The following is a 576,716-nucleotide window of genomic DNA, read 5'->3' as shown; positions in this document are numbered from 1 at the left end:
TTGAGAAGCAAAATGAAAATGAATTTTTCCTTGAAACAAGAAACATATCTGCCAATGGAATAAGAAAAAATATATTTTTTTCCATTTGAATTAAGTTTATTTTCTAATTTTGAATATAAACTCACTTAATAAATAAAGACAGCCTTGGTGAGACTTTGTTTAAAAACAGTAAAAAAAAAACTTACCAACCCCAAACTTCTGAATGATAATGTAACCGTAGTTTGGATATTGAATATCTGAATTCTTCAATCCTGATTTATTTCAATCCTGAATAGTAGCAAATTCATCATTTTAAATCTGAACAGCAATATTTTCCAAATCAATCTAAGTTAGTCAAAGGCCTTTTTAGAAATTCCAGCTGAATTTAGTGCTGTTCTCTCCTTATTACAACCAGTTACTATAGCAAAGAGAGAGAGCAGAAAAACAAACCCGAAAGATTGAAGAATAGGAATGACCACCTCCATCCCTTTAAGTGAGTTATTTTCGTGTGTCTGTGCCTCGTCAGTTTGCCTGCACTCTGTAGTATTGTCTCTTTGTTTAAGTGTGTTGGATTTTAATGTCTAAATCTGTGTAGCGTCTTTAAAACACTTTACACAACACACGATTCACGCTGATAATGTCTCTTCTAAATTTAACGATTGTTGTATGTGAAATATTGTATGGACGTGTGTATCATGTTTACAATCGGTTTGGTGGAAATGTTGGTGAGCTTATATAAATCATGGAATCTGAGTTCTCAGTTGGTCCTGTTGCATGTGTAATGTTGCATGCATGCATGCATGTGTACATGTATATTGACTTCTTTTCAGTCCTTGTGTCACTGTTTTATACCATACAATCCCGGCAGCAGTCTCTACCCATAAACATGAGCATTTTAAGTGTAAACAAATCACTACAATTGCAAAGTGAGATTATGAAATGCCCTGATCTGAATATAGGACAAGAACCTTGTGGTATTGGGGGAGGGTGGTGTGTGCACGATCCTTCCACTTTCTCACGACCTCTGACCCCATCTATGTGTGGAGCTGGCTGGTCTACCTCCCCCTATCATTGTGTAACTCACCTGGGATGGCGTTCCCTTTTGCTCTGGGTCTAATGCCTCATTCATTTATGCCACCAGAGAGGCCACGCAGGAAGTGGACAGCAAGGCTCAACTCTACAACGAGATCCGCCGCAGGAAGAAAGAGAGGAAGGAGAGGAAGAGGCAGAAGAAGGGTGATGACTGCAGTCTTCCTGGTCTCACCTGCTTCACACATAATAATGACCACTGGCAGACTGCCCCCTTCTGGAACTGTAAGGAAATACTCATTGCTTTTGCTACACTTTTAAACAAGATACAAATGATACAACTTTACCTTATTTACTCATGAAGGGTACATATTAGTACCTTAAAGGTATATATTAGTGTCCAAAGTGTATGTAATAGTCAAGGAGTCCTGGACCACAAAACCAGTCTTATGTGTCAATTTTATGAAATTGAGATTTATATATAATCTGGAAGCTGAATACGCTTTCCATTGATGTATGGTTTGTTAGGATAAGACAATATTTGGCCGAGATACAACCATTTGAAAATCTGGAATCTGAGGGTGCAAATTAAAATATTGAGAAAATGGCCTTTCAAGTTGTCCATTTATGTTCATGATTGTGCTGCATCCACTCACAAAAATATATATTTTATATACATTTAAGCTAGGAAATTTACAAAATATCTCCATGGATCATGATCTTTACTTACTATCCTAATGATTTTTGGCATAAAAGAAAAATAGATAATTTTGACCCATCCAATGTGTAGTTGGCTATTGCCACAAATATACCCGTGCAACTTGTGACTGGTTTGTGGTCCAGGGTCACATATTGTTACTGTACTGAAGTACAGTTTTTGGATATTTCTACTTTTACATGTATAAATATTTTTGACTCCACTTCATTTTCTACTACACTACAAAAAATTTATAAATATTTTTGACTCCACTACATTTTCCACTACACTACAAAAAATGTATAAATATTTTTGACTCCACTACATTTTCCACTACACTACAAAAAATGTATACTTAATCTGTTTTTCCTGACACTTTTGTCATTTTTTCCACATGCAAGGCACAAAAAAAGAAAAGCTATGCAGATTGGTCATAGCGATAATCTTCTGATTTAGTTCCTTTGATTCCTAGAAGATTCCTAAAATCTTCTGTTTGTTCATTTGAATCTTTAAAACTGGTTCCCAAAGAGGTCTGAATGATTAATTTATTCACAAATATGAATCTAAATCCCGACAAGTACACTAAATTAGTACCTTTTGAAAGGGTACTGCCCCAGTGACCGATTTTGTACCATTATTTGAGTGTAGTCTATAAGTCACACTAACTCTTTTTAAATGTATTTTTTTCTAGTTAATATGTTCATTGACAACCATTTCTCTTTTTTCATAGTGGGTGGCTTCTGTGCCTGCACAAGCTCTAACAACAACACGTACTGGTGTCTGAGAACTATTAATGACACTCACAACACGCTCTTCTGTGAATTTGCAACTGGCTTCCTGGAGTATTTTGACCTAAACAGTGACCCGTATCAGGTGAGGATGTGTGACATGTTTTCAGTTGCATTTGAGCAGATTAAATTGCTCTGAGATTATGCACAGCAGTTGTGCTTTTGCAGGTTTGAATCTGATCCTTCTGCCTCACTACTTTCTTTGTATGCAAGTGCACTGTTAAATAAAAGCTTTAAAAGCCCATAATTTAAAAAAGAACTCTAAGGATAATGACTCTTCCTGTAAAGGCGTGCTATTATCCATCATCTACTGTACATTACAGCACTTACAATAACTGACTCAATAATACATATTATGTTTTGCAGTTAACCAACGCCGTTTACACAGTGGAGAGGGACATTCTGAGCCAATTGCATTTACAGCTGATGGAAATGAGGAGCTGTCAAGGCCACAAGCAGTGCAGCCCCAGACCCAAAAGCTCAGATGCAGGTAACACTCCTGTCCAATCTCTGCACCACATGTTCCGTGTGAAATGGGGGGGAAACATGCTAGCACACCTTTATTTTTGATTCTAAGATGCTTTCAATGTCCAAATCTTAAAAATCCAGTTGTATCTGGTGAGAAACCAGGTTAAACCAGCCTATGGTGGTTTGCTGGTCTGGTTTAAGATGGTTTCCCAACTTGTCTAAACTGATGTTTAGCTGATTTCAAGCTGGTCTTCCAGCCGGACTCCCTGAAGCGCCGTTTAAAACCAACCAGCAAACCAACTTGGGCTAATTTATTGTTTTTTTTTATTCTAGCAGGTATACACAATGATGCATGCTGGCTCATTTTTTTTAAGCCAAGATTTCATTGTCCAAGTTGAGAAGAAAGTGCTGAATATTTAGCAACACGTGGTCTAGCATGTTTTGGCACCATGTGTTGGATCTCTATTTGGTGGATGATGGATTGGTCACTAAGTTTGGTTTCTCTCTAAACCGCCTGCTCATCTCTTTATTTCCCTTTAATATTTTCAATTTTATTCCCTCAACAGGGGACAGTGATTTCAGCAGTCTAGCAATCACATCATCTCATAGTTTTGCATTTTTCCCCATTCCTGGTGAATATGAATGGCTCCTGTGAACGTTTTGCACCAATAGAGATGGTTCATTTTATATTTATATATATTTATAGGTGTAAGAACCTGTTCATGTGCTCTGTAAATTTGAAAATCGAAAACTATAAACATACTGACACACATTCCTCTCTGAGTGTTTTTTTTTTATACATATATATTTTAGCAGTGGAATTGTGGTTTTTAAAATCTAGCAGGAATTTTGTCTTTATTCTTTACTGGGAAGGAAGATAATAACTTTGGGTAATTGGCTGTATAAAACCTGCTACCATCAGAACCACTGAGATTTTCACTATTCTGAAATAGTGGTGTTTATTTCCTATGAGGAGAGACTGACTCATCATAATGACCTCATAAAGACCAGTTATAAATGCTACTGAGATTATTTGCAATATTGAATATTTTTGTCATAGCTTTTCAATAGCTAAATTAATAATGCGGTCAGCGCCCGTATTTTTGGGGGCAAAAACAGTGGCATTGATTTGTAGTAAACACATAATCTAAAATCAATATTTTGCCCAAAAAGAAATTGTCAGCATGTACTCATACGCATGTTGTTTCAGATCTGTATGACTCTGTTCCATTAAAAAACAAAAGAGAGGCAAATAAAGGAATAGGATTTACCATTTAGTCATGTAACAAAATATCACAAAAACAGATGCATGTTAATACATATTAGTCTGCATGTTGGCATATTCTCATGTTATTTGTGACCTTACGTCATTCATCGCTGTTAACACAGTCATTCCATTCTTAACACTACATTTCCTTACTATCTTTTTCTTCAGGACCGTCAGAGGATTTTCCTCATTTATCCTTTAAATCATCATTCCTTCATTGTGTCTTTAACACTACCTCTCCTCAGGAGCTGAGGGTCATGCATGAAGATCTGCAATGTGATTTACTTAATTTATTTTTAATTACAATAGACATTTAACATGTTAAATGCTTTTATTTTCCTGATCAGGAAGTAAAGATGGAGGAAGCTATGATCAACACAGGTATCCACATTTTTGAATCCCTCATTGGCTTATGAAATAACTGCATGGGCAGCTTGTTTCCACTAATACGCCATGTTTCATTGAGCTAAGTGTGTGGTTGCATGCTGGGTTGTGCTAACAATTTAAGTACATTTAAAAATCACGCATATATTAGTATTTTAAGACCCCAATTACAAGTTCATTTTAACTCTTGAACAGTTTGTTGCAATTTATGTATTCCTAGATGTAATTTAAACCAAAATCATTTACATAATTGATCAAATATGTTTTGAAATTTAAAATCCAAGACTTTTCACTCTTCATACACATCATTTAGTGGGGAATAGCATCTCATAGACATCTCAGTGCACAGATCATCAATGTTTGAGACTTTTTAATTACATTTTTCTCGCTCACGTCTGTCTTGACATCTCTTTTGTTTTGGCTTACCTGCTTACCAGGCAACAGCAGCATCGAAAATGGTCAAAGTTGAGGAGGCCAAGCCTTTCATTCCTGTGAGTCTTTGAGACCATACGAATCCATTTCTGTTCTCATTCCACTTTCAAGTAGTTCTCCACACCGCATACCATATCTCCATAGACATTGAGTGGCAGTTCTGGTTCAGCGCGGGCCGTGTCTCCTAGGCCGTCAGTTACTGCCTGACCCGCTCGGGGAATGCTCATTTCATTCTCACTCTCCTTTAACACGCTTTTGTTTTTGCAGATTTTCATTTCCTGTACCTTTCACCCACCCTTTCAGCCTCACATTTATTTCTTTTTTCGGTTGCTGATTTCTTGGTTCCAGGATTTTCCATCTTTTCAGTCTCTTGTTGGATGTTTTACTTTGTTTTGAACCTCATTGCACAGATTTTCAGTCTGTCTGCTCACCCTTTATTTATGATGTATTGGTTTTGGGTGTCCATTTGGAGGAAATATGTTGTCTTTATCTGCATTCACACTGCTTTACTGCTTCGAAATAGAGCTTTTCTATTGGTCTAAGGCTTAAATAAAGCACTGCAGTGGTGTGTGGGGCACTAATTCAAGACCCCTCGGCAGGAGTAGGCCGGGAATAACTGCATGTTTTAGACGCATTCCAAAGCAAAGCTTTTCTGCGCAGCTATCGCCAGCCCTTACTGACTTTTCTCGCTTCCCCCCCTTTCCCGTTTCCCAGAACACAACCAGCCTGGGACGTCCACAAAGGTTAAGCTGCCCAATTTCACAGAGGACTTAATCTGGCAAGGACTGGCAGATTTGTACAGCGTGAATGAGAGTCTGTATGAACAAAGACACAACTACAGTCCCGTTCTGGATGACTGGATGAACTTTTGGAAGGATGTAGATAGTATGTTTGCACTGCTGAGAAATTTAAAGACACTCAACCAAACCGATAAGCTTGACCCCCTGGCTGAGCTGGGCTCCGGGGTCCCGGAGGAGGCCAGCGGTGCTGGTTCCCCCATCCAAGAGGAACGGCCCCCGAGCCCCGTCACCACAGGTCCCCCAAGAGGCCTGAGCCCCAAAACGCTTCAAGAGAGTTCCTTAAAGTCTCTTAATGAACTCCCAGAGGGCCGCCCGACCAAACAGAGCGCTCTTCCAAGAGGAGACACCTGGGTTCATCAGCTGGAAAACGAGTTGGACAATGACGAAATTACGTTTAGTGGCAACGGAGTGACCGAACTGGAGACCCGCCATGACTTTGTTTTGCGCAGCTCAAAAATTGTGGATCTCCACCTGCAGGAAGAAGAGGAGGACATTTTTCAGGCCCAGGGTTACCTTCCCCTCTCGCCACAGCCAGCCAGACCTCCAGAGCCTGCTCGGGAAACTCTTCCAGCATGGAGTGAAACCTTACAGGAGAGGTGGAACGGAAGCTCCAAACCTTTCACCCACAAGCCCAGGGACGTTCAGGAGGGCAGTGCCGCGGGCCCATCCCATTGAGAAAGGACTGCTGCCATGCACTGTGAAGCCAGCCAACTCAGAGACACTAACCCCACGGAGCATGGACTGATCTCCTGTATAATCCAATGAATTATTTTATTTTTTACAGGTGGTTCCATTTATTAGAACTCAGTGTTATGTATTTTGTAAAAAAAAAAAATATATATATATATATAAATATAAAATTTAGAGGTAAAGTATTGGATGCATCTTAAATGTTGGGTTTGGTTTTAAATCTCAAGTGGGAAAATGCCATCAAAGTAAGGTTTTAATATATTTTTAATCAAAAAAAAAAAAGAAAGAGGTTAAAATGGTGAAACCATTGCATTCAGTTTTGAATTAACCACATGCAGATTGTTTCCTCAAGATATTTGATGCACTTTTGTTTCATGTTTCTCGACTTCAACACATTCTTCAGTCTCATTTAGACATAAACAACTCCATGTTGACACCAACACAAGTCATTATTTGTTGGATTCACGTTCGATAATGAGTATTGTTGTTTTCCTCTTATATGTTTACTTCAGCTTATTGGGTTTACACTATAAAACACAGCTTGAACATGTTTTATACACTTGGATTGTGGGTTTAATGGTTTGACTTCTTGGCGGAATGTTTTTCTCACAAATTTTGTATAGTTCGGTCCATTTAATGTAAGAAGGGCATTCACTGTTTAAGTGCTTTTTATCATGGATGACTCTAACATTTCTCTAACCCACAGTAATCACTTTTAAAGTAGCTTGTTTCATTTGTGAAGAATGTGAGATGGGCCTTTATTCAGAATGTTATGACCATTTTTGTCCTGTCTTTTAGAATTACAATGTCTAAACTCATTTTTGAAGAAATTGTTTGAATATGAGGTGACCTTCCAAATTTGCAAATATTACGTTACTTTTTAACCAATGGTGTTGGAACAATTCTGGCTTCTGGAAAGCCATGAAGCTGTTTTGAAATAAAAATCTTCCAAACATTTGTTTCAGCTACCTTGTGCTTTTAACCCTTAAATGCATGAATGTTTCGCCAATCATTATTACATAATCAGGTCTTTAGCGACCTGGATATATATTTGACATGGATCTCTGCCTGTCACGATAATATAAAACTCTCCTGATATTAGAGTAACAATGACAGAAGAATAAAATAAAGCATATTTTGTTACTTTTTGGAGCATGGAAGGGTTCAGTTTGAGCAGATGTTTTATACCATCATCACTGTCCTCGTCAGAGCTCATTTTCTAGTTCATTCAGCATCATATTTGCCATTTCCTGCGGTTCAAACAGTAGAGCCTTGGCGCTTGCAACGCAAAGCTCATGGATTCGACTCCCAAGGAAAGCAAGAACCGATAAGAATTATCAAAAGTATCATTTTCAACATCTTGAAAATCAATATTTTAATTGCTGACAGCTGCTTCACCAGATCCACCATCAAGTGACACTAGCCGCGTTTCCATTACCATTCAAATTGCGAATTGAAAATAGGCTCAATGGAAACACGTCAATTTCGCAAAAACTCCCGTTTATCGCAAAAACGTTTTTACGCTCACATGAGGTGGTTTTTCAGGCAATTTGAAAAAGAAATATTCAAAACTGCAATGGAAACAGTTTTTGCGCATTTACAGTCACCTTACTTAGAAGGCGTGGTGTGTTCGGACAGAATACGAGATGGAGTTATTTATAAAATTCATAAAAGACAAAAGAATTACAGGAATACTGGATTCAAACCCTCAAAGAAATGCCACAATCAAGAGCTTGAAGCAGAAATGAGGGAGAAACACCTCATATTTGCCGCTCACAGTATAAGGGTCTTTCCTTACCATTAATGCTTGGATAACACTCCAACGTCTCTTTCCGTTAAAAATAATAATGTCTAGTCGGTGGCTGTGATATATAAACCTACCAACGTCCGTTGCCATGATTTTTTTAAATGACTTATCGCGAGAGGAAACAATTATGCTTTAGTCACATAACATCGGTTAATGGAAACGCCGTCACATAGTTTTGTATCGATATTTAGAAAAAATCGCAAAAGATTTGCGCAAATCTGTAATGGAAACGTGTCTAGTGACACTAATATTTGATTGAGTTCAGTACTTGCTCTGCAGTAAATCTGAGTAATTTCAAGTTTGCCTGATGATACTTCCTATTCTTTTGTTTTCTGCCTGCCGTAACTATAAGTGAAACGTCACTGCATCATTGTTTATTAGACATTGCCACCTTGTGGAATAAAGGTGAACTGCACTTATTCAGTGATCAAATATTAAATTATTGTTGTGCAGAAAAATATACTTCCACTATTACACACCTTGGGTCGTTTGTGACCCTAAAATAAAAATAAAATTTTACAAAAAAATGAATGGGAATACAATAATTTTATATATATATATATATATATTTTTTATATCATTTTTAATGAATTTATTGAGGAATACTAAGAAGATTGATGTCTAATTTTAAACAATGAACGAGGAGGATGGTAGTGATTGACGTCCCGGGTCAAAAAAGACCCGAGGTATATGCATTTAAAGGTAACACTTAACAATAAGGTTCGCTAGTTAACATTAGTTAACTACATTAGCTAACTTGAACTAATAATGAATTGCACATATACAGCATTTATTAATCTTTGTTAATGTTAATTTCAACATTTAGTAATACTTTATTAAAATCTTGTGCACATTAGTTAATGCACTGTGAACTAACTAACATGACCTAACAATGAACAGCTGTATTTCTATTAACTAACGTTAACAAAGATTAACAAATACAGTAACAAATGTATTGCTCATGGTTAGTTCATGTTAGTTAATACATTAACTAATGAACCTTATTGTAAAGTGTTACCCATTTAAAAGGGTTAACTTAGAATGCCCTGAATTTACATTTAAAAAAAATGAGGACACTGCAAATTTAAGTTTTATAGCTTTTTGTAATGTCCAATAAACAATTGTATAGTTAATGTTCCTATCTGGAGTAGTTTGGGTGTAGAAGGTGCGTTTCTGCCTTCCAGAATCCTACAATGATAAGGAAATGAAGTACAAAGGTATGTCCATATGATGAAAATGCACTTTTTTTCTTATTTTTTTCATGTGTGTTATGCTTGTGGAATTCTTATTAGTTTGATCCTTTCTAGACATAAAAAGTTGTTGTTTTTTTCTCTCTCTCTCAACATGCTATTTTTTTAGGCCATGTCCTGGGCAGAGTGCTTTGCATAACAGCAATTAGTAATATTCTGTCAAGAAGTCCTGAACAGGCTGCTGGCATTACTCTACAAATGCCATTAATTTTTCTTCATGTTTGCCCTATAAATATGTACACTCCAGAAAGGCAGCAGAAAGCAGTACTTGTTTAATTGTATTATTATTTAATCGTATACTCTGGCAATATACAAATTAAACAGTTGCAGTGTCTCTTAAGTCTGATTGGGTGACTGGAATGTTGTTCCAGGAGCAACAGTGATGATGATCCAGGAACATGTTGTTGGTGAAATCAGGTTCTGCTGATTGGCAGTTTAAACCCTAGGCCTAATTTTTGGTATTTTCAAATATTAGACATTAGGCCTTCCTGCAATGAGCTTCTTTTTTTTTTTTACACGCTGATTTTAACGAGGTAGGTTGTTCGTTCGTTTATTATTTACAAATTTTGAGTGTTGTTGCTGTAACGTTTTCTGAAGTCTAGTAATAGTAATCTACCATTAGAGGGCAGCACTATAGTTTGTCTAAACCTGGAAATTATCTTGATTTGGTTTTCATTGCTCAGTTTTTCAATCAAAGTATCGTTTTGCTGAAGGTGTAGGATGTGGGATAGTATGGTTTTAATAAAAAAAAAATTAACACTGCAATAAAGTCTCGGCTACAAAAAAAAAGCCATTTTAATAGCATCACGATTCTGAAAAATGCATTATTATCATATTTAATCATATTTACGGCGATCTGAGAAATGTCGATGTAGTAGACGAATCTGCCCACCAGGAGGTGCCACTGTAATTCTTACACAAATGAATGGGAGAGCGGGGCACAACCTAACGCTTTTTGACTTTCTCAGTTATCTACTTAGGGTTCAGAGTATTTATTTTTTTCCTCACATTATTTTCCCACATGTCTAGTACAAACAATTATGTGGTTTTGTTTTATTTATACAGTGTATACTTTTTTCTTGATATACCCCGAAAGATTGGAAGTGAAATGGGACAACATGCCCCATAGGTGGGGTACATTGTAACATGTGAGTGGCACTTTGTATCATGACCAATATGACAGCTTAAAATGCTATCTGATCTAATCAAAAAATATATACAAGACAAGCTAAAATATTGTCTCACTAAAATACAATTATTATTTTTTTCATATAAAATAATGCAATTTTTTAATAATTAAAAATAAAATAATTTTTGAGTTTGACAACAAACACACCACAAAACACAGCTATACAACATAGTTAAAAACATAATAATAATAATAATTTCTGAACATTGACTCTCAGTCTTTATTCACCCTTTTCCTCAAGTTTTCTCAATAGAATTCATAAAAGTAATAGAATAGCATAGTTCTAATAGGGGCACCTTGTAACGCAGTGTTACAACTTTCCCCACTTGCACAACTGGGATTTAAACCCCGCTAGTGTCTTCTACAAGTTAGCGAAACATTAAAGAACCATATCATCTGTTAAATAACATATTGGAGATTAAAATAATATCAGATTTGTCTAATTTAAAATTAACACCAAAAATAGAGATGAAAAATTAATATAAGTAAGAAATTTACTTGTACTATGGTTAAATAGTCTAAATGTTCAGTGATATCTTCCAAAGATTTCTGAATTTTGGTGCAAATTTTTCTCTATATAGTGTTGATATGGCAGCTAGTGAAAGTTTCGTCATTGCATGTGTGGAAGTATTTAAACTAGCATATTTAATGGGTGTTACAACTAGCCCTGCATTAGGTTGTGCCCCGCTCTCCTCTACAACTTAAGAGGAATGTGGGAAAGTTATAAGGGGTGGTTCTCTTTCCTCAAGACAGGAAGAACTATTAAACATGCAAGATTTTTGTAGGCCTACCTGAAGCTATACAATGTAGCTACAATATATTTTATGATAATCAACATGCTTCTCGCAGACTTTCATTGAACACTGGCACGCTCATTCTACGACTTTTTCGGTGAGTGGGGTGATGAACTCTAAAAAAGAGTGGCATTGTCCATAGACATGGGTCAAAGGTCAGCTGGACACCTGGGTGAGAGAGACCCCTGAGGAAGACCATAAAGTTTAGGTTTGCCTCTAGAAGTTTGTTTTATTATTTATTAATACATTCTTTATAAACGTATATATTTGCAGACAAAAGTGTCCACTAATGAGCTAGCTATATGTAAGGGAACAGGTTTTTCTGAAAATACTTTTTTCTAAAAATGTTCATTTATTCACTTCATAACTTAATTTGTGTCAACTCCGCCAGACGCATTAAAAAGCAAGCTATTTTAATTTGATTCATCCAACAACAGTGTAAAGTCTTCAAATATGTAATAGCCTAGTGTTCAGTAAAGAAGCTAAGTGAAAAAAATACATTCTCGAAATGTTTTCCTGGGTTAGGGTTATTATGAACAATCCAGTTCCTAAATTCCTTAAATCTCTGCCCTTCTTTTTTAATATTAAACATGACCAATGTTTTTAGGTAAATCAAAATACAAAACTTTCAGGACTATGTGTCTTACTGTGAGATCCATAATAAGCAGCAAATAGGAAAGGAGTCCTCAGAGTTAAAAATTACCATGACATTGCCTGTAGATGACGCAAAGAGGACACAACTTTGATAGGCATTTTTTATGGAAAATATAATCAATATTTACTTTTTGTATTGTTTTATATATTATCGATCAATTACTTTCAATTTAAATGTATATTTTTGAATTTGTTGCACACTTTTAAACACGTTGTTTGTCAGTTTTACATTGTGAAAACCTTCAATACTTAATTATTTAATTGTGAATACAGGTTAAATACTTGCATGTATTTAAAATAATTGAATACGAAATTATTTAAAAAATAAAAAAGCAATAAATGTCCTGAGGTAGCAGATTAAATGTAACTTTTTAAGCATTTTTATTTTGATGAATTTCTTTATTTTTTAATAATTATAAAGCTTTTGTGTGACATGTGTTGTCCCTTATCTCAAGAATCAGTGATATATATGTATAGTTTGAGCATCATGTGAGAAATATTTGCGAAAAATAGCGATTGATTACTTTGTTTTAGAAACAATGGTATTTGGGAAATACATTTCCCAGAATGCACTTAGCGAACTCCGTGGTCAGCCCCCCTTTTCATCAAATCCGCAATCTCACACTCACTGTCCGTGTCGAGGACAACAACTCACTACCTCTGTCTGTCTCTATCGCTCGTGTAAGTACACAACTCTTCATTCAATTCACTCTTCATGCTGTTCATTAATGTTATGTTTCGACATTTTAATTAGAGTTCAGAGTCGGGCTGAAAGATGTGTTGTGAATGAATTCAATGAAAGGATCAGTGTTTGGACTATATTTCTCTAAATTAAATTCATTTATAAAGTCGTAACTTTGTAAACGTTAGGTCGGTAATTAGTTATATTAGATAAACAAATAATTCTGGCAGGTTGACATGGTTTTAAAAAATTCTTATAATGTTCCATCAGTGTCTGTCGCACGTTTTTACTGTTATTCTTTGTCTTCCTCGACCACTAATCTACCAGACAGCAGCTCGACTTCACAAAACAAATGACAGGCTATGTAGCGCTGTTTATGTTGCTTCTTGAACAGTTAGTTAGCAAATACTAATACTAGTTTTTTTTCTTGTTTTCAGGATTCAATCTCTTCTGAATCATTCAACTACAAACAATAATTTCAGTACTATGACCAGAAATCAATTCCTCCTATTTATATTATATTGACATGACATGAATTGAACTTTTTGCAGCTGCACTTATAGATGAGGCAGCATATGATATGACCACTTTCCGATGTATTATGAGGAATAAGTAGAAAAACAGTTGGACAGCTATACAGAGGGATCATGCTTTGAAGTATAGTCTTCTTTGACCTCTTTATTGTGTGTCTGTGTAGTCTAACTTATTTATAATTAAATTATAGTTCTATTAGCATTGACTTGAAGCAGCCAAAATGACTTCATCGTATAACGACGAGACCCGAAGTGATGTATCAGAGTCTCTGGAAGTCTGTGAATTCGAGGGACAGTACGGAGATCCGGGTGGTTCTTACAAGTCCAAAAGCTTGCCTGTTCTTAATGGCAGCTGTCCGGCCGTCAATGAGACGTTGTTACCGAGGCTGGTTAGCACGACGCAGACGTTAGTAAACACCGACCAGTGCTTGGTGTTCAACGAGCTGCGGCAGAAAGGAGACTCAAGCGAACTGGATTCACCCACCAGGACTGATTTCTCCCCTTCCATGTCCAGTATGGTGGGTCTTAGTAGCTCTATGAAAACTGAGGCCAACCGAGCTGGTGGCAAAAAAATAGGCTTTTCATTGACAAGATTCATCCGCTTTCCTGTGAGGAAGTACGTGAGGATGATTCTGTCAGACTCTAGGTGTTTTCTGTTTTGTATGTGTTACCTGACGTTCATCCAGTCGTTGATGGTCTCTGGCTACCTTAGTAGTGTCATCACCACTATAGAGAAGAGATACAGCCTTAGAAGCTCTGAATCAGGACTGCTGGTGAGCTGCTTTGACATTGGAAGTCTGCTGGTAGTGGTCTTCATCAGTTATTTCGGGGGTCGAGGCCAGAGGCCACGCTGGTTGGCGGTAGGTGGGGTGTTTATCGCTGTGGGAGCAGCTCTCTTCTCCCTTCCACATTTTATCTCTCCACCCTATCAAGTCCAAGAGGTCAACTCCTCCACGGGGAATGAGGGCCTGTGCCTGAACGGGAACGGGAGCAGAAGGGACGGTCTGGGCGTGTCGTCCTGTCCACGAGACCAAGAGGGCAACGATCACTCCATGTATGTTGCCCTTTTCGTCTGTGCCCAGGTCCTGGTGGGCATGGGATCCACTCCCATCTACACGCTGGGACCAACGTACCTGGATGATAATGTGAAAAAGGAGAACGCATCCCTCTACCTTGGTAAGAAACTTCTTTGTAGTTTTGTGCCATAACCTACTTACTGTGTACATTACCTAGCTACTACTTGTTGATCACAGGGTGACCTTTAATTTCTAATATCTTTTAACATTGCCATCAATCCTTTTTATGTTATTATTTTAAATGTTAAATAGTTACATTTCTTTAATCAAAAATAAATAAATAATATATATATATATACACAGCATATTAACAAATATATAAAAGTGTACAGTATAAATATTCAATATATACACACATTTTTAATTTCTTAAACAACCATGTAGGAAGACACATCATGGCCATATCCATCAATCCATCCAAAATGCTTTTTTTTGTATTGAGAAAGTTTACTCAAGCACATCCCAAATAATTTCAATGAATTTGAGGTCAGGTGCCAATTTGTGTGTTAAAATGATTATTCATGCTCCCTCCCAACCATTCTTCAAGTTTCAAGTTTCAGAATCTTGACATTGTCATCATGGAACATGGCCATGATGTGTCTTCCTATATGGTTGTTTAAGAAATAAAAAGAAAATTACATACTCCATCAATTAGAGTTAGAAGAACTGTTTGGCAAACATATAACATGCTAGAAACATAATAATCACTGCAATAATGATCCAATCATCGACTATTTGCATGCGTCTATTTAAATCCAAACAGTGACATTTTTGTTTTGGCCGGGCAGTATATAAATATACATAGGCTACACACACTTTTTTTATGTGATTTAATTGCAAGTCAAGGGGGTATTTTTCATGATCACATGACCCTTGTTCTTTCCTCTGTTATATATATACCTTTATCCTTAATCTTTTCCAAATCCCATTCCTTCCACCCTGTGATTTGAGCGTGCTGATGAATTTGTATGAAGCCCCTTTGGTGTTTAAGCTCCTTTGTGTTTTAGGAGACTTTTGTGGAATAAATGCTTTAATGTGAAATCCATGTTAATGTTAAGTAATATTCTTGTTTTGGTTTTATTCAGCATCATGCTATTATCAACGTCTTAAGTCATATAACCATCGAAATATGAAGTATGCAGAGAGTGTGCACAGTGACAGGTTTTGACATAACAAAGCTGCTTTAGTCGTATGATTGATTGGGACGGACCAGTGATTTTGAATGTTATAGGAAGACCCTTTTATCTACAGTTTGGCGAGTAAGTGGGGCAGTGACGGCCCTCTGTCTGTGGCACCTCCCGTGTCTGACTCTGTTTTCCCCAGCGTCTTTTAAAGAAGCACAGGGCTGATCTAGGAACAGGGTGGGGCCTTTGTGATGGGGGATAATGCTTCAGTGAACATGCACACAGTCTTTGGAATAAAGAGCACCCCATTATAAAGTACACATGCTGCAGCCTTAAAGTCAATGTATTGATCACCGCCTGCGGCACCTGAAGCTATGCCAGTGAGCGTGATGCGATGTGAGCTAGAGAGACAAAACAACTGGCTTTTCTTTGTATTTGCACGCTAGCCTACATTCTGACAGCCTGGGGTTTTCATTCTCCCGTGAAGCTTTGCTTCATATCTGAGAGAATTTTATTTTACTATGTTGATGTCTTGGTCTTCCTGATGTTGTATAAGATGATAAAAAGGCAGTTTGCAATTGTGTAATTTTAGTTTTTAAATGTTTTTTTTTTCATTCCTGATTTACTGTATGATTGCTTTACCTCGTGCTTTTCTTTCATTTTAGATAAAGTAAAATGACTGAATAATAGGGAAAAGTACACTCAGGTGAAACTCGAAAAAATTAGAATATCGTGCAAAAGTTAATTTATTTCAGTAATTCAACTTAAAAGGTGAAACTAATATATTATATAGACTCATTACATGCAAAGTGAGATATTTCAAGCCTTTGTTTGTTAGAATTTTCATGATTATGGCTTACAATGAAAACCTTTTCACAATATTCTAAATTTGAATCTGAATTTGGGGGTTTCAGAAGCTGTAAGCCATCAAAATGATAACAAATAAAGGATTGAAATATCTCACTTTGCATGTAATGAGTCTATATAATATATTAGTTTCACCAGGTTTAAGTTGAATTACTGAAATAAATTACCTTTTGCACGATATTCTAATTTTCCGAGTTTCACCTGTGTGTTAGACTTTTGGTAGAGTCTCACTTCAGAGGTCGCAACTAACTGACAGCTAAAAATAATTTATGAATCATAAAACGAAGAACCATTATTGTGTCAATTTTGCCTACTTTCTTTCTGGCATCTCACTTTTCCAATTATTTCAGACCCCATCAGAATTTGTGAAAAGCACTTGGGGCAAAAAGACAAATTGAAATCTCCTGTACGTTGAGAGGAATGGGATTGGAATGTTTGCTTCGTCCTTAGCACTTGCTTGAGCTGCGCACACATTTGGATAGTGTCGCTTAGAGCCGTTATACTTCCCTCTTCACGTGGTTCAGACTGGGTTTATCATTGCAAAACATGTTTATTATCTCTTCTCACACTTTCATCTGCCTTCTTTTAACCTATGGTGTCTGAGTTAGTTGCGCTCAACGGACAAGGAGTCCCAATGAAAACATTTACATACCACAAACTCCCTCAGGCAAATTCATTTTAATGAGCTGAAGTTAACCAAATCCACCGCCTCCTTTTCCTGACACACTTTCACACACTAAAGCCGACCCCTGTTCAGTCGGCAGTGACACTTCCATGAAGAATGACTTGAGAATAGCATCGCACACTAACCTCTTTACTGAAAGACGTTGTTCATCCAAACATAATTTCATCATTTACATGTATGCGTTTAGCAGATGCTTTTATGCAAAGCAACATAAAATATAGAAGAGCATAAGCAATTAGTCTAAGAGCCAACAATATTCATAGTTTACATATTTAAACAAAATTACAGTTACACTAAATAGTATACATAGTAAAACATTTATTTACTTGCACACAAAAGATGCATTTTGAAGAATATCCTGACTACTATTTTTAATATAATTAAAGTGAATGAAGGCTGTCAATCTCCAATAATGAAAAAAAAAACAGCAAATCAGTTTATACCACTTGAGCATTTCATTCAAAGTCATCTAGGCCAGAATATTAATCTAAAATATCAAATTTTGCTCTCTACAGAAAAAGACGTATTTAGATTTGGAATGAAGGTAAGTAAATAATGACAGAATTTAAATTGTATGGCTGAACTATGCCTTTAATGGTCTTGTTCTTCATTTGAACAATGGATAGAACTTTGACCCTCAATTGGCAGCATGCAATTTCCTCTTAGGTGGCAATTCATTAATGAAGTGGGGGCCCAGGTGTTTCTTTGTCTGATTTACAGCTCACCGTTGCTTATAGACTGCAGTCAGCCGAGGGGGCAGTTTTGATTGGATTGGTTCTGTGTGTTTGAGTGTGTGTTGCCAAATGCAGAATGAAGTAATATTACTTCAGTAGGCAGCTCTGCATCTTTAAGCTCTGACACTATAATAACTAAGGGCCTGCATTATTTCTGTTTTGGCTGTTGCGCTTTTTGTCAGAGATGGTTAATGCGCTGACGGCTCCCTGGTGGGTGAGCAGTTTTATTTGCGGTAGTAATTGAGAAATACTGCGAGATGGATGAAGTCTCTGTTATATTGGTGACACCCTGTGTAAAAACACCTACGGCATAATGATTTGTTTGTTGTGGTTGAAAAAGGATGCTAAAACTCTGGAACATTTATTTTATTTTATGTTGAATTATAATTTTAGAAAGATTCAATTATTGGACAAGGGTAAAACTATATAGAATCTAGACATAAAAAGCCTTTGTAAAGTACATGTAAAAAAAAAAAATTATGCTAAAAAGTTTCTAAGCCTGTTGTAGTGTGATCTTCTACTTGAAGTCTTTTAGTTCTAATAAAAATCATTCTGCTTTGTTAAAACTGCTTTGTTTAACTTTGTTAAAAAGTTGAAGAAACAACCTTTTTTTATACTAATGCATTGCAGTTTCCTCTCTTTATGTGCGGACCAGTTCTTAAGACACACAGAGCCACATCCATTCGTCCTCTCTTGCTCCTGAGTTTAATATTTTCCTCCACACGCTCCATCCATTATGTGCGATCATGTTCCCAGGGCTGTGCTTGTGCTCTTGTGTGGCCTTACAGAACATTGGCACACATATCACGGAACAGCCACTTCCCAACTCATCCACAGTTACACGCTAAGGGTTACTCAGCAAATAGCCAGTAAGCTTTTTACTCCCCACCGTTACTGTCCCATATACTCTCCTCCTCCTTTAAACACATCATCGTCCTTGTAAATGCTTCACGTCACCGGACATGAACTGTATTATTAGAAAGTCTTCTATTTCAATACAAACTAATTGATTTTCTGCAGAAATGGATTCTAATTCTGGGTGTCCGAGCGAATTGCAGTGTTTGGTGTCGTTAAAGGTCACATAAAAACGTGGTATTCAATTTCCGCATGATCTGAAACTGTTGGCTTGCTTTGGGGCGCATTTTATAGTAGTGCCTCTCAAAAATCCACATAGTCTATATCTAGACTGAGTGAATAATGTATGAATGTGTGTGTTTCGAATGACATGAATGACTCCATGATTGTACATTGGCATTTTATATGGCTTGAACATTACAAATGGGGCTATTACACCTATGTGCATGTGAGCTGCCAGATTGGCTCTGACAGATGTCACATAGAGTTTCAAACGGGATCAGAGGACTTGTTATGGCATTAATCGTAATTAGTGCCTATCCGCAGGGGTTGCGAACAATGCACGTCAATTTGAACAACTCAGATTAAACAATCTTATTCTGCAAATTAACCCTAATTGCAGATCCGGGTTTTTCACTAAATGACAGCGTTGAGCTAAATTATTACAGATCACTTTATTCATTGCTTTATCCTTTGGAGAGTTACAGCCGTCTGCCTTTTGAAATTAAATTGCTGTTAAAACTACAAGAGAATACTGCGAGGAGTTAAATTTGATCTTGTTGAGTCCTTTAATCTTCGTCTTTGTAGTGTGCCGGTAGTGTTTTGTTGATGTTTACCTCAAAGCATTTAGAGATTACTGCGTTCATTCCAGGTATTTATTTTAAGCTTATTTTAAGATGAGCCAAGCAATTACTTAACACTTAAGTGCTCTTGTGTGATTCTTGACGTTTGAATGCTTCTGACAGTATATTTATTTGATACACAGGTCTATTTATATCAGAGTAAACACTTGAATGGAAGACCGAAGGATTGAGTCGATTATTCCACACTTACTTCAGGGGAATTCACTTCTCACACAAAGAATAAAGAACCTCTTTTAAAAAGATGTTTCCCAACGTCATTTGCTTTCTAACTGTTGAATTTTTAAAGGGAAAGTTCACTCAATTCTGTTATCATTTACTCACCAGTTCCAATCACCTATAACATTCTTTCTTCTGTGGAACATGTTTGTCATTTTAGTACTTCATCTTAAACTTTTTAAATAGCAATTTCTAATGTACATTTCTAATTTTGTTTAACATTTCTATTTTTTATATCAGCTTTATTTCTTTTAAAATTATTTCCCTGCAGTCAATAATTTTATCCCCAAAACTCCTCTCCCAAAAATGACATATTTGATTTTTTTTTACCCTGTGAATTGAATGTACACTCAGAAAAAAGGTACAAAAGCTGTCACTGGGGTGGTACTTTTCAAAAGGTACACTTTTGTACGTCTTTTGTGCCTTTTTCTCACTCTATAATTTCTGTCCGTTTCTCACATAAAGCTGTTGTTGGAAAGTAGCGCACAAGTGAAAGCTTCAGTCCCCATTCAATGCAACCGCATGGAAAAGACCGAGCAGCGCAGACTTTGACCCAGGTGTTCCACCTGAAGAAAGAAAGTATTACAGGTTAATTTTTTTGGGTGAACTATTCCTTTAAGAAGTGCAGTCGCCTCTAGCTTTGTGTGTACTGTGGACGTTTAAATCTCTCCATTACATCATTGGTCTGAAAGACACCTATTGTCTGTTCTGACCTCTGTTCTCAAAATACATCTAGTTGCTGCTTGTTGAAATGGCACGATATGCGGTTGGAATCATATTAAAGCTGAAAAAGAGGTTATGCAAACCCTCATGCCCTGTCCATCTTTTCACAGAACCCTGTTGTTTTGCTATAAATACATGGTAAGGTGATGATTCACAGCTTCTCTGTGCATTTGCCATGGCTTATATCCCTTAATCACTCTTTGGCCTGTCTGGGGTTTTGGATGTGACTTTGTCTTATCTAATGACCCTCCCTCCGGATATAAGGCTCTCTGAAACACAGAATGTTCGCCACGTCTCGATCCCAGCTCAGGCTGCAGAAAAATATATTTTCTGAGGTTCTTTGCTAGTTATGTATCCAAGAATGCCTATAGGGATTTAAAGGTTGACATTCTGATTTGTTATTTAGTAAACAAAGTCAGGAATTTTGCATGAAAGGTCATTAGTCTATGCCATGTGTGCGGAGTCATATAAAAGTAACGGCACTTTTGGCTCGCTGGCTGACTTTAGTTGTGCAGTCAATGCTGTAAGACTTAATTAGCCCAAATTCTCAATTCTTATGCTAATCTCGTTTTGAAAACCTTGCCCCAGTTCAGAGCAGCATCTGAATGTTGATGTAACATCTGCTACTGAAGACTGGCTGGAGGAGTATTGATTTATTATAGGGCTTGCTTTACTCTTTGCAAGGATGTTTTTTAGGCTATATGAGGAATTCTACTGGGTTTTGTTCCTCAGAATCCTCACATTGCTGGTTTTAGGGTTTTGGGGACTTTAAAGATTTGGTTTGTACGTGCACCCACATGCTGCCAGTACAGATGGCCATCCAGGGATTAAACTTTCAGTAAACCTCTGAATTACCTTTCTGAATTGTCTTTCATAATTGGGGATGTCACATAATAATATAATAATAAAAAAAAACTTTCAGGGCAATTATGTTATGTAAGCAGTTGTCTTACAAGCTGAAGAACATTTGCAGAACTTGTTATTCAGATTTCCCTCCATCTCGATCAGTAGTCATTGAATGTTTTAGAGATAAACTACTGTTTAAAAGTTTGGGGTCAGGAAGATTATTATTATTATAGAAAGTAATACTTTTATTTAGCAATGACTCTTTAAATGAATCAAAAGCAATCGTAAAGACATAATGTTAAAAGATTTCCAGTTAGAATAAATGATGTTCTTTTGAATTTTCAATTCATTAAAGAGTCCTGAAAAAAAAAATGCATCCCAGTTTTGCCAAAAATATTAAGCAGCACTGTTAAACGATTATAATTGTTTAATTGTTTCTTAATAATTGCCATCACAGGAATAAATAATATTTTAAAATGTATTAAAATAGAAGTATGTATGTAATAATATGATTGATTATGATTGATATTTCAGAGACTGAAGAATAAACCGTAATATTGTTGTGCCTGAAGAATTTACTAACTTTAAATCACAAGGATGGACATTTACAGTTATTGCAAAACTCTTTTTGTAGGCCGTAATGGCATGATCTGACTCACATTTTAAATCGACATCTGACTATGGAAAGCCAGAAAGGTCAAAAATGTTTATCATACATCTAAATGCAGCACTTTTGAGTGGGTCTTAGGGTGAGTTTGAGTTAGTTGGACATTTTTTAACTACACTACTACTGAATTTATTTAATGATAATGAAAAATGGTTTCTAACCAATGTAACCTTTCAACTTGTATTTCAAAATTTACCTATATTGAAGGATGAAGGATGGTCCCAGATACATCCACAGATGTCTAAGCCCTGAATATCACTGACCCCGACTAAACCAACCTGTCACTGATGCTGCAGGTGTATGTGAGTTCATTCTTTGACACCAATGCCCAGACGCACACAAAAGAGTGGGTACCCGTCTCACTGTCCCTTCCCCCATTGGGCCCTCATTGTCTCTGACCACTATGCAGATAAATACAGTGTGCACAAGCCAGTCGGTCCAGATGGCTCTTTTAGAAAGAATGTGCCGAGGGATCATCTGTCAGTTACCCAGAATACTGGGCCATGGCAAAGGCATTTCTAAAGCTCCTGCAATCAGTTCAAAGCCAGTTTGTAATCCAGCGTGAGGAGGAAAACATAGGCATGCTCTCTGATGGCCTGTGCATGTCTTCATTATAGACTTCCTCTGTGACCCTGAAAAATTGTGACCCTGTCAGTCTATTCAATATTATAGAGATGACATAATGCATGGCACAGGTGAAACTCGAAAAATTTGAATATCATGCAACAGTTAATTTATTTTGCCGCACTGAGGCAGTAATTCATGCAAAATTGGCCCGAACCAAGTACTGAGTACATATGCATGATTATACTTTTCAGTGGGCCGACATTTCTGTATTTAAAATCCTTTTTCTTATTGATTTCATGTAATATTCAAATTTTCTGAGATTTTGAATTTGGGATTTTCATAAGCTGTAAGCCATAATCATAAATATAACAAATAAAGGCTTGAAATATCTCACTTTGCATGAACTTTTGCACGATATAATTTTTTTTCGAGTTTCACCTGTAGATAATAGTGGCATCAAAAGTTACCAAACGCATCAACATTTAGGCAAACTGATTATATTGCCCTTTGGCCAAATTGTAAAGTATCATTACATGTATCTTTCACACATTTTTTATTTTATTATTATTTTATTTTTTTTACTTTTATCTATTGTTTATTTTATGTTCATATTTTTCATTTTATTTGATGCTATAATAAGATAAAGCATAATTGCTGTTTATTTTTATCTTGTGTTTTATGCTAAAAACAACTATCTTATGCTGTTTATTATTTCTTTCATTTTATTTAATGCTACAATCTTAGTTTAGGCTGTTTGTTATTTTTCATTTTATTTTATTCTGTAATTTTATCTTAATCTGATTATTTTGTATTGTATGTTATAATTTTATGCTATTTTAGTTTTTATTTTGTCTTATGCTGTATTTTTTTTTTATTGTAGCTTAATTTATTTATGCTATGCAGTAAATACAGTAGTCAGCTTTTTCAAGCTGTTTCTTGTTCTGTCTTTACTTTCCCAATTAAAGTTTTCTGTAGTTTAGTACCACGTCTTCTTTTATTCTATGGTCAGGTGACAGAGAAAGAGTGAGTGAACGTGAGAAAAATGAAAGGAAATGCAGAAAGCGAAGATAGAGCTCCCAGAGTGGATGGGATTACAGATTTAGGAAACCAGAGTAAGCATCTGACCTCACGGTGTATGACCTGACGCAGTGGTTGGCAAGGGGAAAGGTACAAAGGGATTACCAACTATTTCTTTTGGGCAGTTCCACGTAATAACATTCCTGCGCTAAAGCCCTTTAATGAGTGCAGCGCGCCTTTGATCAGCAGGTCACATGGAGCTGGTGTTCGCTAGAGTGTGTTGAGCCATGTTAGGCTAGGACGGTCTTTAGCATCAGCCATCCTGTTTCTCAGGTGCTGTCAGACGATGTGATGAAACATCAGCTCTGTTGATGCAATACATTTGTCTCTTCTGAAATGTAACTGTTTTTAGGTGTGCACTCACAGAATTTCCACAGAGTTTAAAGCCCTATTCAGAAGTTTTCTAAATGATGTACAAAATTGTTATATCCCAACATCTGTGATTTCATACCGAATCAGGCGGGACTAATATCCCTGTGTTAATACAGAGGTGGGAGTGTGTGTTTACTAAGGTCATCTGCTGTGCTTGCGTGCATCACGTATGACATGTTTTTTTTAATTAATTACTTATTTATATAACTTTTATTTATTATTAAAACCTATTTAAATAAACTTCACATGAGTTTATAGAAGTGGCTGTTTATAACAGAGACATCTAGACAAGTTACCTGACACTTATTTTAAAATGGGTGTTCTTCGCAGTTTCCACGATTTGTCTCTATTTTTTAATTTTATAATTAAATTTTCATCCAACACCATCCATATTGCGAAATATTGGTGTTAAAACGGTAGCTCACGTTGGTCAAAAAACACATGGAGAGAAGCGTTACTATAATACAATATTGCAGTTGAAAAACTAGTTTTGTCTAAATAGTGCTTAAGTTCTGCATCCCCCCCTGTGTTTTTTTGCCTTAATATGTCTAAAAAAATTGTCAGTGAAAAAAACATTTTCCTCAATGAGCATGAAAGTCTGTTTTTGACTGACATCACTGTCATAAAAACTCCAACTACACAATCTGATTTCAGATTCTGAAAGTTTATTTATGAACCCTAAATATTGCGATGAGATAAACATTAGTTTACATTACATGTCTTCCAAACACTTCAGCGCATGTGTATAGTGCCCAGTCGCCACGTTCAGAAATGGAGAAAGCCAATTATAGCAGCAATTCTATAATTGCCGTTTTTGCCTTGACATATCTAAAAAGAAAGCGGACATGTATGTCGGCATGCAGAGCTTTTATTAGTCTCATCTGACCATTCAATTGCATTGATTGAAGTGCTTTACACCAATTAAGCCACCAATACGATCATCAATGGATTATTTGACTGCAGGTTCTGTAAACGTAGCTATAGTTAAAGGAATAGTTCACCCCAAAATGAACATTTTTGCAGTGAAAAAAAAAAGCTTGGCACTGTAATTGATGTCAAAATGTCATTGGTTCTCGCTGAATACAACATTGCCAGTTTTACTACGGGATATTTTAATTGATGAGTAAAATAATTAATTGGTTAAATTAGCAGGTAACGTGTCCATTAAAAAGAGTTTTTCTCTTGCTTTGATTACCTGTCTTGCTTTACTGGAAACTGGTTCCAAGTGCATTTCTTGGCAGCCAATAAAACCAAAGCAGAAAATAACATTAAGGTGGCCATTAGTCTGTGGAACAGGAGGTCAGGTCCACGAGGAACATATCAGCAGTTTTAGCGCCACCTCAGAATGTAGGAGGGCGACGGGAGTCCCCTGAAAGATTACCTAGTGATATGGTGGAGGAGAGCGCATGGGGAATATGGAGTAGACCACTTCGCCGCTCCCACACACCACTTTACATTGGAAAATCGTTTCTTCTTTCAGTAAAAATAGCATACTTTGCTACATTTCATTGTTAGGATTGTATGGACCACTTTTAATGGTGCTTTTACATTTTAAAGCATGAAATCATGCTGATACTCTCAAATATGGACAGTTTCTGGATCTGTCACTACTTAACTGTGCAGAACAAAAGGAACTAGACATGATTATTTTATTGTCTATATTTTTCTCCTTCCACGTCCACTTAATGCAGTGAAAATGTTAGTTTGTAAAGTTACAGGTCTGGAATTCCTGTAACAGACAAAAGCATTTTTAATCAAGGCAATTCCTGCCATGGCTTTCAGTTTAGGATAGAGCTTGGAACATCAGCAGTAGTGTGTCAGATTTGTAGTGAATGTTGCTGTCAGCATCGGTCGGAGTTCCACACGTTTGCATCAGAATCAGCAGAAACCGTTAAGGGCGTCAGCAATGTGCAGAACCAGACCCACCGGTTCAGCAAATAAAGTGCTCAGTCGCTTGGTGTGAGTGAAATGTTCATGGCTGGGTGCCCTGTCCTGATTATTTTTATGAAGGAATTAAAGAACCCAGAACAATCTTTGAGGTCTCATTTTGATAATGCCCTGTGCAAGTTTATCTAATGCATAACAGACAAGAGTATCAATTATTTCTAATAGCTGTTATATAAAAGTGTTCTGTGCTTGCATATTGTGGCTCTAGTTTGACTTGTAAATATTACAACCTCAAATAATGTCATAACCTATACACACATTTAATTTATAGCTGAGCAGCGGAAGTGCATTAAGAACATTTGTTGGTGTAAATATTTAATACTCTCTTGATAGCTTGACTCCCTCAAAATTGATTCTGGTGCTGATTGAATTATATTAATCAAGCAGCTGATCTAATGTGTGTCATCTCATTTTATACTATTTAAACAATTAATAAGCTGTTCCACTGGAGAAACAAAGTCTGTTTTTCGAACATCTCAACTCATTTGCTCTTATAAATGTATCATGCTGTTAGTCGAAATCACGTTTTTTGAGCATAAGCCAAGTTTGATTTTGGTTAAGACCAGGAAAACCATAATTTTGACTTACAATTTAAAATAACTTTTTTTTTTCTATTTAAATATTCAACATTTTTAAAATTTAATTTATTCCTGTGTTGACAAAGCTGAATTTTCAGCAGCCATCACTCCAGTCTTCAGACATGATCTTTCAGAAATCTGCTGATTTTGTGCCCAAGGAACATTTCTTATTATTAACACATTGAAAACAGTTGTGCTGCTTTATTTTTTGGGCTTAGTTTTTCAAAGTTTAAAAGAACAGCATTTATATGAAATATAAATCTTTTTGTAACATTATAAAGGTCTTGACTGTCACATTGACTGATTTAATGCATCCTTGCTCAATAAAAATGTTTAATTGTTAAAAAAAACTGACCCCAAACTTTTGAATGGTGTAGTTTGGCATCAGATGTAGCCAGAGGGACTGACCATATGCATATGTGTACAGGTGGACAGCTTTACCAGCTTGCTTTGAAAAGGTTAGAATATATCTTAACATATCTTCAGGCAGAGCCTGCTGAAGGTGACAGCTTCTAGAATAAGATCTGGTCTTATGAGGAAACCTGTATTGACACATTACCCAGTTAATACAGATCTGGCTGTAGCAAAAACATTTGTAAAGTTCACCCAAAAATTACAATTATTGTTCTCACCCTCATGCCATTTCAAACCTGTATGACTTTCTTTATTTGGCAAAACTTAAAAGAAGATATTTTGAAGAATGTTGGGGTCTGAACAACATTGATATTTTACAAAATGCCTTTCTTTGTTACATAGAAAGGCACGGTTTTTCCTCAAACACCCTCTCAAGTTTTCAAAGGACATAGTAATAATGATTTAAAAAACACACACTGACAGTTAAGATTAAGGGCTGTCACTTTGATTATACATCAGCTTATGTGAAAGAGATAGTTCACTTAAAAAATAAAATTATGTAATTGTTTGCTCACCCTCATGTCAATCCAGACACCTACTGCATAACTCTTTCATTGACAGAACACAAAAGGAAGTGTTTAGCCGAATTCAAATCACTTCCATTCATTTCACGGAGTGGAAGTGAATGGGGACAGACGCTGTTCAAAAAGAAGCTAAACCTTTAACAACAAAGTAAAATAAAATAAACAGTAAAGTAACTACTGCATTGTATTTTGAGTCTCTCGAGGTTATATTTTAGTTTTGGATGAGAAACAGACTGGTATTTAGAAGTGACAATTCATATTCTAAAATATTTTTGGAAGGATTCAAATGAGTTTAAGTTTTTATATATTGTGGTGTATAGAATCACCCATTTCTCACATCCGAAACTCATAACCTTCCCGTTGATCATTCTGGGAAGTGTTTGTTAGTCCATGTCAAGAGTCAAGGCCCAGAGTCCAAAACAATTACAGCACATGAGCATTGCACCATTGTTTCACTAGTAACATCTCTACTGCCTAAACTTATGTCTTAGAGACCTGGAAGTTGCTCTGTCACTATGGTTAAGATATTGTTAGTGGGTCAATGTCAATGAAAAGTTGTGAGATGTATCATTGGAGTCCTGCTAGTTGTTTGCTGAATGAAGCATAGAGTTCTTTCTCTCTCTCTCATTTTTCTCTTTCTGTGTCTCCTCTGTGTCAGCTACATTGCTCTTTTTGTCTGATGGATCATTGCTGCTCTGTGGCCTTTGAGGCCCCTGTGTCCTCTCTGCACCTCATTAGCCTCAAAGTCACACCTTCCCCAGGGACGCAAATGCCCTCCGTGGTTTCCTGCATTCACAGATGTGTGCTTGAGGTACAACTTAGTGAAGGGAGTTATTGCTACTATGCCTTGTGAAGTTTCTGACCATAATTTTAGGAGTACCTCAAGGCTTTGTAGTCAGCCCATTCCTATTCTTGCAGCTTCCTATACAAAAGGTGTTGTCTGTCCACTTAGTTTGCTCTCTCGTGCTTCAGTGAATTGATTTCCAACGCCATTTCGACCGAGGGGGACATTCACACCCCACCCCACAGCAACAACCTGCACCAGGGCCCAGGATTCCCATAGCTATGGCCCTGGATACAAACTACTTATAATAAAATTTTCTGGCATTAATGCAAAAATGTATAGTAATTATTTAAATGAATAATTAAAATCTAATTGGATGAGATGCATTTGAAGACTTTGTAAAATAGTTGTTGCTTAAAACAGTTTTTTTCTCATTACTCTGTTTCTTCTTCACTCTTGAGCCTCATTGATATACACACTACCGGTAGGGCCTATGTGGTAGTAACTGTATAGCACATTTGCACGTCTCACAGTTTATAACATCATAGCACCCGGCCCTAGTTCACACTTTATTCATAGCTCTTTTCCACCAGAATAGTTTGCGTTCTGGAGCCAGAGCATGTTCTCAGCCAGGTGAACTGGAGCATGTCGTGAACTGGCTGTGTGTTTCCACTGACTTGAGGAACGAACGGGACGTAATGCTGCTATGTGTTGTTTATCTGACTAAGAATTCGCGCTGATGAAAGCCGACTGTGTTGTTGCCTCGAGTCGCTTGCGTTGGGGGGAAAAATCTGTCCTTGAAAACACAGAAAGAACTACAGGCGACTGTTCAGGCATTCTGCGCCTGCGTGAAAGTAGATAACGGTCTATTTAAGCAGATATTCGTCTATATTTGTCATTCAAAATGGAAAGCAAAACTGCAGGTATACAAACCATGATCAAAGCAGTGCTTGCTTACCATTTTGAATATGGTATACCTTGATCTGGTTCTTTATTTCCCACCACTTATGTTATTATAAAAAAATATTTGCGCAGTAGAATGCTCAGGTAATATGATTAAATTATAACAGCCTTCTGTCTGTGCTGTCATGACTACTTTGCTTGCTTTCATCACTTTTGCTCGTATTCGCATCCACTGACTCGTTCGCTAAGCTGAAGAGCCATTCAGAGTTCTCTCTCACTGACGGCCCGACGCTGATTCTACATGTTGAATCAGCCCTCCCAAAAAATGAGGCTGCCATACAGTAGACGGCGACAAAATTTCTTCACCCCCCGCTCCCTGGCTCTGTTCGAAACCAGCAAGTTTGAAGTCTGAAAACTGAAAAATAATCTTTCTGCCCCGAATCCTCCTTTTCTGCAGTGGAAATGCATGGAATAGTTTGAGAACGGAACTAAGGCCATGGAACACGCACCGAAACAGTGTCAGTGGAAAATCAGTGGTGTAGTTCATATTACCCCATATGCTCTCTGAACTTTAATACAGTAAAACCACAGCTGCCCTTCAAAACTCTTATTTAGACTATTTCTCTGGGTAATGAGTGTTGTTGCTAACCTCTCAAAGCCACATCCAGCGCTCTGACTGGATTGAACTGGCAGCACAGGCCGGTGAGGGGAAAGCTGTGTCAGGCCATTCAGATGGGGCTCTCTGGGAGATATATATAAGGTTAGAACTTGTAAGAAGACACTGCAACATCAGCAAGTTGCCATGACAATGTCATTCCCCATTTCATTGTCTTTTACCCCTGTCTCCTAGCAAGGTTATAAGGTCGAACAACAACAGAGATCCAGTGCTATATACTTACAGTGGCTGGGAATTGTTCCCTGCCACCTCCACATTTAAATGACGCTATATTTTACACATAATGCTGCTTTTCATTGGTTACATCACTTCCTATCGTGACAACAAAAAGGCTGAAAGGCTATGAATTCCTCTTCTGAGATATTTTTGGACTTCACCCCATTGAACACTGTGTGATGAATTGCTGCAGATTATGCTGTTGTTGTGCTCAAGCACAATTCTCTCGGGGTACAAGGCTTCATTAGAGCCCAGTGTGAGATTATACAACTCATGCCCATATTTAATCAACTTCATGTTCATAACAGGACAGAAGTCCTGCAATGAATCCCCCATAGGGCACACTCAGTGACATTGGGGGATGTTGCAATGCTTTATTTCATCATATGCTTTATGCTCGGTTGTTTAAAGGCTGTTAAGGGCCATTCATTATTTCTAGCGCTATGGAATTCACCTTGCGCAACCTTTTGCTCCCTTTCGCAGCAACGTCAGTGTGCACATTCTGACTTTAATTTTTCGGGATGTAATGAAATCAATTTATTAATCTTCCCTAATTATTTTTGCCACTGGGGACACAGCTCATTTAGCATGAAAGGTGCCCGCTTCAGACTTCATAATTTTCTGTGGAGATAACAAATCCTCCAGGAGTCAGTCGGGGTCGGGAGTGTTTCAGTCAACCTCTGTGAGCAGTACAGTGTCTGATGCCGAAAGTAAAGTGAAAACCAAGTTGTTTTAATCTTTTAATCTTATATAAATTGTTTCAGTTATATTTGATGTTTAAAAGTCATAGGGACACCTTTAATCTCACACTATTACTCTAAAATGATGTAATTTATTATGTTGTTTTATTTATTTATTATGTGCATACTATATACTTTGGCAATATTTATAGAAATTAAAGTTTAATATTCTTAATTAATATTAATATTAATCCATACAAATATTATATTGATTTATATAAAAATCTTAAATCATAATAATGCTATTTAAAAACATCATTAAAATATTATTTACATTACAATGTTTCAAGTATGAATTACATACATTTTGACATTTTTCTACATTGCTTAGAAACTAATAAATATTGTTACCTAAAATAAACAATAATAAAATTACTAGAATATTTTGTATATCTTTAATGTATATCAGGGGCATGCAGTGTGGTCCATATAAGCTGAACATTTTCTTCATACACAAACAATTTGTGGACACGCTAATTAATAACAACACTATAAATTACTATAAATTCCCTTGTTTGAGGTGTACCATAAAGCCTACAGGATAAAAATGTTGGTAACACGTACATAGCCTAACTGTCATTTATTTATTTGCCAAATTAATGGTCATTTTATTCAAATCTGCTACGGAGGTTTTCGGGTAAACGGGTCCACTACAGCTTTGACGTCCATGCTCTGTTACAATCAAATTGTATTTGATGCAAACTACACTAAATCAAATAAAAAAGTCATAACTTAAACTATTTCCATAGTAAAAACTTAGTGTTAAAGACAGACATACTGTAAGTAGACCTACGGTAACTATCCGAGGTTTTTAAACGATTATCTATGCACTTGTTAAAGTCATCAATTTGCATTATTTCAATGTATTTTTCAAAGAATATTAATATTTTTTATAAATATAGTTTATTATATTTAATTTATAACAGGCCACTAATATTTATTAGGTACTATACGGTTACCCGGACCACACGATGGCCTACCCCTAACCCCGCCCCTAAACCTACCCGTCACTGGGGTTAAGACCAATCATACGATGGCCTACCCCTAACCCTGCCCCTAAATCTACCCGTCACTGGGGTTAAGATCAATCACACGATGGCCTACCCCTAACCCCGCCCCTAAATCTACCCGTCACTGGGGTTAAGACCAATCATACGATGGCCTACCCCTAACCCCGCCCCTAAATCTACCAGTCACTGGGGTTAAGACCAATCATACGATGGCCTACCCCTAACCCCGCCCCTAAATCTACCCGTCACTGGGGTTAAGATCAATCACACGATGGCCTACCCCTAACCCCGCCCCTAAACCTACCCGTCACTGGGGTTAAGACCAATCATACGATGGCCTACCCCTAACCCCGCCCCTAAATCTACCCGTCACTGGGGTTAAGACCAATCATACGATGGCCTACCCCTAACCCCGCCCCTAAATCTACCCGTCACTGGGGTTAAGACCAATCATACGATGGCCTACCCCTAACCCTGCCCCTAAATCTACCCGTCACTGGGCTTAAGACCAATCAGGGATGACTATACGGGACTAAAAGACACACGTGTGGTCCGGATAACCGTAAAGTTCCATTTATTATATTATAATGTCCTGCATACATCTGCCATGGTGATTCTTATTTGTTGTGTCTGATGTATTAGATCTTTTTTTTTTTTTTGTCTTTTAGAGATTAAGCCAGGATTTGGCCTTAGTTCAATTAGGATATTTAAGTATCTTTTATTAAAAAAACATTACTGGTGTGCATCTTGAGACAAAACAATGGCACTGGCATATTTTAAGATATATCACTGCAAGTTGCTTTAAGTTAAAAAAAGCTCAAACATGCATGTTAGTCTGGGACCTGGCTTAAGCCTCGTCTGTGAAACCAGTGGATAGTGTCCTCTACGACATTTCTGCTGAGAAGGTCTGTTGTGTAAGTTTCATTGCAAAGGTTGATTTGAAATTCATGGAGCATGCTTTTGTGACGTCAGTTGTTGACGTTGGTTATGACAGTAGGGTATTGCATAGCCAGCATGTTTTTCTCCTCAGCAAACACCTCCTCTGTCCTTCCCAGGAAGAAGGAGAAAAAGCACATCTATGCTGGTATTCTGCCAGGCAACAGGCAACCTTGAAGTATCTCCAATTAAATGACCCTCCTTCACCCTCCGTTCACACATAACATTATTAACATGATCAATTGAGCCAAACAAAGCCGTTACACAATTAGGAATGAAATATGTGCAAGCTCAACTGTGACATTTGAGGTGAGCTCTTTCAGTTATGGAGCGGAGACCAGTAATGATGAATAATATATTGAATTCTGGTATATATGTTGACTACTAAGTGATCAATTGCTGTTGGACTTATGCTAATGATTATGGATTGGCTCTGTGAGCTCAACCTGCTTTTCTGTATGTGTCATGATGATTTAAAAAAATAAGAAATTATATTAATTAGTACAAAGTATCAAGCATATACATGTTTGCCTTTACATTTAAAAAGGCAAAAAAATGCGTTGCTTTAAAAAAGAATAGATTTTTTAATTGATTTAAAAACCGATAACTATTGTTACCTAAAAAACAACAATAGTAAAGTTATTAGAATATTTAGTATATCTTTAATATTTTTATATTTTTACCATTTCTTTTATTAAAACACTGCAAATTGATGGCGGTGACCAAAGAAAATGTATTTACCGGTACCTGTTAATAATTGACTTGCAGGTCATGTTGTGTTTTTAAGTCCATTTTTATTGTGATGACAAATAAAAGAGTCAGTCAGTTGTTTACTTGGTAGTTACACCATCCAGTTTTAGTATTGTGTGGCGCTGCCTCCTCTCATGGGATTTTTAAGCAATATTCAGTAAATGAATGAGATTGAAATTTTTTTATTTTTTTATGATAAATATATAAACCTGGGTATTGTTTACTTTAAACACGTTCCGTTTATTAGTACTATTACAGAAATGTTTGCTGTTTCTTACCTGTTTATGTATGACTGACAAATGTGCATCACATAAAGTTTATTAGTTTATGTTAAACTAAACAACTATGTAATCCAACTGAATGGAAACCTTATATGCAATTCAAATACATACATCTTAAATTTAGGCCTACATATTTTTGGAGTGTGCTGTTAAGGATAGGGTAGGACTGTATTTCTATGTTCCAGGGGGGTAAAAAAGTATTTTTTTTTTCATGAGATTGCAACTATATCTAACAATGGGACTTTATATCTAACAGTATTTCATGTAAATGTGACTTTTTATCTCACAATGCAACTTTATTTCTTATTTGAACCACATCTCGCAATTACCTGTTATATATAAATATTTTTTTACACTGAGGCTAAAACTGTCTTTCAAGCATTCAGGACATCAAGTAAAGTCTATTTCTGTGACGTTTGCTATGCCAAAGAATTCAAAACTGGCTCACCTCAAACGCTCTCGACTCAACAGCTACTGATAAACTGAAATGCTGGGTATGTTTTTACGCAATAGAAATGCACCACATATTTGCGTCTCTATATCAAGGCTATATCTGCCATTTCATGACCACATTTCACCCCACAAAAATGTCTCTTCTGTTCAGTAAGGAGATAAAAGTACACATCATTTGTAGTTTCTCAATTACCTGACATTGAAATCAAGATTTAACTTTATTAAGTGAGACTCTTTACCAATATTCATGATGTGCTCAGTGTGAGCACTTGTTATTGTTAAACTGGATTAGTATTGAAGCATTAATGCAATGACATGCCACTCTGTTTTCAGATGCTTTATACAGACTTGTACTAACTCTTGTGGTGTGTCATTTTGTCATTGAATACATTTCCATCTGCTTATGCAGTGTAGTAGGAGGCCCACTACCACAGAAGCACTAATAAAATGGCTTGGACTGTTGATGAATTCATGATGAATTAATTTATGACTTTAATGCTTCAGACAAAGGCAGTTTATTCTTTTGTATCGGACTGTCTGGTGAAGGCTGTGCATGTTTGTTAGATGTTGGATGGCTGTTTGGTTCTGTGTGCTGCATTTCTGCTTTGGGCTGATAAGAACATTTTATCAGCAGCTTTTTGTGTGTGTGTTTTTTTAGGAATAATTTCTCTCCCCTCCCATAGTCTCCAGGGGTATTTTAAAGGAACCTGTTATTTAACTAGGCTGTAGATAAGGCTTGATTGAATGTTTAAGAAGTCAAAACTAAACGAGACCCTGGTATTCCAGAGTTTGCGAAGAAAGCCACCCATGTGAATAAACGAAAAGCATTATGGGAAAAGCCTGTAGCATTATTTTCTCGGCTCACACTTTAAAGTCCACAAGAAAATTATGGCTGGTGTGTTTCAGACTCTATGCCATTTTATTTCTCAGCTGTGCGCACTTAAGTGTATAAAGTGACTTCACACTGACACGGCTTTCTTTTTAAACTGATTTATTGTGGATTTGTGAAGGCAAAGGGCAGGATGAAAGTGTTTGTGATTGAGATCAATCTTGGGTGCTTCTCAAATGTCACGCGTCCTAGTGAGGCTGTGTCCTTCCTAGTCCAGTCCTTTGGAGGCTTGTAGGCTAGAGTCCTCCAAATTAAAAGCTAGAATGAGACGGTTTAGTAAATGGTTACGTTATAAGATGTATATGAAGGATCCACTTGATGCATTCATCAAAATAGGCTGAATGAAGTATTCGAAACGAAGGTTGCCTTCAAAGAATCCTTCAATCTGAGACGTCCTATGACTGAGCTTCATGACGTGGCAGCTGAGATATGCAGCCTTACTAGTCTAGGACGCAACTTTCCGATTGAGAAGCACCCATATAACCAGTGTACCATATCTGGACAGAATTCAGCTGTTAGTTCTTCTGAAGTGCACATTGTTTTATGTATATATACATTTTTGCGATTTAATGCTAAAAATTGAAAGGTTTGTGGCATTAAATGTGCTTTACTTGAACTATTCCAATTATTAGACAGAACTGTTAAACAGAGACAAATGAAGACACCTAATGATAAAAATGAGAGCTGTTGTGCATCTACATGAAGGCACTGTGTTCTCAGCACTGTCAAAATTAGTCGCCAAACAGAAAAACTTATAAACTTATAGGCCACTAATTAAAAATGTAAAAAAATTTAAATGCAGAATATTGGCCATGAGATCTCTTGAAGAGTGCTGTCCCATTAAGAGTAAATGCTTGAGTGAATTGCCGTACCGTTATGTTGTTATGCCTGAAATTTACTTTACCTCTATTTATTTATTTTTTGGGTGTTTTTAGTGCATTTAGAATATCAACCGTTAATTGGATACCGACCATAAAAGTAAAATAATTCCCATCATTATTGGTCAGAATTTTATTATTGGTTCATCTAAAAGAAAAGAAACAATTAAATTGTTCTCCTTTGTAAGTCGCTTTGGATAAAAGCGTCTGCTAAATTAGTAAATGTAAATTGCCCAACACACCCATTTTATTAAGAATCACTTGACCAGGCAGCATAATATGTAATCATACAGACAAAAGTCAGCCTGTCTCATATCGCAGTGTGATCATCACCCATTGCTAAATATGGTTCAGAGTGTGAAATATCTGTGCCCACATGTCATGCCTCTCTGCCCAGTGTGACTGTGTGTGTGCATATTAGATTTGGCTCATTCTCTCTGCTCTGGCTTTAGAGGTCTCACGTAAGGACAGGAGACTAGAGTCTAAGCCAGTGTAGTCCTGTTTACATCAAATAGAACGTGACTTATCTGTCTCCCTCAACATGTTTGTACTTGTGTTATATAACCCGGCAGGCCTTCGGCCAAACCTTCTCCCATATCGAGTCAGATTAGAGATTAGGCCTAGTCGTGTTGCTGCACCTGTCTCGGTTCTGTGTGAACTTCTGGCTGGATCAGAACCAGCTTGGCAGCCGCGTTGGCCATGTGGGAGCGGAGAGAGTCCACTGCTTTCTGTGAAGAGGTGTAAACAGATGACTGTAGGGATAATGCTCTCCCCACAGTACACACATCCCTCCAGCCTCGAAAGCAACAACACAAAGCAAACGAGCCTTGCACATGCACCTGTCGAGGATTAGGAAATGCCATGAAGTCCCTTTTAAAGAAAGTCTCTCGGCAGTCATTTATATACTCCGCCATGGACTATTTCCAGTCATGCGCGTACAGCTTCAGTTTACTTGATGGATGATGGCTGAAATCTCCAACACTGTTGGCTTATCTTGTTGCGGTGTCAAATAAAATTGTCTTACAGTGGTTACACTTTATTTATTTTATTCAGTCAGTCATATTACATCGGTTGTGCTGTGTGTGTTTGATTCACTAAAAAGTAAAGGCTTATAAGAGTTATCTAACTGCACTGATCATGCGTTTGTGGTTTATTCACCCAAAAAATGGCACTGCGTGTGTCTCTTAATTTCTAAAAATAACTCGTGCGAGTCATAAGAACTCATAATAGTTATTTGTTATGGAATCCGACTGCACGGGTCATGCGGTTTATTTTTGATTCCCTAAAAAAAATCGCTTGGAAGAGTCATTTGTCTAGAAGCAGACTACACTGGTCGCACTGCATGTTTTTGATTCACTAAAAAGATCCGGCTTCTTAAGAATTTGGATTTCTCTTGTTCGTTTTTCAGCAGGTCTTCTCCATATACTGGTGTATAAACAGAGTTTGAAAACCGCTACTATACATGATGTTCCTCAACTGAGTGGAAGCATGACGCACATGATCATCATCTGTCATCTCAGTGTGGCTGACTCATTCGCCCAATGAGTCAAGAGTCGGACTAAAAGTGGACGGAATATTACCTGCCTTAATCAGACATGCTGTGATATGAAAAAAAAAGTATTATGTGGGTGTTGTTTTATAACATGTGGTTGTTTTTGTGTCTTTCAGCTATTATGTATGTGATGGGTGCTCTGGGACCAGCTGCGGGGTACCTCCTGGGAGGCGTTCTGATCGGCTTCTACGTGGATCCAAAAACAAATGCCAACATTGATCAAAATGATCCACGCTTTGTTGGCAACTGGTAAGATCTGTTCTGCATTTAGGTGTGTGTAGCTTCATTACAACCTATGAAATAATTAACTTTTACCACTTTTTGAGCACATTTTGCTAAAAAAATTACGCTTGAATTTCCCATTTCAGGTCATTTATTTAGGTTTTTGGTCACACTTTATATAAGCCGTCTGTAGCTACTATGTAATGTAATTATCATTAATGCATATCGCCATGTTCTTAGGTGGAGTGGTTTCCTGCTCTGTGCTTTCGCCATGCTGTTGGTCATCTTCCCCATGTTCACTTTCCCCAAAAAACTGCCCCCTCGTCACAAGAAGAAGAAGAAAAAGCACGGGGAGGACAGCAACTCGAATGATGACGATGTCCTGAAAGAGAAATCCAACAGCAAAGGCCAGACCGTGGGGTCCTCCATGGGCTTTGGGAAGGACATCAAAGGTGTGTGTCTGATAAAGGTCATGTGATGATGCACACTACAGGAAGCGTGCATCTACATATTAAAGTGTTACCTTGCAAATGTGGCTATTTGTGTCCCTCTAGCTCTCAACACATTCTAAGAAACATCAGATTAGCAGAGATTAGCGCTTCAGTCATCATATTGAGAAGCCTTTGGCCAATGTAAATCTGCTTTATTTAGCGTAATTGTGTTCTATAAAGTAGTGACTTGATGTTTTTGTCCAAAGCATTACGGTGCAGTGCAGTTATAATAAAGACAGGATTTGAACCTGCAGTCTTTCAGTTATAAGCCCAGATCTTTAACCATTAGGCTCCACCTCTCTCTCATTTAATTATACAGCGCTGCTGACCACTAGTGTCAGGAGATTTTCAAATGGTCTGCTGATATGAACATCAAGATTGATGATCAAGCTCAAAAAGTTTTAACTAAAGACTGTGCAAGCTTGCAGAAGTTGCCTTTCATTATTCATCTGGGAAAAGCATTAATGACAATTCTGCCACCCTCATCACTCCGGTCCTTTTCATTACCAAACCGCACTTACGCTGCTGCGGAGGAAACAATATTGCTGAAACTTTATCTAAGAGACGATAAAACCTGTTTCTGCCTTACAATGATATATAAAATGGGTAATTAAATTAGATTAATGTATAAAATAAGATTTGAACTCACGTTGTGAATATAAAGTAATTTAAGAGAAATAAAGTCGGAATTGTAAGATTTAAAGCAGCATATGTAAAATATAATGTGCTTTTTTTGCCTTCTTTCACTTTTAAGCACTGGTATATATATATATATATATATATTGTAAATACAGTATACCTTTTACACCAATTTTCATTGATTCAAGCAATTGTAGTTGCACAATACATCAAAATATCATCATAGATAATTACAAATGACCAAAGGCTTCAGAAACAAGGATATTGACTAAAAGTAGAGCAAATAACATCAGTAAGTTAATTAATACTTTTATTCCGCACAGATCTATTCAAATGATCATAAGTGACCGCAAAGACATTTATAACATTACAAAAAATTTTTATTTCAAATAAATGCTGTTATTTTTAATTGTATATTCATCAAAGAATCCTAATAAAAAAAGGTATCACAGTTTCCGCAAAAATATTGACCTTTTTTGACAATAAGAAAGCACCCAATCAGCATATTAGAATGATTTCTAAATGATCATGTGACACTGAAGGCTGGATTAATGATGCTGAAAATTCAGCTTTGCCATCACAGGAATAAAAGCATTAAAATCTTTCAAAAGCATTAAAAAATCTTACTGACCCCAAACTTTTGAACAGTAGTGTATATTGAGTGATCTAAATCTCATTGCTGTTCTCGTCACACTGTGTCTAAACTATAACCAGATTAATGGCAACTTTTGTCCTGCTTTGAAAAAGTCACACTTGTGACTACAATCAAGACAAGCCCTGTTCTATAAACCCCCTGTAACCCACTTTCATCCCCCCTGGCCTGCATGTGTTTGCATAAGTAGGCTTTCAACATAACTGCAATGCTTACTGTGGGGTAGAGTAGTAGACTTGAATGTAAAGACAGACAGGCAAGCTGTTTTGTTCATTAGTAGATTTAAGCATTTAATATGGTTGCTTTGTACCAACTCCTGTGTCTCTCCTGTCAGTCCCATAGATGCTTCGAGGGGTTAAGAGTTCAACATTCGGAAGCAAATTAAAGTTTGATTATAGTCGGTTACCATGGAAACAATGCTACAGCGATAACTTGCTAATTAAAAGAACTGGCTTTGTTGGACATGATGAAGCATTAGCTAAAACCCATGGGATTTAAACGGATTGAATCCAGAAGAGCTGTGGAGACACCATGTTTAGGTTTAGCTGTCTTTACTCTGTTAGGACAGTAATCATCTGTTAGTATGGATTATGGCTGGTAGAAGAAAGCATGTTGTGTCTGTGACTAAAACCATTTCATGAAGACTATAGAAATTAGCACATTTTTAGTGGTCAACCGATAAGGTTAAGTTTTCATATATATATATATATATGGGTATCACCTTGCTCTCTGCTACAATTTGTTTTATTGATAACCAATTTTATAGATAACCAATATATTGTGAATCAGGCTACATTAGTTTATGAGATAAAATCTATATATTGTTCATGCTTGTTTTTTTTTACATTTAGATTACCTTTGTTGTCATGTAATGATAATGTAAAGTTAATTGTTTAAAACACTTAATTTAATAACACTGTAAAATGTTATCTTTAGCCAATCTCTAAATTAATATAATTGTTTAATTTTTTTCATTTGATAAATTGTTTTGATGCCTAGTCTTTAGTGTTTTTTTAAATATTTTAATATAAATATAAAAAACAATTATATTTAAAATATTAATATTGGCCATTTAACGGTTATCAACCATAACATGAAAATAATTATCATCTACCGATTTTGGCCTGAATTATAATAAAAGTGCAGGGTTAGTTTACACAAAAATGCAAAAACGGTCAATTACTCACTCATGTCGCTTTAAAAAGTTCATAAAGAGATCATAAAATGAATCTATATGAATCCAGTCAATCGTTTTATATGATGAACAGATTGAATTTAGTTTTTTTTTATATATATATATAAAAATATAAACATCAGCGACCATAAACAGAAGTTCAACCATCCTTGATAAGAGAGAACAAACCTCATTGGTTCCCGCACGTCCATTTACCATATCTGGTGTGTCCATTGATGAATGTTTATATGTGAATTAAAGCCTGTTTATCATATAAAGCGATCGTGTCTATTCAGAAAATTCTTATGGATTAGGTTTACGATCTCTTTATGACATTTTTGAAGCGTCAAAATGGTAGTTGCGTACAGGGAAAGAAATCTCAGATTACATCAAAATATATGAACACTTAAGGGTTTGGGGTGGATAATTGACATTTTGGGGTGACTTAATCCTTTAATGTCATCTATAGCCAGGGTATGTGAGCCAGTGTATTTATAGTTGCTGATGCTGTTTTTTGGTTATTTCATTGGACAGAGCTCCCCAAGGCTGCCATAAGGATCCTCAGCAACATGACATTTCTATTTGTGAGTCTGTCCTACACGGCCGAGAGCGCTATTGTCACTGCCTTCATCACCTTCATCCCCAAGTTCATCGAGTCGCAGTTTGGAATCCCTGCCTCCAACGCCAGCATATACACAGGTACACGATTATCAGGATATAAGTAATTCAATCTCTCTCTATATTCCCTTTTTTTTTTCTTCTCCCTAACACTTTTACGTATGGTTTCCTTTCTTGTCATATCACACATTTCACATGATTCACACTCTTTTCATCACATTAAAGAACATGTGTTAAAAATAAAGTGTGAAAACGGGATATTTCTTTACACTGCTGTTCCCACTTATTTTGTAGAGTCTTATTTGATCGCTACTATATAAAGCTGTACAACCTTCTGTGAGCGTTTATCACTGGGTTTCAACATACCATAAGATCCCTTTCTCACTATTTGATGTTCTTGCTCATCTAAATAAGCCCTCAAAAACATCTTGCCCTCCATCTCAGACTCAAGATCATTATTAAGCCATGCATACTGTATGCCCAAATATCTCGGCACAGATGCTCTCTCATAAGGTAACTGGAGAATGGCCAGGATCCTTTAACAGCTTCTGTCAGCACGGGTCACTGCTACTTTGATCCATGTTATTTACTTCATAAATACTAATGTATATTCCTATAGTATTACATACAAAAGTATCAAAGTATGTAAAAAAAAAGAAAAAAAAAGAATGATATTTGAAATTGAAAAATAATATCTATTCGTATAGTATTGGGTTAAAGTGAAGCCCGGAGGCAATTGGTTTGGGTATTTGTTTTTGATGACTTTACAAGTTTGATTAAACCATCGAAAAAATTACAATATTACATTTTTTTATATATATTTTTAAATATCTGAAGAACTAAACATTGAACTTGGTTAAGGTGTTTATCTGACAAAATTATTGGCAGAAAAGGCAAACTTCAGCTACAGATTTAATTTTACTTTGAAAAAAATGCATAGAAAAACTAAAATCTATCAGGAAAAAGCATACATTGATTACAACATAATTAGTTACTAATATTTTGTTGGTTCTCTTCTGTTTTTGCATGTGTTCATCATTTCTTTGTATGGCAGTCAGGCTGGCTAAAAATGATGTCTGCACAATTTGGCATATTTCATTTCATTATTACAAATAAAACAACTGACTTAAAGTGCTACTACCCAATATGCTTACAAAAGCTTTAATAAATTTGCAATATTTTGAATAAAGGGTAAAGATGTACATTTTTCTAAGCCGGACATCACTTTATAGGGTGACACTTTATAGACAATTTATAGGGCTCTGAATCTAAATTAAATGCGAACTCAACACCACAATGCTAGATGTTCTTGTGTTTAAAAAAAAATACTTCTGAGAATAAGTAGCTCACAGCAGCGTGTCGTGTGTGTGTGTGTGTGTGTATGTGTGTATTGGCAGTAGCAAGTCCCGTACTTGCTTTGCAGCAACACTTAACAACAGCAGCAGCGTTGCAGATCTATTCCACTAAGACCGAATATATCAATATTGTCATACAAACGCTCTGACAGTTGTCATGACAGAATTTTAATTATTAGTTAAGCCTTTGTTCAAATATGAATAACAATAATGATGGCTTTGTTCAAATATGAGCAATAATGATCCTTGCCTTAGGAGCCCTAATAACATCTCCATGATCAGTGTCTGTATATAAACAAGCAGACTTCTGATTTTGAGTCATTATTGTGGCCCCTAGCTTGTTGCCAGGAAACAGGGAGAGAAATGAATTAATGGTATGCTCGCTATGTTGACTCTTAACTATGCTTGTGTGTTCTTCGATTATAACAGGAAGACAACTTGTTGGCTAGAGCTATCAGGACTTGACCTCTGATAAACTGGGTAGAAATGTATGACATCCCAACAGTCCCTCATGGATAAGGTTCAAACAGAAGAAAGTAAAACATGTTCTCGGATTTAACCCCGGGCTTTAGTAACAGCAGATTGATATGCCTGCTGAAGTCAGAGCTTTCACAAAGGCCTGGATGTTTTACACATCAATAGATGCAAGCAGTTTGTCGTTTTATGCCGTTTCCTCAGTTATGGCTGCCAAGATTCCCTTCACCCTATAAGACTGCAGCTGCAGAAACTAGAGACGGACAGAAGACAGATGGTGTACTATAAAACAGAAAACTGAGGCCAAGGAGCATCAGTACTACATTTACACTCCATCTTTCCTACAAATTAATTTCAGCAATTTAAGGTGCTATAAATCAAAGAATGATTCAACTGTTCCTAGATCTCCTATAGTCCTATGATTAACATTTATTTAATTAGCCATAAAGGTGCAAACACATTAGTGGAATTGCAGTGAAATTTCACTTGCAAAAAGGTCCACTGTTTATTGTCAATAGCAGAGATGTGTGAAGCATTGCTCACACAGAATTCACTTTCAAATTAAGCCGTTTTCTGAACTTGGTCAACTTGGCAAATTTACGTGACCAACTTGAAAATGTTGTGTTTTTTGCCATCACTTAAAACTCCTTCAATATCAAACAGTGTAGTGTTCATTTCGTCCATTTTTGAATGTAGTCTTTTTCGTTTTTATCATATTTAGTCAACCTTCTCCTGGTTTTGTTTAGTCAAGTTTTAGTCGACTAAATGTCTAGTTTTACGGGGTGTTTGCACAACACCTTTTTCAACTAAAAACTGAAAAAAAAAAATGTATGCGGTTGTCAGTTAGGTTGTCAACTGAAACAGTGGCTGTTTCAAAAATGTTAAAGCATTTTTCATGCATCTCACCGTGGCTCTGTCCGAAATCGCCCCCTATACCCTCATTCACTATTCCTTGCATTACTCCACTAATATAGTTCACTTGAGGGAGTGAATAAAAATGAGTGAGCGACTTTGGAAACGGAGTGCTCCGGAAAGGCTGCTGCTTTTGCATAGTTTGTGCTAGCTGTTTATTTGAAACTTAACTACTGGCAGCTCCAGTAGTAATGAAAAGATTTTTCTTGAACTCTATCATGAAATATACTTTATTGTCCCTGATAGGGCAATTTATAATGGACTCGCCAAAACCTAATACATTAAAAAATGACACAAAATGCACATCATACACATAAAAATAAATAGACTTCACTAATTTATGTTCAACAGTCTAATTGATACCGGTACAAAAGAGTTTTTGAACCGTTTATAACCGTTTATAACGGAGAGTTCTGTACCTTCTTCCAGACGGTAAGAGTTCATAAGAGCGGAAGAGTACATGAGATGGGTCGCTTAAAATCCTTTTTGCCTCATTTAATGTGCATTGCTCCTACAGAGTCTGAATATAGTTATTCAGTCCAATCATTTTCATCGAAGTTCAAACAATAGTATCTTTGATTGTCATGTAAAACTATAAACATTGATTAAACAATATAATGATCAATTAAAAAGTAATTTATTATGTAGCTAGCCACATTAGACCAACATGTAGGAATTAATTTGGCATGTGACTCTTATAGTGCATTATGGTATTTTCTAGCCGTTGAGCATAAATCAGTTGTACACTCGTTATTGCGGTGCATTGTGGGATTGAATGAGTGCACTCGATCCACTATGGTTTAGGACACCACTTAAATAGGGCACTATTTGAGGGGACGGCCATTTGTAGAGTATAGGGGGTGATGTCGGACAGTCTGTGTCTTCAGGTCCACATGACCTCAGACGGCACTAATGACAGCGATGTGTGTGTGTGTGTGTGTGTGTGTGTGTGTGTGTGTGTGCGTGCAAGAGGGATCTGTCAGTAGGCTGTGGTCATTAACACCCTGCTTTGCTCCAGCTTGTGGCATACAGGAATTGCTGTGCATGTCCCACGCTGCCCTCCTCCTCAACACACACACGCATCTCTATGCCAGCTGTGCACGCAGTCTCCCAGGACATCCTCTCAAACTTTCCCTGCTTGAGGGTTTGTGTGAATAGTGCTCGTTTCTTCCCCTCTCGTGATAGGGAGGTGTTCCTGACGCACTACTGGCTAAATATAGCCCAAAGGAACATTGTACTGGCTTCACACAGCCGTGGTTGTCTCGTGGATGGGTGTTTTTACCACCTTGTCAGGTTGGAAGGGTATGTGTGTTTATGCATGTGTGGGTGTACAAGCATTTGTGGAGTGTAATGAAGTCAGGTCTAATCAGCTTGAAGCTGAGTGGCATGGATGTTCATGCTTATGTTTATGCTGGTTAGCCGGTGTACTTCCTGATGAAGTTGGCTGATCAAGTAAGCCCCGCTGGTTTAGCTCTGAGGTCAAAGTTTATCTGGTTAGCACGATCCAGTTAGCACCTGATGTCGCAACTACACCATCTGGGAAATCTATTCATTGAAAACCTTTCAAAAGCAGCTGTGCATTCTGACCGTTTTTATATAAATACCATTATATACCTTTTTAGATCTGTTATAAGATAGTAGGTTAAAGTCACCATGAAATCAAATTTGACAAAAAAAAACATTTTTATGGAATATTGCAGAATTTGTTATAAATGATTTATCTGAGCACATCATTGTTATTGCCCTCGTAATCTTTAATCAAACTACCTTTCCCTTCTCATGCAGTGACGTCTCTTTTCTTTTGTGATGGCGTTTACTGGAGCGAGGGCGGGTCAACCTGTCAATCACATGAGATCGACCAATAGCAAACAATGATCCAATCAATTCCCGATGTACAAAATGTTTGAGAACCCGTTTCACTCTATGTCACAATAGGGAAGGAAAGACTATCCCAACTTCCGTTTCACGCCGACTTTAAACCGTTAGTTAAGGAATATATAAATGGCTAATATTTAATGATGGTGTACTTTTCAGGTAGCGCTATGCTAAGCTTAAGCTAAGCTGAAATCAGCAATTTTCTGCATGAATATGATTAAATACACTTCGTTTTGCCATTATATAAGTGCTTTTATGAGGAGCTCGCTGTTGACCGTGCTGAAAGCAGACATGTGCTTGCCTTGCCCACCCAATGGATTTACAGTGACCTCTGACTGCCAGCAGTCAGCTTTGACTTTCAAATCCCAAGCTGTGATGCCAGCACGTGTGCCACGCTTCTGCCTCACTGTTATTCTGCCAGCCTGTGATGTCTATCTTTGGTTCTTCTTAGTCACTCAATCTTTTTTCTGCTTCAGTCTTAATGTACAGCCACAGGGTAGTAGTATTGTGAGCTTTTTTGTTCTTTTTCATGATGGTCCTGTGAACCCTGCTCAGGATGTTCACATTCCTTCAGGTCTTTGTGTCAACTTCCACCAATAGAAATGTTGACATTCCTTTTTTGAGTTGCATTGTCATGATTGTCTCTACTTATGAAGATTTTTTTTTTGTCTTCTCCATTTATTATGATAGACAATGTTTATTCCACCCAAAATATTATATATACACACTAGCATTCAAAAGTTTGGTGTTATAAGTGACACTAAGACTTTAAGACTTCTGTTCTGATAAACGTGGACATATTGATGTGTTCATTCAAGTCTGATATTTTTTGTGATACGTGGCTTTCTGGACGAGCATTACGACTGATCTCTCTTCTTTTTCTTTCAGGGGTCATTATTGTGCCCAGTGCAGGCGTGGGCATTGTACTGGGCGGCTACATCATAAAGAAACTAAAGCTTGGAGCTCGCGAGTCGGCCAAGCTGGCCATGATCTGCAGTGGGGTGTCTCTCCTGTGCTTCTCCACCCTCTTCATCGTGGGCTGCGAGAGCATTAACCTGGGGGGCATCAATATCCCTTACACCACAGGGTGAGTGAATGCTCTGGCATTAAAGCCTTTCAGTGTAAGGTTTGAGGTATACTGCATGGATATGGGTTTTATTTATGTTTTGTGGTTTCAATTATATTGGGGTTTTACGAACATTAAAATACTATAAACAATGTAAGAGGCATATGCTGAACAGCAGGTGCAGAGGCAGTTTCTTGCATCATTGCACATTTCAATGCCCGTACATATGTCTACACGTATGGTCTGAAAATATTTTTTTCACGATTCACTACAAATGCTACATAAATCCTGACCTTTTTTCAGCCAACTTTTCAACTTTTTCCCTCTTTAAAATTTGTCTGTCACATTTTATATTTTTTATTTATTTGAAGAAACTATAACTCATTTTTAATATCTACTTTTTAGACAAAAAACGATTTCTCATTTTTGGCTGGATTGGGCTTCTTCACAGACTGTACCCTGTCCATGAGCCGTGTGTTTGACATTCCTGCTCTGAGGTCCATTGTCTATTTCCTTTCGTCCACCTCACAAGGCTCTATTGAGTGACGCGAGTTGATTTCTAGGGCTGAAGTGTGCAGTAGGTTAGCGAGACGGCGTGTTTGAGGAACACAGGGCACTAAAGTGTGAGGCTCTTTCAACATATAGAGCTGCACTGTGAGACACACAAAGTAGAAATACAAAGCATTTGTGCTCAGTCAACGCTCACATTCCACATCCGTCCAAACAGTTTGTGTTTCTTTCTGCTAATCTTCTCAAGGTTAGCCTTTCTCAAAGTGACAGTGTTTCCTATGGTTAAAGGAGACTCGCATGCACATTCATAAGTGCTTATATATTATTTATTAATTTATTAACCACAGAATTCAGCTCGGGTGACCTTGACAAAAAACTGCTCCCGTTAACTGAAGCTTAAAGGAATCATTTCCCCACATATTTAATTCACTCATGTCTATGTCAATGTCATTTTAAACCCATATGACTGACTTTCTTCCATGGAACACAAAAGGTAGCAGAACTGGCCATACTTATCCATTTAATATAAAATGAAAGAGGATCTGAGCTGCCAAGCTTCAAAATGACAAACAAAAGCACCATGTTATCCCTTTAAATCCTGTACGGATGAGAGCTGACTATTATGGTGTCTGGTTTTGTCGCAGAGAGGTCCGTCTCGTTTAGTGTTTAAAGACTGGATTCCATTCTGTCCATCCTGCTGGCTGTGTTATGCCATGATTCATCCCCTCATTCTGCTGTAGATCTGTGAGGATAATGTAAAGTCAACCAGAGCTGTTGCTGTGTTTAATGTGGGAAAGAACTGTTTGAATTTGCCTGACATTCCCACAGCATTAAAATAACTGTTTATACAGTATCTCTAGTTATTTAACTGTCTGTCTCTTTCCTTCTCACTCTCTTTTATCCACTGAGGGAGATGACAGTTTATATATATATATACACACACATGCATAGTTTATACATTCTATCATAGGCTTATGCATGAATACAATGCCTAGGGTTGTCACAGAGACAAGTGTGATTTCTCAGAACACAAGGTGTTGTGTTCTTCCAAACATTGCCTACAGCAGCTAATATAATGCATTTTATTCCCAAACTAACAGCTCTGTCCGTCCTCTGCTTGTTTTTCTTCAGGCCGACACTGACTCTGACCCACAGAAACCTGACGGGAGGCTGTAATGTGAACTGTGGCTGTCGGATCAACGAGTATGCTCCTGTTTGTGGCTCCGATGGCATCACATATTTCAACCCCTGTCTGGCGGGATGCAGCACGGTTGGCAATGACAGCACCGGGGTGAGCCAGACTTCATGTCGTTCTGGAGGTGGTGTGAATTTTAAGGACAGCACAAACCTTTTTAGGTCTAGATTTTAAAACCACAAACTACTAATAAATCTTAATAATCTATTCTAGATGTCCTGTACAGGTTTTCATTGCAGCTATTTCTATTAACATGTAAACATCTTATTTTATTATCCTTGCCTCTTGATCTGGATCATAGATACAGCGTCCCTTTTATAGACCATTTTCACATCTCTGGGTTTCTCAGAAGCGAAGTCATCATCGTTGGCTAAACTATAGTGGTGAATGTGTTGTGACTACATTAAATATATTTTTTTTTGTGTTCCCGTTTGCTCAAATAGCAAAAAAAAAAAAAAAAAACACTCCAGTGTTTTCACAAAAAGAGCGGAAAAAGAGAGAGATTGGTAACAGCAGTCAGAAGAGAGAAAAACGTCCATCACTCCGACAGCCGATGTATTAGAAACACCCTCACAGCAGTGCTAGTTTTTTTTTAATGCAAAGGTAAAATAATATAACATATAGCGTTGTAATTTACATAAAAAAATATTTTAAATGAAAGTATAAAAAACATTGTATTAAATAACAGATTTGGAAGCTTGTTGGTGTCAGCATGTGGAATTTTAATGCATAAAAAAATGCGGATTCAATGTTTGAATTTTAAATTATTATTATTATATTTTTAAAAGAGTGAAATGAAGGCGTTTAATTTAACATTATTTTCCTTAAGTAATCTCAGGAATTAATATCTGTGGTAAAGTCATGGTCACCATGATTTTGCCAAAAAAGACAAGTTTATGGATCAACATTTCTGTCTGAAAATGTTCCCACCCATAACCCTAAAATCATAGGGAAATGATTGGTGAATAACATTGATGCAGAAGCACCTCACCCTGTTTGTAAATCTAAACTCTTCCCTCAAATCTGATTAGTTGATTGGAATGTTGTTGATGTACTTGTTTGAATCTCGTTCTCCAATGTGTCGTGTGTGTTTTTGTCATGTAGATCAGAAACTACACGGACTGTGCATGCGTGCAGAGCAGACAGGTCATCACCCCTCCCACCAGCGGCCAAGGCAGCCAGCTGCAGCTGGTCATAGTGAAGACCTACCTGAACGAGAACGGATTCGCCGTCTCAGGGAAGTGTGATCGCACCTGCAACACGCTCATCCCCTTCCTCATCTTCCTCTTCATCGTCACGCTCATCACAGCTTGTGCACAGCCCTCCGCCATTATCGTCACTCTCAGGTAGGAGACAGTAACTAATGTATATAGTTACTAAAGAAATAGAAATCATTTGGGCACTTTTTGAAATGTTTTAATATATATTATTCAACTGTCTGAGAAAGAAGTCTCTTATGCTCACCAAGGCTTTTATTTGATCAAAAATAACAATTTAAAATATCAGTATTTCAAGGATGTCAAATCCTTTAGCATAATTACTTCTGATTTGCTGCTCAAGAAATATTTCTTATCAATATTGAAAATGGTTGTCCTGCTTAATACTTTTGTGGAAACTGATACATTTAATTTAAAAGTAATAACTACATGTACTTACTAGATTTAGGAATATAATTATGTATAAATTATAGTTAATAAATACTATAGTTATCTATACATAAGGGATTTGAGTAACACTATGCAATTTACAGTAGTGGTAGTACATGACAGAATAAAATCATTTTCCGCTTCAGGTCAGTGGAAGAGCAAGAAAGACCGTTTGCTTTAGGAATGCAGTTTGTGCTGCTAAGAACTCTGGGTAAGTCAAAATGATTTATTTTTTCAAGGAATGCAAAGATTTCAATATTAACTTTGTCATGAAATCCATCAGCCTTGTTTATCCCTGCAGCAGAGCTGTCCATATAGCACCTCCTAGTCTAAACTTTCTTAAATTACAGCTCAGTATAAGCATCATAACATTTCAATTAGTTAAGATGAAGGGAAAAAATACAACATAGATTTCTCCTTGTGGATACACAAGCTTTACATTTTATTTTATTTAATTCAAACTCCCCTTTACCATAATTCTCCTCTTCCTCCATGTGTGCAGCCTACATTCCCACGCCCATCTACTTTGGGGCGGTGATCGACACCACCTGTATGCTCTGGCAGCAGGACTGCGGCGTTCACGGCTCTTGCTGGGAGTACGACGTCACTTCCTTCCGATTCGTCTACTTCGGCCTGGCTGCCAGCCTCAAGTTTGTGGGCTTCGTGTTCATCTTCCTCACCTGGTACTCCATTAAATACAAAGAGGATCGGCTGAAGCGCTGGCAGCAGCATCTGCCTCCGCTGGGCACCGTCAGTGAGCTCATCTGTCACGTGGGCGGCCACAAGAGCCACGCTCGCACCCGCTCCTGCCCTGTTTTCACACCCCGTCCCGAACCGCCTGAGCAGCCCGCTCTTAACCGCGGACACTGCAGCCAGAGCTGTCCCGGAAACAGCCTCAAAGCAATAACCCCAGCCGCCCGCTCGATGCAGGAAATGAATCACATTTGAGGGCGCGTGCCCCGACATCTGCCTCCATGTGCCTTCCTGTCAGGTGTCCTCCTCCAAAAGGCAGGGCCGCGCGGCTTTCATGGGCTTGCTGCGCTCACCGATCTCAATGTCACAGCAAATACAAGTCACGTAAAAATCAGAGTATTTGCTGTAGAAGCGTATGGAAGACATCTCATGGTGCTAAATGGGGAAGAGGGAGGACATTTCTCGGTCTCCAATCTTGGATGATAAGATAATTATATCAAAGACGTACCACAAGCACAAATAGAAATCAGTTCTATGCAACACCGTATAGCATTAAAGCCTGCAGGCAGTGTATTATCATCATTCCCAATAGCAGAACATCGCATATGGTCTTTCGGAACAAATCTTGGACAAATTCACATCGCAATGGTGTTAACTCCCATCTGGCTAGTTTGGAGGGGTTGGTTAGCGACAATGTAATTTGGGTGTTATTCAAGGAGCTGTACTGGAACATTCAGCCTCCTCCAGACAGATCACAGCGCTGTATGTGAATTCAGTGCCTCAAATTGCCCTGTCAGCAGTGAGGTCTGCTGGATAACAGGCTGAGCACGGAGTGGACTGCTAAAATGCATTTGGAGAAGGACTGAAACCTCTTCATAATCATTCTGTGTGTTCAGTGATTGACTCAATGGCGATTTGTGTTTTGATGCATACTTTGGGATCAGATGTTAGCATGATTTAGCAGACATGTTGTTCAGTGGTCCAATATCGGGTCTCAAAAATGTCAGGCTTTGTTTAGACCAATTTGATGGAGTTATTGGTGAATCCGTATTCAAATCGTATTTTTTTTAAAAATGATGTAGTGTGAACAGCAAAAAACATGAAATTTAATGTTTACAAACCCCATTCACATCTAGTGAAATCTGATTCAAACCTGATGGTTTCCACAGTCTGAACGGTTACATCAGACTTGGAATGACAAATCGAATGTGTCATTTTTTGCTCTCACTTCCCTTATATACCCTCATAAAAATAAAGGGCATCTATTGTTCCATGAAAAATAATCTAAAGAACCTTTTTCGACTATAAAAAAATCTTTAGTTCAATGGAAATTTGTCTTTAAAATCCATAGAAATTTTTCATTGAACCAAAGGGTCTCTTCCCACACAGAAAAACAATTGGGCTTTTTAAGAACTGTTTGCTGAAAGATTCTTTTGGGAAACCCAAAATGGTTCTCTGGTATCGCTGTGGAAAACCCCCTATTTGGAACCTTAATTTTTAAGAGTGTGTAGCAAACTTTGACATTCACCATGTAGTGAATTAGTGAACAAGTCAGTGGTTTAAGCGTAAATGTCATTCTTGGAGTGTACAGGCTTTAAGAGTTGAAAGACAACAAATAAAACCTAAAAAATAGTCTGTCATGACAACTATAAAGATAACAATAACTATATTAGCATTCACACCAATGGATGATAATCTGTTGCTTTTATGCATTTAAAAGGAATTATGCATTTACCGCTTTAAATACTCAAGCACATTAAAGTCAGATGGATTCTGATTAGCTGTCAATATTTGTATTGTTCATCAGCTGAAAAAAAGCGCATTCTGAAAGTGATTGTGTCACTATCATTGTGGTGTAGAATTAAAATGCTTATCAAAATTTTTCAGTATTAAAGCTATATTAATTATAGTTATCGTCTTTGGTGTGAACGGCCCTTTGCACTCAGTAGGAGAGTTTCTTGCCATCGTATTGACATCATTATGTAGATACATCAAACATTGACTACAAATCCTAAAGGTCCGATTTGAAAACAAAACCGGATTTGTGTGCTGTGTGAACAAAGCGAGTCAAATTCAGATTAAAATGAGGACGTCTCCGTCGACCACTTATGCCGCTGCTGCGTTCAAGTACCTAAGCATGTCTGAGCAGTTTTAGCGATAGCATTCGTAAAGCCATAGCAGAATCAGAATGGATTCTCAGCTTTGGTTCGGGAGCTGCCGACTTATATGAGCATGTGCTCCGGCTGAAGCGTCGTCCTCAAGCACTGGCTGTATTCTTATGCACCAACTATATACAATTCAACTTCTGCCTAATAATATGCAAACCTCAGATTTTCAGTACTCTATGATGGGTTTATAATGCTAGTTTGGCAATTCATTAGAATTATAGCATTTAGATCAATACAGAAGTCATGAATTATTTAGCCATGTGCAATGATTTACATAGGTTAGGTATTATTGGGTTCAGTTATGATTTATGAGAGACTAACATGGTAGTTAAATACTTAATGCTTAACATGCAACCAAAAACCCAGAAAAATGTAGACTATGCTGTATTAATTCCATCCTTTCACAAATCTCCACTTTAAAATTATTTTGTAAGCTGTACTGCATTATGATCACAATCTCAGAACCACATTACGACTACGAGGACATGTTTTTCATAAAAAATTGTATTTCCGGTGCTGACTTCAGTGTTAGAATGTGACATTTACAACTAAGATGGTTAAATCAAGCCCTGCTATTATTTGAATTGGCTTGCTTTTTTATGTTAGTGAAATAGGTGTACAGTGGTGAGAGAAAGTCTGTGAGCGCTTTAAAATAATCAGGAGCTCCACATTAGTTTGAGCTACAATGTGAGCTGCTCAAAATCAATAAACTGACAACGACCTTGTTGTAATGTGTTGGTCATGTAGTGGCTCCAAGACAGCCTACAATATCAATGAATGAGATCAAGTATGAAAATAAAAAAATACTACATTTGTACTACATTGCAGGACTTCCTTAGTATCCTGTAATTTTTTTTCTGCTGTGTAATAAAAAATATTGAATGTGTTGGTGTCTCTGCAGGGCTGATTTCAGATCAGTGTAAAGGCCAGCTGTGTTTGTCTATCTCCATACTCATGGACACAGATGATCTGAACTCCCACATGTGAACTAGACAGTTACTTTAATTCTGTCTTTCTTCATTCTTCATATTTTGACATGTATTTATTGAAATAAAAGACTTTAAGAGAAGTGGCAATATCTATCTGTCATGTATAAGGAAGTACACAATGTATAATGAAATGTGTTGTTTCTTGATAAACTAGGCTTTGTCTTCCAGTAGACAATGGCGCCACCTACAGTACAGTTCACCCTACGACCACAGACTTAACACTCCTTTATAATGCTGAGAGAAATATCAAGAGTTAGAAAAAGAGCGTGAAAAGATACCTTTAAAGAGAGTTAAAGGTATAGTTCACCCAAAAATAAATATTTCCTCACCCTCATGTTGTTCTAAACCTGTAAGAGTTTCTTTCCTCTGTTGAACATGAAAAAAGATATTTTAAAAAAAAGTTGGTAACCACACGGTTGACGGTAGCCACTGACTTTCATAGTATTGTTTTTCCCTTCTACCGAAGTCAATGGTTACAGTCAATTGTTTGATTACCAAAATTCTTCAAAATATATTTTGTGTTCAACAGAAAAAGGTTGTGTTTAACAACTTGAGGGTAAGTGATGGCAAAACTTTAATTTTTGTGTGAACTATACAGGAATGTAGGTGGGGGAGTGAACAAACAGCGCTCTCTTCCACTCTCATTACCCAAAACTGAGGTGCCATTTGAGCCAGACACCTAACCCCCAATCGCTCCCCCGGCACAACAGAAAAAAATGTCTTCCCGCTGCTCTGGGTGTGTGTTCACAGTGTGTGCGTGTGTTCAATACTGTGTCTGTGTAAAATGCACCATACTTGGCTACAAGTCACGTCACTTTTACTTGTTTTGAAAGCAGGTCAGTATCACCGATACTGTCTTTATGAAATTGATTTTCTCTCAATTTCAGACATTAATTATATTAATTTAGCAAGTATTACAGTATATATAATAATCGAAATATATCGATTTTAACATTTAATAGGCTTTAAATAATATAAAAACTTTTATTTTAAGTGAACTTAGTCTTCACATAAACCCATTATAATAAATGTCACATTCACCTGTGGCCTTCAATATATATTGGAGCTCAATTTGGCACTTGGCACACATTCTAGATGTTTTATTGCCTTAAAGATACAATATGTAAGCTTTTTGTAACAAAACATTAAAAAGCCACTTGCATAGTATGTATTTTATGCAGTTGTGTACTTACATTATCCCAAAAGTTCCCAAGGATTTGTAAATCCAGAGAGATTAGTTTTAAATAATGGCTCATTGTCGCATATCAATGACTTAATATCCGCGCTATCCTCGGTTTCCGCTTGTAGAAACCATAGACATACATAAATTCGTCATTAGCTGCCATTTCCATGGGCATATATCTGTAAGCTGCTAATATATGTATACATATCTATGATACAATATCTTGCATGCCGCTGTTGTGTTTAGTCATGGTTCAAGAGTATTGATTGGAGACTGGCGAGTACAGAAAATGCAAAAAAACGTAAACGTAGATCAACTGAGGCAAGCAGGCTTTGGAAATAAAACAAGGATCAATGTCGGCATTGCGTTTTCGAGAAGGAGAGAGCATCGCGACAAACTTGGACTTGATCTGTCGACAGAGACTCAGCTCTCGCATGTGTTTTAATAGGCAAGCAAATATATTATTTATTGTACACATGTAGTTATGTTATATTGCAATTTATTTATACTTCAGTAACGCTTTATCAAGTCTGGTGACCAAGCCTATGGCAGTGAAATTAAATACAGTAGCCTGTGTGTTGCACAATCTTTTTTATAATTACTTGCAAATACTGTGGGTTTGTTCAAATGTAATTTTAGTACAATTGTTTTAAACGTGTAAAACTGCGCAGCATTAACCCACAAAAACATTTGACAAATCACCACATATCATCACGTTCCTTGCAGCTAATTCATTACAAAGACAAAGTAGTGCGATCAAACGTACAGGTAATACAAAAACAAATTTATTAGCCGATATATAATTTTAATGTTTTGCGAATTCCATACATCTCTGGATTGTGAAAACGACATCTCCCATCGTTCCACTCTCCTTTATAACGTCATCAAGCTTCGTCTCTGTTATTATGAAAATGCGACCCCTGGCGGCGAAAAAATTACAGATTGTACCTTTAATTAATAGACATTGAGATTGTATTTAGATACAAATTCAAAGCGGGGCATTCTATTCACTTGAATACTCTTATCCCATACATTTTGCATCTGAAAGGGAAACTCCTACCAAAAAAATAATAATAATACAGATGCGTCACCCATGTAAGCTATTCAGTACTAGGTGGTGGTAAAACTCTGAAGGAGTGAGCGTCCACAGTAACAAGATGAAGAAGAAGAAACTCCTAAAAATGCATATGCAATAAGGTCAGCCGCAAAATAACCCTGTCCACGCCTTTCAGTAAATCCTGACAGTATTTTTTTAACGCCAAAACAGGGTTTGCGATGGCACAAGCTGTTAGTAAATCTAGCCTTGTGTATTTATTATGTCTATGGAGAGTCCCACTGGCCGGAACAGATCATGAGGGCTTTAAAACTGCAGTGAGCTAAATGAAGGAACGTGTTTATGCTTTAAAACATTCTAACAAAATTTAAAAGAGGGCAGTGTTTAGATCAAAAACTACTTTTTCATCACCACTAGCCTAGGGCAAATAATTGATAATAAGTGCAAGAATTGATTATATCTATAGGCTATTATTTGAGTTAAAACGTAAGTGAAAGATATCAGGGGAATTTGACAATCAGGGCTTAAGCCACCAAAGTACAGTAGCAACTCATCTCTTGCAGGTTACATGAGGATAGTGTTGCACCCCTGGAAAAAGGGGAAAATATGAATATGCGAACCCAATGCTGTTGTCAATACTATTGTGTCAAATGCAATTGACAATGCTATTGTCTGCCTTGATAGTATCTCACATGAACAACAGAGAATGATGCATTATAATACCAGCAAATTGAAAACATATGCATCCATCTATCCATATTGTTCTAGTTCAAATCAATTGAGTTACATCAGTAAAGAAAATACAAAAGGTAAATTAAAGGAATTGTTCACTTAAAATTTCTCACCCTCAAGTTTTTTTCAAACCTGTATGAATTTCTTTCTTCTGTTGAACACAAAAGATGATATTTTAAAGAATGTGAATGACAGTTGACAGTTTGTATCCATCATACAAAAACGCATGAAACAAACACTTGGAAAGTTAACTCCCATCTGATAAACCATTTAATTTTGCTATTATTAATAAAAAAAATGAGCAATAACACAAAAAGCAGGTTCAATTTGAAACATCGTACACTCAACACGTGCATTTACCTTAATATTAACCATTTTTAAACAATGTATTGAGTTGATACACTTGATTGTAATCAGAAACTAACAATAACACTGCCAGCGAACAGTTTCATCCACGCTTTCCTTATGGTTAGCATTTCGGACATGACGATTAGCACAGTTAAAAAAGTCGCCTTGTAAAGTTGTGTTTTCCAATACAAACACAAAAAATAAAACTTTCGCACATATAAGATCTAAACTCACAACAAATAAGAATATATTATTTAAATTTACATACCTGGAAAAAGAGACAAACCCCCAGTGCTGTTCTCAATGAGTGGAGTTGTCTTGTCTAAAACGCGACGCACACACAGCAGCACAGGTGAGGTGAGTCACGTCATTACTACCCGCCCTCAACACAGGCCAGGTCTCCCCCTACTGGATACTCACAGAATGACACCTCAGACATATGACCATTAAGATTAACTCGACATAAAAACACTCTCCTATAACATATTGATGATTAGGCTACACATTAATTGCATGAATCATATTGATGTTATCTTATTTGAATCAAATTGATTCTGTATCTTTTTATAGAGATCATCTTTTTGATATTTTTAATCACTTCTGGAAGTAGTTGAAAGAAACGCTCCACAGTTTCAGAGTCAGAAGAAGAAAACTCTGCGCTGAGATCACAGATCTTAAACTGAGGCGCAGGTTTGGCTCATGAATATTAATTATACAGAAGGGACGTAACGCTGAGATTTTTATTCCAAACTAATTTTCTATACAGCAGTTTATAAATATATGGCCGATTCTTACATCAGAGGTGATAATTCCAGATAGGCCTACTTAAAAAACTTTTAATTGTATCTTTAATAACTTTTTCCTAATTTAAGAGTGTCTTCCGCACGCGAAGTGGTTTACGCCCTCTTCAACTTCCAAGAAACTGCCATCAAATCTAAACATATTACACTTAATTAGACGTCACGTCATCTACGTTGACCAGAGATTTGGTAACAACCACATGTAGGAATATCACTGCAAACATATTTATTGAATTAGCTAAGGCTATTAGTTTCAACATACAAAAACAACAGCTATCAATAATGAAAACATACAGCAAATGGAGAATAGTCTATATTAGGGAGATATTTAGAAAATGTACAAATTTGCTTATATTTTTAAATTATTGAAAAAAAGTTTAAACATTGGATTGATATAAAGCAGATTATATGTGTGTTTGTGACCCTGATGATGTCATAAAGAACGAATTTGAATCGAACGCGCGGGTTTACTGTATAAGCGCGTCACAGTCTTACGCCGGGTTCACACCGCACGCAGGAGCGACGCGGAAGCGGCGCGGAACGGAGGCCGCTTCCTTTCGGCGCCCATGTTAACCTATGGTGTCGTTCACACCAGACGCGGAGCGCCGCGGCACGCCGCGGCCGGCCCGCGCCGTGAAGCGCCAGTTTCGGCGTCTGGTCTATTTTTTGCGCGAGCCGCGAGTGATCCGCGTCAATTTTCTAATTAAAATATTGCGAGAACACACAAACAAACAGGGAAACAGCGAGAGAGAGAGAGATGCAGACAGGAGTTGATAAGTGAAAATGGATGATGTCAAATTAGGCTACTCGCACTGGGAAACAGGAAAATAGATTTTAAAAATTTGAAGAGAGGATGTAGCCTATATATCTACACTACTGTCTACCATATTCTCTCTCTGGCTGCGTGTGTGTCTCGACAACGGATTAATAAAAGATGTGTACAAACTTCTTGGTTACAGAAACATGGTGTAGCCTATTCATTTTATGAGGTTATTTACTTAACCATGGTGTAAAAAATAGCTCTGAATTAACAACAACTGAGCAGAAGCGCTTGTCGACCTCGGCGAAGAATACGCGTCTGGTGTGAACAGGCACGCGCCGGGCCGCGCGTGATTTTCCGTTCCGCGCCGCTCCCGCGTCCGGTGTGAACCCAGCGTTACACACCTTGTGGGTTTGTTGTAGTGGTCGAGAGTAGCAGTGATTTTTCAGCGATGAGACAGCGAGGTTGTAAAGTGAGTCCGATGATTGGCGAGGTGTGCGATCAACATCAAAGTACACCCCCAAAACCCAGCATCAACACGGCGGTGCAACATCCTCATCCTCGCGATGAGACTGAGACCCCTGTTGATGCTGCTGGTGAGGGAAAGAGCCAAGAGAGGAGGGTGATAGAGAGAGGAGGAGGAGGAGAGGAGTGTGATGGAGAGGGGAGGGTGATAGAGAGAGAAGGAGGAGGAGGAGAGGAGTGTGATGGAGAGGGGAGGGTGATAGAGAGAGAAGGAGGAGGAGGAGGAGAGGAAGAAAGTGAGGAGGAGTTGAGGAGGTTGATGGAGAGAGGAGGAGGTGAGGAGAGGAGTGTGATGGAGCAAGGAGGAGGAGAGGAAGAAAGTGAGGAGGAGTTGAGGAGGTTGATGGAGAGCGGAGGAGAGGAAGGAGGCGAGGAGAGGAGTGTGATGGAGAGAGGAGAGGAGGAAGAAATTGAGGAGGAGTTGAGGAGGTTGATGGACAGAGCAGGTGGAGGAGGAGAGGAGGAGGAGGAGAGGAAGGAGTCAGGGAGAGTGCAGAGGAGAAGGAAGAGGAAGAAGGTGTGGTGGAGGAGGCTGGTCTCTTTCTTCAGAGCTGACAGAGAACAGGCTCCAGAGAGCAGCTCAGGTCAGGCAGAGGAGAAGCAGAAGGATAAGGGAAAGAAGAGGAAGGCAGCATGGGCAGGAAGAAGCAGTGATGGTAAATTACACCATCTTGTGAGAATCTTGTTTATACTGTACATTTAAAGGTAATCAATAATCTCTATATAAATATCCATTAATTAAAAAAAAAAAATCTCTAAGTCTCTGACGTCCTAGCCTATGTAAGCAAATACGACGCCGAGCGGAGTGACTTATTCACGATACAGCACTAGCCTCGGGTACCTTATTGCTTTTATAAAACGGTTACCACACAATGCAAATATTAAAGCCGAAAAATATTTATCTATGCAACTTTCATGACGTAAAATCACTAAAAGCCTTCCTTCCGCTGGAAAAAAAATAGTCCCTGACCGTAAACAGCAACAGAAGTGTAGGCTATACATTATTTCGCCAATAGATGGCGGCAAAGACTGTCTTTATGAGTGAGTCAGTCAGTAGAGAAGACTTTTACATTGAAAGGACTCAAACTTGTGATCACGAAGAAAGACGCAACTGACAGATATGACTGTTAAAAAGACAAGATTTCGCAGCGGACATTCAAACGGATTTTTTAATATTATGAATATAGGACTGACCTGAAGGAAAATGCTGTCTTCTGTAAATACACGTACACTCGACTCGCTGACTCGATCTCTCACATGTGTTTAAGTTGCTAACGGTTGCTAGGGGTGTTGTGTAGTGATCACTGTCATTATATCAGTGGTAGTGATACATAAAACCGTTGAGTGAAGCGGGTGAATAAAACATCTATTGACCAATCAGAATCAAAGATTGCAACTAACCGTTTTATAAAGTCTAAAACAAACTAACGATTATATGAAAGTTAGTTTAAATGAGTTTTAGAATAAATACAGCATGTCACCTTACAAAAAAAAACTGCTGTCACAGTTTGAAACATCATGTTATTTTGTCTTTTAATAGACTACATCTTCAGTCACTATACTATTGGTGATCAGCTGGGGAAAGGTGGTTTTGGTGTGGTGTACGAAGGGAGACGTCTGGAGGATGATCTTAAAGTAAGTCCAAATAAATTAAACATGATCTAGCTAGCTAATTATCTTCTGATATATCACTATAAGCCTCTAGTAGTGTATATCATGGCTTATACACACAAATTAATTGTTTGTTTGGTTCATCAGGTGGCCGTGAAGTACGTCACAAAGACGAAAGACACTGACTGTATATTGATTGTAAGTGCGCTGAACAATATAAAACATCTCATATTAACATTTATCACAGACAAATATTTGATTGTTTATTCAATTAACAAACTGGTCCAAGACTGAGCTAAATCTTTATTTGCAAACAAATTCTTCTAGTCTGATCATCCAAAGCCTCTTCCTAAAGAGATCGCCCTCACCATCCTGGCGACTAAAGGTCCCAGTGTGCCAGAGATCATCCGGCTGCTGGACTGGCAGGACCACCCTGACCACTTCGTTATGGTCCTCGAATGTCCCTCTCCCTGTGAGGACCTGGCCCAGTACATGAGGCGTCACGGTGGAAGACTCGATGAGGAGAAGGTCCGGCACATCATGAGGCAGACGGCTCACGCTGCCAACGTGTGCTGCCATCGCAGAGTTCTCCACCGTGACATTAAACTGGGCAATCTCCTGATCAACAGCGAGACATCTGAAGTCAAGCTAATAGACTTCGGGTGTGGGGACATTCTGAGGAGTTCGGCGTACAGGTCATACTCCGGTATGTATCGTCACTCAAAGCTAAAGTTATGCGGTAATGCACTGCAAACTTACACGTCGGACAAAACCTCTTTCCTCAGGCACACCAGTGTACTGTCCTCCCGAGTACTACGTCAGGGGGAAGTACTACGGCGAGCAGGCGACGGCATGGTCACTAGGGATTCTGATGTTCGTGATGTTGTGTGGACATTTCCCTAGTGACCATGACCTGATGCTGCTCAAACAGAAGCTCTGGTCCAAACCCAACCTGTCAACAGGTGAGATCGAGAATTAATCATTCACAATCATACAAAGCATGATGTAAAGTTTAAGGTAATAACCAGACGTCTTCCTGCACAGAATGCTGTCGCCTCCTCAGGGCTCTGCTGAAGGAGAAGCCAAGCCGGCGACTTAGTCTGGGGCGGATCCTGTCTCACAACTGGTTTAAGGTAGTGAACCTAAGATCAGCTTAAAAATGATTTATTATCTCATAGGAAGAATTTGCTAAGTCAAATCTGTTCTTTTTTCTGTTTTGTTTCAGGTTGTCACATAAGCCCACTACAGTTGGTGCCGTGCAGTGCCCATTTTTGTTTTGGTTAGCACCATCCTGAGTCCAAGAGATTTCCATCATGGCCTCTGAATGCCAGAGCTTTTTGCCTCCACCTGTGCCTCTCTGATGATGACAGAGCTCCCTTTCACGGTCACGGTCGGTAACAACAAGGGTCCTGATATGACTGATATATGATATATGACTGCCCAGACCCGTCTGTCTCTGCCTCCTCAATACCAGTGCTCCCAGTCATGGCTGCCCCAGTGATTCCTGCCAAAGGCACACCAGAGATTCCTGTTCTTGCCACAAAGCCAGCACTCAAGACCATCTCAGCCACAACGGTATCCAAGCTCCTAGTTATTTCTGTCTGGTCCACCCTGTCCCAGAAGTTCCCATCATTACCGCCTCACAGTGAGTTAATAATTCTTGCCACTGCCGGCCCAGATGCTTATTTCTCTCTGTTTCTGTTTCTGTTTCAAGCTCCCTATCCTGTCTATCCAAGACCAGGGGTTCCCGTCATGGCTGTTTGGTCCGAGAAGTTATTGTCATGGACGCCTCAGAGGTTCAAATGCCAGAACTCATCCCCCGGTGCCTGAGATGCCCTGGACTGGTCTTCAGGCTTCCCGTCATGTCTCAGATGTTCCTGCCACAGCTGTCCGGGGATCAGAGCTTCTCGTCTCGACCATCCTGATGTCAGAGCTCCATTTGTTTCATTCTGGGTGTCCATCCAGCTATTAAAAGCAATTCTGAAAAAAACAAATAATAATCATCCATCAAACAGGAATTCTTTTTAAGGAAAGAAAACTAAATAAGTCAATGGCATGAAATTATGAGGGATCTGCAGTTTTTTGGTGGATCTGACTCATACATTTTTTTAATTGACTGTAATACTAATTGCTCAGTCTCACACACAAGAAAACAACAGACATTATATGTTTTAAAACTGCACAGAAAATGTAAATAAAACAACTTTCCTCACACATTTGGACGCAATCTAACTTATGTAAAGATGAAGTCCTCCGCTTGTGCTTGTATTAACATTTCTGTGAATATTTCTCCAGGTTACATCACTGGTTTCTGATCTTATTAAAGAAACACATGCTATATCATCCTACCTCACAATGGCTCAAGAGGTCGACTAGCATGCAGGTCGACTACTAGATGACCTACTTTAAAAGTGAGCGAAAGTGAAAATCAAAAACCGAAAATACACCTTTTAAATTTGCTTTAAATCTTCACAGAAGACTCAATTAATGAGTAAATAAGCCGTTACACGCTTTCTAATGCCGTGGCCGTTGGTAATAGGAGTAAGCAAGTTTAGAACGCGTACAAACAGAGTCCATGCAGACGAGACGGATGTAGATGCAAACAAATGTCTCTATTTATTTTTCTTCTTCATTAAACGTGAGCTTCTTGTGGCATTTCATTGTTCACACGTACACACAATCATAGCCATACCTTATGAACAGCATGATAATAAATTACATCATGCGAGCTGCTCTGCCGTGCGGTCAAAAAACGGTGTGCTTCCCAATTACCACACACTTGTTGCTCAGGTGCTCTAATTATACACACTATAGGCTACTTCCCCTCGTCCTGACATCTTGGGATTTTAGTTGTGAACTTTTTGATGTTTTCCATTTGGACTGTTACTTTTACTAAATCAATGTCCTGTAATATGCCACAGTCTATCTCTGGTATCCATATGCGAGAAAGAAAGAGCGAAGCAAAAATCACGGCTCAGGCTTCCTGTGCCTGGCTACGGTGTTCAACTGTACACAACACATGATGTCCCAAATGTACTCAGTCTACCTATGAGCGTGGCCTCATCCCATTGTTTATACATGTAGGTAGCCAACAAATCTGATGATTATTAAATCTCATTTAATTTTAATTTGTATGACTTTATTTTGAATGAAAATGACAGAATCCCCGGTGCTATGTGCTATGTTTTATATATATATATATATATATATATATATATATATATATATATATATATATAAAGGCCTATATATCTATAAAATATCATCGTCTAATAGTAGCCTATTTATTTTTAAGCTTTAAGGCAAAATGAAAATCTTAGTTTTGGTTTCATTTTTTTTTTTTTTTTTTTAATGGTAACCATTTACAAGAAAGTCCAATTAGTTAATAGTTAATGAGCAATTACAATATTTGCTAATCATTGTTAACACAAATACATTTCATTGTTAGTTCATGTTAACTCAAGTCAGCTATTAACAGATAGGTAACTTTTGATTTTAATAATGCATTAATAAACTTTAAAAAGAACATGAACTAAGATTAATAAATGCTTTTTTCAATGTTACTTCATGTTTATTTATGTAGTTAACTAATGTTGACAAATGCAAGTGTTACCATTTATTTGTTTGCAAAAATTCAAAGATTGACCGTAAAGAATTCTCAACTTATTGAAAATACATATTTTAAAATCTGTTCGTTTTTATTATAAAAAACAATTTGAATATGTTCACCCATGCACACACATGCGCAAAAGACAACAAACAATGGCAGTTGTAAGAAAAAGCTGGACTTTTATTTTGTAGGGACAAACTACTGTCAAATGACTTGAATGAAATGAATAGCTTTAAACTGTTAAGCGTGAAAATATATAATATAAAAGAACTGCTTGGTATTGTCTTTAGTTTCATTGAAGCAGAAAATATATACAACAAAAAGGCAGAAGTAAGAAACACTTTGAAAAGCATCAGAGATCAAAACATACATCAATCATGACTAATAAATACCAATCATTTCCATTTCATTGCGATGAGGTTATGCATCTTTACAAGGGAATAGTAAGCTGGACTCAAACGAATGAAGCCGTGCCCACATCCTAATCAGCTTTAAGAACAGCACGTGAAGGCAAAAATAAAGCAAGTACATTTCTGATTGTGCATTTTTGCTCTAAAAGCATGTAGTACTGAGACAAATGAATGGGTCTTGCATGCAAACGCTCCTGTCGGGTCAAATAATGATGTGCCGACAGTTGAAGTCTAGATGGTCAGATATGTACATCGATTCATTTCCTCAAAGCTCATTCAGAAACATACAAACTTAAACGTCTTCACCGTGAAGTGGAAACAATATGGGCAACACAAATTTGCATAATATGATAGTGCATAATATATGCAGGTTTTATCAACAAAACGTTTTTGAAACTACTAAATTTATACCCACAATCCGTGTTGTCGTTTGGGTCCAACCAACCCGTCGGACTACAATCCAATGGAGCTTGGTCAATTCGTTTAGGTAGTTACATCGTAGTAAACACCAACTTTATGCCTGTCCAGAATACTTTAGTTTTTTTTTCCAAGCATAGATTTAGCTCTATTTATATATTACAAATGTTTCAATATTTGAAGAACAATGTGGATTTCATTTCTTAATAAAATAATTTGTCAATAAACAGATTAGAATTCTCTGAAATCTACATAGTTACAAAATGTTAATTCTCTATATGATAGGCAACGTTATCGGCGGTCACATTACAGGCCGGAAACTCGGATTTGTAATCAATAGGTTATATATAAGGAAACAGTGGCTCCTCGTGTTAACAGGCACAAACACTAAACCTTTCTTTTGTTAAACACATTGTTCTCTTTATTGCCCAAACCATGAATAAATACTAAATAGTCCTAATGCTGAAATGCTAAACGTGAAATAATTTAACTGAAAGTGTTACTTCATAGTAATAGAATAGATTATTAAATACTTTGCAGTTGGTGCCCTTCCTCCACAGCTGAAACATAAAGATGTGCTTCACACAGGTTAATGTAGGTGGGAAACCTGAACAAGTTGCATTATTTCCACTTCTCCAGAGCACAGTGTGGCTCAGATAATATTCAGCTGGCATTCGGAGAAAAACTAAATAAATAACTCGGTAAGAATAAATAAAAGCCATTCCAAATAATGGTCAACAGATATCATGATCACATTACGCGATATCTGCGGCGTATAAAATAAATTAAAAGGAAATCGCTCACTTTTCTCCACCTTGTGCTGATGATCCAACACCATAAAATGGCATGAAAACAATCTTAGACTCAGAGACAACGGGGGGCAGGCGCGAGACCGACCCATCTGCTCTCTGATTGGTTCGTTTTTTTTCACAGATAAAGTGCTGACTGAGGAGCCTGGGGGATTTGTGTACCGTTAGAAAATCCCAAGGAGCTGCTTTGTGGAACAGGAGTCCTTCCTCTAGCTTTGCAAACAAAAGTACAGACCACCATATCTCGAGTCGAAAAAGCGACCGAGAGAGAAGGCCCTCCAAAAGAGGCCATTTAAATGCTGTTTGTTTAGGTGGAAATTCGAAGGAAAACGCCAAATAACAACAGCGATGGTCAAAATGCATTGCTTCTGAAAGCTAGAAAAAGTCCCTGAGATACATAATCAGCATTATGACTCCCATCGGTGCCCCTTCTCAATTCATATAAATAACCTTAGCAATAATAATAATGGTAAATGTTGATGATAATACCACCAATGTGGGTGAGAAGAAGTTCTTCACCTTCCTGGCCATATGTACAAGTATTCAAAAATCAGTCGGCCACACTTGTTTTTGAACTGAAATGTTAGCTGCCACTGCGATGGCAATAATGATAATAAAGATTGTTATAATAACTTAATGCTTCGCTAACATCATAAAGGCAGATAATGCAAATATTGATATCCTGGGATGGAGGGACTCCATTCATGAAATAAAGAAAAAACTAAACAAAAATGGCATTCATTTACAATCCCATAGTTCATTTGTACAGTGATCATACAAGAGTCCCCGTTAGACTTTTACAGACTCCATCACTGACAGCTTCATGGCGTCTTCTAGCATTTGATTGTCCGTGAAGGTGGCCGGAGGTTCTGGGACAGAATCTGACAAGCCGATCAGAGACTCCAGGAGACAAGTTCCCGGGTCGGCCGCCTGCGGAAGGCTAGGGTAGGTAGGCAACTGGAACTGAAAGAAGTTGTCCATGTGCTCGTACTCCTTCAGGGAGTTGTACAGCGAGCTCGGTCCCAGACAAGGAAAGCCGTCGAAGAACTCCAGGTCCGACTCGGACGACAGGCTCAGGTCCATGTAGCTGGCGGAGTGATCGATGGATGGTGAGGGCGTGTGAGGGACGGAGCCGTTGTGGAATAGAGCGATACCTTGATTTGCGTTCTCGTCTAAGAGCTCAGACATGGCCGTGCGGCTGTTGTCCGTTTGTGACGTGCTGAGCTTGTCGTCCGCCGCGCTGAAGATGCCGTAGCCCATCGACTCGCTCTTTTTCTGCTGGTAGTCGCAGTTGTTGTTGCACTCCCTGACAGAACAGTCCTCATTGTCCGCGTCACTAAAGCTTAGGATTCTGGTAAGTCCGTTTTCGTCGACGTCTAGAGGCGACTGCTCGCTCTGAGCGTTCCCGGCGGATTCGGAGTCCTCGCTCTGGCCTGAAGAGCTAGATGAATCGGTCATGTCGCTGCTGCAGCTGTTCTCTCCCACAGACACTAGCTCCGAGCTGAAGTGAAATGTGGGCGTCTCTGGCGTGGTGCTGCTCTCTGCTGGACGGCTCAGGGAACTGCAGTCTGGCTGATTCTCAGACGGCGACTCGCTCTCTGGCGTGTGCTCCTCCAAACGCTTCTCCAGCTCCAGCTTCATGATGGTGTGGATGTAGTGGGTCTGAACTCGGCTGGAGTTGAACTCAATGCGGCCCTGCGTGTTTCCACAGCCGTCTTTAGTGCAGCCGCATGGAAAGGACGAGTGGTCCATCTGTAAAGCCAGGAAACATTACATTTATTAAGAAATATTTAAATTACATTTTATAATACAATTACACATAACATTGTATGTTTTGTAATAGTTAAAATAGTTTCTAATTAAAATATTTAGTAATTTTCTAAATGGACTATTTGGAAGAAATACTTATTTTTTTATTAATACAATTGATTTTTTTGTGTGTATTAAAATATAATATACACTACCATTCAAAAGTTTGGGGTTGGGAATATTTTTTTTTTTTTTCTAAAGAAGTCTATTATGCTCCCAAAGGGCTGCATTTATTTGATCAAAAATACAGTGAAAACAGTAATATTGTGAAATTTAACCATTTTAAATAACATTACTTTTGTAATAATGATATTAAAATGTCATATTTCTGTGATTTTTCAATAGCCAATAGTCCAGTCTTCAGTCACATTACAGAAATCATTCTAATATGCAGTTTAGTGCTGCTTAATTTAGTGAAACCCGTAATACAACTTTTCAGGATTATTTGATGAACAAGTACAATAATGAAAAAAGAAAAAAAATTCTGTTTTTTTAAAATAGTAAAGATATTTAGTGTTACAAAAGTTTAATATATTATATAAAATATTTACTACATTTTGTGTGTCCTTGCTGAATAAAGATTTTTGTTTTTGTCTTTTCAACAAACAAACAAAAAGTAGTACTGACCCCACAATTTAAAATGATATTGTATGCATTGAATTAGACATTTGGCACACTCTCTCCAGTTGGAGCTACAGGAATGATACCTGTAAATATTACGGATAACCTTGTGTTCTCAAGGAAGTCTTTCGGGACTCAAGTGCTCACCTGACATTTGATCCCAGCCAAACTACAGCTGCAGCTCTCCGGCTCGCAGAAGCCCTGGCAGTCACATCCGCAGTCTTCTCTCGATGTGCGCAGCTCATGCAGTTGACGCTTCTCCTCTTTATCGATTTTTTTCACGCCGGCGGCTTTGAGGATGGCGTGCCTTCTCTTAGATGGGTAAGGATGCAGAAAGGAGCCGTCATCCAAATTCACTCCGCTGAGGTCGATTTCATCCTCGGGGATGTCATCGACGGTCAACCTTTCAGCCTCTTCGGACACTTGGGTACCATTTTTGGTAAGCTGCCACAGAAAAAAAACATTTACATGATTATGATGATGTTTGGATTTAAATACAGCTTTTTTGACCTCAAAGTGTGAAAATTAAAATCGCTACCTTCAGCTTAAGAGCTTCCAGTTTCTCCTCCCTCATTCGGTTTTTGAGTTTCTCTCGCCGTAGGTGGCGCTGTGCTATGGCAAACTCGGCTAACGTGTAGCGGCGCCGGGCGCTGTGTCTCTGCACCATGCCAAGGGTACAACCTCCCCGGCTGGGCACGCTGGTGAAGCCCTGGCAGCGAGGGAAGAAGAACACCGTAACCTGGTCAAACTGCACGTTGCCTCGCCGTGTGCGCTTGGCTTTCTTCAGGATAGATGTGGCTGGAAAAAAAAGAAGGACAGAAAGAAAGAGGATAAGTATAAGACGTTCCAGCTTGTGGTGGACTTGAAAAGAAAACATTAAGTGGAAAACAGCGGGTGAAACAGTCACAGGAATTTATGCTTGGAATTCCTTAAATGAAAATTAAGAGCACATGTCTGAGAGAGTGGTGGAAAAAAAGAAAGTTCTGTTCCTAGTATCTCATTGGGGAGTATTTGAGTAGGAAGTGTGCCAAGCCTAATGGGAAGACTTGGAGTCTCTTGTGTAAACATCAAGATCACATTAACATTGTTGCTGCGAGTGCACTACATCGCCACTAGATGACAGTCCACACATAGCAAATCAGCATATTGTAAATGCCAGAGCTACAATCATTCCATCATACTACACTACACAAATATTTTTCACCAATCAACATTAGAACAGATGTGCAAATAGTTCAGCTAATCGTTTTCAATCAAATCCAGTCACATGCAAAGACAACTGTATTCCTCTTCGCTCTTGTCTGACAAACAATCCACCCAGGAATTTCCCCTTGGCGCTGAAATGTGCAGGAGGAGCAAAGCCTTCAAAATCACAACCCAGCGGCTGGATGATCTGGAGGTTTGAGGTTTCTAGAAGTGGAGAGGGCACTCAAGACACTTGCTTTTTAATAAAATACACTCCATCTTTATATAAGACATGCCATCTGTCCACACTTTCCTTGCTAATTATTCCTACAACCAGTCAAAAATCAATCAATGTCAGTGGTTGGAGCATTTCATAGGGAGGAATCTCTTGAAACAAAAACATCTTTTTTTAAATTGTAAATTCCATATCCTTTGCACAGGAATATTTAAATGTTGAATTGTTAAACAGAGAGAAGCTCGTTTTCCCTCGGGGCCAAAAGCTGACTGATTGTTATCTGAAGGGAATGGAGGGGATGGATCTCACTGTCCCCACAGCTGGTTTATATTAGACTTGCAATGGTGGGAACTCACTCACACAAGCCCATCTAGAAGCCTGTGCAAATATGTTTTGCTCATCTAACAAAAAAGATCTGATGGACAAGTCTAAAAGTACAGTGTGGTCTCACATGAACCTGATAGGCAGCAGCACCTCAGAAACACAATGACATGTAGTTTAAAGAACAGAGCAGCTTAATGCTTCATCAAGCTGGTATTGGTGATATTATGAATTGGAGTAAACAAGCTCCCAGTTATGCAAGGAGTCAGATTCTGGAGACATCATCTAATATGCTGAAATTGATAATATATGGATGTTAGTCAGGGTAGACAGCATGTTTTATTTTAAGTGAATGAAAAGTAGGCGGTGAGGGATAGACAAACAGAGTGTTCAGTGGTTACTGTTAAGTGTGTTGGTGCCAATCATTATGCAACTCTGAAAACACATCCAAAAAAAACAAAAACATGGGTTGTGAATATATTAGTCATGCGCAAGCTACTGAACAGACTGTACACTACTGTTCAAAAGTTTAGGGTCAGTACGATTTTTTTTCTGTTCTTCAACTATCTATTCATGAAAGAATCCTGAAAAAATGTATCACACCAAAACTGCTTTCAGCATTGATGAAAAAAATATTGTTTAAAAGCACCAAATCTGAATATTAGAATGAGTTCTGAAGAATCATGTGACTGGAGTAATGATGCTGAAAATTCAGCTATTCCATCACAGAAATAAATTACATTTTAAAATATATTCAAAAATAATAATTCGAATTTTAATTCAGTTAGCTTAATTCAGTTAATTACTAAATAATTTAGTTTTTACTGTATTTTTACCAAATAAATTGCAGCCTTGGTGACAGAGTTCTGTACAAAACAAAAATCTTACTGTCCATTTGAAAGCTATTATATGTCTGGCGCTCACCGCTTAGTTTCAATTCACATTAAATTAAATATGCCGTCTAACCTGACTGAGCTCTATTCTCTGACTTTGTTTCATAAACACAAGCAGACAGCCATATCGTTTCCCTTCCTCTTCTCTTCATGCCTGTCTTCCTGCTCCGTGCCCCTTCGGTCTTTCTCAGCACCTGTTCTGGGTTCGTGCCCGGTGCTCAGACAAAGCTCTGCGTTCATTCTGCCTCCCGTCACATGGCACGCTCTCTGGCTTCCTGCCCAGCCATCCTGGGAAACTCACAACTGTTTGCTTTCCCTTCCCTGACTCACCCTAAAAACCTGGATGGACGGCCTGCAGGAGGTGACCTGGTGAATGCGGCATGCATCAAAACATCCTGTGTAATTATCTGCATCCATGCAATTAATCCTGGATCTCAATAACACCTTATCAGGTAGGACACAGAATGGCTGAGATAAGCCCTGCAGACCTTATGCATGGAAATGGGAGTTTGACCATCCAGCCTAATCAGAGAATAAATGATTCGATCAAGGGCAAACTCACTGTTTAAGGACGTTGCAGGGGAGCTGGGGTTGCTGGGGGTTGAATCCAGGGTGTCGGAGTAGCAGCTCTCCCCCTCCGAGTCCCATTCGGAGTAGGCGGAGGAGGAGAGAGAGGAAGGGGAGGAGGAAGAGTAGCATGGGTCCTCCGCCACCTCCTCGTACTTCCTCTTGAGAACCCCGCTCATGGCGCTAGCGTTTGGTGATCTGTGGGAAACAAGCAAAGACAGAAAAGCATTAGGAGGGATGCGTCTGCACTAGTTTGAAAATGCTGTTTTCATGTAAAAATTTACTCCATTCATACTAGCATATTCCAAAAGATTTCACCTAATAAAAGCTCACTAAGATGATACCTAGAAACCGGACATAATACGGTACTCACACTATTCTTATGGCGCGATCATTTTATTAGCAAAATATCTCACAATTTACTGGTGCGTCCATGTCACACTCAATCGCCATTTCATGTCATGCCCTCATGTTTTGCCGCAGAACGGCAATTGCAAATAAATCCGCTCATCTTTGCAAGAATGTAAAATGAGTAGTAGTATTTATCTTTAGTAACACTGTGAAAGTGAAAACCACATAGCAGGACATACCGGTAAAGTATGTCACATGACTAAACGTGTCATCGTTTACAAATACTTAAATTCTCAGTGTCCACACTACAATGTGAATCTCAGTGTGGATGGAAGACCATAACAGAGCAAAAAGATGCAATTTCAAGAGTATCTGGATTAGTAGACGTAGCCAAAGGGGCAAAACTTAAAGTTGCAATTCCAAGCAATCTGGCTTTGACCAACAGCTAATTTGTTTTGCTATGAATTGTATCGATGTCCCAAGAAGTGCTTAGATGTTATCAGCCGGTGTAGCGTTCTTATTGTCCTAATAGCAGTTAAATGTCCAGTGAGGTTTTTAAATACGGGCCATGAGCATTACACTCCAAACAAGCAGCTGACGGCGCTTTATGCTGCCTCCGAGCGGCCAGGAAAACAGGAAGTAATCAATCACGTCCCTCCGGTGCAAGTCAACAATTACCAGACCCTTCACCCACTTCCAAATCCAATCGCATAGACAAATACATTGATTAGGACGGGGGTTGATTACATAGCCACATTAGTGAGGGGGGTAAATTTCGGTTACCCCACTCAAAAAGCACACATCACTGAGCCAGTAGCGGCAATTACACTTTACACAGCTGCTAAATGCATTTTATGAGACTCCGTAGTAAATGTGTGTACAGCTTGGCACAGTAAACGTGTTTATGTAAGACTAGGCTGCATTTGTCGCTGCTCCCGTGGAGAGGTTGCTTATTGGGCAATAAAAGCAATCAATCCTTTGGCAGGAAGAGTCTAGCCGGTGCCCATCAGCTTTTAAGGGTCAGAGCCGGCGCAGTGCAGCGGCGTTTACACAAAAGCATCATTTGATACTGGCGGCTGTGGACTCGTTTGTTTCTCCGCCCTGAGATAAACCTCGGTCAGCTAGTTCACCTCAGGCTCGGCCTCTCGCTGCACTCCACAGCTCAGACACATTCGTGCTGAAACAGGCAGAATAATGGAAGGAAGGAAGTGGGGAAGGAGGGAAAAGGATTGATTTAGAGATAGTTTTTACTGCTGCTTGAGCGGAGCAAAAATTGTTTTACTTCAGATGTGACAGCCAGTCGTCATAAGTCAGTTCTGGAGTTATATCCTATGATAACTGCATTAAAACAAGGCAGATTTTTTTCTCTAGCAGTGATGAGCAGTAAATAAGCGTTTCATAATAAGGCTTGTTCCCACTTCAGAGAAAAAGTGACAGACGGTCGTGACTGGCAGATTATACCGCTCATGATGTTGGTCTATAGTGTGTCATCGACAAAAAAATAGAGCCAACTGACACTGATTCATCCCTGCCACACAGTGTGACTAACACAATATGACTCAATAGTAGTCTGCTATTTGTTTAATAAATCAATCCTTGGAAATTAATTTTACTAAAGTGTACTTGTACTTTTTGGTTTGAGTTCAAATTGAGCACTTTGAGTGTTAGCAGTCAACTGCTAACTTTTAACTTAATTTCATTTACAATTATGTAAATTACATATTCAATGTATGTGTGTGTGCATTTATTTAATATTTAATTGTACATGCTAATTTCTACATTTGCCATAATCTAACTCTCATTTTAAGTAATTCTTTAATAACACTAATTTACCACTGATAAATCTTTAGCAAATTGCTAAATGTATTTTTCTTTTACACATTATAATGATGTGATGCCTAAATTCACTTGTAGTTCAAAATTGATTTTAGTTAAGCGTTTCATTTTTAATTTATATGAAGCACAGTACAGAATAGTGCAGAATTTTACATACTGGCGATTTATCGATATTGGTGCGTCCCTAATTTTCAGACAAGATGTGAAGACTTCCATTTCCCACAGGTTGCTCTGTTTACAAGCTGAACTTCTCTCTCTCTCTCTGTGTGTGTGCATCATGTGCGCTTCACACATTAGTGCTGCCGTCGTGAATGTGCCAGACATCGGGAGTGAGTCTGTGCCGCGTCTCCTCGGCTGCCAAATGTCGCTGCCAGGGAGCACAAGGTGAGTCTTATCCACGTCTGAACCGTACAATATCTTCCCTGAGTCAAACTTATCTGCTCGTGCAACACCGGCTGAGAGCAAACAATGTTTGAACTTTGACTAGAGGAACTCTACAAGCCAAACAGTTGGAAAGTTATGCAATAGTTTGTGCCACGTGTTAATACTCGGACACGGGGTTTAAATGGACAAATGACACCGCAAACAGCTGACTTGTCTGAAAACGGCAGTACAGGCTAAGGGCATAATCTATTTTTATTGCAAACAGTATGTGTCCAGATCTGTCCTCATTTGCAAGTAAACAGAGCCAGCACATGCAGGGAGCGTGAACCTTTACATGCTACGTCTTGATTTGAATCGAGCACAAACCCTGGCAGGAAAAATATTTTAGTTTTTAATATATAAATCGCAGAGAACTTGACACCTGACTCTCAACACTCAAGTGGAGAAGACTGCAAAACAACGAAGAATTCATCCTCATCTGCTCATTTGACTCGTGAATTGCCCGTCACATTTCTAGATGCAACCCACTCACGTTTAGTTAGTTCAAGAAACCACCTGAACACGGTATCTGGTGCTCACCACACCCTCGTTCTTATCAGAGTCTCAGACACGTTTCCCTTCACATTCAACCATCATCACTACTCTACTCATTTGCCAGAGAAAAAGAGAGAATTCCCTGAGGACGGCATGAATGCCTACCAAGCAGAGGAGTTTTAATGAAGGACTCTGGACAGTGAGGAGAGGGGGAGGACGGCATGGGAGAGATGGAGATAGAGGGGGAGAGAGTGCAAAACCTGGGTGTTAGAAGTGGGTCATTGTCTCTTGACTGCAGACTACCTGACACATTGATTTGTTAATCTTGCTTAACGGGCAGAAACAATGACGACGAGCTAATCCCGGGAACAAGAGAGGAGGGGATGTGGGGGGCTCAGCTGTAGGTCAATCTGGAGCTTGTCCTGTTGCACTCCAACATCAGCAGCGACTAGAAATACGAGCAAGAATCTCATAAATTAAAAAAAAAAAACGAGAAGTCAGAACGCACCAACCACCCATAAATCCGCCACAGAGCAGGTCTGGATTTCACATCCAAGCAGAAGCGGTAACCGTCGAGGTATCCCAGACTTTCAGAGCAGGTGAGACGTTCGCACTGGAGCATAAATTATGCAGGACTGCCATTCCAATAAAGGCAGTGCACTGATGAGGAATTCTCAATGCTGTTGTCACCAAGGATGGCGGATATAAATCTCGCACAGAAAGCGAGAATGGACACAAAGGCAGCAGATTGCTGAAACTGAATCGTTATCTGCTGTCGGCGGGCTCACTGCAGTTTATCGTATAGCATGAGGTAAAAAAAAAAAAAAGCTTCATTCAAAAAAATTGTTTTAACTCCTTCCAAAAATAAAAAAAATAAAAACAGCCAACACTATGAAGCAGCCTGCAAACAGTGGAATCCCATCCACATCTTATGCAAGAGAGTTGACTTTGCCCCTGCTGCTCACGGCTTCCATCCAGATAATGTAATGAGCCGCACGCACCTCATCTAAACTATCTAAAAATATAAAAGAGTGCTATAAAACCTGGCTGCTAAAGATGGCGTAAAATCACTTGCAAGATAACTGGAATCAAAACCAGATTCCACAATTTCACCAGAATAAAAGAAAACGCTCCCCCTGCTGGCCAGCTCTGAAGAACTGCAGTCAGGGGCAGGAGGGAGCCGTGTGCTGTCCCGATCACTCTAGATGTTCAACTACGCCAGAGACATTCTGTTCCTGAGCGTCAACCCATGCAGAGTACACATTCATCCCAAATAGGAGCGTGCACCGATGTGGGAGGGGGGTAGCGGGCGAGAACTTTTAAACAAATAAATAATGCAATGTCTCCAGCCCACAGGAATTCTCCTCTGGCACGGCGACACATTCTATCTATCCCAGATGTGTCTGTGTAGTCCAGACCACTATTGCCCAAGAGCGATCACCTCACAGACAAAAACATCTATAAAAACACCTGATGGGGCATCACGAGTCATCAAAGATTATGTTATTACGGTGGAAATGAAGATTTGTTTAAACATAGCTGTGACTCACACTATGCATTTCCAAATGTGAAATATGCAGAGAAAACAAGATTTAAAAAACACCACATATTGTAAGTTTACTTTACTGATATCCAAAGAGATATTTAGCATCTGAATAACAACAAAAATGGACAATAATTCTGATTTTCGGGTGGTTTTCAAACTGGGGTCCGTGGAAAAGTTTAGAGAGAAAAAATTAAGTAAAAATAAATGTTTTAAAAAAAGAAACTAAAAAATAAATTTGATTAAAAATGATTCAAATACATCTAAGAGTACAGTTTAGTTCAAAAATCAAAATGAAAAAATCTAATGTAAGATTATTATTTTTAAATCCTAATTTATGAAAAAATCTAATGTAAGATTTTTTTTTTAAATCCTAATTTATATGTAAACTCCTTTTTCACAGTCTTTAGACATGAAATTTATATAGCTGCCTTTTAAAATTTAGAATGGGTTTCCTCGCATGAGTATGATCATATCTGGGGGTTCGTGTCATCTAAAACACTGAAAATCCCTGACTTGGATTATTAAGAGGAATAACAAAATAAGACATCTCAAAACACCCTCTGAAAGTTATTTAACAGTTCTGAGCGAATCGTTCCTCACGTTTTGAGTCAACGAGTGGAAAATATGACCGCTCAGGAAATTGCCAAAACTGAAAGGAGATATTTCCATTGAACAGGGAACACTTTGCATCAATATCCGAAATGCAAACTTCCAACAGAGTGTGCAAAGTGTAGCTTCCCTGAGAAGTCATCAGCATGAATAACTTAATGGTGGCTAAACAAATAGCAGCCATCTTTACCAGTCTTTTAAGACTCTCAAGGGAGAGCATGTGTGTCTAGGGTGGAGAAGCTCAGGGGTCAGCGGCTCATGTCTGGGGCGCACACTGGTACCTCACAAGCTGGGAGGAATGCTTGAGAGTGACAAAACAGATGGGATCCCTCTGCTTCTCTGTTTTTGAGACATCAGGACCTCCACCTCCCCCAATACCAGTGCACAAAAGCCACACACTGAACTAGCCCAAATAGGAACACCCAGTCTGTGGGTGGGAGCTTACTAAAAAGAGATGACATGTTGTGATATACATATACACTAATGATGCCTACATCATCTCGGTAAAAAAAAAAAAGTAGCCTATGTCTGGTTTAAATGGGACATGAAAATAGGGAAGGAAACTACCCAGACAAGGGCTGATTTCACAGACTATGGTACACGTGCAAGTTCGCACCTCATCAACCCAGATGTGCGTATAAATAATGCTTATCTTTTATGGGTCCTATTTGATAAGTTTAGCGTGCACTCCAATTCAAAACAACACTTTGTTTCATAGAAAACAACTCACTTGTGAACAGTGGACCACTGACAAACACATAATTCAAAGACATAAAACACAATAAAAAAAGTAGCCTACTTATGTCAATTAGGGAATAAACGCGAGAATGTAGGCGAGGTATGTTAAAAAAAAAAAAAAAAAAAAGATTGCGTATGAAGTGTAGCCTACCCACAAAAAAGTCGCGCGAAAGACCGCGACTCGCTCAACATAGAAGCACGCGCAACATAACAGCCTCAAACTTACGAAACGGGCACAAAAACACAATTAAGATAATAACAAATGCTGCTGCTGGTATTTTCACAATACACCGATACACTTGAACTAAAGTTGACACAAGCTCATAAGTGAATGCAATAACTTCCCTTTTCAAACGTTCAACCTGCTTACAGACAGGGACTGTGATTAGCCTATTTCACAAAAGAACCCAATGAATAACAAACAATGTAACAAGTTAGCAACTAACAAACCCGTGTGAAATGAGAACATTAATTCCCGTCAGTTATTCCAATCACGCAGTGCACAACGTGTCAGTGATTATTAGCCTCTCTTCTCTCGTGATTGACAGCAATCAATCAGCGAATTACTAAAAGGCGTCTGGGACTTTTTTTTTTTTTTTTTTTTTTTTTGCGACTGAGCTTCTTAAACATCGAATATTAAATTATTTGAGTAACAAAAAAGCCAGGGGACTGATTATAGCCTATTGGTTTTAACAGTGACAGAATGTAGCTAGGTGTAAAATGATTAATTACATTTGTGTATATGGATATTTGCTAACAGTGATACAAACAAATATTTACATTGGTCAACAAACTGAAGTTTGGTTCGGATCAAGTAAGGTCTCCCTCAGACCTGCATTCAGACTCGCATGCACCCCCGGTGACGTCACTGGAAGAGCATATGAGGCTGAGCGCAGATCTGATTCTGCAGGCACACTATTGAAATGATGCGGTGTGGCACCTTAAGGAGTCGCTCGCGCTTCAGAAGACACACCAGCACTACAAACGTGAACGGGGAATGCACTCAACACATGAACACAGATCCAAACCAGCAATTACGGCTTATCGGACACACACACACACACACACACACACACACACACGGTCCACTATGCTGGAATTCTGCCAATTGATCCGATCAGAACCGCCAACAGCTGCTTATGAGTTATCTATTAATCAAACCCAGCCATTTAAAATCTGACAGAGAAAACGCTTATATTTACTCCGAACAATACACATTTAACATAGCCTATACTTAAGCATCAGGGTCCAAATAATAAATCGTTTAGGTCATAGTTAAATAAAACGTACACATTCATTAACACTAAAAACGCCAGAAATTATGTAAAGTTAAGTTAGTTTTTTCCATGACATGGCAGCACACAACAATTTCCCCTGCTTTAGCTACTTGAAATAGTTACACAACACATTGTATCTGTTTACACCGGCCGACAAAAGAACACTGAAACTATCTGGCTGGACTCCAGCACCGAGCTTTGCCTATTAGACACATTATACAAGTGCAGTGTATAACAGCGCGGACCTCCGCTACTCACCAATGAGGTGTCCGATCAGCATTAGTAGGCTATACCACAATATAGAAAAATATGAAGCGGTAATAATCCAAGTGCCACGACCGAGCGTTTATCGAGCGTGTATAGATCCCGTTGTGTTCGTGTGGCTATTGTGCGCTCGGCGTACTGAAGCAGCAGCTGAAGCTGTTCCTCTTGTCTGAGGCAGACGCTGAGCAGCGCAGTCTTTTCGTCAGTGGAAAACTCCCTCCTGGCGTGTGACGCAGGCGGTGACACTGCCCACGCGCCGCTTCCTGCCTTCCGCGCGGAGCGACACTCCTCCTGGCGCGCTCGCATCCTGACACAAAATGAAATCACTATAGTAACATGATTGAGAAAGGACCGGAACACAACTACCTGAGGGTTATGGGAAGTAAATCTTTCATTACCCTAAAAAAAAAGAAGAAAAAAAGACTATGGTAACCATAGGTTCTGCCAAAATACCGTAGCTACGCAGTGAATTACATTTCCCTAAAACACTGTATTATGTTTACAAGAGTTATATACTGTATACTTATAGGCTACAGTATCGGTCAGAAATTTGGAAACAGATTAAGGTTTTTTAATGTTTTTGAAAGTAGGCTAGTCTCTTAATCTCACCAAGGCTGCCTTTATTTTATCAAAATATAGTAAAAACAGTAATAGCCTACTGTGAAATATTATTACAAATAAAAATAACTGGTTTATGTTGCAACATATTTTAAAATGTAATTTATTCCTGTGATGGCAAAGCTGAATTTTCAGCATCATTACTCCGGTCTTCAGTGTCACGTGATCCTTCAGAAATCATTCTAATATGCTGATTTGTAAAGAAACATTTCTTATTATTATTATTGATAAACACAGTTGCTGATTAATATTTTTGTAAAGTTTTTTTTTCAGGATTCTTTGATGAATATAACGTTTTTAAAAGAAGAGCATTTGTTATGAATATATATATTTTTGTAATATTTATTAACTTAATATATATATATACATAAATATATATACTGCCTTTTTGATCAATTTAATGTGCCTTTGCTAAACACACACACACAAATATATAAATACAATGTAATATATCTTACAATGTTTTAAGGAAATGTAATGCTATTTATTCATTTTATTATATGAATATATATATATATATATATATATATATATATATATATATATATAGCCTATATATACACAGTTCACACACACACTCGCATTATACTTTATCTATATTTTTATATTTATTCAGCACTCTTGATAGTGTGATATTGCTGAATTATAGCCAAATAAATTAATATAAGCAGTTTGATGTTGTCTGGTTATTATTCATCATTTCCTGAGTCAGCCTCCACTGAATTAATGAGTAAATCCTGTAACTTGTGCATCATTCAGTAGTAAAACTACTGCCTAATTTATTGTTCATATCATTGCAGACGTGCAGTATTGACATGGAAACAACCCTCAGACATACTGAATAAGTAAATGAACGTCATTTTTTACATTTGCCGTTTATTTTTGAAAAAGTCAGGCTGGGGTTGATGACAAGTTCAAGATGGGTCACGTGATTTCAGGTATGACTGATGTCTTCTATCTAAACCATCAGTGTCATTCGTGTCATCATTAACTGCGCACGCCTGCATGACACAGGATTCCAGTGCAGGATTTATCAGTATGGTACGCAGCACATTCATGTTTAGGTGGAGTAAACTTTCATTTTTCTAGAGAAAAAGGGAGTGCTGCCAGTGTCAACACAGGTGTAAAATGGAGCCAATGTGTCTGGGTGGAGCCACCAAAAGACAACTAGTGTTTGCGTACAGATTGAACATACGATCACCTCATTTAAGAGGGCTTCGGTCCCCGGGGTCCTGTAAAGAACATTATCTTTCTCCATCCCAAAACTAAATACGCAGGTCTGTTGGCATGCTGAGAATCACAGGTCTGCTGTTGCTGCAATACACAAATCAAACTGTTAAAGCTAAGCTGTGCTCAAATCACTACTCTAGAGCACTTTTTCAATTCATGTTGTTGTTTACAGGGGTAATTCGGTGTTCATGTTGCTAAAGGGTGTTTACTTATAATTGTTGGTGTGATTCACCAGTGTTGGATTACTTATTAGTGCACGTGTTGAGACAACAAAACCATAAGAAGTGTGTGTTAAAGTGTCTGGAATGTAGATAGTCTCTTCCTGATTAACTTGGCTGTCGCCTTAGACACTGTTCAGGCGTATAGATAGTCAGACTTTTGGTACTTAGTCACTTCTCTATTCAACTCTCGCCAGCAAAACCACTTATTATCTGTTAGTTAAAGACACAGGTTGTCTTATGTGGTCTTGCTGAAAAAACGTGTTAAAGAGAGAAACAGAAACTCAGTGTGCTTCCAACATTAAGACTTTATTGTTACATGCAATAATATTGATAAAAGATCAGGACATGAAAGGACATCACAAATTCCTAAAGTGGAAAATGTTGAACACTGATACTCACAAATGTTTGTCTTCTCTTCCAAGAAAAGAAGTCTCGGGAGGGGGAGGGGAATGCTTTTGCCAGGGCCACTGGCTCAGGCCTGCATATATTACCCACTATGTCTTTAAAAGTGTGCCAGAGACTTTACCGCAGAGGACGCCCCACATCGAGAACAATAATGGCCCTCAATGCTTACCATCTGCAGAGAGGAAAAAAAGCCATTGGTGCACGTGTTCAAGGGAGCACCTCGCATGAACCGACTCGTATATCACACATTACTGAGCTGGCCTCATATTCCTGAGTTAGCATACGTTAGAAAACAAGTGTGTATTGAAGTCTCACATTCAGGTTTTAAAGGGAAAGTTCACCCAATTAAAAAGTTCACCCCAATGACAATTCTGACAATATTTATTCAAGGTCATGTTGTTCCAAAATTGATTTTTTAAAGAATATCCCCTTTTGTCAAGGCATAAAAAAATAAAAATAAAAAATAAAAATAAAAAAAAAGACATCATAAAAATGACTATAGTGCACTAAAATCTTGAAAATCCCAGTTCTTCTTGCATGTTCATGAGAGAACTATAACAATATCTGATCAATATTGAACAAATTGAGTCTGAGGTTTTTAGTGAATCTGTTTTTGTTCATCAAGATTTGTTCATCAATCAGACTGAACCATTTCTCAGTGATTCAATGATTTGTTTGCAACAGTTAACAGCCCACTGGAGGGGTTGATAATCAGGCAATAATGACTTCAATATCAGTTTGTCCGTTACATAATCCGAATGTATCTCTTCACGTGACTTGAAATATAGTGCATGGGTCAAATATGACTCTTAGAGTGCTTTTTCATCTATAGCTCACACAATAGAGCACTGTAGCAACACAAAAGTATGGGTTCAAATCCCAGGGAAAGCAACAAATGATAAAAATGTGTACCTTGAATCCAATGTAAGTTGATTTGAATAAAAGCTTTTACATGTATTTAAAAGCTTGACATTCAGTTTTTAATCATTTTTATTGACTCTAAAGTGGCAAGGATATCGACCTTTTGTGTTCCACAGAATAAAGAAAGTCAGAACTTTCATTTTTTGAGGTGAACTACCCCTTTAAGTTAGTTTAAATATTTCATATCTCAGAAATGCCTTTAGGAAAGAGTTTGCACATACAGTGGAAAAACAGTGATAGATTCTCAGGACAAAGCCTTCAAGAGAGTGTTGAGAAAGAGAGGGGTTGTCGGGAGTCAGGGTGAAGTGCAGGTTTTTTTGGGAACAGATTGATGGCCCCAGCTGTCCCTAAGGGCTGGGGAGAAACAAAGCTGGGCAGCTGGTCACCTGTGACTGAGACAAGAGCTGATACTGCACTTCTGGAACTGCTATTTAGTAGGACGCCAATTATTACCTTACAGTCGTGTATTCTCACCAGTAGCAACAAGATGTGTGCTGGCAGCAGAATATAAAAGAAGCATATTATACATATCATATTTAAAACAACTTTTGCGGTATTTTCAGAGGTGAGCAGCAAATTCGACGGGTCACTACAGCACGTGTCTACGGTAATCTAAAAGTCTTGAACACAAAACACAGAAAAATAAGCTTTATAGAAGCAATACAGTTACTCTTTTGAGTAATTAAGCATATCAATCGTAGATTAAAAAGACACCCGACTCAGAGAAGCCAAAGCTGAGTTAGACACAGGGGTTAATCTGCAGGCGGAGGAGAGCGGAGACACCCTTCCCCCAAACTCACCGCCAACCAATTACTACACAGAGCTTCTGCCTCGCTCAGAGACACACGGATCCAGCCAGTGATATGACATCATCAGATGCCCATTAAAGGAGAGTTTACTTGTTTTCTCCCTCTCTCGCTCTCTCTCTCTCTCTCTCTCTCTAAAGACAAGCTCAGAAACGTGAAGCCTATTTTCCCTCCAGAACTCTGTCACGGGGTGCAAATACAAAGAACTGTTTGTTTTTCACATTCGAACTTCCTTTAAATCTCATATATGGAGAGTTAAATCATTGTATTGGCGTCTTTTATGTGTAGAACCCAATGTGAGCGCTTTATACTATTGATTTAATTAGTGACAATAAAATCCTATTCAATAAACTTTTTATATTTGTAAACTCGTTTGACGGAGCCGACTATAAAATATTAGGTGTTCACTGATAACAGTTCTTGTGCTGGTATTTTCTCGGTTGCATCTGCACCGTGACTAGATACTCACTGTTTCCAATAGTCCCTTTCAGTCCCAACAAGCACTCATTATACTGACCCTGCCCTCAATGTGTATGTGTGTTTTTCTCCTCCACAGACTCTCTGTGCATGTCTTTGGCAGCTGAGAAGGAGAAAAAAAGAGCGAGAGAAAAAAAGACTCAACTGCTTTGTTTGCTTAGCTACATTGCGAGGCTGTAAACTAATGCCTGTCCTGGAGGGATTTTATTTACTATTGCTTACATTGATTTGCCGTTTGTTATAAACTGAGTCAATCATGATTTGCTGATTAGAGCAGGAAAGATGTCGGCTTATATTAAGAAACTAGACTCTTGTGAGTTTAATACAGGTTAGTGGATGTAACAAGTTGTGGCATGCAAAAAAACAGAGAGCACGTTCATTTTAATGATTAGGAACCAAATAGCAGGTTCATTTCTCATAGCTTAATGCTTCAGACAAACCTCTTTCACGCCGCAGCCCCCCCGTCTCCACACAGGAACACAGTAGAAAGTGAACAGAGGGTCATGAATTTAAAGCTGCAAAGGTTAATGATGAGTGACAAGTGGATTAAAATGGCCGTAGATCCCAGAAAGCGGCTGACTCTGACCGACCCCCCTACCAGCGTTAAAAATCTCTGTAGTTTCACGACGGAGTCTGATCTCCTCGCTGATCATTCATCAATGTTCAACATCTCACTAAAAACAACAGAGTACAAGTCTATACTCTCAGTGTGTGGTCAGATGGTCTCTGTTCTCTATCGTTTTTGTAACACGCCGACAGAATTTTATAGATAATTACAGTGTTTGCAAGACGAACCTTCAAGCTTTTTTAAAATTCTTTCTCTCACACTTTTCTAATAAAGATAAAGCATTTAAAATCTGGTGAAATGTTACACATTAGCAACCTTGTATATTTTGATACACACATATGCAACATGCGAGATTCCAGTTTGAAATGCAATAAATGTAATGTGCAAAACATATCTATTTTTGTATTTGAGTTTACATTTGACATAAGGAGAAATAATTGGGGCAAAAGTAAATTCAAATTCAATAACTCACTCTACCGTACAAATGTTTGGGGTCAGTGCAGCAGTGATGCAGTTAAACGGTTAAAAGTGACAGTAAAGACTTTTACATTGTTACAACCGCTTTCTATTTTGAATTTTATATTCATCAAAAAATCCTGAAACAAAATATTCATGGCTTCCACGAAAATATTATACGGCACAAACATTGATATGAGGATCACGTGACACCGAAGATTGGTGTAATGGCTGCTGAATATATACACACTACACTTATATACACTGTATATATTCTATACTTCAAAAATGCATATTGACTGTACTGATATACTGCTGTGTTGATATACACCTGTGCAATGGGCATATCTTTAAGAGCACTCAGATAAGCCAGCAGAAGTCAATACACAGTTGAGTGTGTGTCAGCTCATGTCAGCAGGACTGCAGCACTTCCTTATTGCAGTGTTTACATGCAGCACACGTGCTCTCGGTCTCTCTTTCCTTGAGCGCTGCTGCGGCTTCATTTCAAAGAAGTCTGCTGTCAGTTGAATAACTGTACAGCTGCCCCTCTGCTTGCATATTTGTTTATGAAAACTCCCAAAATAACAGGGGAGAATGATGTTAGATTGTTTTACACGTACTCCTATTTCACAAGCAGACACAGTTTTGTTGCTTTACTTCTGAAACTAAATATTTATTCTGATCTGTATCATGTATTACCTTAATCCGTAGGCCTGTATCAAATCTGTTTATGTAACTTGTGCTTTCAAGACTATAGCTTTTCTTTTCCTCATTCTCATAAACAAGTCTTTGTGCTTCCTCACTGCACACAGAAGGTTTTTTCCAAATAACTTTCCCAGGGCCAAATATCAGTTTCCACCTCAATAGGCGGAGATAACAGACAGTGACGGAAACCCCTTTAAGACGTCACACTCTGCCTCTGAGAAAGGGAAACCAAACACACAGCAAAGTTTCCCGTTAAAGCAGGGCACTTCCTTATTACTGAACTGACACGCTTGCAAAGTAGGTTTCTCCCTTTAAATAGACTCTAAAACAACAAGCTATGTTTGAACTACCCATGCCTGCATTCCATCCTTACGCAGAAGCTGTTCAACAGGAATATTAGTAGGATTTTAGCTCTCATTTTCTGATATATTTAGCACGACCGGTGTGACTAACACAAATGACATGAATCACACCCATTAGAAAAATGAGCAGGGATTTAATTTTATTTTATTTTGATGACAATTTCCTCTTTCTCTCTTAGTATCTTGGTGTGAGAAATTTTAGAATTTTTAGAACTGTAAAAGGACTGACAATAATAAACAATCAAACATGATAGTTTGATAGTTGGGTGAGTTCACCCAAAAATGAACATTTTGTCATCACTTACTCACGCTGTTCTAAACCTGTATGAGTTTCATTCTTCTGTTGGACACAAAAGAAGATTTTGACAACAAGCAGTTGATGGTAGCCATTGACTTCTAGTAGGAAAAAAATACCATGGAAGTCAATGGCTATACCGTCAGCTTTCTGGTTACTGTCTAGATCTTATTTTGTGTTTAAACTGAAGAAAGAAACTCATACAGGTCTGGAAACAACTTGAGGGCGAGTAAATGATGACAAAACGGTATATTCTGGGTGAACTATACCTTTAATGCATTAGGACTGGTTGTGAACTGATTTTAAATGGGTTAAATAGAGAATTTGACCATTTCAGATTCTGGTTCCTTAATGGTTCAGTAAACAATTATTTTAGTACTTTTAAGCAAAAAATAAAATTTCTTAGTTAAATGACGAGATAATAATTAAATTCAACAACAACAAAAAATGGCAAAAGGTGTGTTTACAGTCTTTTAAATCCCCCCTGTAGTCAATAATTGTATCCCTTAAAACTCATCTTTGATCACTAAAATTACATATTTAAACTTTTTTTTCCTTGAAAGAAATTTCTTCATGCCTTAAAATAGCTTCAATGTAACCTCATACACCCCTTAATTCATTTAGTATACAGGGTTCTATGAATATGCAAATTAGCCACACCTCCACTCACTCACACCAGCTCAGATATCCACTCTTTGAAGATCAACACAGTTGACGTGATTGGTTACAAGGTTTGTGACGTCAGAAACACCAGCAATTTCAAACTGCGATTTTAAAGCTGTCTTTGATTCAAACGTTTTGTCTTAAAGCATTTTAAAAACACCACATAGGCCTAGACATAATTAAAAGCTTGATTTTCACCACAGGATGACTTTAAAGGCAGCATAAATGGCAATACAATAACTGGCCTGAACTACAATATTAAACAAACAAAATATGAAAAATAATTTCATCTATTTTTGTCTGAAATACTGACAAAACACATAAGCTGTCTCTTTATTGTTATATAAGTCAGTAACTATTCAATAAAAGTCACTATAGTTGAAAATGGTATGTGTTTGATTCACTAAAAAGAACCAACTTATTAGATTCATTAATTTGGGAATCAGACTACACTGTTTGCGCTGCATGTGTTTGAATCACTAAAAGTAATTGGTCAATATGAGCCATTAATTCAGGAATCGGACAACACGCATTGTGTGTTTTTGATTCACTAAAAAGTCTACAGGAGTCACTGAATTGGGAATTGGACACTGGTTGCACTGTGTTTGTGATTCACTAAAAAAAACTGGTTCATTGGATCATTTGATCAGAAATCGGACACAGATTGCATTGCATGAGTTTGATTCACTAAAACAAACACTTTATAAGAGTCATTAATTCGGGAATCTAAAACGATCTGTTTGAGTCATTTGTTTGGGAATTTGACCACACTGGTTTTTCTTCTTGTTTCTTTATTTCACGTTATCATTTTGAAGACACATACTAAGTACAATATAGAATGGTTATTGTGTGAAAAAAGGGGGAAACCCCAAAGAAGCTATTTAAAGCTTTTAGAAGGGGGCCCAATAACAACATACAACATATAATATACAAACAAAAAACTCAATCCATAAACACATATAAACAAATATAATAAATACAACAAAACACAAACACTACAAGCAAACAGACGATCCCAGCTCAAGTATAACACTTACAAAGTGTTCAGAAGGTGTATGTTAAAAGCAATTTTTCCTTAAGATTTTCCTTGAAGATGGAGACAGAATGCAACAATTTAAGATTTTCCTCAAGTTCGTTCCAAATCTGAGGACCTCTACAGACTACACTCAGGCTCGTACATTTCAATCGTCTTATTTTACCAGTAATTAAATGTTTTTCCCTTGTGTGATATGTATGATGGGGTCGACTGATTGGGACAAGTTCACACAATCGGTAATTTAACTGATGAACAACCAAAAACATCATACAGGCATTATGAAAAACATTATATTCGGTAAGTCTTAATAATCCAAGACGATGAAACAATGGACGCGAGGGGGTATTTGGCTCAGACCACGTTAATACCCGTATAATTTTTTTCTGTAAAGACTGTATTTTTTTCAGGTAGCTCGTAAAAGTATTACACCATATGACATTACAATAATTTAAATGAGGCTCAAACAAGGTTTTATATAAGATGACAAGTGCTGACTGTGGCAGACAATTTCTTACTTTAAAAAATAATCCGACGTATTTGGATAATTTTTTTATTAACTGATCAATATGATATTTAAATTGTAGACATTTCATCAATAAAGACTCCGAGAAATTTAGTGGTGTTTACTCTTTCAATAATTTGGTCATTTATTTTAATACAAAAATGCTTAATCTGCCAATTGTTTTTTTTTGGAATGAAACACGATGTAGTTTGTCTTGTTTATGTTAAGAGATAATTTATTACACCGAAACCAGATAGCAACATTTTTTAGCTCTCTATTTATTGTTTCTTCCATTTCATCTGGATTCTTATGTGACACAAATAAGTTTGTGTCATCAGCAAATAAAACCTTGTGTAACGCCATTGTGGAATTTTCAAAATCATTTATATATATTAAGAAAAGAAGGGGGCCCAAAATGGATCCCTGAGGACTCCACATTTAATGGGTTTACTTATTGAGGTTTGTTCATTGATACTTACATACTGCTGTCTACCAAATAAATAACTTGTGATCCAACTAAGGCCTAATCCTCTAACTCCATAATGGTGTAATTTTATTCAATAGGATGTCAAAATCAATAGTGTCAAACCGCCTTAGATTAAATCTAAAAAAATACCAATCCCGCTGTCGCCTTTATCAATGGCATCATTAATCTTTTCAATCAGATCGAGTACCGCCATGCATGTGGTTCTTTTTTTCCTAAAACCATATTGAGAAGAAGCAATAATATTAAATTGATCAAGGTAGCCATATAGCCTATTGTACACTACTCTCTCTAAAACCTTAGAAATTGTGGGCAAGATTGATATCGGACGATAATTGCACATATCATTTTTATTCCCAGATTTATACACTGGTATAGAATTCTGGCAATTTTTGTCCTTTTTGGTACAATTCCAGAAAGCAGAGAGAGATTAATACAATACGTCAATGGCTCCATGATATTATGTGCTATGGCTATAAGAATTTTACTACAAATTTCATCCTCACCAGCAGTGTACGAGCTCCGTAAGTTTGTAATTATTTTTATATCACTTTCATCACAATTAGTTGGTTTCATAAAAAAAGAATTTACATAAGAGCCCCGCAAGTAATGGTCAAAACTAATACCCTGAGGTTGAACTATTTTTGTTAGAGAGTTTTTCCCCAATAGAGTTAAAGTAATTATTAAAATTATTTGCTAAATCAATGTCATGCATGTATTTATTACCCACAGTTAGAGTGTAATGCCTCACAGCATTTGGAAGCACAGCGTTGTTTTTGCTCTTGTTAAGGACTTCATTTAGCACTTTCCAAGGACCTCTTAGAGTCGCCCTGTGATGCTTTTATGAGGTATGTATAGTGGTTATTTTTACTTTTCCTTATTATATTAGTAAGTTTATTCCTGTAACTAGTATATATGTCCTTATTCATTGCACTTGGGCATTTTAAAAAACGTTTATAAAGCTTATTTTTTATGGGTGATAGATTTTAAGATACCCTTTGTGAGCCAGGGGTTGAGACCAGTTGCACGGTGTCTCACGGCGTTCTTTTCAGGGATAGTACAACAAATAGAGTTTGTAATTTCATTTATCAAGTTAACATAAGCAGTATCATGGATTGTTGCAAGTCATAGACTGATTTCCCATGTTTTAGCCTGTAAGTTTTTCACTCAGTAGTTTCAGGGTTCTCTCATTTAGTACTTTAATTTTTGTTTTCCGCCGTGGTAATTCATTCTTGTTTGCAAAATCTAAAAACAATACAATCGGAAAATGGTCAGTAATGTCAGATAACATCAACACCAGATTCTAGTTTAGTATTTCGAATATTTGTGATGACATTGTCAATAACTGTCCTAGTGGAGGACGTTACTCTGGTAAATTGATTTATGGTACAAAAAAAAGAAAATGAAATGCAAGGTATTAACAAAATCTCTTTTTACAACGTCATCTTTGGAGACATCAATATTGAAGTCCCCAAGTATGACACAATCTTTGTTTTTCTTGTTTATGGAGAATAAAATGTCCTCCAGTTTACTCTCGAAAGCATCAAGGTCAGAGTCAGGAGGGCGATAAATCACTCCTACTATAATTTTCTTTACATTAGTGAGAATTATTTCAACAAAAAGTGAATCAGAATGATTGTCATCTAAGACAATGTCATCACAAACATTAATATGATATCTGGAAGTGAACATATAAACAAACACCACCACCAGTACGGCCAAGCCTATTTTTGATAATGAGCTTATATCCATCCAGGTTAAGAATATCGGTAAAGGTCCTGTCATTAAGCCAAGTTTCACTGCAACCAATGACATCAAAGCTACACTCAGAATTAGAAAGTAAAATAGCCAATTCGTCATGGTGTTTACCCAAGCTTCTAATGTTAAGGTGCAGAAATGAGCAACTGTTTGTATTATTTAAGCTTTTTAATTGTTCAGGAGTGTAATATCTGCAATTTAAATTATTATCTATATCAATACAATTTTTTACATTCTCTCCATCATGATTCAACTCATCAAAGGCCATGTGAAAAGGTAGTATCGTATTTAAGTTGATTAGTCAAAGAGGTTGCTGGGATCATATAAAAATAAAAATAACTTATACACACAAAAACCATACATACATACACGTACATGTTTACACAGATGACGTTAATTTACTGCTACAGTAAATTAAACTAACTCCCTATTTAATTAGCTCTCTACCCACAACATTATGTTGAGAACATTTAAGAAATAAATAAATTAAATTAGGGCCAACAGTAGTGTAATAATCGAAAATATAACTTTACACACTATACTTCAGAAGAAATAAAATTGCTCTCCCCTTTTTGGAATACATGTATTGAAATAGGCTACCAGAACACATGATAATGGAAGAGTGAACATCTCTGGAAAACATGTTTCAGTAGTATAGTCTTAGAACGTCATAAATAAAAATAAAGCCCGTAATCATCAATACTTTGTTTAACAGTCTGGTGAACATACGACTGTATTGGGAGGATATGCGTACACACACACTCCCCGGGACAGTCAGATGCAATCGTGCACAATGATTAGTGAATAGCGTTAGTTTGACGAAAAGATGCTATATAGTCTTTTGCTTCCGCAACTGATGTAAATCCTTTCCTGCCTCCCTCTTTCAGTTTAATGGTGAGCCTGGCAGGGAACAGCAGGGCTGGTTTAAGTTCTAGTTTATATAGCTCAGTCATTACCTCCCGGTATTGTTGTCGTTGTTCCAAAACCTCCGGAACGTAATCCTCATATATGGAGATCGGGTTATCCCGGTACTTCAACTTCCCTCTCATTGATCGTGCTTCCCGAATTATTTTATCCTTTACCTGGGGATTGTGAAGGCGGATGATAACCGGTCTCGGCCGCTGACCCGGCTGTGGTTTCCTAGCGAGGGTCCGGTGAGCTCTGTCGCATTCCGGCGCAGAGTCAAGAATCTTGTCGCCGAAAATCTCAGCCAGCATATTCGAGAAGAAAGTAGTGGGATTATACCCCTCAATCAATTCAGGAAGACCAAGCACTCTGATGTTCTTGCGCCGACTACGAGATTCTAAATCAATGACTTTAGCAACAAGTTTAGCGTTGTTCTCGGTTAGCTTGGTACATGTGGTTTCCAGAGCTAACAAGCGTTCGTCCTGCAGATTAGCATTCAATTCGAGCTCTCCGATCTTCACAACGTGATCCGTCACCGTAGTTTGAATACGATCAAGCTTTTTTTCAAGTTTCACCATGGTGGCGTTGAAGTCAGCTGTGAGGGCTTTACGGTTCTCCTCTAATAAGGTGGCTATGGACGCCAATGTCAACACTTCCCCTCCGTCGTCAGGACTTGTAAGTCCCTGATCAACTCTGCTCTTCCCAGCTTTTGGAGGCATAGTTTTAGCAGGATGGTAAAGCTTCTTCCGTTTTTAATGAAGTTCAAGGTAAAGCAAAGATTTAAGTAATTAATGCAACATAAGTTGTGGGAGCATAGCTCAACGTGTACGTGTAACTACGTCATTTCCGTCTCATCTGCACTCATTCATCAACGCATGGTTGCGTTGTACGAGTCTGATTCACTAAAACGAACTGGTTTATTTAAAGTCATTAGTTTGGGGATCGAACAACACAGGTTGTGCTGTATGAGTTCGATTCTCTAGAACGATCCGTTTATGAGTTATTTCGTTCGGGAATCGAACAACACTGGTAGCGCTGTATGAGTTTGATTCACTAAAAATAACTGGTTTATAAGAGTCATTCGTTAGGGAATCAGACAACTCTGGATGCGCTGTGTGAGTTTGATTCACTAAAAATAACTGGTTTATAAGAGTCATTCGTTCGGGAATCGGACAACACTGGTTGCGTTGTATCCATTTGATTTACTAAAGCAAACTGGTTTAAACGAGTATATTAGTTCTGGAATTGAACAACCCTGGTCGCATTGCATGTTTTTGACTGGAGTTATAACAGTCATATGTTATCTAACTGCTGTATATATTCAGTAGAGTTATTGTAGAGTATTTTAGTACGGTATTCAGTTCGCAGTTGGGGAAGAATGCATGAGCAAGAACTCTTTACGGAACTGAACGTTATTTGATTCTGGTGTGTTTTTTGCAGTTAATGCTCTAGAGCATGTGCACATAAAGAAATTGACGTAAAAAAATACACTTTGAAAGTAAACGGTGTGACAACTTGCCCCAGTTTCTCCTATACAACAACACTATTAGCTTTGACAACAAATACAGCTCACCAGGGGACAACTACATTCTAGTCTCTAGAGAGAGAGAGAGAGAGAGAGAGAGAGAGAGAGAGAGAGAGAGAGAGAGAGAGAGAGAGAGAGAGAGAGAGAGAGAGAGAGAGAGAGAGAGAGAGGTTTGTAATGTTTATAACAGAGAGAGAGAGAGAGAGAGAGAGAGAGAGAGAGAGAGAGAGAGAGAGAGAGCGAGAGAGAGAGAGAGAGAGGTAGGAAGTGGTGAGTTTGGCAGGACCTCAGCACTGTGTTGTTACCAAGGCTACAACAACGTGCGGGCCAACCGCAGGTGCCGGGGCAACAACAGCGTTTCCCAATTAGGAACCCTGAGAGAGGCCCAATAATGAAATGTGGCCCCGGGCTGCGCTGGGTTAACTAAATGGATCCACAGTCATTTAAAGTTAACAAAAGGCTGACTCGGGAGGCATTTGAATGCTCACCCCCTTCTCCGTGTCCCACTCTCATTCATATCACAGTTAAGGATGTGGTTTAATTCAGGGGGGCTGATTTAAAAATAAGGGATCCCCCCGACAGGGCAAATCTATCATTGGCCGTTAACACTTTTCAATAAGACACCAACACCACGGCGAGATAAAACATATCCATAGGGAAGACACTGTGGCTCTCATCAAATGTTAAGCGACAAGAGTACACAAGTGAAGAAACTCAAACAACTAATCCCATTCTCGTAGCCAAAGTGCTCACAAATACGCTCAAACGCACTCAGACCAGCTCTGCCCTCAGAGCCTGAGAAAGGAACCAAGTCGTCCTGTTTGCCGAGGGCTAGTGTCCACACATCCGCCTCCACAAAGACCCCATTGAAAGTGCGCCCAGGTTAAAGTGTGTTTGAAAACCCCGTTTGACAGCACAGAAAAGGAGGCACAACCCCGACTGAGAGCAGAACCAGCAGGCCTCACACTGTCAGCCTCAACACACATACTGGCTGTTGTGCTGACACTTACTTTTTTCTGTCTCCCTCTCCCTTCCTGGTGAACAATATGAAGGGAGGAGCAGGAGAGGAAGTAGCCAGGCTGGGTGGTGAGCGGGAGGGAGGAGCGGGCCCTCTCTTTCCCATGTGAAGGACAAGTCTGTTGGAGCGTCAGTCTGGGGCCGTGATTGTGTTCGGCGCCTGGCTGCGTCTCACAGAAGACCCCCATTAATCACTGAAGCAGATCTCTCTCGCTCTCGCTCTCTCTTTCTCTGCCCTTATGCAATGCACCACCTACACCCAGGACCCCACACACTGAAGAGGCATGTGCGCGCACATTTAGCACTTCTTAAATGCAAACGTGCAGAATACACAGCAAAAAAAAATAAGCGTCGAAAACATTTTTTATATATTTTTTTCTATTTAAACAACTGGTTAGGCTCTAAGGGATAGCTCACCAAAAAATGACAAATTGACTTCATTTACTCCCCCTGATGTCATTCAAACACCCAAACATTCGAGTACAAAAGGGGATATTTTGAAAGAGGTCCACTGTTGTTTTGTGTTGCCATGTTATAAGTACAGTTCATAACCCAAATTTGTATGATTTTGTAAATAAAATGACTGATTTAGTATATATATATATTAATAATAGAAATTACACTAAAATACAAATTACATTGTAATACAACCAATATATTTTAAATAAATTGTATTATTATAAAATAATAATAGCATTACTGTAGCTCAGACAGTATAGCATGGCACTAATGCCAAGGTCATGGGTTTGATTCCCAGGGATGAATTGATCGAATGTAACATGTCTGCCAAAAAAATGATAATAACAACAATAACTATTATATTTAATCATCTACCTAAATAGAAAATAATAATAAAAATGATTGCATTTTTTATCATTAAAAATAGTTTGACTACAACAAAGTAAATGTCATCAGCTCGACATATGTCAATATTATGTCATTTGAATTGCTAGACACATTTGAGAAGGTCAAGACCTTTGAGGTGGGACAAGACAAAAAAAAAGTAGAAGAAGTAGTATACTCATGGGACTTTGCTGTATTTGTACTGTAGACAGTATCACCTCTCACTCATGCACACACACATACTCAGGGTTAAACACACAAAGCACTAAAACATAAAGAGCACCTCATTCAAGCACAAACACACTCACACACACACACACAGTCATTTATTTACTGAACAAGTGGGTGAGCAGCATCATGTAAAAACATTTCATGAACGCAATAAAAGCCAAGCGTACTGTAAATACCACTATTTGGAAAAGCTGTAATGTTCTTTTAATCCTCTTGCACTGAGGTGGAGAATGCCAAATAGCTGGCAATCCAACCTGATGAGAGCAGTGGAATTGTTGGCATGTTCACATGAGGATTGTTTACCTAAACTGCTAAAGCTGGATACAGACTCTCAGCGCAACTCGATCTGAACGTTAGTGAATGCTCACCAATTGTCATTTCCTATATCATATATACATATTGTATGTCCTACATATCTATTATATCTCAAGTCTTACAATATAATTTCGCCAGACGACAACTGAACTCGCTGCTCATACAAATGGTGGGCCCTTAAAGGGATAGTTCGGCCAAAAATGAAAATTAGCCCATGATTTACTCAGCCTGAAGCCATGTGTAGGCCTATATATCATTATTCTTTCAGACGAATACAATCGGAGTTATATTAAAAAAATATCCTGGCTCTTCCAAGCTTTATAGTGAGAGTCAATGGGTATATTTTTATAGTCCTTCAAAGAGCATCAATCCGTGATAAAAGTGGTCAAAACGGCTCTGCGGGGGTTAATAAAGGCTTCCGGCAGACGGCCATCAGGGTGAGTAAATCATGGGCTGATTTTCATTTTTGGCCAAACTATCCCTTTAACACAGCTGATGATATTTACAGCATCAATATTTAAATGGCTACCATTCACTATAGCAGTTTGAAGTGCGCTTTCAGAGTTTGTCTAAAACCCTCCACCTTCCCCAGCTCCACCTGTATAGATCTGCTACGGGTAATTGATGCTATTTGTGCAGCAGCCGTATGTCTTACTTGCTCACAGCAGCGTATCAGCATATGTAGTTTCTGTACTTGCTCTACAGCCGCAATAATCAACAGCAGCAATTTCTACAACAACAGCAACAATCAACAGAGCGTAGCAGATCTATTCCGCCAAGACCAAATACGATCGATAGATAGATAGACATTTTTGTCTTCACTACTTCATTTTAAATGTGTTATTCCATTCTATTCTATTCTATTCTGTTTTCTATTTGTCAATTCAGTTCAGTGGAGATAAGAACTGAAGCATGAACTTCCTGTCCCTCAGATCCTTACACCCTCATCTCCTCCAGCTCTCTAATGCTAATTTAAAGAGCGGCGGAGAGCAGAGAAACAGAGGCGGATAGAGCAGCAGGTCAGTGGCTTCTTCAGCACATAAACCCTCCTGTAATGAGTAATATTTGTGAAGCATCAAGGTGACAGAGTCTCTAGAGTTGAGTGTCACGTGAGCACACGGTTCATTCACCTCCAGCATTTCTTCATGTCCTACAGTGCTTACACTGCACACACAAGCTTTCTGTGATGCACTCAGGTATCATGGATGGAAATGAATACTTCCGGACAAACATAAGATCAAGACTTCATTGACTACACTAAAATATGTCCAAGTTTCATTTCTATAGTATTGTCCCTTGAGAAGATATACAAAAATGTTTGCTGAAATGTGAGGGGTATACACAGTACAGTATAAATACACACACAAAATCTTACAGAATTACAGAAAATGTAATCACATTAAGCATTAACAGTGTTGCTGTGATAAATCATTTCATATAATTACAGTCATTGCTGCATTCGGTATAAATAATTAAAATTATGCAGATTTTGATGATAGTATCATAACAGAGATAAATCCATTAAACAACAAACAAAAACACATCAGCGGCAAAAACAAGACAGAGAGGTTGATGTCTCTCCATTGTTCCAGTACATGATAAACATGTTTATCACTGAACCCAGATTATGTGAACTGGGATTATAACCCATCGGTATTCCCAATCCCAGCACTGAAATCTCATTATGTCTCTTTTCAAAACATTATATGCTAGAAAAACAACTCTGTTTCATAAAACACCATTCTGAAATATGTGGACAGATCGTCATTTAGTCTGATCAAAACACACTCAACAAGGAAAAATGGCCCTTTTGATTGGCAGAGACTGAGTGAATGGAACAATAACATTGTAAGCAGGCCTGTGGGTTGTGTGTGTGCTTTCTGGGTGTCTATGCGAGGTCACTAATGGGTGTGAGGATGTATTGCTGTGTCAGCTTGATGAAGCACTGCCTCTGGAAGCTTCCCATCCATCGGCAGTGATTAATCAACCCATCAGAGGCTGTTAATCATGGAAACAATACACAGATTACAGACACACACGCGTATCCTAAACAGCTCATACACATGCAATGAGATCCGATGGCAGACAGTGATTTGTATTTCATTTTACAATAACAAATCATCAAACACTTGATTGGCTTTTTTGCATGTTTGTTTGCTTTTCAATACATTTTGCATAAAATAGTTTTATGTAAATGTGTAAAAGCGGTCTATAAACGCAGTTTACACTGCCGATAAACTTGTTTTCTGAATATCTAAACCTCATTAAAACTTTGCTTCTGGAGCAAATTGTGATCAAATATTAAGACTTGTTTTCAGGGGAAAAAAGTGTATTTTTCTTACCCAGTTGGCAAATATTCTAATAATTTAATGATGTTTATATTTATATTATCAGAAGCGTGCATATTAGATTAACTTGTATTATCAAAAGTGTATTCATTTGCCAGTAGATTAGCAATCAGTGATGAAAGTGTAACATTGTTAAGACACAACCTGACACCTGAGAGGTGTAAATCATTCACTTATAATATGAAAGTCATTCCTTAACGGAGAAGTACAGCCACCTCACACAGTCATTTGCATGTAAGTGTTGTGTAAATGACTGCCCTCACATCTACACATGCACTGTAAGCTGAATTTGACAACAAGAAAGCTTTGTGCTCCGTAGAAATCCTGACGAATGCCTCTTAAGTAAGCCATTAGCAAATAACATCTTTCCTTTTTATCTGATTAATGTATTCCCAACAGATGTGGAGCAGATTATCTCGATTATTCCTTTCTTTAGGCCCTGTTTTGCTGCATCTTAATCTATCAGACCAGCCTCTTTAATAAACTACACCAAAACTCAACATGTTTCCTAGATGTGTTTGACAAAGCATTCCTTTCTTTTTGGAATGGAACTGAGACCATTTTATCATAATTCTCAGAATTCCCTGAAGCCACTTGACTACATGACTTTTCTACAGTAACCTGAATAAGTTTGCAAAACTCAAAAAAATTGAGGTAATCAGTTACATACAAAATTTTAAGTAAAGAAATTCAATGTTTAAGCAGAACTTGCATATTTTTAGTTTGTACTCAGACATTTTAACTGCTCTTCTTAAATTGAAATATTTGAGTAAGCCAATTCATTCATTTAACTTAAAATTATCATGTATTCTCAACTTAAATATTTTTAGTAGAGGAAACTTGGCTATAGCTTTAACTAATTCAGTAAATGCGAACTTAATTGGTAATGCAATGCTTTGAAAGCATTAGCAAAGCATGACATTTGATGATGAATAAATACAGCAATATAGATACAAACATGATCCACTCGTCACCATGATGGTAACCCCCTAAAAAACCCGACACAGCAGATACTCTAATAAATTAACACAGCAAAGCAGTCGGCGCCAATGGCCTCGTGGGCAGCATGCCGACATGTAGCGCTGTTGCGCTTCGGGCGACCCGAGTTTGAGTCCTGGCCCGCGGACCTTTCCAGATCCTGCCCCCCTCTCTCTCTCCCACCTCGCTACCTGTCTACTCAATATTGTCCTATTATAATAAAGGCAAAAATCGGCAAAAATAAATCTTAAAAACAGCAAAGCATGAAACACTATACTAAATCTCCCACTTAACATTAATCTTGCAAAAAATAAACATTAAATAACACTTAATTTTGGCATTTACTCTTCCTTTCGAGTGAAATGGCAAAGCATGATGGGAAGAAATCCCAGCCTAGTTTCAGTTTCAGTTAAATTTAAGTTTGTCAAAATCAAAAGATACAAGTTCATAAAACTCAAACCAAAGAAACAATTAAGATTACTTAAGATGTGTCATTTTTGTGAACTAAAAAGAAAGTTCTAAAAACTCTAAATAAACTAAAAATAAAAGTGTATTTGATTCAACTCATTTGTTTATTTTAAGTTTGCCCTACTCAAACTAATTCATTATTTTGAGCATTAGGGTTTACCGTATGCAGCTGTTCCCATACAGACTCCGATCCTGTATTTTCATTTCAGTAATTAGATCCATTGATTAACCCGAAACTGGCCGCTTTCCACGAGAGACGGGAACCTGCTATTTTCTGTCTCCCTTAACCACGTGTTTGATATCAAAGATGACTCATTTGAATCGTCATTTCACGTCCCTGGCTCTGTTTTTACTGGCACCTCTCAGCTGTACGGAGGGGGAGTTTTATTTGTCTCTGTTGCTTGTTATCTCCCGCTCTTATTCTTTCCTAGACCGCGAGATGATTAGATATTAGAGTCGGGTGGTAAATTAGAACAACGGGCAGTTTTCCACTGCATATACAAGATGTGCTAATTTAGGAAATGTGGTCAGAGTGCGACCTCACCCCTCATAACCGTCACCCCGCGCGCTACGTGGAAGTTACGCGCTCTGGCAGATGGCTGTTCGCAGGGCAGCTAGATAATGACGGAGGATTAAACGCCTGACTCCCTCGCCACATTCCCCTCCTGCATGTGTTTGTGTTCCCTCTTTAGTGAGAATTTATGGGTTCTGCGGCACAAAGATAGATTGCCACAAAAAAAGCCTCTGAGAAAACTGTACTAATCTGCAAACGATAATTCCCATTCAAGTGAGTGATTCTGGATTAATAAAAATGCTAATTCATAGAAACGCCACGGAATGGCTCCCAGTGAGGAGGATTCGTGGCATGTTTGCCCTCGACTCTATTAAAAAGAAAGACACCGGGATCATAAATATGGATCCCGTTTTGTCGGAATGTGTGGGTGGTTTGTGCCAAGCAGCTACAACCATCCCAAAAATATGATTCACTTGAATACCACAGGCAAAGGGACACAACGACATTGGAGTAATTGAAAGAGATGCGATTAAAATCTAGAAGGCCATGTTTGCACCTAATAAACATCTTGGGTGATTCAATCACTAGTTGTCAACCAAGTTGTAGTTGTTTACACCTATTAACATGCATCTTAAATGCATCATCTTTGAGCTCCTTGGACACATTAGGATAATTTCGACTACCTACAAGATGTGGTCAAAAGAATCTAAGGGCACGAAAAACTGAATATTTTGCAACATATTAAAACACAAGATGTTGGGTGTAATAATTTCTATAAGAATGCCAGGAGGCAGTCATCTAGCAGGACATAGTTTAAATTTTGTAAATATTGAAGCATTTACTTCATAAATGCTCACTGCTGGGGCATTTGTCCAGCAAATGTGTTGTAAGTGGCTTATTTTCCCCCCTTTGTGATATGTTTGAGCACCTTAAGAAATATTTGTGTGTGTGTGTGTGGTGAAACGGCTTCAAAATAACTTGAATTCAGGCTGACTTTTGCCTCAAATTCTGGGTGAGAGGCAGAAGTCAGCAGAAGATCTACAAGCAGCATTAGAAGCCAGGGCTTAAAGCAAAAACGCCATGAAAGTGACAAAAATAAAACTTAAAATATGGGGGCATAATGTTTTCTGCTGTGCTTGTAAAGTGAATTTTAGCAGTGAAACTTCTAAAATACTTTTTTTGCACCGTTTCAAAATTAATGAAAAATAAAGTGAAAACTAAAATGTATATTAAATATTAATTTATGACACTGCTATACAAGCAGAACAACCATAATCAGAACGAAATGTCCTCGATAAAATTAACTTTCCACCAACTTGTCCTACTTGACCCAGGTTTTCCATTATAACCTGAGGAATCCTTGATCTCAACCGTGTGTTCAATAGAAACATAATTCCATGACCAGCAGCCAAAGGTGATCCTTCACAGACAACATAACGATTGAAATTGCTCAAATTAAATATTAAGATGGCAGAGGATTCATATGGTCCAGAGTCCAGACTGCGCGCACACACACACACATTGGGTTTCCATATTTTATGAGGATATTCCATAGACATAATGATTTTTATACTGTGCAAACTGTATATTCTATCCCCTAAACATACCCATCAGAGAAAACTTTCTGCATTTTTACATTTTCAAAAAACATAGAATAATTTATAAGCTGTTTTTATCATGGGGACCAAAACATGTCCCCACAAGGTCAAGGATTTCGGATATTGCCATCTTTATGGGAAAATGTTGTCCCTATAACGTAGGGTTTACCTGAACCACACACACACACACACACACACACACACACACAGTATTCCAAAAAGAAAGCAGGCTGGATCATTAGTCTCGGCACATAACCACATAACTCACTCATTGCCACCATGAATATTCCTAGTACATGATTTGTGATCCAAACTGTCTGCCCAAGTTCTGTTTATTTAGAGTCAGTCTGACTGAGACAGGACAGAGTATCACTTAAAATAACACACGCACAGCCTATAATTTAAGGACAGTGTTGGTACGTGATAGGAGCCAGCTCGAGATCACACAATGAACGCTCTGGCATATTCAGCCCGATCGGTTTTCTCTTTGGAAAGGGAGCTGCAATGAGCTGCATTCCATCTTATTTCACCACATTTATTTGGCCCCGGTGTTGTTTTATCGTTAGTGTTTTGTGAGCAGGAGTTTAACTGAGGACAATCGGCTCTGTGGACGCTTTAACATGCACAACTTCCGTGGAACATATGGCATCGGTGACATTTACAGCCGAGCTATAAGTCTGGTTCGCGGTCATCTTAGTTGCATGCATACACAATCAAGTTGTGTTTCTTATCTGTTGAGATTCTGCGAATGGCTCTCAAGAGGAAAGCTTTATTATGATGGATCACAGTGATGTCACAAGTAGTTTTAGTGTCAAAGACAAATGTGGCCTTTGTTTCTCGTGAACCGCCGCCCTCACCTGGAACCAGACCGGGGCTGGAAAGCTGCCATGTGCGTACTTGGCGGAGGATACGGCGAAGCGGGCCCTGTGTTCCTGGGAGATGAGGCCCCAGCGGAGGATTTGAGGGCCTGATAGGATTAGACTCCCTTTCTTTACACAACATTGATGAGGATAAGGAATCCGTAGAGCGCTCAAGCACTCCAAAGCTTTCCTAATGCAAAGCATCAGATGGCTTCACTGCTGCACTTACACACACCATCAAACCTCTGCAGAGATGATCTCTCCAGCAGCTGGTCTGGTTGCATGCGCTTTGCTTTGATTATTCAACCACAAACCAATAGTGGTGTTTATTACCTCATGGGGAATTCGCTCACTTTGCTCCACATGTCTTCACATACCTTGATCTCATGATAAATATTAGTCATGTTTTCCTAGCCAAGAGAAATATATGTAAACAGTCATGTAAGGACAGTTGAGCGTCAGAGTGGAAGTTCACCAGCAGGATGAGGTGTTACATGAGATGTTTAAGAAAATAACTGATACAATAACAGACCTTATAACAGATTACTCTTCACTGAAACGTAGAAACGTTTCCTGTAAAGCCGCTTTGAAACAATATGCATTGTGAAATGCGCCATACAAGTAAATGTGAATTCAATTCAATTGAAACTCTATGGGCCCTATCTTGCACCCAGCGAAATTGAATTTGTACGCTGACACATGTATCATTCCTATTTTGCACCCGTGCACAGCGGACTTTTCCCTCCACAGACGCACGTCGTAAATTAGGGAATGAACTTGCGCTCGCGGGGGCGGTTCAGCGAATAGAGAAGGCGTGTTCCGACGCAAAAGTTCCCTGGTGCTATTTTGCAGTTACAAAAAACAATTCCGCCACTGACCAGGAAAAACCCAGTCTAAAGACAGTGGCGCGTTGCGTGCATGCTTGGCAATTATGTAGGGTGTGAGCAACGCGCAATTTTGAGCAGTGAGCAATTTTGCAAATCATACATTACTATAAGGAAAAATATTAACACACGAGGGAAATCATTGTTGTGTCCATGAAGATGTGAAAAAAATAGGCATAAATATAGCTTACACTATATTTACGAGAACGTCGGCCTCCTCGGCTGTGAACCGCTCCTGGCGTGCGCTGGCAAATCCGCCGTTATAATAGCAATCCGCCATGGAACAAGCGCACCGCTCTTAAAGGGAATGTGAGATGACGCTCTGATTGGTTTAGTTCACGTTACGCCCAAACCACACCTATGAGTAATGAAGCTACTTCAGACCAACCCATTTTAGATTTGCGTCGGGCACAAGAGTAATTTATCCCGCCAGTATAATAGCAACAGCGCCCGGGACCCGCCCACAAAGTTACTTGCGTTTCGCGTTTGATAATTGCGTTTCAGATCGTTAAAATAGGGCCCAAGGAGTTCAAGTTGTTAAATGACTAATTGAAAACCATGAGTAAATCATGACAGAATTTTCAGTTTTGGGTGAACTAACGCTTTAATATATTAACGCTTACTCTATGATGTCAATGATTATTCACTGAATCATGACAGTACAGTTTATGTGAATTAACTAAATGATATAAACTACGCTATGCCTAATCCAATGCGTCATATAAATTAAAAGTCCATTAAAGAAAACACATTAGTCTTCATTAGAGCTTAACTTTGCAAGAAAGAATAAAACTAACAAAGATCAATATAAGGCCAGGCATGCTAACACAGAGTTGAATCATATAGGTGGATCTCTTAGTGACACATATCCACTGTGTTAAAAATACAAAAAGGAGCTCCTTTTCCATCGTTTATGGCCAAAGGTGAAACTTCTGTCCCAACTGCACGGTTGAATTAGATGGCATATTTTAGAGCAGTTCTTCAAAGGCTCAGAGAGCCAGAAAAGGGGCTGTAATCAGGTCAGAACGGGGCCATTTGAGGCCCAGACAGACTTCAGATCGGTGTTGAGGAGCACGGAGCGGTTTAAGAAAGTTATGTACTGTCAGATAAGGTATGTGTTCCTTTTTGATCTTTTCCCTAAGCTTTGATCAGTGGCTTTGAGTCTGAGTGTGTGGTGTTCATTTGGACATTAGGCAGTGGGGCAGATTGGAACACTTGCTACGGAAAGTTGAGAACATGACACACACATTTGCCTTTGGTCTCTTACGCTGTGGGGTCTTTAGATCTGAGCGATGGGGATTTTTTTCAGTCTCTCTATAATGCACTGATCCTGGCGCTAAAGCAACCACAAATGTGTCACTTGATGCAATATCCAATTATTCATAAATTATTGCTGCAGAGAGAAAAGTCAACACTGGTATTTTAAATCCAGAAGAAAATGTTATTATAGATTTAACACATTCATTTTTATAATAATGTACAAATTTTGTAATAAATTACAAAATTACACCTTTTTTTCTACCATCGAAGCATTTTAAGGAGATGAATTCAAGTTGCATCTTAATTTTTTTTTTTAATCTCAAGCCCACAATCAACACAGCTCACCATGCAAATACAGTGATTTTTTGTTAAACAAATTTTAATGTTTTATTAATAATACAACTCATAATAATTATTTATCTGTGTTAATAAATAATTATTAATAAATTAATTATTGTCAATTATTTTTAAACTAGACCCTAAACTAGATTTTGGGGGGCAATTTATTACCAGTTCACATGGTGCCTTGAGCTTAAAGTATTGAAAATCATCTGTGTACTATTTATTTTGACCCAAAATGAAAGGTAATAAATAATAACTATTTATATAATTAATAATTGTACTATTTATCTTACATAATTTCTACTATATACAGTATATACATACATACATACATACATACTATATATACACACTGTATATAGTAGCAATCATGTAAGATAAATAGTACAATTATTCATTATATTAATAGTTATTATTTATTAATTTATTAACCTTCATTTTGGGTCAAAACAAATAGTACACAGATGATTTTCAATACTTTAAGCTCAAGGCACCATGTGAACTGGTAATAAATTGCCCCCCAAAATTCCTCATGTCCATTACAAATTCCGATGTTCATGCCACCGATGCAGCTGTCGGATACATACTGCTGATCTGTTGCATCCCTTTGAAACAGATTTTGGAAATTGCAAGCAAACTCCACTGAGCTAAATCTTCTCTGATTAAGTGTGGCTGTCTGCCTCCTCTGATAAAAAAAAAGCTCTCTCCTTCACTTCTGCCCAGCCCCCATCATCCCTTACCAGCAGAACACAAAGAAGACTTCTAACATTTTTCTTTGGAGTAAGAAAAGAGAGATACCTATACTGTCTTAATCCATTTGGATTTAAACTCTTTTTAATCCAAAATAAACCTGGATTGTAACGTATGAGAAGCAGTATTGCAGTTTGAGCAATTTTTTTTCTGAGTTTGAGCTTGCAGCCACAGCCAATCTCTAAATGGCCTTTCTCTCAGGGAGGTTGTAAGATCACATTAAGAGCTGGACTGCTTAAAGTCTTTATCTTACAAGCAATAGGTTGAGCCCTGGTTATGGGTTTCCAGATTAGCCAGAGAAATTAAGCGTCTTAAAACAAAGAGTGGCAACAAAGCCAGATCTGCAGGAAGAGCCCATTAAAGCACACAAACCAGAGCATTGACTTAAATGTCAGGAGCATTCTGTTTATAGTGAATTATAAACAAACATGCATACATACAGTAGTACATACATCATGCATACGTAGTTTACGTACACACAGTACATACAGTGCATACATACATGCATGGTTTACGTACACATGCATATGTATACAGTACATACATACGTGCAGTACATACATACATACGTGCGTACGTACATACATACGTACAGTGCATACATGCATACATAAATACATATATATGCATACATACACTAAAAAATGCTGGGTTGTTTCAACCCAATTTTGGGCAAACCCAGCCGTTGGGTTACATTTTTAAATTACATTTTTAACCCAACGTTTGGGTTTGTCCATATTTGACCCAAAATTGGGTTGAAACAACTCAGCTTTTTTTAGAGTGATATTCCAAATTAAAGCTGCACTCTAAAAAAATGCTGGGTTGTTTTAACCCAATTTTGGGTCAAATATGGACAAACCCAAACGTTGGATCAAAAATGCAATTTAAAAATGTAACCCAATGGCTGGGTTTGTCCATATTTGACCCAAAATTGGGTTAAAACAACCCAACATTTTTTAGAGTGTGCCTCTAAACAGCATGAAAAACATAATTAACTCACTGGTTGCTTTACATGTTATTCAAACAGATCTTTCTGGTAGAGTCAGTTTTTACTAACCATGTTCTGTCATTCCTCTCTCTAACCATATCTAAACATATTCCTCAATATCTCTCAGCTTCTTTTCTTTTGTTCCTCCAGACCTGTCTGTGCACTTCCTGTCTTTGATCCTAACCGGCAGGTCAGCGGTACTGACATTTCCTCACATTCAGAAAAACACCAATCATTATTTCCTGCATGGCTCCGGAGTAAATAAGCTCTCACATTACGCAACACAGTTTAGAGACACAACGGCAAATGTATGCAACCGTCTGTGTGGTCTTCATCTGAACAGAAAAGACATTATATGACATTGCAAACACTATCAGTAACAGTATTCGCTGTGGACATCTAGCAATCTGAGTGCTGAGTGTGACATCTTTTCTTTTACGTTATCCAAAGGGTTGATGATCCACAACTAAACAATCTAAGAGAAAAAGCTGCTTAACAGTCTTAGAAAAGGGCCACATAATGAACCTTAGAGAACATGAACAATGACAAGTGTTGTGCAAATGAGTGGACTCGCCATCATTCCTTGTGTGCACTTAGAAGAGGTTCGAGCACTCCATCAAACGCTTTCAAACCACAGATCTTATCAGGTGTTAAAAGGGACTACAGAACAAAAGCTTCCATTCTCTTATGTTGCTCGAAAAAGCTAACATGAAAAGGGACTGGGAAGATAGATTAAAGAGAGTGTTTGTTGCAGGCTTACAGGATCACAGAGCCACCAAACTCAATATGAAGCAGTTTGTTGTTGTTTAGCAGCTTCATTAAGACAGTTGTGGTGTGTCCCCAACAGCGCTGCTTGTGTTGCATCCCTGGAGGATTATTGAAAGCCATTTAAAAATGTTATTACATTCACAAAATGTTTACATAATTATAAAGTAAATGTTTGAATACCTAATATATAGCGCTTGTGGCGAGAACAACGAGAGAAAATTGAATCGTGTGATTTAATGTACAAGCATGGTTTGAATTAGAATTATATACAGATTAATGTAATGTAATAAATAATAAGAAATTGAGGCTTCTTCCACCCTCAAACCCCAGCGTACAAATGACCTTGTAAAGCTGTTGATAGTGGTTCTCTATTTAGCTCCTACTGACCCAATGACCGGGTTATTACCTATAGTAGCCATCTCAAACTTCAGAGGCACCGCAGGACACTCAACTCACAGGACGTGTAATGGAGGCTGGGTCCCTCCCTGTGGAGGTGAGGAGTAAGTGATGACGCCTTGCTGGAGTCTGTCTGCTTTTTTTATTGTTATTAACAGGGAGGAGGAAGCTCTAAATCAATCCAGTCAGAGGCTCTTTAGAAGAGGAACCGGACCTGCCAGCTAGAGGAAGTGAGTCTGTCATGATCAATAAGATCCGGTCTGAATGTTTCCCAGTGGTTAAGTGGTGTCTATTTTGTGCATCTTGGTTGACCACTAGTTCAATTCTTAATAGAATTAGAATAGAATTAGAATAGAATTAGAATAGAATAGAATAGAAGCCAAGCATCACTGTTACTATTGCTATATTTGCTTTTGCCATTTTCCTAACCGTTCATTGGTTTCTTGATGTCATGCTTGATTTTGATATCAGGGAGCTTCATTTATTTATTAATTTATTTTTTAAATCTGTGGCTGTTTTGGATGCTACCATTTGCTGTGACACGATAATAGATTACATTTGTTGAACATCTTTGAGACTCGATGTTTAAACCTCAGCGACAGCATTAAAGACCCAACCAATCAGATCTAAACCACTGAGTCTTACCTACATTGGTCACCAATGGACCCGTGATAAGGGTGGTGGTGGAGATGGTCGTGGGGTGTTACTAATTACCTCACATGAACTAACAAGCACATAAACAGCAGTTATCTGTCCGTCCCTGAGCAACTTAAGTGCTGCTTTAAAGCATAGAGTGGCTGAGAAGAGTTATTCAGTTCAACTCCCAGAGCTCCTCCTGAGTGAGGGTGCTTTTTGCTTCACCGGTCTTCTCTTGTAGGGACAAATCAGTTCGTCAGTTGACTCGGCAGATTGCCAGGTCAGAGAGATAGAGAGATAGAGAGAAAGAAGACTAAATAGACCTGAACACCACAGGCTGTCTTATATTTAGGTGTATCTTATGAAACCGGGCAAGAAATATCCAGGTCAAATTTCACCCAAGGAAATCTTGAGAAATCATATTTTCCATAAGGATAAGCACCTGAAATGTGTCTGATGTTTTTTATTTTTTATTACTGTATTCTTATTTTTGTATTAGAGTAAAATGTTCAATTATTTAATTACATTTCAATTGAATGCAGTATAATAAATAATACCGTGGTGTATAATTACTTAAATTGTATAAATTGTATTTTTCCATGTTACAGTAATGAGAATGAAAATTTTTGGTTAAAATAATTGGTTAATTGGTAAATTGATTAATACTCTTGAAAAAGTGGATATTAAAAAAAAAAATCTTAAGGTTCCTAACAGTAGACTATATTTTCACTATATGCACTTTTTGTCTTTTGGGTTAAAATATATTAATATACAAGTCTGATTATAAATCATTATTTATGTACACATGTATAATATATATACTATATAGTGGTCATGCATTACTGTAAGACAACTTTTGTCAAGATCACAAAAGAAGTCAGAAAGTCACAGCCAATTGTACATTTAGTGATCACTACTTAAAGGGTTGATAAATTTTAAAATTTGGGTTACCCAATCTTGAATATTCAGTTACATCCTTAAAAAAACACTTGTTCATTTAGCTTTAAATCAAGAAATCTATAACTTTTCCCCACATATTTTTGAGTCTGAGAGAGCATGTGTCTGTCAAAAGTCATACATCCTTTCAAAAACGACACAATATCGTTTAGGCTTTCTTTCATTAGTCACGACATTTCAGAACATACACGACTGCACCTGCACTGGAAATGTAAGCAAACAAGTGCACTCAAATATTTCATTTTCCAGAACCTCTTATGGTCAAGGCCATTTCACGTGGTATGTTTGGCTTGCTGGTTTATACAGAAATACAGAACATGTGCCTCTTTTCTCAGCCACCCCATTAGCCAAAAGGAGAGAGAGCGATAGAGAGAGAGAGAGAGAGAGTGATAGAGAGAGGCCAATGCTGGAGGAAGCTGGTGCGTCGAGTCTGCATATTGATTGTGGGGCTGCTTTGCCAATGTTCCCTTAATATGTAGGTCAGCAAAGCTCCAGACTCACTCAAGAGCATGTTAAATTCTCTTATTTGGGTCGCACCTCAATTACCACTGCTCTGGTCCTGATAAGCTGCTCAAAGATGATGTGTAAGGAAAATTCCTTTGGAGTAATTCAAGAATTGATGCTCAGAGGCTATTTCGAGAGAATCGCAGCGCAACAGGCACGCATGACGGCTGATAGAGAGGCAGACAGAATAAACAGCTCTGTGTGTCGCTTATGCAAATGACAAGACCACCCATGTCCAACCTTCCCAGTCATTCAAACTTATTTTGCAAGGTTCAGCATCATCTCAGGAAAGAGAAGAGCAGTGCCCCCCTGAAACAATGGCATCATGGTGTAACAAGCAAGTCTTTTCAAATCTTTTGCAAAGAGATGTAGCAACTGAGATCGGCTGCAGTGCGCGATTGGCCTCAGCGCAACCAATGGTGAGATTCCGGTGCAAACCTCCAATCAGAATTAGACGCTTTCGAACAAAGGAATGTTGCACTGCATTTGATTATACGAGAGCTGGGAGACTTCAAGAAAAAGATGCTCCCGGGGTATGTGTTGGAAACTATTCAACATGCACACTTCCAGTAGCAGGAAAAAGGCAACAATGCTGCTATCTTTGTTTTAATATGAAAGCTTTAATGGATTAATCATGTGCTTTACTACTTTAAGGGATGTTCCATAGGGATAAACAAGCTACACATTCAATTAATACTCAACACACTCTCGGCATGGGGTCAGTGTTAAGCCTCAACCCTAAAGTCCTTTTCTCCGTATTGGGGGAGGGAGGATGACAAGCTCAGGGATTCTACCCTCCACACACACATTGCCAGAGAGATTAATGAAATGAATTTCAGAGATATAATAAACGGCAAGGAGCAGACACATTCTTCAGCCAGGAGAGAACATGGCAGGAGCTGTCAGTCATTTCAGAAGGAAGGAAAAGTCTTTATTCTCAAAAGGGTGATTAGTGTTACATATTTAGCATATTGTGATTAGTGGGAATGTTCTGTAATTGAGCATCTTGTTTTGCATGTTATTCCCATTTATTTGAGATGGTGAATATTTTCTCTCCATGCATGTAATCTTGTGCTCTTTTGTACAGCATTAAATACTAAAAACAGGCTGAGGCTGCTAAACTGCTTTTTGCCACTTTATACTGAGACAGTAAGAGACAGAATGAGAAATGGACAAGCTTGAATTATTGTATTCCGCGTAAGTTGCACAACTTAAAGTTAACACAATCAAAATGATCCACATTTACTTTCTTAATAGACAATCCAAGACTTTTATGCACAATTTATCAGTGGTGCACATTATTGTCATTTACATGCAATCTGCAAGCAATCACATCATTACTGCATGGCACAAGCTGATTGGCCTCTGCTGATCCTGCAGCCAATGAGACTACTTGTCCAAAATTTAAATAGTCGGTTCATTGTTTGCGGTCAGTCTGCAGCACACTATCAGAGCTCCTCTGAAACCCTCCACCTCCCCCAGCTCCACCTGCCTTAAATTATTTTAAATATTTTTTACACAGTTATACTTTTTATTTCTCAATTATGTAAAAGCACTTTGACGTTATATCTGTGCATTTGGCAGATACCTTTAACCAAAGTGACTTGCATTGCATTCAACATACAATTTTCAGTTCACTCATTTGCTGGTAATCGAACCAACACCCTAGGGATGTGAGCTACATAAACAGAATGAACTTTTACTGTGTATAAAAAGTGATTTATTCATCAAGATATAACTTGTTTGACCTTTGAAACAACTTTACATTTTGGATGATGTCACATCCTGATTCTGTATCCTGTAAAGTCTTTTCATAAATTATTGAAATGTGTCCAATTAAGCTACAAGTTGATGTGATAATTGGTAGAGAATGATGCTAGCAACACAAATGTCATGTGTTTGACACACATACAAAAAAAAGTATAATAATAATACATGAATTGCACTTTTAGACCCTTTTAGGTGTGAGCCAAATGTATAAATATTAAAGTGTCCACTACACCTGTTAACTGAATTTGTTTTTTAGATGCATTATGCGAATGTACACTGATTCAGCATTTGCCCTGCTCACTCCATCTTGTTCTCTTCATGCGTTGAGTTTTTTCAAACGTTGCAAAAGAAAATGAGCTAAAGGACACACATGTGATCCAGGTAGCGTGTAGGTGTGGCTCTGCTGTGCTTCTCAATAGGGGGCACTGACAGTAATGGTAGGGGTCCTCTAAAGCTTCCTAACATGAGTGACGCCGGTACACACCTCCGTAACCAAAAAGCCAGCCACATCTGTCACCAGGACCTGTTGGAGCTCCCTAATTATCACACTAATTACCTGAGAAGGTGTATGATTACAATCACCTCCTGGACAAAATGAACACAGGCTGGGATGCTGCTGTCTTCTCTATTATAAAGAAGAGAATGTGTTAAATGTATGTCATAATTAAGCTGCCAAACTTCATTATACAGGATTACACTTTATCTGCTGTGAGGCTGTAAATGCATTTACATATTAAGCCATTGTTTGAATAATGTTGCGCTTTGTTTAAGCTTATCATCCTTATGTAAGTGCTGTGAATAAACTTTCAAAGAGCAAATGGGGGGACTTTAAACGTATCTATTATATTTTATTGCACTTTGAAAAATATGTTGTCCTATTTGTAATTGTACAAATGAATTTGTACACAAATACATATTTGTGTATGTTTACATAAACACATTAAAGGGAAAGTCACCCATAAATGAAAATTAGCCCATTATTTACTCACCCTGAAGCCATCCTAGATGTATATGACATTCATCTTTCAGATGAATACAATCGGAGTTATATTTAAAAAAATGTCCTGGCTCTTCCAAGCTTGATAATGAGAGTGAATGGCTGTTTGACTTTGGAAGTCCATTAAAGTGCATCTATTCATGATTAAAGTGCTCTAAACTTTAACATTTTCAGATAAATGTTTTTTTTTACAAATTATTGAGACTGTAAATTATATATTATATATATATAGACATAATAATGTTGATCATTACATTAATTTAATATTGTGCCTAATTTAAACTCATTTCTGAGTTTGTAATTTCTGCTTTGATAGAATTTTAAAAAAATTAAGTTGAATTTAATTAACTTAATGAAATTGTCTTGATAACTTTTAAAATTCGGTATAGTGGATTTATTCAATATAGTGGATGCCCAAAAGCGGGCGTGCTAGTGCGTGCCAGGGCCAGTCGCGGCACTGTCACCATCGGGCCTCGTCGGGGCTTCCTCTGGGCCAACGGAAAAGCGGACCAGCTCGGGCTTGAGGAGTGGTTACGGACAGAGGTGGAGTTTACCTGAGTCTGGAGATGCCAGCGCATTTTTCCATTAATTTGGTGCTATTATGCGCAGCTGAGTGAACAACACAGGTATAGTGTGTGTCATAAGGTGTTTTTCTGCTGCTTGCAAACAGACTCTTTTGAGGAGATATTGGATTTCCATTCATTTGTTGCCCTGATTCCAGTGCATACACTGGATTCGCGAATACACTGCAGGCTCACTCTCGCTCGTATCCAAGGTAAATCATCAACACTATCATCCTTTACATGCGTTTTATTTAACTAAATACATCATAATAAGTTAAATATGATAGCTGTGGTTTTTAAATTAAATAGATTAATTGGTTCCAGGACTGCAACTCAAGTAGTTGGAGAGCGACTTAATTTTTTTGAGTAATCAACTTAAAAAATTGTGTATATGTTATAAATCTTCAAGTTCATCTAACTTAATACAGTAAAATAATTTAATTGAAAGTTGTTAACTAAAAACTGTAAGTGGTATGCTGCATATATAGTAGGTCAATAATTCTATATTGTACATTTTAGCATAAATAAAAATATACACAAATATAAATGTAAAAGTTATATATGGATACTAATGAGATCAGGCGAATTCAAAGGAGAGATTTCATTGCAAATGTATTTTTGGGATATGTGTACAGGGGAAAATCCTTTGATTCAACACAATAGACTTCCCTGTACACATGGCAATCCTTTTCTTTTTTTTCCAACATTACATCCTACACAAAATATGCCACAAATGCACAGAGATTTCCCAGCCTTCCTCCAAAAGTCCCTCAGTACACCCAACAGGGATCATCTTACCATGAGAACCAGGCCTTTCCACAGCCTCAACCTCTGACACATCCCGGCCCTCATCATCCATGCATTTCTTTTACAAAAACCTTCTAAAAGATGAAGGTGATCATATATGAGACTCTCAATAAAAACTTGTGAAGGTTGTGCCCTTGAAGTAAGAAAAAGATTTCTAACCAATTTTCCATTAAAATCCATCTGGTTATTATTACTAGATCTAGGTTATTATTAAATGTATTCAGTGCTGCTGGTGTATCAAAAGTAATAGATGAGACTATATCCCCCAGGAATTCTTAGGAGATGGTGAGAAATGACTTATCGGCGGTGCAATTATCTAAAAGTGACGTTCAAGCCTATTGCAGTTCCTGAAAGTACAACGATTAATGATGCATTCGATGTGATCCGTTCAAATCAATACAGAAAATGTTTAATAAATTAAGCTATGAAAAAATCTGATTTTTACATGTGGAAAGTTCCCTGTCAGGAGTCATGGAGAGTGACTGGAAATGGAAAATGTGAGTTGGACCTTACAGGCTGAAGAAGGGTGGAAGTGTGCAGGACGAGAAGGTGGGGTTGCCTCAGGATCGCTCACATGCTTTTACTGTTGCAGTGTGGAAACTTCAAAGAATTCTGCGGCTGAAGACGGAAAGAAAAAAATTGAGGTTTTTTTCTCTTTCCCGCTTGCAACTATAGGCAACATGCCTGTAGGCTAAGCAGTTGTCGCAAAAAGGAGAAATCCTCAGGTTTTTACATGAACTCGGTAAAGTCACACCTCACACCCCTTTCCCAACAAAATGACATTCTTTTCCAGAGAACAGAATGATGACACAATTGACTGTTACTACATAACCTGCACACAAGGAAATGTGAATTACAAATTTTGAAAATCCAGTGCTTTATATAAAGTCATATAGGGCGATATACGCTACTTGGCATCTCAACTGCTTGATTGCTTGTATAGTCGCAAACTATTAACCATAGACTGTAAAAAAATACTATTAACGCATAATCTGCTAAATGCTAAATTTTTAAAGCTGCTTTGAATCAGTGTATTATGAAAAGTGCTAGCTTATATTAAAAAAATTGACATGACTCGAAAACACATTCTAACATCTAAAGTAGGCTAATTTAATTCATCATATTTATGCCATCACAAGCTGCTTCAGTCCAACAGTCTGAAGTTAACAAAAATATAAGAAATAATTTACCCACTATAATAAGTATACAGTAATAAAGTATTTACAAATCAGTTGCAATATTAGTTCATAGCTAGTTAATAGTTTAATATATTAATACAAACAGTTAGTTCTTCAATTATTGTCACTGTAATTAACAAGTTATTATAGTTCAATTAGTTAATGTAAAGAGTTTGATAATGCTTTGTTAACAACTTATTAACAGTAAATTGTTCTCACTTTAGATTAGATGGCGGAATATCGTAAAATGTCATTAAGTGTTTTAAACCAACTTTTATTGGACATTAATAACAAATACATTAAGCCTACCTCCAAAGCTAAACATAACCACTTAAAAATATAACATAATGCTGTCCATATGAAATACATACAAATACTCATTAGGTCACATTGTTAAAATACATCAGTTGGGATTAGGGAAAGGTTTAGGGTATACAATATACAGTTTGTACAGTATAAAAATAATTATTTATATGAAAAAGTCCCCATAAAACATGGAAACCCAACATACTGTACTTATTATAAAGTGTTACCACAACATAAGGTCTCATTTGGTTACATTAATGCATTAACTAACACAAACAATAAACAAAACATTCTTACAGTATTTACGAACCTTTGTTAATGTTAGTTAATAAAAAAAATAATGTTCATGTTAGTTCATAGTGCGTTATCTAATGTTAACAGAGATATACTTTTTTAACAAGATTAAGATTAAGATTAATAAATGCTTTAGATGTATTGTTCATTGTTTGCTCATGTTAATAATGTAGTTAACAAATGAAAACTTATTGTAAAGTTTTACTGAAATAAAATGACAGCAATCAATTAGAATATATTTTAAAAAAAAGAATTGATTAGAATCATTTGATTCCTTATATATTCGGTGGAAAAGTCACATATGACACCTGAGTGGCTCTTGAGTTTCAACAGCGGCCACAAAAGCCACTGAAAGGACAATCATTGTCAAATATCAAAGCTTCAAGAGAGGAACGACCTGCCACCTTGCGCAAAGTACTATCCCGCTGTTTTATGTCAAGAACAGAGGTCCTAAAAAAAAAAAAAAATCCTGGCAGATTCTCTTGCGTGTCACAGAATCCAAACTGCGAGAAGTGGGGGAGGTTCACTGCCGTCTGCCAAGTGCTTTAGTCCAAAGTACATACAGTGAAATGACTAATGCCCTCTATTATTTCATAGTTATGTGAGAATTTATTCTACTGTTTGTGTCAGCAGAACTAAATACAGAACAGAGCTTTAGTTTTGCACTTTAGGTTTGTTAGCCAAAAACTTTCTGTATGGACTTACTTCTAATACACAAATGTAGTGACCACAAAGCTATAGATCAGAGGAATTCAGATATAAAGATCATGCAAATAACCTCACCTGGGCGAGCAGTGTTAAATTACTGCATTCAAATATCAGGTACGTGAATGATAGGTGAAAATTAACAACAGTTTAAATTCACACTCACTATCTCTGCAATGTGGCTTTAAGTTAATATATGCAAAACCCGTTCTTTCACAGGAGATCTCGCAACCTTAAACGACGTCTGCCTTCTTTGAAGCCGCTCTCTTCATATGATCAAAGAACACATATCACTGCCAGAATGTCTTGTTGTAGATGAGGGTACAGACACCTGCTTTATGGCTCTCGACGGAAATTACTGCCATCCCTTCCTACGGTACACGTCTCTGACTCTTCTATTATTCGCATGTTCTTGTCTCAAAATAAGACTTTCCTTGCCAAATAGCTATTCCTTGGAGGAAATGAACTGGATCATCACTCTTTTTTGATAGGATCAAAAATAGTCATTATATTTCTATGTGCAATAGCACAAATCTTCTATTAAACAAATGTTTGGCCTTCCTCTCACTTCCTCTTCTGTTAACTTTTTTATTGTTTGGATGCAATATCATCTGTGACCATATGACTGGTGTGTGAATGGTTTCTTACTAGTGTTCACATGGTAAATTGTGTTAGCTGGTTGTGAGACAATTGTGGTAGCTTTTGAATTCTAGTGCTTTCTAAATGAACATCCTATTGTAAAATGATGCATTTGTATTTAGGTTTGGGAAAAAACAGATTTTAAACTGATATTAGTCAAAAGTAAACTGCAGTTCAATAGCAATTTGCCCTTTTGACTTGTTTTTAGTAAAAAATAAATAAATAAAAATCAACAAATTTACTTGAGAAGTAACACTGCATAAAACATTAATACTTGTTTTTATATACATTTTGTGGGATCATAGAAGTAGTAATGGCTGCTGAAAATTCAGCTTAAAAAATACATTTAAAAAAATATGTTGTATTAATATTTCATAATTAATATTTAAAATAAATGCAACTTTGGTGAGCATAAGAGACTTATTTTAAAAACATTTTAAAAAATACTACCAAGCCCAAAGTTAAGCAGCAGTGAGAAGTTTTAATTTTGAGAAATTAGTTTGAGAAATGTATTAATTTCTTTAAAAAAATGACAAATGTGACCCTGGATCACAAAACCAGTCACAATTCGCACAAGTTGTGGCAATAGCCAACAATACATTGTATGGGTCAGAATTATCTATTTTTCTTTTATGCCAAAAATCATTAGGATATTAAGTAAAGATCATGATCGATGAAGATATTTTGTACATTTCCTACCGTAAATATAAAACATTTATTTTTGTGAGTGAATGCAGCACAATCGCAAACATAAATGCACAACTTTAAAGGTGATTTTCCCAATGTTTTGATTTCTTTACACCCTCAGATTCCAGGTATTAAAATAGTTGTATCTCGGCCAAATATTGTCCTATTCAAACAAACCATGCATCAATGGAAAGTTTATTTATTCAGCTTTCAGATGTATAAATCTCATTTTGAAAAAATTGACCCATGTGATTGGTTTTGTGGTCTAGGGTCACAAATAAGGAAAAAACACTTTAGCTCACTGAACCCATCGTTAGAAGGTTAACAACTAACTCATAACATGAAATGTTAAATATGTATTAGTACGTCATGCTGGCTGTAATGAAGTGCACGAGGAAAGAGATGTGAGGGACTAATTAACAATCAAGGAAACTAGGAACTCAGGGCAGGTGGTAAAACAGGAACAGAACAGTGAAACCAAAACTTAAACTGAACATTCACAGTACATCCCATTATAACCAATATGAATAAATGCTGTAAAGGTATAGTTCATGACACCTAATGCATTCACTAATGTTAAACCTTATTGAAAACTGTTACTTAAAAACCTTAATATGTGATTTACTTTGACAGTCCCAGCCAATTCACATCATAGAGAAATATCTGCTGTGCACTCAACCATGGCCAACATCAAAACTCCAAGCGTACAGAAACAAAGGTCACTGCTTCAAAATGACACAATCCCGTGCTATTGGAGGACTTGCGTAACAATTATCAGAAGAATAAAAAGAGCCATGTATCCACGTGGTCTCTTGGTTATATAATATCATCTAAATAAATTTAAGCTGCCCCTCCAATCAGGTATCAGGATCTAATTTGACAAATCACTCAAACATCTGTTAAAACAGAGCTATACATTTTTGGGAATTTCTTCGCTGAGCTTTTTGCTCGAAGGTTTCTCTATAGAGCTCCCCCTACAGCTTCGGAATAGATATTTGACAACACTGTGGAAAAACTTGTTGTCGACTCTCATATACCGTAGATCAACGACATCAAAGCAGATGTGACATTCTTTACAACGTCTTTTTCATTCAGGTTCGAACAGCGTGAGGGAGCGCAATAATGACAGAATTTTAGCAGATTTTTTTGCCGTAAAGCAATTCGTTACATCGCGAGACCTGATATCACGCAATACTTCCTGACGTTGCGGCCCGCCGACCCAAAGTTGCAAGGTAAAAAATCTGCATAGTTCACCTTTAAATGATTTTAATCGCATAAAGTGCCTACACTGTGACTTTTGAGTGTATCTCAGACCGGTGTGTGATACATCTCACTCTCACGGTCTCAAACTACAGGTCCTTGCGGCTCAAGTGTGGACAGGACGGGTGTGTGTGTCCGTGTCCGGGGACTGGGCTGGCCGCACTGCTACCCTTTTCCTGTTTGACAGGACATTGACATTCCGGAGAGGCGTCACACATAGGCCTCCTTTTCATGCCGCTGTATGAGAATGTTTTGTACTTAGACCATTTCTAGGAATACCGGTAGTCACCGGGTGTCATCGGGAAAGGGACATGTGCGGGTTCCGTCCAACGAAAAGGACACAATGTTTTCACAAATGTGTAAGCAAGGGATAATGTACACCCATAATAATATACACTGTCAGGCCAAAAAAAAGTTGCTGTTTGGATTAAAAAAGTAAAATGCCTAAAAGTCGATGATTGGAACATTATTGCAGTGATTATTATGTTTCTAGCATGTTATATGTTTGGCAAGCAGTTCTTCTAACTCTAACTTTTGTAAGGTGCAACTATTAATTTCTTAAACAACCATATAGGAAGACACATCATGACACTCCAGGATGTCAATGTCAAGATTCATCAGGCTCAAATTGTGAAAGAATGGTAGGAAGGGAGCATGAAAAATCTCTGAGTCCAGACCTTAAATTCATCAAAAGTCTTAGGGATGTGCTGGAGTAAACTTTACAGAGTGCTGGACTCTTGCATTGTCAATACAAGATCTTGACCAAAAATGTATACACCCAACCCGATTCGTATGAATTTTACGAGGTGGCTAATTCGTACCAATTCATACGACCTCACTCGTATGAATTTGTACGATTTTTGCTAAATTGTACATATAATTTAACAATGACCTACCCCTGACCCCGCCCCTAAACCTACCCATCACGTGGGTTTAGACAAATCGTACGAATTCGTGCGACCTCACTCAGGAATTAGCCACCTTTTAATCACTCGTACAAATTCGTACGAATTGGTCGTGAGATAGCGTTGACACAGAAATAAATGTTGTGCTGGAGCGTGACCACGGTGTTATACGATAAGAAGTGCTGGCCTCAGATACCCTGGATACCAGATGAGTGGTCATTTTCCATTGCATCTATTGACAACGGTCATTATCAGGGAATGACTGACCTCGGAATGTCCCGACTGACCAATCAGAATCAAGCATTTCAGAGAGCTGTGTAACAATGCTCTTCAATTTCCACAAAAGAACCACGTCGAGAAGCAAATCTAAGCAAAAACATGTAAGCACAACCATTTCATTTCTTTATTTTTCTATTTCTTTGAGCCATCCTGAAGAAGAACAAAATGCTTCCAGTGAATCAGAGATGCAGCAGGTCTGTCGAGCCCCTCTGTGTGCATGTAATGTCTTTAGGGGAGAGCTCTTTGAAGCCTGGAGCTCCGCGGCAATCCCCGATGGCCTCATCTTTGTTTCTGCGCCTCCCCGGCGTTGGCGCAAAGCGCAGGGCAAGAGGGAGCCCCACTTGGCACAGGAGGATGAAACGCGGCAGCCTGTCGGCGCTCGAGCCTGCCCCACTAACTGAGTTTTTAATAAATAATGAGGCGCGGTATAAATAAACTACGAAGCTCTGCTACTGCCGAAGGGCTGCAAGATACCAAGGTAACAGCACAGAGAGAGATAAATAAGTAAACAGAAACTCGTTATCACTCGTTGGTGTTTCTATGTTTGTCAAAAAAACACACAAAAAAACACACATTAACCGACACCTCAGATTGGGCTAGATGAGTTTTTTTAGAATTTTTTTTTTTTTTTTTTTTGTCTGGGAAAACAGAGAGCGAAAAATTGAGGATTTTAATTACCATGTCAGAATCACAGCAACAGAAGTTCCTCGAAGTAGGGGGTCGCGTCTGATGTCTGAATATTGCTTCAAATGAGCTTGAATATAGGTGTAATGTGCCAGTGTGCATACAGTACTTCAAAGTGGCACTTTTAAAGCATATTACTAATAATAATAATTATACATAATAACTTAAAATTATATATAACATTTAAATTTGCACAATTTACATACATTTAGATGTATATAGATTCAGATATACTACCTGTTCTAGAACATTTGATGATCAAGAAAACTCATAAATAAATAAATGAAATAACAAAAGTGACCTTTAGAGATAGCCCAGCAGATGCATCATGTTCTGATATCTGTGCTCTTTTCTCAGCACCCCTGCATCACACACACCTATGGGTGATACATCACCACCAAACTCTACTGACAGCAGACGGAGGGAGAAAATAGGTCTCCAACAACAAACAACTCAACATCACACTGGATTCATTCTCAAGACGCTCTTTTACGCAACCCAATATTGAGGTTATATATTCCTTAATCTTTGTCCCACTCTCATGAACTTGCAGCCAGGTTGCATAACATGGTATTAACATGTGTTATGCCGGTTTTGTACTGCTCCAGTTGAGATGCAGCAGGTGAATAACCTACAAGCTCATGTTCAAAGGTCAGTTATGGCTGGAAGTGTGTCAAAGCGACGAGTTCTACTTTTGTGGAATTGATACCAAAACAAATATAGGGCAAATGGTATAAAGACAAACCTAAGCAGCTTGTTTTAAAACAGATCAACTAGACTTATTTCTGTACTTATTTTACAACAGACAGACAGACAGACAGACAGACAGACAGACGGATAGATAGATAAGATGACAGACAGACGATAGATAGATAGATAGATAGACAAACAGACAGACAGATAGATAGGCCGATAAAGATAAATTGTCAATAGGAAAATAGGAAATAAAATAAATTATGATTTGGAGCTATTAAAAGGATTTGGAGCTAATAGATGGAATATACAAACACATATTTAAAATAGTGGTATGTTATTGAAGTAAGCATATTAAGTTCATAATGTTGGCTTTAATGACAGAATACACAATTAAGCAATGCCGTTGTGGCATGGTTTATGTGATGATCATTGTATTTAGCAAGCTCCGTTAGAACCAAATGAGGTGTTGACTTTAATTATTCATTAAACTTCTCAGATGCAGAGAGATAGACAGCTTCAATGAATCTCCTGATCTCAGAGAAGTAGCAAGCAGATTTAGGTAACAACTGGAGTGTTGCAGTGAACAGGAGATGAAGAGACATACAGGGGCTGATATAATAATAAAAAACAGAGGTCAGAGGAGAGATAATGGATGGCAAATGAGAACCAGTGTAAGGGTTCTGGGACAAGCAAAGGATGAAAAATCATGAAAGGATGATAAAAAGAATGAATGAAAAGCTGGCTGGGTGGAAGCCTCTTTAAATGTTCTCCATTTCATCAAAGTGACTGTTGGAGGCACTTAACAGCTTTCATATTAAAATGATTAAGCACCTTTTGAAGCAGTGAGGGGTGGAACGGGCATCGCTCAGTTGGAGAGCAGGAGTGAGGAGACCTCAGAGACTGGATCTGAATGATGTCTGAATGTCATAACAGACGTCACCAACAGAACTGCAGATACACACAAACCAATCATCTGTTACACAGGCTTTAATTAAGCTATAGGTAATCAAGATGGCTCTCGTGTCAGAAAGAACAGGATTTTCTCCACTAAATAAGAATGAAAACTAGCCTACATTTAGACTTGAATTTTGGGCAAACCTGAATTAAAAAAATGGCTGCTGAATGTTTTATTGTTCCAAAGTCATTCCTGTTGTAAAAAAAAAAAAAAAAAAAAAAAAAAAGTCAGACATAAAAATACCTCAATTAGAGATCTCAGTTAAGGTGACAACTTTTAACTTAAACATGTAAAAATACACAAAACACCATATATGTTTCCCTCCCTCTTGCAGTGACATCTCATCTCTTCTCTGATGACATGTTTACGAAGTTTATTTTTCTATCTTAATAGTGCGAGTATAATGTCCAAAATGCCAGAGTAATCTACACAAAAAATAAATAAACAAAGGTCTGAACGTTTTCTAAATGTAAAAATCATCTAAAAGACAGCTCTTCTAACATTATGTATAAACTACAGAACGTACAGAAGCGTTAATTTGAAATACATTGTTTAAATAAAAAATCTAAGTCTTTACTGTCACTTTTGATCAATTTAATATAGCCCTGCTGATTAAAAGTATTAATTTATTTTTATTTTTTATTACTGACCTCAAACGTCTGAAGGGTATTGCATATTTAATACATTATTCTAAACAAGTATGATTATTGAGCTTGATGACAATATTATAAAAATATGAATAATATTAATAATCTATTGGTTGATGATTTATAAGTTTATATATACATGTATGAATATAAATGATTCGAACTACAGTAAATAAATGATCAATGTTAGCCTGATTATGTTTATTACCTATCTAGCAATGTATGTTTATGCTGAAATGTAATAAAATATCGCTTGTTGTTATATGTAGCGTGTTGGCTCACATGATTCAAGTTTCGCGCTTCAGGACTTCCGTTAAGGGAACATAGTGAGCATCGATGCTCCCTGGTTTTCACGGTGCATTGTGGGACTTTTTAGGGAGCGAGCGTTTCAGTGCACTGGAAAGTTTCTGCGATTGAAACAGCCCTTAAAATGTCCGACTCCCTGATCAGGGCCTTGCCTCCTGAACAAGGGAGATGATTGAGATGCACCCTCTGTTTCATTGGCTCCCATCTTCCCGCTCTTCTTCGACTATTGTTGCTAGTCAATCATCTTGTTTAGTCTCAGTGTATTTAACCACTCTGTTTAGTTAGTTGTCTTCAATGTTAATGTTGGTTTGTTTTTATTTGATTTGATTTCGTTTAATAAAATTAGACTGCTGCAAACGGATTCTCTACTTGATGCATTGTGGAACCAACCCGTGACAAGTACAGTATCATATGATACCACAATGCATAATGAGCTTCGACAAAGTTGTTCGAAGAGCCTAAAACATTAACCAACAGAAAATGTAAGATCTGAACATGTATAAATAAAGCTGTTGAACATTAAACTGCGGTAGAAATGAGACCAGCAGTCCTCAATCACTCCAGTCAGGAGCTGTATTGTTCAGTTTAACTCCAAACAGATGGTCTACAGGCTGGAAACAGGTGAGACCTCTCAGCCAGAGCATCTATAGAGTCAAGAGCAACTCTCAGGCTCAACCGCCTCATTCCCTTCAACAGCACAGCAGTTCATTTCTATCCCTGATGCCTGTAAACAGCCGTTGCTCATTTCTAGATTTGAAATCGATAAGATTTGTAGATCGATCACAGTACAAAGCGCTGTATTGTATCCAAACTGGGATATTCAAGATATCCCTGCTGTAAAAGCAACAGAAAGTATTGATCAGCTAATCATTAAGTGAATTTTACTCTGTGGAATCATTCAATGTAAAATGCAGTAAACAGATGCTGGGACAATCTGCGCTACTTTTTCTCCCTGGCCCCAGGGGAATGTTGTCACATGATCTGTGACTAAAGAGAATATAAAAGGGATTGTGACCTCTAGAGAGGGCAAACTAGTTTGGGCCCTTGCAACAAGAGAGTGCATTGAAACGCAGTCTGAGGTGCCATTAGTCAGACTTATCTTCCTGTTCTTTCGCTTGCCTGTCTCCTGGTGCACGTTTTAGCGGGAGATATCTGGGCAAATTCTTGGGCTACTTAACCTCTTGACCTCGTCTTTTGAATCTGAATGCTGACGCCGGACAAAGCTGAGCTTCTTAAACAGCAAGTGACAATAAAAAACAAAGCTCTTGAGGAAAACATCACCAGTGTGCAGATTACCACTTTTTTTATTTAATTAAACAGTCTTTAAACACACTTAAAAGAAGGTCAACTATTGTTAGATGCTTAATTGGTCATGCTAAAAAATGGAGATGATAAATATACTACAAGTTTAACAGATTGCTGACACGTTCTCCAGACTGAGACCTTGCCCATGGCAGCAGTATAGTGTCCTAACCCTATGTGTACTTCACACATGAAAGTTGTTCTGTACTCGAAAGTAGCGATGTACAGCAAAGCAGCTGGCATTAAGTTTGGCTCCATATGTCTAACTAGTGGCCCGTGTCCCAGTTTTACCCGAGCATAAGGCTGCAGTTCTGCTGCAACAGTGTATCTGAGGATTGAGTCTTTGTGGAGATTTTATCCTGACGCTGACTGTAAACAGAGCAAATGAGTTTCACCACTTGCAGAAACGCACTCCGCCGATGAGACCGTCTGCTAAATGAAATGAGAATTGCAACATGTTTGCACTTTGGCACAACTGCTTTATCGAATTCTATAGATGGAATGAAACTCTCATATACACTCTTAGGAATAAAGGTTTTCTGGAGAACCACAGAATTGAAAAAAAACAAAGAAATAATGGAAATAGAAATTGTGTGGCATTTAGTTAATTCTTGCGTCCAAATTTTCACAACTCCCTGTGACACTAAATGCAAAATGAAGAATGTCATAGGTCAAAGAACGTATAGGTTCGAGGTCAATCACTCAGTATGCATGTCAATGCATTCATACAACACACCTGCATATCTACAGAAAATACTTCATGAATGGCAGAAGTAATGCAGTACATGATACTCTACCGTTTTTGGATCAGTAAGATTTTATTTTTAATAAAAAAAACTTTTATTCAGCAAGGATTCACTAAATTGATTAATTGTAACAGTATACACTTTACAAAAGATTTTTTTTAGGCAGCACAACTGTTTTCAACATTAATAATAATAACACAAAATGTTTCTTTAGCAGCAAAACGGCATTAGAATGATTTTGACGTCGGTGTATGAATGAGTGCATGAATGGGTGAATGTGAGGCAATATGTAAAGCGCTTTGGTGGCCATGGCTCTGTTAAAGCACTATATAAATGCAGTCCATTTACCATTTCTGAAGGATCATGACACAGAAGACTAGAGTAATGATACTGAAAATTCAGCTTTGTGATGATCAGGAATCATTTACATTTAAAAAAAACCTTTATATTAGATTATAATAATATTTCACATTATTACAGTTTACTTTAGATCAAATAATTGCAGCCTTAGTGAGCATAAGAAGATACTTAAAAAAACGTACCGACCCCAAACATGAACGGTTTGAAAGCATTCAGAAGACTGAAAGCATGCTAATTCAAATGCAGCCCAAATGTCTTGCCCACATAATATGTACACAATATGCATGATGGATATATAAATTGTTGTCCAAGCATCCTACTGTGACCTGCAAGGCTACAGGCCATGTAAAAAGGGGACAAAAACTGTCTGAAATGCTCATAAAGGCATTTCAAGGGGCTTCTAAAAAGGTTCAGGCAGTAAAACCCTTTTTAGTCTTTTTTTTGCAAGAGCGTGTCATTTATTTTCTCTCTTTCTCACCCTACTTTTTTTGCAGATTGAGAAACACAGACTTAATGCTTTCTACAGCGCTGCTAACAAAAGCTCAACACGTCTGCAGCTCTGTGGATGTTCCACAGCAGATCTGCCAGTCTTGAGGCGATGTGAGGATCCTCTAACGTACCTTATTAATTCTCTGTTCTTATCTCCTGAAGCTGGCTATCATTACAGCTCTATATATAGAGTCTCAGTGGTACTAAGGGAAGATGCACACACACATTAACATTAATGGCTCTGGGCTTTTCTCTGCTCAGGCGTAATGTACAAGTCGACAGCACAGAATGATACAGTAGCTACACACAGATAACACAAAAGGCACGATACACTCCTAACTGTTCTGGCAAAATCATCCTCAATTACTTTCAAATTAAATGTGCTAATTACGGGCAAGAACAAAATAAAAAGGTCACTTGTGTTTTCAAAATAGAACAACAACGTTGATATGTCAGCAAAATTTAGGAGGGGTTATTTTTTTCTCTCTCGTTCTTTCGTTTTATGTTCTAATATTTCATGAATATTAAATAGCCAGTTTTGCTATTCTCTGGTAAATGAATGGGCATCTACAGAGATTGTGAAGTGCTTTTTTGCGAATGTAGACTCCCACTGAGTTTGCTAATGAACAATCACCAGGGACTCCCTGATGGGTATTGTGTAGGAGCCACTGACAGTAATGTGAAAGCTGGATTACTTTTTGTTGGGCCCTTTGCAGCATTATTTCCTCTTGTCTCCTCGGTGGGCATCTTAACCCTCCATTACATTTTTAATATTTACTAATCATGTACCACTTTTCACTTTTATCATCCACGGTCCATCTAGAAGCATACTTTGGCTTTTGTTTGGCAGACGTCGGATAAGTACAAAGTGTTTTAATGAGCCGCTCAGAGAGGCTCTTTGCTCACTCAGCTATCTAATTGAAAACTCCCCTCTTGTCACTGGCCCTCCCTCTGGGTGACTCCGTAAAGGGGCCGGCATACGGAGCCCGAGGGCTAGGAAAGCCGGGGGTCATTTCAGTGCAGAGCAGACTAGTGTCAGAATGTGACCTCTCTGGCTGCCCCTGGGGCTGGACATGCTCGTCCATGTGGAAAGCAAAGACAAGTCCAATGCCATTTCTCCAGCCTTCATTTCTCCAGGCTGCTGGACAGAGTGGTCGATTGAGGGCAATTTAGCACATGCAACTTCACTGCAGCTCTGATCGATTGAGTATGTACGCGTGCATTAAGGTTCAGTCATTACATGTGCACGCGAAGGATGGGGTGCCTGTGGCGGATCAGCTCAGGTGATGTGCAATAAATCTCAGGTGATTTTTAACTCTGAAAATCTCATATCATCTCACTTTACATTGAGACGGTGTTGCAAAGATTTGGAAAGATATAGAACGAGAGACTAAGGGACATTTATCCAGCATCTTTTGTCATCCATCTCCTGTATAATGTTTTTTAATCATTAATAATAATACAAATTTATAAATGCATAAATATGCACTATAGTTCAAAAGGGTCAGTAATATTTAATTAATACTTTTATTCAGCAAATGTGCATTCAATTGAATTAAAACGAGATTAAAGACTTTTACATTGTTGCACAAGATTTAGCTTAAAGGTTTAGATCTATTGATCAAAGAAAGGTAAAAAACAGCAAAGTTATTTTTTACTTGATAATGATAAGAAATCGGCATCATCACGTGACACTGGATTCTGGATCATGTGACACTGATTTCTGGATCATGTGACACTGATTGGAGTAATGATGCTGAAAATGCAGCTTTGCCACCAGGAATAAATTACATTTTAAAATATATTCAAATAGAAAACAGTTACTTGAAATTATAATAATATTTCACAATATTACTGTTTTTACTATTACTATAATATTAATATTATAGTATTTTTATCAAATAAATGCAGCCTTGGTAAGCATAAGAAACTTTTGAACCATAGTGTAAAAATAATATAATAAAATAAATAAAAATACATAAAAAAAGTAAATAATTTTACAATAATTGTCTATAATTTTAAAAATGTAAGTAAACTTTTCATTGGTTGATTCCCTAAAAAAAACATTTGGCTCTCTCAACGTAGCACCACCGTAGTAAGTAAATATCCCACCAAAACAGCTTCTTTATACAAACAGAAATGATCTGAGCTCATAAACAACACAGTTGTGCAATTGTCTATGATGTAAACATCTGAAATCGTTGCATGCGGAATTGCTGCATTTTCACCAACACAAATGTTGAGCATTTCCAAACCCTCAAAATGAAATTCTAAGGCACTGCCTGAGCCCTGAGGCTATTGGGAAACTAGAAAATGCCTGCTTTCCTGCAATTACTGGTGTAATAATCTCAGAGGACCAAAGCTATATTAGCATTGTGACAAACATGATCATTTAAGCTATTTGCATGTAGGGATAATTAGAAAATATGCAGTGATTAGCTTCAAATAGCCACGTCTCATGTACAGCCCCACAATAAGGAAGACTCATTAGGTGACATGACTAATTGGCATTAAAATGATTTAGACATGTAGCAGCACAAGGTTGCACCATGGCGCTGTGTATTAATAGTTAGCGCTAAACCTAAAACACTGGCAGCAGAAACTGGAGAGGAGAGAACAGCCGACCTGGAGGCGTGCTGGATGTGGCCATGTCAGCTGAGCTCTGCGTCTGCGATCACCAAATCTGCAATGACAGACAAGTAGGTAACAAAGCACAACACAAAGCAAACACATCTCCCTAGAATATCATCACGCATTAGCCAAAATAGCTATGCTAGGAGGGTAACATGGAAAAACTCTCAGAGGCCGTATCAGTTCTGCTCTCATTCAGATAAAACTAAAAAGGCGTTTTTGAAATTGAAGTCGACCGATCAAGGCGTTTTTTTGAGGCAATTCCTTAAACGAGAAGTAGATTAGAGACCGCATGGAGATTAAGCTCATTGGAACTATAGAAGAACCATCTGGGCATTCATAGGACCCTGGGTTTAATTAATCTCGTTGTGGGGGGAGGGTAATAAGCACTCTTACCCAAATCAGCATTTTAGCACGAGAGAAAGTGAGAGAGATAGGAGGGAAGAAGAAACCAGCGGTGGCTGTTGTGAAGACAGCAGCAAGGTTGAAATGGAGCATATTGCCTACAGGGAAATTAGCACTGTGTGCGCCATGATGAATGCCCCATCGTATCTTCTGAGTGCATGGGGGGGGGGGGGGGAAGAAAGAAAAATGTCTGGCTGAAATTATGAAGTGCTCCCCTTTTTATCATCCTCGTGCCCTTGTCCAGGAGTTTTCCCTGGAAACAGGGAGCAGGGGAATGTTTTAATGAATGTTGTTGAGCTGGTCATTATCAGTACACTGTGTGTGTGTGTGTGTGTGTGTGTGTGTGTGTATTGAACTAGAATCAGGAACCACAAGTTCCTATTGCTCATCATTATAAATTAATGAGCAAAGCTTCTTCTGGTGCTATGTGTAAAATTGCATTGAACCAGCGCTGCCTGTGGTCTATTTACAGGTCCAATTTCTTTGACTTAAGATTTCTTTGATTAAAAAAATTCTAAATAAATTGTGCAACATCGCAAACGTATGCATTACAAATATAGCATACTTCTGCCTTCTAAAATAAGGTTGGTCATGAGGAACTGTGCAGTTTTCTGGCTACAGACAGCTTTCATTTAGTCATAAGTTATGTGTCATCAGATTGAAGAGTCACATTTTTGGTGATACATTTTCCCAGTGCTTTAGCACATGTGATTGTAATCAGTCACTGTATATTATGTTTTACATAGAGACATTTTGAGTATGTTTATGTGTGCTTGTGTGTTACAATAAATATGTTTGAAATTTAACATTTTGGTAAAACTTTATTTTGATGGTTTGAACATTCTGTTGACTATAAGCAACTTTGCAACTACATGTCAACTAATATCTGTCTGCTTAATATCTGTTCTAAATTGTGATGATCCTTCGACAGACATTATACTGACTATAAGTAACTTTGCAACTACATGTCAACTTATTCTAACCATAACCCACCAGTTTGCTAATACTCTACTAACACTCTAATGAGAGATAGTAGACATGTAGGTGCAACATTACTTATAGTCAACTAAATGTGTTAAAGGGACCATCAAAACAAAGTAAAATAACAAAATTTTAGTTATTAAAATACTGCTCTGACAGTTTTTGTAGGATGATTGTACTGAAAAGTGAATATAAATGTAACTCTTTTGTTTGTTTGACGATCACAATCCGCCTGACATCAGCAACTTTGGCTCAACCAATGGCGTGAGTTTGGGGCGTGATTATCTGTTTGTACAGCCAATAGAAGACAAAGAAAGTGTTCAGGAAACCTGTTTGAAAAGTGTAATTTCTACATTTATTAAATTGGTGATAAATGCTTTTGCCAGGGCTTTATATTCAAACACTATACATTATGCATGACAGAGAGAAATGTTCAGTATGTTGTGTGCTTGTGTGTAAATATTACAAGTCAATATGTTTAATTAAAAGTAATTTTTAAATGTTAAAATACTGCAGTAAAAATGCCATTTTTTAGTATGATTCCCCTGAAAAGTGTAAACAATGTGATGTCATTTGTTTGTTTGACCATCACAATCTGTCTGACAATAACTTTGGCTCAACCAATGGCGTGAGTTTGGGGCGCGACTATCTGTCTATTCTACCAATAGAAGACAAAGTGTTTAGGAAACCTGTGTCAAAAACAAAAAGTGTCACTGTTTTTGCAACTCCCTTTCAAGATGTATAAAATGTAACTGTGATTAAATTGTAAATATCTTAACGTTGTGAGCATTTTTGTTTAATTAAATGACATAGGGCTATTTCCCAATGTTAGTCATTTTCTGACAATATGGCTGATTGATTTAGCTAGAAATGGTTTAATATAGTGTACAATATTGCGTTTGTGTGTTTGTACATGTCCAGATAATTCCCACAGTGCTTCCCAAAGCAAGCCAGGACTTGTTAAATAATTGAACCCCCAGAGTCAGGCATTGGAACAGCTTGAGTGAGTTTTGGAGGGAACTGTGCAAAAGCCTGCATGGTGGTCCCCATCTGTGGCTGTGGAGGGTCCCCAGACGACCTGTCGCTTTAGAGTGTCCAGAAACAGACTCTCTTCAGATAATTGGGCTTATGCTGCTTCAACATTTAATTACAACCACAAGGATCTAATAATGAATACACCTAATCCAATGCAAAATGGTGGGATTTGACAAAGATTAAGAAGATTATTCAACAAAAGACCTGTTCCTTCAACAACGTAACTGTATCTTAAAAAAAATCTGGATTATTATCAAATGAGCAGCGTGTTGTTTAAAACTATAGTGCACAGGAAGGGAAGTAGTACATGGAAGTGTCAAATTAATCCTGTCATCCCTTGACAACACTTATAAGTGTCTTTAAAAGGTCACCTGCGTATCAGAATGATCTTTGAAGGATCGTGTGACACTGAAGACTGGAGTAATAGCTGATGAAAATTCAGCTTTGAATCACATAAATTATATTAAAACAGAAAACCATTATTTGACATTGTAATAATATTTTTACTATATTACTGCCTTTTCTGTATTTTTGATCAAATAAATGCAAGCTTGATGAGCATAAGAGACTTCTTTCAAAAACATAAACAAAAAAATAGTAATGTTTCCAAACGGTACTGTATTTCACTCACAGCAGCTGTAGCTACTGAAATTATGACTTTTATGCATGTATGCATTTATATTATATATGTAGTTAAAGTCATATAATTTTAGTAGCTACAGCTGTTTAGAACTGCCAATATCAGAAAATGAATCTCTCCTTTGTTCATTTTAATTGTTCGAGCAGTTCACTCACACAAGCAACCAAATCATTTGGTGAAACTGTAAGATACTTTAGATCGTAAAGAACAAAAAAAAAAAGTAACACATTACAAAATATGATATTAGTAGTTAAAAAGCCTTGCTTGACCAAACTGATTTAAATGCTCCTGATGTCGTATGACGTCTCAACTCAAAAATATGAACTTCCTGAGAGGACTTTTATTATATTATGTATTACCTAAAATGTATTACCTAAAATGTAGCAATTATGTAACTACTTATTCTAAATATATTTAGAAAAAATCTGAATTACGTTAAATTTAGCAAGCTAATGAAATTACTTATTAAATAGCTATATTTAGAAAAAAATTTGAATTACTTTAAATGTAGCAAGCTAATGTAACTAGCTACTTACTCTAAAGGATAGTGCAGCTTTTTTGAGTAGCTTGTCCAACACTGAATATTTGTTATCAGTGGCTAAAACAATGTAGCAGTTCTACTTGCAAAGTCTATAAATCTCACAGTGAGCCAAATAAGGAAGAGGTCAAGACAGAGCACCGCTAACCGCTTCTTCAGACAGTAGGAATGTCCAGGTCTCTTTCTTTCAAGACTTCCTTCTTTGCACAAAAATGTGGAGCAAATTCCTTCCTGGTGTTCCAGTGAAGCTAATCTGCCCTCCGAAGGAGACAGCAGTCTGCCGCAGCTGTTTACACAAACATTTGAAACCCATCACAGGGACACGTGTAGGGAGTGAAAACAGAGTCTTGCTACACAACATTTATATACAGTAAGGGACTTGCTGTAAGAGTTAATGTGGGATGTGAGAAATCACCCTATGCATTATGAGCCATCAGCGCTCATTTTCCTCCATTGACCGTCACGCACTGGTCGTGGGCTTCACTCCCTCCCACCTTGATGGCAAAAACAGATAATGCTTGGGTACTTTTTCTGCAGACCATAAGAAATGATGTCTTGTCTTCTTAAGGAAGTGAGTGTTTGCATCACAAAATGAGCCATTCCCTATTAATAAAAGGATGTTTAAAGACATGATTTTTAAAGACTAAGACATGAAGTTCCAGGTGTTTCTTCACAGAAAAGTTTATGTCCCTGGTGTTTTGAATCGAAAAAATATTAATTTTATTGTTATATGAAGGTCACATTAAAACGGTTTAGATTTTTTTCATAATTTTTGCTTCTTTTGAATAGTATTTTATCTAGTTTTACCCTTGTCCTAGACATTCAATCTGAACTATAATCGGAAAAAAAACAAAAACATTTAGATAATTACTGTGTAAAAATAAAAATGGTATTACATTTGAATGTTCTCTGAACATTCTGAAACGAGTAGTAACATTTAACATTTAACATTCAACTAAAAGTTTCAGGTAAAAACACTCCATGAATTATTTATAAATAACATTTTGTGCTAACTTTTTAAGAATATTTTTAAAGACTAGTTAATTGAACATTGTTAATGTTACTAGAAGAATGTTTGTTCATAACTTTGAGAGAACCATGCCAGAACGTTAAAGTTCTGAGAGCGTTTCATGTTAGATGGGACACTGTCAAGCACACTTACTACAGTAGCATGCTTAAGATGAGTAATTATAATAGAATATTTATACAGAATATAATTTATAATATAATTATATACAATTATAATAGTACAGAAAATGTGCAAATACCTTTGTTTGGTTTAGTTGTTATCGGTTCTTGTCTTTGGTTATAGTGTGTATGCATTGTTACTCTCCTACGATTCTCCTGAGTAGTGATGAGTGTTGGAAAGCCACAATACAGATTGTGACAATTATTTCAATGTATTTATTATAATGTAACTTTTTTATCATTAAAAACATTATTATAATATATTTAATTGTGTCAGACATTTTCCACAACCACAATTTCTATCACAGATTACAGGTAAAAACATTTTAATGCATTTCCACATTGCTCGCGGACAAATGAAATGAACTAGTGAGAGTGTGAAAGAAGAGCTTTAGAAGTCCACAGGGTTAAAACTGCCCAAAGTTGAAGAAACACCTTCCACTGACTATGTTACACCATTCCCTGATATATGAGGGTGCATTTTCAATCCCAATAACGCTAAGACAATAAAGCACACTAATATTGCGGACTCATAGTGAAGAGTGGCTTGTTCTTATAGGCAGACAAGGTCAATGTAGAGCCTGACCTCTGCTAAGTCAATCAAACGGCTCTACGGCTGACAGATGAATGGATTAGCACAGCTGACCCGCTACGGCAGCAAACAGCCCCATCCTCCTCAGAGCGTATATCTGTAACCTCCCGTACGACACTGAACAGATGAGTCTGATTACTTATACGGACCTGAGAACAGAAACTCAATTGAGCCTTTTTATATGAAGAGAGAACGGAAACATTTACCTTTTTACGATAACATGGTATATTAAGGTAAATAAATGTGATTCTGGTCAAAAACAGAGTCAGATTTTCATGAATAAATAATCAGTCCTCAAACACAACTACAATACATTTTTAAATCTGCCACCCGTAGGCTTTAAGAGATCATGAATTTATTATTAGACAAGATAAAGGGGTGCCAAGAACTGTTTAAATCTGTGTCTAAACAATCAACGGATTACAGTTTCCTTTATTTACAGCTGCATTACAAGTGCACAGATGGGACGAGTCCCAGCAGAGCGTTACCTGGGTACCTGACGTCCATATTTCTCATGATCAAGCCTCTCTTATGGTTTAAGACCAGCTATTTTTGACATCTCGCTATTCTTAGCGCTGCAGTCTCTTCCTGTCCTGCTGTTCAAATGGCGTTTAATAATTTAGCGAAACGAGAACTGCTGTTTATCAGTTGACCACAGGGCCTACTGTAAGTGCACTACAAAACACTGCAGAGAACGCGAGCTGGAGGTGAAGAGACCTGTATAACGGCACACTTCCTGTCTATCTGACCTCGATGACAGCATCTTTGATGTGTGAAATAGACACAGTCAAGCACTATGGAAATAGCCTATTGCGGAAGCCCAGCTGAGTACACCCACACAGCCCATCTGTAGTGGAGGTGATACACAGCACTGAGCTTCCTCAATAACATTTACGCGCACACACACACGCCCACACACACAGTTAAGCAAGTATGTATCCATCCATATATAGCATTCAAAAGTTTGAGGTCAGGACGATTTTTTTATTATTAATAAAATTAACAGTTTTACTCCGCAAGGATGCATTACTGTGCATTACTGTATTGATAATTTTTAATGCTACAATAAAATCTATTTGAAATAAATACTTTTCTTTAAAACGTCCTATTCATCCATGAATCCTGATATTAAGAAACATGTATCGCTGTTGACAGCAGTAAATCAGCATATTAGAAGATATCTGAAGGATCATGTGACACTGAAGACTGGAGTAATGATGCTGGAAATTCAGCTGTCTTCACAGGAATAATGACATTTTAAAATAATGAAATATAAAAAAAGAATTAATAATATTGAACGGTATGTATGCTCATCTACAACCAAAAGCTTCTCTTTTTTAAGTAATACAAGGCCATCTTAGTTTATTAAGAACATCAACTCACTATGATGCATATTATATTATTTTGCATATATAGACAGTATATTTATATGTACAGATCAACTTTAGCAACCATTGCCGTCTGCCATTTTCCCAAATATGTTTTTTTTCTCTTTACTAATATTTGGGGAATCTTTAAATGCAAGCTTTCTAATTCTAAGAAGAATCTTTAAATGTGTTTCAAATGAAATTTCACGAAATTATCCAAAATATTTTGAAATGTTGCTGATGGGTCACTTATAATAGGATAATTTTTTTTTGTTTTTTTCATTGTTAAATAAATGTTGTGATTTTCTTCCCTCTGTTGAACACAAAAGAATAAAAGATATTTTGAAGAATGTTAGTACCGGTAACTAAACAGTTTTTGGTCCCCATTGACTTCCATAATATGAAAATAATACTATGGAATTCAATGATGCCCCACAAAAGTTTGGTTACCGACATTCTTCAAAATATCTTCTTTTGTGTTCAACAGAGAGAGAGAAAATTCATACAGGTTTGGAACAACATGAGGGTGAGTAAATTATGACATAATTTTCAATTTGTGGTGAACAATCACTTAAACTTAATTTCACTGTAGTGTTGATAGTAACTAAAGAGCTATGGGAATTACTCTATCACTTGCATTCAGATGAGTCTTTTTCTGTAGAGCTGCTTATAGCTGAATTGAACTGGTTTCATAATTGATACGCTTTGCATCATTGACACAGTTAGAACTGAATTGAGCTGTATAATGACACTAATATCTTCTGTAGAGCTGCTTTAAAGCTGAAGTTGAATTTGCTTCATAATTGATGAATTTCACAACATTAACAGTTATTTTCCTGTTAATTTATGTAAAGATTATTTGAATTAATCTGCATTGTATGATGTGTTATATAAATAAATGTAACTTGAATTTTCCCACCGTTTTAACTAATACATAGCAGATAATATTTTGCAGTGTCACATTTCATTATAGCCATATACTGTAATGTTGGTTTAAATTTTGGGTTTGTCCATATTTTAACCAAAGGTGGGTTGAAACAACCCAGGATTTTTAGTGTATTTTTGTGCAAACCGTGATAAAAAAAAAAAAAAAAAAAAATCAGGATTCTATAATGAATAGAAAGTTCAAAAGACCAGCATTTATTTGAAATATAAATATTTTGTTTTTACATTATAAATTTAAACATAATAAATGTCTTGCTTCAGTTTTGATACATTTGAATGCATACTGAATGAAAGTATCAATGACCCAAATCATGCTGATAAATATATGCTCGAGTCACTAAAATAATAATAAATATGATGAAAGTACTACTGACCGTAGCCTATATCAACAACAGCAAATAAATAATCTGTTTTGGTGAATGTTGTACAGTAGCATAACTTGAAGACCTATTGTATGGCTCCGGATGATGTGAAATTTACTCCAAATGTGTTTTTAAAAGAAAAAGAGGACTCTCTGGATTTTACTCTGTGTTTACTTCACTCGCTGTCTGAAGAATAAGAAGCTCACATCACTCAGTTTTTACTCCGTTAACTAGCTATGTGTCACTAGAACATGAAAGGGCCACAGGCTCTCCATCACAAGCCCCATAATGCGTTTTCTTTGTGTGTACATATGTATGTGCGTGCATGTGTGCCAAACGAGCATTCCAGAGACTTGATGTGACAATGTGTCTTGATGTGTAAATTACCACCACTTGTGTGAGAACCCAATCTCTGATCACTTCCTTTACATACTAAATGTGTTCCTATAGCGACCGGATGACTGGCACAATGAGCCCAGTGGGTGGACTGCTACAATAGGCCCTCTGTTTTTCATGAGAGAGCGCGCAAGTATGAAGTCATAAACCGGTAAAGAAAAACTAAAACATCAGATTACTCAATATTCACTTTGTAAACTCATAGTCAGGTAAAAATGTAAAATTTTCCTAAACACCTTTGTCTTGCCTTTTAAGTCACATAACAAACTTTGACCCGATTTCTTTCCTGGTCTTAATTTAACAATTCATCTGTTTTTGTCTATTTAATATATCAATGAAATGCAATATATTTGCTGATGTCGCCAAGCTCTCTCCTTTTTCAACTACTTCTCTCCAACTTCACATAATCCAATCAATTCCTAGTGAATAATACAAAAAAAAAGTTTGAAAAAGTTGTCAGGTGGTTGGAGGGAAACCGATAAGCCAATAATTATTTTTATGTTATGGCCAATAACCTACAAATACATAAAAATAAAAATAAAGTAAATCCATCAATTTAATTGCTATAAGTGAATTTAAAAATCTCAACATTGTAATGTACAGTATAAAAATTGACATTAATTTTTAGATTTGCTGAAGATTATATTTAACAGTGTTATGTATTTTAAGACAGGTTCAAGCCAATTAAGTGATTGGTCCTGTACAAATGTCACCGACAGAAGTCCGTCGTTTTCACCAAAAGAACCAATAATGACGTACGTACACTGTAAAAAAAAAAAGTTGGTTTAACTTAAAAAAGCAAGTTACCTTGTTGCCTTAAAATTTTGAGTTTGTTGTAATTAAAAATTTGAGTTAATACAATGAAGAAAAATGGTTTAATAAACAGAAACTCAAAATAGTATGTTATCTTCACACATTAGTTATCGAAGTTGATTTGACAAAAGATAAAAAGTTGTGATAACAAATCATGAAAATATTTTTTTACAGTGTATGGACGGATGTATGAACGGATGGATGGATGGATTCCACCTGTTTCCCAGGCCACATCACAGCTCTACAGTCCTGTGGAGATGTCTGGTGTCTCTCCTATATAAGAGCGACCTCTTGACCTAGCCACGGTGTTTAATGGGTGGTAAAGAACAGTGGTGAGGGGTGGGGGAAGTGTGTAGCGCCATTGTGTCAACCGGCAATCAGCTCTCTGCAGGCCTTTCACAGTCTGTGTGACACACACCAGCTCCGGCATTTACCCCACTTAAGACTCATCATTAAACCGTCAGTACCGACAACACTAACAACACATTTACACAGGTGTCAGCCAATCTACAAAACCTACAGTGGCTGCTTTTACTGCACAGAAACATATCTTGAGATCTAGCGCTAGCCGCTGATTAACGCATTATACAGTGTGATATGCTAATAACGCCATTCTTCATTAGGACCAGAGTATTTTGTTTATGTTATGATTGTGCTAATTAATGGTGTTTTGACTGACAGCTGATGCCAATTACAGTGCCTGCACTTCTATGAGTTGTTGCAGGCCATATAATGAAATATTCATGCAGCATCGACACGCGCCAAGAGCAGCACATGGAGCCGTCCACGTTTTATGCACCGCGACCATATTTTCCATAAATGCAAATGGTCTGTAATTGTTTTCATGAGAAAGGAGATACTATGATCTACAGATGGGGGCATTCATGCAGTACTGTCTCAATGGCAACATTTGGTTAATGGTGCACAAATATCATCCTCGCAAAAGGGAAAGAGAGAAAGAGGCTGATTTCAGACTGTAATAAATGCTTGAGTATCTGCTGCAATTAACAACTGTTTTACACAGCAAGGGTTTTTTTTGTTGAGAATTGCTTCTCAGCATAGGGAGATATAATAAACTGTGATGAGCCCCCAGGGCATTTTCCTGGGCTGTCGCCATGTGATCTGAACTGACTCGGAGTCGGGTTACCTCACATTAACGGCTGACTCCAAACCAGTGCAGAAAGCACACATGCAGCAAAATGAGCATGTAGCCCTGATCTTGTAAGACAAAGACATTAAATGTGGTTACTGTGCCTGTAATAATTATATAATGTGCACTACGGTTCAAAAGTTTAGGGCAGAATTATTTTTTATATTAAATAAATTAATACTTTTATTCAGCAATGATGCATTAAATTAATACTATTTCACAAAACCCTCATAAACCATTATAATTGACACCCTCACTCTAAAAAATGCTGGGTTGTTTCAACCGATGTTTGGGTCAAATATGGACAAACCCAACCGTTAGTTTAAATTTTTACATTGTAATTGGACAGTATACAAATTTAATGATTTATAAATTAGCCATTGAGAAAATCCACATTGGTCAATTGCAAATCTGAATACTGAATATGCCAAACATGTCAAATATGCACCCTCAAAGTCTATGGTGGTACTTTCAAAGTAAAATATAAATAAAAAGCAGCAGCACAGGGCACTTATTCAATTTCAACTGCTACTGAAAAAATTACATTGCAATATAATTAAATGTTTAAAAGTATTTTGTAAGTACTGTAGGGAGTTAAAGCCTTAATTTGTCTCTTAATTGGAGCAATTTATTGGCCTTTCCTTAATTGAAAGTGACAAAATTGGATGATTTAAGAATCATCCATTGGAAAAACATAAATTGGTCAACGTTGTAGATTTTGAATCATCAGCATTCGTACTGTGAAAAGATCACTTGCGAGAAATATGCTAGAAAGAAGTGAATGCAAGCGGGTAGGTGGTCTCATTCCTTTTATGACCTCATAGGTCAGTGTCCATTTGCTTGAGATTCATCTGTTTGACCTACGAGGAGTGACACTTTTTGAGACATGGTACATTTTGAAAAGTGCACTTATTCAGTTATGGTTATGAACAGTATGACAAATGATCACTAGGCAATCATAAAACCAATTAAATGTACAGCGACAAGAACATCGTGTCACAAAGGCTATGTTGGGAAGCAGAGTGAACGCACACATAAGGACAAAAACACATGATTGCTCACACATACACACCCTAGTTGTACCTGTACGGATTAAGTGGACACGTGGGAGAGTTCAGACAGCACCTGTTCAACTCCTCAAATCATAGCCGTGCTCTCTTCATACCCAGGTGGCCACAAAGAGACACAGACATCCATGTGGGGAGTGTCCTAAAAATAACAGCATGTCCCTCTCACTAGTTATTCAAGTCGGATTTCAAAGGCATAGAGAGCACGATACTGGGTGTTAACTACAGTATTTGCTGTCAAAAATGCAATTAAGCTGAGAGGAGTGTGTATTTATGTGCATTTGTTCCATAGTAAATACCTCGCCTAACCAGTTACGTAATGAGAGCTGATGAGGCAAAGTTTGGAGTCAGCAAACACATTTGAAAAGGACCCTGGAACACATTAATCGTATGATTTTCAACTCAGAGGCCGTCCCTATCTCAATTAATCATAGGAATCACATTTTCAATAATAGTTATAATACATTTTTAGATTTTTTTTTGAAAAAGTTCATTAATTTGTAGGAACCATTTAACTGATACTGTTTATGTGATACAGAATTAATATATTAGAATATATGAAAGAAGAATATTGGTCGATTTCCTATATTTTCTTAGTGGACCACTTTAAGTTAATCTACAAGTATTCGAATAAAAGACGAAGATAAAAGTGAAGAGTTTAAGGATACAACAGCAAACTGAACTAGAGCATTAAGGTGAACTGACAAATGAGAACTAAAACACAGGCATATATTTATTAAGTGAAAACAAAGATGATTGGATTAATTGATGAGTAACCATAGAAATAAACTAGAGCAGTGAGTAACCTAGGAGACAAAAAAAGTGGCGGGAAACTTAGATCAAAGGAGACATGTGAGTGAAGGATACAAACTAAAAGTCCATGAGGGTGAAACTAAGAATAATCTAAAAAAATTAAATAACACGTTAAACATTTAAAAAAAGTATTATGCAATTATTTAAGAATTATTTGGTCATGTGAGGTGAAGTGATACTGGTAGGTCACATTATAATGACAACATGACGGATGTAGTACGTCCGGATTACATTCATATATAACATACTTTTTTTAATGGTCGCAAAGTGCGGTAAAATTAAAATGTAGTACCTATTCAGACTGCATTCAGACTTTTCCCTCTCATGCAGGACGCACACATGGACTTATATAATCATATATACACACTCTTCATTTGACCATGTCATTAACCGGAGCTGACAGCTGTGTGTACTCTGACTTGTGTGGCTCTCAGGGCAGAAAGATCTTTGACCTTAAACACACGTCACACTTTACGCCACTCTAATGCTCATATACACACAGGCACCCTGTATATGACCCCTGTATTACAACACTGTCATGCACTTAACCCACTGAACTGTTTTAAAGTACCAGAGAGAGTGACATGGCTTGATCTGGGCCCACACTTCAATCTATTCTTGGCTACACTAACATTTTTATAGTGTGTACTTTTTATAATCTAGTTTTTAAGCACAAGCTCCACCGCTCAAGAAAAATGTTGTGCTGATAACAAGGCTCAAATATATAGAGCTGTTGTGGAGAATTTATGAGGTCAGGTGTATATGTAACAAAATAAGTTGCAACTAATAATTTATTAGGTACAACCTTTTCAATGATAGCTATAATCATTTTAATATGAACTTTTTTTTAAACATGAATTTATTGCTGTCATTATTGAAAACTTAAAGCCTTATACATTATTTATGAACCATTACCTGATACTTTTAAGAATGATAAATTCATATAAAAGATTATGTGCTGATTTTGTTACTATGCTAATATCTTACTGGACAACTTTAAGCTTATCTACAAGTAATCTAATACATTTAAAAAAACAAAAAAATTAGGCTTTATTTTGCAATAATAACAAAATTACTGTACTTTGTCCATTCCTTGACTACTATAAATACATTTCTGCTCTATACTCTGTGTTGTAAACTAAAACTAAAAATACTGAAATAAAATAAAATAGGCTATAAATATTAGATGGAAAACAAACTAAATTGACATTTTAAATGTTGTTTTGGCAACAAACTGAAATAAGTATAAAAAAACTAAAACTGAAGAGTAAATGAATATTATTTAAAACAAAAACTAATAAAAATGATAAGCACATTCAATTACTAAAAATTAAACAAACTATAATAGTATATAAAACAACACTCAAATACAGTAGCCTATATAAACAATACTCACACTGTATAAATGAATATATTTGTATACAGCATAAAATCATATACTTTTTAAACTAACATTAATGTGCCAAACCCTGTTATTGCTCCAAAACAATCTCCTCACCATTAAACACACCGCCACCAAACAGCGCAGTTGCTATGACATCACCTTACACAATAGCAACACCATGATTCCAGTCCAATCTATAATGTGGAAAAAAATGAATGCTAAGCTCAGAATGACTCAGGATCTTACATGCCAACTTTTACAGAACTGATGGATAATTGATGACTAGCACAATTCACAGAGCCCCCTCTTATGACATCAGCGCAGGTGAATAAAGGGGGCGGAGTCTGCAGGCTGGGTGATCATGTAACAGCTGAGTCATTCTCCAGCAGCGCTGCGAGTGAACACCGCACACAATGCTGAGGTGGGTGTGCAGATGACTCACTCGGAGGAGACGAGTGACAGTTACTATAACTCCACCACTGAGTTACAGTAAAAAAACCGCTGAGTTCATACAGTATTAACCACAGATAAGTTATGAGAGAATAGAAAAGAAAGGCTGTAAAATGTTAAATCATAAAACAGAGGCATTGATGTTTTCCAGTAATACACAGCCTCTTAAATCATCGGGTCAGTGTGGTCTAATGAAGGGTAATAATCTTGTGAGAGTGGCTGCCCAGAGGCTGTAGATAAAACATCTCCGTATAGTGATTTCTCATCAGTCTGCTGTAAGACTAGGAGGAGTTTCAGGCATTTCAGTTCAGTACCGCCCATGTAGTTCTTTTATGTTTTTGCCGGATTACTGGAACTGGGTAAAATAGCCCACAGCGGAACAAAACAACAGCTTTACCTTAACTACATGAACTTTCAGAAGATGAATCACAGGCATGTGTGCCAAAACACACTTTGAGTGATTATTCCGCTGCTGTTTTGACACACGGTCAGGAGAGAGATGTGATGAAGTCATGCGTGTTTACGTAAAGTCACGTTAAACAGATCCAAACCTATTACACCACAGCCTTGTAGATCTTCAACTTAACCATACCAGAGTTTAATGGTGTCTGGCAGACAGCGGTTACATTTTTCCATTGTTTTTGTGTGATATAATAGGTTTATATGGTCAACTTGCCAATTAACAAGGTAGATTTCTAAATACTCAAAGGGATTGAAGACTAATGAGACCGTAAAAAATAATCAGGCTTTAAAGAAAACCTTGTGTTAGCACAGAGGATTGTCCATACTGAGACAAATGTTTGCATCATATTTAACCCTAAAGTCAAAATGACAATGATGGATATTTTTGTACCAGTGTGATATTTTGCAGAGTGACATTTTCATAACAATTAAAGGTACGTAATTTAACTTAATTTTGTTTTGCTCAAAATGAACCAAATTTTAATAATGAGTCAATGCATCATCTATTCTTCTTCCAAAATGTGTCATTGTATTCTCTATGGTAAGCCTATAATAAGTGTTTATAATTTGAAGCTCGCCCGTGCTTGTCTCATCATAATGCCTAAGTAGAGAAAAGCTGCTCCGACTTTGCCACGTGTATGTGGTGGAAGTGTCATTGGTTAGTTGTCACAACAAGCGAGAACCTCCAGGGAATCATCCGTTTTAAACAAACGCAGAACAGAGAAGAGTCTGCTGGCAAAAAGAGAATGCGACAGAGCTCGTAATAAAACAAGAATCAACATTGGCTTGGCTTTTCGGAGATAGCAAGCACTGAGAGATTTTGAAATGTTGTACAAGCGGCACGGAGATGCGTTTTTACTATTCAACAGGTGAGTAACATATTTTATTGAACAGATAAATTGTCATATGTAATTGTCTCCAACCAAGTTCATTGCAAAGCATTATCTATTGTGAAGGGTCATTTCATTATGGTTGTTTTAGCGCTGTTGGAATTTATTCACATAGTCTATTAATGGGTATAGCTAACGTCTTAAGCTTGAGATTCTGTCCATCTACACTGGTTATTTCTCTAAAGTCTAGTAGTGAATGTTTTATGAGCAGTAGGATAACTATATTCATCCACAGTCACGCAGAGCCAAAGCACATCCAAATGTTCTTCCGCAAAATGCATGCAGTTTTGTTTTTAACCGCTAGAGGGCCAATCGTGTACTTTAAATCTTTCCCCACCTCAGACGGAATTTTTCATCATTTATGATGATGCTTCCCCACCAATTTTCCGGCAATCCATGTTTTCACTGTCGTATGGTAGGGGGCGCTATTATGCATCTTCTGAAAGAGTACAGAATCTCTGTATCAAAACAGGCAAAAAAGAAGAAACGCAATAAAAAAAGCATTGCTTATGCACGTTTTAGTCTTTGACAAAAACAAGATTTTCTTGGATTTTTGTTCAAAATGTTGCTTTTTTATGAAACATACCCACATTCAAGTGTTGATAAAAATTATATTTTGTGTTTGACTGTTGCGCGTCTTTTGCAGCATCATGACACTGCGTTCTAGACCTTGCAAGGTTTTTTTGTTCTATATACTGGTGTACTTTATACCAACTGTGTTCTATATACCAACTACTGATCTACTGTATATAAATAAATAAAAAGGTGTGTCATAAAACTCTAGATGGCGCAGGCTAATAAGTCCCTAACTAAACCTGCTTGCAATCACGTCATTCTCTATAGGGCACAGCTGATTGGTTCCTGCTAAGTAGCCAATGAGCTCTCTGCTCAACCTTCAAATAGTTAGTCAGCATTTGCTGTAGCAGTGCAGTGCGCTTTCAGAAACCCTCCACCGTCCCCAGCTCCACCTGTATAGATCTGCAACAGGTAATTAATATATGCTGTATTGTACAGCAGCAGCATGTCTTATTTGCTCACAGCAGCGTGTTGTGTATGTACTGTATTGATAGTAGCAAGTCCCTTACTTATAACCAACAGAAGCAGCAGCAGAGGCGTAGCAGATCTATTCTGTCAAGACCAATTTTATCAACATTGCAATATCCATTAACATGCCAAGAACTCGTGCTGTCATAACAGAAATTCATATAATTTACATAGATCAGTGGTTTAACACAGTAATTTGGATTTTGCATAAATTACTAGGCAAATGTAACCATGTGTATTCTAAAGTATCTTATGATGTTTAAATACGTTAGAGTTTAAAAATATTTATTTTTTTCATTCAAATTAGATATTTTTTCATTCAAATTAGATTTTTGTACATTATGGTAACAATAATATAGTGGAAATGTGGTGTTAAAAATATATATATAAACAAATAAAACAAATCAGTCATGAAAATGTCAAATACAGACGCAGGGTTAATTTTCTTGACACAAAAAAGGTATTTTACAATTTTTGGGGGGGTGAAATACAACTTTGACATTGTCCTGAGATTCACTCAACATTCTGGTCTAAAAGACCGCACAAAGATATCATAATGAATCAATAGCAGCCACTGATTATGCCACTAGATATGTTTCTCTATATGTTGGGTCCTACTGGTGATAAAAGCATAAGCATGGCATATTCTGCATATCTTAAATTGAAGATCTACAAACATATCACTCAAACCGCACAGAGACATCATTTCATCAGCGCCCTTTGTTTCTTTCTGTATTCTCATTTCTGTTTAAACTGAGTCACGACTGAAATTCATCCCCTACTGTTCAAACCTCTCTAGATTTTCCCAGAATTAAATGGAAAATCTTATAAGCCGTGTGCCTTTTTTTCTCTCGGAGAGAAAAAGTATTTTATCTCATTTGAACGTGATTACCAGCCTTGTGCTTCTGGTTCTCTCTGTTCTGTCTCCCTGCGTGCGATTTCATTCTGATTTGGCAGGTGGTAGGTGTAGAGTGTGTCACGATCCTGCAGCGAGTGGTAATCGCTCTCTATATACAGCACCGATGAAACAGACGGTGAGACACTGTTCATTCACAACTCCGCTGCCAGATCTGAGTCATGAGAGAGTGAAAGAGAACAGTGTCCCACTAAGCAGTGGGAGAGATGCAGTGACCTCATTCTGAGTCATGAAGCATGTACCCTGACACAAGCCTCCGTCACCATGTGCGCTCGTAGGTCATCAATAACCTACATACGGATGATACTTATACAATCTGATTTTGCAGATCAGATCATTTCAGTGTAGCGTTCAGCGCAGGGAAGCCTGGCTGGGATTTTGTCTTAACACTTTTAAAAGCTGATTATTTACTTAAATCGTTTAATGTGCTGAAATTGGTGGCTGAAATGAATCTCTCTGACATTAAAGACCCCATGAAAACAAAATGAGCATTTTGTGGCTTTTAGTCTATGTCTGTTTGGTTTGATGTCACCAATAGCATTTGCTAGTATGCTCAAATGTTATATACACAGTATTGTTAAAAAGTTTTTTTATGAAATTAATACTTTTATTTATTAAGAATGAATTAAAGCAGCACTCAGTAGGTTTGGAAATGTCTTCGCTGTTTTCTCGCAGGTTTCGTTTTAGAGCTGCCCCTATAGTTTCGGAATAGATATTTGAGAAAACTGTCGTAAAACCATTGGCAACTTTCCCCCCTCCCATCTTCTCCCTCTGGTCACGTGCATTTGTTTTCAGAGAAGCCGCCGGCGAACGCACGGAGCCATGTCAACTGAGGTATGTATGATACTCAGAATGATATCATATAAATGTACGTGTGCAGTGCCGTACAGCAATTCGTTACATCGCGAGACTTGATATCAGGCGATACCCGCCGGCCCAAAGTTGCAAGTGTGGTTTTTCCGCTCGGGGGGGTGCGAGACGACCGCCATTCAACCCGAAAAAAGTCATATAACTATTCCAATGACTCCGAAGCTGTTCGGTTAACGTAAAAAAAAGTTACTTAGAGCACCTTTAAACTGATCAAAAGATATACAAAATATTTACAAAATACTTTCGAACTTTCTATTCATCAAAGAATCCTGAAAAAAGATCACAGTATCCACAAAAAATATTAAACCGCACAACTGATTTCAATATTGATAATAATAAGAAATGTTTCTTAAGCCCAAAATCAGCATATTAGAATGATTTCTGAAGGATCATGTGACTGAAGACTGGAGTAATGATGCTGAAAATCCCGCTTTGCATCAAGAATAAATTACATTTGAAACTATATTAATATAGAAAACAGTTATTAATAACTGTAATAATATATCACAATATTAATGCTTTTAATATAATTTTGATCAAATAAAATAATAAAAGCCTAAATTAAATCTGTTCATCATATAAAGCGATAGAGTCTCTTCAGTAAATTTGGACAAAACTGCTCAATTCATATGGATTATGATCTCTTTATGGACTTTTTAAAGTGTCAAATTAGTTGTTGCTTAGCTGCCAACAGAGGGACAGAAATCTCTCAGATTTCATTTAAAATATCTTTGAGTTTTGAAAATGAACAAAAGTCTTATGGGTTTGGAACAACATGAGGGTAAGAAATGAATGACAAAATTAAAATTGTTGGGTGAATTAACCCTTTCCGGATCCACAATATATCGGTAACATAACAGTCACATTCAAAATATATTACATTTAGATGACCTTTGAAGTCATCTAACACTCACTTAAAGTTAATCTTAAAAAAAACATCAATTTAAAATTCAAATACACTGAAAAACATTTTATATTGCATTTAATTTAATTTTTTTAATTTATTATATTATTATTTTATTTAGACAAAATAGTACAGATTTTTTATATCAATCATTTATCATACACATGAAAATAAATATTAGCTTATCATTATGAATGACAATTCTACTATTGTGTATCCCTAATACACATTTAAAATTTAGTCATTCTCTTCCAACAAAACAGTCCAAAAATATTGATGACTCATCCTACACTACACAGATTGTTGTCCAATAAAGTGATCTCTAGAATAAAAATGCCCCATGTCCCTTTCCTACTGCGATCCATTTTTCTTAAAGAAAGAAATCTCTTCCATATATCCCGTCCAAACTTCCTGTTCCAACAGGAAATATGTCAACCCAGGAAAGAAATCTGAACTTGTCAAGTGATTTTTATGGGGCTTTTAAAGACAGCTGTGATCAGAAAATTAGTTTTTTTTTTTCTCAATACGGGTTTACAAATGCACAATAAGCTTGTTTTTCCCCCACCCGCAGTGATAAGTCGAGTCTGAGCCAACAGGCTAATAGACCCACGGCGTGCCACTCAAGTACAGTGTTCACAACACCAGTATCAGTTCGGCTGCCGCCCCATGACTTCTCCGAGTTCAGGTCACCTAGCAACCGCTCCCCAGCTATTTGAATTTTCATGCATCACTTTGTCTGCAGTGATGTCACAGTTGCCCTGGCAACCATATGCCCGACTTATTGTGACACTTACACTGTAAGCTATCTGTCTATGGGCTAATGACATTTCCAGAGGTTTAGGAACAAAGCATTTGTTAGGCTTTCTAATGTTGAGCGATAACGAAGCTCTAATTTGTGCATTCGTCTAATTAGCTGAGGTATTAAACAAGAAAACAGTTAAAATAGAAAGAATAATAAGGGAACTCCTAAACAGCACGGCAATATAATAAAGCATGCAGTTTCTCAGCATCCCCTATTCTTTTGTCTTCAACAAAAGCTGCTTCTCTCCAAATAAATCACAAAAATGGCTCCATTATAATTCCTCGTATATTCACGCTGCCAAAAAGTGAGGCATTGTTATAATCACGCAAATGACCAGTGCTGCCCAGTCAGTCAGAAAGCCACGGGATTGAGCTAAATATAGAGCAGGTCAAAGAGAACGAAGCACAAACCCACAGGCCGTTTTCTTTTTTAGCTCTAAAGACACTAAGCCTCTCCGCTTGAGTTCCTCTTTTTATTTTCTTCTCTTGATTTAAAAGGATGTTTCTGCGTTTTGTTGACCAACGTCTTGCTTAATCATAGTAATTTCCATAATCCGTATAAAAACATATACGTATGTATCTGCCACAATACTGGCGAAACTAAACACACAACATTAATAGCAACCACTAATAAGGTCAAAACCTGGGTACAAGACAAGGCTTTTCAGTTATGCATTTTCCGACAAGATGGTGGCCTTTGAACTCTTAATATCGACGGGGGAGATTGATTTAGTGGCCTTTTGCTTTGAGCAAGGGTACAGACTTGTCCTTTTCCTTCCAGCCCAAACTATAATGATCACTGACCTGAATGTACAAGAACTGAACATCTCGCTTTTGTACGAACCCGAGCCGATGCTTTTGTTCACCTCCCTCGAGAGAGTAAATATTGATGACCAGGACAGTCAGGGGTCGCCGTGGCCAGCGGTAGGAAAAAAAGTGATAATCTGTCTAGATCACTGCATTGCCAGAGATAATCTGTCTAGTTCAGAGTGTACAGTATGATGAGGCACTGCTACAACAGAGAACAGCCAGGCATGGATATACAGGCACAGGAAGCTGGTATCCTCGGCCAGTTTGCCAGCTCCCACAAGACAGCAATGCCTGAATACATGAGGAATGAGGCTGGGAAAAAAAGAAGGAATGACAAAGTGAACATTGGGAGGCCACCTACAGTATATGCAAGTGTACTCAGAAATGATAAAAAAAATGCACTTCTTAACGGAGATACACATTTACAGAAATCGTCCTCAACGACCGGGGCTCACGAATAAAACGTATTTAAATAAATAAATTATTAATAACATTAAAATTAATCATCAAAATCTAAACTAAAATATTAAAAAGAACAACATTAAATACATTGAAATTAATGTCTTATATAATATAATAATAATAAATAACTGTTGTTTTTAAAGGGATGAAAATGAAAATTCTGTCATTAATTACTCACACTTATGTTGTTCCAAACCGTAAGACTTTCGTTCATCCTCGAGACACAAATGAAGATCTTTTGAGGAAACCCGAGAGCTTTTGGTCCCTCCATTGACAGCCTACGCAACTACCGTTTTCAAACCCCAGCAATTTAGTAAAGACATCATTAAAGTACTCCATGTGACTCCAGTGGTTTTGTCACAATTTGAAGAAGAAGAAGAAGAAGAAGAAGAAGATGATGATGATTCCACAGATTTTCAATACTAAATTACTTTATTAATAATAATAATAATAATAATAAAGTAGCACAGAGGGTGTAACAGAGTGTGCATAAAACAAACGCAAACACAAATATCGACTGACAAACACGGAGTGAAGGTGAGGAACTTAAATGCACATGGTGATTAACTAAATGACGAACAGCTGTGGTGAAGATTAGTGTCCATGGAAACTGATGAGTGGTGGGAAATTCAAACAAAGGAACACATGTGATGAATGAAAACAAACTAAAATTCCATGAAAACGAAACTAAGAACAAACGCAACTGAATAAGTGTGACAGGTTTAACCTCAGTTTTATGAAGTGCCGCAATTGCTTTGTTTGCAAAAAAACTTTTTTTGACCACTTTACCAACTCATGCGTGTTGTGTTAAACCGAGAGCGGATGTTGTTTCGTGAATGTGCGGTTAGAGATTAAAGGATAATTCCGGTATTTAACACCTTGAGTCTATATTGTAGTTTGTTTTGGATGAACAAGAGTGGTGGACAACATTTTTTTGACAATGGTTCCTCTCTCGAGTTTTTGACTATAAAAGAATTGGCCATGGACCCATTTAACATTGGAGTCAATGGGCATGTCCGAAAATGTCATTAAAACAACCTTTAACATTATTTATAAATGTTATAAAACTTAAAACTGTGCAACTCACCGAGTGATTAGTGATGTTCGTTGATGTTCCAGAACCAAAAAGTGTTGCGAAATACAGTTTCTGTCGTGTTTTATTCGTCATTTTGTAAAATCCCATTGTTGAAAAAATAGTTCCACTATAGCAAAATAAACGGATTGGAATCATATATTGCGACGATATATTGTTTATAATCATCAACGAACACCACTAACCACTCGGTGAGTTTAGCAGTTTTGTAAACAAACATTATTGGCTGTTTTAATGACATTTTCGAACATGCCCATTGACTCCAATGTTAAATGGGTCCATGGCCAATTCTATTATAGTCAAAAACTCGAGAGAGGAACCATTGTCAAAAAATTTTTGTCCACCACTCTTGTTCATCCAAAACAAACTACAATATAGACTCAAGGTGTTAAATACCGGAATTATCCTTTAATATTTTGTAAATAAAGTGGTAAATTATGGTCTTGGTCTCTTCATGAAGCTGAGGTTATACCACTGGAGTCACATGGATTACTTTAATGATATCTTTACTACATTTCTGGGGCTTGAAAGTGGTAGTTAGACTGTCAATGGAGGAACATATATCTCTTAGATTTCATTAAAAAGATCTTCATTTGTGTTCCGAAGATGAATGAAAGACTTACGGATTTGGTACAACATGCGGGTGAGTAATTAATGACAGTATTTTCATTTTTGGGTGAACTAGCCCTCTAATTGAAGAACATACCGTTTTTTTTTTTACTTCTGACATTACAAAATGAATTGTAGTTAATTCATTTAATATAAATACATCCAGTTTGTTTATAAAAAAAAAAGTTTCAAAACAAGCATTCTTTGTCATAATTACATCAGAAATACCGGAAATAACATATCAGGGATCCTTTGAATATTTTGCTAGACAACAGGGGCTTTCGAGTCAAATACGTTTTAAGAAAGTACAGCCTTTCTCTTCTGGAAGAATAGAACAAAAATATTGATGATGCATCCTGCACTAGACATATTTTTGTCCAAACAACTGCTCTTTATGAGAATGCACTGCTCCCTAATTCCACTAGCTGTGATGTAAATAAAAAGCCCTTTGATATGCCACAACCAAAACTTTCCAATAAATACATCAACACAGTAAAGAAAATGTATGGGATTTATAGTGTTTTCCAGTGTCAAGAATACAACAATGAAATGAGACATCCCAGATAGCGTCCCGCCTGTCTGCCAATCTTGCGAGTGCTGGTTTATCGCCGTTCAAGAGCATGTGATTGAATGCTCGTGTGGAATCTAGAGCTCTGCGTAATGTGACAGGTGATTTGTATGGGGTCTGGAGATTGCTGACAGGAGAACAAACTCATTCATTGTCTTCTCGTGTGCTGCCGTTCGACTCAGTGGCATGCAGCCAAGCTCAGGCACTGCCAATGTCATACAACCACTGAAATGTGCAAAACACATGTTTACTACAAGGCCCAGATAACACAACAAACTAAAGTGCAACGTGTTAGATGGCTATTTCATGGAGACATGCTCTTAAATGGGCCACTGGAGATGAGAATTATCCAGTAATGAGCATTATGGTTTAGCACTGTAATCATGACAATGGATCTTAAAGGACTTGACAACATAGAAAACAGCTTTTCACTTCTCTTATCTGAGTTTAATGTGAAGAGATGACTATAAGTAAGCCATTTGGTGGATTACTTGTACAGTTGCTTATCTAAAACTTCTGAACAGCAATATTGGCTAAGCCATTACTTTAGGGCAGGACTATATGATTGTCTGAGCAATGGAAGAATCAAGAATATTTGGGAAACCTGTTTGAAAACAATTCCAATTTGGGGATGTTAGTGGCAGGAACAAGACACTTCACCTTTAAGAGCTCTGCTATGATTGGACAAAAGCCCTTTCTCATGCATAAAAGCACATTTCAAACTTTTATGAAAAACAAATATAGGAATAAGTCTGCTAGAAGCACCACGCTGGCCGAGTCGAATTTGGTTTGCGGACCTTATCCATCTCCTTGACGGCCCTCCCTTGGAGATCCCGATCAGGAGAGACCTTCTGTCTCAGGCAGGGGGCACAATATTTCACCCCCGGCCAGAGATTTGGAAACTATGGGTTTGGCCTCTGAGGGGGCCCAACTTATAGAGAGTGGTCTCTCAACTGAGGCTGTGGAGACCATTCTTAGCTCCAGAGCTCCAGCTATGAGGAAATTATATGCACTTAAGTGGAGAGTTTTCACGTCTTGGTGCCACAAGCATCAGCAGGATCCAGTCAACTGTTCAGTTACTTAGTTTGCCGACAGTTTTGTCATCTGGCATTTTGTAAGTATGGCGGTTTGGATTTTTTGATGAATGAAAAGTAAAAAAAAAAAAGGATTTTCTATTTTTTTTGTAACATAAAATGTCTTTACTGCACTTTTGATCAATTTAATGTATCATTTATAATGATACATTAAATTGTATAATTTCTAGCAAAAAACAACAACAAAATCTTACTGATACTAAACTTTTGAAAAGTAAATTATAAGGCTTCAACCTTCAGTCTGAAGATTCTCTCTCCCATTCTTTTTTTCCGATACCATCTTGTACACTGAGGCAAAAATATCCCTGAAACAAATATTTAACAATATCCCCACTTAGGCTAGGCCCACTATTGTTTTGCTTTTGATACACTGGCCACACTGATGGGAAGTTCCTGAAGAAGAGGACTGGGAAATCCATCCTCCCTTCTCTTATTATTAGCATTTGCCGTGATGTCACAATGGACTTACCCTTATAAAACAAAGCACACAAGCTTTAGGCCTGTTTAAATGTAATTTTGGATTACATAAAATGAGAATGTTAGTCTGTGGGTCATAACAATTGACATGAACTTGATAATGCAATCAATTCTTCATTACGTTCAGCATCAGGAAAATATTTCACTGTAAGAAGGGATAAAATGCAAGAAATGGGACTTTCCATTGCAGGGCTAGCAGAGAACTGCAGGCAGAAGGCATATCTACGGTGCCCCTAAAGGGACATGGTGATGGAAAATATGAGATGGGAGGAAAAATTATGTCAATGCTTAGTTCTCTTGCAAATGTTTAGAATTTTGGCAAGAAACTTTGCGTTCGCTCGCAAAATGTTTGCGTTCCCTTGAGAACGGTTTTTCCTACTTTTTTTCCCATCACCATGTCCCTTTGGAGGCTCCGTACATAACAGGTCTATCCTCACAGCGATCTCACCTAGATAGACACGCTCAAGGGAACAGTTAGATAATCTCGGGCCCTGTAGCTCAAAATAGAAAAGGCCCAATCACACTTGGATTTCCCACACCTGCAGATACTATAGTCAGCTAAAACTACTCACACGTTAGTATAGCGCATAAAAAGTTTCAAGACTGTTTTGAACAACAAAGACAAGCATGTTCGTGGGCAAGTGCTAAATTGGATTAACAAACATGACCAGTGTTGTTATTTTTAACTAAAACTGAACCAAAAACTGTTAAAAAATAAACTTAAAAAAATTAGAAATGTTGATTTGGCAACAAACTGAAATAAGTACGAAAATTACTAAAACTGAAATAAAAATTAATTAGGGCAAAAATAAATGAATCCATTCCACTCTTATTGGTAGCTGAAATATATTCAAAATTGCAGAAGAACTTATCAAACAAACACTCAAGTGTTAGCGGATGTGTAGAACTTTCTGAATGGCGGCCAACTCTGCAGATTCTTCTACTAATTCCCTCCATAATCAGGTTATGAAAGGCCATTTAAAGGTCAGGGTGGGTGAAGGTAAATGTGTACAGTTGTTCTGGTAGATTGAACGTCTAGATCAGCTGACAAAGAGAGAGATGGCAGAGACCGTGTCTTGATATATTGAAAAGAGAGGGGAAAACAGAGAGTTCTCACATGTGACACCATGTGAGTCTGGCTCCAGCACAGACAGTGAGGGAGCATGAGACAGCCGGGCTGAGACGGTGAAAGAGAGAGATCCTTTAGTTTGGAGGACTCACATGCTGATTTTGTGGTCTCTACTAACCAGCCTGACTGTGGGATGGCCCTCTCTCCTCCCCTTCCCCTCCTCTTCCTGCCTCTGCTCCCTGCTTCACCCCTGGCACTCAAAAATGCAGCTGGGACAGGGTGTGTGTGCGCGGGCGTGCATATTTGTGAGCGTATATCACTGTTGGGGAAGCTACAAAACTGTACCCATTTGGAAAAGTAGTTAGTTAGTTAGTGCTACAGGTTACTAAAGAAAAGGATCTAAGAGATTAAAGGCAACAATACATTTTAAATATAATTTAAAGACAGATACAGTAGATTTATAGCCTACCCTAAATATAACTAATTAAACCAGAAAACTCCCAAATATCAACCCAGAGTTGAAAAAAAGTATCAACAGTACGAATACATTTACGAGATGAGTGTGTTTGTTTACTCGGCTGTAAAGGTGTGCGCAAAATATGATATCTATATAAAAATTTGCTAATTAGTCTTTCGTCATACTACACACCTAACACTGTAAAAAGTGATCAGTTGACAACTTGAAAATGAGGAAACCTGTTGCCTTAAAATTATACGTAATTGAAAAAATTAAGTAATGTGACCTTGACAATTCCACATACTTGTTAATTTTTTTCAATTATGCATTAGGTTTATTTACTTAATTTTAAGGCAACGGGTTTCCTCGCTTTTTAAGTTAAGTCAGCTGATCACTTTTTGCAGTGTACTTATTAGAAATAGTAGTTTGTTACTGGAATTCTGGAAAAGCTACACTTGAAAACCCACTGTCGAACAGCTGAAACTAAGTCATGTTAGCAATAGTAATGTCTCTACTTTAAGTTATTTACTCTCCAACAATGATATATTTGTGTGTGCGAGACTGCGAGTGAGTGGCAGAAAGATCTGAGACTCCCGACTTTGCATTAAGAATCGAAAAAGAATAGGCCTGTGTCCAGTTGGCCTCCACCCGCCTCACTCACACATACACACACACTCTGACACACACCCTTTCAAAACCCCAGTCTTTCCCCTCACCAGCGCAGGCAGCTGGCAAAACACAAAGGGAAGAAGTGTGCAACTGGTGCGATAAAGCCGGGAACATCTTGTCATGTCGTCGTCAGCAGAACACATTCTCCACACAATAAATCCTCACGCGCCGAGTTCTGCCCCTCCACCCCCACCCACACTGAAAGATCACTACTGAAGACCCTCCCGACTCTTTCACATTCACGAGACGGTCCAACACAGCCTTTTAGAGTCACAAAGAGACAAAAAAAAAGCTCCATTCACTACCCCCCTCTGCATCTTTCCTAGTATCTCACACAAGGACCATATATAGTGAAGGGAGTGAATTGTTCACCCCAAATCATGTGGTGTTTTTTGTTTGCTCAAATATTACTCAGAAATCATTTAGACCAGATTTACAATACTTTTACTGTGCTTTTTTGGAGTTTGGCAGTAACAACAACAACAAAATCAGCATTTTCATTGCATGCCAATGAAAGCACAAGGAAATTCTTTTGTGTTCAATGAAGAAAGAAAATCATGCAGGTTTGGAATGACACGAGGCCGAGTAAATGATGACAGACTACATCCAGAAAACACCCAACTATTAAATCAGAGTTGAAAAGATAAAAAACAGCAGCATTTAAAGGTGTACCAAGTATTTTTCCCATATTGCATGCAAATAAAAGCCCAATGCAAATCGTTTGTGTTAAATGAAGAAAGAAAATTGTGCAGGTTTGGAATGACATGTGGGTGAGCTGGACAATTCTTGATAAATTGAGAATCACGATTTTTTTTGTTGCAAATAATAGAGATCACGATTTTCCCACGTTTATGAACGGACAATAAACCAAATAACATGTAATTTACTAGAAGTTCTGACCAATGTAAAAGTTAGCGTAGGCCATTTCCCACCCTTTACATGAAACACATGAACGCACTGGTCGCGCACAGCCAGAGCAGATTCAGCAAAGCGTCATAACACCGTGTCCTGACTACACACGGCGCGATAAAAGGTATCTTTTCCATGTTAATCAGAGTTTTTGTCCTAACCAGCCACGACACGCGACGATTCCATTTTAGAAACGGTTTCTATTTTTCTGTGACGTCGCGCTGGAACAACAAACACAAAGTGTGGCAATGATAATCTCAGGTACTGTTTATGTGCTTTATTTAATGTTAAAAGCGTGTCATGTGACTTTGAATATCATTTAGTGCTCCCAGCTTTGTAGCTGTAAAAGCAACAATGGATAATTCACCTCAGATCTTGAAATTAAACAAATGGAAACAAGAACGTTCAAACTGTAAAGAAACAAATGTATTATTTAACAAAGATTTCTGTAGTAACTCAGTATAGGTTTTGATTGATTTGTACGCATCGGCATCTTGCAGTCGCGTCGGGTCAAGTGTGGACAGACATTATTTGTCGCTGGATCTTATCGCATCGCGTCTGGTTAGGACACAGTGTAAGAGGCGGCGCGGCGTACATAGTACATAAAAGTACATAACATTACAATAATAATGTAAACAACTAACAGACCTCTTGCTTGTACCACCTGACTGCTGCAGATTAATTTGGCATTGATAAATATGTCTCTCTTTCTATATAGAAACGCATAAATCCGAGTCTGAGGACATGAACAGCTCTGGGTAGAACGTCATGTGTTGCCATCTTGTAATCACGGTTACGACGTGACGTGAACCCAGCATAATCGTTGTTTGGGTTCAAGAGGAACTGTAAAAGGCTGCTGCTGTTTGTTCTTGGCGCTCGGTGACTGTCTGTCTACAACTCTGCATAGCCTTAGAACGTGCTGATGACGTGTGATGTCTGCGCGAGCAGGTGCGCGGAGGTATGGAAATACATATGTTGACAGGCAGGTAGGACATCGTATCATTGCATTCGGACTGAATGTAATGATTGAACGAAAATGTTTGGGTCCTGAGACTTCCACAGAAGATATGTACATGTTTTCATATTAAGACAACTTCTATTATTGATTGCTATCAGGATGTGAAGAGAGTTGCAACCAGAATAACAAAAAGTGTTAATGAAAAAAAGTGCCCACCCTACATTTAATTGCTGTAGTCTATTTAAAATGTTTATTGAATCTGAATGAATTATTTTTTCTTTAAAGAAAATCGGTTTGAATGAATGTTTCAATTAATCGCTCATAAAGACTTCACTTGTTCCATTACTGAATGAATTATTTATTTTATTTATTTATTAGTAACAATACTAGAAATGATTTATACATTTTCAATTTATCGGTAACAATATTGGAAATGTATACATTTTAAATGCATCAGTATTGATCTTTAATTGTGCATGCTAATTTACCCTATAGATAACCTTTGGTAATTGGCATTATCTAACCCTCACTTAAAATTAATTTTTAAAATCAGAATTTTTTTAAATAATTGTTTAAAGTAATCTTTAACGAATCTCCTTAAATATAAATGTTATACTGTATACTATAATGTTGTGATGCCTAAATTCTGCACTTAAAATTGTAGATTTTAGTTCATAGTGTTTTATTTTTTATTTAAACACAAAAGTAAAGAGTTTTAATATCAGGCATAACATGTAAATAAATATAGGCTTATCAGAAATCGACTATAATTTTATTATCGGTGCATCCCTATGTTCTCAACAAAGCATTATTAATGAAAGTTACAGAACTGAATCTATTCAAGAGCACATTCCCAGGCCTATCAGAGGCAGTGAGACATTAGGACAGAGAGTGTGTGCACTCTGTGCTAGAGGGTTGCAGCGTGTTCCGGAGCGTCGGGCGCTCGGAGACCTGTTCAATGAATCCTCTGAGGACATCGGTGCAAAGTCTGCCGCTGTCTGACTGTTCCCATGGCAACGGCCAGGTGAGCAGACAGGCTAGAGAACACGATGGAAACATGTGACTCTCCCACATGCTCAGACACACAGACAGACGTGCATACAGATGTCTCTCAAAAGTGTGTCAGTTACACACTCTACAGCTCTGAACAAAAACGCCAAGCCGCCTCACAAAATAAAAGCACACCTAGATAACAGTGAGAATTGAACTGGCGCATACATGTGCAAATGTCTCGTCATTTAAAATATACGCACACAGCGTTTCTGTGACTGCTAACTAACATTCACAAAGACGAGACTGTGTTTCTAACATTAGCTTGGATGGAAACACAGTGAAAGAGAGGGAAAGAGGAGAGGCGGGGACATCTGCCTGGGGACTGGAACTCAGAGGTGTCATGAAGTCTGAACATCACGTAATGAACAGAACTCTGACGGCAAAGAGAGAGTGGGAGAAAGAGAGAGAGGACAAGAGGATAATTAGCTACTGTGAAAGAAAAACAGTCCTTGGCTAACATGACGAGTTCTTCCTCACCCAGTGCTTCATATAACAAAGGAGCCAAAGAAGAGATATTTCTCAGGCTCATCTCACAGCAAATATATTAATAGCAAATAAAAAAATATTACATTTACTAAACTAATAGGAAGGCAAAAAAATAGCTTTTCCGTAAAAAAATAAAATAAATAATAAATAAGCATTACAATGTGAATGAAAAATAAATAGAAAAAACTGAAAATCTGAAACTGACAAGATCACAGAGAGAGAGAGAGAGAGAGAGAGAGAGAGAGAGAGAGAGAGAGAGAGAGAGAGAGAGAGAGAGAGAGAGAGAGAGAGAGAGAGAGAGAGAGAGAGAGAGAGAGAGAGAGAGAGAGAGAGAGAGAGAGAGAGAGGTTTTGAAATCCATCTTTTCACATGGAGGACAGCTGAGTGTCATACAGAACTGTTACAAAAGGTGAAAACATTCACTGATGCTCAAGACGGCAGCATGATAATTTTTTTTATTATTATCTTTTTTTTTATACTGAATCTACATGAGATATTTACAGTACAATTTTACCTGATTATCCAACTCAAAGGTTTTACACCCTCCTAATGTATCCTAATGTATTGCGTTGCCTTCTTGGGCATCAATGAATGTTTTATCCTTTTGTAATAGCTGTGTATGAGCCCATCAACTGTCCTCGGTGTGAAAAGATGAATCTCAAAATCATAGTCACTGTTGGAAAGGGTTCAAAGAATGTGGAGGAATCCTGGAAAGAAACCTGGAGGATTTTCCTAAAGAACAGTTGGCAGTTAAACTGCTCAGGACAAACCAGGAAGTTATAAAATAAAATAAAAATCACAAAACATAAAAACAGTCATTGATTATCCAGGTAACAATATCCGAGTCTGAGTTATAATAATCTAATATATAATAACACCGTTCAAAGATTCAAGGGTATGTAAACTTTTGAACAGGTAAACTTATTTATTACAATTATTTTGTCTTGTAGACTATATGTAAATATCTGTTCTTTTAATGACCCTTTATTTTGTTAAAATTAACATTTTGCAAATTCTGCAAAGGTGTGTGTATAGTCTGTTTTGGTTTAGTTTTCACTGTGTTCTGTTCTGCCTACCCGAGTTGCTAGTTGGTTTCCCTGGCTGTTAATTAGTTTGCACACATCTGTTCAGTTTTATCCTTGATAACACTCACTATGTATTAAGCCCTATTTTTGGTTCAGTTCTTGGTCCAGTATTGTCAATGTTAAACGTGGTTGTATGATTTTGTCCTGCGATCTTCGAGTTTTAGTTTGTATATATTAGATATACATTATTTTGTTACTCATGTCCTTTGTCGTGCATGCACATTCATTATAGCCAAATATGTGACCATAAATATATTAATTTATATTTATATTAAGTATATATTCTGTATTTTATATAAATAAAAACGTATAGGCCTATACACATTATCTGCCATGGATGTCACAAACTTGAACAATTAGATCTACTGTACTAGTTATGATACCAAATCTGCATTCAGTCCATGCTGAATCATAAGTGCAGCAGAGATCAGTGATGGCAGTTACAGTTTATTGCTAAACGCACAATTATATTATAGTTCATCGTCATTAAGTACTGCAGTAGACTGTGATGTTGACAATTAAGATAAGTATGGAGCAGTTTCTGTTAAACCTAAAACAACAATAAATCTAAAAATAAACCTGATAATATATACAGTGAGGTTATTCCATCATTTTTGGATTTTGCATGTATTACTGATTTGCACGTACTACTGTATTGAATTTTTATCATTTTGCAAATGTGCAACTCTGCTTGTAAGGTTTTATTAAACTTAAAAGCGAGACAAACACTGCATTCAATGGAGTTCAAAATCATCCATCATTATTTGAGACCGTCAGCAAGTGTCAGATTTTCGTAAGCTAGTGGCTTTTAATTCATAATGAATGACGTGCTGAATGTGTATCTCCGCTCCGCATTATTTATTGATAGAATTCTCTTAGCGTCTGCTACCATAACTGGTATGAGAGGCCGCCAGTGCACCAACTGAGGGGGAATGCACTTGCAGTAGCTCTGGGGTCAGAGAACAGCACAGCTCTCACTCTTGGCTTAGGTTTCAAAGACACATGTGGCTCAGGAAATCCCATCAGATCTGTGTACAGCCACTTGAGAGCCCCTGCAGCTCGGCAGGGAGACTGTAGCTATTTCAAAGCCCATTATTGGCCCATGATGTAGAGACGAATTTCACCGAAGGCCACTGGAAGCAGGGGGCAGTCCACTTTTAGAGCTGCAGGCCGTCATATATAAGGACATGTTTGCAAATACAGTCACCGGAGTACATTGGAAGGCTATTTTTAGAAGAACTTTAATAAGCGTACCGAATTAGCATGGGGCAAAATATAACCCATAACATGATTCCCTCCAGATATGAGCATGAGCCCTAGTTTATGACATCATCCAGGGCTTGAAGAAAGACCCTGCCATATAGAGAAAAGGGGATTGATTTGATCATTTTAACCTAATTATTAACTCATTTTTGCAGAGTTAGTTAGAAAGAAGAGGGATTCTGGGGGAAACATTTCAATACAGTAGTTTAACCAAAAATTATGGAATAACCTCATGTCATTCCTAAGTGACCTTTTTTCTGTGGAACACAAAAGAATACATTCTGAATCACATAGTGATCACTGTTAGAAATTCATTTGAAGCATTCAAGCTTCAAACGAGTGCAAAAGCACCATATAAAAAGTTGGGGTCCAAACCCATTCACTTGCTTTGTGTGAGCCAGAACAGACCGATTCACTAATAGTCTTCTACTGCAGTGTGTTGTTCACCGCTGCAATCAAATGTTGAATTGAGCTGAACTTGCGTCAGTGAGACCAAATCATCGAGTCAGAGAGTCAAGCGCATCAATGAGACTGAATCATTCAGCCAGTGCGTTGAACTCAAATCAGTAGCACCAAACCATTCAGTCAGTGAGTTGAACTCAAGTCAATGGGTCCGAGTCAATGCGTTCGAAATCGAATCGAGTCAGTGAGTTCCAGATCAGTAAGACTGATTCGGAGAGTTACTAAAATTAACTCAAGAACTGGATCACTAAAAATAATTTATTCTGGTTTTGTGAATTGAATCAACTGATTCATTGAAAACATAAGACAAATTGATTCATAATTTGTTCATGATTCGGACAACGCTACTCATGAACGCACCCTTGATAATTTTCAAAGAATATAAATTTCATGACGTTGAAAAATGATGACACATTTTAATTTGGAGGTAAACTATTGCTTTAAATGTTTGGATGCGAACATTCTTAGTCCAGGTTCATCCTGCTCACCTTCAGTCTACCCCAGTCATGTCTCATAAACTCAAAGGACGAATGTGACTCATCTGCCTCGCTGTCAGTCCAGACTGATCTTCACATGTTGTTTAGATGCTGGAGGACATGCGCTCCTTTTGCATCTGATTCCATTGGACAGGAGTGACTGACCTTGTCTGTGGACACAGAACTGCTGTGTTTATCAGTATTGAGGAACCTGTCACATCCATCTTCAGCTAATTGTCGCATTAGATTATTGATGTCAGGTATGAATGTTCCTTAACGACACAGGGGCTGCCAAAACAGCTCTCCATAAAGAAATCTATAGGCTCTGTCAATTCTGCATGCTGAGCGATTAAGCTAGCCTCACTCCCAGTCTAACTCCCCTTTGCTGTCCTGGAGCACATGAAGGGGAAAATTGCTTTCACAAGGTAGCAGTGAGTTTGGATCCCATCACAGGGACCTCTTATTGGAATGTCAGCTTTGATGAATGGATCCAAATGAACATTCTCCACATTGGAGGCCTTTCGTTGAGGAAGTGGATCTTGCTCTTCAGCAGCTGCTATCTGCTGATCCCTCTCACGGCGGGGGGGAGGTGATGTGGGTCTGCATAAAAAAAGCTCAGCTTGAGGTAATTCATACCACTCTGATTCATTAGAAACACTGGGACAAAGTAGGCCTCTAAAACCAAGGTCAAGGTCGACCTTTACACTTCCTGCTTCCTGTTCACTTGCTGATGTGGTTCAGATTCAGATGACTCCAGAGAGATCTCGAAATGGACGATTGGGCAAGCATACTTGGTTATTTAATGAGTTATTTTGAAACTTTTGAACGTTCAAGGTCCAAAGTGAGCTAGCAAGACAAAACTGGAAGGTACTGTATATTAGTTTGGCGTCAGTAAGATTAGTACATTTTTTAAAGGGCACCTATTATGGAATTTTTAAATTTGCATTTCATGTAGTGTGTAACATAGATCTAAGTGAACAAAAACGTCCTGCAAAGTTTGAAATATGAAAGTGCACCGTATATAAAGTTATTGTCTTTCAAAAGTAAGAGTCGACTGAGTAATTTTTATGAATTGTTAGAAGACCGAAGCTTTTTCTCTGACTAGATGACGTCAACTTGTCAAGTTATTTGAATACGATACGCCCACTTATTGCGCTCCAAGGCCAGGGACAATATCATGGCAACGAGACGCTGTGTTCTGAAGTGCGACTCAAAAGCCAACTTTTTTCATCTGCCCAAGGAGGAGCATTTGAAGACTAAGTGGCTACAATTCATATAACTATACCACAGAAGTATAGTCCGAGCCGTGTGCTTTGTTCGCGCCATTTTGAAGACGATTGCTTTTTAAATGCAATCAAACTTGGATTCGCGAGCCGGCTGATATTGAAGGAAGGTTCATTTCTAAGTGTATTTGCATCAGCTTCCTCCTCCGTATCACAACCTGTAAGTGTTATTAATAATTGTTGTTTTTACGTTTTATGTAGCATGCTTAATTATTATTTTGTTTGTTGTGTAAGCACCGTTTAGCTTCTAGGTCTTCAATGACAATTGTATTGAGATATGTGAAGTGTTTGTCGTTGTTTTCGGAGTTGTCTTAAAGAATAGAGTAATACCTCGTAGTAACGTAACTACATTTTTTTTTTTGTTGTTAAAACGTTATGTTTATGCATCGGGCTAATGCAAACAAAGACTGATTGTGCTTTTACAATATGAACTCTGGGCTATGCTCGCTAACATAACATTAAATTCTTTATCTTATTTTTAGTTTTTTACTACAAACTACAAAGCAGTGGACTATAATCATTATTATAACACAATTTAATTGATAAAAGCATCATTGTACTCCGTGTTAAACAATAAGTATTATCTCTGTAAACACTGCTGGGTCATCTGACCAATCAACGCAGATTAGCGTCGCGCAAAGGAGGGGTTTGGAAAAATGAGTCGTTGAACGAATCATTTGGGAGTCGGTGAGCAAATCAGGTAAAAATAAATGCATATTATACGAAAACAAAAGTGTTTTTTGACATTGCATGCATGTAAAACTGTTGTTGGGGACTCCCTAAACAACATTAGGAACATTTTAAATGTCATAATAGGTGCCCTTTAAAAATGAATATATTTATTCAGCAAGGATGAAATATTACAAAAGATTTCTACTTCAAATAAAAATAATAAATGGCATTTTTTTATTATTAAAATAGGAAAACAGTTATTTTAAATTGTATTAATATTTAATTACTTATTTTTACTGTATTTTTGATCAAATAAATTAAGCACTGGTGAGCACGAGACTTCTTTTAAAAAAATCGTATTGACTTTTGGTCAATAGTGCAAAACAGAGTTAATTTCTTTCAATCAATGATATATAAACCATCTACTGTTGGTTTATATAAAACAGCTGTTGCAACTCTCTTCAACTTTTTTTCTCAAAAGGAAATCTCCATATCAAAGTTTATCTTCCAGAACCTCATATGGTGACACAAATGTGGAATATTCCAAGCATTAAGCAAACGAAATGGAAAAAAGAGAGAAACTAAATCATGATGCATCTTCGTATTTTTGCGGTATGCAGTTTACCAGAGAAATGGACAATATTTTGTGTATGATGCTGCTAGTGACCTGTTTGTCACAAATAGCTGTTAGGCAAAGCAGTTAAATAATTCCACTCTAGAAGAGACGAATAATATTTTAAAATTCAACATAAATTTGTAGGCCAGTATAAAATATTAAAGGCCTTACTTTCCACTGTGAAATACGTTACATATTATAAATAACGTTGTTATTTATAATAACTGTTCAGAACTGCCTTGATCAGTCAGTTAGTGAGTTGAATTTGAGAACTGGATAAGTTTTTGTTTTTTTTGCGGAAACAAATCATTCAGTTTGGTTTTGTGAACTGAACCGAATCATTAAAACAATTTCTATGAATAATTACTTAATTTCGGTCTGTTTCTCACACAAAGCTATCAAAATACTTCAGAAGACTGACAACAGAGTACAACTTATGTGGACTACTTTTATGGTACATTTTAGAGCTTGCCAGCCCCACTCCTCATTAACTTTCATTATATTGAAAAGATAACAGCCTTGGTTTTCTTTAGAAATTCGCCTTTTGAGTTCCACAGAAGAGAGACAGTTGCAAGGGTGTGGTATAACATGAGCATGAGTAAATGATGACTGAATTAAACATTTAGGTGAACTACCCCTTTAAAGACCTTTTTGGACCAAGGTTGAGACTGAGAGTATAAGAGTTGAGAGCTGCAGCTCATAAAACTACCTAGATCAAGTAAGTTCTTTGTCTCATGCTTGTTTTGGACAAAGACTGATGAAGACACAGCCGATCCCAAATCAGATACCACAGGCAGACCATGTCGTACGCCAGAGAAGGATAAACATAAGCGCCTGAGAGTCTGCAGTATTTGTGGTGTGTACTCCCATGTTCTCTGCAGCGTTAATTGCTGCCGTTGTGCTATAAATAGAGCGCGCACATCCACGGCCAGGTTTCTTTGTCCCTCTCCTCTGGATTCAATATGCCGCAGCTATTTCTGTGAGTGCTGCACTCCAAAATAGCCGCTATTGAGCTCTAGTGGATCCCAGTGTGATTGCCTGTAAGCGCTAAAAATAGCACCTGTCAGATATTTTCTAATGCGTGCCGACTGCATTCAGATGAGCTAAAGGGTATTAATATCCACCAGCGGCATTGTCATATCCTGCAAATGATCACACATAATGTGGGTGGAGTGTTTTTTGGGAGTGTGCGTGACTTATGATTGTGTGTATGATGATGAGTGTAAGCTGACATCATCTGGCTCAGATGTCTCCTCTAGTTCGTTCTCAGTGACCTCCTGTATGTAGCCCAGGAAACCGCACTGTGATCCCATATGTGTGCACTGGAGCTCTGTATGTATATGTGTGTGTGTGTGTGTGTGTGTGTGTGTGTGTGTGTGTGTGTGTGTGTGTGTGTGTGTGTGTGTGTGTGTGTGTGTGTGTGTGTGTGTGTGTGTGTGTGTGTGTGTATGTATGTATGTGTGTGTATATATATATTTATTATGCCTTCCTGTAGCTCGAACAGTAGAGTGCTGGCGCTTGCAACGCCAAGGTCATGGGTTCGGTTCTCAGGGAAAGCAAGAACTGATAAGAATGTAAATGTGTACCTTGAAATGCAATGTACGTCGCTTTGGATAAAAGCTTCTGCCAAATGCATAAATGTCAATGTAAATATATTAGAGCTGCACGATTCTGGTTAAATTGAGAATCACTATTTTATTGGTTGAACTATAGAGATCACAATTCTCCCATGATTCTGAATAGACAACTAAACAAAACAGTATATTTTTAAATGAATGATTCAATGACTCGCTTCACTTGTTTCATTAGAATCTCTTGAATGAATGATTCAATGACAAAAACATTTTTTAAGAGTCGCTTGTCACCACCTACTGGTGTAACGATGTAATCGATACAATCGTTATTTGAAGCGTCAAGTTTCAAAAGGTGATTCACTTTATTTTGATCGCTACTGTAGACATCAGTGTTTATATCCAAATTACTGTAACAGAAATAATAATAAGGTGTGTGGTTGATAAGGCTGTTTGCGACGCTGTTTTATACCCATATATATGTATATAAAATCATTGACATTTAGGAATAAGATCGCGTAGGTGTTTGAATCGAGATAGCGATCTTTTAACGATACAATATTGTTATTCATCCAACAGCTGTAAGTTTTTCTTGTGTTCCTGTGCATAAACAAAATACAGTGCTGACAAAGTCGTGCTAATGGATAAACCCACTTACATCTAGTTGTTGTATTGGCGGAGCTGCATGTTGTGTGCAACTCCCCCTGAGCTCCTGTGTCTGTCCCCTCTGACTCCAGCCATTAATCAAACTCCCCGCAGTCAGACCTGCATAATGCAAACCAGAGCTGACGACATGTGCAGCCCCCCGGCTCCTACCCACAGGAGAGAAGAGGAGAAGAGACAAATGTAAAAACAAACACATCAATAATTATCATTTCAATAACATGAATCTGTAACAGTGGCGTTTAATCCGTTATTTATTGTCTGGCATTATGCACAAATTATTTTCCAGGAAAAAGTCCCTTTTAACTACACTATTCCTCTTAAAGTCAACATTAAATGGTGTGCGCAACCCAATTTATATATATATATATAATGTGACATTTCTGATAGAAACAGGACATTTAAAAACAGAGAATGCACAGATGAATTGTACATCATATCTACAACATGCACTTAAAAAAATATAGTGAATAGGGTGAATTTTACTTCTTTCTGACTTTAAACCATTTACTTTGTGGGTGACTCTACCTGACCATGATTTATTTTTAAGGGTTTTTGATTCCTCTACAAAATAAAGACAGCTATATATCTTATATTTAAAATACCTTTTTATACTGTCACGATGGAAAATTAAAATATTTACTTTCTATTATTAAGTTCTGCATCTTTTTTCTAAGTGATTTAAAAAACTATAGCTATAAACAGAATATATAATTAATTGTGATTAATCTCCCGATTTCCAACTACCGGTAGTATTTATAGAAAGCAGAATACAACTTTTCCGCTGACCCCCAAGATCCGTGTACTAACTAAATCATTGTATTCAATATGACTCATAATAAAACTGTGAATATTTCAATGACTGATAATGATATCTGTTTGCAAGCACAAGCACAAAAATAACCATAAAATATTCAAATGACTATTTAGGACTTGATTGTAGGTTAGTAAAACACCTCAACTTGACCGCAGCATCATCATTTGGCCAACTGACTCCAAGACTCTTCCCATAAACCATTCTATCCTTCCCCATTAATAGAACCACCTTGCAAACACATACTGCATGGCATATTCGCTAGCCATATTTGGCACAAAATGGAAAAAAATAATAACCAACACACAAATCTAACACCCACTGACTAAATATGACTAAATTCAGCAATTTATATAGTGACACATCAATCCCTCTTTACTTTCAAAGCAGTCTGGAAACACAATGCATTACTGACACATGATTATGGAAGATAGGAAGCTGTTGGTATGTTTTTAGTGGGGTAAATTAGTGATATCTGCTCTTAGAAGGGGCAGGGGTGGATACTGCCCCCTACAGGATCGGTTTATATGAAGCGCATTGCCATAGAGGGAAGGTAATCTCAGCACTACATCACACATGCACACAAACACCTGATAACATCATGAAAAACCTTCTGTCTGTCTCCAAATGAAGTGCATATTTAAGATGAAGCGAAGATAAGCTATCAGCTCTGAAACAAATTAAAGAACATTTACACAGACAGAATAAAGACACCGGAGTAACAAAACATTGGGAAATACGAACCGATCCGTGAAATTGTATGACAAGCTGTTTAAAGGAATTGTATAACAAGCAGTCGTTCGTGTAATGCAAATACAACCACATGGGATCTTTGTTAGGAATACTCCAGGCTGTAATAATCAACAGTATTTGTGGCCAGTGCTATTATAGTATTGATTATAAATTATATAATATTTACTGTATTCATATTCTGTTGTTGTTGTTGTTTTTTATGTTTTTGTCAGTTTGTTATGTGCTTTTGTCATTTAAAAAAATATATCTTTTTACCATTTAAATTATTATTATTTCCATTTTAGCATGTTTTAGTTATTTTAACTTATTTAATTTCAGTTTATTGAAATGTATTATTTATTAACTTTACTTAAGTTTTTCATCAAAAATGTACATTTAATTTAAGCTATATTTCAATTAACAAAAATAATTGGTACCACTTTAGTTTAGGGTCCAATTCTCACTATTAACTAGTTGCTTATTGGCATGCATGTTACTAGGATATCGGCTGTTTATTATTACTTATAAAGCACATATTAATGCCTTATTCTGCATGACCATATTTTACATCCCATAATCCTATCCAATACAAAACAACTACCTTACTAACTATTAATAAGCATATAATTAGGAGTTTATTAAGGCAAATGTCATTGTTAATAATGAGAATTGGACCCTAGACTAAGGTGTTACCATGAGTATTTTAACTCTCTAACAAATTCATTTCTATTTTAACTTCCATTGTAAGTGCCTCACTGTATTTTAAAGCTTTTTTAAAACAAGGGCTAAAAATCAAAAGGAATTTGGAACATTTTAAGTAATCTAGGAGCTTTATTTTAAAGCATTAAAAACATGGTAAGTCTATCCCTCACAGCCTAGCTTTATACCTGTCATGGCGCTGCTCTGAATAAGGTCTATAAAGGTGACTGACGACTGTCAAACAGCTATAGGGTTATCATATGGTCATATGTCATAGACTCTACAGTATAGCTTTGAGCTGTAATGCCATAGACACGTCCCTGTTGTGGATCACGTACACATAGATCTGAAGTTGTAAACTAGAATAAAAGGATGCTGTGTAAGATAATTCCCCATCTATACTACTCAGTGGCTTTCCATACAATCACAAACCATGAAGAACTGAAAAACAAGCAGCACATATGCACACACTTGCACACATACATACACAAGCCCAGCAGGGAAGCATCGGGCTCGTCTTGTAGCCGATACTGTATCAGTGCTCAAAGCCAGTGAGTAGCTCCCTCTCGTCTGGGTTATTCTGCCTAATCCCATCACAAGACAAATCCCCTTTAGCCAAACACACACACAAATGCACCAAAGTCCATTAACACAGATAACAGGTTTGCACAACTGAAACCAGCTCAGTCCGACAGTTGTGGCTGCACCAAAATAGTGTACATCACATGTGATTCTTGTTTTATTTTGTGTCTGTTAAAGAAGCAGAGAGGATGGATAGAAGAGGGTGAATGGGGGAGGAGGATGAAGCTGAATGGTTTGCTCTCCAGGATCAGAGGCCAGTGGGGCCTCTTCGTCTCCTCCTCCTCTGCTCTAGCACTGACATGACGCCGCAGGGGTCATCGGGGCTTTTCTGGGAGCGGAATGTACCACAAAAACAATCCCTGTTACACCCTCACCAACCAGAGAGGACATGGATGATACTAATCCAACATCACAAACCAACTAATGCGATTTATGGCAGAACTGACCAGACACAATCCTCTTCATGTATGCCGAGGATGTATGCAAATATTCTAAACTGAGGGAGGGAACCCGTGTTTAAAGTGCCCCTATTATTACCTTCCATGTAGTGTGTAATATAGCCGTTCGTGAATATAAAAAAAATATGAAAAGTGCACAATAAATGGAGTTTTTGTTTCCCAAAAGAAAGAACCCCGATTCTGAACTCCATGAAACAAGTCGTCAGTAATTTCAGCCTTACTTTCTGCACAAACCTTCGTAAGTTTGTAACAAATTTGCACAATGCCAGCCTATGGTCTTCATTGGCTGGCCGCGAACAACATCTATACTTTGACCGGCCCTCAAACTTTTCTGCACTGCGAAAGAACTTCCAAACTTCCATGAACTTCCAAAGAATGAGGACTCTAATTGATATGATAAAACCAACACCATTACTGTTGAACGTAGCTGAGATTCAGATATGGTAATGGGGATTTAATTTCCGACACGCACTGTAAGCGGTAGACCAATCACAACAGACTGGGTCATCTGACCAATCAGAGCAGAGTTGGCTCTGGAATGGTTTGAGACTTAATCCTTTATCAAACGGTTTCAGACACTGTGAGAAAAGAGGTGATGCTGCAATGTATATTAAGAGAACATTAAAGTGTTTTTTTTTTTTTACCTTGACCACAAACCCTTTGTAGGTAGTAACCCTTAAAACAGCATAATTGGGGAATTTTAAGAGCATACATTTAATAATTGAAAAACTCATATTGACTGACCATTCGACCAGTATGAGGATCTGAAATGTTTTTTGAATACATCTGAAATACATTTATATCTTCATAGACAACTGTATTGAAAAAAAATATTTATTTCTTTAATGTCACATGATACTTCAGAAATCATTCTAATATGCTGATTTGGTTTCCAAGAAACATTTGTGCTGTTTAAAGGAATAGTTCACCGCAAATTTTGCCATAATTTACTCACACTTTAAGTTGTTCCAAACCTGTATGAATTTCTATCTTCTGCTGCTTCATTTCTTTTTTTCTCTCAATACTATGGAGGTCAGTGGGGCCCACAACTGTTTGGTTACCTATATTCTTCAAAGTATCTTCTTTTGTGTTCAGCAGAAGGAGGAAACTCATACAGGTTTGGATATTTGGTGGAAATTATGATACATTTTTCTTCAGGATTTTTGATAAATAGAAAGTTCAAAAGAACAGAATTTACTTGAAATAGATAGATATATATTTAACATTATAAATATCACCTTTGATCAATTTAATGCATCATTGTTGAATAAAATAACTAATTTCTTTAAAATAAAAACTTTTGAATAGCAGTGTATTTACTGCATGTCATGTGACCTTTAACAGTCATCAGAGAACAATGAATGTACATGTGTTGTTAAATTATTGAAATATTAACTTTTAATTTTAAAATGGTACTTAAAGTATTTTAGGTCAAAGGTGTTCAGGTTGAAAACATTTGGAATTCCTGGTCTATGAGACACAACTACGATATTGAAGAGGGTTCAATTTTGAGTATTTGTTCTCTGATTCAGTTTCCTCCCCACTGCTGTTCTGAGTCTCAAATCCTGACAGTTTAACAGTTCAATCCGTTTGCATATTCCTGAGGTGTTAATGTATTACCAGAGAGAATTAACAGATGCCCAGCAGTCAAATAAAAACCTGTCCAATAAAATCTGCACACTGAGTGCGGCTGGTAACGCACACACACTTGAACGGAAGGAGCAGTGAGGCATGTTGCCTTGACGTAGCACTGCTTTGTGCTGACAGCAGGAGAACACAGAGGAAACACTGAGTACACATTGTGCACACAGAGGAAACCTGATATTCCTGTTCCCAGCAGAGGACAGGCACCACAGCCACACACGGAACACTGTGAACACTCGCAAACTCACTCACTGCTCACACAAATAAAAACAACATACACCTTTCTTTCCTGGTGTTACTTGGGTGTTTCTGTGCTGAATGCTCAAATCAAATATGCAAAGCATACAGGATGTACCCTAATGATAATCGACCTACTATTGTACATAGAAAAAAAAAATTTTCTACTGATGACAGAAGTGATGAGAATATAGAAACAGAATGACTGAGAATTATGGAGTACAGTTTAGGGAACATTTAGCTTTATTAAAAACTACTGTCAGATGTGAAATATTTCAGGAGATCCATTTAGTAAATTAATACATAAATTAATAAATTATATTTTATTTATTATTAATAAAAATGTTGTTTAATTAATTATATATATATAATTTAAAAGTATTTATTAAAATGTATGTTTTATATATACAAAAACACTGTGTATATAGTATTACACACACACACACACATATATATATATATAGGTATATATTAATTTATTAATATTTATATTCATATTCAAATTAAATGTTTCATTTATTCTTTTGAAATAGTGTATAATATTATATATTTTATTATATACATTTATTTATAATACTTTTAGTAAGAACGTAGCCTCTCAGAATGGCAAAACAAATTGGTAATTTCAAAATGGGATCACGTGATCAAGTTGTCTCGACTTAAAAGTTGTTTTCTCTTGGTCTGACGGTAACAACGTCATTGAGTGCAATACATATATTTCTGCATCAAGGATGGACACATTTATTTTGACTTTAATCAGGGACTAACTAAAGCTGAAATAGATTTGTCACTCAATGTTAGACCACTTCCAAATCAGTGTCCGATATTTGAGAAGGAGGGAACAACTATAACACCATAAACACTATAGAGACATGGTTAATTTCATTACCAGCCAACTCAAGGTTTACATTCTTATAGAATCATGTTTATTTTTTTCTCTACGAGAAAGCTACTTCTGCTAAGTTGATCAAATTAAGGTGTGATCATGAGAAAACAATTATGCACAGCCTCGTAGGGCTTCTATAATATCCATACAACATTATACTTATACCACCAGATGTAACAGCATGCTGGCATCAAAAAAAAGTGTGTGATAGAGAAGTTTTATATGAAATGCTTCTATTACTCAAAAGCATGCAGGTCTGAAACTCATTGAGACACAGACACGTTGTTTTGGGCTGAGCGTTTGACAGTCCTGCAGCACCATGTGCAAACAGCTCTCGTCTGCAACAACAATCCCAGTGTGTTTCTAGGAAACGGACACTCTATTGAGCCTTTGCAAAGCAGCTTACAGCCGCGGTCCGGTCCACAGTCTGCACACGTGTGAAACGTGCACTCTCACGCATGCACGCTCATGCATGCACACTCGCAGGCCTGGCCTAGACACTCTCTCTCAGAGCCACAGAGACAGGAGGAGGAGTGTCAGCCAGAGTGGATTGGTTCCCATGCACGGAGAGGGGAGTGTGTGCGAGTGAGTGAGTGTGTGTGTGTGTGCGTGTGTGTGTGTGTGTGCGTGTGTGTGTGTGTGCGTGTGTGTGTGTGTGCAGTGCCCTCCCAGTCAGATGGACTTCAGCACGTTTACTGGAGCAGCACACCTGCGTCCTAACAGCTGAGACACATTGTTCTACCTGTTTCGTTTCAGGATTGTCACTGCACTAAAGTACAAAGCTTATGTACAGTCTGTCATACAGTCATTATTATTAAATGACTTTCATAAAAGCATATATTGTATAAAATGCAGGGCTGCAGGCAAACTTTTTCCTGCAGGATCTTCCTTCTTTGAAAACTGCTTTCAATACATGTTATATGCTCTTGAATAATGTTTGATGTCTTATGTTTGATATGCCACATATTCTTGAATAATGTTTATATTTTAACCTGTGCTGTATGTATTTGTACTGTATGTATTTGTTATTTATTTGTACACGGGGACTGCAGATGTAAATTAGCCTAAGGCTTAACTCTGGTGTAATGCATCAAATGTTTACATTTATGTTTTTAAATGCACATGGTCCCTTTTAAATAAAAAATCAATCAATCAATCAATCAATCAAATCAACTACAGTTATCATTATCATCATCATCATCAGCCAGGTGAATCAGGGTTAGGCTATGTCTCTGAGGAATATTTTTGTCACACGAACACATTTAATTATGTAACGGTTAAGTCATATCTATTGTAGTTACTGGCATCATCACCCACATGATCTGTGCCACCTGAATGCGAAAAGAAATATCATATTACTTTATTATAACGCTAAGCCCACACTGCTGACCTCACCCAAATATAACGATGATTGCAGCCCGTGTCATTATCTTAATCATCTTCATGATTATCACCATCACCAGAATAGAAGCACACAGCATGTACTGTACTCAGTCATTACGTTTGCACCACTGGGAGAAATTCATAGCTGTCATCGTCAAGCTCTGCGTTTTCTCAGAACATCTGACTATCGCAGGGGCCAAACAAAACAGCATAATGTCTCCACACTGATCCGGACTTGGTAGCAAGTTATTTATTTTCATCAGGCGCTCAGGTCGTTCTGTGCCAGAACTTGCGTGAGTCCGTCCCCGGCGCAGCTGAGGGCAAAAGCTCCGAGATCAGTGAAGAAATGAACCCACAGGAGCGGTGAGTCAGATCTCAGTCAAGCCCTGCTCCCCACACAGTCACGATGCTGATGATAGTATCAGATTTGCCAGCTGACCTTCTGAGGGTGGCATACAAGGTCTGCTATGCCAGGACACTTGGGTGTTTCTTCAACTATGGGCACTTCTGGTTCTGAGGACTTTAGAAATGAAGGACATCTTAAACTGTAGGAATTAATCTCCCTTAAAAACCTTTTTTAAACTCACAAATTATTTCAATCTGCCCCCTAACAAGTAGATATTTATGTGTCACAGGAAAATTCAATAAATTTGTATTGTTTTTTTCCCCCACCTGAACCATAATGAACATTTCTGTGGGGTGAAAATAGTATATACAATTTTATAAGATTATTTTTAAAGATTATATACATACATATTTACATATTTTTTTGTATTTTGTAACGATTGTTTATATATATATATATATATATATATTTATTTATAATCTTAACTTATGCATTATAATCATAATATAATCATAGATAACCATAGTATTGAAAAATGTTTACTATAGTTTTCAAAATTATTAATTTGAAATAAATCTATTACTCTTTATAGTTTAAAAAAACTAATATTTAAATAAAACAAAATGAATAATAGTTTTCCATATGTTATGATTAAACATCTTGAACAAAGGTGCGATAATAAAATATACATATAAAAGGCATTTGAAAAGTTATTGAGCCATTGTGAAGCAAAATGTTAATGTGGCATATAGCGAAAAGAAAAATGCGGTGACATGAAAATACCTGTAGTTGAAGAGACAAACTTTTCTACTGACTTTTGCCCTAAAAACACTACTGACCATGCAACAGAGAGAGAGAGAGAGAGAGAGAGAGAGAGAGAGAGAGAGAGAGAGAGAGAGAGAGAGAGAGAGAGAGAGAGAGAGAGAGAGAGAGAGAGAGAGAGAGAGAGAGAGAGAGAGAGAGAGAGAGAGAGCGCAAAGGAAAAGGAGAGTAATGCAGGAATTTAAAGAATCTGACTTGTTTGTGTCGTAAATATGCATTTGCGCCAAGAATTCAGTGAATCAGGCAAAAAGCAGCAGGAATGGAGACTGAGATCTGCCCACAAAGCTGAAATCAGTTGTGTTTTGAGCAGCTGCCCTGTGCTTGACCCCAGAGGTTCACATGCTGTAAACTGGACGGGACAATGGCAGGACTTCATTAAAGCAATTCACATTGTTGCCCTGGTGTCAAGGCACACTGAGAAGAATAACTGGAAAAGCAAGACCCTACATGTGTGCGTGAAGAAAGAGATACAGTTGACTAAGAGTGCAAGTTTAGGTCAGTAAAAATGTGTGTGTATAAAGATGCACTGTAAGCACAGGATTACTCACTGTGCTTTGGGTTGCAGCTGGGACTGCTCCACTTCACTGCTTTGGTTGTCGCGGCAACTCGGTGCACGGCACGGGTACGCAGAGGGCACAATGCCAGGTAAAAGGGGGATGTTGGCATCGGCCTGTGGTTCTTCCAGCTGGCACTGCCAGGAACTCGGATACCCTGCAAGGCAGAGCCAACTTTATTCAAACACCATCTTACACTTGTGCTAAATCTGCACAGATGTCATTACAGTACTTGCTTGAGGACTATCAAGGAATATATTTTGTACTGCATTTCTTTTAATTTTGTTTTAACCCCTACGCATTAACTAACTTGACATTATTTTGTTGTGTAAATGTGAACACCTTCCATTTATGTGCATGCAGTTTTCACAGGGCCAAAGCCTACACTTACCTAAAACACGTTCACATTTCCCTGCTAAAGAAAACATCTGAAACCAGCTTAGACTGGTATTCTGGTTTTATCTGGTCAGCTAGTCTGGCCATAAGGGAATTCATAAGGGTACTGTTGGTATTAGAGGTCATGGTCCAAGCTGCATGACTTTAGCTAGCTGAGCTGAACACTGGTCAGGATAGGAGACCAGCTTAAACAAGCTAGACCAGCAAACCATCTTGGTCTGGGTTAAACTGCTTAATTCAGTATTTCCTACAGAAAACACTAATGTTAGTTTATTTTAAAATAGGCTTTTCTAACCTGTTTACACATTTTAGTAACGTATTCAGCTATTAAACGAACTGTGCGTTGCAAATTAACAAAACATGTAAAAGAAAAGCCAGCAAAAAACAGCAACGATTCCATAAAGAAGAAAGTCTGCTTATCGTGTTACCACAGTGGTCTTGATTTATGACTGAACAACAGCTCTTTGTCCCTGGCCTGTGCTTTCTAATGTTCAATCTGATTTATCTCGACAACGACTCTCTCCTGCCCTCTATTGCTCGTTTTGAAATTTTACATTGATAAAACAAAGCAGATCCGTGGCCCAGTTTTCATGACCTTGTATTTTGGTTGTTAAAGATATTGTTTTCCAAAATGTTGACGGTTATCTGAAAATACGCGGAAACATTCGTCATATTACTGTCGCCAGATGAACGAAAAGAAATTACCAAACGAAAAAGATAAAATTAACATCTATTAATTAGGCTACCTAATTTGCGTATGAAGTAAAATAAAATCGTGCACATAAAACCAAAATAAATGAAAGTCATACTTGTTTATATTAAACCATGGAGAAGACAGCTGAAGTTGTTGACCTTAAACGTCTGATAAAGTGGGCGCCTCGCCGACCAGATGAGAAATCCAGTCACATGAAATATATGTTCATAACACCTTATGAAACAGCAGTCTCGCGAAGGGGAGCACGCGGTTTGACCTCGACGCCAAATAATCACATGTAAACCTAACTAACGTTAGTTAAGATGACTAGTTAGCTGCCGCGTGCGGTCCACTAGGGGGCCTCAGTTAACTTCCTGTGAATCAACACAGTATTTGAAAAACGTAAGAGTGAATGTTTGTTTATTTAAAACAAAAATAAACACAAAATTTCAATACAAAGCATACAGTGAGGGAGAAAATATACATAAACACAAATAAATATATAAATAATTACTTGTATCCATTAGCTACCAATGATCAGAGTTTTAGCTGTTGTATGGTGACCCAACAGAAGCAATAGAATAGGTTCTTTGTGGAAGATTTTAGGCAGTATCAGAAGAGGTCAAAACACCACAAATATCCTGAAGCTGCCAAAATCATGTGCCTCATCAAAAGCTTATCAAGAGTTGGTGTAGTAACAGGGTGGACTGGCGCCAAGCAACATGTGAGAGGGAGAACAAACAGCTCAGGACTGATCTGATGAAGAATTGGCTAATCTGTTTTATGAAAATAAATAATGCTTGGAGAAATAAATAAACATCTTGGCTTGGTGAGTTTTACAACTGCTTGTTCTGTTTAACTGGCAAGAATGGTGCTGTATGTCATAAGTTCGATTCCCAAATACAGGAACAAAAGCTATAGCCTACCTTACATCCCACGACTCAACACATAACTGAACATTAGTTTATTTTTCTTATGTGTTATTTTTAGAACTAATACGCTTTAAACATAATGTTTACCAGAAGTTTTCTTTTTTTCTTTTCTTTTTTTTTATAAAGTAAAAAACTAAGATTAGCTCATACAAGTGCTTCAGATAAAAGCCTGTTGTTATCGGACATTTAATTTAATGTTATTTGCATTTAAATGAAAATGCAGCACAGCAGAAGAAATAAATGCTGCTAAAGTTGAACACAGCAGAAGAAAGAAACTCATGCAAGTTTGGAACAACTTGAGGGTGAGTAAATGATGACAGGATTTTAATTTTTAAGTGAACTCTCCCTTTTAAGTGTGTTAGGAAACAGTCACGAACGTACTCGAAGTACACTTTTAAATAAGTAGTCAAATTTGAAGTTCACGATCAATACAATGCATTATGGCATTTGTTTTCACAAGGGAATGAGCACATGATATTTTGTGAACCTTGCTTACAACGAGGCAGGGTCTTATTGATGAACCATGAAAATCATCCATGCCTGTCCTGAGGCATGGGTGTTAAACATGTCCTATAAGGGTTTAAAGTATGTCAACAGAAGGCAAACATTATAAATCCAATATATGCCTGGGGGAACCTCAGCACACGCACATAAAACTGCTGAAGAAGTTAAGCTTTGCCATCTTTTCTTTCCTCTCAACCACTCGCCAGTTTTTAAGTAAAATATATAAAAAAGTATTAACCCTCCTATGGATGCTATGATCTCATGTTGCTATTCTGCAGACTGTTGACAGGGTCTCCCCTCAATCGGCCCTCCATGGAGACCTTTAAAACCTAAAGAGCCCAGCTGTCTTTCCTTTATAGAGCAGCATTCTGTTTTCAAAGTGTGAGGTGCTTCACAATGCTTCTTTTAAGTCATTAACGCAAACATAACCGACGCAGTAATCACAGTAGACTCAACTCGAAACCATGTATATTCTGTCGGTTTGAACCGCAAAGATGAGAAATGAAATGTAAAGGTGCCAGATGTTTCACAGTGCTGTGAAACTGTGATGTAACCCTAGGGCTTCACAGAACTGCATGAAAGGACTGCAAGTCGTTTAAAGTGCGTTATGCAGGTTGAGATAAAACACTTGTACTAGCCTGTGGTCATGTGAATACTTGCTAGCAGATGAACATGAGAAAAAAATACGACCACCCAGATGCACGCGGCATGAGAAACTCACCAGAGAGTGATGCTTCTGTGATTTTGTTTTTGTAAAGCAGGGGTGTCCAATCCGGTTCTTGGAGAGCCACTGTCCGGCTTAAAAACACCTGAACCATCTCATCAAGGTCTAACATGCTAGAAATTTTCAGGTTGAGGCAAGTTGGAGCAAAACTCTGCTGGACAGTGGCGCTCTAGGACCGAGTTTGGACACCCCAGTTGTAAAGTCTTGATTTAAAACTGAAGACTAAGCAGCATAATTGCAAAGAGATTTCCAAAGACAACTGTGAAAACTTCAGATGACGCCAGCTTTGAATCAACAAAACTATCAAATATGATCCTTATCCTATAATCAGTACGAGCTGTAAATGTTCTTAACTGAAACTAAGCATAAAATGCATGACGTTAACTAAGCACATAACATATATTATCTGTATATCACTGCCATATGGACTTTACTTTGCTACAGTCATTTCTGACTGATAACAGAATACATTGTAACATTAAAAAAATTATTTTCTGTAAAGCTGCTTTGAAACAATATAGACCTATTGTGAAAACCGCTGTATGAACTTGAATTGAATTGCACTCATTAAGGTTGAATATTCACAAAATTACAACAAATGCTCCAAGAAACAGTGCATTTCTTAAATACGTACATGTATGTATGTACAAATGGAGCAAAACATGGAAAGCTGTTGCGCAGTAAACACATCTACACCTAGTCATTTCAATCAACACTTCACTTAAACACACAGCTGATCTTGGATCAGAGATTCAAGGGTAAATCATGATACACCGGGGACCCAGGAAAGACAAAACAAATACCTCTCTTTGCCCCATTGACCTGGAGACAGACTGTCAGATCAAGGCAGAAACTCAAATCCAGTCATTTCCTGGGCTGTCAGGGGCCATTGAAGTTTGTTCAAGTGAGTCATTCATGTACTAAACTCATATGACAGTCCCACGCACAAACATGAGCATTACAGTCAGAACACCTAAAGTCAAGTTCCCCTGTTTGAAGGCGCTCTCATGTGCGGGAAAGATGCTATATTACTGTATGTACATTGTCAACAACAAACATTTCCTAGAAGAACATTCATTTTATTATGTATCTTTGATAATGTGATATTATTTTAATACAACAAAAATATATAATATAATCTTTATGAACAACGCTGTTTTTGATTAATGTATTAAAAAAATAGCACAATATCTAAATTGTGTAAATCCATAAATTAACAAACAATAACCCTTTTTTGTATCATTATCATATAGAACTTTGCAAATATTTACATTGTTGCAACAAGACAACTAGATTTGAAATCATGAAAAAAATGTGTTAAAAAATGTGGATTTGTTTTGCTTGTATTGGAAGCTTGTTTCTGCCATGGAATAAAAAAAATACAATTGATATATCTCACAATCCTGACTTTATAACTCATAATTGTGAGATATAAACTTGCAATTCCTCATGAGGAAAAATGAGATATAAGCTACTCGTAATGGGGAAAAAGTTAGAACGGTGAGATAAAAAGTCTCAATTACCTTTTTGATTTTTTATTCCCTGCAAGCTTCCATATTAATGTGATGAGATAAATAAGTTATTAGTCAAATAAAAAGCTTTGCTTTCTGTGCTAAATGTCTGTCTTTTCTATAAAGTGATAATTCTCTCTCTGGGCATCATGGATGATTTGCAGAGTTCTTCAGTGCCTCTTAAAGGTTGTAAAAAATAGCACAATTGCACCTGCAATTCAACCGAGACCTTTAGCTTAAAATAGGTGACAGAACTAAAGGAAATAATTTGACAGGAAAGTGCAAGCAGGGAGCAGAAAGACTAGTATTAGTGCAAAGCTATACGGCTTTAAACAAGGTAGTTTGTCAAACAGACAGCAAATTAGCTAAACCCAGGATTAATGACGAGCAATTCCTCTGGTATTACTTTAAAACTATCTCACAGTAAATTTGAGGGTGTAAAATCTGGCTAAGGAAGATGTTAATGCAAAGCGAACTGCAAAAGGAAAATAATTCAAACTTTGTCTTTAATTCAAAGCAAGGCCCTATTGTGAAATTCCCCCTTTATTCACATTCCTTTCTGGTCATTTTTCACAATTAAAAGCTTTTGAGGTTTAAAATATAAAGTACACTATTTGAAGAAAACGTTCTATATTAAAAGATTCTGTCGGATGCTTCATTGAACCTTTTAGGGGTTCCCATTATGGGATCATTTTATCTATTTAGTTTTAATTAATTAATTAATTAATATAGCTTGAATTCATGACTTAAAAAGATCATAAACATACTTTATTTTATTTTTTTAAACCAGTTAAACAAAAGTATTATGCAATTAAGACATTTCTCTTTACATAGAACCTTTTTGGCACAAATGTTCTTTACAATTGAGTCAAGCACCCTTTAGGGTTGAACCTTTTTAAAATAAAATAAAGTATAAAAAAAAGAATACATACTATACACAAACACAGACACACACACACACACACACACACACACACACACACACACACACACACACACACACACACAAATCAATTAAATTATAAATAAGTAAAGAAACACAATCAATCAATCCCGATGTAAGACACATACTCCCCTATAAAACATGAATTCATTGGTTAACTCGTCTTTGCAGTATCCATTTTTAACCTGTTTCCAGAGTGCCTGAAACCAACCCTTGTGGTTTCAAAGCACTGAGGCACAAGAAACAGGACCAAAAGCACAAAGAAGTGATTATATCAAATCTGCTAAAATCCATCACACACTCTTTAGCAGAACAAAGTATGCCGATTCTGTCCACCATGTAACTTTGGACTCACAGGTTAATCCATGCATTTCGTAATTGGCTTCCTGGTTCCTAATAGAGAACAGCGTGTAAAATTTAGACACAACAAAATTCCTTTAAGTCTCATAGCTGTTTTTAGCGGCTCTTTTTAAGACAGAATGAGATGCCACGCCGGCTCTTGGACTCGGGACTGACCCCTGAACATAAGTGTCTAGAGCAGGCTCTTGTACCTCAACCCTACAGGGGCAAAAGTCAAATAGAAGCTTGACCCTAATAAGAGTAAACATCAGGGGTCCCACAGAAGTGACCTGGGTCATGGTTGAGTAATAGAGTCTAACCATCTGTCTAACACCTATCACAGCATCTAATGATGTATTGCAGAGAAAGCCTTTAATATGAACATAAGATTAAATATTTAAAATATTAACATCACAGCGCGCAGAAATCAGAAAGCACTCACGTCCTCATTAAACTCGTAATGACAACTTGTAAACTTGGAATTGTGTATCGCATTCAAATATTTTATCCAGTTGGTTTTGCTTTGCGGATTCATCACGTATGGAGACGAAGCTGGTCAAGTGGGCATAGGTCTGGGCAGAGGACTTGGTTCTTGTGGTCTTTGCTGAGGATTTGTGCCGATGGCTGTCGTGTCGATGAGGACTTCACAGGATCTCTGCTGACATTCAAGGCTGCATTGTAGTTGTGTCTTCCATCTGATCTCGATATGGACTGGATATACGGTTGACTACGGTAACCTCGGGATGAACAGAGAGATTAATATTAGCATAGACCCTTAAACCAACCCATACCACCAAACCTGTCCCTAACCTTACCTGTATCCCACCAGTGTTTTTCAAAAGAAAATGAACACAACATTGTACCAAATGATTAATTTTGATGCAATTACATAGTTGATGACACCTAATATAAAGTGGGATCAATAAATGTACAATAAGAACACACAAAAATGCAGATAACATCCTATCAAAGGACAAAGGAACAGAAATCTACAAAGGAAAATAAATATGCATATTATATTGTTATTCAAGCATATTATATTATTTAATTCGTTTAGATTTTAGTTAATGATATTTCGAAAATAAATTATAATGAATATTTGAATGTGATGGAATCATGCAAACAGCCAGGCCTAAGAAAACCCTATACCATCTTTATGCACATATTACACCATGTAGATGACATATAACATTATGCAACTTTCAATAGCAGCAGCCATGTGTTTTATTGATGGCAATCACAATTTTCTTAACCAAGCCTTTTTACAGGGTACAAACCTTCAGGAGGCAGTTTTCCCAGAGTCAGGTGTAATAAACCAGCCGGACTTTGCCCGCAGATTCTGTCCTGTGAGTTCCCCGCGTGATGCACAGAGAACTGTCTCTAGGCATCTGTCAATCGAGTGAGCAACACACTTTTCAAAGGTAAAAATATTCACTTATTTTATACATTTCATGTCAATATATCAAAAAATTTGGTTAAAAAACAAACTGCATTTAAAACCATGATTAGCCCTATTTAAAATATATATTTTTTTAAAGCGTATACCAATGGATTACTATCAGTTAGCAGATGTATTATCAGCACTGGCAATCATTAATATGAGTAATGTGCCATGGGTCAGTTAATCAAAGATGTTCAATTCTGTATTGTAATTCATGAATGTTTTGGAATGCAGTCAAAGTTGGTCTTTTTAAAGAAACACTCAGATGATTATTGCAGAAGTGAAAGTAGCTTCAAAAATGAAAGTGTAAGTTCAATGTAAAGCAAATGTACTAAACTAAACATTTATTACCTTATACAAAATGTACAATTTATTTTGATGGTCCGCTTTGCAACTACACGTCAACTAACTCTCACCATTATCATCTCTGTGCAAACTACAAAAACGTGAATTTATGAAAATGATGATGTCATGCGTATTACGTGTTCAGTCTACAGGCACGTAGTTTCTTCACAAAGTGACATCGCCAACTACTGGCCTGGCATGCATAATACAGCGTTTTTAATTGAGTAACTTTTCCATTTTTAGTTGTGTTTTGAATTTGAAGATATCACAATGGAATTGATTTTGAGTGTTTAAGTTTTCGAGTGTTACCTCATATGAGGATGACTAAAATATGTGGGTGAAAAGGCAAAAAAAAAAGCGTGCCAAGTGTCCTATACCGGGACTGACTGTTAACAGGATAACTGCTTTCCCCATAACTGACTTTAAAATGTAAGACGACTCCATGTGACTGAATGCCACAAATCTGACCATGTCAAGACCCATGTGATGTGTGTTCATAGTGTGTAGATTGGGACGTGGACGGAGGACAGAGTATTTGGTGAGGAGGAAGAAATGGAAGTGAAGAGCAGCTTGCGGAGGGCCCAGTCTCTCAGAAGTGTTTCCACTGATCATGTCGTGCCCTGGACAGAAACTGGACTCAGAGACAAGAGGAAGTCTGTCTCTCAGCTTCTGCTACAGTGAGGGAGACGTTTCTCTTACAGTTCACCAATTCTGTCATCATTTACTCACCCTTATGATGGTCCAAACCTGTATGACTTGCCTTCTCTCTGGGACATAAAATGTGATGTTCAGCAAAAATGTCTGAGATGCTGTTTTTCATACAATGAGTATGGGAGGGGACCAAGCTCCAAAAAGGAAAGGGAAAAAAAGCTTGTCAATGAGCAACTTGTCATACAACAACTTGACGGAATTTGAGTTATTCACAGAAAATCTTGTTTGATTGACATGGTCATCATTCACTTCCATTGTATGGAAACAAGCAGCTAATACATTAAGCTAAAGACATCCTATTGTATTCCACAGAAAATAAGAGATGAAATGTGTTGAAAACAAGGTGAATAAATTATGACAGAATATTCTATTTGAGTTAACCAAATAAATAAGGGTTTAATATACACTTACTTGTGTAATAATGACATAATTATCAATAATCCATTGGACTTGATGTTGATGTGTAAATAAACAGAAAGTGTACAGTTCTATTTTCCAAAATCATTTTGAATTAAATGAAATTAAATACAGGAGTTTATCAGACCTTCTGAACACCATGTCTTCACCAGCTACCAAAACTCTCCTGAAAGAAAAACAAAAGTTGATTCTGAGGATATCAAGCATGAGGTAAAAACACCAAACCGCACATACTCTGTTAGATTTTTCAATATTCAACATGTGATGCCATTATTTACCTAAGATTGAGGGAATCATCCACTTTTACCTGCATTTCTAATTTCTCCCACAGACAAGCAAGCAGATTGCACCAATTCCTGTCAGTGAGAATGTCAGCAGAGTTGAGACACAAGTGAAGAAGACTGATGTCAAAGAGAAGGCCAGAGTCTCTCCTCTCTCCCGCAGTAAGTCTATGGGGAGCCTCCCTCAACAGAGACCTACGGGCACCACAGCACTCAGGGCGCTCTTTGAGTCAAAGCTCACCACTCAGCCTGAGTCCAAGAGAAGCAAGATGGCACTTCAGTCAGTGGGTGCTGAGAAAGCCAATAACACTACTCTTCCAATCACTCTTCCCAAGAAGAAGGATGCTGAGGACATAAAGCCCCAAGTAGAGGCAGAGGTTAATAACAGCCATGATGAACCAGAGAAATGGACCAAAGAGGTTCAAGTGATCACAAAGGTAAACAGTTCGACCTTACAGAGCATGACCAAGAGTCATTTGTTTTTTACTGATGAAACTATTTACTCTTTCAGAGTGAGAGAACAAAACAGATAATAACCCGATCTGATAGAAGAAAGAGCATTTCTGGCATTTATAGTGAAAAAATATCACTTCCAGAGGGTGAGTACATACGTAACTTTTTACATTTTATAAAAGGCGCTTTTCCAATGCATGGTATGGCTCAGTACGCCTCACTTTTGATAATGTGGGGATGGATGGATGGATGGATGGATGGATGGATGGATGGATGGATGGATGGATGGATGGATGGATGGATGGATGGATGGATGGATGGATGGATGGATGGATGGATGGATGGATGGATGGATGGATGGATGGATGGATGGATGGATGGATGGATGGATGGATGGATGGATGGATGGATGGATGGATGGATGGATGGATGGATGGATGGATGGATGGATGGATGGATGGATGGATGGATGGATGGATGGATGGATGGATGGATGGATGGATGGATGGATGGATGGATGGATGGATGGATGGATGGATGGATGGATGGATGGATGGATGGATGGATGGATGGATGGATGGATGGATAGATAGATAGATAGATAGATAGATAGATAGATAGATAGATAGATAGATAGATAGATAGATAGATAGATAGATAGATAGATAGATAGATAGATAGATAGATAGATAGATAGATAGATAGATAGATAGATAGATAGATAGATAGATAGATAGATAGATAGATAGATAGATAGATAGATAGATAGATTGATAGATAGATAGATAGATAGATAGATAGATAGATAGATAGATAGATAGATAGATAGATAGATAGATAGATAGATAGATAGATAGATAGATAGATAGATAGATAGATAGATAGATAGATAGATAGATTGATAGATAGATTGATTTCTGGTTTAAGTAGGGATTGTTCAAAACTCTAACTCAAACTATGAGCAATAGTAATAGCAATCCCTACCTCAGCAAACACCACCTAAGGATTCTAGTTCAAGGTTACGTTCCAAATGTTGACAGAGTATCATGTGACCTAAATGTCAAGAGCAAGCTATATAGAATATCTTTCAAGACAAAAAGCACTTTCTTTTGCAAATACTGTCAAATAAAAGACCTCGGGTGAAATATAGAAAATATACTTTACTTTGATTTTGATAAAACTTGGGCCACATGTGAGGGCTCTCCAAACTGTAACTGAGGAAACGCCTGACATCACAGCAGGAGCAACAACTGTTCACAATGACATGAGATGAAAATAACATGCTTTTTTTAGTCATTTCTGAGTGCTGGGTTGGGGCAGACTGGAAATATAGCTGTGTATCTCAACAAGTGATTGACTCAGCCTGGTGTAGCAATAGCAGAATAGCAGAACAGCTCCTAAAATAGCTGGCTGGCACTTATCCCTCCATGAGAGCCGGACAGGGTCAGCTGTTACCAGAACAGAAGCGAAGCCACAGGCTTGCTGACACACTCGGAGGACACACATGGCCGATTGACCCGTCAGAGGATCATTGCTGAACTAAGTGATAAAATATTTCAGTGGGATTTGATTTAAGCTTGAGCAAAGAAAAAGAGCACTGAATGGTGAGTTTATGTGTACACATTTTGAACCGTTATATTGCATCAACTAAGAGGATTTCCCACAACATGTGTATTATAGAAGAACACTGTTGTGTGACCAAGGACATGGGATTTCCAGAATTTCATTATTCATTTTTGTGTTTAAAAAACAGGCTGGAAAACAAGCTTAACCTTAACATTTTGCTGTGGAAATAAATAATCGTATGTTAATTTTCAACTCACTAACATGCTGAAATTAGTTAAAGATGATTTTTGTTGGACACTTTGCTTCACTTGTCTTCATCAAATATTATTTATAGACTGTTTTAAAGGAAATCTGTCTTGTATTGTTAATGAATAGCTGTTGGAGAATGTGTGGTGAACTGGACAGCAAAAGATGACCATTTAATCAATAATTATGAAACCAAAAAAGAATCTCATAATCATTGTGATACCTTGATCAGATGAGAAGCAAGAGTGATTTAACACAGATGCACTCAAAAGGTCAATTATTTACTACAATAAAAAATAGACTTAGCTAAAATCAGATAATGAGTTTCACTTTCTTCATACTTTTCAGATACTAAAATACAGCCACGGTTGATTATAATTTTATTTTACCAGCTTGAAGCAAGACAACATTTTGCCCTTGAAACGGAATATTAGTCTGTACCCTTCTTCTCATTCAACCAAGCTGTGTGTTGGTTCTGGTTCTCGACTGGAAATCCCACTAGCATCTGTGTCACAGAGTCAGATGTTTTCCACCCTTCGAAACGCACTACACCGATGGCTTGCGATCATAGCAGCTGTTCACATTACTGCCATAGAGCTGACAGAGCAATAACCATCATAACATCACCGTTTTAAAATGAAGCACACTTACAAAATGGATTTAATATTAATTATAAAAAAGCATTAATGAAGGCATTATCTATGCAGGGGTCTGGATTTTCTTTCAAAATATACAAATTAAAATAAATGTGATACATGAATGATTTTAAGAAATAAAAAAGGTAATAATGTTTGGTAATAACAATTAGAATAATTATAAACTGTTATTGAGAAAACTGTTATTGTTACAGTATTTGGGATACTTATGTTCACTGAAAGTCTAGATAAGTCTAGTCTCTGGGTACGAATCAGTCAATAAATTATAATAATCTATCATAATTTACAGTTAAATCTAAAAGCGCTGCTAATAGCTTGGGTCACAGATAAAGTCTCTCACAAAACTAACAAACAATATGCCTGACCAATCGCTCACCTCCCACTGAAAGACAAACTTTTCTTTTTAAATAAATCTCATATCTGACAGTTCAGAATGTCTTTTTTTTTGCCCCCCTGATGTGTGCGTCTGGTTGTAAAAGCACAGATGTTGACCTTGATTTCATTCCTTCATTCAGGAAATTAGGAGTCAAATTTTGAGTTACAATAACCTTATCGTGATTCTGATCTTTCTGCTGTGTTACAGAGGATACAAGAAGGTCAGTCGCAGACTTCAGAGACAACTCGGCTCTCTACGAACTGGAGAAACCCTCTATTTCTGTCAAAGCATTGTCTGCACTATATCTGTCAAAAGTGGCAGCTGCAGAACCAGCAGGAAACGTCTTGAAACCAGTTAGTACTTGTAGCTACTTTTGGGGCCAGGGGTAAGGTAGCAAGAAAATACTGCTAAATGAACTGCTTGTACAACTGCTATCTGTGTATTAGTGTTTAGCTTCAAGTTCAAGGAGCATGCACTGTAAAAGAAAAGTTGCTGTCTTACATTTTTTAAGTACAATCAACTTGAATGTTTAAGTAATTTCAACTTAAATTACATTAAACTGACTTAAAAAAAAATTGTTGAATCTTGTATAACATATAAAAAAAACTTTTTTTGATTAATTAAAGCGATGCAAAAACATGTCGTCATAACTTAATGATGATTAAGTTATGTCAACAACTTTTTTTCCATTGCTTTTACTCATCAAAATAAGTTAAAAATGTGCATATAAGTTATATTTATAAGTTATACCAGATTCAATAATTTTTTTAAGTCAGTTTAATGTAATTTAAGTTGAAACGACTTAAATGTCCAAGTTTATTGTACTTAAAAATGTAAGGCAGCAACTTTTATTACAATATAAATATAATTACTATATAATATGTTCTACTTTGGAAAAAAATCTTAAAATCAGTTCATAGTTTTATTTTATTTTATTTTATAAAAGCTCAACTTGAAATTGAATTAGCAGTTTCTAATCAGACACACTATTCATTTGCTTGATTTTTGTTTGTTCTAGGACCAGAATCCCACTTCTCCAACTGGAAAAAGGCCAAAAGCAAGCAAGGTAAGGAAAAAAATTTCAAATATGTACTTTAAATCAAATGAAGAAGCCAAGTGAGTTTTATCACTTAAAGTACAAACTAACCCCTGATGTGACCTCTGGAATAAATTATAATATTGCGTATAAATGTGTTTTATTCAAAATTAAGTACATTATATCATATTTTTCACTTTATTCTTGAAATAAAATTGTTGTCTCTTTTAGTGCTGTTATACATTAGCAAAACATTAGCAACATTTGTAGTTTGCGTCTTTCTGTAATTGCATACTCTGTAAAAAACAAATTGTGGTAGTGACCCTTTTAATATAGGGTCTGAATTAAATGAACAACATATGAAGTTGAATTTGCAGTGTTTGATTACCTACTCATTTAGCAGGACAGAATATATAATTATTCTGGGTGTCTTTTCCGGATTTTGTCTGTTTCTTAATCACCGGTCTCATAATCACAATACTAACATGAATGATAATGTACTCAACTGCCTGTATTCAGACTGCTGAAATTAATAACCATTAGAAACGTTAGGCATAAAACGCTGGTTTTCTTTGGCATGCGGTTTGGCTTCCCTACAGTTCAGCAGGTATGTTTAACTTCTTAACCATTCGTGTTTGCTCAAAATTAATAATAACCATTTGAAATAATAGGTTAATGTATTAGCTACAATAATCTAATGTGGTTGTCATTTTTTTTTACTCTAAGATGGCTGAAGGTGCACAAAAGAGCATAGCATATGCACCCGAATCAAATCCATCTACACGTCATCCGGAAACCAGTGTTAATGAGTACGAGCGAGCCTTTACTTCACCACCCCCTACAAGAGAAGTAATGTCCATTCTGCACCAACGCAGACAGAAATGCGAGCTTAGACGACTGCTAAAACACACTTATCCAGAGTTGAAAAATGTAGACAGTTTGGTAGAGAGGGAGATGGCTGATATTCTCAACATCGACCCAGTCACAGACACTGGATACCAGAGTGAGGTCCAATCAAGGTGCTGGTTGTTTGAGAACCATGATATCAATTCAGTGGATTTCCACGACCAAAATCCACAGATGAAAAAGGAGATTCAAGAGGGCGAAATCAAGAGAACCGTTTGCATGTTTGAACAACCTACAGCTAACTTCCTCAACGAAGAGAACAAACCCCAACTCAACGAATCAGAGGAAGGGACATCAGAGCAGAGCATGAGAGTGGATGTGAAAGCCACACGCAGAATGTTCGAAGCTCAATCAATGGATATTTTAAGAGACAGTCAAAGCCCCTGTCCAAGGAAAAACATTGTTTCTGAGGAGGAAGGTGGATCGGTCTGGAAACCAAAGAACGATTCTGAAACTGAAGGAAAACAAACATCAAACATTCACCATAACAGTGAAACCACTGATTTCATAGGCACAAATGAGGTATTTGTAGGTGTATCTAGAGCCAAACAGGTATTTGAAACAATATTACATGACAAGGAGAACATCTCACCCACAAATGATAGCTGTAGCCAAGAGGAAGAACTGCTGAAGGCAAATGTTAAAAATAGAGCTCAGATGTTCGAATCAACTCCACTTGATAAGATCAATCAGCAAACCAAGGAAGAATCAGAAACCATCCTTGAGAACATGCAGGAAACTCTAGTTTCTTTATGCAACTTCAGTATCATGCATTCTGATGGAACTATCCTTGAAGCTAATGAAACTGGCCATATCAAGAGAGCAAGATATCACTTCATACAAGAAGATACAAGACCAGAAATTGATGATGAGGAGATAGTGACTGGAAACATAAAGAGCATCATGCTTCAGATGCTACCAGGAACAAGCCTGGACCCAACTGTGACCTTCCTAAAAGAGGACAGTCAGGGCAATGTGGAGATTCAGAAAGTAGATGTTCCCACTCACCAACTTCCGTTCACTCAAGATAAAGAGTGCAGGACTGCCAATGTGGTGCAGATTACTGAGGATCTACTCAGTCAAGAGAAGTCAATGAGGAAAGGAGTCTTAATACAAGATGGTACCACAGGAATGAGAGAGATAACAGTTTATGTACTTTTTATCCACAGTAAAGACAGTACAGGGGTAAAGGAGTTCGGTAAAATTGAGTATAGATCCATTCCCTTAAGTGTAAAGATTGATCCAGCGTCTGAAAAGGGTGATCTCAAGACAGATATTAGTTCAGCAACTTCTTCAGCAGTAGATACAAACAAAACTAGTAATGTGCAGCTATGCCAGAGCTGCATTGAGAAAGGAGACGTTGATCATCTAAAAAGGCTGCAGGAAACATCATCAGATGTATATATAGGTGCATCAGAAAAAACAAGTGAGATTATACCAGGTAATGTGAACAATTTCAAAGCCCTTTTTACTACAAATATAGATCATTTAAGCTTCAAAACACAGTCAGAAGAAAACAAGTCAAAAGTGTTACCTACAGAAAGTGTGATAAATAATGAAAATAATACAGAAAAATCAAACGAGGCTGAAATTTGCACTAACACTGGGGGCACTCCAAGAATTCTCCAAGATCGAGATATCATGGATGATGGAGCTGTTCTTCAAGCAGAACTTGTTGATGTAGTGGACGACGATGAGTTAGTGAATCTACAAACAGCAATTATGAATCTTCATCAGGCCACAATGGAGGCAAAAGCTCTTCAGCAGAGTGTACAAGCACTTGCTTCCCAGACCAACGAAACCCAACAAATCTGCGACCTTGGTTCAGTAAACCATGAGTTAACACATGTGAAAAACAATGATAATGTAAGTGTGAAAGAAGAGCTCTCACAGTTGTACGAAACTCAAAAGGAAGAAGAAAGTAAGGAGGAGGCTATGAGGGGTAGCATACAGGCAGCTCTTGATTCATTGGGAAAGTCCAACTTTAATGTCTCAAAGGGAGATTATAGAGCTGCAATGATTTATAGAAACTCTGCTAAAGGATTTGCAGGACACAAAAAGACAGATGTAGAGCAGTCAAGTAAACGGACTAAAGAAAATCAGCCATCAAAATATTCTCCTGCACCACTGGCTGAACAAGAGGCTTTAAAATCACTTGGTGAGGAAACTGACACAACCCAGTTTGAAAACAAACCAGTGACTTGTTCTCCCCTTCATGTCTCCGTAGACACACCTGTTAAAAATCGGAAAACTCCTATTGGACCCAAGCCAGCTATCCCACCTAAACCAGATCATTTAAAAATTAAGCCAAAACCCCTTTGTACTGAAACTGATGCACACCGTCTCAACAAATGCCAAGTCCCTACTACTTCTTTAAAATCACCAACTGAGCAGATTAAAGAACCTTCAACTCCCAAACTAAGCCTAGACTCAGCAGCTCATAAAGATGTACTCTGCATAAGTGTAAAGCATACTGATGCTAATGAACCTGAACGTGATACGTCAATTACCAACACTGAGAGTCCTGAAAACAAAAAGCTAAATGACATACAAGTTGTTGAAGAACCTCCAAAGAGCTCCCCAGAAAGCATAATCAGTGAATCTTCCACAGGATTTCATGGCACTCTTCAAAACTTTGGGGTAAAGCAGAGTGGTTCAGTGGCTCCCGTGAAACCTAAAAGAATCAAAATGGCTAAAGAAAATGTGAAGAACACTACAGACAACACCAATAACAACTCCACCATTTTGGAAACTGAAACGGCACAGGAAATCAGTCCTTCTCCTCACAACAATGGCTCCTTGGGTATGACCTGTAAGATAGATAGTAACAACCGTGAAGAAAACCAAGATAAAAGTGATGATCACCAAGTGAGTGGAGTTGTTAGACGGAAGAAGAAAAGGAGAGGAGAGACTGAGGATGAGCGAAGGCAGAGACTCTCGGTGCACATGGATGAAATCATGAAAGTAAACGTGCCGGCTGTCATGGAGATCTTCGACAAACTGAAAAAGCAAGAGGAACTGAAAAACATACTCTCCAAAGTAGAGGAAATCGAAGACGACACAGACAAAGTAGACGTGAGTTCGCTTAGAAACATTTTCGAGAGTGTACCGGATTGGGTTGTGCCTCGGGCGAAAAAAATCAAGCCAAAAATAGTCAAGTCGGAACATTTAGAAGCACCAAGTGAACCTGAGGTGATGTCATCCATGGAGGTTGCTTTTGGGGACCTCGAGAAAGCAGGTGCTGACATCATTCGTTTAAAAGACCAAACGCTTGCGAGACTCATGGATATAGAGGAGGCCATTAAAAAGGCTCTTTACTCAGTCTCGACTCTGAAATCTGACTCTGACATTGTAGGACTCTCTGGTCTCTTCAGGGAGTCAATGGTGGCTGTACAAGGTTCACCTCCCTCAGGTAATATCAGGAAAATCAGTATTGGGTCGAGCAAATCTCCAAAACCTCAAAACAAGATGGGAAGGAGCGCTTCTGGACCGTCAACGGCAGAGAAAAAGCCAGAGCTTTTTATTCCCACAACCAAACAGAGATCAACCTCACCGGCGTCTCCTTCGTTTATTTCCATTCAGTCCGCAGCGAGAAAGCCTACGGAGTTGCCATCGCCTCAGATCAGTCCCCTGAAAGCAGAACCGAAAGAAGAGGCCAAGCCCCAGTGCTGCTGTAGTGTGCCTTCAGACCGCAGGCAATGTTCTGTCTCAAAGGGGGCGTCCTCCAGCCCCCCGAATCCACAACGGCAGGTTAGTGTGCTGGAAGTGCAAACGATGCCTGAGGTAGAGAAAGTAATCGGATCAAAAACCATCAAGGAGAACTACGAGAGGACGGACTGCTTCGGCAACAAGTTCTACTCCTCGAAAACCTCAACGGTTGTGACAACCCAACCTGAAACAACGACAACTTCTAGAAAGCTTATTACGAGCAGTCCAGCCACATCTGAAATTGTCACATACCCAAGAATCAACACACCTTTTATTAGAGAGGACCATCCCCCACTGTGAATGTGGGAGATGTATTTCAGTTTTGGTTGTCACATAGATGAAAGATCTTATAATGTAACAGCCAATGCATTTAAATGTAACACATGTTTGTACTGTTGTTGCTTGGCTTTTGAGGTTACCTCACATTTCCTATGTATGTTAGTATTTCAGTTTCTGTTTTTTTTTTTTTTTTTGTGAATTAATATTTTTTTTAACTAATATTTCCTAGAAAACATGTTCTCATATTTCTGTGAATACAATATCATGTGAATTTCTGCCATATTTGTCAATAAAAGTAATAGAAACGTGTCATTCTAAATTTCAATAAAGTTTTTCTCATGATTAATAATTCAAATGGAAACAGTCTCACTCTCACAACAATTCATAACTATTTTGATTTGGTGCAAATTTGTTTGAATTTGGATGTTTGCACGTTTTCGTTCGATTTTTGTCCCACTGAGGGGTAGGTTTAGGTATGGACCTTCATTCGTTTTTCATACAAATTGGACATTTTCATATGAATCACATCAGATGAAATGACACACTTGAAAAATTGCTACATTTTCTCATGAGATTTGGTTGACTGAAACAGTGATCTACATAAATATTTCCCCAAAAATCTTGTCTGGTCTTGAACAGACATTTTAAAATACCGAGCAGATCATTATTTCATGTACGTTCAAATATGATTATACTTTTTTTTTAATCTATTTAAATGTACATTAAATAATGATCTGTGTAGCATTCTATTAATTATTTTGGTAATGCTACATTCATTTATTTTAAAGTGTTTGGAGAATTTAATGATTTAGAAAGTAGTATTTTACTTTTCAAAGAAAGATTCAACACAAAGTCCGCACATCTAACGGGCAAAAAGCTCAATAAGGGAATTGTAAAAAGGAAGGAAAAGTTGGCCCATCACAGCTCCAGATATAGAAAAATATGTATTTCAAGTTAGAAAAACACAGGTAGGCCTATATGAGATTACATGTTTCTTCACCTCAGACTGAGAACATTAAATATATATTTAAAAAAAATTTGGAGCAGATAGTGTGCCAACTTTTCCTTCATTCCTTCCTTCCTTCCTTCCTTTTTTTTAATATATATAAATCTTTAAGAAAAAATCTCATTCAGCCAATGTTAAGACAAAATACAGCTTGTGTTTTACTGAGAGTACAAACACCATAATTTACACCAGTATTGCTGCATAAAAAAAAAAAAAAAAAAAAACAAGCAACCTAATAGCTTAAGTGAATTAAAGGCCAACTTCTGACCCCAAGTCAGTGGTGTGTTAACCCTTTTGTGTGACTGTAGTTTCAGCCAGCAGTTCAGGAAACATGCTCAGCCTGTCTGAAACCAGTTTACCCAATGGAAAGAATGGCAGCTGATAAACTAATTTTTCACAAAACCTGTTTCTGCTGCAAGCACTGCAAAAAGAAACTGAGGTAAGAATATTTCCGATAATGAACATCGCTGAAATATAAACATTTAAAACACACAACATCTACATTAGTGAAATCACTTTGTTACCATAATGCAACTAGACCATAAATCACAGCAAATCATTTATTAGGCAGCGCTGAAGTTGCAGTTCTGCACCAGTCTTTAGACTTTGCCTCTAAAGCTGTTAACCTACTTTGCTGACACTGCAGCTGTTGCTTAAAACTGTTAATCTACAAATATGCACCCTATTAATGTGTTTTTTACAGCCTACGGATCATAAGCAAGGAATATACTAAAATATGTTTTTTCTTGGTTTTAGCCATCAAAGCTATGCGCCTCTCTACGGGGAATTCTACTGTGTTTTCCACTATCAGCAGCTTTTCAGAAGGAAGGGCAACTATGACGAGGGCTTCGGCCGTCAACAGCATAAAGACCGTTGGCTACAGAGGAATGGCACTGACGTCATTTAAAACCACTGAACAAGTATATGGGCCGTAACCAACAGATGGTCTTATGTAGGCAAATACGGTTTTCTGGTCTTTGGCGATTGTGCATCAACACGTTTAAATCAAATAAGGATTTAATATTAACATGATTTCACAAAGCAGTTTGTGTCTATAAATCAGTATCACTCTATTCTAAAATGTTTATATTGTTATGTTTGAGACCCTGATGTTAGTGTGTTTTATGACATCTAAATATCGTTAAGGTGGTATAATGCCCTTTTCACAAGATGTAAAATAAGTCTCTGATGTCCCTAGAGTGTGTATGTGAAGTTTTAGCTCAAAATACCCCACAGATATTTTCATATTGTCACTTTTTGAGGGTGAGCAAAAACGCATAATTTTTGTGTCTGTTCCTTTAAATGCAAATGAGCTGCTGCTCCCGGCACAGAGGGCGGAGCTTCAACAGCTGGTGTCCTTTTACCTCACACAGACATGCACTGAAAATTTCAAAAACTTTTAGCCTTTTATGTTCAAACTGAAGTCAGAAAGATGGAGAGACTCAAGAAGAAGTGACAACATGTACAACATTTCTGAATGGTTAGTTGGTGAATTTATGTAGCCTATGTGTAGTTATCTTCTAGTCATTAATTAGCATATTCTGTCTTGTTAATCTATGAATCGCCTTCACGGGGGCGGGGTTTATGTACATTTTAGGGTTAGAGATGTCACTAACCCGGGAGGAATGTTGTGTAGTCCTTACTAGCCGTTTGTTGTAGTCCTTGAAAAGCAATTTCTTTAAAAGCAAATATCTCCCTTTCCTTTGAACTTTGAGCATCGTAACTTTGCAGATGTTGTTTATGCTCAAACAGCAACATTACACACTAACTAAAGTTAGAAAAGTGAAATCATATTCAACCACCCCTTTAAAAACTAATAATTTACATACTGACTGATGTATCTTTATAATTTTAAAACAAATGTGTCAAAAACATGGATGTCTGGGATAAAAATCAAATATGAGTATTTGTACATAGTTTTTAGATGTTGTTTCATTATTAAATTACTGAACTTATAAATAAATGACCAAATTCTGTCTTCATTAATGGCTTTCTAGTTGATTCATCTTTTCTGTAGCATCAGTCTGAAAAGTAGGCCTACTGGGGAAAAACACTCCTGCATGTGTTGAATAATTTTTTTATTAGTATTATTTTTTACAATGAAGTGATAAAAAAGTACAAATTCATTTTTATCAATGCAACTTTACAAACATGATAATTGCAGATAATTGCAGCAATAAAAACAGTGACACCTGTTTGTCTTATTTTACTCATATCCACTTATTGAATAAATCTGTTAAAACACCCATGAACATCAACTACATTTTTAAATAGGAGTATAAATCTCATAATTTTGTGCTCCTGCGAGACATTTCCTGCTCCTGATTCAGTCCGTTTTCAATGCTGGCTTTCTTTGATCCCCTGTAAATGAGAGATTAAAAAAAAAATCAGCTTATAATTTTGTAAAAGTTTTTTTTTTTTACATGATTTATTATTCCAAGAGAAGTGTCATCCTTTTTTGAGTGAAATGTCACTAATATAAAGAATCCTCACATGCTCTCGTCCACGGGAAGGTCAGTGTGGTCCTGTAGTTCGGTGTTTAGTGTTTCTGGGAGCAGGAAGGTCAGGGCTCCTCCCACAAAAGGAAGAAACCCGTATATGACCATTGGAATGGAATGATGATACACGTTCAACAAGCCAATCAGAGGAGCCAGAATACCAGCGACACGCGCACACATGGAGTTCAGTCCCACTCCGTTTTGCCTAGACAATTGAGTTTAAGAATGAGAACTCGTTTAGAATGCAGAACTGAAAACAGTGAGTGTTCGTGCAGGTTTCTCTCTTTTACATACACACCTGACAACCGTTGGGTACAGCTCAGCAGTGTACACATACACTATGGTGAAAGAGGCAGCGAGGGAGAACTTCCCAATCACAGCGATCACAGTCACAATCACAGGATACTCTGGGAAAAAGTTGAAATCAAGAGTATTTGCTTGAGAGCACAAGACCGATGTGCTTCGGTCACATTAGTGAACATTTAAGCAGCTTGTCATTTGAATGCTTGTTTAACCAAGTCACATTAAAACTCCTCATGACAAGAATTTTATGATTTGGTGAATTAGTTGAAAATTCATACAATCTCATGAATACATTTTTATACCATCTGCTCAGACAGTCCTGAAGCTTAGGTTAAGGTATGGACTTTCATGGTGATGTTTTGCCTGCAAATTGTACGTTTTCATAAGAATCAGATCATCCAAACAAAATCGGCAACTAGTACAAATTATGATTATAAACGTGCCACACTGGTTTTTTTGTCACATTAATGAACATTTAAGCAGGTTTTGTCCTTTGAACGTTTTTCCAACACAGTCTCATGACAATTCCTAAGAATTTTATGGTTTTAGTATGATCTCATTTGTTAGTTTTTGTTGAGATAAGTTTAGTGATGGACCTTTATGGGGACGTTTTGCCTACAAAGCGCACGTTTGCGCACTAGTCAAATCGTACTAATTCATACGAAATCACCAACTAGTATAATACTTATGAATTCTCATCAGGTTGGTTTTTCTATAAACATTTCCACTGAAAGTGACATCGAAAAAAGTCATCAAATACTATTGTTGCACATCGTATAATTTCTTACAAATTACAAACATATTTTTGTCAAATGTTTTGGTTTAAACATTCTTTCATTTTTAAACACTCTTTCTTCTATAATTATAAAAGAAGACTCGCTCACTCCCTGGTATAGCAGGAATGACCAGGCAAGCTGTGCCTCCTAGAAGCAGAACAGCACTCTGGCAGATCCTCCTTCCGAAGCGCTGAATGAGAGGGAAGCAGGCCAGCCGGGCGGGAAACTCTGCCATGCCAAAGATCAGTTGAGTCAGGTAAATGTCCAGGCCGAAGTTCCCCACGTTCAAGCTGACTCCATAGTAAACCAGGCTCGTCACAAACCTACAATAATGAGGTTTGCAGTGAATGAATGCAGTGTCAATGTAAAAACATCTGTACACAGTAAGTGCATTGTATCAAATGATCAATTGAAACGTTAGTACATAGGCTACATGTAGTAGTTAAAGACACCTAATATAAAGTGGGACTGTTTTATGTTGTTGTATTTAACATGTTAGGTGCGTCCCAATTTGCCTTTAACTGTGTTCCTTCAAAATGAATGAATTCGTTAAAAGTGTGGAATGTTGGACACTTCATGCACTCAACTGTCGCAGCTTTAATAGTGAAGGGGCTAACAGACTCCGATGTTGAATGAGGAAATGCTGTCATAACTCACCACATATAGCACATGATGAGAGCTCTCTTTCTCAGGTAATCCACCCGGAACAGGTCAAGCATGGAGCCTTTCTTTACGGTGTTCTCTGCTTCCATCTGATAATGCATCATTTCATGTTAATTCATCATTTTCAATACCTTCATTTAAGCAGGAAAAGCTCACTGAGATTAGAAATCTTGTTTACAGGAGTGTCCTGGGCAAGATAAGCAGTCTGAATTTGCATATGCATATACAAGTAGAAACATATATAAAAACAACTACCATTAAATGTACACTTATTAAATAACTACTTTCGATTGTAGGATGCTGTTTGTTTTAGAAGGCAAATGGGAGTGGATATGACATTTTTATCAGCTCTTTTCTAAGACCAGATAACGCTTGGCTATCTACATAGAGAAATTGGTCACCTTGTCGAGGAGATTTTCGGGCACCTTCCTGCCATTGATTCGGGCTGCTTTCAAGATCTCTTTCTTGGCTCGGTCTTGCTTGCCCTGAGTCAGAAGCCATCGGGCAGACTCAGGGAGAATCCTGCCAAAAACATTGAAAATTATAAGAAAATAAAACAGAAATTATATTAAAGGAGAAGTCGGTATTTTACACTTATTAAATTAAAATGTTAAATATTTAATTTGTATATACTTCAGAATATGCAAATGCAAAAAGTTTGATATGGAATAACTCTAACCAGTAATAGACGAAGAAAAGCCCAACTGGCGCTGACAGGACCAGCTGTAAAATCCTCCAGTTTCGGATCCCAAAGGCCACACCAGACAGCAACATCAGACCGATGGCATAAAAGCAGTGTGACAAAATGGTGAAAAGGGCACGCTTGGCTGAACCGCACCACTCGGTACCTAAAACATGTTTGAGATACCATGAAAAAACGCAATTATAAAATAATAATCATCTGAGATCTAAACAGGTTTTATATGCTTTTTCATAGTGATTTCTGTTGTTACAGGACATTTGTTTAAAGGAACACGCCGACTTTTTGGGACTTTAGCTTATTCACTGTATCCCCCAGAGTTAGATAAGTCCATACATACCCTTTTCATCTCCGTGCGTGCCGTAACTCTGTCTGACGCACCCACTAGCTAGCCTAGCTTAGCACAAAGACTGGAGGTAAACGGCTCCAGCGAGCATACTACTCCCAATAACTGACAAAATAACGCCAACATTTTCCTACTTACATGTTGTGATTTGTATAGTCACAGCGTGTACAAATAACAAGGTCACGTGAGACACAGCCATCTTCTAACCGTATACATACTGGGAACTATTCTCAGAAGGCACTGCTACTTGGGCGGAGTGATTTGCACGCAGCACCTGAGAAGCCCTGTGGTGAGGAGCAGAGAGTTCCCTCAGAGTGTTGTGCTAATCACTCCGCCCAAGTAGCAGTGCTTGGGAGCAGTATGCTAGATGGAGCCATTTACCTCCAGTCTTTGTGCTAAGCTAGGCTAGCGGTGGGTTCGTCAGACAGAGTTACGGCACGCACGGAGATGAAAAGGGTATGTATGGACTTATCTAACTCTGGGGGCGTGTTCATTTAAAGTCAGCATGAAACAGAAGTTGCTATTTGTGATGGCTTCTTGAACAAGAAAAAATGTAAGGCGAAAACTTAAAAAAAAACTTAAACTTGCAGCGAAAAACACATCATCAGAGAAGAGAAGAAATGTCGTTACAAGGGCGAGGGGAAATTATTTTGATTAAAGATTACGAGAGCACATGAATTGTACAAAATAATGATGTGCGAGGAAAAATAATTTATATTAAATACTGCAACAACAAAAAAAGTCAATTTTGAATTCATGGTGAATTTGAAGCATACGTGTACTGTAAATGCACTTTCTACATGCTATCTAATTATCTAAATGAAAATTCAGACTTTTTAATATACTGGCATTAAAAGGAGTCACAGGTGTTACCCAGAACAAACGTGTTCATAGAGATCCCTGATACCGTGGTGCCGACCACAAAGCGGAGGGCTATGTAGACATAGATGTTGGGGGAAAATGCTACTCCCACCCCGAACAGAAACTGCAGGAACAAGGAAAGCAGCGTGACAAACCGTCGGCCATACCTGTGACAAGAAGACAAGTTAACCAGCACAGTTATGCAAGCACTCAAATGACTTACTTGACACAAAATATGGCCCTTTATTACTGATGGGTTGTTAAAACAAACTGAATAATCTATATGGTTTTTTTTTGTGTGGAAAAAAATCAAAAATAATCATTGTGTGTTTTATATCATTCTTATGTTGCTTGGACTCTACACGTACTTGTCTGCCATTGGCCCAAACAATAGGGCTCCAATAAGAAGACCAGCCATGTAGATGGACTGAGATGCCTCATTATAAATCTTATTTTCACACACCAGGTCAAACTATGGTAAGATAAGAAAAGAAAACATTATAAAAGACAGTAAACAAATACCAATGAAAATGATATGTATTGGTTATAGATTATAATAACTTTTAATAACCAATTTTATGTAATTGACAAACATTAAAACATAATATAAAAGGGTAGTTAGTTTCTGTAAAGACACATACTTTAATTTTTGTCTTCAATTTTTGAAGATTTCGACCATTAATGTCAAAGAAAAAAGACATATTGATCTTTTATGATAACAATGTGGTAATTTGGCCCAGTTGAACCTGTCAAGCTAAATTTAATAGGAAAAATTATGAAACAAACTAAACTAAACTATTATGACCATACATGTATGCATTATATAGCAATTGCTTTTATGCTAACACGTGGCTGTAAAAAATAATAATAATAATGTAATAAAAAAATAAGCTGCCAAGCTAACAGGGAACGCTCTCAGAACTTTGGCTAACATTCTGGCAAGGCTCCCAAGTTATGAACAAAATGTTCTTGCAGTAACATTAAGGAGAAAGTTCATTCAAAGTTATCTGGTCTTCAATGTTCTCAAAACGTTAGCACAAAAACATTAGTTATACATTGTTCATGGAAGTTTTTTTCTGAAACGTTTTAGTTCCAACTAAGTCCAAGGACGTTCAGCTAACATTTTTCAGAATATTTAGAGAACATTCAAATGTAACATTCTCATTATGTTTGCAAAATTATAAAATAGAATGTTTCCTTCACATTCAAATAACCAAGAAAAAAAACTTTTTTTAAGTTTAGAGAACATACAGAAAAAAACATTTCCATAACTTAATATAAATATTAGCAAAACGTTCTTAGAACATTTTGTTAGCTGGGTGAGTTTGCTGGTGCTAGGTGAAAAATTAATTAAACGCATCTAACATAAAAGTTTGTAAATATATGTAATATATCTATATCACACATACATTTATAAATTGTTAGGTTAGATGCGATTCATCGATTTGACAGCATTGCCTTTGAGAGAGGTAACCATGGCAACAAACACTGTCATTAAGTTATTAGGCTATAGGTTAATCATCACAAAATAAAATACAGTCGGTATAGGCTATAATATAACCTATCACATAATTGTTCGTGTTTTTTAAAGCTTTGCGGGAGACGAACCTTGATTGTGACAAGAAGATTTGTGTCATTTTAACTCCTCTGAAAGACATTGAATAATAAGTTAATATTATTATTAGGCCTATGCGTTAAAAGTGTAACCATAAAAGTTAAATATTTATGAAAATAATATAGGCCTACTAAAGCAAATTAAGAAAAGCCCAATAATGCACTGTAGCTATAGCCTATAAGTTCAGCACAGTTCAGTACAGTAGGCTACCTCAGTTAGCAGGGTGCTGCTGTCTTCTGGTGCCTTATAAGCCCATCCATCGGTACATGATGTCGTTTCGTTTATTCCATAAGCTTCAATGACACCGAGATCCAGATCAACAGGTGAGAACATCTTACAGCTCTCATATTGTCCTTTACTGTCCAGAGGGATGGTGAGGTTCAGCTGCTTCTCCTCTGTCAGGTTTGGAGCCCGCTGTAAGATCCAGCTGTTGTTGCAGTTGTGTGGGAAGCTGATGGCGGTGAAGACCTGACCGAACATGTGGAAAGCTGTGAAGATGTTGGGCAGGCATACCGCCACCAGCAAGCGTTTCTGAAACGCTCCAAACTCGCCGACGGACGACAGGATCTGCGCGAAGTCTATCATGATCACTGTGGGCCACCGTCAGCGGCGGCTCGCGCTTAAAACACCTGCACCACGGATCCAACAAATTAATTTTTAAACTTGTCACAAGTTCAGCATATCTGCTCGCGCGCACTTATCTATTACGATCAAAGATACATCACTTATTTATTTAACAGCGAGAAGGACAGTCAGAAGACTTTAAATAATCATCATAATAAAGTATGATCTAAATTAGGTAGGCTATAGTAGCCTAGGTTAATAAGGTGATTCCAATGGTTAAAATGTTCTGAGAGGAGTTCCTGCAGACAGTGTGTGTTTGTGTGTGTGTGTGTGTGTGTGAGAGAGAGGGACTTTGGATCATGAGGCAAATGCAGTTAAACACTGGGGCCTTTTTGCTAGTTAATAAGGCGGTCTTAATATTGTGGTAATGTGTAAACTGTTGTGATGCTTGTGGGTTAAGCACAATATTTAGACAACAATGTAGCCTATGTTTAAGATGATTGTGACAGGACAGGCTATGTGACTAAATAAGGTCAAAGAAAAATAATGATGATTAATGCCATTGTGTGTCCAAAACTTACTAAATTTTTCCAAAAATATTTTTAAACATTTCAAAGGTGAAAAAATATATATTTTCAAGACGTTTTTTTTTATTGACCAGAATGTGTGCCTTTTAATTAAATATTTAATGTTAGTTTGTTCTTAAGCTTTATTTCTATACTCTAAAAAAAAATGTACATTTTTTTTGTATGAATACAGCTCTGTGGGAAGCATAATATGCAAATATATTAACATATAACCAATAAAGGAGGCATTTATTTAAAGTTAATTCTTTATTGATTTTAAAGCATTTTAAAATAAAATAAAAACAAGCTAAATAAAAATAAAAGAGATAATATAAACTAGAGAACTAAAAGCTTTTTTGCTTTTCATTTTTTATTGCTCACAGTAAACGGTCTGTCCCTGTACTACAACATGGTCTGCATTATAAGAAGACAGGAGATTTGTGCAACTTTATAAAATGCTTATTACTAAGATTGGATATTATCGTTTATATACCATATAATCATGTTGACCATATATCTGCTGCATAGCAACCTCAATATTCAAAATTCCTTATTTGAAGCAAAACTCGCCTTTTCAGAAGCAAGCATTTTTTTATTGTCCCCCCCCCTCCCTCCCTCCTCCCTAAGGGGACAGCTTTGTTGTGATTGCAGAGGTGAAAATAAAATACTTGTGCGCTATCAAAGCTTTATTTTACACCTTTTGTCTTTTGAATCTTCCCAATAAAACTGGATTAAAAGTTAAGGATTAAAAATAATTAAAAGTTTTTAATTATTTAATAACTAGTTGAATACACACACACACACTGCCATTCAAAAGTTTTGAATAGGTATGATTTTTTAAAATGTTTTTAAAAGAAGTCTCTTATGCTTATCAAGACTGCATTTATTTGATAAAAAATGTTTTTTTAATTTTAATATATTTTAAAATGTAAATTATTCCTGACCAAAGCTGCATTTTCAGCATCATTACTCTAGTCATCAGTGTTACATGATCCTTCAGAAATCATTATAATATGCTAATTTGCTGCTCATTAAGAAACATTTATTATTATTATTATCATAATAATAAAAAAGATGCTGAAAATTCACATGAATAAATTATATTTTAAAATATGTAAAAAAGTTATTTTAAATTGCCATAATATTTAACAATACTACTGTTACTGTACTGTTTATTTATTATTTTGTTATTTAATCTAATAAATGCAGCCTGGGTGAGCAAAAGAGACTTCTTTTAAAAACATAAAAATCTTACAGATCCCAAACCTTAAAACGGCAATGTATATAATTGTGTGTGTGTGTGTGTGTGTGTGTGTGTGTGTGTGTGTGTGTGTGTGTGTGTGTGTGTGTGTGTGTGTGTGAAAAGGGCAAAGGGGAAAAAAATCAGGTGTAACACTGCTTTAAAATAATTAAGATACTTAAGATTATTCCAGGCTGTTCTTGCACAGGTAGCGATATGTTTAATGAGATTTCTTGAGTGAAGTAAACAACCTCTCACATGAGTTCTAAGGAAAACTTCAGAAGTTCAGGACAGACCTGCTGGAAACATCAGGCAAATATAGGCCACCTAAGACCCCGCTGTGAATACAGGCACCCTCATAGACAAATAAGACAAACCAACAAAACTCACAATGTGTCTTTTGTAACCGACACCACCTCCCATCACCTTATTTATGGAGAACACAAAGGCCATGAGTGAAGCATCCCATATAAAATCAAACCAATGGCAAATTACATTATTTACATGTTCAATCGAGATCAGAAATACACATGAATACTTAAGAGTTCAATAGCAGAACAGAAAAAAAACCAAACACCAAAGTTTCATCAGGTACCTCACGCACAAAAATCTAAATCGCTTAGACAGAAACTTATAAAAAAAAGTGAGCAGAATTGACAGATAGTCAAAAATTTAAAACCAAAATGCACAAATTAATGTGAAATCTAAAAAAAAGGAGAGATATGGTTGATGCAAATGTGTAGAAACATTAAGGCAATAACTTTGAGAGCAGCGTGGGATAGTAACATTTGCAAATGTGCCCTGTTGAGACGGCGCGCACACACACACACACACACACACACACACACACACACACACACACACACACACACACACACACACACACACACACACACACACACACACACACACACACACACACACACTTTAGGAGTGTTCGTCGAGGCTCAATGACACTGAATAGGTCATTTCATCTTATTGAGCAAATCTGTTGCATCTGAAATAAAGGATATTGTACAATGAAGAAATCAGACTCTCTATATAACAGGCGAGAATGGAAAAGTTGTTTTTGAGCTGAATCAAGAATCTCTGACATTTCGAAACCAGATTCTGTCAATGTTCATCAAGCTGGTTTAAATGAACCCCAGTAAATAATGCCAGCGGTCTGATAAAACATGCTAGCTGCTTCTCTTTAAAGGCGTAGAAAAAAAATACAAGTAAAAAAAAAAAAAAAAAAAATGCTATAGCGACTGCAAACCCATTCACTCATTTCCTCTGTTAACACCATGTTTCTTTGAGTTCCATTCTCCTCACATGCACGCAGTACTTATATTAGAGGCATTTTTACATTTCGTTTTTTCGGGTGTCAGTTCAGATTGTGCAAATATAGAACAAACATAGAAGAAAAGAAAGAGAAACATTAAAAGAGCATTAAGGTTATATCTGGTTATGATAATTGCATCCTTAGATGGATCAATGGTAAACTTTATTTTAAAGGATTCCTACAAATTCTGATCTTTGTGCAACTCTGCTGTGGGCCATTAGAAATCCTATGGTACTTTTCTCTTTGGCAACAGTGGTTTCTTGAGGGCAATTGAAAGAGGAAAAAAAGAATATCAATGTGTCATTCTGTTGGTAGTGTTGGTTTGTTTTCACATTTGTAGGCAAGTCATGGTCCCGCACAGAGCCAAAGTTTAGCTAATGCTAAGCTGAGCAAATCCCAAGAGTTTGACATCATCGGGAATCTCAGAGCCTTCAACACCAGATGCCTGGAAAACACCACGCATGACGCGTTACTGCAACACACCATTGAGGATTTAAGGCCCGTTCACACCAAACTAACTATATTAGCGTCCACACCAGGTTTGTCGTCTGCCATTTTAAAGCAGGATGAACTCTGATTGGCTGTCAAGGTTTTTATCGTTCATCAGGTGGGAAAATAAAATCGTTCTGAAAGTGATTCCAACTATATCGTTTCTCTGTGCCGTTGTGTGGACTCTGTTATTCTTTTATATGTATAATGATTTTTATAGCTATATCTTTATTGTTACAGTTATTGTCCTTGATGTGAACGGGCCTTTACACACAGTGGGTTTAACTGAACAGTCACTTACCAGTTTAAATGTGACATTTTTATTGGAATGAGGCTCTTCAACTATCTTCTGCAAATTAGCAGCCACTGAAATGACACAAAACAGAAGTTTAGGACTAAAACCATCATTGTTTTTATCATGGTATATATATTTTTTTCTTTTCTTTTTTACTGGAAACAATATATTATATTTTATTTGGTCAAAACAGTAATATTGTAAAATAACTGATTTCTATAGTAATATATTAAAAAAAATATTTTATTCCTGTGATGGCAAAGCTGAATTTTCAGCATCATTACTCCAGTCTTCAGTGTCACATGATCCTTCAGAAATCATTCTAATATGCCTTTTTTCTGCTCAATAAATATTTCTTATTTTTATCATTAATGTTTAAAACAATTGTGCTGCTCAATATTTTTGTGGAAACCGTGACACATTTTTTTCAGGATTCTTTGATAAATAAAACAACTTTAATTTAAAATAGATATCTTTTGTAACATTACCTTACCTATAACTAAATCTCGCCCATCTACCAAGCCAGCCGATACCAGTTCCTGAGAAACCCCATCTGCTGTGTCTACAACCAGAGAAAATGTGTGTGTGATGCATTTATTCCACTTTAAAATTATTAGTTTAGAGCAACAAACTTTGAGCATGGCAAATTGCAACATCCTGGATATTTGAACTGACAAGGTTGTAGATCTCCTGACAACTTAACTGCACACATCATGCTTGCATACAGTAGTCAGTACAGACAGCAGAATGAAGACGTGTTCGGGCAGAAGAACATTCTCACACGGGCCAGCAATGCGCATGTCCCTAAATGCTTTATTTTGGGAAAATTCCCAACGTGACTGATAAAATGCAGATGCGGCAGGCTCTTTGAGTTCTGATGGGGTGGAAAAATGATGCTCTTGCTATGCTTGGGCCTTTCTGCTGGAGGGCAAAACACTGAGATAAACAGGAACTGATTCTAAAAGGGTGTTGAATTGATTTTTACAGGCAAAAAAACATTGGACAAAAGAACTGGCCAAGTGTGTCGTAAATCGTCCTGATTGAGATGTTCACCGCCCTTGACAAATGTGACGACTGTCAACCATAACATTCAGTGTTTTTTCAAAATAGTTGAGAAAAAAATCAGACAGTTTGGGAATACATCTATATTAAAGGGATACTCCATTTAAAAATGTGAAGTTTTGTGTGGTTTTTGAAGTGTCAAATTTGAGGGACTCATTTTATGGACTATTTTTCTAAAAGTCTTCATTTATGTTCATCTGAAGAAAGAAAGTCATATGCATCTGGGACAGCATTGGGCTGAGAAAATGATGAGAGAATTTTCATTTTAGGGTGGAATATCCCTTTAAGAGTGTATTATGTGGATTTCTTCAAGTGCAAGACTAGCCATGTGTCTTTATGCTCTTACCTCTGCCAGGCATGAACTCGAATCGGATGTCATTCAGTTCCTTTTTCAAGTTTCTGTAGGACAGGAGGAGAAATACAAGTCATCTACTGCTCCCGTTTACACTTTTAACAATAAATGCTCTTTATTGGCATTGATGATTCTATGGAGAACCTTTAACATTAAAGGAACCTTTCCATTGCTCGAAAGGTTCTTTATATTGAAAAAATGTTCTTGAGATTACCGTATATAAATGTTCTTTATACTAAAGAAAAAAAAAGGTTCCTTTAAATACTGTTGGTTCCAAAATGGTTCTTCTATGGCATCGCCACAAAACGCCCCACGTTTGAAGCTTTTATTGATTGTATGCTGGATCAACATCAATAAATGACTCCAAACATAAAAACAGCAAACACAACTTACCTTAACCTTAATACTAAACTGATGGGGGACTGGGGGGCATTGCCTCCAGGAAGCGGGGCCTACAGATAGAGACCGAGATGGTGATGAGGAGCATCAGCTTCATTTAAAAACTGAATGTTGAAATGCTCCATGCAACAGCTGTACCTGCGCTGGCTGTGAAGGGCTTGTAGTGTGTTGAGTGTTGGCCGGGCCCTGGCCAGCAGCTTGAGGTACTTCAGGCTGGAGGTGACTGCTGAAAGGCTGGAATATCTGCAAATACATGCGTAGACCCACACAAACATTTAGTAATTGCGTTATAAATATATAAATATGAAGAAGAAAAAACTCTGGCCATTATAAAATATAATACATTGAAATAATACCAACATTAAATGAAAGTCTGGAATGGAATACTAGTTTACTATTTAGTGGATGCTGTGCAGTGTACACTATTCTTAAAAAAAACAGTATTATTACACAATACATGTTTAAAGAATATTGTATACACTGCATGTGAGTGACATCGAGATGTAGCTTGTGAAAAAAAAAGGTTATTTTGCCCATTTTTTTATTTAAGAATAATTGTAATTTAAATCCTTAATACTGTAATACAAATATAGCAAAATCAATTCAGATGTTTAAATACTTTTTACTAAATGCATTGGAGGATACAGTAGTCTGCAGAGTGCCATACCTTGCCAAATACAGTAGATCATTTAAATATTTCATGCATTGAAAAAAATATGACAATCCGTAAATCGTAAGAATGGTAAATTAGTATGGCAGTAATGGTTTGCATACCTCTATATTCTGGAGTCCTTCTCTTACTCTTGGTGACTGTGTGAGAGAGATAGAATGGGCAAAAGTCAAAGGGCAAAGTCTCTGGTAATAATATATATTTGTTTGTGTTACGGTAACGCTGAGTTGGATTTAAACACACTGTAGTAAGGAATGAAGCAGGGAGTTAAGGCCCTTCATGAGGATTTCATTTTACACATTTGCTATGACTCTAAATACACATTTCATAGCTTTTGTATAATATCCTTCAAGAATTTAAGGACTATTGGGATTGTTTTGAGATATGCAACCAAATTACAGTTTATATCCACAATATCTGCTTAGAAAATATTCTATTCAACAGTATGCACTACATCCAAAGTATTCTCCCCCCCCCACTACCAAAAAAACAAAACCACACTTAAACACTTCCACCTAAACTGAGTTGTATTCAGACTTACACTGCCGTTTAAACGTTTAGGTCAGTATTAACTAATTTATTTTAAATAAATAAAAACATTTATTCAGCTATAATGCATTCAATTTATCAAAAGTGTCAGTAAAAACATTTATAAGGTTTCAAAAAATAATTTGGCTGAAACTTCAGCTTTGCATTGAAAGGAATAAATAAAAAACAAAACATAATAATATTACTATTTTTACTGTATTTGTTATTTATTAATAAATTTTTTGATCAAATAAATGCAGCCTTAGTGAACTTAGGAGACTTAACTAATACAAATGTTTTTACAAACCCTAAACTTTTGAACGGTAGTGTACATAATGATATGACATGATATCTAAGGTATTTGGCCATATAACGTGACCAAACTGGAATCCAAAAATCATTTAGTGACCAGAAGTGGCCATATTGCATGTTAGTGCCTCAATCAGCAGAAGTCTCATTACGAGGCTGTTAAACAGAATTTGGTTGGTTATCAAAGGTCATTGATTTGGTCAGTATTTCAACGTTGTAAATAAAAACACAATACAGATGGCGTCCAGGAAGCACACATCATCACTATTCAGTCAGTATCTGTTTTTTTTAGCAAGAATTGGTTACACTTTTTTTTGCTTTACCTGAGTTTAGTCATTGAGATTAGAGTGAGTGGTCAAGCTTAAGTAGCCGTGTAAGTAGATATTTCAGTATTTTTGTGATCTCAAAAGGCACATAAGCTATGGGTTCATAATGAGCGGGGGATACGGAAAACAAAAGTTATCACAGTAAGCGATCTAAATGCTTTTATACTGTACATGATTATTTCTTGCATAGATAAACAGATTATCACAGACGGGTGAAGGTGCAACGGTCATCCTTAACCAACCAGAACTCTAGTATCTTTATTGTCTTCGTCTTTAAAGCTGGATAACAAGACTATCAGCAGATACTGTATATTATGCTCTCTGAACAAATTCACTTCCTCTTTATCTAGCACTTCCTACAGGTCCAAATGCTGTGTTTGACTGAGTGTGCTTCCTTGTTAAGGTGAGCCATCTGTATCAGTGGGAAAACTGAACAACCCTGGGTGGGGGCAGCTCAAGAGGCTGAGAGAAACGAACTTGTCGCCTTGTCGACTTCGACTGCTGCTCCTTTAGCGGCAAACAGAAAACACAGAGCCCAGGGGTGAGAGGTGCCACAACAGCAACACCATTACAAACACCACAGACAAACAAAGAGTGCAAACAACCAGTGCTGAACCACTGCAAAGAGAGAGAGAGAGTGTGTGTGTGTGTGTGTGTGTGTGTGTGTTACCCGTAAGGCAGCAATAGCAGCTCTGCCCTCCTCGCTCTCCTCATCCAGTTCATCATCGCTCCATTCCCACTCTCCATCTTCTGTTTTATGGAGTCTCCCACTGGAGCCAGGAACTCGCCGTACCTACACACATACACACACAAATGTACATATACATACATATATGTTTATACAGACATGCGTATAGAAGAGCAAAACCTGTTTAGGTAATTTTTTTTATTTAAAGTTCAAACAAATGTAATTCATATTTAAAGATTAATGAATATATCTGAAATTTTGAATATGTTTTTCCAAACTGATTTGAAATATTCTTTATTGTCCCTGAAGTGATTTTGATTTGTGGTGCTGTATACATAAACATTGGCTAAATCATTATAAAAATTAGCAGTATATAGTAATAATACCTATGTTTTTTTATTCTTAATCAGCGATAAAGCATGGTAAAAATAAAAACATCATTACACACTCAAAATAATACCTAATAAAACATTTTCCTCACCTTTCTCGCTCTCTCTGTAATTGTAGGTGCTCTATGTAATAATTTCTCCTGCAGGAATTCATTATTCTGCCAAACAAAATGGAAGAGTAAGATAAATATTTTTTTAAATTATGCAAATAACCACCAATTAGGGTTGAATTACAAAACGGGCTGACATTCTAATTCATCACCAGCCCCCTACTGGGCATGTGCGGTAACATCTGAGTACTCAACGCCGGAAGGAGAGAGAACTGGCTTGATTCGAATAGTAAAAAGGGAAATCCATTTGGCAGAGAGTTTATAACCAGTTGGAAAAGGATGCTTGGATGATTATCCCTGCTTTTAGACATCAATATGACGGCCCAGTAATGAGAGGAACGCTGGACTGAACTCAACAATGATTCATTTGGGGAGTGTAGAGATATTCATACACAGACACACATGCGACATTGCAAAGTCTTCTGTAGTATTTATATGCAGCTAGTTATAAATGCTATATCCTAACCCTAACAGAAAACTTTTCTGCATTTTTACAATTAAAATAAACACTGTATTTACTTTATTTTTATGCCGTTTTCTTGCAAAAGTGGATGTCCCCGAAATGAGGTTTTGGGAGACTTCTGAAGGATCATTACACACTTGTACTGTGCCACGTCAAGGATATGAAAAGATAAAAAGCACCATAAAAGTATCAATTAAAATGTATTTGTGTAACATGAAATTTAAGTCAACATTTAATTTAAGTAAATATGGTGTAAAAGCTATCATAAGGATTAAACTTAATTTTACAGTACATGTACTAACCTAAGAAAATGCTGGGTAATATAAGGTAACAACAGGGGTTAAGGTTAGGTGTAAGTTCAGTGTTAATACCTAGTTATTACCTAGTTATTGTAATTACTGTAATAAGTATGAACATTGGGAACAGAACTGTGAAATAAAGTTCTACCGTCATATTAAATAATTGGTGCTTTTTAGTTGTTTGGAGCTTGACAGTGGTCACTATGAACCGTTGTTGTATGAAAAACATTTCCTTTCGTGTTCCATGAAAGAAAGAAAGTCATACAAGTGTGGAACAACATGAGGGTGAGTAAATGATGACAGATCGCTCCGACAACTATCCCTTTAAGACTTGCATAAAAAACATGGAAAAATAAAATAAACCAAAAACAATGTCCTGAAAGTAAGATTCTTACCTTGGCTTTCTGGAAGAATTTATGTTTTAAGAGTTCTGATGATGTTGGCCTAAAAAGCAAACACTATTGAAATATATTTGTTGTAACTTTAAGTGTTATCAGGGACAATCAACATTTAAAAAATCCTATTTAAAATGTTTTACACATAAATGACTTAAAATCATAAAATCATATCAGCCAAATAAAATCTGTTTCATTTTACATTGAGCAGGTAGTGGTGGCTGCCATGCTGAATATTACTGAACACATAAACATACAGTACTGTTCAAAAGTGTGGGGTCAGTAAAAATATATATATATTTTTTTTTTACATAAATAAATTAACTATTATTCAGGAAGGATGCGTTCAATGGTTCAAAAGTGACAGTAAAGATATTACAAAAAGTATTACAAATAAATTATGTTCCTTTAAACTTACTATTAATCAAAGAATCCCAAAAAAAAAAATGTATCAACGTTTTTACAAAAATATGAAGCGGCACAAATGTTTTCAACAATGATAATAATAATAAACAAAAAAAAAACGTTTTTTTTAGCACCAAATCAGCATATTAGAATGATTTCTGAATTATCATGTGACACTGAAGACTGGTTAATGATGCTGAAAATTCAGCTTTGATCACAGGAAAAAAAGACATTAAAATATATTAACAAAACAAAAATCTTTTCATTTTTTTTTTTTGACAATATTAATGTTTGACTGTATTATAATTTTTTTAATCAAATAAATGCAGCAATACTGAGCATAAAATAATTTTCAAAAACATTTAAAAAGTCTTACTGAGCCCAAACTTTTGAATGGCAGTGTATTTTTTATCCCACGACCCCACGAGAACATCACGGCTCTGCTCAGCACCTTTTCTCTGGCTCCTTCTGCAAACACAACGAGAGCATCTTCCTCAAGGATTTCCCGTATTTCTTCACCATCTCTTTGTCCGTGATTCCAGTCTCAAGGCAAGGCGGATCATTCTGCAGGGTCAACATCAACACCTGCAAACACACACACACACACAGATCTCTGAAACACCCGACATGCTATAAAACAACATGTGTCTCATTAGAGTGATGCATGACTGTGGATGTAGAGCTCGTATGGGACCGTGTCCCCTGCTCCTCACCTTCATAGGAGGGTATTTGTGGTAAGGAGCGGAGCCTGTGGCCAACTCGATGGCTGTGATCCCAAAACTCCAGATGTCTGCTTTGAAGTCGTAACCTTTCACCTTCACACAAACAGTCACAGATTTGTTTAACACGAGAGGTGCATCCATATGCCAGCAGTTACTGGCAATTTTACATCCCACTGAAGTCTTTAGACTTCATAAGAGCTTTAATTGCCCGTGTAATTCAGTCCATATACAGTGAGGTCCAACAGTCTGAGGCTACTAGTGAAAATGGGCCTATATTGCATTATTCTAATTGAATCTTCCATGTGATCTCAGGACCTTTGAAGCGCACTGTATCTTCTTCACTGGAATCAGTTTGCATGTCATTCGTTTTATGATGTTAAATAAGCAGCGTGTGAGTAAAGTGGTTGTAGGGTGGAAATTACTTACTTGCTCCATCACCTCTGGAGCCATCCAGCACGGCGTTCCCACAAACGTCTTCCGCACTTTATTTCGAGTCATGTCACCACCAGTGGCTAAGAAGGCACTTACTCCAAAATCTAAAGCAATACAGAGTAACAACAACAAAATCACTCATTAAAATGTCAAATAAATAACAAATAAATGTCGTCTAATAAGCGAGTACGTATTCTTAACGTCTAATAAGCAAGTACTTTATTGTCGGTGTTTACGCTTAAAAATTGCATTGCACTTAAAAATAAATAATGTAATCAAATTTAAGTTATTACATTTCTTTACTGTCATCTTTGATCAATTTAATGCAAGATTTTTATGTCTGATTAATTTGAAAGAATTAGTTAAAAAATGTATAATGGTTTCCACAAAAACATTTAGCAGGTGAACGTATTATTTCAACGTTAATAATAATGAGAAATGTTTCTTGAGCAACAAATCAGCATATTAGAATGATTTCTGAAGGATCATGTGACACTGAAGACTAGAATAAATAAGGAATAAATCTTGAAGGAATAAATCTTGCTTTAAAATATAGTTAATTTAAATTGTAATAATATTATTTTTTTATTATCATTAATATTCTGGACTATAATGGGCAGTAGTGTTAAACAGAAAGTTGGCACCTGCGATTTGCACTGACCCGTCCTCCCCCAGCAGGATGTTTCCAGCTTTAAGATCCCTGCAGGCAAACGCAAACACACACACACACACAGATGAATACAGATGTGGATCGCACAGTTTCAGGAAAAAGTATAATAATAAAGACCTATTAAAGGGGGATTCAACCAGAATGAAATGAGTATGAGTGCATGATGTTTCTGGTACAGACAGCAGCATCCAAACAACTGTGGTCATGGTGCACTCCTTGCAAACAATATGAACACTATATCTGTCCCTCTGCCCTGTGTTTAACACTCAGCTGAAAGCCAGCGGACATCTCCTCTCCTGCAGAACTGATGATCAAGTCATGTGTGTGTTTGTGTAACACAGAGTTCTTCAATCCAGGGAGAATCTGCACTTTTTGCTTCACTGCAAAAGTACAGTGTGTTTTCTATCTAACTGGCAAAGCTGAGACTAATTAGGAGACTGATGAATGGTTCATCGGATATTCTTGAGAATAATTCATGTTTACAGTGATGTTTTATGATACGGTAAGCATTCAGGGTCTGTGTCCTTGTATATAAAGTCATTTCAGTGTGCTGAAAAAAATATTAAAAATGAGCCAGCCAAATGCTGTCAGAAATGTTGTAAGTTGCTCTTGATATTCAGAACTCTTGTGTGATATTATATTTAAGTGCCAGTGGAACCCATCAGAATACATTGAACATGATTAAATTCAGCTCACATGAACATTTAACTCACATGTTTATTAATTTTGATGTATTACTTTCATTATTTATTAATTACAATTAGAGCTGCTGTCAATATCGATTAAATCGCATCTAACATAAAAGTGTGCAAATATATAATATGTGTGCATACATATAATGTGTGTGTGTGTGTGTGTGTGTGTGTAACCTGATTATACACATTTAAAAACTTTTATATTAGATATGATTAGAATTTTAATTTCTTGCATTATATGTTACTGTCCAGCTGGGGGCAGCAGAGATATGAACTAAACTGAAGATGAAGAAAAAAACAAAAAACTTTTGAACATAATAATACGACTTTGTTTCTGTTATCATAACAGTCACATTCTCTTGCCATGACTATATGCAATTATACGCTTCAGGGGTCCAAAGCCATAATTGCAACCTTTCTGCATTATGAGCACGCACACACACGCGCACACACAGTTATTTACTCCTGCTGGGCAAATCAAAACATACTAACACATGTCCACTCCAAACTCATGCACATTCAGAGGTGTTCTTGAAGAAGAGTAAGAGATGTTTGGAGTGGTTGGAAACACTCCTGCTGTCTGTGAGCACAGCTGATAATCGCTCGCATGTTTATCAGACAGGGCACTGAGAAGAGAGAACATGTCTGATTTGGAAACCGAGATATAAACATTGAAGAACAAGATGCAGTGAACAGGATATGTGGTTTATCTGTGTGTGAACGGTACAGAATACTGTATTTACACATGTGCATATGGTTTTCCTCAATTACAGGCACATTTATGACCCAGGGGCAGAAGCTGAACAGATTTATTATTATTATGCCATTATTATTTATTTGCACCTTTTAAATACAGGATTAAAATGGTATATATTTTATTAAAACAATTATATATACCATTAATGGCACCCCTGGTAAATATGATGTAAAATGTGGATGTAGAAAATAAATCGGCGTTATTTATCCCTTTGATCTTTCATTCAAAAAATGTGCAGAAATCTAACCTTTCATTGCAGTAAAATAATTTAATTTACATTATGAAATAAATGTTTTTCTCCAAAAACACATTGGCCACAATTATTAGCAGCCCTAGAATTTTTTACGAGTAAAATATCTCTTAAGTATATTCCCCTTAATATTTACCTTTTTTAACACAGCAGGGTGACTAGGAATATGAAATTGTCCAGCCATGACTTCTTGTTTCACTGCAGTTTAAATATGAGGAAACACAAAGGCCAAATTCCCTAAATCATCCATAACAATGTCAATGAGTAAAACCAAAGAATATAGTTCTGATGTGCATCAAAAGATTGTTGAACATCACAAAATTGAAAGTGGCTGTAAGTAAATAGCAAAATAATTGAAAATCCCCATTTTGACCATCAGGGCAATAATTAAGTTCCAATCAACTAAAGATGTTACGAATCTACCAGGAAGAGAACGTGTGTCTATATTGTCTTAATGCATGGTGAGGAGGAGAGTTTTGAGTGGCCAAGGACTCACCAAGGATCACAGAGGGAGAATTGCAAGTCTTGGGGTCAGAAAGCCTAATAAACATATATATAAAAAAAAACTACATCACCACATGTTGTTTGGGAAATTATTAAGAAAAATCTTCCTCGCTCATCCAAAAATAATCTCCAGCATATTCAATTGTCAGACACGACTGGAACTTCAAACAGGGCCGGGTCCGGATTCTATGGTCAGATGAAGCTAAAAAAGAGCTTTTTGACAGCAAACCCACCAGATGTGTTTGGTGCAAACAGGGATCAAAAGTACCCCATGCCTACGGTTACATATACTGCTGGATCTTATATGTTGTGGGCCTATTTTTTTGCTGGAGGTCCTGGACATCTTGTTCAGATACATCATGGTATTATGGATTCTAGCAAAGATCAACAGATAAAAAAAATCAAAACCTGACTGCCTCTGCTAGAAATCTTATAATGGGCCGTGGTTGGATCTTCCATCAGGACAACGGTCCAAAACAAACGTCAAAATCGTGTTACGGAGCACAAAATCAAGCTTCTGCCATGACCGTCCCAGTTCCCTGAGCTGATGAGTGGAGTGAACTGAAGAGAAGAAGCCCCAACATGGATCTGGGAATCTGAAGGATCTGGAGAGATTCTGTATGGAGGAATGGTCTCTGATCTCCAAACTCATCAGGCATTATAGGAGAAGACTCAGAGCGGTTATCTTGGCAAAAGGAGATTGCAAAAATGTTAATTTTATGTATTTAATAAAAGGGTGTCAATATTTGTGGCCAACGTGCATTGGAGAAAAACATTTATATCATAATGTGATTTCCCCCCCACTTTCAAGTCTTTTACTTCAATGAAAGGTTCGATTTTTGCACATTTTTTGAATGATCAAAAGGATGAATAATGCAGATTTATTTTTTACAGCCATTTTTTATCATATTTACCAGGGGTGCTATTAATTCTGACCACAACTGTATATATTTTATTTTTTAATATATATATATATATATACATTTTTTTTTTTATATAGTTTAAAAATGTTGTTTCAATCTGCATCGACTATGACGAATTTCTTTTCTTTTTTCAGTGTAAGTGCCAATTCATATTTTATCTTAGAAACTTGGAGGACAAGGAAGTCTTGGACGATTATTGGGGGAATGATAATCATACTACAGGGTTCAAACTTCCCAGTAAGCAACTGCATCATCACCATATAAAACCCAGATGGTACTAGGCAATCCGAAGAATGTCAGAACAAAAGCGGAATGGTTTCCTGAGATCTAAGCGATACAGATCTCTTACAGGCTCAGCAATGATGTCACCCCTCTGTGGGAGCCATGACAACGTGTTCTGGTTTCCCCAGCTGACACTCAAAACAAAGAGAGCCTCAGTGTGAGGACAGACCCAAAGAGTCCATCTGAGTCCAAGAGAAGCTCAATGCTCTACATCGACAGATTGTTCTTAAACTGCGGCGAGGGTGAAAGACTGCACGAGAAGCCACGAGGGAGAGAGTAGATGGGCGAGAGGATTTTTGCATCCATCTGCTGGACTTCACAGGGCAGTGAGGATGATGAAGAATTTTGCTGCTTCACTCCATTTTGACAGCTGACCTCATGCCAGCCTTAAGCCACAGTGTCTAATTGCATCCTCCAGGGATGTGGAGGGTACCGTGACTCCCTCCTTGCGGCACACACACACATATATGGTCAATGGTGTTCAAAAGTTTTGGATCTGTAAGAATTTATGTTTTTTTTAAAGTCTCTTCTGCTCACCAAGGCTGCATTTATTTTTAAATGTATTTTATTCCTGTGATCAAAGCTGAATTTTCAGCATCATTAAGGTCATTGCACACTGAGTCCGAAATTTTCGCATGCGTTTTTTCGTATCAATCATTCAGGGGCTCTGAATTGCTAAAACACCATTCAAATGCTTGTTACAGATGCGAAAAACGCAGAAAATCGAACCAGTTCCGATTTTTTTTTATGATGGACGAAAGTTTCGGAGGCAGTGTGTAAGCGTGATTGACATAACGTGAGGTTGTATTTATTTTTTAACGTGCAAAAATTTCAGATTCGAATTTCGGACTCGGTGTGCTAGGACTTTTACTCCAGCCTTCAGTGTCACATGATCATTCAGAAATCACTCTAATATGCCGATTTGATGCTCAAAAAACGTTCATTATTATTATCGATGTTGAAAACAGTTGTGTTGTGTAAAAAAAAATTCTAAAAGCTTTCTATTTTAGATAAATGCTGTTCTTTCTATTCATCAAAGAAATAAAAAAATTAAAAAACAGTTTTCAACATTGATAATAATATGAAATGTTTCTTGAGCATCAAATCAGCAAATTAGAATGATTTCTGAAGGATCATGTGACACTGAAGACTGGAGTAATGATGCTGAAAATTCAGCTTTGATCACAGGAATAAATTACACTTTACTATATATATTCACATAGAAAACAGCTGTTTTATATTTGAATAATATTTAACAATATTACTTTTTTGGGGGTATTTTTAATCAAATAAATGCAGCCATAGTGAGCGGAAGAGACTTATTTTAAAAACATAAAAAATCTTACCGATCAAAAACTTTTGACTGGTAGTGTGTGTGTGTGTGTGTGTGTGTGTGTGTGTGTGTGTGTGTGTGTGTGTGTGTGTATAGATGGAGCACTTCAATATGTCCCATCTAACATATAACAGAGAAAATCTGGCTAAGTAATTAAAGTCCATCTTCCAAAAACTATGTGCAAAGGGAACAAACTAAATTTGATGTCAGATCTAAAAAACACAAGCTTCCTACAAGTCAAAAACGACCTCCCGTCCCACTGGCGGCACAGCACAGAGCAAAAAGACAAGGTCTCCTTCATTTAAATTCAGAGTCAAGCTTGCAAGTCATGGGTATTTAACCAGACTAAAAGCCTGCAAATTATTTACACTGTCTGCTTTAACAGGCCTGTGCGTGTACAGAGGGAACAAGGGATATGAGAAGAAAGCAATTAATATAAAAAGGGAGAGATATACAGAGAGAAACCGACAGTTGATTTAAATTAGCCATCAGTGAGTCATCACCGCAAAGAGTTTATTGACTTCTGAAGATGAATGTCTCGGATAAACCAGAAAAGGAATCTTTGATGAGCTTAGTAAAAGATTGGGAATGAAACGGCCATATATGCTTGGCCTGCATCAACTGTTTTAAAGATTTAATGATAAAAGACTGAAGGGTACGATTAGACTAGAGAGCTCGCTAAGTTTTTCCACGGATTTCCATTGGAAACTCAAGCAGATGTAGATTCTGAAACGGAATTCATTAATTCCATCATTCATCATCTGAGATTAGGCTGATTAAATGGAGTCTCGGTCCAGAGGCATCCTACAGACCTTCTTTGTGTTGAAACCAGTCCAGTCTTAAAGAGACAGTTCATTTCAAAATGAAAATTCTGTCGTTATTTATTCATTCTCATGTCTTTATTTACTTTACTTTACTTACTTGAATCTTGCACGATATTACAAAACTTCTGAAACCTACAATAACTTTGTGTGAAAAACAGGCCAAAATTCAAGTTTTTTCATTCCCTGAAAATCTTCCCCTTCCAGTGAGTGGTTAAAGAAATCATTTGAATGATTAACAAGCAAATCAGTCCGATTTGTGAATCAATTGTTCTTTCAAACCAGTTCTTTTGTGCGAATGAATTGATCAGGTTCACAAATTAATTAGCCTAAATGATTCATCATGGATTTAATTATTCTTACTGGATTTATTTTTGTTATTTTTGCATGGAAAAGATCTGCATTAATATATTCTATGAAATTCGGTTATCCATTAAACGCATATTTCTAACAAGCGCAGTTCACCTTTATTCCACAAGGTGGCAATGTCTGATACACAATGATGAAGTGTTTCACTCATAGTTACGGCAGGCAGAAAACAAAAGAATAGGAAGCATCATCAGCAAAACTTGAAATGGCTCAGCGATTTACTGCAGAGCGAATACTGAACTGTATCTAACATGTTATATATAGATCCGGGTCACTAAAGACCCGAATATGTAATAATAATAATAATTGGCGAAACATTCATGCATTTAAGGGTTAAACAAAAAAACAAAAACCAGCATAGAGGCTTAGAACAACATGACGGTGAGTAAATAACGACAATTTCTAAGTATTCAAAATCTTTTCTAAAAGTGAGAAGTGTTACCTGTGGATCTGGCCGTTTTTGTGGAGGTACTCAAGACCCTGAAGGACCTCTTTCAGCACTGTAGCAATACTGGGTTCATCCAGCACACCGGTCTTGTGTTCGCCCTTTGAAATGATGTGCTTGATCACATCTAACACTGAGCCTGCAACAAGGAGAACACGGAGAGCTGTTAGTAGACATAATGTTGTGCGGTCATTAACTTCACAAGTGCACATGAGCTTCTGTAGAGGGCACATGTTATATACTAGGCTGTTTTGTGGCGGACTTACTGGCCGATGATCATCATTCTTGTGCACTTGGCTAGCGTGCATGACCTTAAAGCTTTTCCAGAAGGTCAGCTGCTTCCCAAGATTTTTTTGTCTTTTGTGCCCAACAAACAAATATTGTTTCAACCTTGATGGACGGAAATATGGACACCCAAAGCAAATGTTTTAGGGAAACAATCTGTCAACAATTTTTTTTTTTCCATGATATTTAATTAAGGCATATGCAGGAGTCCATGACGAGAATGTTCCATCAGCAACTTTATCAACCAGTTAGGCCATTTTTTTTTTTTTGGGGGAGTTGGAGGACGGCCAGCACCTCCCGCAAACAGCGCAGACAGACAAAAGATCCTTAGGGAGCGGATGTAAACGGCATAAACCAAAAAGTCCGCTGGCCTTCATGTGTCAGGGAACGCTCTGAACGGCCTCGTTTCAGAAATACGTTAGACAAAGGCGGTCTGTTCATGCAACCACCCTAGAGTTGCATATGTAATTCCTATCCATGTGAAAAGATGGAGAGAACTAATAGCAAATGAAATTTCATCCCACTACCTGAAATGAAATTCTGAGAAAAAGAATGCGGAATTCCCAGAATTCTGATCAAGTTAACTGCCATGGCATCACCGGGTTCTCTTCACTGACGCCGACAGCGGAACTTTAAACCCTCCGGGGGAGAGGAAGTCCAGCAGCGTGCCGTCAGTGGACTAGAGTGGGCGGCTGGCCAGTGTTTGTGTGGGGCAGAGCGACAGTCCAGAGGCACAAGGATATTTAATAGCACAAGGATGGAAACATTATATTAATACTCAAAAAACAACTTGTCCAAACACTACCATTCAAAAAGTTGGGGTCAGTAAGATTTGTTTAAAGAAATTAATACTTTAATTCAGTAAATATGCATTGAATTGATCAAAAGTGACAGTAAATGCATCACAGTATTTCAAATAAATAAATACATTTCTACTCAAAGAATGTTAAAAAAAAATTCACAAAAATATTAAGCTGCACATACATGTATGAAAAAATACAGGTCCTAGAATATTGTAATTTGAAAAAGTGCAGCATGACTCACCAGGAAAAACTGTGAGATCATAGCCAAGGAAATCAAGGTAGTTTATCACACCCACACCCTAGCTCATGGTGAAAGTGATTTGAGAAACAGAAAAATGGCTTATGTGTTTTCTTATTTTGGTTTCTTTTTTTCTTCTTCCGTGGTTTAAAAAGGGTATCGTCGACCTCTAAGTGGCCTGAAGGTTGTTTTATATAAAAACTCAAATAAGTGAGCATTCGAATGAAAGAAAAACAAGACGGTGAAAGTGTGTGTGTGCGGGCATGTGTGTGTGTGGCATGAAGCCAGCGCACTGCTGACTGAGCGAACAACACATCAAGTTTCACTGACGGCTACGAGCTGGATTAAGAGGAGAGAGAGAGAGAGAGAGAGGGAGAGGGAGAGGGAGAGGGAGAGGGAGAGGGAGAGGGAGAGAGAGGGAGAGAGAGAGAGAGAGAGAGAGAGAGAGAGAGAGAGAGAATTGAAAAGAGTAAATTATGCTACTTTAGTTTACAAACCCAAAAGTTACAAACGTTTTTTCTGTGGAACACAAAAGGAGATATTACGCAGAATGTTCATGCTGCTTTTTTCCATACCATTCCATAAAGTGTGGCGTACGTTCTCACACTACAAAAACAACAAAAGGCACCATAAAAGCTATATGGAAATAGTCAGTATGATTCGTGGGCTATATTTCCTTCTAAAGCCACATGACAACTTTGAAATATAGCGCACAAGTTGTATGGATCACTTTTTTGTGTAATTTTTGGAGTTTGACTTCTGGTCACCATTCACTTTGGCCCCATTTACACTGCATGGTTCAAGTAACCCAATTCTGATTTTTTTCCTCTCGTGTGGCACAGATCGGATATGACTGGCGAACGTGTAAGCAGGAAAAAAGCACATGGATTCCGATATTCTCAGATCGGTTTCAGGCCACACTCATATGTGGAAATAGATGAGATATGAATCGGATACGTGCATTTTCATCTGCAATGTAAGCAGACAAATCCGATATTCCCCAGTAAATGCGAGTCGTACGTCATTAAAAAAGGGACGTCAACTGCGATCACGTGACTTCTTAATGGCGCGATGGAGGACAAAGGATCAACATGTGGAGGTTGTATGAGCCTTTGGGGCCAAGAGACAGTGCAGGCAAAAATGCAGGGTTGTTACTGAAATAAATCAGTGTTTGAAGAGATTTCAGGACAGATGCACGGTTTTAAGCGCTCGTGGCTACAGTACCAAAGTAAAAAATATATATATATATTGCTGACCTTTTAAAATAGTGTGGAAAGCAAAACACTGGATATTAATTTTGTCTGCATCCATTGCATATCGCGCTGTTTTACTTCCTTATCCATACGCGTCACTTTTAAAAGATGATGTAAGCGGGTCGTCAAAAAATTTGGATATAGTCAGCAAATCGGAATTGGCCATCAAGACCTGCAGTGTAAATGCAGCCTTTGATTGAATGGAAAAGAGCAGCGTGAACATTCTGCTTAATATCGCCTTTTGTGTTTCACCGAAGAAAGTGATACGGTTTGGAACTATATGAGGGAGAGTAAATGATGACGTGATGGGGGGGTTCATCAAGAAAACTTCCCCAGTGTCGGATCCCAAGAATGTTCATCCTGGAACGCCTCAATCATGTGAAGCCCCTGAGGTGTGATGGAGATGTGACTGTAAACGCTTCTCATTTCATTAAATACTAAACAAATGGCTTAATGTCTTGTTCACATGAGCCAACTCACATTCCACATGCTCTTGAAAGTAACTCTAACAGTGACCATGTGGTGCAAAAGCATTCTTGATATTCTCTCATGACACTTTGAGGGAAAGCATCACCAGGAAATCTCCCCAATGACCTTTCTGTAATTCCAATTATGCTTCCGCAACAGGAAAAGAAAATGACTCTTTGTCCAACAGTTGTCAGACTATCTGACACTGCTGCCTTCCTAAGGATCCTGCATTGGTGTGGGTGGAACATGCCATGTCGTGCCCACTGGGCCAAAGGGCACAGGGCCATACGGGGCTGCTGGTGAGGGAAAGATTACTCTAAGAAAATAAGGGTGGAGGAGAAGAGGGAATAAAAGGAAGATAGGAAGCATCTGTTGTCTCTCAGTGGGCTGAGAGTCACTACGGGCATAATGCCATATTTCAAAACATTGTGCTTAAAATCTACGAGACAGCGACAGCTTAAAATATTATTGCACCAAAAATTTAAATTGCTTCGGGTAATCTGCTTGCTGGATGAAAAAAAAATCTACATTCATGCATGTAGTACTGAGTTTATATTGAAATTCCTGATAGTATGCGTGTATGTTTGTACTTAATGTGTATGTGTGTGTGTGTATAATATGCTAAGTCTCCAAAATTTTATCTGCTTAAGTGGATTGTTCATCTTGACCCTGTGAGACAGTCATTACATTTAGTATTGGATATCATGTTATTCATGTTCATGTTATTGGTTATTCAATAAAAAGGGTACCTTTTCTAGGCTGAATAGGAGATTTCTAAAGTCATTTTTTATATATTTTACATAAATTAATTGAAACACATAATTGTATGTAAATTTAAATATGCATTTTAATATATCATAGGATGCAATAAATAAATAAGTTATTGGATTTTTGCTGATTTGAACATTTTTACATCACTATGTGAGAAGACTTTATTGTAATTTAAATATTCCGTCAGATAAATAAAATGTTTAAGCATAAATTTAATTCTATTCTATTCAATTATTTGAAAAATTAATACATTTTAATATATAAAATAATACAATTTAATATATAAAATAATACAAAATAAAATATAATACAAGTTATTGGATGTTTGTTGATGTATAGAAAATGTCTACTACTTCAGCTACTCCACCTTTTACTATATGATAATATACTTTTTTTTTCAGTATTTGCACATGTACACAAACGGCACCGGTTTTGTAGAATGACTCATTTATATCCAGTGCAGCACACAGGTGACAGCCAACAATGAGTGCTTGTAAAGTTGTAAAACTCCCATCTAGCTGTAAAAGATCTACTCACAAGTGCCGTTCAGAGGCCAGGGAGGACACTTCTTTTGTGCTATGTGCTAATGAAGTTATTGATATTGTTCCCTATCTCACATACCTTTGTACCCAACAAATAGGCCAGGCTGAGAAGGAGACTATCTGCCAGACTTTCTTCCTGTAAATGCCATGAGTGAATAAAGCAACTATGAGATAATTCAATTTAAGCCCATTTTGCCTTCAGGGTACAGGACAGTATAGAGTACACAAGTTTAGGGAATGACAAAATTAGTGTAAAAAAAAAAAAAAAGCATAAAGATATGGATATAGTTTGTTTTGTAGTTCTTTCCTGAACGCACTTCCTATGCTGAAACTATGGAATGCCACCAAGCAGCTTCATGTAAAATCACATTCCTATTGATTTCATCACTTCTGACAGCTGTCAAAGGGCACGTTACAAACGCAACTGTCAAGATGAGACGGTTAAACGCGAAGAAGTCAACTTCAGGCTACCAACTAAGAGATGTCTTTGAGCAGTACAGCTCTTTAACTGTTAACTGAAGATGATTGGCTAATGATTGGCTGATTTTTGCAGTTATATTTAAAGGGATAGTTCACTCAAAAATCTAAATTGTTATCATTTACTCACCCTCATATTCCAAACCTGTCTGACTTTATTTTTCATGCAAAACACCAAAGAATATATGTTGAGGAATGTTTGAACTGTTTTTGTCCATACAATGGAAGTCAATAGGGTCCAAAACAACACTGATTGGACCCAATTGACTTTCTTTGTATGGACAAAAAAAAACACTCTTCAAAAATGTTTAGTTTTTGTGTTTCACAGAAGAAAGAAAGTCAGTTTGGAATCATATGAGGGTGAGTAAATGATGCCAATTTTCATTTTTAGCTTAACCATCCTTTTAAGACCCCTACCCTTTTGTACACAATAAAAACACAGCAGTATCTGTTATGTTTAAACTAGCTGCCTGCCCCACAGCTGTGAGACCTGTCGTGTCCTACCTTCATACTTAAGACGGGCTGCGTGCCACCTGGGCATCTTCAGCTGGCAGAAGCGGGAGGAGGAGGGCACGGCAGCTGATGACAGGCGTAAAATGAACTGCGATTATCCAGACAGAGTGATTTCAGCTCTGCACCGGGGGAAGAAAGGCCGCGTCCCACGGCTGTCAGTGTCAGCATGAGCCACACTATAATCTCCCTGTCCAGCACTTGGCTGCGTCTGGGACAGAGCATTACACGCTGGCTTGAAACATATCATCAAACTCTCAGCAGTAGCTTTAAACAATGGGGTTTGGAAAGACAGGAGCACTACTGGAGCTTAAGGACGCAATGCAATCAAGAAGCAAAACGGGCTGTTTAAACCTCATAAATAAAACCAGGGCTGCACGACATTAGAAAAAAACGGACATAGCAATATTCAGTTTTTCTGCTATATATATTGCGATATGAAAAGATGCAGGAATTTTCACCCTATGATATGAATAGCCATATTTGGAAAAAATGTATTATTCTCGAGTGAGTGGGGTGGATTTTTTGGGGAGTGCATCAGCATTATAATAATAATAAATATTAATAATAATTACTTTATTTTTGAGTGTGAAATCCTTGTAGGGCTGAACGATTTGGGAAAAACATAAAATTGGGGAAATTGTTCATACATGGGTTTACTTTTTACAAGAATTAACACACTTATTTCAGTAAAAAAACAGTTTAAAAAAAGTTTTCATAGGCCACATTCCCACTGTTGACCAATTCAATATATACTGTATATATGGAGCACTTCAATGTGTGAAGTTATGATGTTATTGTGACTATTATTTAAAAAATAATAATAATAACAAAATCAGGAATAAAATTGTAATAATATTATTATATTTTAAAATAAATTAAATCTGGTAATTTTTATTTATTTTACTGTAAAATTACTATACAAATATTTACGTCTTAATTTCTTCGGTTTGCTGAATAAAAAATATGAGCTGTCAGTTTCAGAATAAAGCGCCGCTGAAACACCGTATAATGAACTACGCATCTGTAAATGCCGCGCTTCACTCTGAAACCGGCAGCGCATATTTATTTGTAACAAAAATCGTACCCTGTGGAATTTGACAATCGCACTATTAGCCATATTTTATTTAGATATTATGTGCAGCCCTGAATAAAACTATTTACAGCAACTTCACAGCTGGAAAAAAAAAGTACGTAGGAGGGCGGAGCAAGATATGCTTGTGCATGTCTTAGGAGAAATTCATCAAAAGCCAGACTGGCAAGATTGTCAAAAGATATCTGTGCTGGTCCTGGATACAAGTGATAATGCAATAATGCTGTAAGATAGTGTGAGTCTCAGGCTGCTGCACTAATGCATCTGCTGTAATTAACAACGGCCTCTGATTAACTCCGTAGGGGAGCTCCTGGAAAACTCTATTATCATTCTAACGGCTCATTTGAGATCCCAATATAGCACCTGAAATACAAACACATACATTTATTTCTACTACCAAGAGAAACCATCTATGCATCTCGGCAAAACTTAATTTAATGTGTCAAACAGTATTTGATAGATGAATGACCAAATAAACACTACTGTTCAAACTTTGGTGTCTGTAAGATATTGTTTTGAAGAGAAATGAATAGTTTTATTCAGCAAGGAGGCATTAAATTAATTAAAAGTGACAGCAAAGACGTTTATAATGTTACAGCAAAATCCTATAAAAAAAAGAAGCTAATTTTAACATTCTATTCATTAAAGAAACCTGAAACAAAAAGTATGACGGTTTCCACAAAAATAATAATTAGCACTACTGTTTTCAACATTGATAATAAGAAATGTTTCAAATCAGCATATTAAAAGGAGTTTTGAAGGATCATGTGACTGCAGATTTAGCATTGCCATGACAAGAAATAAATTACATTTTAAAATAACAGTTATTTTAAATTGTAGTAATATTTCACTGTATTTTTTAATCAAATAAATGCAGCCTTGGTGAGTATATGAGATTTTTTTATATCGTACCAACCCAGAACTTTTGAACTGTGGTGTATGTTGTTGGTGACCTGCACATATTCATAGCAGCTTTTTTATAGGCTTTTAAAGAAGATTAATTATATATATTTTTGTTTCTTAATATTTTTTCTTTCTAGAACAGCAAGTTTATTGGATATTATATCTCCTCCACAGAAATGATCAGGTAGCTGATAACGGATATGTGTTTTTCCGCAAGCTAATACACACCCCAACATAACTCTAAGGCATCATATGGTCATGTCTAATGACCGACAACAAATTCAAGTAATTAAAATTACAGTGTTTCTTTTTCAATAAAAATTCAGTCTTGATTTATTTGTACTTCTCTCAAAGCTCCTTCAGATGTTGCCTTCAAAAATCAACCAAATCAAGTCCTCTCAGTACACAGGATGTTGCATCAAAATGGGAATCGACATAACAGAATGGCTTTTTTCAGTGCTTGGATGCAACCAACTGGAAATTGAGTGATTGGATTGGAGGAAAAAGGACAGGTGGGCAGGACTTACCACCACTGAGCAGCTTCATGACCAACCACAGCTCATCCTTCACCACAAAAGACGTGTAGTACGACACAATGTTGGGATGGTGACACTGGCTCATCGCCTGAATCTCTTTCTAGAGAGAGAGGGGGAAAAAACACAGTTAATCTGATTCAACCAATATCCTTTCTAAATAATTCACAAATTGGATGAAACAACCAATCTGACTCCTAGGCATCTGTAGGGTTTTTAAAATCAGATCAATGTTTATGGCAACATCCTAAACCATAAAATAACTGTAAAAATTAAACAACTTTACCATTTAAATAATACAAGTTTTGACCTAACCTTAACCCCAGTAGTTAGTTACCTTATATTATACAGTACTTTCTTGGCAAGTGCACTGTAAGTACATTGAAAGTACATGTACTGTAAATTGAAGTGCAACCGATCGGTGTGTGGAAGCTGAGTAAAATTATGAGTTGATTTTTACATTGATCTAAATCAAATGGAAGACGTGCTGAAAGAAAATGCAAATACAGTAGATAGACAGTAGATAGTAATGATGGACGAGCAGAAATAAAGTGGTTTCTCCAGTTACCTCTGTAAACAAAGTAGCGCTGTTTTATTAGGAATTCTATGGAGGTAATGTGAAAAAAAATTTAAAAATTCCATCGAAATGCCATTCCTTGCCGAAAGGCGAAGAGTTTGCAGATATGACTGATATAAACACAAACAGTCATAAATCATCACCAGTAGATCAAAGCAATCGCTTTGCATAAATGTGGGCTTTTCTGTGACTGCAAACTGCTCTGAAAGCGTGAGGCTGTAGAACAAGCAACAGTGCAGCGTTTTTACTTTGAAACATGCAGCGCACACTTTTATTTCATCAAAATGTAGCCTTTTGAAGTTTACTACATCAAGCCATATTGCGATTCCTGGTTTTCCATCCCCACATTTAAGACATCTTGAAAGAATAATCAAGTCTTTTCTTAATTATATGACACCAAATTTGCTAAAAATAAATTCAAGACTTAAGGACCCGCACGGACCCTGTTGTTTAGAAAGACAGCGTTAAACACTGGAGTCAGTTCATGTGCTTGTCGCAGACTGAAGCAGCTCTCAATAAGGCATGTACTGTGTATACATACAGTCACATAGTATGTGGTCCAGAATGCACTGGGCCTCATGGCTTAACCGAATAACTGAGGTGCCTCAGTCACAATGGTGCCATTCCAGATCTGGATTAATGTTTAAACAAGTCTAGCTCAGTTGCACAGTTGGCGAATCTTCAGGTTCAGTGCAGATATTTACGTACTTCAGGTGAACTAGTAGTTTTTATTAGCTCACCCGTATATGAAGCACCTCCAGCCACTTTCACCGGCCGCAAAGCACGCACAAACTGTAAAAATAAACAACATCAATCCAAGAGTGCTATAAACACCACGACACCTTCACCTGACTGCCTTACAGCCTGTTCCAAATAACCAAGGTGTCCAAATAAATCGGTGTGTATGTTGTTACTGTCAATATTAATCAGCAAAACGGGGATGCTAGATGGATTTTTTAGCAATCGAAGAAGGAAAAACAAGTAGTTTTTCTCTATCCCCCGTTTATTTGCTAGTCTTTCCATTTGACGGAGCAGTTAAAGTGAAACCCTTGCAGCTCGGAGAGACTGACAGCTGAGGTAATGTTGGCACTGCGGCCGAATCCATCACTCGGAGTGAGTTCTCCCCAAGTCATTTGATGGTGGGGGCTTACTAATGATATTATAAAGCAATTCTGCCATTTCTTTTTAGCAGTCAGGCCTAGTCTTGTTCAATTTGTTATATGCAAGGCAAAGCAATCAATAAAAGAAACTAAAAAACTGCAGGCTTGATGCTAATGAATGGCTACATGAGTTTATACCTCTTATTCCACAATGCTGAGCTTTGCATAGTCTTATGCTGCTTTGTTAATATTAAACTGAATGGGGACCTGAGCTTTCAAGCCATTCTATTTTATAAAATAAAAAAATAAGCCTCTATTTTGAAAATAATTTCTTTACATTTCAACTTACTTTAGTGTGTAATGTTGCTGTTTGAACATAAAAATATCTAAAAAGTCACAAAGTCCACTACAAAGGGAGATATTCTCTATATCTGTAAGCACTGTTTCTGAACTCCCTGAAACAGTAGTCTTGAGTTTTCTTCTAGAAACGTACACGTCACAATATTCATCATTTAAATAATTCCCACCCAAGCCATACGCAAGAAAGGGGGCGGGACCTGGTTGAGTTGCATTAGTCGAAACTTGAGTGGAGTTGCGAAACTCGCGATTTTGGTAAGGGGCTTGACATTTCAGAAACACGCTCGAAGTGGTTGACCAATCACAAGACACTAGACCAGCCAACAAATCAGAGCATTGCACTTTTCAGAAGAAGGGGCTTCATTGAGACAGGAACTAAACAGAGCATTACTGTCAGCCTGGGAAAAGAGGTGCTGAAATAATGTAAAACATGTGAAAAATAATGCATTTTGAACATTCAAGCATGAAAACCTATTCTAGAAGGTCCTCTTTAAGTCATGTGTAAATCACCAAATTTTACCAGTCTTTTGAAATCACTACTCAATAGTCCAACACTATAGGAAAGACAGAAATGGCAGAAACTCAAGTAGATCAGCATACCTCAACTATAAACCTGTTCTAAAGTACAATTTACACAAACGCTTCCGTCTTAAATAAACTATAGTTTGAATGCAAGTTTGGTAATGAAATGCAGCCATGTTGTAATTAAGAGCACCACTTTGCTTCAAGTAAAGGGTCGGGTTGCAGTCCCCTCAAATATAAAAAATTAAAATGTTCCTGAAAAACAACTCATGGCAGTTGAACTTTCCAAGTTGAATCCTCAAATGACCCCGTGAACATGAGCCATGTTCTCCACTGACCCAAAAAATTAATTTACAAGTGCAATCATGTATACCAGTCAAGACAAAGCTCTTCCCGTGCCAACACTGTAGGGTCACTGACACCCCAACAGTGGGCCACTGGGTATGTCCCACCCCTCTGTCCCAAAGCTGGATTTCATTCAACAATTTAGTCAGCTTTGGCTGGCTCCACAAAGGCTGTGTCCAGTTCCACGATAGACACCAGTTTGAGGGCGTATGAAAACAATAACGCACAGGACGGTCTTTGGACATTCAATGGCTAGTGCTCCGTCTGCATTCTCACAGTAGTAGCCGAGGGTCATCTCAGCGTGGCTGGCCGATGTCTACCCGAGAGAGACAAAAACAATAGCCTGAGAAGGGAGGGTGACATCAAGAGACTGTTTGCCACCCGATTCGTGTACGTCCAGAGGACAATGAGCAAAGAAAAGCACTGAGACTCTTTGTCTGCGCTTATGTCACTGCCTTTCTGCCACTACGCCCAGTGGAAAAAAACACGTTCCTTCTTCCTCAGGGCAAATTTCTCACTTTATATATGCCGTTCTCCATTACACATTTCAATTTGCATTACATTTATGTTAAAGCCTAGGGTTTACATTTGTCAATTTATTTATTCATTTAAAATCTTATGCATCGAAACTATTCACACATCTATGTGCATTTTCTTAAACATATTCACTTAACTTTGACCCACATGTATTTTACAGTGCTCTCATGCCTTTATGATAATCTCTCTCTCTCTCAACAAGCTCCTTTTTCATTAACTGGAAAATCAGATAAAAACAGATCAGCAGGATATTTAGCTGATTCACTTTCAGAAAAGCACAATCATTTTTTAAGAACATTTCCTTTAAGATCCGTAAAAGGAAAATCGCTCTCCAGAAGAATTGCATCAAAACACTATATCATTTACATAAATTTAAAATATTTTAATTAATAAAAAAAAGGGATCCGAACAACAAAAAACATATTGACTATTGACAAGTATTACAATTACATCTAATACTGCTGCCATTTACGTAGTAAAACAAAAAACGATATGATACTGAATAATAATAATAAGCATTTTGTCCAGTTGCATAAACTGAAGAAGGCCTTTGACTATAATTGCAATTAAATAATTTAATTAATAATTATGATAAACATTTAACATCTCGTACTGCTTCTGTATAGTAATATAAAAATAATATAGGCTAATACTGAATAATAATAACCACAACAACAACTATTACAATTTTTTTAACAATAATAATAATAATACTACCAATAATAGTAATAAATAATAATCCTGAATATTAAAACAGTAATATTTTGCATTTGGTCCAGTTGCAGAAAACTGAATTAAGGCATTTGACCATATCGGAATTTCAATTTACAACGTACTTTTGATTAACATTTAACAAATGATTATGATATACATTTAACATATCGTACTGATTCTGAATAGTAACATAAAAATCATATAATACTGAACAGTAATATAATAACTGTGTAGCCCAAACCATCATATTCAAAAGGCTGACATCTTTGAACATGTATTTTGAATATATTATGAGTGACACATTCCTATAGGCAACTAATCTATCTAGGAGAAATGCAGCACATTTAACCACCGTCATCTGATGGACATTTGGCAGACATGGAAGTCATGTGATTTCAGAAGTCCTTGTCAAGTCCCCGTAGAATAAACGCTGCAGTGGTACACACACAGTGGGTTCACTATAGAGTCAGCTTGACGTCAATGGCACTGACAGGATCTCAGCTCAGTCAGAGAGGAAAATTGTTCCTCCCACCACAACAGTCACACAGCTTCTGCGTTGTGACTTGTTTGGATTGTCCTGTTCTTTTTCGCTGCTCCTGCATGTTGGGAAGAACTAAAGCATGCTACACTCCAGCAAATTGGCCTGATCATAAGTGAAATTGACCCAAACCTCAAAGGAATTTCCTCCGAGTGCAGCCCTTGATGCAGATTACATGCTCGCGCTCATTACAGGAGCAATCTGGCTTTAATTTAATGCCTCCTCTGAGTTTAAGAGAGCGCTCAGCATATCATAACGGCAAAGAAAGCATCAGAGGAAACCTGAACTGCATATTTTCCCTCTGACCCTAACTCTACAAGAATCTCCTGTTAACTTTCACCCAAGTCATTCCCAAGGGTTTACTTCAGTTCAGATGGAAGAAAGTCTTCATTTACAGACTTTTTTCTGAAATCAATGAGGACAGGACTAGGGATAACATCTCTAATGACTTCTAACCCCACTGTAAGACACCTGGATATGGGAAAAACTGATTCTGGTAGCCTCCCGCAGAGAGCTTGTAAATCAGGAATATGAGCTTTCCCAGTGAACGACGAAACTGGCTCCGCCTGGTCACGAGGAAAAGTATGACCTTTTGAGCTCCTTGAGGAGTTGACAGATGAAATTAATAAGATGGGAAGGGGAAAGGATGCGTGTAGAAACTTTAGGACTCGTGTATGGAAACTTGAACTTGACAAGAATGTAGAAAAACGGGGAAACTTTCAAACCGAACAGAAGTTGGTGTTTTAAGGGCATTTTCAGACCTGTAAATCGTTTGCTTTGTTCCGAAACAAGGACTTAATGTTGCATTTTCTTCTTGGATCGGTTCGCTTTCACAAGTCAACATTTCAAAGCATACCAAAATGTGATTATGCAAGTCACATGTGAGTAAAACTGTTCTCTTATTGGTCAGAGTTCACCTGTTTACATTCTTTCTCACCTCAACCGAACCGCTCCAGAGTTTACTTTCAATCAGGTTGAGGACACCTCGTTCAGGCGATCTCGGAGCGATCGTTTTGGTGCGGATCTGAGCGTGATCGCTGTGTTCATATATGCCTAAATGAACCGAACTATAAAGAAAATGCACCAGGTTCCGAAACAAACACTCGAAATGAGCCAGGTGTGAAAACGCCCTTGGAACTGGAAGATTCTTTAAGGTCTTTAATGACTGGGATGAAGTCTTAAATTAGTCAATGTTGTGATTCACACAGAAGTTTCAAGGGGAAAATTCTGACTAGGAAATAAAAACTCTATCATAAAACTGGAAAACAACACAGGGATTCCCTTTGGTCCAGTTAATAATGGTTTCCAGGCAATCTGGAAATGTTAGAATCCATGTGTTAGCTCTTTTCCTCAAATTTCTCATAAGGAAGACTTACGTGACCAACGTTATAATAATAATACATTTTAATTACATAATTATGTTTTTACGCGTTTTTTTGAAATATAAACATTTAAATGGTGGCCGTCATAAAAACAACTGATTTATTCAAAAATACATTAAATATTGAACAGGTTAAGTAAAAATGAAATGATATGCAGTGCATATATTTAACAAAATGCTCCTCTCTAGGTTGAATTATTTTAGCAGACTAACATGTTTTGAATGCTTTTTCTAAGGTAAATGTAACATTACGTGACATTGTTTACAAGCGGTTTCCATCTTTCGGCTGTTTAAACGCTGATTGAGCGATTACATGAGACATGATACAGATTTCTGTAAGTTGTACTGTATCTTTCTGATGTTCATTCATGTTTATATTTCAGGCTGTAACAAGTAGTAAAGCGGATAGGATGATCAGTTCATGTGCCGCTTGAACCGAGGCGCCACAACAATCTGTCACGACACATTAAAGAGTGCCAAATAAGCATTTATTGTTTGAATTTCACAACAAAATGTACAGAATTTGAACGCTAAGACTTTGTTTAAGATTTTTTGTGGCTTCTTTGTATAAGAAGCCACAAAGTTTATTGCGATTTATTGGATGACAATAAAGTTGCATTACAAAGCTTTGTTCATTCATCAACTGAAAACAGCACAGACTGAAAGATCAATTCTTGGGATTTAATCGATATTGGTTGTTCAAAATTAGAATGGACTCAAATCGAGAAATCAATATTTTTAAACATGTCAGGCGGAAACATTGCATCTCCAAAAATGCTCATTTTCAGGAAATGGAAATAAAACCCTGTATTTTGCGCAGTGAAAGTTGATATTGTGGCTTTATATGTGGTCAGACACTTGCATGTGTCATTATTTTATTAACATTTTAACGAAATCAAGCTCAAATGGAGTTACAAGGTTTCATGTGGGCGCTGTTTTTTGGCCAAAAAAAATCCCATGTTATTAAAGACGAAGTGCTACAGACAGGCTATTTAAGATAAAACTGGCTATAGGACAAATGCTAGACTAAGACACTCTTCTCTGCTCCTCAAATATATATATTATATAGTGTTTATTGAGTAAAGAAAAGTCAAGTCAAGTCAAGTCAAGAATATTTGTATAGCGCTTTTCACAATACAGATTGTATCAAAGCAGCTTCACAGTATTAAATAAAAATAATAATAAAACGTCCATGTTTGGTAATGCTAATCAATAGTATTATTCATTGATTAATTCAATTGAATATCCCCAACTGAGAAAGCCAAAGGCAACAGTATTTATTTAAAAACACTATTTATTCAAAGAACCAGTTCTTTATTTACCCTTGCATTGCAAACAAGCAAAGATGGTCCAAAAATATGTGCAGCACTGAATTCACGATAGAGGCGGACGGATTAGGTTTTACCGACAGTTTGAGGATCCAATGGAGTTACGAGGTTTAGTCACACACGCTCTTTTTAATACTTTTCATTGGTTAGATAATTGCAAAACCCACAGACAGAAGTAAAGGGTAACCGCCGATAGTAAAGATTTACAAGGTTTCTACCCAACAGCGACGATATGTAAAAATCTGTTCCCATTGCCCAAAGACACATTCTGAATGTCGATAAGTTGTGTCCATGCATTACAATCAGTCCTGTATGGTCATTATTCACTGTCAGCTCATAAAAGGTGTTGACATTTATGAGCCATGACTTATTGAGTGGTATTTCTCATATGCAGCCTTTAAACGTTGCACATGGGATCATGCCCAACAGGTTTCATACATTGAAGCTGAACATGTGAAACTCCCATAAATGTCTCCAACCGTAAGTCGACATAGAATGGAATTCACAACCCATGTTACTTCCATTCTTGCGTTAGTATCTTCAAACGCAACAAACTAAACAACAAAAGGAGTCATTTAAGTATGTGGTAACAAGTTCAATACCAGGAGCTCATCCATGCTTGTCTGACATTTTTCCAGATTGATGCGTTTGATGGCGACCTTCTCCTTCCTGGGCACACAGTAGGCAGCCTGGACCACAGCTGTAGCTCCACTCCCTGAAACACACATGAACGCAAGTTAAACTCAGAACATCAGGAGCTGCATGGGACATAAAGTCATGACAGATAGGAGAATGAAGAGGAGAAACTGACTGTTAGGTTAAACATTACACATAAGGCGTGACTCAATATATTAGGGCTGGGTAAAAAATATGAATTTCTCGATTTTAATCGATTGTTACCGAAATATGTCTTGTGTAATCGCTCAATCAGCGTTTCAACAGCGAACGACGTCAATAAAACAGCTTGTAAAAAATATGTCACATTTAGGCCTAGGCCTATACCTCAGAAAAAACATATTCAGTGACCATAAACTCGATAGTCAGATAGAAAAATTGACTCTAGAGAAGAGCATTTTGCTAAATATGTGCTCCATATTCATTCTAATTTTTAATGTTCTTCAATATTTAATGCATGTCAAGTTATGACAACCAACATTTTAAATGTTTATATTTCAAAAAATTAATTGGAATAGAAATATAATTATGTAAATGTTGTATTATAACTAGTATTATAAAACTTAATTGACTGTAATTTAAGTGTTTGCAGACAAATCAGTTCATTTTAACCTTCAATATTATAGTAATGTTGTACCAACTGACTCCCTATAGTTTACAGCATAAGTTGATTTTTTTTTCTTGAGAAAATTGGCCATGTACTGTACCTGATATATATCCAAATAACATTTTAATTAACTGAAGATCTGTCAATTTTAAGAATAGAAATGTTAATGGGATAACAACAATAACTTAATTTACTTAATGTGCAAAATAAACTTAGTGAGGGGAAAAATGAACTGACTTATTCAAACCAAGATCAAAAAAGCTGATATCAACAGACACATCGATAAATATTATATACACAATACAACACTATATTAAAGGCACGGCTAAATGTGACATGTATTTTATTGTGTTTATGTGAAGTTTAAGTTCACTTAAATTAAAAATGTATATTTTTAAGCCTATATTAAATGATATTGGCTTTCATTTCATTAATGTCGAATGGCTATGATTAAAAAAAAATTCTGACAGCACAAAAATATAAAAATCATTCGTAACAATTAAATTAATTTAAAACGAATAAATAATATTTATATTTAAAATGCTGTTATATTAAAAATGTTATACTTTTTTGTTGTATGAATGACAAATGATTATTACGGTGTCAAAAAAGCAGAAAAGCAATAATGATTGGTTCTGCATATTGGTTACGAGACATTTTAACAAAGTGTATTGCTCATTAAAAACAATAACATCTAGGCTATCTCTAGCCATTACACTTACTCCCTGGGAAAGTGTTGAAGAAAAGCTGACAGCTAAATGCTAAATCAAAACATTCCTCTGTCACTGCAGCATTGGACATTTATTCGAGAAGACTATTAAATCCTAACAGACTATAAGTCGAAGGATTTGAGCGCTATACTTGGCTTTCAACTTTACTGCAGAGGTTAATCTCCAGACTGCTTTAATGAGGTTCTGCTCATGGCACCGCAGACTGGCACAGGAGAGAAAGCAGACAAGACACTTCTGGAGACAGTTATCCTTGAGAACGCACGGTTGTCCTAGTCCACACATCCTGAATAATAGAAGACAAGACTCTACGGGGGCCCGAGACCCTCGTAAATCAGCAAGCACCTATGTTTCCACTGCGAGCTGAATATAAATGACATATTATTGTGCTGGTATGAGGCAGAGGGAATTTTTTTAATCATCTTTAATCAACTACTCAAACTCCATATGGCCTAATAATAACAAAAACCTCATTGTTTAGCATTTTGATTGCACCAGCAGGGCACCATGGATTAGGGGAACAAATCTGACAACATTTCTCATTTTCTGAACTGAACTGGTTTGACTAGTTTGTGTACAGCCAAACACAGTCATTGGAGAATTTGAACCACAATGATGAGACTGAGCTGAAGTATAGTATAGCCAAAATGTTACTAAAATGTGCTGACAGCAATCCCATTAATCACATCCTGGCCTCCAGACGGATGCTGGTCCTCACAATGCAAGCTGTGAATGCTACAGTACAGGTCACCCGGGATGTTCACCGTTCATCAATTAGAGTGCTATATTTGAGACCCTATGCTGTACATTAAAGGAGCACAGTGCACCAGATGAAAATATTAAGTTTCCTGTGCCAACAGCATGAGTTTAAGTGTAAATTCCTACAGACAAACAAACAATCGGTTGTTGGGGATGATTCAGGAAAGAATGTACTAAAGTTGGCATGAAAGAGACATTGCAATAGTCTTTTCTTCCGTATTGTGACGTATAAGTAAAGCGGTTTCTCGAACAAGAAAAAAATTGTAGGGTGGGACTTGATTTTAGGGTGGGACCCAAGGCTCTTCGATGCATAAGGGCAACAAAGGCAATCTCTGGTCCGAGCCAACAGAAAGTCTACTGTGGGACAAGTCACACAATATTTTTTAATGATGGTTAGGGAGGAATGTGTCACAACAGACACTCTGCTGCAAATGTTGCTGGGTAGCTGCAGACCAACCAGAGTGTCTATGATGAGCCCTGTCCACTGTCCAAAGCGCCTACAAAAGCACATGAGCGTCAGAACTGGACCTTGGAGCAGTGGAAGAAGGTCGCCTGGTCAGATGAGTCCCGTTTTCTTTTACATCATGTGTACGTGTGCGCCGTTTACCTGGGGAAGTGATGGTACCAGGATGCACTGTGGGATGACGACAAGCCGGTGGAGGGAATGTGATGCTCTGGGAAATGTTCTGCTGGGAAACCCAGCAAACCCAGACGAAAATTTGACAAGTGCCACCCATCTAAACATTGTTGCAGACCAGGTACACCCCTTCATGACAAAGGTGTTCCCTGGTAGAAATGGCCTCTTTCAGCCCCCTTCCACACATCACACATTGTTCAGGAATGGTTTATGGAACATGATGACGAGTTCAAGGTGTTGCCCTGGCCTCCAAATTCCCCAAATCTCAATCTAATTGAACATCTGTGGGATGTGCTGGACCAACAAGTTCGATCCACAGCGACTCCACCTCGCCAACCTACAGGACATGGAGGATCTGCTGCTAACGTCTTGGTGCCAGATACCACAGGACACCTTCAGGGGTGAAGTCCATGCCTGAGCAGGTCACAGCTGTTTTGGCAGCATGCGGAGGACCAACAGCATATTAGGCAGGTGGTCATAAAGTTTTAAACTTTTGGATCATCAGTGAACGCTACTGTTCTAAAAAATGTTCTTTGTTTAAAAAATAAATGAATGCTTTAATTTTGCAAGGATGCATTAGGCCTACGTTTCAAAAGTTACAGTAAAGACATTTATAATGTCATTAAAGTTTTCTATTTAATAATGCTGTTCTTTTGAACTCCTAGAAAACAGATATTTTAAACTAATAATATTTCACAATATCGCCGTTTTTAATGTATTTTGATCAAATAAGCATTGGTGAGTATTAGCAACTTCTTTCAATGACATTTAAAAAATCGTACAGCTAGTGTATATCGAACTTTTAATATACTCATGTTTAAGCGATCTCTAACTGTTGATGCTTCTTAACTTCATTCTGTCTCCAATAAACGTGTCAAATATCTCACACAGAGGGAAGTAATAAAACAGCAAAAGCAGCCTAGCAACCCAATAACAAATATAATAAAGTCATGATACTTCATTATATAAACATCATAAAGTACTGAAAACAACCTGTGAATATCAAAGACATACTTTTATATGGTCAGTTATTAGACGTTAATATTGCAGGTGTGTTGGGTGCAATAAAGTGCGGTTATGTTTTCGCCCTAGTTGAAAAATCACAGGCTCGTCTATTGATTTAAATGAAAATACTGAGAGCTTCTGTGTACATCTGCACCACAGCAACAGGATTTTACAGAGGCCTGTTGCTGCTTTCTTAATCGAATGATTCAATACGTTACCAGGTTACGGGCCTTAGAAAAATTAAATGAAGAACCACAAGCTGATGTTGTGTAGTTGCTTCCCTAATTATCCGCAGAAAAAGAGGACATACGCCTGGTTTTAATCAAGGATTATGATTCATTTTGTTTGATTCATTTGATTCATTCAGCCAAATGTTTACCAAGATGCGCAGACATTGATCTGACCACAAGTGCCTGGAGACTGAAAAATACCAAATGTATCTTATCCGAAGTTTATAAAATCTGAATTATTCATTTCTTCCTCCTTCCTACTTGATGTCCCATTAGAAAGGATGTTAACTTTATGAGGGAGTTTAGGAGGAGATAAAGGTTAATGCTAGCCTTCAATTACTTTCCAGTATCGTGCATTAACTAGCTATTTTGAATTCAAAGCCACACTTGTCAAGAAACAGGTTCACACACACACACACACACACACACACACACACACACACACACACACACACACACACACACACACACACACACACACACACACACACACACACACACACACACACACACACACACACACACACACACACACACACACACACACACACACACACACACACACACACCTACAAATGAAGAGGGAATTATTTTATTTAGAATAATTAAATGGTCTAAAGGGGAGTACGACACGATTTAAGAAAGTAAACTTTGGAAGACACAAGTATATGTGTCCAAGTACAAATCAACCAGTCATTAAAGGACACAAAGTGTGGAATTTGACTTATTCGCGATACACAACCCAATAGACCAGCATCTGAAATAGGCTGAGGTCCCTAAGAGCGGTGTGAATGTGTTCCTTCATGCACAGCTCTCTGTTTGTGCTACCTTGAGTCAGCTTGTTCTCTCAGGAGCCCTTTATTACATTTCCTTGGCTTGCATTCCGCACACTATTCTGGGCCGCACTGAGACATGTCACACTTAGGGAGCTTCGCACAAGAGAAAAGCTCTGATGCAGCAGTTGATGCAAAGGAATTCGTAAGATTCACTTCGAGGGCGAATTGGATTTCGGAAAAGAACACCTGGACAATTGGTGGAGAATGTAGCAGAAAAAGACAGAGCGCGATTTTCGCAAAACCTTCGAAATAACAGCAATGATATGCAAAACATGTCTTAACATACAGCATGACTGGTGTAGTCCAATTCCTGAACAAATGACTCACATGAACCGATTGATTTAGGCTAATGAATCAAAAACATACAGTGCAACCGGTGTAGCCTGATTCAGAAACTGAATGACTCATATGAACTGGTTCTTTTAACTGGATTCAAAGCTTTCAGCAAAACCTGTGCAGTCCAATTGATGAAGATGTGAACCAAAAACATACAGTTCAACCAGTGAAGTCTGATTAATAAGGAAAGCTAATCATAACTGATTCTTTTTAGTGACAAACAGCACAATAACTGTATTCCAAATGATGAAGAAATGTTCCAGATTCATGAAGAAAATGGGTGTGTTCGACTTGAAGTGATACTGCGCAGACTGGTCGACGTATAACATCAAAGTACCACAATAGTGATTTGAAAGCATGGGTTTCGCATTGTCATACGGTTCTAGACCGTTTTTTGGTGTTTTGTCTGTCGACTCAGCCCCACTAAAACTATAATCACCGATCTCAAAGATCGAGCCAGTATTGCTTAATTTGCTTCAAGAAAGTTTATCATTTTCACATGTTTTAAGTCTAATCAGTTTAAACATTCAAGTGATTTTAAGCCATTCAAGCGCAAGACGCAGTGAAACTTAATTAATTCGGTACTCGAGTGCTAATAGATTGTTTGTGTCCATATTTTTGTTTTTTAGCTAGTAAGACTGGTATCATTATATAATTGAAGCACTGGTAGGGTATTATGACTTACTATATAGCAATGGTACCAATTTACACAGAGGCACCACTTAGGCAATGGTCTCTTGCTACACATTCTCACTAAGAAGGGCTAAATCACCCTGAAGACCGAATCCTAGAACCGCCCCTGTCATACACCGATCGGTCTGCACAGCGCCACTTCAAGTTGAACACACCTAATGACTCATATGCTCTTAAAAGGGAAAAAGAATTTCCAACTCAAGGCAACATTGATAAACACAGCTTCTTTTTCGCCTTACAGTCTCAGACTGTCAAAAAGCAGTAATCAAACATTTCCAGTCTAGAACAGTGAAGGACTGTGGAAGCTGAGAGGAACAGAGCACGGGTCTGACTCCATCCGAGGAGACTCTGTGCTCTCTGAGGTGGAAAAATGAGCTAGGATCAGTAAAATAACAAGACTCCAATTCCCTTGGGAAGATACCAACACAATGGTTCAGCTGAGTGCGCTCCAAACTCCAGCGGAGAGTGGAATAAGAGAAGTACCCGAGAAATCCTCCTGGACTACATGGTTTAATACAATCGGATCCAGCTAAAACAAATCTTTGTCTGTGATTAACAGTAACGTGGTCGAAGCAAATCAGACAAACCCATCCTTGGCTGGAAGACAAAAGGAAACGTTGACTAATTTCAACTCCGTTTAATGTCACGCTTTTAATGGAAAGAACATGTGCCTGCCTCCAGCTTCAATTCTATGAAATTAAAGCTGCTCACGAGTTCTCAGAATTGCAGTGGGAGGTGAAACATACTGTTCTACAAACTGCATTGTGTTTACAGCCTAAAAGTGGATGGTAAACTAAACACACATGGCCTATATCATAACACTGCAATTGGGTTTTAGAAAAACCTGGCGAATCTGGCGAAACATTTTCTGTTCATATTTTGATGAATGCCCAGTAAGTTCGGTTTAAGTTAATTTGTTAGAAAATTATGAAGCATTCTGCATTATTATGGATAACTTTAAAATAATTGTCTTTGCCTTTGACATACTGGTCAAATAGAGATCACTTTTTTCTACGATTCTGAACAGACAACTAAAAAATGTTTTAATGTACTAGAGGTTCTGTCAAAATGTTAATTGCTGCAAGTCTATTTTAAAAGGTTTCGTTATTTTGAAGGACTTTTTAAAATGGATTGAATGAATGATTCAATGACTTACTCATAAATACTTAATTTGTTTCATTACTGGATGAATCAAACTTTTCTTTCATTACTAGATCAATCAACCTTTTTGAACGAATCTCTTGAATGAATGATTCAATGACAAATACATCTTAACAGTCACTTGTCGCCATCTAGTACCGTAATTTGGAGACCAATTACGATGCAATTGATATAGGCCTAATTGTCATTTGAAGCCCAAGTTACTTTCAAAACACTGAATTAGCCTACTCGATTTTGACCGCTACCGCTAGTGGCAGTGCGAGCACAGATTTGAATGTTTCAGTGTGAATTTGTCAAAGGTTTCATCATACTCATACTCACCTGACTTCATCATACTCATATTCTAGGCAGAATGTGAGTCTGATACTGCTCCATAGGGCTTTAATTATGAGGCGTGTCTTAACCGAACCAGGAAGAAAAAAAAAACTCTGCACTCAATTGGATAGACCTACAACCAATCAGAGCAACGCATGTTGAGCGACGCATAGTTGTCAACAGAGCTCAACTGCAAGCACGCTGGAAGAAGTAGTAAATTAATGATTGTAAACGATCTTTGCCGTTGGTGTACAAATAATTTAAGAATTCGCGGAATATTTACAAGCACGAATAGCATTTTTGAGAGAAATACAAAAGGTGTATGTATATACGAACAAGTTCTCCGTTTAGGATTAGATCTCGACAATAAAGCAAATAAATCTTCTCGCATTTGTCGGCCCCGTCTCAACTTTATAACACGGTTGCAACGCGACTTGACTGATTTTAAAAAATGGAAAGACGACGAAAGAGACCAGGCTGAAGAAGCGTGTTCATCTGAGGCTTCAGAGAAAAGAGATCGTGAGCCCATCCCTTCCATTGGTTTTCATTGCGTCCCATCTTCTTAGTGACCATCGAAGCCAGCTGATAATTTAAACTTTTGCAGAATCCCGTAGGAAGGACGACAAACACATCTTTCCGATCGACAAATGCCTTGATTGCGGTTCTCTGTTCGTCTTTTATAATTAATGCGCTGTCGATTTCTTTTATAACAGACGCGATAGTGGAATCGAAAAATTCTCCATCTGCAGTCATCTTTTTTTGAAAACCAATTCAACCAAAGCGCTCTTTGATGACGTGGGTGATTACGTAAGCGCAGATCACCTGTCCATCATCGATTAATGCCCGCCCTGGCAATTTGATTGGCTCGGCCTTCTGGGAGCCGAGCATAATTACTTCTCAACGGATCGAGTCCAGACCGAACTTCCCGACCAAAAAATGTTGTGGGCAGGGTTCGGGCTGGCACCCAGGCGAGCGAATCGCTGTCATTTAGGAATAAGATGTGGGTGGTTGATTAATCGTGCAGCTGTTTCAGATAAGTCACCTGACGGTCATCTATAATCCACCCAAGTCCTACTAGGAAGTAGTTTTGTGCAGGTAATTAGCTTATTTTGTTGTAAATAAAAAAAGCCTGATATTAGCCCCCCTGTGAACAGGACCTTTTTTTTAAAGGGGTCATGACATGGGTTTTTTTATTTTATTATTATGTTCCCTTAGGTGCAATTATAATATTACTATAGTTTTATTTACAAAAACGTTTAAAATGTAGTGATTTATGACCTTTTCCCACCCTGTTTCTCATCCTCTGATTCAAACAGTCTGTTTTGCAGGTGTTTCCCCTTTAAGAGTTCAGTGTTAACGCCCACTGTTATGATTGGCTAACGTCAGTGCCTATGCATCAATTATTAACGCCCCCAGCCAGAACATTTGCGGATTCAGAGTATTTAAAAAGTAGTTTAAAGTTATAAATACATTACTTACAGTTTGCGTCATCGTTGTTGAGCCCAGAATAGTCGGCACGGACTTATCTTTGAGCAACAGTTTTCTGGCAAAGCCAGCATCATTTTGGGATTTGTTCTCAAAACAGTCATCCTTCAAATGTATAGAACAAACGCTTAAACTAACACTGCCGTGACTGGGACGTCCGCAAAAAATAAAGTGCATCCATTTTTCCCTGACGACTGGATCTTTCGCAGCGTATTCAAAGATGTTGTTTGTCCACAGCCAGGAACAGCACATCTGCGGCATCGTAATTTCCCTGTACACAGACCCACTCGCTGTCCGTCGACTGAACACTTGTGAGGCGCGCAGCGTGCGGGCGCAACAATGATACGAAATGAGCGTAGTTGCCTTGCGCTTAAAGCGTAGTTGTCTTGTGCTGGAGGCGGTCTATATGCAAACGCTGGTACGTCACTTCGTACCGTGACGTCACTTCTTACCATGGATCCAGAACGAGCTGTATTTAGAGCTTGATTAAATAAATGATTCGTTTATAATGGGGAGGACGTCTTAAGCTATGAAACTTGCAGGACGTTTTAATGGTACAAAGACCTCTTATATACCAAAAGATCAAGACAAATTTGGTTTCTCATGTCATGACCCCTTTAAACGGTAAACTGGTTTTGCAGTTTACAAGTAAGGGATAATGTACATCCAGCAGGTTGTATCGCAGAATAAACCCTGACAGGGTAATCAGGACCCAGACGCAAAGCAGATTTATTAGGTCTTTAAATGCAAAGTTTCCACGAAGAAAGCAGTTGCTTGCAAGCGTCAATTTCAGTTGCTTACTAGCAGGCTCCGCAAGTTGCTCATTCGTCAACGTCAAAAGTACCATTCACAAGAAGTCACTATAATATTCTGGTGGCTAAATATGTCTTTCGTCCGACCTTTAATACATGTGTTTTTTTCCCCACCCATTTTATCATCCACAAAGAAAAAGGTCTGAAGACTTACAAACTATTTGAGGTATCATTCATGCCCATAGAACAATGGTGGAGGATGATTTATGCACTGAACATTTACATTTACGGTTAGGGTGTGTTCAGATCTCTAACCGTAAGTATGAGCAATAATAGAGATGCTTTGCTAAGCAGTAAGCACCATTAATAATTACAAGGTGGCTGATGAAAACGAAGTGCTTATTTCACATATAGTCACTCATTCTTTTGGTGCATTTCTCTAAACCAACTGAAGCAATACTTGGAATACAAGAAAACAGGGCCTTCATAAAAGCTGCTCTGGTCAGCAACTACCGCTTCCAGCTGGGCTCAACACCACTGGCCAGTTTACACAAGGATTCAGACACACAGAAATGCTTAGCACCATAAAATGAGCCCAAATAAAGTGACAGAAGAGCAACCAGCTGCTTTATTAGTCTATGCTTATCAAGCCTACATTATCCTGTATAAGACTTCTCAATTCATGATTCAAGAGATTTAGGATTGAAGATTAGTACACTGCAAATCATTTTTGAAAACAGCATAAGCCGCCTTTCCACCGAAATTGCCCGGAACAATTTGCCACAGGAACTTTTTTTCCCCCAGACCTGTTGCTTTCTGCGTTTCCACTGCGGTCTAAAGTACTGTGAAGATTAGGCAAATTAGTTCGGTGACTTAGGACTGCACGCACCGCAACAGATTTTTAACCAATCAAAATGCGGCATGAACTCAACCAATCATCATGTTCAGAGCCCAAGTCCAATCCCCGTAAGTTCCTGAACCTTGAAAATGTACTTCCTCTCAAGCAGGGACTTTCTGAGGGGGGAATTTTCACCCGGAACTTTATTTAGACCCTGGTTCCTGCGGTCAAAACACACAGAGTACCACCCCAAAGTTCCCGGGGAAAGTTCCTGAGGTGGAAACGCGGCTATTGACTAAAAGACAGATTTGGGGATTTAAGAATCGATGTAAAAATCGAGTTTGATTAAAGTTGGATTAAAATCGAGAATACTATATTGTCAACAAAACCCTAGACACATCTGACATTTACCTGTTGTAGCTTATCCACGCTGTGTGCACAAAATAGTTACTAGCCATGTTTCCATCCACCTATTTTTACGTGCATTTTGGGATATCGCATAAAAACAACGCTGAATGGAAACGCCAAGATGTGCAGAAATTCAAAAAATGCGCATAAAAAATGTATGTGCTCAATTTGAGTCGGATGCATTTTTTTATCCGATCAGAAAACAAACATGCACATAAACTACGATGGAAACACATTTACCGAATAAATTCCACAATGCGCATCAAAAAAGTAATGTGACTTTGTGCGAGGGGACAGGATAACTGGATTAACCATCGGACCAATCTTGTTGCAAAGCATCTGAAATGCTGTTTTGGTCATTCTGAAATGACCAATTCAAATAAACAAAATAATTTAAAAAAATGCCTGGACAAAGTCTGTCATCAAAGAGATATTCCCATTTTGCGCAGAAGTTAAATTCACGACTTTGGATGGAAACATAGCTATTGACAGTCAAAATGGCCATTTCAGAGGCACTAACAAAGACTTCAGATGTTCAAATACTCAAATTATGGGAGAAAGTGTGCAAAGCGCAATATAGCAGAATAAGTCCCGCCTTCCAAATAAACCCATAAGCCCATCGCCAATTGGTAAAGTCATTGCGTCACTGCAGCTGCCGCCAGAAGCTCTAGTTGCGATAGAAACACTCAGTGTTCTGAGATGCGTGCTTACGCCTGCACATGCGCATTGGCTGGTCCAGCCTGAAAAACTCCGTTTTTTGTTATGATTATTAAACGGGTGTCAGATTTCATTAGTGATTTCAAATATGAAATTTAATCGTAAGCCTGGTGAACAGCTTTGGAGAATTTGATGTGTCCCCATTCAAAGAGATAGGAGCTGTACAAGCATGACTAAAATAGCTGCCCAAAAGGCGTTTCAAAGATGGCCGCCAAGTGAAATTACTTGCCATAACAGGACTTTAGAGCTTATCAAACGTCACTGTTTCAATTATTTTGGTCCTGGGACACCTGGGAATGAGTTTAAAGACAGAATAGTAACCATCTGAGACTGCGATTAAAGTACAGTGATTATAACAAGATACTGAAGCTTGAGATGTCCAACCTTTAACTTGAACTCCAGAAGGTGTACAATCAAACTCGCCTCTAGCATGAACTCCTGTTTTAGCATGTCACGTCACATGCCAGGTTACAACAAAGAAGCAATTCTGAAGGTGCATGCTAGAGGGCACAACATATCCTCACAGGGAGACATACAGCGGGTGTTTTCAGGAATTTGGGGATAATAACTCAATCTTTTGGGTAAATTGCAGCTTACAAAAACAAACCCGAAACTTTGAGGGCTATATCGGTGCACTTAGATAAAAAGCTTTAAAAGGAAAGAAGACTTATTGAAAGACAAGTCCAGACTAAGGATACTTTTTAACATGAAGCTGAGATATCAAAGTAATGTTTGTGTCTGCGTAAAGCATGAAAGATGATACATTCCTCTTCCACAAGTTGACATGTAAGGTGTGTGAGGTACTTTTAGAGCTGATGAGTCAAAAAAGGAGGCATGGTAGAAAAAAAAGGTAACAGTAACAGGCTTGACCAGTCTTACATTCTCTCTCTCTCTCTCTCTCTCTCTCTCTCTCTCTCTCTCTCTCTCTCTCTCTCTCTCTCTCTCTCTCTCTCTCTCTCTCTCTCTCTCACACACACACACACACACACACACACACAGAGTTAGGAGACTAGACACAGGCTAGGCCCTAATGAGTAGCAATTTTAGAGAAAATGCTATTTTAATTGTTGAACACTTGGGCCATTATCAAGTAATATACCACCTAATGTTCAGTCACTTTCAATAAAAATTAAATTAACTATTATTTCAAAAACTTTTTTCTTATAATATTCATTCTTAACCTAAATTAATAAAAATAAAAAAAATATGATGATTAATACAAATTTCAAAATATCTGTTTCAAGTTAAGGGCAAGCAAAAATGAATATAGATCAATATTTTATGAGATACAATTAATCCATTGTTTTTGTATTATTAAAACATGAAACTATAATGGAGGATGAGGGCAATTTATTACCAATTTAATACTAAAAAGTGGATAAAGTTTGAACTGCATTATGAGTTACTCTGGCGAGAGCCTTACAGCTTTGGAAACTAGTAATACAAGGAACATGCAAAAAGCTCCCTTTGGGGTCTAAAGCTCTGGAAAGAAGTATGTCAGGTATCAGATGACTCTTCCAGCACTCGTGTGACTGTGCATAGAGGAGGTAATCTCATGCTAAAACCCTGCAATGTAACAAGATTAAATCAAACAGTGAAGTGCTCAGAGAATGAAGAGAGTAACACATGGAAGAAGATCATGTTAGAAAGCAGATTTGGAGAACCTTACTGACTGGCTGTAAAAACTTGCTCGCTGGTCAGTCATGGATCATCAAAAAGAGTTACAGCTAATAACAGAGTTTTTATGGCCACAGGACAAGAGGGTGGAAAATGTTCTGCCACATATGGTGCACTTATTACAGAACAAGATGGAGAAACCTACTGTCAAACATTTTGTTCAATGCATCCCCAGACCAAACACCAGAGTTATTTATTCACTACCATGATTTAAAGGTCATACAAAATTGTCAACAAAAACACTATCACATGATATTTATTTATTACTTTCACTGATGTAAATGTGGAGCGATGACCCATGCATGAATGGAATGTTACAGAGGTTCGTTCGTATAGAGTCTGCGCGCGCACTAGTTTATGACAGCATGCGCGCGCAATAGTTTATGACAGCATGTGCTCGAGCTGGACGTTCTCTCTGGGTTTTAGAGACCCACAATGAAAAGACGTACGGTTCTCACCGGTCTGACATATGACTCGGTTCTAAATTAAGCAGACCATGCTAACTCTTAGAAATGTTTCAACAGTCATCTGTAAACAAACGCTGAGTACTAGTCAGTAAGCTGTTTTTTTACCAAAGGTAAAAGTGGGCGGTACCACAATTCTGTCAACCAATAGGTGCACAACAATATACTGAGAATTGAAAATATTAAAGAAGGAAATAAAAAGGGTGTCATACTGAAGAAGCTTATCAGCAGAATGAGGCGTTGTCGCTTGCTGAATAATTTTGCTGTTAGGCAGATGTCTTCAAATATTACCATGCAAACTCTGTCAAACGGCTGTTCACATGAGTGCCATTAAACTTCATCATCTACACCACCTGCATTTCAGTAAGGTGGTGAACGGTTAAATATGTTTAGAGAGAGAGAGAGAGAGAGAGAGAGAGAGAGAGAGAGAGAGAGAGAGAGAGAGAGAGAGAGAGAGAGAGGTTGAACTTGGCATACGTGACAGGCTTGACAACTGAAGTGGATGTTATGAGTTTTTTGCAGACACCTATTTAACTCATTAGCTTTTAACTCAATGAATTTGAAATTAAATGTGCTTATAACAAGTGCCTATTAGTTTAAAATCACAAACCCTGGTTTAAATACATAATTTAAAGCCCCATATTTACAGAGCCACCAACCTACTGTACATTGAACAACAACAACAACACGCACAACTCACTTTCACGCACCGTTTTGTAGCAAATAAGAGTTCTAGATACACACAAACCTATGTATTCACCGGCTATCACATAAGGTGCACACTCACCGATCACCTCCTGCAGTTCATAGTCATCCTTGTTGATGGACCAGGGTTGGGAGCTCAGGTCCTCCGACATGTCTCAGGATTGCGTACCTTTATTTAGATCCTGATGAATCCAAGCACTGGAGTTGGGTGCTTGCAGAAAACAACGTGTAAATGTTACTGTAATCCGCAAAGCAGTCGCATTCCAGCTCCTCTCCACGATTATCTTCAATAGCCTTTCTATCATTCCCAAACTTTGCCACCAGCGCCAAAAGCCCCGCCCACCACATTCCTACACACTGACGGGCTCGATAGACGGCCATCTTGGGTGTGTAATTATCACCCTCATCATCTATTATCTCCCTTAAAATACTTACCATTGTACTGTACATGTACATTCCGGCAAAATATCAAAGTTACTAGCTAATATAACTGCAAAAATGTTTGCCATTTAGTATTATGATTTTTCAGTATTAAATGGCAAATGTATAATAACTATCATTTATTTGGTGGAAACTAAAGTTATTATGATTGCAAATATTTAAAAAGCTAAGCAAGAAGAATAATCAAGAACTATAGTTTACACAATAATAGAATACTAGTTATTTAGGGCCTACACAAAATTAAACTAAACTTAAACGTCAGTACTATTAGCATACTAGAAGCATAACCTCCAAAACCTAGTTCAGCACTTTCGCTCTAAGGTCAATTATTGCAATAATTGGTGAAAAATCGTCCCTAACTTCAAACAGTAATTAAATGCATTGTAGCCATTTTTAAGGTTAATTATGCCGCCATCTCGTGGAATAAACCATGAATAAACACATGCCAATAAGTATTCATTTGAAAAGGTAGAAGAGTTCCAGAAATAATTAATAATTTAATCGTTTCTTTCAATTATAGCTTGATTATTTAGTGATAATAACAGAATGCCTAACAGGATGAAAATCAAGCGCTAGGCATTGCTGAGTGTCAAAGACAATCCATATATTTCAAATAAGTTATTGGTAATATTGATTTCTGTAAATTCATTTTAAAATGTTGGACGCAAACGAACTAATTCAACAAAACATCACAATCGAACCTGGCTAATTCTTGTCACTTCCTGGAGGATGGTGTCATCAGAGCCAGACAATTCTATGATGTCATTAAGCAACTGACTGATATTGCAAAAGACTAGAATTGAAAGTGAAACTGAGAACAAAGGTAAATCCTATAAAATGAGGATCGATTACAACATTCCCAATAATATTTTAATACATTTTATGTCACTAGTGCAAAATGCCAATTACACAGCAAAAGTTCAGTGACATTTTTATTTGTGTATGGTAGAAAGCAAATATTGATACTGACATAATGACATAAAATAAATGTGGAAAATTGAACTACACGATTCAGGGAGCAGGGTACACGGTGAACTCCGAGAAAACGCTACGCTGTGAATATGCTAGCCTACAAATGATGCCCGTGAAGTGAAGTGTGAACGCATTGAATATGATATGTTCCGTTGGTGAATACAGTAGCTATTATTGCACAGTAGCGATAACGTTAAACGCACCAGAATAAAATATAATATCCCAGAAGTAAACAGCTGATTTACAGATTCAACAAATGAATAAGCGCGACGATTCAGGGAGCAGAGTGAATAAAATATTCAGAAGTAAACAGTGTAGCTCAGTGTTATGTCAGAATGTTTATTTTTAATCCACTAATTCTGCTTCTTTTACCGATATATTTAACGATATCATTTGCATTTCTAATTCAAACAACGTCAAACTTGAATATAAATATATTTATTACTAGTAATAAAACGAGACATGTCCATCCTCTCACACCCACGCAACACATTTCAAAAAGTTCCTGTCATGAAATCTGCAAGGTGTGCTGCAGAGGTTATTCCTGTTTGTTGGTTTTTCTAATCCGCTTCAGAATAATCTTTTTCTCGCTGCTTCGTAGAAACTAACAGGAAGAGCGGTAAATGTGGCCAACTTCCTACAGACGTACTTGACTGCACACATAAATGACCTAGGCTACTATATAAAAAAAAAATATATATATATATATACACTGTATGTACAATGCTGTCATGATTTATGTCTAAACAGTGAGCACAGGAGATAAAAAGGTGTGTTGTTTTCATATAAAAATCAATTAAAATGACCTGTGCTTATAAATTGTGACACAAGCAACAATACAAACCCAGTTTCATAAATTGTTAAAACATAGAAAAAAGAGGAAGCAAATCTTTTGAAATGAATTCTATGCAACAACAACAACAAAAGATAAAAAAAAATAATTGAATCAATAATCATAAAGTCTGATCTAACAGATCAAATTATCTTTTCTGTGCAGATGAACATGTGTCGTCAGAGGAAGATTGAGGTATTCAAGAAGTAAAAACAAGGTCAACCAACTGTGACTGCGTACTCAAGATAAAGACTGTGACAGTCTGTGAAATGCAGAGTAATAATGGTCATGGCAAATAGCAAAACAAACATAATATACACAAATATATTTCACATGAATATTTTATCATACAAAACACTGCCAGTATGAAAGACAGATTAACAACAGCAAAACAGTGTTCATGTTCTTGTGTGCCCATATCCCATAATACTAAATACAGTGTTAAAAAAGAAGGTTCTTAAATGACTGATGGTTCCATGAAGAACCTTTAACATCCATGGAACATTTCCATTCCACAAAAGGTTCTTTAGATTATTCAAACGTTCTTCACACTAAGATGTTTCTTTTGAGAACTGTTGACTGAAAGTATCTCTGAGGAACCCAACATGGCTCCTCTATGGCATCGCTGTGAAAACTCCCTTTTGGAACCTTTATCTTTAAGAGTGTACCATCACTGCTAGAGTCTTCAATTAAAGTTTAGTGATAGCAAACCGGGAATAAATTGAAATAACAGCTGGATGATTGTGCTCATTCAGATTACAAAAAAAACAAAAGAAAAACGTCTGCACATTACAAACAAGACAAGAAAGAAAAAATACCTTTCTTGAAATGTTCATAAACTGAGTCTGAGAAAGTCTCCAAGCGAGCAGAAATCACAGAAGGTATTTTCCCTTGATCGTCCATAGAGAAAAGTGTGCTTTACATAGTGATGACTGTATAGTAAACCTTTACTGGTTTCTACAGAAAAGTTCAGGGGAGTGAGAGCGCCTTGCCCAGTCGGGTCCAGAACCAAACCTGTGTGCAGGGTCTAGTGTAATCACAGATGGTGAGAAAACGGAGAATGCTGGGAAAAGGCTTCTTCATTGTTTTGTAGACGACAGGGATCAGACGTTTAGAGCGAGCTCCTGCAGAAGAGACAAAACGAAAAGAACATTTCTATGCTGCTTTTATAGAACAGCTTACAATATTGATCATATATCATATAAAGAGATGAAAACATATATAGTACAATAACTGTAGAATTCAATGGTTAAAATATGTCACCACCTGTTGGCTCTAGAAAAACATTTTATGTGGGTAAATTAAATATAGGAGGACTATTTCAAAAGCCTGTTGCAAGTGACTGCTGCCAGGTGGCGATATGACCGTTAATCACAATAGTCATGGTCATGTGATCAGCCTCCATGACCAAACATTCAGCTCAAGTTTGAACAAAATCACTTAATGCACACAGAAAATAGGAGACACTTCCTTTTTTCTTTTTTTTTCACCAGAAATGCATATCCTAGCCATGGCAAAACCAATAGGCCTAAGCTATAAAAAGCATTTTATACTATATAGACATTAAATCTTAAAATGTAAACTGTTATCGTCTAGCTCTAATCTGCTAAATGCTCCACAAAATGTTGTGGGCAAAATCCAGTCATTTCAATAGGAATCAGCACGATCTGGAGTTTTGTGCAAAAGGTGTAAAGTTCCCCATGCAGATTTCAATTAATTTTTAAGTTGCTTTGAAACAATAGGTGCGCCCAAATTCGCGTACTTATGCACTATCCTGTGACGTTTAGTGGTATAAACAGTGCGAGTAGTGTGTTCACACTGGAAGTTCCAAATAGAAAAGGTAGACTTTAAATACCCGGATGATGCACTAAATTAACAGAAAAAAACAAGTGTGGAATGTTGGACACTTCATGCACTCAACTGTCCACTATCAGACTCCAATGTTGAATTAAAAGATTACAGTATAAAATGCGAGTACACGGATGAGTACATAGTGTATAAGTGCATAGTCATTTGTGACACAGCTAATGTGTGAATTTGTAAAAAAAGAAGAAAAAAAAGTGCTATACAAATAAACTTGACTTGACTATAAAAATTATATTTGCAATTTAGCATCTTCAATGTCACGGCATTATGCTGTTTAAATTTGATGACAATCACATGAATCCTATTTAAAAGTTCACTGCATTAAAAAAATCATTCAAGTTATTTGGCTCAATGAGAACTATAAATGTACAGAGTATCATACGCATGTGTCGTATATGTATGACATATGCAGCAAGTTTATGTACCCTGTAAAAAAGGGTGCTGAGAGTCTGCCACCATGACCATGCCTAATGGCCGACAACTCTGATCTGTGTTCAAATTTGAGATTTTAAGCATGTTAAGTGCCTCAAAAAGCCCTATGACCCTAACAAGCTCACTTACGGAAGTAATAAAAAAAGTAATGCAACTCAAATAAATATTAAAGATATTATACCTGGGCAAAGGCTGAGTGCAAACTTAGTCTGAAAGTCACAGGCATCACTGTCCAGATAGTCATCGGAAATGACCACCACCATCCTCTTACACCTATGGGACATTATTTTTTTTTATTTTTTTATTACAATTTATTACAAACATGTAAAGTAGATATTAGACAATCTATTAAATAATATTAACTAGACATGCTCCAATATTAAAATTCCAGCCAATACTGATACGCTGATTTTTGAAATTCTGTTATGGCTGATAAACAATAAATCACTGATATGATATTATATACATATCAGTATATCAACAAATAAAAAATAAACAACGAAAGTCATCACGACTGTACGATATAAAGATTTGATATTCAGTTTTAGAAATATTCCAGCTAAATATTACAATGAAAAGTTTTGTTAAATAATTGTGTGTGTGTGTGTGTGTGTGTGTGTGTTGAGCATTAGATGAAAAATAACCCTAAACAGACCTTTTTTCTATGAGCTCACTGGCGATGGTCCACACACACGTGCCAGGAAGGACATCTCGGTCAAACACACACAGCTTCAGGTTGTAGTCAGTCTGTTCCAACTGTTTGATCATCTCATGGACAAACTGGAAGTCATTCTGACAATAGCAGATGAAGGCATCAAAGGTCTCCGGTGTTAGTCCTGTTGACAACGGAGACATTGATTAGTTTGGTAAACTGATAAACAACTAACTCCACAGTGCATTCAGACTGAACAAGGAAAAAACTCACCTAGTGGATCATCATACAGCGTGATTCCTTCTCGCTCCTTTGTGCGGGGCCCGCAGCTGTCCACCACTGGAACCTGGACGGGCTTCCTCAGTTGTCTTTCCAAATACTTCCTGCAGTCATCATCTGTGCAGAAACACCAACAAGATACAATAACACTTAGTTGTTGGAGACTTTCGCTACTTGTCCACAATAGTCAATGCCATTGCATGTTTAAAATGGTAGTCATGATTATTCATTATTTTCTCAGTTGTGGTCTTTGAGCATATTTGTGTTCAAAAGATCTCATGTAATAATGTCTGTTGTTTCCATAATAACAGAAATATAAGCTGAAAGAAGAAAGTCATACACACGTAGGATGAATTGAGGGTTAGTAAATTATGGGATACATTTTATTTTTGGGTGAACTAACCCTTTTATTAAGTAGACAAGAATTACAAATAAACATGACATTTCTTATTCATTTTTCTCTACTTATGGGTTAATACGGTATAAGCAAGGGAATATAAAATAATAACAACAATCCTAATATTAATCATATATTTACTAAATAAAGCAATTCAATTAATTTTAATTATTTAAAATATTAGTAGCAAATATTTTAATTATTAATAATAATTGTAATATTTTATAATATACTTTTTTAGACATATTAGTAGCAACAGTAAATATATATGTTGTATTATATATTATTACAACAAGCTAAATCACATAAAGTATAATTATAATAGGCCTGTAACTAAAATATGGATGACATACCTATAATCTCTTTGAGATCTGATATAACATCTTTCCTTTCCGCTTTCTCTAAAATCGACAGTAAATTTGCTACTGTGGCATCTGGACGAGTTTCCCACTCCGTTAAAATCTTTTCAAAGGGATAGTCTCTTTTCTCGAAATTTTTGATCTCCAGGTAGGTATAGTCCATCATTTCGGCGACTGTCCTCCAGTCTGCTGCCACTGTGTTTTGAGGATTCAAATACAGTCCCAGTTTCTTTCGGAAATTGCAGTTTAAAGCTGTTACTGGAATCTCCTCATGGTTTATACTTAACTTTGATGCCATATTTACGGGCACAATCTCGCTGTTATCCTCTGAGGTTGTTTATATCCTCGTTTAACAACAGAAGAGAACGTGATTTAAAAACTAAAATTAAGGTGTCATTTACTGAGGATACCGATAAACTGAAGGAAATCAAAATTTACGAATATATGCTACGCAGTACAGTAAAATGAACAACAACCCATGTGTTGACTCCAAGTGAAGATTGAGGAAATGTTCGCAAAACTAGAAAACGTCAGAGCAATGACGAAATAAGCGTACAGCCAATGGACTCATGAGCGTGCGAAGTTTACGGAAACAAGGGAGGATCGACTGTTTCAGGATCGGTTGTTAGAATATTGTGCGTCATAGAGAAAGCAGCAAAAAACTGATCTCGGGTCTGCTTGCAGGGGCACAGCGCTAAACACCAAATATGGACAATTTCCGAAACTTTTACGCTAGAAAGTTGTGGAGAGAAAAAAGGCTTCAAATGGTCTCCTTTCCAAGAGCGTTTTGGTTCATTGTATTGAATATTAGGTAAATGATTGTCTATGTTTGGAATTCTCTGTGTTGAATTTATTGTTAATTATTATAATTTAGACAACATTTAGAGTAAATTGAACACAGATAATTCTCCAAACATTGTTCCGGTAAATCAAATTAATGTATCAAGTGTTTAATTTCACTAAAAAGTCTTGGAAAAAGAAATGTTGGCATAGTTATTTTACAACAACAACAAAAAGAAAGCTTCAGCAGCAAAGCAATTTTGTTTACAGTGGTTCAACCAACATGCAGGAAGCAATTTTGTTGTCATGTGACAATAAACCAAACCATAACACATAGATGACCACTTTAGAATATTACATATTTTATGAAAGTGCACATTTTGTTCACGTCAAATGAAGTAGCCCCAAGAAAAGTCCTTGATATTCAAACCTCAAAGAAAAGTTATAATAAAAAATGCAGGAAAAGTATTGCAGTACTTTTTACTTAGTAGCCTACTCTGACTAGTAATCATAGCACACAGCTGTCTTACAGCCATTTCCCTTGCTTTTCAAAACCAAACTGAAACAGTTGGCCCTTCTCACTTCCTATTTCCGAATAAATGAAGAAAATATTCTGAATGTGCACATTATTCAAACTTTTTCACAGTTTGCCTATAATCTACATCATAAATCACTGGCAAAAGGAAAAACTCCCCTCAAAATGTATTTTTAGGTATAACTTTTCAACACCCTTGACTAAACCAGGACATTTGCAGAGATTTGTAAAAACAACCAAAAATACAATATTGTATCCAATACAATAAATACAAACACATGAAAATTAGAGCTACAGTTGGTCATAATGTCCTCAGAATGTGAGCAGCAGTTTCTGTATATCTGCATGTGAAAACAGATTCGGAAAGAGCAACACAAAACCACACAATTTTTTTTTCATTTCCCCTTCCTCATTCCAGTCTGTAACCTGAGCAGATGCCTCACTACTCTGTGTGATGCAGCTCAAGAAAAAGCACCAATCCGCTACATCTCATCCTCAGAAACCCTTTTTCTTGGAGAAGTAGAAGTCAATGCCTCTGTCTTTGTGTTGTCTTGGTGTGTAAGATGAGCCCTTCTTCCCTTTTGCTGATGATGGACCAGACTGAAAAAGAAACCACAAATATATTGTGTTGTTTTTTTTAAAATACAAGCTTACATTTTCCCCTAATAGTCAATAATAATCAGTTGTTAATAATCGTACTGATTTCTTGTTGACGTGGCGGCTCCACTCGGGCGCGATGACGATGGGCGAGGGGTATGTGTCGTTGAGCGAAACCTTGGCGTGTGAGAGTGCCGAGTTGCTGAGGGTCCATGGCGTGTGCACGTCCCCACCTTTAATACCTCCAAGCTCTGGAACCCACTGCCGGACATAATCCCCCTTCACAGATACAATATTTAGTGGCAATTTTGCGCAGAAAAATACCTTATTATGCTGCATTAATATCTCAGCACATCAGACGCATGTGTAACTGTCTCTTCCTATAGTTAAACTAACGTTCATAGCAGAACCTGCTTAAGTGACACTAAAAAGCATTTGAAAGTGGAAAATACCAGGGCGTGCATTTACAAATATATATATATATATATATATAATAAAATAAAACAGTTTAGGCCATAAGGCAGCTGTTAATTAATTTTAATTAATCATTTAAATATCCATTTTATTTGCTGATATTAGATAGACTGTAACTGAGCATTACTAATCTGTTAATTTCTTAACATTTATGTAGACTAAAACAATGGTTTGATATGGTTTCTCTTTCCAATTTTGGTTTTCTTTTAATTGTTTTAGAATTATTTACTGTTTAAATTATGTTCAATTGTGACAACTTACCCCTATAGTATGCCGAACATTGTCAAAAAAAAGTGCAAAATGTGTACAGTGAAAAACCACGTTTTTACCAAGTTCCACTTGGTAAAAAAATCAATAATAAATAATAATAACCCTTTAAAAATAAAAAGTGTGACAACTAGACAACTATTCTCTCTTACATTTTTTGCTTAGATGTTCAAACAAAATATATGACTCAGAATGCAAGTGTTTTTTTGTTTTATGAGTTAATACTGTAAAAGACCTGTAAAAACTACTGCTTACGTTATTGTCATAGTCCAGTCCTTGTTTGATCATATTAAACTTCCTGTTTTCTCGCGGGTCATTTCCTATTCCGGCACTATAGAGCCAGTTTCCATAGTTGCTGCAGACGTCATGGTCCACCTTGATGACAATGAAAGATAATAGCGCATCAAACGACAGCAAAGAGCAGGAAGCATCAACCCTCTCCATCAAATAAGCTGTAGCCAATGTTTCTCACCAGTAAGTATTCAAACCACTCAGCGCCCAGTCTCCAGTCTAAGCCCAAATCCTTGGTCAGAAAGCTGGCCACATTTTGACGTCCTCTGTTGGACATGAATCCTGTCAGCGCAAGCTCCCTCATGTTCGCATCTACAAACGGCACGCCGGTTCTCCCCTCTGGACAACATGTGAAAAATGTCTTGCGATTAATTCACAGAAAATCAATTGAAATGTGCATTCTTCGAAATTAAAGGGATAGTTCACCCAAGAATGAAAATGTTGTCATCACTTACTTACCATCAAGTTGTTCCAAACCTGTGTGTGTTTCTTTCTTCTGGTGAACACAAAAGAAGATATTTTGAAGAATGTTGGCAATCAAACATTTGACGGTAGCCGTTGACTTCCATAGTAGGAAAACAATACTATGGAAGTCAATAGGTGCCATCAGCTGTTTGATTACCAACATTCTTCAAAATATCTTCTTTTGTGGAACGAAAGAAACTGATTTAGAGGTTTGGAACAACTTGAGGGTGAGTAAATTATGACAACATTTGAATACTAGCAGGGACACATTACCTTTCCATGCACAGAACCATGTCATATCTGTCTTCCAGGGCACATGCTTGTCTTGCAGACCTTCAGTTCATGAGGGAGGACAAATTATCATATTAATCATTTAAACATCCATTTCATTTGAATATTATATTTGAATGTAATTGAGCACTGCAAAGCTTTTATTCAAGAAGCAAGAATGCATTAAATTGAGCAAAAGTAACAGTAAACCATTTATAATGTTAGAAAAATAGTTTTTTCTATTCATCAAAGAATCCTGGATAAAAGTTATCACAGTTTTCACAAAAGTGTTGAGCACCACAAACGTTTTCAACATTGATGATAATCTATGCATATCAGGATATTAGATTTCTTTTTTTCAATTCAATTCAATTATGCTGAAAATTCAGCTTAGCCATCATAGGAATAAATTACATTTTAAAATGTGTTAAACAAGAAAACAGCTATTTTAAAGTCCCCTCGTAGTCAATCATTTTATCCCTTAAAACATATTAAAAGTTTTTGGGGTAGAATATGCTTGAACACATGTAAGATCCAGACCGGTGGAACAGAATATGCAGCTTTAACAGTCACGTCTTTATGAAAGTTTTTCATACACGTAATTGATACACTTGTTAAGCGACTTTCAAAAGGTGATTTACTCTATTTTGGTTGCTATAGTGTTTTTACTGTATTTTTGATCAAATAAATGCAGCCTTGATGAGCATAATAAACGTATTTCAAAAACATAAAAAAATCTTAAACAAAACAAATCCAAACTTACCATTCAAATGAAATATTCTGTCTCCATATTTTAAACCCACAAACTTGAAGTAATCTCTCCACAGAAGTTCAAATATCACCCTGGTGAAGACAAATTTAGTATCCTTGCACATAAAAACCTGAAATGAGTTCATCTTCTTTGAAAACACATTCCAGTTACTCACCAGTACGTGCTTTGGTTGGCGGTTCGTTCGGCCTCATACTTCTTTATCTGGTCATAGATGTACCTGGGTGATATGCAGCCCAACGCAAGCCTGAAGTAAAGTGAAGGAGGGTCAGCATTAGTCTGTGTTTTGCTTATGCATTATGAAAACATAATTTCGAAGGCTCACCAAGGAGAAAACTTTGTAGAATAGTCCACTCCGATCATGCCATTCCGAGTCTCCTTATAAGACGCAACGGCATTCTGTGATAAAACAAGAACATGAAATAACCCTCTTTCATTGATGAAGTTATTGTTAGGAAAAAGGAAGTAGCAGGCCTCACTGTATCCCAGAAGTAATGTTTCAGCCTATCAAGAGCCTCGGTCTCTCCACCGCGGCATGGGAAGGCCGAGCGGCAGTCCATCAATGGCTCTGAAACCACAGATAGGAAATATATCATGGCTATTCATTGTGGTCAACATAAGATCAATTGTTTTATCCTCCAAATATCCTTCTGAGGATTATTCAGTCATCTGAGAGGAAATCAGAGCACAATTCATGTAAAACTGCAATATTAAGAAAGCGGAAATATGATTCAGCCTTTTCACCGTCCTACTGACTGTTATGTTTTGTATCTAGAGATATTAGTGCAGTTTACTCTAAATGTGATTTACCTGTTAAGTGTCAGTAGCTATGTTTACATAAAACCATTCCGATATGATTTCGAATATAGTTTTTATATGAACGCTAAATAAAGTGATCAGGTTGATGTGTGCGTTACCATGGATACACATATTCCAGTATGGTTACTGTATGTAACTCAAGGTACCTGTTTGTCCCAGGCCCTCAAATGTAGGTATAGGACCCTCTTCCAGTCCAAGGGGAAGAGCTTTAACCTGTTCCGGGGTGGAAAGGACCGGTCGCACTCTGCCTTGTCCCTCAACCACCTTTCTGAACTGGGTGTAAACATCAGGTAACCTTTCAAAGACAGCGGAAATGAACAGGAAACACGTTTAAATTGCTGACCTCACATGCACTGAAACCGACACTGTAATTAGTAAACAGGTCTTAGAAAAAGGAAGTAACAGTAACAGTGGAATTAAAATAGTTTCCAGTACTTTTCTGTAAAGTTTCCAAGGAAAGTTAACTTGTTTTACAAAGCTTAGCTAGGATGAAGTTGCTAAATGAGCCGTTTAAAGTGGCTAACATGAATGGACTAAAGTAACTGGTAAAACAATCATTTTATTTTATTTTTTATTATATGTCAGCACCAAAATCTATTTTAATGACAAGAACAGATTAGTTTAAAAGACAATATACAGTATATGTATATAAAACACAATATATATATATAAATAATGTACCGGTATACATAAAACACAATAGAAAAACAATAATGTCTTAAATAAATATTCTTAAAACTTCTATTAAAAAAATTCCTTAAATATATAATTAGAAAATTTGTGATGTGGTGTTTTGCATTCTCAGATAACGTTTTCTTACATACTTTTGAAATCAAGTTCCTGTTTGGAAAAATAGTTGAAAGAAAGAACAGTATACGGAAGATCTAAAATTATTATTTTTTAAATCATAATTTAATTATATTAATGGCAAAATATTATGTAGGGAGGCACAGACAGTTTACATAATACTCCCCAAATTTTGTAACATTATCATTAACTGTCTAAGCTCATGCAGGGATTAACTCAACTTAACTAAACACGAGTGTTGTTAGTTAACTAAAACTGTTAAAAATCATTTCTTTAATAGAAATAAAGCTGTAATAAAACATAACTATTGGTCGCAATCTTTAAAAAATAAAACAAAACAAAATATATATATATATATATATATTTACTTTACTTAAATATTTACTATAATACATAAATACTTATTGAAATAAATAGGTTGAAGTATTAAAATTAATAAAACTTATAGTAATAAAAATAAGTGGAAGGGATATTAATAGAATGAAAAACTATAATAAAACTGACAAAAGCACATAACTAAATAAAATAAAAAGGCAAATTCAAAATATAAATAAACACTATAATAGCAGATAAATAATACTAATTGATATTATAATACACTGCAACACTTGTCCTACCCTCCAATGTGCCCGAATGGCAGATCATCTCTGTGGTAAAGTGTAGAGCCCCAGAAAGTCTGAACTTTGACTTTGTTTTGGCAGCAGATGTCCTTTAGCTTCTTCTCCACAGTCTTTTCCTCTGACGCCACCTTCAGGCAATAGACAGAAAGACTGCAAATACTGAACTTGTACATTGACAGCTTACAGCACTGTATGTGGCCACTCTGAAACGCACCTCCTCATGAAACGCCACAGCTGAGACTGAACCCAGCTGCTTAATCAAATCACCAACAACCTCCTCCGGCTTTCCTTGCCTGACCAACAGCGTGCTGCACAAGGGCATACACACATATATTCATCATAAAACATCAGTATATGTGGAGGACAGAATGTACATCCTGTGTGTGATGGGAAATGCCCACCTGCCCCGTTTCTTCAGTGTTGATCTCAGGTCTTTCACACTGTCCAGGAGGAAAAGTAAACGGAACGGACCAGTCTTGGGGAAGTTGAAGTGCTGGGTGCCCTGGTAATGACGTGGGTCGAAGCAGTAGAGGGGGATTATGTGCTCTGCATTCCTCTGAGCCCAGTGAAACACCTGGAATGGAGTCAACCGGTTTGTCATGTTTTTTTAATAGGTCACACAAAGCTTAACGTGTCAAAGCAAGCAGAGCAGTTCATACAATTTGAACAGTGTGGTTTATAGACCTACAATTTGTTTACTAATTCAAAAGATAAATATATAGGTAAATATATTGGGTAGTTTGTCGGTAAGGGTCACAAGGGGCATGGTCACATGCTAGCACTTCTTATTCTTGAACTGACCAAAGTATGTAAAGGGAGAAGGTTACATTAAAAACATACATTTTAACATTAAATTATGATGCTAAATAAATCTATACAGTATTTAATGCAATTACATCAGAAGTAACTGTAATTAAATTACAGAAAAATTTGTAATCCCTTTAATTTATCAAGGGAAAAGTAATTACATTACAATAATTAGATTACTTATAAATTAATTATATGTGTATATATATAATTTATAAGTAATCTAATTATTGTAATGTAATTACTTTTATATATTAAATATGTTATATATATATATATATATATATATATATTTATATATATATATATATATATTATATATATATATATATATATATATATATATATATATATATATATATATATATATATATATATATATATGAAATCTGAGAAATGAAATGAAATCTGAGAAAACCAAATCTGCCAATTGAAATTTTAAAGATCATGTGAGACAATTAATACAAAAATAAGGCTAAACTTTTAATATTTTTTTTTTCCATCGAGTCATTTCTTATGTATGGAATAATTTAATTATCAGAAAAATAATGCACGCCCGATGTTATAATGCGGCCACACACGCGAAGCGGAATATATAAACATAAAGCGGCATAATATATAAATTATGTATGTTTGTGAAAGTTTAGTCCTCCATAGAAAAGCTAGCATGTGACCACGCCCCTTGTGACGAGATCGCCAAACTACCCAATGAGCGGCCAGATTTCGCCTTAAAGTCCATTTATTATTCTCAAGTGTTCCGTTTTGTGTTTAAAAAGTAATATTAGTAAGAGAATCGTTGTGACGGGTTGAATCTCGAGCAGGACATCATGTCATATCGAGCAGGACAAGTCTATGCGCGCGGATTTAAGCGCGAGTGTGGTTTGCTCGAGACAAGAGACGATTATGCTCGTTAATTTACATACAATATCTGTGATTGTGATACTTGCCTCGTTATCATGCAGACGCAGGTCGTTTCTCAGCAGACATATGACCGTACGAGAAGCGGACATCCTGGAAATCGGTCTGTAACAGTGTAAAGAAGTCTCGAGCGGTCGTGTTTACGTTGAACATGCAGTCAGACCAGCAGCAAAGAAAGAGTGACGAGCACGTTTGGTAACATGCGCGTGAGGAGGTGAGGTTACCAAACATGCAGTCAGAAAGCGCATGTGCTCTCCTTACCACCATATGGATGGCATCCATAAAAACAAAGTATTTAAACTCTTAAGCCACACTTGAATGTGAACGCGAATGTCGGCACGATTTAACAAAAAATATTACTTTTAATAAATGTTTTTTATAGGCTATATATATAAACTAAAACATTTTGTATATTTTCCTTAGACAGCGGAATGTCGTCATCCACTAAAATAATTTTTAGTTAAACACAAATTGTATTTATATAGCACTTTTTAAAACAAATCAATGCAGTTCAAAGTGCTTTACAGGCAAGAAAGATACAATACAATAAAATAAACAATTAAAAAACATATAAATATATATAAAAGCATTGTAGAACATTACAGGAAAGACAGAATATATATATATATTTTTTATTTAGATTTAAAACTATTAATATTTCCAGCATCTTCCTCCCTAAGGTTATTTCAGAGGCGAGGAGAATAATGGCTAAAAACAGCATCATCAAATCTTTTAGTTCTACTCTGTGGTATAGTTAAAAGTAAAGAATCTGATCGAGGCCTTGGATAGGTTCATATACTGAAAGCATTTTTGAGAAATAGTTTTTTTTTTTTTTAGGAAATTCATGCAATTCCTTATAAACTAATAAAAGTAAAAAATAAAATAAAAATCAATATGAAAATGTACAGGTAACCAGTGTAATGACTTTAATATAGGTGTAAAGTGATCTTTTTTTTGTCTCTATCAGTACTCGAGCAACTGTATTTTGGATTGATTGTAGTTGATTAATTGTAGTCTTAGTAGACCAGTAAGGAGGGCAATAGTCAAGTCTGCTAGTTAAATGCATGCATTATTTTTTCTTTTGGTCTTATTATATATATTTAGATGATACAATGCTGTTTTGGTAATATTATGTACTTGAGCTTTGAAATTACAAAAGACAACTCCTGTTTTTTTGTGTGTTGTTTTGCCTCTTTGCTAGTTTAAGTTTAGTTTGCTAGTTTAATCCCAGTGTATGTAGTTTAGGGGTCAATTTCTCTCTCTCTGTGCTTTTGATCCAATAATCAAAACTTCTGTTTTTATCTTGGTTGAGCTGTGAAAAATTTTGTGACATCCAGTCATTTATGTCTTGGATGCAATTTGCAAGTGAATCAATTTGCCCAATTTGAGAGCATTTGCTATTTTGCTAATAAGTAATTGCCAAAATGGCTCGGATTTGAGAAAAGCTCCAGAATCACTTATTTGTAGATGCCACTTTTTATATCGTTTTATATCGAATGCAATGTAAATCATACATTTACATTCCAGATATGTACTTTAAATATATTTATTTAAATCATATTAATGTTATTGACAACTATACGCTTCATTGAGAAATTTTACTTTTTTTTAAGCTTTGCATGAAAAATTCTATATAAACCATATTTGCAGAATAAGTATAATGGTAAACTTTACAATAATGTTTGATTTGTTAACATTAGTAAACATTCATTACATTGAAAAACACTTATGCTTTATTAATTATAGCTAATGCTGCAATATTCACTATTACCGGTACGGTACATTATTAAAATCAAAAGTTGCATCTGTTAATATTAGGCCTATTTATTGAACCTGAGCAAACAGGAACTAACAATGAACAGTTATATTTTTATTAACGCACATTAACAAATAATAAATACTGTAACAAATGTATTGCTCATAGACCTTAGGTCAGTCACAGGTTTCACATTAGCCATAATGTAGAACAATTGTCAAAACTGATACCTAGGGGAAATGAAGTGATGTACTTTGACAATATGTTATTGTAAATGTTATAATAGTGATTTTATAATGTCTAAAAATTAATACAAAAGCAAAAACTGTGAAAAGAACTATATTATTGAGTAAATGACAAAATTACCATTATAACCAGTAGATAGCAGCAGAGGACCGCTCATTGGCTCACTTAAGAGTTATAACCTTTTTTTAGTGAACGTGGCCCTGCCTACTTTAAACGTTTTGGCGTCCCGTCGTAAGCGTGAATCGTCAATCTAAATTATTTTGACAACTTTTTGCCATGAGGGTCTAGATGATGCATGTCAAGTTTCGAATGAATCGGACAAACGGCCTATGAGCAGTTCGAAAAAGTAGATTCGCGCTTGAACCCCTAATTACATAAACAATATGGCACAGACCATTGTAGACAATAAATTTATTTATTCAAATGTACAAAATCACTGATAAATGTTTCCAGGCTTTTTCATCAAGGCAGCACAGAATTCTCCATTCTTAGCCCCTCAAAAACCAGTGTGGTCTGGTTCACTCTCGGCTGAGATCATCTGAAACCCAGACCTCTCCACAATCATAATATACTGTGACTAAGGTATTTTGAATATAATGAAACATTATGACAGCTCGTTACAGTATCTATTTACAATACAATCATCTTCAGCCTCAAAGTGTCTTTGACAGCATCGCCGTGTGATACTGAAACCATCTGAAGGACATCAGAAAACACATTCCATCGTTAAATGTTTTAAAAACGACTGACCTCTCGGAATAAGGACATCAGAGAAGGCACTATTTGCAACATGAATTGCTGCTGGTGAATTTCTCGAATTCAAAACAAAAACAGTATCATAGTATCAAGTGTTGAAAGTTTTAACATTTACATTTGGACAAAATCAAAATAATATGCCATTTAAAACAATGTACATTTTATATTTTTGTTACATTGTGTATATATTTATATAATGATGACAACAACAAAAAAAGGTTGCATGTTTGAGTCGACAACTCACCATTATAATACAAATCGAGACAGCGACCGATTCAGCGACACTGAACAGTTCTGAAGTGTCCAAATTCATAATTCAAGCATATCACTTGCTCTTTGGTTGTATTTGAGTGAGAGAACAGTACAAGAATGCTAAATCACCAGCCGTAGTAGTCTTCTCTAAAATATTGCTTTGACACTTTAGGGTAATTTTTTAATAATAATACAAAAAGCTTGTTATTGTCATTCCAAACGTGAATTAAAAAAAAAAAAAAAAAGTATAAAAATATTCATTGAATCTCAGCTGATTATCCTGTGTGCTCTATGCATGAGTCCAAGATTGCAATGGGAATGTATTTACAGTGATTAACTGGGTAAAGAGTGCTTTAACTAAAACTTTACATAATATAAAAAAAGACGCGTTTATACAGTCTTCATTAGCTGAATAAAAATTCTCCGTCTCATACTGTACCACTTTGGTGGTTGTATACGTCTTATTCTGTGTCATTCTCATTTGGTTAGATTCTAACCATCAAACACAGTAATCTTAACAAAAAAAATTACTCCAATGAGTATTGTACAGTACATCTATCTTACTATTTTCTCCATGAGGTCTTGTCTATGTACTTTCAATGACACTCAGGATTGGACCCAGGGATACAGAGGTACATGAGCCATAATCAAAATCAACTCTCTTTTATGACCGAATGAATTCTGCTGTACTAAAGACCACGTTTAACTCTCGCCATCTTAAGATGACGCTCGAATACATTTGAACCAAATTCAGGCCCTATGCGGTTTGTTCAGCAACCCCTGTGGTAACACATCAGAGCGCTTGAGCTGCTTCAAGTGCATCCGATAAAGTCAACCGGCAGTAATGCATGTAAACTATGCTATTGTTTTGTTTTTTACCGGTGACACATTATGCGCCAAACTGTGCCATTATACTAAGTGTTGGCACTGCATTGTATCATCATAGCAAAGCTGGTTCAATCCCAATACAAAGGCTCTGTCCCAAATGGCATCGGGGTCAATGACAAATCAAAGCGTCCATATAAAGAAAAGGAAAAATCTTTAAAAATGTAGTTTAAAAATGTACATTTTCAGAAAAGTATTCTTCATGCTGGTTTCATATTGAGTTTGAAAAACTTTTATACCATTTTAAAGAAATGTAATGTCTATAAAAATGTAATATGGTGTAACCATCAAGTGAAAAATTATATATATTCCTCGCACCTTAAATACATAATTATTTGTGATTGTGATGTTAATCAAAATTAACAATTCATATGTGTACACTCACTATTTGTGTGATTAAAAAAAAATCAATGTAAAGTTATTTTTTTGAGATATAAATAAATGATTACATTAGGTTTTGGAGAGTCACATCACATGATGTTTTGAAACATTCCTATTTTGTTAATTTTCTTTATTATGATATAAGGGCAGCTGTAATTAATTAATTTAAATGTATTTTTGAATAAATGAATGGATCTGGACAAGAAAACCATGTTATGTCATTGACCCACTCTCGATACATTGCCGCAAGGGATGTTGGGTAATAGTATGCAGTAAACGATTGTGATGACGCGTTTCCAGTTATCAACATCGCAAATCTGTGTTATATTACCTTGGCAGTAAAAAAAAAATCTGAATTAACACTGCTGTGAGGGTGATTCTAATACAATGGCTGAGGGAGTGATGGCCATTTTGACAACATTCTCATTTCTGACCAACAAAACTAATCTCATAATATTTTTTCCATCTTTTGGGACACCATCTTGGATTTTTTTTTCTTTTGCTTTTGGAGGAAATTGGAATACAAACATATTTGCTTTCATCCCCCGTTCACCACTAAAGAAGTTTATCCGACTGTTTATCCGACGACTTCCGCTTCTGAAAACCCCGGAAATGTGAAAAGAGTCACATTCAGCAAAAGGTCACAAGTGTGTCATTTAGGACAGAGCTATGCACCATTCTGATGAACAATACGGGAAATGCTATTAGTTTTTTTTCGTCCATAGTTTCCCTCTTAACGTGATATTTGTCGAGCTGCATTGAGGAGATCTGAAATACACATCCCCTCTTTATGGTCAAGTTTGTTCTTAGTTGGCTGGTTGGTGGGTTTCTCCGGACCCTGGAAGGCAGAGTGGTGATTGTTCGCGTGATTGTGTGGTTTTCCCTGGGGATTCCAGAGAGATCCGCGATCTGTAGGATCAAAAGCTGCCCTGGACAAAGGGGTGACTGAGAAGCCCCTCGGCAGTGGGCCGCCATTTCTCTTCCACAAAGATCTGCCGCAGGAGCTCCCTGCACGCGTCGGACACTCCCTCAGGCAGGTTTGGCTTGGTCGGCTGGGTTGCGATCTTGAAAATGGCTGCCATTGCTTCATATTCAGCCCACGGGGGTTTCTGGGTTAGCATCTCTACGACCGTGCAGGCAACACTCCTGAGGAGAGAGACGTAAGGGACTGTTAGCAAACAATAGCTATGTTTCCATTCATGTTTTTTTATATGAATCTCAGATCTCACCAAATATCTGCTTTGCGTCCGTATCCTTCTCCATTAATGACTTCCGGGCTCATCCAGTAGGGGGTGCCGGTGACCGATTTGATCCCCGTCCCGGACATGCAGATGGTCTGAATGCGCTTGCTAGCCCCGAAATCTCCCAGCTTCACATTTCCAGAGGAGTCCCTCAGAATGTTTGCGCCTGCGAGGAAACACATGTAGATTGAGTTACATGTTTGCATGACCAATGATGACAACTGTAAAATTATAAGCTGCTGATGGCTTTTTGAAGTTTGAGACGCAGCCTTTCTTCCCACGCTTCTAGTCGGAGTGATTTTCCGTTGTTTTAGCTGTGTTGACTGTGAGATTTGCGCTTGTTTGAGTAATGACTAATTCCCGCCAGCCGCAAGGTTTCCACACCCTGGAAGTCTCACTGTATTGTGAACGGAAAATTAAGAAAGAATATGCGAGGAAAGACAGAGACTCCTTCCTTTGCGCCCCACACTTCTTGTGGATATTTCCAATGGAGGATCTTCGGTTTGTTATGGGAAGGACAGAGACTGTATTGGTCACTTATACAAAAAGTATGTGGCCTTTAAAGTATATTGACACACTTAAAAATGTCTGAATGTAACTGTATAAGATAAGAGTTGCAAATAAAGAGTTGCAAATAAATGTGCATGGAGAATTACTCCATGAGTATGTTCCACGAATGTTTCATAATTTGTTGTCATTTTGAACACTGCATTATATACTTTCATCACTGTGCAACAAATAACTAACAATTCTACAGTAAAAAACTGTTGACTACTATGTTACCTTACCATATACAGTGAAAAACTATAAATGGTTTAACTTTGCATTATATGTAATTTAAGTAAAAGTTATGTTTTTTTGCCAGTAAAAACTATCATATTTTTACAGTTTTTTACTGTATATTGTATGACGTCAAATATGAATAAATGTTATACAGTATAAACAGTTTTGTTCTTATTTTTGCTATAAAACTATATAAGAGTACTTTGTGCTTTATATTTGACCACATTTATTATGGTGGATATCAGTTAAAAGGTAACTTGATATTTTAGGGACACTTAATGAAATATACGGTCATATGTTGTAAAACATTCAGGCCCCATATGTGATACATTTTCACTGTGTTCTTTTACAGCTAATTTTATCACCACAGTCACTGTAAATTTAACAGGATCATTTTAATCTAACCTTTTGTCAAATGTTCTGCTTTGGGACTGCCTTCTTTCATAAACTGAGAGATTAAAGAGTGTCCATGTCTAGTTTGAAGCAATGCTGGCGCTGTCTGGTAAGTACCTCTGATTTAGAGAGTGTGTTTGATATCGATGCTTAAAAGAAATACCTAATAGACAGGTTGTTAATTCTGGTCAGAGTTTAGCCCTAAAGTCTGAAGGAACGCAAAACCTTTCCCTCTTGCTATTTTTGGCAATAAAGGAAGTACGTACACAAATCTGAGCCAAACCAAAGTTATTCTACTTAATAACAAGAGATGTATTTCAGGTGGTCCGGTGCAAGTGACACTATCCATTAGATTTACATTACAAAGCAACAGCCTACTGGTCTTAGCTGAAGGCCATTTATGATTACTGTGATTTACCTTTGATGTCTCGGTGTACGATCATGTTGCTGTGCAAATAGTGGACTCCCTGTAGGATCTGTCGGGTGTATCTGCGGGTGACTTTTTCAGTCAGCGCTCCGTACGCCTTCAGTTGGTCTTTAATAGAGCCCTAGACACACATGGACACACAGATTTATCATACTGTTCAACAGAGTGCTATTAAACAAGAACAACGAAACTCGCTTCAACGAATTCAGATACCATATTCAGCGTATAAAGTGTAAGCATGCGTTTTATTCTCTAAAAGTAGAAACTGAACTGTAAAGACTTTGTATTTTTATTAGGAAACTTAAAAAAACAAGCTGTCAGCATATGCTTTGACAGGAAACCTAAAAACAGGATTTAAACATGTTTACCAACGGATACAGTGCAATGGAAAATGGTTTGACCCATTCCAGATTTCCTGATTGCAAATGTTTTGCTGCATTATTTTTGTTCATACTGTATGCAGGAATGAAAAAAATGAATTAAGTAACAAGTACAAAGTATTAAAATGAGCTGTGTAACTCATATTTTGTTGCGGTTACTTTTATAAACTAAACTATTGTGCTTTTTACTCTAGTGGATGATTTAAAAATGCACATCAAAATAGCTATATATATATATATATATATATATACAGTGCTATGCATAAGTTTAGACACCCATGCTAAAGTTGACTAAAAAGAGGAATAAAAAATCATCTTTTGGAAATTGAACTTAATGCCTTAATTTAAAAAAATAGGAAAAATCCAACCTTTAAGGACACCAATTTTCTTTGTGAATGAATAATGTATCGTAAATAAATAAATGTTCTTCCTTAAAATACAGGGTGCATAAGTTTGGACACCCCTATGTTAAACTCCCATAGAGGCAGGCAGATTTTTATTTTTAAAGGCCAGTTACTATATGGATCCAGGATACTCAGCATCCTGATAAAGTTCCCTTGGCCTCTGGAATTAAAATAGCCCCACATCATCACACACTCTTCACTATACCTGGAGATTGGCATGGAGTACTTTCCATAAGATCATCTCTCAATGCAAATCAAACCAGCTGTTAGGCTAACTGAAATAAAACCATGCCAATCTCTAGGTATGGTGAAGGGTATGTGATGATGTGGGGCTATTTTAATTCCAAAGGCCAGGGGAACTTTATCAGGATGCTGAGTATCCTGGATCCATGAAGTAACTGGCCTTTAAAAATAAAAATCTGCCTGCCTCTATGGGAGTTTAACATAGGGGTGTCCAAACTTATGCACCCTGTATTTTAAGGAAGAACATTTATTTATTTACGATACATTATTCATTCACAACGAAAATTGGTGTCCTTAAAGGTTGGATTTTTCCTATTTTTTTAAATTAAGGCATTAAGTTCAATTTCCAAAAGATGATTTTTTATTCCTCTTTTTAGTCAACTTTAGCATGGGTGTCTAAACTTATGCATAGCACTGTATAATATATATATACACACACACCATTGATTGTTAATAAAATACATTATATTAAGTAACATTTTGTATTAAGGTTCCATTTATTAACATTTTCTAACTGCATTAGTTAACATGAAATAAAAATGGAAAATACTTATAAAGCATTCATTAATTTACACATTTACTAATACATTATTAAAAAATAAATTAATGTCATTAATGTGTATCTGTTAATATTAATTAATAAACCAGCTAAAATGAACAGTTTGATTAACATTTAATAATGCTAATAACTATTTTTATTATATAATATTCACAAAGATTAATAAATACTGTAACAAATGTGCAAATGCATATGCATGATGCTTTTAATGTAATAAAAATTAAAGCATTTAATATTTAATCCTATATCACATTAATAAAATAATATTAACAATAAAACATTTAAAAGTACTATCCTGTGTAAAATATAATTTAAAATGTAATACTATACATAATATTTATACAATAAGAAATAACAGTAAAGAAGGAAATCAGGCAGAGAGGACATACAATATGTATATATATATATATATATATATATATATAAAGTAATTCATATTTGCTGAAAACCAGTGTGTTTGCAAGGAAGTCACACTATTTACAAAAAAAGCTGTGTGTCAAAATTCTGAAACTCTGGAAAAACAGATCATAGAACCAAATGTTCCTCACGTGTGTCTGTGTTTCTTTGAAACACTGGCGCAAACAACGTTCATATTTCCTCAGCTTTCCTGTTTACACCCCTCGCCGAAGAAACAATGTCTCCTCAAGGACAACTTCGTGAAACACCTGTGACGCAAACTACAATGCCTTCCTAGCAATAATACATTTGCACAGCTCCTTACAAATAGTATTATTGTGCATTATGAAGTACCACAATGTCCTTGGTCAATTTATTCAAATGAAGCGACGTGTACCGCACACGCAATCCTACTGTAATACACTACTACAGGCTCTGGTGATCTTCTGATCCCTTATTATGCAATACATTTCTCACCTCGTGTAACCCTATTCCACATCCTACTCATTCAAAGTCTTTCTCTCTTTCTCCTGTTCCCTTCACCTCTGCTCTTATCAGGAGACAGCAGTGCTGTGCAGAGGCTGGTGGCTTTGGCTCTGAGCAGCGATGCATCTGTCTGCCAGAGACCTTGGGAAACATTCCCCTTTACCAGACAATATGTGACTAAGACACTCAGTCTGTGCATATTAAAATCGAGCTGACAGATGGGACAGATCACGTCTGACGTTCATTAAAACACCCATTAGCAAAGAAAATGAACTCGTAAAGCTGTGCGGTTGTGCTGACAAAGAACACTGTGGATATGTTCGCGAGCCAGTGACATTTTGGAGTGGGTTTGACATTATTTGGAAAACGCAGATTCGTTGTGAGTTTAACAATGTCATTTTCTTGAAACACTAAAAGGAGGAATTGAGAATGCCTGCTAATAGTGTTTTTTTTGTTGCACATGATATCTGTTTTTTTAGCTCCTGGAAGAAAAGAAAATAGTAATGGTATGGATACGGATTTTCTTAATTTGATTCACAAGCTCTCCACTGGTTTAGATTCCAATTTCAGTTTGATTTGGTTAGACTCTGACAAATTTGTAGATTTTGCTTACATTACATTTCTACAATGCTGTAAACTTGTCACACTGTATGGTCTGATTCACTAAAAAGTACCAGTTCATAAGAGAAATTTGTGAATTAGGCACCACTCCTTTTAGAGTTATGATCCACTAAAACGGACTGGTTCATACAAGTCATTTATTTGTAAATCACGCTACACTGGTTGCGCTGTATATTTTGATTCACTAAAAGGAAATGGTTCAAAAGAATAATTTGTTCGAGAATCAAGATACACTAGTCTTTCTTTATGTTTTGATTCACTAAATACACTGGTCTTACTGTTTGTTTTATTCACTAAATGAACCAGTTCATAAGAGTCATTTATTCATGAACTGGGATCCAATGAGAGTTTTAAAAGGAACTGTTTTTTATGAGTCATTTGTTTGTGAATCGGGGGTACACTGGATGTGCTGCATGTTTTGATTCACTAAAAGGAACAAGTTCATTCAAATCTTTTCTTTGGGAATCGGGCCACACTAATCATTAAAAGGACTTTTTGTCATTTGTCCATGAATCGGGCTACAATTATAAACCGTTTTCAATAGAAAGACATTCCTTGACATTATTTCACGGTTGTCCATGGGTGGTATGTAACAGTGGATATTATTAACAGCGCTAAGTTTTGTAAATAAGGTGCAGTATAAAAAAAGGCCTTATTTACAATATAAAAATATTCTATTTACACATAGCGCCTGGTTAAACTGTATTGTTTATTGCCAGTGAATAAGAAGCACGTTTTTATGCAAAAGTGGTTGTTTGGTGTAAAGATGTAATTGCCTTTTCATTCGTACCATGGTATGCATGAAGTCTCCATTAACTTGAAATAATGAACATAACGCACAATAATAGAAACTGAGGGGCTAATGTGTGCAAGTCATTCTAAAAGTAAACATGAACCAATTCCTCCAATAAATAATATTAACAGAGCAAACACAATATCCTCAGTGTGGTTTATACACACCCCAGGCATGAATTCCACAAAGATGGCCAGTTTTTTCTGCACCGGATCACGCAAGCATCCGTAGTACTGCACTATACGCTCGTGACGCAGGTTCTTCAAGAGCTGAATCTCACACTCCAGCGCGTTCACTTCCTGTGGATTGAGACGAAGAGAGAAGAGTTTTCAGAAACTCTCAGAAAATCTCTTCAGTGAATAAATACTGTCACTATCTGAGTCCACTACATACTAACCTTGCTGGTCTCCTGACAGTCAGGGTCAAAGGGCACCTGCTTGGCCGCCAGCTCGCGTCCCGTGTCGACGTCGTAGCAGAGGTAGACCTCGCCGAAAGCGCCCCGACCGAGCAGTTTCCCCTGACGCCAGTTTACCGGAGCCCTTGGGGCTGAGGGTTAGAAGAAACAAACCACGTTAACCTCACCAGCACGCCGCAGACTGTAACTCAAACCAGACGAAATCACACACACACAGACTTGCTGACGACACCGAGTCAAACCGCAACTGTATTTACAACTATAAATTTATACTTTCAGATTTATTTACAACTGTTCCCCTCTCAAGCAATAAACTAAGTTTTAAATGAACAGAGAGTAAGACAGTGAGCTATTGGAAGCTGCTGCATGCCATTTAAAAAATATTACACACCTGAATATGAATTGCTGCGAATTAACACATTAATACATTAATACAATACAGATTAATACTCTCAACACATTTGCACCATGACTGATGGCTATAATGAGCCACATACATAATAGCACAATATGTGTCTGCATTTAATATTTCTGCGATTGTTCTGTAAACATGGATCTAATCATAGATAGATGAACTTCATGTCTGGATGCAGTTAAACTACACCCAAGTCTGAGAACAACCCTCGCCAGACAAGATTTACGCATCTCTCAGATTCATTTCCCACTTATTCTATGACGGAGACATTTGCGTCAGCATTTACCATCATCTTAATCAGCTTAGTATTCCTATAATGATATTTGACATGAAGCTATCTGAATAGTTTATGGAGGATCTGGGGAGGAAAAGCCCGCAGGCAGACGGCACAGGCGAGCGTTCATGTTCATACGTCAAATTCAGGCGCCCGTCCTAGATTAATGGAGCTGATTAAACAACCTGTTTGAGGACTGCACAGGGGGTGGGGGAGGGGGAGGGGATTGTTACTCGGATTTTTTAAATGTGGGGGGGAAATTTTTATAAAAATAAGAAAGTGCAAACAGTTTTCCACTGTTTTGTCTGCTTTTATTTGTGTGTAAAATAAAAAAACGTGAGTGGAAAAAACTGTTAATTTATGCTTTGATCTATTCAATAAAGGCGGATAAGAGTTATAAGAGTAATTCATTTCCCAATTGGACTACACTAGTCTCACTGTATGGTTTCGATTTTCTAAAAAGAACCGGTTCATATGAGTCATTTGCTTGCGAATATAACTACGCTGCTCGCGCTGTATGCTTTTAATTCAATATAAAGAACCAGCTCATAAGAGTCATTTGTTTGTGAATCTGACTACCGGTACACTGCTTGTGCTGCATGCTTTTGTTTCCCTAAAAATAACCAGTTCATAATTTGCTTATGAATCAGACTACACTGGTCGTGCTCTATGTTGTTGATTCCCTAAAAAGTAATTGAGTTGAGTCATTTGCTTGTGAATCGGACTTTACTAGTCATCCTGTATAGTTTTGTTTTGAGTAGGATATTCCTGCAATACCGGAGGCTGCGTTTTTTTTAGGACCGCATTTCTAGGACCCTCGTTATTTTGTATGTATTAGTAGTTTATACTATTTTATAGAACTTACTATTCAATTTTGTATTTTATTATTTTTCAGGAATGATTTAGTTGTTTAATTGTATAAATTTAATTTATATATTTTCCTAACCAACCCATAACCCTAAAGCCTAAACATATCCGTTGGTAACCCTTTTGAAATATTTACTTAATTTGTTTCGATAAATGAGCCCCTATATTGTGATTTTAATATTGTGGAAAGAGACTTCTTTCATTAGCCACAGCATGGCGCTTCACGTCTGATGTGTGACAAACTTAAAGTTCAGCAAACGGTAAAACAATGGCTCGACAAGCTAGTGTGTTTATTAGTATGTTAATACATGTAATTAATTTGAAAACAAATACCAGCTTACAACATCCAGCAACACAATGAACTGCACAGCTAAATAATAACAGGAGACTGATGACACACACAGCCTCGCACATTAAGGAATAAAATGGCCGACTTATGTTAAAAATAAGTGGAAAGACCATTTTAAAAAATGAATAATTTCTCATTTTCAGGAGGTTTGAATCAGGTCTCTTCTGTTGGAGTAGAATTGGATAGGTGGCGCTGTCACAAAAAAACTAGGGTCTTAGAAATGCGGTCCTAGCACTGCAGTCCTGAAACTGCCGCAATATAGTATTGTTTTATTTACTGAAAAGAACCAGTTCATAAGAGTCATTTGCATGTGAATCGGACTACACTGGTTGTGCTATTGTTGACTCAATAAAAAGAACCAATCCATCAGAATCATTTGCTTGTCAATCTGACTACACTGGTGGTCATGTTATATGTTTATTTTTTGCATGCAGCCCACAGGGACAACTTGATAGAAAGATGTTTCTTGCCATTATTTTGTGGTATAATATGATTTCTTTAGTTGCACTGCTATAGATTCAGCCGCATTAGATGGTGCACAGAAAGGGGTGCAGCCCTAGATATAAAACACAAAAATACACTGAAATCTGATATTTCTGGTCTGGAGGCAAGCGTACAAATGTGATTTTCCTATCTAATTATCTGCATAAATGTCCTAATGTGTATGTATGCATGTGCTCTTACATTTAGGACTGTTGAGTTGGCAGTTTTTCTCAGTCCAGTTGATGGTGTGCAGATCTCCACTGTACAGTAAAGTGCTTTCCCCATTATAGCTGCGTGTACGGCTGGACGGCACCAGCTGAAACAGCTTCTCTTGAGGCATAAAGCTGCGAGGGAAAGTCCTCCGACCTGTATAGACACATATTTTATAAATGCACACCATACAAAATACAAATACCCCTTTAGACCTTTTGACCAATAAACTTCCATGACCTTTTGGAGACTTTGAGTCATTTGAGATACTGAATTTATAAAAGCATTTTCCATCTATTTATACTTAAATTAACATAATAACGCTAATTTCCATAATTTTCCAACACCTGGAAAGCACCATTAAAAAAATAAAAATGAATTGCTTGATATTTACAGGATTCCCACTGCCGTATCCATAGTGTTTGCAATTATAATTTTCAAATTGCATAAATAACATTCCTCCAAAATGGAGTAAATCTTTGCAGAATTCAGATTCCTGTTCTGAATAATATCTTAATGCTTTAAGACACATGCAATCAACACGTCATGTCCAAACATGTCTCTTTATATTCCCTCTCTTCTTCCCTGATTCTCTCTCTCACGCTCTTCTTTTCCTTTGTCTCTCACTTCCTCCATCAACCTTTCCACAACGCAGGAAACTCCTCTCAGTACTGTGTTTTGCAATAGTCAGTGTGCCTCATCAGGGGAAACACAAACAAAACACACACACACACACACAAGGTCTTAAATACGCTCAGCTCTGGGGAAACTCTTCATGCTGGCCAAGTTCATGGCCATGTGCACAGCTTTATCTCTTCTAGATCCTGCCTCAAGCACTGCATGTAATGTAAGGAATATTCCTGTATAAGAGCATCAAATTATTATAAACTAGTCTTCTAGTCTCTTCAACAGGGATGAAAAGGGGTTTTGTGTTTTGGCATTGGAAATCCAACAATTTATGGATCTGGGCTGAAAGCACATGTTTGATTCCAAATAGGAGAATCACCAAGAACACGATCCTGCTCTGTGCCATTGTGCAATGTCCTCCACGCTAACACGATCCAGGGGGACGGTCCAGGCAATTAGTGAATTGCGACTTGCTTTGGATAAGAAAGCATCCACTAAATGCTAACCAAAGAATTCATTTACTAATTAGGCGCTCTGAGAATTGAGAGGCTCCAAATACCAGAGTGAAGTTTTTGCTCTTAAAGGGAGTTCCCCCAAAATTCTGTCATCATATACTCACCCTTATATTGTTCCAAACCTGTATGAGTTTCATTCTCCATGTTGAACACAGAATGACGCCAGTTGACGTCAATGGTGCGCCAACATTCTTCAAAATATCTTCTTTTGTGTTCAACTGAACAACGAAACTCATACAGGGTTGGAACAACTTGAGGGAGAGCAAATGATGACAGATTTTTCATTTCTGGGTGAACTATCCCTATAAAACCAGTTTTCATGCAGACTTTGTGAAAACATAATGGTGTCATTATAAAAGATAAGGAAAAAAAACCCACAATGGTTTAAAACAAATTCAGCAGGCCAAGACAGAAATTACTGACTTTTGTAGCATTTTATGAACGTTTTTTTTTTGTTGGTAGGGTATACCAAATTATAATAAATAATAACAATAACTAACAAACTAAATACATTATTATTAATAAGAATAATATGTATTATTATTATATTTAAGGCTTTTAAAAAAAAAATAGACAAAACAATAACTAACGGTGAAATAACAGACAGATTAGATTAGAAGTCATTAGATTACAACTCTTCAGCATCAAGAACCTTGGTTATTTATCCATATTGTCAAATTATTTATAAAGTATTATTATTCCATTTAAATAAAATAATAAGTATTCGAGTTTTAACTGAGAGGTTAAATGTAAATAAATTACATGAATAATAGTAGTTTATGAATCATTTCACAACAATTATTGACACACACAGTCACTGTTTTCCTTTATTATAAATAGAACAGGCACACACACATAGTTCTGGTAAAGGGCAGAGCTTACCGTCACCGTAGTCTTTACTGCGGCTGGACACATGGAACTGCCGTGGGAAGGTCCCGTGTTTCCCGTGACGTCCTGCAGGTGGAGCAGTTAGATACAGGCCGGTTACTTGCATGCATTTTCTCCTCGTTCACAGAAAAACAGCTCATTTTGATAAGCAAATTAATCGGAGTATTTGATAAGGCGATATGTAGCTATGCATGAGGTCATTGAATCAAGCAAATCCGATATCAGATATTGAGGAGCTCTTTATCACACACACACACACACACACACACACACACACACACACACACACACATACACACACACACACACACACACACACACACACACACACACAGGCTTTGTTTACTTTAAGTAAAATATAATATGCTCATTCTGATTCACCCATTTGTTCTCTAAATAAAGAAAGAAAGAAAGAAAGAAAGAAAGAAAGAAAGAAAGAAAGAAAGAAAGAAAGAAAGAAAGAAAGAAAGAAAGAAAGAAAGAAAGAAAGAAAGAAAGAAAGAAAGAAAGAAAGAGAAAGAAAGAAAGAAAGAAAGAGAAAGAAAGAAAGAAAGAAAAACACCTGCACAAAACGAGAGCGGGTTGGATCAGGACAGAGTAAGTGTCTGTGTGTAAACACTGTAAAGCTGCTTTGAAACAATCTGTATTGTAAAAAGCGCAATATAAATAAATGTGACTTGACTTGACTAAACACAAGCAGGGGCCCTGGCTATATCGCTTGAACATGAGCGCTGCGTTCTGCGATTGAAAGCAGCTGTTGAGCGAGCGACTGTGTTTGCAGCCCGTCTCCCGGGGAGACCCAGTGATTTGCTCTGTTTAGAAGAAGAGTGCAGGGAGGAAAAATCTACTCACAACACCATGAAAAAAAGCCTGCTCTCTATGGAGAAATCCTCAGTGAATGCATGTATGAGTGTGTTTGGCTTTCACTGGAAACATGCTGTCTGTATCACAGAGCTCTGGGATATAAATGGTCTGCAGCACGTAAAAGGGAAAGTTTCCACGAAGAGTGTTTTTGTGCATGTGTGTGTGACTGGCCTCCCTCTGTTGGGGAAGATTACTATCTCATTATCAGGCAGGCCTGCTCTATTTGATCGCTGCTCGAGAGGAAAAACAACAGAGGGAAACCGGGCATGAGCATGAGAGCTGGAGAGAGCGAGAGTGACAGAGCAAAGGAGAGACAGAGAATACTAACCAGGGAAGGACATGAGAGAAAATCTCCTTGTTTAACCACTCCAGTAACTTTCAATTTCTCAGCACAGCAGAAGAAAAGGAATGAAAGGGGGAAAGAAGTGTGAAAATCTCATTCTCTCCCTGTCGATACAGGTCTAGAACTTTTTCCTAAAATCTAGTGAGCTGCCCATATATGCAGACTTTACATGCATCACGTTGAAAAAGAATACATTTCTTAATAGCTTTGTCTTATCTAAAATACTTCTAGTATAAATATTTAAACATCCTTAAACCAAGGTCAATCTACTTGAAAACAAAATTGAGTAATATACTGTATTAAGAATATATATATATATATATAATGTATACATCATATTTTTTACATGAATTCAACAAAAAAGGTAAAAAATCGAATTATTCCATTTAATTGACATGTAGTGTATACACACAAATATTTAATTATTTATATATTTAGAATATCTTAAATTAAGTTTAAGTTTTCATAAAATTTTGTTGGATTTATGCTCAAAAAACAAACAAACAAACAAACAAACAAAAAAACTGAATAATGATGGTAAATAATAATGATGGTAATAACAACAATAAAAACTTAACATACATTCTCTGAAAATAACCTTAATATTTAATGCAATTTTGATTCCAAAAAGTGCAATCCTTCACAATGAAGACTCCCAGAATGCACTTGGATGAGCAAAATAAATAAATAAATCGCCAAAGATGGGGGATGAAGCAAATGTTATAACTGTAATTAATATTAATTGCTATAAATATAATTTATTTTATACAGAATAATAATACAAATAAATTAACTAAAATAGAATAAATATTAGGATTATAATTAATTTAATACAGAAATTAAGAACTGAAATCAATATTGAGTCTAATCTCCCATGTACTTCGGAAACGAGTTCCTGTCTATGTAGAACGTCAAATCAGTCATTTATTAGGCTTCATTTCTGTTAGGATGCTCCCTCAGAAGGCAGCTGCCTATCTATCCGCCTCATCACATCAAAGCAGCGCACTAAGTTTGGGAACATGCTATTTCACAGTATTGTTTTAACGCCCCATTAGCAACACAGAGTGATCACAGACAACAGCTCAAAGGAAGCATCTTTGCCAGCTCTATAATGGAGCATAGACCATTAAAACAAGCCCACAGCACTGACGGAAATCCATATTCACTTGCTCGTGTCAACCTCACCTTTGTATTCATAGTTGAGGTTCAGGTAATTGTTGTCCCGGTTGCTCTGGGAGAATGGCGGGCTGTGGAAAGACAAGGAGAGGAGAGATGATGGGTTATTTTTGCTTGTTACTCCCCTGTGTGCAGTGGTGACGTTTGGCCGCACCGTCTGCCTGGCCTACATTCCTGCAACCGCCAATGTGACCGCCTGCCACCTGTCGTTACGTACGGTACATTTTCTCTTCCTGATACCTGACCCGAGATACTAACGTCCGACCATTCAACAGGGGTTTCGTAGACGTTTGAATAGCGCAGTGAAAGCGTTAATTGTCAGTCAAATCTACACAATGCAGTGACCCAAAAAAGCATTTTGGCCACCATCTATGTGGCATCTGCAAACAAATGATGCTAAAACGTTTTGCTTTTATGTGGTGGGTCACACTAGATTTTAAGTATGAAAATATTTCAGACCCCAGAACAGATAAAAGCAACAGGATATGATGTCATGCTAGATGGTTGTGATTTTCAGGGTCATTTAATAATAATGTGTCTCTTTTTTTTTTTAAATAAATACTTTTATTCAGCAAAAGTAAAGCTCAACAAAATATTTATATTTCAAATTAATGCTGTTCTTTTGAACTTTCCATTAATTCACAAAAATATTAAGCAGCATTTTCATTGATGACAATAATAAGTAGAAGAAATGTTTCTTGAAAACCAAATCTGCATATTACAATAATTATGGAAGGATAATGTGACAGTGAAAATGGGAGTAATGGCTGCTGAAAATTAAATTAATAAATTGCATTTCACAATATTACACTATATATGGTCATTTTTTTAAAATGCCATTTAGTTTAATATTTTGCTATTTAGTTCAATTGCATTTGCATAGCATAAAAACATTTTCCATAAGTATATTTTTGTTCTCAAGATCTTGGTAATGTTTTTTTATACAGAAAACAGATGGATAAATGGCATTAATCATATTTTCCAGGCAAACAAATGACTCCATTTAATCACTTGCTCAGCTGTGGGTAGTTAGACAGCAACATTCGTTTTTTTTTCAAGTTTTAAATCAATGTAAGCTGTAGCTGGCATTGATTCACAAAACAAAGGCTCAAGCATGTTACATGTTGTTGCAAGATTTCATCTTGAAAATGACACCGCTCTTGAGTTGCCTCATTTTTTTTTTTTTTTTTTTGAGAAGGCGTTTCTCTCAAGATATACGTCACTATAGGGAAGAAAAGACTATCGCAATGTTCATTTCATGTCTGCTTTAAGATGCAAACAGCCCCGTTTTTCTGCTCACCCTACAGGAGTCAAGAAAAAACAACTCCCTTTGAACTCTTACAGGGAACAGCAATATAAAAACATCATGAGTTAATGTGCATAGAGACATAAAGTGATTGTTACTGCCCTAACCCTGTTATCCCTGTCCGACGGTGACGTCAGTACTGAGCGGGGGGATCAGCAAGACCCCGGATAACGGGCACACACACACCCGCAGTGAGGGGAAACATTTCCATGCACTTGTTTCCTGCCATTGTTCTGAGGGCTAAAAGCCAGATAAGGCTCGTGCAGGTAGCATGGTTTTCATTTCTCTTTCCCTCTCTCTCTCTTTCTCACTTTCCTGTCTTTCATTCTTACTCTTTCTCTCCCCTGTGTTTTTTTCTTTTTCACACTGCATTATTGACTGACTCTATAACAATAGTGCACAGGCAACAGAAAGCAGAATAGATTGGCCAGATCAACCCACTCTCTCTCTATCTTTCTTTCTCTCTTTCATTCTCATTCGTTCTCTCTCTCTGAGCCGAGCAGAGGCGACGAGAGATAGCACTGGAATCCAGGCGTCCAGATAAGCGAGTTGTCGCCATGGTGACATCAAGGGCTTCCTGGTTGGCCTTTGTGGGTGACCCGATTTAATTTCCTCTCTGGACAGTTGGTCGGTCTATTTATCAGATATCTTGTCAACCCATAATTATTATAATATACTCTTTAAGGTCTAGTGTGTAATTATCTTATTTTATATGCAGAGACAACAATAAGAAAGGCATTTTAAGTTTGATTTCAACTAACTACAAGTACTGGCAATACTAAATTACATATTTCAGTAATGTGAAAGTGGTGGCTCTGCTGTTTTTAAAACAGTGCCCAATAAGGCTAAACGAGGCGGACTAGTTTTTAGTGGCTAAAATACTGACGAAAAATAAAATTAAAAAATTGGGAAATCAGACACTAAAATGAAATAAAAAAGTCCAATAGTTTGATATTAGAAACAAAATATTTTATATTATACAACATTGTATTACCCGCTTTCATTAAATGGTACTGAAAATATTTTTTATCAGATAACACTAGTATTTAAAAATTAAACTGCTATTGGTAACACTTTATTTTCAATAGTTCGACAGACGGTAGAATCTCATGCTTTTTTATAGCTAGCTTGCTAATGCTAGCCGCTCCGAAATTGCCTACTCTACCTTTACTGAGAGTTAGTTGACGTAGTTACAAAGTTAGCAGAATGTCTAAAGAAGACTATCATAAAGTGTAACCCCACAACTTAAATTATATCGGTTTACACTAACTTTTGCAGTCTAAAAAATAAAAAAATTAAGAAATAAAGTAAAAATAAAATCGGAATTAAAAAAAAAAATATATATATAATAAACCTGTAACTATAGCCATAACCACAGACAGACGTCACTGTTTTCAGCATCTTGTGTCATGTGCAGTGCGTTTAAGGCGGGCGTACACGGTGCGATTTTTTGCTGTTTTACGAGCTCGCAGATTATTTTTTCACTCGGGAGAAATCGAGTGCAAATCGGTGATGCTCGCATGGTCGCGGCTCGCAGCGTGTGAGAGGAATTACGAGCCGAGCCGAGCACGTTATGAGCACCTCCCCGACCTCCCGATCATTTTTAAACACGTTTAAAAAATTCGGGGAGTCGGCCCGATTTTCACCAGCGTATAGGCTGTCCCCTATTGCCAAATCACACACAACCGCCTCACAGGCTAGATCGATGGGGCTATACCTCAGTGGCAGCAACCACACAGCGTGCGCATACACTGTCACACACACACACACACACACACACACACACACACTCTCTCTCTCTCATGTTTTTATGTTGAACGGAATGGCTACTGTCACAGTATCTGCATTTGCACACACATTTCTGTCATTTTTATATCTGAAGCTATTGCCTGAAACATTGAAAGCTCTCACAGAGACTGTGTTTAACCGCCAGCTCGGGATAAAATTCGTGCAGGAGGACAGTCGTGCCGTGTACCAGCTGCTTTGACGCGATTATCAGTTTAACTGACTCGTAACGTGTGCAATATCTCACGACCTCCCGAGTGTCCGAACTCGCACCGTGTACGCCCGCCTTTAGTTCCACCATGCACCATCTAACTGTCTTAAAACTTGCCACTGCGTACCGCAAAAAAAATTGTTTATGATAAATACCAGGCTAATTACTCAAGGCTTTTTTAAGACCAATTAGTAGACTGGGGTCGGCTGCACCAGCTGTGCGTAAGTTGCAACATAGCCTAGTTTTCACATAAAGGGACACTAAGTTGCACCATTAAACTCGAAAGTTAAAAAATAACTCTACAGTATATAATGTATAAACTAAATATATACTGAAGCCACCGTATAAATAAGAATGCGACTACGCATTACTTTACGAAGAGTTTATGTCCTACTAGTTATGTTCTGCCTTAAGAACAAATGGTGCAACCGTAAAAATACTACTTACAAACTAGCTAATAGTTATTAAACTTCTAGAGTGGACTTTACATTCCAATTGAAGAACTTATGAATGGCTAGTGCAACCCTAGCCTGGTCTTTATTTTTTTAAATATAGTCTTTTACCACCCTAATACACACAAGTTTATAAAGCAGTGTTTGGCCCACCTGTCCAGTGCTTGGTCCAGTGACTGACAGCTGCTGGAAAGCGACCCGTTAGCACTCCCGAATGGCTCCATCATCTACAGACAAAAAATAAATGACATCACTTCATTGCATTACATTTTTCATTACCATTTGTGCATCTGATCTTTAGCCCTCCACAAGACTGACGTAAGATTTTCCATGAGCAAATGCCCGTAATATGTCCAAGCTTTCTTTTCCCCAGACTGTTATAAAGTGCACAGTTACAGAGAACAGTGATAAAGTACAGGGCGAAAGAACATCAGAGACCATAAAAACTCAGTATTGTTTCTTTGTATTGGTCTTTTCACAGATGGTAAACCCAGGGTCATTCTTATCAAGAAACAATCAGGGTCATTCAAAACAAATGACCCCAGTGTTAATATCGGTGCTAACACTACTCATAACCCAGGCTTAAAATCTAAATCATTGCTAAAAAGTGTTCCAAGTGTTTAAAGATATGGTATTTGTGATAAGTCCTTATGTAACTTTAAGTCACAGCTGTAATCTGCAGCTCCAAAGCATGAATCTTACATTGGAGTCGAGCATTTCTGGGATGAACTCTCCTTCACTGTGGATGCTGGTGTAGGACCCCTGCCGAGCGATCTGCTGCTGCTCTTCTGGTACGCTGCCCGGAGGGGGTGAGGTGCGGCCCGTGTTCAGAGATCCTGCGGGCAGACGGAGTGATGTTAGCTTGACACATCACGCAGTCTGATGCCAAAAAAACAGTCTGGAACAGTAATACTTCCAGGGCAACTAATAACACGGTACAGGATCCCAGAACAAAAAGAAAGAAGTCGAGCAGATTAATAGTGAATAATGACTGAGAGTAAGAGTGGTGTGAGTGACAGGTACATGTGAGCAGAATGTGAGAGGAAGAGACAGTGCTAATGGTGGATAAATAATGAGAGAGGAGTTTAATGAGAAAAAAAGGCAATCAAAATTAAAAGAGCATGTGACAGGAAAGGATGGGGTGGGGAAGAAAGCATCAAAGGAATGTGAGAATGACACCTGTAGACAGTGCGAAATGCAAAGACTACTGCATTCTGCCACAATATAAGCGACAAGTTAACTATTGCTCTTCGTATCATTTTAGAATATATATATATATATTTACCTTTTTTTCTCGCTTTTTATGGCACTGATTAAAACAGGCTGCTTTTGTTACTGTACCTTTAAATGGTTAGTTCACCCATTAAATGAAAATTCTGTCATTAATTACCCTCATGTCGTTCCAAACACGTAAGACTTTTATTCATCTTCGGAATACAAAGGAAGATATTTTTAATCAATGTTTATATGTGAAAAAAAGCCAAAATTCAATCTGTTCATCATATAAAGCGATCCGAGTTTCTTCCGAAATTTTTGACTAAACTGCTCAATATATATGTACATTTAGGCATTTGGCAGACAGTTTTATCCAAAGCGATCTACATTGCATTTCAAGGTACACATTTACATTCTTAACAGTTCTTGCTTTCCCTGGGAATCAAACCCATGACCTTGGCATTGCAAGCGCCAACGCACTAATGTTTGAGCTACTCTTTATGAACGTACAGAATTTTTTTATTTCTGGCTCTCAATTGACCCTTCGCAGGGAGCTTGATTGACAGGTGATCTGACCAATCATACTTCGCCATCCGCCATTTTGTCCGATAAAGCAGTTATTGTTTAAATTAATGTCAAAAGTAACCTGGTCTGTCCTGTCTGTCAGCTTGTTGTCAGTCTCCTCTCTGCTCCACGATGTATTTTTCAATGCGTGAGAACATGGTGTGGCGTGAAAGTGGCGTAGCTTGTCGGACATAGCAACAGTAACTAAGGGGGGCGGGTCTATGCGAATGGTCAATTACATTGAAATATTGATGAACGAAAGTCTTACAGGTTTGGAACAACATGAGGGAAAGTAACTGATCACAGAATTTTTATTTTTGGGTGAACTATCCCTTTAAGACTTCTGTACATAAATTAGCTGTTTGACTAACTACAGTAGGCCTACATGTACAGTTTTAGTAGAAGTCATTCATAAGGTTGGGCCAAGTTGTTTAATATTAAATAGGTGACCATAAATACAGTAAAGGTGGGTGGTCATGTTATTGTTCTAATGGATGTAATGTCAAAAAAAGCATCCAGTTTTTTATGATATAGTCTCTTTAAAAGCTATTTTTATTAACCAACTGCTAAAAAGTGATGCAAAACATGCTATGTAGGCAGTGCAAAGGTATCTCCACTTCACCGGTTCACCCCATTATGATGACAAATGCTGACTGCTCTGACATATTGAAATCTGTAAAAACACATCCTTGACATTCAGCCAGCAAAAACCTACAATCTCCATCATTCAGTATGTCACGTGAAGCGAGCTATCTTCTTTCCCACGTCTCTTTCTCAGGTGTGAAAACAAAGAGATGGTGCCAAACATTGAAAAAATGTGAGATGGTGAGAAAAAGAGTGTGTCACTGAGCTCTCTTTGCTGAGAATTTTTACATGCTCTATTTGGGGAAGACATTCGTTCTTGTTTGCATAATGTTCATGTTGTGAATTTCTCACTGTTTATTGGCTTCTGAGTAATGTGTGAATGATCTGATCAGACCTACATCTACTGAATGTTACCCGATGAATAGGAAAAACTTTCCTTGCCTTTTCAAACACTATAAACTTGTTCCACAGCCTTTTAAGCGCTCTACGGTCTGAGACTGACAATGAAATTACTTTACAAAATACAGATCCTAACAGAGCCCGAATCAAACTCGAGACACCCTTGATTGTCCTTACTCAGATATGACAAGTTCTGTCATCAGTTTCCTAAATGCATTTCATAGACTGCATGTAGACTAGCACTATTAATAAACTGAAGTATAAAGACAAGTTTTATTTTGAATGAATACCTAGCATATACACAACCGTTAAAAAAATGTGGGGTCAGTAAGTAATTTTTTTTATTACTTTCATTCAAGGATGCATTACATTTATCAGACGCGACATTTAAGAGTGTTATAGAAGATGTTGGTTTAAATAAAAAATGCTGTTCTTTTGAATTTTCTGTTGAAAATACTGAAAAAAGTTTCATGTTTACATAAAAGTATTAAACAGCATAACAGATTTCAATATTGATAATAATAAGAAATGTTTTTTGAGCACCAAATCAGATTTCTGAAGGATCATGTGACCCTGCAGACCGAAATAATGATGTTGGAAATTCATCTTTGCTATCACAAGATTTCACAATTTTACTCTTTTTACTGTATTTTTGATCAAATTAATGCAGCCTTGGTGAGCATAAGAGACGTCTTTTAAAAACATCAATAAATCCTACCGACCCCAGATGTTTAAAAGGCAGTATATCTTTGATAACCCCTTTAAAGTCGACTATAAACATTAGAATTTGTTGATGGGATAAAGGTGGGTTTATACATCTGCATCGTGACATTTAAATTAAATGTCATTCCATATCACCTGCCTTCTGAGAGACAGCAAACACTGTATCTGTCTACACAGCAAAAACATTACTAATACCACGAGGAGGAAAACACTAATGGAATGTCTCTGAAAAAGGATTCTACATGATTGACATGTAAACAAGCACCCAGAATGTGCGTTCAAGTAAACCGGTCATTTGGAGCACACAATCCGAGTGAACTGATTCCGATTGGCCAAATATTATGTAAATGCAATCACAAAGGCAAGTGGTATCAAACTGATGGTTTTAATCGGTTCCTCTGCCATTCAAAACAACCAAAATTATTTGGCCAGGCTTTCACTAACAGCCCTGACGTCACTGTGCTCTTTGATGCCATTTCCCAGTCCTGATGGAGAAAAGTGCAAACAAAGCTGATGATAAACCCATTGTGTACTGTCATTTTCAGCTGTGTATGTGTGTTAGGGGTGTGTGTGAGCCGGCGTGACGCACCTGTAGAGTGTTTGCGCACTCGTTCAGAGCCTTTGAGAACCGAGGCTTTGAGATCTCCCAGGGATCTGGATGACCTCATCTCGCTCTGCCTGTCCTGGCCGCTCACCTGAAGGAACTGTGGAGAGATGATGGACATATATAAGGAATTCTGCTAAACCTGGAAAAATATGTGCGATTCAAGAGTTTACATAATAAATCGTTTTCCAATAAAGAGGCAAAATTACGTAAGAAATTAAGAGTACTGTATATAGCATTCTTTATATTACCCGAATAATAAAAGGTATGTGTGGAAGTGAGCTTGTGGTCTGAGGTTAGGTTACATGTATAGGTTAGGCTTTTCATGTGGGTTTAGGTATTGTTTTTAATATTGGCATTGGGTTGGGTTTAGTTTGGGTCGCTTTGGTTTGCATTGGCTTGGACTCACTTGGTTGTTGGGAGGTGTTTTCAGAATCACTCTCAGCAGGTTGTTGATTCCAGAGCTGGAGTTCAATCCCTGAACTGCTCGGTCCAAATCCTCCTGACACTTCAGAGCCACCAATGTCTAAGACCAGGCACATTATTAATAAAGCAAGACACATAGTTTAAAAACAACACATTAATGAAATGTACAGATCCTTACTGCAAAGTATAATTATGCTAGTCCAATTATGAGTTAACTAAGAGGTAATGAATATGGATTTTCAAGCCGATATCTTGAGATAAAGGTCAGGTGGCAACTAAGCATAAAATTGATATACAGTGGGGTGCAAAAGTCTGAGATGTGCAATCTTTTCTAATTTAACATGATACTGTTTTATTAAACTACCATTCAAACGTTTGTGGACGGTAGGGTGTTTTAATGTTTTGGAAAGAAGTCTCTTTTTGTCACCAAGTTTGCATTTATTTGATCAAAAATACAGTAAACACAGTAATACTGTGAAATATTATAATAATTTGTTTCTGTTTTACAGTAATTTGTAAACTCTTTCTATTTTTTTATATTTTGTGAAAAGTAATATATTCTTGTGATGGCAAAGCTGAATTTTCAGCATTATTACCAGTCTTCAGTGTCACATGACCCTTCAGAAATCATTGTAACGTAGATTTGCTGCACAAATTTTTTTTTTTCTTATAATAGAAAGAACAAAAGAACAGCATTTATTTGAAATAGAAATCTTTTTTTAATATTATAAATGTCTTTACTGTCACTTTTGATCAATTTAATGCATCCTAGCAGAAAATAAATATTTTTATTTTTATTTATTTTTACTGACCCCAAACTTTTGATCAGTAGTCTATATGACCAGAATAACAAGTAAGTCACATTTAATAAGTTCAATTTGAAGTTTATTTTAGTTTTGGTGTTCGGTCTCACTTTTGCTTTAATGACAGAAGTAAACATTTCTTCTTTATACCTCATAAATTCATTGTAAATTTGTCAACACCCCTTAAATTCCATATAATAAATGAGAAATACCTTTTTTTAAATGATTATAAAAAAATGATACATTTATTTATTCACAAAATTCACTACAATATTTAAAAACAGAAAATCATTTGCATTAGGAAGTGAAAAACTACCCTTTCTTAACAGTCATGGTTATTGGCTAATGCAGAAATTTCCAAAATGGCTAAATAATGGCCAATTAATTTTTATCTATACCGACCTATCACTATGAAAAGGTTACAAATAAGTTACTAGAATAACCACCTCTTTATCAGTGTAGTATAGATCCATTTGCTGGCCGAAGGCCTCCGTCACCTTCTGGAGCAGATCCTTGAACTTCAGTGGCCTTTGGAACGGAATGATTCTAAAGGAAGAGAAGAAAAAGTCTGATCAAATCAAAACAACTTTCAGGCACCTGCAAGTTTCGAGTACAACGGACATTCCTTTCGTTCAGTTCTGCCATCCATATGTACGGGGCTATGTAAATATGCCACTGTGGACGTGCAGGAAGGCATCTTTATAATCACAGTGAATTTCCTGACATTAGGGGTCGAAGCCATAGCTTCTTCTACAGCCATTTATGGTGCATTCATGCATGGGACAGACCAAAAATGGTGTCTCTGTGTATCTAACGAGTGTGCCTAGAGCGTGTGAGTCAATGTGTGGGGTGAGAGAAAAAGGAACTGAGAGTGTAAATTGGTTTTTGTATATGCATGATGATAATGCAAGGCAAGCATGATGACTGTGTGCTTGGCCTAATCAACCGGAGCGGACCACTGTTTCAACACCGAGGCCCACATCACAACGCACACAAAGGTAGATGGAGCGCTTCCTTAGAGGAAAGAGAAAAAAAGTGGAGCAACGCTGAATGTAGCAGGAAGCATGTTTCCCATTACTCCTCCAAAGTCTAGCACACCAGCCAAACTGCACACACATACACACAGTACTTATCTACTACTTTTGATGTTTGAATCTTTAACTTCAACAATTAGTGTTTTTTATATCTTCAACTTAATGGCTCTCATCTCAAGGGGTTTATCGGAAAGAAGACAACTGGGGACATCCGTCATGGGTGAAATCAAGCGGATTTGAGATCAGTTGTGTGTTGTTTAACAGTCAGATCTTCTGTAGATGAAGCTGCTCGTTGAGTTTTGATTTGAGCGATGGCTTTGTTTACACTGGCCGATGAGGGAGATAGTGATGGAAGCAAATCATAGCGGAAGACTGGAGGAATGGAGGATGTAGGGTACGAGATGGTTTTCCTTCCTTGGCGTGCACAGATAAGCGCTTTGCTTTGGCCGCGTCTCTCCACGCTTGGCATGGCACGCAGCGCTCTTCTCCTTCCTGTCTCGGCATTGCTGTCGCTGCCAGAGGAAGACGGTTTTGAGTGTGTCCAGGTATTCTGGTCTGCTAACTAATGCCTGTTTTGATGAGTTTTTTATTATACTGTAGGCACAAGTGTGTAGATTTATGATGTGTGCTGTGAGATATGGGGTTATCCGTATACAAGTTTAATACATGTTACGTTTTATGACTTTCTGATGTAACGCAATGAAACAACTGGCAAAAATGCAACATGATATTACTATGTTGACTATGTCAAATAGATGTTGCTGTTCATACACTACCGTTAAACAGTTTGGGGTTGTAAAAACAGTCATATTGTGCAGCTTAAAATTCCTTTTTTTCCAATGTAATATTTTTTTATGTAATTTATTCCTGTGATGGCAAAACTGAATTTTTAGCAGTCATTTCTCCAGTCTTCAGTGTCACATGATCCTTCAGAAATCATTCTAATATGCTGATTTGGTGCTCAAGAAAACAGTTTTACAGCTTAATAATTTTGTGGAAACCATGATGGTTTTTTTTTAGGATTCTTTAAACAATAAAAAGTTTAAAAGAACAGCTTTTATTTTTTTAGAAAAATACGTTTTGTGTAACAATGTATAAGTCTTTATTGCCAAATTAAATTATTATTTTTTTAAATCTTACTGACCGGAAATTTTGAATGGTACTAGTGTACCCTTTTATTTAAAGCCTTATTTATTTTAAGCTGTATGTATATAAAACATTACATAGTGTAATTTAGACTATGACAAAAAAACTATCTATTGCATATTCATGAGACTGGATGGAAGTCCCACCATCTGGCTGGGCTGGTTTCATAATATTCACTGATATCATTGTTTACTCAAAGCAACATAATAAATAGACAGATTTTAATACAAAATTTCCCCTCATTTAAATTGTTGCTCTTAGTGAAGACATAATGTGCAAGAGATTGAGGATATTTACAGAGCCACTGAAGGAAATGCCAAGATGTTACGCTTTTTTAAAAACAAAGTCCATTTAAGGCAAGTCGGGGGAACAAGAGGATGTTAGGGGGTCCACGGAAAAGTTTAGAGAAAAAATAAACATATTTGACATTAAAATAAAAACAATGTTTAGTTTTGTATAGAAAAAAAAAACAATCACAATGTACAGTATCTTCTTGCTATGTTACAAGTATGGCTATTTAGAATTATATTTATTGTGAAAAAGGAAAGAGAAAACTAATATTGTATGCTAATATTCTGTGTTTAAATTATATGCAATAAACTTGAAAACTGACAAAAAAGTACAATATAATTGTTCTAATAGTATAAACTAGTTTGTTAGCTAAAATAGATAACAACCTTTATATTTTAGGAAAGGTTCCTTTCATAAGATATATTTGGGGGTCCTTGGAATTCAAAACTTGTTCTACAGCAAAAAGAGCCAACTGGCTATTCTGATTGAAGGCGGGACGTCGTTTCTTATAGCTACCCCATTGATTTATCTACTAGTGGTCCATCACCTCCTCCTTGTACATCTTTGCATAAAGTCGAGGCAGAACAGAAGAGGGTTAAACGAAGATTTTGTGCCACAGCAGCCAATTAGAGCTGTGAAGCAACACACCGACTGCTTGTCACCTCCAATGCAGCGAGTGACGCCGCACCGACTTCCTGTGACACAACTCACTGAGGCATTTTCACACAGACGGCGGATGGGGTCCTCTGGGGAGCTTTAAGACCAAAGTGTGAATTCTCCCAGGATGCATCAGGGCTTTGCGGTACTGGTTGACAAGAATGTTAATTCACTTTCTTGCAGTAAACAAAGCTTTGTCAAAACCATTGACTCTTCCAATGTAGACACACTGGCTTGATATGAGGGAAAATACTGCCTTTTCATGAGTACCTAACTAAAACCGTTAGGTTTGCTGAAGCACATATGGATATACTTTTGCAAAGACTCACGTGTTGGCATTTGGCAGTCTTGAGAAGGGAAAAATGACATGTTCTGTGTGTGGGTGTATGAATGACCTACAGGACATTGAAAATTAATATTGGGTGTGCCATTGAGCTCAAACACTTGGCTTCACCTCCTCTTTCCTCTGCCTCCGTCTGTACCAGAGTGTGTGCATGTGTGTGAAACGCTGCGTCTAAATGTCAAAATACTTTTATAGGAACGTTCAGGTTCTTTTGGGCATATTTTCTGTTCTTCCCTGTGCAGTGAGATCTTAGAAAAGGCATGACGAGAGAACTGGGATAAGACGAGAGGAATGAGATCAGGGAAAGGACAGAGAGCTGCAGAAATAATGAGAACGTTCCGACTCACCGTTTCTCTCGCTCATGCTCCAGCTTCACCCGTAAATCCTGAGAGAAGAAAACAACAAAATGAAATGATCCTGTGGATTAAATGCACAAATGAATTTTGATAATCTGCTCTTCTGTGCAAACTAGAAGTAAAATCAGTCATACTGTAAACAAGAAAACATGTAGTGTATTTATAAAGACCAAGGGCCAAAAGTGGACACTTAAAATACCCCAAAACTGCAAATATACTTGTAAACTGAATGTAAATAAAATGGAGAAAGAAATAGTAACTTGCCAAATTGATGGCAACTTTATTAGTGTTTCTTGCCTGAAATGTTTTCCCTCTCCAGAACTAAACTGAATATTTTTTTGTAATCAACCAGAAGAAAAAAAAAATAATAATAATTATATTATATTATTTTAAAGGAACACTCCGACTTTTTGGGACTTTAGCCTATTCACCTTATCCCCCAGAGTTAGATAAGTCCATACATACCTTTTTCATCTCCGTGCGTGCTATAAGTCTGTTTGACGCACCCACCGCTAGCCTAGCTTAGCACAAAGACTGGATGTAAATGGTTGCAGCTAGCATACTAATCCAAATAAGTGACAAAATAACGCAAACATTTTCCTATTTACATGTTGTGATTTGTATAGTCACAGAGTGTACAAAAAACAAAGTCACATGAGAGACAGATATATTTTAATATATAAAATATAATTTACGGAAGCACTGCTACTTGGGCGGAGTGATAACCGCAGCACCTGAGACGCGCCGTGGTGAGGAGCAGAGAGTTCGTTCAGAGCGCGTCTCAGGTGCTGCGGTTATCACTCCGCCCAAGTAGCAGTGCTTCGCCTTCAGAGAATATAGTTCCCAGTATTTATACGGTTCAAATATGTCTGTGTCTCATGTGACTTTGTTTTTTGTACACTCTGTGACTATACAAATCACAACATGTAAATAGGAAAATGTTTGCGTTATTTTGTCACTTATTTGGATTAGTATGCTAGCTGCAACCATTTACATCCAGTCTTTGTGCTAAGCTAGGCTAGCGGTGGGTGCGTCAAACAGACTTATAGCACGCACGGAGATGAAAAAGGTATGTATGGACTTATCTAACTCTGGGGGATAAGGTGAATAGGCTAAAGTCCCAAAAAGTCGGAGTGTTCCTTTAAATCAAAATCATGCAAAATACATTTACTGTATATTAAACCAACAACAAAAATGAAGAACAAACTATTAATAGAAATAATGAAAAATAGTTTCCTAGCTTTTAAAACAACCTATATGTATGTTCTTGCACGTTATACCATTTAAACAATACAACAAACTAGGAATATATTACATGAAATATATTCTCGCATCCAGTCTTGGTCTACTAACTACAAGTCCATGTCTGAGTCTGAGTCCACTTTGCATTCAAGACGAACAAGATGTGACTTTGCATAAATATTACAAATATGTTCTTCTGAGATACTCTCATGTATCTGACATTGCTTTCTTCCTGTCTGTCTGTCTGTCTGTCTGTCTGTCTGTCTGTCATCAATGCTGTGAAATCTTTAGTTTATCACCTGAACTGCAGTTGCAGGACTGGATATGAAAGCATGTGTGGCATGTAAAGAATTAACAGGATGAGGGTTCTCCTTTTGAGTGGGTGAAACCTTGTATACGTAATTATAAAATATTTTTCACAACGTATTTATGATCTTAGACCCACGGCAGAGAGAATGACGAAAAACGTGTAGACTAATCCACCTTATTTTTCAATGCAGAAGTAAGCTGTTTTATGCGTTATGTGCGAGACTTCCCAATTATTTGCTGATATAGGGACACAAAGTGCAGTGAACGGTAAAACTGTTTGCACTACAAACCAGTGTGTTTATAATAAAGACAATAAATTATAATAATATGGCAAGAAGACAATAAATTATAATAATATGGCAAGAAATACCCGTTTTCAATATCAAGTAGCATAACAAGCTGTTTTGTACAGCTAAAAATAACTGGACGAGGATGACACCAGAAGCCAGGCACATTGAATTTACAAAAAATAAGGTGGATACTGAGCAATACTAAATCAAAATGTTGAATGTAGTACAATATAGCTCTGCTCATAAGTTATGCATTAAGAGCCGGGGAATGTAAACTTTTTTAATCGAATGATCAGGGTAAATTGTACTTATTTTGTCTTCGGGGAAACATCTTGGGTATCTTTAAATAAAATAAGAAAAATGCATATTATAAATCATACAGTCACTGTTGGGAAAGGGTTCAAATATGCAAAAGATGATGGGAAACCAAAGAATGTGCAGAACCTGGAGGATTTTTCTGAACAACATATGGCAGTTTAACTGACTCATGAACAACTATTACAAAACATAAAAACGTTGATCATCCAGGTAACGACACGCAGAATTAAGATTCAAGGGTGTGTAAACGTTTGAACTGGTTCCTTTGTGTAAATTCAGTAATTATTTCGTCTTGTGGATTGTATCTAAAGTATTGTATCCCTCCGTTTAAATAAAATATATATTATTAAAATCTTTCATATTCTGCAAGGGGTAAGTAAACTTATGAACAGAACTGCAAGTTCTGTAAGTTGTTACACAATATTAGAATCATCCAAAAAACGCAACGTAGGCCAATGGGAACAAGCCAATGGAAAAATAAATTATAATACACTATTCCTATGGTAATAAATATTTTAGCAGTCAGAAATAATGTGTGTAAAGCAGAAGTCTAAGTGTGACTGACCTACATTATAAATATTTGAAAATTATTTAATAAAAAATTTAATCAATACTCCGACCACAAAATAAAAAAATGTACTTCCAAAACATATTTTAATTATTTAATTTGTTTGTTTGTTAAAATTTTTCACAAAGAGAATCTTTGTTCGATTGCTGAGGCAGAGAAAGGCATTTACTAAGAATATGTTGAATATGTTAAATAAGTGTCACAATTCTAGGTCAGCGGTTGAATAAAAAACTGTCATTTACTGAATAAAAACATATACAAAATCCTTTCCACCAGGACTGATAAAAATCAGATACCTTGTCTATTGTACAGTATTTCTTTTAGGAACATTCCCACAATTAAGGATGCTAGGAATGGTAAAATGATGCTTCAAAAAAAGACAAAAAAAGTTAGAGAGCATCCCAAAAAAACAGACCATTGTAATCCCCTAGAATAATTAAATGGAACTTTTTCATATTACAAGAGAGAAAATAAAATTTAAAGTGCTTAATAAATCATCACAATACTGACAGATACAAATACAGCATGACTGAAAACGTACAACCAAGTTCATAAAAGTGATTTATAATGATGTATAACTGCTCTAACTTGTTTGTCATCGTAAAAAAAAAAAAATTGCCCCCGGTCTCCCCTACTGTTCTGAAATCAGCACTGCTCTGAATTTCACTGTTTGGCTGAAGCATAACTACTCCCCCGAGACGACACAGCACCGCTGCAGATAATGAACAGTCAGAATACTGTTTACACCGATACTGTTGACGCTGTGACGTCACCTCCATCATGAATGCAGCTAGAGAGGCTGAAATAAGAATTAATCTGCAAGTTCATGTGCTTCTCGTGCATCTTCATTATGCATGTGCTTTAACATGTCAACACTCCTTCGTGAGTTGTTTTTTTGGGATGGTTGTTGTTGTGTTACTATAAATAATGTTTGGTTAGTTGGGAAAGTTGCTTCTGGCATTTTTGCGTGTATGGGAGAAAAGATGAGCGGTTAAAATTGTATGAGAACGAACAACCAAGAGTGAGTTAGAAAGAAACAAAAAAAAGTGTATGTGCGTGTACCAATGCATGCCAGCCGTTTATCTTGAGGATTGACTGGTGTCCGGTGTCAAGCGACAGCATTGTAGAGAGAATTAAGGCAATGAATGAAAACTACAAGGATACTGGTGTTTTATGCTGCATAGTACATAGGGGCCGGATGTTAAATGTTAACAGTAGTGCCTCTCTCAGCTGTATCCTGTAAGACTGTATCTTACAATGCAGCTCTCGTTGGGTCAGGTTGAAGTCAAATCAGGTCAGGTTGAAGGTTGCATGTACCTTAAGTCTAGAGAACAATGTAGTAGAAGTGCTATTGAAAAGCTTTACATTGTTTTTTTCCGAATCTCTGCTTTGCAGTTCATGATTATAAAATAAATTAAATTAAATGAAAATAAATAATATTAATATAATAATGTTTCAAAATAAATAAATGTCACACACTCTAAAAAATGCTGGGTTGTTTTAAATATGGACAAACCCAGCCATTGGGTTAATTTTTTTAAATTGCATTTTTGATCCAATGTTTGGGTTTGTCCATATTCAACCCAAAATTGGGTTAAAACAACCGAGCATTTTTTAGAGTGCATTTTGTAATATTATATTAAAATTATTTTTATTTATTTTATAATTTTATTTATTTAGTTAGCTTTGCAGTTCATTATTTTAAAATAAATAAATAAAACAAAATTAGATAGATAGATAGATAGATAGATAGATAGATAGATAGATAGATAGATAGATAGATAGATAGATAGATAGATAGATAGATAGATATAGAATAATAATATATAGAATATACGAATATTAATATATTATATTATATTAAAATATAAATTATATTGCACATTCCTTGCTGCTTCTGAGTGATGCATTGTGGGTAATTACCTGTCTGTAGGATGGGGTTCTGCTCTTGGGCTTGTTGCTGCTGGTGCTCTTGAGTTGGTAACAGAACCGTAAAGCTGCCAGGTCCTTCATTATGGAGGTGAGTGCCTCTTCATCATCTGGAACAAACAAAGACAAGATAAAGCTACGCTGTGAGTGGATCTTCAAAAATGTGTCACTGAAGCAACTGGATGACTGCCAACTAAAAAAGTCCTGATGAGAAGAAATTTGAACCAAAATGCTAACTTTTTCCATTTATTTTGTTTCAGCAGCTTCCCCAAACCAGACCTAGTAGTTTTATAATGTACATATTTAAAAAATGTTACCTGTGCAAAACTCGCTGCCACAAAGCTGGAGGGTGTTGTGGGTGGTTGCCGGTGTATTATTGTGGATCTCTAACACTGTGTCTACACCAGATGCAAGTTGTAACACGTCAAATTCAAACTCCATTATAATCAGTGATGCTGTCTACACTGATGCCCCATTCTATTTCTGACATACTTCAAGTGCTCACGCTACTTCTGACACGGAGAATGGATTTGCAATGGTCACTTCCTCGCTTCCTGTGTAGACAACCTCAAGCCGTTGAGGTGTGTGCGTGAGTTACATATTAAGGTTTAATTTTTAGGGTTTCGGTTTGTTTAAATAAATTACAAAACAGCACTAAAAATTATTTAAATAAACTGTTGTTTGATTAGATTCACAAACATATATTTTTACACCATATTCACAAGTTCTAAAAAAAGTTTAAACCATCATCTATCTTAAGCGCCATGTGCAAATGAGGTGTCTTTCACACGATCTTCTCAAACTGTTTGGATCAACTTCCTATTCGTATCTCTCATTTAAATACCACAATGTCATTCAAAGCAGCAGAAAGACACTCGATGTTCATGCAGTGTCACACTCCACTTACCATGTGGTACACATTAGGGCTTTTCACACTTGATACACTTGACCCTGGGTCATTCTAAAGGCCATGACACACCACGCTTCAGCTACGTTTTTTTGTTGAATCAGCGTCAGGCCGTCGGTGAGAGAGAGAGAGTTCTCTGATCGGTTGCTACGCTTGGCGAAAGAGTCAGTGCACGAGAATAAAAACGAAAGTGATGAAAGCGAGTGAAGAAGTCAAGACGGCAAAGACAGCTGACACAACAGAAGACTGTTATAATTTTTACGTCCTCTTCTTTGCGCATTCGAATGCAAGACTATTTTCATAATAACATGAGCCGAGTGGAATGAAGAAAGCGATCACCGTGATTGATATTCAAAATGGTAAGCAAGTGTTGCTTTGTTTACGTATCTGCAGTCCTAGTTTCAGTTCCCCTTTTTGAAAGATGAAAATAGACTATTGATACCTCCTAATATAGACAGATATTTACTTGCACGCAGGAGCAGAACGCACATGCTAGTTGACAGTGGCCTTCGGTGTGTTCAAGTGCAGCTTTTTTGGCCAAGGCGCAGCCGACGATAGGCGACAACACAGTCAGCTTTCATCGCCGCTAGATCTTTGACGTCAGCCTTAAGCCCCGGGTAAACAGAATCCTGATTCATCTTGCTTCACATTTCACACTGCTCATAATTTACCAAGGGTTAGCAATTCATCCTGGGTTCTCACACTGTACATTTGTAAACCCTGGGTACATTTGGGAACCCTGGTTCTTATTTGCATATTCGTGGTGTCAATGTCATTGATTGGACGAACGCAGCATGTGAACTGTTTATTTAAAGACTCTAGCATTGTGCATCCTCGTATTATATACTGCCGACTGCTATCAAGTTTTTCCTGAAAGGACTTTTCGGACTGTTAAGGTATTGACATTTTTCTCCTTATGCGCTGAAACTACCGTTTAAGCAACGTGCCGTTTACGTGACTGTCCAAAGGATGTAATGAGGCACACGATTGTTTGTCAGTTGCTGACCATCTGGCCGTAACATTCTATCATAATTTAACAGTACATGTTTAGCATCGCAATGCAGGGTTAACAGAACAAAGCTGGTGCTAACCAGGCTCTGGAGGAGGGTTTCATAACCCTAGATAAAAAAGCGGCGCTAACCTCGATTCTAAATTAGACGTGTGAAACGTTTCTTAACCCAGGGTTAAAAGCGGGGCTTAGAACGACGTTAACCTGGGGTTAAGTGCAGTATGAAAAGCGCTAAGCCAGCCCCATTGTATTTCCTTTAGATCTTCTATCAGGGTTTTTTCCATAGCTGCAGACACAGACACACCCCTGACATATTTCCATAACAGCGCTGATGTGCTCTTCTGTAGTGTGGCCCACTGATGTAAACCAACCGGCCACAGAGAGATAGGGAGCACACAGGGACGGGCACGTGGCCAGACGCAAGAGATCACATTATATTAGCATTAAAGGTTTGGTCCCATTGATGGGCTTGTTCTGCTCCGATGCGTTAAACCCTGGGCATGACAAGCACAGCTTTAGTGAGAGAGAGAATTTTAATAATGCAACATACACTAAACAAGATAAGCATTACAGCAAGTCTGAGCTTCAAAGAGCCATTCAACTAAAAAAAAAAAAAAAAGCTAAGCACTGAATCAACCAAGAAATTCAGAACACAATGTGGTTTTGTTTTAACATGCCCTTTACAAAGTGAAAACTAATAGGCTTTCTTTCCCCCCAACAATTAATTGGAAACTTTTATTACAATACGTCGGATAAAAGCTTCAAGCCTTTATCAGTGAACACAGGACGGTTTTTGCAGAGAACATATCGGAGCGTCTCATGTGTGTCTTGAATTCATAACTGGACCACATGAAGAATGACTGCGGCAACCTCTGTGCAAGAAAAACACAAGAATATGAACACTAGCAGCAGCCTGTGAAACATTAAAATAGTCCACAAACTCAGCCATCATTAAAAGTGAAATGGGAGCAATCATGCAAATGAGCGTGTCACACATTAACATATCAAGAGGCCCTAATGGGGCCAATTAAGCGAGTCTTGTAATTACAGTCTGAGTGGAAGGTCATTCACCTCTGCTATCACGGGGAGGAGATAGTGAAAGCGAGACGAGAGCTCTTGTTCATCTCAGGTGCCTATGTGCCAATTTATTTGCTCTATTTATCCACAGATCTTAGAAATGAAGTCATTGCACTATTTATCCACAGATCTTAGAAATGAAGTCATTGCTCTATTTATTCACAGATCTTAGAAATTAAGTCATTTCTGAGTCGGTTTAAACTTGGTAAGTCTGACTGGATTCATCCTACATAATGATGATGAGTAAGTGCCTCAGTTTCTTTGGTTTTACCAAAGGTTATGTTTTACCTGCACCCGTTTTACTCGACAGACCTCACGTTCAAACACTCTGTGATGGGCGTGCCACATTCAAGATTTGGAAGTAAATGCCCACTGCTATGATTGGGTAACAGTTTTGCATATTAAAATAAGTAAGTACTTGGAGTTACCACAGTTATAATTGAATTGACAAAGGATGACTCATGGTGTTTCATGTAAACTGAATTTATGAATGAATGTACCATAGTTTTTCCTTTTCAATAAAGTGAAAAACGTATTTATTGTCATGTTTTAATAAAAATTAAATAGTAATGTGTACATTGTAGGGGAAGACAAGGTACAAAATTGTCCCTTAAATGGTACTGGGCCAGTGAGAAGCTATTTTACCCCTAAAGGTACAAATTTGCCCACTTTGTCTGATAGTGATAGAGTTTGTTTTTATTTCATGTCAACTTTAAATCTTTAGTTTATACAAAAAAATTAAGATCAAAGAAGATATTTTGCAGAATATCCAGGCTGCTTTTGATAATGGGGACATCAAGCTGTAAAAATGACTTAAAGCACTTCAGAAATATCATAAAAGTAGTACATATGACTTGTGCGCTCTAGTCTTGAACTAATATTATAATTGAGCGAGAAACACACATAATAAAAAACACAAGTTTGGACCACTTCTGTGATACCTTAATGGTCCGTTTTTGTAATATTGAAGACATTTTAACTGAAGAACAGAACTCTAAACATTCTGTAATGTATTTAATTCTGCAATTATATGGCGATTTATATTTCTGGCCAAACTCTTCCATTAAACAAGCTAACAACATGAATACTGGCTGGTGCTGAACCCAGAAGGGTGGGTCATGTGCAGCAAACGGCAGTGGTGTATTTGAAGGGGTTTTATTGCATCCCAGGGGATGCAGAAGGGCATTGTGGGGCAGTGGAGTGCTGGGCGAGACCGTGGCGACACTGCAGAGGCAGATGGAGTCTGGGGTGATCTTTGATTCTGACACCAGCGTAAGTCTCACTCCGCAGCTGTTCTTCCACAGTGGCATCCACCATTAGACAGGGTTCACAAAGGGTTCACAACACACACACTTTCTTCCTCCATCTGACCTCATTTCTATTTTAATATTGTCAGATTTGCCATACTGTAGTGCTTCATCTTCTGCAAAACAACCTCAGAAAAACACCTTTTTCAGAAGCTATTGATCTTAAAACACTGAGGGGGAATTCACTAAACGCTTGTGCCACTTTTGCATGCAATATTTCAGTGCAAAACACAACATCTTATCCACTAAACACCCACAATTCAGTTTAAACAGGTGCTAAAACGGTGCTGCACCATATTTTAATTAAATTAGGGCTGCATTAACCAACATTTAATTTATTATTTAGATAAATAGCAAAACTTGAATTTGAAAGTTAATAATTGTATTCTACATCCTGACCAATGACTGAAGGCTATTAAAACAATATAAAAACTAAAATAAAAAGGTAAATACAAATATAAATGTAGAAGTGAAGGAATACATTGAATATAGATGCAATATAAATGGCAAAAAAAATTATCAATTGCTTATCTAAAATAACACAGGCATGAGTCACTTTCCCCAAACTGTTGTCTTAGCTTAACCGTTCCAGTCAGCGCCGCATGGTTGCATTTTCCACTGTGGGGCTGATAACAGAAGGGTTGCCACCCGTCCCTTAAAATACGGAATCATCCCGTATTTACAAGTAAGATGATGTGTCCCGTATCAAATCAATAAGGGACGCGATTTGTCCCGTATTTTACATTAGGCCCACATATAGTTGAATAAAAACATAAGGATTTTGCAGTATGGATAATACTAATAGCAAATATAAAGAAATCAATTTCGTAGTAGAGAAGCTCATTGCGTGATTGCATTTTTGCGTCTTTGTTTCTATAGCGACTGAGTCTCGTGAACATGCGCTGTAAACCTGCACGTTTTTAACCCCTCGTGCGCTGTTCGGGTCTCTGACCCCAAATGACGTTTGCTGAAATAAATAAAACATTATCTTTGTCCAAATGGCGTGAGACTTTGCACGGTTGACAACACTTTCTAGATCTACAAACCTGAATGGGTGTCCCTTATTTTGCCACACTGAAGGTGGCAACCCTAGATAACAGAGCTCTCCGGAATGTAATACACATTTTTGTCTTAGAAACGCAAGAGTTTTCAAACAATATATGTAAAAAGTGAACGTGTTATGGAGGATGATCATATATTCCTTTTAATTGTATTATTAATTTGTTAGCCAGCTACAGAGAAAGTGGTAGCCAGGCAACAGACAACAGACAATCAATCCTGAGTTGTGACGTTACTTTAGCTAACGGTTAGATAAACCATGCTGAGAATTCCGGTGTCAAGAACGGTTTGTAACCGTGCCGTGCAGAACCAGGCTCAGGTGGAAATACAACCTCCTTACCGTTCTCAGAACCGTTCGGCCCGAAGGTGGAAAAATCGGCTAATGTGTGCCAAAAACCGGCACATTCAGGAGGCATAATTCATTCTTGAAAAAATTCTCACAATTTACTGTACCCTAAAGAGCCTCTATTGCAGCTCTACTGACCCCTGTTAGTCATGACTTTCTGCCCGCAGAGCAGTGGCTTCAGTCAATACCAAATGCCATGCATTTTACACTCAGGTTAGAAACACCAAGTCATGCATAAATGTCAAGCTGTGTATTACACAACGGCATGCTCATTGCTCGTTTCATTCAGTACACGGAAGAGTGAAAAGCTAGTATCTCTGGCTTTTCTCAACCACACCTGTGTGTACGAAAGAAAGATGGCCAGCATGTGTGATGTTTGCATGTGTGGTCTATTAATGACTGAGCTAGTATTTTATTTCTTAATTAAATCTAACAATAATAACAAGAATGCAGAACACCTCCAACTGCCGCAAGCTTCAGATCTAGGAAGTCTGCCATTTGCCCTTGTTGTTAAGAGTTGATCAAAATGGTTGCATTAAAAGCGCTTTAAATTATACCCATTTCATGTTATTCCATTCAGTGGTTGCTTAGTTTGCTGTCTGATCGATTGCTCCTGTCTGCCTCGCTGTGACTGCTGCTGCTGTGAGTTTGTTTGCTGCGTCTAAGCCTCGTATTAGCTTCGTATTTCTTTCTGTTTTGAACCATCATTTATTATAAATTCTAGTTGTTTATACTACTAAATACATCTTACTCAACATCTCAGATTAACCTGACATTGCTAGCTTCCGTTATTGTCAGCACAATACGCTAACTCGCTAGCCTTTTAACGCACCACCCGTGCGCTCAGTTATTTATTTTTCTCTCGCGCGCCCGCGCCTTTGAGTTCATAAAAGCCCAGGTGAGTAAGAATCAGTCAACAAACACGGTGAGTAATGTCTTCTCCTGTTATTGTCACCTGCACTTCATGTCACATGTTTACCATAGCCTTCTCTGTCGGCAATATAGGATTTATATGTGATAAATGCAAGGAGACAGTCAGGCTGACGGAGAAGATTTCAGAACTAGAGACACGCATCCAAACTTTAATCGAGAATAGTAAGAAGAGTGCTAGAGCTTTAGATACTATTTTGGATGCGCCTAGCCTAGTGAACTCTTTACATGAGTCGGTTCCAGCTGAAGTAGAGCCCGTGCAGCAGGGCAGATGGGTGACAGTGAGAGATCGCTGTAGTCGCGGATCAAAAAACCCCTTTTCCGTTCCGATAACAAATCGATTTGCCCCGCTCAGTGAAACACCCACTGAGAATTATTCTGATTGTGCCCTAGTTATTGGCGATTCTATTACACGGAACGTGAAAATAGAGACACCAGCCACCATAGTCACATGTTTGCCGGGAGCCAGAGCGCCTGACATCAAAGCAAATTTGAAAGTGCTGGCTAATGCTAAACGTAAATTCTCTAAGATTATTATTCACGTCGGCACTAATGATGTTCGACTTCGCCAGTCGGAGATCACCAAAATTAATATTAAAGAGGTGTGTGAACTCGCAAGTACGATGTCAAGCACTGTAATTTGCTCTGGCCCCCTTCCTGTTCGCCGGAGTGATGAGATAGTTAGTAGATTGTGTTCACTCAATGGCTGGCTGTCTGGGTGGTGTCCGCAGAATAATATAGAATTCATAGACAATTGGAAAAGTTTTTGGGGCAAACCTGACCTGTTGAAAAGAGATGGTATTCATCCCTCCTGGGATGGTGCTGCTCTTCTCTCTAGTAATTTGGCTCATAGTCTTAGAGCTAAAACATGACAATCTGGGCCTCAGGTCAGGAAGCAGACAGACTGGCTTACCCGACCGTCTGCTAGCGGCCTCACGTCACCAAGGTCAGATAAATCCCATCACATAGAGCCTCTTTCACCGAGATATCATCATATAGAGACTGTGTCTGTTCCCCGAACTTGGAAATCCAAAATACGTTCAAACCCATCTAAGGTTAAAAATTTAATTGATGTTCAACAAATAAAAAACAGATATAATACAAATGAGCAAATGATAAAGCTTGGGTTGCTGAATATTCGATCTCTTACTTCAAAAGCGCTAATAGTTAATGATATGATTACAGATTATAACCTAGATGTGCTGTGTTTAACAGAAACCTGGCTAAAACCAAACGATTACATTGCTTTAAATGAGTCAACCCCACAATATTACGGTTATAAACATGAACCTCGTCTGAAACGCAAAGGAGGAGGTGTTGCTGTAATTTATAGTAATATTTTCAAAACCACTAAGAAATCTAGTTGTAAATATAATTCTTTTGAAGTGTTGGTGCTTAATGTAAAAATATCTAGTGTAAACGATAAATCACGTTTGAAAATTCTGCTGGCTACTGTATACAGGCCACCAGGGCACCATACAGACTTTATCAAAGAATTTGCGGACTTTCTATCAGAATTAGTATTGGCTGCAGATAAAGTACTAATTGTTGGTGACTTTAATATACACATAGATAATGAAAAAGATGCATTGGGATTGGCATTTAAAGACATTATAAACTCAATTGGAGTTAGACAACACGTGTCAGGACCGACTCATTGTCGTAATCATACTTTAGATCTAATACTATCACATGGAATAGATATTGATGCCGTTGAAATACTGCAACAGAGCGATGACATCTCAGATCACTATCTAGTCTCGTGTAAATTACATTTAGCCAAGGCTGCAAAGCCGACTCCGTGTTATAAATATGTTAGACCGATCACTTCTGCCACTAAAGATTGCTTTATCAATAATCTTCCTAATCAGTTTCATCATCTCAGCATCCCGGATAGCTTAGAAGAACTTGATATTGCAACAGAAACTTTTAACTCTCTCTTTTCCAGCACTTTAGACACAGTTGCTCCGCTGCGCTTAAAGAAGATTAAAGAACATAGTCCAACGCCGTGGCACAACGAGCACACTCAGGCCCTTAAGAGAGCAGCCAGAAAAATGGAGCGCAACTGGAAGAAAACAAAACTAGAGGTGTTTAGGATTTCATGGAAGGAGAGCTCGATTGCTTACAGAGAGGCTTTAAAAGCTGCTAGATCTGCTTATTTTTCAACCCTATTAGAAGATAATAAACATAATCCTAGGTATTTATTTGAAACAGTGGCTAAACTAACGAAAAAGAAAGCTTCAAGCCCAGAAGTTTCCATGCAACACAGCAGTAATGACTTTATGAACTTCTTCACTTATAAGATCGATAATATCAGGGACAAAATTATAACTATGCAACCGTCTAATACAGTATCGCATCAGGAAGTGCATTGTAGTCTCCCTGAGGGAAAATTTGATTCATTCATTGCTATAGGAGAGGAAGAATTTTGCAAACTCGTCAAATCATCTAAATCGACAACGTGCATGTTAGACCCTATACCGACTAAGCTGCTGAAAGAGATGCTTCCAGATGTCATAGATCCTCTTCTTAATATCATTAATTCATCTTTGTCTCTAGGATACGTACCAAAAACCTTTAAGCTAGCTATGATTAAACCGCTTGTTAAAAAACAGCAACTTGATCCTACAAAGCTAGTCAATTACAGGCCGATCTCTAATCTGCCATTTCTGTCAAAAATATTAGAAAAAGCAGTATCCTCACAACTGTGTTCCTTTCTTGAAAGAAATGATATCTGCGAGGATTTTCAGTCCGGATTTAGACCGTACCATAGTACCGAGACAGCTCTCGTTAGAGTCACAAATGATTTGCTCTTATCATCCGATCGTGGTTGTATCTCTCTATTAGTATTACTGGATCTTAGTGCTGCATTTGACACCATTGACCACAACATCCTTTTAAATAGACTCGAACATTATGTTGGCATTAGTGGAATTGCACTAGCATGGTTTAAATCATACTTATCTGACCGTTATCAGTTTGTAGCAATAAATGAAGAGATGTCTTATCAATCACAAGTTCAGTATGGCGTACCACAAGGCTCAGTACTAGGACCGCTGCTGTTCACTCTGTATATGCTACCATTAGGAGATATCATTAGGAAACATGGAATTAGCTTTCACTGTTATGCCGACGATACTCAGCTGTATATTTCTTCAAAACCTAACGAAACCTACGAATTCACAAAATTAACGGAATGCATAGCCGATATAAAAAATTGGATGACTAGTAATTTCCTACTACTAAATTCAGAAAAAACAGAGATTCTAATTATTGGACAAAAAACTTCCACACGTAATAACCTAGAGTACTGTCTAACACTTGATGGCTGCTCTGTTAAGTCTTCGTCGTCGGTTAGGAACCTGGGTGTGCTCTTTGATACCAATCTTTCATTTGAAAGTCATGTGTCTAGTATCTGTAAAACCGCTTTCTTCCATCTTAAAAATATATCTAAATTACGTCATATGCTCTCAATGAATAATGCAGAACAATTAGTTCATGCGTTTATGACCTCAAGGCTAGATTATTGTAATGCTCTACTGGGTGGTTGCCCTGCACGCTTAATAAACAAACTACAGCTAGTTCAAAACGCAGCAGCTCGAGTTCTTACTAGAACCAGGAAGTATGACCATATTAGCCCTGTTCTGTCAACACTGCATTGGCTGCCTATTAAACATCGGATAAATTTTAAAATATTGCTGATCACTTACAAAGCACTAAATGGTTTAGCTCCGCAGTACTTGAGCGAGCTCTTAACGCATTATAGTCCTTCACGTCTACTGCGATCTCAAAATTCCGGTCAGTTAATAATACCTAGAATATCAAAATCGACTGCTGGCGGTAGATCCTTTTCCTATTTAGCACCAAAACTTTGGAACAGTCTTCCTACCATTGTCCGGGAAGCAGACACACTCTGTCAGTTCAAATCTAGACTAAAAACACATCTCTTCAGCCTAGCATACACATAACACATTATAGACTTTTATAATTAGGCTGCATAGTTTAGAACAGCCGGGACCGGGAACACTTCCCGTAATCCTGATGTACTTGGTACATCATAAGAAGGACGGCGTCTACGCTAATATTAGTCTCTCTGTCTATCCCGAGGTTTACCGCTGTCCACTGGAACCAGGCCGTATCCAGATCTGATGAAGGACCAGCGCCAGGACACGACGACGACGCCGCTGACCTGAAGTGTCAACCAGTCTCTCCTCCTCTCCACTCTGACTTCAAACAACCGGAACTGGACAAATACTCTGATTCATTCTGAACTTCATACACTGTTTACTCATTGGCCAGAGGAGAACTGGCCCCCGACTGAGCCTGGGTTCTCCCAAGGTTTTTTTTCTCCCTTCTGTCACCTGATGGAGTTTTGGTTCCTTGCCGCTGTTGCCTTACCTTCTGGCTTGCTTAGTTGGGGACATTCAATATTCAACAATATTATAGATCTGCCTTAAAGGTGGATGATGATGAAATTATTTTTTGTATTATTTTCATGTTATCACTGTGAAGCTGCTTTGATACAATCTGTATTGTAAAAAGCGCTATATAAATAAAGATGACTTGACTTGACTTGACTTAGTGATTTGATTATGATTTATTTATTTATTTTTGGTCTGGGAGGTACACCGGTGGTACACTTCAGGTTTAAGGGGTTAAACAGCATATAAAGTCAGAACAAAAACTACTTGAATAGAATGTAACAGAATCTTTACTAAACTGAATTGAATCTGATTGAATTGTCCTGAATAGAATATAAATGAATTGAACAGAATTCGTAACTAAACTGAACAGAATATTAAATAGAATTATCTTTAAAAGAATGTAATTGACTTGAATGTTAAGGAATCAAACAGAATCTTGAAAAGAATCTTGTGCAATCAAATAGTTTTGAATAGAATGTAAGTGACTACAATGTAAATTAATTGAACAAAATCTTTACTAGGTTGAATAGAATGGAATTGACTTGAGTATAAGTGGTTTGAGCTTTGTGGTTTGAGCTTTTATAACATCCGTACACATCGTAAACTAAAGCGAAGCTCCGATGGGAATGATGCTGTTGTAAGAGGACCACCATCCCTCTATCGCCTCATACTGATGTGAAGATAAGATGATTTACTCTGATAACACTATGTCAGTCTGGTGGAAATCCTTGCGACTGGTTTAGTGACAATGTTTCCATTACTTTCCTCTAAGAGCATTTCACTTGACATGAAGACAGATGATCATGTCAAGAAGATAAAGGAAGCAAAACTATAAAAAAAAAGTTTTTGAAGCAAGCCAGAGAAAAGGGATACAAGGCCAGCTGTGAGCAAAAACCGCATCTATCTAAACATACAGCATTTGATACAACAATAACCACAGAAGTGTAAATTTAATCCAAAGCCACCCTGCCACAAACACTGATGTACATAGGCAAAGACAACAGATGCTAAAACCCTCACACATCAAGGTCTCATACCGAAACTTCAAATGAACACAAACATGAAGCATTACACCTTCAACAGTACATGTACTAAACTCGCAATCATTTGTTTTTATCAATACTAACAGGCTTTAATGTAATGTTACTTCATCTGTCTTTGACATGGTGAATCAAAAGGTTTCTCAGGGCTGTAGTGTGTGATTGTGTATTTGTACTGATGTGCTGCTGGAAGAAGCCACTGATGTGATCAGAGTTGAAGTAAATGAAGACATAGAGGGGATTTCCCCAGTGCTACAAAACACGTCACCACTAAAGCGTTCAGCAAGATTAGAGCAACATGCGGCCCTCCAGCTCTACTAAGTATACAGTGTATCCCATGTGTCCGTGCCTGTTTTGTACAAATGCAATGAAACAGAAACTCAGAAGTTGGTGGAGAACATGTCTGGTCATATTTCGCCCCAAAATACACAGGGGGAAAAAATACAAATATGATTTGTATAAAGAAAATGAAGTTTACATTTTTAGGGTCATTTGTCTTTTATTGTGATATTATTTTCATAATATTCCCCATGATATGTTAAGATGTTTTACTTTTATGTTTGTCTGTAATTCTCATTATTCTCAATTATGATTCTAATTACTGTAATATGCATATATATTAAAATACAGCACAACAACAGTGATATTTAAATACTTTACAATATAAATAATATATATTTATTTGTCTGCATTATGGCAATGATAATGAGATTATCATTAAGGCTGATATGCACAATGCAAAACGTCCTAAAAACATTAGGCTTTATTTTCTTTGTGCAAATATAAGTTCTTCATTTTTCACTTTTCATTTTGAAGTAATATGTGATCTAGTAACGCTTACCTCATGCCACTGTGCCCTACTGAAGCGTTAATGTTCAACGAGAGAATAATGCAGATGATGTAACCGTTTCAGAGGTGTGTCCGTGTTTGCTTTTTCCTCTGCTAACTGTACCATCATTATTGTGGCATTAGTAAACAAGAACACGGCACACTTCGCGCTGACATTGACGCCTGATTGGAAGTCTCAGATTTCAGTAGTACATATTAGTGAATCTAAAATTAGCCTAAAAAAATTACAAACCTTGTGAGTTCCTGTGCTGTCCAGGTCCATTTTGGAGACCGCCATCTGTCAAAACAGGCACAAAATCAAGAGTTGCACAGTGAAAATCTGACAGTTTATAATCACAAAGATGTGTTTATAGGTTGTTCAAGTTGTTATCCAATGCGATTTTCAATGACAAGCATGAGTTGTCTTGAACTGTATTATTCAAAGAGTGGCACTGAAAACAAACCCACACTCACTGATAAACTTCATGTCTGGATGTAATCCACAAGATTAAATGACACCACAGTCAGTGTTGTCATACAACAACAACAACAACAATAATGCAACATTTACTCAGGATTTATTTGTTGCTTCTCTTTGTTCTCATAATGCGCCATGTATTAAAAATACTCTGGCATGTTGCAGAGTCAATTATGCGGAACTAAGCGACATAATCACCTATGATGATGTCCTTTTAAGGTCAGTATGAACCTGTCGGCTTTGACTATGCAGAGCAGTTTAATGTATTTATTAAAATATCAGACAAAATATAAAAAATGTAAATCATGTTACTATTACAAATAAGTAAACACACGGGGCAATCTCAATATGTAATGATTTCAATACGATGGTTAGAGCAGATGTTGCCATTTTTACCTTTTTTGGTGCTATGCACTAGCTTTTAAAAACAAAAACAGGCAATTTATGTAGAAATATTCTTTTGATGTTTATATATTGATGTTTAATGCCTGTTAGAACTGCTGAGGCGTTTTAACATAACAGAGCTTTAGAAACAAATGATCCCAAGACGGGTCAAGTTACGAATAGGTTTAAACATGTTTCTGTAGCTGCATCTCTCTTTTTTTTTTTTGCTATGCTCAGAGGAACTGTTTACAGGAAGTGTGTACGCTACGAAGGGGAAGAAGACTAGGAGAGGGAGAGGGAGAGAGAGAGAGAGGGAGGATGAGCTTACCCATGTTTACTGTCATCATCAGGAAGTGACCCTAGTGAACTCGAGCTGAACGCTCGACTCCTTTCATCAGGGAAAATCTTCACTCTGCAAACACAACATAAACAGAGTGAATTAGAGACATCATTAACTTGAAATACCAACAAACAGACACAAATAGTAATAATAAAGAGAGCCAAAAACCCCTTACACATGTGCCAACGCTTAAACATCACAAAGGATTTACGTAACATTCTTGTTTTCGTGTCTCCACCCAATTGCAAAATTTACAGAAAATGACAGCAATGATTCTTGTGTTTCTGTGCTAAACATTAAATGAAAAATACATTAAGAATACAATTCATATACAATGACTTGAATACACCTCTTCTATTTTTATCTCTGTGTTAAAATTAAATTTGATATTTTTGGGCAAGACACAACTGTCCTGATATTATAATGAAAAGTATTATTATAAAGAAAAAAGCCCCATTAAAAGATTTAAAAAAAATAAATAAATAGTTTAGTGTTATATATTTGTTTATGTTTAGAGTAATCAAATCTCTATTGTTTATTAAAATATATTTTTAGAGTATATAGAGTCATAGAGAAGAGTCACAGAGAGGATCTCTACAAGTGTTACAAATTATACATTTACAAATCAATACTTTTTAATATTTATGGGAAAAATACTATTTTAAAAGTATTTATTAAAAGTTATTTATTTGGAAACTAATGTGTACTAAGATGTGTACACACATATGTATTAGATATGTATGGAAAATATGTTATTTTTACTTTGTGGTTATGACTTTTTTTTAAGTAAAGTCTTTCAATCAAATATATCTGTACTATTACTCATCTGTCTGAATTTGTGACTTCGTAGCACAGTGAACCCCTTTAAATAACTAATCTGTCACATTATGTCACAATGCAATTTTCTTCATAACAATCATAACTGTCCATAAACAGTGTGTCTGACTGCCAACAGCAAATACAACCATCCTCTCCCAGTCGCTGTCATTTTATGTCATTCTTCAGATGAGAGAGACGCTTGTCTTTGAAGACAGAAAGTGCCCTGTTGCCCTTGAGACATTGTTAAGCCACATCGAGCGGGATAAAAGTGGAGGGAGCGCTAAAGGTAGCGACCACAGTGCTCTTCAAAGACGAGTCGGAGCGCCAGGCAGAGAATCTGTCACCAGCAGCCACAGGCTGATCTGAGAGCAGTTTCTCATATTCTGACACATGAAAGGCAAGACAATGAGATCTATTTTTTTCTTCATTTATAATTGTCAGCTTCACGCAACAATATCGACGAGTCGCCTGGAGATGCTGCGGAAAGAAGAGCAATTACAGTCGTCAGCAAAGCGCGAAAGAGCCCTGAACTCAAGAGGCTCAAAGTACAAGGGTGCCAGCGAAAAGGTTACGAACATTTGCACGGAAATAGCTATACAAATTGGAGCCATATTTGTCTGCCTGTAAAATAAAAAAATGAGCCAAATATAGCGGCGGTGCTGCGGAGAGGCTGATTCTCTCTTGATGGCTCTTGTAGTTATTATGCCAAATGACTTGGCTGGAAACGATGAGTCTTGAGTAAACAGCACTTTCTGCGGCTGATGGGATGTGGTTTCAAAAGCAGCTCAAGTTAAAAATGGTAGACATGACAAGCTTTTGTCTATGGTGTCTTATTGTTAATGTTTTGTCTATTGATATTGTTTTGTCTATGGAGTCTTACCGCTATTGATTTAAAACTCATTGATTCATTGATGCACGACTCATGTAGGTAAATATTGCTATTTATACCATAGTCTGACTCTGTCTGAAAACTCAATTCTGATTGGCCGGAAAGTGTGCAACAAAACCGTTTCATGAACAGGTAGCTCCAAGTTTAATCATCACCGTTTTATATTAATGCAATGTTTTCATTAAAGCGCACAGATGAATATGTCACTCAGAGATTGCGCTTTGTACACACAGAAACATTCAGGAGATCAGAAACTTTTTATCAACCCTGCCCCGCGACTTCATATTTTATTCATAATATATGGGGTAACATTGCTGGTTTTGAAGTAATTAAACTCACTTTGTAGTATTAGAGAGACACTTAAAAGATGCAGGTAATTCACACACGCATCTCTCTCTCTCTCAATAATGAATTCAAATACATGCTATATTTCATTCATTGAAACATATGTAATCTTGTGTACTTTATCTCAGTGTCTGATTTAAAGCCAACACAATGCTAGATCTAACAAACCGTAACTGACGAAAATAACCATTATTTTTACCCTTCCGGTCAAATATATTGCGCTGCAATTATCAATAACAGCTTTAAGTTGTCAATGCTGGCAAATGACCATGGTATAAGCGGGATAATCCACGGCTAGCTGTGCATTAAATGATTGGAATGCACTCCGCGTCGGGCGGTTCTTTGCCTCTACGTCGTGCATTAAAATAGTTTAATGCACAGCTAGCCGTGGATTATCCCTTACTTATTACAATGTATTGTTATAACTGTGAATATAAAGGCAATAATTAAATATCATTCTGCATTGTGTTCAGCACAGTGCAAATATGTGAGAAAAACATGTCACTTGTTGCGGAGACGTTACTACTTTTCTAAGTAAGCTGACTTTTTTCGTCTAAGGACAGAGAGCAGCACCACTCACATTTACTTCAGCTGTCATTCTACTAAATACCTCTTGTTTTCTAAGATTGTTTCTTAATATCTGACTATCACATATGCTTTTCAATGATGGAAAACTGAGACTGAAGATGCTGTCTTGTATCCAAAACCAGCAACAACAACAACAAAAAATCTGCAAATGGCTAAAGTTGCAAACACTAAATAGCAGCGAATCTAGGGTGAACTTTGCGCCCGATGTTTCATTACAAAAAAAAGTATCTGATAAAAGAGTCTTTTAATAGTGCAAAACTGAAAAAAAGGTAATCTCTTCACAGACATTCCTTTACAATGATACACAGTTACCAGTTACTACTGGAGTTTGGCTCAGTGGGAATCTAAACTCCGCCACACCTCCTCTCCCTGGCATATCTTAAAGCGTCCTTTTCTGTCTCTAAGCCTCATTCATTGCTCTTTATTTTTCTCTCTTTGTTTCTAAGGCTTGCATGGTCCCCGAGTTTCTGAAGAAACAGTCAGCGCAGAAAAATGTCTGGGCTCCTGACAGAAACACAAAAGGGTTTGCTGTAAGTTTCCAGAGCTTAAGCCAAGGCGTATGCTCAGTGCACACTAGCGGGGCAGAGCAGCGCACAAAACACACAAGTCACAAGATACCAAAGATCTCGGAGCACATTTGAGAAAGGATATTTGGTGGAAGAACTCTAAAAAAACAACGCCAATTGAAAAAAGTAACAATTTGTCAATGAAATTATTACAAACTGTTGGTTTTGCACTTCATGGTACACAAAAAAAAAAAAAAAAAAAAAAAAAAAGTGAAATTAAAAGTGAAATTAGGCATCACCACAGTATAATGTACAGTATAAAATATATATATTTATTTTGAGATCTGCTTAAGGTTACATTTAACATTGTTTTTAGATGTTAGTGTTTTAAAATATTAACTTTAAATGCGCGTTAAATGTCAAAGACAATCTAAAGGTAAAAATTGGAAAATGAGCATGAACAATTAAATATCTAATATGATACAGAATAAAAAAAATAGAATATGGGCTGATATTCCTAAAATAAGTTTAAAAAAAATATTATATTTCAATCAAATATAAAAATAAATATATTAAGTCATGAACAAACTACGAATTCTCATAATTAACTGGTTAACTGTAAACCGACAATCAGAATTTTGACCAATTAATATCAGTTAAACAGGAATTTAAGTAATTTTGAAAGAATTTTTAAACATATTTAGAAACATTTGCTGCGTGGTTAAAATATACTACACATATAAAATTGCGTTTTTGAGGAGAGAAAAATAATAAGGGCATATAAGTCGCATTTTATTATTACATACATTTTTTTTTTTTAAATAGGCCTACCTGTAAATAAATGGGCTATTTTAATTCCCCTCACTCCAAAACAAATCCTTTATATTTAACAGGTATTAATTCTATTCAATTCAAGAATGAAAAATATAAGCAGCTAAACGTTAAGCCCAAAAAAAATTATTTAAAGAGAAACTGAAACAGAAACAATGTGTTGGGCTCACATACTTTCATTCGAATCCAAATGTTTGCATATTCGTGATGTATTCGGATGCTAAACTCTTGTTATTATTTAAACTAGGCTTTGTACTTCACTCGGGTTCCAATATCCACGTAAAACATCGTCCTTCACATGCAGAAAAATGTACTTGGCACAGTGGGGCGGTGCTCACGCTGAACGGCACAGGTATTGGACTACGGACTATTTCAATTGAGCAGTGTAACTTTTAATAAGTTTGGTTGACTGTATTCAGACTTTTGATGTTTTTAAAACTAGGTACTTTTCATGTTCGACTTACTTTATAATACATAACCATTTATCTAATATATCAAATAGACCTCACAACAAAATTGACTATAAGAACTAGTGCTTCTTTTCAATGTAAGATCATTGCATTGTGGGCACCTCTTTATATTTGAGGGATATGTACCGTCACATCTCCAACTTGGCACCTCAAAATCCATTTAAAAAGGAATGCACACATACACATTGACCTTGCGGCTGCTATAAACACATTTAAGCACCAAGGGACTGACGTGCTGCCAAAAAGCAGGTGGCCCTCCAACATGAGCATCTCCCTAAACCCCTCTGCCCTCACTGCGTCTGGCACCAACCGCCAGCTCTCCAGCCCATCTGCTCGGTCACTCCACGCAGCACGAGAGCGGCCCGCTTACCCGAGCACCCACCGCACAACTTGCCATTCATGCCACACGCGCTTGACGCCAACTCTCTAGATCGATCTGACGTTCTGTCAAACTGCCGCTTGCTGAGGCCTGTGCAGCTTGGCTTGACTCGACAACAATCTACCTTCTTTTCTTTTTTTTTAAAGCCACAGCATGTGGGAATCAAATAATTAAGCAAATGGGAAAATAAGCATGTAGTTAAATTAGTTCAGTTTAGTGACTATCATTAATGTAACAGATTTAGGTCATCTGACATTCACCGCTATCTTCAAGGGTGGACATTTGCCAGGAATGAAGTCAGCCTTCATGGTAGGCTACATTCTTTTCAACATATTACATCACCCCTCCAAATAAAGTCAAGTCAAGGTGAGCCGGATTGTAGGGTATTTCCCGCTTTTCCATGAATTCTGATGTCGGCTCACCAGCTGCAGCTCTTAATGACTTGTGGAAAGCTTTTCCCTTTCACAGTGTTGAGCAGAAAAAAGGCATTGATTGTAACTGAACACATAAGCAGCACTAATGTGAAACTGCATCTATTTGTAAAAGGGTTAGGAATGGCAGAGCGAAACTCAATACTAGTAATTGTGTGGCCCATGTGACGTTGTCAATGGCAATAATCACACATGTATCTTCTTACAGAGTTAATATGGAGCAAGGCTGGACGGTCTCTCTTATAAGGCTACATTTATTTGAGTAAAATTCAGCAAAAAACAGCAATATTGGGAAATATTAGTAGGCTACAATTACAGTTTATAGTGTAAATAACTGTTTTCTATTTTAATGTGTGTTCAATTTGATCAGGTATAACTGTAACTGTAGTCTTCAGCTTCACATGATCCTTCAGAAATTACTCTAATATGCTGAGCTCTAAAGAAACTTTTTTTTTATCATTATGATGTTGGAAACAGCTGGGCTGCTTAATACTTTTTTAGAAACCAAGATAATACATTTTTTTCAGGATTCTTTGATTAATATAAAGTTCAAAAGAACAGCATATTTTAAATATATTTTTTAAACAATGTAAAAGTCTTTACAGTCAAAATCGAATATTAATTTCTTATTTCTTAAAATCTTATGACCTTATGAATTGAATTGAATTTTTGCAATTCAAATGTCATCAACCATGTTTGATATTAGCTGAAATTGAAAGTGTATATTTAACTCTGCATGCTTATTACTTGATTTTACAATCATATTACCTTTGCCATCATTTAACGCTCACTTAAAGTTTCTTTAAAAACACTAATAATTTCACAAAGTAATATTAAAGTAATCTTCAGCAAAACTCAAAATTAATATGCATTTTTAATATTGCATATTACAAGGTTGTGATACCTACATTTAAAATCCATTTATACGTTATTTATTAGTTAAATAATTAACTAATTAATGGCCCAGATATAGTGTAAGATATGGCCCAGATTTTTTATATTAGTACACCGCTAACAATTGGTATAAGTAAATTAGAAGTGTGACTGAAATGGATCCTGCTATTTAATGCAATTCAGCATTGAAGAGGAAATAGAAGAACATCAACATGTCTTTGCCAAAGAATGATGTAATGTACCTGCATGCCAGTGAGTGAAAAATGTAGATGAAACCGAGTGGGCCAAAACCACAATGTCAAGAAGTAAAATGAGTGCTAGACCTTTCTCACCATCAAAACACCCACACACATGATCTAAATGACAAAAGGCTGGGGTTTCTTCAAGTGTGGTTAGAATCAGGTCCTGCAATGAGTAAACCAAACAGGTCAGCTCTCATCGACAAGGACAACGGTCCTCTTTTGTCAGCAACTCGGTGACTCACAGGTGGTGGCGGCAGCTTTTCTGGGAAATGACACAACATCAGCTTTGCTAAAGCCAATCCCTCCTTGGGACCGCCGAGAAGAGACTTACTTGTATAAAGCCAAGCCAATCTCACACTTTGAGCTCCTAATCTACTTTTCTGCATTAGGTTTTTTTTCACGGGTGAGGTGCACCAGCTTGCCTGCATACACACTCGCACGTATAAAACCCACTGACACACAGCCTTCGACAACACACTCCCTTAGCAGACAATACATTCTGCAGTATAGATTCCTTGCCAATATACACCTCGGTCTGGAACCATATCTGTAGGGCACAAAAAAGCAGATAGACCCGAGGCAGACACAAAGTTGACATCCATTTCAAAGTAGCAGGATGACTGTCATGCAGCTAAAGGAACAAAGTGATATATAATAGGCAAGCAAATACACATGGGTCAATAATAAATAAGAATATTCATGATAAAGAAAAAATATATATGTTTTTATAAATGCACTATTTTAATTTCTTTCTGTTTCATATACTTTTTGAAAAACTTTTATACAATTTTCAAAAAATGTTAACAATTATTAACTTTAACATTAAAAATGTGGTCTAACCATTAAGTAAAAAGTAAAATCATATTTTAATTAAACCTTGAATACATCTTATAACCATTTTAAGTTTTTATTTTTCAAGGTAAAAAGTATTTTTTTTTTTTTAATTATCCATTGGTAAACTAAATAGATCACAAGTAGGGCTGTCAAAATTAACATTTTAATTTTGCGATTAATTTTTTTTATAATGTGTTAAAAATATTTAACACAATTAACGCATCATCCATTTCTTCCTGTCGTCCTTTGGCTAGCATTACATTATATGATAACGCTTACGCTATATCCGTTCAAGTGCTTTTAAACCATTCAAGTGCGATAAGACGCAATAGAGAATTTAAAGATATGCTGGTGCGATTTATGTGAAGCGGCTCTTTGTGTTCACTCACCCGCATTGAGTTCTAATTCGTGCTTGAATGGACAGAAACAGACAAAAGTATGTCGAAAAACCCGTTAGTGGCGAGTATCCTCATACATAAGCACAGTCTTAAAGGAGTTCAAATGTCTTAAATGACCATAAAGAGACCAGATTCGCATCAGGTCTTAAATTGACAGTAGCCTAATAAACCTGCTGCTGTCTGTCTGTCATTAATGTTAATCAAACAACAAAAGACTAAGATAAAATAACTCACAGCCCTTGATTGAATAACTTTTGTAGCTTTAATAAGGATTAATCAATATATTTTGGTAAAAATCAGACCTGGCCTGACTGGGCCAGTAGAAAAAATCCTTAGCGTTAAGCCCTGCTATATTTAAGGCACAGCTAAATGTGACATTATTATAATAGTTATGTGTGAAGTTCACTTAAATTAAAAGTTGTAATATTTTTTTAAAGCCTATTAAAGGTTAAAAATGACGGTGCTCAATCTGTATTGTTGAATGGCTATAATCACCCCAGCAAATAAGAAAAAGTATTGGTATTGGTGATACTGGCCATCATTCATAGAACTTAGTAAAGAGAGATGCCATTAAGCATGTATTTAAAATATGCATTCTTTATGCTGCTTATACATTTCAATGTGAAATTATGTAATTATACATTTTTAATCGATTGACAGTCACAGCACTAATCACGAGACATTTTAACAGCCTGAAATAACCATGCCTTGCCATAAAACAGGTCAATTTTACTGATGTTTTAAAAGACGTAATGATATTGACACACATTCTCACTATGATATCATCTTCTGTTTTACTGCATGTTGGTTGCATCACAAAACATTTCAAATATTAATAAGCAGTTTCATCAAAATATTGATAATCAATGAAAAACGTATAAAGTTACTACTTATAAGGTTTTCTTCTCAAGAACTTCTTCTTTTAATGAGGCCTTTTTCTTCATTACAGTAATAGTCAAATTCATTTTATGCCCTCCAAAAATACATAGGGTGATCAAGTCCTATCCCTTGTAGTCCTGATGATAAAAATAAATAGAGGACTGACCAACTGCATGTAATAGAGGCCAACCTGAAAAATTAAATTAGACACAGCGAGCTCAACTCACAAAAAGGCATCATGATGGAATTGTTGTCCTACGGCAATCATTGATTATTTTTACACAATGAATATATTTTGAGACACAGAAAACAAGCACCATCTGCGCAATAATATGTTGTTATCATTGTATACCGCCTCACGCTCACAAACACCCGCGCACATGCACACAATTTCTTTGTTTTTCTGCTCATTTGTGTTAATATATGGTAGCAGATGTCTCCAGGGCAGCTGAAATCATTACAACGGCAGAAATCTGCTCTGAACGTCAGTGGAATTTCAATTATTACCCTTCACTGTGCCTGCAGTGAGACCACTTTAGGTTGCAGCGCTGCTCGTGACAGGTTAAAAAGGGGATCTGACACGTATCACTCGGTTTCGGAGGTGATTGATGCTTTAACGCGTTAGAGGTTTTCACTGCGAGTCAATAACTATACGACATAATAACAGCTGTTAGATCAAATTACACCTGACACTGAACAAAAATAAGACGCAACATTCAGGGTGATTACAGTGATCTCTTATATAATGGAAGAAACTTTAAAGGCAAGCGTCACTACTAATGCATTTACTTAAAGGGTTAGGTTTTTTTTAACACATTACGCATCCAGCATCATTTATGCTATACGGACATGAATGATACCTCAAATCGTGTGGCTTGTTGAGGAGAGAAGCTCTGTTGAATTTCATTAGACCTGAACAACTACTAGGAACCAGAATATCATAGACTTGGAGATAGGATCTTTAAAACACCCAATCACATAGCAATAGCAATGTACTAAAACCCCACTCAGAACACCTTAGAAACAGCAGAGCAACACCCTTGCATCATGATTTTTGATTACTTTTGCAACTATAAATATATCCGTCCGTATATATACATAATTAGACTTGAAAAAATTGAACAAAACCTTTTCATACCATTAAAACTTTTCAGATTTCCATATCACTGCAAAATGTATTAAAAACATGAAGGGTCATAAAGCGATCATGACATGAGAAATCAAAATTTCCTGGCTCTTTTCGGTCTTTGTACCATTAAAACATCCTGCAAGTTTCATAGCTTTAAACGCCTATCTCGTTTTAAACAAAGCATTCATTTCTTCGAGCTCCTAAAATGGCTCGTTTGGATATTGCGGGACCTGTGATTTCACACTGGCAAATACATTTAAATATGACTACCTCCAGAGCAAGACATCAACCAATAGTTATACATCATCTCACCATAGGCCCCGCCCACTGGCATTCAGTAGCTTAATGGTGCTCTACTAAGTGATGTTGGCTGACTTCACTTCTTGTTGACGTTCGAAGTATTGTCAAACAAAACGGAGGCTAGCTAGACCCTCCCTCCTCCTCGCATGCGCACTAACCCCCCAAACCCCACCCCCAAATCATTCTTGTCGGTTATTGGCTGGAACACTGTTTGTTATGTTTAGTGATGCGGGTGAACCCAGTTTGTTTTTGTTGCCGTTTGTGGAGCCTGGGGTGTCTACAGAGACCGTGTTTTTTTACAGTGTGTTCAGGGGACAGGCAGCTAGCACATAGTGAGGAGATGTTTGCTGTATGAGACAAAAAAATGTTTTGGCCTAAAAAACACGTGACATTGCTTATAGCACCTTTAATGGCTGACATTTTGCCTACACTGGACGCGAGCGTCGCATCAAAAGCAAGTATAACCCATTTTAATCACTGTCAACACTGGATATAGTATACAGATGTCCGTTCAGTTTCTGACATGACTTCACACGCTTGAGTCTGTCGACAAAAGGACAAATAAAAGAGTGAAATAATGTTTGATTTGATGTGTCCAATTTAAACAGCTTGTTTGCGTCTCTGTACAGACTTCAGAAGGATCCTAGTGCCGGAAACAAGTGGATGGTTTAGTTTAATGGCGTCCCGGATCACGTTGGATGATTATATGTTTGTTCGGATCATTTTGTTTGGTAAACGAGGTACATTGTAATAGAGATTTGCAAAGAAACTTTTGTTGAACGATGAGGCAGCTAACTGACAGAGCAATATTGGATCTGACAGCAGTTGCATCACAAATCGCAAGTAAATTATTTCATAATTCTATGTCTGTAAATTACGGTTTTATATGGACAATGTTTTCAAAACACTTGCATTAGTGAGTGGGCGTTGATACCGTTTTACAATGACGTCAGCCAATCATAACAGTAGCTTTTTACTGACAAGCCTTAAAGGAACCACTCCTTAAAAACGGATCATTTCAGACAGAGGGTTGAAAATAAAACTTGTTCTGCATTTACATGTTGTTGTTTTTTTATATAAAAAAAACGCTGATAACATTATCAAGGAACATTTTCAAATAATAATAAAATCCATGTCATGACCCCTTTAATAACTCCAACTTGCAAGTACTACAAAGAGCGCTATCGGCATACACAGTGCAGCTACATAAAGCGATAAAAAAATATATAGAAAATTATTTGATTGTTATATCATTGCCATATGCAAACCATCATGATACTCATCTATAAACTCCTAAATGTGGACAAATATGCATTAAGACAATATAAAAACAGTAACCATGCATTTCTGCAAAGCTGCTTTGAAACGATATTGTGAAAAAGGCTTTATAAATAAAAATGAACTTGAGAAAATAAAATTGTGACCATGACCATCTATAGAGAACTTTTCAATAAATAACATTAATAATAATAATACATTCATATTTTAAATATAATATAATATTTATCAATATATTATTAAATTACGTTTTTTTTTAAACAAAAATCATGTTTTCATTGTTAATTATTACTGTGTTAAAAAGCAGAAAAAATAGAATAAAACTGGTTAAGCAAAATAATAATCTGAATAAAGACAATGTTTTGGTGGTAAAAAAAGTTTGTATTCTAAATAATCTGTGTTGTGTTGGTCATAAGGCAATATTGTTCAGTCTCGATTCTTGGTAAGTGCTTCTCCCACTCTTTCTGATAAGGGCAATTCACCTGCACTTCATTTTGTCAGACACACAGGACCTAATTAAAGGGCTTCCTTTCATCTCATTAAAACAGGGAACTACCAAAGTGCTTAACGGGATGAAGTTAGATAAGAAACCCTCGAATGCAACTTGTGTTATCGCTATCCAAGAAAACTATTTCTAATTAACACACTAACTGGATGATCTCTTCGATGAACACTTTACGGATAATGGACCAGTTCTGAACCTGAAAACCCTGACCCAAATGTAGACACTTTGATGTCTTACATTAAAACAAGATTTTCTTTCTTCATCAAAATTGACCTTGAGGTGAAGAACCAACTCTGTTCTTTCCACAGCTTTAGAGAAAGAGCTCGCAGGAGCCGCTCAAATCACACTGACCCTTTGGCCCTTGGCTCTTTGGCGTGTGGTGTGCGTGTCCAATCACTCAAGCAAGTGATAAGACCGCTGTGATTTCCTCCGTGTCTAGTCAGCTAGCGCTGAGATTAGGCCCAAAACTAATGATCCATCATGAAGATCTGTGGCTGACCAGACAACACTCTGACTTACAGCCATGAAGGGAACAGGATAAAATACCACATTTCTCCGACATCCTAATCTAAGGTGGTCATTCATCACAGGTTTCAATGTCTCTCTGCCAAAATAGTCCTTTAGGGATTCCCAAAAATATGAGTCAGGGTGAAATTAAGTCTATTTGCCTCGAAATGTGACCTGTCTGCGCTGGACAGATCTTCCATCGGACATGAAGAAGACTTGTGTGTGATGGCAAGTGAACAAATTTTCTGAATACTTGAATCTTTAGGGGTCTAATGATCAAACTGACAGACTAATCATTTTTTCTTGCATTACTAGGGAGGGCGAATTCAATATCCTGTCCAGATGCTCCTAAACCAGAGCGTATAAACATGAACCCTGAGAATTTGGTGTACAGCAGGCCTGTCTAAAGATGATAAACTTTAAGGTCAGATAACTCAGATGATCATCCAACTCATCTTGCACTTCTATGGAATGTATCTCCAGCAGTCTGCTGGGATTTTTTGCCCAAAATGTAATATCAATAATAGGCTAGGCTATTTATGCATGTGGATCACTGCATAAGAGTCTAGGGTGAGTATTATGACTCAGTAAGACTCGGTTGGTGTCTTAGATTCAAAAGAAACTCAGTCAACATTGCAATGAAGGTACAGAGTTCATCTAGATTCCTTCCTCATGCCGTGAGAAACATTCTTTAACATAGGCTTGGCTGAGACAGATCTGTGCACATTGCAAAAATATTCAATGACTCATTAAGTATCTTTAGTAAACAAACATAAACTCAAGTATTTCAGAGTCCAGGGGGATAATGAGTGACTGAAGGAAGAGTGCAAGAAGAAAAAGCAGGCCAGCACATTCCATCGATCTCCTCCTTTATTATAGCGTCTGTATGTCTACATTAGTATCCCTATAGTAATATCAGTATTATATATGGCTTTAGATATATTTAACTGTAGTTAAACCAGCTGTAGCTTTAGGTCATTCCATGAAAGGGGTGCCTTTTGTGCCCCTCGTTAATATTTAATTGGCATAATAGTTGTGCTGCCATTAACTTTATATATTTCGGTCTTATATTATCATAAGGGTTGTGCACAATTTGATTGCAAAAAAGAAAAGAAAACTAGTATTTAATATTTATTCACTCAATATATCATTTCAGGCTTTAGTTGACAAAATATTTGTATTAAAAAGTTATGTTGTGTTATGCATCCATCCATCCTGTTGACAGCATAACTCCCCTTTATTCGTGCTCCTAAAGGTCTTTTCTAAAATAATTGAGTTCTATAATTTTCTATAAAGTTTGTCAGTAAGAGGAGATCTTAAACAGTCAACACTGTTACCATAATTGTGTGTACCAAACTCAGGTTATGCATCAACATTGTTAAAATCATTATTCCCCCTTGTTAAAAACAATGTTAAATTCCATAAATTCCAAAAATCATGCTCTTTAAGAACATCAAAGCCACTTTATCTTCTAATTTGCTTTATTATAATTTGTCATGTTTGTCATGGACTTAATAAACAGTCAACTCTGTTACCATTACATTTGTACAGTAAACAAATTATTACTGAGAAATATAAATATATGTAGATCAAATTCTTTCTAATAAACATCTTGTAGCAAGATAAAGAGTAAAACTGTCAACCCTGTTACTTTTTTATAGACAAATCCAAACATATAGTAGACGTTTGTTTTGATATTTGAAGAAAATGTCCCATTCCATAGACTATAGCCTACTAAAGACAGACCACTATAGAAAAGAATATTTCAAGACAGAGTTTCATATAATTTATGATGATATGTGTTATCCAAGTAGATTCAGGAGGTCGCATTAGCAAATGTCATAGCAAATAATTCCGGCAAATATAAGCATTCGATACTCACAGTTTTACAGTTTTGCCTAAACAAAACACAACATAAACTTAGAATACGTTTCTTTAATAGCAGTAGCCTACTATTTGAACTGGTGTCTAATGCCTTATGTGGAACTAACACATTGCATTTGACTCTCTATAGCAAATCTTTGCACACCACCGTTGATATAAATGCAGTCATTATTATTCTACATAGAACTCACCTTACGTGCGTATCTTCATGCTGAAGCTGACACTTAAGACAAATTAAACCAAGCTGCGATTCAAAGCGAGCAGTTTTCTGGGTTTAAAACGCAGTGGAGATGAACATTCCGCAAACTGAGCTCTTGTCCGAGAGATACAGTAAAAACAGTAATATATCCGGAAGCCGCGCGCACTTGAATACAGTTGTCACGCACAAATTGAAGGGAACCTCACAAATCCACCTTCCGAAAAGCTTTCCGGTTTATGTTTTTTTGGAGTCGCAGACGCCAGTAATCCAAACAGATGCAGCGGTGTGTGCTAGAGAAAGCTGCAAATCTCGTCGACTGCGCGCCGTCAAAGGAAGAAAGTTTCCTCTCCGCAAACATTGACTGACGCCGAGTTTTTCCACAGAGGAGCGAGTGAGTGTAATGTCATCCCCAGGAAGCGATGACGCGCGTGCTTCAGACTCGCTGCCGCTGCACGAGATTCTGGCGCCCTCGCCCGACTGTGCTTAACATCGTTCACGAAATGTCGAAATGGGTACAAAAATAGGTCTGAAAAGTAGGTGCAGATAATGTTAATCAGGAGTTCAAAGTAAATTATGACAGATATTGGAAACATCAAAATTTAATTACAGTAGGCTACTATAAAAAAATAGTATAGCCTATTGCTGTAATTTTATATGATGTTTCCAATGTTATTTTCCGACTAATTTTAGAATACTTTTATGAGGTTAGAAAATATGTCAAACATTTGGGGCATGTTGATTTATGTGATTTTGCACTTTTAAAGGGAACCTATTATGCCCCTGTTTACAAGATGTAATATAAGTCTCATGTGTCCCCAGAATGTGTCTGTGAAGTTTTAGCTCAAAATACCCGACAGTCGACAGATTTTGAGAGGAAGGAAAAACTTATAGGGACCGCAAGTGCTTAGGGTGCCATTTGGGACAGGGCCATGTAGTATCATCTATATCGCGGTCACGCTCACGCGACAGATTTACATAAAAGTTTTAAAGCTGCATGCATTTTAAAGCTATATCAGTCTGAACTTCTGATATATGGTTTTCTGATATATTTTACGTCTTATTGTGCTTAAACTGTCAAGTACACAAAGTTATGTCAAACTAAGTTCACATAATCAGTCGGTTATGTATGTGAAGTGTGAATGTAAACAGCAAGTAAAGTAATTGCATGTGTACATTAGATTTGTGTATTAAAGTGTAAGCAGCATAATATACAGTACTTACTGCTATGCTGTTAATATGAATCAAACAACAAAAGAAAAACAGAAAATACTGTGTACAGCTCACTCAGGGCGGGGACTATGCTAATAGGGCAGTCTGTCAGCAGTTGTGGGCGGGGCCTATATATGTGACGTCACATTGCTAGAATCTACAAACAGCTGGTTCTGTTTATGAGTGGGTGGATTTTTACCATTTTAGATATGGTTGTGTACACACACTGACATGAAATGACACACACTGAAATGACACACATTTATGTTCAAATGTAAAAGTGAATTTTGCATAATAGGTTCCCTTAAAGCAATAAACATTACATAAACATAAAAATTAAGATGGTTGCATACAAAATGTAGAACACAGAAAAATATTACTCTTAGCATTAAAATAGTAAATAATTTAAAATGTTTTTGTTTACTACAACTAGATAGATAGATAGATAGATAGATAGATAGATAGATAGATAGATAGATAGATAGATAGATAGATAGTTTGAGGAACTCCGCATGTGTACTTCATCACCCATAATTCCACACGATGACGTCAGAACGCAGTAGCCAATGATAACCAGTGTGACCAGAGAAGCAAGGTTCACCAGGAAACATCATCAGAAATGTAGAGCATAGTTCACACATCAGTGACTGTTTGCCATATGTGTATATCTCAATAAACGGTAATCCTTTTATTTTCTTCGTGTCCACATTTTCGTCATTAAAAATGCACAGAGTGCAGGTTTTGTCGGGACATCTGTCGTCAAATAAACGCGTTGGGATGAGGCAGTGCAGCGCATCAGCTGCTGATCCAAATGATATCGTTGTGGTTCATGGGCTCCGAACAGCCATCGGCCGGGCGAAGAGAGGATCTTTTAAGGTGGGCCAGTATGACTGTTCACTGCATTCTCTATTAAACTGCGTCTACATATTTAATAGGCTATCTATATTTTAGGACACTACCCCAGATGAGCTGCTCAGTGCAGTGATGAGTGCAGTTCTTAAGGATGTGGGACTGCGACCCTCTTTACTAGGGGATGTTTGTGTTGGTAAGTCAGGTGACAGCCAGTCTGAGCAAAACATTATATCTTTATAACATTACATCATGTATGAAGAGTAACTTGCACTTACTGACTGCTGTTTTTCAGGTAATGTTCTACAACCAGGAGCAGGTGCCCTTATGGCTCGAATCGGACAATTTTTAAGGTAAAATGAGCAAAGAATTCCTAATAAATCAAGATATTGCTAAACATATGAATCGACTGTCAAATTCAGGAGTTTGTTCAACTTTCAGTGGCTTCCCTGAGTCTGTACCAGTCTACACTGTAAACAGGCAGTGCTCTTCTGGACTACAAGCACTTTTTAATGTTGCGGGTAAGAATTACATTTAAGCAGTAAAATGACACATTTTGGGCTGCAGTATAAGAAAATACAAGATTAAAGTTAAAACAGGCTTTTTTCTTCCTTTTAAGGTGGAATCAGAGGAGGTTCGTATGACCTGGGACTTGCCTGTGGGTTAGTATACCACATTTGTAATTGTTGATTTCAGTTAGCCTATAGTATAAATAATTATGTAGGATCCTTATTTTTATATTTGTTTGTTGTGGGGGTTTTGTAAGGTTTTTTAGTGTTATCAAATGTTGTTGTTTTTAATTGTGTGAATAGGCTACACTACCAGTCAAAAGTTTGGAATAATTAAAGTTTTTTTTTTTTTTAAATAAGTGTCTCTTATGCTCACCAAGACTGCATTTATTTAATCAAATATTATGAAATCTTATTACATTTAAAAATAACTCTTTTCTATTTTAATATGTTATAAAATGTAATCTATTTCTGTGATGGTAAAGCTGAATTTTCTGCATCATTATTACTCCAGTCTTCAGTGTCATATGATCCTTCAAAAATCATTCTAATATGCTGATTATCAATTATTATTGGTGGTGCTCAGATATTATTATCAGGTTTTATTATTATCAATGTTGAAAACCGCTTTCGCGGCTCAATATTTTGTGGAAACCATGACAAATTTTGTAGAGAAATGTTTTGAAACATTATAAATGCCTTTACTATTACTTTTGATCAATTAAATGCATCCTTTTTAAAGATCTTACTGACCCCAAACTTTTGATTGGTAGTGTATCAGTTTCCAAACAAATATTTAGAAGCAAAAACGTTAATAATAAATAATAAAAAGTGTTTATTTAGCAGCAAATCAGCATTTTAGTATAAATTCTGAAGGATCATGTGACACTGAAGAGTGAAACTGGAGTAATGATGCTGAAAATTCAGCTTTGACATAACAGGAATAATGACATTTTAAACTATAATAAAATAGAAAACAGTTCTTTTAAATTGTTTTAATAATTCACATTACTGTTTTTATTGCATTTTTGATCAAATAAATGCTGCCTTGGTTAGTATAAGAGACTTTCACAAAGATAAAAAAAAAACTGAATTATTCCAAACTTTAGACTGGTAGTTCATGTTTTTAAATGATTGAATCTGAATCTTACAGCTCATCTCTTTTCTTCTTGCTCTTTCATGACAGTGTGGAGAGCATGTCCCTTCGTTCGCCAGGGGACCCAGGAGACATCAGCCCCCGACTGATGGACAATGAGAAAGCCAGTGACTGCATCATTCCCATGGGGTATAGAGATGTTATTCTTTTATACTCTGTTTTAATCTTAAAATTGCAATAAACATTATTTTCTCTGGTTTCCTTTCAGAATAACCTCAGAGAATGTTGCCGAGAGATATGGCATCACTAGAGAAAAACAGGACAGCTTTGCACTCAGTTCCCAACAAAAGTATGTGCTCCCATGATATTTATGAATGGTTTATACATGCCAGCTGTTAGTATTTTGCACACAAAAAAATGCACTCAAAGCAACTCTATTGAAGTACCAATTGTTTGTGGACTTTTGTAACACTAGGGCAGCCATGGCGCAGAAAAAAGGCTTATTTGATCAAGAGATCGCACCAGTCACTACTAAATTTGTGGAAGAAAATGGCACTGAGCGCAGGATTACTGTCACAAAGGATGATGGGATCCGGCCTGGGACTACATTAGGAGGCCTTGCCAAACTGCGACCAGCATTCAAGGAAACCGGCAGCACCACAGCTGGTTTGCATGCAGAATTTTTGTAAAAAAATAAAAGGAGTGTAAATTCCATTACTCAATTCTTTCATTCCCATTGCAGGTAATGCCAGTCAGGTGAGTGACGGTGCTGCGGCAGTGCTCATTGGGCGGAGATCTACGGTGGAGAAACTGGGACTTCCTGTTTTTGGGGTGCTGAGGGCGAGTGCTGTGGTGGGTGTTCCACCGGACGTAATGGGCATCGGCCCAGCCTATGCTATCCCAGAAGCCCTCAACCAGGCTGGTGAGAGTACAGCTGCTCTTACTGTACCTCTATGCTAATTTGAGCCGTTTATATACCAGTGGTAATCATGCTTGAAAAATGTATTGGAATCGATTTTTCATTTTCATTATTTGGTTGTAAATGAGCCGTGTTATTGCATTTGCTTGTGCAGGGCTAACTGTGGATGATATTGATGTGTTTGAGATCAACGAAGCATTTGCCAGTCAGGTGACTGATACATTTTCTTGGATTACCCCCCAGTTTTTCCAATATTTTCCTTTTATTAATATCAGCCACTTTCACAATTTTCCTAGGCTGTGTATTGTGTGGAAAAGCTGGGCATTCCTATGGAGAAAGTGAACCCTAACGGAGGGGCCATTGCTCTTGGTCATCCACTGGGCTGCACTGGTGCTCGACAGGTTGTGACTTTGCTCAATGAGCTCAAACGCAGACGCAAGAGGTGAACAGACATAAAACATCATACAGTAGGGTCCTATGTTTGCCGTATTTTTTGTTCCAAATTTCACTTTTTACCCATAAAATCCATAAAAAAGATTCCGTTACACATTAAATTCCATTTGTATGACTACATTCGCGATTCCATGTACATTTCCACACCCTGGGACAGCTTTAAGTATTAGTAACTATACAGCAACAAAAAAAGATGACAATCCCTTTTCCCATTTCTAATGTTTTTTGTTGCAGAGGGTATGGCGTGGTGTCCATGTGCATTGGGACTGGAATGGGAGCGGCTGCAGTTTTCGAGTACCCTGGACCGTGATGAAAGCCCTGGAGGAAAATCCCAAGAGAAACTAACTGTCACCAATTATTTTTAATCAAGCTGCTAGAACACTAACTATAGAACACAAGCAGAGAGAGAGAGAGCACACTTCTTATGTAGTGTGCTTCAGTGGGTGTTTGCCTTACTCTTGAGGATGTTAATGATAACATTCAGATCTCTCTTTAAAGTGCCTTGCATTTCAACCGTGATAACAGATCGTGAAAATAGACATGCCATTTATTGTGGCATTAATTTGATTCTGGAAAAACTCAGAATTATAGAGAAATATGTTTTTTTTATAATCTGTGTTGAGGACCCGTGTAATTCATAAAGATTTGTAATGCATCTCATTTATTTGAATAAAAACTATTTGCTATGTATAAACCACATGTGTACATTTTTACATTTTTTCACATCGGGCCAAAAAATGGCTTCTTTTAAAACAAACATGTTTACATAATGTATTGTAATTGATATGTATGTGAGATTGTATTTGTAAATGTAGTGAAATGAATGAAGGGTGTGATCATTGTTTTTTTTTTGTTTTTTTTTGTTGTTTTTTTTGTACGACTGTTGACATCAGCCTGCCCAGGGACTACAGGTGAAAATTAGCACAAGTGCTACAACCTGGTAAAATGCATCTCTCCTTTTTAAGGTTAATGTATATTTTGCATTGTCCCTGTTTAAAAAAATAAATAAAAATAAAATAAAGGTATGCGTTTCAAAAGCTAGGTACACTACCGTTTAATTTTGGAGTTAGTACCATTTTTAAAAGAAATTAATACTTTTATTCAGCAACGATAGATTCAATTGCTCAAAAGTGACAGTAAAGACATTTATAATGTTATAAAATATTGCTATTTCAAGTAAATGCTGTTCTTTTGAACTCTACAGTATTCATCAAAGAATCCTGAAAAAGTTGAATAGTTTCGACAAAACTATTAAGCAGCAGAACTGTTGATAATAATATGAAATGTTTCTTAAAAAACCAAATCAGCATATTAGAATGATTTCTGAAGGATCATGTGACATTGAAGACTGGAGTAATGATAGTGTCACCACAGGAATAAATTACTGGTACATAAAAAAAAAAATTCAAATAGAAAACTGTTATTTTATAATTGTAATAATATTTCATAATATTACTGTTTTTACTGTATATGATCAAATAAATAGTGTTAGTGATAATACAAGACTTCTTTTTTAAAAACTTGCCGACCCTGAGCTTTTGAATGGTAATGTATGTGAAATCAGTGTTTAACAACAACCTGACCCTTGATCCCTGATTTGCAAACATACAGCAGGCCATTGGAAATTTGCTTATGTTCTTATGTAGGTCTTTAATCTGTTTTATAATTAAAAGAATAAAAATTCACAAATACAATATTTCAAGTACACTGAGCGCAGTCTAATCAAAACATTGAATGTCTATAAAGAGAGAAAGAGATCTTTTTTGGTTATCTGGTCTTATATGTGGAACTCAGTGTTGTATTGTCAGGTGTCAGATATTGGAGATACATAACTCTCATCAAAGGATCCACTTCCAATGATCTTAAGAACAAGTGGCGTCTCTCCAAGAACCCCCTGCATTGTGATGATTGTCTGGAACTCTTTCTGCTCACTATGGGGAAAATACTGTTAGTATAAAGTTTAAGAAAGAATGCATCAGGTTTATTAAATTACTGGCCTCCATCTGATTAAACAAATGCAGTTATATAGTACAGTATTCCTGAACTTTTAACTTCAAACTCAACCTAAGCTGAGGTATTACATCATCCATTGCAGAATATGATACACAAGTATTTTCTACAACGTGATTGGTTGCGAGTATCATGTAAGGTAGACTATACCTTGCAGTGAAGCTGATCTGGAGCAGCTGTTTACAGGACGGTGGATCCCCAAGAGGTTTCAACACACCAGAGTCTGGACTCACCCTGAACACTTTGTCACCTTCGGCATCTAGACACAAAACAAAACATGAGCTCAACTAGATACAAGCTAATTACCATGATCGTAAAGATCACACGATAAAAGATAGTATTAGGTGCAACCCTAACCCCTAACCCAATGCCAAATCATTTCACCTGTAAGTGCGGTCCAGTAGCTACAGGAGCCACCTCTGTTGTAGAGATTGACCTCTTTGACAGTTGTTTGTCCAACGTAGCAGGTGCCAAAATCCACCGTGGTCCTGGACAGGTGCAGTGTCGGTAATGCCAGATGAGCGTGAAGGGACACTGTCTGAAAAACAACAGTATTTACAACATGGTTACATGTGGATGAATTTGACATCAAGACATTATGGCCTAGTTTCACAGACAGGGTTTAGATTAAGCCAGGATTATGCCTTAGTTCAATTAGACTATTTAAGTAGCTTTTATAAATGGGCCCTAAAAAAAAACATTACTGGTGTGCATCTTGAGACAAAACAATGGCATTGAAATATTTTGACATATGCCAGTGCAAGTTGCTTCCAGTTAAAACAGTTCAAACATGCATTTTAGTCTGGGACTAGGTTTAAGCCTTGTCTGTGAATTACTGGTTTGAATGAGGCTATTGTTCCAGGACAATATGACTCCCACAAGATGGGAATGAGATGGAGGTGATGCTGCTTTGTGCACCTTACAAAGTTAATTTTTTTTCTGAGACTAAATCATTTTAGATATTTAAGCAAATGAAGCCTGTGTAGAGACCTGTATGCTGTTATTGCTGTACTGAATGGTCAGACTTTGCTGAAACTGTAGTGTCCTTTCTCCAACATCATTGCACAGAAGGGTAGCAGAGAGCTGAGCATCTGATTCCTCACATGGTTCGTCCAGACAGGTCAGAAGTGAAGCTGAATTATTGAAAGCCACCTTAACCTGCAAATTTTAAAAGATCATTGAAACCATTTCTGGATCAGACTGATCTGTAAATATGGTGCTAAATGAGTATAAAAACAATCAGTGCATCCGAAATCTTATGCTTCCTTACTATATAGTATGCGAAAAACAGTAGGCGAAAAGTACCCAGGTGACCTTCTACTTCGATGGGTTACCATAATTGGCCTTCACGTGTATGCAAATATGTTCAAATGTGTATAACATGTTTGCACAGACCTGCATGATGTGTTTAGGCTGTAACAGAAGTGATGTTTGCTCGTCTCCTGGCCCAGAGAGTCCTTGTGTATGTCTGTGAGAGGGTGAGCTGCTGATCAGTGCCTGTCGGGGCTTCAGCACTGAGAACGGGGGGTGTGTGCTCAGTCTGAAACTCAAGGCCATATCGGTATTGTTCTTCAGCTGGAACGTCCGAGTGATCATGGATTCCTTCTACACTTAAAAAACGTAAAGACAAACATATCTAGCTAAACCCTCACACCACCAACAGGGACTGTCATAATGAACTTGCTTGTCTTTAATCTGGATATATATTGTTATTAACTGCACCTGTGTGCGAGATCTTCCGTCTAGTGTATCACTGGCAGCTGCAGTGAATTCCAATACCTCTGAATCCTCTGCCATCTGCACTGACAAACTACACACACACACACACACACACACACACATTCACAGGTTACTAGTGTTCTGTTTTATCATGTATATGTAGTAAATATATGTGTATTAAGCACATCTATAACTCACATGGCAGGTTTTACATTAGCCTGCATGTCCAGCCTCAAAGGTTCTAGTTCATAGCCCTGGGCTCTCTCTACTTTGTATTGAGTCAGTGACGCAAGCTACAAGATAAATAACATGGGTGGGTACTGGATGAAATGATCAGTAGTGTAAAATATATGGATTTAATTTCACACACTCACATACCTTAGAGTCCAGAGTCATGTAACCCAACGCATAACCCAAACATCTTTGATTGGCTGAACATGACAGGATCAGAGGAGTGAAAGACACGTGAATGGTGCTACTGCCCCCTGCTGGAACTACCTGTATTAAAGCACATATTAAATGTGTTTCCCCCCCCTATCAGACCTTCTCATCATTAATGTTCTACATCCAGATATGTACATAAAAAAAATTCTAATGGAGAACAGTGCTGATTCCCATAACCTACGGTTTGCTGTGGAGTGATGCAGTATGGGTAATCAGAGACATTCCCTTCATGATGCTTCAGAAACACAGAGAACAGCTTCTTCACTGGAGCCAGAGACACAGAAGCCCCACTGCCCTCCTCTCCATCACATTCTTCCTCATTCTCTTCGAAATCATCCTATAAAATATTGAAATGAAAATGCTCTTTTTAGATTGTGAACTGAATCTGTTTTGGGATGTCGTCATGAATGTCGTCATGCTAGGCTCACAGATTTGGTCATGAATGTCGAGCTTGTTCCTTCTCTGCTGGGTGTGTGGCTGTCATCCCATGTGGGCGGGAACATGACGGACGAGTCCAGCCCTCCAACAACCTCATTGCCATCTGCATCCTTCAGAGGAAAGGGCTCACCACATGCAACCAACAGATCTATCAACTTACTATCACCGACCTCCAGGTTGTAGGTCACCCAATCCAAACGGATATCTGAGAAGTTTCAGAAAAGAACGTGATTTATGCAGCTTATGAAGTTAACAGATCAAACAAGGATGTGAGAAGCGTTTGTTAAACTTGATGTGGCGAACGGCTCACCATACGGACTGGTGTTAATGAGCCGTAGAGAGCGTGACACAGTGTCTCCTCCAGAAACATGGCTTCCAAACCTGTCGATCATAAATATCAAGGAAAAATCTTTGCATGTAAACTGCAACAAGTATCCTCTAAGAACACTGACCGTATGATTGGACCCTGGTTCTGATTGTCAGGCTGTGGTCCAATCATCTGAAAGTAAATGGGGCAGCCCCTCACAGACATCTGGATAGGAATGGGAGTTGGATCTAGATCTCCAACCTAAAGAATGTCATAAATTCACAAGAATTTATTGGAAGAGCTGTTTGATTTGAAAAAGTGGAATTAAACGGTCTCATTGTTTTGGCACATACATACCTTGCATATAAGATTGTCCTGATAATCTCCCCACATATTGGTGAAAGCAGTGACATTGATGGTTTGACTCTCAAATGGGCCGAGCAATCCGCTGTTTGGTTTAACAAAGAACGCTGCACCTCTTCCATGGGAAAGCAGGCAGTTTACAAATTCTGAAAGCAAAGAAAATGCATGTTTGACTTTGGCGTTTCACTTTCTATGGTGCTAAAGAACAGAAAGGATTAGGTTGCGCTGACCATCGTATGCTTTCTGCTGTATTTTTTTGGCCTGGACAGAGTGGAGAGGTGCACTGCTCCTGAAAGAAACGGCCAAAGCGTCGGGTAAAAGAGTTTCTTTATATTATATTGAAATACATAAAATAATAACTCTCAAAAATGATTTCAACTTAATTGATAAATCATTCAAAATGATATAATGTTATAATGCTATTCAACATTTAAAATGTTAATGTTCTATTTGAAATAAATGCTGTTCTTTTGAACTTCCCATTCATTAAAGAAAAATGTATCATGGTTTTCACATAAATATTAAGCAGCACAACTGTTTTCTATATTGATAATACTAAGAAATGTTGGTTACACCTTATTGTACTTATGTGTAATTATACAAGTACTGAGTAATATGAATGAACTACATTATTATAGGATTAGGGTAGGAATAGGGTTTGGTTTGGTTTAGGGTTAGTTGCATGTAATTATGCTTAATTTATACTTATTAAAATAAACATTAAAATAAAGTGTTACCGAAATGTTTCCTGTGCACAAAATCACCCCATTAGAATGATTTCTGAAGGATAATGTTACACTGAAGACTGGAGTGATGAAGCTGACCATTCAACATTGTCATCACAGGAATACATTTAATTGCACAAAAAAAAAAAAAAAAAAAATTTCATTAACACTTTATTTTACAGTGTCCTTGTTACATGTTGCATGTACTTACCATATAAATAACAGTAAATTATGCATAATTGCATAACTAACTACTAACTAACCCTCAACCAAATCCTAATCCTAACCTAACCCTATAGTAAGTACCGGTACATGTAGTTGCTTATGCTTAATATTACTCAGTACTTAAATATATAATTACACTGTAACAATGACACCTTAAAATAAAGTGTAACCAATTTAACTTCACAATATTACAATAAATGCAGCCTTGGTGAGCACAAGAGTCTTCTTTCAAAAATATTTTTAAAAAAAATTAATAATATTTAAAAAAGCGACCCCAAAAGCAATATTGATATGTTAATTTGTCTATTTTTTTTTGTATTAACACAAAAACAATTAGGCAGAATCTGTATGTACTGTACCTTTCTGAGTTTTTATCCGATTGTGAAGGACCGTATCCAGTAAAGTATTCTGCCTCGACAGTGAACGGAGCAGGTATAGCCGTGCGATTAGTTATCAGCAAATCCCGTTTGATTGATTTGCCAATGATGACTGGCTCATGCTCAGTGAAGTCCAGTGTGATTGGTTGGTTATTGTCATCACTTGAATTAATACTAAATATGTAACAGTGAAGAACACAATGAGGTTGTAGCAATGCTTTGATTTCTTTAAAAAAGCCTAATAAAATGACTAACCAAAGAAATGTGTATATGAGGTAAATGTGGCTTTACCAGTCAGAAGGCAGTGAGTAGGACACTCTGAGAGGTTTGGCTTTAGAAAAAAAGCCCAGTAATAATGGTCTCTCCATTCCTTTTACTTCACAAACCGCAGCCACTTCAGTCAGTTCCTCCTAAAAACATTAAAACAACACATTTATAATAATGTGAGGAACGATATATTGTAGCTGTGGGTGTTTGAGTGTTACAGTAGCAGTACGTACAACAGTGTGAGCAGTGAATGATACAGTGACTTCTGTTTTGGCATTGGGCTTCAAAGTGCCTGCAGAAGGGCTGAAGGTTGCAGAGCAGAGATGAGCATGTGCACCTTGCAGCTGAGAGAGAGAGAAACATTAAGAATGACTAAAAAAGACCTGAGATTTATACTATTTGGTCCAACCTGTACAATATCGCAACATTATACCACAGCAATATTGAATTGTTTTGATTGGTTGACAGACATTCCACGTTTGGTTTAATTTTTCACATATTACGCAACATACACTTGCAGAAAAGGATTTTTTTTTTACAAATATGATTTGTTTATTTCATGAGAAAAAGTGTCTAGTCTAGTCGTGTGATCTCAACATGTCTGCCATGCAACTTTATATTATCTTTTAAAACAAGAGTTACCGATGTAAAAAGAGTTATCGATTTTATTAATGTGTAAAACTTATTTAATGACGAAAAATAACTGAGGGCACTTCATTTTCTGTAAGTATGACCACACTATGGTTCAAAATTATTTAGCCATGTTCTTAGCTATTTTAAACAAGATAAAACATCTTGAGATAAACTGTAAGTTCCTCACCTTGCTCCAGGTGAAGTAGGCTGGCAGTAGTGTTTGGTTAAACAGGGTAACACTGCCTGTCTGTGGGACACCCACATACAGATCAGCAAACACCAACTCGCTGCTCAGCAAGCACACTTGAGGAGACTGGACGACCGCCCGTACAGAGAGGTGACTGAAGACAAACACAAATGCCCACCTTCACTCAAATATGTGACACAAGACAGTATTAACACTTTTTCATTAGGTAACATTAATATACTCTTCTAGTTCTTACTGACATCTGCACAATACAACAAATGATGTGACTCATTTCCTCACCATCCAGTGCCGTTGAGCACCGTAAGCAGAAGGACTGAATCAAAATAATGGCAGTACAGGGCTCTGAAGACCACATCCACACTGCAGGACGCCAGGGGAGGAAGCACACCTTTATTTGGATTGATATACACCTGATCACACATGTAGAAAATGAGATACAAAAACTTTGTTATATAACATACAAACCAAATAAAAACCATCATATTTTTATTAGGGCTGTCAAAAGATTAATCGGGATTAATCACATCCAAAATAAAAGTTTGTGTTTACATAATATATGTGTGTATACTGTGTAGAATTATTATGTATAAATACACACACATTCATTATTTTTTATTTTGTTTTATAAAATAATATTATATATGTAAATATATATTTAAGTGTATGTATTATTATTATATAGTTTTATATTTATTTTATAAAATACATATTATTATTATTCAGGTTATTTTATTGTATAAAATAATATTATATATGTACAAATATATTTAAGGTTATATATTATTATTATATCGTTTTCTATTTATTTTATAAAATACATATTATTATTATTATTCAGGTTATTTTATTGTATAAAAAAATATTATATATGTACAAATATATTTAAGTTTATATATTATTATTATATATTTAATATTATAACAAATAATATTATATGCAATATATAAACATATTATAAAATATCTTCTATTATATATACTACACATACAGTATATATTATTATTGTTATACAATATAATTGTTATTATTATTAGGCTTTGTTAAAACCCTAGACTTGATAAGAGGTGTAAATAGGGTGTTGTAGTTGTACCAGTCCTTTGATGGGCGGCTGGGTGTGGGACAGTTCTTCTAGGCTCCAGGGAGCATCTACCAGGCTGTTGTTGGTGATATGGATGGTAGAGATGCTCTCATTTCCCATTTCCAGCAAACCAAAATCCAGACTGGGCACATTCACTGAGCAATGCGGACCCTGAGACACCATATTAAACATACTGAATATGATTTCAATTGTAAGACATCGTTTCCTAAGGAGAATATTTGTGGTGGCGCACACACGCACACGCACACGCGCACGCGCACGCGCACGCGCACGCGCACACGCACACGCACACGCACGCACGCACGCACGCACGCACGCACGCACGCACGCACGCACACACACACACACACACACACACACACACACACACACACACACACACACACACACACACACACACACACACTGAGTTTAAATCAGTAGAAACGGCACCTCTGACCTTAAATGTGACCTCAATGGCCAGTCCTACAGTTTTAGGATGGTGCTGAATGTGACACTGCAGGCTGGAGCTAAAATGACCAGGATTCCTTCCAGTCAGAACCAGCTCCATGTCAAAACACTCATTTATCTCTGTAAGCAAGCAACAGGTTCAGCATATTACTGTATGTCATGTTAAAATTCATTCATTTATTTGTTTGTTTATTAAGTAATTTGTTTGTTTATTAATTAACTCTATTTTTAGTCATGTATACAACCGTTCAGAAGTTTGGGTTCTATTTTTGAAAGAAGTCTCATTCAAAAAAGTCATTTATTTTATTAAAAATTCAGTAAAAACAGTAATATTGCTTATTTAAAATAAGCGTTTAAACTTTAATATATTCCGTCAGAGATCTTCAGTGTTACGTGATCCTTCATAAAACATTCTAATATGCTGATTTGGTGCTCAAGAAACAAGAATTTATTGTCATTTTTGATCAATTTAATGAATCCGTGCTTAATAATCAATTTCTTTCAAAAAAAGATCTTCAAGACCCCCAACGTTTGAATGATAGTGTATATCTGTTTGTTCATACATTAATCTGCTGCTCATACACTGCAATGCTCTGACCTATTTCTCCTGTTGAGGGCTCAACTTCAATGACATGACTGTCAACAATACGCTCCCATTCAAAGTGAATGATTGATTTGCTGTGATTCCACATCTAAAACACACAGACACAAAACATAAAAGCATGTTGTAAATTAAAAAATGAAGAAAGAAGTTTGGAGTCATTTTGACCTCTAGATTCAGCGCTACCTTGAATCTCTTGCGGATTGTGTTGTGTATGTAGGTCTCCCCTGGTATTAAAACAGCATACGGCTCAAGAAGGATCTTATACGGCTCGGTAGGACCTTTCACTTCAACCTCTAAAACAGTCACATCGCTTATTTGGAGAGCTGTGTCGAGACACGTCCTGCAAATCAGCAAATAGAAGTTTCTACATGTCATGTGCCTATACATTTATCTTACATTTATTTTAAATTCAAATATCAGTTCATTTCACCCATCGTCACTGATTCTGGGAGGATTAGGAACATCCATGATGACCAAGCGGCAGACACTGTGGTACTCTTTCAGCTGAAACAGAGAGAAAACAAGTGTTCAGAGGAATGTACAGATGTTTACACAGAATGCATATTTTCCATTCCCCTGCACTACTTTTCCATTGTGTTTCAATGTAAACACACACTAGATGGATGTCTTTAATTGCAGCGCTTGCGTCTTTTGCATTCTCATGACATGGCATTGTTAAAATGCGGCACTCAAGTTAAAAGATTAAAAAACATGTCTCTAGACCTGCTTCTGTGTGAACCATCCCTAAGTGTGTTTATATGTTTGTGAGTGCACATACGTACATCCTTGGGACAGTATGTGAGCAGGAACTCATGTTCCTGTGCAGGGGTCAGGACGCCCATAACTGGACAGATGCTGAACACACTGTCTGTATCAAGATGATGCTGAATGCTGGAAGGGTTTGGAGCCTCTCCAGGCAACAAACATTGAAGGTTGGGCTTCATGATCTGCCAGTGGTATGGGAGCTCCAAGTGTCTACACAGAAGCAATATAATGATTTATAAACATACCAGTAAGTCTCTACTGTATATACTATTTTGTGTTTACGCAGATGTGTGCAGGGAGCTCACGCATTGTTTTTTATGACCACCGCCTTCTGCAAGGTGGAATTTGGATTGGTTGGGTTGAATCTGACAAAATGATCAACTGTGATATCACACATCTCCCCAAATTCAGGCTGATCCTCTCCGCCTGATACTGAGACCAGCTCCACAGTGACCAGCTGACCTGTCCCTGAGAAAATGTATTGAAACATGTACACATATATTTTCTGAGGTTTTTGTGTTAGTCTACGTCTACATTAATCTGGATACATTTTGTATCCAGATACTTTTGGCATTCCATCCACACTAAAACTTTTTTATTTGACAAAAGCAGAGCTTTTTGAAAACGCTTTCCCAAGTGGATCCATTTGAAAATGCAGTTTCTGTCTTGTAGTGTGGACTGTGATAACGAAGGTATTTGAAAACAATGACACTTTTAGTCATGTGACATATTGTACCCATAAATATCTATGGTTATACCAGCATTGTGCCTGCTATTCATTTTTATAGTGACGTTAAAAATAAATATTACTTTGTACACTACTCATTTGAATAATCTAAAGAACCATTTTTTTCCACTATAAATGTTATGGATGTTAAAAGTCCTTCATGGAACCATAGATGCCAATAAAGAATCTATATTTAAGAGTGTACATGGAATAGCGATTTTGACTGTGACCTGGACACACCAGAAAGTGTAGGGATATAAAATGATTGTGCCAGAAGAATAATTTTATTATGTCGGTATCATCTCAATGAGCATTTTGTTTTACGCATGTGCAGTAAGATGATTTAAGCATTTTCTGACATTTCTGTATGGATGAGAAACTTTTGGAAAAGGCTTGAAAATGCTAGTGGGGAAGTAGAGCGTTTTGAAATGAATTGTCAAATGTAGATGTAGTCTCAAATCTCATAGAATCAGTTACTAACATATTTACATACTTAAGTTTGGTTGAATTGACTCTTTACCTTGGAGGGTGATGTCCTTCACTTGACAGTTGTCACAGACAATGGTGAAGTCTTGAGAAATTATCTCAGCATTTGTGGGGAAAAACACAACCTAAACAATGAAATAAATCCAAACACACTGAGTCAAAGACTTGCAGATGACTTTATTTCATTAAAAGCTGAGCAGCATCAGTCTTGATGCATCACTGTATTCACAGGGTATGATATTTAGCATAAATCAGCATATTTATTAGTCTTTCAGAAAGTGTCTTTCTTCGGTGATGGCATGATGAAAAAAAACAAAGCATCTTAAAATGAAAGTGTTAAGAAGTTCTTTCTATCTGCAGAAAACCAAAATCCGTTAAAAAACCTTCTAAATTCTGTTCTGCCACCCATAAGCATTTATTTTTAATCATAATTACAGTTGCTAAATAAAGTTACAATAAGAGAACGGGTAATGTCATATCTCATAAATGTATGAAGGCTGTCAATCAAATCAAAATAGAGAAGACGATTAAACGAATATGTGATAATGTGGAATCTCCAAGACTAGAGTATATTTAGGTAATGTGTGAAACTGATTAGCATGTACATGTATAAGTTTTTCTTGTTTTTTGCTACTGATTGAGTTGATTGACTGTCAGCATCACAATCTGTGCTCTTCAGTCAATAAAATCTCACCTCCATGACAGTGGCTTGTCCAGGGAGAAGACCAAAAATAGAGGGACTGATGGCAAAGGGAGGCTGTTCTGCGAAAGTAGACTTCACTGCAGACTGAGACAAACAATCAAAATTAATTCTCAGGATGGTAAATAGCAATATACCAAGACAGATCAAAAGCAATTAAGGTTAAAGTCTCAATGTAACAGAACAAGACAGATCTTTTATTCCATATTGTGACGTACATTCAAGTGAAACGGATTATCGAGAGAAAAAAAGAATAATAATTAGGGCAGGGACTTGGTTCTATCCATCGGATTTTGACTGAATGGAGACAGACCCATCTGGTTGACGTTTTTGCATCCCATGGTCCAGATAAAACCACTATAAAAATGTATTTTGTTCCTTTGACTGCAAAACTGTTGAACTCTAGTGTGAAGGATATGACTGTGTGTGTGATTGTTATTGTGATTATCTTGTTATACAGCTTCATGTGAAACATTGTAAAACGGAAAATATGAAAATATGTTCATGTACTGTGTACTTATGTTCATAATCTGTATGTTGATTCTGACAATGTGTCTTGTTATATTTATATGTGTGTACTGGAAGCTTCAATATCAAGGTAAATTCCTTTTTGTGTGCAAGGCAAGCACACTTGGGAATAAAGCTCTTTCTGATTCTGATATTTATTGCCCAAAACAAATTTCCCCTAAAAGGGACAAATAAAGTATCATCATCATCATCATCATCATCATCATCAAGAACGGGACGTGGATTCAGTGACCTAAATTATTAGAGACGTCTGACATACATCACCTGAAAATATACCATATGACATAAGTCTTATGTCACAGGAATATTATTTCACAGGAAGATCAAGTTATGACATTTTGTTAAAAAAATGAAAACAATGTAGATCAATAACATGCAATAAATAGAGTACACTTTTATTTAATTCTGACTTTTCACGTTCATTCTGACAATTCAAGTTCAAATGCACAGCTAAAACTGAGTTTGCTATAGTCTTTTCAATACAGTATAATAAGAAAATATGAGATCCATGGGAAGCCAATAAATAATAATTCTGCCAAAGAAAGGAATCCAAACTATGAGTTTTCATGTTGAAATTTGCTTGCTTACCCTGAGGCTTGAGGCCGGCCACTGTTTCTTAGACATTACACAGAATGTTCCAGCACTCAGTCCTTCATTCCGACATAAAACCTCCATAAACTTCACCCCTCCTGCCAGGCAGTAACCACAGTCTATGACAGCAGGCACTGGCACATGAAAAGAGAAAATGAATCATTTTTTACAGATCATTAACAGATGAAGACACTTTGAAAGTCAGTAGGATCCAAACAACCCATTGAGTTTTCATTTTTGGGTGAACTATCCCTTTAAGATCTAGATGTTAAAAAAGTTATGTTTATTTTGACTCACACGTGAGTATTGGAGGGGATCTCCGGGCCTCTATCGGTACAATGAGAGGATACGGCAACTGCGTCTCCACAACCAGAGCGTCCTCATAGTCAGCCAGAGAGTCTGGAGCAAAACGCACCATATACTGGCAGCTCATTCCCGGAGCAACAATCCCTCCCTCACCAGGGAATCTGCCTGTTGAACATAAAGCTCTGTTGTTATAATATTGCTTGCCTTGATCCCAAAAAGCTGAAATCACATTAGGTATGGAAGTAATTTTTTGTACATTTTTAACAGTAGATGTCACTGTTTTCCTGCTTTGCCACCTGGAGCTGCAGGGTAAATACCAAAGTCATTTTTATTCTTTTTTTTAATTCTTTTTTTTCCTCAGTCAGAATTCTGTGTTATTCCGGACCTGGCAGAGATATCCCTGCTATTTCCTCTAGTACTGCTACAAAACTCCTAACAGATTCAACGGGGACCGTGCAGAGAAACATTCTGCCAACATAAAAGGGTCTTTCATGAGGTCAGCAGGTACTTTTTCATGAGACTCACCCAAACCAACAGAGAAGTGTGTAGAGGTTGGAGGAATCATTCGAATGTGACGGCTGGTCGCAGTCATGTTTTTGAGCTCCACCGCAGTCTACAGGAAACAGAAGGCGCTATTAAGAACTGAAAACATTCCAAACTGGAAGCCATTCAGTAGTGGCTCTGAAGGGAAAAACAAATTAACATTTACACTATACGAGTCATGTAGTAAAGAGTAAAAAACATGCAGTATACAGTGAAAACATGTTTATAAGGTGGAATCAAGGCTATTATTCATTCAAATGGACCAAAATGAATGAAATATACAATAAGGAGCTTTTATACCTCATAGACTTGTCCCACTCTGTAGTCCGTGAAGAAGATCACAGGTGGATTTGCAGTGAAGATGGGAGCGGGACCCTCAGGACTTATATTACGGTAAAAGATAGAAAGAGGAATTTTTTTACCACAATTTGAGCTTACATTAAGTTAACACACAATTAAATTAACAGAATAGTTATCATGTATCATTTAATGTCTTCTAAAAATCCAGAATGTAAAAGTTTTGTCCCATAATAAATGTCAATCAATTTATTTAAACTGTTAACTGATATTTTGTTCTCATACTAATCTCATTACCTTAATTGACAAAATACATTCACGAGTTCTCACGTACATGAAATCAGATGTAGTATTTTATGCGTATTTGGCGTGCTGTCCGGGAGAGGGCTCCGAGCTCGGAATTTGGCCCGAACCCAGAGTACCCCCCCCTTTAACTGGGATAGAAACCAGCCAAGAGTGAGGTGATGGGGTGGTGGAGGGATGCTGTGAAACTGTCATGGGACAGAGGTGAGGAAAGGCTTTATTTATACTGGCTTTCTCTTGTGCTGATTGGTTGATTACCTGAACGTGCTCCTCCCGAACTTTGTTACATAAAACTTCATTTTGTGCACTTAGAAATTATTTTGTCAATTTAAAAACGAACAAGTAAAAATAGTGTTTAAGAATGGTGACCTGTCACAGAACCTAAAATATACACTACAGTCTTAAATATTTGAACATCAAATCTTGGTGGACAATGTTCTATTGTTGACTGCCAAGAAGCAGAAAACAGAAACTGCACAGAGCGCGCTGACTCAAAATGCTCAATGAGTCAGCAGAGGCATTTTGACAGTCTTGTGATTCTTTTTGTTGCTGTGAAGGGAAGAATCTCATTTAAATGGCCAGAGATATTCCAGTAGGGCCAGATGAGTGACACAGGCAAAGGAGTGATTCATTTGTAATCCAGCTTTCAGTGCTCTCTCTGATTCCCACCACCTGGCGTGCTGATGTGGGTCAATAAAAGACAATCAATAAAAAAAGCTATTTAGGCTGCATGGCTGGTAATATTAATTGTAGAATAATCCAATCTACTGGTTTGAAATATCATGTTGTGCTTTTGTTGTCTACATACAGATGTTTACATAAGCCTTCAAAAAATATATCACAAAACATACAGGCAGCATTTATAATATATGGCAGACAATGGAGTGTGATCGGTATCATATGTCCCCTACCCAAGCTGCACAAATATTGTGGCACTAATGGCTAAATAGAGCTGTCCAAAATGCAAACAACGCAATAACAAAGAACAAGCTTTTCAGGAATTAAAACAGAAGCCATTAAGTCAACCAATTTGTTTTGAATTTGATAGAATAGTATTGAATCAAAGGTGAGGCAATTTGTTGTTGACCAATTGAAGATGTGAAAAAGGTTTGAAATTTATTTTAATTTAATTAATAGAACTAATTATCGAAGATTATAGAATCAAACATTTCAATATCGAGTGTCTCTCAAAGAAAGTGATTCTCAGCCAGGGGGCCCGGGGCCCACTGGGGGGCCTCAACATGACAATTATTTAAAATAAGACAAAACAAGCATGAAAATACGCTAAAACAATTAAAAGTCAAGAAATGTCTTGTTATTGGTTATTTTTATAACTAAAATACATCTTTCTATTAATGCCAAGCTTCTTTTTTTGTTTGTAGAAATTGTGAATGAGGGGGACCTTCAAATATTATTGCACACAATTGTGTTAAACACATTAAAATCAAAAGCAGTGGCGCACCTCTCTTTACCAATCTTTTTCCTGCCATTTCCTACATACTCCGGCCTCTTCCCTGGCATGATAAGAGACTTTCCCCCACGTTGGGCATTTGGGAGCAAGAAGCGAGGGTTGCGCAGGAACTTATGTCGGTCTTTGTGCTGCTGCAGGGAAGCCCTGTCTTCTGCCTGACTCTGAGCACTTGGCTTGTCCATCCAAGAGGGCTTATGCACCACACCTAGCTTTTGAGGTGAAAAATTGGAAAAACTAATTATAATAGATTTTTTTTCATTAACATCAAGATTTTAGGATAATTAAAAATGTATTTGAATTTATAAGGGAACATTTTAGTTGGTATGAACGGGCACTGTTCCGTTTTAAATCAATACCTAATTTATATGATCATGCAGTTTGACTTTTTTTTTTAATTATATCCTTTTAATATAAAGTATGTTTGTTATTTATAATATTGGTAAGACTTTAAAATAAGGTCTCATTTGTTAACATTAGTTAATGCATTAACTATCAACAAAGAACAATACATTTTTACAGCATTTATTAACCTTTAATGTTACTTAATAAAATGTTAGTTCACAGTGCATTAACTAATGTTAAGATACAGCTTTGGATCTTAAAAGTGTTGTAGTAAATGTTGAGATTAACATTAAGTAAGATTAATAAATGCTGTAGAAGTATGGTTAATTCTTAGTTCCTGTTAAGTAACTAATGTAGTTAAATAATGTTAACAAATTAAACCTTACTGTGATGTGTAACCATAATAAAAAAATTATTAATTGTAATATTAAAATTACAAGCAAAATAATTATAAACAAAATAGTAGTGTATAAATGCATAGCCTGTTATATCTACATACATGTGAACTGGCATTAACGTTGTTTGTTATGTTATTTGGGAACTAGTCTTTTAAAGAAGGTGATGACGTAGCAAAAAAAATATTTTGATATGAGAAAAACAGAATAATGTTTAGGGGTAAACCTCAGTGCCCTTGATGGAGCTGGAGTCTGGAGAGGAAGTGAGCGTAAGTGTCTCCTCTGATTGGTCCAGCAGGCTCTGGGCCGTATGTGCAGGTGTGGGGAGAGGAGTGTAACCATCATCCTGCGGTTCGGTGTTGATGTGCATATTATAGGAGAAAGTTGGCTGGGCAAAGCCAGGAGTGAACTTCCCTGCAACAAATAAGAAAATGGCGGTATCATCATGACATGTAATCTGACTAAGTTTTCTATTAATAGGTCAGTAAAATATTACCTTTTGGGGTTTTAACAACTGGGGTGTGCACTGTTGTATAATCCAGTGGGCAAATCAAGTTGTTGCTCCTGAGAAGCTCACTGTCCACACACCACTTGAAGGCTGATTTGACTTTGAAGACATAGAGGATTGCTCTGTTTACATGGGTTTTTTGTGACTACTTATGCTACTACAGGCTGGAATACACTACATGACTTTTGCTCTGATTTTTTATTTTCGTTGTGTTCGTAACGATTTGAAAGTCTGGTAGTGGATGATCCTCAGTCGTTTATGTATGATGTCCAATTTTTCTCTTTATCATTTTACAAAGTCAAGTGTATGATGGCTAATGTTTTAAAATCTGCTCAGATTTTAAAAGTCATATAGTGTTTTCCAGGCTTAATTAACTGACTGTGGATAGTAAAAATAAAGGGTTGTTTAAATAAACAGAGCTAGAGAAATGTACCTGGGGGGAGGCCCAGTTGATGGTAGGCCTCACCCACTTCTTCCATGATTTTGTTGTGATTATGCTCCTCTTTTGCAGCAGCTTGCAGACGGGCCTGTATGATGTGTGTCTCTAGCATATCAGCGTTCTGAATCCGTCTGTTGTATTCAGAATGCACCTGGCAAAATCATAACGGTAAAATAAAAATCATAATTTAGATTAAACTTTTATTCTTTTAAACTTTTTATTAATCAAATAATAATAATCATGGTTTTCACAGAAATCTTTCTGTCATGACAACTCTCTGAGTTATTGGCATGGTAATGGATATGACAATACTGATATTATTTATGCTTGGTCTTGGCGTAATAGATATGCTATGCTGCTGCTGCAGAGCAAGTACAGGACTTTGCTACGACCAACATAACACGTTGCTGTGAGCAAGTAAGACACGCTGCTCCTGTACAATACAGCATACATTAATTACCTGTTGCAGATCTATACAGGTGGAGCTGGGGAAGGTGGAGGGTTTCTGAAAGCACGCTGCAACTGCTACAGCAAATGCTGACTGGTCCGCTGATAGACGCCTGCTTGTGCTTTCAAACGCTCCCACTTCCGTTTTTTAAAACACTTTAAAACACTTCCGTGTATTCTCAAACGCTCCCGTGATCATTGTAGCCAATCAAAGAGCTATCCGATGAGCGCGTGAACACAATGGCCAGAGGTGTTTACAATTCCGCTCCGCTCAAAGCGCCACAATTTTTAAATTTCAGTACCGACTTGGTACCGAAGTCTACCAAGTCTACTCTAATTAGCTGTGCCATATAGAGAGTGATGTGATTTCAAGTAGATTTAGTTAAACACTGAGTTATCAGCCTGCGCCATCTAGAGTTTCATGCCAGAACTTTGTATTAAGCAGTACAACTGTTTTCAGTATTGATGATAATAATAAATTTTTCTTGAGCACAAAATAAGCATATTAGAAGGATTTCTTAAGGATCATGTGGCACAGATGGTTCAATAGTTGCTGAAAATTCAATTACATTAAAAAATAGATATTAAAATGGAAAACAGCTATTTTAAATTAATAATATTTAACAATATTACTATTTTTATTTGCAGTACGTTTGTATTTGGTTGCGTTGTGAGCATTTGCAGCCCATTTGTTGTCAAACTGATGAAGATGTTTTCTTATTTTGTTTGTCTTTTTTTCTGTTTGCATGTGTTTTCTTCAGTTGCAGGCTTGCAGCGAGTTGAGCTCTTTTGCTCACTGTAGTTTTCATATATTTTCAATTAATAGCTTAGTTGAAGATAAGACATCTTTCAAAAGCATTAAAACATCTTACAGACCCACCTGTTGAAGCTCCTCCACATATTTTTCATGGTAGTTGTTGCCTCCTCTGCGTGATTTACTGAGATTAGAAACAGTATCCTTCCCAATCACCTCTATTGTGTAAAGGTCGTTGAATATGCTGGCCAGTAGATGAGAAATGTCCTGTACACACAAGACCAGTCACTCTCAAAAATATGACTTGAAAATTTGTTGAAAATTATATTTATATAATGCCTAAAATTCTACATAAGATCTAATTTTGTGTTCCACAGAATAAAGTAGGCTACAGTATGAAATAAAATGAGGATGAGTAAATGATGACACTATTTGACAGATTTACTTGTCAAACTGTTAAAATAATAATCAATTGCAGTGGTCAGTAGTCATTGTCTTACCTGGGTTGTCTTTGATGCTGGCTTGTGTCGGTTCATGGAGGGTTCAGAGCTCTTTAGTGCTTTTGGTTTAGTTTCATCAGCCATTATTTTGTCGTGAAAAGAATTGTAAATACTGAAACGCAATTAAGTTATGGTGATATTTTATACAAACGTCCCATATATGCTAATAAGTCTAATATAAAACGAAATGCACAAATTAAAAATACGCTATATGACACCATGAAGTTCCCTTTACTACATTGACCGCCATGTTTGTTTAGGACGTCACCATGGTAACAGCATGCCTACTAAAAAGCTCCGCATCCAAAGCGATTTATTTCAAATACGGAACTGAGGTAAAGTAACGTTTAGCTATTTAAAACGGCCACGATAACATTTGGACACTTTAACCACAAAATGTAGACTGTAAGTCAGTAAGATTTTTGAAGACACTAATAGGCCTACTTTTATTCTGTAAGCATTCATTTACCTATTCGAAAGTAACAAAAATGAATAATGTTACAAAAGATGTAACGTTATAGGCCTATTTTAAATGCTTTTCTTTTGAATTTTCTATTAATCAAAAATCAAATATAAAAACATTTTTCTTGAACAGCAAATCAGCATGCCTAGACTTCATTCTGAAGGATCATGTGACACTGAAGACTAACAGTTTAAAATATATTACAATAGAAAAGTTATTTTCAATTGTAATAATATTTAACATTATTACTGTTTTTTGTTTAAATGAATGCAGCGCTGGTGAGCTGCAGAGACTCATGACAATGTAACGTTTAATATGCTAGTTTTAGCCTACATTATAAACACCCACCACTTTTTAAAAGTGTGCCATCTTTCCTTAGGCTATCTTCTTTAGTTTCACCTACATATTGTTTTTAATGCGATATGACTTTTTTATCATAAAATTATGGAGAAAATCTACACATTTTAATTAGCTGTCTGTCAAATCGATTAATGGCATAACATGAAAGTTTTAAAATGTATATTTATTTAGACACACACACACACACACACACACACACACACACACACGCACACACACACTTGTCTGTTCTGTAAATAATATATACACATTTAAAAACTTTCATGTTAAATGCAATTAATCGTGATGTGATAGATGTGATTAATTGCGATTAATCAATTTGATGGTGCTAGTTTTTAATATAGCCTAATTCATACAATTACCTAAAACTAAAAGCCAAAGAGTAAAGTCGCTGTATAGATATGCAGCTGGCCATAAATGACTAAACATAACGCAATCCAAAAATGTGTTGCACACTGTGAACACCTATGCATAGCTACTACCTGTAGATCAGGTATTTGAAGGGTGTGCTTGAAAGCTGCCAGGCAGGATGATTTTCAAATCCCTATCATCATAAAGCAAAGAGGTTGTATGTGCTAGTCTACGCCATTGGACTCACCTGTGACCTACAGTATTTGAAGCTTGCTTGAGTTCATAGATTTTGTTACCTCAACTTTGTTTTTTGCTTCACGCCCTGCAAGACAAAATTAGTTTCCTCCTGTTCGCTTACCATGTAGATTGGCAGTGTTCTGATTTGTCCTATGATGCAACACAATCACTCACAACAAATCAATATGAAACATTTAAGTCAAGTCAAGTCACATTTATTCATATATATCGCATTTTACAATACAGATTGTTTCAAAGCAGCTTTACAGAGATAACAGGAAAATAATGCAACAACCTTTGTTTCCAGAAGAAAATAGCTTCACAGTCCATCTTAAGTAAGTTCAGCGATGTTTTTTGTTGTAAAGAAGTTATTAATTTCATTTATATATAGCCGCTCTGGAGAAAACTGTGTTGTCATCGTTCAAGTTCAGTTCTCATAATGGTGTCATTGCAGGCAGATCAAGATTATTGTTGAATATTAAATTAAATGTTCAATTTAGTGTCCCCAACTACAGTATAAGCAAGCAAGCCAAAAGCCAATGTCAACAAAGGCGAAAAAAGGCGACTACTAGGCTTCAGGAGCAGAAGGATGTTTAACACCAAAACAACCACTAAACAAATAAATATTTAATAATTAGTCATATGTTAATAACATATTTTTTTATTGTGTAAAAAAAACATCCATGGGAATTATTTTAGGAACTGATCACTTAAAGGTTGTGCAAAAACCCATTTTGGAGCCTTTATATTAAATTCTTGTGTAGTTGTGTTATTTCAGTTTCACCCCTTTATTTCCAATCAAATCCTGAAATGGCACACCAAAACAAAACAAACTGAGATAGATTGCAGTGGGAATTCAATCTGAATCTGAATCCTATAAAGACTTTTATTTTCATATAGGCTATAGGCTGTGAATGCTGTGCTTAGGAAACAAATCTAGATGGAGGGTCAGATTATAAATGCAACACCTAGGTCATTGTCAGTCTTTGAAGAACACTCAAGAGTGGAAATGCTGGACGAGAATGGAGTTCTAATGAATCAAAACCATATGCAGCCACTGAGGAAATCCTTCTGCAAATCACCAAAAAGTAGACTTTCTTAATTAAAATTCAGTCGTTTATAATGGGTGGAAACAAATTAAACTTTTCTAGGGGCATCATTAACTGAAAACGGAGACTTGAAAGACCGGTGTTGTTGTGGGTGTTGGCGAATTCTCGATACTGCTCTCGTAGGCGGGTTCCAGAGAGTCGTCAGTGGATGGTTTAGGACACGGGCTTTACTCAACCCAGTCAGCCTCTGGGTGACTTCGGGACACAAAACGTCTTGTCCAACTGGGATATAGCCTATTCCAACTGAAAGAAGGAAAGAAAGAAAAGAAAAAGAAATAAGTTACAATAAAAAATGGAAGTCAATGAAAATGCTGTCAGATTCGGTAAGTTTTGCATTGATTTCATGTTTATTCCGCGTGAGAAGTTAACAGTTGATTTGAAGTGTCAGAGGCTATTCATGATGGCTATTGAAACACCAGTGATTTTAATTGCATTTTCCCCTTATTTTTGTTTTCGCAAAAATGTTCTTTCCGCAGTCATGGGACGTGTTGTCTTATTATGCTGCATTAGCCTTCTTTTTTAGTAGTATAACATTTTGCTCTCCTGTAGCCTACATCTCTGAACTTTGTAGTATGCAGAGAAGAGTGTGAGTTCGCAATAAAACCATGTCAATGCAAGTTAGGGGGGAAAATACGGGAGTTTATGAAGCTTATAACCTTTTTCTTGAAACATTTTTCAGCCGGCGAAAGTGCGAATGACTAATGTCACGCGAGGGTTTAACCACAAGAAGGCGCCATATCCACCCAAATTACGTTTGAACTAGTGATTCATCGGCTACTTTCGAACCGGTTCACTAAAAGATTTGAAAATGAAATCTTTAAGATTCCATAGTTTTTTAAGCATCAAAATTACACGAATGACAACAAATAGATTTCGCCAACTGCTAGATATGACTTTAATAGAGCTAAAAAAAAAAAAAAAAAAAGCATTTTAGCTTATTGCATTTGCAATAGCTTTGCATTTTGAGTTTTTGACACAATTGCTTTGTGTCAATTTAAATATCTGGTATCAATTACTTTCACATTCATTTAAAATTGTTCTGCTGCATCCGTTTGAATGACAAACAAAAAGTAATTTAACGACATGTCGCCTGTCCAGCAGATGCACATCCATGTGTGAAGACGAGTGAAGCTCGGACAGTTTTTCGAGTCTTGTCTCGTTCATTAAAGGGGGCGGGGTCGTTCGTAGGTCCAGTCAATGGAATGCTTCTTTACACCAATCACTGGATTGTTATTGGTTCGCGCTATGGTCAGCAATCCTGTTCTTTAAAAGGGAGAGACTTCAACGAAGTTAACGAGTCAAACATGGAAGTGAACGAGAATGATTCGTTCGAAACCACCATTTCCATGAGCGAAACACTAGACTAGAGGGAAGGCAACCGGCAAAATCAGGTTACACCACGCAAACCTGTTTGGAGAAAGTAAAAAAACAAACAAAAAAACGTTTAAATAGACCCCAATCGACGTATAAAACGGATGTCAAGTATCTCTTTTTACTGGTGTATTAGGTATATTTCAAGGCCGTAGTGCATGCCATAACATGCCAGTGCGAAACTACGTATAGAGAAAGTGAATCGGAACAAAAACAATGATTTTTGCAGGTTTAGAACCCGCCCCATAGAAAGAGACTTGCAAACGTCATGGTTTTCTCCCGTCGTGTTATTTTTCTACCCAAAGTAAGTCGATTACAGGATCCCGTTAAGGATTTATACAATGTCTTGTGGGCTTAAGCCGCGCAAAAGGACGAAATCGCAGGAGTTAATTTATCAAGAGCAGTGCAAGAACGTGGCACACGAGAATGGGATACGCATAGGTGGGTGTCGCATTATGTCGGGTCGTCGTGCGTTATAATTACTATAAATATCCCTCCGTGGACTAAAACTGCACGAGAGCTGTGAACTTCTGTGGCTCTAGTTCCAGAAAGTGGAGTATTCTCCTAAATGACATGGTTATAGTTTTCTCACTACTTGTTACTGTAAAACCATAACAATGGGATCTTATTTAAACAGTGTGTAAAAAGTTAACAGAACTCACTGTCCATTTATAAATATTATTGTAAACAGTGTGTAGCCTAGCCTCAGTGGCTGTACAAGGTTAATAAAATAGCATTAACAGCACATACATCATTTGAAAATAATATTGTTTACTATACTTGGGCGCTCACATTGTTTATTAGATAAATAATGTATGTCAACCAATCTCTGCAACATCTTGCACAAGTCAATGGGTGTGACGTTTTGTTTCTGTAAGAAACTGCACTATAAATATGAAGAATTAAAAGCATTTAAACATTAAGAGCATTTAATACACCATGATGAAATGCATTGGATGATTACTATGGATTCAGTCAAGATGGCTTTTGAGGGAAGTCACAAACAGGACTGCAGATTTCATAAAAGAGGAGCACTGTATGATTTACTTTCATGTTTGGGATGAGGAATGGGGATTATCCCATTCTGCTTTATGATGTTTTGCGGTATGGTGTTTAATTACATCCCAGCCAAATGGAGCAGAGAAGATCTGTTTTGTTGAGTGTAGGATTACAAACTTTTCCAAGTAAGAACGAACGTTTTTGGGGGTTGACTTATCACACTTTAATCGTACAACTGTCGGCTAAGCTCTGTTGATGCAATATCAAGATTGACTAGTCGTGAATTCCTTATTCACTTTTCTATCTGTTCCCCGATGGCAATTCTCCATCTAGTAGTTAAATGGAAAAAGCCTTGAAGGGTATGCATACAGCACCAAAACACAGCTACAAAATCAGCATTACGACCATCATTTAATTGTGCCCTGAAACTAAATGTATTTGAATGCTTCAGTTGCTTGGTTTACATACATTTTAATAATTATAAGAGCTTCCATGTAAATCTTTGATTAAATTTAGTTTGATCCAAAAGAAAATAGAAATTTGTGGTGATCTTTAGCATTATGCACTCTCAAAAAGAACGTGTTAAATTAATAACACAATTTATGTTATGGCTATTTTGACACATTATGTGCATTTTTTGTTGATTTTGCGTAAAAGCATTACATTATTCAAAAGAATTAATGAAAACTTATTAAATCATGTAAAAACTTGTTAATAATTGCCTTATAAACATTTGAATCTGACTACATTGACAGTAATTTAAAAAAATGTGTAGTGCATGTGTAGTAATTTTATCCAGAGAAGTCTATATATTGGAAGAGGAGTGGGCCTAAAATGACGTAATAATGTTGGCTAACATGTTTACACAAGGTAGGATTTTAGGGCACAAAGTGGACTAAGAGCTGTCATCCTCCAAAAAATAAAATAAAATAATGCATAATAAATGCATCATAAAAATGTTTCATTCAACTTATGCATTATATTCTAAGTCTTTTGAAGTCATGGTGAGGATCAAACTAAGAAGTTGTTGTTATTGTACAGGAAAGAGCAGCTTGGATATTTTGCTTAAAATGTTGGGTTGTTTCAACACAATTTTGGGTCAAATATGGACAAACCCAAACGTTGGGTTAAAAATGTAATTTAAAAATGGAACCCAACGGCAGGGTTTGTCCATATTTGACCCAAAATTGGGTTGAAACAACCCCAGCATTTTTTAGAGTAAATCATTCAGGTTTCAATTCAAGTAAGATAAGAAGAAGACTCTTGGCATTTTTTTATTTGTTACACGTGCTGAGTTGCATAATTTCTTTTGTCAGCTGTCTTATATGACTCACAAACGTTTTGCTGTAATGGTATGAAAATACGGCTCTTCTACAAAAATCCTTAGTAATACATTCTAAAAAATGCTGGGTTGTTTTAACCCAATTTTGGGTCAAATATGGACAAACCCAAACGTTGGATCAAAAATGCAATTGAAAAATTTAACCCAATGGCTGGGTTTGTCCATATTTGACCCAAAATTGTGTTAAAACAACCCAGCATTTTTTAGAGTGTACATGAGGAATTATGTATTAATTGATGGCCATTCAAAATTAACTGTGTATTGTGCAATATATATTGCTAAATAATATTTAATTGAAATACAGTATAGTCTTGTTTTGGAGGGCCCTTAAAAACTTGACTAGTACATCTTTCCCTGTTTCCCCGTTTACACCGCCATTGAAATGAATGGGAATGCTAACGAATAGCTTCCCCCAGGTATTACAGACTTCTCTGGCTTTAATTCCAGCAGTGGCACAGCTGAAATCCACTGACTTTGCAAATCGTGCCTGGCCCTGTTTCTATCAAGTTTTTGAGGGTCACGGTAATGAGAAGTCAGAAAAGTATTTGAACTTAGCGACATCTACATACTGAATACCTCTGGAGTGTGATTTGAATGTAGGGATGAAAAGCCTGATACATTTTCATAAATGTTAAATACACCACTTTTTTCAAGACTGCAATAACACTAGTATCAGTCATCAACATAAAACCACACACACACACACACACACACACACACACACACACACACACACACACACACACACACACACACACACACACACACACACACACACACACACACACACACACACACACACACACAGAGTTTACACAGAGTAAACATAGACAACCATCCCAGCACTAAAAAAAATGCTTTCAGCTCCATTTCAAAGTATGCGGATGCCTTTCTGAAATCTGCTCAGATTTTTCATAATTTCTCCGCCTTCTGCTTGAGTGCAGCCAGAACCTCATAAACAGCCTCTATGGCAAGAGCTCGTGAAGAAATGTCAGCAATGTTGTGGTTTGCCCACACCCTTGGTTCAGAGGAAAATCAGCTGGAAATATTCATAACTCAACTGTTGGGCCAATTAGCACTGTGATAGCTGCTGCAGGACGACAGCTTTGCATCTCATCAGGATTTTGCAGGAATTATTTATTGTTCCAAATTCAAGTAGAAAAGTAGAAACATTTAATGGAAAGACTGATCTTTTATTGCAACATTGACATGAATTGACTACACACGCACCACCCCCGCACATACACATTTTTTTCCACACTGCAGTGCAATTGTGGTTATCTTTATCTATCTTTATTGATGCAATAATCCTTGCTTAATTGTGTAAAAAATAAAATCAATCCTGAAAATGGTATGGATCATACATAGCTGTTTGGAAAGTGAACTCATATTAAGTGAACTAGGTATATATTCATATGAAATATTAATAACTGATTATGTTGTAGTCAGTATGCTTTTTGGTTTAAAAATTTTTCTTTCTTTTTGCATTGTAAAATAAAACCTAGCTGTGTTTTGTTTTTTGGCCCTTTTTTGTCAAATAATTTTGTCAAGATAAATACCCTAACCAAGTTTAGTGTTCACAGGGTTGGAAGCATTGTGAGGGATGCAAGTGTACCACACTCTATTCCAGCACTGTGGGTTTGTGGTTTCAACAAGACAAAGATAACCACAGTATCATTGCAAAATGGAAAAAGTGCTGTGTGTGTGAATGCATGTGGTCAGTACGTGTCAGTTTTATCTTTCAGACTATGAGTACTATTTAGGATACTTTAATGAAGAGAAAACAATACAATACTGTATGAACTGAATAAATAAACAAAGCAAAATTATGTTTATTGTTTATATTGTTCAAACCGAAAAGCTATATAGTTACTCAAAGGCATCAATGTTGTGCATTTTAAAGAAATGTACTATCAAACCTCACTGGAATGGTAAATGGTAAAAGTAAAACTCAATGATTTAGACTTTACAATGTGTAGATATACAGTTTACAGCATGAAAGCGTGTCAAAGAAAATGGTCGTGGTAACCTCTACCATACTTCAAGCTCACCCAGCAGGTTTTGACCTTCAGCAAAACTATGTAAATTGTGCAAGAACGTTTTTCTTTTGTCTGGAGAGAGGTGTGTCCAGTCATTATCATTATTGCAAACATTTATAATCTTTTTAAATAGCTTTGATCTATGAATGACTCAACATTGAGCCCACTCAAACTTGTGACATGGTCTTTATATTTGAGCTTCCAAAAATACATAAATTGAGATACTTTGACAGTGGACTTTGAGCATGTTATGACGTTTGTGAAATCCATTTGCACTGATGCGTGAACTTGATACTTGCTTGACCTTCAGGTTTGCAGGGCGATCCAGACCTGCAGTTTTTGCTGAGTGGTGGAAGCCTAGTAAAGGTGAAGTCCAGCTCATGGAAGAAGACCCGCTTCTTTCGGCTGTCCGAAGATTGCAAGACTGTGTGGCAACAGACCAGCAAGAAATTCAAGAAAGACTCCAGCTGTAAGTATAACTGCTGTCTCTTTATTTAGTTCAGTGACACATATATATATATGTAAACAAATATATTGTATATACATATATAATAATATATAATAATATACATATATATCAATACAAATACATTATTATATTAAAAGTTGCTTGATACACTGTAATCAGATAACCTTTCATTAAATGTAATTTCCTGATAATAAATGACCTCATGCTGATATCAGCAAGCCTCACATCAAATGTAAACTCATCTTTATAGTCTCCAGAGCTGTAAATAAATACCGGTACACTCTAAAAAATGCTGGGTTGTTTCAACCCAATTTTAGGTAAAATATGGACAAACCCAAATGTTGGGTTAAAAATGTAATGTAAACATTTAACCCAACGGCTGGGTTTGTCCATATTTTACCCAAAATTGGGTTGAAACAACCCAGCATTTTTTAGAGTGTAGTTAGACCTGTCCTTCACCTTCCCCCACAAATACTTTGAATATCTGTAAGGCCAGAAAAGGCTTTAAGGTTGGGCGGAAAGGAAACATCTCGGACAAAATGACCGGAGAGGAGGGGAACGAAATGTTGTGGTGATCTTAAATGTTTTTCCCACATGTTGTCCAGAGCCCTCTGCTCCTCATAGCTTCCGGCCTGGTTCCTCCTGACCAAAGGCCTCAGATCAGGCCTCTTTATCTGCTGTCTGCCAGAACCTGCCTGCCTCCTCTATGTCCTGCTTGTGTGTGTGTGTGTGTGTGTGTGTGTGTGTGTGTGTGTGTGTGTGTGTGTGTGAGAGTGAGGAAACCAGAACCAAACAAAATCAAAGGATTCTAGTTAAAACACCAGATATCAGCAGGGGAACCCTCTGGTCCCGCTCACATGATATTTTCACCCATTAGTCAGGTGTTTTGACAGTTGCTTTACTCCCATTGGCCAGGAATGATGATTAGATGGATTGCACATGCAGCGGGGGCGCTTCGGCCTCTTTTTATGTTCTCAAAACTATGACATAAATGGTGACAGAATGCTTGGAAAATGTATTAAACTGTAACAGATCTTAATTGGCTTAATATAAGTATTGAAACATTAGAGGATGATTCCTCTAAGAGACTTGGAGCAAATAGTTTACTCTATAAAACATCAAATACTAGTTTAAAGACAAGGGTTTCATGTTTTTAAGCACAGGAAATGAGGTTTTTATTATCTTATAGTGATGGTGCCAAGTTTATCTCAAGTTAAATGGACTTGCAGGGGTGGGAAAGAAACAGAGGAAACATAACAGATTGTTTTTATCAAATACTAGTGCTGATGCGGCCCTGCCCTCTGTAAAACTATCCAGAAATAAGACAATGACTTTTTTCTTCTCTTAAACTCTGTTGTTGACAAGTTAAGTAAAACATCTACCTCAGTGTTGTCTCCATGATAGCTGCAGTACTGTGTGTGAAGCCCTGTTTCATAGTTTGCGCCTATTATCTGTACAACAATGAGCAGATTTTGCCCATGTTTAGCGCGTTTGTCATGTTTATTCCCGCCTCCAGCAGAACACAATAAGAGGTCACATGGTCACACTCCCACCACTGTCACTTATAACAGAGGTCACATGAGGCAAAATCAGTCCAGAAAGTGCCCAAATATAATATAATATACACTTTTTAAAATGTTTTTGAAAGAAGTCTCTTATGCTCATCAAGGCTGCATTTATTTGATTAAAAAAATACAGTAAAACAGTAATACTAAGATATATTAGTACAATTTTAAATCATTCTGTTTTTAATATTTTAAAATGTAATTTATTCCTGTGATGTTAAAGAAAAACTTGAATATGCTAATTTGGTGCTCAATTATAAATCATGGTTCTTATTATCAATGCTGAAAACAGTTTTTGATTTTTTATATTTTTGTGGAAATCATAATGCATTTTTTCAGAAAAAGAATAGAAAGTTCAAAACAACACTGTTTATTTGTAATAAAGATATTTTGTATCAGTATGTCTTTACTGTCACTTTTAATCAATTTAATGTATTATTGCTGAATAAAGTTATTATTATTATTTAAAGATTTCCCCAAACCTTTTAATGGTAATGTATCACGTTTTCCATAAACGTTTCCTGCAACACTGTTTTCAAGATTAATAATAATTATGATATATATATAAATCTTTCCTAAACATCAAATCAGCAGACTGGAGTAATGATGCTGAAAATCCAGCTTTGCCATCACAGGAATAAATTACATTTTAAATATATATTCAAATAGAAAGCAGTTATTTTAATTTGTAATAATATTTTCAAAATATTACTGTTTTTACTGTTTTTGATTAAATGAATGCAGCCTTGGTAAGCATAAGTCTTATTTCCAAAACATTTAAAAAAAAATCGAAATTATTCCAAACTTTTGACTGGTAGTGTGTGTTAAGTGGGACTTGCTAAGGCATAATCATTACTGCTGTTATTTTACAGTAAGTATTTAACTTATGCCTAGTTCTTCTCTATCATGAATTATATCTAAAATCAGGTGGCTCTGAGAATTAAACTCTCTCCTCTGTGTGTAAGGAATCAAGAAAGAGAGTACCTCTCACAGGATGTGGTTTAACAACCATATGTGGACAAGGACTAGTGGTCATTAGAAACTATAAACCAATGATGTGACATGAATGCAGAAGACATGAACAATGATTCTTAAAGCTGAAGTGTGCAATTTCTGCATCATCATCATTAAATTGTGATAAGAAAAAAGATTGCAACATGAAGAAAATTATCCACTTACATTGTTTTGGTGCAATTATTAACCAAATTTTTTTTTTTTTTTGTTACAATACACTGTATTGTATTTAATAGAATATTTGTAACAATAATAATCTGATAAAATCTGACAATAAGAGGTCAGAATTTGGCCACGCACAATGTTTCCTTTCTGTCAGCTTGTTTGAATTGAATCTGAAGGATTCTTGCCTTTGACACTGCTTTCTTTCAGCCGTTCACTTGAGATTGGGTGTTATCCAAATTGTTCTCCTACAGACCCCATATTTTGTTACATTTCATTTATTATTTGTGAGCATGCACCACATGTAAAACAGCAGATTATCTCCAGCTGTGGTTTTTCAGAACTTTACACAAATACTGTACAAATTACTGTGTGAAGCTTTTGCATAAAGTTTTTCATCTTTTCATCAAATGGACAAGGCTAGAACCTTAAGAAGTGCTTAACCTTTTGTTAGTGTGAACTACGCAGTTTTAAAACTTTTTTTTGTTGTTGTCATTTTCTAGCAATAAACATCTTAATTAAAAAGACAAATTCTGTCAAATTAAATAAAAAATAACTACACAAGAGTGGGTAACAGGACTGCCCATGAATTAAATACATTTTTATAAATTATAATTTAATCATTTAATACATTTTTTAATAATTAGAATTAGTTTTTACTACAATTAAATAAATATTATTTTAACATTAAGATTATTAAAATGAACAAATTAACATTAAAATCACCATGAAATAAAAATTCTTGTTTTTGAATGGAATATTGCAGTATTTATTATAAATGATTTATCCGGGATTTAATTAATTTACAAAAAAGTATATAAAATTCATAAATAAAAAAAAACAACAGTTCCTGATGGACTAAATTAAGTTCTGCCCTATATGTTTTTCTTGCTCGAGAAGCTGTTCCACTCATATGTACATCACCATAGGGAAGAACAGATATCGCAACTTCCGTTTTATGCTGATTTTATCAGTATAGATGAGAGGGTAAAACATCTTTAAGTGAAACAGGCCAAAATCACCAGTATTTATAGTTTACAGACAGTTGGGGCCGTATCATACACCCAGCTCAATGCAGCGCAGATTTTTGCTAGTTTCAGCCCGACGCAGTTATCATTTTCACGTCCTGCGCCACATTGTTTAAATAGCAAATGCATTTGCGCCCATTTGTGCGCCCAGGTCTGAAAGCGAGGTGTGTTCAGGCGCATTGTTGGCGCGTTGCTATTTTGAGGCAACTGAAATAGACTGCGCCATTGACCATCAAAAACCTAGTCTAAAGTCAATGGTGCAATATTTTTTTTGTTATTTAAAGAGGCGTTAATATGCGCCTATAGTCAAGTCCACAACGCGCGTACACTCACAGGACGCGCAGCAGCACACAAACATGCCAAATATTAAAAATAAACGGATTACAATGTAAAAGATTAATATTGTAATTGTAATATTAACAACTGGCTTTTAAAGGGAATGGGAGATGAGACTCTGATTGGTTTATCGCATGTTACGCCCAAAAACACACCCATTGCTCATTAAGAGAATATGGGCAACCCTTTTAGACCATTTTTCCTGTTGTTAAACTAGCAAAAGTGGATTCAGACTCACCCTAAGTGCACTTGCGCCGTGTGCTTTAGACTTAACCCATTATGTTTTTAAAACTAGCTACTTTTTAATTACTTTTTGTCTAATATGTCTAATAGACCTCACAAAAAAAGGATCCGTGCCTTTACTGTTTTCGTCATGTGTCACCAAGTGCACTTTATTCATGGAAAGTGGCTCGTGTTGTATTTGCTTTGTTCCAGTCGGCTGAGTACACACAAACAAACCCTGATCTGATTCCTCTCAGTAAGCCATCTATTGTGTCTAATTGTTTTATTTGGGATCACGAATTGATTGCTAGAGAGATTACGATAAATCTCACTTGCGTCTCACTTCCAGGTAGAGCAGTTTATCGATGTATTTGCGCACAGAAAGGTCAATTAAAGCTCTAACTAAAAAGTCGACTCAGTTCTGTTCACACATTTCTCCGGTGGTAACAGCAGAGACAGATAGCCACCCATGTTTGGGTTCCCCCTGTCTGTGTGCATGTGTTTGGCTGAGGATTACGTCTGAACTCTTCCATTCATTAACCTATACCGCACAATACACATGATTTGAGAGGAATAGAGCTTGTCCTTGTATTTGTTTAACACTGGGATTAAAGCAGAGGCCATTGGAGGAGAGTAATTGTACAGCTGTGTTTGCCATTCAGTAACCCTCAAACAGGAGGACACCACTGAGCTTATCAGCTTCTTATCAGTGTCTGGCGTGATGCCTGCAATGAATTATCTTTCATACAGCCGTGCTTAGCCAAGATTGATTGATTAAGAAATCAAGATTATTCATGTACCTCTCGAGTTAAAAGGATAGTTCACCAGAAAATCAAATTCTGTCATCATTTACTCACCCTTATGTTGTTCCAAACTATGAGTTTATTTCTTCTGTTGAACACAAAAGAAGAATCTTGATAACCAGACAGTTGACGGTAGCCTTTGACTTCCAATGGGAAAAACTATTATGGAAGTCAATGGCTACCGTCAAGTGTCTTTTACCATCATTCTTCAAAATATTTTTTTGGTTATGAATTTAAGAATCGACTCACTTTCAATTCATGAGCATGAATTCGAATTAAACCATTCATCCCACATATTAAATTGGAATTTGATTAGGAATGACATGAATTTACTGAATTAATACCGTATAAGCACAGTCACAAAAAATAGGACAGATAACTAGTTAAGACACAACATGTATTTTGACAAATAATGCCACTGAACGTTGTCACAGGATGCTGTGTAAACCGCTCATGAAAATGAAGAATACTATAATACAAACACACGGGTAAACTCTGGAGAAAGTGCAAACACAACAACCATCACCAAACGAGAACAGACAAAACTCTGATGAAAACTCAGGGCTTAAATAGGCAGACGATGATCGATGAAACAGAACAGGTGTTAACTAATTATTAAACGAGGGAATTAACTAATGAACAGGGACCGAATGTACACATTACAATTATGACATCAAAATTAGGGATAAATTAATGAATCGATTAAATTAATATTCTATGTTAAATTAAGACTTAATTCCAAATTAGTTGTTCTTCCATCACAAATCCATAAAATTAAAAAACGTATTAAATAAAATAGAAAAAATATATAAATGATCAAATCTAATGAAAAATGTATACATTAAATACAGTAATTATTGGAGTACATTTTACAAGAAAATACTATTTCAGTCATTTTTTCCACATTTAATTCCTTGACATAAACTGAAGCTCAACCAAATCTGCTTGACGCTTTAGAACAAATCTCTTGTGAAAGCTCAACCGTGCCGCTTAACACACGAGAATGAACCTCATTGATTCTTGGAGAAGCTCAAAGATGCTGCATAACACACGAGATTGAACCTCGTTGGTTTACACACGTCTATAAAAATAGATATAAAAATATCTTCATGTGTGTTGAGGTGAACGTTCAGATGAACGAAAGTCTTACTGGTTTGGAACGACATGAGGGTGAGATATTTGGGTGAATTAATCCTTCAATATCATCCTATGTTTCAGAAATTATGTTGTCTGTATGGGTAATTTAAACTGAAAAAATTAAATGATTAAAAATGACTCTTAAAGCAGTTATATAAACTTAATTTAATCCCATTTCTTTTTATCTAATTTTTTCAAATTTCATTAAAATTCCATTCTGCATCCAGTTTGCTCATTTCAAATTCATTTTTTGAAACTGTGTTAAGAGATAAAATCTTAAACATTAAATCGTGCCCGCTGCACTATAGCTTTTAGTGGTTTGTAGGTTTTAAGTGTCAAAATGAACTTATTTTGCACCACTTCATGTTCAGACCTGCACATCACATGTGTCTCAGAAATAATGTGTTGCTTCAGGCTGTAATTATGTTGTAAATCACTGTTCTGAGTTCAGACGTCTCTCTTGTCACTTTGCCAACAGAACAGACTAACAAATATTTCTTGTGAATAGCAGTTTTATTCACTTAAAAATCTCAAAAATTATTAATATTCCTCTAAAGTAAAAATCTCTTGCCATTTTTACAGTCAGCCTCGAGGACATTCATTCTGTGCGGCATGGCCGTCAGACTGAGGGGTTGCAGAAGTACTCTGACTCCTCGGTGGAGGACCGTTGCTTCTCCATCGTCTTCAAGGGTCGACGGAGCAACCTAGACTTGATGGCCTCATCTAAAGAGGAGGCCAAGAGTTGGGTCAGCGGTCTGAAGAAGGTCATCAACAGTATGGACAAACTCAACCGCCTACAGAACAGCGAACAGTATCCTTGAACATCTCCAAAGCCTGTCTCTGAACTCATTTGTCAGTATGGTTGTAATTGAAGGAAACCGCCAATTTAAAAGTAGCCTACTATGTTTAAAAAGTGCAACAATCATTTATATAAAACTTTTTAATTGGGAAATTTCTGCCTCAAACAACTAATATATTATATACTATATATTTCGAGCATTTAATATTCAGTCCTTACATCACACAAAAAGCTGGATCTATAACTGCATGCGCAAGGCAGACAAGAACGCAGACAACAAAATGACCTTGAAGGAGTTGAAGCATTTCCTACGTCAGATCAATATTGTGGTGGACGACGATTACGCTGAGGCGCTCTTCAAGGTGAGAGACATATCATAAAGCTTGACTGTCAATTTAATTGAAACTTGTTCAGCTAGTTTATAGGGTTTTTTTCGGGTGAAAGAAAAATTTTAAATTCACTGAAAGCAATTCATAAAAGTCTAAAATGGTGAAATTTAAAAAAGAAAATGTTGTAGTTCCTCAATAACTGTTTTATTTTTTATTTAATATATTTCAGCAATGTGACGCATCAAATTCAGACACTCTGGAGGGATCCGAAATTAAGGACTTCTACAATTTGCTGACTCACCGTCAGGAACTTGATGTAATATATGAACAGTACGCTCATACTAACGGACAGATGAGCTCCAGCGACCTGTTGAACTTCCTCCAAAAAGAGCAGAGGGAGCCGGTTTCTTTAGATCATGCACATAAGCTTATCGATAAATTTGAGGTGGATGAAATAGGTAATGGCACATAAATGACCAGAAGAATACATCAAATAACACAATATTCACAATATCGCACTATTATAATATTGTACATAATATAATACTCTATACTATATATAATATATAAATATATATATATATATATATATATATATATACTGTACAATACATACACAGATTACACACACACACACATAGTCATCCAGATTTTAATGATATTTTATATATATATATAGATATATATATATAGATAGATAAGAATAAGATCATTAAAATCTAATATTAGAGAATATAATATAATTTAGGTTGAAAGAACAAAATCATCGTAAACCTGAATTACACGATCAAAATAGCAGATGTATCATAACAAAGTTTGAGTATATATTTTTTTACAATAGATTTTATTATAATTAAACAGTGTTTTTATATTTACCCAGCCAAACTGAACAAACACATGAGCAAAGATGGTTTCCTGATGTACCTGAACCATGAGGAAAGCTCAATCTTTAACCCCGCCCACAAAGCCGTGCACCAAGACATGCGCCAACCGCTCAATCATTACTTCATTTCCTCTTCCCATAACACCTATCTGATGGGGGACCAGCTGAAGGGGTCTAGCAGCACAGAAGCCTATATCAAGTACGAACGTGTCTGTTCACGCAGGAATTCTCAACAGCAATGCATTAACATATTAAGCATTCCTCCATAAGCAATGGTTGTTGTCTTTTAGGGCGCTGACGAAGGGATGTCGCTGTGTGGAGCTGGATTGCTGGGACGGTGAAAGCGGGGAGCCGGTCATTTATCACGGCCACACGCTCACATCCAAAGTGCTCTTCAAAGACGTCATCAAGGCCATCAAAGAATATGCTTTCAAAGTGGGTGAAATGACACGAATTGTATGTTGTGATGACTTATATTAGCAGCTTTGTGGATTATGAAAACATGTGTTTCTTTGCTACGCTAGACCTCACAATATCCAGTGATCCTGTCTTTGGAGAACCACTGCACCATAGGTCAGCAGAAAATCATGGCCCATCACTTGACCTCCATCCTGGGCAGCGCTCTGCTCACTCAACCACTAGGGCATAACATGCCCACCGCTTTTCCAGGACCTGAGGTTAGACCACTATAAATAAAAAGTTTTACATGCATGTTTCCTGCACCACTGCTTATTCTATAGAGTGAATTAGCTTTTTCAGCGGCCTTGGCTCCGAAAGTATTTTTTCCATTCATTTTTCCTATAGGGTTTCCAAAAAGGTCTTTGTTAAAGCGTTCTAAAGCATGAACCGAACCGACCAGCTATGAGATAAATCACAACATTACAAACATTTATTTGAAGCAAAAAAGACAATTGGCAAAAAAAACGAAAACAAAGGTACACGACTGTGTACTTAATGGCTAAAGAATTATTAGAATTATGACATAATCATATTAAAAACAATGGAGAAATATAAAGCTATTATGGCTGATTATATCTATAGAAACAATATATTTTAGTTTATTGCAAAATATACATATATAGATACAAATATTTTTTTATTTTGAAAGTGTAGAGAGACCGACTCGATAATGTAATTTGTGGTGCTTGATGGGAGTGGGCGTTCCACACAGAGTTTGCCACGACTCTCTGATTGGTGGAACTTTTAATACAGCAACATGGGTAATGTAGTTTTTCACCACGAATTCCGCTGTTAAACACGATGATTTTAAAAATAAGTTGAAACAATGCAAACAGGTGGCTTCAACAAAAGAATTTACCATCGATTAACAACCTCGGAGCTCACAACAGCACTGTAATTTAAAAAATTAAGTTATGTGAACTTATTGAAAATTTTTTTCAATTCCGCATAAAGTTTATTTTTCTTCCTAATTTTAAGGCAGCGGGTTTCCTCAAATTAAGTTAACTGATCACTTTTTACAGTGAGGTTTGTTTTAAATGGTTTATATGTTAATAATCTAGCATTCAAAATAAATTTCCCTGTGGTGAAAAAGAATGGAGTCTTTACGTCTGGAACCTGACTGTTGCACTGTATAGCGCTATGATAAAGAAATGATGCACACAACTCTGCATATGATAAATGACTCTACATATTGCCACCTGGTGGACAACAGAAACAGATTTCTAAAGCTAAACCTCTTAAAAATCTCTGTTCACCACACCCCACTTTCCTCAAATGACTTCCTCGTCATCCCTGCAAACTTCCTGTTTACTTCTGTATCCATGAATTCAAATAGCTCAAGACAGAGAGGAAGGGATTATCAGTAGAGCTGATTATGTGAATACAGATGAACTTTTTTTGATTGTAGACATTTATCACTTCCTGATGATTCACCTAAACAAGCTTTTGAGCTGCATTCTGAAAGGCAAATGACAAGACAGTACTAGTTCAGACAGGTTGCTTATTTTGGTTGTGGGGTGGGAGGGGCTTCTGATTGATGACGTCACTATGTTTATGAGCTTGTCCAACAGGCTTGAAACTTTTTACTTTCAATGACCTGTTCGAATTAAATTTCAACTCTGAGCTTTGTCCCGCACTGAGAAGTTCTTCCAGTTTCTCTAAATGAAACTGTAGCAGGATGGAAACCAAGGAAGATTCTTATATTTCAGCCTGAGGGCAGCTCAGCCATGAACCATCATACACGCAAAAACACACACAAACAATAGTAAAGCATCATCTTTCAGTTCCATTTCTTATATGTGAAGGTTATGTAGAATTTCTCACACAAAACTATACCTATCCCACACCCCTTGGGTTCTGTCTCCATTTGATAAATTAGTAATGCTTGCTTTTTTCCCTCTCATTTTTAAAGTCTGGTAAATTATATAATTCTAATTTTAACATTGAAAGAGTTTTGAATAAATGTTAAGTAAAAGTCAGAGCCATAGGCTTGTGGATGACCCGAGTTTAAGTTCTGACTCATGGTCCTTACCCGATCAGGTTCCTATCTCTGCTTACACTGTCCTGTCATAACACAGGCAAAAATATATACTGTACACTATCAATCAAAAGTTTAAAGTCTCTAAGATTTTTTTAAAAAGAAGTGCTCACCTACATTTGCAGGAGCTGAAGGGACGTATCCTGATCAAGGGCAAGCGTTTGAACAAACTGGATGCAGCTTTCAACAACAACACCACAGAGGATGTGGACAGTGTGTCGGAGGAAGACGAGGCTGCTGAAATGAAAGAGGGTGAACCCGAACCCAAACCCAAAGGCAAGGTGTGTTGAAAATCTGTACAGTCATTCAAAGTCCAACAACACAACAACTGCTAAACAACTTTGGAATGTAGATTTACAAAGAGCTGGAAGAACGTAAAGACTTCAGTTTTGGAAAACATGCTGTCAGTCAAGTGCTACAAAATGAACACCCGCAAAACACCAAATATAAGTACAAATATTACTCACCATAGTTTATTTGGAAGTCCAGCACAGAATTTGGTTTAAATCGAATTAATCACAAGGTTAATTTCTGATCTTATCTAAAGTCCTATTTCAAACCATTGTATTTTCTATTAAAGTGGAGTGGAGAACAAACTAGACTCCACGAAGTATACTTAGGGCCGTGGAGTATATTTGCATACACAAATCTGCGGTAGATAAGGCAGACTCAGCTGTCACAGACATTCCTACAAAAGCCTGATTCAAATCATTAGACCACAGATTTGTTCTGCTTATTTGGCAGCCCTTTGTCATTGCATGTGTGAAGTCTATTTACTGTATGTTGCACTCAGTAATTAAAACCTATTTTTGATTACTTTGTAGACTTCCAATAAGATCAAGCTGGCTAAGGAGCTGTCCGATCTGGTCATCTACTGCAAGAGTGTCCATTTCAGCAACTTTGAGCTGTCAAGAGATAATCAGGCCTTCTATGAAATGGCATCTTTCAAGGAGGGCAAAGCAATGAATCTGGCGGAATCATCAGGTACAGGGCTACACGATAGAGTGCTACAGGAATGACATATTTTTGTTGGCCAAACCCCGGAAATGAGTAGCATTTTAGCAGTTCTGGTTCCATCCTTCTTTATTTTCAGTTAAATACCTGAAATGAGGTCTGTGGTTATCACAAGCTCAAGATATTTTCATGTTTTATTCTATGGCATAAAATATATAATATTACTCCCTCCGTTTGGCCTAAAACAATGTGTTCGTACTAGTCATCCAGTTCAGTTTAGCCTTTACATTCTTAAACCCAGGAACAATACAAGTCGACACCATTATGAATAAAAGTTTGCTAAGGAGTATTTCCTACTAAAGCAAGGAGCTATTTGACTCTAGGAAGTGTATCCATAGCAGACTGGTAGGAGTGGCCTTGGTCGGCAACCTGCCCATTGCATTGTGGATGTTGAAGTTTTTGACAAATAGGAAGACAACAGCTTTTTTTCTCAGTTTTCTCTAGTCAGGCAGCTATTTTAAAACCATTTTCGCCTTTTTACTGTATAGGCAGCCACGTTTTTTTGAAAGCCCAGTGAAGTACCCCTTTAATAATGGAATTATATTGTTGGGCGACCACCGTTACATGATATTAAAGTCATTCATCTGTTGTGTGGTTTGTTTATAGCCTATGTCTAGCCTTTTACTTCAGGCAATTCTATTTAGGCTTCAAAGTTAATTTGTTTTTGTTGTTTTTGAAAGCAAAGGCTTGCAGTTAATTTGTGAAGATTATCATGAAGAAGAAAAAAACATGTAAGAATCAAACTTTTGTTGTTCTTAGAGATTATTTTCTGCAATAATCCAAATACTCTATTGGGTTTTTGTGGAGGGAACCAGTGTGATGCTAACCTCCGGGAAATATAAATCACTGCAGCGCTCTTTACGGCCTGACTAAAACACTAAAAGACATTTTGCCTAAAATATGAGTGATGTTGTCAGATGTACTTTAATATCACATTTTCTGGCTAATGTCTCAAAGCTATGGGATTTATTCATCACAACATGGAAAAGCTGAGCAGAATCTACCCAGCCGGCTCCAGAACCAATTCATCCAACTACAATCCGGTGCCACTGTGGAACGCCGGCTGCCAAATAGGTGCAAAGCCCTCTGTGATATGACACAATATGAGTCTAATGCAATTCAGAAAGTCTGTTTATAATATTAATCTGTTTTTATCCCTAAAATTGGTTTACAGTGGCTCTAAACTTCCAGACTTCCTGTAAAGAGATGGATCTGAACCAGGCCCGCTTTTTACCTAATGGCAAGTGTGGCTACATACTGAAGCCAGAGTTTCTGAGGGACCCGGAGTCCCAGTTTGACCCCGTGAAACTCCGTGTAGGCCCCTGGCTGAAGAAGAAGACCCTGCATATCATGGTGAGATTCTTCTGTCCTGCACTGTTAAATGTATTTTAAAAATAATAATTTTTTTTATTTTAATTAAAAATGAAACACTCAACCCTAAAAAAACAATAATTTTAAATGCTACAAGTAAATTTAGGCATTACAACATTATAATGTACAATATTAAATTGAATATTAATTTTGAGATTTGCTATTTAGAATAATCAGTGTTATTAAATTAGTGTTTTTACAGATTAACTTTAAGTGAGTGTCTGTGATGGCAAAGATAACGTAAAAATGGGGGAAATGAGGATGAACAATTATCCAATATTGACTGATACTGATGATTTAATCCCTTTCTGATATGACACTGGTGTATTCTTAATTCCTAAACCAAATGCAATCCTATCGAAACCAATCCAAACACCGTGACCAATGGCTATATGTCTGTTCAGATCATCTCAGCCCAGCAGCTGCCTAAGATCAATAAGGACAATCAGAGGTCCATTGTGGACCCTCACGTCAGAGTGGAGATCTACGGTGTGCCAGATGACAATGCCAGCAAACAGACACATCACATTGAAAACAATGGCAAGTGTCAACAGTGCATTTACATTTACGCATTTAGCAAATACTTTTTTTTTTTTACCAAAGTGTAGGTCACTTCAATGTTTTTTGTTACAGGTTTCAATCCTATGTGGAATACAAGATTTCAGTTCACCGTTCATGTGCCTGATCTGGCTTTGGTGCGGTTTGTGGTGGAGGACCATGATGTTGGTGTACAGAATGATTTGGTTGGCCTGTACACTATCCCCTTCACCTGCATGCAGAATGGTGAGCCGGTGAAAAATAAGTGAAAAATGACTTTCTGTTGTGCAGTTATTATGAATTTGCTCACCGTAAGTCCTATCTTCTGTCTTCAGGATACCGGCATGTGCCTCTGCTCACAAAGAGAGGAATCCTCCTTCCTTCAGCGGGACTGTTTGTACACATCATGATTATAGATGCTTAAGAGACTGCAACGTTCCTCTCAGTCATCTCAATGTCAAAGTGTGCAGATCACTGAAAAGGGCAATCAACTAAACCTAACACTTTCTAGGATAAGATTTGGACTTCCTATTATGATGTGCCTTGCAGTTTACCAATTAGCCCTCCTCACTATACGAGTACCAATATGTACCTTAAAGTGCTTCGTGGAATTAGTAGGTGTGGTTCATTTTAGAAGGTGGGGTAAAAAGTCTTTGTTGAACCTGCAGCCAAATTTTTTTTATATTTAAGCACAAATCATATAACACTCAACATTCTACACATTCCCCATGTCTTTTTTTGTTGCCTTGAATAAATAGTTTAAAAATAAATTATCAATAATTTAAATATTAATAGTTATTTAGTCTATTTTATATATTTTTAAAATATTAAATATATTTTTTATATATTTTAAGTGAATTAGAAAAATTAAAAATGTAATATTTATTTTTTATTTTTGGCTAACATTAAGAAAGAAGTACTTTCAACTCAATTTTACCATATTGAATTTAATTTTGGAGATTTACACAGATTTTACTCTACAGTGAGTGCAGAAAATGTTAAACGTTTAAAGAAGATTTAGTATACTAAAAAGTAAAAATGTCCCAGTCTCTTTCCTGTCTGAATCAGTGGTGTGTTTATCACCAAAAAAACTCAATCAAAACTGTTTACTGTCAAAGATTTGTAATTGGACAATATATTTTACCTAACACTCATTTATGTTTTAATATTAAAAATATGTATTTAAAAATATACTACACTGTTGCTTTTTTACATCAACAGAGTATTTGAACAGTGTTTGTATATTATTTCTATCTAATTATCAATGAAATTGTGTTCTTGGCCAAACATCACCTTGAAGTCTTATGTACTAAAAACTAAACCGTCTTTTTCACCTACGTACAGATATGACCATTCAGATATGATTCACACATATCTGCAAAAATGCCGTATTATACAAGTCAGGCCAGTAGTTGGCAATGTCACACGGAATGTGCATGCGCATGACAAATTCGCATTTTTGTAGTTTACACGGAGACGATAAAAGTATCATTTTCAAAAACTTGCACTTTGAAACCCTTATTCAAAAGTTAAAAATTTAACATAAAAAGTTGTGTAAACGGACCCTTTATTTTAGTCAAAATTATATCTTAGGTGCCGTTTACACCATAGATATCTATATCATATAATAAATAGAAATACATATCTATGATTTACACAACACCATTTTCAACTAAAATCGGAAAACTTTTTATTTTCATCTACACGACAACGGCATTTTTGGGGCAAACTTTTAAAAATGGGTTTCAAAATCCGAATTTGTGAAAACAGTGACGTCATGCGCATTACGAGTTCAGTCTAGGTGCGCAGTGTTTCTTTACAAAGTGGCATCGCCAACTACTGGCCTGGCAGAATAATACAGCGCTTTTAATCGTTTCCGAGGATCCGTGTGAACGGGGATCGTTTTGAAAACGTTGCCTATATGCAAAAAAAAAAAAAAAAAACATAAAGCAAAAACTTTTCCATTTTTAGCACATTGTTGTCTTGTAAACGTGCCTGTAAAGAGGAGATTTAATCTTAACAATAGCACCCATGTGTTCAGTGTTGTGTGAAATGTGTTAAACTGTAATAATTTAGTTTATTACTGTGTGGTCAATACTTTTTAAAGTGGCTTACAATGGCTAATGCTCAGTTTTAATACATGTTCTTTATGTGAACTCAGGATACAAATGAACCATTCATCCCATATTACCAATACATGCTATCTGATATTTTCTGATAAACATGTTCAGCTAATATTCATTATCATGTTATGAGAATCTGAACAGCGGGTGTGTATCTAGTTATCTTGTAAGAGCAGTAGGAGAGTTGCACTACACATGTGTATAACATAAACTAAAGTTATACATTTACATAGGTGTCTTTTATATTTTTAAGGTGTTTATTTTGTATTCGTTGTTGTTGGTGTAAGGTATTGTTGCTTTTTATCTGCTCTAGAAAAAATTATATTTTTGTTGTTCTTGAACTAATGTGCCTTATAGGAAAGTTGTTACATCAGTAATATTAAGCCATAACAACATCTGTGTCTCATGTCCTGTTCTGACGTCCTCCTAACAGGAACGAAATGGCTTTACTGACTCTAAAATGCTGTGATAAACCATTACATTCATTAAAAACTGAATTAAACATCTCAAAAAACATTTCTTGCCATACAGTCTTGTTTTTATTAGTACTAAAAAGCATTTAGACATGTTGTACGTGACTGATAATATCAGAATCCATAATTTTGCATTTATGTGCAAGACATTTACAAAGCATTTCTATTGGGTCGTACCTTTAAATGTTCATTTTTAATGTGTCAAAACATTTATTTGATGAATAAATAAATCTATAACAGTGCATAGGTTACAGTCTTCAAGCCCAAAATACCCAAGAAGCACATTAAGCTTGTCTGAAGATCAGACTTTATAGGTGCGTCCCAATATTGTGTCCTTATGCACTACTCTATGACGTTTTTTAAGTATAAATAGTGCGAGTAGTGTGTTCACACTGAAAAAAAAAAAAAAAAAGAGTGCACTTTAAATACCCGGATGATGCACTAAATTAAGTGGAATGTTGGACACTTCATGCACTCATGTTTTTGCAACTTTAATTACGTTGGCAGAGGAGGAGGGGCATCAGACTGTGACGTTGAATGACAACATAACCTTATACAGTTCATACACTGGATGAATACATAAGTACATAGTGTATAGGTGCATAGTGAGTCATTTAAGACGCAACTTATCTCATCATTATAGTAAAACCAACTCAAAACAGTCCTGCTTTCTTTTTAAGGTCGTTCTGACGCCATTTAGGCAGTCGCTGGAAATTATCACGGCTGCAGCCGAGAAGATTCTCGAATTCTGTGTCAGTCAAAAACTCCTGAAATAAAGACAGTGTAGGAAAAATTTTTACCACCACATGATAAATCGTATGACTTTATCATACCAACCAAAAATGCTTCAGCACCCACCTCTCGTTTCCCAGGGTCCTCTCCTTGACGCAGCTGGTTAGGTGTTTGAACTAGCTCGGAATTTTGCATCCCAGAAGGCTTTGTTCTGGTGGGAGACTGGTCTGCATGTGCACTGGAGATGGAAGAGGACATCCGCTGGTTATGGGACCTTATATTTCCCGGTCCTCCCGGAGCGCTGTAGCTCCCCGCACCTCCTCCTGTCTTCTTATTCAGGTCTGTGTTGTTGAGATTCTACAGGAAATGAGGTCAACATTATGTTTAGATCTGCATAAGTGTGTAGACCATATCAATATCAAGATGCAATTAGATAATCAATTTAATCAAGTAAGATGAATCAATTGAAATGCATCTGTTGATATCAAGAACAAGTATTTGATCAGTAAGGTGAAAGATTTTTTACCACAGTGATTTGCGAAATGTCACCCAGCTTGCTTTTCATCTCCTCATATGAAAGGCCTCCCTACAATATACAGTAGAGTGAAGCTGAAAAAGTGTCTCTCTTTGTAACATTCATTCATTATGTGGTGTGAGGGTGGACAAAAGTATTTCAACATAAAATGGCACTCGGAACCAATTTTATTTCCAGAATATTTGAATATTCAACCAGAGAAAAGAAGGCGGAATTTGACTTTAAGTTAACCATTGGGAATGTTGGATTGTGAAAAGTAAACGTGGCCTGAAGTGACAATATCCTACTACTTCTACTAATAATAATTATAAAATAGTAATAGTAATTATTATTATAATTTTAATAGCCAATTCCTAGACAATTTCTTGTCTAAATATGATGATGATGATAATATTAATATTCAACTATTATTTTTCCATTATTATTTGTATTATTATTACTATATTGTTTGAAAAGGAATTGGCTAGTATAACATTAGCTTTCAGTTAATATGAATGAATAGCCCGCGTGAACGAAAAGGAATGTTGTGTCAGAGGCTGATCAAGTTATTTTCATAAAAATATTATTTGGAATTAGGCCTGTTGCAATTATTAATTATTTGTTTGATCGTGGTTATTCGATTTACTCACAATGTATTATTTGCTAAATTATTTATTATTAAATTTGCCATCAAATACACAACTATATTATTTTATATATTTTTTTTTTTCCTTCACAATAATAAAGTAGGCTAAATCATACAGGCCTAGTTTATTATAATTTTATTATTATATTATATACAAATCCACTTTTTTTTTTTTAACAATGTAAATCATTAATTAAGACAATTAATAGTCAGCAAAATTCGTAATCGTGACAGGCCTATTTTGGAATATCGACATAGAATAAAAAGTCATGCAAAATAAGACCGGGAAAATTCCTTATGAAAGTAAAAAGGGTCCATTTTGCTTTCATGTTGATGATGATAATTAAGTGAGAATCAACAAACAATTACGTGGATTTAGAGATTCTGTTAGTTTGTTAGTGACTTTATGTTGTGCATTACTGCCCCCTGCTGGGCAACTTCAGCCTGCTCGACTCACGCTCCACTTGTGAGCATCCCAAGCATTAAACCAGCCGGTGAAGGTAGGAGGCTCAAAGCCTTGTTTAACAGTGGAGATCGGTGTTCCAGGGTCCCGTCCTGCTGGGTGGGTTTTAAGATAGTCCACTGCACTGCTATAGGACTCCTGAATCTCGTACTGGTTGGCTGAGTTGCCAATCCAAAGGAAAATCTAAGGAAGAAAAAGAGTTTTGACATATGCGTTTTCAAACTTTTTGATGCTACAGCCCCCGTTTTTGACGACCCTTTTGCAAAGGACCCTTTGCATAATATATATATATATATATACACACACACACACACATATAACCCCTTGGTTAGAGTAACTTAATACTCAAAACATACAGTGGAATTGTTGTTTGATGTAATTTTTCTCTGTTTCTTTTGCATAACCCAGAACGGCACCGCCATTTCACCGCAGCCGCATGCAAAAGAAGCCGACAGCGTGACCTCACGCAACCCACCTCCTCCCAGGTGTCTAACAGCATGACATCATCCTCATCCAGATCGTCCTGAGAGAAGTCAGACACCTCTGTCATGAGGAATCGGCCCGTCTGATTGGAGCATTCAAACAGACGAGGATCGTGAGGCGCCACTTCTTTCTCCAATCTGGTGGAGATACAGAAAAGTCAGTGGAAATGATCAACCGTCCTCTGAGTTGAGTTAAAGTATGAGTGTTTTTCGGGTTGTACCTCTTGTCACTGGCATATGGGGCTTTCCCTCCCAAAGCCACCCAGAACGCAGCTGGTTCCTGTCCTTCCATCACATTCTGCTTATCCTGCTCAGAAAGCAAATCAGCAACGGCTTTCCCCATCTCCCTCTCATCTCCACTGCAGCCCTGTGGGAAACATAAACACACACACACACACGTTAGGTTTTCATGTGTTATGGAGACTTTCCATAGACATATTGATTTTTATACTGTACAAACTGTATATTCTATCCCCTAACCCTACCCCTAAGCACAACCCTCACAGAAAACGTTCTGCATTTTTACATAAAAAAAAAATAAATAAAATGGTATGATCCTCATGGGAACCAAAAACCAGTTCAAACATTTCTGGCATATATACATTTTGTCCCCACAGCATAGGAATACCTGAACCATACAACCAACCAAACAAACAAACAAACAAACAAACGATGCACACAAACACACGTATGTTTTTAATGTTTTACAGGGACATTCCATAGACATTATGGTGTTTATACTGTAACCCATAACCATACCATCACAGAAAAAGTTCTGCATTTTCAAAAAAACATCACTTAGTATAATTTATAAGTTGTTTTCCTCATTGGGACCAAACCGTGTCCCCACAAGGACAAATATTTTGGATATTGCCAAGGTTGGTGGGACTCTTTGTCCCCATTACCTGAACCACACACAAACATTATATAATCAGGGTTGAACATAACTGGTGCTGCCCAGCAGAAAACGTGGAGGGAAGCTCTTTTGAGTAGCCTACCAACATTTTTGAGGACACGTTTACTTACTGGAGTAGGATTTGTCTCCATCTCTGGTAAGATAGCAATCATGATGATGAGTGTGTTCATAAATTATTAGGGGTGCAACGGATCGCAGTTGATCCGTGCTGACCAGGCTCCGCGGTTCGGCACGCATGTGATTCGCGGATTAACTGCTAAGTTTAACCATCATAAAGTGAAAGTTTATCATGTGGACGTGTTTTGTCTTGCCAATTTACACATTCAAACTATTTTAAAAGGGGAAGAAGAGGCGAAAATCGGGACAGATAACAGTGCGCGTTTCAGACAGCACACGAACACCGACCGAATTGATTCCTCTTTCGCATCTCACTCCTCTGATCTCAAAATACACTCTAGCGACAGATGCAGAGCGCTTGACTCAAGCCGCCTTTCCACTGCACACGACATTCGCATACGATTGTCGCATATATTTGCAGAAGTTCAGATATTCGCAACGGATCCAAAGCTCAAATCGGATCCGAATTTTACGCATACGCATAATCGCAGCTCCCGTACTCTCCACTGGAAACAAATGACTTCCGGTCCGACGACTGTCGTTTGTCGCGTGCAGTGGAAACCTGGGTTCGAGGCCCGCATAGGGCGGGGCGAGTAGGACCGGGTGGAGGGGTTTCACATACACACAAAATGATGTCAAAATACCCATCTCGGGAAGTATTTTCTTGGTTATGTCATAAGTGAACAGTTGAGTCAGTGTATTCGGTCCGTGCATTAGGTCTTAAAGTGACAGCAGCCTAATATTCCTGCTGTTGTCTGTGTCATTAATGTACATTTTTATTTTATTGTTAAACAACAACATCGTTGTTGTCATCATCATCATCATCATCTACCATGTTCGAAAGAAAATAAAAATAGTTAAAAGAGCAGTCAGGAGGAAAGTGATGATGACAGCTGAGAACCAGACCAAAAAAGTTATGTGCACCCTTGTATATAATAGATAAATTAATATTTCAAATAATAACATGATAGAAGAATTAATTAATAAATGTATTATAATTAATAATTAACATTTTCGCTGGAGTGTAATTGCTGTTTTTCTTGTTTTAATTTGACATATTTTATTTAAAAAATGTATACACAAATACACACACACACACACACGAGTTCTGTCAAATCAATAAATACCCATTAATCGCATCTAACATAAAAGTATGTAAATATCTAATATATGCGTACACATACACACACTGTATATGTATACAGTGTATATATATTTACAAACCTTCATGTTAGATGTGATTAATAGTGATTAATCAATTTGACAGCTCTAATTAATATATATAGCCTATATATATATTTAGAATTTAAATTCTATTCATTATGATTCATTAATTAATATTATTTAATGTAATTAATACATTTTTGCTGAAGTATAATTGCTTGTAATTTCACACATTTTAGTTTTAGTGTATATTTATTTACACATTTAGCTATTTATTTATTTAAAGTTATTAGTAATAGATTCATTTATTTATTTATTTATTTATTTGTTGTGTATTTTTACTCACCTTTCCAAACCACAGGAAGACAGTCTGATGAGTTTTGAGCAGAAAGACATCATTGGTGTTGAGAGAGGAAGCTCGGGCGGGCACCTCGGTTGCCTTGGTGTTCATCTCATGTGTTCCTCTGACCTGAAAGAGTCGGGCACCAGGGTCAGGGTTCACAACACCCGGTCTGCCTGTCCCACCCTAAGAAAGCATCAACACGTCAGTGGGACAAGAGCACTGAAAAAAGAAATGCTTAATAATAAATGTAGCTCATTCAAATAAATGAAACTGACACTTCTAATTATTTGTAAAACACAACGATTATTACATATTGTAAAAATGTTTGATAATGTCAGTAATAATGGTTATTATTGTTACTTTAAGAAAAAGTAAACTCATAGATTACTCAAAAGAAGCCAGAATCATTTCATTTAAAATAAATCCTATGGCAGAATATGTAAGCAAGTAAATACATATTTTATTTGGTTTCCTGAAAGTGGTAAATAATTCAGATCATAAAATAATGTACAATTTAGAGCTAAATGTTCCATTGGAATGAAGGGAAAATCACCTCAAATATGATGAGTCTGGCCTTAAAGATGGCCAGGAAGTGTCTGGGCTCTTTTCCCATGACCACTCTGACCTGTGTTGGGGCTCCATTGTATTTGTTATCCACATTCACCGCCTGATAAGCGCATGCCGTCACCTCATCCTGTGTGGCATGGCGACCCTGCGGAGAACACATGCTTCATGTCATAGGGTCTCCAATGTGTAGATACAGATTATAACACAGTGTAAGTCTAGTTTTTCAGGTCAATGCTTCTCTAGCGAGGAAACGGATCTGCTCATGTGCGAGGTTAAAGTGCACGAGCAGACCATCTACGGGACAAAGTGTACGCGCGTTGTGGACCCGCCTATAGGCGCACATTACTCACACGCTTGACTTTAGACCAGGTGTCAGTTGGTCAATGGCTCAGTCTTTCAGCCTCAAAATAGCAACGCACCAACAATGTGTCTGAACACACCTCGGTTTCAGACCAGCACGCCCATGGGCGCACAAATGGGTGCAGATGCATTTGCCATTTAAGCAACGTGGCGCAGGACGTGAAAATGATAACTGCGTCGGGCTGAAGCTAGCAAAAAACACTTGCACCGGGTGTATGATAGGGTCCAGAGTATTCACGTTATGCTCCTCACCTGCCACATGTAGAGGATGTACTGAGGTTTGTTGGCTCTGTTGTAAGTGTACAGCACTAGATAACAGTCTCCACCGTAGAACTGTCCGTAAGTGCTTCGGTCCACCTCCTTCAGTTCAAGATTCTCAATCCGCCAAATCTGAACACAAAGCAGCGGAGATGTTTGATAACAGTGTGACAGCGGGCCCAAAACTTCTGAATTCAGGTATTATTATTATTGCACCATACCTGAACGTGTCCTGAAGCATCATCCACCATCCGCTCCTGAGCAGCCAGCTTTGGCTGAGCGTGAAGCTCCATTACGTCAAACTTCACCTGATCCACTTTAGCTGCGATAACAGATGTGTATACAAACAACACATATGATGAATATACTATAATGACAATACTGAAACATCTACACTTTCACAAAAATAATGACGAATCACCTATCTTTCCTACTGCGTGGATCTTTCCTAGGCCTTGGGTTTGACCTTTTTCTATCCAGGACTTGAAGAGATGTTTAAACATGGCAGACTCTCCTCCTTCACTCATAACTTCCACTTTAGTGTTGGACGGGTAGTTCTTTGCTTTTATAAAGCCCTGAGGGACGATTATTTGTGTGCACCAATTGTGACACAATTCGAGAAGTGATTTTGGTCATTTGATAGTATATTAAAATAAAAAATACTACTTTGCAGATTAATGGTAATTCGCAAACACAGATACTTACAACCGCTCGACTCAGTGCTGAGCGTCGCTCTTCATCTGATGCTCCTTTTCCCTTCCAGACCATTATTGCGTTGCCACCTTGATCTAAAAAATAGCAATCCTACAAACAAAACATACATCAGAACATAATCCGCAGTTAGTTGTGTGTCGTATAGTGATACTGTGGGTGATTTGGTAGACATCATGTGTCTCACCGAGGAACACAGCAAATCCTGGGTCAGTGGACTGGCAGCCACTTCCTGTACCAACAGCTGACCACTGGCATCAGACACACTGACAACGATAGAATGTTAATTAAGGATTGTTAGGTAATTAAACCCTAGCTCTGAATTATTGATTCATTATCAACAGCATCATTAGAAACATAAAATAATCATAAATAGCAATAGATACTGAGTGTAGACAGACAGACAGACAGACAGACATGGATGGATGGATGGATGGATGGATGGATGGATGGATGGATGGATGGATGGATGGATGGATGGATGGATGAATGGATGGATGGATGGATGGATGGATGGATGGATGGATGGATGGATGGATGGATGGATGGATGGATGGATGGATGGATGGATGGATGGATGGATGGATGGATGGATGGATGGATGGATGGATGGATGGATGGATGGATGGATGGATGGATGGATGGATGGATGGATGGATGGATGGATGGATGGATGGATGGATAGATAGATAGATAGATAGATAGATAGATAGATAGATAGATAGATAGATAGATAGATAGATAGATAGATCATACTGGTAGAGTTTGACGATGGAGGTCTGGTTTTGGTCTGGTTTGTCGTCAGGGATTGCCTCTTTCAGGTTAACAGTCCTCTGGCCCAAAACAGATTTCATGATCTTCATGAGGTCAGCAGAGGCTTCTTCCTGCCCACCCTCAATCACACCAATCTGAGCCCGGCCTCCTCGCTCTCGGTCCCGGATGTCCTGGGCCAACAGAACAGCCTACAAAAGACAGGAGAGGAGAGGGACCCAATGGAAATCAAACAATTCCTCATTTTATTAGACATCCAGCGCAGTGTATTCCCCTGTTACTTCAATTACCTTTAATTTTTCTTGTCTATTGCTTTGAGGACCGTTCCATTGAATTATTGCTTTTCCCAAGTCCAGAAGGAATATGTCCCCTAGATTAAAACTGCTCCAGGAAACCTCCACCTGCAGAGAGTGACACACACAGCCCGCTAAAATCCCCCTGGCTTCAGTTCAGTCAGCACTGGCTAGAAATAAGATATTACTGAAAAGGTCTTGTTCAGCTCTGAATACGATATTTAACTTCCTGTTTTTTTCTGAAATTGATAACCTAAGACAAGGATCTGGGCCAAGTAAGAGAAACATCAGAAGGCATGAGGACAAGTAGTGATGCAGAGACAAGATTATTGACCTTCTTAGAAAAATTAAATTCAATAATTTAGAGTCTGACAGCTTCATTTTCAGATAATCTTAATGTTGGCCCTTAGCCTGCAATATGAATATCTGTCCCCACAAAGGGAATTTAATTGCAAATCCTTTTGTGCTTTGACAACATTTATAAATCAACTCAAGAATAAAAGGTTGTCTGTGTTCTGTTAAAACATGGGTTTTCAAATTGGGGTCTCTCTCTCTCTCTCTCTCTCTCTCTCTCATTTATATATATATACATACACACAGTATAATTAATTTAAAAATAACTAATACGTTTTAATTTCATTTAAAATGTTTCAGATTAAATTATATTAATTTATATTGAATTTAGAATTTTAACCATTTGCTTCAGCTACAAGCCAATTATTTAATTTTTCAAACTGCATATTATTCTTTTAATATTATGCTTTTTTGCTCACATAAAAATATAGTTTCCTTTATCACGGTGAACTTCCGTGGATTTTGGATTTTGGATTTTGGGATTTTCACCAAGTACAACATCTATGTTGATGCTGGAACAACTTTCCAATCAACCAATCAGATTTGAGGAACAAATTTATAGAGTTTAAGCTTATCAGGATTAGGTGCTTCTACAGTTATTCACCTCTTCATTTCCCTCTGATTTTAGGGAAGTTATGGGTAAGGTTAGGACAACATTTTTGGAAAGGAATGTATTTTTACAGTAAAATATGTTTAACATGTCTTGGCAAAATGATAGTTCTACATATTCTACTATGAGGAAGGGGTGGCTCGTGAATATTAATTAGGGTTTGTGACTATAAGCTCATAAGGTTACCAAGAAAGCATCAACTTTTTAATATTCATGATCTGAGCCTTCACTTTAGAAGAAATTGTAATTTAGCATTGCGACTCGAGGTGTCTGGTACAGTAGTTCACCTCTCTGGCAGTCACGTGTTTTGTCCCTTTGACGTGGAGCAGACGCTGAATGTTATACATATTGGTCTCAACATGAGTGAATCCCGATCCCACACCACCTTTTTTATATCTGCAAGGAAACAGGACATAATCAGACAATTATGGAATTAGCATGAGCAAGCCAAAATATTTTACTTTCACTCACATGATGCCACTCTTGAAGTAGCTTTTGAATTTGGCTGATTCACATCCCTGGACCTCCCGGTACTGGACAGGACTGCCGTCGAGATACTCATCCAGTTGGGTTACATAGATGGCTGCGGCTCCCTGCTCATCCTGAGAGGAAGTGTTGCCTATCCAGTAGTGGATATCAGTGGATTGTGTGGTGCTGTTGCTCACCTGGATGAGACAGGACAAAATGCGTTAGGACAGATACACTATATGCTTAAAAAGGTATCATGCACCTATTTTTAGTACATTGCCGGTAATAATAAATTAATTAATCAATTAAATAATTAAAATTGATAATCAATTAATCGATTTGACAGCACTACATTTTATATTTATATAATATTTTTTAGTCTAATTGTAAAAACAAATAATAATAATAATTTTAATTAACCAAGAAAATCACTATGCATTCTCATTGGAAAAAGCTTGAAAAATTCTGTGATGATCACTTCCTTTGTGTTCAACTGGACATAGTTCTATGGTATTATTGTCAACTGGAGGTGTACGAAAGTGTTCATAGGCTATAGGAAGCCTTTCTGAAAGCACTAAATTACTTACATTAAGAATTATATAGCAGTCACCCTCAAAAAAATTTCCGAACGCCTGCTCTGGAACAGGGACCATTTTCATTTTCTAAAGAAACAGAAAACAGAATAATATACAAGGAATAATAAAAAATGCAATGCCAGTTTGACTTGTTTTCATGTTTTTAAAAATTAATATTAAATCACAGAGCTGGCAAAAATGGGAGCAAACAACAGTGTTCTCTTACACTGATGGTCCAGATCTGCAGGCCAGGCTTTCGCTGGATATTTTTAAACACATCCCCGGCTTCAGTCATTCTGCTGGATTCTGAGAAGAAATCTCAACGCTCAAACTATCTGAATTAAAAAAGATATCCAACGTATATAACTATATATAACACTTATAAACACATCGTCTACTCTACATTATACGATACAATTAGCATATTTTAACATTAGAAAGGCAGACAGATGGACAGACAGATTAATCGTCAGACAGACAGAAATATAAACAGATTGATCATCAGACAGATTGATCGATCGACAGACATATATATTAATCGTCAGACAGAGAGACAGACAGACAGATTGATAGTCAGACAGATTGATCGACAAATAGACAGATCGATTGACAGACAGACAGATTGATAGACAGATCGAAAAAAAGATAGACAAATTGATCGACAGACAGACAGACAGATTGATCGACAGACAGACAGATTGATCGACAGACAGACAGACAGATAGATAGAATAGATAGATAGATAGACAGATAGATAGATAGACAGATAGATAGATAGATAGATAGATAGATAGATAGATAGATAGATAGATAGATAGATAGATAGATAGATAGATAGATAGATAGATAGATAGATAGATAGATAGATAGATAGATAGATAGATTTCAGTCTTTGATTAAATGTTGACAGATCTTTGCAAATGTGAAATATCAGGGAGCAATATTTTGAACAAAAATCTGGTCCTTCATCACTTATAACACTGAGTGACTTGAGAACAGATGGTTTATGAAAGGATGAAGATGATATGCGGAGATTTTGCTTCCTCCAGAGATTCTGTACTAATAACCAGTGCCGCCCAGCACCATGGCAACAAATGGATTTCACATTGAAGAATCTGCTCAGTACACACAAAAACTATACTTGGCAATAGATATGTATCAAAAGCTAATTTAGAACAGGTCGCTATAACATTACACATTATTGGTAAATATGATGCTGGAGTCATATGATGGCCAAAATCTGTTTCAGATGTTTTATCATATACTATGTGTCCTGCTAAGGGCTTTGCTGGAGAATCCATTCAAAAAGCTGTGGTTGCCTGCAAATAAATAATGCACCGCAAATAAACAACAACTACACATCAGCAACCAATCCTCTCTTATAAACGCTGACCTTTTATATTCACAGCAGCTGTTGCTAAGAAACTGGGCCGCGAGAATATTGACTGAAATATTGTATTGAGGGTGGAGCATTAAAAAATTTAGTCATTTACCCAAAACAAACAGAAATATTCGATTTCTCAGAAAATGGCATTCAATGAGAACAGACCAACTGAAGCACAGCTAGTTGGTCAGAATCTACCAATAATTAGAGAAGTAATATCTGTCTCAACAGCTTTTAATCTCTCATATGATCCTGTTACATTCAAATAAGACATTCATCTGATCGCTCTCTGACAAACAGCTTATTACTAAAGTACAAGCACTGCGTATTTAATAGTTTTGTGTGCTTTCTGTCCTGAATGACTGGTTTTCCTGTCTATTGACAAAGCAAACAATAGTCGACAGGCTTTTACATTAGTCCTAATCATTTACATGGTTTAGTCTCATATTTCCCAGTGCGAGTTTGGTCATGCAGGATCTTTTGATTCTTTATGACAAATTTATAAGTTTCATTTACACATAAAGTAATGTGCTAAATACAGACTAAAGCAAATCTGATTTTATTGCAAACAAAATATACCTTGAGATCAGTTTTGAATCTCATACAATTGTAGCCTATATATTTTTCTGGTTATAATAATCATGTAAAACTTTGTCACACACAGTACACTACTTAAAATATCCTTCAAGAACTGGATAACTGTAAATGCACCATTCAATGACGGATGAATTCTGATAGTTTTGTTCTTACCTGTACGTGGCACACAGAAGTATTGTTCAGGGTATTGATGTATTAATGAGTTATGATGAATGTTCCTCTCCCTGTGTGTATTGTGAATGTGTGCTGATCAGGGAAGGGCTTGTATATGTCCAGCCCTACAGGTGAGAACACACCTTAATACTCACACAGGACTTTATATGGACAAGAAGGCGTCCCTTTGACCTCTTACGCACATAACCCTAAAAATAAACCTTTAGAAGAAAAAAGAAAAAAAACTCTGATCAAAAACTTTGATGTTTTTCCATGCTTTTTGAAGGTTGAAAGCACCAGTTCACAATAAATTATATTTGCATGAAAAAATGGACCAGGACATTGTTTATATTTTCGATTTCGATTTTGAAAATGAAAGCCAGGCGTGTTTGAAACAACATCAGCGTTAATAACCCACTGAATTAGCGGGTGAAAACCCTTGAAACTACATGAATTAGGAATCCCTGTCTCAATCAGGCATTCTCTCAGTGATCTAAAACAAGCTTGTTTGAAGTTGGTGGATGTCAGAGAGACTCAAGCGTGTCTGGATTCCGCTCACATCAGCTCTGTCTCAACTCTTTCACAGACCGCAAGGAACGCTTCAGACGGGAACGCCACACAGACACTCAGGAAAGGAGACAGTGATTAATGTCTTCCACTCCAGCAGATGGAGAGACTGAGCGAACGAATCCCCTGCGAGAGGCTCTTGGACAGATATCAGAGGCAAACTATGGCAAACGGCCCATCAGACGCTAACAAATAAAGATAAGCGGCAAAGTGTTGCTTCATTAAGGTTTCGAGGCTTCACCTTAACTGCAGGCCAGAATGCCATTCTGAGGAAGAGGGCGGTGTTTCTATGGAAAGAAAAAACTTATTTTCTGAGTGAAAATATCAGTTTTAATCTATCTATCTATCTATCTATCTATCTATCTATCTATCTATCTATCTATCTATCTATCTATCTATCTATCTATCTATCTATCTATCCATCCATCCATCCATCCATCCATCCATCCATCCCAGCAACATCACTAATAAAAATTAATAATGAAAGTAATGAATTTATAATTTACTTTTAATCGTAAAATATGGCTATTTTTTTTATCATTTATATGAAAGTGTATTCATGTTTCTCCCATATCTTTTCCCTTTAGGGGCTCCGTAATTTGTGTTACTTCCACCCTCTCACAGTCCTGTTGAAACAGAAATAAATAACACAATTTCCAGCATACAATTACAGCTTCTCTCTTCTCAATGTCAGGATATTCAAAACAATAAAGGGCATCGGGAGTGAATTTAATGTGAATAAACTCACTGGGAAAGAGATTTAGGGAAAAGAGATCAATAGGGTTCGGATAAAAATTGCACCAATGTCATTATTACATAAATGTTTACCAGCCGGTTAAGTAATCTATTCAATTGTTTGTGAAGCAACACAAACTTGTCCATGGCAGTATGTTGGTGGTAACCGCTTAGTTTTATCATATAAGCATTAGGAGGAAACCTTTAGGATTTAAGAGTATTTTTTTCACTACTGGCATAGAACAGCATGTCCTTCCCTCTCGGTGCAGAACACACACATAGACAAACATTCATGACAATAGTAAAGCAAACAGATATGAGTCATTTCCAGAGGAGCAACCCAACATAAGAGAGCTCATATTCAGCTGTTCCTTTCATCCCCCATCCCAGAGACACCTTAGGCAAACATCTCTCTGACAGCACCCAAATTCAAAATGTCATTTTATACTCTCAAACACACACTGCCCATAAAGCTCAAGGTCATGTGATTCACAGAGGTTTCGAAGTTACCATATTTGGATATTCTGAAGCTAATCATTGAGACCAGGAACTACTGACAGTGTAAATATATTGTTCAAATCTTAAATAAATGTTTCATTGAGTGAATTAACTGGTTTTTATTTAAGTCAGAAACGTTATTTAACGACTAAATCAATCTGACTACATAAGGCTACACCAACAAAAAGTAATTTTTATCAGGTCAAGTCAAAATATTTTCCTTAAAGTGGTCTTTTCACTTTTAAACTGAGACATAAAATATTAAATATTTGTGAAAATGTAAAAAAAAAACATCTTACCTCAGACTCCAAGGTTAACAGATACAAAACTCAATAATGTATAAATGCCCAGCTTACCGCCTCCACATATATTTTCATGGCTGACAAAAAAAAACCCTGCCTTTTCCAAAGTTTTACCACCAAAAATGACTCTTTACTGTCACAGGTGGCCTTTTAGTTGCTTCTCTGTTAGCGAACCGCTTAAGGTTCATGGCAAATCATGCATCAAACTAGACGAGCGCACAGTTTGCTCATTAACTACACAGCCCTCATTTCTGAGGACACAAAATCAATCTTGTTGAGGAAAACCAAGCATATTTAAATTCACTGTTCTGTAAAGATCCTGTACAATGGACTCATTGTGTGTAACCCGCTCACGGCTTCCCAGCATCCCATTGAAACTTACTCAAGTGTAATGCACACAAATAGACACAAACATGTGAGCCATTCTTTATATTGATTGCATCTTTTATTTTGATAATGAAGATTATAAATTTCAGATCCTGACATATTGGATTGTTGATTACCGCTTTTTTTTCACAATATATGTTGTATTATTAGTTCAAATCACAGTTGGGTAATAGATGCTATATTTTCGAAGGCATAAAATAACCCGAGAAAATAACGGCATCATCTTTCGCTCGATAATATAATTCAGTCCAGTGAAATCTCCTGACCGTCACCATAGTCTTCAGGAATTTTAAAAGACTCATTGTTTGCCTTGGTCTTACAGTAAGTGTTTGTTTAAAGGTTTCGAATTGTAAATATGCAGCATACAAAAACGCATTTGTGTCCACATAAAAACAACAGTCAGAAGGCACTTTGTTTGGTACAAGAAAACGGGAAAAAATAAAATCACAGTTGCTGGAACTACCGATGACGCCACGGAAAGGACTGCCTGCATAGCCTGAGCAGAAAAAAAGTTCAAAGTGTTTTCACGCCGGTCCAGAAAAATAGCCCGTCTTGTTGTTTCTCTGTTCTTTTTTCCCTGTTAAATATACTCAAGGATAGTAAACTCTTGTGTTTCTCTTAAAAAGATGACGCTTTGTTTTCTTCATGAGTGTATATATTTGCTCGCCAAGGAATATTGTTGGCCGTTGGTCCACTGAGAGAGATAAAGTAGCGTCCGTTGGGTGAGTGGTGTCCTCTAGAGGCCAAAACTGAACATTGGCTCGACCCGGGACGGATGGAGGGGTGGGGGCGTTTGTGTTTGCAAGGCAGTGCTGCTGGACCCGTGTGCTACCTGGTCCTCAGGCTCTGTAACACACCGTAAACGTCCGTCTCCCTGCTCAGGCCTTCAAACAGTGGCAGTAAATCCAGCAGCTCGGTGTCTGTCATGTCATCAAACCACGACTGCACCGGCACCTGCCAACACAGAAAGACACTTTAAGCACGTGCTGAAAAAAACGCTTTTGTCAAACTACCAACTATGGGATAATTCACCCAAAAATGTAATTATTATGTTGTTTCAAAGCTGCGAGACCGTCTTTCTTCTGCTGAACAAAACAAACATATTTTGAAGATGGTCATTCAAATTTGGAACAACATGAAGGTAAATAAATTATGACATTTTTTGGGTGAACTATTCATTTAAGAAAACACTTTCCCTTTAACAGGAAGCAATATTCGTGAACTAAATGATTGACACTTTATTGATCCCGAAGGAATTTCAAGGCACCCAGTAGCTTATACAACAAAATACACACAATATCAAATATACCAAATATAAAATAAAATAAATCAGTGCCAACAGTCCAGTATCACATTCAAGTATAAAAATATATAAATGTATATATAAACACGATACAAAATGTATGGGATAGGTATGAATATGAAGAATAAAAATGAAAATATATATGCAACCAAATGCAAAATAACAAATGTGGATGAAAGTGTACAATAAATACCAAGTCTAGATGGCGCAGGCTGATAGGTCCTTAACTCATTTGGAAGCGATCGCATCGTCATCTACATAGCGCAGCTGATTGGTTGCTGTTGCATCAGCGGCCAATGAGCTGCAGCTCAACATTCAATACCGGTAGTGTTGCTGTTATCAGCGCGCTTTCAGAAACCCTCCACCTTCCCCAGCTCCACCTGTATAGATCTGCTAAGGGGGTTTATTCATGTATGTCTTACATGCTCACACCAATGTCTGTGAATGCATTGGCAGTAGCAAGTCCCTGCACTTGCTCTGCAGCAGCGGCAGCGTAAAATTTCATAAAAATGGTCCCCTATAATATTGAAGTGCTTTCTTGATTCAGTTAACTAAGCCGTATTGAGATTTTGATTTTATTCCGATTTATCGCGCAGGAGGTACTGTTGACAGCAGTGGCAGATAAAGGCATACGTGACACTTATTTTGCCAACTGTGTGCAGTGTCTTGAGAAGAAGTCTCCACCATCTCAAAGATAACAGGCTTTAATAAGCGCCTCTGGCTCATTAGTTTGAATACAGAATAACACCTTCCAATCTAATAAGAGGACGGATGCGAGCAAGTGTAGTAGGTGACAGCACTGAGGTAGGATCTGTCTGACTGCGGTTTCCTCCACAGGTCTCTTGCTACCGTCTATAATTGATGAGAAGTTTTGACAAAGGAGTGCAGAGAGCCAGCGGCTGGGTTCTACCTCATTAGTTCCACTGAAAAAAAACGATTCTAGGATAAAAGACACATTCGCACACATCACAAGTTCTAGGAGTTCAACATGCAGCCTATGTTATATAGTAAAAGAGTATTCTGATGCTGTAAGGTCATGTCAACCACAGTGGTGCAGTACGTACGGCGTTCTCTGGGTGGAAGATGTAGGAGGCAGGTGAGTTGTCCACTATGATGACTTGGTTGAGCTCCCGGCCCAGTCGGCTGAGGTCTTTGACGTAGTTCCCCCGGTGGAACACGCAGGATTCCCTGAAGAGCCGTGCCCTGAACACACCCCACTGGTCCAACAGGTCTGCTACAGGGTCAGCATACTACCAGACCAAAAACAGGGACAGCTATGAGCACACAAACAATACAGCAACATAATATAAGATTGATAATATTTACAATATAATTACAGTATCTTTAATATTTAAAGGGGACCTATTGATTTTGTTTTGGGGTCTACTAGCATAGGTTTTCATGCTTGATTTAAAAAAAAACAAAAAAAAACACTATTTTTAAGATGCTGCAGCCCCTCTCTTCCCAATCTGCCAATAATACTCTGTTTCGTTCCTGTCTTTATGAAGCCTCTCTCTCTTTTTGGACTTCAAAAACGTACAAAGCTGGGAAGAGCCAGGATATTTTTTTATATAACTGATTGCGTTCGGCTGAAAAAAAAAAGTCATATACACCTAGGATGGCTTGAGTAAATTATGGGATCATTAAAATGTTTGGGTGAACTATTCCTTTAAGTACTGAGTAATATTATTTAACAACATGTACTTGCTATATAGTTAGGGCTAATGTTTGGTTTAGTTGCATGTAACTATGCATCATTTACTGTTATTACAACAGTAAGTGCATGTGGCATATGTAACAAGGGCATTGTAAAATAAAGTATTACCAAAAATAAATTCTAAAACTGAAGCTGACCTGTGTCCTAATACTGTAGATTAATGGAGGCAAAGTGTTAGTAGTACTCAATAATGCTATTCTTTATTATTATTATTATTATTATTAATAATAATAATAATAAAACAATAATAATTATAATAAAAATGAATAGATTAATTAAAACACATAAACAAAAATAAATCATTAAATAAATTATATATATATATATATATATGAAAAGCGTTTTTAAAAACTGGGATAAAGGAGCTACATTAAAATAATGCTAAAATGTAATGTTCTGCAGGGAGCATTTTATATAAATACCAGAGGTGCATCATATCAACGAGATGAACGATTAACAATGCATGAAACTCAACACAGACAAACTTTATGACTCATTTTTCCACACATAGCTTTTTATATAGATGTACATAAATCATAAACTCTCAATAACATTATAGTCCTCTGTTCCACCTCGAGTATCTCACAGGAGATCAGCTCCGCTGACTTTACTTCATCACTGATTTGCATAAAGTTAAACTTTTCTTAACTTTGTTGAGTCACCGGGATGCACACACATTGCATAGCAATGGTAATACTGCTAATGCCACTGAAAAATCACCAACTTCTATTGAAAATGACTTCCCTTGCTATAAATCGAGTCTGTAAAATATTGACTAATTGACAAAATATTGACTAGAAATGGTTTATATGCAGTGTGAAGAAACCTTAGAGCCTTACCTTAGCCAGGCTGGCTGTAAAAAGAACACATTCAAAGAGTTCGCCCATTTTCTGCAGAAACTCATCCACATGAGGCCTCTTCAGCACGTAGACCTTCAAACAAACCAAATATACAGCTATTACTGATGGACACGAATCACTTCTGACTCATGGAAACAGACAGGGGAGACGCTGACACTGAACTTTCAACAAACCTCTTCGTAGCTTTTCAGTCTTGAGCTTGTCGATCAGTTGCTGTAACCAAGTGCAAGTAACCAAGAACAGGCCGACCCTGATCCACAAAGCCTATCCTGGATTACTTGAACCAGGTATCAGCCACTTCGCAGATGAATTCCAGCAACATATGAGCCATTTTGACTCACACACAGACTTAGTATCAACACAATTCAGACTCCCCTTAAGTGTGTTTACTCTGAGCTTTCGGCTGTGTTCAGACTGCTGACATTTGTTTACTTCAAGTTAGTCACCTCGAGCTGACTACATCGCACCCAACGACTCGAGGAGAATGATAAAAGAAAATGAGCCCAGATTCAGACTGTGATTTAGCATGAACCCTTTAGGGCCTCTCAAATATGACTTTTTCTTAAGAGATTAAAAGAAAACTGAATAAAAATATAAAGCCTCAGATGACACATGTTGGAAAGAGATCCACAGAACAGTGAGGTGGCCATCACTAAGATGTATTTTATGTTATGATTTTTACAGTAATATTCCAGGTTCAGTAAAAGTTAAGTTAAAAGGACAGCATTTGTGGCTTAATGTTGATTACCACAAAATGAATTTCTACTTCCCTCCTTTTCTATATATAAAAACGCAAAACTCTGGGTTAAAGTAAGGCACTTACAAAAGAAGGGATTGGGGCCAATCCATAAATGCGAATGACACAAGGAGCCAAACACATTCAAGTTACAAATATGTAGATACAAAAAAGGTGGATACAGTGAAAAACAGTAACAGATAATGTGACTTTTAATGTAATTTTACAGTAAAATACTGGTGTTGTGACAATCAGCGGCTGGAGTGCCCGCGTGAGCCACTGGGGGGCACTCCTTCTCTGTTTCACTCATTTTTATGTTTTACTCTGGACTGATTAATGTTGATTTTATGCACCTGTGTTTTATTATCTTGTTTAGCGCACCTGTCTTAAGCCTGAGTGGCCGTTGCACCAGGGCTCAGTATTGTTTGTTTGTCTGACTGCATTACCCAGCGTTTTCCGAGTTCCTTTGTATTTTCTAGTTTCACGGTTCCTGGATTCTCTGCCTGTATCTGGTTTTCCCGTTTGCCTTCTCCCTGCATTGTACTTCTGATATTGGACTGCTTACCTGGTTTTGACCCCTGCCTGTTTCCTTGTACATGTCTCTGGATTCTCCTCTTAATAAAGCCTGCGTTTGGATCACCTCTGTCTGTGTCCTCGAGCAGTTCATGACAGAATACTGAGCCACTACTGATCCAGCGGCTGAGAGAGACACGGACCTCGTCATGGATCCCACAGCGCAGATCGTATGCCTCCGTCAAGGGGAACGTCCTCTCAAGGTTTTTGTGACCGATTTTTTGAAGCTCTCTCGTCAGTCCTATTTAGATGATTTCTGTTTAATGATGTTCTTTCGGGGAGGACTGTCTGAACCGCTCAGCTCTGCTATACCGTTTCCAAGTTCAAGCTGGACTCTAACCCAATATATTGACCTGGCCCTTTCCATGGGCGGTTCGCTTTTTACTGTGGATTTTTTGGAACTTTTGCTTCACAGAAAGCCCGACGATTCGCCATTGTACACTGAATCCACGCATCAATTGTCTCCCGGTGAAGCAGCGCTTCGTAAGGGGTCCGCCGTATCCACGCAACATGTGAATCCCGACGTTCGGACACTTCACGTGAGCTCAGTTGTATTCCTGCCTCAAGGGTTTTCTACTGAGTCTGAGCGCGTGCCAACCGAACCCACGCTTCACGTCAGCCCAGCCGAGACCGCGCTCGATGAACCAGAGCTTCACGTCAGCCTCGACGAACCGAGTGAGCCGAGTGAGCCGAGCGAGCCGAGTGAGCCGAGCGAGCCGAGTGAGTCGAGTGCGTCCTGTGAGTCAACTGAGTCGAGTGCGTCCTGTGAGTCAACTGAGTCGAGTGCGTCCTGTGAGTCAACTGAGTCGAGTGCGTCCTGTGAGTCAACTGAGTCAAGTGCGTCCTGTGAGTCAACTGAGTCAAGTGCATCCTGTGAGTCAACTGAGTCAAGTGCATCCTGTGAGTCAACTGAGTCAAGTGCATCCTGTGAGTCAACTGAGTCAAGTGCATCCTGTGAGTCAAGTGCATCCTGTGAGTCAAGTGCATCCTGTGAGTCAACTGAGTCAAGTGCATCCTGTGAGTCAACTGAGTCAAGTGCATCCTGTGAGTCAACTGAGTCAAGTGCATCCTGTGAGTCAACTGAGTCAAGTGCATCCTGTGAGTCAACTGAGTCAAGTGCATCCTGTGAGTCAACTGAGTCAAGTGCATCCTGTGAGTCAACTGAGTCAAGTGCATCCTGTAATGAATCAAGCCCAGTGAAGCTCCGTCGCAGAAGGAGAAGGAGGACTCGTTGGGCTCGCCAGGCTCCGGAGGGCGTTCCCAGACTCCTCGCCCTGCCGGCCCCGCCTCTGCGCCTCGCCCTGCCGGCCCCGCCTCTGCGCCTCGCCCTGCCGGCCCCGCCTCTGCGCCACGCCCTGCCGGCTCCGCCTCTTCGCCTCGTTTTACCTGCGCCTCTTCCTGTGGCGGTTTCCAGCCTGGAGGCTTTAGCCTTAGACTTCCCCAAGTATTTTTTGGGGGGGGGGCCGTAGGTACCCTGTGAGGGCCATGGAGGCGGCGCCTACATGGACCTCTACACGTCGACCTTCGGCTGAGCTCTTGTCACTGGTCCTGTCCAGCCCTGTGCTCCCTACGTCTTGGTCCTGTGTTAAGTGTGCTCCGCCCTGGTCCCCTGTTAAGTGTACTCTGCCCTGGTCCTGTGTTAAGTGTGCTCCACCCTGTCTCCCTTCTGAGTGTGCTCCGCCCTGGCCGTCGGCACGCCCTGCTCCGCCCTGGTCGCCCACGCTCCACGGCCCAGGCCCGGTCTGCCTGTGTCCTGGTCCCGTTCCCCTGCACGGGCCTGGCCCTCCATCCCATCCCCCGTTGACCTCCCCCCGGAGCTCTTTGGAGCGTCTGGAAGCCGCTCCTTAGAGGGGGGGTTATGTGACAATCAGCGGCTGGAGTGCCCGCGTGAGCCACTGGGGGGCACTCCTTCTCTGTTTCACTCATTTTTATGTTTTACTCTGGACTGATTAATGTTGATTTTATGCACCTGTGTTTTATTATCTTGTTTAGCGCACCTGTCTTAAGCCTGAGTGGCCGTTGCACCAGGGCTCAGTATTGTTTGTTTGTCTGACTGCATTACCCAGCGTTTTCCGAGTTCCTTTGTATTTTCTAGTTTCACGGTTCCTGGATTCTCTGCCTGTATCTGGTTTTCCCGTTTGCCTTCTCCCTGCATTGTACTTCTGATATTGGACTGCTTACCTGGTTTTGACCCCTGCCTGTTTCCTTGTACATGTCTCTGGATTCTCCTCTTAATAAAGCCTGCGTTTGGATCACCTCTGTCTGTGTCCTCGAGCAGTTCATGACAGGTGTTGTATAAATGTACAGTTTTTTTGAACATTTGATAATTTACAGTGAAAAAATGGCAGCTCACATTTGACGGTTTTTCATTGAAATAATTGTTTCTTCTTAGTTCTATCTTACCATTTATGTACATAAGAGTTTTAGGTTAGATCTTATGTTAATGTTTTTGACACCATGCACTTTCTATAGTCATATTATTGTTTACCTCAGCATGTGTATATTTGTTATGGAACATTTTTGGCAACCACAGGTGCCGTTTACCATAATTTCACTTTTTGTATAGCCACAACATGCAATTAGCATGTTACCATGATTTTAATGTAAAAAAAAAAAAACATTTTCAGTGTGAAATTATATATAAGTTTTACAGAATTTGGTAAGTAGCTGTAAAAAAGATGGTTTAAACTTTACGGCTCAAATAATGCACCAGTTTTAACAGAATAATTATTGTAAGGGCTTTTATAGAGTTTTAAGCTTCACATTTATGCTTTAAAATCCTCCCAAAAATTGGTCCCATCAACTTCCATTGCAAGTGCCTCACTTTAAACCTTGATTAGGACGAGTCAAAATTCTATGTATTTTTTATTATCCCACAAATGCTGACGATTGATCTTATCTGGTATGGAACCCAGAATATGTGTTAAATTTCAATTTATGACACCGATTGTTGAGGTTAAGTGACACTGAAGCCCAAAAAACAATCCAGATTCTGACAAAGTGTGAACATACCCACGGCCACATTTGAACCCACTTGAACTGTACCTGATGAACTGTTCCGTCAATCTCCACAGGGACTATAAAGTCTGCGTTGCTGATAGGCTGCGGGCACAAAACAGGAAATCACACATTAGGAGTCTGCTTGAAACCGACTGTAAGAATGTTACAGCTGTTCTCTGAGAGAGAGAGAAAGAGGCATCCATCGCTTCACGGATACCTGCAGTCAACTCTTTCAGTTAGACTTCTTTGAGCTGTAAGAGTGTGTGTGCATGAGCGTGTTTCTGACAGCCGACTGCATGGAGCTGGGAACGGCAAGCTTCTTTGAAAAGAGACTTGATACGCTTTTAAAGAAAGCCGAGGGAGAGGGAGGAGGAGACGTGCTGTAGAGCGAAGGGAGACGATGAAAGAAACGCAGCGGGAGGCTCTGAGCTCTCGTAATGCAAAGAGAGAAAGGGAAAGGGAGATGAGGAGAAGAGAGAAAACTTTTGCTCGCTGGGACTTGTTAAAAACTGATTGGACGGCAGAGAAGGAGGCTCATACAGAGGCATACCTGTCCCCTCTCTGAACTGGTTTGCATAACATCATGATTGGGATGGGTCGTTTCATTTACAACACAGTTCCACACACAGAAAAACACACTTTTCTTAATTAGAGATGTGTCTTCCAGAACAATGTATACATCCTGAACAACCTCAAAACAAGATCAATTTATACATTAGATCATTAAAAATATATATTTTATATTTAAATAATATAATGTTATACCCAATTGCCATATTTCTTGTTTTAATAATTTATATATATATATTTTTTTTTTTTTTGATGATTATGCTTAAAAAAACCAAACAAACTACTCATCAAGGTGTGTAAACTTAAAGTTTAATTCTCTGAAATATTATATATATATATAAATTTGCTTCAAGTAAATCTTATATTTATTTCTTATTTTAGGAATGTTTCGATACTTTTTTGGAGGACGAGATCAAATAAATTAAGAAAATCAACTTTCTTAGTGGACGCAGTTTCTAAATGTTTATCTAGAAATAAAGTGGACACATTTTTGAACTGTTTTAGTACTTCAATGTCTAAATACTTAATGAAGGAACTGATTTCAGATCAGTTTTCAGTCAACTGATTTACACTGAGCAGTTCATGATATGGCCAGCAGGAGGAGTGTGTGATCTATACTAATGAGGGACACTATATAAGCTAGAAAAAGCAATCTTGAATCCTATTACCATATAAATCAGGTATACATGATTTCCAATGCTAATCTATATTCTCATATTTATTATAAGCGTCTACTGTCCTCTAAACAAAAGTATTAACTGTCAGAAAGTGCAGTGTATAATCTCTAAGCATTGTGTATATACTGAAATACATTACATATATAAAGATATTACACATACTGACCTCTCTTCTAGTGAACTCACTGTCCCTCGACTACTAACAAATTATTACACTGCACTTTAAAATTGTAATTGCATGCTGTGGTCAAATAGGTTTGTGTAATGACCTGTACATAGTATTTAACCAAAATATATACAGTACCAAATAATTTATAACCAAACGCAATACAAATGTAGTTGGAAGGGGTCTTGTATAACCTTCAATGATTTCATTTAGTGAAAATGACCATCTGACTGTACATTATCCCACTTAATACATGGCTACTTACCACATAAGTAAATGCACTGACTTTGGATATTGATTTGAGATTAAATTATTTTATTATGTGGGAACAGAGTGTAGAGTGCTACATGAGATATGAAACTAGAATACTGTAGAAGATTGCATGGTTTACAGGTCAATATACAAAAATATTCTGACCAATCAGAATCAAGTATTATATAAACAATATTTAAACTTTTAATACCGGTACTTCAATATTTCAAGTTAATTGATTTATTTAATAAAAAGGCAATTAAAAGATTAGCGTAATGAAGTACGGAGTTGGTCGGTATTGTAAAATAAGCTTTATGTCCAAAATTGCACCATTGCATTAGATACAAAATATTTAAAATTGTTTCATGTTCAAATACTTTTTGTGGCTGCTGTATGTAAATGTGAAGGGGGAAAAAGAACACCGAAAACCTCTTCTGTCACCGAGAAAAACAAGCCATCGAGGTAAAACTAAGCAATAATCATAAGTGATAGAATACACTCGTTCAAGTGCGGTCACGGTCAAATCTTTTTTTTGGTGTAACTGTGAGCATACCTTTTTAATGTGATATGTGTTTTGGTGTCAGGGTGGGTGTTTTTGTGCGTGTATGTGAGGTTGTGAACGCGCACAAAGGCATGCATCCCTTTCTCTGGGCCTCTTTTTCTCAGTCGCCGCCTTTCTCTCTTCTCTGAGCGAAAACAGGAGCTGCCAGGCAGACATTTTAAAGGAGGACAGGCTTTGCTTTAACAAAACACAGTTATTAGTCTTCGAGCAAACACATTCAGTATCTGTCACTGTCTTTCTCTCTTGGGAGTGGGGATGCATCCAGCTGTGGAAGACATTAAGCTAGATGTGTGTGTACATATGCAAATGTGCTGTGATTGTGTGTAATCAAATGGCCACAGTCGTTTATTTGATCATGTGTGTGTGAGAGAGCAGCATAAAACCAAGATGCATAGAAGTGGGTCACTGCACTCAGCAGGTGGCTCCCTGAAGCATGTACTTCCTAGGGACTAGACAAACATTTAGTCTCTGAAGAGGATTTAATTCACCCCGGACTTAAAATCCAACCCAACAACCTCAAAATACTACCAATGCCTTCTGTTATTATGTCTTAGGTTGCTCAAATAAATCATTTGGCCACTTAAAACTACTGTGCAGAAGTGAATCCCTTGAAATTATCATATAACAGGGGCAATTTAATTTTTTTCCTTACAATTTTTACAAATAAAAATCAATCAGTCACAATGCAGACTGCACACAGATATGAAGTACCGGTAGTTAGATTTGAAAACATGTACAATGCAGAACCAAAATCTAGTACTTTAAAGGTATACAGTATAAAATAAAAAATATCCCAAAAAAATGTAATTATATAAGCTTTCTGGACAAAAAAAAAAGCATAATTTTAGGGCTTCGGGTCATTTTGACCCACGAGGGACATTTTTGTTACAAATACGGCACTAAATTTAGCCAAAACAAGTTATAAGGCAGAATAAGATTGAAAATGCCTTAAAAGGCTCCCTATGTAGGCAGCTAACTAGGTTTCGGAACACAGCCATAGTCATCTTAAATTTTTCAAAAGTCAGCCAATATGGAGGACGGCAATGGTTTCCAAAGTAAAACTGATATCATAACAACATAAATTTGTGTTTATGTATGTGTGTGTGTGTATGCACAAGTACCTTGAAAGAGCTGTGCACAAGGGTTTCGTCCAGGTCAATGACCACACAGTTCTTGCCGTAATCATTAATGCTGACCTCAGGCAAGAGGTATTTGGCTGGAGGCTGGAGGAAATACGGCACAGATGAATACAAGAAGAGGAGAGCAAACGGAGGATAAAGATGCATGCTTATCATATCAGCCAGACATTCAGAGTTATAATCAAAAGCTACGGTCTCTCATCCAATGGGACACAACATGCACCGGAGATTCCTCTGTTGTGGTCCAATAGCGAATCCCAAATGATGTACTGGGATCTGGTGCTTTTGGATAACCTTGAAACAATGATTACAGCTCTGTGTTAAAGTGACTGGTTTGGCTTCACTTCTTAGTCATGTTGCCTAAGCACAAGCTGTCTCTGTAGACGGTCTGCCAGTAACTGGAAAGAGATGTCCTTTACTAAGCCTGACCTGATGGAGGCAGATGGACTCGAGAGGCAAAACACACTCGCACACATATCCAAAGATGCAAGCCAAGTCATATACAGCACATGCATGCATAATATATGTACATTCACATTCAATATACCTAATATTCTTTACATGAGCATTTCAGAAGTCATGGTCCTCCATGACCTTTCACTGGCGATATTACAACCTCATCAGATTTGAAAAACTATCAGCAAATCGAATCATATTAAAGTTTATTATTCATATAATTTATAATGACTCCAGTATGTACTTTAAGCATATAAATGTCAATTATGGATTATGGTCATTTGACCACATGGTCATTTCATATCATGGTCCCATTGACTTGTTCTTAAAGCGGAAGCAAGCATTTTTTTTCGGTCTCAAATTAGACAACTTTAAGTAATTTATAGATTGAATTCCCCAATAATTATTTTTATGATATGACTGATAACCGATAAATGGCTGATATTAAAATTCTATACTATTTTGTCTAAAATAATTAAAAATAAAACACTACAAACTAAAATCAAGTTAACCAATCGTTAAACGCTTCATGTGTATTGAGTCATTGCAACATTATTTGAAAAATGGATATTTATTTTGAGATTTTCCAAAGATAACATTTAGCAGTGCTATGAATCATTCTTGTTTAAAGATTAACTTTAAGTAAGCGTTAGATGACGGCAAAGGTCATTTAATATGTAAAAATAAGGGAAATTAAAATATACAATATCGACCAATACTAATAAATACAATTTACAATATAGGTTTTTCGGGTTTTGCTATCATTGAGGAAACATTCCACATGGATACACAAACAAGACCACACACACAGTCAAATTTATGCATGTCCCATCAGTACATCCAATTACATCATTAACTCTATGGTTAATGCTTTAACCATAATTGTAGCCTCATGCTGTGTCAATAAATCCTAGCATTCATTTAATGGCTTTCAAATGCTTTACAATTCATCACTTGCTTGCATTATGATTATTTGCTTGCTTTGAGTGAAAAAGTGACAGCCGGTCTGTGGTCCTCTAAATTCCAAACTTAACCTTTGCCCCAATCCAAACACTTTCACAATGCATTAATGAGAAGATGTTTGACATCATGCAGTTGAAAATATGAAACTCATTATTGTCAGCCAATCAGAGCGGCGGGATCTGGAAACAGGCAGTGGGACATCCCCAGCTCTGATCTTAGAAAACACCCATGGTTTGATTACAATTACTGTGAGAATTAAACCTCCTGCCAGCATGTTCTCAGCGTGGATGCTGGGTTTTTGAGGTAGGTGAAGTGTGTGTCAGGATTTGGGTCTCCTCTATCTCTGGCCCAGCATGAAGGCCTGGCTCAGATCAGCAAACCTCTCCACACGCTCTTCCTCTCTAGCAGGTGCAGTGTGGGATGGATTTGACTTTCTGAGACTGCTGTTGTCCTCGAGTACAGCTAATTGCTATCAACAATATTATGACAGTATAAACGGGTAAAGAACAACATGAAATGGCATTTGAAATGCATTTTAAAGGGACAAAAGGAAAACTCTGTCATCATTTACTCGCCCTCATGTCCTTCCCGAAAAAGTAAGTTTCACTCTTGACTCTTCTCTGAAACAGAGGAAGATATTTTGAAAGGGGGGGGGGGGGGGGGGGGGGGAAAGTCCATATGCCAATCACTGTTGTTTAGTATTCGACTGACTTTCATTGTATGGACAAAAAAACTGTTGAACATTTTCAGAAGAAAGAACAGGTTTGGAATGACAAGTAAATGATGACAGAATTTTCCTTTTTAGGTAAACTATTTTTTTGTTTTTTTTTTGTTTCAGGGACAATACACATTAATAATACATAAAATATGTGAAATGCACCAGGATTTAGCTAAATTGGCTAATTTTCATCTGTAGTATTCAAATTCTGTATTTTGAGTGAAATACAATTAGAAATAATAAAGGGCAGTTTGGGGGATTTGATGTGATGTTAGGCTATGATGTTTTGATATTAATGGTTCATATTTTGGGGTTTTGTCAGCAGCAAAGGCACAGTTATTATATTGAATAACCCCCCAGAATAAAAAAAAATACATCATAATATATAATAATGATATTAAAATAAATAAACCAAAAACAATATTGACTTGTAACGCCACTTTTTGTAATATATTCAATGCATTTGTCACAATAAAGTAATGTCTTTGAAAAATCTTCATGTAATTAATTCAATTAAAATGTTTAATCAATTGACAGCACAAGTTTATAATCCCTCTGTCATTTATGCACAATAAATGTTTTCCATTTACTGTGTCTGTTTTCCAAGATACTGATTTGTATTTTTTTATGTAATTAAGTAAAGGTGTGAAACGCACTCCAGAAAAACAAAGCCAGGCAGATTTCTCTCAATAGAGAAAATATATGCATAACCATGCACGAAAAAAAAAGATAATACATACACTGGGAATAGGGATGACCTGAACCTGATCACACTGAAAAATAAAACCAGACAGAGAGAGAGAAAAATAGAAAGACAGAGGGAAAAAACAAAACGGGAGAATGAGAATAATCAAAAAAAGCAACAAAAAAGCACAACAAACACAACACTGTAAAAGCAAACAATGCAACAGAGATTACGAACAGTTGTACATTGTTATTACAGGACTAACACACACAGGCATGCTGACAAAAATCACATCCTTGTTCACAGTGTAATCTTGTCAGGATTCTCTCTGTGAGGGCTGGGAAACACATGGGTTTCATTTAAAGTATCTGTGGGTCTAAAACAGAGCAGCTTATGTGCATGCACATGTAAAATGGCAGGACATTTCTCAGCAGATCGCGAGTCATTTACAAGCAAACATTCGCAGTAACGCGATCTGATTCAGATCCATTTATAGCTGCCTGTACCTGGCAGGACACATGAGTGTTTGTGGAGAGCCGAGGCTTAACGTTTCACCATGGACAGTGAGGTCATTTCACACGGTACATTGCCCAGCGTTTGTGTGTGTGTTTGGATGTGTGGAAGAGATAGAAAGAAAAAGAACAAGAAAGAGACTGAGGGGTAAATACACTTAACAATCGGCACAAGCCACTAAATGGGCTGAAATAATGACTGAAAGTGTACTCTGTAGTTTTTAGGTAATATTGCGCCAGTCTTCTTGGTGAACAACAAGTCTTATGTGAACAAAAGTGTCAGATAAAAGGGCGATAAAGCCAGTAGTATTCTGCTGGTCACGTGATCTCAATATGGCGGCCCCCATGAGGTGGTCTGCTCCACGTAAAATCAAATAAAACAACAATTATTAGCCTACTGATGGACTGGAGTCTTCATTAGGAGTGTGCTTGTGCAAAATAAAATAATATAATTAAATAAATAAAAAATAAAAAATAAAAAAAACAGTCACACAGGGATCAAGTGTAACGTTTTATCTCTCAAAAGGTTGCTCTTTTATGGAGATTTAGTGGAGTTCTTGTTTGTGTTTCCTTAAACTATCGACTGTCTCAGATGTTTCTTCTAAAATAAAAATTAAAAAAGAAATGTATTTTTATTTCACCAATACAAATTTTTATTTAATGTTATAATAAATTAATAAGCTCAGGGTTTTTTTTCTTATAAGAATTTGATAAGAAATCATGGACTATTTTGGCTAGTCTTTATCTTAAGCAAAAGTCTCAATTTTCTCTAAACAACTGAGACTTTTTACTTTCCTTTGTGGCGACCTGCTTTGAATCATTGCTTTATAAAACTGAAAACAGCGCAAAGAATGTGCAAATAAACTAAATTTTTAGCATGCACAATGCATTCTTAGTGTATTCCCCCTTAAGAGTACATATCAAATGGCAGAAGAAGAGAAAGAAAAATAAAGAAAAAGAGGGGAAGGAACAAACTGGGCAGCAAGTAATCAATCACACAAGACACACACTTTATTGGAATTAAAGAACCAGTTCAGGAGTGTGTGTGTGTGTGTGTGTGTGTGTGTGTGTGAGAGAGAGTGAGAGAGAGAGAGGGAGGGAGAGGGAGAGGGAGAGGGAGAGAGAGAGATGTATGTGTATGTGTGGAAACTGAAGAATGTGTGTGTGGGGAAGCAGGCCCATCATTTCTAGAACTGGATGGTAAACATCACGGCGAGTTCACCGAGTTCGGAACAGCTGGAAAACTTTGCGGTGTGGACACGGGAACAGCGTGCACAGAGCCTGCATTCGGGCGCAGCTCACAAACAAGGAAAAAAATAAAACTCAGCTAAACTGAGAGAAAATGAGCAAAGTTTGCTATTAAACAGACGTTATTCTGAGCTGACACAACATTAGCCATTCAAACGCAGTAAACTAAACAGTCACATTTCATGCATCCAGTGCCGAAGATTTTCACGGCGTTAAAAGTGCCGTTAGAGAAATACATGAGCCCTCACCTTTGCAGGGCTGCTGTTCTCCTCGGCAGGTGGAGGGAGCGAGCAGGTCTTGTTGTTGGTGGCTGGTGGTTCTGCATTATAGTCCCGGAAACAGCAGAAGAAGGGACTAAAGATACTTCTGTTCCTGTGTTTCTTTAAACTGCTGTTGGACTGGGAGACTGTGACAGAGAAAAACACACACCACGCGTTGGTCACTCCAATGTACAAACTGTTCAAAACATCTGGGGCTTTACCTTCCCTGCCCTGTAACTTAAAACCCGTCGGCCTCACATACAGCGCACATTCACGAAGGAGGTCGTAACGAGTGAAAAAACAACGGTCTGTTGGAGTTTGCTTATTGGTTACTGTGTAAAGCACACATGACCGAACAAGTGTGCAAACAGCTCCTTTTGTGTATTATGGTACACAGAACGCGTCTCCATGGACGACTGTCACCTTTGCCCCCTGCGCTTGCACGCCTGCTGTTCTGCGATTGCATTCCACGAATACAACCGCACGTCATCGTGCACAGCAATATATCTCAAGTACACTTACACAACCAGCATTAAAAGCTCCCACAAATCGGACATTGTAAATGCTGATTGTGTGAGGAAGACATGGTTAAGCTGATCGCAGTGGGTCTAAAATCCTTTTTTAAAAAAGAAATTGAGTCTGTTGCGAGTGTTACATCAGGTTGAACGCTTTATAGTTGCTATGCAAACATATGTATCATGTCAAGGGTCAAAATAAACTAAAATACATAAAATAGAATGCAGAAAAAAAGATAAAATAATCAAAATAAATGCAGAACCTTTCAAAATCAAATCAAACAAAAGCAAAAACAAACTAAAAAGCAAAAACTAAAACTAAAAGCAAAACAAACACAAAAAACCTAAACAAAGCAAAAACCACAAAGCAATAAACAAAACTAAAAGTAAAAACAAAACCAAAAGCAAAAAAAACAAAACCAAAAGCAAACAACAAAACAAAATAAAAGCTTTCCTTTTGAAGTAACTTGTTTGCCCATCTCATAATAACATTTTGGGTATGCGCACATATTTGCATGATATTTTGCCCAGCAATTGCAGGAACTACACAAACGGCACTATGAAACAAAAAATACGGAATATTTCCAAAGTCACATCACTTGGTTGCACTTTAGTTGACTTGCTGGGTAATAAACAGAGATAAAGACTGCTCTGGGTTATCTAATGAGGCCTGCAGGGCAGAGCAGGTATTGTTATTGGAAGAACAGGTCGCTCTTGACAGCTGCAGAAGTATGGCAAAATAGAAAAATAGCATTTGGAAAATGTGTATTTTATATTTTTCCTTTTAAATTGAGTAACAATAGGCTCAATCACTGATGATTGAGATGTCGGTCTAGATGTGTGTTGTCCTGCTGTTTTAAACTAGCACGGTACAGATTGGGTTTCATGTTATCCAGGTCAGCCATGAGGGCCAAGTGCTCTCCAAGTGTCTGTTGCACCTTAAAGGGCTTACAATCAACCAATTATACACTTTCGTTCAGAGTGTAAATCAGAAACTATAGAGCAGTACAGTTTTTTTGCAGGAAGACTTGTAGTTCAGCCTATTATTTGTTCATTTAAGCTGGGGTAAATTATTCAATTTGAATAATTCAATCGACTCTCAAACTTTTTGTGCCATTGCTGGTCTTGGCCAGGTACAGTATGTCTTGTCCAAATGCTTTTAAATCTCAGCGTGTCTAACCTCCTTACATAAAGGTTAAATAAAAATAAAACCCGTGAGCCAAGCGGGTCTCAATCTCATAATGGAAGAAGCATTAGGGTAATAGCCAACAGCATCTGTCTGATTACTGCTATTGGAAAACACATAAGGTCACAGAGAGCATCAGACCATGAGGAAATCCACTTCCTGTGGCCCGAATACAGCAAAGAACTCAGTCCAGCCCAAGTACATCTTTATGATGATCCCCAAACCACAAGCTTTGGCTGGAGCCATTATTAACCACCTGTATGAGAACAGCATCACTTCTGCTTATATTTTATAGGTGACTGCACAACGTGTGAAGTCAGTGTGATTTAAAAGGGAGGTTTATGGAAAATAGGAAATTCCTTGTCTTGTTTATTTTTATTTTTTATACATGGTCACAAAGCAAATGTCCTTTATTATATGAGAGCCCACGTGTAGGCTACACTATTCATTATTTGGGGATGCTGCTTATTTTATATACCAAGACAAATCATAACATCCAATCAAAACAAGTCATTCATACATAGGTCTTATAGAAAACCAAGTTGATGGAAAATGGACATGTAAAACAAAAGTTTGCTTCGGTGGAAGAAGCATTAACTAACATTATAAAATACTATTAAAAAATAAAAGAAACTAAATGCCACATGAGTGCAATGTCGAAAACATGTGCAAAATATAATAAAAAGTACATAAATAAATGAAAAGTCCACAAGTGCCTCATTTGAGTTCTCACACAAGAGAATAGAAACGTAAAATTAGCGTTATAAAAATGAATTCTCTCAGATTTTTCCTTGTAAAAAGTTGATGTGAGATCAGATCACTGATTAAGTCTCAGCAAAATATGAGATATTGTTGAGATCTGACGGCAAAACATGTTCAAATATTTCTGTCCTCTTTATATAAAGGAACAGTCACACAAGGTTTGCACCATCACAAAAAAAGAATAAAAAAATTCAATGAAACAGATTGTATTCGATATTTTTGAGAAAAACAAAAGAACAGTCACAAGGAGTGTCTATAAACAGATCGTAATGTACTTGTGCAACACTGTGTGGGCGTCACTAAACACAGAGACAGAAGCACCAGACCCTCTGATTTTCTATCTAACTATAATTACCTGTCAGTTGACAAGCACTGAGGCATAACGAGACGCAAACGAGCCGAACAACTTCCACAGAAATGCTAGGGTGATTTAATACTTTATTTTAAAACATAACTACACTCTTCTCAAGCTTATTATAATGAGTAACTAAGTCTGAATATACACAGTCATAGAATAAATGGTAGTTAGTCCAACCTCTGCTCACATTCCCAAAACACCGTTCTTGAGCAATCCCTCCCGCCCGGGCCTCCATTTTGAGACTATTTTCCCGCCTTGATCGTCTGGCCTGCACGGCACTCTAATAATATGCAGGTGGGAAGGACACCGGAGGGAGAGATGGAGGGAGGTGGGCCAGTGCAATGAAGCCTGTACCCTTTACCAGCCCTCTGAACAACCATCCGTCCAACACAAACAGCGTTTTCTCCACACGCACTCATACAAACATACCCATCTAAAAACATATTCTCTGGTTGACCACAGGAATGTGGCTGGACTCTGGAGTCAGTTTGCATGGCGGTGCTGTCCCTGCTACAGCGTATTCTATTCAAATGCAACCTCACTCCACTAAAAAATGCAATCATTTGTCTAACAAAGTAGAGATTAGGTCTGCAAGATTCATCGAAATACCGAAATCGCGACATGGCTTAGCGTGATTAAAATCGCAAAGGCTGCAATTTGATTAAATGTTTCAGTGAGTGTACAAACAGCTCTTGTTCTCAGCATCTCAGAGTGTCTTGGTTGCATATGAATAAAATAAATATATATGAAAAAACTTTTTATTTTATTATTGAATGTATTTATTTTGTGTAGCCAAGGCTATTAATTGTCTCTTTCTACCAGTGTTATTATAGATAACTAAAACAATAACCAAAACTGATTTTACATTTTTTTATTCAACACTAATAAAATGAACTGTACATGTTTTTTTTAAACTTATTTTACTTCAGTTAGTTGCCAAGGGTACATTTATTATTTTCATTTAGTTTAACTTGATGTTCTAAAATAACTAAAACTGAGATTAAAATTAATAAAAACAACAGACATTAAAAGAAATAACAAACTAATAAAAATTTCAAAAACATACAACAAAATTACTAAAACTTTAACTAAAAGTAGAAAGAAACTGGAAACATAAAATTAATTCAACATTTTGATAAAATGCAAATTAGTTTTTTTATTTATTATTTTAGAGGAACATTTTCCATCAACAGGGTGTTTTTTTCTCTCTAACATTTCTATTATGTGAATGACCTTTTATTATTGATTGTTAAGATTTGCAGTTTGTGTAATGAAAAGTTTTTATAATTCGACTGCTGTCAACAAAAGAGAAGCATTAAGAGCTTGATGGTTAAGCGTATTAATTTTTGAAAAGCCAAAGCATTTTTAGAGTGTAGAGCTACCAATAGGGTTGGGAATCCAGTTCTGGAATCGAATAATTAAGGTCAGGTATCGGATACTTATTATAAAATAAAAAATGTAGATTCCACTTATTCGATTCCAGTGTGTGTATTTTAATGTGGTTTTAAACCGTTCAAGCCAAAGAAGGCGTGAAAGATAACTCAATTTGGGTCTTCTTGCGCTTGAACAGAGAGAAACCAAATTATGACATTTCTATTATGTCTCAAGTGAACGTAAACAGTTGAGAAAGAAAACGCATGTGTAACAGTATATTGGATCAGTGCATTAGGTCTTAAAGTGACAGCAGCCTATTAAAACATGTTGCCATCTGTGTCATTACGGTTAATCAAAGATTAATTAGGATTAATCTATATATTGTTTATAAAAATAAATCATTTTACATTTGATTTCAGTTATATTTGTGCTATTACTAATTTGCATATTTGTTCTTATTGTATTACTGACTGTTTACTTGTCTTTAATGTGTACAACTTATATTAGTCAGTCTAATTTATTAATTGGCTGTTCATGCTGTGGAATTTTGTTCATGGTATTCAGCTAAATATTTAGCAAAAAGACAGAATAAATATGTTTGATATCTAAATGTCTTCATTTTGTTTACCATATTGGAATCAAAACTTGGAATCGATAAGAATCGGAATTGTTAAATTCAAACAATACCCAAACCTATAGCTATACCACAGGAGACAGGATGAGTGTGGAGATAAAAACCCTGACGGTCCTAAAATGCTGATGTTCGATTGACAGCTGTCTTTCTGGTTAATCACAATGCACAAAAACAGAATTGCACAGGGAATCGCAATATGCAAAGACAAATTTCATACTGCAGTTTCCAGCGAATGGAACTCTGGCTGAAGCTTTGTTTTCATCGTGTGCAGACCATTCCCACAGTCAGCGAGTGAGGTAATCCGATGCAGAGCGGTCACATGGGTGGGCACGGTCTCTTTGCTTTCACAGGCGAAAGAGGAAAGCAGAGGAAATTCTTGACATTCCTGACAGGAAGAGATAATAACCCTCTGACCCAAAGCGTGGAAAACAGCCCATCTGCATAGAACACAGACCCCCAGCTTCATTACAGGGGTCAGAGCTGGCTGTAGTCCGTGTGTTTGTGAGGGGAGAGTGCACGGCGTAAAGGAAATGGGGGAAAGGTTAAATAAGACAGTGATACAGAAACAGAGAGAAGCAAGGGTTCGCTCAGCTGTCGCTTTAATAATTAAGATGCTCAGTCCGCTGTGAGCAAACAAAGGAAACAAGGCTAATAAAAAACAAGTTCACAAATCTGTTTGCGGTCTTGTTCCAAAAGCTGATCCGAATAAGGAAAAATGAGAAAGAGATTAACTGTATATACATCCTCTACGCTGTATTATCTTACTCAAACCGTTCCCTCGGGCTGATTTCTTCCCTAATCAGCCAGATAGTGACGATCCATGTCTTACATCATGGGTTTTTAAATGTTTGCATATTCGGTGTGCTGCTCACATTGTCTGTCTCGAGTCAGTTAGGATGATGTAAACCAGAGGACATCACAGAGGCGAGACAGCCGACCGATGAAGACCAAAATGACTGTTGCATGTTGAGTGAACTATTCCTATAAAATCGAAGGATGTTTTTCATGTCTGCATCTCCTAATCCATACTATATTTAAACTGGAATGGAATGAAACTGGACTTTGTAAGCCTTTTGACTGAATGATTCAAATAACTTACACTGGTCAGGCTGTTGCAACGAAGAACTTACACACACATTTTTATTTAGAAAGTTATTGTCTATTTATTGTATTACTTGGTATAATCCAGTGTTCTTATCTCATCACATTCAATTCTAAACTCAGCTAAAATTGAATATAATATTTTATTTTAAGCTTAACTTCAGCATGAATAGCAGTGCAGGAGACACTACTGTATGAATAGCAGTGCAGGAGACACTACTGTACAGTATCTGTAAGTTGTTTTTGATAAGGAAACAATTGCCGCCTCTTACTGTGATGTCAAGTAAGCACTTGTTTGAAGCCTCTCGTGGGCCTTACCAATGATCAGTATCAAAGTACTTGTTTTACTTTGGAGATAACTAGCACTTATGTTTGATGGCTTTGTGAGGGCAAAGAGGATTGCTGCATGATGAACCGACTCAAAGACATCACCTTGGCTTGAGGCAGGGAGTTCCTTATCCTGAATCTCAGGCTGGACCAGGTGTGCCTTAAAATACAAATATATGAGGTAAGACTTGGTACAGCATAACATATTCAATGTTTCGCTCCACTGCCTTACACAATGTTTTAACATGAGCACCAAGTAAAAGGACAAAAAGAAGAATGATCTGTCAGGAAACTATTCATTTTACAATGCATTGAGCGAGACAAGGAAAAGGAGGAATGTTTGAAGTCTGATTATGAGGCTAAGGAGTCTTTTATCCAACATGACCGCATTAAAACCAAAAAAAAAAAGTTTTAATGGGGCTGCTGTGGGAACGGAGCGAGGCTGGTGGCCGGTGGCGCGCCACACCGGTCTCGAGTCCCATGGAGGAGCTAGAATAAAATTAAGCTCTGGAAGGATAAAAGAAAGAGTGACGACAGTCAAGGAGAGACGACCATGGTCTGGACTTAATGTTAGAGTTTTGTTTAAGTTAATGTTTTACTTTTGTTTTGTTATTTGTTTATTTTGTGATTTAAGTTTTACGTTGAACGTTTGCCGGTTTCCGGCTTCTTCCCTGAACTTTAAACTTTATTACATTGGCGTTGAAACCCGGGAGGAAGGAGTGCCCTTGCTGCTAAGGGGGAACGCGGTGCTGAGGAGTTCGGGCAGCATGAAGAAGTGGTGACCGCCAGTGGTTGCCCGAGGCGGTGGTGCTGGAGCAATTGATGTGGAATGGATGCTCGATGCTGTCCATCTGGTTCAAGGAGGAGCGGCTGCGGTCAATGAGGGAACTGAAGAGTCGTCGTCCTTCACCAGAGACTAGACCTGCTGCCGTCCGCCATGATGGAGAGGAACGGGAGGCTTGCTGACGGGTAACCCTAGCCGAAGGAGCCGTCGTCGTCCACCAGGGGGCGGAGGAGTAGGAGGCAGTACACAGAGGAGCGTCCAGGACCATCGCATGGCACTGCGAGTGACGGCCTCTCAGCTGGTTGAGGACCGAGCAGGAGTATGTTCTGGGAACCGGGCCTAGATTAATTTTTCTATCTTTTGCTCTCTCCCCTCTATCCCTACTCCTCCTTCCATCCCTTTTCTCTCGCCTCGTCTGTCCTTTCCCCCAGGTGCTGCGGATGCCATGATGGGGAGCAGAGCGCAGTCTCGTGGATGCCCAGCAACCTGCGAAGGGCAAAGGGGGTATGGGGCAAGCACTGCGAGGTCGAGAGCAATGGGAACGGAGTGAGGCCAGTGGCACCTGTGCGCCACACCGGTCTCGAGTCACATGGAGGAGCTCTGGAAGGATAAAAGGAGGAATGTCGACAAAGCAGAGGTTCCCGGTTCCCGCCTCCTCCTTCCCTGAACATTGTTACATCAGGAGCAGCATTTATTTAAATGAATTAAAATGAACTAATTTCAATATCTAAAAAATGCGAGGTTCATATTTAATTTAATATTATTTGTTTCATATTTTTTGTGATTTTATCTGACATATATGGTGGGAATATGATAATTTACTGCTTGTGCCCACAACAAACAATTAAGTGAATGATCTGATCTTTTCCCCAATCTACTTGGTAGTGACAGTGTTGGGGTGGTATGAATAACGCATCTCTCATGTGAGTTTGTGATGTATCGCGTTGTTGACGAGACCCTTCCGGACCCTGCGGCCACGTTACTGCAGCTGAAGAAATGAAGGATGTGACAGACGCGGTGGAATTAGTCGCTGAAAATAATAAGAGATGTGACTATTCAGCCCTGTTACACAACACGTCCCACGTTGTTTTGGAAAAAGCAGAGGCAGAGCAGATGAGGTGGGAGGGAGAAAAAAGACTGAAGATAGCAGATGTAGGACTACTGCACACAATATGTTTTGTGCTCTGTCTTTCTGATTCTGACATTAGCATCTGATCCAGGCATCTCTCGGGACTGATGCGAAAAGGGCACGCTGGTGAAATTGACAGTCTTACAAAGAGACGTGTGCCTAAGTTGATTTTTATGCAAATAAAAGTGCTTGGATTGACGGTTGAATTCCCCATGACTGGAATACAGAATATCGTATTTAAATTTGGTAGGGCGTCCCCGTTATTCAACTCAGAGAATGTCAGTGGTCATTTGCAGGTTACTGCTGCTGAAAGCAGGTAATCATGTCGTTTCCACACACAAACATTTCCCTACAGCACCACTGTTCCACTTTATACATCTCTCAGGAGATAAGCTCACCGGTAAATGTAGTTCACCCTTCACTTTGAAGACTCAACAGACACTCTCAGATTTCATACAGAATGGCATCGTTTTACACACCTAGACACACACACACACACACGCACACGCACTAGAATTTTTATATTCTGTTATATTCTGATGTGTCCTTTCACAAAGAAAATGGGAATTTTCCATCAAAAATTATATTGAGCATGATAATTCAGTCATTACATTTAGGAAAAGCATTAAAACTGGTTAATTAGTGGGACACGTGGCCTAGTGGGGAGTGCATATGCTGGCATTTATGAGCAGGCGATCTGAATTTGAATTGGAAATTTTCTGATGAAAACGTTAATGGGCTGGACCATATAAAACCTGATGCCATGTTGCTAGTGTGTTATGGATGGTTGCTATGCAGCTGCTAAGGCATTCTGAGTGGTTTTAAAACATTGCGTGGTTGTTTTGGGTAGTTGCTTACTGGTCCAGATCAAAATAAGAAAATGTAAGTGGGATTGAGTGACCATATCAAATCGTTCCCAAGTTGCTAATTTATTGATGATGGTTGCCAGGGTGTTGCTATGCAGTAGCTAAAATATTCTGACTGTCTTTTAGAATGTTGCTTTGTGGTTGCTAGGATGTTCTGGCAGGTTGCTTACTGGTCCAGATCAAAATAAGAAAATGTGAGTGGGCTTGACCATACAAAACCTTCCGCCACTGCTAGTGTGTGGGGATTGTTGCCAAAGTGTTGCTATGCAGCTGCTAAGATATTCTGACTGCCTTTTAGCATGTTGGCAAGGCAAGGAAAGGCAAGTTTATTTATATAGCACATTTCATACACTATGGCAATTCAAGTGCTTTACATAGAAAGCAATAAAAATTATTACAAAATAAAAGTAAGGAAAATTAAAACAGTTAATAAAAATACTTTACATAGAAAGGGATTAAAATAATCACACTATGGCAATTCAATGTTGCTATGTGGTTGTAGTGTAAGTGGGCTTGACCATTCAAAACCTTCCACTGCTTTGCTAGTGTGTTGTGGATTGTTGCCACGCCACAGCGATGCTACGCAGTTGCTAAGTTATTCAGAGAGTTTTAGCATGTTTCTATGTGGTTGCCATGATGTTCTGGGTGGTTGCCTATTTCCCCAAATCGAAAGAAGAAAATGTGAGTGGGCTTGACCCTACAAAACCTGCTGCCACTTTGATAGTGTGTTGTGGATTGTTGCAAAGGTGTTGCTATGCAGTTGCTAAGGTATTCTGGGTGTTTTAGCATGCTGTTATGCAGTTGCCAGGGTGTTTTGGCAGGTTGCTTATTGGCCAAAAACAAAAGAACAAAATGTGAGTGGGCTTGCTGCTGCCACAATTAGGGTGGTGTGGATGGTTGCCAGGGTGTTGCTATGCAGGTATTATTTGTGTTTTTATGCTATGTTCCTATGTGGTTGTTAGGAAGTTGAGTAGCAGCTTACTAGTCTCTATGATATTCTGGTCTCTAGAAATGGCTCAGGTCTCTTCTGCAATGTTGTTTTGTCCATTTCATTGCCCACCAGGAAAATAAGACAGATAATAGCACACCTCTCTTCAACAATCCAAACGATTTGAGGTATCATTCAAGTCTGTAGCACAAAGATGTGGGAACTGGGAAGGCACACACACCAAAGTTCAAAGCTCTAACTTTAGAAGTATGAGCTATAATAATATTGACGCTTGCCTTGGTAAGCATCTATAAAAAAAACAGTAGATTGGAGTGTAGGAGGCTCTACGTCTGTGAGTACTTTAACCTTCCACCACAGACCTGCCAGTTTAAAGTGATCTGATTCAAAAGGCAGCAGTGCTTGAAATGGTGTCAACATCATCAGAGCATGTTTTGGTCATGTCCCGGCCTGTGTCAATCTCCTGTTCCAACTCCAAGCCACTATTACCCCTCAGCTAATAGAGTGAACTTGAGCCATTATACCCAGTTTAAAACATATTCACAGAGAGAACCACTCTGAACCCAGAGGACCGCTGACTGCCCACAGAGACAAGGTTGGTAGGTCTAAAATTGAGACTCTCTCCACTGGAGGAAAAGGCTGTTTCTGCCACCGTGGAACAGGGTACAATATCTGAATCATAATTATGATGATTAACATGAACATATAATGGTAAGTCATACTGTTAAAATGGACTTGGATAAGTCAATATGTGGACATAAAAGAAAACTGTAAGGCCCTGTGGAATCCATTTTAGTTTTCAGAATTAGAAAGAGCTTTATTGCTAAGTATATTTAGTACACAAACAAGGGATTTGTTTTGGTGACAGAAGAAGCTTCCAGTACACAGAGACAACAACAGTAAAAAATAAAGATATACGAATAAGATGCATACATTTTATTTAAAAAATACATTTATTTGTTGTGTTTTGTCAGTTTATTTATATATGATTTATTTAAATGGTTACATTTTAATGTTTACATGAAAATTTAGTATAATCAAAAAGCATGTCTAATTCAATGATTCAATTCAATTTTTCAAAAGTTTAACAAAAAATTGCTTTATTTTTTTTGTATTGTTTTTTCTGTATTCAGGTGTTTAAACTATTAATTAACTGAATAAGCAAAAAGCATGTCTAATCAGTTGACTTCATAGATCATGAACAATTTAATAACACGTTAACATTTTAAAAATAATAATGCTCTATAAAAATAAAATAAAAATCTGATTTTTTCCCCAGATTTATGATTTAATACAAATGTATTATCAAAACAGTGGTAATAAAATGAAGGCATAACAACAAACCATTTAAAATTATTTCTAAATATAATTAAAATAAATTGGCAAACAAAGTGCACAGAGGTTTACATTTAATACTAAAATGGTGATATTCCTTAGAAATGTAAGTTTTATTGAGTTACTGCAAATTATTGCTATTTGAAACATCTAATAAATATGTATGTATAAATGTAAAAATATAACATTAAAATATAAAAAAATATATATAAAATAAAATAAAATTCATTATTGAATATTTTTGTTAAAAATACATATTTATGAAAATACAGTATTTCTGGCACCGAATGCCTTGTAATACTGCAGCTGGAATGATGAATAGCATTCGGTCCAAAACAAACCAGAAGCAAAGCTCAAACAAAGCTCAAGAGATCTGCTGCATAAATAACACAACAAGCTCAAACATATGATGAAGCACAAATTTATACTGCTACTCTTAGAGTCTACAGAGGTGCTAAATACAGAAAGCCTAAGACTGAGAGAAACATAGTATTTCACACATTCACACTAAGATAACATATACTAACACATTAACACACACCCAGCGCCATCAAATGAAGAACTCAGGAGGGTGCCAGTGTATCATTACACAAGCGGAAGCGAAGCCCACCCACACTATCTGACCCTGATGACTTCTGGCTACTCTGACCGCCAACAATCTCCTCAGCTTCCTTTCAACACCTCCATCAGCCTTCCAGAAGACACAAATCCACATGACGTCTTCAGAGAGGACATTAACAATTTTTCTGAATCTCAGCAGATGCATCACCGTCTCCAAAATCTCCCTGTTGCCTTCATTAATATAGCGATTTATACAATTCAGATTGTTCAAAAAAAGCTTCACAGTTGCATACATTAAAAAAAACAGAATCAGTGATGCAAACTTCATCAGATTTGTGGATTTACAGTACATTGTTAAAAATTCAGTTTGAAGATCAAGATACGTCACGCCAACATTAGGTTTAGTCTGTCCAGCAGGTTTAAACATGTAGATGACTGGCTTATCAATGGCCATTAGCACAATGATCATGCTTCTTGTTAAAAACTATAGAACAAAGTTTTGGTATTTTCTGCAGGAACTAAAATTGCAAACTAATTGTGCCCCGTGTCTAATCTGAGAATTAGGAAGTCAAACATCCTTTTGCTATTGAGCAAGGCGACAAATCCATATTGCATAAAGACCACAACGTTGGTGCTCTCCCATGTTGAAATATGATTCTAGGTGCCAGGCAGCTTCTAATTGGCTGACGACCTCAGCGGTGTGGGGATAAACATCTTCGCTCACACACTTGCTAATCTGATTAAAGTAAACGGCTCATCCAATGATACCTGACAAAGTTAAGACTTATTAGAGCAAAGCTGGTCAGTTCAGCAGCAATGCAACACCAAAGCATGAGCAGTGAATTTGATTAAATTCAATCCCATCCCATGTGGGGATGTATCTGTAGCCTCGGGATAGCCTGGGAAACTCTTCTTTTTGAACTCTATTAGCACGTCATGTTCCAATATGCTATTTATAGAGAGCAAAGCATGATGGGGAAGCCAGAGGCGTCTTTATAATGTCTCCTCAATAATAATGTGGGCATCTCACTGTCAAGTATGTCCTCCGCCTTCATTAATCATAGACGTGCGTATGAATGTGTATGGCTGTGGCTTTAAAGAAGAGGAATTTAAGATATACAATTTCTGAGACAGTATATAAAATACATGAAATAAAACGAAAATATACCATATAATAATTCAACCTGAATACATACATAAACTACTAGGGCTGTAACGATTAATCGCGATTAATCGAAATCCAAAATAAAAGTTTGTGTTTACATAATATATGTGTGTGTATTGTGTATAATTATTTTGTATATATAAATACACACACATGCATGTATATATTTGAGAAATATTTGCATTTATATACTGCATATATATTTTTATATGATTTATATTATATATAAATAGAACTATTTTATATATAAATAACACATTTTTATTAAATATATACATGCATGTGTGTGTATCTATATATACAAAATACACACACATATATTATGTAAACACAAACTTTTATTTTGGATTTCGATTAATCGCGATTAATCGTTACAGCCCTATAAACTACTGTTCAAAATGTTGTGGTCAGCAATATTTTTTTTTTTAATTCAGAAAGGAAGCATTAAATTGATCAAAAGTGACTTAAGAGTAAAGACTTTTACGTTACAAAATATTTCTATTTCAAATGAATATTGTTCTTTTGAATGTTATATTTATTTAAGAGTCTGAAAGAAAATGTATCACGGTTTGTGCAGAATAGAACACAGTTATTCTGAACGGTTATGCTGTATTTTACAATATTACTGCTTTTACTGTATTTTTGATCAAATAAATGCAACCTTAGTGAACATAAGAGAATTATATGAAGTGATAACATATTATATTATATGAAGAGGGATGCACAATGTATATATAGTATTTTGATAATTTGGCCAATATTAGAGTTTTGTTTAATTTATCGGTATTGTTTGATATTGAATATTTAATTGTTGTGCATGCTCATTTCCCCTTAATTTTTACATTTAAATTACCTTTGCCATTATCGAACACTCAGTTATAGTTCATCTTTAAAAGCAATAATAATTTAATACTGTTAAATGTAATCTTTGGCCAATCACAATCCTTTTTCATAGGCTATTATACATTATAATGTTCTGATGCCTAAATTCTCTTGTAACATTTAAAATTAGTCATTTTTAGCTTTTATTTATATGCACAATATACTATCAATTTTAATATCAGAGCGTCCATATGCGAAACAATCTAAATAAACTACTTTCCCTCATCACAATCCATCATGACCCATTTCTAGGTTTGCAACCATCTCTCCCTCACGTTGTGAAGCCTGCATAAAGCTAATAATCCATAAATTGCAGTAAGTAAGCCAAACAGACTGCACGTCGACCACAGATGGATGATACAGGGATTGTTTTTACAGTTGGTTGGATAATAGCGTTTCATGCTGATTGTATGATGTCATCAAGCGCTTCCTGACATTAGCTGGCCAGGCCAATTCCCTAGCGCTTATGCTATGAGTTTTTGTGGACTGACAAAACAAGGCCTCATGCCTTGCAAACAAACATAATGTGAACTCTAATCAACTGGAATTATGAGCACATATTTGTAATTTGCTGCACACTCACTCAGAGACCAAAAAAGGCCTCCAGACTGTACACCCGACCGCATTCGGTATGCAAGGCTAAGATTGCAACAAGAATGCAAAATGAGAGCATATTCCCAAATAAAGTGGAAGGAGACCGAACCTTGACTGACTATTTCTCTTGAGACTAAAGGGTAAAAAGCTTTTAACAAGCCCTGAAAGCCTCTACCTCATCACGTGCATCTACAACCGGATTCGCTTTATCACCAGTGATGGTGTTTGTCCCGAAACCCTCAGCAATAAGATTCCTTCATTAAACTCTATACATTATGCATAAAGGTGCAATCTATAAGCACAAACACCAGTGCCGCACTCAAAACACGACATGCATTTGTCAGATGCTTCTTTGCTTACAATGAAACCGATAGGTTTCTGAAAATAGCCCCATCTGGTTTGAAATATTCAGCAAGTGTGGCCGACGTCCAAGGCCACCGGGTTAGGAGAGCTCTTCACCATACGAGGGGACCGGTGTGCAAAGCTTCATTTTGGAAAGGGAAGGTTTCTGCATGACAAACCTCGAAAGCTATGCTTCGTCATCCTTTTTTAGCTGTAGATTAGAAGAGACAGTGGCATCTTTTTAATGAGATTCTTTAAATGTAATCTCAGAAAGCTCTGGATATCAAAAGCCGCAACGGAGATGGGAATTCCTTGCCATGCTAAATCATAAGGGGTGTTCTTGCTGCATCAAGCGTCCTTATATTTAAACGAAATGTCTTATATGAAATGTCAGGTTGCCCCCCTAAATGGACCTCATTTCATCTAAAAACGTTCAAGTTAAAGGAATAACAAAACAACATGGAAGACGTAATTGGGGATCGGAGGTTTTAAAAACAGAACTGTGTGTGAAGCTTACAGAGCACTTACAATAATTATTCTGTTAAAACTTCCGGGTTTAGGCATTGCAAAGTAGTAAAATTGGATATAATTTTACACAGGAAAGCAATAACAACAAAATAATAACAACAAATAATGTTAACATCTCATGGCTATACAGTAATAAATACTGTGATAGACAGTAAAAAAATTCAGCATATCTATCACAAAATGCATGTTTATTGATCTTATTGTGAACAATTCCTCCATGGAAATGTTTAATTTTTCACTTTTCTTTACCTTTTTTATTTAAAATGTCAACTCAATCTTCTCATAAAACGATAGACTTATCTTTGCTGGCGAATTTTTCAATTCCACTCAGATGTATCAATCGGGAAGAAAGAATCTGTCATTGCTTCCATTTCAAACATTCACTTTCAGTGTGTCTCACTGCAACCCAGATTTCTACTTTTTTGAAGAATAGAAGAACAAAGTGGAAATTATTTTGTGTTGATTCAGTTTTACTTGTATTGAACCTGGAATATTTCTTTAAAGGACATTATTTTCAATCATCAATCACATTAAATCTGTTCAAATAATTACTATGATGTAAAAAATGTTGCTATATGGGGTCCATTCACTCCAGAGGTAGCAGGCTGGCAGCTATGGCTTGATTTGTGAGTGTGCGCTTTCCCGTTCTTGAAACATGGCCGTGCATAAATTAAGATTTATTTAGGACCACTGCTTTACCACTTCATGGCAAAAACAAAATACGCCTGGCTGACAAACAGAGCGTTGAACTTATTCCCAGTAGCCGAGCATAAGAGGCCAACATTTCAGCAGTGAGAAACATCTCTGAATCTAATAGGCAGAATTCGAGCTTAGCGGGCATCCTGTCTCATCCTAAATCAAAAATTATGTTGAAGTGATACTGATATCAAGACATGAGGGATTCCTTTGTCATGTGATCCTCTCATAGTGGAGGTATCCTCAGTCAACTGATCCAACTTCTCAGCAGGGGAGCGGTGAGAGGGCGCTTAACGTCCCAAAACCAGACCTCGTCCTTCTGCTCCTCTCTCGTCAAGTAAGCCCCCAACATGTGGACTACCATCTGTTTGTGCTCTAAGTGACTGTAAAAATGTTTATGTTGTGTTGTTATCCTCAGAGAAGCAGCCGAAAGCCACATGAAAATAATTCACGTGATTTATTTACTCGGATTAATTCGTTTAGGCTAATCTCATAACTTCATCTCACATTAGTGTGTTGTGTTGACTTAAGCAGGCACAAGACTTCCATGGGTTTAAACACTCTCTTGAGAACGACTTAAAATGAAGAAGCAAGTATAATGATAACTGCATAAGTAGGAGTTTGTTTCCTGACACTCCATGGAAGTGCTATGGAATTCAATAAGTATTTGACACCATATTGTTTTAATCCCAGGAAAAACTAGGGGTTTAACTGCATTAGGCTTCAGATAGTGACCAAAACGACTCAAAATGTGTCAAGAGCACTCGAGGAAAGTGTTAGGCAGGAGGAGATATTGATTTGCTGGGCAAACTCATTGAGTAAAATAAATCTTATTTTAGAAGCACTGCAAAATCCAAAGAGCAAATTTAACTAAGACATTTATGCTTCACTGTTAACCCAATCCTTCCAAACCACAGACAACAGAAATCCACCTCTTACACTGAAATTACATCATGTTTAGTAGCAGTTAAACTGATTCTTTCATCCACAGTTATTGCTTTCAAGAGAGAAAAACATCAACATTTCTGAGAAGAACAATAATGCATGATTATCAATTGACATGCAGAAATTGATGCAAAAACTGGGATCTAAAAGGCACCAGATAGCAACAGTGTCGGCCCAGATCCGGCTCACATCTGGTACGCGTTGAAACCACACGTACAGGTACCAGATGTGGCCCGGATCTGGGACGACACTGTTGCTGTCGGGGGCAGAGAATGGCAAAGCCAGTTCAGTGTTTTGAATTCAGGCTCAGTGGCATTAAATTATTTGATCCGCTTATTGAGGCTCTGGCTCCAGCACAAGCATTAAGATTGATGCTTAGGGAAATAACTGTGAGCGAGTTCAGTGCATGCATCCATGTTAAATACATTGTTGCTTAAAACCACGAACAGAAGGCAGCTGACAGAAAACACTTGTTTTGAGATTCTCAGTCAGGAGCTGAGAACCATACATTGAAAAAAAAAAAAATCTTATTCTGTATTTTAGTTTTGACTTCCAATAGCATATATAAAACACGTCAATAATATAAAACATTAATAATAATTTTTTTTTGTTATAAATTATTTAAAATATTTAAAATAAAATAAATCATTAGTCTTTATAATCTTATGGATTAATAAAATCTTAAGAGCATCAACAGCAAAGCCGCAGTGATTCCGCTGTCAAAACAAAAACATCCAACATCCAGTCAAATAAGCAGGCGCCTATCGCCTTACCTTTTTCTTGACAAGAAAGGATCTCTTCCTCCTTTGGATTTGCTACCTGGGTAATGATGGACGTGTTGTCCATGGAAACGGGATTTTATTCCTCCTCAGTCACTTATGTTTTGATAATTTTCAGCTAGCCTGATGCTAGCGAGCTAGCGGAGCGAGTCCAGATGGCAGACGCACCATACACCGCACACGATCTTACACCACCGCATCCACATAAACATACAACACACACTTCATGAACATACGGCGATCGATGCAAGACGATATGCTCCTGTCAGATGACGGCAATCCGCGACATTTCAGCCCTCGTGTGAAATCAGGTCTATGGAGATCAGTGACAGAGTGTGTAATAACAAAGAGTCTAAATCTGCAGCCGCTCTTTCTCTCCCCTTCTCTCTCTGTGTGTGTGTGTGTGTGTGTGTATGTGTGTGTGTGTGTGTGTGTGCGCGCGCACACACACACATGATTTGACCGTGTGAAACTACCCTTTAGAAAAATGTACCATGGTAAGGTAACCCTACAGTTACTTTTACTTGATATCAGACACACTGTAAAAAAAAGTGGGGGAAAACGAAGAAAAAAACAGTGTGTGGCCTACACTTAAACAAACAAACAAAACAAAAAAATATTATTTTTTTTTGCTTGTTGCGTAGGGTATTTTACAGAAGACTCAGGCTACACCTAATGTTGAACCCAAATAGCCTAATGTCATGACACCAGATGTAAACTGGATAAATTACATTTTATACACTTTGTTGTTTTCTGACTTGATTTTTTTAAAGTTAGCCTATGTTCAAATAGCAGCTTGGATATAGTTTGCGTCGTATCAAAACCATCTAACAAAGAAAGTGTCAAGTAAAAAAAACAAAAAAACAAACAAACAAAAAACAAAGCTATAGTAATCTGTATTACAGGTCAAGCTGTTGTTGTATGTGGTTTGATCTTATTGCCTAGCTACAGCACTTTTTGATCTAGTTTGTTTGCTCTTACTTTAGACAGCATATCTCACATTTATAGCCTAATGTAATTTCAAACCTGTTTCAGACCTAAGAACCAGGAAACCATAAGCTATGAAACATCAAATTTAAAGAATCTGGTGGTGAAGAAAATCATAAATTCTAGCCTATAGCTAGGCTACATTAAGCAGAAAAATCTATGGTTTAGAGGGGAAATTATTTCGGTGAGATACTAAGAGAAATTGCAGTGATTTGAGAAATGTTTTAATGACAGGGCGAGAGGTGGGAGGGGTACTGAATATTTTATGAAGGTGGGTGTTTGATCTTAATGTTTAATAAGGCAGTCTGTGTGATGCAACCTTCACTTCAACTAGTTTTACAGCCTATTTATCCTTTATCACATTTCTGTATCTTTTACGTTTTTAATATGAACAAAATATTATAAACAACGTAGCCTAACTATAAATAAATAATGTCAACAGGCCATTAAAAGATATATCACGTTTAGTGCTTGTTGTTCAGTTGAGTTGCTAAATTAATTTGGATTTTTAAAAAACGAATCAGAATGTATGGTTGTTCTATTTAGCCTAACTCAAAAGAAAACATTCAAATACTACAGAATATTCTTTTAGCTAATAATGGAAGTCTAATGGGTGACGTTTATATGTAAAATATAGTAATTGTAGTGTTTACTTTGTGGCAAATGGCTTTAGAATAAATAGATTCACTGTCTATTGTTATTACACAGTTGTTCCAATTGAGGCACTGTTTAAATGTGTGCTTATACTGACATCTTGTGGCCGAATAGTACATTGTTTGCTGAGTGTTTGATTGGAGGAGATGAACTGAAGTTGCCCGATTTTGCCGATGCTTTCACTAGAGCTACTTACAAATGAAGAATATCGCAAAACAAGTGTTTGTTTAAGGAGACAATTGCAGAGGAGATTATATTATATTCCCTTGAAATATTTCCCTGAAATATTTGTATACAATATCTGTAAATTGTATTATATCATCATATTCATATAAGTAAATTGTCTTCTCTAATATTCTCCAAAGTGTCCTCCTGAGGTAGCCTGTGGATGTTGAAATGATGAATTATTGTTGTTGTTAGGGTAGGGTTAATCTAGACTTGCCATAAATTAATAAATAACCCGTGCCATTAAAGCAGTAATCGGTTAATGCATAGGCTAACATGTGCATGTAAAAGATAAATGTGGAAAATAAACCTTAAAAAACAAACAATGGTCCATTCATCTATCGATCTCAATTGTAAATATTAAAAACAAAAATCAATGACAACCACGAAATTAATGGTTTATTAATATTTTCTTTTTTCACAAGGTGATGAGTTCAATAAGTCAATAAAATAGCCTATTTAAAATTATTTGTATTATTAATTATAATGTTTAGTGTATTAGTAAACATTTATTTGTTTAAAGCAGGATTTAATTTATTTTTACTTCGTTCTTTTATTATTACTTTTATCCGATATTGTGGCGAATCTGCCATTTTTCAATTAAAACTCAGTAATATAAAACAAGAAAATGGCGAAAGTGTCGAACTGAATCCCCGCCGCAACTTACTCATTTTTGAGGATTTCATCATTCAGTTCCGCGGTGTGGTTGCTCCTCCTCTCGGTCCATGCTGTCTTTGCGTAGCGCAACATCAGCACTCCTCCTCAGGACCGGTACACAGATCGCTACCGTCCGCGCTGTTCCGAGGGTCCGATCCAGTCCCATACGCCTGTGTGCTTCCCCTCCGATCAGAGCACTCTCGCTGTCGGGCTGTTTGTGTAAGAAGAAGAAGAGAAGCGCGTGGCTGGAGATGACGGGAGGACAGAATATGGATGGCAGTATTGAAGAGGTTCTGGCTCCTTTGAGGCTGGCAGTGAAGGAACAGGTAATGAAAGACAATAACAAGCATATGTAATATGCTGCATTACTATATCACATAACATTAAACACGTATTTGCTTTTTTATTCGAGGTGGAAACATCATTTAGGAATGTAACTTAATGCGGCCCTTTTGTATTATTCAAAATGGTTAAATGGCTGATCATTATGGAAACCTACATAATGCATTTTTGCAAAAGTGATATTTCAGGAAGTGTATTACAGTGTGGTGGTTTTATTTCGGGTTTATACTGTTGGATGATTCAGTCTGTCAGTGCCACGTTTGAGGAGCAATCCTGACATTCAGAGACCAATGGAGACTGAGGGTGGGGAAAATCAGACAGTTAAAACGAAACTCATCATATTTCTAGGAAAATTTTGATGGATACATTATGTATTTTAATATGTAGTAATCATAGCAATAAACTAAACTATTTATTTTTCCTCATAGGGTGATCTTGTGCGTAATTTGAAGGCAGAAAATGCTCCTGATGTTGATGTCAATAAGGCCGTTGCAGAACTGAAAGCTCGCAAGAGAATCCTTGAGGCCAAGGTGAGAAATGTTATTCTGTCTTTCATGTTTCCTTAAAGTAACGTGGGGATGCTGTAAAATATGAAGTGTTTAGTTATTAGGTTCAATATCTTTTTTTCTTATCCCAGTTCAATATGAATAGACTGTAGAGTGCAACAGTTCGTGAACATTTTTTCAGCGATCTTGGTTCCAGGAGTGTTTCTTTCCATTAATTAAAAAAAAAAGCCTTTGGTATAGAGTTGTTTTTAAATTCGTTAAAGAGCCACAAACCAACCAGGCAGCTAGGAGGTGTGTGGGTGTGGGTGTGGGTGGGGGGCAATAAATTAAATACATTTTCATTTTTTATTTTATCTCTCTGAAATGTGTCCTTTTGGTTTTTCGGTGGCATTGCATATGTTATCATTTTTACAGTAAAGGTGCAAAGGTTCTCATATTATTTATATTTTGTTTTATATATATACTTGAAGGCATACATGACCAAATTTGGAAACATTTTTGGATACTATTTGTTTTTTATGTTTTTGAAAGAAGTCTCTTCTTCTTGCTCATCAAGCCTGCATTTATTTGATAAAAAAATAATATACTTTTTTGTATATAAAAAAATTGTATATATTATTACAATTTAAAATAATGGTTTTATATTTTAATATTCTTTAAAATGTGTATTAATTCCTGTGATGGCAAAGCTGTATTTTCAGCATCTTTACTCCAGTCTTCTGTGGCACATGATCATTCAGAAATCATTGTAATTGCAGATGTATTATCAATGGTGGAAACAGTTGTGCTGCTTAATATTTTTTTATAACCTGGGATACTTTTTCAGGATGAATAAAAAGAAAAAAAAAGCATTTATTCAAAATAGAAATATTTTGTAACCATATACACTACAGTTCAAAAGTTTTTTTTTCTTTTATTCAGCAAGGATGTGTTACATTGATAAAAAGTGATAGTAAAGGTTTATATTGTTAAAAAAGATTTCTATTTTTGAAATTTGACTGGAGTAATGATGCTGAAAATTCAGCTTTGCATCACAGAAATAAGTTATATTTTAAAGTATATTAAAAAAGAAAACCATTATTTATATATAGATATAGATTTGATTACCGGTACTTCATTTGCAGTGCTTTATGGGAGTGGGCAGGCACTTTTGGTGCAATGTGCTTTTTTTGATTCTCTGATTGGTGAAGATTTCTTAGCAGAATGGTGGATTTTTCAGCAGGACTTTCGCTGTTAAACACGATAACAATAAAAAAAGAAAAGTGAACAGATGGCTTCAACAAACACATTACGCATATATTTATTGATTAATAACCTTGTAGCTCACAATAGTTGTATAGGGTTTCACAAGGGTTTATACAGTAAGTTATAGTAAAATCAATTCCCCTATGGAGAACTTAATTCGCCTTTGGCTAAGCCACGCCCTAGAATGTAGATTGACCAATCACAGCGCAGCCAAGAACGAGCTCCCACAGAGGCTCCGACACTTTTTCACGGCGCTCCATTGACTTCAACGCAGGAGGCTCATATTTTTGGTCTCGGCAGGCTATTACGTCGTAGTTTTATAAAAAATATGGTTAAACGTTGTGCTTGGGGCATTTGTAACACAGATACGCGTTTCCCAGAGAGGTTGGAGGGGGGTGTCCGTTTTTTCCCCTTCCCAAAACCGAAGTTAAATACTGACAAGTGTCGTCTTTGGATTAAACTGTGTGGACGTCCTCTCAGTCAGCGAAACCCCTCAAGGATCAACAAGCACACTTTTGTGCTCTAAGATACATTTAGCTTTTAACCTTACTGTGAAGTTATACTAGTTAGACAGTTTTATGCTGGTTTAGGTCATGATTTCGGTTCTCTGCCCTAATTGTTGATACGCTAGCACACGCTGCTAATAAATACAACTTTATACTCGCGTAGTCCGTTTGCTTTGTAAATAATAACGATTATAGAAGTGAATAGAGACCTACCCAGCTTTGCATGAACAGTGTTTCTCCTGATATTGTTAGTCCCAGCCTCCGTCTCGATTAGGATATGCGGTGGTTCATTTTTTGACTGACCATTATGCTTTTGCCTCTATTTGGATGCCTTGTTGTTGCTTGCGTTTCACCGTATGTCTTGAATAAAGCCTTCAAACGCACACTGCAGACACTTTTGCCTACTTCTATCGGACACTTTATTTGCTGCTTTATAAAAGTTTGATAAAATTTCAGCAGGAAGAGCTGTCACAGCATAAGCCATGTTGATACCAAACCAGAGCCCAGATGAAGTTGTCGGAGGTAGCAACAGTAACTAAGGGGGGCGGGGCTTAGCCAAAGGTGAATTGGGATTTTTACCTTCGGAACCGGACTGTTGCACTCTTCTGTCTGAAAACCGCTATACTGGTTCAACCAATAGTGTGAGTTTAGGGGCGGGACTGTCTGTATGACCGACCAATGGTAGGTGGGTAAAGTGTTCTGGAAACCTGTTTGAAAACCACCATTATTTTTTTGCAGTTCTGTTTAATAACACATTACACACTTCATCTTTAATAATCAGAAGATTGTTAGCTTGAATAAGTTGCTTTGAGTTCATTTGGTTTTGTATGTCTTATCCAAATTCTTTATATAATATTTGTAACCCATTTGACTCGTTTTTCCATTTTACAGGAGCTTTCCTTACAGCCCAAAGATGACATTGTGGATCGAACCAAGATGGAAGACACTCTAAAAAGACGTTTCTTTTACGATCAGGCATTTGCTATCTATGGCGGTGAGTATTTTCAGTGTTTACAATATTCCTCCATATATAAGTATTTTAATAGCTTCATTACTAGTAAAAAATAACCTAGATTGGCTTGTTATCGTCAATTAATAGTTTGTTTTTGTGTGTGAGAAAGGTGTGAGTGGGCTGTATGACTTTGGGCCCGTCGGATGTGCTCTGAAGAACAATATCCTCCAGGTCTGGAGGCAACACTTCATCCAGGAGGAGCAGATTCTGGAGATCGACTGCACCATGCTTACACCAGAACCCGTCCTCAAGTAAGCGTTCAGCTTTAATCTATTCATTCAATCTGTTGTCATGCCATCATCTCTGGAACTCTTATTCAGTGCTTTTGTCGTGTTTCAGGACATCAGGACATGTGGATAAATTTGCCGACTACATGGTCAAGGATGTCAAGAACGGAGAGTGTTTCCGTGCCGACCACCTCCTTAAAGGTTTGTTATTGTTTCTTATATTAACAACCGCTCGTCTGTGTTGAGCTCTATAAGACAATCCGGCTCAGGTCAGCTCTGTTGTCCACTGATCTGACTCATCCATGGATGCTGTAGATGTTCAGGGGTAAAAGAAAATAATAGGATTTGTAAGAATCACAAAGGCCAGTACGGGAAACAGTCCGACTCCATAATCTGTAGACCACCAACCGACTGACATGAATAAGTACTTTATACTCTTTGACAAACTGTGCCACCTAAATCTGGACTCCTTAAAGTTGTCAAAGTTAACTTGATAGATTTTATGAAAATATTGATGACTTTTCTTGCACTCACAGGCATATGCTTTTTTGTTTTTGTTTTTAAATAAAAAGCTCTATAATGAAAATGCCCCTACCCTGTAACTTATTAGCAAGTATAATGTTTCAGGATGATTTAAGCCAATTCACTTTAAATGGTTTCAATAGGAAATTTCTATTTCAAAAATGTGAAAGATGTTTAGGGTTTTATCTTAATATATTTAATTTTAATACAGGGAATATACAGTAATAGTAGCAGTAATATATTCTGTGGTGAAATCAAATAAATGCTACTACTAATAATAATAATGCATGCCTTGTCTTTTGCTTTTTAGCTCATCTACAGAAATTAATGAGTGACAAAAAATGTTCGGCAGATAAGAAAGCTGAGATGGAGAGTGTCATCACTCAGGTATGTCTCACTTGGGCAATGTTTTAATAATCGTTCAAATTCTATATGAATAGGGAAGTCCACACAGAATCCACAATAATTTTTTGGGGGGTAATCATTTGTTTATTTGATTTATTGATTAATTCTGTTTATTATTATTTATTTTTTTCAGATGGATAACTACACTCAGCAGGAGTTGGCAGATTTGTTTGTGCAATACAATGTCAAGTCTCCCATCACAGGAAATGATCTCACACCTCCCATCTCATTCAACCTGATGTTCCAGACCTCCATTGGGCCTGGGGGCAACATGCAAGGGTATGTTGGACACCACTACATGCTATCATTTTAAAATATCCAAAGTATGAAGACTGATTCATTACTCTTGGGGCTACATTATTTCCTTAGCTATTTAAGGCCAGAAACCGCTCAGGGAATCTTCCTCAACTTCAAACGTCTTTTGGAGTTCAACCAGGGGAAGCTGCCATTCGCCGCCGCCCAGATCGGAAACTCCTTCAGGAATGAGATCTCTCCTCGCTCCGGCTTGATACGCGTCAGGTGCGGATTATGATTTCCTTTTGAACGTAACTCGCTTTGGTTGTTTTACTGTCACGCAGAAGTGTTTCCATTGGGGATTTCAAATGTACTGAAGTGATATTTCTCTCCATAGAGAGTTTACGATGGCTGAGATTGAGCACTTTGTAGACCCGACTGAGAAGGTTCATTCCAAGTTCTCAAATGTTGCTGATCTGCAGATCATGCTTTACTCCTCCAAAGCACAGACTAGTGGGCAATCTGCCCATATAATGAGGCTGGGTGATGCAGTGGAGCAGGTTAGTCCAGATCTCATTTATGATGCATTGATTAGAATGAACAGTTCGGTTGTTCTAACAAACTTTCGTACTGTGTGTAGGGCATCATCAACAACTCTGTCTTGGGCTACTTCATTGGAAGGATCTTCCTTTATCTGGTCAAAGTGGGTGTGGCGAAAGACAAGCTTCGTTTCCGTCAGCATATGGACAATGAGATGGCCCACTATGCCTGTGACTGCTGGGACGCTGAGACCAAAACCTCCTATGTATGTTCAGTGTTTGCTCGAGGATCTTCTGTGCAATAGAATAGCTGTTTATTTGTGTTTGCACATGCTGTTTTTCAGGGGTGGATTGAGATTGTGGGGTGTGCTGATCGCTCGTGTTATGATCTTCTGTGCCACGCACGGGCCACCAAAGTCCCTCTGGTTGCTGAGAAACCCTTGAAGGAACCCATATCCTTCAACTTCCTGCATTACATTACTAATTACAATTGTCAAAGCATTTGATTGGGATCTGAATGTCTCAGCCCAGAATGTTAGTTCTGTTTGTCTTCACTCACCTTCCTTAACTGCTCCACACAAAGTTGTAAATGTTGTGCAGTTCGAGCCAAACAAAGGAGCCATCGGCAAAGCATATAAGAAGGATGCCAAGTTTGCCATGGAGTACCTGGCCATCTGTGATGAATGCTATATCACAGAGCAGGAGAAACTCCTCAACGAGAATGGGTGAGCATCATCGATATTAAGAGTATTCAACATTTTGGATACACTTTATTTGGTAACACTTCATTTTACAGTGTCATTGTTACATGTAGTTACTGTAGTGATAACTATAAATAATGCAGAATTACAAGCAACTAAGTTAGAACATGTAGTCACTTAATATTACTCAGTACTTAAATGTATAATTACATTGTAATATGTACTTACCGGTACTTAAATAAGTGCTTAATGATATTAATTAACTACATGTATTTACTATAGAGTTATGGTTAGGGTTAGTTAATTGTAATTATACATAATTTACTGTTGTTTACTACAGTAAGTACTGTACATGTAGTAACGTCACCTTAATAAAAAGTGTTACGTCAATGACCGCTAAATATTAAAATTCACAATATTAAGGCAGTTTTTTTATCATCAAAATGACAGTTATAGTTGTAAAATTGTGAAATATTACTATTAAAAAAAACTTTTCTAATTGAATATATTTTAAAATGTAATTTATTTGCAATGGCAAACATGTTTGTACAGCATCATTACTCCAGTCTTCAGTGTTACATGATTCTTTAGAAATTGTTCTAATATGCTGATTTGGTGCTCAATACATTTTTATTTTTATCACGGTTGAAAACAGTTGTGCTGCTTAATATTTTTGCTAGAAGCCATGATAAATGTTTTAGGATTCTTTCATGAATAGAAAGTAAAAAAATATATATATTTAAAATAGACATTTACAATGTTATAAAAGATTTCTTCACTTCACATCAATTTAATGCATCCTTGCAGAATAACAGTATTAATTCCTTAAATCTTACTTTACCCCAAACTTTTGAACGGTAATGCATTAATTGTTAGTCAAAAATAAATAAATAATCATAAATCATTGGCTTTTATTTGTCTTAGTCCTAAAGTCAAAACAAAATATCCAAATATTATTAACAGTTTTCACCTGTCCAATATTATAATATAATGTATATTTTTATTTGAAATTGGTACTGTTTTGAATTACATGCAGTCAAATTCTTATTGACTATTTAAAAAAAGGAGCATACATCCCCCATCCCAGCTTCCTTTTTCAATAGGCAAACCTTTGCCCATTAAGTTTTCCAAAAATAGTGCCCACTAATATGATTCTGTTCATTGATTGGTTTCCTTTGTCACTGCAGTGAGTTCACCATTGAGACTGAGGGCAAGACTTTCAAACTCACCAAGGACATGGTTAATGTCAAGAGGTTCCAGAAGACCCTGCATGGTAAGAGGCAGAAACTAACCTTTTACATCAGCATAAAAAGAACATGTAAAAGACATAAATAAACTTTAATTTATCCACAGTTGAGGAGGTTGTTCCTAACGTGATCGAACCCTCCTTCGGCATCGGCAGAATCATGTACTCCATCTTTGAGCACACATTCCGTATCAGAGAGGGAGACGAACAGAGAACGGTAAACGCATTATGCTGTAATTTTCTGTTATTAATATGTTTGTCTTGCTTTTTTTTATGAACTTTGCTGCTTTCTCTGCTCAGTATTTCAGCTTTCCTGCAACTGTTGCACCATACAAATGCTCCGTCCTTCCATTGAGCCAAAATCAGGAATTTGTGCCGTTTGTTCGAGAATTATGTGAGTGATAACATCTTTACTTAATTTATAAAAATCCATCAACAAAATCAAAATCATATTTGTGTTATTATTAATGATTTGCTTTGCTCTACAGCTGAAGCCCTGACCAGGAATGGTGTGTCCCACAAGGTGGATGATTCCTCAGGATCTATTGGTAGGCGCTATGCCAGAACGGACGAGATCGGTGTTGCATTCGGTATCACCATCGATTTTGACACTGTTAATAAGACGCCCCACACGGCCACTCTGAGAGACCGTGACTCCATGAGGCAGATCAGGGCTGAGGTAAAGCAGTTGGTCATATTTGTGTCTTCATTTCATTTAAGTGAGCGTTTGTGTTGACTATTTTGCTGACATGTACAACCTGTTTATTTACAGGTTACGGAGTTGCCCGAAATTATTCGTGACCTGGCCAATGGTGCCGTCACATGGGCAGAGGTGGAAAGCAAGTACCCGATCTTTGAAGGCCAGGAGACCAGCAAAAAGGAAACGGTGGAGGAGTAGGCTTTCTATTTGTCTATCTCATCTGCCTTTTCACTGGAGGCAGTCACAGACATTTTTACATCTGCATTCATAGGATCAAATTTATGGCAATTATAACGTACAACCAATCAATGTGCACCAGATGTTCCACACAACTGGAACCACTGTAATCAAGAACTCCTTTAAAACTCAAGGAAACTCTGTAAGGACCTAAGGATGACCGTAACTAGGTTACTGTACTAGTAAAAGGATTTCACCATTCCTGTTTATGGGTTGATAAATGAAGACATGAATCTTGCATATGGTCAAATAAATCAAACCAGCACTTTCTGGACCTATAAGAGTGTGTTTGGTCAATTTTTGTTTGATCAAGTGTGTGTTCAGCGAAATTCCCTGAATTCGTCGGCCACATGGGGGCATAACAGCTGCTAGATAGTTGATTTTATATGGCTAAAGTCTTTTTGACTTAAAGTCTGCTCATTGTTCAACACAAGGCTCCCTTATACATAGGCTGGTATTTAAAATTATTTTTTAAAGCGGAAACTGGGAGTATTGATATGTGACTTTATTATAATATAAATACAATTCCGTTCTTGATTTTTTTTTTTTGTAATTTAGACCATTTGAATAAACTTGATTAATGATAAAAATGATTAATTTAAGTACTTTTACTTTTTATTCATCTTGAGGCTCCCTAGTGGGTTGAAAACCACTAGTTATGACAACATGTTTTTACATTGTTTTACTTAAATGTTATATATTTTTTACATACAAGTTAAGCAATTTTGTTGTACAAGATTCAACTGGTTTTTTTAGTTCAATGCGATTTAAGTTTAAATTATTTAAATATACAAGTTGATTGTACAACTTTACTTTTATTTTAGACAATGGCTTAATTTAGAACTAGGTAACTAAGATTTAAGATGAACATGTTTTATTTTTGAATGATATTTATTTAGGTTTGAAGATAGATAGGTGCCCCAGCCCAAATTGTCAACCGAATATGATCATCCAAAAACAGCCTTGACCCTGACAGAAACAGGTGTGGAAGTGTGTGAATGTATCCCAGGGCTCCTGGCTTTTCTTAAAGGCTGCTAAACAAGTAATAGCCTAAAATACATTTCAGTTACATTGAGGCACTGTAACAGTGCTATGTATAAGCAAAGAGCTCTTTAATAATGTGCTGATAGGTAGATTCTGTGCTTGATTCGGACATGCACACGTGGTAGGCAGTGTAAAAGATTTGTCCAAGACCTTTATATACAGTAGCTTATATCATCTACCGTGTCTTATCAGAGTTTACTTTCGGCAGAATGGACTACCATTACCTAACATGTCTTCTCTTGACCCTTGACCTGTGGAAAACCAGTGATTTCAGTCTTAACAAAAGCAGAACTTGATATTCCACACCCATGCTTCTCAGGTAAAGTTTTATGTTTCATATATTTATTGTATATTTATATAAATGTTTCATAGCATATGTTTCCTTTTATAATTGTGTGTATATATTTATGTTACATACTTTTTCTAACCCATCTTCTATTTCTTACAGTATGTAGGTCATTCAGTATGCAAGCAATGGAGGTCCAAGCCTGTTTCTATTGATACAACATGGCACAATGGGTCCGCCCCCCAGGCAGCTTCAGATGAATATAAATACATCTTCTGTTCACCTTTAACTGTCCGCAACTGCCCAACAGGCAGTGTGTGCTCCCAACTGACAGCTTGTAGAAACCTAGAGGATGCATTAGACTATTATTTTGCTGAGCTTTTCTATACATTTTTGTGATTATTTTAAGTTCAAGTGGATTTTTCAGTATTTCAAAGGCCCTTTGGGTTACGGTGGCATTGCTGTGCTCAAGGTTAGTACAATAGGTGCACCTCCACGCAGCGCATGACCCCGCTAACATTTAACCAAGTAATAATCTGCTAATTTACTAGCATGGTTCTTCAGTCGAAATCTCACAATAACAAACATCACAACAAAGCAGACCTTGTTATTTGAGTTCATACCTTTAAATTATTAGAAGATGCATAGACAAAAGGATAATCTGCTGGTTAGAAAAGAAAGGATTTGGCTGAAATGTATAAGTGATGCTTCAGTCAATACAATGAGAGCAGAAAATAGTCTAGCTAAAAATAGCATGCGCTCACATAGTGTAGATGCTTCCTGCTCACACAATTCAAATCATTGGAAACTTCTGCCCTGCCCAGAAAGATCAAATTCTCTTTGGTTTTATTCATTTATTTTTGTGAGAAAGTGTTCAGAGATTAATGTATAATCCGGTAACACTTCGATAGTCCACTCACGACATTGTTCTAACTATAAGTAACTTTGCAACTACATGTCAACTAGCAGTCATTAGAGTATTAGTAGACTGTCTGCTTAATATCTGCAAACACTTTATTGTGATGAACCCCAACAGACATTCTACTGACTATAAGTGACTTTGCTTGCACATGTCAACTAACCCTAACCTTAATCCTAAACTAACAGCCTAAATAATGAGAGTAAATTGATGCATAGAAGTTGCCAAATTGCTTATAGTTAGTAGAATGTCTAAAGTGGACTGATGCAATTTATATTTATGCAGTTTAACAGACTTTTATCCATTTACAAACATTCACAGCATATACATCACTTCATGTGCTCCCTGGGAAGTGAACCTATGACCTTGCTATTGCTAACGCCATGTTCTACAAGTTGAGCTACAGTAACACTGCAATATTTCTTTCATCCCATAGTAGATTACCAATTACCAAGATTTTTTTTTCAGTGGGATATCAAGCACTCATTGGCTGTCTTGGTTGGGAAATATTTTTATGGGCAAATTCGACACCAGATTTCTTCATTCAAACTGCACCTTTCCAAACTCTCTAGGTTGTCCTGTGTACAATGGGGGTCAAAGCAGCTCTTCCGAGGTACGAGCTCTACTTGTATAATGTGGTGCTGTGTATGGCAATGCTCTGGGCTGCCAGATGGATAGCTGACGTGTCCAGCTGTAAGTATACATGAACACATGTTCTGATGGGACCTTTAAATGATGTCAGTGTAAGAATAAAGTTTCTGAAGTGGTTTCTGTGAGGCTTTTTACCATTTTTACTGTAACATCCACCTGAGCTCCTTTTCTAAGGCACATACAACCGCACTGTAAAAAAAAAGTGATCAGATGACAACTTAAAAAAGTGAGGAAACCAGTTGCCTTAATTATAAATGTCATGCATAATTGAAAAACAATAAGTTATGTGGAATTGTCAAGTTCACTTAACTTAATTTTTTTAATTACTTGACAAACACTTAACTTAATTAAATCAAAGTTTATTTACTTAATCACTTTAAAGCAACAGGTTTCCTCAGTCAACTGATCACTTTTTACAGTGGTTTACTGTATGAGGAAAAAGACAGCACAGCTATTCGCTTGCCTCAGAAAGCTATGCAAAGTACGCAGCAGGGATCATATGTCAGTATTAATATACCAAGAGACTGGACAGAGAAAGAGAAGAGAAAGAGAAAGGTACTATTGTGGGTTTATGACAAAATATGCATTTGCATTCAATATGCAGTAATAACATAATTGAATATGCAGATTTTTGCATTCATATAATATACACATCTATAAATCCATGTTTTTGCAGAATTAAATGACTGAAAGGTATTATTGTGGGTTTATGCCAGAAACCACAAAATTTGCATTTAATATAATAATTAGTGCTGTCAAATCGATTAATCGCATCTATACATAAAAAGATGATAAATATAGATATACACACAAGCAGACAAACTTTTATGTTTGATGCGATTCATCACGATTAATCGATTTGACAGCGCTATAGTAATAATATCAATGAATAAGCTTTTTTTTTTTTTGCATCCATGCATTTACATCTATTAATGAGAGCATTACCTGACTTTATAATTTTTTTATTCAGCAAATTCCAACAAAAAAACCTTCAAGACCAGTGTTCAGCCAGGATGGTACTACTCTGGCAGAAAAATGGTGAGATTTTGTATGTATAATTTCATACTGGTTCTAAATTAAAATTGTGAATGTGGACTCTGATCTGTCAGTGTCGCTCTGCAGGATACAGCTGACGTCGAGTGGATGATGTGGTTCTCCACGTTCAGAGTGCATATCATCTTTGCACTCTCAGGTCATGTGATCTTCGCCAAGATCTGCTCCTTGCTGGCTCCGCAGGTGGCTCTTGAAAGTCCAGACACATCTGTGTTACATGTGACACTATTGACTAAATGTATCATTCCATACGGCCGACCTGAGAGGCTCATTCTCTCCCTTTTCCCCCCATCCCACAGTACAGATCTCTGGTGTTCATGGTGTACGGTATGCTGGCAGTTTTCAGCAGTATGGGCTGGGCTTACGTCATGCTCATCCTGTCTCACTGTGTGCTGCTCTATAGCATCTCTCTGGTCAAGCTCAGGTGGCTCTGCTTCGTTGCTGGACTCACGACATTGGCTACTTTCAAAATGGAGCCCTTCATTTCCTGGCAGGCATGTCACTGACACTGTAAAAATATCAAATATAAAAATGTAAATAGTGCTACAGTAAAGCTATAATATATATATAATGGTCATCACCATTTGGTATTATTGGTATTATTTTTTAAATGGAAAGAAATGAAATCTAAATGTTTATGGTATAAATATTTTTTTTTTATTAAATTGTATTTTTAAAATAAACAATACATATTATTATAATAATTCATAATTATTAATATGGTATATTATTATCATTAAAATGAAAAAAAAAATCTAAATGTTTATACATTTTATGAATGTAATTATAAGTCTTATTTAAAAAAATAAAATAATAAATATAATTATCTTCACTAATTTTTATTTCTATTGTTTAGTACTAATATTAAACTGAAAAGAAATTAAATATAAATGCTATAAATATTTAATGATATATTTTATTATTAAAAATAAGCAAATATAATAAACAATTATACATTTTATTTTAAAAAAAGCAAATAAACTAAAAATAAATAACATTAGTTATTATTACTTTTGTGTATTATTATTACTATTAGTAGTATTAGTAAAAATCTTTTTTATAAATGTTATAAACTTAAATTATATAAATAAATAAATACATTTTTAATTATTAGAATAGAATAAACAATAAATACCATTATTAGTGTACACTTATTATTACTATTATTATTATTTTTTTTTAATGAAAATAAATTAAATCTAAATGTTTATAAAGGATGATGATGACAACAATGATAATCATTGTTTTTTATTTTAATAAAAAGAATCATTATTATTCATTAATAAAATAAAAGAAACAAATAAAATACAATGAACAACACATATAATTATTATTATTTGTGAATATGATTGTGTTGATTTGAGATCATCTTTCAGGCAGGTTTTGTGACTGGCAATTTTGATCTCCGTCCTCTTCTGTTCTACGGCGGCTGTGGTTTCACCGTCATGCGCTGTATGAGTTTTGCTCTTGAGAACTGTGAGAGAAAAGATGGAAACTACAGCATCCTGGAGCTTCTCAAGTACAACTTTTACCTCCCCTTCTTTTACTTCGGACCCATCATGACATTCGACAAGTTCTACATTCAGGTCTGCAACTAAATTTACAGAATGAAATGATGGTTTAATTATTTTCCAACTGAATAGCGTTGCCCTTTGACACCCCACCAGGCCAATAACCCTGACCTGACGAGGAAGGACGGGGAGATGTGGAACATTTCCATCCAGGCCCTGCTGCACCTGGGGGTTATTATGATAGTGGCAGTCCTCTTTCACTTCATGTACATTCTGACCATTCCTAGTGACATGAAGCTCCTTAAACACATCTCTGACTGGGCCCTCGGTAAGCATGTGTGTGTTAGGATTCACTTACTTTGCTCACGTATATGTCCAAAAGACCACCTTAGCCTTTCTCTCCTTACACTATCCAGTTGGATTGGCCTACGTAAATCTGGTGTATGATTGGGTGAAAGCGGCAGTGATGTTTGGAGTGATAAACACAGTATCAAGACTGGATCACCTGGACCCTCCCAAACCCCCGAAATGCATTACAATGCTTTATGTTTTCTCTGAGGCGTGAGTGAGCCCTTTTAATTTGTTGTCTTTTTTATTTTATTTTTCATAACTTGATTTTGATATAGTCAAACAAAACTATATTTATCATTCTAACATTCAATTTTTTTACAGGCACTTTGATCGAGGCATAAACGAATTTCTATGCAAGTATGATTGACATTGTTACATCTATCAGACTTTTAAAGGGGAAAGTTCACCCGAAAATGAACATTCTTTCATCGTTTACTCACCCTAAAGTTGTTCCAAACCTGTTCAACAGAAGAAACTCATACAGGTTTGGAACAACTTGAGAGTAAATGATGACAGAATTTTCATTTTTGGGTGAACTATCCCTTTAAGCAACACAAATCTTTCAAGCATCAGTATTTTAACAAAGAATGCTGTCATCTCCACAGGTATGTTTATAACTATCTAGGCGGAAAACATGAGAACGTTTTGGATGAGCTGATAGCCTCTCTGTGCACGTTTGGCATCACGGCCCTCTGGCTGGGACCAAGCTGGGTGGTTTTCATCTGGTCTTTCTTAAACTGCTTTGGCCTTAATTTTGAATTGTGGACCGCAAAACTCTTCTCCATGGAACCTTTTATTTCAATTGAGGTAAGTTAAAGAAACATGACCAGTAATAATTTCCTAGATGTTGTAGTCAGGTACTCAATTCAAAGTGCTAATGATAATTCTAGTGCTTCATGGCTCCCTCTAGAGGTTAAATGTTAAATTGTTTGTGCTAAAAATGTCCTCTAGTGCTCCGTCTGGTGGTTAAATGTTAAATTACTGGTATTATAAATAAATCTACAAATGTTTCCTTCCAACAACAGATGGCGATATCAGATTCCATGTCACGCAGGATCAGGGCTGTGTTTAATACCTTCAACTTCTGGACAATTGTCCTTTACAATGTCCTGGTCCTGAACAGTCTTGAATTTGCCAAACTGGTTGCAAATAGATTGTTACTTAAAGGTAAAGTACTGAGGTGGTACTTGAGCAATTTAAATGCATTTAAAAAACCAAAAGGTTTTATGTTTATCGAACTGTATTTTGTTTGTCAGGTTTCCCCTTCACCACCATCACTGTGATGTTCGTCACCTACTGCTTGATTCAGCTGATCAAGGAAAAGGAAAGAAGACAGGCTTTGATTGACGATCCAGACCCAATCCCAATCCCGATCCCGATCCCCATCCCCCCTCCAGCCCCTGTTCCTGCACCCACTTCCACAGACCCCAGCACCACCCAGATGGACGCTGCCGCCAGCCAGCCTGTGGACCCAAACAAGCAAAAGGCAGAGTAGAGATCACACATGATGGTTACATTCTTAAAAAACATGAATGGTTTTCTTACACATTTTGTGTCAACCATAGTCTAGAAATAGGGAGAAAGAATGTTTAATAACAGGACTGTAAGGTAAGATGCTGCAATCGAAACCACTATTTACATTTTTACAGAATTTCTCAACATTACAGACTCTTTAAATTAGTCACAGTTTTACATATGTAATGGGATCTTCAAATAAGTGCTTTGTAGTTAAAAACATAGAGGATGGGTTGTATTACTACTAATTTTATAACCAAGTTTTAATTTAAATGAAATACACATACCCAGTGTTCATACAAGAAGTTATTACTGCCTGAGGTTGAAAATATGTGCTTAAAGGGTTAGTTCACCTAAAAATGACTCCCCCCTCATGTCGTTCCAAACCAGTAAGATTTTTATTCATCTTCGGAAAACACTTATTAATGAAATCTGAGAGCTGTCTGTTCCTCCATTGATAGCCTATGCAACTACCACTTTCAAGCCCCAGAAAGGTAGTGTGGTAAAGACATCATAAAAGTAATCCATGTGAATCCAGTGGTTTTACCTCAATTTCATGAAGCGACATTATTGCTTTGTTTGCAAAAAATAACATAATTTGCCACTTTATTTACAAAATATGAATCTCCAATGTGCATTCACGAGAGCACCACGACACATGCGTACTGTGTTGACGTAAGAGGAGACGTTGTGTGAACTGAGTTACTTTGTAAAAAAAAAAACAGGTAAATTGTGTTTTTTTGTGCAAACAAAGAACTTGCGTCACTTCATAAAACTGAGGTTAAACCTCTGAAGTCACATGGATTACTTAGATGATTCTTTAATGATTCTCTAATGAGTCTTTACTTTCTGGGGCTTGAATGTGGTAGTTGCAGACTGTCAACGGACTGACAGAAATCTCTCAGATTTCCTCAAAAAGATCTTCATTTGTGTTCTGAAGATGAACGAAAGTCTTACGGGTTTGGAATGACATAAGTGTGAGTAATTGATGACAGAATTTTCATTTTTGAGTGAACTAACCCTTCAAATTAAAATAATGGACTGAAGATCACAAATATTATTTTAAGAAGTTGTAATATATATTAAAATAATCTTCATTAATGACCATGTGTATGTCTCTTTGTCAGCTTGCTAGTTCTTTTCTAAACTTTCTTGGAACTTCCATTAATGTTTCAAATTACTGTAAAAGGAAATGGTAAAGTTCCTATTGACAGAGATCGATCACAGTCTCTCAGAGATCACAGAGGACATGGCTGCTTAAATTAAACTGTGACTCTTCACAAAAGCATGAATGCCATTGAGAACATTCAAGATCTTTGATGTCATGAAACCCTTTTCACTCTAGGATATTTATATTAACTGGCATAAGCTCTATTTGTTCAACCGTTGAGGTAACCAATGATGACCACGTGTGATGACCTATTGATATTCTCATCAGTGACTCTTTATAAATACAATTATTTTTGTGTTACTTTTTAGACATCAACTTTTTTAGTATTTCTCAATCAATTCATTATAAACAATATATATATATATAAAAATAAAATAAAAGATAAAATAATGCCTGTTTTCCCATTCATTTTTTGAAAAAATTGTATAGGGTCGCTAACGACCCGACCTGTGTAACAGTGTAAGTATATTTTTTCTGCACAACAATAATTGAATCTTTGATGACTGAATAAGTGCAGTTTACCTTTATTCCACAAAGTGACAATGTCTGATACACAATGATGAAGTGTTTCACTCATAGTTACCGCAGGCAGAAAACAAAAGAAGTATCATCAACAACACTTGAAATGGCTCAACGATTTACTGCAGAGCGAATACTGAACGCAATTAAATATTAGTGTCACTGTCACTTAATGGTGGTTCTGGTGAAGAAGCTGTCAGAGATCAATAAATTGATTTTGAAGATGTTGAAAATGATAGTTTTTAGAATATGTTTGAGATTAATGTACTGGGAAATGAGCTCTGACAAGGACAGTGATGATGGTATAAAACATCTGCTCAAACTGAACCCTTCCGAGCTCCAAAAGGTAACAAAATATGTTTTATTTCATTCTTCTGTAATTGTTACTCTAATATCAGGAGAGTTTTATATTATCGTGACAGTCAGAGATTCATCCGTGTTAGATATTAGATCCACGTCGCTAAAGACCCGAATATGTAATAATGATTGGTGAAACATTCATGCATTAAACAGTTCAATATAATATATGATTGTAAGTTGATTTTAACTTTTGTTATGATAGAAAATGCAGATAACAGCTTAGCCAATTTATAAAAAATATCAACTTAACATACAATAAATTCTAGAGGTCAACTAGCACAAAAGGCTTTGGCATATATAATACGATTATTTGGTTACACTTCATTTTACATGTAATGTGTAACTATGCCGCCTTAAAATAAATTGTTACTGATTTATAATTTTGGGCCATTTTCCAGGGTGGGATAATTGATACCAAATGTATGGAAAGTTAAGTATTTTAAGCAATATTACAAGATGCGAATCCCTGTAATAAAATACCCCATTATCAATAATATAGTCAATAAAAATAATAAATCAAGAGGGTGATTCATGATCTCATAAAGGTCCTATCTAGTGGCCTGTGATCTCACCCAGAAGGCCAGTTCTTCTGACTGCTGTCTTTCCCATGGGGAAGTGTGTCAGCTGTTGCACAGGACAGGGGGTTGTGTTTCACATGTACAAGTATGGATTCCACATCTTTGTGAAGGATCTATAAATAGCCCCCAGTTGGAGTTTGGTTGAAGCATTGGGACAGCTGATGAAGCCTCAAATCCTGACAGCAAAGCGGAACTGTTTCAACCCTGCCTCTTCTTTCTCAACCACTAACAGAAGTGCGGAACAGAGAGCGCTGGACTAGCCATTGACTTCATCGTGACCATTAGGGATAGTACGCGATCAATATGGCTATACCAATAGATCCCATGGAGGAGCCACGCATGTACCAGCAAACTCTGCTGCAAGATGGTCTATACGATCTTCTGGAGAGCGATATGATGGTTGACTGCGTGTTGAAGATAAAAGACAAAGAGTTTCCATGCCACCGTTTGGTCCTGGCTGCTTGCAGCTCGTACTTCAGAGCTTTCTTCAAGTCAGGTATGGAGGAGAGTAAACAGAAGGAGATCGTACTGGAGGATGTGGAGCCTGGCGTCATGGGGATGATCTTGAAGTACCTCTACACCTCGAACATCAACGTGACGGAGCAAAACGTGCAGGACATCTTCGCTTTGGCCAACATGCTTCAGATCCCCTCGATTTTCACTGTATGTGTCTCGTTCCTGCAAAAGCGATTGAGTTTGAGCAACTGTTTGGCAATTTTTCGACTAGGACTGATGCTGGATTGTCCTCGTCTGGCCATATCTGGGAGGAACTTTGCTTGCGAGCGCTTCCAGATTATCGCTCGGGATGAAGAATTCCTGCAACTGACTCCAAGCGAATTGGCGGCCGTTATTGCATCTGACACTTTGAACGTAGAAACGGAGCAAGATGTTTTTGAGGCTTTGATCAAGTGGGTTGGACATGACCAAGAAAAGAGGCTGGATGACCTACCGAGTCTGCTGGACTGCATCAGATTACGCCTGGTTCCTCAGGACTACTTCACCAAAAATGTGGAGGAACATGAATGGTTGAACTCGAACCCAGAGATCATGAAGAAACTGCAACTGGTCAAAGACGCCCATGCTGGGAAGCTTCCAGAAGTCAAAAAGATCAAAAGCAAAAAGAGTGCTGGTGATGAAGGACAGAAGGAGGGAGATGAAGAGGAGGAAGAAGAGCAGGAGGAGCTACTTCCGGGCATCTTGAATGACAATCTGCGGTTCGGGATGTTCTTGAGAGACTTGATCTTCATGATCAATGACACTGCATCAGTGGCTTATGACCCAACGGGAAATGATTGTTATGTGGCGGCAATCTCAACCCAAATCCCTAAAAACCACTGCAGTCTGGTCACAAAGGAAAACCAGATATTTGTGGCAGGTGGACTCTTTTTTGATGAGCAAAGCAAAGACGAACAGATCTATTCATACTTTTTGCAGGTAAAAGACTAGTTCACAACTATCAAACATGCACTAAAAGCCATAAAACTCAAATTTTATAATTGATATATTATACAGTTTGACCCTGCAACATCGGACTGGATGGGTATGCCTCCCATGCCCTCCCCCCGCTTCCTGTTCGGGATGGGCGAGGCTGAAAACTTCATCTTTGTGATTGGAGGGAAAGAAATGAAAGAAGGAGAACACATTCTGGAAACAGTTATGGTTTATGACAGACAGTAAGTACTGATGCCACGTTAATTATTTGAAGATCAGCTGTACATTTGTCTTTTGTGAATCTTCCAAACAGATACTTCAAGTAGCCCTGTTTTTTTTTTTAAAGGTATCTTAAATGGGCCGAGTCGGATCCTCTTTCCTACCCAGTATATGGCCATGGAGTAGTGTCTCATAATGAAATAATCTATGTAATTGGAGGAAAGGGAGAGAACAAGTAAGTTGATAAGCTATTTATGGCTTCTGTTTTGAAATATGCGTTTAACATGATACACTTATGGTCAAATTTTTTGGAATAATTACGTAAAAAAAAAAGAAAAAAAGAAGTCTCTTATGTTTACCAAGGCTGTATTTGATCAAAAATACAGTAAAACCATTAACATTGTCAAATATTTTTACAATTTAAAACAACTTTTTTATGTTAGAGTATATTTTAAAATGTAATTTATTCATGTGGTCAAAAGCTGAATTTTCAGCATCATTACTCCAGCCTTCAGTGTCACATGATCTTTCAGAAATCATTCTAATATGCTTTTTTGCTGTTCAAGAAACATTTCTTATTATTATGTTGAAAACAGTTTTTGCTGCTTAACATTTTTGTGGAAATGGTGAAAAACTAACAATCAAAAGTTTGTGGTCAGTTCGATTTTAAGGATTTAATACTTTTATTCTGCCAGGACACGTTAAATTGACCAAAAGTGAAATTAAAGAAATTTACAAAGTTACAAGAGAGTTCTACTTCAAATAATCTTGATTTTTTTTATTATGGTTTCCACAAAAATATTAAGCACCACAACTGTTTTCAACATTAACAATAACAAGAAATGTTTATTAAGAGAATCGTAATTATTCCAAAATTTTAAATAGTATAGTTGTACAGGGTTACATATCTCACAGTTACACATATCTGTCTTATTTTGTAGAGAGTGTTTGAATAGAGTGTGTGCGTATGACACTAAAAAGCATCAGTGGATGGATCTGCCTCCATTAAATACTGCACGCTCACTTTTTGGGGTCACCATCCACAAAAACAAGATCTACGTGGCAGCTGGTGTTACGGACACTGGCCTTACAGGCAGCGTTGAGGTCTATGACATCACAACCAACAAGTAAGCGTGGGCCATGGCCGCATACACACGTTAAAATCCTGCTGCATTATAATCAGAGTTTTATGATACGCATTGACTTATGGGATAAACTCATCAATTAGCTTGCATTAAGCTTAATATTTAAACCCTATCCTACAGGTGGTCCGAGTTTGTGGAGTTTCCTCAGGAACGTAGTTCTCTTAGCCTGGTCACTGTGGGTGGTGTCCTCTACGCTGCGGGTGGTTTTGCCATGTTCCCCAAAGAGGACAGCGATGATCTCATACCGGAGGAGATGAATGACATCTGGAGGTGAGGCGCTCGTTCACTACACCAATCAGTCTTTAAGTAAAGGGAGCTGATTAAAGTTTAAAAATCTGGGGTTAATTGGTGATATTTTTTGTTTTTGAAAGAAGGCTGCATTTATTTGATCAAAATACAATAAAAACTAATCAAAGTAATGAAATATTTTTATAATTGAAAATAACAGTTTTCTATTTTAATATATTTTTAAATGTAATTTATTCCTGATGCAAAGCTGAATTTTCAGCATCAGTCTGCAGTGTCACATAATCTTTATAATAATTATAATACGTTGATTTGCTGTTTAAGAACATTTCATTATTATTACAAATGATGAACAGACCAGTTGTGCTGATTAATATTGTTGTGCAAACTGTGATTTTTTTTTTTTTAGGATACTTTGATGAATAGTGCTCAAAAGAACAGCATTTATTTGAAACATAAATATTTTGTACTATTGTCTTTACTGTCACTTTTGAGCAATTTAATGCATCCTTGCATACAATATATAAGTATTAATAATTTCATTTAAAAAATCATATTGAACCCAGTCTTTTGAATACTAGTGTAAAAAGGGATGCAGTATTACAATTCTATACTATTATTTTAAATAAATTAAAACCACTCAAATTAATTTGTTTAAATAAAAGTTAACTTTTAAATGAGCATGCACAATTCAAAAATTAAATATCAATAAATCAACATCAGCCAGTCATTAACATGGTACTGATATATATTTTTAAGTATGGTATTTGGTATAGGTATTTTTTGATATGTTCAAATAAAAAGGTTCATGTTTGTTCAGGTATGATGAGGGCGAGAGGAAATGGATCGGCATACTGAGGGAGATTCAATATGCATCTGGTGCAACAGTTCTGGGAGTTCGTCTCAACAGTCTTCGACTCACAAAAATGAGAGACTCCGTCAGTGCTGTCCAATGAGTCAGTGTACCACAAAGGAAAGACTGTATAAACTGATTTTAAACCAGCTATGGACAAAGGGAAGACTAGAATCAGCACGAACCACAAGAGGACAGAACATCATCGATTCCATGATCATCTGATATTCAACATTCAAACACACTTTACAGATAATTTATCATTTGGAACAAAAAGAAAAAGCCATCCAACCCAGGCTTATTGGAAAAACTTACTTTGGCGAGATTTCTGCAAAATGATATTATGTTGCTTCTACCACATTTCGCGGCAAAGTCACTTTCAAAGTGGAATGTCCAGTGAGTTTTGCTCTTGCTGATCAACCATAGGCTACCATTTCAACTTGATTCTGTGAGCTTATTGTTGACTAAAGTTTCACGACTATAGCTATACACACTCTGCATCACGTGAAATATTGCGTAGAAAACAGTCCTAGATTTGATCTTACGATAATTTCTCAAATGTGCGTACGTGAGAGAACCAACGTACGCACAAAACAACAACAATTCATATATGATATTAAGGGAGCACTATCAGCGTCCAAATTCTTTACTTGAGAATGGTGAGCGCCGCGGCAAGAATTGCTTTCCAAGTGATAGCCTATAGTAGCTACTCTGACTCTCTTTTCCAAGTCAAAGCAAGTTTTTATAAATATAAACGTAGACGTGGATTTTTGGCGTAGCCTACGCACACTCCAATGCTGTACCACCAGCTACCAAGCAAGTTTAGGCTACTACATCAGAAAATCCATATTAAGTCTTTATTAATCGATAATATGCACCTGTAATTATAATCAGTTAGAAAGGGAATAAGATTTGTTGGGGTTTTACTGCCACTAGTGTTCATTTCAGGTGGAAACTGCAGTGAATTGTGTTTAGCCTGTTTTTCGAGTTTTGCAAAAAATGTGGGCCCGTTTTTCCAGCAAGCCTATGTTGCAACCAGTACAAATATTTTGAAAATAAGGCTGTGGAAATCCTGTTTCTGAACACTATTATTATGGTCAGAGCTTCTTGTGTCATGTTGTGTAATTGGTCATTTTATTGTTTTATATTCCATGTTACATTTCTGTTGTGTTCTGTATGAGAAATATTTGCCTTTCAAAGTAAAGCAAAAAACGAAACACAAAAATGCTTGCTGTGTTGTTTCATTTAGTTTACTACTGAAATGATAATTTTATTTTGTTACAGACAATAAATACTACCCAATACAATAAATGACAAAATACAGCTTCATTTTATTAGCACCGCTAGATCTTGTATTGTTTAGTATTCTGCTGACAGAACCAGCACAACTGCCAACTGCATGTACACAAAGTTAACTAAGACATACTAGCGTATAGAACAGTCACACTCATGATTGTTTTAATACATTGAAAGTATGGGTACGTTTAAGTATTGCATGTTGAGTGCTAGTTTAGGAAAAAAGTTAATATATTTCTTGAATTTGGTTTTATAATGTCTTTAAGATAACTATGGTGAGTGGTTTCTTTGAAAATTAAACAGACAAAAAGAAAAACTACTCAAATTATGAAGTGCAAATCACCTCTTGCTATCACTTATAATTTATTACAAAGGATAGCACACAACAGAACAAACTAAAATAACAAACAAAACCTTCTTAATATAAATCTTTCTCTCTTACCAAAATCACTTAAATACACATACTTAAAAAAAGGCCACAAGCATCCAAAGTCTTTCTTAATAAGCAGCAAACTAGGAATAATACACACTAGTAAATTATGCAGAACATAAAAACATAGTAAAAACTTGACTTTGACCTTTTATTCTCACAACCTGTAAGATAAATATTTTCTTTAAGATGCACAAAATCAATTCAAAATTTAGCTCTTCAATGGCCTTTTTTGTACTACAATATCTCCAAAGATGGAGATTTACTTCTGTGCAATTTCACTGCATGTAAAATAATAAGACTTTAGTTTAAGAGAGAGAGAGAGGGGAAAAAATATGATCATAACAGAAAGCCTTCAGCAGTTTCTTTTAAACTTTTTAACAAAACATGTTATCCTAAACCTTGAACCATAACATTAATATCCAAATAAAGTGCACACACAACAAAAAGAAAAAGTGAATTCTGTATTAATTCACATTGTTATAAGACATAAAGCAAGTGCTATGTGCATCAGAAAACATTCTGGGGAAGTTTTTAATATTTAAATAATATCGTTAAAGAAACATGAGATGAAATATTTTTTTAATATGTTAAAAGGGACTTTAAAAATATAAACATAAAGTTAGTTGGGTATAAGGTGCAATATGACACTGAAAAACATGTAAAGAACACTAACAACATATCCGTGGCAAAACCATAAAAAGGCTTAAATAATCATCTGGCACAACATTTAGATTTCTGCTAAATAAAAAATGACCTTTTTAAAAGACCCCTGGTCATGGTCTCTGCTCAGATCATCATTATCTTCCCCAATGATCAACTCTATTCCATTACACACTTAAGACAAGTTTGTTATAGTGCCTCTAATAATTGATCTTATTTATCATATATATTTTTACAGTGTACACCTAGCATGTTATGCTCTGTTTATTATTATTATTAATTCCAGAATTTCTACAATTCCATTCCAAACTTAAAGGTACAGTTAAGACAAAAATGAAAATGCTGTCATCATTTACACACCTTCATGTAGCAGTTTGAGCATTCTGCTATTAATAACCCCTTTTATAAATGGATAAAGTCATAACAATAACAGAATATACATTTTTGGGTAAACCGTTCCTTTAACTATGCAAGCATGTTAACCGCCACGGAATAAAAAAAGGTAAATGTGACTTTTTTCCTCTCACAATTGCAAGTTTATATGTCACAATTCCCACTTTATAACTCGCAATTGCGATTTTTTTCATCTCACAATTCTGAATTTAAAGTAGCAATTCTGAGATACAAACTGACTTTTTTCCCCTCAGAATTGAGAGATACAGTAAACTTGCAATTCAGACTTTTTTTTTCTTGGAATGGTGAGATAAAAGACGTTATTACCTTTTAATTTTTTTAATTCCATGGCAGAAACAAGCTTCCATATTTAACTGACCATTCTGCCGGGACTTTCAGAAACTTCTTGAAGAAACACATACCGTTTAAAACCACTTGCCATTACTTGCATTAAGCTGCGTTTTCTTAACCCAGAAACATGACTGATGCACTGTGAACAAGGTACGGTAAAATTAAAATGGTAAGTAGCTAAATTCTAGAGTTTATTCCCAATATAAAAACGTATTTCCATCTTGTTCTTTCATGAGTGCTGACCTCCACATCTCACCACATTCATTTGACTCTACAAAGAATGTAAACAAAGAAAACTGATTAAACAGAAACTGACACAGAGTTTATTTACAGACTATGTATGTTTATATATATATCGTAAATGTGTGTGTGTGTATATTTATATATATTTAAATATTTATATAGGATAATACCTATTATAGCTACTACATTTTACTGCTCCTAGAGTTGTTAGTGTTTTCTTCAACTAGATTTTGTCTATAAAAATCCTCTCTGACAGTGGGTAAGGAAATTGTGACAAATTTTTTATCATTTTATAATTTCAAATTCTATGTGGCCTCTCAACAGGACCATCTTACAGCGTACATGAGTCCCAGAAGACGGGTCTAATAGTTTGCTAAACTTTTAGGGCACAAAACAACAACATGATTTCCATCATTTGACTACTGAAGTCCTCACTTTCTATAAGTTATTCAGGCCCGCTGTCATTTTAAACTATCATAAAAATAGTGTGAAGTGAAAAAAATAAGTAAATGCATTAATGATGACTGATAAATCACTGTAAAAAAAAAATTGCGGATAAACCTGTTCTGTGTACCATAAAGCATTTTAGACATTCAACAGAAATATTTTTGAACCAAACATACCCTGGCGCTCATCCAGGTTTGATATTGCCTCCATGCAAATAAAACACACTCCATTTCACACTCATAAGTGGTTTAGGCGTTTCAGATCTTGCCATTACACATATGGCCAACACTGAGAGTAAAGTGCTCTGAAAATTGTAAAATATTATAGAGAGAAAAAGAATTGCGAAGCATCCTTCTTTGGGATTTTTAAAAATAATAAAGTTTTTCTCAAGTGCCTTTGCTACATATAACCTTTGATACACACCAACCGTCTAATCTGTGCCCTGCACAGACGCTTCACAAAACAAACCTCTGCAAATATCAGAGGACCTCATGTGGCAAAACGTTCAACTTTCAGAATACGAAGAAGACAGGACAATATAAATACATCTACGATTAAAAATAAGGTGCTGGAGTGATTATACATTTCATATTCAGTTATAACATATGCTAACAGGATTTGGTTACTGCGATACATCTGGATTTGGTTATGGCATGGGGACATATTTATGCTACATTTTAATTGGCTAAAGAGCTGTTCCGAAACTTCGCAATGCTCACGTCCCGCAGCGCCCTCTGCTGTGAGTTCAAAACGCATTTGTATTTTGTAATGCAGCTAATGGGAATCTCAACGGACAAAGCATGAACGACTATAGCAAGAGGGTGAACGTGATTTCACCAAGTACCACATGTTCCTGGATCAACATCTTTCCAATCAACCAATCAGATTTGAGGGACAAGTTTACAGTTTATGTCAAGTTTAGGCTTAGAACCAGGGTGAGGTGCTTCAACATCAGTGTTATTCACCTATCATTTCCCTCTAATTTTAGGGATAAGTTATGGGCAGGGTTAGGTTTAGGAGTAAGAACTAATTTTTGGGACAGGAATGTTATTCAAAATATGTTAATCCAGGAACATGTCTTATTTGCTGAAATCGCGGTGACCATGGCGAGAGCATGTGAAGTGCAGAAATGCAGTGCTAACTGCTAATCCTGTAGCTCACAAAAAAATACATCAAACATCAACAAAAATAATGAGAACATTTGTTTTCTTTCTGTAATATGAGAAGCTTATTTGCACAGTATATAAAATATCTCTATGAGAATAAGATAAGTGAAAATTTGCACAGTTTAAAAAGAATATTCAGTGTCGCACACTGTTCAAACACCTGCCGGAAGTCTTAAGACCTCGCTCAGCATGTTTGTAAACCCATATGAGAGTGATTCACATCAGATGTGAATCAAAAAGCTCACGGGGAGCTACTGCAAGCTTTGGGTTTCAGACAATAAACAATCAAAGGAACCTTAAAAAACTAGTTGTTACCGGAGTTAACCCTTTCAGTGGAAAACAGGGTCGGGGGAGAGGGAAGACCTACGATAGAGTGAGCGAAGGGAAGCGAGAGCGACTTGACCTGGTGGAGACTGGATGCCTCTCCAGGAGGGGTCATGGGGTGGCTGGGTAACTGATTGGCTGGTGTGTCCATATCAGTTGACGTGGGGTCCAGTCCCAGAAGGTTGGTGGTATCAGATACCATGGGGTTGCTGACCTGGAAGCACTTCTCCTTGTGGGCTTTGAGCATGTTGGAGAAACGGAAACGCTGTCCGCAGACGTCACAGGGGTACGGCTTCTCGCCAGTGTGAGTGCGGCGGTGCCTTTTCATATTGGGCCGGCTCGTGAAGCTCTTTCCACAGACCTCACAGATATATGGTTTCTCTCCTGGAACAGATAAAAAGATTAAAGAACTTAGTGTGCAGTCACACTGGCAGTTTAGATATACAGTAAAGAAAATTACAATAATTTGTACTAATATTAAATATTAATATCTAATCAAGATTTGTGTTGACTGTGTTTATGACAGGTGCCAAAGTGGTGGTTCCTACCAGTGTGGGTCTTCATGTGTTCATCAAAGTACTGCTTCATGTTGAAGTCTTTCCCACACCACTGGCACATGAACTGCTTGTGTCCGATATGGATGCTCATATGTGACCTCAGCTGGTATTTGTACTGGAATCTTTCACTGCAGTTCTACAACATGAGTAGCAGCATCAGATACAGTAGATGATAATTTACAGCATGTCCCAACCGGGTTCGTCACAAATTAGGGTCCCCTGGAAACATTTCCGTTGTGGTCTGTGCTATTTGCAGTGCGTTTCTGTATTTGGTTGTGTTGTGAACTTTTACAGCGCGTTTCTGTATTTGGTTGTGTTGTGAGTATTTGGAGCACACATGTGTTGTAAAACTGATGACGGTGTTTTCTTAATTTGCAGGGCGTTGAGCTCTCTCGGCCACCGTACATAAGAGACTTCTTTCAAAAACATTTAAAAACACACTGATAAGACACTTAAGTGTAAACTTAAGGGGAAATGACTTTTTCTGTAAAAAAGACAAAAATTAAATACACGAATCTCTCTGGTCTACAACTGATAATCCACATAAGTGAACTCACCTCACACTTGAAGGGCTTTTCTCCAGAGTGCTGGAGAGAGTGCACTTTAAGAGACATGCTGCGTTTGAAGGACTTCCCACACGTCTCACAAGTGAACGGCATGTCCTTAGTGTGAGCTGCAATGAACAACCAAAATTCAAGAAATGCTTTCTTGTTTTGCTTTCATAGTAACAGTTCAATCAGGACAAATCTTGGAATAGTTTTAGCATGTTATTGAATATGTCAATGTTCATGTATTTGGTGTTTGCAGACTAGATCTGCTTCGCTGCTTCTGCAGAGCAAGTATGGATTTGTTACTGCTAATAGATACATAGACACACTGCTGTGAGCATGTAAGATATGATGCTGCATAAATAGACATACATAAATCTAGGCAGGTGGAGCTGGGGGAGGTGGAGGGTTTCAGAAGAACTCTGATAGCGCGCTGCAGTTAAAGGAAAAAATAACCAGAGCGATCTCATTGGCTGCAGGATCAGCAGAGGCCAATCAGCCTGCGCCCTGTAGAGTTTCATGACTGAACTAGATATTTAACTGATAAAAAAAAACGAATTAAAGCTTAATTTCATCTTAAACACATCTCAGTGTTAGTTTTAAAGGTTAAAGTGAGATAGTGGCACTGTTTTGTGTATAATAAGACTGCATTATTACTGCATTTACTTTGTCTGTGTTAGATGAGCAAGTGTAACTTGTTACCCTGTGGACAATTGAGTGGATTCTGGTAGAAGGAAGTTCTTCTAGATAAGATATTTCCTCTCTGCTGTCAGGGCAGATTAAACAATACAGCCTCTGTCCTCGGCTCAGTCTGTTCTGGATGGTAAAGCAAGGTCACAGCGGCTCATTCCCCTGCTCAAAACAGAGCTGGGTATTTCACTATTGTGTTTGACCAAGCTCTGGGAAGATCAAGCTTCAGAAGATGAAAGTACCGTACAGTATGAAGGCCAGGGTGGGCTGTATTACCTCTGCCTGAAGGTTCATTTACACCACAATATGTCTTTGTGCATTAGACAGGGCTGCTGTATTAAGCAGCATCTTGACTGCCACCTAGCTGTGGCAGGTGGTATTGTTAGATGTTAAAATGAGGATAAAATATCAAGATGTGGCCTGTTGCCTGATGAGGGTCTGAATTGAGAGACAGTTTGAGGTTGAACCCTTTAGAATAGTTTTGTGAACTAGAAAACTGATTCAAAATAAATGACTCAAAAGAGTGATTTCATTCACAAATCGTACATAACTACACCTTTCAGGACAGCTACACTGAAAAAAAAAAAGTTTGTATAATTGATTAATAAATGTCACAAATAATTACAAAGATTTGGGGAGTCCTAAAAAAATCCTAAACTTCTAAAGCATTTATTAATATTAGGGGCTGTTTACACGACATCTTTTTTACAACTAAAAACGCAAAACTTTTTATGCATTTAGGCCATTCGTTTACATGACAACGGCATTTTGGGGGCCTGAAAACGCAAACTTTTGAAAACGAGTTTCAAAGTGCAAACGGTCTCTGTGTAAAGAACAAAAACTTGAATCTTTGAAGACGATGACATCATGCACATACGTATTATGTGTTCAGTCTGTAGTGTTTCATCCCCATCTAATGGCGTGGCAGCAGAATACAAAATTTTTAGCTGTTTTCGTGGATCCGTGTGAATGGGAATTGTTTTGACAATGTTGTCAAACTTGTTCGTTTGAAGCATATCGTTGTTGTGTAAGCGTGCGTACCCTTAATATTAATTAAACCATTTACTAACACATTATTAAAATCAAAAGTTGTATCAGTTATTATGAACTAAATGAACTAAAAGTAAATCGTTTATTAATTACGGTGAACAAAGATTAAATATAGCTGCAAGCAGTGATGGCGGGCCCAAACTCCGGTGCCATTTTTTTTTTTTACAATGTAAAGGTGCATGTGTCAAGATTTTCAGTGAATAATTACAATATGTTCCTCAGACAAAGTAAGCATAGATTCAGTCCTTAATCACTTTGATGACACTGAAAAAGAGTGTCCAGGATATTCTTTAAAAAAAATAACTTTTTGTTTAACTAGGAGAAATAAAAATTCATACGGGTTTGGAACAACATGAAAGTGACAAAAAAAGGACAGAATGACCCAGTACTCACCAACCATGTGTTTCCGGACATGTGCCATGGTGTAGAATTTCTTTTCACAGATTTCACAAGAGAACTTCTTCTCGGCATATCCGTGGACAATCTTGTTGTGTTCGTGTAAAGACCACAGCTTTTTAAAGGCTTTTCCACAAGTCACGCACTACAAAAGATCAGAGGATCTGAATGAACGGCATTAGACTAAACAGCTTTCCCTTAGGGGTCGATGGAAAACACAACAGGATTTTATCATTCTGAGAGAGAACCACAAGAACTTCACAAGCAAAATAAAGATTGAATATTGCAAAGGGCACCTCTAACTTAAATTCATTTATACCAAATTAAACACAACAGCACAATTCCCTTAATTACACTGAATTCCCCGTAAGTGCTTAATATAGCAGAGACAAATGGGTGCTGGATGTTTTAGACCCAGTTTGAGTTAGATGCGGAAATGGCCTGGCAGACCTGCTTTAATGGCAGAAAACAGCTGTTCTCCGCACCCTAATACAGTCTGTGCCTATATATCATCCCAACTCTCTGGTTTATCATTCTGCTCTGCAATATGCACTCATAACAGAGTACCAGAAGAGAATGCACATAATCCACCTTTAAACATGATAAAATGTGTTATAAGAAGTTATTAAATTATTAGTGTTTTAAATTATTAACTTGAAGTGATCATTGATGATGTTAATCTACAGCTAAAAATACATTTAGGAAATAAGCATGGATAATATAATATAATATACATGTACTACCGTTCAAAAGTTTTGAGTCGGTAAGACAGTTTTTTTTTTTTGTCTGCCGGGGAGACACTTAACGACTGTAAGGCCGATTATGAATGTAATTTGATACTTACGACTGATCATGCACAAACGCGCCGAGTCAGAGACAGTTGTGTTCAGTCGGTGTTCACAGTCGTGTTTAAAATCTGCTTCAGTCGTTGAAAAGTCTGTAAGTGTATTCAGTTCAGTCTTAGAATGTTTTATGAATGTCCCCGGCATTATACTCATCAAGGCTGAATTTATTTGATAAAAAAATATATGGTAAAAACAGTATTATTATGAAATATTATTACAATTAAAAATGACTTTTTTCTATTCTAATATATTTTAAAATATAAAATGTGATGGCAAAGTTTAAGTTTTAGCAGCCGCTACTCCAGTCTTCAAGTGATATTTCACCCCAAAATGAAAATGTTGTCTTACTTACCCTCATGTTGATCCAAACCTATAAGTTTCATTCTTCTGTTGAACACAAAACAAGATATTTTAAATTATGTTGGTAACTGGTAGTTGATGTTACCCGTTAACTTCCATAGAAGGAAAACAAAACTATGGAAGTTAATGGCAACAGTCAACTCTCTGGTTACCAGAATCATTTAAAATATCTTGTTTTGTGTTCAGCAAAAGGAAGAAACTCATACAGGGTTGGAACAACATGATGGGGAGTAAATGATGAAAGAATTTTCATTTTTGGGTGAAATATCCCTTTCAGTCTCACATGATCCTTAAAAAATTTCACATGATCATTCTAATTTGCTGCTCAATAAACGTTTCTTATTATTATCACTGTTATTATTATCACTGAAAGCAGTTGCTGCTTAATATTTTTGTGTAAACCATAGTATATATTTTGTTAAGATTCCTTGATAAATAAAAAGTTGCATCCAGTCTCAATAAAAGTATTAATTAAAACAAAATCTTAGTGACCACAGCAAACCTTTGAACGGTAGTGTATATCGGCAAATTATGAAACAATAATGAGTATCCCAGTTCTGTGGGAACAGATTTCATGTTACTATTGTGTTATTATTATTACAAGGTTGATCTATTAGGCTGATTTCACACAAAATTGCTTGTGTGAAATCAGCCTTACAGATCGACCTTGTTAACGTGCGCATGCAGACAGGTGTGTGTACCTGTATGTTTTTCTCACAGTTTGTCTGATGGTGTAGCAGCAACTCGCTCTCCAGTAAAAAGCGCTTGCCGCATTTATTGCAGATCTGCATGCGGTTGTGTGTGACGTTCATGTGCTTCTCCAAGTACCAGCGGTTGTTAAAAATACGAGGGCACTTCTTGCAGGAAAAGTGCTGCTTTTCTTCGAGCTTCACCTTCTGCCCCAGACTCTCCTGCTCTCTTCTCCTCTTCCTCCCCACCCCTAGTGTGGAGTCGATTAGTGTCTGTCTCATGGCGGCATCTGTGCCAGTTAGTATTCTTGTGGCACGCCGTCTTCCCATGCTGGTGTGTCCTGTTTCTGGAATGTTGAGGTTGTTCTCTTCCTCATCTTCCTCATCATCACTGCAATTTTCCATCTCTTCCTTTCCTTGTTCATATTCTTCTTTGTCCTCGTCAACATCTTCATTATCAGACTCTTCCTTCCCCTCCTCCGCATCGGGAAGACTAGTGCGGCGGTGAACGAGGAGGGATGAGGTACTTGAGGTGATGCCCTTTCCGTCTGACCCTTTAGAAACATTCAACGTCTGGTTATTGAGATTGACCTCCACAATAATCTGCTCTCTGTTAAAAGAGACAGAACCATCCTGGGCTCCCGCTTCATTGAAACAGGCCCCTCCCTCCATGTTGCACAAGCCCCGCCCTCCTCCACTAGCCACTCCCCCTCTGCTGTCATCATTTTTGTAGAAGTGTTTGTTCTGAGGGCTGGAGTGGATGCTAGATGAATGTGTCTGCGTAATTTCCCTACTGACCCCACTATCTTCTACAAGAAATGAGAAAGTACCATTTCCTTGCTGTGTGTACATCTTCTCAATCTCCTTCATCTTGTACATCTGATTGGACGAGGCATTGCCCTGCCCGTCTGTGTCAGCCATCTCATTGGAGCCGAGTAGTTTGTGGCAGGAATCACTCATCTGGAGCACAATGGCCACTTGTAGCACTCCAAAGATGGAGATATAGATGAAGTTGAGGATCTGGATGCTCAGCACCTCGAAGGCCAGGTTTATGCAGTGCAGTTGTTTACTCTGGGGGAGGAGGGTCTGGAAGTTGGGTCTATGTTCATCCAGCACGCACTTGTGGGCGGAAAATGTACAGCTGGACACCAGTACAAGGTCCACGTCGCACAGGGGAGGCTGGTAGAGATGCCCTTCGTTCAACCTGTCCATTAAACGAGTAAAGTGCAGCACTGCATCCTCCAGCAGAAAGTCAGCAGTCCACTGTGAGATAAGACAGGAGAACACATTTTAATCGTACAATTCCTTCATAACATAAACAGCACAATTATATATATAAGAATAAAACATTTTAGAATTAGATTTGCATTTCTAGAGCAAAGTACCATGCAATAAATGCAACAAGCAAATATTGCATATAGTAATAATATGACTAATAATTTTAATGGGGTTTTATTTGGCCATTACTTTTTTAAACACGGTATCACTTCCACTATTAGATTCACAATGCTTCCTTGTCTCAAACCTTGCAAGTAAGATGAGATGTATTCATAGTGACTGTAATGTAACAATTAAGTGATTTAAACTTGATTCAGTTAATCAGTTCAAACAGTTTGAATTATAGAATTCGATTCAATTAAAATTAATTTGTTACATTTTTTTTCTAATTTATTTTACATTTAATTATTAATTAGTGCCACCATTACAAACTGTTAATGTCAGTATTATTTTATTATTATTTATATACGATTATAGTAGGCTATTTATTTATATATTAAATAAGATTTTTTTAATCTTTTCAGTTTTCATTTTAAAATTTGTTTTATGTGCTTTTGTCAATTTTTAAAAAATATTTTTATTTAAATTCATTGTATTTCAGTTAGTTGCCAAGGCAAAGTTTCTAATTTTCATAAAATGTTTCATCTAATATTTACATTTTATTTAAGCTTTTTTTATTTTTTATTACCAAAAACATTTTTTTTATAGTTTTAGTTAAAAATAACAGTAAACTTTATAAAACTTTAATGGTTTACATAATTAAATGATCTGTTAAAATATTGCTGTGTATTACTATGTCTGGTTATACTGGTGCATGTAGGCTACGTGAAAATGTTTAAATGTAGTTCCTTGTGTTATTTATTAAAAAACGAATTTTGTGAAAATCATGCTTGGTTATTATTAACTAGATTATTTTCTGTATTTTATTATTGAATAATTTTGTTTGTACTTGGTATCTACTTGTCAAAAAAAAAGTGGTTTGGTTGAAATGGTTTCCTCGATATCCAAGATATTGGTGTGAAATGAATATAGTCTAAATATATATTTGATCTATAATGTCAATAACTATTATTAAAGTAAACTGTATAAAGGTTGACCAAAAACATCAGGACAATACATTTGTACAAAAAACTGATTTAATTCGCAGTGGCCTTGAAAACATTATCAAACAAAGTCCATCTGAGAGTGAGAAAGGCAGGATCTACTGGAGCTTGCAGCTGTGCCCTCCCCTTCTGCTCCCAAGGTTGGTTTATTTTAGATCAGGAAGGACAAGGTTTCGATCCGGACAGCATCTCTTTAAAAACTCCACAGAGGGAAAAGAAAGGGACAAAGGGAGAGGCAGCAAGCAAAAAGAGAAAAGGGCGAACCAAGAGAATTAGAAGTATGTAAAAAAGCACATTGATATTCAGAGCTGTGCGCTAACCATTAGCTTCCTCCTCCTGGATCCAGCCTCTCTGAGTTATCATTATGCACAAGACAAAACTCAGGCCAGTAAACAATTAAAGAGAGCAGGGAGAGTAAATATCAAACTCTCCAAACAATTATACAGATTGGTTACGCTGACTTTTATGTGTCTAACAACAAGTGGAATTAAGAGTGTTACTTTTTATCTCCGTAAACAGGATTAGTTTCTTTTCAGGAGGCCATTAAGTCCAATCAATCTTGTTAAAAGTCACCCACAAATACACCCAATTGACAGCATTTAAAACATAACAATATTTATCCTCATATGTGGTCACTGTGACCAAACCATTACACGTAAACTAATGTCTGGAAAAAGCTGGCTGCACCAAACTGACGTATTTGCCTGGTCTATACAGTGCAACAGTCGGGTTCAGGAAGTAAAAACATTCTTTTTCTCCACAGGGAAATTGATTTTTAACAATAACTTATAAACCTTTAAAGACAGGCTGACGGTGAGCTACGAGGTTGCGATAGTATTTGCTTCGGTTGAAGCCATTAGTCTGCATAATTTCAACTTAGTTTTAAAAGAATCATGTTTAACAGCAGAATTTGTGGTGAAAAACTACATTACCCACGATGCTGTACAGAAAATCCCACCAATCAGAGAGTCAAAACAAGCAAAAAAATATATTTTGCAGTATATACAGTATATATGTATATCAACTTTTTTAAATGATTAGTTTTATATTTCTCCATCGTATTTAATTTATGTAGTGTTTTGTACCTTTGTATTTTGTTACATTTTTAATTTTTTCTTAACATCAAAGTTTGTAATGTTATGATTCAGCTCGTAGCTGGTTGGCTTGGTTTATGGCTTACAATGCTTTAACAAATACTTTTTTGAAATCCATATCGGAGAAATGAATGGAATCAACGGCGCTGAAAATGTGGGTTGGCACTTTTGCACACTATTGTGGAACAACACATTATAGTCAAGAACAAGTGGAAATATAATGTGATTCGATAATGACGAAGATATGACTGACTGACTAAAAAGTTCAAATGTAATTCCATATGCACTATTCTTTTCTCTGGAATATTTTGTGAATCTTTGTATCTTTAAGGTGAATGTTCACTGGGATGGAGCAAAAACCTACAGCTATAGCTAAACAGAACACACGAGTCAAGAAACCTACTAGTTCAGAAGCATTCATGCTGTTCATTAAAATAAATAAAATTCTTTAGCGCCACCAGGAATAATTGAAAATAGATAAGAGGTTGTTATTCCAAAACAATGCCAAGTCGGCTGTATCAAATTCAAAACTGGCAACATGAAACTTCTCTGAAAGACATCAAATTAGTGAGTGTTCACATATCTTCCTCTCTCTCGCTCTCCTCAAGAATTTCCTGTCACTCTCTACATCTATGGAATAAAAAGAGCCAACATCCACAGTTATAAAGTGATGTGAATATAAATATTCTCTTCAGTATAGTTTTAGAGCAATTTAGCCAAAGTTATACTGGAAGCATATTCATTTGCTCGCTCACCAATGCATCGTTTATTTAATAAAAAATACAGTAAAAACATATTGTAAAATATAAAAAAATGTAACAACTGTTTTAATAGATTTTAAAATGTAATTTATTCATATGTTAGCAAAGCTGACTTTTCATCATCATTACTTCATCATCACATGATCCTTTAGAAATCATTATAATATGATACATTTGGTGCTCAAGAAACATTTTTTTGATTGTTAAACATTTGTGCTTAATATTTTTTTGAAAAGAACGTTCAAAAGAACAGCATTTATTTGAAACATTACTCTTTTGTAACATTATAAATGTATTTATCCTCCCTTTTGATAAATTGGATGCGTCTATGCTGAATAAAAGTTGATTTAATTGTTGTCATTAATTTTGAGATTTGCTCAACGTTTGTTAATGTACTATAATTCGTGTTTTTAAAGATTATATCTGACTATATCGACTGATACCTATATGGATACAGTCATATAAAGTGTGACCAACCTCTCATCACACACAAGTCTGAATTTTGGGTCGGCTATGTCACTCATCCGACACCGTAGTTTGCCAGCTCACTAATACTCCTGCAACAAGACCTTGACCAAACCTGTTTAAACAGACCTGTCATTACCAGCAACATGGGTTGTGTAACGCTTTTCAATGTGGTTCCTATAGCTGAGCTCATTGCTGTGCAGAAACCTGTACTGCCTTCACGCAGGGCTGCTGGCCAGGCCGGCTGGTATGCAGTTGGCTGAGGACGATCGCCACAGTGCCAGGCAGCAGAGAGCAGAGCGGTGGGGGAACGAGATCAACCCTCAGTTGACTTTCACTTCTGCAGTCTTTCCTGCACTGTTTACCACAACTCCCAAACAAAGGCTACCGCTTCTGCTGATATGTCTTCATAGAGATTTTAAATGCCCCTTTACTTTCAAAAATGGTTAGATGGAGAGCAAGAAAGACAATTCTATTCTGAAAAACAAATGTATCGCATTTTCTACCAATCTTTACCAACAAAATGTTTCTTGAGCACCAAAATCAGCATTTGATTTCTGAAGGATCATGTGACACTGAAGACTGGAGTAATGATGCTGAAAATTCAGTTTTGCCATCACAGGAATACTGTGAATACCCAAACTTTTGAACAGTACTGTATATATTGCTTAATTTAATAATCTATTGGATTTAATTTATTTACAAATAAAAGGTACTCATTTCATTTGGTAAATTATTAAATTATTAAATTATTTCTATCAACTTAAACCAGCGCATAATATATATATTTTTTATAACAAACGTATAAAAAAGAAGTCTATTATTACAAACTGAATTTAGGCTTTTATTCACATATAAGAGATGTATGTATACATCACACATCAGTTGCGGTAAACGGAAGCTCAAGCATGTTCACTTGACGTGCAAAAACCAATGAGGTTCATTCTCGTGTTACGCAGCACGTTTGAGCTTCAGAAAGAACCAATGAGGGTTTTTTTCTCATGCGTCAAGCCGGTTCGGTTGAGCTTCTGTTTCTGTCTGCTGATCGGTTTTAATGTGAATAAAAGCCTAAATTCTATCTGTTCATCATATAAATCGATTGTGTCTCTTCAGAAAATTTTGACTAAACCACTCGATACATATGGATTCTTTTTACAATCTCTTTATGAACTCTTTGAAACATCAAAGTGTCAGTAGCATAGCTGCCAATGGAGGGACAGATTTTCTCAGATTTCATCAAAAAGATCTTCATTTGTGTTCTGAATATGAACGAAAGGCTTATGGGTTTGGAACACCATAAGGGTGAGTAATTACAGTTATAACAGAATTTTCATTTTTGGGTGAACTAACCTTTCAAATTATATTTCGTCATTAAATTATTATTATTTTTTCTATATGAAAACAATAAAACCAAAAGAACATTACAACAGTTGATTTTATGTCAAATTTCACACTGTTTTCTCTGAACCAAACCTGTCTATTATAAATGATGCAGCAGAATCTCTAGCAGTTGACAAATTATGGCCATCACATGCACCAAACTGCCAATTAATTAGTAGCACAATGGCAGAATTTAAGGGAAATCTTCAAATAAAAGTCATTCCAAACCTGTATGAATTTCTTTCTTCTGCTGAACACAAAAGAAGATATTTTGAAGAATGTCGTTAACCAGACAGTTGACAGTTGCCATTAACTTCCATAGTATTTTTCCCCTCCATACTAAGAAAGTAAACGGGGCCTATCAACTGTTTGGTTATCAACATTCTTTAAAATATCTTCTTTTGTGTTCAGCAGAAGAAATTCATACAGGGTTGGAACAACTTGAGGCTGAGAAAATGATGACAGAATTTTCATTTTTGGGTGAACTATCCCTTTAAATGGACTGAGAGTGATGAGTAGATCATCTGTCACGGAGCACTGTAACAATGCAGCCACTGTGAAGACCACTGACCAACCTCTCAACAACTTTTCATGAATTGCTCACATTTTCAGAAACCGTATAGGAAGTCATTCCCCAATACAAACTCAACAAACCACAGCAACAAGCCACAGGAATATTATAAAACTCTGAACGACATAAAAAACAACTTGTTTTATCTTTATCTTTTGGAAAGCATAAAAGTGAAAACACACTTGAAAGTAATGCCTTCAAATAAAAAAGTATTTTTTGACTAAAATAGCATCTCTGTGTTGGAAAAGACTGGTAACTTGACCCAGGCTAATCCAGCCAGATTTGCTTTCTGCTGTTACAGTGCCACAGACCTCAGAGCACAAGCAGGGGGAGGCTCTGGCTGTCAGGCAGAAGACGGAACGATGGAAATGCAAACTCAGCAATCCTTTCTCCCCTTCAGCATTGTCCTAACAAGAGCTCAGGGTTGGGAGGCTTGAGTGACACCCTCAAGAACAAGAGCGGGCATCATGCCAGCCCGAATCTCCCTCAGACTGGCCAGAGACACAGCTAGGATGGAGCTTCAGCACGGTTGTTCAACACTGATCTGAACAGACACTCACTAAAACCTGAGTCAGCATAAAACTACAACAGATTTTATGGAAAATAAACCGAGAATGAATCAGAGAGGCAATTGGAAAGGGTTGTGAATATGGGATCCTATCCCAACTAGGAAGGATTTTGGTTTATTATCTGGAATGAGAGTTTACACGTACTGGAAAAAGTCATCAGTCACCAACCAGGCTGACTTACCACAATAGAAAATAACTGATTGGTTTACTCGGTCTCACCCTCATACTGTACGGAAAACAAAACAAAAAAAAAACACTATAAAAGTGCTTGATATGACTTAGGCATGCTCTAAGCCTCTTGAAGTCATCATACCACAGCTTTGTGTGAGGAACAGACCAATATTTAAAGGTTGTGTAGGTAACAATTGTCTAAAGAACTTTTTTTCAAATTGGCTTAAACTGTCTTTATATACCAATACATAATTAAAATGTAAGTACTTTGAAAAAGAGAGTATAAAAATTGAGTGACTATAGTGTATTTAATCTTCAAAAAACACAGCTCATTAATTCCATTCGGGACGAAACAAGTGATTGGCTTGCGCGACTGTCACTCTCCGTCGCCATGACTACCGCCGCTATTATTGGCTCTGCCCACGTGCGCGCAGTCGCGCACCCGTTTTTAGGTGGGAGTGAATGGAATTAATGAGCTGTGTTTATTGAAGATTAAATACACTAGAGCTACTCAGTTTTTTATACTCTCTATTTCAGAGTACTTGCATTTTAATTATGTATTGGTATATAAAGACAGTTTAAACTAATTTGAATAAAAGTTTTTTTAGACAATTCTGACCTACCCTACCTTTAAGTCGTTGTTCAGTAAAAATCTTTCGTTCAGTTCACAAGTTTCACTCCTTCTTCTGCAAATTCAAAATTATTTAAAAGTTTCAATACACTCATCTTGATGTGCCAAGTTTGAATATATGCAAACATGAATGAGATTAGTGCTACTTTTGGACCCTTTATTCTTATGTTTTATGGAAAAGTGCAGTGTGAACATTTTTCAAAACATCTATTGTGACACCACAATAATAAATGACTGTGACAGATATATAACCATTAATTTTTAGGTATTACTGTAACCCTCGCAGCAGATCACATCTTTAGCAAGTGTATTGCATCCACGACACAGAATAGTGACTCTTCTGACCTTCGACTAAACTTCGAGACTGCTGCCCACTCTGTATTAATGGAAAACAAGCATTATCATGGGAATCTAATCAGGCCGCTATTAAAGAGACGAGAGACTAATCGCTGTCCTCCTGCCCTCTGGATTCCTCCACTTCCTGTGCTGCCAGCCTAAAGGGAAGTTTCACAGTGCTGTAAAGTGCAGAGGCGCTTCTGTCTGGACCCGTTTCCTCATCAATCACACACAGATGCCAAGTAATCACTCTGCATCTGGAGTCTCTCTGCCTAAGACAATATGCACAATTAGAAATGACCTGCATTTCAATAGAAGAGTATCTTTAATTTCACTAAGATGATTGCTCACTAAAAAAAAACACACAGCCATCATGTTTTAAGGCCATTTCAAGTTTGATTTTGACGTGACATAAAACGGTGATATCTACTGTAAGTGGCTGAGCTGTTTACTTACCGGTACTTTTTAATTATCCTTCCCATTAACACCATCATTTTGTTCATTCAGACTGATATACAAACTAGGAGGGCACACAAAAATGAGCCGGGATTTATTGCGTGAACCAATCATGGCCAATCAAAACCAATCATACCGCGATGTAGGCACTGCCACCTCTCAAGTGACTTTACCCCATTAATTCTCAATTACTCCCCACTAAACACCTCTCGCTTTAGAGTCTCTGTTAAAAAAGTCAACGGGGCTCAGGGGAGGCACGAGAGATGCGGATTCCCGCGGTGACTTTTCCTGCTGGTGTCGCTGTAGGAGAGTGTTACTTTAGAAACATTTGTGATTTATACACTTTTTAATGTCACATTGTGTAATATTTGCTTTGTTTTATTTTTTGTAATATGGGTTATTTTCTCTCATTTTTGAGGAGGCACCGCCTCTCTTGCCCCCTTGGAGGAAACACCCCTGATATATATCAGGTATATATATTATTGTAAGGCTACCAGTTGTTATAGTGTTTTTTAGATCATTGTTTTATGAGTGACAAAGTGTGATTGTTAGGTGACTTTGCTAGTGTTATGGAGATGAGTTGATTTGAGACATGCATCAATTGTTTTGGTAGTTTAAGTGCATTTTTGAAGTGAAATTACTGTAACTAGCAAAGCTGAAAGTTGGTTAGGAGAACTGTGCGAAGAGTTCTAAAAAGGTAACTTAAGTAGTGAGAAATGGGTCCAAAAAACAAAAACAAAAAAAACAATAACAAAAACAGACAGACATAGACAAACAGACATAAATAAATAGATAGATGATATATATGATGGATGGATGGATGGATGGATGGATGGATGGATGGATGGATGGATGGATGGATGGATGGATGGATGGATAGATAGATAGATAGATAGATAGATAGATAGCTTCTGCACAGGTCTATCATGTCTATGACATTACAAAGAAATAACAGAGCAGAGACCACTTTGGTCTCTCACTTTTCATTTGAATCAATCTGTTAGTGTATATTTCCCTGAGGACAAAGAAACCACACGTATTTGTGAGAAGGAAAGAGTCTCAGTAGGCCAGACGTAGAAGATTCAGTCGCAGATTTTCTACTTCTGAAGCCCCAGTGTACTGATCGCCCTCTGAGACGAGCCACTTTCCAAGGTGATGGATCTGTCCTCAGAGGACCGAGAAATGAGACAGAGAAACAGATGCCCAGGGTGTCTGTGTATGCGTGTGGTATTGCTCGATGCCTACACCCTCCCCGATCCAATCAGGACGCACGTTCAGTCCTGACCTTGAGCTAGACAGACAAACACTTATAGCCCTCGCAGAGACACAAAAATGACTTACAGCCACTGTATGTGTGTGTGTGTGTGTGTGTGTGTGTGTGTGTGTGTGTGTGTGTGTGTGTGTGTGTGTGTGTGTGTGTGCACGCTGTAAATTAGCAAGACATGCTTCAGCTATGAGCAGGTAAAATTGAGCAATAAAGTCTGTGTTGAGTATAGTAACATGAGATGAGCACACTTGCATTTACTGTTCAAAAGTTTAGGGTCAGTGAGATGTTATTATATGTTAATAAGAAAATGAATGACAAAAAAAGCCTAAAACCGGTGCCATCTCACCTTCATTGTCTGTATTAAGGTAAAAATTCATCACAAAATGAAAATATTGTCATAATTTACCATAAAGCAAGACAGTAAAAGAGGTTTGGTATGACATGAGGTTGAGTAAATGATGGCATAATGTTCATTTTAGGTTGAACTATCTCTTTAAGCTCTCTTAGGTACGGATACATGCATTAGAGTCTTCTCACCCATTCAGACTAGCCAGCACAGTTCATAATTACACACTGCCAGAGAGCTGCCACAAAGCACAGCATCACTTTCACTGAGCAAACCTCCTGCACTATAACACCTGCTATTACACATGCCAGTTCACTGAACACGGCTGTTTGCTGCTCCTCGGATCTGAAAACTGTTGTGCTGCTGTTTAATATTTTCGTGAAAACAGTGAAGCCCTTTTTTCAGGATTCTTTGATTAATAGAAAGCTCAAAAGAACAGCATTTATTTGACATATAAGTTTTTTGTAACAATGTAAAAGTCAAATTCAATGCATTCTTGCTAAATAGAAGTATTAATTTTTCAACGGTAGTAGTATAGTCAGAGAAACTAATAGCCACAGAAAAAAATACAAATTTTATTTTAAAGTACTAAACTCACAGCAAGTAACGTTCCAATCAATTAATTATTTAATTTGACTTAATACAATTATTTAGGTAATTATTTAAAATAAATGAGACAGGCTAATGCGGAAAAAAACCCTGAATATATAAATGTCCACTTTAACAAAAACGATATAGAAACCTAATATTAAAAATAATGCCTAATAAAATGATGGGATTAAAAAAAAGAACTAAAACTAAACTGAAAGTTGACCAAAATGCAAAACGATATAAACATGTGGAAAATTATAACTCTTGCACAAATGTATTATATAAGGATAAATATTTCCCTTAGGTTAGAAATTGTTGAAAGAGGTTGTCATCCATTTCATCCGTTCATCTAATTACCAAGTTCAATCAGAATAAGTGATTAGGATGGCGCTCCCCTGTCAGTTGGTTTCAGGTTCAGCTAATTAACAGCATAACAGATTGGAAGCCAATGAAAGCTCTTTTCTGAGGAGCGAGGAGGAAAGAAACCCAGAAACACTCACCTGTCCAATGGTTTTAGTAGAGCAAGGGAGGACAGCAGGTGTTTACGGCAGAGTTTCTGTACGTCCAGCAAATTCTGCTCAGGGAAGTCCTCGTCGGCATCGGCTGCAAGATGAAAAAATAAATAAAAATCAATCACTATATCTGGAAATTGAAAGACTACACTGGGACTATGTTAGTTTAAACGAAAGTCATTTTTATGGCAACAATAAGGCATTAAGAATCTCTCATAACCTTTGGATACTTCAATCGCCGTACAGCATTTATTTTATCACAAAACCACATGGGAATGTCTACGACTCATTGCACTTTTCCTGTGCCGGCTGAGACAGATATATTTAGAAGACTTCCCATTTCCATCTATATGTTAATGCAACCAAGAGCAACAGAATCACAGTTTGAAATATTATGTGCCAAGCGGGGCATGAAATTGAGCCAGACAAACAAACAAAAGGATTTTACCTCTCGTACGCGTCTGCTGCGTTTAATAATAAAAGATGCACTTGACAAGGTGAGAGAAATCAGGTTCTCGTAAAAAGAGACAGTATATCCACCGTAAGAACCATTTGGCGACACAAACAAAGCTGTGTGAGATCACTGTGACAGCGCGGGGAGAAAATTGAAAATGTATTTTTGCAATCAAAAACAAACAACTTTGCAAAATACTATAATCTCAGAAGCCTAATCTTTATTGCAAATTGAAACAATAGACCAATAGAAACATTTTACTCGAATTGATATACAGATGCTGAGGTCAGGCAACATACTTACTGAGGCATCTGACCAATCAGAGCAGAGTGTGAGTAATGAGAAAAGAGGTGATGCTGCAATATATAATGAGAAATTACGAGAAGTGTTTTTTTGACCTTGGATACACGTAAACCTATTAAAAGAGACTTCCAAAACAAAATAAGGACTTTTTAAAATCGCATAATATGGGGACTTTAAACGTATCGGATGCAGGAAGTAAATAATCAAAGCTGCATGTGATCTCCAGAGCAGGACTGCCAGAGGAACTCAGCCTGAGCTGAGTCAGGATTCCTGGCCAAGAGAAGAGCCTGTGGAGCTGGCATGTCTCTGCCACATAAAACACACACTGCCACAGATCTGCTAACTCTGCTCAGAGGCCAACTCTTCTCCATGTACAGACTCTGACCTAAGTGTGCAGCAATGTGAGGAAACAACACGGACACTAGTGTGGGAAATGTCTTCTCTTTCCCATGACCAAAAAGAAGGAAATGTGTGTTGATCAGATTAAAATCATTAAGATTCAGTGAATAGATCCTTCAAATGATGCATAGATTCACATGCATCATATTTACATAGTAGTAGTATGTAAATATTTGTTGTACTGCCTTTAATTTATACAATGCTGATTTTATAATATTGTTTGGGATTAGTAAGGGTTTCTTTTCTTTTTTAAGAAATTCATATTTTTTCAGCGAGGATGCATTTAATTGATCAAAAAGGACAGCGAAGGCATTTATAATGTCACAAAAGATTTATATTTCAAATAAATGCTGTTCCTTTGAACTTTCTATTCATCAAAGAACCCTGTAACAAAAATGTATCACCATATCCAAAAAATATTAGGCGGCACAACTGTTGTCAACATTGATAATAATAAGAAATGTTTCTTGAACAGAAAATCAGCATATTAAGAATGATTTCTGAAGGATCATGTGACTGAAGAAGACTGGAGTAATGATGCTGAAAATTCAGCTTTGCCATCACATGAATAAATTACGTTTTAAAATATATTCAAAGAGAAAATAGTTATTTTAAATTGTTATTACTTTTCTATTTGATTGAAAAAATAATTAAGAACTGTATTTATTATACCATATCCTTAATTTGTTTTGATTTTTACTGTTTTCAACATCGATAATAATAAGAACAATTCTGCTGGAGTTGAATGCTGGGAGGCATTGGAGGAGCACTTGTCACATGGATTTAAGTGTCCCCAACAGCAGAGCACTGAGAGACAACGAAGCCTCAAAGTCAAGGGTGGGCAGGAATGTCCTGAATAGACGGTTACATAAAAACCCTCAGCATGATGCTTTTTTCCAGGCTGCAGCACTAAAGGACAAGACTGCAGAGTTGAGCAAGAGTTGTTCTGTTTCAGCTCTTTCTAAAGTACAAACTTTTATAGCGATTTCAAGAGGAACAGTTAACAAAGGGGCGATTCATGTAGGTTCATGTTAGGAAATCATCAGTGCATTCGATGCATTTCTTCATTTGTCTGATGCTTTTATCCAAAACGTCTTATAAGTATGAGTGTTCCCTATTAATCAATCCCATGATGACCTTGCAGCTTTTAGCACAAATGCTTAACCAGTCACCAAGTGCAGCTCCTTTTCTGTTATTCGCGATTTGGAAATTAAACTGTTTAATGGCATCATCAAGTGATATTCTGGTGATTGTCTAAAATTGATTATATCCTCATAACCGACTGCATTAATGGGGGCGTAATGGAGTCTTTTGGGTTCTGACTCATTTCACATGCCAGCCATCAACAGACAATGCATATTTAAATACCGCACTGTATATGCACTGTATAAATAATGATAAAAAAAGAGAACTACACTTTTTAAGGGTCATGTGAAAAAAGTCAAGCGAGCAACTGGAGGTCAAAAAGACAGGGTCATGGCACTAAAGTAGTGACCTGACCCAGATGCTGTATTAACCCAGCTTCCAGATGTGAAGCGGCCTCACTGTACTTTAATACATGCTTTATTTTTTAATGACGGCTCCTAAAATCAACTCTGCTGTCATCCTGCAACCTCTCTGATTCTCTCCCTCGGTTTGCTACGGGTATAAAATATTAATATGCTAAAACAATAAGAGTGCCAATAATGAAAATAACTGGTTGTAAGACATCTCTTCCCATTTTATTCTTATGGGTATGATTAACTTCCCTGCTACTAAAAACAGACCATTTTTGTCATTTGTGATTGGTGGATAATGATTTTTTTAAATTTGTTTTATAAAGGTAAACACATAAAGATCAACTTCTAGACAATGGAATATAGGCCTACTAGAACAAATATGTATTATATTCCATAATTTGTTGAACACCCCACACACTTTTCCAGTTGTGAAAAATCACAATTTAATTTGTAAATTATTTGATAGGCTACTTCTAGGTTTTCTATGCCCATGTGAACCCTTTAAAATATTTTGGTGTTGCTATTGTTTGTTTGGTAGAGATTTAAGTATTTTAATTATATTACAATTTAGATATTTGTTTAACTTTGATCATTAATATGCAGAACTAAGTGGCCTATTGTTTTGTTTCTACTTTGATAAAAAAGTAATCATTAGACTACAACATTACTACTAACAATAATCGTGATAATTAATACTGATGTAATTTATGAAATGATAAATATTTGCTATAGGTCTCAAGCTTATTTGTTTTGGGCAAATTATACTTGCATTTCGAAGTAGTAACATTTCGAAAATGATTAATCTAATCACAAATTAATTTAAATGGTATTTTACCATTTTGGTATAAAGTAGGCTATTAAAGTTTCTAAGCTCCTGTATTTCTAAACTCCACAAATTTAAGGCAATGTCTAAGTTAACAGTGTTGTGACATGCATTCTGTTTCTTCCTGTACAACAAAGTCTATAATTTCCGAAGTATATTTGGAATAAAAAAAATTCGCTTTTAATTTTTGATGCATCAATGTCCACAAAATGCACCAGTCACGACGTGATTACTGTCCACACTGATACGAGAGAATTTAACTATTTAAATGCAACAATGTAGCTATTGTGGCCATTGCATTCTTGTTAACCTTCCAATTTCTGTTACTGTCGGCGTTCCGTACAAGTTGCAAACTTCATTGCGCGGTCAAATTTATTGGCGACATCACGTTATTTAACACATTCAAAAAGTCAGACACATCCCAGGACAAACTATTGCAAGTTTCATCGGCCTAGCTAAGTCTTTCAAAATTACTAAAGATAAAATATGGATACAAAATGTCGTTGTCTACTGTACCATTTTGATCCGAGGTCTCTAGCATCGAAGGAGTCCGCGAAAACCTCCATTTGCCCAGGACTTCCGCTCGCCATGTAATAGTACGTTGGATTTTCACATTTCTTCAGTTATCCTTCCCTTCACTGTTTTTTTCTTCTTCTTTTTTTTCCACCGTGCTAGCAGCATTCAGACAGACAAAAATGCAGAGGCTGCTTTTGCAGTAGGAATTGGTGATTGGAGCTTGGGGATCATATGGGCTTTTGTCAGAAGTTTTAAAGGGCCATTGCACTAGATTTTTTCCCCGTCTGAGCTCTAGTCTAAATCTACAGCTAAAAAATGACTGATGATTACGAAATGTCCTTATGGGGAGATGGAGCATTGTCACCCAGGTGCTCATGACCTTGTATGTCTTACATCACCTTGCCTTGTGCAGAACATGCTGAAACCTGAAATCCATATTCCTTGTGTCCAAATATGCACACTTTTCTACTATATAGTGAATAGGATGTCCGGATATGCAGTTTTCTTGAAACAATAGGCAAACAATATCCAGATGACATACTGCACCTTCTGACATTATGAGCAACCAGCAGACAGAGGGTACAGGATCTAAGGAACGGGCGAGTTTGAGAAGTAAAAATAAATACCGGTAACTGTGGAGAACTGATTTGAGCAGCTTTTTTATGTGTAAATGCCAAGATAAAACTACCACTATTTTTTGCCATTTTATGGTTAAACAGTACTATAGTATGACTAACAGTATAACAGTACGAGTAGTATGCCTAGAAGTACAGTATATGCACTACACACCTAAACAGCAGTTTAATAAACAGTCAATAAGTGAATTCTTAATCAGAGAATCCAGTTCATACTCTGAAAGTACATGAATTTGGATGAAGTAATGTCAGTGCAGTGGTTGTCAATGCTGGTCCTGTTGTACCCCAGCAATTTGGGAGTCTCACCTATTATACACACTTGATTTATATAAATCAAACCCACTAGTAGAGGACTAAATCAAATATACTTGTAGACCTGTATGTCAATACTAAGAAACAAGCCTGAAATTGACTTAAAATAACTTGCATTTGCAATGACTGTATCCTAATGCATCATAGTCAACTTTGTGTACATTTGCAGGAGTCAACGAAACATAAAGTGTTTCTACAAGAACATGTCATCTCACAGAATACACATAATAGGATTTCACAAACAAATGTAGTTTTATTTACAATTGGCAAGTTTAGTTTCTTATATTTAAATGGTGCATCAATAAGCAGCACTAGATACATTCAGCAAAGACTTTTTGATTTTATGTACAAATAAAAAAAATGCACTGAGGGCCAATCTTTTAAACAAAACATTCATTTGGCCAAAACTAAACATTTCCCATCCATGTCTACCATTGACTTGTTTAACAGAACTGCATGTTAAAATCTTTCCAAACATCACTTACATTTCACAAGTTCTCATCTTCAAAAGACTGAGGTAAGTGGCTGTTTATATATAACCTTAACTTTACAATGAAAGAGTTTCTATGCACATTTTCTTAGGAATAATATAAAAATTTACCAGAATAAAGCAGTGACATTCAAACATAGACTCGTGTGGAAAAATACAGTAGAACATATTCAAATTACACAGTACATGATGATACAGTGGACATCAAAATACATAATTCACAAAACTTAAACTGAGTCTATCGTTCAAAAAAGCATTTAAAGTAGGATAAGAAGGCTTAATGCTACTTCTTTTAAATTCAACTCAGCTGTATCGACTGCTTCGGCTATGACTTCGTTGCCTGGACGAACTGCGACTGTAGGAGCGATAGGACCTGAACGTGAAAACAGATATCAAAGAATTAGCTTCAGTGAGGAACATTATCAGAGGCTGCGTTTACACTTGGCATTAACATGCGATCACCATGATCCGGTCAAGCAGAACGGATCATTAGCCAATCAGGACACGGTGCGTTTACATTTGTTCATATTAAGTAGCCTCTGTATCTGGATAACCGATCGGATTTCTGTTTTTGCATTTAAATTAGGTCTGTAGCATGACACCAAATTAAGAGTAAAGATTATACAAATTAAGCAATGCCAAAATTGTTTTAACTCACTAGCTTTACTTTCCTGTGCAATCTCCAGTCTTAGATCAAATTACGTTTTTTGAATGAAGGAATACTTCCTGAGTTGATAATACAAAAATGTAATGTTGCACAATTAAAATAAAAAATGACACAGTATCTAAAGTAAGTCTAAATAAACTGTTTTAAATATTGATGTTTATTTGTCTAAACTGCGTCTGGCCATTATTTTCTGACAGCTACGTGGGGAGACTGGGCGGGGATTTATATGACGTCCAGCTGTGAATGCCGACACGATGGCTGAATTGCGTTTACATTACACTGAGATCTGATCACAATGCGTCCTCGACTACCCCTGGACCAGGACACGCTGATCGGACAACATTCCGATCAGAAACGCGTTTACACTTGTCTTTTCAATGTGTATGTGGACAACATCCGGATACAGGTCGCATGTTAATGCCAAGTGTAAACGCAGCCAAATTCACACAAGACAGTTGTGGTAATACAAGGATTTATTTATGATGTACATGGACCTGCGATCAGAGCTCTCGCTTCTCCGACGCCCTCTTCTCCTGCTACGACTGCGGCTGCGGCTAGAATCACTATCGTAAGACTCAGACCTGTATTTCCAGAAATAAAACAAAGAATATAAGCAAAGAATAATTAAATAACAATAAATTACAATCAAAGTGCATTCAAATTTTGACTCAATGCTCACCTTGATGTGTGGCGACCTCTATACCGACTTCTAGAACGGCTCCTACTGTCTGTGTGACTAAAACAAGATCACGTGGCATCTTAATTAATAAGAAACATTACATACCAAAGTTTTCATTTTTTATATATTTTTTTATACATATTAGACTGAAGAATATTAGACTGTAGCAGAGATAAATATCTTACCTGCGATAACTTCGGTAGGTGCTACTTCGAGAACGAGAGTGCCCTCTACTGTATCTACTCCTGCTTCTACTTCTACTGTAGCTCCTGTGTGAAAAATTAAAACGCATACAAAAATTACTTGACCTGAAAGATTGGACATATGTAGACATGAAAACAATGCCTGTTGTAACCAACCTGGAAGTGTAGGTGTAGCTTCTGGACCTGCTCCTGGAGTGGCTATATGAATGGGACCTACTTCTGCGTGTGGATCTGTGACTGGACACAGACCGTGACTTGTTCTGAGAGTGATTAAGGGATCCAGCTCTTTCTCCTGTTGCTGGAAGAGAGTCTTCTTCACTTGAGCTGTCTTGATTCCTGGGTCTCTGATTTAACCGAGCCGTCTTTCGTACCTCGTCAAAGAGGGATCCTGGACGGACTCTACTCTTGCTCTTGATCTCAATTTTGAGACCCTGAGCCTTTCCATCCAGTTGATCTTGCTGTTTGTTTATTTTCATAATGAAAGTCTTTGTAGTGATGGCCTGCATAACATTCATGTCTTTCAAAGGTTTCCATTTATTTTCAACTGCTGAGACAGGACTGTCACCGGGTAGAGTTTCCTCTGGCTGACTGCCATGAGATAAAGTAGGTCCAATAGTAATAGAGTTTCCTTTTTCTATTTGAGGTGGAACAAGCAGACTATCGTTATTCAGAATATTTTTCAGAGGGGAAAAGCCAATCGCTTTGGGACCTGGTTGCTGAGCCTCTGGGATGCGCTCAGGAGAACATCTCTCAACTTTATTTGGGTCTCTTGGTTTGACAATTGCCAAGTTACTGTCTGAAAGATTGGTCTCTAGATCTGTGGATAGCTTTGGAATCTCTGGATGTCTTTGAGATGAACTTTTGCGATTTAGCTTATTGCGGTTAGTTATCTTCCCATTCTCTTCAATACTTTTAGAAGACTCTACTGAAATCTTATCTTCAATAATCCCTTTATCCTGATCCTTATTCTCTGAGATTTTGGGCATGATCTTTCCAGATTTTACATGCCTTTTTGCTGCATCACTGACAGAATCAGGATTTGCTATGTATAATTGTTTTGATTGAGTGACTGAATCATCCTCTTCACCTTCATCACCAAACTCCAGTGGAGGCTGCCAGTGAAATGTCTCTTTTGGCTTCTGGTGCTTCTTGGATTTCTTTGCCTTGGCTCTGCGAGATCCTGACCTGGAAGAGTTCTTCCTTTTGTGCTTGTGCTTACGCTTGGCTTTCTTCTTGTGTTTTGAATTTTTTTTGTCTGCAGACTGTTCATCATTACCTTTTAATAGCTTGAGCATTTCTGCCCCATGGTTTGACCATAAAGGGTCATCATCCTCTGATTCTGAACTAGCCTCTCCTTCCTCTTTTTCAGACACATGTTTGGCATCACCACCAACCATTTTGTTTGGCATTTCAGAGTCACTCTCAGACTCCCAGCAACGGGCCAAAATCTGCCTCTTTTTTGTTTCCGTAAGTCCTTCTTCCTTGCCAGGGATTTGGTTGTGTTCTGCAGCAGTATTCTTACTTGAGTTCTCTCCTTCACTTTCCCATCCTGATGCAATGTTGTTGTTTGGTTCTTTCCTTTGAATGGGGTTCTTGCTTTTCATTGCCCCTGCCTGTAGATCTGACAGACAATCAAGTCTGTTTCTCTGTACCAAGGAATCATTGTGTCCGTGGAGAGGAATGTATGGACTATCAGATACATCCTCTGAGGAAGGAGATGTATATTTGTGGCCACTACCATGATTTGCATGCTTGTCCCTATTTTGGCCATTTTTGTGAGAACTACAATGTTTTCTCTTTTTTTCGGTGGACATTTCTTTGTTTGAACCATATGATTCTGACCTAGTGCAGGAGGAAGATCGGCTGCCGTACTGACTCAGTGATTTGCTGCTGCTTCTTGATTGACTACGTGACCTGCTTCTGGACAAACTGCTTTGCAGGAGCCTATCAGGAACATTATTGTTACTGCTGCTGAGGCCTTTGTGACAAACAGCCGTGTCTGGCTTTGAAGAGGACATTTTTTCCAGAGGTACATTTGATGATGGGCTGATTAGTGCATTAGAAGCTGGGTCTGATTTTACATGAATCTCTTGGATACGTACGTAAGAGGGTTTCCAGGGTTTCTGGCCTGGTTTCCATCGAGAGGGAGGTGGACTGTCACTCAAAGGCAAAACAGAGCCACTCTCTGAAGATGCTGCTGCTGGTGCTTTGGATTCTTCACCTTTAACCGATCTAGGGACAGGCTTGTCTAATTTGGAAATACCACCCTCTGTAGACTTTGACTTTCGAGGGGATCTCAACTCCTTTCTTTTCCTGGAACGTGGTGGGGTTTCTGAACTATACCTAGACTTTGATCTTGTTCTTGACCTTGTCCTGTATCTAGATCGAGAACGAGACAGTGACCTAGAATGTGTAACAGACCGCCCTGATCGACTACAACTTGACCTCCTGGATGACCGACCCCGCCTCTCAGACCTTGAGCGACTTCTGGAATAGGATCTGCTCCTGGACTTTGAATAAGATCGTGAATATTTAGAAGAGCTTGATAGGTAACGTCTCCTTTCTGACGCAGATCGATACGATCTGTGGGAGTGACGCGAGGTCGAACGAGAGTAAGAACGAGAGCTTGATCGAGAATGTCTCCTTTCAGTTGGGCCTGAGAGTTTTGACCTTTTACCTGAGGACCCATTCATCTCACCCTCAGACAGGGAGGTCTCTTTAGTCTTGTTCTTTTTATGTTTCTTTGAGTGCTTTCGTTTCTTATTTTTCTTCTTGTGTTTGGTTTTCTTTTTTTCTTTTCTGGATTGATACCGACTGGAGTTTGCAGAGGCCTCACTTAAGGAATGCTCTTCTGATCTGGACCTAGACCTTGGGGTTTCACTTCTGTCATCCCATCTGTTTAAACAATAGTAAAAAAAAAAATACAGGAAGTAAAAATCTTTGTTCCAACTAGGACTGGACTATATGGCCAAAAAATTATCATGATAAAAAAAAAAATCAGTCGATATTTGTAATTATGTCAAATATTTATTTCTTAAAAGTGTAAAGGCAGATTTTTGCTCCTGAATGAAAGTTGTAGAAACCAGACAGTTAATTGTGGTTTTATCATCAGAACATAACGAACACTTGCCAAACAGATAAACATTAAAAAAAATTAAATGATGGCATGTTTTGCCTCTTAGAAATGTACATCTGACATTATATTGAGTTGAGAGTAGCAATAGCCTGAGTTGGGATGCAGATGTAAATTTAGGTTGATAAAAACTGTAAAAAAAAATTGTAATAACTTAATTTTTATAGAGTAAAATTTAGTCTTCCCTAGTATTTGGATCATGTTAACAACAGGTAAAACCATGCATTGCACCTCACTACCATCATGGTAAAAAGTAACTATATTGTTTCTATGGTATTTATGAAAAACAGTAGCCTAAATATATTCAATATAATACAAATAACATAAACTGCTATAGCTTAATAAGGAAAAAATACTGTGATTATATCTAATTACTCCTTTAATACGTTTAATGTCTACATTGATAATATAATTGAATTCAATATGAATATCCCAAATTTCTGTCACAGCACCATAGTTACAGTTTGCGTTACTAAAAAGTAAATTCACGGTAAATGATTGTGATTTCTAGATTGAAAAGCCTTCTAACTGGATCATTGTGGATCATGTTTCTCCTGTTTTCCACGTCAGTGTCGTTGAGAATGTCAGCACGGTTTCATCTGGCTTTAAAATAGTTTAAATCACAAGGGATTTGATTTGCATGAGACAACTCTGCACCAAACTAGAACACTTTTTTTTACTGGATCTCACAGAGCCGTTTAGTGGTTGCGCGATCGAGACGGTCAGCAAGTAAACAAGCAGCTCTGTTTTGTTTGCCGCTTAATGCATCTCATATAAAAAGAAATGGCAGCGCTTATAAGTTAGGCAAATTGGTACAGGCATCAGTGTAACGGTCTGTTTTTTGCAAATTGCATAAACATTACATCGAAAATGTATTAAATTTTGTTATAATTTCATTAAATAAATGATATTGCAATAATTACTGTTATTGTTTTATAGCCCAGCCCTACTTCCAACCATATTTTTCATAAAAACGCATTTCTGAAAGCACATCCAAAGAATATGAACTCAGATAAACCAGAAATAAACTCCTAATATTAGCTTGCCACTTATAAATAATTCTGATGAAAAATACAGTAGATTCATACTTTCATGCATAACATTACATAACATACCTTTCTCCTTTACTCCATCTCTCCACACTGGGGGGCTGGTAAGCCTTGGTCCTCTGCATTTCCTCTTTCCAGTGTGGGGGAGTCTCACTGCTCCCCCGTTCCCCTTCTGACTCTGATCTGGACTTTGACCGAGTGGGTGTATGGTACCTCTGCAGGGGGAATAAAACAACAACACCATGCATGGCCTATCAAACAGACCAACATTTCTGATCAAGCACCTTTTTAAGAGTCTATGTCAAATCATTAAAATTAGATAATTAGATTTAGAATTAAAACAACTGATATAGTTGTTGTTTTTTAAAACATGCTTTTTGTCCATTGTCCTTTGTACAATGTCATTCTGTCTCATAGTTTTTTCTGTATGTGGTATAAATGTAATTCACGGCGGTCATACCATAGTTCCGCGTCCTTTGATCTTGCGTCCAGATTTTGTGACAGCTGGTTTGGTGTCATTTGCTGCACCGACCATGTCCTGTACAACCCTATTGTGGGGTGGGGAGGTGAGAGGAGTATCAGTTTCAAACTCTACCTCTATTGGTTTAAAATATAGCATCAAAACTGACCCATGGATTTCAGGGATTAATCATTAAGCAAGAAAACTAAAATATGAATCACTATGGTTTGCTTGCAACACTTTAAAAATTGACCCCAGAGAATTTCAGATATTATCTAATAACTGGGGATGGGGAGGACAAATTCTTGTGATGTTTGAATGAAAAGAGGAACATCCGTTTGTTGAATTGTAAAAAAGACACTAACGTTTTAATGGTCTCCTCCTGGGAAGGCATGTCTCTGCGGAGCAGGAAACGGTTTTCTGGCACGGGTGGGATCTCTTCTGGTCGAACCACAGGCTTCTCCCTTTTCACATTTTGCTCAGCCTCACCATCATCTTCCTCTGCCATCTCTCCCTCACCATGACTGTGAATCAGGAAAAACATATATTTATAGTATACAACCTAAATAAAGGTCAACCATGGTTACACTGGTAACAGTAATTTACCTTCCATGTACTGCTGTTTTAACTGCGTCTCTCTCCTTCTTTGTCTCTTTTCTTTTTCTCTTGGAGTGCTTACTCTTTGAGTTTCTTTTCCTCTTTCGAGATGCACACTTCTTGTCAGACTCTCCTTCAGAGGAGGAATACTGAGATGAAATCTCTGAAGAACACTGCGAGTCATCCTCAGAATAGAACGTTTTCCTCCTTTTGCCTTGAAGAACTACAGAAAGTACATCAAAAACTTAGTCAGAAAACGTACTGAACACCTGTAATTACACAGAATGTAATTTATTCATCATCTTTATCTCTGCTTACATTATCAGAGTGCAGACCATGTGATTTTATTAGTTTATTTTGAACTGGAGCTTTCTGTACATGGCATGAAATAAACAACATATAAGCGACTGGATTATAGCACATCACCTGCCGTGGTTGGTTAGGGTTAAAACTCAACATGGAGAAGTGATTTGTTACTTGATGCTTTATCATGTCATGCCTGGCTAGGACACAGTGTAAGTGTATTAAAGTCTGCAGTATTTCAAAGCACCCGTTCTATTTTTAAATACCATATTTAACCGCACAATGCAGTTTATGTGGAGATGAAAAAATATTCTCCATCAGATACAGACAAGTTCAGACAGCATAGTGACAGGCGGCAGGTCTGCAGCCAAAATTACAAGCTTACCATCATTAGCAGACTTTGTAATCAGCTGTCCACAGTCAATCACTCTGACGTCAGCATAGGGTCTGCTGGCTGAGTCAGTCTTCAGCCCCTCGATTTTCTTTATGACCTCAAAGCCCGAGATGACCAGCCCAAAGACCACATGCACTCTAAATTAGACCAACAATCCTTAGTTACAATAAATTTTGGGATTTAAGAGACAATCTTGCATACAAATCAAGTAATAATAAATATAAGTTATAATACATAATTAATTTCTAAACTCTAAATTTATATTTAAAAATTGGTTGATCTACAATAGTTTAATGAAGTCCACTTATGAACGTACCCATCTAGGTGAGGCGCAGTCTTTGTAGTTCTGTTATGAGGCAAATTACATAATGGAGTCCAGGTCATCCAACAGGTACATGTGGGTGAAAAAAATAAACGGAAGAAAATTTAGTAAAAAAAATCCCCCCCACACACACATTCAGTCTTTCATCAAGAAGAAATTTGAGTAACTATTCAAACACAATTCAAAATTCAGAGTAATTTAAAACCAGCAGTGCTTGCACAATAACAGGCTGGATGAATAAATACTAATGATGAACAGGGACAGGTCCAACATCTGCCAACATTATGCTGACAAAACCAATTAAACCTGTTTAAAAAATATCATAGGGACAACTTCAATTAGAAATCAGTGTGTCCATGGCAGGAAAATACATCCTGTAATGCTAAACTTGAAATACATCAATAATTGAAAGACATCAGGTTCTCTGTGATGGGAGAACAGGTATTTAATGAGGTAAAAACATTATTTAAAGATCAACAAAAGCCAGAGCTAGCTAAAAGCAACCAGAAATACACAGTCAGGAGAGAGAAGCACAGCCTTGGAGAGACACTTTACCTTGGTAGAGCAGGATGCTAGAGTTTCTGCAAATTTTACACAAAAACGGCAAGAGAAAAATTGTAATACATTTGTAGGCAAAAAAGGAATTTCTTTCTGATGTAAAAATATTTCTAAATGGACATTGACAAGGGAAAAGGGAGATGAAAATGCACCTGCATCCCACATGAACATGTACACTATATAGAATCTCCAAAATAAAAAGAGTCAGATGTGTGTGTGTATATATATATATATATATATATATATATATATATATATATATATATATATATATATATATATATATGGTAAGAAGATTGAAGTGGTCTGGGAAAGTTAGACAGCTTGAGTGTGAATAGCAAAAGGAACATCACTAGTGGTCTTTAAAAATTCTATTGAGATGTCTTGTCAATAAATTTGGAACAACATAAGTATGAGAGAATTACACTTGAGCCAAAATTTGAATCTTGAACACTAGGGGAATACGTAATCTATACATATTGCATGTGTCATTTAATAGTGACCAATCAGTCATATTAAATGGTAAGCAAAAGGTCTGGTGATAAATGGTTGATTCTTTACACACATACACCCTCTGTGAGTCTTATACCAGAATAAATACTACTTACATGAAAAACTGGGACCCATTTGTGTCTTTACCGCGGTTGGCCATCGACAAGAGGAAGGCTCTGTCATGTTTGAGAGTAAAGTTCTCATCTGTTGAAGAGAGATACGGACAAAGAAGGACACTGAGTGCTTGTCGACTGCTTTAAAAAGTCGTGTTAAGGAGAAGGACTGCAGCAGGAAAAGAGATGTTCATGAACACGTCATCAGTGATGCTTCTGTCCTGCTTCTGAACTCTTGAGTGTTTCTTATGCTCCTTTGTGTAAAAGCAGAGATTTTCTATTCTGAGGGCCACTAAAACAACTAGTTTACATTATTGTACTAGTTTACAACGGTTTATACCGAATTATTTCTAAAATGGATAGTTCACCCAAAACTGGGGACATTTTTTTTTACACATTCTCATGACATTCCAAACCAGGTGATTTACTTCCTTCTGTAGAGACCATTAAAATAAAAAAATGTCAATCAAATACAGTTCTATTCAATGCAACTAATGGACCTTTTAAGCTTCAAAAAAGATGCAAAAGCTCCATTAAAGTTTTATTAAAAAATAGTGCTGTCAAATCGATGAATCGCGATTAATCGATTCTAACATAAAAGTTTGTTTATATATTTGTGTGTGTGTATATATATATATATATATATGTGAGTGTGTGTGTGTATACGTGTGCACACATAATCATATGTATGCATATATATGTGTTTATGTGTGTGTGTATACGTGTGCACACAATCATATGTATGCATTTATATATACGTGTGTGTGTGTGTATACACACACATATATATAATATATACACTAATTTGTTTAGAATCGATTTGACAGCACTTAAAAAGTATTTTAAAAGTTTATTGCAATTGACCCTTCGCAGGGAGCTTGATTGACAGGTAATCTGACCAATCATACTTCGCCATCCGCCATTTTGTCCGACAAAGCAGTCAGAAGAGTAAGTAGATTAACATGGGAGTATTTGAACTTGAAAAACGGAGTGTACTGACGCCTTTCCGCGGTTAAAACCACATTCCTTCTTATGTTCATTCATGTTTATGTGATGCTATAAATTAACTAGAAGGAAGAGATAAACGGTTCACAAGCAGCTTTAACTGAGGCTCTACAGCGATCTGTCACGACACATGAGCCACAAAACGGTATTTATTGTTTCAATTTCTTTAAAAAAAATGTCCAAATCTGAAAGGTGAGACTTTGTTTAATATGTTTAATTACAAAAGTAACTGAACAGTAACCTGGTCTGTCCTGTCTGTCAGCGTGTTGTCAGTCTCCTCTCTGCTCCACGATGTATTTTTCACTGCGTGAGAACATGGTGTGACGTAAGAGAGCGGCGTAGCTTGTCGGGCATAGCGACAGTAACTAAGGGGGGCGGGTCTTTGCGAACGGTCAATTGCATAAAAAAGATTGACCTGCACATTATTAAAATGTTCTTGTTCTGTTTCACTGAAGAAATAGTCATGTATATCTGGTGGAACAACATGAGAGATGAATAAATTACCATTTTTAGGTGAACTAATACTTTTCAAGAGTATTGCATTGCATGACAAGCCACCCTGGAACAATTAAGAAAGAAACAAAATAAAATAAAAATAAAAAAGAAGTCAGTCAACCAAATCAATTGCAAGGTCCACATATCCATGAGCACACTGTGCAGTGTGGACGGTTTTGTCATGGTTCACATATGGGATTGGGAATAGGGAATGTTTAGTCTACATTGTGTTACTGCACTGTGTACATCTCTTACCTTCTTTTGCAAAAGACCACAATCTCTATAAATAAAAGAATATGTTGAAAATTTTAGGCAAGAAGACTGGACCTTTAAATGAATAAATAGCCCATAATCTCCATGCTGACTCAAAAAAGAAGATCATTTTAAGATCACAGAGACAAGATTCTCAGCAACAGCGAGATAAAAAACAAAAACAAAACAATGGCTGGTAATTCATGCACAGAACTGAGATGCCCATTCAAAAGTCATGCAAAAGATGTTAAAACAATCAAATTAAGGGACCTTGCTAAGGTTACCGAGTGCTTGAAAAAGAACAGAACGTATCTGAAGATGGCTTACCTTCAAAGAAACCACCATATATAGATTCTCCACCTCTTCCATTACCTAAGCAAAGAAAAGCACATTTATTTATAAGCACACAGACAATTGAGCATAACCAATCATCTCCATATATCGGAGTCAGTTATGAGTATGGCTGCACATACCCTCCGTGAAATCACCCCCCTGGATCATGAAGTTCTTTACAACGCGATGGAAAGTTGAGCCTTTATAGCATAATTTTTTCCCTGTAGTTTTGCCACTGCCTTTCTCGCCTGCAAGCAAACCAACGAATTACATCATTTCTGATTACTTTTATATAACAGACCTGGTATGTGCAGCTCAGAAATGTACCGGCCATAAATCAAACCAAAGACCAATATTTCAGACTAAGCTCTTAAAAATGTGGACATACTTAAATTAATACTAATACTGTAAAGTACTGTACTCTGTATTGAAAAAAATTAAATCTGTTCTAAAGTATACAATTACATAGACAGCTAAAGGTTAATCCAATCTGATCAGCATGGAAGAGATTCCGATAAAACCGAAATGAATACGGGTGGGTGAGGGTGTGGGTGACATGGGGATTGGTATATATGCAACAAAACAGTCAGCTGAAGTGCATCAGTCTCTCATTTCAATCTCAGCTGGTGAGAAAAAAGATCCCTGCATCGACCCAAAGCATTACAAGCTTTAATTTATGACCAAACCATCTCAACGCAGACTAACGCAGCTTCTGTCTTCTAGGAACAGGCTGTAAATACAGCTTTGGATGTTATACAGCCAGGATTGAGTTACCTTATATAGGTTTATTTTTGTGCTATATTCCTATAAGCTTATGCGTGTGTACATGGACATGAATTGGTATTAGAGCTCTTTACATGTTTAAAGACCCAGTCTAGGTAAAATAGCTTGCTTTAGCATGTTAAGCCATTTCTGTCAAGTATACGTACCAGTGCACAGCCAAAGAAAATTTTTGCTTGTCTTGGGACAAACGTCTGAGAACAGTTGAAAGACAATTCGTCCAACTAGAAGAAAGCAGAAGGAAACGTTACAATCATGGATCAGAAATGTATATGTTTTAAGCTTGTTGATAAAAAAATAATAATTTGTTAGATTAATGTGACTATAACTGCAATTCAATTTATTAGCTATCATTTTGAGGTTGATTTCAGTGTGGCAAACGGCAACACCTCCTTCATATTCAAATTTAAGTGTGTTTTTGCAAAATACATAAAGACAGACCTATCCAATTCATTTATATGTAATAAACAGGGTGTTAAAACATTTGCTTTGTAAAATAATGGGTGTAAAATCACTAAATAAGAGGTTTTGGCTTTATGAAGCAGACGTCTCTCTTATAACACATAATTAGTGGTAGACTGAGGTGAAACCCAGACGTTTTTTAGTACACAAGTCTGTGGTTCATTAAAACAGCCCTGCAGGTCAGGGTGTGGACTGCCACAACAGCTTCTCACACACTAGCACAGGAATATTAACTGCCATTACCCAAGTACTTATAAAACATGCACACATGTTTCGCTTTCGTTATTTTTTATTAGCTGGTTTAACTCTTTATCCTTTGTACAAGCTCCATAACTTCTAAATTTCAGCACGAAAACGCTAGAAGTTAAAGAGAACTACTCTGAACCCCTTTTAAATGTTACTATTTAGCCTACAACATTTGATCAAAAACACTAATGTTGACTGCTAAAGATAGTTTCTGTAGTTGATTTTGAAATACAATGCCAAACATATATAAATAATAACCTAAAAGCAAACATTTTAAGCATTTATCTATCAAAACTTGTACTTTTTAATATTTGACCTTCACACAACACTATTTCAGAACAGCAATGATTGTCACATCTTACCTGGTTCTCTGTTGATTTCCACATCAAAATAGCACTGAGGTCGATCTTTTACCCCCATTTTGAGAAGAGTGGGCTTCCTGTAGTGTAAAATCACAGCACAAAACAGTTAAATGCTGTATTCCCCATCAGCTACACCAGAAATAAAATACATTTGCCAGATATATTCCAGGATATTGTTTCTCTCCAGTTTCAGGTGGATCCTGATGTGTAAGTGAACAGAAAGTCAGACACTGAGATTGGGGAAGTGTTTCGGTTAACCAATGAGATGCAAATCTCCATGCATTGCCCCTCCAACCACAACTTCCACCCCCTTTTTTGAGACCTGCTCTGTCCGTCACCGGGTGATGAATGAGACATTGTTGCTGTGATGTGTGCTGTCACCCTGAACTAGAAACCCTGGTTAAGCCAGATGTGTGCTATCTTTGAGCTAGAAACGTCTGTATAGGGAGGAGCTGCAAATATAGTTTAGTAATGGACCAAACAGACTAAAACAAGAACTAAGCAAGCATGTAGTCAGCTTAGTTCAGCAGAGGAATGTCTTGCCATCAGATTAACACAACATCTCAAATTACAAGAAGGGAATTAAGGTATTAAACTTCCTTAGGGCACATATTATATTACAACTAGAGAAAATGTCATGCCAGCTGCTTTCCCATATCAAAACAACTCAGTTTATCAGTCCTCTAACTGCTACTGCCATTACATACGAAATGGCAAATGTCAGAGTGAATGTCACAGGGGGGAAAGGAGGACATTTTCACGTGTTAAACCTGGAAAACACACCCCAGTTCCACTTAAGTCATTACAATAAACACACGCTCGATTACTTTTTTTAAAATTAAGATAGATTAAAACGAAGGTGTTTTATTTTTTTTATAAGCATAGACTTGTTGTTCAATAGACTTTCGCGGTGTTAGATCACTTATTAAAACACCTTCAAACTATATATGCAGGCTTGATCAATTCTCAGATATGTTACATAATGTAGATCAGGCAAAATTTTAATCTCTTATTGTACTTCATAATACAATAACACGTGTATTTTACTATAGTATGGCAGTAGCAGTCATGTAACGTTAGGGGTTCAAATAAATGTGCTGAGCATTGACTAAGGAAAACGCCCGTTCATAAATATGCACGTATGAAAGATTACAATAAGTATGATTATGATGTCAATTAATGAACACAAAATGAACCACAGTGTTTTGGAGAAACTAAAATGAGATGCTCCTTCGTTGAGAATGTTAGCCAAATGCTAAAGACATTAGCACGGGTAGCTAAATCAACACCTCATGACGGAGGTCAAACTAAAACAATTTTTACTTAAAATTATTATTTTTTAAAAGCATAACTGTGGATAATAAATGTTTAAGTGTTGGCCAATAGTCGTTTGATTGCTAACGTTAACTGTTAACTTAGCTGGCTAACATTGTTTACCACTTAAAGCTAACGACGTTTTATACGAATCTTTAGTATAAACGGCATCTTCAGTGTTAAATTATTACATAAAAACCAGTATGACTCAGATATAATACTACTCATGTACTGACACAAACATATAATTTTGCACGTACCTGTATAGATAGTTAAAGGGCAAAAAGCTTTTAACTAACTAAACCCGCTCGGTCGGCTGATCGCTGAAGCTCCTAACGTTACTGTGTTGCCAGATCTCTCAGGAGAATCGACCGTTTTTGTTAGAGGTGTGGTTAAAGGGAGGCTGACTACTTGTGTATGAATTATGAAGAATTTATTAATATCCATATCCACCACCACATATTCTCCCTCTCCTAAATAATATCTATAAAAACTGCATATTTATATGTCGCTGTATGGAAAATCCCAACGGCGCTTATAAAAACTTGACATGGCAACACCGCTTTTCTACTTTCTATTTTGATTTTTACACTGAGATTCTCATTCTGTACATCGACGGAACCCCACAGCAATTGCAAATTGTTCTTCTTCTTCATTGAAAATATTGACAATTATTTATATCAGTTTATATTATTTATGTTATATTTGTTGAACAATGTAAATAATGTTTTATATTTCATATTTATTTTAATATGAAATATATTTAAAATATTAAATATATTTAAAATATTAAATATAATTACAATTTTTATATTTATTTATCTTTTGTATCTATGCTCTCTGTAAATAGAACACATTCACATAAACCAGCATTTGACATTTTGAAATTGATCTTCAGTAATGTAAGGACTTTTATTTTGAAATAACGGCTTCCGGTAAGGCTCTTGTTTCCCATAATTCAGAGAGACAAACAAAAAGCCCCTGGTCGCGTCTCTTTATATCATTAAGTCATAAATAACTCTGTAATCATTATTTTGAGATATTTTTTAATACACAGTTGTTATACACCTGAGCTTTTTTTAATTCACTGTTTGACATAATCAGTGTAAATGTATTGAGCTGTCGTAAGGTAAGGGATGGTAAAACGCATCTGCACCTGCTAGCAGTGCCTTGTAGAATGACTGTGTATTTGAACTAACGTTACTGTATTTTAATTAAAAATCCATATTTAGATTCACCTTGGGAATTTATATCCAAACTTTGCAAATGTGTTCCAGTTAAGTTGGTTACGCTATCGTACAGTCACAAACCATTGGTGGATTCCTTTTCACTATTAAAACTATAAAATTAATGTCATATTAACCATGTTAAACTGTAATGTAATATTTTGTTATAATATGCATATAATGTAAAATAAGTGGTAATAATATAGGTCTTTAGAGTACAGACATACACTACCAGTAAAACGTTTGGATTCACTTCACTAAATTTATATTTCTCCTTATCTTATAAATGTTTTGATCAAAAGACTCATGCTAAAATGCTTTAACTTAGTTTTTAGACATATACATTGTGCCTATGTATGAATTTAATCGGATATTGTTCAGTGCACTAACTAACAATAGCTAGTATTTATGTTACAGTATTTATTAATCTACTTACCATTACTTCCTGAAATACAACGGTTCATGTTAGCCCATGTCCACTAAATAAAATTTACAGAGACAACTTTTGATTTTAATAATGAATTTGTATGTTGAAATTAACATACGATGCTTTAGATGTATTTTTCAGTGTTAGTTCACTCTAATGTTGTTAACAAATGGAACCTTATTGTAAAATGTAACAAAATAGGCAATAATAAAGTGGAAATATGAATATTAAAGCATGAGTAGATGTGTCTACATTTTTTTACCGCTGGTTTAGTTTACATCCACAGTTGCGTCTATACATTTGAAAGATTCTTCTCATCAGACATGTGCTGTAGTTGTTACTTTGTAATAATTATCTGTGTCTTCCCTCTGCTTTGTGTTCAGGATGTGTTCTCATAGAAGCCTCCGAGGAGCATGTCACTGATCCTGTTTGCCTTTGTGGTCCGGGTCAGGGATGGACTCCCTCTCTCCGCCTCCACTGATTTCCTGCATAACAAGGAACTTCAAGAGAGAAAGCAACAGCTGAAAGTGATCTCAAAATCCTTAAGTTTATTACCAGAGAGAGGGACAGTCAGGGGCCATGAACTCAACATTCAGTAAGTGCACTCTTGTTTGTGGACAACTCTGTGTCTTTTAGTGATCATGGAAACCAAAAGGCTTCAGCTTCAAACCCACAATGTGTGATCCAGGAGGTGTTGTGCTCTTGAGCAGTGAAAAGTGAATACGTAAAGCGGCAATAATGTTGTGCACAGTTCACCCAAATTAAAAGTTTAAACAGATTTAATTTAGCATCAAATAGGGTAAACCCAGAAAGTCACATATTAGACCGTCCATATTTTTTTGTTTGTTATTTTGTCACTTAAAGGAGGTTTGTTTGTGGTGACCTGCCAAGGTAGCCTGGGAAAACCCAGACCACTCTCAGTTGTAACTGAGTAAGGGTCTGGCAAAGCTCCATAGACAATTCATTTCCACAGGGGCGTCACCAACGGACGTCGGATAGATCTAAAACCAATCAGAGCGATGAATGACATGACGTATGCAGAGCGACGGAGAAACATCTGAGACTCTCAGCAATTCTCTGTTTGTGTTAACGAAAATGACTATTTTAAATCGCTTGAAACAGACGCGATAGCTGATTCGAACGAGTGATGTTGTAATGTTCCACGGCGGCATCCATCTTTGTAATGTACAAAATCTGCGTCACCGTCTCTGCTCTGTCGTCATCGTGTAAAGCCCGCCCCAACGTTTCTGATTGGTGCCGCGATTTCGACGGATTGGAAATGGGTTTCAATGGGCTCTTTGCCAGACCCACTTGCAGAGCAAATCTAAATTTGCCGGAAGTGGTCTGGGTTTTCCCAGGCTACTGCCAAGGTACTCTGGCTGAAAATTAGCCTCTGGCTAAATCCGGGACATTGCACATTTAATATTTATGTTAAAAATGCATGGTCTCTTTAAAAAATAAAAAATAAAATTATGTGTAAATGTCAATGAAGAATTGATAATACTTTACAATAAGGTATTAGTGTATTAACTATCAAGAACTAACCATAAACAATACATTTGTTACTGTATTTGTTCATCTTTGTTGAAGTTAGTTTTAAAAAAATCCAGCTGTTCATTGTTTGTTCATGTTAGTTCACAGTGCACTAATTAATGTTAAACAAATACAACTTTAGATGTTTTTAATGTATTGGTAAATGTTGATATTAACACATTAACTAAGATTAATAAACGCTGTAGAAGTATTGATCATTCTTAGTTCATGTTAAATAATGTAGTTAAATAATGTTAACTTATAAAAACCTTATTGTAAAGTGTTACCGAAAAATTAAATGCATAATTTAAACAATACAATATTTAAAAAAACGTTTTAAATGAATGTAATCAGGGTAGGCCAGTACAATAGTCTTTCCAACCTATTCTGACGTATATTCAAGTGAAATGGCTTCTTGAACTAGAAAAAATGTAGGCAGGGACTTGATTTTATCAGAAAATGATCTGCTCATTGGAAGTTTGTAGTTTGCTATTGCTGTGATGTCATGTGAGTGACAGGTTGTCCCGCCCTCACGCCAGTAAACACGCCATCAGAGAAGAGAAGAGATATTGCTGCAAGAGGGAGGGGAACTTATTTTGATTAAAGCTTATGAGGCACAAATATGTGGTAAATATGTACAAATAATTGTGATGTGCACAAATAAATAATTGATAATAAATGATGCAATATTCCATTTAAATAGTCAGTTTTGATTTCATGGTGACTTTTCCACTGTATTTTGACTGTTTAAAATATCGTTAGATCAGCATTGTGTATTAAACTGAATTTTGTGACATGAGTGTATTGTTACACCTCTAAGTGTTGCCATATCAGATACAGGAATTATAAGAATGTACATGCATTCCAGAGTCCAGGATAAGCCAAGGAAATTGGTGGCCGCCCTGTGAATTCATTTGTTAACTAAGTGGTCTCTCTGTGTGTTGTAGCTTCCTCTCATCCGAGGGTGTGTCGTACATGACCGTATGTGCATGCAGTCTCCCCGCTGCCACGGCCTTCTGCTTCTTGGAAGACTTGCGCTGGGAATTCACAGCATGCTTCGACAACTCTGCAGTGACCCTGGCAAGCAGGCCGTACCCATTTCTGGAGTTTGGTAAGGTGACAGAAAAATGCATAGGATTGGATTTGATTCATGAAGTGTATTTAAACCATGAATATGAAACAGAGCTTGAGTTTAAGATATTACATTACATGCACTAATAAGCTGCTCATGTTTGTCTGATGGTTTTATTTCAGATAGTGCCATTCAAAAACTCCAGCAGCATTATAACCATAAAGGGGGTCCATCTCTGGAGGTGACCCTGGCCGAGGTGCGGGAAGAGCTCAGGACCAGCCCCCCTCAGGTTCTCACCATGGAGGACGTGGAACTCACCAATGGAGCAGCCAATGGGCATGTAGAACAAGCAGCTGCGTCAGGTTTGCTATAGTGACGTTTGCAGTTGTTTCATAAGGGCTGCAGCAGCTTAAGTTGGGCATGTTTTGACCGATTGTTGGTTTTAAAGGTCAAAGTCAGAGAATGGAACCAATCTCAGCACCAGGGATCCTCTCACTGGTTCTTAACATCATGTGTGCTGCCCTCAACCTTATACGTGGTGTTCACCTTATTGAATACACCTTCCAGGTAACACTGTGGTCCATGTGTTGTTGTATGCAGGTGTTCATTTAAGAGATGTTATGGCTGATAACCAATACATTGCCAATATCAAAATTCTATACTATTCCATCTAAATAAAGTTCATATATTCACTATTTTGTCTAAATAAAAAATGAAACACTAAAAACTAAAATCAGATGTTTTAAATGCTTCAAGTGAATTTAAGCATTAGAATGTATATTATGTAAAATGGATTTTCATTTGTATTAATTTTGCTTAAGTTTACATTTAACAGTTATGAAATTATTATTGGATTATTATTATTATTAGTGAAGCGGAAGAAAATGGATGGATGGAAATTATTAGTGTTTTTAAAGATTATCTTTAAGCAATTGTTCGATGGCTCAAAGATAATCTAAATATAAAATGAGGGCATGCATGAGCATGCAATTAAATATCCAGTATCGGCCAATACTGATAAAAAATTATATATTATATCAGCTTATACTCTGTATGGCACTGAATAATCTTGTCATGCAGTAGCAGATATCCTTGGTTTATTAAAAGCTGTATAGGCGGACATACCATGAAGTTATATTTGTACACTTCTTGTATTATTTTTTTGCCTAGCAGACATATGTATGCAGGAACTTGGGTAATAATGCTTTTTTTGGGATGGAGGAGATTCATATCTTGATTCATATCCCTTTTGTTTTGTTATTGTTGAACTAAAACTTTTAAAAGTTGTTTTCATTATTGGAAATAAAGCTGAAAAAAAAATGTATGTTAATAATAAAAGTTAAAATACTTAAATAAAAATAGATATTTTTTAAAAAGTAATAAAAAAGACAAAAGCAAATAGCAAAGTACTAACACGTAAACTAAAATTAAAATGAAAACAACATGAAAATGTAAAAATAAAAGCTAATTTAAGATATTAATAATTCTATAAGTCTATAAATAATAATAATGTAACACTGGTACGAAAATATTTAAAATAACGAATTAATTTATTGATTCATTATAATTAATTAAACGATTACGTTTTTATTTATGATATGACACCCTTTTTTACAGGATGATTATGATGGTGTGTGGAATGTGGTGGCTTTTCTTCTGGCATTTCTCTGCTGTGTTTGCCAGGTAAATTGCATCACTACTCTGCATGTGGCATTTTATAACACCTGTAAATGCACACGAAGCTGCCTAACTCCAATCTGTGTCTCCTTCCCAACACAGTGTCATCTGTACTTGTTCCACACCTGCCAGAAGAAATTGAAAGCCTTCACTCTCCTGACTCTCATCATCTTATGCAACGCTTTTCTCTTTGGCCCGAGGAACATCTGGCAGCTGGTCTTCCACATGTCCGTGGCCTGCCTCTCCACGCTGCTAACCCTCCACCGCAAACTGCTGGACAGGAACATGGACTGTGGAGTATGAGGACTTCAGCATGTAGGGTGAGATACTAGCAGGATGGAGAAGACTTTTTACTCATGAACTGGTGGCTCACGTAAACTGACATTGATTCTTGCTTTGATCTAATGGTATGATGTTTATTTTGTACATGGATGGTGAGTGCAATTACTTTTTTACAGGGGTCTTCAAATACATTGATGAAAAATCAAGTTGTTAATGACTTATTGTGAGTGTAATCATAATGTGGAGGAATTGATGAACAGACATGAAGTAAGCATTTTGTTGTTTCTGTTAAGTTAATTGAATTGTATTTATTTGCTGCAAAATATGAATACTTAAGCTAATTTAAACCTAATCTTTTTGTAGGAGGGGTTCATTTTGTTGCCAGGTTAATTGTTATAAAACTATAAATTCACATATATTGCGTGTAATTGACCTAAAATGGGCATGGTAGTGAATTCGGTGATCTTGTTTCAATATCAGGCAATTTAGAAGGAAATTTAGCCATTAGCATTTTATCTTTTTAAGTTTAAACATGATCTTTTGTTTTTTATTTTGGACAGTGTCGTTTAGTTATGGCTATACTCCACAATACCTTCATTTTTTCTTGTATTATATTAGTACTATAATTTTTATACAAAGCACAGTCATGTTGGTCTTTATGACATGTTCTACACAAGATTTTTTTTGTGTAGCCTTTCTATAATACTCATTCCAAAGACTATAAATCTGAAATGATTTCAACAAATGATCATAATACTGCATTCATTCATTCATTAAGTTGGCAAGATGTAAAGAAGAAGAACAGGTGCTTAAAAAGTTGCAGGAGCTTGCAGGTCTTAACAAAAATAACAAAAACAAATCATTTATATATAAAACAAAATGTCAGCATACATTTTAGTGTTTATTTAAAGAGCCTAGTTTACATATGGAATTATTTATTTGCACTATTATTCTTCATAAAATACAAACCACTATGGACAAAAACCACTAGAACGTTTGTTTGTTTATTTTGCAGCAGGCAGTATTATAATTTGATCATATTAATTTTATGATAACTTAATATTGAGTTTGTTTATATTTTAGCACTTAATAAGTATGTCATATCATTTTACACTGACGCAAAATATTAATTTTGTACTAGTACTGTCAAATCAATTAATCGTGATTAATCACATCTAACATAATAGTAAAATATGTGTGTGTATATATATCATTATATTAATATATATATATACAGGTATTTGAGTGTGTGTGTGTGTATATACGCACACACACACACATATGTATACTTTTATATACTTTATTTACATATATAAATACAGACAAGAGACAAGCACATATATAATATATATATATATATATATACACACACACACACACACATATATATATATATATATATATATATATATATATATATATATATATATACATTATGTCAACCAAAACTTTTATGTTAGATGTGATTTATCACGATTAATTGATTTGACAGCACTAGTTTGTACACTGCATTTCTGTTTATTGCTAATGTCATGCACTTGCTATTATTCCTCAGGCAATGCACATGAAAAAATAATTTGTTCTTCCGTGCAGGCAAGTAATAAGTGTAGATATAATTATCAGAATGATGGTCAAATTCCAAAATTTTTACAAGCAACCTGTGCTTCTAATGGTTGGTGCAAAGTTGTCATTTTGCTGTGTAGTAGCAGCAGCTTGCATGTCAAATTTTTGTTAAGGATAACATTTAGTGCTGTGGTATGCTACAGTATTTTCATGTGTCAATGCCTTATTACATTATATAATTACAGCTATCAAAATGGAATGTGGAATGAGAATGTATGTATGATCCTTTTAAAGTGTCAATCTAAACAATTTAATGCTAATTGTAATAATAGTGCTGTAAGGGCTCTGTTTCTATTGACTGATTTCTAGGTTTTCTTTTCGGGATAGCATGAAAAAGTAAAGTGACATGTTCCGTTTGCAATCATGGGTCCTTGATACATTTTTACATTTAAAATGAGCATTTGATTGTAGGTTACTGAGATCACAGCTCTTAGCCTTTTTTAATGGATACATATTTACTCACTCCTCATATAATACACAGAGTACAGTGTTTGTTGAATCTATGAGATATGTATTTTTATAATGATAGTTTTTCATGTTGTAGATTAATTGTTTAGTTGCACAAAAGAGAAAACCTGTATTTAGATGAATAGTATGTCATGTATTTGTGACCCATGTTTTTATAAATCCTCTTTGTCAGTGAACTGTAATTGGTGCTGGAGGTTATTACTTAAACACTTACAATAGTATCTTAAGACCAATATTGTCTTACATCCTACATTTGATTCAGATGATGCATACATTTAAAACTTTTCTTTTATCAAGGACTATGGCAATTTTGTCATCTTATATTCTGCTTAATGGACAAACTGCTTTTAGATAGACATTTGAATTGGTTTTGTTTCACTGGAACACTGCTCTTTTAACTTCTTCCAACACAAACCTCCAGCAACCAACTAAGGGGCAGTTTACACGACACTGTTTTCAACTAAAAACGGAAACGTTTTTATGCGTTTTGGCCATTCATTTACATGACAACGGCGTTTTGGGGCCCTGAAAACGCAAACTTTTAAAAACGGGTTTCAAAGTGCACTTTTTTGAAAACGATACCGTTATCATCTACATTTAAACTACAAAAATGTGCATCTGTTAATGCTTATTACGTGTTTAATCTATAGGCATGCGCCAACTACTTGTCTGGCATGCATAATACAGCGTTTTTAGTCGTTTTCACGGATCCGTTGTCGTCTGTACAAAGAAAAAACGTTTCGTTTTTAGTGCATCGTTGTCATGTAAACGTACCCTAAGGTCCTCTAAAATGTGAGCAGATTTGTTGCAACTTGGTTGTGGCTAAAACGGATTCAGAAATTTCATATAAATCAGCAGCTGAACATTATAAGTACACTGTGTGTTTGTGTTATTTGGCTGTTGGGCAAAAAGATTTGCTTGAGCATTTTTACTGGTTGAAGCGATGTACTGTATGTTCATTTTATTTAATAGAAAAGAATCAGGCCTAGACGACTTATAGATGACTCGAAACAATTATTTTGATAATTAGCTATCCTGAGATGTTTCAGAAACATTCATGTTGACACTGCAGGTTCACAAAAAAAGTGTTAAATTGACTTTCAGAGTTTATTTGAGTCAAGAGTGTTAAAATGAACACTGAAGCAGTGTTAAAGTTAATGAGATAAGGGATTAATTGACCCTTAGTGAAGACATCTGATATTAACTATCAGAATCACTGAAGGAGAGAGTCGCCATTTTTAGGTCACCGTTATGGAGGTCAGTGTTTACTTTAGTTGGGGTCTTGACTTGGCTTTTAGCTGTAAATGTATAAATACGTTTTAGAATCAATAGATAAAGCTATAAAATATGTGAGCTCAAATCTTCAATTCTCTCTATACCTTTATCAACTGTAAAAACTAACTTCACAGATTTTACTTGCACTGATATAGCAAGACTTTTTCTTTTATTTGTCCTCTTTCATAGACCGCTATTTTCTTCTTGCTGTGTAAATTTGTTTAAATTCTTAATATTTTTAAATTTCGTAATATTCTGCAGAAGAGAGAAGTGAATCGCAGTTTCACTCTTTCTCAGCGTGTGATTGGCTGTTTGCTACTGATGTCACACCTAAACTTCTAAACTAAGGATCAAAGCCTGAGTTAACAGAGGAAGTTGATGATCAGCATCATGGTACCAACAAAGCCTGGTTGGATTGGTTTGGTTTTGTCAACTTGAAACTAATCCTGTAACCTTGAGTTTGTTCAACTATCATCATGGTACAGGACAGTTTGAATGTTTCCAAACAAACCATGTTTTAGAATGTCTCAGCTTCACATTCAGAATATCTTATGACCATAAAAGTTGAATTGTATTGTTTTGAATTTTTTTAACCGCCTTTGAGCGGAAATTTTTCTTGTAATAATTCATGTGACTATAAACATTCATATCAGATGGTGTTTGTAGGGTTGTAATATATGTATCAGAACATTGGGTGGCAGTATAAAACTATAGTGTTTTATAGGCTGAGGGAGCTGTGTACATTTTATGGGGTCAGATGATTGTCAACAGTGCAGTTACGAACGAAAGTAAAGATTAGGTAAAGATCAAAGACAAAAAGTTCTAGTATTGCTATTTTGATTGTGAAAACCCTGCATTTTCATGTATGTTTCATATCCTCTCGATTCTTTTGAACTGGACATATGACCTGTTGTGTGTAAATAAGAACTGCTTTTGACTTTATATGATAATATGGTTTAATGTTAAAATTCTTCAGCTCTTAAGCTGAGATCTGGGACCTGTATGACTCAGTGTAAATTTCAACTTTATGACCTTTTATCACTTCTGTTGGTCCATCCTCTTAGGATCTTTATTTACGGAGATTAGGAAAGTCTTGTGAGTAATGCTGCCTTTTAGAGTGGCAATACTGACCAAGGAAAATGGTGTATGTCACGGAGTAATGCTGGACAAGAAAAACAGTGCAGGTTGCTGTCTCTTGCCTGGCAATGCACACTGAAAGCTTGGCAGTATACAGTGACCTTCAGTCCAACAGATTAGTGCAGATGTTTGGTTTGACCCAGATCACTCTCTACTGCACTGATCCATTTCATTTCTGTGTTAAACAAGCATGAGAGGATCAGTCCCGGTGTTCTGATTCTGCTGTTGGCGCTCACGGTCTGGTTTCAGGGCGTATAGAGCAATCTCTTTTACTTCCGGAGAAGTTTAAGATGCCTATTCAGAGCGCCTTCGGAACAAAATCACAATTGCCATTGCGACACTGCTTCAGGTAAAATCAGCATGAGACTTAAGTTTCGGTAGTCTTTTCTTCTATATTGAGATGTAAATCTGAGTGAAACTGCTTCTCAAATGAAAATTTGGTTTTGTCCATCAGGATTTGATTGGATGGTTGTTGCTTGCTATTGCTGTGATGTCATGTGAGTGACAGTTTATCCCGCCCTCGTGCCAGTAAACGCATCATCAGAGAAGAGATGTCGTTGCATGAGGGATGGGAACTTGTTTTAAAGATTACGAGGGCATGTGAATTTAAAAAAAAATTTGCAAAGATGAATAATTTATAATAAATACCACAATATTCCAATAAAATTAGAATGGACAGCTTTGTACATTTTAAACACAACATTTCAGGTTAATTTGTCTCCTTTTGTTCTGCCAACAAAGACAAAGAAACAGTGGTGGTACCGTGGTGTGTTCCTCAATTAATTATTGTTTTTGAACTAATCAGTTGAGTGAATGATTCAATTACTCACCCGTTTCATTCCTGAATTAATCAGGCTTTTTTTATTAATTGTTTGAGCAAATGAGTCTTTGGTTAAATTTGTCACACAAATTGTATGCATATGATAGGGTATGTGTACGGTGTGTGAGAAATAAATGTTATTAAAAAAAACAAGAAAAAGGAGATAAAATTCCCGACGCTATTGGTGTCCTCTTGCAAGTCACTGCAGAGCCAAATTACGTCCAGCTCCACCACTGTGGACTAAAAGGTTATGGTTTAGGGATAGGGTTTTGGGCAGGGTCAGGGTGTAGCTGGACCTTCAAGCTCCTTCCATTACGTCCAGAGGAGGGCAGCTGGACGTCAAGCTCCACCTATTGGCTCTGCAGTGGGCAATTCAATTTGAGGACCAGAAGTAAAGGTCCATTCACACTAAAAATGATAACTAAATTAGCTTCCACCAGGATACCATATATGGGGCATAATTATCCGGGGCCCTGGTGCAGGTTGTTGCTGCATGATGGATTCTGATTGGCTGTCAACGTATAAAACTTTCTGAAAGTGATACCAACGATATATTGCTGTGCCATTATTTATAGTTATGGTCTGGACTTTCCTTTACTCATTCACACCAAGAATGATAACTATAAGATAACTATGTTGTCTGCTGCTTAAATGCTCACGCTCTTAAAACTTAATGAATTCTGATTGGCTGTCAATGTTTTTTCATTCATCAGCTGGAAAAAATCGTTCTCAAAGTGATTTAAACGATATTGTTTCTCTGTGCCATTATTGTTACAGTTGTGGTGTGGACTCTGCTATTCTTTCATTTATCTTCATCATTATTGTAGTTATCATCCTTGGTAACAACTAGCCTTAGAATGTTTATTACAACTTTATAGTTAGTTATCGTTACAGTCCCCAGTGTGAACGGCCCTTGTTGTTTGATAAGGAAAGATGCCTTCATTGTTTTTCTCAGAAATTGTGAAGGAAGTTAGTCTTACTGAAGTTGTGCCTCGCTTTTTCCTCCTCAAAGTTAAACGTTTACTTAGACCCTTCACACTGTCTTAACAAAATGGTGATTAACAACACGTTAACATTCTTTCTGAATGATAAACGCGGATGTCCTCAGAGAAAGACATACTGGACATGAATCATTAATCTGAGGATTAATGGTTTGGTGAGATAGTTGAATTTTTAGCTTGCATCACATAGGCCTACTGTAAATTGCTTTGTGCTTCACCCATGATGTTTTATTCAATAAGAGAAAACAATTTAATTTGAACTTCTTTAGTTTGAACATTGCCATCAAGTGTTTGCTATTCAATTTCAGAATTTTAAGGAATTATTTGTGACCTCTTTCTCCCCTTGTGACACATGTATTACATTCCAACTTGTGATTGTATGTTCATCCATGCACACATGAACCAATCAGAAAAACGAAATGGATTTTTCATAGGTTAACGTGTGTCCAAGACTGTCAAAACAGTTTCCACACTTGACTGGTCCATGTAAAATGCATTTGTACTGGAAACGCACTTGACACAGCTCTCAGCTGGACTCTGGACTAGTCTTGAATTGAGCATCTTCACCAAATAAGCTTCTAATAATGGCATTCCCAGAATGCTTGGTGACCGAGAGTCAATTGCTGTTATTCACAGCCTCATGGTTCAGATATGACCAGAGGAAGGGATCCTACACAGCACACGAAAGAGTCACAAGAACCATGTCCGGTACTGTACCATCTCCATCTTTTTTTACAATAATCTTTGTCCTAATAAATCATTGTGCTTCCACTGCAAATGAGACACCGCAGAGACCTTTTGTTCTGTTTCAAACACGAGACGGAAACACTAATCGAGGCAATTCTTTGGCAGCATTGTGAATATCTGATTTAACCAAACAACATTGTTGCATAAATTATATATCATGCTTCGATAGAGATTTAATAAAGTCCGTTTACATGGTCTTGGCGCTAGTTCTGTTTGAAAGACAGTGATTTACTGAATATGAATCATTTTAAACATAACATTAAATAGATAGTTTAGCACAAAATGAAAGTTTTATTATACCCATTGAGATACAATATCTCTTCTATCAGGGCGTCCTGGTCAAGATGGACCAAAACTTTATTTTTTGAATTAAATACAAAAGATGTTTCAGTGCCTAGTCACTTTTATTGCACTTTTTTCCATGCAATGGAAGTGAATGGTGACTGCCATACTGTCTAATAACTTGTCTTTGAACAGCATGAAGTGAGTAATATCTCTTAAATGTTTTATATATTTATGGCATTTTGCAGACTTGATTATGTGAGTTTTAAAAATGATGCTCCACAAACATCAGTGTGACCCGCCATACACTAACGTACCATGAATATTTTATACCTCGCATACAAAGTATTCTTCTGGGACGCCCTACAGTTTCGGTCTATTTAGAGGTTGCCAAGACCACATTGAAGATCTGAGATTCAACTACACTACTTTTCAAAAAATAAACTTTTTTTTGCACTATAAAAACAATTATTTAAATTTTGTTATCACAACTGGTTTTCTTTTGTCAAATCCACTTAAATAATTTATGTGGTTGAGATAACACAATATTTTGAGTTTATGTTGATTAAACCAATCTCCTTCATTGTATTAACTCAATTTTTTTATTTTAATGCATGTACAATTTTAAGGCGACCAGGTTACTTACTTTAAGCTAAACCAACAATATTTTTTTACATTGTGGAAAGAAATTAATACTTTTATTCAGAAAGGATCCATTAAATTAATGAAAAGAATTCTATTTTAAATCAATTCTGTTCTTTTGGACTTTCTATTCATAAAGAATCCTGAAAAAAAAATTTCCACATGAATATGAAGCAGCTCAACTGTTTTCAACATTGATATTAATAATAGAGGTTTCTTGAGCAGCAAATTAGAAAGATAATGTGAAGACTGGGGTTAAATTAGAAAACAGTTGTTAAATTGTAATAATATTTCAAATATTACTCATTACTTTCAATATATCTGATTTACTAGATTTTTGGCTTAAATAAATGCAGTCTTGGTGAACATATATAAGAGACTTCTTTCAAATAAGTCCTTTAAATATCATACTTTTGAACAAGAAAAATGTAAAACAAAGACATGTCATGGCATTAAATGAATAGTCTGCACTCTTTCTAGGTCACTATTCAAATAAGCTAATTATGACATTTATCATGTGTCTCCTTTGCACAAAAGGTCAGATGTTCTTGCTTTCCAAGCTCAAGCTCAACATCAGGTTTTGCACAAACTTGTGGACTTCATTAAAGCAAAAGAGGGACAAATACTAAGAAAATCTGAAATTGATGTTTAGAAGTAAACCTTTTCACAGTGGCCTCAGACTTTTGGTCACCCCATTTAACATTAAACAAGTCTTGCATTTGAAATTCATTATGAAACTCCAGATCCTTAGAATTTTTACAGCATGCATTCTTGATAGTTTTCTCAGAAAAATGATGGAAAGTCAATGACTAATATTCTATTTTATCTTTAACTTTGAATTATGCTTTTAAAATTATTTGAATGCCACTAAACGAGTCTTAAATATAAGTTATACATCAGTGAGGACTGATTTATATAGACAATACTGACTCATTTATCTGGTGGATACATATTATACCATAAACTTCTTCAAAACAGATTGTAGCTACATAAGTCTTTTGAGAAATTCTTATTTCTTAAAATATAGATATTAGAAATATTATATATTAAAATGACTATTAATATTAAGATATGAATAACACTTCATTATTTACCCCCACTGCTACTTAATAAGTTAGTGTCTGGATTTAAGCTTCAAATATATACTCCATACAGGGACATTTCAGGGACTTAATATAATACTGATTTTTTTTTTTTTTTTTAACAGTACACAGGTTAAAAGGATCAAGTCTATTTCTGAAATGACATTTTACAATGTCATGTCTTCATGTTGTTGTGAAAGCTTTGCATTTCATTGAGACTGAGTTTTCCTGCAGTACCGCAGTGCTATCAAACCCTTCATTAAAGAACAAACAAAAAATGAACAGAGAAGTCCTGTTGAGAGAGCTTTGCTTTGTAGTGCTTACCTCCTGAATCTGAAATGAACACTTAAAAGCAAACTTTTAAGCACAGGAGTTAACTCTCATTTTTATAGGAATTTGAATTCATTGGCCTGTACGCAGTCTGAACAAAGGAACGCGGTTTGTAATTAGAAATGGAGATTAAGCTGTGCGATTTTTATCAAAGACTTCAGACGTTGATGAATCCTACTCGGTTTAATCGCTGTAGATTTCTTGCTGGTTATCTTAAGCTTTGCTTTGCAGCTCTTGCCGTTTATTCTTTTAAGCACAACATGACTAGCTAGTGCGTAGCATAACAATATGCACTCGCTAACAGATTAGCTTTGTTTAAATAATGACGACTGATATCAAAGCCTGTGAAAAAGATTCAGAATTTTTGTGAGAGTGCCATTTGCATATATTGCAGCATTGGCTTTGCTAGTGGTTCAGAACAGCCACGTTTTCATCCTAATTTAGAAGGCGATGCGAATACGCATATATGTTTTGCTTCCTAGTCTTCCTCAGAGCATGGTATAGTGTTTGATGTTAGAGGTCTGCTCTGTTCATGCGTGAAATTCTCCACCTCTGGAAAAATCAAACACATAAACCCATTAAAACTTGTGCGAGTTGCCACAGGGTGAGTCCGCTCCACTGAGAGCGCGTCTTCTCTCCCTTGGACTTTGGGAGGAAATGTCAAGCCATCTTTAAAGATGAAAAAAAATGATGAGAAAACATAAATTATTTCACAGCTGGCACTTAGCTTGATTCTGTTCGCTCATTCACTCATCTCATAATGACTTGCTCTTTTGGATTGGGCTTAAATCAAATCTAAATGGGATAGCCCACTTCCAAGGGACCTCGAGATGTACGTTAAACATTAAAATAAGTTGAAATAACTGCAAATCAAGATATTTTATTCACCTCCTCATCATCTGTTGAAGCACCGCATTGAAATCCTGGTTATATGAGAGCGTAATTTAAGAAATGTGACTTCTAGACCTGGAAAAAGTACATTTTGGCACCAAACGCAGTAGTAATGAGGATAATAGCATGCATTGGTTCAGTTTTGTGTCTGTATTGGAGACACAGGAAATAGCTGGCAAGCATCTGGTGATGACAAACAAAGCCTCACACACAATTATAATAATGAAATGTACACATCTGCCAACATGTACAAATAAATGTTTACTAATCAGGAATTAGAGAGTCTTGACTGGACAATATGTGACATGATGGTTGTGATTTAGATTCCTGCAAATATAATGCACATGACTCACCTTTCTATTCACCCACACAGCATGTATTCACTTCAATTAAATTTCAAATGTGTGTGGTATCACAACCTTGGCGTTGAATAGGAAAAGGAAAAAATGCATGTGCAATCCCAAAAAGCCTTGTGAATAAATGACTGCGAGACAGTGGCAGCATAACATATTAATGAATCAAATATTTTCTTGACTCATAATATACACCGCCTCTTAGCTATGAAAGAAGCTTTGAAGCATATAATTGGTCCAGAAGACAATTTACAACCTAGACAAGATAGGAGTAAAGCAGCAGAGTCAAACATATGAGGAAAATATTACAGGTCTCGTACAAGAATCAAGTAGCCTATATCTTAAAGAATGAGGCATGAAAAAGAATACAATTCTGTTTAAAGGTTTACGTCGAACATTGTAAAAACACACGGAACACCTTGCCAGAGATGCCGAAAAAGCTAGACGCGGCACAACAGTCAAATACATCTATCTAGCTCATGTTTACATATAACACCATTTAAAGTAGAACACAGAAAGCAAAAGATGTGTTCTGACAGCCACAAAAGACGGCCTACTCTACGCCTCAGACTGACCCAATGCCTTATGGGAATTGTGCTAGCCAGACAGGATTTCAAATTTGTCGCTGAAGACCCTTGTTTGGTTTGAAGAAGAAAAAAGATGCACCGATTACAATTTTCTAGGCCAATCCCGATTTCCGATTTTTCATTGAGTTTGACCTGCCGATACCGATTTTTAGCACACATAAATCTTTATTTTCTATCTTTTTTTTTAATAGAACATTTTACATTTTGAATAGAACATACCGGTAAACATTTTTTTTTTTACAGATAATCGCTATAAAATAGAACTATATAAATTACTCCTGGTGTGGGAAATTAAAAGTGAATTAAAATGTAACTAAATTAAAGCTTATACTGTATATTCTGACTAGTTTACTCGTTGTTGTTTTTTATAAAACATTATATACTTTTGCCTAAATTGAATAATAAAATCAATAAAGTTTATTGATAAAGTTAATAAAGTTTAAATGGGTAAATCTTATATAAATATTTTTGAGTCATTTTCTTTTCTTTTCCTACTCCAGGCCTTGTTAAAACACACTAGACATGCAAATTCTGTGCATTTTGGGCACTTTTTGTGTGAAATTATATTTATTTTGTCCATCAAAAGTGTGCTTTCACTTTAATTGAGCGTGAGCAGCGCAGCAAAAATAGACTCGCCGCCGAAACCCCTTCACTGCTGCTCACGCGACGCTCCTGCTTGACGCTCACGCGCAGCTCCTGCGCCCGGTGTGAACGCACTCATTGATTAGCCTAACATGCACAACGAAAAAAATAGCACCGCTCACGCTTGCGGTGTGAAACGGACGTAATTCACGAGTTTTTACAACATGTGCCTTCCGTGTGCACTTGTGATGCTGATGTAGCGCGATGTTAATCATGCGGCGCCCGATCGAGTGCATTTGACCGGCATAAAATCAGCATATTGCCGATCACGTGAAACTCGGCCAATTCCGGTCACCAGCCGATCAAACGGTGCATCTCTAGAAAAAACGTACCAAACACAATGTTCTCTACCATTCCTGATTTCCAACACACGCTCACATAATTCGGCGTGGTCTTGCGGCTTTTAGAGCAGAAACGAAAGTTGCTGCTCTTCGTTTTTTTCCGTCGGTTTCACAGAAGTGGTTGAAAGTGGACGAAAGGTGACGGATTAAAACACCAGGTGTAAATGGGAATGTGTCTCCCTCATCCTACTAGTGATCCGATCGACCAAAACACATTTTTATACAAGGTGTAAACAGAGCCTTAAAAACACGGCACATAGGCTATGTATACTTCGGTCATCCACTTTCTGCGACGGTCGGCGCACTGTCCGCGTGAATTTTCATCAGGGTCTGCGGATGTCTGTGCAAACTGTACGTGAAGCCCATGGTGCGTCTCAAGGCCTATGGTGCACTTCATGTACAGTGTTCTGCTCCTTATTGTGCACAGTTGAGCGTGCAAGACTTTCAAAGTATACTCCTTTGGCGGCCGTGAGGCCGGAAGACGCACTATCCAGTAGCTAGACTTTGTTAACCCCAACGTATCTTCGGCCGTCCGCGTGACATCATTTTCCTGACTACTGAACTAGGGAGTTGATTGAGACTCCCTGAGTTCCCTTAATCGAAGTTCTGAAGCACGAAACTTAAATCACCCTTACAGTTTAATCTTCCGGTTGTCGTATTAGGAGCCTGGGGATTGTTGTATGCAGTTTCAGGTGTGTGTCAGTGGGACTCAAATGTCTCATCAACACCACAAAGCCTGAGGCAAGTCAAGCTTTCTCTGATTGGATACTGTCTGACAGGTCCAGCTCCAGTTGTGGTTCCCAATCATGACTGCGAGGGTGAAATCAGTGGCTCAGAACTGAAAGGATAGCAAATTATCAGATCATTTCCCATTTCTGCTGAAATCACATTAAGTTATTATACAATGTCATGCTTTTGCTGTCTGGCAAGGCAACGACTGAACTGTTATCTGCTGCTTAGATTTCACAAGGAGGAACATTTCTTTCAATAACAGTGTGATTGTCAGTACGATATCACAGATTTGACATATTTTTAAAGCAGGTTTGATCCAGCTCAAAGCTTTGAAACCGTGCTTGTGCTGACCCTCCATGGGCACTGCTAGCAACATGAATACTGAAATGTGTCCTGTGGCTATAGGCACCTGTTAACAGCCCTGGTGTGGAGCAATAAGCTGGGGAAAAAAGCAACAAAAGATGGACAAAATCCTTTATGTTATTATAATGCACATTTGAAAGAGTTAGATCTGGAAGAAATAGCTCCATTGCAGGTTTCCACTGTTCAAGGTGTATATATCTGAGAAACTTGTATTGTATCACGCTGAAGGGAAGCTGGGACATACGAAATATATTTGTCTCCTGAGCATTCTGACAGCTTTATTTTTCATGTATTTTGTTATCAGCACAATCTGACCTCGGCAGATGGATGATCCATGACTGAAGCAGTGAACCCTTCCAAACCAAAACACAGATAAGTGTACTAAACTGCTAGGATGGAACAGAGAGAGAGAGAGAAAACATAATAAATGAAAATACAGGCACTCTCTGCTCTTTTTACATTTTATTGAATTCAGTGAAGAAGGTGCTAGTGGTGGTAACACTTTACAATAAGGTTCATTATTTAATATTATTTGAACTAAGAATGAATAATATTCTACAGCATTAATTAATCTTAGTTAATATTAATTTCAATATTTACTAATACGTTATTAAAATCAAAGGTTGTATTTGTTAATATTAGTTAATGAACAGTGAACTAACATGAACAAATAATGAACAAGCTGGAGTCTTAATAACTCACATTAACAAAGATCAATAAATACTGTAATAAATGTATTGCTCATTGTTAGTTCATGTTAATACATTAACCTTATTGAAAAATGTTACTGTGCTAGTTTTTTGGCTTATTTCAATCAAATTGAACATAAATGAATAACATTTCAAACATTTCCTGCTATTTTCACAGCATTTAAAGCTTAAAGGGGTGGTATAATGCCATTTTCACAAGATGTAAAATACATCTCTGATGTCCCCAGAGTGTGTATGTGAAGGTTTAGCTCAAAATACCCCACAGATATTTTTATATAGCATGTTAAAGTTGTCACTTTTTGAGGGTGAGCAAAAACACAGTTTCTGTGTATGTCCCTTTAAATGTAAATGAGCTGCTGCTCCCGGCACTGAGGGCGGAGCTTCAACAGCTTGTGTCCTTTTACCTCACACAGACATGCACTGAAAATGTCAATGTTTATGTTCAAACCGGAGTCAGACAATAATGAAGATACCAACGATATCTCACAACCAATTCATACAAATTTGTACGAGTGATTAAAAGGTGGCCAATTCGTACGAATTTGTACGACCTCACTCGTACGATTTGTCTAAACCCACGTGATGGGTAGGTTTAGGGGCGGGGTCAGGGGTAGGTCATTCGTACGAATTCATACAAATTTGGCAACTTGTAAAATATGTACGATTTAGCAAAAATCGTACAAATTCGTACGAATGAGGTTGTATGAATTTGTACGAATTTAATTGCCATGTGATCGGGATGGAGACACTCAAGAAGAAGTGACAACATGTAGAATGCAACAGGACATTTCTGAATGGTTAGTTGATGAATTTAGTTTCTGTGGAGTATCTTCTAGTCACTGATTTGCATATTCTGTCATGATAATCTATAAATCGTGTTTAGGGGGCGGGGTTTATGTAAATTCTAGGATTGGTGATGTCACTAACCCGGGAGGAGTGTCGTGTAGTCCCTACCAGCCGTTTGTTGTAGTCCTTAAAAAGCGATTTCTTTAAAAGCGAATATCTCCCTTTGCTTTGAACTTTGAGTGTTGTAACTTTGCAGATGTTGTTTATGCTCGAACAGAAACATTACACACTAACTAAATTAAAAAAGTGAAATCATAATCAACCACCCCTTTAAATCTATGATTACAGAGACTGAAGCAGAGACCTTTTGAGAGTATCTCCCTTTAAGAGAGACAGATACTTAAGGGAAAAGAGGTGAAACCACACTCAAAAAATAAATCTTTCACCATTGCTGACATAAATTTGTGTTTTTGAGTTCATTTTATTCATAATGTTCTCAGCTTGTGTATGATGAGTGACTGGAAATGGTTCTTTCATGTCAGACCCCTGCTGATGTAATAATGTGGCCACATTATGGTGTGATTATAATTGGATTCACTGAAGGTAACAGAAAGCATAAAATGACATATTGAAGAGATGAAATCTTTACATCTGATGTGATCGTTTCAGAATGAATACCAGAACAAATTTGAGTTTTGCTTTCTTGGTTTGAGTCCAATTATAATTTTTGTCTGGTTTGATTTTTTGTGTGTCTGGTCCACCTAATGTTGCAGAAAAACAAACAAGTTTTTGCAGTTACGCTTGGTGATGTTGGTGGCACTGAAATTACATAATTAAATTAATTTTTGGTACGATTACGATTGTTGGTTGGGTTACATGCCATATCAAATCTTTTCCATTTTCCATCTGCTTTTAAGAAAACTAAGATTATGCCCTGTGTCACAGTCCTTTTTCCCCGAGAGAGATTCAGGTAAATGATTTATTTGCTGTGTAAATTTCACTCTACTAAAATACACAGCGTCCCCTCTGAGACTTAGTGTCTGTCAAACCCCAGACATATTGAAGAACCGTTCTGCTTTTTCCTTCTGGTAAGCATCGAATGAAAGGACATGCTAACACCAAAACACATTTTTCTGTGGATTACCTTCCACAGATTATTTGTTCACCACAAGATTAATAATGTGTGTGTAAAGTAAATAGGGTCAATATAACAGAAATATATGCTGTCACAAAATTGCAATGTAAATGTACTGCTTAAGTTTAAGTTTATTTAAAATTGTTGATTGTGAACAGACAACAATGGAAAATGGTCCCAAATGTTACAAAAATACATATAACATGTATCAAGCTTGTTTAAATGTGGATACAAAAATATTCATTATGTGTTACACATGACTGTAAAGAATTTGGGTCATGCTGCTTGTGAATTTATGTTTGAAATGTACCGTATATTGCCTGTGTAGCATGCGGTATACTATGGACAAATATTACTCACTTTCACAGCACGTATACACAGTTAATATACACAACGTCCAGTTCTTCTGCTTTGCGCTGACATATTAAGCTTCACCAATTAAATACAACAAACAGTGTATCATTCCAAAACCAGACACGGCCTGTACAGCGCAACTGAATAAAATAGGCACCTTATGCACAAAATTCACAAAGTCAGCTAATTTAGTGATATTTGTTCTTTTATATATTGAAAAATGACATTTTATTCAACTTGAACATATTTGTATAAGAATATACATTCTTTATTGTGAAAGATGAGAGGTAATCTGGCTAATCACACATTTAAAATAAAAAACGTAAGAAATCAGACAATGCTGGGCAGTGATTTGAGGCTTAAACACATATATTTTACTATAACCTTTGCGAGACATCCCATCTGTAGCATTAAAATTAATTTACTGTACATTCCCTTTATATATTATCAGATGTGACTGTACATAATTATTTTACACTCCACTGGAAACAAAAACATGAGAAACCCGATCCACACTGAACTACCTTGATGTGGCACTGACCCAGTTTGAGTCGCTTTTCCGAGACTTCACAAGCCTTGATCTGGCTGCAAGTCCATCCCAATGAGTAAAACTGTGAGACAAGAGCATTGGTGTGACAGGACGGCCTGCTTTTTTCAGTTCCCTTTAGCTTTTTCATAAACACCCAAATTCTTCTAGTTGAACAAGCACTGCAAGTTGCTACTGAAACCAAAGGACCTGAAAATCTATTTTTTGTGCCACAGTACAATGGAGATGTTAAGTTTACAGATGCCACATCAATAGCGATAGTGCAAACACTTAAATACCACTTCCATTGTTAGCATGAATTGGTCGATGTGTGTTATTCCTTAAGATTAATAATAAGCAATGTCAAAGTCAGTGACAGTTTTATCAAGCTCCAACAGGGCCGTTCTTGTGGGAACATTGATGTCACGATGGATAGTTTGTTCTTTGCACAAAAGGATTTGACATTAGACATGTCACATTGACAGTAAAACAAGCATGCACACTGAATGTTGACACTGCTGGGATGACTGATATGGAATGATAGTGCAGAGAAGGGCATTCGGCTTCCAAACGTACCTACACACACACACACAGATCTGAAAACATTGTTAAAAAAAATGAACAACATGTTTCGAAGAAACATCACATTTGGTCTCTACAGTGTATCTCCATATTGGATATTCAACAATCCACTTTTGGTTGCCTTTTTTTTTTCTTTTTTTTGTACTTTCCTCACAAGCAAAAATATATAAGAGCAGCCCAGGTAGAGAATCCCTAACCTCTTTTTCCTACAGCGTATCATCATTCATTGCTGTTGCATCTGTCCCTGCAGAGCCGAGTCGGCACAAAATGACGGAAAAGGTCTAGAACTACAATATCTCTGCTCTCCAGAAGATCACCGCGGCTTTATTTACAGGATTTATGTGTTGCAGAAGGTGATCCGATATTGAGTTGTTCTCACAAGAATCTCGTTATGACTTCTATGGCATCAAATTGCGCTATATTCAGCAAAAAAAAGTAAGGTTTAGTAGCTCATACCTCCAAAGAATTACATGTAGGAACTAAGACAGTCTGAAACTCAGAACTAATTCAGTGGAACATCGTCATGGCCTCTCACAAGTCTCATTCTGGTGTGACGATACCACAGGATTGTAGATGCTAGGTTAGACTGTGATGGAGGTTTCGTCCTGACACGCAGACGCACGGCGAGTCTTGGGGCTGCAGCGGGTCAGCATGGAGATCTGCGTGCTGAAGTTGTTGCCGTTGCTGCCCATGGATGGGTGCTGGTATTTGGTGTCGGGACCTAGGAATCTTTCAAGGTGCCATCGTCTCCATTTCCTCTTGATCTCACCTTGGACCTGAGAGACAAGATCCAATCCTATCAATCAGTGGTGGATAAATTGCAGTCATGCTCTACAGTTTTACATTAAAAAGCCATATTAAGGTTGTAAAATTAGTTGAAATTGCTGTTGTTTGCAACACAGACTCACTGGAGGTATGTGACCGGCAACATTCCTGCAAAAACTGAAATACGTTGTTGTTTGTTTCAGCTGACACAAGAGGCGCTATAAGCGATATAATTTTTTCCTCCATTGCGCATGTGGGTTTCTTACAAAGCTGAAGTTAGTGCTTCGCCTTCTGAGAATATAGTTCCCAGTATGTATACGGTTAGAAGATGGCTGTGTCTCATGTGACCTTGTTATTTGTACACGCTGTGACTATATAAATCATAACATGTAAATAGGAAAATGTTGGTGTTATTTTGTCACTTATTGGGAGCAGTATGCTAGCTGGAGCTGTTTACCTCCAGTCTTTGTGCTAAGCTAGGCTAGCAGTGGGTGCGCCAGACAGAGTTACGGCACGCACGGAGATGAAAAGGGTATGTATGGACTTATCTAACTCTGAGGGATACGGTGAATAAGCTAAAGTCGCAAAAAGTCGGCATGTTCCTTTAAGCACAGCAGTTCAGAAATTAAATGTCCAGTGAGTGGCTCTAAAGGGTTGATGCTCTGTCATGTTTGAAAATAACATAACACCTAAACCCTACTCCAACCTAACTGATAGTGAGAGAATAAACAAATTGCTGAAGCAACCATGCCATTTTAGCTTGCTTCTAAAATTATTTTATTGTGATCGTATTTGTACGCCACATCACAAGTGCAATGCTGTAACAGAGGAGCTACCGAGCAACTTTACTATCAGAAAAGCTGGTTATGCACTATGGTAAAAAAAAAAAAATTTTTATAACATAGTATTGTGCAAGGAGCCGTGCAAAAATAAATCTTTATTGATCAATTATCTGCCCTGTAATCATAATTTGTGTGAAAAAAAAATAAAAAATTATTGGTGTTTTCACCACAAGTGTGGCGAAAAGTACAATGATAGGTTTTCTAGAAATGTAGCAGTCTCATACAGTTGTAATCGAAATGTATAGACTTTCAGCTGTTTGCAATGAACAAATCAAACAAAAGTGGTTTCCCCAAATTCAACTGAAATTGCAACTTACCTGGCGCTAGAGCCTGCACCTGTGACCCTTTTATTTAATCTGTACAAGCTAGAAGCCTGAAGTACAATGCATATATCAAAGTAATAGGCCACCTCTGCCCGTACATCTAGAGCTATTTACAGCCTGTGTGAGCTAACAGAATATAAGCCAATTACAGGCTTCCAGGGTTTGAGCTTTTAGCTTTAGAGAAACTTGAATACACTGTATGAAGTGGCTTCTGATCAGTTGTAAATGAATGCACCTAAACATTTACATCCATCCATCTGTCTTACCTCTCCATTCAGAAAACAGTAGAGTACAGCAACCACAAAACCCTGTTAAAACAAATGAAAGCAACTTACTCGCACGTCACTGTAGGTACAGAGTAGGCATTGCAAGGCCATTCATTCAAAGTATTACACACAGGAATGGCAATGTGCTAAATGTCTAGAGAATACCATTTCCCACCAGACTGTCTATGATTGTGGCCTAAAAATATAGGTTTGAGTCCTGAAGCAGACAAAAGTATAATTAACTAAGGGGGGCAGATCCTTCTTGAATTCATGCCAGTCATTCTGGTGGCTAAAGAAATTATAATTGGGGCACTTTTTTATCCCCAGAGCTTATTTTTATTAAAACTAACTTTTTTTGTATATGAAGGTCACATTTAAAATTGTCTTGGAAACATTTTACCATGCCTTTATGATTTTTTTTTTGTTGTTTTTTTGCCACATTTTTAATTTGTTTTTAAGTATAGATTGTATTATACGTGAGAATGTATATATAAATATATGTAATATTTAGTGTATAAAAAATAATATTTTTCACCAGCATAATTTCCAACGCAGAATGCCATTAAACACAATACATCATTTGGGATGTGTCCAAGATCTTAAAGTAAAATGAATAAATTAATGAGAGTGTGAAAAGTGTTTTTAGGAGAGTTGATTTTCTAAACATCCACAGGGTAAAAAAGCCAAACACCCAATTACGCCATTAAAAAAACAACAGCCAATAGCTAAAGTGTGTGTGAGAGAGATGCTCTTTGGAGACTGTTTGAGGACCCCTGAGCAGTTCTACCAGACATCATTAAACTATTCTGCTATTTGAACAACAGTCCTACCATTAGCCTGAGAGCATTTCCTGTCACTTGGGACTATATATTGATATTTGGGCTCTAGTTTTTTTTTTTTTTCAAAGACAGTTTGAGTGATTAAATCCTCAGACGTACCTGAAATGACCCAAGAATGAGGTCAAACACAAGCCTTAGTTCAGTTTTTATGTTCTCTGGAATGAAAGCGAATATGATGAAGTTAATCCCAAAGAGTGGAATCAACAAAAGCGTGGATTTTGCCAGCCTCCTATAGAAAAGAAGAGGGGAAAAACATAACAAATAGCATTATGCGATACTTTGTTGTCATGCATAACCTGCACTCAGCACGGGTCTGAGAATGATATTATTACCAGGTTATATCGAAAAGCATATTACTGGAATAACAACATTAGTGATGCTGGGTAGAAAATTGCAGGTGCTTAAGAACCGCGTCTTGTTTTGTGCGAACTGCACAGCGCAGAGTTACTCAAGGACAAAGGACATTAAATCATCCGAACAATGGCGGAGAGAGCCACTGACATTTTAGATGATGAGATTGCAGTGCGGTCGGTTCTCACTCGCTGCTGGAGAGACCAGCTAAAATATCCCCATATTTTATGCCCGTGTTAAAATTACATAAACTAAAATGCTTCTCATGTACCTCCCGTCCGAAAAGACCAGAATAGCTGATCTACAGCAGAAGTTGTGCTTTAGATGCTGATGTCCCCATCAGACTCCATAACTATCTTAACCAACAAGACTTGTGGCCAATCGGCTTTTGTTTCCTGATGGTCTTGCTGGTAAGCCTCAGCTAGACCAGCACTTATCCACTTTAACCAATCTTGGCCAGCATTTAAAGGGATAGTTCACCCAAAAAAGAATATTCGTCATCATTTATTCATTTTAAGCTTCAAAAGGGATGCAAAAACACCATAAACATACAGTAGTAAAAGTAGTCTCATTTGCAATATTCCAAAGTCTATACCTGTGAGGAAAAGACTGAAATTTAAGTCGCTATTCAATCTGCACCTTTGCTGCAGTTCTCGAATCTTATTCACGTTTTTTTTTTTCAAGATGTCTCACAGTCTCGCAGAAGAAAGTAAGTCAAATGGGTTTGGAATGATGTGAGGGTGAGTAAATGACGACAGAATTTTCATTTTGTGTGAACTATCCCTTTTTATCCCTTTAAATTTCAATCTGGTCCTCTCAGCAGGGTGAGGAGATTACAGAGAACAAAGGACAGAATGAATCTTATTTTAAAAGCAGAAACCTGTTTGAATGGAGTCCAAAATACTTACGAATATTGGTTTGATTCATTTCTCCCGATGTCAGGACAGTTGATCTTCTGCCGCAGTATCCGGATGATACAGATGAACAGGATAAAGTTCATCTGTTGTTGGTGGAAAAACAAAATAACAAAAGAGTGGGTGTCGTTATTTTGCTTCATGTCACGATTCAGCAAAGATCACTGAAACCACTGAGGGGTCATAAAGTCAATGGTCCCGAAGCACAGTGTTTATTATTACTGTCTCGAAGAAAAGCAGGGAACGAAGTCTATTAGCAAAGGTACAGAACAAAACTACCTCCTTAAGATGGCAGCGAGACAGATAACATTAACTCTAAGTAGACAAGATGGCCTGTATTAAGACTTTTTACTTTCTGACTAGCAAAAACAAGCAATAACTGTGCAATAGGCATGTCTGAGTGGAGGAAGACAAGAAGTGCCTCAGTTTTCCAGCCGAAAATAGCAAATCCCAGACACTATAAATAAATCGCCATAAACATTCGATTCGATTGACATATCTCTCTCTCTCTCTCTCTCTCTCTCTCTCTAAATCTCTTATAAGAAAAGCCAAGAAGGGCTTTTAAGAGCGTTTTTCGCACCTTTCAGCCCTTATTGATATTTCATGTATAATGTAAATCCCTGGAGGGAAACATTGCCTGGCACATTGGTCCACAGGTTTTGTGTGTTACTTAAATCCTAACACTCAGCACTAAGGCAAATCATTACATTGTAACGTTATAAACGAGAAAAAAAAACTGGGGGAAAAAAGCCAGAACAGAAAGTAAAACCCATGAGAGATTGACTGCTATGAAGTATTCACAATAATTATTAGAAGCTTGCTCACAGATGTATGTGTATGTAATATTTGTTGTTATCTGAGAGCTTTCAATAATTATTACACGGGAAATTATATTAATTATGTGAAGCCAGGTTGACCCATGAAATTGTAGGGCCTTTTCTTGTAGGAGAAAGAAAAAACGAACAAAATATACACAAAATTCTAAAGAATGAAAATATATACAAAAATGTATTAAATAATAAAAAATTATATAAAAGAGACAGTACTGTATAAAATATGAAAGACTGAAAATATATAGAAAATGTCAAAATAAAAGCGTTCAAAATAAAACGATAGAAAAGAGAAAGCATTCAAACTACAAAAAAATATATATATATATAAATTAATAAATTATATAAAACAAATTAAAAAGAACACTCTAAAAAATATTATACTAAATAAAATGAAAAATAAATATAAAAATAAAAGCATTTTGCAAATATACAAAAGAGAAAGCAATCTAGAAATAACTAATATTTAAAATATTAAAATATATAAAATTACAAAAATATAAAATACTAATGAATTTGTATATAATATATTTATAGAAAGGGCATCTCACCAGAATTGAAGCTAATATCGGGGTTTTGATAATCCACCAGAATGGGTCGGTATTTTCGATTATATCCCAGCATCTGAAAGAAAGAAAAAACGGCAAACAAATGTCATGTATATTTCTGCTTGCATTATTTTATGTCTTGATTTTTACATAAAATCATTTAAGCCTTTGACTGATGTGTTTATCTTACCCCACATCTTTGAAGTAAGCCTTGGCAAAGCTCCAAGCCATGATGAAAATCGCTGGACCTCCTGCAGCGAGATAAAATAGAGTGTAAAGTCAGTCGGTCGCTTTAAATGGCTTATTGACATGATCAGTATATGTCAAAGGTTAACAAAAGGGTGAGTAAAAAGGGTCATAAACATGCACATAAAAACTATGACACCTACCCCAACCAATCAGAATGTACCACCAGAAGTACTTCCTCTCTGAGAAGAAGGAGACGGCCAACAGAGCATGAAGATACAGACCTTCCACTAGGAGCCAGAAGAAGCTTGCCATAATGCAATACTGGAAAAAGACGATCACAGCTTTGCAGCCAACCTGAAAACCAGACACGAAAAATGAAAATGGCTTTAAAGAAGTCATTCTTAATAACAACGATGATAACAACACATTGTAAAACTGAATATGCATATGTCACAGTGATAATTTCAGATATCTCGTTATTAAGAAATCCACTCTTCATTCAATAGCTTCCGAATCCAAATCATGCATGAAGTACTACCATTGAGTGATAAACTTTACTGGCAAATTAAATTAAATTGAAACAAAGCAGATATGCTCTTTTAAAAAAAGGATCCACAAGTTTTTTTTTGCAGCGTTGCCACAGGAAAAAAAGGAATTTGGGTTCCCCAAAGAACCCTTCATTGAACAGTAATTAAAATAACCTTTTTTGTGAAGAACATTTAAAAAATCTACCCTTTTTTTAACCTTTCTTCACTATAAAAAACCTTTTGTGGAATGGAAAGGTTCAGTGGATGTTAAAGGTTCATGGAACCATAGATGTCAGTAAAGAACTTTTATTTTTAGGAGTGTAGCTAAAGCAAACAACATCTGAGTGTTTATTATTTGCAATACAGTATGTAAAAAGGACATTTTTATGGACAATTTCTGACTGTTTACAGAGTTAAACATTACATGGTTGAAGCATGTATGTGTATAAATGTCTGATAGCCTTAATTAGCTAATATTATTACACCACACTACTTTATTTATCAATATTCCAATAGCAGTATTATAATACTAAGAAACGGATCACTTATTTTTTTCTCATATGAGGTTTGGAAACTTTTGGAGCTCGACAAGGCCAATGCAATTGTAAGCATAATGAAAAAAATAAGTTTTAAACTTACAAGAACAATTTACATTTACAATATATTTATTTACAAAGAAAAGCATTGACAGTGAAAGCTCAATTCAGGGTACAATTTTTTTTCAAATTAGGGTAGAAACCAGTTTGTATTATAAAGAAAAATGGAGACATCCAACTAGCTGATATTCAAATGAAAGACTTTTTTTTTTTTTCAAATGTTCTTTTGCAATTGTATTTTTTTTCTCTCATAAAGATAACGACGCCCAAAAACTAGAACAAATAAACTCTCGTAACTAATCTAACAGCCACTTTGATTATTTTCCTCCTATAAATATAGATACAAAATGAGATTACATCTGTTTATCTGATTTGAAGCATGAATGCATGTCAAAAATTCACATATTTAAGTATATTAATATACGTTTAAATATGTTATGCACATTTAAGAAGTTCAAGATATGGTTTTTGATAAGTTAGTAAAAATGTACACAAAAATATATACATTTGTAATTTCTCACAAACCCTAATCGATGTAGATAATTATTTATCATGTGTTTCCTAGATAGTGCTCCCCTTTTTGGGGTTTCTCCTCTCACTTCCAGAGAAATGTAAGCGCTGCTAATAGGCCTTCATGAAAGCAGGGGTTCTGTTTGGGCAGAACCGGTGGGAGGTAGAGAGGAGTTTGTTACGTGAGGACAGCGAGACATGGCAGGCAGACTGCAGGAAGACTATAAACAAATAACTGTGAGACAAACACAATGGAATGAAATCAGACAGGAGGGTGTAAGTGGTTGAAGGCAAAAAGAAAAGAGCAAAGATACAGCATCATGCTGAAAATGCCATGTCCTCATGCTCAAGAGCAGAATGAATTAATAAGGACTCCTAACTTCTGAGTCTTCAATATAAACAAAACCAGCAGGACAGAGCAGAAGGATTAAGGCAGGGAGCAGGACACGACATGAATGCTTTGATTGTTGACAACGAACTGGTTTAGGACTGCAAACACAGTGGCTGCGTCCGAAATCGCATAATCTCTCGAGTAGGTACTAAGTTTGAATACGTAATTACTTCACGACTGCTAAAAAAGTATGTTCTATATAGTATGAATGTGTGTAGTATGAATGTAATCTGGACGTACTACATTCGCCATGTTGTCATTATCAAGTGACCTATCAGCGTCTGCCATCGTATGCCCACTTCAGAATCTTGCCGGAAGAAGGACATCTGGGTACAAACTGTTTTTCGCCTACTATATAGTAGGAAGAATGCGATTTCGGATGCAGCCAAGGAGAATAAATAGGAGAGGAAATGAGGAGGGTAATGAGGGAGAGCAGGTGGGGCAAATAAACCAATAATCAGGAAACAAGGGCGGGGGTTAACCTTTTGAGCGGTACGGTCCCATATATGGGATTATTATTTATGTGCCCCTGCGAGTACGGTCCCACATATGGGATTTAGAATGAACAGTGACGTGACATAACTGCCAGATTCAAACTGCGCTTTCGCACGTTGGCTGGCACTGAGCCAGAGATGGACGCGCTCAGCGCTGTCATATATCACAACTATTTGCAGTGTTTTTTTAGGTTTCAGACATTTAAATACACATAATCACTAGTAAAACAATACATTTGGAGTTTATAAAATACACACTGATGTCTATGGAAGCAGCAATAACAATATATTCCAATATAATTTGCTGATGTGTGAAGTTTACTCTATTCGCCATGGAAACATTAAGGGGGAACGTTCTAAAATAATGGTCGCCTTAAAAAACTCACTCTGGGGGGTCAGTTAGAATATTTTAAACTTATGCGTGAAAGGGTTAAGAGAAGACAGGAGAATACATGGCACATAGAAACAAACATGAAAAGCCAGGTACTCACACAAAACATGACAAAAACAAGAGCCAGTTAAAACAATCACAAGCCATGTGCTCAAACAAAACATGAACACGCAGCCAATAAGAGCACTCACTGACTGTGCTCGCACAAAACATGACAACATGAGAGCCAATGAAAAACACAAGCCGGGTGCTATACAGAACAAGACAACACAAGAACCCCTGGCCAATTGAAATATAGAAACCAGGCATTCTAAAAACACACACGAAAAGACCGCAAGACGAGTGAATAAACCTTCAACCCGTGCGCTTACAAGAAGAGACTAAACATGGAGCATGAATGTCCAAACCCAAACACTGAACCAAAACCGAACTAGACAGAAGTGCTGGGATCTGAACACCATGCTTCGCACATAAATATCAGAAGGACAAAAGAGCATATGAACTTGAATTTGCACACTCACAATAACAAGACAGGAGTGTCAGAGCTCTGTCACCAAACCAAAAATAAATAAACTGAAGTGACAGAACCCTGACATCTAGATGTGGTGCTATACAACAGTTTGAACACAGTTAATGAACTGTGATGTTCATATCAATGAAACTACAATAAACTAAAGATGTGCAAGAAGGTTAGTTCAGGTGATTTTCAAATTGGAGTCGAAAAGGAGGAGTGAAGGAAAGAATTTAAAAGTAAGACATTTTTTTTTATTAATTTCTCTTTCCTTGCAATGTGCATACACTATTGTTCAAAAGTTTTTTTTTTTAAGACAAAATTACTTTTATTCAGCAAGGATGCATTAAATTTATCAAAAGTGACAGTAAAGTAATTTATAATGTTACAAAATATACCTATTTCAATTAAATGCTGTTCTTTTCATCTTTATTGATCAAAGAATCCTGAAAAAAAGTATCACGGTTTCCACAAAAATATTAAGCAACAAAACTGTTTTCAATATTGATAATAATAAGACATGTTTCTTAAGCACCAAATTAACATGTTAGAATGATTTCTGAAAGATCATGTCACACTGAATGCTGAAGTAATGATGTGGGAAATTCAGCTTTGAAATCACAGGAATAAATTACATTTTGAAATATATTAAAATAGAACATTTTAAATGGTAATAATATTTCACAATATTACTGTTTTGTTGGTGAGAATAAGAGACTTCTTTTAAAAACATTTTCAAATCTTACCAACCTCAAACCTTTGAACAGTAGTGTGTTCAAGAAAAAATATTTGATTTAAATTGTGTTTTCTATCTGTCATGATTCCTGTCTTGTGTGGACTTTTATCTTATTTCCTGTTCCGTGCCAAGTTTTGTAGTCCTTTGTAGTTTTAGTTCCTGATTGTTCCCAGGTGTGTGTTGTTTGCCAATCTCCCCTTGAGTGTTTTTATACCCAAGTGTTTCTCTTTTTTTTTCTTTTGTCTGGTGTTGTCCTTTGTTGGATGTATGTTTGGTGAGGCTCATTCTGTTATCAGTTCCCTGGTTCCCTGGTTGCAGTGGTTTTGTTATGTTTATTTCGTTATTAAACTATTTCTGCATTTGGATCCAACTCTTTTTTTTGTTTTTTGAGTTCACCCAGCGTTACACTATCCAAGGTGTGCTGGGCAGCATTTTTGGTAATTTAGTTAAAGTTAACTTCCTACAAACTAAATTTTCTCCAGTATATATTTTAATTATTTATTTTGAAATACATAAATAGTTTAATTTTGGAAACATTGTTTTATATCACCAAAAATCGGTCCAAAAGATTGACAGGTCTGATTCAGACACCCACCTTGATAAAATTTTTTTTTTAGTTTTATACATAACAATAAAACTCTGTCTTTCTAAAAAATACGTCTTTGAGCTCTGTGATCTGAGATCATAGAAAGATTCACACATTTTAAACTCTGTTCCTCTCTGCAACACTCTCAAAATGAGAGTGCACGCCTTACAGGCAGAAGAAAAGAATTGTGTGGATGAAGCAATCGACAGTTTAGACAGCAGAAGGCTCTGAATGATGCTTTCTCCTTTTGGGCTTGCGAAATGAGGCAGCGCAGGATGAATGGATCCAGCTCATAGTTCTAATGCACACAAATCATCCCAAATTACTCTGAGAGCCGCAACCTCTTGCTCAGGGCACGCGCTCCCTGAAATAGACAGGAAGCTTTCGCCGCGGGCTCAACCACACAAATGGCTAACAAACACCTTCTGCTGAGCTGAACCTCTCAACTGCCTTTTATAATGCATTTATTATGTATCATGCATAAAACCACTGCGACGAATACTTTTCATAACACTGTTTTCTGGCTATCAGTCATTCTGCCATTCCCCATGAGCCTGCTGTTATTTAAAGGTGAGAATAACGTTAATAAGGCAGCTTGACACATAACCTGTGAATATTCACTGATTCCACAGTAGATTAGTTATATTTTGTGTGCCGAAAGTCTTTAAAAGAGAGAGATGAAAGCCAGTGATCACTGTGAATTTTTGTAGATACAGATGCAAACTGTGGCTTTTCCAATTTTTTTTTTTTTATTTTTATTTTTATTTTTTATTTTTTTTATATAGCACAGTTTAATACAACTCACGTTGCCCAAAGTGCTTTACAGTCCACAAATAAACAGCACAGAACAAAACGGATAAGTAGAAAAACACATAGCCTAACACACATAGACAATAAGCAGTTTACAGTTTTTTTGCATAGGAATTTAAAAGATATTGCTTCAGCATTGGTTTGAACATGTATAAGGATGTGACTGATCTAATGGACATAGGAAGGTCATTCCACAGTTTAGGACCTACTCGAGAAAAGGCTCTGTCACCTCTATGTTTATACTTTGTCCTGGTAGTGCACAGCAGTTGTTTGTTCTCCGATCTCAGGAATCTAGGAGGGGTATAAAGAGTGACCAGGTTTGACAGATAAACTGGAGCTAGATTGTGCAGCGCCTTAAAAACTAGTACCAGGATCTTGTAGATAATTCTGAAACGTACTGGCAACCACTTAAGTGAAATTAGAAGTGGAGTCACGGCATCATATTTTTTTGCCGACTTTAACATTTTTGCTGCCGCATTTTGGACTTTCTGAAGACGCATAATTGCTCCAGTATCCACACCGAGATAGAGGGAGTTACAGTAATCCATTTTTGAAAAAACAATGGATATGATAGCTTTCTCGAAATCAGAGCTAGAAAGAAACGGTTTCGTCTTAACTAATAGCCGTAGATTGAGAAAACATGACCTCATCACAGAGCTGATTTGCTTGTCCATTTTTAAATCACTATCTAAAACAAATCCCAAATTTTTAACACTAGGCTTTACAAAATTACTAAGGGAAGTTTTATTTATGCACTGAATCACGTCAAGTTTTTTTGGACCAAAAACAATGACATCGGTTTTGTTCTCATTTAGCTTCAGAAAATTTGCGGCCATCCATTTCTTAACGTCATTTAGACATGCTAATAAAATATCGAGAGAGTTTGAATTTAGTTCTTTCACAGGCAGATAAATCTGCGTGTCGTCGGCGTAACAGTGAAAAGACACTTTATGTCTCCGAAAAATCTCCCCCAGAGGTAACATGTAAAGGGAAAAGAGAATTGGCGCAAGAATTGATCCTTGCGGAACTCCCTGATGAAGAGGACCTCTTGCAGAATCACGACCCCCAAAACTAACAGAAAAAGATCTCTCTGTGAGGTAAGATTCAAACCACTTGAGCACATTTCCCTTTAGGCCGACCCAGTGTTCTAACCGATTTATTAAATCTTATGTCAAGATATTTTTTGTCAAGAGATTTTTTTTGGCCCTAAAATAATAATATGATAGACTTTTTGTGACTTTTTATGTTGTAAATTCTGAGGTAGAAATAGTTATCAGAGACATTTTCATTTGACATTTAGTTCCACAGAAAAAAGTCATATAAGCCTGTGTAACGGAGGCCAGCTAGTAGTCGCTGTGCGAGTAGGACCCAGGTGGAGGGGTTACATTGGTGCCGTGACCCGGATGGGAGTGAGGTTTAGGGGGGTGAATGTAACGGAGGCCAGCTAGTAGTCGCTGTGCGAGTGAACCTCACTCCTCTGATCTTAATAGGCACTCTAACCACAGACGCTAGAGGCTGCAGTCTTTAGCCTCCTTGTTAGAACGCCTGACTCTCACGCCGGAGACTCGGGTTTGAGGCCCGTACAGAGCGGGGTGAGTAGGACCCGGGTGGAGGGGTTACACCTGGAGCGACCTGTGAAAAGAGTGACTCGATTTGGACTGTCCACATGTGCATCATTTCTGCCACGGGTGTTTTTATTTTTATTGTACTTACAATCATTGTAAAAAGTATTTTTTTAAAGATGCAAATAATATTTCTGGAAGTTGCATTTAAAATCCACTTGCTTTAAAAATCTGAGGAGTCAAATGCTCAGTTTGAAAGAGTATTAAACTTCTGAAGATTTCACAAATGGCCTTGATCTATTGTAAATTTCTGCTCAAACTGCAGACATGGAAAGACACCAGATCTGAAAACTGGACACGTGTTACAGCAGGACACTTCACTCTAGAAGCAAACTCACTCTACACACTGTGATAAGGAGCCACATTTTCATTGAGAGGTTTATGCTCTCTTGTCAAGTTCAATCAATAGTCAACTCAACAGCTGAGTCATCTCAGAAAACGTCCTTCACTATTACTAGCTGTCAGGTGATGACGATTGCCACGACAATGCTAAATATTGTGAAACTGATTCAACTCATTTTATTCGAATATTCAACTAAACTGCTGAAACCAGCATGAATTGCTCCAGATTGGTGCAGGTCTAGGTAACGGACACTCTTTTACCTGCTTTTTACTATTTTTACCTGACTGGTCTATTTTTAATTTTGACACTTTTACTCTTTTACCTGATTTTTTTTACTACTTTAGCTGGTTTACTTGCATGGTCTAATTTACATTTTCCCACTGTCACTCTTTTATCTGCTTTTTACTATTTTTACTGGCATGGTCTAATTTTAATTTTGACACTGACACTCTTTTACTTGCTTTTTACTATTTTGACTTGACTGGTCTATTTTTAATTTTGACACTGTTCCTCTTTTACCAGATTTTGTAATTATTTAGCTGTTTTACTTGCATGGTCTAATGTTAATTTTGTCACTGTCACTCTTTTACTTGCTTTATACTAGTTTTACTAATTTCGCTGTTTTACTTGCATGGTCTAATTTAAATTTTGTCACTGTCACTCTTTTACCTGCTTTTTACTACTTTTACTGGGTTTACTCTTTTACTTAGATGATCTAATTTTAATTTTGTTACTGTTCTTTTACATGTTTTTTTTAGTTTTAATTTTGTCACTGCCCCTCTTTGATCTGTTTTCACATATTTCTGTTGGTTGTTGGTTTAAGCAAAACCTAGCAGGTGAGGTTAGTCAACTAGCTTTGGTCCTGGTGGAGTTTCTGGAAATATTACTGGTTAAACTAGACAAGAAGCTATTTGGGACACTAGCAAACCAGTTAACATAGGCTTGTCAGCACAGTAGTGTAAAACTAGCACACAAGAAATACCCAATGCTGTCCGTGTAAAAAAATCACCCAAACTTCACATCACATCTTGTGATTTTGCAATGTTTTGAAAGGAAAATCTGTGAAATTGAATTGGCTTGAGGGGCTACAACAATAACAGTGGGAGTACACGCCATCCAGAATGACTGGAACAAGCATTTTGGCAAGCTGGTTCAAACAGAGGTCACCAACAGCAATAAATTCAGCAGCGAGTGTGAAGTTATGCCCACGGATGTTTAGCAGCAGACATAACAGTCGAGAGGCCCAAGACACTTCTGTTAACACACCACGAGACCCGTGAGTATAAAAAACTATAAACGTGATCAGCTGGGATAGACTATATTTAGTCTGATTACTAACAACGCTAGATGAATACTTGGTTTGCTGCGTGCGTGTGGATCTCACACAGTTTGCTAATAGAAACTATTACACACTGCTGAGGGATCCATTGGAAAATAAATAAACAGACTGTGCAATAATGAACTTACAGAGCCAGTGGAGCAGTTGTCAGACTCTTGAACAACATCATACAGCACCGCATCTTTGACGAAGACAGCAACGGCTTTCAAAATGAAGGACACGAACAGATGGATGTGGATGTAGTTACGCGTGCAGTGGAGCTTCCTGAGGGAATACAAGGAATACAATCAGCCACACTTACTGAATCTAAAATACGTTAAGCCTGATTGAGAAGTCCCCTGCCCCCTAATTACATCCCGTCCTTGGAACTAATAACGGAAAAAATGACAGCTAATTACACTACAAATGAAATCCTAATTGAGCTTTCTGGTCCTTGAAAGGGGTTCGTTAAACAGGTAATTTGTTGCATTGTGTTGTCCATTTCACACACATTTCTACTTACCGTAAACATGGGAATTCACAAAATCTGATTTAAAATGCAAGGTTATAGCTGCTCATTTAATGTCCAACATGCTTATTTAATATTATCAAGCTATGATGCAAAGTCAAAATACTAACCACAATGCATCTACACGCTATGGAACAAAGTAAGTCATATGGGTTTGGAGGAATACAAGAGTGAGTAAATGATGACATAATTTTGATTTTATGGGGAGCTATTCTTTTAAGAGTACATTAAGACATGCACTGCATAGACATGCAATCTAATATCTCAGAACACCCTGAACATTTTTTTTGTCTGTTTATATTGTCCATATACCTCACACTTGTAAAACAACTGACACTTTATTTAAACACTGGGTTCTTTCTGCCTCTGGTGTAAAGAAAATATTAATATTGTATAGTATGTTACAGTCGTACTCTCAAATACTGACACATCTACAAAGCTGTCATGCTGTAAATACTGTTAGCTTATAACACAATACAAGACAATACAGAAATAATGTATTTTTTACATTATTACAATTATTTAAATAAAAATGTTGATGTTGCTGGGATAACATTTTTGCATCACATGATCAATTTGCTAATTCATTGCTGGGTTCCCTATCAGAATAATCTAAATCCCATTGTCACTCATGAGTATGAAATAAATAATATGTATTTGATAAAAAAATGATAATATTGAGGAATATTATTAACATTTCCCGTATTCAGTCACGTGATCCTTCAGAAATCATTCTAATATGCTGATTTGGTGCTCAAGAAACATTTCTTCTTATTGCCAATGCTGAACATTTATGCTGCTTAATAAACGATGCATTTTCTTCAGGATTCTTTGATGAAAAGAAAGTTCAACAGAACAAAATATATTTAAAACAGAAATTTTTGTAACAACTTTGTCACTTTTGATCAATTTAAAGCATACTTGCTGAATTGGTAATTTTTGTTAAAAGAAAAAAATCTAGCTGAACTCAAACTTTCAAGAGTAATGCACTTCTCACAAAGCTAAATTCACAACACAATGCAGATTCTGCATTTTGTCTCTACATATAAATATTATCCTAGGAGTTCCTCTTTATGAAAATAATGTTTTGAAAGGGGTTGATTTCACTTTTTTACTCTAGTTAGTGTGTAATATTGCTGTTTGAGCATAAACATCTGCAGTTACAATGCTCAAAGTTCAAAGCAAAGGGAGATATTTTCTTTTAAAGAAATTGTTTTTAAGGACTACAACAAACGGCTAGTAAGGACTACACGACATTCCATCCCGCCCCCGGGAACGTGATTTATAGATTATCAGGACAGAATATGCTAATCAATGACTAGAAAATAACTACACATAACTTGAACATAAAAGGCTAAAAGTTTTTGAAATTTTCAGTGCATGTCTGTGTGAGGTAAAAGGACACACGCTGTTGAAGCTCCGCCCTCAGAGCAGCAGCTCATTTGCATTTAAAGGGACAGACACAGAAGCGGTGCGTTTTTGCTCACCCTCAAAAAGTGACAATTTTAACTTGCTATATAAAAATATCTGTGGGGTATTTTGAGCTAACACTTCACATACAGTTGTGTTAACAGATATAACTTTTGAACTAGTATTAATAAATGAATACATTGTATTAAATGTATCAGTAAATCTTGAGATTAACCAAGATTAATTAATGCTGTAGTAGAAGTATTGTTAGTTCGTGTTTACTAATGTAGTAGTTAGTGAATGAGATAAAAGGTAAAACAGTAGTTTATGAAACCTTATCGTAAATTGTTACCAGTCTTTGTTTTGTCTATATCAACTTCATCATTGAAGAGTCTGTTTATATTGAGTTTCCTTGTATTTGTCTTTTGTCTGGTTTTTGACTTGTGCTATTGATTTTAATTTGTCTAGCTTCATTGCTTCAATTTGTTACAATTATGTGTCCAGTAAGATGAATTCTAAACAATGTGTGGAAAAGTTACTATTGATTACTCCATGAAATCCAATTGCTTTGTTCCTGTGGCAAAAGCCTGCTGAGATGAGCCAAACATATTATACATCACAGCAGGTCGAAATCAATGAATCTCGTTTTTGTGGTCACTACAGCATCCAGCCCCAGGTTTGGATATTTGATAAGGTTCCTACATTGTAAAAAAAAAAATTTTTTCATTGGCTTTTTTGAGCTTTGCCCAATAGTTTAGTGTATGGACACTGTATGACAGTTTTACAGTGTATGGACAAAAACATTAAAATAACGATTCAAAAACACACATGACCCAGTGATGAAGCGTTGGTTTTTATATAAGTTGCAGTATTTCATTGCATAACATTGCCGTTCTCCCTAACTGACTATAACTTAACATTCATTTGAGTTAAAGGTCAAATCAGTGTGTTTCCTTTAACCTAGCACTCATGCGCAGGCATGATGTCTCTGGTTTGCTCATTTCACATGCTGAGATCTGACACTATCAGCACGATTTTACAGACACACGGGTCTATGTTGTGTCTCTAGTGTTGGCCATCTGCAGGATAACCTTGCATTATACCACTGACAGGTTTAGACCCTACACAACTTTTCTACCAAGTGTTTCTTGCTAAAGGAACAATTTAATTAGACCACAGACTGTGTTTCCACCAACCAATGACAACTTGTGACCTGAGTCATTCAATGGAGTGGGAGCAAGTGTTCAAACCGGCAATAATAACCTGAGGTGTGATCAGGTCTTCAGCCCCTGTCAGTCCCTGAAATCCCACACCAGACTGATATAGTCTCAGTTAAGACTGCTAAAGCCTGCAGCTGGAGTGCAGATAATGTTAAGAGATGGGATTAGGACTGATTACTTTGCTCCAGAGCTGAACATGAGCAGCTTTACTGCTCTGCCATACTTATGATACACATGAACCTTATTACTGATGGGAATGACAGCATTAAGGGTGGGTTGTGGTGGTTAAACCTCGGGTTGGTAATCAGAAGGAGAACGCCGTGAACTATCATACTTGTGCCCTTGAGCAAAGCACTTAACCCCAGGATGCCCCAAGGAGGATTGATGCTGTAATAACTGTGCTGTGAGTTGCTGAAAATATCCGTTTATGACTGTTTACAGCAGAACTTGTGCATTTTTATAGGTCAGCTTCTTACTAGGTTTATCAGACGCGGACTAGACGGAGTCCTGTCCCCAAAAATGTCCCCATTTTATAGCAAGTTCTAAACACCCTGCATATACAGTGCAAATAAGCCTTACCAACATAGCCTGTGGTTGCCAGAGCATACTAACAGTAGTGAATATATTAAAGGGGCTATATATAATCATTTTCATGTATTAATTGCTTTTTTTGGTCGTAAAAAAACATAAAAAATGAGACGTAAAAAATGAGACGTAAAAAAATGAGACGTAAAAAATTTAGAAAGCCTGATTTTTATGCAAAGGACTTTGTGTGAAAAAAAAAGTGCCGGATGTGACGTTTACAGTATGTGCGCTCCGGGGAGTTAATTCATAGAACTGATAATTCAGTGATAGTATTTTAACAAATGAATTAGGAAACGTCCCTGGATTCCATTTCAGAAATCTGGTCACCTTATTATGAACAAGATACATCCATAGCGGTTCCTGTCATGAGCATGTCACAGTAATGTGCCATGTCAAAAATGAATCATCCACCAGAACAGCATCATTAATAGTCTAATCCACTACAAATGTAATGTTTAATTCATACACAAATAATGTTGCCTAAGTGATTTGAACGCTAACTTGGTGCCGCTTAAATGATTTTAAATTAAATCGAGTTTGTGGTTCAAAGTATCACTGCTGGGTTTATTTATGAACACTGCACTGAAATGATTCTCTGATGGTGAAGAGTCTTCTTTGGCCTAGATGAAATGTGTGTTGTAAAATGCATGTAAGAAAGCTCTTATCTCTGTCATTAGCAGGGCGTTCTGTCTCTAGTGAGCCAGATCAATCACTGTAGTCTCACAACGGAAGCATGTTGCTCGCTGTTTAATCCTCGACAGCTTCAGCGATTCAGTGACTCGCTCCATGACACCTCATGGTGCATTTAGGGTTGGCTTTAACCATGCATGAAACACTGTTTTCTATGTTTAAAGCATGTTAGCTTAATCAAAATGTCATCCTTCAGTGTGAACTTTATGTGGGGACAAAAAGGTTGAAAATCTTTTTTTCCCCAGGAAATATTCAAATAAATTGTAATTAAGAGATTTGTAATATCATTTTAAAATAAATTTGTTTAAAAAAAACGATCTCAAATTTGAAATCACATTTCAGAAATGTTTTCCATGTCACATTTAAAATCTCACTATTTATAAAAATCTTTTTAAAAAGAATTTCAGGCAGATGTACCTTGTATTTGTACCCTATTCTTGGAGTCTGTTCATGCAATTAATTTATATGAAGATGATTAAAATAAGCAAATTGAATTATTTCATTTGAACTGTCAGGTACACACAAAGTAATTTGTCCTAGAAATAATTGCTTTGGATAGGTTCTTTAAAACTAGTTAAAGCAAAAACGGCACTACAAGCATGATATATCTAAAAAAAAAACATTAGTAACACTTTATTTCAGTGTCCTTGTTACATGTTGTTACTATAGTAATAACTATGAATTATGCATAACTAAATGCAGCTAACCCTAAACCAAAAACCTATTCCTAAGGCTATAGTAAGTACATGTAGTTCATTAATATACGGTAATCAGTACTTAAATGTATAATTACACTGTAACAAGGACAACTTAAAATAAAGTGTAACCACATTGTTTTGGCAGACGAACATAATCGGGCGAACATAACTCACCCCTAAACCTACATGTTAGCATAGTTTCGACAAATGTAGAAATTCTTACCTGAATATACAAAGTATTACAATGGCAGTAGTGAGAGAAATGAGAGAAACACTGTGTCCAATGGTGTAGCCAACCTTTATTGACCTGAAGAAACTATCCTGCAAAAGAAAAGAAAGAATGTGTGCTCACTAAACAGCACTGTACTCAGTTTAAACAACCATGTCTGCTCACATTTTCACATTACACACAGGAATAAATTACATTTTAAAATATATTTAAACAGAAATCTGTTATATTAAATTGACATCATATTTCACAATTGAATTTTTCTGTGTTTTTGATCAAATAAATGCAGCTTTAGTGAGGTTTAGGGTTACATTGTTACTATTACCTAGTTGTTTATTAGCTTGAATATTACTAGGATATTAGCTGTTTATTAGTACTTACAAGGCACATATTAATGCCTTATTCTGCATGGCCATATTCTACATCCATTAATCCTACCCAATACCTAAACTTAACTTAACAACTACCTTATAACTATTAACAAGCCGTAATTTGGAGTTTATTGAAGCAAAATTGTAGTCAATAGTTAGTTAATAGTGAGAATTGGACCCTAAACTAAAGTGTGACTGAGATTTCTTTCAAAATCATTAAAAATCATGACAGTAGTGAATAAAACCTTTTGATTACGGTATTATATTTCTCACCACCACTGAATGCACTTTCTAGATTATCATTCTTTTAAAAGCAAGACATTTTGTCTTGGTCTAAAAATATATCTCACATGCAGTATGTCAGTATTGTGTTCAATGTGTAAAACTAAATATAAAAGACTTCTACGCTCCGTACGCATGACGAGAGTGTGGTCAAAACATTCATCCACAGCCCCTCAAAACAACCTTCATAAACACTACAGCTCATAAAAACAACAGCCATGGTCTCTGACCATTACTGGCTTTTTGTCCATTTTATTGGATCCTGATGTCTGAAAAGGAGGATTCTTACTCAAGGTTTTCTTTTTTGTGTGGTAAGAATGGGTACTGTGCTGTCTCTCCTATGCAAACCTTTAAAAGAAACACCTGCATATTTTAAATAACCCCCTTTATAGCCTTTGACCAAAGTTGAATATAAAAACCTGAACATAGCAACAAGGAGCATCAGACGCTCATCAACAAGAACATAAAATTCCTTTTAAGTCCCATGCCCACATATTCCCGGTGGGTCTGAAGACCGAACGTGCTGATTACCCATCCTGTTGATGCGAAAACATGCTGGGAAAGCTTTCATCAAAGGGCAAAGGTCATTTGCTCTTCACTTAACTATACTCTGCTCAAAAGATCAAGGCTTTTCATGTTATATAATAACTTCAGCGATGGCTTATTTGTATGTTTACAAATGCCTCCAAGGGCTGACACCGATGTGCATCGCTAAATAAAGGAGCTATTATGTTTGGACTTAGTTTGCACTAGGCAATAAAAGGGAGGCTGGAAAAGGAGGCTAAGAGGTTGACTGAAAAAAGGTGAACGTTAGAGCTTGGGTTTTTTGGGTGAGGGACACTCTTTTTGACATGAGAATGATCGTTTTGTGTGGGCTAAAAGTCCAATAAGTCAAGAGTCTGAGCATTTCAGTGTTGTATATTGTCAGTGGAGTTGAAAACACTAGTTTGACATAAATGTTCTAAGATATTTTGCATGTACGTTTGATGCTCTCTAAAGTCTCCCAATTACCTTAAGTGATAGTAAACTACTTCAGCCCTATTTGGATGGTAATTGTTTCTCATGGGGACTTCTAAAAAAACATTTGCATGTACCTCAGATGTTGATTTATTCACAGCGGGGGAGAAAGTTCTGTGATACTACGACGAACCCATGAACGTGCTGCTTACGTGGTGTGTAATCGTCAGCTGTAAACAACATATCTGTTATTGCTTGGACAATTAATCAATTCATATTTAATTTAACAATAGAAAAATAATATCTTATTTATTATTAGATTATTTAAATATCCTGTTTAAAAATAGGAACGTGCTATGGTTTACATGGTTTTCTGTCTAGCGTTTCATCTCTCAAACTGATGGATGTCATTTTAAAAATGTGGAAATTAGCAGATATACTGTACTTAGTTTAGAGTAAGTTAGAAATAGTCTCAAAAGATCACATGATTTTGTTCTCTTATTTCTTTGTCTTCTTTACAGCTCCCGTTCACTGTAGTAGAGTGGTGTAGTCATTTAATTCTTGTAAAAAATGTCCAGTACTTCAGTAATAAAAGTGTCCATATTTAAAATGTGAAGCGCAGCAGTAACCCCAAAGTGGTCAAAAAGGATTTAGACAATTACTTTGATCCCTTCTTGTTAACTCAGAAATGTGGATTCAGAGATCGGATGGCATTTAAATTCAGAAAAACAGCAGGTAGCCTAATTCGGCCAATTTTTGGGCAGATGGTTGGAGAAAAAAACAAATCACTGACAAGCCCCTGTACTGTAAATATTAAAATGATCTTACGTCCCCGTGAGAAACAATTACTCTCCGAACAGAGAAACAATTTGCACTTACATCGTCACCAGTGCCATTCAGATTATAGCCACAATACACTGCGATTTCCATCGGGTCCATTTCAGTCCAGCCATCAGCAGTGCAAGTCTTTGAGAGGTTACCTGTGTGAGAAATGTAAAGGTCATTAACCTCAAGATACACCTGCTGGCTGCTCTATTTAGAAGTTGCATCTGTTTATTACTCTTTTGATTTTAACTGAAACAAAGTGAGCCCTGAGAGCTGGCGTCCTGGAGTAATGTTCACACAAAGTTAAATGGCTTTCTGGAATAAAGCAGAGAAATTCGGGGCCGCGTCACCCCTCTCGCTGAGGTGTTTCTTGGCACTTCTCACTGCACAGTGGCCCACTGAATGCAAAACTCTGTATCAGATCAATACGCAATGAGACCCAACTGAGCACTGTGATTCAGTGAGCGTATTGTTTTGATCTATACTGTATACAAATTTGAACAATGAATTATTGAGATGCTTGGGAAAGAAAAACAAATTTTTTTAGGTCATAAGATTTATGCAGCATTGGGAAGGCTACTTTGTAATCACTTTTTTAAGTAGTTAAACTATGGTTAAAATACTGTTTGAAAAGGTATTTAGCTACATTATAAGTTATGAACAAAATTTGCAAATTGCAGTGAAGTTACTTAAGCGAAATTTATTAACTAAATGTAACGTGTATGTTCTGTTTAAGCCTGCCTGAGTTCGTAGTTTGTTTCCTTGGTAACTCATTAGTTAATCATTCTGTTTAGTTCCCTCATTACTCTCCATGAACAGTTGTAATCGAAAGTATTCAACCCCAATTTCAAATCAGGTGTATTAGCCAAATTGACTTTCAGCTGTTTGCAGTGGAAAAAAAAATCCAACAAAAGTAATTGAAATAGCTCAACACAAAATGTTTAAAGTGGTTTCCACAAATTCAACTGAAACCTTTAATGGCTTCTGGAGACTTAAAATTATTCAACCCCCTGAATAGAATCCCTCACAACAGCACAAATCTGCAAAACAGGTGTTGTCTCAAGCACACCTGATGCAATTAATCAAGAGCTTCATTGAACACATGAAATACCTGAACTGGCTAGGTTTGTTGAGTGTTACTGTGATGTAGAGTCAGAGGCGTGCAGATCCATTTGCAAACACTTTATTAATAGAAAGCAGGCAGAGAGAATGCAGTAGAATTAGTGAAGATCTGGGAAGATCCAATACTCATAGACGATACCAGGCAGGGGTCGGGTCGGGGCAGGCAGCAGACGATAACACGGAGATCAGGATAGCAGACAGTGGACGGGAAACCAGGAAAGACAATTGAATGTAAACACTCAGAGATGTAGGCCGTAGCTGGTAAAAGACTTCGCAAGGAGCACTGAGAGATGACAGTTTAAATAGAGAGGAGAAGTGGTTTCACCTGTGCAGATGATTAGGAATGAGAACACGGCTGATGGGAAAAGTAGTTCAATATTCAGGTGAAGATGTTCTTTGATGACCAGAGAGAGATATTGATGAGCGATCTATGACAGTTACGTTCCACAGCATGTTATAAATATGGCGAAGTCAAAAGAATGGTAGAGAGTAAAGAGTTTCAAAAGTAAGTTTCATCGCCCTTCACAAACAAGGAACAGGATACTAAAAGATAGCGAAGGCACTAAATGTTCCTAGAGACGCATAGTTCGCAAGTTCAAAGTTAATACAACAGTGGTTATACTACCTGGACGGGTCAGAAAAAGGAAGCTATCAACCAGATTTCTGAAAAGGCAGGTTCAGAAAAACCGTTGAGTGACTGCAAAAGATCTACAGCAAGACTTGGTGGCAACAGGCACAGAGGTTTCAGCTCGCACAGTAAGACGCGTGCTAAACGCATGCGGTTTCCATGCTAGATGTACACCAGTATACTGACCCAAAAGCACAAGAAAAGTCTGCTCCAATTTACTCAAAATCATATAAATAAGCCACAGAACTTTTGGGATTCTGTTCTGTGAAGCAATGAAACTGTAACTTTTCGGCCCTATGGATCAGTGGTATGTCTGGAGGAAGAAGAATGAAGCATATGCTGAAAAGAACACTGCCAACAGTTAAGCATGGTGGTGCTCGGTGATGCTCTGGGGCTGCTTTGCATCTTCTGGCACTGGAAACCTGCAGCGTGTGGAAGGCAAGATGGATTCATTGAAGTATCAGGAAATCCTATGAGAAAACGCCATGCCGTCAGTGAGGAAACTGAAGCTTGGACCTTCCAACAGGACAATGATCGCAAGCATATCTCAAATTCCACCAAGGCTTGGAAGATTCTACAGCGGCCATCACAGTCACCTGACTTAGAAAATCTCTGGTGGGATTTGAAGAAGACGGTTGCAGCACGCAAACCCAAGAATATTACAGAACAGCAGGCCATTGCTCATGAGGAATGGACTAAGATTCTTTAGAAGCGCTGCCAGAAGCTGGTGTCTGGTTATAAATCTCGTTTGTAGCAGGTCATAACAGCAAAAGGGTGTTCTACTAAGTACTAAAGATGCTTGCCATGGAGAGCATGAATAATTTTGAGACTGCAGAAGTCAATAAAAGTTGCATTTTAAGTTAAATTTGGAGAAACCACTTGAAATATTTGTTTAAGTTGAGCTATTTCAATGACTTTTGTTTGATTTGTTCACAGCAAACAGCTCAATGTCTGTAAATTTGGCCAATAAACCTGATTTGCAATGGGGGTTGAATAATAATAATTTCGATTACAACTGTATTTAAGCCATGAGTTCTCCTTATTTCTTTTGTCTTTGAGATAAGTGGTTGTGTTAGTTGATTCTCCTGAATTCTCCTGTAATTTCCTAAGTGTGATATTAAAGACTGGTTGTTATAGTATTTCCTACGTCGGGCACTTCATTACCACAGACACCATTAAAAAATTCGAATATTTTTTGTAATTTCATCAGAGCCATTTTTTGCTCTCACAAAAATGACCCTGACAGTTTGACAGATTAAAACTTATACTGGTGAGTTTTTACTAAATACAACAAAAACCTTTTATATATACCTTTTGCGCCTTTTATATGAGGCTTTTTACACCTGATCATCACTTTGTGTGTTTCTACTGATTGGATAGTTATTTGATTTGTTAAGACGGTTCCATTTGGCCACATAAATTAATCAGACTTACCAATTCTACAGTACATATTGCACAAAAAAAAGCTTGTTACTGGAAAAAACTGTAGTACTTTGAAAACAGCTGAACTGCTGTTACACTATTGAAAATGTAGTTAGGACTAGTGTTCAATTGATTATGAGAGAATTTACCTTGGATTATAAACCATAATCTATAACACAATTAAGAGCATTTTATATGAGAATAACAGGGGGCATTCAATGACTAGATGTGGGTATCCCACTACAATAAGGCATTTAGAGAGAGATTTGTCTCATGGTCCACAGACTTTGTAAAATATGATGTATACTTCAGGAGGAAGGCCACTTTATTCCTCCTCAGTGAATTCATAGCGGATACTGTTACAATGTCACATATTGATCCGAAACAAGCCAACCATTTTTACTCAGGCTTGAATTAAAAAGACTTTAGGTGCATGAGTTTCTGTGTCTTTTTATTTATGTGAACACTGAATAAATAAAATTAAAAAATTAAAAAAGCAATGAGGTTTCTTAAAGGGGTCATCGGATGCCCATTTTCCACAAGTTGGTATGATTCTGTGGGGTCTTCATGTAAAGTTTGTAACATACTTTGGTTAAAATTCTTTAATGGTTGTGTAAAACAACACCCTTTTTACCTCCTCAAAAACAGCTCTGTTCACAGCGACCCGTTTCGGTGCATGTCTCTTTAAATGATAATGAGCAACTGCTCATCGCACCCCTCTCTTCCATGGGGGTGTCGACACAAGACACACAAAGTGCTGCCTTGGCGGACAGTATACAAATGGCTGAGGGCAGAAATATGCTAATACGGGCATTATTAACACCATATAAAAGTGAATTTTGCATCCAATGACCCCTTTAACATTGAAAAATGAAATTTTAATAGAGGCATACAATAGAGCACTCAAATGGAAACAGACTTAAAAAAAAAGAAAAAAAAAAGTACTTTCCAGAAGGAACAAATGCAGCAAAAACAGCTTAAATGCATCAAATCTAGACACAAAGACTAGACTAGCCTGCCCGACAGGCAGTGACCTCCATCTAGACAACAATGATCGATACTCACAAGTACAGTATGACGTGTTTTCCAACTGTTGGAAAGACTTATTGGTAAATTAACCCAATTACTGGATTTTTTTTTTCTTTTCCCCCACCAAAAACGTAATGCAAGTGGCAAACCATACACTGGATTACATTTTGAAGAAGGTTAAATAAGGGAAATGATAATAAGGTCTATTTGCCCAATAATTGGCCATTGTTATGTTTAGATTTGGCCCACTGACTCACCCTGGGAAACATTGGGTAAAAATCTATAAATCATGTCAAATGTCTAATCTTTCCACCTCTTCTACATTCATTAATGTAAATAAACCATAGATAACTCTAACTCTAGATACAAATATTGTTAAAAATTATGTTTTATCTCTCTTTTAATTAACCAAAGAAGACATTGTGACATTTGTTTTTGTCAATAGGCTTATGATTCTCTAATAACCTGCTGAGAGTTTTATTGTTCCTTTAATATGTATTGATCTGCTTATTTGTCATTTGGAAGATGCTCCATAAAAAGTCAATAATGGTAAGTACTAAACACAGATTCTGAAGCTGTGTTTAGTACTTACCATTATTGACTTTTTATGGCGCATCTTCCAAATCAATTCAAGGCTGCAAAAGCAGGTTGAACTTGAAGGTTTCTGTGTCAGCAAGTTGATTGGCTAATTGGCTCATAAAAAAAAAAAAACAGACCTAAATAAATTAATTGACGGAAAGCACCAATATTAAATTAATCAACAGATTAATCAACTCTGCAATGATTATTGGTGTGATTAATATGGTTCAATATTAACTTGTGATTAACATCAATTAAAGTGTTTCTGTTACTGATAATTATACGGCCCACTATATAGGCAATAAGAATAAAACAGCAGTCTGACAAAATTATGGATCAGTAAAAGTATTGTACCATACAGGATATTATAAAATAAAAGTAATTTGTACTACTTAAAACTGCAGATAATTCTATCAGATTTAGGGAAGTTCAGTGGTACCTCACTAATCTAGAGGGGAAAAAAATGTATGTTACAATATTTCATTTATTTAACTATGTCATCATACCACAACAGTATCATTGAGATACTATTATAGTTTTTTATTAATATTTTTTTTCTTTCATTTTTATGTTTTATTTCAATTAATGGTAACTTATTTGTAATTTTTTATGGTTTAGTGTAAGTTTTAGTTAATACACTGTACCAAAATATTTGTTTTACTGTTGAAGGTACCTGAAAAAGTTTAGTTTTATAATACACACACACACACGCACGCACGCACACAAACACACACACACACATATATATATATATATATACACACACACACAAACTTTTATGTTAGATGCGCGATTAATATTAACAACTAATCAATTTGACAGCACTAATTTTAAGAGATTTTTTCTTTTAAAATCTCACAGGCAAACATGCAAACAATCACGAGACCAGCAGTCAGGACATTCAAAACATTATCAGAAACGAAGATAGAATAAAGATTACATTTTCTATTGCAAAAGATTGTCTGGGGTGTGATGAGTTTATCAGATAATCCTGACATCATAATAAAATGTTGAATGATGATCCCATCTAAAACAATTTGAACACTGTCACCGGCTTGAAATTCAGTTGACTTTCAATTACTATAGGTTATTTATTTTTTGACATGCTGCACGTAATGTATCTTTTGAAATTCTTTAGATGCAAAATCTCATTCCCATAATCCAACAGCACACCACACAACATCTGAATCATCGGAGATGATCGGATTATTCAGATGATAATTATTAGTCAATTTTAGCCTTGATTTAAATAAATGTATTAATAATGAAAGGTGCATCATGCTTAACATGTAAAATTAAGGTTCTTTTTCACTTGCTATAAACTAATCCATTTATACCTGATGCTAGTCCCTGTTTTATCTGATATGCATATTGTTGAGATTATCCAAAAGACATGGATTAAAATCTGCTAATTTTAATACATTGGATTTATACAGACACGTTACCAGCACCTGAAAGCTTGTGTAATATTATTGAAGGGGATGTTTACTCTTGGCTTTTAGTGTAAGCTTTGTTTGTCATGTAAGGTTGACGCCAACCCTCTCACATTTATCAACGTGTGCAAACACCCACACGCAATATATCCATCCTCACACATTATTCCAGTGGACCTCCGGCTTTGTCATAAGCCACAGAGATCCCATGAAGCAAATCCAGAATGTCACATTAATCCTCGGTATTGAACTACGGACAGACTTTTATCATTCTGTAAAGCCTAATCTGTCCTTTCCCATTCAGAGAGAGAATTGTACTGCGTATGCTTTAAATGAAAATCCATTAGAAATGTGTGGGACTTGAGTGAGAGATGTTGCTCCTAAATAGTAGCAGCACCAGTACAGTATGTTCCATGTGCAGGATATTCAAATATTCTGAGCTTCCACATCATAAGGAGAGTAAATATTCAGTTCAAAGGGCAGGAAACAATACATCACTTCACAGGAAGTGGAAATTAAGTCAGCAGTCTCTGCAAACCACAAAAAAGTAGCACGCAAAATTTGGCTACAATAAATGTTATGAAAAGGTTCAATGTTTTTACCCAAAGTTATTCAGGTTTGGTTTCCATAATGTTATATGAAAATATCAAGCTCACAAGATGCAACAGTTACACAAAATGGGAAAAACATTCATGCTGTAAATGAACAAGATCACTTTTATTTTATTAATCAATGCAAACATCAACTATCATTATTTATAACTATATTTAGAGCCTTTAAGTATGACAAATGATATGAATTCACACACACACACACACACACACACAAAATCAATAATGAATCAGACTGAATCAAAACCTTTGAATCAGAATTGATTTGAATTGTGAAATTTGTCTCAATGTACTGTATATACATTGTTTTTATAAAACATATTATATACTATAATCTATAATTATACTTGTATTCTACTATGTATTAGATAGTTATTTATTTAAATGTAAGTATTTTTTTATGTCAAAATAAGACTGATACAGCTTAATCTGCAATAAAATTTTATGACATTTCAAGACATTACAAAAAAAAAGTAAACTTCTACAGATATTCCCTGCTCAGTTTTTTAGGGAGCAGTGAACACTGCATATAGGGACCGAGTTCATCGGAGTGCAGCTGCAGTATCCTGCTACTAGGAGCCAGTGAGGTGAGAGTGTATACACTGCTCAGAACTTCACAGCTATACGTCTGCAAACCAGAGCTCAGATGGCAACTCTGTTCTTTTTCATTTAATTGAACTCTGTTGCTAAAAATAACCTTATCCGATGACAAGGAAGCACCAGAAGAGCTTCACTATCTGGCTGTGGGGAGTCATATAAGTTACGAAATGCGTGACTGATCCCTTTTGGAGAAAGATCAATAAATGTGTTTTCATTTATATTTAGCACTCAAACGTGGCCACCTTCTCCCTCTGATGAAACAAGATGATTTCCGTTAGATGATTGAATGAACTAATGATGATATAAACATGGGCACTAAAAAAAAATTCAGTGGCATACTATGCATCATTAATCAAACATTCATTAATTAAGCACTCCTGAGAGGACTAAATGACATAACAAGAGTAAGACTAGCTAAAGCCTTGCTTAATTAAATGTTGAGGTTCAGCACCTCCATGAATACCTCAGCAATACAACTTCATACAGAAACAAACTGGCAGTACTTGTTTATTCTTGTGTGAGAAAAACAGGTGATCAGGTAATAAGTAAGAACAGTTCGATATATTTATAAACTAAACTTAAAGGTGCAGTAAGAGATTTCTGAGAAACACTGTTGATATTTGAAATTGACACCCAAACAATCACACATCTCCCTTTATTGCTCCGCCCCCCAAAAAATTAACACGCTATGCAACACACTAACAGCTCTCCAGCGTCTCTCCAGCGCTGGAAAGCATTTTCAATATTAATGCGGATCCTAGCTCTTGCCTGAACCTTCTTCTTCAAATTTTATTCCTCTGACCTTTTCCTCTTTGGTTATATCTCAGCTATCTCTCTTTCTACAGTCTTTTTACAAATCCAAACGGTCCGATCCACTTTGTTTTTTCTCCTATTTACACGGCCAGGGCTATGTACAAACACAATTCTTTTTCAGCATACATGCTCAGAACAGACATCTAGCAAATATTCATTAAGTTGTTTGTTTAGGTGTTGATTCAAATTTTCAACAGCGTTTCTCAGAAATCCCTTACTGCACCTTTAAAGAAACATTTTAAGAAAACAGGCAAAAATCATATTAAAACCTGTAATTTGTGTGTAAAAAAAAATATATAAATAATTTTCTAACAAATATCGAAATATTTCATGATAGTTATAATTACTAAGTACTTTTTATGGTGGATTTTTGTATGGGTCACATGGGTCTATTTTTTGAAGTTGGGATTCATACATAATCTGAAAGCTGAATAAATAAGCCTTCCATTGATGTATGGTTAGTTAGGATAGGAAAATATTTGGCCGAGAAACAACTATTTGAAAATCTGGAATCTGAGGGTGTAAAAAAATCGAAACAGTGAGAAAATCGCCTTTAAAGTTGTCCATTTATGTTTGCGGTTGTGCTGCATTCACTCACAAAAAGAAATGCTTTATATATTTACGTTAGGAAATTTACAAAATATATTCATGGAACATGATCTTTACTTAATATCCGAATGATTTTTGGCATAAAAGAAAAATGTATCATTTTGATCCATACAATGTATTGTTGGCTATTGCCACAAATATACCCATGCTACTTGTGACTGGTTTTGTGATCCAGGGTCACATTTTAAAATTGGATTTGGGAAAATTCTAAAAACAATATCTATAAATAAAAGACATTTAAAATGGTAAAATATAAAGTGACCTTCATTAAAGTGACCATCTTGCAAAAAGATAAAAGTCTCTGAAAAGAAAAATCTGTCTCTTTGTTGGTAACAACGATTTACTGTGAGTCATCAGCGTAGGCTCTTCTTAAGACTTTCAATCACTCATTTCTCCAATGTTCCTTTAGCCTAGAAATGTCACTGGCAAGAAAACTCTCTCACACAGCAGTGATTTTTAACCTCTCTCCTAAACGAAGGGGCTGCATCTTCTATCCAACTGCTAGCTTGGAAAGACCATGACAAAAATCATATAACTACATAGGGAACAGCATATTCCAGGGCTCAGTTTTATGGCAGGGCTCCTCTCACTGCAAAGGTGAAGAAATGTTTGCTACCTTTCGATTGGATCGAATCTGGACTAGCACATACAAATGTCCAACACCATCAGATAAGGATGCTAGAACAACTGACACCTCAAGCACAGAAAAGACAAGACTTCTCATTGGTCCACATGCAGTATCCTAAAGGTTTAAGCCAACCGCCATAAAAACTTGTTAGGACTTTTTGGATGCAAGAGCAGTGGCTGAAACGAAGGTACAATGATCCATCCAATCCATTCATAACTATGTTTGTAAATCATAAAACAGATACGACCATGAGCCTCCAATCTGTGAGGAAAGAGACTTTATCAAACATACGTTCAGAGTCTTCGTCCAGCGAGATGGTAACGATTACAACATGTCCCGAGTCTCCATACCAGAGAGACAAAAGTGGATTGACCAAGTCTCTGGTCCAGAGAGGCAAAATACATACACACACATTTACAACAAGGTTAAGCTCAATAGAGCAGCCCTTCACTTCATCTGTGTGTTCCAGATTGTTAAGGTCCTTCTGCACCTACTTCAGGGCCTCATCTGCATGTTCCAGATTTTAGGAGCCCGTTTGGTGCTCCAGGAGATCAGTATCCCACAGAGATTTGTGTTCTAGGCTGTTGAAACATCTCCTTTCCCCTCTGCACTGTAACCCAGCACAACCAGTGGAAGAAGTCACCGCCATCAGACTGCTCACTAGACCAAGTGGAATGTAAATATCTCTTAACCAAACCTCTTTCCAGAGACCTTGGCATTGTTGTATTGTATATAGCCTATTAATATACCAATATAGACTACAATATATTAACTATGAATTAACTATAAACTAATAGTCTGCAATTGATTTGTAAGTACTTTAAACTCACAATATTATTTGGTGCCCATATAGACCAAATCCTTACATTTATGGTGCCCATTTTCTACATAAACCACTACATAGCTGCTGCATGAATGAACAAAAAGTAATAATAAAAAACTGCAGAATCTTACTTGCATACTCACAGGTCATTCCTAAAGTGTTCAGTGTGGAAAATAATTGCCTGAAACTCAGAGCTCCTCAAAGGAGATGTGCTCTCCTTTTTAGCCCTCTTTCATCATTGCAGAAACACTTCACATCCTCCAACACGGAGGCTGTAATTCCACTATATGGAATCGACATCGGTTTCCTTGTAGACTGTACCTGATGCACATTCTGCATTACACACTGACATTTTTGCAAACCTAAACATATCTACATCATTGCAGATGTTAATGAATGTTAACTGTATTAGACAGTTAATCTACAATAGAGCAATTTACAGTGGGATTCAAAATTTGGAAACTACAGGTATAAATAACGTTTATTTTGCCTAAACAAATTATCATACTAATTATAATCAAAATAATAAATTTAGTGTTTTTATGTTTCTTTTTTCAAAATCCTACAGCTTTATAATTAATTTCTGAAACCCAGATTTTCACCAGTGACCTATATGGTAAACTTAAAGGATTATTTGTAAAGAAATGAACGATTCTAAAAAATAAATAAATATAAATGTATAAAACTTTGCACTAAGACATCCTTTGTTTCACATGTATGATACAATACCCAATACAATGCTACAAAAGTGTGTTGTGTGAGTCTGTTGAACTTAGTATTCTGCCAGACTTTTAATGAGTTTAATTAATCATTTCTGGTGAGATGTGGTTGAGACAGAATTATCAGATAAACAAGCGTGACCTAATGGCAGTACATACTCAATCAATGGGTCTGATTTGCTTCCTAATGAATTACCCATTGCATCCACTCAAAGCAGCGGTTCTGCATGTAAAATGTAACCTCCATTTGTATTATCTCTATTTACATATTATACAGATTACATTGTCTATACATTGTTTAAAGTCTGAAATAACAAAATTATTTTCATCATTCTATGAATTCTGCAAACATGCTATTAATTGTCAACTACTTGTACATTCAGGACAACATACCACCAAAAACTTGCTTGCAAATTTTTTTTTTACGTTCTAACAAGGAAGTGCTCATTTTAGAGTTACCATTTTCCCAAGCACACCAGTTTTCCTTGAGAAGTCTGATATCAAAGAAACTACTCCAGTGAGTGTGTGGGAGTACTGAACCGAAGTGCCTCTAAACTTTTCGTTTTACAGCAATGTGACGGCCCATGACAGCGACTGACAAGATAACAAAAGACACTTAACACTTTTCTTCAGGAGTTACAACTGTTGCTTAATGCCTTGAAGTTCATCAAAGGTTTTGATGGTGATTTCAACTTACCCTCATGATGATCAGAGAAGTGTCTGAAGTAATTTGGACAAGGAATAACCACATGTTCCCCAACTTTGGCTGATGGCCAGCAAGCAATAATATCCCACATTCCTTTGCAGCCTGGCAAAAGAATAAAGTACAGCATTAACTCAGTATAACCCTGTTGTATAAAGGCAAAAAACAACAACACACAAATAGGTTTTAAGTGTATGTCTTATATACATAAGTTAGTTTTGGTCCTTGAATCTGATTGGCTGAGACGACTTCCAGAAGTGCTGATATTTCACCAGTATCAGCATGGGGACTGTTCACCGTTTGTATTACTACGCTTGTCTCTGCGCGTAGACAGACAGTATTTCTCCCAGAAAGCGTTAATGGCGGAGAACAAAAGGACAAAAGGGAAGGAGGCCTGAGCGGCTTCAACACACTGTCTGAGAGGATAACATGCATAAGACATAATTTGAGTATAAATTTGTTCTTTACTTGCTGAAATTGAATTGGAATGATCAGGGAACTAAGTGAAATACTGAATGCTAAAGAGAATAAACCATTTATTTAAAAGTAACATGAAGACTCTTAAACTCACACTTCCCTAATCCCTCAGTTGGACACCTGTGAGTACAATAAACTGAGATATGGTATCAGCTTATTGCTTTACCCGTAATATTTTGAATATTTACGACACTCCTCATGTCCCCAGAATGCATCCGTCTGATTCATGAGGCGAGGTGAGTTGGTTCGTGACTGTAAATGTGGAAAACTGACAGCTAGTTTATCTTATTCGTCCTCTATAAGCTACAGCGGAATGTTCCAGAGCCAAGCGGCCTGTTTAAAAATCCACCTCATTCAGGCACTAGCTATATGGATGTGCAGGCGGGTCAGAACACAGATTGTAGACATGTAAATTCAATCCACTCAGGATTTCAGTTTAAATTGAAATCTGATAAATGTGTGAATCTATCCAAAGTAATATGGCTAGATAACTTTGAAAGGAAAAAGTAGATGTTTTGACCACTAATACAATACAAAAAACAATACAAGTTAGCTCTATAGGTTTACTTCAATTTCAAATACTGTTGTTGAATAGACCTCTTGGATGACATGTGATTGCATCCTTATGTTCATGAAACCAATCTCGGATGAGTTCAGCAGTATGTTTAAAGGCATTTTCAATAATAATTATTATTATACGTGAGGTGACAGATGGGATATGCAAACAAAAATAAACCTTAAAATAACATTAAAATCGAGCATGTATTTTTAACAGGGCAAGCAAAATGCAGTAATAGCCAGTGTGCATATGATAGGTTGAATGCAGCCTTAGCAAATTGTGGTACATTACTGCCATTCTTGACAATGTACCTTTGTTAAAATGGTATAATACGTAGAAAATACGTAGACACACACTGTTCATAGACAATTTAAGACTGAAACATGCCCAGTATGAGTTCTTGTTTTTAATGTTGATAATATATTATACGAACAAGAATGCAATTTTTCCCAACTGTCCACACGATTGCAAATGTGACATTCATTTTATACAACAGTTCAACAAACAAAAGGGTAATATTAAGTGATGTACATTTTAAACACAGTATTGTTTGCTCTATTTCACAGCGAAATAACAGTTCCAACAAAAGCCACAGCAGAGCTGTAGCAGACAGCGGTGTTTCGCGAATGAATCTGCGGCTTTGAACGAATTGTGAGAGTCAATGATTCAATGACTCATTCTTAAATATAGCCACTTGCTTCGTTACTGGATGGATAAATGAATGAATGAATGAATGAATGAATGAATGAATGAATGAATGAATGAATGAATGAATGATTCACCCATTAAGACAGACACTCTAAAATTTTTGGGAACCGCTAACCTATAGGATGTGACTAATATACAAGCCAACAGAAGAATCATCACACTTAATGTCTTCCAAAAGACGGCTGCCAATAGCACAAGCTCATCTACTAGTGTGTTACAGTTATCTACAGGTGGATAAACTCATAAACTCATTCAGGTGTAGATCTTGTACCAGTTTACAGTATGTCTGTTTGCTTTGCAAATAAGTGGTTACTGAATGACACCTACTATAAAGTCCAGTTTTCCAGAGATCACAATGTACAAACTTTAGATGCAAATCAATAGTATTTTTTGTACCATGCCATACCATTACACCCGCATTACACCAAATGAATTCCATATCTAACCCCAATAATAACTACCAAAAAGTCACCGCAGACCTTTAAAAATGTACATGGATTGTTTAAAAATTCCCTCTAGATTCATTAGCTACCAAGCTGATCATCCTTGAACCTAAAGAACTCAATCAATCAATTAATCAATCAATCAATCAATCAATCAATCAATTAGCTGGTAATGCTCTTTATCTAAGAAAAATATATAAATGTCCAACCCTCAAGTCTATCTTACAACAATGCACAATACACACTACAGGGCTTTCACTTCAAACAGTTACATGAAATGCTTTTGGGCACAACAGATCCTTTCATTCATTCCACTTTCTATCCATGATGGGGGTCTGACTTTTCTTCCACTTCAAAAAAAATTGTCTTTCATGCCTGATTGCCAGTTCATCTCGTCAACCTGAAAAATGAGTCAGTGGAGGATAAGCCACTTCATACCTCAAAGGAGCTTCCATATAATTGTGATATCTATGTGCGAAGCACTGGTCCCCGGACCCTTTGCTGAATACTGAAATCAGTGTTTTGTCAGAACGCTGGAGGCATGATGCATCTCATTGATGAGGATGTTGGTATTCAGCCTTTCACAACAGTTCATTTTTTGACTTTTCAAATTGCATTTTGCATTGTTGTTTTTATTTATTTATTTATTTTCCATAACATTATTTATCTAACATTATTTAATTCCATGTTTACATAATAGATGCAAACATTTGACATAATAAAAGTTTACACAATGAATGACAATGTATTAAAGAGTTTAATTATATAGACCTTATTTGCCAGAGAAACAAGTGCGCAGCCATCTTTAGAATTTTGTGTTTGCACTTCCGTTTTTGCGGTTGCTCTGTATGTTTCTATGGCATCACTTGTCGAAGAGTAACTAGCTGGTGAAGTTGATTTGCTTATTGTAGAGTTAGCGAAAGTTATCACGAGCATTTTAATGTGTGAAGCGGATGTCATACCAAATGTCAGGAAGATTTAAAAATTAGTGGTTCATTCACAAATTCATAAGATCTTACTGTCATGCTGTGGAAATACAAACCGGTAGACAGAACACAACAAGCACAGCGCTGAAAAGGGGCGGGGCTACATAACGTAGCACAACAAGCTAATTAGCATCTCAGTTTCCTTAAAAGGCTTAAAATAATGTGTGTGTGTGTATATATACAGTATATATATATATATATATATATATATATATATATATATATATACCTGTGTGGCGAGGGGGGCGTGGTTCCGCGAGGTCTGTAAGGGGAGAGAGAGAAATGAGCCGAGCGGTGCGTAAGTAGGTCAAGTGCATGATGAACACCTGTGTCTTGTTGCAGGTAATTGGCGTGGAGAGACCGGATATAAGCCGCTGGGGAGTGAGAGACGAGAGAAAGAGAGAAGGACTGAGGACTCGTACGCCGCCAGCCATTGGAAAGAGGGATCAAGAAAGTGGAAAGAGTCAGCGCTGATATAGCGGAAAGAGTGTTGAATGTTAATGTGGAACTGTTTTGTGCTGTAGCTTTGTGCTACGGTGAATGCGCAGTGTGCTGCGAGCCTTTTGTGTTGATTGTTTTTCTGTTTTTTTACAATAAACGTACGAGTCCCAGTCACGCCGACCCTGTCTTCTTCCTTCCAAACCCTGAACCTCATCACAACCTGGTTGCCTTAAAATTTGAGTTCACTGAAATTAACATTTTCAGTTAATACAATGAAGGCGATTGGTTTATTAAACAGAACCTTTAAATATAATGTAATCTGAACCACATTAATTATCTAAGTTCATTTGACAAAAGATAAAAAGTTGTGATAAAAAACATGAAAATAATTTTTTTAACAGAATAGATTGTAAATTATTTTCTGTTTTTGTTCTATTTTACCACCAAACATTATATCTCTGTGATCTCCTGTTACGTGTATTGTCCTTCATCAATTGTTTATTGACTGTGAAGATGGCAAAAAAGCGACATTATACTGTAAATATCACCTGATGTGACGTTTCCTGCTGTTTTATTCTCGCACCTCGCTCTTGCCAGCTCAATCTCATTTACCACGTCACACATCTGAACAGCACAAACCTGCAAAAGAGACAGAGAGAGAGAGAGAACATTTCAGTTGTTTAACCACATCACAGCCTTCAAAGCTTCAATCTCTTTCGTCTCAGTGATTCACCACAATATTCTTCTCAGGATAGTCTATTACTATAAGGTGTCAGCTTTCATCTTGTAAGGCTTTCATTTCATATGCATATTTATGGATTGCCGTGAAGTCTCATGGGGGCTTATTGTGGCTAAATATTTACAGCAAATGCCTACTGGGAATTAGATTCTACTGCTTGAAAAATCCACAAACTTAAAAAGGACTTATTATACTTTTAGTTTGCCATACACCATTCCTACTGACAAAATGACAGGCCGTTGCTCGCCTGTACGCTAGCGGCACACGGACAAAAGAGCGCCGTTGCACTGTGGAGATGATATCATGCCTGTAAGGGAGAAAAGGCGCGCGGGGCCAGTGAGTAATCGTCAAGATTGCTCACTGATGTCCACTGCTGATGACAAATTCATGCTGACAGTCAGTGGCAGACAGCCTGCGGTCAATAAGAACGTGAAAGTCCAACGAACAGCTTGAGAAGGTCAATGAAGACATGGTGCCGGGGAAGAGGGGTGTAATGGACAGGGAGGTCTGAATCCCAATAGTGTTAATAATGTTATATGTGTGTGGGTGTTTGTGATGCTTTGCGTATTGTCTTGAGTTAGCATCCATCTATGCGTGCTTCTGTTTGGGTATATGTGTGCGTGGGCCTGCATTTGTGTGTGTGTGTATGGTGGCGGGTAGAGGTGTGTCTGTGCATTTCAATGTGAGAATGGGCATAGTCCAGAGATCCGTGATGTAGAACAAGATAAGGTTAATGGGAAATTAAAAAAGTTAGATTTTAAGTACTTGTGCTGGGTCCAGTAGTACTTGCTGAGCAACTGGCAGTGACGTGAATGTAAATGCTAACGATAGATTCTCAATGTAGCCTATTACCGGTATAGACCTCTTTGGGCAAAATCACACTTAACCAAGGACATAAGCATTGAAAACATTTACAATATAAATCTCATCCACTGCCTTCATAAACAATTGATGGTTGGGAAAAGGTGCAGGTAAGATTTTTTAAATGTTTTTGAAAGAAGTCTCTTATGCTCACCAAGGTCAGAAATACTGTAAACCAGTAATATTGTGAAATATTAATACCATTTATAATAACTGTTTTCTACTTTTATTCCTGTGATGGCAAAGCTGAATTTTCAGCATCATTACTCCAGTCTTCAGTGTCACATGATCCTTCAGAAATCATTTTAATATGCTGATTTGGTGCTTAAGTAACATTTCTTATTATTATTAATGTTGAAAGCAGTTGTGCTGCTTAATAAATTCCTCTACTGTCACTTCTAATCAATTAAATGTATCCATGCTGAATAAAAGTATTATTTTCTTTCTGTATAACAGAATTATGTATAAAAGTATACAATTCTTTGTAGATGTCATGAAAAATGTCACTGCTGTCATTTTTACCATATCTTAAATTATTTATTGTATTTAACAGCAATCAGTTACAGAAATGACAGTGATAGAAATGACATTTTTGGAATAAATGGGCCAGATCCTTTATCTTGTGGAAGCAAATTTTATTCTTTATGTATCCTAAATAAATAAAAAAGATTCTGTAGGACAGTCGTAACAAATACATTTCACGTAATAAATATTGCAACTAAATAAATAAATTATATAATCATACACTGTAAAAAATTCTAACCTCCCCAACTAAACATTTTCTAGTGACTGGTCACATCTAAATTTTTCAATTGGCAAATTAGCAGAATTTCACTTGGGCCAATTGAAAAATTTAGATGTGACCAGTTACTAGAAAATTTTGAGTTGGGAAGGTTAGACATTTTTTACAGTGTAAGAAATACATATTGTATATTTCACCATTTTTTTCCTAATATTTTCATATTTGTATGACTGATTTTTATAATTTACAGTGGTTTTTTCATAGCCTGGGTCGGTGACAAGGATACAACAAAACAAAAAATCTATACATAAAAGGCATTTGAAAAGTAGCAAAAGTAAATGAAGTCATGGTGAAAGCAAAATAAAAAATCTTTAAAATAAAAAAAACTGAAAGGAAAGTGGAAAAAACTGTCGGAGATGATTTCATGGGCTCTTCTAGATCATGGGTTCTCATCTTTGGCCCTCGAGGTCCAGTTTCGCTCCAACCCTAATGAAAAACCTGAACAAGCCAATATAGATCTTCAGTATTAGAAAGTTACAGGCAGGTGAGTTCGATCAAGGCTGGAGTTAAAATCTGAAGGAAAGTGGACCTCGAGGGCCAGAGTTGAGAACTCAACTGACCATACTACAAACAGAAAAAGTGGAAATCATCGAGAAGCACACAGCTGTTTCAAAATATCTTGAAGAGGAGCCCTGTAATGAAGTTTACCTGCTCTGTGACACTGCCAATAACATCTAAATGATGGATCTGCATTTCAAGATAAATGTTTAGAAGGAGAGCAGCAGAAATCATGCTGAAAATACAGGTGCTATTTTTGCTGGGTTTCAGCTGTCACTCTCCGGTACTTTGGTGCATGGATAATAGGGTCAGCTCAGTGAGAGGCTTCACTGCCATCACCAGCCATGCGTGCACCTATAATCCCCACCAGCAGAAGATTCCATCATACTTTTTATTGCATCATCTGACCTTGTGTAGCTCTTAAGACACTGTAAAAGTAGGAGTGGAAGGGAAGAGTACACAAAAAAACACTTGAAACAACACTGAAAATGTGGCTCTCTTCAGTTAATAATTGCCTTCTCAGTCTGAAGTATAACAGGTTGTATCCTGTGTGCTAGTCAATGTTGGTAACATCATTTGCTTCATGGAAACAAATAATAAACTGCAGGTTTGCATAAGAGAAGTTTCTATGGAGCCGATCATTTGCTTCTCCATAAAACTGAGGACAAAGGAGCCATTTAGAGGTTGTTTACAGTGATTTGCCTAAATTACAATAACAGTGTGCTATTCGTCTGATAATAAATCTCCCAGATTACCTCAAATATTATCTCTCAGAGTTACATCAGATAACAGATGCGCATTCTTCCTTATGCGTTGGCGCATTCATCAGGTGCAGGGTCCATTGCGTGTGAAAGCGACCCAATAAAGCAGAGGGTCAGGCATCGGGCCGATCTCTGATGCATTCCTGGCAAACCGCACACTCAGCTAACATATTTGTGTTTATGCTCAAATTATTTGCGAGAGTTCAACTATGTAAGTGGATTCCCTGCTGGAAAATCCGGCTTAGGCTGGATTGCTGTGTTTTGGAACATGATAGCAGGTCTAAGCTGGTTATTAGCCGGTCCAAGCCTTGTGTTTTTACACATCTTTTTTTCCTCAAACAGCTCATTTCCAAAAAAATCAGCACATAATCCATCTCTCACTGAATAAGTCTAGGAGGATCCTGCTAAAAAACAACAACACACACACACTTGCTGGTTTAAGATGATCTAGCAGGTCTCCCAGCCTGGCCAAATAAGTGTTCAGCTATATTTTTTCGGCCAGAGCTCAAAACCCCTCTAAAACCAGCAAACAAGACCATCTTTGGAGACCAGAAAACCATGTTTTTCCAAGCAGGAGAGATAGACCTTCAGTAACACCAAATAAGTCAGATGCTGAAAGGTCTGTGAAAGTGTCTCTGCAGTCATCACTTCACTTTCAGCTTTTGATAAAAGAGTATATTCTTCCTTTAAACAGTTTTTATGGGCAGTATTGATCTATTTGCTTAATGTCAGCCTAGCTTTTCAGTGGCATTTGAGAGAAAGAGTCAGAAGGCCAGGGGATTGTCCCCTAAACAATGACCATGCAATGACTCAGACCAAGACCTTGGCAACAGTACATCAACCACAGAGCTCCTCATTGACACGCCAAATGAGAAGCTCACCAGGAAAACAGTGTTGCAATATTAGAGATTTGCATTTTATTTTTTAAATAAACCATGAAGCGCGGCTTTCTGTGGTTTAATGATGACTAAACAGCATAGGCTAACTAACCAATTTTCTACATAGCTGTGTAGTTTCATGCCTCTCGTATAATTCTGTCATGATTTATTTCTTATCACATAATAAAATAATTAATCTCAAATTAACATTTATGCCCATTTCTTCATTTATCTGGAAAGTAGATGAAAAAATAAGCAAGATAAAAGATAGTCAGCAGGTCATTATTGCAAAATAAGCCCCTTCAGTCTGGAACAAGGATGCACGTTATCCCTTACATATGAACTGTTTAGTTTGTCGGTATCAACATAATACGATCCAGCTCAAATCCGCAACTAATACCACTAAACACAGCATGCAGGGTTGTTACACACACACACACACACACAGCTGAGCTGAATAATGAAGTCCTGTGCCTCAGATGACTTATCAGAACATCTGCTGACCTCTGGGATGAACCTGCTCCACTCGTTCCTGAGCCAGATAATAGCGCCGCTCTGCTCAAGCCTGTTAGTGTAAGTGCAGACAGCAGCAGATTTTACACACAGTGAGGAAGTAACAAACGGCATCTTGGCAAGCAGATGTTCCCTAAAACCGTCTATTGTAGTGTTACAGAGCTGGCTGAGGAACACAGATTCTTTTACAACTTCAAGGTGATGTGTGTAATTGTTTTGAATAGTGTCTGGATTGATGCTTCACTTTTGGTGAACTCAAGTACAAACAGGCCATACGCCATCCATATGGGTGATCTGCAGTATTTATAAACTCCAGTTTTATGCATTCACTGACAATTCAGTTTTATCACTTTGCTTACGGCATAGAAGCCACGGCACACTGCGTTATTTCAAAATTCATGACTATTTGGGAATACTTAACAGAATTTTGGCAGCTGTAATGTGCTGCCAGTGAACTATTTACTTTTATTACTATGACTGCAGTTGAGGAGAACAGAACTATCAGGTAACATTGGGACATGCTTTTTTGTTTCATTGCCTTTCAAGCTAAGTGCAGTTGGACAGTTGTAATGGCATGTAATTTTAACTGTCCAATCTTTTCTTATATTTTCTACATTTAGATGGACACTTATTTTGTCAACAGTGTGGTGGTCATACATTTATTTGTTCAAAAAAATTGTGTTTTCATTTTTTAGCAATATCAAGTATATGTGATAACTGGCCTCTTAGTTTTTCTCAATCATTTTGACATATTTCTCCAAACTCGAGTCCCTGCTCTCAAAAAAATTAACACAAACAAATAAACAGTCTTACCTTAGCCAAACAGTTCAACTTTACTGCAAAATATAGACCTGTATTTTTACTGGTAATGCATTTATTACTATCATCAAGTGTGTTCTTTATTGATTTTATAACATACAGTATTCAGCTACACACAAAAACACTAATGAAAATACGTTTATCGTTAAGTTATTCGATGAGGAGTTTTGTTATATACGATTTGTTCCCCAATTACATACACTAACATGCAGCAGATGTTTACTCTGGTACAGTTCTGCAATCACTGAACTTTATTGATCACGCCTCTAATTCACATCAGGCCAGAGCATTTCATCAATATCTAATAATATATTCTTATCTGCCATTACATCTCCACAGGCCTCTTCTATTGTTCCATTACATGCTCTTATTCCATTGGAAACAAACTGGGTCATCCTGAGTCTGAAGCTATCTCAAAACTCAAATGTACACTATCAGCAATCATAATAGAGTTCATAAATACTCAATATTCATAAATATAGAAGTTGAATGCCATACGCTGGTTCTGTTTCAGCTCCGCACAAGAAGAGGCCACAAGTTATTATTAAATGGTCACTTAGGGTGATTCCACTTTCATTTGAAAGTCTGTACCTTCTACGTCTCTTCACTCCTCTTTTATCCTGCTGTCCCCTTTCTTTCTGTTCTTGTCTTCTTACAATTTCTCCTTATTCTTTTCACTACATCAACACCTCCAAATTTCCCATCTCTTCTCCTTCACCTTTATCCCTATTCTACTCTTCACATGCCCTCTTCTTCTCTTAATCTTCCTTCTTCTTTCCCCTCACCTCTTTCTACTTGATCCACTCTTTCTCTTTCTCTTCCTCTCGTTACACCCATTCCTTAACTCTCTCTCTTTTTTGTATAACAATTTTTGTTACTTTTGAAAATAGTTGTAATAGTTGCAATTGTTTTGTACAGAGTTTTGTTTGGAAAAATGGTAAATAGTTTTGTATTAAAAGTAAAAATCAATTAAAAGAGCTGCAAATGTTTTTACTGATATATACACATTTTAGTTGGCCATGTAAACGGTTGTGAACACATTTGAAAATGTTGTACACAGTGTTTTGAGAAGATTGTGCATATGACTTGTAGTCTGTATAAAATTAATGAAAATGTACAATCTGTTTAGGACAATCAGATCACTGTGTTACGTTGAGAGCAGTAATCTTTTAATAAAAACTGCAATGTTGAAATTAATATTGTGTATATAGAAACTACATGAAATATTATTATTTTTTTAATTTGTTGTCAAGATCATTTAAAACTTTTTGGCAAAGCATTATCAGTAGCCATTTAACAAATTGCAAAAAATGAGTCAAATATGAAGGTGTCACGGGTATGGTGCGGATGAAGACAGGCAGAGGCACAAAGCTCCAATTCAAACTTTTACTAATAATACATTTACACAAAAACGGGTACAGGCAGCTGGGTAACACATCCAATACAACGTAACATAAACAAACATAAGCATAAGCATTAGCATTGACCGACAACTGAAGGGTGAAAGACAGGAACTTAAATACACAGATGACAACGAGTGACGACAGGTGATGATGATGATGATTAACAATGACTAATTAACTAAACAGGTGACGAAAATGAACTAATGAAAATGACGACAGAGATGAGGAAAAAACACTGAATGAGAAAAACAACCTAAAAGTCCATGGACACAACAGAAAACACATTAACAATGTGACAGAACCCCCCCCTCCCCCCAGGCGCGTCCTCGCGCCGTAAAACATCCAAAGGGGTGGGAGGGTGGGCGCCCTGGAGGCTGATGAACAGGTGGCCGATCTGGAGCAGGAAGCCTCCAGGGCGGAGCAGGACGTGCAGGTGGGCAGGGCGGAGCAGGATGAGGGCGTGGCCATGGCGGAGCAGACGGACCCTCAGGCGTCCATGGTGGTGAGGACCCTTCGGGCGGCCACGGCGGAGACGACCCTTCGGGCGGCCATGGTGGTGAGGACACTTCGGGCGGCCACGGCGGTGAGGACCCTTCGGGCGGCCATGGCGGTGAGGACCCTTCGGGCGGCCATGGCGGTGAGGACCCTTCGGGCGGCCATGGCGGTGAGGACCCTTTGGGCGGCCATGGCGGTGAGGACCCTTCGGGCGGCCATGGCGGTGAGGACCCTTCGGGCGGCCATGGCGGTGAGGACCCTTCGGGCGGCCATGGCGGTGAGGACCCTTCGGGCGGCCATGGCGGTGAGGACCCTTCGGGCGGCCATGGCGGTGAGGACCCTTCGGGCGGCCATGGCGGTGAGGACCCTTCGGGCGGCCATGGCGACCGCGTCGGCAGGGCCTCCACGATCCCCTCAGAGGACTTATTGCCCCCCCCCAAAATTTTCTTGGGGAGGTCAGCACTGGACTGGACCCGCGGCGAAGAGGACTCTGAGCTGACCGGGGCCAGCGGCGAAGGCGGTCCTGGGCTGGACGGGACCAGCGGTGCAGGAAGCTCTGGGCTGGACGGGACCAGCGGTGCAGGAAGCTCAGGGCTGGACGGGACCAGCGGTGCAGGAAGCTCTGGGCTGGACGGGACCAGCGGTGCAGGAAGCTCTGGGCTGGACGGGACCAGCGGTGCAGGAAGCTCTGGACTGGACGGAACCAGCGGTGCAGGAAGCTCTGGGCTGGACGGGACCAGCGGTGCAGGAAGCTCTGGGCTGGACGGGACCAGCGGTGCAGGAAGCTCTGGGCTGGACGGGACCAGCGGTGCAGGAAGCTCTGGGCTGGACGGGACCAGCGGTGCAGGAAGCTCAGGGCTGGACGGGACCAGCGGTGCAGGAAGCTCTGGGCTGGACGGGACCAGCGGTGCAGGAAGCTCTGGGCTGGACGGGACCAGCGGTACAGGAAGCTCTGGACTGGACGGAACCAGCGGTGCAGGAAGCTCTGGGCTGGACGGGACCAGCGGTGCAGGAAGCTCTGGGCTGGACGGGACCAGCGGTGCAGGAAGCTCTGTGCCGGGCAGCGATGAGGGCTCTGTGCTGGGCAGCGATGAGGGCTCTGTGCTGGGCAGCGATGAGGGCTCTGTGCTGGGCAGCGATGAGGGCTCTGTGCTGGGCAGCGATGAGGGCTCTGTGCTGGGCAGCGATGAGGGCTCTGTGCTGGGCAGCGATGAGGGCTCTGTGCTGGGCAGCGATGAGGGCTCTGTGCTGGGCAGCGATGAGGGCTCTGTGCTGGGCAGCGATGAGGGCTCTGTGCTGGGCAGCGATGAGGGCTCTGTGCTGGGCAGCGATGAGGGCTCTGTGCTGGGCAGTGATGAGGGCTCTGTGCTGGGCAGCGATGAGGGCTCTGTGCTGGGCAGTGATGAGGGCTCTGGCGCAGGATTAGCGGCCTCTGGCGCAGGATCAGCGGGCTCTGGCGCAGGATCAGCGGGCTCTGGCGCAGGATCAGCAGGCTCTGGCGCAGGATCAGCGGCCTCTGGCGCAGGATCAGCGGGCTCTGGCGCAGGATCAGCGGGCTCTGGCGCAGGATCAGCGGGCTCTGGCGCAGGAAGCTCTGGGCTGGACGGGACCAGCGGTGCAGGCGGCTTGGAGCTGGACGTCAACCGTCCAGGGTCGAAGAGGGACCAAAGCGGAGAATGGTGTCGGGGTCCATCTCGACCACCGCCTCTACTGCGGCCTCCACGGGTCCCGCGAAATCTGGCCAGACGGGTTCCCTCAAACGACCCTCCATGGGCAAAGGCTGGGAGATCTTGGCTCTCCTTGGCCAGGACGAAAATTTTTACCCATTCGTCCATTTTAGATTGGTCGGTCAATCTGTCACGGGTATGGTGCGGATGAAGACAGGCAGAGGCACAAAGCTCCAATTCAAACTTTTACTAATAATACATTTACACAAAAACGGGTACAGGCAGCTGGGTAACACATCCAATACAACGTAACATAAACAAACATAAGCATAAGCATTAGCATTGACCGACAACTGAAGGGTGAAAGACAGGAACTTAAATACACAGATGACAACGAGTGACGACAGGTGATGATGATGATGATTAACAATGACTAATTAACTAAACAGGTGACGAAAATGAACTAATGAAAATGACGACAGAGATGAGGAAAAAACACTGAATGAGAAAAACAACCTAAAAGTCCATGGACACAACAGAAAACACATTAACAATGTGACAGAAGGGTTTTCTTCATTTCAATTAATCTATAAGTCTCTATTAGTCAGAACGTAATCCAGAGGTGTGATTAACAATGAACAGCAGATAAAATCTGTAACTGTTTTATAACTTTAATAATAATAATAATGATAATAAATCTGCATCCACACCACTAGGTGTCAGTAAAAGTACATGACTGCAGTATTGATCAGTGCAACATAAACAAAAATTACTGAGTGCACCTGTAAGGTACGGTACGCAACAGGTTTGGAAAAAAATTCTCACATATTGTTTTTCAAATAAGACTACTGTAATAACTGTAATAACTGTAATAAGACATTGTAATGAAAAAGCTGTGATATTCTTTGTGATAGTTTCCAAATTGTAAAGAAGCCTGAAATAGGGATGTCACAGTCAAGTTTTTTTGTGCAGGGTCAGAGGCTCAAATGTAAAATAGGGGTATCTTTCTATCACAATGGAGTAATTCCAATATATGGAATGTATGTATAAAGGCATTGGTAAATAATCTAAATACAAACATCTTTTACAATGGTAGACATTTTTAACAGACTGTGTGGACACAATTATGAATATGGGACTACTGATAAAAACTTCTTGTGTACAGTAAACAGAATAATTGCAACAAAAACAAGATAAGGTTAGAAAGCATAAAGCTCAAGGTATCAGAATGCCAGTCTGTCAGTCAAGTCCGAAGCAAGATGCAACTCAGCAATGCGTTATGGCAATAATGTCTCAGATAGTTTGACGGCAGATAAAAAATAAACAACAAAAAAAAAATATTTTGAGTGATTCATTAGAAAAGTGTGCATCAAATATGCTAATCATGAAAACTTGAACGTGCGTATGTGACGCGTTCACACATTGGTTCTCGATCATCGCACAAGCACATTTGAGCTTCTTCTTTTCCTTTTAATGGCGGCTGGCAAACCTGCTTGAAGGTGCACATCGTCACCTACTGCACGACACCTGCGTGACCGCTGACATAAAATAATGGATAGGGCTTAGGATAGCCGATATCGATCAGTTAAAAAACTGCTTAATCGGCCCGAAACCGATCCTTGAGATCATTATAGTTCATAATTTTTCCTTGAATTTCTTAGATGATCTGCCAAATGTACATTTTGTCTAAAAACATCACTTGATTTCTGCTGAATGGTTAACTGGAATGATCCTGATAAATCTTGTCAGATGATGTCACCATATCTCACAAGCCACAAGGGGAAGCCAACAAGACCAACACAATGAAGTCAACAGGTAGGCCTACAATCAATCACTGGTACACACACATCAGTGGATGAAACATTGATCAGCCCATCTGTGGTCACAGCACAATAATAAGAAAATCCCAAAAAATCAAACGCCAACCTAAACCACTGCAGTTTTCCTAATTCTGCACACTCACTGCATGCTGAGATTCCCTCTGTTAGAGTCTTCATGAGTTTAAACTCAAGCAAGTGCTGCTAGTGTGTCATGCGGGTTACTTTGCGGGTGTTCAGACTGATTTAGGGTCTTATTATGTAGTCTGTTGACCACAAAAATATTGTTGCTGTCAAGAAGTTCAGAACTGTACTATTTATGAGCAAAGAGGAGAAGAGGAAAAGCAATATAAACCTGAATAAACAGGAAATACATCTGTTGCACACTCACACTTCTGCTGTAAGTGAAAACCCCAAGTTAATAACTCAGCAGACTATGCAGAGCAGAGTCATAAATGACCACCCCAGAGACAACCGTAAACTTCCTGCATACACATCTGCTCTGTGTCACACCGGGAATTTAGATAAGAGAAGATTTTGGGGATTTTTCTGCCGCTCAATTAAAAAAAAGGACCCTCGACCACTACATAATAAAAACATGTCAGTTTTTGTTATTATAAAACTTTTGTATACGACTGAAGTATGACACCAATGTTCGGGGTAGTTTCCAGCAGCTGTTTAAACGCTTTCACACTAACAAAACCTTTATAGTCAAAGAAAATATGTCAACAAAGCAGCCTAGATGAGACTGACTGGCAGAATCACATAGGAATGAATTAATAAACCAACAAGTGAACAAACAAACGGACGGATAGATAGATAGATAGATAGATAGATAGATAGATAGATAGATAGATAGATAGATAGATAGATAGATAGATAGAAAGATAGATAGATGGGTGGATGGATGGATGGATGGATGGATGGATGGATGGATAGAGACGGGGATAGATAGATAGATGGAGACGGGGATAGATAGATGGAGACGGGTATAGATAGATGGAGACGGGGATAGATAGATGGAGACGGGGATGGATGGATGGATGGATGGATGGATGGATGGATGGATGGATGGATGGATGGATAGAGACGGGGATAGATAGATAGATGGAGACGGGGATAGATAGATGGAGACGGGGATAGATAGATGGAGACGGGGATGGATAGATGGAGACAGGGATGGATAGATGGATGGATGGAATGTGAGCAATCAATCAATTACAATTTACAAACCTGTGAAATTAATCATTGGATAATCAAAACATAATCAAAGAATTAATATTAAAAATACAATTATCAATCATTTTGTAATCACATAATATTTAATTCATTTTCATCAAAACATACATTTATTGCTATAAATTGAATATAGTTTTTTTAAATATATGACATTGTTTTATTAATAATTTTTTGGATTATCAAATTCTTGATTCTTCTATTTATCCACTTGTTATTGATTGCTCACTTGATCTACCATTTTCTCATCTGATTTATAGTTAATTTATCAAATGATTATTGCCTGGCACATATTGGTCGCCCAGATAGATAGAGCAAGAGGACAACCGGAGAAAGACGGAACTCGAAGTGAGTGAAAAACACTGAGCTTTCTTATTTCACACCTGAACAGTGCTATAAATATAGTTGGTTACATAGAACACAGACGAAGGACGTTGTCATGGTGCTTAAGCAATAGGTGTCTCTCATCTATTCTTCATGAGTAAGTGAGGTGGGCAGACAGACCGGACAGAAGAGCATTATGAGGTTTGGGTGCCGAGTGGGAGTGCTCTTGCATAGATGATGCAGTCAGAAGACTTGAGGAAATTTCTCCAGTTCTAGCACTGGCTCTTCAGAGAGTGAGCAGCTCTTATAATCTGTCTGGAAAACTCCACGCACACAGTCTGCTGCCTTAAGCGTTTGTTTCCTGCGGTTAGAATTGTAAAGGAACGAATTCAAGAGCAAAAAAAGCGACAACTTTTAGCAACAACAAAAAAAAAACGTAAGAAAATACTTTTATCAAAATATAAATCTAGGCTACTTCTTTTTATTATATCAAAACAGCTCCAAGAGACACCAAAATGTTAATTTTTTTTGCAGTAAACAAGCCTTTTACTGAAGGCATAGTTTTGCATCAGGAATTTGTGCTGCAACAAAACCTCATTATCATGATTCATATACATCTCCAGCTGTGAAACTCCTCATTTGTTTCCTAAAGACTCTTTTCTTGACACAGATGAGCAAAAGCAATTGAAAGTCATCATAACAATTTGTTTTGCACTTAAATTGTGTTATAATGTGTTCTTTGGATAAAGTCTTCAAAAAGAGTCTTCCATCTTATTCTAGGCACAATTTTAATGATGTGTTCTTTAATTTAAGTCATTCACTCTCTGAATGACTTAACTTCATAGATTATCCTGCGAGAATAAAATGTACAGTAAAAGACTGACAACTTATGGAATGATGGAAAATGAAAAAAATCTAACTGTTGATCTGTATATGTATTGCTGCTGATTTCTACATAAATTGTTTTACATAATGATTAATTTCTTTGTCTTTAAAAGTTTCCCTCAGGATCATTAGAATTCAGAGTAAATGTAAAGCACACATTCATTTGTCTTCCCTGAAACTGAGTGTCAAGATTATATCAGTTTGAAAACCAGCTGAGTTGAAAGCTTGTTGACCTTAGAATAGCAGCCACTATAAATACTATAAAACTTTCTAACACAAAAATAAAGGTTCTTCGTTGACATGATTACATGATTTCCAATTGCATAAAAGGACATTTAAAGTGGGAAAAGGATCTTTAGATTGTTCAAATGTTCTTCACACTTAGAAAAAAAAAGTAATTTAAGAACTGTTAACTGAAAGGTTCTTTGGGGAACCAAAAATGCTTATTCTAAGGCATCACTGTTAAAACCCTCTTTTGGAACCTTCAATTTTAGAAGTGAAGTTTCAGTTCAAATGTTAAAGATGTTACATCATTTGGGAAACGGCTGACAAGAGCAGGAAGCTGAGGTGATGCCAACTATCTATCCAAGATTAAACAAATAGCATGCAAACAACAAAGCTGAATCTATCCGTCCTCCAAATATTAACAATGTGTTTAAACTCGGACCAGAAAATCCACAGCCTCTTATACAGCTCGAGCACATGCTGATAATGTGACTCAACTGAAACAAATACATTTCAAATTAAACAACTAACACCTTTTCCATTGCAACCAGCTGCTTTCCATCAAATGTGAAACTGAAACATCCTCCAACAATGTAAGTCAACCTGAATTCCCATGTTTGCTGAAATAAATAGCAGGGGGGAATGTCTTCTTAAGGATGCTTTTAGCTGATGTTTGGTACATTTTATTCCAGAGTCATTACCAAAATGTCTTTTCAATCAACTTCTGACATGGTGAGAGTGCAGAGACCACTGCAGCCTTTATCAGAGATTCAAGAGGGTGAAGTGTGCTAAAAGTGCAGGCAAGAGGCTTTTATGAACACTGAAGTGTATGATTTACACTGTTAGTGAATGTGTCTGTTACAATTGTGTATCATGTCGAACTGTGCGACATTTTGGTTTTGCAGTTTCCCTTTTCATTTTGTTTTTCCCCTGGTTTTGCAAAGTGCCTAATTTTGCCCTTAATATGGAGATGTTAATCTCATGACTTCACAGATAGATAGATAGATAGATAGATAGATAGATAGATAGATAGATAGATAGATAGATAGATAGATAGATAATGTGCAAGTATTCACAGAGATTATGTGAATAATTAAAGCCATAATGATTTTTAAATTTAATTCAATTCAAGTAATTTTCTGTTTGATTCCTCGCTATCTGGACAGGTGCGTTCGCACCCATTCTTCGAAGTAAAAAAAAATAAAAGAAAAAGTAGTAGGCTATTTAAAAAAAATAAAAAAAATAAGCACGTGTATCTGATATGCTATATAGACAGCTACATATGACTTATTAAGTCAACATTATCATGCCGTTATAAAGTAAAAGATGCACGGCTCCTTCACTCGTCCCAAAGCACCCACTACTGCATCTCTTGAATCAGGATCCAACTTATCGGTGGCTTTAGTCAGATTTATCATGGTTTTTACTAAATATGCGAGGTAACTACATAACGTTAGGCTATGTCCCTTTACAAATGACATAATTCACACCATGGATTTAAATAGGCTATGTTAACATGCCAACAGTAGCCTATATCATACTGAATGTAATGAAACAATAACGTATGCTATTTAAAATACGACAAAAGCACAAAAATAAATACTTACCGGAGAAAACACGCAGCTCAGCTTTAAAGCCAATAAAAACAATTTTGAGGCGTCCATCGCAGATGCTTTTTCTTCCTTGAATGTTCGATTACCATAAAAAAAACTTTACAATCCGTAAAGTTTATCCTGGTTTCTTACAAGCGTTTAAAATAGAGTCAATCAAGCGATAGCTGTCACATCGGACACGGTGTTGGCAGATGAGTAAAACATAAGTTCAGATGAGGGGACATCATCATAAGAGCCCTGAGTGAGCAGTCCTCCGGGTGAGTGGCTCATATCGCTGCTCGAGCTGCTGACAGTTCAGCGACCAATGAGCGAATCACAATCAGAGCACGAGAGGAGCTTCACAGCTTCACTTGCGAGGTATATTGACAACACACTCAATACTGCATCACTCTTGTTCGTCATCAGCGACTGTCTTTGTTGCGTTAGTGCGAAAGCAATAGATGAAATGTCAAGGTCTATGCTCTTTGTGAACACCTGGCTGCAGAAAATCATTCATGTGAGCGCTTGTTTGGGCTTGTTTAGTTGCTTTCAAATACTCTTAAAAATACAATCAAAAATTGAACCGCGTGTTGCCTGAACTGTGAAACGTCGATTGGTCGATGACGAATTCCAGTCGTTTTGAAACCCGTTCAAAATATCACTGCACAACTTCCGTAGCCGTTCCTTTGCTGTTTCCCCTATTTTGTTGTAGCTACAGCAACGTTCTGTTGTGTCAGGGATTATCTTCTACATACAGGATGACATAAGGAAATTGTTTATTTTCACAACAATATAACAGGCGCAGGCCTGACGCACAAACTTTAAAGTATGCATAAATATAGGCTACTGAGTACGGAGGGGGGGGGGGGAAAGAAAAAAAGGTAAAAAATAAACAA

The 576,716-nt window shown here is 37.1% G+C and overlaps 23 protein-coding genes across 54 annotated transcripts in view; 10 read left to right on the top strand and 13 right to left on the bottom strand.

Annotated features, from left to right (window-relative positions):
* Positions 1-6,667, top strand: part of sulf1 (sulfatase 1) — a 78,841-nt gene extending 72,174 nt beyond the window's left edge. For 2 of the 15 annotated variants that reach the window (XM_079601106.1, XM_079601107.1), the window contains 7 exons: positions 395-472; positions 1,121-1,293; positions 2,436-2,578; positions 2,860-2,983; positions 4,576-4,609; positions 5,050-5,103; positions 5,759-6,667. In XM_079601106.1, the coding sequence (XP_079457232.1) occupies positions 395-472; positions 1,121-1,293; positions 2,436-2,578; positions 2,860-2,983; positions 4,576-4,609; positions 5,050-5,103; positions 5,759-5,792 (640 nt within the window). In that variant the 3' untranslated portion in view covers positions 5,793-6,667. Of the gene's footprint in view, positions 1-394; positions 473-1,120; positions 1,294-2,435; positions 2,579-2,859; positions 2,984-3,527; positions 3,739-4,575; positions 4,610-5,049; positions 5,104-5,758 lie in introns of those variants that run through there. The other 13 variants (XM_079601098.1, XM_079601097.1, XM_079601102.1 and 10 more) reach the window with 7 other exon arrangements.
* Positions 6,668-12,828: 6,161 nt separating this feature from the next.
* On the top strand, positions 12,829-54,405 carry slco5a1 (solute carrier organic anion transporter family member 5A1). The gene is made up of 10 exons (XM_079602506.1): positions 12,829-12,909; positions 13,348-14,619; positions 37,763-37,895; positions 38,109-38,320; positions 41,359-41,523; positions 46,947-47,145; positions 48,766-48,925; positions 49,934-50,175; positions 50,622-50,686; positions 50,978-54,405. The coding sequence occupies exons 2-10, from the start codon at positions 13,665-13,667 to the stop codon at positions 51,421-51,423; spliced, it is 2,577 nt and encodes an 858-aa protein (XP_079458632.1). The 5' UTR covers positions 12,829-12,909; positions 13,348-13,664; the 3' UTR covers positions 51,424-54,405.
* Positions 54,406-59,653: 5,248 nt separating this feature from the next.
* LOC306992688 (uncharacterized protein) lies at positions 59,654-63,042 on the top strand (the record flags this gene model as incomplete). Its single annotated transcript, XM_079601818.1, has 4 exons — positions 59,654-60,383; positions 61,268-61,362; positions 61,486-61,536; positions 61,666-63,042. The coding sequence occupies 4 exons, from the start codon at positions 59,654-59,656 to the stop codon at positions 62,239-62,241; spliced, it is 1,452 nt and encodes a 483-aa protein (XP_079457944.1). The 3' UTR covers positions 62,242-63,042.
* A 2,065-nt stretch (positions 63,043-65,107) lies between these two features.
* On the bottom strand, positions 65,108-80,058 carry csrnp1b (cysteine-serine-rich nuclear protein 1b). Its single transcript, XM_079601095.1, has 5 exons — positions 79,749-80,058; positions 72,211-72,413; positions 69,553-69,812; positions 69,162-69,458; positions 65,108-68,336 (listed from the first exon to the last, which is right to left on the bottom strand). Exons 2-5 carry the CDS (start codon positions 72,392-72,394, stop codon positions 67,374-67,376), a joined length of 1,704 nt encoding a protein of 567 aa, XP_079457221.1. The 5' UTR covers positions 72,395-72,413; positions 79,749-80,058; the 3' UTR covers positions 65,108-67,373.
* Positions 80,059-81,596: 1,538 nt separating this feature from the next.
* LOC306992888 (uncharacterized protein) lies at positions 81,597-178,937 on the bottom strand. 8 transcript variants are annotated; one of them, XR_013796360.1, is made up of 6 exons: positions 177,922-178,038; positions 177,525-177,687; positions 168,369-168,522; positions 129,550-129,607; positions 122,951-123,067; positions 115,026-115,104 (listed from the first exon to the last, which is right to left on the bottom strand). XR_013796360.1 is itself a non-coding variant. In XM_079602157.1 (5 exons), exons 1-4 carry the CDS (start codon positions 177,956-177,958, stop codon positions 129,599-129,601), a joined length of 363 nt encoding a protein of 120 aa, XP_079458283.1. In that variant the 5' UTR covers positions 177,959-178,038; the 3' UTR covers positions 81,597-81,686; positions 129,550-129,598. The 8 variants fall into 8 exon arrangements, 3 of the variants coding, with proteins under 3 accessions (XP_079458283.1, XP_079458282.1, XP_079458281.1); XR_013796357.1 differs by lacking the exons at positions 115,026-115,104; positions 177,922-178,038 and adding exons at positions 123,218-123,266; positions 178,736-178,937 and having other exon boundaries at positions 122,473-123,067; XM_079602157.1 differs by lacking the exons at positions 115,026-115,104; positions 122,951-123,067 and adding an exon at positions 81,597-81,686.
* A 9,728-nt stretch (positions 178,938-188,665) lies between these two features.
* On the top strand, positions 188,666-196,346 carry LOC306993094 (xin actin-binding repeat-containing protein 1). Its single transcript, XM_079602576.1, has 4 exons — positions 188,666-188,825; positions 190,273-190,418; positions 191,084-191,131; positions 191,828-196,346. The coding sequence occupies exon 4, from the start codon at positions 191,828-191,830 to the stop codon at positions 196,013-196,015; it is 4,188 nt and encodes a 1,395-aa protein (XP_079458702.1). The 5' UTR covers positions 188,666-188,825; positions 190,273-190,418; positions 191,084-191,131; the 3' UTR covers positions 196,016-196,346.
* Positions 196,347-199,062: 2,716 nt separating this feature from the next.
* Positions 199,063-205,849, bottom strand: slc22a13b (solute carrier family 22 member 13b). Its single transcript, XM_079602577.1, has 10 exons — positions 204,973-205,849; positions 203,516-203,619; positions 203,160-203,314; positions 201,920-202,088; positions 201,642-201,762; positions 201,235-201,329; positions 200,686-200,900; positions 199,797-199,905; positions 199,494-199,703; positions 199,063-199,361 (listed from the first exon to the last, which is right to left on the bottom strand). The coding sequence occupies exons 1-10, from the start codon at positions 205,345-205,347 to the stop codon at positions 199,286-199,288; spliced, it is 1,629 nt and encodes a 542-aa protein (XP_079458703.1). The 5' UTR covers positions 205,348-205,849; the 3' UTR covers positions 199,063-199,285.
* A 1,886-nt stretch (positions 205,850-207,735) lies between these two features.
* oxsr1b (oxidative stress responsive kinase 1b) lies at positions 207,736-254,510 on the bottom strand. The gene is made up of 18 exons (XM_079602505.1): positions 254,224-254,510; positions 239,716-239,828; positions 231,709-231,817; positions 223,836-223,977; positions 217,434-217,489; positions 216,784-216,893; positions 216,349-216,450; positions 216,087-216,220; positions 215,231-215,279; positions 214,056-214,121; positions 213,557-213,679; positions 211,828-211,863; positions 211,192-211,296; positions 211,048-211,106; positions 210,649-210,701; positions 209,734-209,802; positions 209,247-209,311; positions 207,736-208,901 (listed from the first exon to the last, which is right to left on the bottom strand). The coding sequence occupies exons 1-18, from the start codon at positions 254,291-254,293 to the stop codon at positions 208,827-208,829; spliced, it is 1,536 nt and encodes a 511-aa protein (XP_079458631.1). The 5' UTR covers positions 254,294-254,510; the 3' UTR covers positions 207,736-208,826.
* Positions 254,511-256,272: 1,762 nt separating this feature from the next.
* On the bottom strand, positions 256,273-261,196 carry myd88 (MYD88 innate immune signal transduction adaptor). The gene is made up of 5 exons (XM_079601442.1): positions 260,366-261,196; positions 259,610-259,732; positions 259,340-259,520; positions 258,866-258,957; positions 256,273-257,510 (listed from the first exon to the last, which is right to left on the bottom strand). The coding sequence occupies exons 1-5, from the start codon at positions 260,667-260,669 to the stop codon at positions 257,356-257,358; spliced, it is 855 nt and encodes a 284-aa protein (XP_079457568.1). The 5' UTR covers positions 260,670-261,196; the 3' UTR covers positions 256,273-257,355.
* Positions 261,197-261,202: 6 nt separating this feature from the next.
* On the bottom strand, positions 261,203-269,150 carry cry-dash (cryptochrome DASH). Its single transcript, XM_079601441.1, has 14 exons — positions 268,820-269,150; positions 267,467-267,639; positions 267,280-267,373; positions 267,063-267,193; positions 265,785-265,933; positions 265,299-265,387; positions 265,145-265,218; positions 264,977-265,066; positions 264,814-264,893; positions 264,054-264,113; positions 263,497-263,654; positions 263,280-263,399; positions 262,386-262,562; positions 261,203-262,286 (listed from the first exon to the last, which is right to left on the bottom strand). Exons 1-14 carry the CDS (start codon positions 268,880-268,882, stop codon positions 262,182-262,184), a joined length of 1,563 nt encoding a protein of 520 aa, XP_079457567.1. The 5' UTR covers positions 268,883-269,150; the 3' UTR covers positions 261,203-262,181.
* A 2,500-nt stretch (positions 269,151-271,650) lies between these two features.
* Positions 271,651-333,695, bottom strand: map3k22 (mitogen-activated protein kinase kinase kinase 22). The gene is made up of 18 exons (XM_079601440.1): positions 333,203-333,695; positions 318,892-318,975; positions 317,955-317,999; positions 304,769-304,884; positions 300,110-300,147; positions 296,738-296,837; positions 295,472-295,588; positions 295,048-295,162; positions 291,675-291,808; positions 291,126-291,199; positions 287,228-287,289; positions 284,830-284,901; positions 282,797-282,961; positions 280,190-280,338; positions 279,960-280,091; positions 275,902-276,031; positions 274,296-274,473; positions 271,651-274,212 (listed from the first exon to the last, which is right to left on the bottom strand). The coding sequence occupies exons 2-18, from the start codon at positions 318,908-318,910 to the stop codon at positions 273,984-273,986; spliced, it is 1,875 nt and encodes a 624-aa protein (XP_079457566.1). The 5' UTR covers positions 318,911-318,975; positions 333,203-333,695; the 3' UTR covers positions 271,651-273,983.
* Positions 333,696-334,994: 1,299 nt separating this feature from the next.
* acaa1 (acetyl-CoA acyltransferase 1) lies at positions 334,995-339,085 on the top strand. The gene is made up of 12 exons (XM_079601059.1): positions 334,995-335,295; positions 335,371-335,464; positions 335,564-335,621; positions 335,710-335,789; positions 335,888-335,930; positions 336,964-337,062; positions 337,142-337,222; positions 337,349-337,539; positions 337,616-337,795; positions 337,947-338,002; positions 338,089-338,234; positions 338,480-339,085. The coding sequence occupies exons 1-12, from the start codon at positions 335,143-335,145 to the stop codon at positions 338,553-338,555; spliced, it is 1,257 nt and encodes a 418-aa protein (XP_079457185.1). The 5' UTR covers positions 334,995-335,142; the 3' UTR covers positions 338,556-339,085.
* Positions 339,086-339,645: 560 nt separating this feature from the next.
* Positions 339,646-358,645, bottom strand: dlec1 (DLEC1 cilia and flagella associated protein). Of its 2 annotated transcripts, XM_079601904.1 has the most exons (38): positions 358,217-358,626; positions 357,843-357,983; positions 356,510-356,666; positions 356,065-356,175; positions 355,795-355,982; positions 354,823-355,040; positions 353,061-353,142; positions 352,743-352,830; positions 352,209-352,382; positions 351,909-352,045; positions 350,787-350,879; positions 350,127-350,217; positions 349,185-349,347; positions 348,897-349,089; positions 348,545-348,618; positions 348,298-348,454; positions 348,109-348,202; positions 347,500-347,630; positions 347,052-347,210; positions 346,241-346,371; positions 345,941-346,094; positions 345,354-345,464; positions 345,145-345,263; positions 344,836-345,027; positions 343,757-343,815; positions 343,521-343,672; positions 343,309-343,424; positions 343,167-343,237; positions 342,847-343,061; positions 342,600-342,755; positions 342,353-342,472; positions 342,173-342,267; positions 341,978-342,065; positions 341,651-341,860; positions 341,246-341,413; positions 340,640-340,793; positions 340,406-340,514; positions 339,646-340,176 (listed from the first exon to the last, which is right to left on the bottom strand). In XM_079601904.1, exons 1-38 carry the CDS (start codon positions 358,298-358,300, stop codon positions 340,050-340,052), a joined length of 5,082 nt encoding a protein of 1,693 aa, XP_079458030.1. In that variant the 5' UTR covers positions 358,301-358,626; the 3' UTR covers positions 339,646-340,049. The 2 variants fall into 2 exon arrangements, with proteins under 2 accessions (XP_079458030.1, XP_079458031.1); XM_079601905.1 differs by lacking the exons at positions 339,646-340,176; positions 340,406-340,514; positions 340,640-340,793; positions 341,246-341,413 and having other exon boundaries at positions 341,716-341,865; positions 358,217-358,645.
* Positions 358,646-360,892: 2,247 nt separating this feature from the next.
* Positions 360,893-383,292, top strand: plcd1a (phospholipase C, delta 1a). 2 transcript variants are annotated; one of them, XM_079602414.1, is made up of 15 exons: positions 360,893-361,059; positions 366,798-366,956; positions 373,806-374,034; positions 374,255-374,384; positions 374,581-374,809; positions 375,232-375,433; positions 375,525-375,669; positions 375,759-375,911; positions 377,857-378,012; positions 378,556-378,715; positions 379,703-379,819; positions 379,920-380,098; positions 380,521-380,656; positions 380,750-380,899; positions 380,989-383,292. In XM_079602414.1, exons 1-15 carry the CDS (start codon positions 361,029-361,031, stop codon positions 381,075-381,077), a joined length of 2,265 nt encoding a protein of 754 aa, XP_079458540.1. In that variant the 5' UTR covers positions 360,893-361,028; the 3' UTR covers positions 381,078-383,292. The 2 variants fall into 2 exon arrangements, with proteins under 2 accessions (XP_079458540.1, XP_079458539.1); XM_079602413.1 differs by lacking the exon at positions 360,893-361,059 and adding an exon at positions 362,383-362,548.
* A 344-nt stretch (positions 383,293-383,636) lies between these two features.
* On the bottom strand, positions 383,637-398,038 carry vill (villin-like). Of its 3 annotated transcripts, none has more exons than XM_079602410.1 (21): positions 397,827-398,038; positions 395,728-395,948; positions 393,820-393,928; positions 393,606-393,680; positions 393,022-393,215; positions 392,838-392,946; positions 391,584-391,694; positions 391,279-391,484; positions 390,710-390,788; positions 390,517-390,615; positions 390,233-390,386; positions 390,033-390,133; positions 389,806-389,943; positions 389,180-389,338; positions 388,630-388,809; positions 386,308-386,453; positions 386,080-386,224; positions 385,599-385,787; positions 384,508-384,567; positions 384,108-384,338; positions 383,637-384,016 (listed from the first exon to the last, which is right to left on the bottom strand). In XM_079602410.1, exons 3-21 carry the CDS (start codon positions 393,886-393,888, stop codon positions 383,903-383,905), a joined length of 2,559 nt encoding a protein of 852 aa, XP_079458536.1. In that variant the 5' UTR covers positions 393,889-393,928; positions 395,728-395,948; positions 397,827-398,038; the 3' UTR covers positions 383,637-383,902. The 3 variants fall into 3 exon arrangements, with proteins under 3 accessions (XP_079458536.1, XP_079458538.1, XP_079458537.1); XM_079602412.1 differs by having other exon boundaries at positions 393,820-393,899; XM_079602411.1 differs by lacking the exon at positions 397,827-398,038 and having other exon boundaries at positions 395,728-396,039.
* A 210-nt stretch (positions 398,039-398,248) lies between these two features.
* On the bottom strand, positions 398,249-432,953 carry ctdspla (CTD (carboxy-terminal domain, RNA polymerase II, polypeptide A) small phosphatase-like a). Of its 3 annotated transcripts, none has more exons than XM_079601437.1 (8): positions 432,417-432,953; positions 414,602-414,759; positions 412,649-412,681; positions 409,754-409,855; positions 406,451-406,507; positions 402,076-402,168; positions 400,584-400,769; positions 398,249-399,170 (listed from the first exon to the last, which is right to left on the bottom strand). In XM_079601437.1, the coding sequence occupies exons 1-8, from the start codon at positions 432,487-432,489 to the stop codon at positions 399,045-399,047; spliced, it is 828 nt and encodes a 275-aa protein (XP_079457563.1). In that variant the 5' UTR covers positions 432,490-432,953; the 3' UTR covers positions 398,249-399,044. The 3 variants fall into 3 exon arrangements, with proteins under 3 accessions (XP_079457563.1, XP_079457564.1, XP_079457565.1); XM_079601439.1 differs by lacking the exon at positions 398,249-399,170 and adding an exon at positions 400,312-400,442 and having other exon boundaries at positions 432,417-432,851; XM_079601438.1 differs by lacking the exon at positions 412,649-412,681 and having other exon boundaries at positions 432,417-432,855.
* Positions 432,954-434,849: 1,896 nt separating this feature from the next.
* gars1 (glycyl-tRNA synthetase 1) lies at positions 434,850-443,647 on the top strand. The gene is made up of 17 exons (XM_079601436.1): positions 434,850-435,271; positions 435,716-435,817; positions 438,436-438,538; positions 438,666-438,807; positions 438,896-438,984; positions 439,616-439,692; positions 439,844-439,989; positions 440,080-440,229; positions 440,342-440,504; positions 440,585-440,749; positions 440,828-440,935; positions 441,063-441,208; positions 442,372-442,457; positions 442,538-442,647; positions 442,731-442,824; positions 442,919-443,109; positions 443,203-443,647. Exons 1-17 carry the CDS (start codon positions 435,014-435,016, stop codon positions 443,326-443,328), a joined length of 2,256 nt encoding a protein of 751 aa, XP_079457562.1. The 5' UTR covers positions 434,850-435,013; the 3' UTR covers positions 443,329-443,647.
* A 1,320-nt stretch (positions 443,648-444,967) lies between these two features.
* On the top strand, positions 444,968-451,801 carry hhatlb (hedgehog acyltransferase like, b). 2 transcript variants are annotated; one of them, XM_079602168.1, is made up of 12 exons: positions 444,968-445,169; positions 446,189-446,309; positions 447,238-447,305; positions 447,390-447,503; positions 447,620-447,814; positions 448,697-448,906; positions 448,988-449,159; positions 449,248-449,392; positions 449,504-449,539; positions 449,788-449,989; positions 450,208-450,349; positions 450,439-451,801. In XM_079602168.1, exons 2-12 carry the CDS (start codon positions 446,204-446,206, stop codon positions 450,675-450,677), a joined length of 1,629 nt encoding a protein of 542 aa, XP_079458294.1. In that variant the 5' UTR covers positions 444,968-445,169; positions 446,189-446,203; the 3' UTR covers positions 450,678-451,801. The 2 variants fall into 2 exon arrangements, with proteins under 2 accessions (XP_079458294.1, XP_079458293.1); XM_079602167.1 differs by having other exon boundaries at positions 445,033-445,169; positions 447,620-447,818; positions 448,701-448,906.
* Positions 451,802-453,488: 1,687 nt separating this feature from the next.
* Positions 453,489-458,534, top strand: klhl40b (kelch-like family member 40b). Its single transcript, XM_079602630.1, has 6 exons — positions 453,489-454,759; positions 454,838-454,998; positions 455,103-455,210; positions 455,917-456,102; positions 456,241-456,390; positions 457,187-458,534. Exons 1-6 carry the CDS (start codon positions 453,629-453,631, stop codon positions 457,320-457,322), a joined length of 1,872 nt encoding a protein of 623 aa, XP_079458756.1. The 5' UTR covers positions 453,489-453,628; the 3' UTR covers positions 457,323-458,534.
* A 2,525-nt stretch (positions 458,535-461,059) lies between these two features.
* On the bottom strand, positions 461,060-483,395 carry zbtb47b (zinc finger and BTB domain containing 47b). The gene is made up of 7 exons (XM_079602629.1): positions 483,193-483,395; positions 479,187-479,289; positions 467,680-468,930; positions 465,771-465,918; positions 463,647-463,762; positions 463,081-463,225; positions 461,060-462,916 (listed from the first exon to the last, which is right to left on the bottom strand). The coding sequence occupies exons 3-7, from the start codon at positions 468,877-468,879 to the stop codon at positions 462,513-462,515; spliced, it is 2,013 nt and encodes a 670-aa protein (XP_079458755.1). The 5' UTR covers positions 468,880-468,930; positions 479,187-479,289; positions 483,193-483,395; the 3' UTR covers positions 461,060-462,512.
* A 972-nt stretch (positions 483,396-484,367) lies between these two features.
* Positions 484,368-499,217, bottom strand: nktr (natural killer cell triggering receptor). 3 transcript variants are annotated; one of them, XM_079601939.1, is made up of 18 exons: positions 499,109-499,199; positions 497,535-497,611; positions 496,614-496,688; positions 495,825-495,932; positions 495,679-495,723; positions 495,355-495,379; positions 493,603-493,690; positions 492,431-492,460; positions 492,106-492,251; positions 491,427-491,640; positions 491,186-491,344; positions 490,821-490,908; positions 490,427-490,575; positions 486,335-489,073; positions 486,161-486,244; positions 485,976-486,032; positions 485,791-485,877; positions 484,368-485,002 (listed from the first exon to the last, which is right to left on the bottom strand). In XM_079601939.1, the coding sequence occupies exons 5-18, from the start codon at positions 495,718-495,720 to the stop codon at positions 484,933-484,935; spliced, it is 3,978 nt and encodes a 1,325-aa protein (XP_079458065.1). In that variant the 5' UTR covers positions 495,721-495,723; positions 495,825-495,932; positions 496,614-496,688; positions 497,535-497,611; positions 499,109-499,199; the 3' UTR covers positions 484,368-484,932. The 3 variants fall into 3 exon arrangements, with proteins under 3 accessions (XP_079458065.1, XP_079458064.1, XP_079458066.1); XM_079601938.1 differs by lacking the exon at positions 495,355-495,379 and having other exon boundaries at positions 499,109-499,217; XM_079601940.1 differs by lacking the exons at positions 493,603-493,690; positions 495,355-495,379; positions 495,679-495,723; ... (2 more) ...; positions 497,535-497,611; positions 499,109-499,199 and adding an exon at positions 492,992-493,089.
* A 490-nt stretch (positions 499,218-499,707) lies between these two features.
* sec22c (SEC22 homolog C, vesicle trafficking protein) lies at positions 499,708-518,822 on the top strand. Of its 2 annotated transcripts, XM_079602752.1 has the most exons (8): positions 499,787-499,977; positions 500,885-501,096; positions 502,982-503,145; positions 503,289-503,468; positions 503,555-503,673; positions 504,724-504,789; positions 504,886-505,103; positions 518,686-518,822. In XM_079602752.1, exons 2-7 carry the CDS (start codon positions 500,915-500,917, stop codon positions 505,084-505,086), a joined length of 912 nt encoding a protein of 303 aa, XP_079458878.1. In that variant the 5' UTR covers positions 499,787-499,977; positions 500,885-500,914; the 3' UTR covers positions 505,087-505,103; positions 518,686-518,822. The 2 variants fall into 2 exon arrangements, with proteins under 2 accessions (XP_079458877.1, XP_079458878.1); XM_079602751.1 differs by lacking the exon at positions 518,686-518,822 and having other exon boundaries at positions 499,708-499,977; positions 504,886-505,903.
* Positions 518,823-521,126: 2,304 nt separating this feature from the next.
* On the bottom strand, positions 521,127-576,169 carry vipr1b (vasoactive intestinal peptide receptor 1b). Its single transcript, XM_079601328.1, has 13 exons — positions 575,836-576,169; positions 560,854-560,944; positions 556,686-556,796; positions 545,027-545,127; positions 542,532-542,629; positions 537,326-537,461; positions 528,542-528,695; positions 528,343-528,403; positions 528,156-528,228; positions 526,769-526,860; positions 525,609-525,738; positions 524,671-524,712; positions 521,127-523,250 (listed from the first exon to the last, which is right to left on the bottom strand). Exons 1-13 carry the CDS (start codon positions 575,890-575,892, stop codon positions 523,056-523,058), a joined length of 1,341 nt encoding a protein of 446 aa, XP_079457454.1. The 5' UTR covers positions 575,893-576,169; the 3' UTR covers positions 521,127-523,055.
* Between the last annotated feature and the right edge of the window lie 547 nt (positions 576,170-576,716).

This window comes from Phoxinus phoxinus (genome assembly GCF_949152265.1).
Source record: "Phoxinus phoxinus genome assembly, chromosome: 24".
Taxonomy (NCBI): Eukaryota; Metazoa; Chordata; class Actinopteri; order Cypriniformes; family Leuciscidae; genus Phoxinus; species Phoxinus phoxinus.
Note: the sequence above shows the minus strand (reverse complement) of the source record. Positions and strands in the feature narration are given on the sequence as shown.

Coding starts and splice junctions, on each gene's coding strand:
- slco5a1 (XM_079602506.1), top strand. CDS start 13,665: ATGACTTCATCGTATAACGACGAGACCCGAAGTGATGTATCAGAGTCT. Junction 38,321..41,358: donor CTTTGGGAAGGACATCAAAG/GTGTGTGTCTGA, acceptor TTCATTGGACAG/AGCTCCCCAAGGCTGCCATA. Junction 50,687..50,977: donor TGTGCTGCTAAGAACTCTGG/GTAAGTCAAAAT, acceptor CCATGTGTGCAG/CCTACATTCCCACGCCCATC.
- csrnp1b (XM_079601095.1), bottom strand. CDS start 72,394: ATGAGCGGGGTTCTCAAGAGGAAGTACGAGGAGGTGGCGGAGGACCCA. Junction 69,813..72,210: donor CCCTGCAACGTCCTTAAACA/GTGAGTTTGCCC, acceptor TTTTTTTTCCAG/CCACATCTATCCTGAAGAAA. Junction 68,337..69,161: donor TGGCTGGGATCAAATGTCAG/GTGAGCACTTGA, acceptor CTGGCTTTACAG/ATGGACCACTCGTCCTTTCC.
- LOC306992888 (XM_079602155.1), bottom strand. CDS start 177,958: ATGTTTTCTTTAGCAGGGAAATGTGAACGTGTTTTAG. Junction 168,523..177,524: donor CAGCTGCAACCCAAAGCACA/GTGAGTAATCCT, acceptor TCCTGTGGGTAG/GAGCCGGGGGGCTGCACATG. Junction 164,169..168,368: donor CGCCAATACAACAACTAGAT/GTAAGTGGGTTT, acceptor TTTTTTATGCAG/ACCCACATCACCTCCCCCCC.
- LOC306993094 (XM_079602576.1), top strand. CDS start 191,828: ATGGCTGAAGGTGCACAAAAGAGCATAGCATATGCACCCGAATCAAAT.
- slc22a13b (XM_079602577.1), bottom strand. CDS start 205,347: ATGATAGACTTCGCGCAGATCCTGTCGTCCGTCGGCGAGTTTGGAGCG. Junction 199,704..199,796: donor CTGTACCCAACGGTTGTCAG/GTGTGTATGTAA, acceptor TCAATTGTCTAG/GCAAAACGGAGTGGGACTGA. Junction 199,362..199,493: donor CTTCCCGTGGACGAGAGCAT/GTGAGGATTCTT, acceptor TCTCATTTACAG/GGGATCAAAGAAAGCCAGCA.
- oxsr1b (XM_079602505.1), bottom strand. CDS start 254,293: ATGTCGGAGGACCTGAGCTCCCAACCCTGGTCCATCAACAAGGATGAC. Junction 210,702..211,047: donor AGTTTAGTATTAAGGTTAAG/GTAAGTTGTGTT, acceptor CCTGTCCTACAG/AAACTTGAAAAAGGAACTGA. Junction 209,312..209,733: donor TGGGCGAGATTTAGTTATAG/GTAAGGTAATGT, acceptor GTGTCATTTCAG/TGGCTGCTAATTTGCAGAAG.
- myd88 (XM_079601442.1), bottom strand. CDS start 260,669: ATGGCATCAAAGTTAAGTATAAACCATGAGGAGATTCCAGTAACAGCT. Junction 259,733..260,365: donor AGATCTCAAAGAGATTATAG/GTATGTCATCCA, acceptor GTTTCTGCACAG/ATGATGACTGCAGGAAGTAT. Junction 257,511..258,865: donor TGCACTCAGCCTTTGCCCAG/GTATAATATCTT, acceptor TCTCTTCTGCAG/GAGCTCGCTCTAAACGTCTG.
- cry-dash (XM_079601441.1), bottom strand. CDS start 268,882: ATGTCCGCTTCTCGTACGGTCATATGTCTGCTGAGAAACGACCTGCGT. Junction 267,640..268,819: donor TGCGTCTGCATGATAACGAG/GCAAGTATCACA, acceptor ACTCCATTCCAG/GTGTTTCACTGGGCTCAGAG. Junction 265,934..267,062: donor CCATTCGGGCACATTGGAGG/GTAGGACAAGTG, acceptor TGTCTTTGAAAG/GTTACCTGATGTTTACACCC.
- map3k22 (XM_079601440.1), bottom strand. Junction 280,339..282,796: donor CCAACTCAACAGTCCTAAAT/GTAAGAGCACAT, acceptor TCTAACCCTCAG/CCCCAAGGGCTCCGGTAAAC. Junction 274,474..275,901: donor CGTACACCGAGACATCAAAG/GTAAATCACAGT, acceptor GTTTCCTCGCAG/GCGCAAACATTCTGAGGGAC.
- acaa1 (XM_079601059.1), top strand. CDS start 335,143: ATGCACAGAGTGCAGGTTTTGTCGGGACATCTGTCGTCAAATAAACGC. Junction 335,931..336,963: donor GACCTGGGACTTGCCTGTGG/GTTAGTATACCA, acceptor CTTTCATGACAG/TGTGGAGAGCATGTCCCTTC. Junction 337,223..337,348: donor GCACTCAGTTCCCAACAAAA/GTATGTGCTCCC, acceptor TTGTAACACTAG/GGCAGCCATGGCGCAGAAAA.
- dlec1 (XM_079601904.1), bottom strand. CDS start 358,300: ATGGCTGATGAAACTAAACCAAAAGCACTAAAGAGCTCTGAACCCTCC. Junction 345,028..345,144: donor TACTCACTGCCTTCTGACTG/GTAAAGCCACAT, acceptor TTACATATTTAG/TATTAATTCAAGTGATGACA. Junction 343,816..344,835: donor TCGGATAAAAACTCAGAAAG/GTACAGTACATA, acceptor CGTTTCTTTCAG/GAGCAGTGCACCTCTCCACT.
- plcd1a (XM_079602413.1), top strand. CDS start 362,449: ATGTCTTGTGGGCTTAAGCCGCGCAAAAGGACGAAATCGCAGGAGTTA. Junction 366,957..373,805: donor ATTCAAGAAAGACTCCAGCT/GTAAGTATAACT, acceptor CCATTTTTACAG/TCAGCCTCGAGGACATTCAT. Junction 375,912..377,856: donor CCGCTTTTCCAGGACCTGAG/GTTAGACCACTA, acceptor CTACATTTGCAG/GAGCTGAAGGGACGTATCCT.
- vill (XM_079602410.1), bottom strand. CDS start 393,888: ATGACTGAAGCCGGGGATGTGTTTAAAAATATCCAGCGAAAGCCTGGC. Junction 385,788..386,079: donor TGTTAGACACCTGGGAGGAG/GTGGGTTGCGTG, acceptor TTTCTTCCTTAG/ATTTTCCTTTGGATTGGCAA. Junction 384,339..384,507: donor ACATTTCGCAAATCACTGTG/GTAAAAAATCTT, acceptor CATTTCCTGTAG/AATCTCAACAACACAGACCT.
- ctdspla (XM_079601437.1), bottom strand. CDS start 432,489: ATGGACAACACGTCCATCATTACCCAGGTAGCAAATCCAAAGGAGGAA. Junction 409,856..412,648: donor AGGTCATCCCTATTCCCAGT/GTATGTATTATC, acceptor TATTTCCTCCAG/CCTCCAGCCAAATACCTCTT. Junction 400,770..402,075: donor TTACAGCCAGCCTGGCTAAG/GTAAGGCTCTAA, acceptor TTGGTCTGGTAG/TATGCTGACCCTGTAGCAGA.
- gars1 (XM_079601436.1), top strand. CDS start 435,014: ATGCTGTCTTTGCGTAGCGCAACATCAGCACTCCTCCTCAGGACCGGT. Junction 438,539..438,665: donor GGCATTTGCTATCTATGGCG/GTGAGTATTTTC, acceptor TGTGTGAGAAAG/GTGTGAGTGGGCTGTATGAC. Junction 441,209..442,371: donor AAACTCCTCAACGAGAATGG/GTGAGCATCATC, acceptor TTGTCACTGCAG/TGAGTTCACCATTGAGACTG.
- hhatlb (XM_079602168.1), top strand. CDS start 446,204: ATGGGGGTCAAAGCAGCTCTTCCGAGGTACGAGCTCTACTTGTATAAT. Junction 447,815..448,696: donor AGCCCTTCATTTCCTGGCAG/GCATGTCACTGA, acceptor ATCATCTTTCAG/GCAGGTTTTGTGACTGGCAA. Junction 449,540..449,787: donor ATAAACGAATTTCTATGCAA/GTATGATTGACA, acceptor TCATCTCCACAG/GTATGTTTATAACTATCTAG.
- klhl40b (XM_079602630.1), top strand. CDS start 453,629: ATGGCTATACCAATAGATCCCATGGAGGAGCCACGCATGTACCAGCAA. Junction 454,760..454,837: donor TCTATTCATACTTTTTGCAG/GTAAAAGACTAG, acceptor TATATTATACAG/TTTGACCCTGCAACATCGGA. Junction 455,211..455,916: donor GGAGGAAAGGGAGAGAACAA/GTAAGTTGATAA, acceptor CTTATTTTGTAG/AGAGTGTTTGAATAGAGTGT.
- zbtb47b (XM_079602629.1), bottom strand. CDS start 468,879: ATGGACAGGTTGAACGAAGGGCATCTCTACCAGCCTCCCCTGTGCGAC. Junction 463,763..465,770: donor TGTCCGGAAACACATGGTTG/GTGAGTACTGGG, acceptor TGTTCATTGCAG/CTCACACTAAGGACATGCCG. Junction 462,917..463,080: donor ACACATGAAGACCCACACTG/GTAGGAACCACC, acceptor TATCTGTTCCAG/GAGAGAAACCATATATCTGT.
- nktr (XM_079601938.1), bottom strand. CDS start 497,592: ATGGGGGTAAAAGATCGACCTCAGTGCTATTTTGATGTGGAAATCAAC. Junction 489,074..490,426: donor AGATGGAGTAAAGGAGAAAG/GTATGTTATGTA, acceptor TTGTTTAAACAG/ATGGGATGACAGAAGTGAAA. Junction 485,003..485,790: donor AGCGAGAGCTCTGATCGCAG/GTCCATGTACAT, acceptor TTTCACGTTCAG/GTCCTATCGCTCCTACAGTC.
- sec22c (XM_079602752.1), top strand. CDS start 500,915: ATGTCACTGATCCTGTTTGCCTTTGTGGTCCGGGTCAGGGATGGACTC. Junction 503,146..503,288: donor GTACCCATTTCTGGAGTTTG/GTAAGGTGACAG, acceptor GTTTTATTTCAG/ATAGTGCCATTCAAAAACTC. Junction 503,469..503,554: donor AGAACAAGCAGCTGCGTCAG/GTTTGCTATAGT, acceptor TTGGTTTTAAAG/GTCAAAGTCAGAGAATGGAA.
- vipr1b (XM_079601328.1), bottom strand. CDS start 575,892: ATGGACGCCTCAAAATTGTTTTTATTGGCTTTAAAGCTGAGCTGCGTG. Junction 528,696..537,325: donor ACAACTGCTCCACTGGCTCT/GTAAGTTCATTA, acceptor TCTGGTTTTCAG/GTTGGCTGCAAAGCTGTGAT. Junction 528,404..528,541: donor GTACATTCTGATTGGTTGGG/GTAGGTGTCATA, acceptor ATCTCGCTGCAG/GAGGTCCAGCGATTTTCATC.